At 43.0% G+C, this 521378-nt stretch overlaps 71 protein-coding genes and 2 long non-coding RNA genes across 121 annotated transcripts; 38 read left to right on the top strand and 35 right to left on the bottom strand.

The window, feature by feature from the left end:
• Positions 1 to 14237: 14237 nt before the first annotated feature.
• LOC120451767 (V-type proton ATPase subunit F) lies at positions 14238 to 15080 on the bottom strand. The gene is made up of 4 exons (XM_039635697.1): positions 14947 to 15080; positions 14809 to 14890; positions 14533 to 14738; positions 14238 to 14471 (listed from the first exon to the last, which is right to left on the bottom strand). Exons 1-4 carry the CDS (start codon positions 14998 to 15000, stop codon positions 14439 to 14441), a joined length of 375 nt encoding a protein of 124 aa, XP_039491631.1. The 5' UTR covers positions 15001 to 15080; the 3' UTR covers positions 14238 to 14438.
• Positions 15081 to 25751: 10671 nt separating this feature from the next.
• LOC120451766 (general odorant-binding protein 99a) lies at positions 25752 to 26367 on the top strand. Its single transcript, XM_039635696.1, has 2 exons — positions 25752 to 25854; positions 25918 to 26367. Exons 1-2 carry the CDS (start codon positions 25798 to 25800, stop codon positions 26296 to 26298), a joined length of 438 nt encoding a protein of 145 aa, XP_039491630.1. The 5' UTR covers positions 25752 to 25797; the 3' UTR covers positions 26299 to 26367.
• A 459-nt stretch (positions 26368 to 26826) lies between these two features.
• Positions 26827 to 28187, top strand: LOC120451765. The gene is made up of 2 exons (XM_039635695.1): positions 26827 to 26930; positions 27381 to 28187. The coding sequence occupies exons 1-2, from the start codon at positions 26880 to 26882 to the stop codon at positions 28068 to 28070; spliced, it is 741 nt and encodes a 246-aa protein (XP_039491629.1). The 5' UTR covers positions 26827 to 26879; the 3' UTR covers positions 28071 to 28187.
• A 6-nt stretch (positions 28188 to 28193) lies between these two features.
• Positions 28194 to 29564, bottom strand: LOC120451764. The gene is made up of 3 exons (XM_039635694.1): positions 29458 to 29564; positions 29065 to 29394; positions 28194 to 28618 (listed from the first exon to the last, which is right to left on the bottom strand). Exons 1-3 carry the CDS (start codon positions 29524 to 29526, stop codon positions 28271 to 28273), a joined length of 747 nt encoding a protein of 248 aa, XP_039491628.1. The 5' UTR covers positions 29527 to 29564; the 3' UTR covers positions 28194 to 28270.
• A 7087-nt stretch (positions 29565 to 36651) lies between these two features.
• Positions 36652 to 48430, top strand: LOC120451763 (protein obstructor-E). Of its 2 annotated transcripts, none has more exons than XM_039635692.1 (5): positions 36652 to 36823; positions 42450 to 42659; positions 42805 to 42993; positions 43060 to 43270; positions 47610 to 48430. In XM_039635692.1, the coding sequence occupies exons 1-5, from the start codon at positions 36781 to 36783 to the stop codon at positions 47662 to 47664; spliced, it is 708 nt and encodes a 235-aa protein (XP_039491626.1). In that variant the 5' UTR covers positions 36652 to 36780; the 3' UTR covers positions 47665 to 48430. The 2 variants fall into 2 exon arrangements, with proteins under 2 accessions (XP_039491626.1, XP_039491625.1); XM_039635691.2 differs by lacking the exon at positions 47610 to 48430 and adding an exon at positions 43835 to 44503.
• An 11048-nt stretch (positions 48431 to 59478) lies between these two features.
• LOC120452712 (putative odorant receptor 83c) lies at positions 59479 to 60966 on the top strand. Its single transcript, XM_039637076.1, has 5 exons — positions 59479 to 60033; positions 60112 to 60350; positions 60449 to 60638; positions 60704 to 60859; positions 60916 to 60966. The coding sequence occupies exons 1-5, from the start codon at positions 59479 to 59481 to the stop codon at positions 60964 to 60966; spliced, it is 1191 nt and encodes a 396-aa protein (XP_039493010.1).
• A 15469-nt stretch (positions 60967 to 76435) lies between these two features.
• LOC120452549 lies at positions 76436 to 77865 on the bottom strand. Its single transcript, XR_005616476.2, has 3 exons — positions 77675 to 77865; positions 77128 to 77584; positions 76436 to 77071 (listed from the first exon to the last, which is right to left on the bottom strand). It is a non-coding gene; the product is annotated as an uncharacterized LOC120452549 (long non-coding RNA).
• Positions 77866 to 80450: 2585 nt separating this feature from the next.
• Positions 80451 to 83177, top strand: LOC120453921. The gene is made up of 4 exons (XM_039638856.1): positions 80451 to 80840; positions 80933 to 81781; positions 81901 to 82480; positions 82592 to 83177. The coding sequence occupies exons 1-4, from the start codon at positions 80530 to 80532 to the stop codon at positions 83084 to 83086; spliced, it is 2235 nt and encodes a 744-aa protein (XP_039494790.1). The 5' UTR covers positions 80451 to 80529; the 3' UTR covers positions 83087 to 83177.
• A 34103-nt stretch (positions 83178 to 117280) lies between these two features.
• Positions 117281 to 118439, bottom strand: LOC120452205 (procathepsin L-like). The gene has a single exon (XM_039636326.1). It carries the CDS (start codon positions 118367 to 118369, stop codon positions 117359 to 117361), a length of 1011 nt encoding a protein of 336 aa, XP_039492260.1. The 5' UTR covers positions 118370 to 118439; the 3' UTR covers positions 117281 to 117358.
• Positions 118440 to 118992: 553 nt separating this feature from the next.
• Positions 118993 to 120170, top strand: LOC120454016 (procathepsin L). Its single transcript, XM_039639006.1, has one exon. The coding sequence runs from the start codon at positions 119062 to 119064 to the stop codon at positions 120076 to 120078; it is 1017 nt and encodes a 338-aa protein (XP_039494940.1). The 5' UTR covers positions 118993 to 119061; the 3' UTR covers positions 120079 to 120170.
• Positions 120171 to 127031: 6861 nt separating this feature from the next.
• On the top strand, positions 127032 to 128521 carry LOC120452273 (hatching enzyme 1.2). Its single transcript, XM_039636404.1, is given in 3 exon segments — positions 127032 to 127106; positions 127108 to 127279; positions 127621 to 128521. Coding segments are annotated over 3 exon segments (1053 nt in total). The 3' UTR covers positions 128427 to 128521.
• A 924-nt stretch (positions 128522 to 129445) lies between these two features.
• LOC120451005 (ATP-dependent RNA helicase p62) lies at positions 129446 to 137143 on the top strand. Of its 2 annotated transcripts, XM_039634318.2 has the most exons (5): positions 129446 to 129906; positions 132747 to 133874; positions 134005 to 134243; positions 136198 to 136376; positions 136602 to 137143. In XM_039634318.2, the coding sequence occupies exons 1-5, from the start codon at positions 129485 to 129487 to the stop codon at positions 136800 to 136802; spliced, it is 2169 nt and encodes a 722-aa protein (XP_039490252.1). In that variant the 5' UTR covers positions 129446 to 129484; the 3' UTR covers positions 136803 to 137143. The 2 variants fall into 2 exon arrangements, with proteins under 2 accessions (XP_039490252.1, XP_039490253.1); XM_039634319.2 differs by lacking the exons at positions 136198 to 136376; positions 136602 to 137143 and adding an exon at positions 134821 to 135677 and having other exon boundaries at positions 129775 to 129906.
• Positions 137144 to 161642: 24499 nt separating this feature from the next.
• LOC120451678 (pheromone-binding protein-related protein 6) lies at positions 161643 to 162276 on the top strand. Its single transcript, XM_039635559.1, has 3 exons — positions 161643 to 161726; positions 161789 to 161864; positions 161934 to 162276. Exons 1-3 carry the CDS (start codon positions 161652 to 161654, stop codon positions 162209 to 162211), a joined length of 429 nt encoding a protein of 142 aa, XP_039491493.1. The 5' UTR covers positions 161643 to 161651; the 3' UTR covers positions 162212 to 162276.
• A 965-nt stretch (positions 162277 to 163241) lies between these two features.
• On the top strand, positions 163242 to 166346 carry LOC120453718 (general odorant-binding protein 83a). 2 transcript variants are annotated; one of them, XM_039638543.1, is made up of 5 exons: positions 163242 to 163354; positions 165168 to 165374; positions 165454 to 165529; positions 165878 to 166134; positions 166204 to 166346. In XM_039638543.1, the coding sequence occupies exons 2-5, from the start codon at positions 165261 to 165263 to the stop codon at positions 166219 to 166221; spliced, it is 465 nt and encodes a 154-aa protein (XP_039494477.1). In that variant the 5' UTR covers positions 163242 to 163354; positions 165168 to 165260; the 3' UTR covers positions 166222 to 166346. The 2 variants fall into 2 exon arrangements, with proteins under 2 accessions (XP_039494477.1, XP_039494478.1); XM_039638544.1 differs by having other exon boundaries at positions 163261 to 163354; positions 165146 to 165374.
• Positions 166347 to 173669: 7323 nt separating this feature from the next.
• LOC120454187 lies at positions 173670 to 174226 on the bottom strand. The gene is made up of 2 exons (XM_039639267.1): positions 173904 to 174226; positions 173670 to 173837 (listed from the first exon to the last, which is right to left on the bottom strand). The coding sequence occupies exons 1-2, from the start codon at positions 174075 to 174077 to the stop codon at positions 173670 to 173672; spliced, it is 342 nt and encodes a 113-aa protein (XP_039495201.1). The 5' UTR covers positions 174078 to 174226.
• Positions 174227 to 178873: 4647 nt separating this feature from the next.
• LOC120450964 lies at positions 178874 to 179846 on the top strand. Its single transcript, XM_039634253.2, has 3 exons — positions 178874 to 179132; positions 179638 to 179680; positions 179733 to 179846. The coding sequence occupies exons 1-2, from the start codon at positions 178977 to 178979 to the stop codon at positions 179659 to 179661; spliced, it is 180 nt and encodes a 59-aa protein (XP_039490187.1). The 5' UTR covers positions 178874 to 178976; the 3' UTR covers positions 179662 to 179680; positions 179733 to 179846.
• A 723-nt stretch (positions 179847 to 180569) lies between these two features.
• LOC120450960 lies at positions 180570 to 273562 on the top strand. The gene is made up of 18 exons (XM_039634247.1): positions 180570 to 181259; positions 200317 to 200894; positions 235548 to 235680; positions 246375 to 246513; positions 246612 to 246681; positions 246971 to 247081; positions 251810 to 252016; positions 252085 to 252230; positions 252388 to 252538; positions 254020 to 254150; positions 254221 to 254380; positions 259005 to 259253; positions 259964 to 260089; positions 260382 to 262562; positions 265204 to 265338; positions 271455 to 271613; positions 272010 to 272278; positions 272704 to 273562. Exons 2-18 carry the CDS (start codon positions 200735 to 200737, stop codon positions 273364 to 273366), a joined length of 5190 nt encoding a protein of 1729 aa, XP_039490181.1. The 5' UTR covers positions 180570 to 181259; positions 200317 to 200734; the 3' UTR covers positions 273367 to 273562.
• Positions 269064 to 280883, bottom strand: LOC120450963 (evolutionarily conserved signaling intermediate in Toll pathway, mitochondrial). 2 transcript variants are annotated; one of them, XM_039634252.1, is made up of 2 exons: positions 279672 to 280883; positions 269064 to 269088 (listed from the first exon to the last, which is right to left on the bottom strand). In XM_039634252.1, the coding sequence occupies exons 1-2, from the start codon at positions 280787 to 280789 to the stop codon at positions 269079 to 269081; spliced, it is 1128 nt and encodes a 375-aa protein (XP_039490186.1). In that variant the 5' UTR covers positions 280790 to 280883; the 3' UTR covers positions 269064 to 269078. The 2 variants fall into 2 exon arrangements, with proteins under 2 accessions (XP_039490186.1, XP_039490185.1); XM_039634251.1 differs by lacking the exon at positions 269064 to 269088 and having other exon boundaries at positions 279543 to 280883.
• LOC120450961 (GTP-binding protein 2) lies at positions 276026 to 279437 on the top strand. Of its 3 annotated transcripts, none has more exons than XM_039634248.1 (4): positions 276026 to 276266; positions 277210 to 277882; positions 278035 to 278912; positions 278973 to 279437. In XM_039634248.1, the coding sequence occupies exons 2-4, from the start codon at positions 277219 to 277221 to the stop codon at positions 279243 to 279245; spliced, it is 1815 nt and encodes a 604-aa protein (XP_039490182.1). In that variant the 5' UTR covers positions 276026 to 276266; positions 277210 to 277218; the 3' UTR covers positions 279246 to 279437. The 3 variants fall into 3 exon arrangements, with proteins under 3 accessions (XP_039490182.1, XP_039490184.1, XP_039490183.1); XM_039634250.1 differs by lacking the exon at positions 276026 to 276266 and adding an exon at positions 276387 to 276500; XM_039634249.1 differs by lacking the exon at positions 276026 to 276266 and adding an exon at positions 276722 to 276864.
• A 271-nt stretch (positions 280884 to 281154) lies between the features above and the next one.
• On the top strand, positions 281155 to 287431 carry LOC120451669 (protein dispatched). The gene is made up of 7 exons (XM_039635546.1): positions 281155 to 281689; positions 281982 to 282989; positions 283102 to 283193; positions 284005 to 284550; positions 284615 to 285253; positions 285321 to 286301; positions 286370 to 287431. Exons 1-7 carry the CDS (start codon positions 281534 to 281536, stop codon positions 286605 to 286607), a joined length of 3660 nt encoding a protein of 1219 aa, XP_039491480.1. The 5' UTR covers positions 281155 to 281533; the 3' UTR covers positions 286608 to 287431.
• LOC120451671 lies at positions 283019 to 283991 on the bottom strand. The gene has a single exon (XM_039635548.2). The coding sequence runs from the start codon at positions 283916 to 283918 to the stop codon at positions 283211 to 283213; it is 708 nt and encodes a 235-aa protein (XP_039491482.1). The 5' UTR covers positions 283919 to 283991; the 3' UTR covers positions 283019 to 283210.
• A 141-nt stretch (positions 287432 to 287572) lies between the features above and the next one.
• LOC120451670 lies at positions 287573 to 288468 on the bottom strand. The gene has a single exon (XM_039635547.1). It carries the CDS (start codon positions 288390 to 288392, stop codon positions 287661 to 287663), a length of 732 nt encoding a protein of 243 aa, XP_039491481.1. The 5' UTR covers positions 288393 to 288468; the 3' UTR covers positions 287573 to 287660.
• Positions 288469 to 288912: 444 nt separating this feature from the next.
• LOC120451059 (facilitated trehalose transporter Tret1) lies at positions 288913 to 291642 on the bottom strand. The gene is made up of 4 exons (XM_039634417.2): positions 291507 to 291642; positions 290813 to 290985; positions 290139 to 290552; positions 288913 to 289994 (listed from the first exon to the last, which is right to left on the bottom strand). Exons 2-4 carry the CDS (start codon positions 290955 to 290957, stop codon positions 289078 to 289080), a joined length of 1476 nt encoding a protein of 491 aa, XP_039490351.1. The 5' UTR covers positions 290958 to 290985; positions 291507 to 291642; the 3' UTR covers positions 288913 to 289077.
• A 4541-nt stretch (positions 291643 to 296183) lies between these two features.
• Positions 296184 to 302867, bottom strand: LOC120451058 (facilitated trehalose transporter Tret1-2 homolog). 2 transcript variants are annotated; one of them, XM_039634416.2, is made up of 6 exons: positions 302642 to 302867; positions 298721 to 298829; positions 298487 to 298657; positions 297875 to 298060; positions 297576 to 297820; positions 296184 to 297481 (listed from the first exon to the last, which is right to left on the bottom strand). In XM_039634416.2, exons 1-6 carry the CDS (start codon positions 302666 to 302668, stop codon positions 296717 to 296719), a joined length of 1503 nt encoding a protein of 500 aa, XP_039490350.1. In that variant the 5' UTR covers positions 302669 to 302867; the 3' UTR covers positions 296184 to 296716. The 2 variants fall into 2 exon arrangements, with proteins under 2 accessions (XP_039490350.1, XP_039490349.1); XM_039634415.1 differs by lacking the exon at positions 302642 to 302867 and adding an exon at positions 299281 to 299595.
• Positions 298518 to 299263, top strand: LOC120451063. Its single transcript, XR_005616345.2, has 2 exons — positions 298518 to 298659; positions 298730 to 299263. It is a non-coding gene; the product is annotated as an uncharacterized LOC120451063 (long non-coding RNA).
• LOC120451062 lies at positions 302705 to 304584 on the bottom strand. Its single transcript, XM_039634420.1, has 3 exons — positions 304281 to 304584; positions 304025 to 304229; positions 302705 to 303146 (listed from the first exon to the last, which is right to left on the bottom strand). The coding sequence occupies exons 1-3, from the start codon at positions 304472 to 304474 to the stop codon at positions 302928 to 302930; spliced, it is 618 nt and encodes a 205-aa protein (XP_039490354.1). The 5' UTR covers positions 304475 to 304584; the 3' UTR covers positions 302705 to 302927.
• Positions 304585 to 304986: 402 nt separating this feature from the next.
• LOC120451060 (E3 ubiquitin-protein ligase complex slx8-rfp subunit rfp2) lies at positions 304987 to 307061 on the bottom strand. Of its 3 annotated transcripts, XM_039634418.2 has the most exons (5): positions 306849 to 307057; positions 306275 to 306788; positions 306118 to 306216; positions 305393 to 305837; positions 304987 to 305008 (listed from the first exon to the last, which is right to left on the bottom strand). In XM_039634418.2, the coding sequence occupies exons 1-5, from the start codon at positions 306873 to 306875 to the stop codon at positions 305002 to 305004; spliced, it is 1092 nt and encodes a 363-aa protein (XP_039490352.1). In that variant the 5' UTR covers positions 306876 to 307057; the 3' UTR covers positions 304987 to 305001. The 3 variants fall into 3 exon arrangements, 2 of the variants coding, with proteins under 2 accessions (XP_039490352.1, XP_039490353.1); XM_039634419.2 differs by lacking the exon at positions 304987 to 305008 and having other exon boundaries at positions 305169 to 305837; positions 306849 to 307056; XR_005616344.2 differs by lacking the exon at positions 304987 to 305008 and having other exon boundaries at positions 305821 to 305837; positions 306271 to 306788; positions 306849 to 307061.
• Positions 307062 to 307343: 282 nt separating this feature from the next.
• Positions 307344 to 308355, top strand: LOC120453691 (vesicle transport protein SEC20). The gene is made up of 2 exons (XM_039638512.2): positions 307344 to 307518; positions 307572 to 308355. The coding sequence occupies exons 1-2, from the start codon at positions 307438 to 307440 to the stop codon at positions 308172 to 308174; spliced, it is 684 nt and encodes a 227-aa protein (XP_039494446.1). The 5' UTR covers positions 307344 to 307437; the 3' UTR covers positions 308175 to 308355.
• Positions 308356 to 308421: 66 nt separating this feature from the next.
• Positions 308422 to 308970, bottom strand: LOC120453692. Its single transcript, XM_039638513.2, has one exon. The coding sequence runs from the start codon at positions 308686 to 308688 to the stop codon at positions 308422 to 308424; it is 267 nt and encodes an 88-aa protein (XP_039494447.1). The 5' UTR covers positions 308689 to 308970.
• Positions 308971 to 309382: 412 nt separating this feature from the next.
• LOC120451110 (THO complex subunit 1) lies at positions 309383 to 312053 on the top strand. Its single transcript, XM_039634522.1, has 5 exons — positions 309383 to 309557; positions 309628 to 310311; positions 310416 to 310702; positions 310762 to 311064; positions 311119 to 312053. The coding sequence occupies exons 1-5, from the start codon at positions 309480 to 309482 to the stop codon at positions 311906 to 311908; spliced, it is 2142 nt and encodes a 713-aa protein (XP_039490456.1). The 5' UTR covers positions 309383 to 309479; the 3' UTR covers positions 311909 to 312053.
• On the bottom strand, positions 311957 to 316860 carry LOC120451111. Of its 2 annotated transcripts, none has more exons than XM_039634525.2 (5): positions 316599 to 316860; positions 315569 to 315868; positions 312746 to 313297; positions 312627 to 312662; positions 311957 to 312565 (listed from the first exon to the last, which is right to left on the bottom strand). In XM_039634525.2, the coding sequence occupies exons 2-5, from the start codon at positions 315605 to 315607 to the stop codon at positions 312056 to 312058; spliced, it is 1137 nt and encodes a 378-aa protein (XP_039490459.1). In that variant the 5' UTR covers positions 315608 to 315868; positions 316599 to 316860; the 3' UTR covers positions 311957 to 312055. The 2 variants fall into 2 exon arrangements, with proteins under 2 accessions (XP_039490459.1, XP_039490458.1); XM_039634524.2 differs by lacking the exon at positions 316599 to 316860 and adding an exon at positions 316016 to 316200.
• A 638-nt stretch (positions 316861 to 317498) lies between these two features.
• Positions 317499 to 328155, bottom strand: LOC120451112. Its single transcript, XM_039634526.1, has 4 exons — positions 327225 to 328155; positions 323544 to 323591; positions 322424 to 322813; positions 317499 to 322346 (listed from the first exon to the last, which is right to left on the bottom strand). Exons 1-4 carry the CDS (start codon positions 327334 to 327336, stop codon positions 321895 to 321897), a joined length of 1002 nt encoding a protein of 333 aa, XP_039490460.1. The 5' UTR covers positions 327337 to 328155; the 3' UTR covers positions 317499 to 321894.
• A 1634-nt stretch (positions 328156 to 329789) lies between these two features.
• LOC120452254 (zinc finger protein 800) lies at positions 329790 to 335178 on the bottom strand. Its single transcript, XM_039636382.2, has 5 exons — positions 334832 to 335178; positions 334576 to 334722; positions 334025 to 334493; positions 333807 to 333954; positions 329790 to 333479 (listed from the first exon to the last, which is right to left on the bottom strand). Exons 1-5 carry the CDS (start codon positions 334985 to 334987, stop codon positions 331529 to 331531), a joined length of 2871 nt encoding a protein of 956 aa, XP_039492316.1. The 5' UTR covers positions 334988 to 335178; the 3' UTR covers positions 329790 to 331528.
• Positions 335179 to 335459: 281 nt separating this feature from the next.
• On the top strand, positions 335460 to 336479 carry LOC120451211. The gene is made up of 3 exons (XM_039634685.2): positions 335460 to 335657; positions 335709 to 336136; positions 336209 to 336479. The coding sequence occupies exons 1-3, from the start codon at positions 335557 to 335559 to the stop codon at positions 336385 to 336387; spliced, it is 708 nt and encodes a 235-aa protein (XP_039490619.1). The 5' UTR covers positions 335460 to 335556; the 3' UTR covers positions 336388 to 336479.
• LOC120451209 (histone PARylation factor 1-like) lies at positions 336400 to 337909 on the bottom strand. The gene has a single exon (XM_039634682.2). The coding sequence runs from the start codon at positions 337801 to 337803 to the stop codon at positions 336460 to 336462; it is 1344 nt and encodes a 447-aa protein (XP_039490616.1). The 5' UTR covers positions 337804 to 337909; the 3' UTR covers positions 336400 to 336459.
• A 285-nt stretch (positions 337910 to 338194) lies between these two features.
• LOC120451208 (26S proteasome non-ATPase regulatory subunit 12) lies at positions 338195 to 340205 on the bottom strand. Of its 2 annotated transcripts, none has more exons than XM_039634680.2 (4): positions 340001 to 340205; positions 338891 to 339945; positions 338677 to 338833; positions 338195 to 338615 (listed from the first exon to the last, which is right to left on the bottom strand). In XM_039634680.2, exons 2-4 carry the CDS (start codon positions 339937 to 339939, stop codon positions 338313 to 338315), a joined length of 1509 nt encoding a protein of 502 aa, XP_039490614.1. In that variant the 5' UTR covers positions 339940 to 339945; positions 340001 to 340205; the 3' UTR covers positions 338195 to 338312. The 2 variants fall into 2 exon arrangements, with proteins under 2 accessions (XP_039490614.1, XP_039490615.1); XM_039634681.2 differs by having other exon boundaries at positions 340005 to 340205.
• A 119-nt stretch (positions 340206 to 340324) lies between these two features.
• On the top strand, positions 340325 to 342328 carry LOC120451210 (histone acetyltransferase type B catalytic subunit). Its single transcript, XM_039634684.2, has 4 exons — positions 340325 to 340462; positions 340555 to 340882; positions 340937 to 341438; positions 341551 to 342328. The coding sequence occupies exons 2-4, from the start codon at positions 340816 to 340818 to the stop codon at positions 342194 to 342196; spliced, it is 1215 nt and encodes a 404-aa protein (XP_039490618.1). The 5' UTR covers positions 340325 to 340462; positions 340555 to 340815; the 3' UTR covers positions 342197 to 342328.
• A 4-nt stretch (positions 342329 to 342332) lies between these two features.
• On the bottom strand, positions 342333 to 348183 carry LOC120451207 (katanin p60 ATPase-containing subunit A1). Of its 4 annotated transcripts, none has more exons than XM_039634678.2 (5): positions 347699 to 348183; positions 344328 to 344596; positions 343630 to 344273; positions 342921 to 343395; positions 342333 to 342868 (listed from the first exon to the last, which is right to left on the bottom strand). In XM_039634678.2, exons 1-5 carry the CDS (start codon positions 347818 to 347820, stop codon positions 342543 to 342545), a joined length of 1836 nt encoding a protein of 611 aa, XP_039490612.1. In that variant the 5' UTR covers positions 347821 to 348183; the 3' UTR covers positions 342333 to 342542. The 4 variants fall into 4 exon arrangements, with proteins under 4 accessions (XP_039490612.1, XP_039490613.1, XP_039490610.1 ...); XM_039634679.2 differs by having other exon boundaries at positions 343630 to 344261; positions 347699 to 348116; XM_039634676.1 differs by lacking the exon at positions 347699 to 348183 and adding an exon at positions 346250 to 346651.
• Positions 348184 to 348394: 211 nt separating this feature from the next.
• LOC120451212 (protein jagunal) lies at positions 348395 to 350343 on the bottom strand. The gene is made up of 3 exons (XM_039634686.2): positions 350145 to 350343; positions 349495 to 349867; positions 348395 to 349433 (listed from the first exon to the last, which is right to left on the bottom strand). Exons 1-3 carry the CDS (start codon positions 350231 to 350233, stop codon positions 349302 to 349304), a joined length of 594 nt encoding a protein of 197 aa, XP_039490620.1. The 5' UTR covers positions 350234 to 350343; the 3' UTR covers positions 348395 to 349301.
• Positions 348404 to 371848, top strand: LOC120451206 (exocyst complex component 4). Of its 12 annotated transcripts, none has more exons than XM_039634665.2 (19): positions 348405 to 348837; positions 351929 to 352119; positions 364136 to 364186; positions 364262 to 364325; positions 364380 to 364708; positions 365197 to 365268; positions 365452 to 365460; positions 365865 to 365977; positions 366034 to 366196; positions 366514 to 366724; positions 367921 to 368009; positions 368271 to 368611; positions 368671 to 369421; positions 369483 to 369607; positions 369666 to 369959; positions 370027 to 370428; positions 370491 to 371094; positions 371149 to 371355; positions 371419 to 371848. In XM_039634665.2, the coding sequence occupies exons 2-19, from the start codon at positions 352033 to 352035 to the stop codon at positions 371593 to 371595; spliced, it is 4089 nt and encodes a 1362-aa protein (XP_039490599.1). In that variant the 5' UTR covers positions 348405 to 348837; positions 351929 to 352032; the 3' UTR covers positions 371596 to 371848. The 12 variants fall into 12 exon arrangements, with proteins under 12 accessions (XP_039490605.1, XP_039490602.1, XP_039490599.1 ...); XM_039634670.2 differs by having other exon boundaries at positions 348405 to 348902; positions 351929 to 352092; XM_039634667.2 differs by lacking the exon at positions 365452 to 365460 and adding an exon at positions 365630 to 365635 and having other exon boundaries at positions 348405 to 348902.
• A 198-nt stretch (positions 371849 to 372046) lies between these two features.
• Positions 372047 to 373492, top strand: LOC120453643 (m7GpppX diphosphatase). The gene is made up of 3 exons (XM_039638437.1): positions 372047 to 372296; positions 372358 to 372504; positions 372571 to 373492. The coding sequence occupies exons 1-3, from the start codon at positions 372128 to 372130 to the stop codon at positions 373377 to 373379; spliced, it is 1125 nt and encodes a 374-aa protein (XP_039494371.1). The 5' UTR covers positions 372047 to 372127; the 3' UTR covers positions 373380 to 373492.
• Positions 373493 to 373693: 201 nt separating this feature from the next.
• LOC120450845 (nuclear receptor-binding protein homolog) lies at positions 373694 to 377613 on the bottom strand. The gene is made up of 2 exons (XM_039634036.2): positions 375979 to 377613; positions 373694 to 375389 (listed from the first exon to the last, which is right to left on the bottom strand). Exons 1-2 carry the CDS (start codon positions 377104 to 377106, stop codon positions 374604 to 374606), a joined length of 1914 nt encoding a protein of 637 aa, XP_039489970.1. The 5' UTR covers positions 377107 to 377613; the 3' UTR covers positions 373694 to 374603.
• A 212-nt stretch (positions 377614 to 377825) lies between these two features.
• LOC120450844 (symplekin) lies at positions 377826 to 381742 on the top strand. Its single transcript, XM_039634035.2, has 5 exons — positions 377826 to 378022; positions 378086 to 378279; positions 378338 to 380460; positions 380525 to 381447; positions 381556 to 381742. Exons 1-5 carry the CDS (start codon positions 377936 to 377938, stop codon positions 381724 to 381726), a joined length of 3498 nt encoding a protein of 1165 aa, XP_039489969.1. The 5' UTR covers positions 377826 to 377935; the 3' UTR covers positions 381727 to 381742.
• A 53-nt stretch (positions 381743 to 381795) lies between these two features.
• On the bottom strand, positions 381796 to 383067 carry LOC120450847 (glyoxylate reductase/hydroxypyruvate reductase). The gene is made up of 2 exons (XM_039634037.2): positions 382868 to 383067; positions 381796 to 382791 (listed from the first exon to the last, which is right to left on the bottom strand). Exons 1-2 carry the CDS (start codon positions 383005 to 383007, stop codon positions 381888 to 381890), a joined length of 1044 nt encoding a protein of 347 aa, XP_039489971.1. The 5' UTR covers positions 383008 to 383067; the 3' UTR covers positions 381796 to 381887.
• Positions 383068 to 383335: 268 nt separating this feature from the next.
• On the top strand, positions 383336 to 385019 carry LOC120452963 (CCA tRNA nucleotidyltransferase 1, mitochondrial). 3 transcript variants are annotated; one of them, XM_039637454.2, is made up of 2 exons: positions 383336 to 384562; positions 384636 to 385019. In XM_039637454.2, the coding sequence occupies exons 1-2, from the start codon at positions 383465 to 383467 to the stop codon at positions 384957 to 384959; spliced, it is 1422 nt and encodes a 473-aa protein (XP_039493388.1). In that variant the 5' UTR covers positions 383336 to 383464; the 3' UTR covers positions 384960 to 385019. The 3 variants fall into 3 exon arrangements, with proteins under 3 accessions (XP_039493388.1, XP_039493389.1, XP_039493387.1); XM_039637455.2 differs by having other exon boundaries at positions 384611 to 384744; XM_039637453.2 differs by having other exon boundaries at positions 383338 to 384562; positions 384624 to 385019.
• Positions 385011 to 386181, bottom strand: LOC120452965 (probable RNA methyltransferase CG1239). The gene is made up of 3 exons (XM_039637456.1): positions 386091 to 386181; positions 385275 to 386017; positions 385011 to 385213 (listed from the first exon to the last, which is right to left on the bottom strand). The coding sequence occupies exons 1-3, from the start codon at positions 386098 to 386100 to the stop codon at positions 385034 to 385036; spliced, it is 933 nt and encodes a 310-aa protein (XP_039493390.1). The 5' UTR covers positions 386101 to 386181; the 3' UTR covers positions 385011 to 385033.
• Positions 386182 to 401373: 15192 nt separating this feature from the next.
• Positions 401374 to 404931, top strand: LOC120453934 (transcription factor castor). 2 transcript variants are annotated; one of them, XM_039638880.1, is made up of 5 exons: positions 401374 to 401859; positions 402190 to 402428; positions 402970 to 403663; positions 403734 to 404152; positions 404229 to 404931. In XM_039638880.1, the coding sequence occupies exons 1-5, from the start codon at positions 401571 to 401573 to the stop codon at positions 404628 to 404630; spliced, it is 2043 nt and encodes a 680-aa protein (XP_039494814.1). In that variant the 5' UTR covers positions 401374 to 401570; the 3' UTR covers positions 404631 to 404931. The 2 variants fall into 2 exon arrangements, with proteins under 2 accessions (XP_039494814.1, XP_039494813.1); XM_039638879.1 differs by having other exon boundaries at positions 401374 to 402428.
• Positions 404932 to 405274: 343 nt separating this feature from the next.
• LOC120454668 (TBC1 domain family member 4) lies at positions 405275 to 430224 on the bottom strand. 6 transcript variants are annotated; one of them, XM_039640180.2, is made up of 10 exons: positions 429881 to 430224; positions 428737 to 429131; positions 419121 to 419579; positions 410183 to 410931; positions 409913 to 410101; positions 408728 to 409615; positions 408527 to 408669; positions 407876 to 408468; positions 407243 to 407812; positions 405275 to 407180 (listed from the first exon to the last, which is right to left on the bottom strand). In XM_039640180.2, the coding sequence occupies exons 2-10, from the start codon at positions 428854 to 428856 to the stop codon at positions 406149 to 406151; spliced, it is 4743 nt and encodes a 1580-aa protein (XP_039496114.1). In that variant the 5' UTR covers positions 428857 to 429131; positions 429881 to 430224; the 3' UTR covers positions 405275 to 406148. The 6 variants fall into 6 exon arrangements, with proteins under 6 accessions (XP_039496114.1, XP_039496113.1, XP_039496115.1 ...); XM_039640179.2 differs by having other exon boundaries at positions 428737 to 429037; XM_039640181.2 differs by lacking the exons at positions 409913 to 410101; positions 429881 to 430224 and having other exon boundaries at positions 428737 to 429115.
• Positions 423984 to 426519, top strand: LOC120454669 (serine/threonine-protein phosphatase 2A activator). Its single transcript, XM_039640185.2, has 2 exons — positions 423984 to 425421; positions 425483 to 426519. Exon 1 carries the CDS (start codon positions 424066 to 424068, stop codon positions 425341 to 425343), a length of 1278 nt encoding a protein of 425 aa, XP_039496119.1. The 5' UTR covers positions 423984 to 424065; the 3' UTR covers positions 425344 to 425421; positions 425483 to 426519.
• A 563-nt stretch (positions 430225 to 430787) lies between the features above and the next one.
• LOC120451999 (ras-related protein Rab-23) lies at positions 430788 to 436208 on the top strand. Of its 3 annotated transcripts, none has more exons than XM_039636030.1 (3): positions 430788 to 430866; positions 433458 to 433820; positions 434425 to 436208. In XM_039636030.1, the coding sequence occupies exons 2-3, from the start codon at positions 433701 to 433703 to the stop codon at positions 435109 to 435111; spliced, it is 807 nt and encodes a 268-aa protein (XP_039491964.1). In that variant the 5' UTR covers positions 430788 to 430866; positions 433458 to 433700; the 3' UTR covers positions 435112 to 436208. The 3 variants fall into 3 exon arrangements, with proteins under 3 accessions (XP_039491964.1, XP_039491965.1, XP_043862284.1); XM_039636031.2 differs by lacking the exon at positions 430788 to 430866 and adding an exon at positions 432677 to 433207; XM_044006349.1 differs by lacking the exon at positions 430788 to 430866 and having other exon boundaries at positions 433438 to 433820.
• A 139-nt stretch (positions 436209 to 436347) lies between these two features.
• LOC120451996 (RB1-inducible coiled-coil protein 1) lies at positions 436348 to 445915 on the bottom strand. Of its 2 annotated transcripts, XM_039636023.2 has the most exons (6): positions 445035 to 445915; positions 442702 to 442863; positions 438914 to 441978; positions 438520 to 438853; positions 438360 to 438459; positions 436348 to 438174 (listed from the first exon to the last, which is right to left on the bottom strand). In XM_039636023.2, the coding sequence occupies exons 3-6, from the start codon at positions 441757 to 441759 to the stop codon at positions 437399 to 437401; spliced, it is 4056 nt and encodes a 1351-aa protein (XP_039491957.1). In that variant the 5' UTR covers positions 441760 to 441978; positions 442702 to 442863; positions 445035 to 445915; the 3' UTR covers positions 436348 to 437398. The 2 variants fall into 2 exon arrangements, with proteins under 2 accessions (XP_039491957.1, XP_039491958.1); XM_039636024.2 differs by lacking the exon at positions 442702 to 442863 and having other exon boundaries at positions 445035 to 445909.
• Positions 445916 to 446268: 353 nt separating this feature from the next.
• On the top strand, positions 446269 to 450023 carry LOC120451998 (A-kinase anchor protein 17A). Of its 3 annotated transcripts, none has more exons than XM_039636028.2 (8): positions 446269 to 446883; positions 447024 to 447484; positions 447543 to 447800; positions 448214 to 448421; positions 448490 to 449121; positions 449191 to 449250; positions 449322 to 449381; positions 449507 to 450023. In XM_039636028.2, exons 1-8 carry the CDS (start codon positions 446683 to 446685, stop codon positions 449955 to 449957), a joined length of 2331 nt encoding a protein of 776 aa, XP_039491962.1. In that variant the 5' UTR covers positions 446269 to 446682; the 3' UTR covers positions 449958 to 450023. The 3 variants fall into 3 exon arrangements, with proteins under 3 accessions (XP_039491962.1, XP_039491961.1, XP_039491963.1); XM_039636027.2 differs by having other exon boundaries at positions 449304 to 449381; XM_039636029.2 differs by lacking the exons at positions 446269 to 446883; positions 447024 to 447484; positions 447543 to 447800 and having other exon boundaries at positions 447871 to 448421; positions 449304 to 449381.
• Positions 450024 to 450764: 741 nt separating this feature from the next.
• LOC120451997 (pre-mRNA 3' end processing protein WDR33) lies at positions 450765 to 455503 on the bottom strand. Its single transcript, XM_039636025.2, has 9 exons — positions 455280 to 455503; positions 454861 to 455195; positions 454133 to 454402; positions 453924 to 454075; positions 452781 to 452878; positions 452594 to 452720; positions 452290 to 452523; positions 452017 to 452228; positions 450765 to 451957 (listed from the first exon to the last, which is right to left on the bottom strand). The coding sequence occupies exons 2-9, from the start codon at positions 455140 to 455142 to the stop codon at positions 450921 to 450923; spliced, it is 2412 nt and encodes an 803-aa protein (XP_039491959.1). The 5' UTR covers positions 455143 to 455195; positions 455280 to 455503; the 3' UTR covers positions 450765 to 450920.
• A 680-nt stretch (positions 455504 to 456183) lies between these two features.
• LOC120452131 (gametogenetin-binding protein 2-like) lies at positions 456184 to 459612 on the top strand. Its single transcript, XM_039636215.2, has 4 exons — positions 456184 to 456571; positions 457312 to 457878; positions 458047 to 459168; positions 459277 to 459612. Exons 1-4 carry the CDS (start codon positions 456476 to 456478, stop codon positions 459493 to 459495), a joined length of 2004 nt encoding a protein of 667 aa, XP_039492149.1. The 5' UTR covers positions 456184 to 456475; the 3' UTR covers positions 459496 to 459612.
• LOC120452132 (mediator of RNA polymerase II transcription subunit 27) lies at positions 459557 to 460794 on the bottom strand. The gene is made up of 3 exons (XM_039636216.1): positions 460555 to 460794; positions 460229 to 460495; positions 459557 to 460087 (listed from the first exon to the last, which is right to left on the bottom strand). Exons 1-3 carry the CDS (start codon positions 460722 to 460724, stop codon positions 459643 to 459645), a joined length of 882 nt encoding a protein of 293 aa, XP_039492150.1. The 5' UTR covers positions 460725 to 460794; the 3' UTR covers positions 459557 to 459642.
• Positions 460795 to 461076: 282 nt separating this feature from the next.
• On the top strand, positions 461077 to 462803 carry LOC120451446 (calcineurin B homologous protein 1). 2 transcript variants are annotated; one of them, XM_039635122.2, is made up of 2 exons: positions 461077 to 461262; positions 462093 to 462803. In XM_039635122.2, exons 1-2 carry the CDS (start codon positions 461196 to 461198, stop codon positions 462593 to 462595), a joined length of 570 nt encoding a protein of 189 aa, XP_039491056.1. In that variant the 5' UTR covers positions 461077 to 461195; the 3' UTR covers positions 462596 to 462803. The 2 variants fall into 2 exon arrangements, with proteins under 2 accessions (XP_039491056.1, XP_039491057.1); XM_039635123.2 differs by lacking the exon at positions 461077 to 461262 and adding an exon at positions 462010 to 462031.
• A 372-nt stretch (positions 462804 to 463175) lies between these two features.
• On the bottom strand, positions 463176 to 466724 carry LOC120451443 (protein transport protein Sec23A). 2 transcript variants are annotated; one of them, XM_039635120.1, is made up of 7 exons: positions 466591 to 466724; positions 466113 to 466414; positions 464804 to 466053; positions 464594 to 464747; positions 463899 to 464447; positions 463719 to 463739; positions 463176 to 463426 (listed from the first exon to the last, which is right to left on the bottom strand). In XM_039635120.1, the coding sequence occupies exons 2-7, from the start codon at positions 466389 to 466391 to the stop codon at positions 463337 to 463339; spliced, it is 2343 nt and encodes a 780-aa protein (XP_039491054.1). In that variant the 5' UTR covers positions 466392 to 466414; positions 466591 to 466724; the 3' UTR covers positions 463176 to 463336. The 2 variants fall into 2 exon arrangements, with proteins under 2 accessions (XP_039491054.1, XP_039491055.1); XM_039635121.1 differs by lacking the exon at positions 463719 to 463739 and having other exon boundaries at positions 466113 to 466674.
• Positions 466725 to 467051: 327 nt separating this feature from the next.
• LOC120450800 (metastasis-associated protein MTA3) lies at positions 467052 to 476087 on the top strand. Of its 2 annotated transcripts, XM_039633966.2 has the most exons (13): positions 467052 to 467277; positions 468495 to 468656; positions 471226 to 471333; positions 471769 to 472097; positions 472185 to 472505; positions 472570 to 472758; positions 472858 to 473127; positions 473192 to 473442; positions 473862 to 474112; positions 474175 to 474528; positions 474668 to 474795; positions 474860 to 474975; positions 475077 to 476087. In XM_039633966.2, the coding sequence occupies exons 1-13, from the start codon at positions 467244 to 467246 to the stop codon at positions 475210 to 475212; spliced, it is 2649 nt and encodes an 882-aa protein (XP_039489900.1). In that variant the 5' UTR covers positions 467052 to 467243; the 3' UTR covers positions 475213 to 476087. The 2 variants fall into 2 exon arrangements, with proteins under 2 accessions (XP_039489900.1, XP_039489901.1); XM_039633967.2 differs by lacking the exon at positions 471226 to 471333.
• Positions 476088 to 476851: 764 nt separating this feature from the next.
• Positions 476852 to 478289, bottom strand: LOC120450802 (3-oxoacyl-[acyl-carrier-protein] synthase, mitochondrial). The gene has a single exon (XM_039633970.1). It carries the CDS (start codon positions 478248 to 478250, stop codon positions 476931 to 476933), a length of 1320 nt encoding a protein of 439 aa, XP_039489904.1. The 5' UTR covers positions 478251 to 478289; the 3' UTR covers positions 476852 to 476930.
• A 453-nt stretch (positions 478290 to 478742) lies between these two features.
• On the top strand, positions 478743 to 479885 carry LOC120450801 (glucose 1-dehydrogenase). The gene has a single exon (XM_039633968.2). It carries the CDS (start codon positions 478807 to 478809, stop codon positions 479575 to 479577), a length of 771 nt encoding a protein of 256 aa, XP_039489902.1. The 5' UTR covers positions 478743 to 478806; the 3' UTR covers positions 479578 to 479885.
• A 101-nt stretch (positions 479886 to 479986) lies between these two features.
• On the top strand, positions 479987 to 481003 carry LOC120451019 (uncharacterized oxidoreductase TM_0325). Its single transcript, XM_039634344.2, has one exon. The coding sequence runs from the start codon at positions 480068 to 480070 to the stop codon at positions 480860 to 480862; it is 795 nt and encodes a 264-aa protein (XP_039490278.1). The 5' UTR covers positions 479987 to 480067; the 3' UTR covers positions 480863 to 481003.
• A 119-nt stretch (positions 481004 to 481122) lies between these two features.
• On the bottom strand, positions 481123 to 482045 carry LOC120451020 (cyclopentanol dehydrogenase). Its single transcript, XM_039634345.2, has one exon. The coding sequence runs from the start codon at positions 481994 to 481996 to the stop codon at positions 481223 to 481225; it is 774 nt and encodes a 257-aa protein (XP_039490279.1). The 5' UTR covers positions 481997 to 482045; the 3' UTR covers positions 481123 to 481222.
• A 387-nt stretch (positions 482046 to 482432) lies between these two features.
• LOC120451018 (uncharacterized oxidoreductase MexAM1_META1p0182) lies at positions 482433 to 483394 on the bottom strand. Its single transcript, XM_039634343.2, has one exon. It carries the CDS (start codon positions 483390 to 483392, stop codon positions 482565 to 482567), a length of 828 nt encoding a protein of 275 aa, XP_039490277.1. The 5' UTR covers positions 483393 to 483394; the 3' UTR covers positions 482433 to 482564.
• A 229-nt stretch (positions 483395 to 483623) lies between these two features.
• On the bottom strand, positions 483624 to 488000 carry LOC120451016 (trichohyalin). Its single transcript, XM_039634341.1, has one exon. The coding sequence runs from the start codon at positions 487892 to 487894 to the stop codon at positions 483692 to 483694; it is 4203 nt and encodes a 1400-aa protein (XP_039490275.1). The 5' UTR covers positions 487895 to 488000; the 3' UTR covers positions 483624 to 483691.
• Positions 488001 to 488439: 439 nt separating this feature from the next.
• On the top strand, positions 488440 to 489581 carry LOC120451017. The gene is made up of 2 exons (XM_039634342.1): positions 488440 to 488784; positions 488842 to 489581. The coding sequence occupies exons 1-2, from the start codon at positions 488644 to 488646 to the stop codon at positions 489526 to 489528; spliced, it is 828 nt and encodes a 275-aa protein (XP_039490276.1). The 5' UTR covers positions 488440 to 488643; the 3' UTR covers positions 489529 to 489581.
• A 131-nt stretch (positions 489582 to 489712) lies between these two features.
• On the bottom strand, positions 489713 to 491291 carry LOC120451021 (60S ribosomal protein L13a). Its single transcript, XM_039634346.2, has 3 exons — positions 491162 to 491291; positions 490546 to 490786; positions 489713 to 490156 (listed from the first exon to the last, which is right to left on the bottom strand). Exons 1-3 carry the CDS (start codon positions 491180 to 491182, stop codon positions 489801 to 489803), a joined length of 618 nt encoding a protein of 205 aa, XP_039490280.1. The 5' UTR covers positions 491183 to 491291; the 3' UTR covers positions 489713 to 489800.
• A 369-nt stretch (positions 491292 to 491660) lies between these two features.
• On the top strand, positions 491661 to 498943 carry LOC120454536 (CDC42 small effector protein homolog). Its single transcript, XM_039639914.2, has 3 exons — positions 491661 to 491793; positions 497054 to 497412; positions 497937 to 498943. The coding sequence occupies exons 2-3, from the start codon at positions 497164 to 497166 to the stop codon at positions 497943 to 497945; spliced, it is 258 nt and encodes an 85-aa protein (XP_039495848.1). The 5' UTR covers positions 491661 to 491793; positions 497054 to 497163; the 3' UTR covers positions 497946 to 498943.
• On the top strand, positions 491667 to 494841 carry LOC120454535 (DPH4 homolog). Of its 2 annotated transcripts, none has more exons than XM_039639913.1 (2): positions 491667 to 491793; positions 492921 to 494841. In XM_039639913.1, the coding sequence occupies exon 2, from the start codon at positions 492921 to 492923 to the stop codon at positions 493473 to 493475; it is 555 nt and encodes a 184-aa protein (XP_039495847.1). In that variant the 5' UTR covers positions 491667 to 491793; the 3' UTR covers positions 493476 to 494841. The 2 variants fall into 2 exon arrangements, with proteins under 2 accessions (XP_039495847.1, XP_039495846.1); XM_039639912.2 differs by lacking the exon at positions 491667 to 491793 and adding an exon at positions 492305 to 492861 and having other exon boundaries at positions 492921 to 494840.
• Positions 498944 to 499213: 270 nt separating the features above from the next.
• LOC120454532 (another transcription unit protein) lies at positions 499214 to 501845 on the bottom strand. Its single transcript, XM_039639906.2, has 4 exons — positions 501692 to 501845; positions 501565 to 501628; positions 500694 to 501501; positions 499214 to 500568 (listed from the first exon to the last, which is right to left on the bottom strand). Exons 1-4 carry the CDS (start codon positions 501720 to 501722, stop codon positions 499273 to 499275), a joined length of 2199 nt encoding a protein of 732 aa, XP_039495840.1. The 5' UTR covers positions 501723 to 501845; the 3' UTR covers positions 499214 to 499272.
• A 229-nt stretch (positions 501846 to 502074) lies between these two features.
• Positions 502075 to 507861, top strand: LOC120454534 (regulator of gene activity). 4 transcript variants are annotated; one of them, XM_039639909.2, is made up of 8 exons: positions 502075 to 503075; positions 504591 to 504726; positions 504786 to 505000; positions 505440 to 505686; positions 506231 to 506803; positions 507054 to 507258; positions 507381 to 507545; positions 507610 to 507861. In XM_039639909.2, the coding sequence occupies exons 2-8, from the start codon at positions 504594 to 504596 to the stop codon at positions 507827 to 507829; spliced, it is 1758 nt and encodes a 585-aa protein (XP_039495843.1). In that variant the 5' UTR covers positions 502075 to 503075; positions 504591 to 504593; the 3' UTR covers positions 507830 to 507861. The 4 variants fall into 4 exon arrangements, with proteins under 4 accessions (XP_039495843.1, XP_039495844.1, XP_039495845.1 ...); XM_039639910.2 differs by lacking the exon at positions 502075 to 503075 and adding an exon at positions 503311 to 503465; XM_039639911.2 differs by lacking the exon at positions 502075 to 503075 and adding an exon at positions 504073 to 504091.
• A 1216-nt stretch (positions 507862 to 509077) lies between these two features.
• LOC120452678 (golgin subfamily A member 6-like protein 22) lies at positions 509078 to 512449 on the top strand. The gene is made up of 3 exons (XM_039637028.2): positions 509078 to 509287; positions 509344 to 511197; positions 511272 to 512449. The coding sequence occupies exons 1-3, from the start codon at positions 509171 to 509173 to the stop codon at positions 512301 to 512303; spliced, it is 3003 nt and encodes a 1000-aa protein (XP_039492962.1). The 5' UTR covers positions 509078 to 509170; the 3' UTR covers positions 512304 to 512449.
• Positions 512450 to 512492: 43 nt separating this feature from the next.
• LOC120453625 (O-phosphoseryl-tRNA(Sec) selenium transferase) lies at positions 512493 to 514519 on the bottom strand. 3 transcript variants are annotated; one of them, XM_039638405.1, is made up of 4 exons: positions 514308 to 514519; positions 514121 to 514250; positions 512826 to 513842; positions 512493 to 512765 (listed from the first exon to the last, which is right to left on the bottom strand). In XM_039638405.1, exons 1-4 carry the CDS (start codon positions 514419 to 514421, stop codon positions 512593 to 512595), a joined length of 1434 nt encoding a protein of 477 aa, XP_039494339.1. In that variant the 5' UTR covers positions 514422 to 514519; the 3' UTR covers positions 512493 to 512592. The 3 variants fall into 3 exon arrangements, with proteins under 3 accessions (XP_039494339.1, XP_039494340.1, XP_039494341.1); XM_039638406.2 differs by lacking the exon at positions 512493 to 512765 and having other exon boundaries at positions 513637 to 513874; XM_039638407.1 differs by lacking the exon at positions 512493 to 512765 and having other exon boundaries at positions 513752 to 513885.
• Positions 514520 to 514833: 314 nt separating this feature from the next.
• Positions 514834 to 519992, top strand: LOC120451739 (protein krasavietz). 2 transcript variants are annotated; one of them, XM_039635646.2, is made up of 9 exons: positions 515458 to 515724; positions 515901 to 515948; positions 516591 to 516839; positions 516910 to 517010; positions 517555 to 517693; positions 517936 to 518101; positions 518365 to 518608; positions 518674 to 519016; positions 519761 to 519992. In XM_039635646.2, the coding sequence occupies exons 3-9, from the start codon at positions 516602 to 516604 to the stop codon at positions 519796 to 519798; spliced, it is 1269 nt and encodes a 422-aa protein (XP_039491580.1). In that variant the 5' UTR covers positions 515458 to 515724; positions 515901 to 515948; positions 516591 to 516601; the 3' UTR covers positions 519799 to 519992. The 2 variants fall into 2 exon arrangements, with proteins under 2 accessions (XP_039491581.1, XP_039491580.1); XM_039635647.2 differs by lacking the exons at positions 515458 to 515724; positions 515901 to 515948 and adding an exon at positions 514834 to 514984.
• Positions 519993 to 521378: the final 1386 nt, after the last annotated feature.

The following is a 521378-nucleotide window of genomic DNA, read 5'->3' as shown; positions in this document are numbered from 1 at the left end:
TTTGTTTATTTTTTTTCTTACTGTGTATCCCTGTTCGAAGTGGCTTTAGTGCGGCCCTGTTTTGCCGGATGTCCTGTTGGAAGCGTAAATAGGCATAAAACAACGAAAAGAACATTTCTATTACCCCTTCGCTGGCCGGAGCCCCCAGCGAGCCGTAAAAAGTTGTCTAAATGCCTGCGGCAGCGAGGCGGAAACGCTGCCAGGAGCTGTCTAATGGCTACGCAGCAATCCAACAGAAATCCAACAGAAATCCAACAGAAACAGCCATCAGCGATCCTTCTGCATAGGCGTTTCAATTCGCTGGCAATGCAAATTTCCATGGAAACGCCAAAGCAGCCAAAGCAGCCAAAGCGGTAAAACGCCAAATCGCCACCGACGGCAGCTCATTATGCCAGCCATGGCTTTTGTTCCTTGTTCCTGCCTTGGCAGTGGAAAATACTCGAGTGGAAGTGGAAAACGAGTTGGCTGCCACCTCGTCCACTTGACACCTGGCTTGGCTGACTGTGTTTCCCACTCCCGCAGCCCTACTCCTGCAGCCTGGCAGTCCTGGCCGAAAGGAGCCTGTGCCAACCGCAAAAGCTTGCTTAGCCCGTCTTAAAGTCGCGCCTCGAATGGAACAAGGAGCTGAGCCGGAGACAAAGCAAAAGTAGCCGTGGCCAAGTGCCAAATACACGTGCACCTTCCTTGCACGTAGCGTCCTACGTCCAAAGTCTCCGCGAAACACGATAAACTGCTTTTAGTCAACTTTAGTTACTTTGGATAGTGCCCGCCGCTGGTGCAGGACAACAACACTGGCAGAAGAGTAGTTATAAACCTGTAATAAGGATGTACATTTCCTGCAGGGTATTCACACAACACAAAAACAAGAGGAATTCATTTATAAATTCTGATGAAGGTAATGAGAGTTGCCGAACTCAAATGTAAAGTGTAGCATCAAATGTGTAACCCACAATTAATTTCTCCACCTTGTGTGACGTTCTTTTCCCCAGTGCATCGTCCATGAAGATTCCCTTTGCCATTCCCAAAAAAAAAAAAAAAAGAAGGGAAATGAAAAGAAACTCCAGCTCGGAGCTGCTGGTCCACTATTTACAACTTTAGTTTTGTGCTTTTCGGCGTGCTTTGTTTGCTTGTCTCGTGTGTTTTGTCATGCCTCTTATGTCCTGCTCCGAAATGTGTAAACAACTTTGGGCGCCCAGCCAAGTGCAAGGTGTACGGTGTACGGTGTGCAGTGTGCAGTGTGCAGTGGGCACAGCATCACGAGCCACGCTCCATGTCGGATCCATACTGCCCCCTCTCAGGTGCTTTGGCTTTCACGTTCTCAGCTGCCTCCTGACCAACGTCCGCCGTTAATCCGTGATGTTTGTTTACCTTGCTGCCGGGCCGGGCAACTACTTCTCCGGCTCCGGCTCCGGCTCCGGCTACGGGTACGGGTATGGAACGGCACGGGTACGGGCACCATTCATCTTGCGAACGCAATAACAACGACTTAGTCAAAGATTTGGTGCAGCCAGTGTGCAAATCCATTAAATGCACAGTCTCTATATGAAGTCGGTCTCAACAAGTTTTCCCACTTTATTTTCCCTTAGCATATGTAGTAAGATATGTTTAAGACGTGAAAGCCATAATAAGGGTGCAAACTAAAATATTTAATTAAATGTTATCTAAAGACAAAAAAAAATAAGAATTCTCCACCTGTATAGTACTAAGCACTATTAACAGCCGTATTGTGGTTTCGAGGCTAGTGAGGTTAAGGAAAGATACAAGCCTTCTAAGGAGACGCTTAAATTGCAGCAGCAGAATTCATTGACTTTTGAACTTTATTTGCACAGCCAATTAAAGGATTCAACTGAATTGCGGGTTGTTTAAACGATTGAAAATAGAATGGGTACGCGATGGAGCCCGAAAGGAGCGAGAAAAGGTTTTTCAAATTTAATTGCGTTTCCGTGGCGGGGAAATTTTTGAATTTTTAATCGGTTCAACCGCTTTAATTCGCATTTAAATTAATTAAAATCACTTGCGAGCTGACCAGGGCATCTACAACAACAACAACAACCACTGTGTAAACTGCTCAACGACGGCAAGGGAAAAACCCCAAATTAACTTTGCAGCGATACAGAATACAGAATCGGAAAAAGCCACAGCTGGGTCTCGAATCGGGAAGGTGGGGGGGAATCCAGGAGTCTGTGGGCCGGGAAGTCGGGGAATTGGATTCAGGGCACGGCAGGTGGCAAGCGGCGGACACAAAGGACGCGACCGCAAAATCGAGGGGGCTGGGGGGAAGGAGGGGAGATTCCCCCAGACAAGGACTCCATGTTGCATTTTATTTTAATAAAGACTTTTAATTGAATTTTCAATTGTTGCGTCGGCTTTGATGGCTCCGTGCCATCCGTGCCTTGTTGTTGACCGTTGTAATTGTTGTAATTATTGTTATCATCATTACAATGTTATGTACCATCGGCCACGGTTGCAGTTGTTGTTGTTTTCGAAGCTGCGCAAAAAGCGCAAGTGTGTGGTTAAACAATTACATGAGGTGCTGCTGGGTGTGGGGCTGGTCCTGGATAAGGTCCTTCCATCCATGTCCGCCCGTCACTCCCGCCTACTCAGTCCACGTCCGCCAATCGCGAGTCACGAATGGCGGTCGCCACTTCCGTTTCCGCTGCCGCTGGAGCTGATGTCGCTGCTTAGCATTGCAATGCCATAAAAATAAAAAATATTAAAAGCCGTTTTTTTTTTGCCATTTTCCGCTCGCACCACGTTAAATCAATGAACGTGGCAACAATTAAAATATTCTGCCTGTTTCCGTTTAACCAGCGACAAAATGTCCTCTCCACATTATGAGGGTATACTGGACAAAGTGCTCTATATTAATTTTTAAATTTTTATTACTACTGGATGTACGATTATTAAAGAAAAATCAAGTTTTATAAAGATATATATATGTACCAGTAAAATGATTGTTAACATTATTAGTTTAAATTAATATATTTTATGGTATTCAAAATGTTGCAAATACGCTGGGTGCTCTGCAATCGCATACTTCAACTTGGTCAACCTTTTTGCTTTATCTCGTGTAATTGCGGAATTTCAATAATTTATTTATTATGTGTAAATAAAATACAGAGTCGAGTTATTAATTTTTAATTTTCCCCCCAATGTTGCTTTTGTGTACACATGCGTTTCATTGTTGCATGCTCCACATTTTTTCGCTTAATTTTCAAGCTCTTTATTGCACTTAAAGGCCAGTACTCCCACCCATTCACATCGGTTTAAATCGCTGAAAGCTGCGAGTGCATGAAATACAATTGTTGTTCGAAATGCATTTGAACAACCATTTATTGGCCAGCATTGTGTGGATTGAGAATTTTGTTTTACATTTTCAATTAGTTCGCGATGCAGTTTATTGGCTATTGTTTCCACGCTAAGTACCTCCAAACGCACCCGCAAATTCAGCGAGTGCATCGGAACTCAGTCACTCTTTTAATTTCTTAACAGTTAACAATTATAAATAAATATAAATATTTACACAGTGCTTGTGTGCCACTCTGCTAACATAAATTTGATGGTAAAAAAAAGGAATGAAACGGGGTGGATTTCGAATAATAAATAAATAGTAACTTAGGCATTAAAAACTAATAATTATACGTATTGTATAATAATCACAGCCCTGGTAGTTATAATTTAAAGCTTGCAAATAACATTTAGGTTCGGAAAAAATTGGAAACTATCTGAGAACTTGAAATGACAAAAATTATATATAATAATAATAATATTTGCTAAGAATAATCATTCGAACTTAAATTAAAATTTGACAACTGATTATTAAGGTGAATGTTTGTCACTCATCCAGAGCTTCATTAATCATTTTACTGGTCGGGTGATTTATTTTAATCAATAATTTTACACTTTAGATCGCCTGATTTGATTTGCAAGACCACTCACCTGACAGGCAATACATTAAATACTTTAAATGCAGCCTAAGATGACCTTTTGAGCCAAGCAGAGCACAAAGTGTGAGCAGCACTCAATTAATTGGGTGCAATGGAGACGTCTTCCTGTGACGTGCAATAAAATTTTTAATTGAGTTTCAATGACTGCAGGGCTGGGGCTGGGTATTCGCAAATGCTTCAAATTAGTGCAGTGCGGAGCTCGCACATTTTCACATTTGCATTTGCATCTGCTGCTGCTGCTGCTGCTGCTGCTGCTGTTCGCTGTTCGCTGCACAAATGAGATAAATCAGGCGGGGGGAGCTGTAATTACCTTGCCAAAGTGTGCGAGCCAACTTTGCTCATTTCCGGAAGGAAAGCATGGAGGGCGCAAATTAAAAAAGATGGAGTGAAAAAAGATCTGCGTCTACAGTTTGACCATTTCCCCACCTTCTTTTTTTTTTTACCTTTTCTTTCGCGGAACAAAGCGCAACAAAACTCGGCAACCGCAGACCAAGGACGACCCAGCACAAGAATCTCGTTGGGGTCAGAGTCGGAGCATGTGAAAATCGAATTTCCATCCGAGAAGCCACTGCAAAGCCACAGCAGCCGGCGGGAATGGGGAGTCCAGAGGCGGGGGGAGTGCCGCATTAATTAAAATTTGAATGCACGCTCAAAGGCGAGCGCAAATCCGACAAATTTTTCATAGGCTAATAAACTTGAATGCCACTCCGGCAAAAAAGGGAGCAATCCCGACCTGACACCTGCCATCGGCATCGGAACAGAAGGGGAACTAGAAGCGGCGCCACAAGTGCTGGCCTGCCCAACAGTGTTTTCGCTTTTCGCTTTTCGCATTTCGCATTTCCCATTTTGCATTTTGCATTTCGTGTTTCGTGTTTCGCTTTCCATTGCTGGTTTCGTCTTATTTATTTATTTTTTATTCTGCCGCACTGTCACCCAATTATGTCACACAGTGTACAACAAATTAATGCCTCGTTGCGTTGATTGCGTCGCCGCTGCGCGCTAAAGTATGCAGTGCAAAATGAACGCGCAAGTAAAATCACTAAAAACATTTCCATTTCCGGCTGGAGACTTCAGATGGGCAGACTACAGACTACAGACTACAGACTACGGCCCACTGCCGTGTCTACGGCTATGGTAGCGAAATCATACGGAATACAGCGTACGGCATACGACATACGACATACGACATACGGCATATAGTATAGAGACCACTGGCAGTTGCCGTTGTCTGTGTTGATGTCTGCTGTCTGGTTGGGTGTGCATTGATGTGATTGCGTGACAATTTCAAACAGATTTAACCGCCAATTTAAAATGAAGTCAATACACACGAGTGCTGTCCAGCGAAGCAGCCCCAAGAGACGGCGGAGACTACAGGCCGTAACATACCTAGTAACCAGTTATAAACAATTTTGAAAAGATGTAGTTCGCTTACATAAATTTTTATTATTATTTATTATTTGCGATGCTAATGAACTCGATATTTAATGGTATTAAAAAGGTCCAGGTTGGCACTTAAAATTATTCATATTCCCATTAGGTTGTTTTCCAATGTTTTTAAAATAAGCAAACACAGATATTAATCATCCGACCAGTATACCCGCGGCCAATGGCTGCAATGCAAAGAGATCAACGGCCCGTCAGCGGTGAAGTTGATGTCGAGTACGGCTGGGTATTTTGTTTTTCGCATCCGCTTGCTGCATTTTAAAAGGGCGGCCCTGAAGCGTCGGACCGCTCTGATCTGCCACAGACTAGCTGATGGCCAGCGGCAACGGTGCGTATGTGCGTTCTGCCCATTGGCAGCTGAAAAATGTATTGTTTAACTCACGGTTTTTTGCGGGTTGGGTTGGGTTGGCTCGGTCGGCTGGCTGGACTTTCTGGCAGGCTTTCTTTATTGTTTTTTAACGCTTTTTTGTAACGCTGCACTGAGCTTGTGTCAGATAAACGATTTAAATGAAATAAAATGAATTGAATGATGAATCACTCAATCGGTTTAAATAAAAATGTAGCGCATGTAATAAGATCCGATGTATATAATCTGACTGACAAACATTTGTAATTCAATGGGTTTCAGACAGATTCGATCAATTTGTCCTTGCGGAGAGACTCTTTGTCGTAATCCGGGCAACTGGTCACACACCTGCACACCTACACACCTAAGCCAAAAACCAAGTTCTTTTTATGCTAGCTGGTATCCAATCGATGCTGGATATTGCCTGGCAAAAGCCGCCTAAATACATTTGCCAGCACACTGAACCATAAACCAATTGAAAGGGCAATCATTTGATACAAAAGTGAAATGCTTGAATCAAAGTGAGTCAGTCCCTGCCGACCATCTTTTCCATTTTCCCCCTATAGTTTTGGCTTAGTGGCAATCAGCAGTGCATGTAAATACCATGACAATGCACTCAAATATGGGACGGGATTGGGGATCGGGGCAAACTCGATGGCATTAGTCGCTACAAAGGAATCCACACACTCAGCCCCGCACGACCAGCGTGTTGTCCACCTGAATTGTCAACAAACCGTGAAATTATCAACACAAATTGGACGATGATGTCGAGGACGAGAAGCAGATTCAGTACTGCTTGTTTTTCATCTATTTTTTTTTTATTTCTACGCCACATCATCGACGCATATGTAAAGCTCCTTCGCCTACAAAAACCTTTTAATAGAAATTGAAAGTACTCAAAGCACAAAAAGGACAAACATGCAACACTTGAGCTAAGTGGAATGGTAACTTCCAATGCTAAGTCTGCTTAGGATTTACACTTTTAAAAAAGTATAACAACTATTAAAGAAATAGATACGATATATAGATATAGATATTAGGTTTATTACTATAAGTACGAATTGTATATTTTTAAAGTATGTTAAACTAAAGCCACAACGAAAAGAATCGCTATGAAAAAGAGCTATGACTATTAGATACCTGAAATTCCGTAGAAGATAATTTCTTTTTTGCTTAAATTAGCTACGTTTTTTCATATATTTTAAAAACAGTTTCGATTTCCTTTAATCTGACCTGGCAAATAAATTATGCTCATTACCAAAACTGTAGATTTCATGGTTAAAAAAAGTATTTACAGGCTAGGTAGGTTTTAAAATGACTAACACAATATCTTGGGAATCCCTTCTAAGCGTGTATTTTCATGCTCAGTAAAATAGGCAAATGAGTGGAGTCAGGGTCTCTGTCTGAATGCCGAGGACGAAGGCTGCCGGAGTCTTGTCCCAGATAAGCCAATCGTATTGCCAAGGCGACGCAGGAATCTCTTCTGGACCTGGGCTAGTTTCTCAGAACACTTCTTTTAAACATTATTCCCAAAAAACGACTCAAATGCATGCATAACTGTTAGGAAAGAGAAAAATTTCCATGAGATTTACTAAGATGGTGGCTATTCATACCCGTTACTTGTAGTGTATAAGGGTATACTAGATCCGTTGAAAAGTATGTAACAAGGAAGTGTTTCTGCCCATTTAAAGTATATATAATTTTGATCAGTCTGTCCGTCCGTATGTCCGTATGATACTTGTAACTTTTTTTTAAATTTTTGTGAGATATTTTGTCAATGTTGAAATTTCTGCTTCGCACTTCCACTAGCTGAGTAAAGGGTATTTGATTATCGGGTAACTATAGTATTCTCTCTTGTTACCTCTGCAGTCGGCAAATGCAGGGTCGCGATACGGACAAGTGCCGGAAATAGGCTTTGTGCCGCATTTAAATGCCCCCGTTTCCGGCGTTGGCCGACCTTCAGGCGGGCGCCACAATTAGTTCATTACGCTAAACGTTTGCATTTCACCTAATTTCGTCTGGAGTTTTGGGGGTCTGTAGGTCTAGAGGTCTGGGCTTTTGCTCGCATTCGCTGCACGCAAAGTGCAACTGGGATCCGAATTTCGGAACCAGAGGCAGGAGCCAGAAAAGAAAACGGAATTTATTTCTCAATTCCCACTTCAATTTCGTAAATTGAATGAAAAAGCGCTTAAAAATATACAAAAGCAGACCGAGCAGCCAGACCAAGCATAACCCAAATAGTGGAACAAAAGCACACGGAGCGCGGAAAGGATACAAGGGGCGGCCAGGGATCAGGGGCGTGGCAGGGCAAGGCAGGACAGGCAGCAAAAAAGGCAAGCGAACGACGAGCAGAGCGAAAGGAAATCTTACAAATAAAACGGAAGTTAATTTACTACGTAAACCGAATAGCATGGCGCAGCCACATCCGGATGGAAAGCGAAGCCAGACGAGAGGTGGGGAGGTGGGGCAACTCCGAAAATGCTACACTGTAAGGAATTGCAGTTGGCCATTTAATTGGGCGACTTTTTGAAGTCCAGCGCCCTCCGCTTAAAGTGCCCAAATATTTGCTCTGGCAACAGTGGCGAGCCCAAAAGCGATGAAGAGGTATTGGGCCAGAGATATGGCCAAGAAAAGGAGCGTGGCGATGGAAGGGGAATGTTGGTTTGCAGGTGGCTGTAGCACAGGTCGTAGCACAGGTGCAGCTCGCAGTTAAGCCCGCTTATTACGTTAACAATTGCAAATATCGGCGCGGATTTCGCGAGCGGGCGAGACAGGATTACTTTGCATAATTTTAGGGGCATTCAAATAACAGCCAAGGGTTTCTTTGCCACACACACACACACACACACACCCACAAAACCGCACACACTCTCGCAGAGAGGAAGGAGGAGAGAGAGAGAGAGAGCCAATGAAAGCATTTCGCGTTCTTGCCAAAGCGGAAGGAAATTTCACTAGCTGACTGCAGCAGCCGCAGCTTTAACCGCCTACGAATTGTTAGAATACACACTTGAGGTGGCAAAAATAGCACTCAGCGTTAAGAAAGACTGTGAAAGTACATACAAAGCAAATACAGTAATATTGCCAATCAAAGGATCATAAGTCGTTGCTATTTTAATGGGGAAAGGGCTGTAAAGCAAACAATTATTACCTAAATTATTGTAACCAAAATATTCCTTTCTCTGTTTAGCCAACAAAAAAGCTCGCTCCAGAGTAAAGACTGTAGGTTCAAAGGGTAAGTGGTATGTATTAGTGGTGCGAAACTAGCACATCACTTCACAGTACCAAACACATATAACAAAATGTTACTCTTATGGCCAAATAACAAAGGTATCTCGCGGCCTTGTGAAATATCTTAACGTGTCTGATATCCTTATAAATTTGTTATATTTGTTTCATTTGCTTTCCACTATTCAAGTGCTATAAATTTGTCCGCATGTGTAAGAGTGTGAAAGCGTGCATGGGCGGTGGGCGGTGGGCGGTGGGCGTGGACAAGCCACATTAGAGCGGAATGTAGGTGGCTGGGGGCAACAAAAGTATTTGTTATGCGGTAGAAATGCATAAAAATCCTGAGACCAGCATTTATTTAAATTTATGCCGTTATAACGTAATTTTGCATTACCCCAAAATGATGGCGAGCACCACCCAGAAAGGAAGGCGCTACCCACCGTCAGCGGCTCTCTGGTATTTTATTGTTGCACCACCGAGTATGGGTGTGTCTGTGTCTGTGGATGTGAATGTGAATGTGAATGTGCGGTGGGTGTGGCACACTTTGCTCTGGCATTTTTATACAAATTTTTGCACATTCTGCGGCCAACGCCACCGACAAAGCCCAATGCCCAAAGCCAGAAAGTTGCGCTGCGCCGTTATTTTGGTTAAATAAGTATTTGGCAATTGTTATTTGAATAAACCAAACTCCCGCGTCTTTTATCCTTTGTGCACCAGGCCCACTTGAATTCATTTGCTATTATTATGCTTTTTATCGCCTTTTAATTGTTTATCAGTGTTTACGTGCGCTCCGATTTTTTTCACTTCTGTTATTGTTATTGCAACTCGGGATAATACGAAACTTATTCATTTGTTATGCATATGAAGTGAATCCAAAAATGAGCCTCGCTTTATTGCAGCGTTTCTGCACCAATTTTTTGCGCACGGACAACAAAAGAATAGTTCCCCAGTTAGAAGTGCAGTTTCCGCTCGAATTAATGGCGTAGGCTTTAAAATTGAAACTTCAAAGTTGGCGAAACCTGTTTTAGTCCTGGACCAAATGCAAACAGCGCGCAGCGGAGCCTAGCTTCCATTTGTCACTTCCAATTAGACGGAGTCAAAGCTAGTCAGGTGAACTTTGTACCGTCTGCTAATCTCCCGACATCCGTGCCCAGCTTGCCAGACTTCGGACCCGAGGTCGACCCAGACTCATTCAATCAATTGAAACACTGGCACTGCTTTCTCTGTTTTGAATACAAATTAGCCAGAGTGATGGCCGCCCCACAACATGCAGCTGCCACGCCTCCAATCAAGCAGACACACACTCAAAAAAAGAAGGGGTTTCTAGTACAAAACCTCCACTACATTTTGCTCTTGAAACTTACTAGAGGGAAACTATTAAGTTTTAACGCCTTGTTCGGCAGATGAACAATGAACTATGACTTCAATGAACTGGAATAAGTACATGTTTCATTCGATCACTCTTGAGTTTAACCGCACTACCTATTTGTACAGTTAATATACAAATTAAATAGCAGGCAAGCGGTGGTTTACTTACATCACTGTTTTTTGGCACCGATTCACGTTTTCCTGAGTGCACGTATCAGCTTGTAACACTACCGTACGAAATTTGCTCCGATGAAAAGGAGGGGGGTTCATTTAAATGCAAAGTAATTAATTAGACACTTGGCTGGCAAATCAAGTAATCCAATCTTGAGCAAAGGACCCGCAGGAGGACTAATCAAGGGCAGAACCTGGCAGGGCGACCCGCAAAGTGACCAGCGGTCTGGCCAAATGTCCTGTACTACTTGTATGGCATATGGCATTCGAGTGGGAAACGAGTATGTGCCATATATCAATGCTGCCGTGCTTATCCACTCAGTGCCCAGACAATGGCAATTTCAATGATTTTGTTTAGCTCAGTGATTCGGAGAATTGAGTTCGGCTGCGAGTCGCCCACATACGTATTATCCATATGCTACGTGCCGCAGGCAAATCGAGAACGCACAAACCCACCGACGCACACGATTCGAATGCCTTTCAATGAATTGCTGCCAATTTGCAGTGGTTAATGAAACGCTTTGTGCCGTGTCGATTGCATCGAATCGGTGGTAAGAGGGGTAAGAGGGGAGTGCAGCATGCAGTCCTCGGACTAACTAATCCGATTCCCTGCAGCTCATCTCCGGACAGAGATACTGCACTTTAACCCGCTCACTTTCCTTGTTTTCTTTGACATTCGAGTTACATTTTGGCCAAGTTCCATCCGTTGACGTTCGAGTGAACTCTGCACTGGCAAAAGGCCCAGAACCTTAACATTTCAAATACATTCCTATATCTCCTAGAAACGACATTATATTGTTTCCCATTCAAGTCTCTTTTCCCTCTCCTCATATACATGCTGTAAGTTTTTTTAATACAAAAATTTAACAATTAAAAAAGACGTTTATATTTTATTAATTTTTAATCTATCTAGAGATCAGTTTTATAATAAATAATAAATATTTTATATATAAGCTTTTATTGATTATTTAGATAGCTTATAGCACCCTAATGATTTCGTGCTCACGATTAAAGTTCAAAAGCTTTTTCGCTCCAGAGTTCGCCCGGCAATTCCAATTTTGTAATTGAGATTAGCTTTCAGGGAATAATGGAGATCAGATCATTTAATTAACTTTGTTTTCGAGCACGTTCCTGCCACTGCGGATGTCGAGTCCCATCTGGGTGGGCGTGGTCGCTACAGGAGCATCCTATATACCGATTAGACCGACAAGTTCTGAAACGCAATAGTTTAGTGATGGCCGGACGTTGTTAGTGGGTTAATTTAGCAAGCAACAATTCCATTTGTTAACTCCGCTGGGGACGGCATCTTATGCTCCATTTGGCAAGCAGATGAAGGACCATCGGCCATCGGAGGCACTGTGTCCATGTGTCTCGATTTCATTTCCGAAATTGAATTGCCAAAAATGTGGCATCAGTTTACGCACTCGAGCTGGGCCCAGCTTTCGGCTCCCAGTTCCAATTATAATTATGCCAGTCCCTGTCGCTCTGAAGGACTCCATCTGCCCCGTTCTCTTGTCTATGCATTTCATTTACACTGGCTAAGCCGAGACGGATCCGGCTCCGGATCCGGACTTTTGCCGACTCTGACTATCTTTTTCATCGTCTGGCTGCTGCCGGTGCTGCTATATTTTCACTTTTCCTTCTCGCATGGCTTAGAATGAGCCAAATTGCATTCAGCTGTTTGTTTTATGCGCTGTCACGAGAATTCCAAACTACTTTTGAATAATTTCATTTATTTATGTTCCCTATTGCTCGTCGCAAAAGTTTCGCTGCAATGCTCCGATTCTACGCTGCTGCTGTCTTCAGTCAGTCAGTTAGTCGCTTATTTATTTAGTTTTCTTTCTTCTTCCACCCAAACTGCTAAAAAGACGCAGAACTTGTCGCTGTGTGTCAAAAGTTCTGCCTTGGGCCCTCAAAAGGTCTTGTCCCATTTCCGCCAATTGATGTCATATTGTGCTCTTCTAGCTGATGAAAGCGTAAGGTGAATAATTTTAATTCGGGTGGTCATGATGTTCCTTTAGCCACTAATCATTTTCCAAGAATTATTTCCCTGCGAACTCATTGACTAACATTCAGACTTAAAAAATGTATCGGATTTAAGAATTCTATAACAAAATTAAATCTTTAAAGGCTAGTTAGTTGACTGCTTTAGGAGTTCCAGTTATATTATCGTAAATGGCAAGTGCGCTGAGAAGTCTCATTTAGCTCTTTGAAGTGCCAATGGCAGGCTCTGGTTAGTCTGGGTCTTTACAAAATGCTTTTGGCAGGTGACAGCCAAACTGCAGCAAAGTGAGCTTGGCAGACGTCATGTAATGCAATTACGCATACGCCCCGTGCACCCCGCTTAATGTAAATGGCATGTGCGGCTAATTAGGTCCTAAATGCTCCACGCCATTTCGTTGTCAAAACCTGCCTGCCCTGAAAAGATGAGTGGCTAGTACTACGTGTCCAGATACTTGACAACCAGCCAGGTCTGTGTTCTCAGCTTTTGACTTTTTGGCGGCACTTCCGGATGGTAAACAATGGGCAAAGTTATAGACATACGATTTCATTAACAGCACGAAAATGAAATTTGAAAAAACCAAAAACCACTCTAACGCTCAAGAAATTGACTACAGCGTTTACCTTTCTGCCATCTATATCAGAAATTTAACTACCCCTCCAAAAGCATCATTCGATATTTTGAAAGAGAGCCAGAAGAATGAAAAAGCTTTGCAGACTTTTGGGGAGATTTTATTTGAATGGCGTTGGTAAAACTGGAGACCAGTTTATTATAGAACTGGATAATTAGTGCAAACTGAATAATAACCGGACTTTTAAACTGTCCATGCAGAAAGCATAGGACTTCAGCATTATGTACAAGCCAAATTGTAATTATCTGGAATGTTAAGATTCCTTTTCATAAAAGATAGTCGATCATAGAAATTTGTTTGGTTATAAATGAGGAAGGATTATGTCAATGTCCCCTAGCCTTGTTAATAATGCAAAATGCAAATTGATACATTTATCAACAAAAGCATCGTACCGGGTGAAAATGCATGGCAATTGCCAGTGAATGTGAATGCCTTCTAGCCAAGATTAAAGCAATTTATATTATATAGTTTTGGGCGCTGCTCGTGTGTGTTGGAGGTGGTGGAGACCAGGGCTACGTTCTCCTTTCTCATTTCTAGATTCTGGGGGCTCGGGGCTCGGTTGCAGCAAACTTGTCACTGGAGCAGAAGTTTCTGAATGCATTCTCGGCGCCAACTTTTTGGTGCGAAAAGTTGGCGCAAAATACTTTCCTCGAATATTGTTTTCGCTTGCTTTTGTTGCGCTTAGCAGGCCGTAAGAAGCCGCTTTTCCCCGACATTCCCTGCAACTGGGTCCAGATCCAGATCCAGATCCATCCAGACAACGTAAACTGTGCTGTCTTTTTAAGAGTTTTTATTTTGTCAGGTTTCTGTTGTCCCTTTTTCGGTTCGTCGTTTTGTTATACTTGGTTTTATTCGGGTTTCTTCTGGCATTTTTGCAATGTATTGGCATTTCAGCGCTTATTTGTATCGTTTTCGTTCACTTTGTTGGTACTTTGCTATGGCTTTTCCTTTTCTTTTATTTTCTTTTGATTTGTTTTTGTGCGGTTGCTGTTTTCAATTTTGTTGCAAGCGCAAGGCATTTTTGTTGCTTTTCCCCTTTCAAATTGTTGCTGCTGCAGCTTTTTTTTGTTTTTTTTTTTTGGCAATTTCCTTAAAACGCATGAATCGAGTGCAAAGTTGCCCCATGTAGATATAAGCTTTATTTTCTTCCATTATTTGTGTGAATATATCTATGTTTGTAGGATTCTGTGTTTCGAGAACTATTCGAACTAGTTTGTAGCACCAGCATTTGGTATGCATTTGAAAACTATGCAAATCCTTCATTACACGCCCCCGATCGCCAAAGTGAATTCCAAAACTGAGCCACTAGTAGTGCCTCTCGGGCGGACTGATGACGCTCTGCAGAGGAATTGGTCAGGAGGACTTGGGGATAACTCTTTCACGGCGCAGGCTAACTCACTTGAGCCCGCTTCAGAATCGAGTCCCTGGAGGCATCGTATGCTCGCTGCTTAGAGGGAATCTCCAGCACAGTGGGCATGGCCAGATTGTGAGCGTCTACAGTGGGGCGAATCATGTCCGCGTAAACCTGGTTGATCAGGATGATGGCAATGTCCGGTCGTTTAAGGAACTTTTTGAAACACTCTTCGATCTGGTCGGAAGTGGTGTCTGGAATACAATTGAATACGATATGAGAATATAGGAAAAACTAAAAGTACTGATTACGAAATGAAATTACCCCTTTCCACGACCATGAAATTGGTCTCACGATCCTCGTCAACTTCTCCAATGCCACCAAGCATAAAGCCGACACACGTGTCCTAGAAAAATAGTGTGTGGATGTATTAATTTGTAAATAATTTGGCTAGGCTCATACCTCATCGCCAATCACAGCCAAAAGGCGTCCCAGCTCCTCTGTGTGCATCGACATATTTTCTTGGCTGGGAAAAATTACTGAAATTCGAAACAGACAAATTGAAAGAAGCACCTAAGGCAACTGCTACTTTATAGTCAATCAATGAAAATAACTTACTTTTCAAAGGCTTTGCTATAACTAGATTACCGTACCAAATACGAATGTATAATTATACGACTCATTCTTGAGTGAAGGACACATCTGCCGCCGATGACAAAACAATTGTTTGGGTGAAATGGATGTGGAAAATGGATGCGGTATAGGAGCTGAAAATGGGGAAAACTGCACTTGACAGCCACGCCGCATTTGATGGCAAAACGCTGGCTGCACTTCGCTGTTTGTAGTGTTGTCGAGCGTAAAACAAGTTTTATAATTGTTTAAAATGTTAGCTTTGCCGCTGTCCACTGCAGAGCAATTTTATAACGAATTTCTGTCAGTTGCTGCTCAAAACTTAATCGAAAACAATGGTCGGCAAGCGGCGAACTGTGTGTCAAATTGCCGGCTCACTCCCTTCAGCTCCGCCGTTTACGTAATGCCCATTGGATAAGATAACTTCCCAAAGGGCTGAAAATAGTACGCATAGTCGCACATATCACCTTCGTACCCATTGTCCCTACTGAAAGCCAATCGCACAAGATCCCGGCCCAAAGTTCCAGGCGCCAAGTTGGTGGTGTTACGTGTGTTGGCGAGGCGGCCTAAACCCAAGTGCCTAAATGCGGCTAATTGCCAGGCACGACTTTCGACAGAGCAGCTGCCACTTGAACCCCACACAACACTCGACTCCCAATTACAGTTAGCGTTTTTCAAATCAGCTCTAATTGTTTACAGTTTACAGTCCACATATCAATGGCCATCGTTGTTGTTGCCGGCGTGTGGCATAACTAATTATGATTAATGCTGCAAAGCCAGCCCCTGACATTTGCCATTAATTGACAGCTGGAGCAACAGCTCACACACCTGCACTGGAAGAAATTCGTGTCTCAAAAACCAGAGCTCCTATGTTATTGAAATATAAATACGTTAATAATTATATAAATATTAATAAATATATAACGAATTGTATTTATTTCAAACGATTTATTTAAAAATTACAAAATATTGTTGAATAGTGATATCAAAAAAGGGGAAGGGGAAGAACAAGTCCATTCGATTTAAGTCAAATTTTTGTAGAAAACTTAAAATTCAACTTATGTAAACTGTAGATGCACATTAGTTAGTTACCTGTTATATCAATTAAAGATCCCTATAGTTTTCAAATATAGACATTTTTCACACCGTTGCTAGAATAGTCACTGACTAAAGTATCATGCAATTCTTTTCTGTGCGCAGATGCTTCCCTGAGGTGCATTGAACTTTCGACCAAGCGGAATGTAGTCATTTCACACAGAGACCGACAATGAAACTGGAATCCCACATGAACTAGAACCGAAAACTAAAAGCTCTTAGCCAAACCCTAATCGAATGCCATTCCAGCCAAAACATCGTTGCTCTGGCCCGCTGACCTTTTTCTACACATTGCGATTGCTAATAGCGCAGCCATCGAGTTCCAGCCCCAAAATCATAACCGGCCATTCATGCTACCGGTTTTAGTTTATTGACTGCTGACTGCTACCAACATCGCAAGCCGAAGCAAAATCATCCTCAGCAACAGCAACAGTGTGTCAAATGACTTTTGGTGGCCGGCTGCTTAAATATGGTCATGGTGGCATTTAGTTTGCTGCTGCTAGAAATTTTCACTCATGCCCGACACGTTTTGCCTATTTTCCCCGTTTGGGTAGCTGGAAATTTAAATTTTGATTTCGAGTGCGAGGTTCTAGGCATACCATTTTCAACGATTGCCCATTTTCTCTTTTTACTAGATTGTAATACTCATGAACTAAAAACTCTGGCTAAAAAATAAAGGGGTTTGCTTTAAGAAAATTCAAAAAAATATTGTTGATCAAATATATTAGTCTTTTTGTAGCTCCCAACTAAGGTTAAATGGCATTAGGAAGAAATGTGTTGTATTAGTGCCTTTAAAGTCTATTTTTATATTTTTCCCATACAAAATGCATTGTGTGCCCTTAAGAACAAGGTTTCTCATTCAGCCAATAAGAATTTGCCATTCAACTGCTGCCAGTTGTGGGAAAGCCGGTTCCGAGGGAAGGTGAACCACCGTGGCTGGATCTTACGATGGTCGGGATTCACTTGCTCTTTTGCCTTTCGGCCTCTCGGTTTGAGGGGGCCTGATCTTTGGAAAGGCATTTGGAAGCATCACCGAGTGCAAGCACGCCTCTTATTTATTTAGTGCTTAAAATACCACAGCCTTTGCGGGATTATATAATGAAACCTGCCGCGGCCGCTGCTCCGCATGCACATCACGCAAATCAAGTCAAACCAAAATAACCAAAAAAATGGAAAAAAATTCGCAATACACTTTCTTCTGAGCTAAAATGATTCGCAACAAAATGAAATGAACCTTTCAGAGCGCGTATCGCGCTACTGTATACGGCTGTATGTGATGTTTCTGCTGTGCCTTTGATTATTCAACAATTTTATTGAAAGGTAAACAGGCGCAAGAGTAAGAGCTGTAATCACAAGAAAGCCATGTGCGAAATGTCAAATGCAGTCGAACCGAAGGCAGTACATGTCATCGACATTAACGTCACGCCGCCGACATCGGCCGATATATCTCCCAGCCATTCACTTCACTTGCCAAGCTGACAACACACTATATTACTATATACACTCTCTCTCTCTGCGCGACTGGCAATCAGTTGAGTTGCGAATCAAATTAGCATAATGACAATATAATAAACAAGGGCAAAGGCCTCGTCAGCACTGCAACCGCAAATGATCGTTAGACAGGACCATCGATGTTGCAGAACGGAGGGCATCACTAAGTGCAGGACTCCGCATCCCTGCGACCGCCGATTGAAAAAGGTTCACCTGTACTTAAACGGCCTGTTACATGGAAACAAACTTTCAGTTCTTATATAATTTATACATATGTTTATAAAGCTGGCCTAATATGTTTCCTATTCCAAAAAACAAGGAACTTTTATTATCACGGTGTTGGTGAAAATCCATATACAAGCAAAACCTCGCTGGGTCTTTGATTTATGCAGGGATCCAATCTCACGACAATATTTGATAAAAAAATCGGTAAAATATTGTACTATACTAGATTTGTTGAAAACGAACGCCCCCAAACCACCCAAAACTAACATGCCCAAATTTTTTATGTTGTTTTCATATAATTATTTTTTCCCACTTTCTACCTATATTCCAGAAAATGTTGAAATATTGTTGTTTCCCACTTTCTACCTATATTCCAGAAAATGTTGAAATTTCTCGGTCGCACTTCCACTACCTGTGTAACGGGTATCTGATAGTCGAGCCCTCGATTATAGCATTATCTCTTGATTTCATTAAAGTTACATTTCTTAAATAATACATCTAATTACGAAGGTAACAGAGGTTGTCGTTATATTGAAATCGATGAATTGTTTCTTCAAATTGTTTTTCCCATAACCTTTACAAATTAATACCTTTTTTTTGCAGTGTACTTGCCAACTGGCGTTAACGGGTGTTAACTGTTAATGTGCAGTTGGTTATTATGCAGGACCGAAGCCAAAATCCGTGTCAATGCATTGAACGCAGCTCTCCGGGTTGATGACCTCCGCTGAATGAATCGAGCCGAACGTCACTGCCCCACCCCCGTATTAAAGCCTCGTATTTGTGGATTCCATTGACGAACTGGGTCACCATGTGGCCGCCGAATTGGCTGCCTGGCGGCGTTTTGGCCTTATTGGGACAAAAAACTGGAGAGCGGGTGGAGCCGGTGGCTATGGCCTATGGTTGTGGATGTGGATGTGGCCAACAGCCAGCGGAACCGTTAATAGAAATGCATTACAATCAAAGCGTTTTGGCGTTTGTTCCAATTCTGAGGGCATGCCGCACATTAGTCTCGAGTAATGGCCGTCTGCAAATCACGCCACGAATCACAATTTATCGGGAAACGTCACGTAATTACCAGTCGACGCCAACTACAAGATACATTGACAGTTGTCGCAAACAGACGAAAACACACACGGTTCAGACTTCTTTCTGAATTCAAACTCTGAATTCCCAGCAGCTGTCTCCTCTGCCGTGCCGGCAGATGCGTTTGATTTGTGATTTCCATCCGAGAGCCACGGCCAGAACACAAAGCCAAATCCATGGTTCGTCTTCCACAGATTTTGTGGCTCCATTCTGCACTGCCTTATTTCGTATTCCAATCACAAAGGCGTTGTCACAGCGGCGACAACAACGACGCCAAGCGTGGTTGCCAGTCCTCCAAGCCAAACTGTATTAGACACACTGCGTAGGAGACCCAGAAGCCAAGAGCCGATCGACACGTCACTCTCTTTCAAGAGGTTTTGCCCAAAAGTGGGCCCAGGGAGCCAGGGGAAGTCCCATGCGAAATAGCAGCTGCTCCTCGATCTGAAGATAGGAGTGCTGGCTTTAGAAATCACTCAGATTTGTAGTACCATCCTAATAAAATAGGGAAGGCCCACGTAAACTCCAATGTTATTAAATAATAAATAGCAAGTTACCAATGACGAAATCTTTTTAAATATTGTGTCCACACTATAATTAGGTCTTCATCAGATCCATTAACTTCTAAATTCCTAACAAGAATTGCTCTCCTAAAATCCATAAGTTTTCAATGATTTGTAAATTTATAACCAAAACTGTTACTTGTATCTAATAACTTTTGAACTTGAACAACATCCAGTGATATTTTATAATTAGGTGGAACTCATCTTTTCTCCCTCTGTATGGTCAGATAGTAATCATCAGGCGTGTGCAAAAACCTTAATAAGCCTTAAGAGGCGTTCCCTATAGGCTGGTCTTATAAATAGTTTTCCAGAGATGAACATGACCAAGATAAAAGCGAAAAGTACGCAAAGGCGGTTCTCAGAACTCGTACCTTGTACACAGTTTGTAATTCCTTGCGCGAAAAGTAAAAAACATAATACGAGAGTACTTATGCAACATATCGCATTTTCATTGACTTTCGATGACATGACAGGCAGAAATCGGCGATAAAAACAAGGGTTTTTATGCCTGCTGCGAATTTGTTTGTGCTGTGGGGGCTTACGCTAAACCTTTTCGAATTGCTGCCGCTTAATTGGCCATTTAAATTAATATAAATTTCAATTTATGCACGCGCACATGCTGCCGCAGTGCAAAATATAATGCGCATACCACATGTGGGCCGCCTGCCTGCCACGCCCCTCGGCGTCTCAAACAGGCGGAGCGTGAAAGAAATGCGCGGATAAAGAAAATGAAACATACACACACACACATACACACATCAGATCAGCGCTTATAATACGCATCAAAACGAAATAAAATCGCTTTTTGTGATTGATTGAGGCGTGAGTAATGAAAAATTGAACGTGCAACAGACGCAGACGGGCGGCTTGGTTAGCGATATGTGTTCAATGTCTGTATGACTCTGATTTTGTGCGCTACATTACCTTTGATTTCGATTCACAACAAATCAGGCAGCCATTTACCTATGTAAGAAAAGCGCCATAATAAATCGAAATGGAACGAATGCCAAGAATGGAAATGGAAATGGAAATAGATGCGAGAAGCGTGAAAAATATTTAATAAAACTGAATTAGCTCTGTGCACACAGCTGGAACTCCCCGGGCAAATGAAGATGATGATGACGATGACGATGACGATGACGATGACGATGAGCAGCCTCAGACTAAACAAAAGTTACAGGTCATATTAAAATGTCATCGTGTCATTGGCTGAGTCCAGGACATCTGAAGGGTGGCCACCCCGGAGGACAAGGTCCTGGGACAGCGGCTAACGACGACATGATGAAGCGTAAACAAACATGTCCCACTGGCGGACAGACGGACAGAAGGACAGACGGACAGGCGGACAGGCGGCGGACAACGATGGCCAAAAGGAGAGTAAGTAAAACAAAATGAAATTTTATTTTGCATTGGAAATGATTGCTGTGACTCACATGACTAGGATTTTTATTTGTATTCGGAATGTTTTGCAAAAGTGCCAGCAGCATTTTCGGCCAGAGTCCATTTGCTAAACACCCCATCCGTTCGCCCCTTTTGTTATTTTCCAGCCAACTAGGAGCACTAGGAGCAGTTAGGCGAACTGGGAGTCCTCGGACTAGTTTTATTTGTGCCCAGTTCTGTGTGATTTTTGCCCTGCCCCAAAAAGTTGCAGCAGTGAGGCCTGCCTCGAAAAAACCCGAAAAACTCTCTGGGGCACAGACACACACGTAGCCTGACTTTCGGGCGCTGCAGCTGCATTTTGGAGCCGGAATCGGAGTTGGAGCTCGGCAGTTTGGAGCTGGGAGCTGGGAGTTCCAAGGAGATGACCCGCATGAAAATGCTGGCCCTGGCATATTTTTATGCCGCAAGCATGCAGGACAAATGGCTGAAATTTTTGCAGCTCCTGATGATGACGAGGACCGAAGGGCGGAAAAGGCGGAAAAGGACGAGACGAAAGGGGGGATGAGGGGGGCTAGGACGGCAAGGACAGCGGTGGCAGCAGTTAGTTTTCGACATGTGTACGTGGCCGCCATCAGCAGTTAGTCTGGTCCTGTAGTCCTGGCAAAAAAGTCACTTCTCTGTCGCAGCCCTTTCCTCGCATACATAGTTTCTTGGGCTCACACAGTTGAAATGTACACTGAAAACAAAAAAGACGAGTTTCCTAAGTTGTAGCAATGCTTTAAGCGATTGATTTATTTATGAAAAATTTGAAGTGAAAATATTAATATACAAAAAGTAAGTAAGTAAAATGTAATAACAGGAATATCTCTTAAACTTTGGAATAAGCTACCTCCCATTTGGGCTCAGTGCATCCCAGCTTCCGTGTCTAGTTCGAGAGGGGACAAGCTGAGGATGGGAAATGTATGTCAGTGTATGGGAAGAGAAATTGAACAAGTCGTTTGTCGCCCGCCCTAGGAATTTATGTGAGCAGAGAGCGCGCTGCTCGAGTTGAAAATTAAACATTGCGTATACGCCTAGGTGCATAATAATTCATGCCTCAAGTGGAGGCTGCCACTGCTTGCCAGGCGACTGCAGGCGAAATTGTGTGTAAAATGTTTTAATATGAGCTCATAATATACGAGCCACAGACAGGACACACAACCGGGTCCAAAGTGAGTGGACGCCGCAGCTCAATTTGTGATATATGGCCCTTCCTGCTTGGGAAGCAAGAACTGGAACCCCATCCCGGTTATTGGAGGAGCGCATTGGCTAGAAAGTGTTGTTCTTTCTGCTGCACCAAGGACCGAAGGCCATGAAATTTTATTGTTTAGTTTGCTGGCCGGTCAAGGCATGCGATATGCGCTATGCGATATGCCTAAAAATGGCTGCCAGCCGGATATCCTGTGGCGCACGACCGGCAATTGAATTTACATTTGGTTGTTCTCTGCCGGAGAAAACACAAAAACACTCAGAGCATGGTGCACTTTTTGCCGGCCACTTTTATGCATTTGTTTTTTGCTACCCTGTTGTTTCTGTGTCTCTTTTTAATTGAACTGGAAGTTGTTTGTGCTCTGGACGACACCCTCGAACTTTAAAGTCGGGCGTGGCAGCTACCATTTTCCTATTGAATGGTCCAAATTCAATCAGGAACTGACCTAATTATAATCTGAGTAAATCCTGCACACAAAACACACAGCAGGTTTGATTTTGTTTGCGCTGTTTATGAGTTATTTCGTTTTTTCGAGTAAGCTCTGTTTAGTAGTTGGTTTCCATTACACCGAACTGGCCAGCTTATGTGGTTTTCATTTTTTTGAGCTTTCGAGCTGGAAAATCAATTATGCCCTGACTGGTATTTAATTAAATATGGTTGGCATTTTTTGTTGACTGCATATTAACGCAATTATCGGGGGGCACTAGAGGGCTTAGGCATTTTAAACGCCGCCAAATATTTCTCTCCCACAGCAGGTGGGAAAAAAAGGATGTGGATGTGGATGTGAAATGGTGATCGGTCCAGGGCGAAATGCAATTGTGAAGCGTTTTGCAAATATTTTAGCACTTTTAAATAAATACATGCCGGCGGGGCAGCTGCACTTTGGTGCAATTTATGGCAGCCAAAGTTAAAACGAAAGCCAGGCCAAAAATTGCATTCACGTTAGAAGTGGGAAAACCTGTGGACTGGGAATGCAAATGGCAGGCCCCGAACACCACCGTGTGTCGACGTTTCGAGAAATTCAAATATTTATTTTAAATTTCTGCGCTGCACAAACATTTCCGTTTTGGTTTTTATTTCCCTGGGATGGGCTGCCTCTGGCTTCCGGTCAATTTCGATGCTAGTAACGGGCGCGTAAGCGAGGAGTAAGCTGAAATAATGGTGTTTTGGAATAGAGAATTCGTCCATCATTTAATTTCATAGTTTATGAAACTCGGCAGTGAAATTTCATCAGAAAGCGTTAAAGGAAATCGGTTTTTATTATCTGCAAAGACCTTTGTTTGCACCGATAACCTGCCATATGTTGGACATTTAAACTAAATTTGTGTCAAGTCATCTTCATGCTGTGTATGGATTTGGGCCAATTACTTGATTACAGAGCCTGGATTTCTTTCACATGCTGAGAGTATCAGTTTGCTCTTACGATAATCTCAAGTAATCGGGTGGGGCCAGCCAACACACACTCAAAAAAATGATAAGTATTCAAAAAAATATGTATTTAGACCAAAGAAGCCATTTATAAATCACTTGCAAAAGGTGAATCATTGGGCCATTTTTTTTACAGTCCATTTCGGTGGTCATGGAGTTCAAGAACCGGGGCCAATGTCGCTGACATGCCGCGAAAGTAAAAGCCAAACAAACGGGCCAGGATGTTGGGTTGGGTTGAGTGGGCAAATGGAACCGGATCGCAATATTGCGTCCTGGACGAAGGACCCTTTGCCATATGGGCAATAGTCCGCAATATTCAACAATATTTCGCGAACTGCCGTTAATTACACAAATGCAAAAGTCTGTTGAGCCGCCAAATTGGTCGGTAATAAATAAATTCAATTGAATAATTTATTTAATTTATTTTTGGGGCCTGCCAGCCCGCGTAACCCAAAAAGCAGTAAACAAACAAAATATATTTTTATACCCGTTACTCGTAGAGTAAAAGGGTATACTAGATTCGTTGAAAAGTATGTAACAGGCAGAAGGAAGCGTTTTCGACCATATAAAGTATATATATTCTTGATCAGGATCAATAGCCGAGTCGATCTGGCCATGTCCGTCTGTCCGTCCGTCTGTCCGTCCGTCTGTCCGTCTGTCCGTCTGTCCGTCCGTATGAACGTCGAGATCTCAGGAACTACAAAAAAAAGAAAGTTGAGATTAAGCATACAGACTCCAGAGACATAGAAGCAGCGCAAGTTTGTCGATTCATGTTGCCACGCCCACTCTAACGCCCACAAACCGCCCAAAACTGCCACGCCCACACTTTTGAAAAATGTTTTGAAATTTTTTCATTTTTGTATTAGTCTTGTAAATTTCTATCGATTTGCAAAAAAACTTTTTGCCACGCCCACTCTTACGCCCACAAACCGCCCAAAGCTGCCACGCCCACACTTCTGAAAAATGTTTTGATATTTTTTCATTTTTGTATTAGTCTTGTAAGTTTCTATCAATTTGCCAAAAAACTTTTTGCCATGCCCACTCTAACGCCCACAAACCGCCAAAAACTGTCAGTGTTGAAATTTCTTCTTCGCACATCCACTAGCTGAGTAACGGGTATCAGATAGTCGGGGAACTCGACTATAGCGTTCTCTCTTGTTTTTTATCACTTCGGCCTCCTGTGTGTGGCAGGTGGGCAATACATACATATGTATGTGTGAAAAAATTTGTCCGGGATGCGGAAGTGCGCAGGAAGCTGACACCGAGGTGTTAGAATTTGTTGCAGCGCAAAAAGGCAAGTGGAGCGAGCCAATAAACAAATGGTCAACGGGACAAACACACATTTTTCAGAGCCACACAAATGTGCCGCGCAGGCCAAGTGAATTTGTGTAACGAACACAAATCGTTTAATTGGCTTTAGCAAAACGTAACCATTGTACGCTCGCCCCGTTGCGATTATATAACCGTCCATATCCGAGAGCTTGGCCCAACAACGATGCTGTTGACAGCGGCGTACACTGCGACTCGACTTCGAGTTGGGTTTCGGGTTCGGATTCAGGTAAACCAGTTTGCTTTGCCAGTTTCCCTCCGCTCCACCTCTGCGACTGCGACTGCCCCAGTTAACCCAGCTCCGCCGATCTGCTTCGTTTTTGAGAGCAACTGACGCAAGGGTGCCACACCACCATTCACACCACACACCATACACCACACACCCAACACCACACACCACAAGAGCCAACCACCGGGCGGCACCGTCGCACCACCGACCACTGCGAACCACTTAGCAACGGGTTTGGTGTGCTAGCACAGTGAACTTTGCGTATAGCGACTGCTCGATATAAGCCCAAGTTTGCATGGCTAAGAGGAAATCTTAGCAGTCAATACTAATACCAAATCATAAACTTTCGAATTTTTATAACTAACTTTAGTTTTAAGATAGTCATTCTGATAAGTTTTCAAGCATTTCTTGTTTTACCAACATCTTATTTAGGCAAATTCAACTTCAGTGAGACAGTTTACTCAGTAATACTCGTACTGTTTCCAACTTCGGTCCACAATCTGGTCCGAGAAATTCGTGCGAAGCGAGAGCATATAAGATAATGGAAAATCTTGGCGCGACTTAGTCGCTAACCCGTCGGCACATTCGCACTTGAGCCCTCGTCTGAGCCAGAAATGCAGTCCCAATTCCTCCTGCTGATCGCAGCCGTTGCCACGTTGCTGGTGGCCCAGGTCAGTGCCCAGTGGTTGCCCTTGCTGATGGAGGTGACTCCTTATCCACTCCTTGCTTTGCAGACTGCGGCCAAGTTCCAGCCGAAGAGCCCCGCCGACGCCGAGAAGGCTTTAGAGGATTGCCGTGAGGAGTTCTACGTGCCGGACGACATCTACGAGAAGTACCTGAACTACGAGTTTCCCGCCCACCGACGCACCAGCTGCTTCGTCAAGTGCTTCCTGGAGAAGCTCGAGCTGTTCTCAGAGAAGAAGGGATTCGACGAGCGGGCCATGATCTCGCAGTTCACCTCTAAGAGCAGCAAAGACCTGGCCACCGTCCAGCACGGCCTGGAGAAGTGCATCGACCACAACGAGGCCGAGTCGGATGTCTGCACCTGGGCCAACCGCGTCTTCTCCTGCTGGCTGCCCATCAACCGCCATGTGGTGCGCAAGGTCTTCGCCTGACCTGCATGTGATATAATACACTGTACACCTCACAGCATAATGTAGAAATAAACATTTTTAGTTTTCAGATATATTTTTTTACTTATTTATATTACTTATTGAGATGCCATGGTAATAATAATTCTTAAAAATATAACTTTTCCGCCATGGAAAATATGCTTGTAAGTTGTTTCTCAATGACATGTGGAATTATATATTATAATTATCCTGTTCAATTAACATTGTTTCAAGTGTGACGATAATCAATGGCCCTGTTTAACGGGTCTGCCATATTTTAAGCTTTCTAAAATCGAAGTCCAACTACTCATGTATGTCCAGTATAGTACGTACACATGGCAAGTGACTAGAACTGACCTAGACCAAGGCGATCGGGCCACGCGCTATTGCGCTACTATGTTCAGTGCATCCACATCCAAATCCACAGCCACTCTCCGGCGGATGAACTGGCATTCGTTGACCCGGCGACGTAATCTCGACTCGCTGATAACCTCCACCTCGCTGCATCGTCGGCGGCTAATCATTGACTCCGTCCGGGCGGATGTTTTCGACGCTAGTTCAGTTTGTGCATTGCCCACAGTAAGATGTTTTTCCAGCGGACAGTTCTGGTCAGCCTTTTCTTGATCTGCAGTCAGGTAAGACAGCACAAGACGCAGAAATGGATAGTTACTGTGAAAGAAAGGAAAAGCCCCGCGATTTTCAAATTTCAAGTCAGAATCCCTTTAATGCTGCTAGTATACCTAGTATACACTCCGCAAAACAATAAACTCTATATAAGAAAGTGGAAGTATTAAATAAAACTTTAAGAAATAATAAAACCGAAATAATAAGTACAAAACAATATTTATATACATAGAATTAAAAATAATAAACTCGACATTATTGAGTCAAACATTCTTATCAATTCGTGACTTTGTTAGTACGCCACTGAAATCTTAATGAAAAGATTGTCAATTGAGCACAGCTTCCCTTTCTAAGAAATAGCTGATACTTGGATGTCACAGTAATATAAGCACTTAAAAATCTGTCTAAAAGGGAGATTTGTGCGTTTCAGTCAACAAACTAAAGCAGCCTGTACATTGCAGGCACTAGCTGACCTTTCTGGTGATGCCCAGACGCTGGAAAAGTGCATGCGGGAGCTGAGTTCGCCGGAGACCATCGCTGCCGATCTTCGGAAGCTGGAGCGGTACTCGTCGTGGACGCAGGAGGAGCTGCCTTGCCTGATGCGCTGCTTGGCGAGGGAAAAGGGCTGGTTCGACGTCGAGGCCAACAAGTGGATGCTCAAGAAAGTGACCGAGGACCTGGGCGCCGATGTCTATAACTACTGCAGATTCGAGCTGCGCCGGATGGGAACCGACGGCTGTAGCTTCGCTTACCGGGGACTCAGGTGCCTGAAGCAGGCCGAGATGCATGCGGGCACCAGCCTGAGCAACCTGCTGCAGTGCTCCCGCCAGCTGAACGCCACCAATGTGGAGCTGCTGCAGTACAGTAAGCTCAAGTCGAAGGAACCCATTCCTTGCCTCTTCCAGTGCTTTGCGGATGCCATGGGCTTCTACGATCACGAGGGAAACTGGCGGCTGGAAAACTGGAAGCAGGCATTCGGCCCTTCCGGAAATGAGGATGAGTCTTTTGGCTCGGACTACAGTGGCTGTCGACTAAGTGGGACACAGCGGCAGAAGGCGGCAAACAAGTGCTCGTGGATGTACCAAGAGTACAAGTGCTGGGAGCGAGTAAATGGGAATAAGCTGGTGGAGGACAACAGGGAGCAGTCGTAAGACGTCGGTAGTATTAAACTTATGGGATACTTGTCAATGCCAAAAATGAATTAGCACTATGTAAGATCTACAACTAAATATCAAAATGCAGAAATATTATCTAGACAAATGAAAGCATACTTCTACCATTGAATTAATATTTAATTAGCTTTACATTTTTCTTCATAATGATAGTTGCTTTTGGAATGTTGCCTAGTTGCCTAGACGGCCATCGCGTAGCAGGTGAACTGCTTGTAATATGTGGCACATCGATCTTTGCCACGCTGCCGATGGCAGCTCCTTATGCGAGCTCCTTCGGCCGGAATGCCCAGATTTTGTTTCATGGCCTCCAGTTTCCACAGTCGCGTTTTCTCCTCGAAGATATGCAACTTGTCCACAAAGCACCGGGTGAAGCACGGAATCGGTTCATTGACAGGATAGGCGGCGAAGACTGCGAAGCTCTTCCACTCGTCCTGGTGGACATCCTGCAGGCAGTCCTTCATTGAGTTCTTCGCCGACTGCGAGATATTTGGCATGTTGTCGATAATCGTGAACGGGTGGTTTTCCATCTGTAATGTATCAATAATATAAAGGTTTCAAAACTTTGGTAAACCTTACAACCCTTTAGATTTTTTCGATTCTTCGAATTATTTTTGATTTTAAAATATTTGAAATTTGCTGTACTCCAAAATATGATTAAAAACAACGAACAACCGTTGATAAGGTTATAGGTCTTATAACTCTTAAAGAGATTATTATGAAATTCCGGAGTAGAATAAATTTACATTAATTATTTGTATAGGATCTGTACCATTCCAACGTAAGTACATAGCACTTTTGCAAAAGACTAGCTTGCGGGGATGGAAATGTCTTTTTTACTGCGATACAAGCTTTGGAATATTGTTCCAATGGAAGCTTTAATATATACTAAGCATTCGACAACTATGGTTTGAAATACTTGAGTTAGTAGGCATCTTCTTACACCACCATTGGAGATTAGTGAAAATCTACTCACGTTTGTGATGCAGTGGAAGCCCTCGTAGGCATGTTTGCAGCTGCTCACGACTAATTCGGGAGGCAGTTCTAATTTCCTTCGGCAGGCTTCGTAGACGGGGCTTCCAAAGACTGCCACAATTCGGGCTTTATCGAACCCTGTTATGTTATTGTAAAAGTCGAACATCCCAGACAAATAACACTGCGTGAAGCAGGGGATTTCCTCGAAGCTATCCGACCATTCCTTGAATCGTTCTAGACGCTCGGCGTTTTCCGCAGTAAGTCCGCCATAGTTTTGGATGCATCGGTTGATGATCTCGCCTTCGTGCTCCAGTAGGGCCAGTCCTTTATTCTGTTCAGTATTTTATATTGCAATACTTTTTAAAACTTTGCAAATTTATATTTTTTTACTCACCAACGAAATGCATAGCCACAAGGCTATTAACATTCCACTTCTCATCTGCATTGCTAAACAATTCTTCATTTTCTAGTAGTTTCCTTCACGTTCTTAGCTTGATTAAATACTGAAGCTTCAGCAAAAATCATCTATCACCTCGCTGCTATTAGACATTGCACACTTAAAGAAAATATGGCAACCTATAGAATTAAAAAAAGATTGATCTAATATACAAATTGTGGAGATTTAGTAGGAATCTCCAATTAACCATCCTTAAACATTTTCACATATGTAATCTAAGTTCATATGATGCTTATGACGAAAAAAGTATATTTAAACTAATTTTTCTTTGTTTGAGCTCTAGTTAGCTGACTAATCAGTAACTCACTTTCCGGCTCATTTAGTTTAAAATAAAGGCAAATGTAGCTTGCAGTAAAAACTATTATTTGCGGATAAGGCATATATTATATATTTTATGAATTAGTTGCTCAGAAGCGCAGCCAGTGATAAATCAGTTGCAAAAGAGGTTTGTAAAGCTTTTATATATGTTGTATTTTATTATTATTCTGACATATATTTATTTCCAGTGATCTCCTCTGCCTCTATAAATAGATAGCCCCATTTTCGACTAACTCAAGTTCAAATCGAAGCTTCCCAAAAGTTGGCTGATAAGAACGCCCTAATCAAGGTGTCTCTCGGTCGAGTTTTCAAGCCCGATTGCGCAAAGAACCTCCGCGGAGATTACGTAACTGTCCATGGATCGCAGATCGCAGATCGATTGCGATGGCGATGGCGATGGTGATGGCGATGGCTATGGGCCAGCTGCTCTGTTGCATTTTTATTGATCAACACCTGCCAACGGGGCCACGCAAAAATAGTCACTGGGATGGTGCTGCTATTGAATGCAGTTAATTGATTTTGTGTTTTTGTTTTGGCATTTTGCCCGTCTACATGTCGGGCTTTTCATAATGTCTTTTCTGGTCGGCCGGCTTGTAAAGGAGCGACATCGTCCCACTTTACGCATTTTTGAGCAACCGGATTCGGTTGCTTTGGGTACCGAGCTCCGGTCTCTTAGTGAGCAAAACATGTTTAACAAAACACGTCGCATCATCCCAGCTCGATGAAGAGGTCTTCATCGACGCAATTGCAAGTGGGCAAAACGGCAAATAACTCTAAAGTGGTTCTGCCAGATCGACCAAACAGTCAACAAAAACAACCGACGCAGCTTCCACGAATCCGAGACACGGAAAAAAAGTTACATGAAGATTTAACTAAATTCTTTAATTGCACCTACACGCCTTTTGATAAATCTTCTGATTAATCTTTGTATATTATAATATATAGCGATTATTTTTAAAATCTTTACTTCAAAATCATTTTAGTTTGGTTTCGTTTGGGACTCGAGTCTAACTTATTAATAGGTTCCCGGTTTGTGAATCGGTTTGCGCACATGTTAAAACGAGATTCCGGTATCATATGTACATATATACTCGTATAGATACATTTATATATTACCGGATTCATATACATACATAAATTGTTTTTAAATAAACAAGAATTACATTTTCATTCTTGGACAAGTGAATGGATATTAGTGGGCAATTATTTATGACGTCGTTTAGTGGAAGCATTGCATAAACAACCTATTGGTGGAGCAAAAGCCGAATTTTTATATGAACAAATTTATTTTAAATATCAGAAAAATAATGTTTATTTTTGCAGCGCTTGGTTTATTAAGAAAAATTTGTTTCTGTGGACGTTTCTCTCACAATTTCTTCGCAATGACCTTGGCTCGTTTTCTTGCGTGTTTGGCCGTAAAATTATAAATCCAGTTTTCGATTTCCTCTCTTCTTTCACTCTCGCACAGTCGCAATTTGAACAAATTTTCGTTGTATAGTTAATTGTTTTTCCCCGCCGCCAGTTAACAGTTGCCAAACGGCTTTCGATGGGGCAACCGCGATGACAACGATGACGACACAGCCCAGCACCACCAAGTCGCACAAAAATCAGAGATCACAAATCAGCACTACCACAAAACTGGACTGTCCAGTGATTGTGAGAAGATGCGTTGCAGTCCAACCTGACCTTTGGCAATTCGAAGTGCAGCGCCTGCAACTTTGGCAACGCTCGGTTTGCGATTTCAAAACGATTCCGAGTCGGTGTTTAGCATTTTCTGACCATTGAGCTCAGCTCAGCTCAGCATAGATTTGAATACATTTTCAGACCTGTCGCATTAATTCGGCTTTCTTCCCAGCCGCAGACACTGCTAAATGTATTGGGAAGCTGGAATTTAAAAGCGCTGCCTTTGTGTCCGAGTTTTCAAGGTTATAACCCAGTTTCTGCCAGGGCGCGTTCATTCGATTCGCCGCGTTGTCTTCTTTTTTTTGGCAACAGTGCTTTATGGTGAGAAAGAAACTGGCACCGAAACCGAAACTGAAACTGAATCTGAAACTGAAACTAAAACGAAAATCGAATTTATTTACTGGCCTTTTGATAAAAAACTGAGATGATTGGGCGATAACAATGGGCAATGGGCTGTCCTTGGCTCCGTTGGGATCTGAACTTGCCCCTAAATGCAGGCCAGCTGCGTTTAATGACATTTACAAATTGGGCCTGGCAAATATAATTAAAAATACATCAGGGTTGTGCAATTTTCGGCACATTTCGCATGCAAATGAAATCTCCACTTAACGGGGTTGCTTCTGCTTTTCGACTACTCTCGCCTATCCTACTCGGGATCCATTTTCGAGAGTGCCACGTGAAATGGCCATAATTAAAAATACATCTGGGTGGCATGTGGATTTTATGTGTATCCAAGCTGCCCCGAAAACAGTACCGCTGAAATCAGTACAGCTGAAATCGAAAGTGAGCTGGCGAAGCATTGAAGAAGTCAACAACCTGTGCGTGTTTGTTGCCTTCAATTTGGTGCAAAACACTCAGCTCATTAGCTTGGCATCTTAGGTGGGAATTAATTATGCAGATTTATTCATTGTGTTGCGATTTCAAGTGTGGTAAAATGCAGTCCGCCTAATGAAGGTGTGTGTGCCAATGATGATGATGATGGGATGATGGGATGATGGAATGATGGGATGATGGCTTTTGTATTATGGGCGGCGGCTGTGCCCAATTCGGGAACTCCCTCAAAACCTCTTCCACTCAACAACTTCAGTTCAGTTCAGTACAGTTCAGTTTGTGATCTGACAAATTAATCTCCGACGAAATGCGCCGGGCCGCCGCCCTGGCAGAAACATTAGCTCTGGAAGTAAGCACTTTTCAACGGATTTTCGATTTTGAAAGTGAATTTCACTGATCATTGACCTCGGACTGTGGTTGCGTGTAATCGGTCGAGACCGAGGCCTGCCACTTGGGGATTACATAAATCCGAAATTAGTTAATAAATGAAAACTGTGAGCTGTGAAATGAGAAATAAGAAATAAGAAACAAGAAACAAGAAATGCTTTTGCTTGATATATTGAAATCAGGCCGTTATGTTTCGGTAAAACGCTTTGCTGCTTTGCTGCAGCTCCGGCTGCAGTTTTTTTTATTGACTTTTGGTCTACGTTTGGTCTACGTTCATTAAGATGGCCAATGGAATTGGCTTATGTAAAATCACTGCCATCAGCTGCCATAAACGTAGTGACATAAAAATTAACGGAAGACAAGGTGAGCAAACACTTAAGTGAATTGCCGGGCCTGCAAGCAAAATTAACGCTTGTCAAATATCTTGTTGCTAAAATTGTATATTACTGCAGATGGGTTAGTTAATCCATGTGCCTAGCGTTGAGGTCACCAATTAACACTGATTAATACGGATGCCCACATACCTTTTTTTGTTTCATTTAATCCACCACTGTCCTTTTTGAAGGTCTAAAAATAAGTAAGTTGAGAAAAGAGTTAGTACGAGAAGAAAAGGACGTGCATTTACTGAAATATATATAATTTAATTGGTAATTATTACGGAGTTCGAGTTATACAATTTTCTCAGAAAGTCGAAACTTAGATTCTATCACTATAAGTGCATAGTCGTCAAACGAATTAAAAGTATCTAAAATATAAATTGTTTATGGGAATGGAGTCTGACAACCTAAAAAGCCAAGTGTCATGCAATTATAGTTGTTTTCGTGGTTATAATATTTTATTTTTATATTTTTAATTGCTTTTACATTTACCTCCTAAGAATAATCCTATGGAATAAGATGGATATGAGTATGTTGCTAAATACAAGTCTGGGTCTTAAAGTCTTTAGTAAGTAGGAATACTTTTATATTACTTTTATCTATCTATGCACCTTTAAGCAAATAGTTCACTCTAGAATACTGCATTTTTATATTATATTTTTTTATAAATCAATATATATATTAAATTAATTGTGTGAAATAGTATTCCCACAGTAGATATACAGTTTTCCCTGGTCAAGTTGGCCTAGACCTTGCAACTAACCTAGTATATCGGGCATTTGCATGTAACCTTAGCCTGGCTCTATTAATATTACAAAGTCACTCCACCTTCGCAGGTGATATCGCGGTGACACGTAGCCTCCCAATGCAAATACCGTCTCGACTTTCCACCACACCCTCCAAACTGGGAGGAGACATTCTGATTTTAATGAAGCGGCAATTTCAGAGAATACATAAAAAAATAGGCTTAATTAAATATAAGCCGTTCTAACGGGTTGTCAGTTATTCAAAAGATTCCAGTCACGAACGCAACTCGACGACAAATTACCGTTTTACAAATGCACTTGCCAAATACCCAAGAACCCGCTTAGCCAAATAAGACAGACTAAAAATAATGCACCGATCGCAACGTATCCACAGTCACTCAGGCCACGAGTATCTCAAAGTTTGAGTATTTCTGAGCTACCACCACTTACCACGTGTTTAATGGGGAAAGGGGCAAAGGGAAGAGAGGGTGTGTGTGTGGTTCGGGCCAAAACCACTTTTCTTCCGCATTGCACATGCGATGGCGATGGCGATGGCGTTCGCAGACTACTACTTCAATACGACTTCAGGCGGCAACCACACCCACCCACAAATGGCCCGCTTAAATCAACAATTAAAACCGCTCACAATCTCCCGCCTGCATCTGATGCAATTTTAACATTTTTCGAATGCTTTATTAATTTTGCGCTCGCAAATTACTATGATAGTATTAACTGGGCAACAGACATCAGAGTTTCGAACTGGTATAATTTGGCATTCAATCGAAGGCGTAGTCCTCGCTGGAAAATAAGAGCCAAACAAGACCCACGAATACAGCTGCATGGCGAACTAGTTTCTAAGCATAGGTATAGATAGAACGCGAAAAATCTAGGCTCCGGCTCCCGAAACAAAAGCAAGAAAAAGCTAACTGGCCTATGAGTAACCACTCCGAGCTGCTTTTGAAAGCGAAAGCATGCTGGCAAGGTAGCTAGCTTGTTTTTGCTTTTTTTTGCTGCTTTTGCTGCAGTTGGGGTTGCTGTGCCGCTTTTGCACTTCTGAAACTGGTTCGCTGTCTGGACATGTAGGCAGCCAACTTAAAGTCTTCTAGCCTCCACTTCAATAACACCCAGGCCCAGCCATCACGACTCGCCCGAACTCAACTGAACTCGAACACAGCACGGAAAAAAAATTATCAAAAAGAACCAGTACGTACCTCGTGTTGACCAGTCATTAGTCGAAACTGACATAAAGTGAAATTTGTCTACCTTAACTACCTCTGCAAAACCCGTAAACTGTCGGTGTGAATTTGTTAAAAGTATTTTCAAAAACCTAATTTATTATAATCGTAATAATAATTACAACAATTTTACTGCTTATTAAACACATCACTTAGTGAAAAACTGTCTAAATAGCTTTTTAAAACTGGAAAGAGAAAAAGAACGTAAGACTTAAGCAGTTTTTTTGTGATAAAATGTAAAAGGCGGACTAGAAAGCGTTTTTTTGGCTCCAACTCGGTTGTGTTTTATTGTAAATGTCAAAAGTCAAAATGTTCTTCCTTTCATATTTTTTCTCAGTGTCCCCAGATCGACTTGCCATCATCGCCAGCTGTAACTTTTTGCCGCAGTCTGTGAGCTGGCTGTAATTTCATATTCTTCCTGCATTCCGAAACCTTGAATCACATTTCTTGCTATTAATTGCACATAGTTTTTTGCAATTTTTCTTCTTGCCACTTGAAGGCGCCGCCGAGTGGCTGCCGTTGACCGCCGAGCTGGGTCAGTTTTAATAGCTATAGCAACAACAACACATACAGCAAATAGCAGCCGCAGCAAAAACAACTTGCTGGCCTACCTTTTACTGGCACGCACTGCATTCGAGATGACGGCCTGTTTTAAATGCCAGCCAGTTGAGTGACTATGGGCTAAATGGCTCTCCACTTTTGTTTATACTTATTTGCTGTGGCGAGGCGCGTCGCTGGATATCGGTGCATAATTCGAATTGCATTGCCGGCCACCGGTTGACCATCGCAATAGGAAATCAAGCTAATGGAGCTGATTAAATTTGAGCTATGAGTTTTGCTTGCAACAGCCAATGCGGCGTATACGCGATATTTGTATTGTGCACAGATACTTGTAAAATCACACCCATCATAGAAAACCATTAAATATTAATAAATATATGTATTATTATTGCGGTGAAGTTCAGCCATGAATTTTCTACATATCTCTTGCACTGCTAGATGCCGTGCCCTCAGCCGTGATTAGTTGCAGATACAAATTGAATGCTAGTTGTGCACTCACACAAACATACTCGCTGTGAACTTTTTCGGGCTAAAATTCCATTTGCAACCCCCACCTTAAAAAAGTACATAAAAATATGAGAGAAAAAAGAAAAAGAAAAAAATGCAAAGCGCAGGCAGCCGGAGTTGGAAGTGAAAAAAGATCAATTGACAAATGGTTTGGGCCACCAAACAATAGACGTCGACGGCGACTGCGACTGCGACTGTGACTGCGGCTGCGGCTTCTCTGCCAACGTCGCTGCCTGCATACCAAACAGGTAAGCTGAGGTAAGCTCTGTAGAAAAGGACGGAGAGAGTGAAGGAGAGAGGTTCGCCACGCAGCGAGCGAAAAGCTGGCTGCTACGAATACCGTTGCAATGTCGCTGCTCGCGCCGACGCAGAAGCCGACGTAAGCGTCGCAGCGACGACGACGGCGACGTTTACGTGTGGATAGTTCGCGACGTTGCGCATGCGCAGCGGTATAAAAAGCTACCGCTCGACGGAAACCACACACATTTCAAGTCGCGGTGCCAGTGGAGCGCAGTCAGTTCACAGTTTTTGAGCTTGAGTTACAGTCTCAGTTTTTTCAAGTGCGGTTCCGTCGGTCCCGATTCCAACTAATATACAACTAACTACACTCGCAAAATGAAGAAGTTTCTCGTGGTGTTTGTGGCATTATTCGGAGCCGGTATGTATCTTTAGCTAGCTAAGTGAAATGAAGAAAAAAAAAAGAAAGAAAGAAAGAGGAGTGGCTAGTGGAAAATGCTTTTCCGCTTGCGCAACATGAAGGACACTTGAGTGCTGAAAATCAGTGTGCAAAAATCGAGAGTGTGCTTGTGCAACGACGGGTAAATCAACTATCACTGCTCCACTTTTACCAGCGATCGAAGCTAAAACTGAAGCTGAAACCAACTCGAGATCGATCAGCGAACAGCGAAAAGCGAAAACCCAGACGCTGAAACGAAACGAAACGAAAAGCGAAGCCAAGCAGAGAAAAATGCAATTGAGCAAGTCCCAACCCAGCCAAAGTTTTTCCACGCAGACACACAGTTACAGTTGCGATTGTGACCCAGGGTATCTGTATCCGCGTATCTGTATCGGTGTATCTCTGCATCTCCGCATTCGATTCGATTCGGTTCGATTTCATTACCTCATCGGAAAGCCTTAAAAGCTGGGAGAGGTTACAACAGCGACGATCGTCTAGCTCCGCTGCAACTCGATTGCGAAATTGGCATCGGTGTGGTAATCAATATTAAGATTCGGGCTGCATTAGATAACCAGTTCGCAGCCTCGGATGTCTAACTTCAATTTCGAATATGCCATATGCCATAAGACGTAGGGTGTGGTCAAGTCGCAATTCGCCAATTCTGACATTGACATTGAAAAGCACTTTAGACAGCAGCCTCCTAAAAGATGAGATACAACTGAGCAGGGCTGGGCTCAGGAATTTGAACTACGCAACTATGTAGCCACTCCCCAAAAGCCAAATCCAAACCCGTTCGCTTTTTGGTTATTCAACATAACAATGCTTGCGAATTCGTGCCATGCATTTTTGCTGCCAAGTCGAGCATGGCCGTAAAAAGCAATTTCTCTACTCCAATTTAATTGCCAGTAATTTCCAAGTTATTAAACTTCACAAGAGACCGAAATATAAATGCCTTTTCAAGTTCAAGTTGGCATTAATTATGCAACGGCACTTGCCAGTTTAACTCACTCACTTTCAAGCCCACTTGAAAGTCAGACTTTAAGGCGCAACTTCCATTTCAGTTTTCAAAAACCAGGCCGCTAATCGCGACGATAAACAATTTAAAGGGGTAAATATTCCCAAAAAAAAAAAAATACGATAGCGAGCACAATAAATTTCCGCATTCGACTCTTGATTATTTTCCCCTCTTGCGGTTCGGTATCAAAATCTAGCACCAACCGCCGCTGACAAAAAAATGGCCAAAGACAAACAAAATAAATTGTGCCATTTTGCTGTGTTTTTATTTTGCTTATTCTCTATTGCCACACAGGCAACGGCAGCAAGTCACGCCTGAAAGGTTTTTATTTTGTGGCAACAAAATCAAATGAAAAGGGCCGACATGCAACTGGGCGTGCCGAATTCTATGGCTTGCATTAGGCCAGGCCAGCACACGCGCTCGGCTATCTATGCTGATTTATGGCCAACCTCGCGAAGGGCCAAAATACAACGCTTTTAAAACTCAATTTGCATGGCAATTTTGGCGAGGACCGTCGTGCTTTGAAAATCAATTTCTTTCAAAAACGCCAGCGTCGATCCGTTAAATTGCAATTAATGTCATATCTATACAGCGGTAAATACATGAAAACCGGCTAAGCCTTTTTGGGCCGAAATATTTATTGCGGATTTTTAGTGACACAAACAAGACGCAAAACATAGAAAATGTTATTTGAAAAGTTCTTCACTTCTTATATGCTGAACTCAAACTTTTTCTATAATTATTCAAATATAGTTGGATTTATTGCTGCAACTTTTACAATGTAATTTTACTTAAGTTAATCGCAATGTAATTTCTATATATTTTGTATTTCAAAACACGTATACATCATCGTCGCATCGGTTGAGTATCTTCATGTGCACTTCTCGGCCAACAACTATCGAGTAAAAGACAAACAATAGACTGAACAATCCAAATACAGATTAACCCACATACGGACAGCAGGCCCACAACAATGTGGGCAAATATTTAAATATCATTACGATGTTGTCGGCGCCGCGTATACAAAAACTGTTTTTGAAAGACGGCAACATTTAGCGGAAATACTTGAGTGCCGTTGTTGCCGGGCAAATGTAAATACCTAACGGGCCAAAGGCTCCCCAACGAAACGTGCTTAAATGTCAGCAATTTTCTTGATTTATACGGCGGCGATGTCTTGCCAGACAAGAAGACAAACAGCGATAAAAATAACACCACGCCACCAGCTAGAGTTGCAAACAGCCAGGCAAATGATAGATACACACTTGTGCGGCTTGGTGCCTCCAAAAGTGGCAACCTGCAACCTGCGACTCTGACTCTGATTGTACCTGCAACCGCAGGAGCAGGAGCAGGAGCAGCAGCAGGAGCAGGAGCAGGAGCAGGAGCTGACGGCGATTATAGTCCTTCCGAGTCCTTCATAATGCCCCCGAATTTGCCTGGGTTCAATGCGCTGATACTGGTATTTATGGGCTGACAACTGAGTTGGCCGGCATGCGATGGCAAATTGTCATCATTTGTCACGTTACGAGTATCTTGGCGGCAGAACGACCTGAGATATGTAGCTCGAGATTGCGGATTGCAGATAGAAAGAAAAGAAATATCGATACGTTTCGCATCTAACTACTGAGTTATTTAAAACCGCGGGCACTTGACTATACTGCTAACACATTCATTAAATGATTTCAAATTATGAATTCATTTGCATCTTGACAGTGTCTGTCATTTGTGTAACAAATAAATTAATTTCATTTATTGCAGCTCTGCAGAGTTTGTAAATTGTGCCAGAGCTGTGTACATTTTTGGTTAATTAAATGATTATGTTAATGAACGACGACCGGACGTACGAATGATAAACAGCGACCGGGGTCATCCAATGCCAATGGTGTGTAATCAACCAATAAGACCAACACAAATGTCAGTTTAACTGTTAAAATGTCAATAAAAATATATTATTTAAATGCACATAAACAGCCACATAGACACCCATCCGCATTGTTTGCACCAAAGGAGCAAAAAATGTAATTAAGCGCTCCGCACTGATAGATAAACCAATTATGGCCAAACACTAAATTAAATGGCCTGCCACACCAGGCAATCGGCAATCAGTCTAACTAGCTTATAAATAATTCGCTGGCTCACGTGGATTGCAGTGCAAAATGTGCTCCTTACTCTTATGCAGTATTCTGAAGTATACTGAAATTGCATTGGCATGCCGGTCAATCTATTTATTTCCAAGGTGCGCCGGGCGGCACCGCCGAGAACAAAAGACATTGCCACATTGCCGGACTTCAGAGTGGGTTAGTAGTCGGTCTAGAATCTGGCCGAACCGGTTCCCAACGAGAATGTGGGCTAGCTGTGCCTTTGGCTTTCATTTTCATTTTCGTTCTTCTTGCGGTTTGCTTTAAGCTAGTTTAGCGTTATGTCATGTCAACAAAATCTCGGCTCTTGTTAGATAATTAAATGAAGTAGCGCGTGATATGGTTAGATGCTATCGGTTTCAACTGAATTCGAACAGAGTGTTAAGTAAGTGAGTCAGTTAGTGGGTTGGACTTCAAATCATACAAGCTTTTAGGAAAATAAGAGGAATTCTCTAGAAAACAAAAAGCTGCTCAAAACAGCCCAAGTCTGCCCATCTTCTAATACAGATTGGTACTAAAATGTTTTTAAAATAAGTGGAGTTTTGAGTATACAAACATATAAAGCCCTTACTGCCTTTTCTTGCCTGCTTGCTTGCCACATTAGGCTTGGCTTAATATTGCGCATACGCACTAGAGTACACCAGGTGTCTATGTAATTGCTTAGAAAACATGTGGCTAACTGTGTGTGCTACCACAGCCGTAAGTGCACAATCATCATGTGTGTACAAAGGCATTAGTGCGGTCCATTCCTGTGTTTCCATTCCGCTGCAAAAGGCACTCTTTCGCAGAGTTGCAGGTGAAACCAAGTTGTTTCGCCGCTGCTGAAGTGGCGAAGGTTTCTAGCTGCCTGACTAAGTGCAAGCCAGTGGCCGTCCTCGAACCATGAAATGCCCGGCTAATTGATGTCGCAGACTAATCACGAACGACTCGGAGAACGGGGGTAATAAATTGCCATTCCTTGAATTTAAAAATCATAACAAGTGCTAAGAACTGCGTTATTAAATTCAAATTTAAATTGTTGCTGCGATCAAACTGCGTAATTAACAAAATTACAATAAACAAATGCGATCAAATGCGATGCGCAAAACGTAGACCGAGTAAACAATCAATGTTTTTTGCGACTCCCAGCTGGCTAAATGACTGCCTAAGCCAACCACCATATATGTATATATGTTTGGCAATACAGCATTTTTTCGTTAAAAATAAATACGCAGCGAAAATAACAGTTTTAATTAAAGTCCGCAAATAATTTTGTGGGAGCCAGAGTTTTGATTTATACTGGCTTGTTCATGAGCCCAGAATCTGGGCAAATGTAAAATTTGAGATTTGATTAGTTTGCACACAAAATGAAAATTGCATGTTGTTTATGCAGACCAGCGAACCAGTTGATTTTTCTATGTTTTCATTCAATTGTTGCATTCATGTGGTTTCCCAGGCGATTTGCACCTGATTTTATGGCGCCCATCGTGGGTCCTTTTTGGGGGGCCTGACCACGTGGGGCCTGACCATGGACTTAGCCCCCGGCTTAGGCAATTGATGCGCACTTTTGATTGAACAGTGCACATTGGAAATGAAACGTGACCGCAACTCTGTGGCTTTGCAATTAGATTATCACACACACACATACACTGATATACAGGAAACCAAATGGGCGAATTTCTTTTCAATGCCAGACTATACGTGGGTAATTATTTTTTGACTGCTGCCATTTGATTTTGCATCCCAGATATATATATATATATATATATAGAAAATGCCGGTAAATACCGCGTTAGTTAGATGTACAAATGCAATTTAGTTCGTTACGCCCTGCGGTTGCATTGAGCTCAGATTCCACAAAAACTGGAAACTGGAAAACCGGACAAGGCCGGCGACGGAGGAGAGGAGGAGAGGAGGCTTAAGTCCTTGGTGGCGCATTTCAGGAGCTTCAACTCCCTGTCACAGGGTTCGCTGTAATTCCATACCCAAAAACGAGGGAGAGTAAAACATCGCACGAAACAAAAGTAAATGCAGTTGGCCCTGAGCTGTCAGCGATCTGTGACTGTGTGTGACTGCGACTGCTGAAAGTTGCCTTGGAGATTTATTGGCAACCATCGTCTCCCTGTCAGACATCAGACTTTTTAAAGTGAATGCCTTTTGGGCCACATGACAAACAGCCGTGCCCAACGTCATCATCGTCGAGTTCGTCTTGCCGTGATAATGATAATAAGCATCTTGGATACGTGTATCTGCATCTGCATGCCTTGAGATTCCGCAATTCGTCTGTGCCTTTCGTAAATTTAAATGTAATATTCACAATGGAGCTTTAGGAATTTAATTTTACAGTGAGCAAAGCACACCTCATTTTATACACTTTTCAAATCTGTTCACCTTTCTACTTTCTACACTTTGTAATTTTATTGAATTCTTAGTTTTATCAAGTTGCTTATTCCGTCCCGTTTAATTGCATTTCTTACAGCTGTGGCCCAAAGTAGCTTTAAGTGCCCCGATGACTTTGGATTCTATCCACATGACACGTCCTGCGACAAGTACTGGAAGTGCGACAACGGCGTTTCCGAGCTGAAGACCTGCGGAAACGGTCTGGCTTTCGATGCCACGGACTCCAAATACCTCACCGAGAACTGCGACTATCTGCACAACGTGGATTGCGGCGATCGCAATGAGCTTGGTGAGTTATCAGTAAAATCAGGGATAAGCTAGGCTTTATATAGCAGTAATTGTATGTGCTGCAAAAGTTAGCAGCTCAATGTACGCAACATTTTATTAATACTTAATGGTCATTACTTATGAAATGTTATATTCCAATTGCACAGAGCCCCCAATCACCACCCCCCACTGCTCCCGCCTGTACGGCATCTTCCCCGATGAGAACAAGTGCGACGTGTTCTGGAACTGCTGGAACGGCGAGCCCTCCAGATACCAGTGCTCCCCCGGATTGGCCTACGATCGCGATGCTCGCGTGTGCATGTGGGCTGACCAGGTGCCTGAGTGCAAGAACGAAGGTGGGTTCGACAAACCAACAGGTTCGACAGTCCAACAAAGTTAAATAACTATACCCCGAATTGCAGAGGTGGCCAACGGATTCTCCTGCCCGGCGGCTGGTGAGCTGGCCAATGCCGGATCCTTCTCGCGCCACGCGCATCCCGAGGACTGCCGCAAGTACTACATCTGCCTGGAGGGCGTGGCACGCGAGTACGGATGCCCCATCGGCACAGTGTTCAAGATTGGCGACAGTGATGGCACTGGCAACTGCGAGGATCCCGAGGATGTTCCCGGGTGGTAAGTTGAAATCTTTATTTTCAATCTGCCAATTCTGCCTAGGCTGGCACTCTGAACGTTAAAATAAGAAAGGTTAAGAGGTCATCTTGCTTGCACTTGAACATTTTGTGATAAATTGCCTTAGTTGAGGACAAAAGAAATGATTATATCAAAACATTATAGTTCCATATAATCTATTTCTAATTAAATCGAGTTACCTCATATGTACATAGGTTTCAATATGGAAAATCTAAATTTAGTTCCTGTAAAGCTGCAATTATATATAATCCTGCTTAAGGTGTTTTTTTTTTTATTTTCGCTACAAGAGGGGGAAGCATTCTTTCAGCCCCCTCAAATATCTTCGGATATGACATTTCGATGCCCAACATTCTGAATCTATTTCGATGTTTTCTGCCACTCTTACATCACTTAGCACCTATCACCACATCCCTAAAAGTCATGACATTCACTCCACTGTCTATACTCAACACATATCACAATCACTTATCCACGCCTCACTTATCCATATCTCTGGCATATTCTTACATACATATCTCTTTACCTGGGTCCCATTTACTTTTGCAGCGAGGACTACTACGGTGATCTGGATTTGAAGAGCATCCGCAAGAGCGAACTTTTAGCTGGACTGAACAGTGAAGGTCGCAATAAGGGCGCGCCAAAAACCAAAGCTGCCTCCTCCTCCTCATAAACATACCATCTACAACAAGAACCTACAACTTTACAACTTTAACAACAATAACTAAACAACAACAACAGCAACTATTATTACAAAACAATACAACAAGATCAATCAATTCAGATCCCCCGTTCCCATCCTGCCAAAAATCCCCCACATCACAAATCAGATGAAAATCAGAAGATATAATACTCAGCCTCAATCTGAAATTAGAATCACATCAAGAACTATTTTCCTGCCATCTTCGAACTTCTCAGTTGACTTCTGTACTATGCTTCTAATTTATGAATCTATAAATCTCTGTCGTTTTGTCTGAGTCAAACTTGCTTGCTCGTCTCTTCATGTTTCTGTTTTCAACAAGTATAAAACATATCGAAATTGCCCCGCAAATTCAGGCTCGAAGAACTTACACAAAATTTTGTAAAAAAAACATCGAGGAATGAAAGAAATCGTTCAATATGAAGCGTAAAATTTAGAGATTTGTACATTTAAGTGATCCTTGTTTATAAGATTATAATTTTATTTTATACATAAAAACAAAAAACAAGAAAAATATATAAAGAAAAACACAATACAATTATAATTTTTTTTTTTAATTCCCTTCAAGATTTCACAGGAATAATATTATTTGTGTAGGCTAGCTGTTGTTTTACACCCACATTAGTGGAATCACCGGCTTAATTGAATACATTTAACAGGCTTTTATTCTTACTTTCCAAGTCACATTTTTTTTGTAGAGTCCAAATTATACTATCTTCATTTTGGACTCTGCAAGGCAAGGAATTTTTGAATATCCTTGGCAAAAAAATGCTTAGCAGAGCAGTAAGTATCGTGTGTTTTGTAGTAGGAAAGTTGACGATATCGATTTTTTTCATCGCCTTTAGACTCGTTAGAGTCTGTAAATAATAAGTAAACATGAAACTTTGCCAGTCATATTTGCGGCAAATGGGAAGTTGGCTGGCATTTTCAAGGCGACCAGGAAGTCTCTGCCTTCTTCGCCGTTGACGTCTTTCAAATGCACAAGAACTTTGTTAATTATTCATTAGATTCTATAAACAAAAACGCGATACAAAAACTTTAAATGAATTTTCAAATTATCAACACAATTGCAGGCAGAACCAGCCACACACACACACAGCCTTACAAAAAGCAAAAGGGAAATGGAAAATGTGAGCGGGAAAAGGAGAAAGGGGTCAGGAGACAGGGTAACCGTGGGCAGTGGCACCTCGATAAAGGTCCTGGAGGGGCTGGGAATCGAGTAGGGCTTCCTTTCTCCTCTCACTAACTCATAAAAGCTGGAAACTTTAACTTTAGCCTCTGTGTGCGAATGTCCCTCGTTGTATGGGTGAACCTGGGCTTGTGTGCATTTATGGCGCACTGGAAAAAAGTTTTAAAACTAATTAAATAAAAATTATAAAACTATACAAACTCCAGGCACAAGTTATCGCAAAAGGACATTTTCTGCTCTCTTCTGCCTGTGTGCGTGCGTGTATGTGTGTGTGTGAGGCAGAGCTTCGTGTGTGTCGCATAAGCTCTTTTTGGCATCGAAAAGCCGCGTAAAGAGCTCTCGGAATGTTCGGGCAAATATGAGCATAAAGTCGCCTACATCCATTCAGGTTGATGTACATAGCTCCTTCTTGGCTCAGCTCTTATCCCGATGTCCTTGCTCATGGGTGCCACACAACGACCGTTGGTTGCCATCTTTTACTTTAATATATTTTGAAATGCCCTCGTTGCGGCTGCGGGCTGGCAGTTAAGTGCAGCAAGTAAGCAATCTTCAATTAAAAGTTGCTGCTTTTCCCATTTCGCCATAAGAATCCTGTGTATTCTGCTTATGTTTGCGGCTAACTCAGCTTAGATGCGGAAAAGGGGTCTCAAACCGATAACGTTCATCGTACATACAAGTGTTTTATAAACAAAAATGATTTAGCTTAAACAAAATTACACCAATGTCCAGGAATAAAGTAATTGAATCACTAAGAGAAAAGTGTGTAAATGCGTGAACTTATAATAACTAATGAAGTCTTTAAATATGCATGTTATCTAACATTATAGAAGTGTAACCATATTCAAAAAATATTTTAATTTGTTTCTAACGGGCTGTCCGAAATTTGTGTACACGAACCTCTTTAAAATTTATAAATTTGGTAATTTGATTCGCAATGTTTTTTAATTTTGGTTCCAAGGACCAGATTTTGGCTGAAATCCTCCATTCACAAGTAGAAACTGGGTAGCAGTCTCTGGCCAACCGCAGTGCCGACACAAGATGGGCACTGTGTGCGACAGAGGATGGTAACTCTTGATGGATAATGGCCAAGGGACGGATCTGTGAGGATGTCCGCCTGGCAATGAAATCCTTTTAACATTTTGACTCTAATTAATTTTAATGATGGTACAAACGCAGAAGCAGAACTTATGAGTCGGCAACCGCTTGTCAATATATGTATAATATTCACATATATATATCAGGGACTGGAGGCGACGACCAACAGTCGAGGGATCCATGGTGGCCAAGAAATGGTGGCAAAAAAATGAGTAACGTAAATAGAAGAAAACAATTTTGGACCACTAAACAACAGCCATATTTTGCAGCTTACGCCGCCCCACATCCACTACCCACTTACTACATGATCCGCATCTTTATCAGGGCCGCTACATTTATGGTGCTGACTTCTGAACAAGGACTCTGAGCTGTCCTTGGTTTTTGGTCAATTCCGTTTAATTTAATTTAATAGCCTTGCGCTTTTTGGCATTCGCTGCCCAGATCCGCAAACACACTGCGCATTTTATATGTTCGAGCACACAGAAACCACAAACTTGGTCACTTTTTATATTTTGCCTTATAACCTTTTAATTGCTCTTTAAAAATCTATCTTAAAAACGAATAGTTTTCCACATTGCTCCTATTCTTGTCCAAATGTAGTTCATATGTTTCCAGCAGTTATGAATTTTTATTTTTTTTTTTTGAGTGTATCAGAGCAAGGGGGGGTGAGAGGACATGCATGTCCTGGTAGCAAAAGCGCGCCTCGCCAGCTCATCGCCATCACACTTGGTCCTTGTTGCCTGCGCTTTAAAGGCAATTTGTTGTTCGCTGATAATGTTGTTATTGCGGCCAGAAGGCAACCCAGCCAGCTAGCGTCTTTTAATCCTTGACGTCCTGTTGCTTTGCTCTGTCTCTGTCTCATTCTCGTTCTCCTTCGTCCCTTTTCCCCCCTGCCCTTTGCGCTATTCCATCTGGCCAAGCCACAAATCCTTGTGAGCGGACTGAGCCCCTCTCGTCGTTCGCTGTGCTCGTAATAAGATTTTAACAATATTATTTTTAATTACGCTTTTAATAAATATTTCCTTTGTCAATTTACAACACAAACCGGGGAGCTGCTAGGGGCTTAAGAAAAAAAGGTGGAGGGAACAGAAAGAGAAACAGAAGTTGGGCGCATAAAAATAAAATTCCTTTCGTTACCTAATCAAATTCTCCCGACTTGTTAACCATGTACATATGTACATGGCATGAATTCCTTGGAGCGTGACTGGCAAAAGACAAAATAATTTAATTAAACAAATAAGAGCCGGGCTAAGGAAACCCCTGAAAAGGAAATGCCCCTTTGAATACTATTTAGCAAGAATTTGTATTTATTTAATACTTTTCGTTTCTGGTTTTTTCAGCGAGGATTACTATGGCGATGTAGACCTGAAGGCTCTGAAAAAATTGGGCTTTTAAGAATACACTCGAAAGGCACATCGAATTCACACAAAATTTAAGCCACGGCAGTTGAGGAAAGTCACTGCAGAAGGCAAGAAGAGAGGCAACAAAAGGAGTCAAAGGATGGCGAAGGATCAGAAGGAAACCACAATAGCAGTGGGCTTAAAATGCTTGCCACACGTACACTCACAACAAATCAAGACCTTGGATATGTAATTGCATTTAATTGCGATATTCCGAGGAATGACTGATAACATTTTTGATTTAAATTTCAATTGGGTTCATTTAACTACAACGGTTTTTGAATATAACACATTTTTTGAATTACAACCTTTGTCTACAAAAAGAGAATCTTGAGTCAAGCATGTTGAATGATTTATCAAAGATTTCTCACAGTGCAAACACACAAGCCACACATATGAAAAGCATAAAAAGTAATGTATGCACGCAGAATACATAAGAATCGTACAGTTGCCTTTAAAGACTGACCATAGAATATCCCCAAGAATAGCCCGATGGACAAATAGTCGAAGGTGCAATTGAGCACCTTTAAGTTGAAGTAATAATAAAGGAATTCAATCACAATAGCTCTGGATGGAAGACCCTCATGCTTCGTGGGAATTTCAAGAAACCTTTGATGAGCCGGCAGCGAATTCCGTGTATTCCGCGGTTACCACAGTGGCCGCAAAGTCAAATTTAACTTATTTAACTAAATACTCACGAAACCACACACACAGACGGCTCATGATTCCCAGACCCTCTAATAACGTCAATGTATTGTACATAAATAAAAGCAGTTTAGGACTTAAGTGTCAATCTGAAATAAAATAAAAGTTTTTTTTTTAATTAAAGAAAGTCGGTGCGTTCGCAAAGATACTCGTGATTCATTTTCAGTTTTAAACTGTTGGATCTAGCTCAAAGTAAAAAAGTAGGAATTGAAGAATTTCTAGTGTTTGCCGCACATTATTTTCACTGCCTAGTTTTAATCATTATACCCATGGTTGAAATTGATAAATGGCCTACAAGAAATGCAACTGTTATCATCATCTTTCCATGCTTTTATTTTCCGCAAAGCTGTTAGCATATACACAGTTTAATCAGTTGAGTAGAACTTGGAGTTTTCATTTGGCCGAATTGGCTCTTGGCCACAATTTACTAGGACTAGGCATCGTTGCTAGCTGGCTGACTGACCGCAAAACACAACACGCATACGCACTGTTTGCCAAGCAAATAGCAGCAAAATGCCTTAAGCCAAAAAACAAGTAAATAAACAAACAAAAATACAAAATATACAAACTCACACAAAATTGATAATTATTAAGGCTCGAATCGAAGCCCTGGCTTCTGAAAACAACAATGTGCATCGTCTAGCACCCGATGGGCGAAAGGGGCGAAAGGGGCGGGGCAAGGCGGGTCAGAGGGCAAGCTCTAACGACGCACAAGTGTAACATTAGCCTATGAAAAGATTGAAAAGCGGCTGCAACAATGGGGGATGTTGCATGCTGCAACGGGAAGACATGCAGTTGCATGTTAATTGAAATCAATAAGTGGAACACACACACACACACCACCGCCACCAAATCCCACACCACCCAACGCGCTTCGTCTGGCTATCAATAAGTACACTGAGAACAATTTCTTCACTTCTTTCTTCCCAACATGATAGCTTTTTAGAGAGTTCGTCTAACTAAGGAATTATGATTAGAATCAGATCAATGTAATTGCATTGCGTAGTGCAATTTCGACTTTAAATCACACCCTGACATCAGTTTATGTCGGGCTAATTGCCTAATTTTGTCCAGTGTACTTGTGTGTGTGAGCGTGCGGTCGCAATGGCCATCGGGCGCCAGGCGCCTGAACCAAAAGCAAAAGCAAAAGCAACAACGGACAACAGCAGCAGCAGCGGCAGCGGCAGCGGCAGTAGCAACAACACAATGGTTAGTTATCGAAGTAAATGTGGTAAAGTAAATTATTTGCCCAACGGCTAATGACAATGGCATTGGCCACTACGACAGCAACAACAGGAACGGTCCATCGAAGTGGCAACAACAGCAACGTGGCCAACACTCACAAATCCTTTTTATACCCGTTAGAAGTAGAGTAAAAGGGTATACTCGATTCGTTGAAAAGCATGTAACAGGCAGAAGGAAGCGTTTCCGAGCATATAAAGTATATATATTCTTGATAAGGATTATTAGTCGATCTGGCCATGTCCGTCTGTCCGTTAGTCTGTCCGTCCATCTGTTCGTCCGTTTGTCCGTCCGTCTGTTCGTCCGTTTATCCGTCCGTCCGTATGATCGTAGTGATCTCAGGAACTATAGAGGCCACAAAGTTGATATACCAAAATATTCGCACTTCCACTAGCTGAGGGTAACGGGTATCAGATAGTCGGGTAACTCGACCATAGCCTTCTTTCTAGTTATTTATTATTTCGGCAGATGGCTGTTGCCTTTTCCCATTGCCAGCTGCTGCTACATTAGTCGAGCACATGGCCAGACGTAAATAATGCATTGTAATTTTTAGAATATTTCTGAAGCCCTACCTCAGACAGAGAAAGGAAATATTTACAATTAGATTAAAACCGTTTAAGATAAAATAATTTAATTAATTTTCTTATATTGATTCATACTCAATCAATATAGTGTTTCTGACTATATTTTTACTATTTTAAATATGTTCGCAAAAATAAATAAAAACTCCTATTTTCGTTTACTTCCTTACTGTGATAACATTTAAAACTAAACTGATTTGATTGAAGTAATTTTTTTGCCTGCAACCCCCTCCTCTTCCGCCACCTCTTTGATTCCTGGCTGTCTTTCCGATTTCATAGACCAGAACTAGGCTCTTCCTGGCCAGCGACGTGATGGCAATTACTCCAACTCCAACTCCAACTCCGACACCGACTTTGGGCCTCCGGTCGGCAACAACAACTGCCGCAATGCAGTCGCTTGTAGTTGCTGCTGCAAATGGCTCGAATAACGTGCAAAAACTGCAGCGCCAAGGCAACTGCAACAACTGCAACAACGCAACATCTATACACGGGAAATGGCAGCAAAGAAAATTATGCTTGCAATAACATTTACACTCGTGTGTGTGCGTCGGGTTGGTAGTGTGCTGTGTGGCAAATTTATACGCCAATCGTCGCTTGCGGTGGGCAACTAAGCAACGCAACAACAAGGCAGCAACACAGCAAGACAACAACCCAGCTGGACAGAGGTCACATTTTCATTTCATACATTTGACCAGCCCAAAATGAAAGCAGCCGAAGAAAAAGAGGGCACAAAACTCGAGAATAAACAGCTCGAGTGACTGAATGTCGGGCACGATGGTCAATTTAAGTGCACATCGAATGGTTATGCATAATAAACTAGCGGCAAAGCCATCCTAAAGTCATTTATTTAATTTTGCTGTCGTGCAGAAAATGCCGAAAGCAAATATCTGAGAAGATGTATATTCAGTAACTACCAATTGTTATAAATATAGATTTAGCAATTATTATAACTTCCCGAGAAAAATTAATTCATTATCCTCCACTTTTCTGATTAGTCATTTTTATTATTCCTCTTATTCTTATCCTCTTTTTCCCTCTTATATGTAGTGAAACCAACACTTGAAACAGTGCGTGGCTATACAATTTTCTCGGAGTTTCCCCATTTCCCTACTCATCCTTCTTCAGCCCCAGAGAAGCTTATCACACTCCTTGCAGGCTGGGACAGTCCGCCGAAGCCATCTTATTCATCGGTCATCGCAGTCAGCCCGCTTGATTCAATAAGAATTGGCTTCCAGTGGCCATTGTCAGGCGGGCCAGTAATGCGGCCCAGTCGCCAAGTACTTTTCCGATTATGTGGCAGCATAGCATCTTGCATGTGTTGTGCTCCACTGGGAGAAACCAGTCGGAAATTAATAATTGCTTTTGAACCCATAGGAAAGTGTGAATTTTGGATTGATTGATATATGTAGGAAAATACCATCAACAAAACTAAATTACGATTAAATTAAATGACCAATTTCAATACAAAATCATAGATCAAGAATACTTTGTATTTTTTATAATGATTTTAAATATTTTTTTAAGTTTGTGTATTTAAAACTATAAAAATAACCTAATCAAACTTAACCAAACTATTTAATATGTAAACTTGTGGAGATGATTTGCGAGCTACTAGCACGTTCCATTCTTCTTTCAATTGGTCCAACTAGCTCCACTTTTTGTTCAGTGCGCTGCCTGGTTTTCCATTTGCCATTGCCTCTGCGGAGCGGAATGCAATGACAATGGCTGCACTCGCCGTTCCATTCGGTGTTCAATACGCTTCATGACAACGGCGCCGCGGATCGGTCCCAGACATTGCTTATTTTTGTTTGCCCTGGCTGCCCCATGCCCCATGCCCCAAGCTCGGTGCCCAATGCCTGATGCCAGATGCCAGATGCCTGAGCGAGATGCCTGGAAAGGACTAATGCCCAGCGGCAGGGGCAACAACAAGCAGCGCGCTCTAACGCCCTTATCCTTGTAACGACTTTGCCGCTGCGCTTTTGCGGTTGACCGCATTTGCTGGGAAAATCTGTTGCTGCCAAAGCATTGGCCACTACCAACTGCTGCTCTTGACCGAGTGGAGCTATAAATATCTGCGATAGCGAAATGCAATTACGTGGCAACAATGAATACAGCGGCAGCGATTGCTTGCTTTTCCCGCTTTTCCCGCATTTCCCGTGCCTTCGTCGTCCTTTCTAAGGACTCGCCCCACATCCGGCAATTGACAATGATGATGTGTATGTAGTTTTTTGTCTCCTCTGCCGGCAAAAGGGGAAGTTTCTGGGGGGTTGGCACTGGAAATGAGGACATCTGAGTATGGCATTTTTCTACAACATTTTACCGCATTGTTGGCCGCTTTCTCGCTCTCCCAAGGAGCGATACATTGGCTGCGTTTTGGTGAATTTATGTGCTCCTTATGAGGGTTCAATGGTGGGCATCATAAAATATTGCAACTGACTACGAACGCAAGCTAGATACGCAAGCAAAGATACTTTAATGCTCCCCACCTACAATCCCTACTCACAACTAACTATTCCTTAAACAAAATCTGATCAGCACAAATAGAGGAAACTTTTCGCATGAAAAGCGCTCGGAGTAAAAATGTTCATCAATCTAAGACTTAAGAACTCCAGAGGCCTCTCGGAATTCGCACTACCTTAACATAAGTCGAATAATGGACCGCAAAGTAATTGCCCATGGACTTCGATCCAACAATGTCCTTTGCTATTAACTCGACGCATTCCCAAATATCTGAGGAGTGGGACGGCTAAGCACATTCCTTGGGTCAGCCACCAACAACTAGCCAGCAATCTCCCAATGGAGTGACCCATAAAAACGGCAATTTTTCCAGTTGTCAGCGGCAAATGCGTGGCTTAAATTACGGCGATTGGCTGACAGTTGACACCCCAGACCGAGACGCATAATTAAGTTCACGGACTCAATGTTGGCCAGATCCACCCACACCAGCACTTGCCCAAAAATTGGACAATTCTTGATGCTAAAATATTATATTTTACATTAGATTTAGCATGTCCTTGTCTTTTTCAAAACAAAACTTATATGTTAAAACTCCCACTACGCCAAATGATTCTCTGTTTTAAGCCTTTAGTTTAAGTAAGTTTAAAAAATTATCGCTATCATTTTTTAAATAAATATTTTTCATTTATTTTTCAATTCGTTAATTTTTCAAATAAAAGTAGTTCGGCTATTTTAAAATTCATAATTCATATGTTGTCTCAATGAATTCCGACAATTTGAAGTATACAGTTTTCATTCACTTTTCTTGAAGTGCACGTAGCCCAGCAATTGTAAGTCATTTGAAAACAATTTTGATTATATTTTTTCCGAGCGATTTCACAAATCCGTTTTATGTTTGGGTCCGCAAAAACGGACGTGGGGATGGGAAAGTGCGTTTTGCGTATGAGTAGTTAACAACATGCCCCATAATAATAACATACATTTCGGCATTTCGGCATTCACCCACTCCACCACCACCCACCACCACCCACTAGGCAAACGAAATGTTTGCTGTAAACGACCTTAAAAAACGAAAGCCAACGTCGAAGACGAAAAACGAGAGACGAGTGGCGAGTGGCGAAAACAAACAGAACTGAAATGCCTGCACACATATAAAATCAAGAGCTCCTCCTTTCCTCCTTTCTTTTCCAGGACTCGCCTGTTGTTGGTCCTGTTCTGTGTTTTCGCCATTGTTATTGTTGTCGAGGCAAATTGCAAATAACAAGCGAAAGTTCACACAGGCAGTTTGGCCCATCGACGGTTGGGATCTGGCAGGAATAACAAAAAAAAAAAACAAGAAATGTGCGTAGCATTAGCCGTAGTCGACTTGATTTTGATCGCTTCAATGAACATTAATTCACAGAGGGGGCGGACGTGGGGGTCGTGGGATTGGGGCGTGGCGTGCCGTGCCTAAGTGGGAGCTTGTATACATGCATACATTTGTATTTAGTTGAACTAGTAATCCTGTTCCATACTCTTTCCTTCCTTAAGTAGTGCTAATGGTTTGTCTGGAACGAAATTATGTGAAATGCGGATGTACCATCTGAAATCTAAGACCGTAAGAATAACAAAAAAGATAATATTCACAAATACTGATTGAAGCTGTGAAATCAAAATCTTGGCCTGGATAGCAACGATTACAGAAGTGTTAGGTTAGTGGAAAACATTTTGAAAATAGTAATAGCATACGAAACAAAAGAATGCCAATGGAGATTACGCACACTTTTTCGCAAGCCATTTCCTTTGCCGATTTCTTGGCAACATTTGCTTGGCAAATGAAGCATACTTATGGAGGATCTTGATTTGCCAGTGCGTAAACATAACGGTGTGCAAGTGTGCGAGTGTGCGTCACACACACACACACACGTGCGAGAGAGTGTGAGTGAGTGGTGCTATATGGGCGCCTATTTCCGGCGTGGCATATCTCGTTTTAGATGCGTGCCACGGCAATCTCTTTGTGTGTGGCGTTTCGCGTTTCGCGTTTTCCTGTCATAAATGCCGCCGCCGAACCTTTGTTACGTTTCCGCTTCACTTTTATTTTAATAATTCACCCAGCATTTATGGTATGTACACACATACTTTTATTTATAAGTGCTCCCGGCCCCGCTCCTTCCACCTGGCCGCCTTACCTGCTCTCAGCCTGCCATTGTACACGTCATAAATCTCATTTTTCCGTTTCCGTTCTGCCGCCCATTGCCCAATGATGATGTCCTTGATTATCGCAGCACGCAGCTAGGTGGACGGGGAATATATATTTAATGGTTTTCAAGAACTAGAAGTATCCAGCTATCATTCAATCGAATATTGCCTCAGTCTTCAGTCGCTGGCAACAAGTGAAATTTCAAAAAAAATCCATCCAATCCCTTTGCCAAATTCTAATTTTAAGCCCTTGAACGAAGTCTCTCTTTTCTTCCGAGTGACTTTCCGCTTTCCACTCTTATACTTCCATTCAGCGTACTGGAATGCTCTTTGCGCTCACTGAGTGCATTTTTAAGCCCAGTTTCTCTCTTTGTAACCCGGCTTTCTCTCTTTCACAAAGGATGTTTTCTCTTTACCTCACCTTAATTCCACTTTGAGTGAAAAAAACGAGCGTAATTTGTGGCCTACAATCGCCTGAGATTTTGGAACTTTGTGGAGGTTAATATTTTGAGGAAAACTAGCTTCTGTCTCCTGCCTCCTTCACGAAATGCAAAAGTATGGGATCCATTATTATCTGGCACACCTGATAAGAAAGTATGACAAGGATTCCTTTTTTGAGTTTTTATAATCTGTAACTTTCATAACTTCGAGTTTAAAGTGCTAATTACTTAAAAATATCTTAAAAAAAAACTATTTATTATAGCATCTAAAACTTGTCAGGTATTGAAGACATTCATTTCGAATTAATATGCCGGTCCTATCGACACCCACAACTCATTCAGATTTATTAAATCTTTATTTATTAAATCGTCGTTCGCTGATTCATTTTAGCTTGTGTTTTTTGGCATCGAAAAAAAGTGCAAAAATATGTGCTGCGTATTTGCATTTGTTAATTGGCCTTATTTGCTTTCAGACATGACCAATGGCGGTTTATTTGTGTCTCCTTTTTCATTCGCCCCTGACAAGGCAGATATATTTTTGGATTCCACGTTCGGGGACCCTTCGAGCTCCTTCCTGTGGGATACTTAGCGTCTGGGCGCGGCGTTTGTGTCACTGGATGGATGACAAGTGCCCCAAATGTCGCCCAAACAAAGGAGCAATGCGGCAGGATGGAGGAGGAACGACAGGCGCAGGAAAAAGTTATGACACACCTACAGCATTTAATCTGACGTCCTTGTAGTGGCTTTTCTCGGCGTCCACTGAGTGATAACCATCAATCAAGCTGCTGCCGGTTAGACGGTAGGCGTTACACTGGTTTTTCCCGGAGACCAAGAGACCGAGAGCCGGAGTTCATTTCAATCATTAGCGTGCCAAGTCAGCCAGCGCTCCTGTTGATGCTGTCAAATTAATAAAGAGCCCAGGGTGACCAAGGGTTGGCCAATGGCATGGAGCAAAAACCGAAAGAGGCAACAGACTACTCCCCACAATTTTAGGCACACACAGCGAAAAAACTCCATGTTGTCATTAAAAAAGTATAAAGTATTACGATTAAAAAGATGAATTTTTAAATAAATATTCAATACAACTTAATTGGAACAATACAATGCCTTTATCCACTAATCACTAGAATTAATATTTTTTTGCAAATTACATTTGGGCGTAAGTATTTCGTTTCCGGTGCCATCTTCAGGCATTCCCACACGCTTTAAGTCACTGCCGCTCATAAGGCCCATAAAAAATTTGTCATCATTAGCCAAAGCCAAAGCCAAAGCGAATGACGCTGACGTATTCGGGGTCCGCCCATCTATCAATGTGTGTACGAGTATCTGGGCACCAGGAGCAAGGACACTTAAAGATATTGCCCTGTCTGGGTCCTCCTGCTGCATATTAGACGGCAGCTTAAAGCATTCGATTCGATTGATTGATTATGTATCATAGGGGGGCAGTGGGTCACTCTGCGAAAAGGTCGCTTCACTCGCTTTAAGGCTTTAAGCCGCCCATTAGGGTTATTAAATATGCCGCTTGTGGGTGTACGTACGTACGTACGTATGGTGTATGTGGGCTATTAGGAACGATAATGGATTGCGAATATTAATTTCTTTGCATGATGGAAAGAATCAACAAAGAACAATGCGTTTAATCTTTATAGACACGCAGCCGCAGGAGAGGGACGGACAATGCCTTGTGCCAATAATGATAACCGGAAGCCATTAAAGGAAGTTTCAATACAAGAAACACTCTCCCACGCACACACACACGCACACACACACACGCACACACGCATACTCCCAGACAAACGCATGAATGCCTCCATAGGCAGCTTAAGGCTCTGCACTTTCCTTTCTGTGTTGTGCACTGGGCGAAAAACTAGGCCTTTTTTGGTATTTGAAGGCGGAATGCTAAAATGCCTAAATTCTTGGCACACTTAGTTCATGTCTCTGGTTTGTATTGCGTAAAAAAGAATTTTAAAACATATGTTTTATCATAGGTACTAATATACATAATCAATATAAATAAATAAATTCTTTAGAAAGTGTGAAAAATAATTATTCCGACAAATATTAAAATAACTTCTCCTGATTCCCACCCATCGTGTAGTGTACTAGTGGGTGTAGTTGTGCCTGTTGTTTGCCTTCCATTTTCATTGCATCGTCGGCGGCAACGGCGATATTGTAATTTTTATTCCTCTTTGAGGCATTCAGGCGGCAAGCAGCAAAGGCGAATCCTGCGAAAGGAAGCCGTCCTGCAAGTCGAGCGTTCAATTCCCTTTTAATAAGGAAGTGTATGTGAAGGCCAGTAGGTGTTTGTGTTTGTGTGGGTGTGGGTGTTGGTGTGGGTGTGTGGCACCGCACACGCACCTTGCAATCTTGCTAATGTTTTTCCAGTTAGCGCGTCTTAAGAACCGCCTGCAGTTCGTAGTTCGTAGTTCGCAGTTCGCAGTTTGCCGTTTGAGCTGCGCAAACAGCCGGCGGGTCGATGCGGAAGTCAAGTTGGAAATCCGACCCTGGCTTAGGTCACACCACCATGATGCCACGTCATACCATGCCACCACACCAGGGGCATTATGCAGGCAGACAAGTTGAGGCGCCAATTTTTCGGGAAAGCAGAGGGAGGCCTCGGCTTGGCTCGGGTCGACCATCTATGGCACACACAAGCATTTTCAATTGATTAAACATCAAACGCACAGGCACAGGGCTTGTGTGTGTGTGTGTGTGTGTGTGTGTGTGTATGCCTGCATTTTTTACGTGCCGCAGCGCAAAAATGCCAGGGATTATTATCCGAGAGCATTATGTTGATGCCGATATATACTCGCACAATATGAAATTCCATTGCATTTTATAGGCAGGCAGCGAAGGAAAAGAGAACAAAAATCGTAGGAGGAAAAGTAAGAACTACAAACTCGAGTATTGCAACTATGAGATACCACGGTATTAACCCTTGATTTTGAACATATGTTGCATACCTTTAAGCCCTGCTTCTGATGCGAAACTGCCTACCCTTTTGATCAAATAACTTAATGTTTGAGCTCTATATCTTTTCAAATATATATATTTACTTCAGAACTCAGCATACCCCTCTAATGGGTGCAGAAATCAAACACACACAGGCAGCAATACAATGGAAGGCAGTAAAAACCTGCGGCAGGCCATTGTGAGGCATAAACAAAAGATGCAGCAGATGGAAGGCGGAGCTGCTGGATCGGCCAGAATAACAAAATACCGCAGACAAAAACTGAAAGCTGTTCGAGCGTGGAAAAGGTGAGTTGCCAAACCACTCCCCCCCATTCCCATTCCCATTCCCATTCCCATTACGCCTTACACATTTTCCGGGCCAAGTACAAGAGAGTAGTTTTAGGGGGAGGGGGGGAGATCGGTCTTTGGAAATGTGGCAAAGCAAAATTTATAGCTTGGAAATTAATAACAAAAAGCATACAATGAACTAGTGCACATATACCCGCCAGGCCATCCAGAGAGCCCTGACTAATAACGTTCCGCACTCTGAAGTGTATTAGACAACAGTGCGTATGATGAATGCCATCGGAGGACTTTCGAAACAAAAGGGGCATAATTGTATGCGAAAGGTGGCCACCTTTCCATCCACTGACAACAATCCACGGGAAACAAAGGGCGAGGGAACTTTATTGTGCTAATTCTGCGGTTGGCTAACCCAAAGTATAGAAGTCTTCGGCAGAATACTTTTGAAGTTCTCTCTTGTGCACTTAGTACAAAGTGCAGACAATGTGATTTTCTGAGCATAAGGATAGCTTTAAATCATAAATTTATTGACTTTCTAAACGCGCTAGGAAGTATATAGTCCTTTTCAGGACATAGGCATTAAACAAACTTTTCATGTTTGTTCAGAAAAAAAATTAAAACGAGGGACATAGAAGTTCAAATTCTTTTACCTCTAACATAATTTTCAACGAATCTATTAAATCCTCCTATATAATAATTTAATATACTTACATCGCAGTTTGAAATAAGATAAATGATTTATTTTTTTATCAAAAATATATATACATGTTACCCAGATGGTGAAAGCCAATCCAGTAATTTCGCAAAGCAGAAAGTCCAATAATTAAAGTAGATAATAACAAAATTACTTGTAAATTATAATAATTGCGGTGACATTTGCGGTCCTACGGTCAAAACAATTGTTTTTGTATAAAAGGTAAGAAAATGGAGGCTCAAATCAGTTCCATTGCAATGAGCACTCCTGTGAGACCTTCTAGTCGCTTTAGCGAACTATCTAAGTACATCAATAGTTTGACCAATTTACTTGGCGTGGATATTCTTGCGCCCAAAATGGAATTTAACTATCGCACCTGGACCACGATTTTTGCGATAGCTAACTATTCGGCATTCACGGTGTTTACGATCCTAAATGGAGGTGACTGGAGAGTGGGACTGAAGGCCAGCCTCATGATTGGTGGCCTTATCCACGGACTCGGAAAGTTCCTGACTTGTCTGCTGAAGCATAAGGAAATGAGACGCACAGTCCTTTACACACAAAGCATTTACGAGGAGTACGAGAGTCGGGGAGAATCCTACCACAAAACCTTGAATTTGAACATAGATCGACTTCTGGGCATTATGAAGATTGTTCGAAACGGCTATGTATTCGCTTTTTGTTTAATGGAAATCCAGCCGTTGGCCATGCTTATGTACGATGGAACCCGGGTCACTGCGATGCAGTATGTAATTCCAGGTCTACCGCTTGAGAACAATTATGGCTACGTAGTCACGTACCTGATTCAGTCGGTAGGATACACTAAAATTGCTGAGATTGTGTCAACACTCGGATCGCTCTCCTAAACGAGTTATTTTCGTCGATTGCAGGTTACAATGGTCGTGACAGGAGTCGGATTCTACGCCGGTGATTTGTTCGTATTTCTCGGCCTAACGCAGATCCTAACTTTCGCCGATATGCTGCAGCTGAAGGTGAATGAGCTAAATGATACCCTAAAGCAAAAAGCGGAAACCAGAGTTCTGGTCCCAGTTGGAGCTTCTGTTAAAGGAGAGTCGAATCGACAACGCCTTCTCTTGGAGGTTATCAAATGGCATCAGTTATTCACGGAGTAAGATTTTACTTCTTCTTGATTAGAGTTCATACATTTGTGATTACTTTTATCCTCAGTATACCATTATCATTTGTCATTGCTCCCTTCAATTTTAGGTACTGTCGCGCCATAAATGCCCTCTACTACGAATTGATTGCCACCCAGGTTCTCTCGATGGCTTTGGCTATGATGCTCAGCTTCTGCATTAATTTGAGCAGCTTTCACATGCCATCGGCCATATTTTTTGTGGTTTCTGCGTACAGCATGTCCATCTATTGCATACTGGGCACCATTCTTGAGTTTGGAGTGAGCTTCAGTAATATTGATTATATGAGCATTTATTCCTATGCATTTTTATTTTCCTACAACAGCATGACCAGGTGTACGAGAGCATCTGCAATGTGGCGTGGTATGAGTTGAGTGGCGACCAGCGAAAGCTATTTGGTTTTTTGCTGCGGGAATCTCAGTATCCGCACAATATACAGATACTTGGAGTTATGCCGCTTTCCGTGAGAACAGCTCTACAGGTGAGTAAATAAGTGTTTACTTTGTTATCCTATACTAAATTTATTTACACTTTAAGATTGTAAAACTGATTTACAGCGTGTCCATGATGATGATGAATCGGGCATAAAATACGGGTGAAACTATAACATTTTATTTATGAGCCAAAAATCATAAACAAAATATCTGGAAGCACAATAATGTCACTCCCACAATTGTTCATGCTTAAATAATAAAGCCTAATGCGATTTCTTTAAACAAAGTACATAAATGATAGTAGTTGGAATGAAAATTTGATTAAATTTAAGTTGAATACTTATCAACAAATGCAAAATTGAGTAAAGAATGTTAAAAAATCCTCTGGCTAAGCCGAAGTTTTATTCAGCCAACTTTGAAATGATTCTCTCCCACCCACTTTGCTCCTGATGAACTCGTTTTTTCTGCATCCATTAACCTTGTCCACTAATTACCAGCACACACAGCTGAATTTATGGCATCGGTTTATGGCGCTCGACTCGAAAACATTAATTGCGCATCTCATTTTGGGGAGTTTCTTATGCACAAAACGTTAAATATATTTCGCATACTCGCATAAAAATTTAATTTATTTTGAAATGCTTCGTTCACTTCCCCGATATTTGGGCGGAGGACATTAATAGCTGCCGGCCAGGCCATGAATAATGGGCATTTTATAAATGTGGTCAGGGCAATGTCCCGGATGCTTGGATAAAAAATAATAACAATAATTGTAACGTTGTTATAATGCAGTTGTAATTAAGTATACCACTGTTGTATGAACATACCACCACCCAGCCAGCGACTATGAAAACGAAATGATTTTAATAAAATCAACAGTCGGAAGGTCAGAAAGGAGCAGAGCAACAGTTTGGTCAGCGGACTCATCGACCTCTTGGATTGAAATTTACGACCGCTCCGCATTCCATAATTTACTCATTTTTCATGAGCTATTTAATTACGCTAAATAATGGCCGCAAGGGGTTTAGCAGTGGTTTGTTTGTTTATGCCCAATGATAGCTGGATATGCGACAGCAAGCCAGAATAAATGTCGAAAGTAGATGAGATGCTCTACACAATTTGCACACAATTCATTGCAAACAAAACAGTCGTTTTTAAAAATTTCCAAATGAAGACAAGCACTTTAAAACTCAATAAATTGACTGTCAAACTCACGTTAGGAATGAGACGGGGTTATGCAAACAGCAAGTAGACTGGTGCTTTTCAAAAAAGGTTTCAATTTAATCTAGGATATTTAAAACAATACAAAATCGTTAACAATACTTCATTGCAGAACGCTACTCTTAAACCAGCTTAGGGGTGCCATACTAGTTGCTGTAACTTCCATTTTGTCAAAAGGTTTGAAAAAATATAAAAAAAATATATATAAATATAAAATTAATGACAAAATATTGATAGAGGCGGAAAACTATACGGCTATAAGGCTCTCGATAAATCGAAAAAGTTGCGCACTCCGTCCTTTCCGGTTCCGCTCCAAGTAATGCAATTTGTTAGCTTGTTGGCAGGCAGATAATAAAACTCATTTGATGCCTGTCCACCGCAATGACGCGGAATCGTGGAGTTGAGGAGTTGGGGAGAAGTGGGGCTTCCTCCACTCAGCACTCGGATGGAGGCTCTTAGCGTCAAGACACTTTGTATCAAATGCAGCGACGTCGACAGCCAGCCAGCCTGCCATGCAATACATTTTCTAATGCTTGTTTTGAATCATTTTTAGGGGCGAAGCAGGTGAAAGGGGAGGGAAGATGGGGGGAAGGTGGCCAGGTCGCCAGCTGGCAAATAAAATAAATTAGTTGCAGTTGAAAGGTGGCTCAGACACAAAAGTCAACACGCAACGCGCGATGGAACCGCAAACAAACGCCAGCTGCTGGGCGCAGATAAAGTGGCAGGCAAACACGCCGAAGGTGCAGGACGAAGGATGGAGAATTGGGGACGAAGGACGAAGGACACCGTAAGAGGTGGGAGCTGAGATGGAGAAGCTCTAGACACGCTGGAAGGAGCAATGGCAAATCAGCTGCCAGCACAGGGCAGCTTACTGGCAAATATTAAAATGCGAATTTTTATACTCGCGACACTCGAGCCTCCCACTTGGCCACCCAACTTATCTTGCTCCCCCTGGAAGCATAATTCTCACTATGCAAAATGTTCGCTGCACAGCGAAAACTAAAACTAAACAGATATGATGTGATCCATGGCTCCAAGTCTTTATACCTTACTTTAAATGGTGATTAAGTAGTCTAAAGTAGTTCATCAAAACCAGATTTAAATTAAAAATATAAAAATACACATATATTTTACTACACTTGCCGTATTTTCATGATCTCTTTATATCTGTTTCGTCATAAATCTCTTCGATTCTTCTGCTTTAACTCATTTCATTTCTACACTCTTTAGGTAAATGGGGTAAAAGTAGGTTTTGTGTTAGATTCTGGCATCGATCCGATCACCAGCAAATACTAAAATTATTTGCCGTGTTTGGGCTGCCCCTGTTAGCTCCTTGCTGGCGGCTCCTGACTCCTGGCTCCTGGCTCGCAGGATGGCGTATCCTTTCGCCAGCATTTTCTTGCCGCGTGCGCACATAAATTAGCTGCCAGGCTAAGAAATGGCGGCGGGCAGCAAAGGTTGTCCCAACTTGCCACGTTCTCCCCTCCGCCCTCCGCACACCGCCCACCGCCCACCGCCCGCTGCGGTTTGTTGCGCCCTGTTTATGCGGGTGCCGCTGGTGGGTGCATTAAACCAATAAATCAGCGAGCCAGTGCAAAAAGCACAAAATGCGAGCAAACTGTTGTCAGGCACTGTTTGAGCCAGCAGCGTGGCTCCGCATATTTAATCAATATGGTGAGCAGAAAACATGAATTAATCTTGGCGCCCTTTAAAGCGCTTCGCATTTTTACGGACACAAGGGAAGATGGCATTTTTAATTTAGAGAAATTCCTGCGGCCATAAAAAGCTTGTCGGGCAAATCAATTAAATTTAAATTGTATCCCATTAGAGCCACATTAAATGAGTTAAGTCATTTGGGGACCGCGTGCCGCGTCTTAGCCTTATTTTATGCGGCTTTGAAAAGGGTACAAATGAATTCATTTTGAATTTATTTTTTGACGCTCATAGCCGCCGCCCCTTGTCCCAAATCACCGGACCCAACACCCCAAGCACCCCAACACCCCAAAAACACCCAAAACCGCCCCTGGACGCAATTAAAATGCCCACGAGCTACTAATTTGCCATGAAACGGCGGGTGGCTGGCTGTCCAAAAAGCCCAGGAGCCCGATTCTAAAATGCTGCCGAAATTTAAGAGTTGATAGCTATTAATTTATATTACGCATGATTTGTGTAGCATTTTTTTGACGGCACAATCGCTTTCGCTCCCAGCCGGCTGTTGGTTCCCAGAATTTCCTTCTGCATTCTGCGGTAGATTTCCCAGTTCTAATATTGCAAATGAGTGAAATATTTGGGTCATGCAGCTGAAAGGGATTGAAATAGACATCGGGTAACACGAAACCTGAAACATTAAAATAATTACAGAGATTATACTGAAGAGTTGAAGAGTTGATGGACATTGAAAAAACCGAAAAAAGGATTAAAATAGCATAGTACCTAGTGTTGAAGTTCAACTAAATTCTAAAAAGAAAATAAGAACAATGATGCGCATCGTTAAAAAAAGAAAGTTTCCTAATAGCTTAAAGTAAATCCACTTAATAAATGTGTCAACTTTGACAGTGTGAGCACATTCAAGCCGCATTAAATGTTCCAAATCTCCTACTTTATAAATTAGGCAATTTGCTGCCTCATGTGAATGGAGGCGTGGTCGTTAATGGCCAACGCCCCCCGATGTCAGTGGCCATCTGCTGAAGGAGGTTGTGTATCGAAAGGGACGACGGCGATGACTTCGATCGACTTGGCAAAACAGCGCATTGCGACTGAGTTTTTTTGCCCAGTCGCCACATCCTGCATCTGATCATCCTGCCCGCCAATTTCTGCTGATGTCTGCCCAAAACTTCACGCTGGCCAAGTAATTATTGGGCACCCGACACCACTGCACTTGGCTCTCAGTCGGAGGACTCACAGCTCACAGCTCACAGCTCACAGCTGAAAGCTCACAGCTAAGCAAAGTCGAAGCGTTAATGCTGCGTGTCGAAAGCAAACTTTGATGTCTTAATCACTATGGGGGATCCGCAGGGCGAGCGGGGGTCGGTGCGGGGCGGGGAGGGGAGTTGCTCCAGTTTGCTATCAGCTTGTTATTTGCTTTGGGGAATTTTAAAGTGCACGTGTTTACCAGGCAGCTTCCTAAGACGCTGCTGGTAGAAACGTGTCTGAGGGCAGTTCAAATTGCACGGCAACAAACTTTTTATTGATTATTATTGAATACAAAAATTAGCTGAAAATTGAGTAGACACTCAATACAAGTACAAGGAAGTACAATTAAAATTTGTATAATTAAAACTGTATAAAAACATTTAAAAGTCATATTGAACCGCTAACAACTTGTATTATTTGTATTATATTTTCTATATTTTTGTTTCTGCTTTTTTGTAACTTAGCTATATTTTTGCTTCTGCTTTTTTGTAACTTAGCTATATTTTTGCTTATGCTTTTTTGTAACTTAGCTATATCTTTAGCAAGTTAAATGATTCTTTGAAAGTTGAAAAAGGCTTTTTTTTGCTGTGTGTGAAGGCAAAGGGGAGCAAGAGACTGCAGCACTCGGTGCACAGTCAAAGTCATAAAACCATTTAATTATATTAAACTTTTAATTGCGTAGACAGCTAAGAAACACTCGCACACAAACACACTCCTCAAGGAAAGCCCCAACATATGCAGCCTGGGTGGAAAGCAGGGTGGAAAGCGGGAAAACTGTGGTTGTGGAGAAACCAGGAGTCGCTCGACACACTTAACCAGGACAAGTTGGCGGCGGTAGCGTCGCTCTTGGCGTGCCCTGCTACTACTATGTAAATGCAATAATAAAGTTATTAAAAGTGTCATAACAACTCAAGTTGAAATAGCGAAAAGTTTCCACCAGTTTCTTGCTTTATGAAGGGCACCAACCTAGCTCCCGACTTTCATTTGCTGACACTGAGAAGAGCAGCCCTGAAGGAGGGAAATGTAGAAAGTAAAAATCAAAGAACAGCCCAGACCCGCAGCTCGATGGCCAAGCAATTGATGTTTAATTGATCAATTAGTTGCTTGCTCCCTCAAACATCAAATCCCTGCTACAAAACAGACGTACCAACAGCGGAAGTCACATTAATAAGCTAGAAAGAATCTAAGTTTAATTATTGAATATAAGCAAGACAGTTTTTTAGTTGAAGATTAGTTGAACTAATATGGGATATGGGATAACGCCTTTAGCCTTGTGCTTTGAATAACAAACTCCTGATTTTGTTAATTATGTTTATGGTTAATATTATTATTATATTAAATCACTTTGATTGCTAACGTCTTCACCGCAGTTATAGACGAGGCTTTAGTCTGGCTGTGTGTGCTCTTGTACCCTCATGTGTGCGTGGGCTCGCTGTATTGGAATTGCCCACATCAAAGCGGCATATAAGTATATTGACGCTCATCAATCAAATTGATTTATGCCAACAAATCATTCATGAGCAATTTCCCAAAGTGATTATCTCTCCACGAGAGACGAGATGGCCAATGGACCAGACCCGGCCACGCCCCTTCTACAGCCCCTTCTACCACCAACTACCAAACAGTGCAGCTCCGAGATGGCAAACGCAAAAGGCATGTTAACTGACAGCCAGAAGGACATCGGACGGAGCACAAATAGACGACGGAAACGGTGTCTGCGACTGCGAATCCGACTGAGACAGAAGAAGAAAGGCCGAAAGAGACGGGCGCAGGTCGCCGCGAAAGAGATGGTAGGATGGGGCAGAAAAGAGACAGAGGGGATCCGAATTCGAATCAGTCAGGCTCAGAGGCATTGCCATTGCCATTGCCAACGTCAGTGGCTGACTGATTGACGCTTGACTGTCTTCATCACAAGCAATTTGGCCGGCAAACACACCCGTGCCTCGTCCACGAGGCACAGTCCACGGGAGCGGACAGGAATCCCGGCTCCCAAATCCCAGAATCCGGCACCAGAAATAGGGCCAGAATCTAAAGCCAGGCCATAGAGATGCCCTGCCGAGATTGCGCGCCCTTCTCGCCGCTGGCCTTGTGTACTTCACAGAGCTTCACAGACAGTTAATAAAGCTCAACTAACAGCGACGACAGCCACGCCCCCGCCCTCGTCACCGCCCCTGCACACAAACACTCACACACTGGGGAAAAATCAGATTCAAAATAGAAAGCACAAAGATAATAATCAAATTTATCTTAAAATGTTACTTTAATCTACATATTGTTAATAGCAACTTTAAGCTAAATGTATGAGTAGTTTATGGTGTGCTAACTACTCACATTAATGTAATCCGATTCAGCGTTGTTTTCTTCATAAATCTGACTAAAGGATTAAATGTTTTCTTTCGTTTTGAATTCTTTGTATGGGTTTATAAAACAACACTTGATTCTCTCAGTGCACAGCTGGCATTAGTCATTCGCTATGCGACCAGCAGCACCAGCAGCCGATCGGCTTGTATCATATTAGCCGAAGTTGCTTATAGCAGGCAATCAAATAAATTTTCACGGTAAGCGATCAAAGGCAGCAAGTGCAGCGAAGGACCTACCCTCCCCTCCTCCCAGGACCTGCTCCCCGGCATTTTTCACTCACTCACACACGCCCACACTTATGGCTGTGCATCAACACATGTAAAGGGGCGGAGAAAGCCTCTCACTTTGCCTAAGGCTTTTGATTGATTTAGTGATAAATTGACGAGGTGGCAACCGAAGCGGTGAACAGATTGCCGGCAGATTGAAGTCGGATAGTCGGATAGTCGGAGACCTGCGACTAATTGCCGCCATCGAGGGCTTAAAAGGTCAAGGCGAAACGGCGGCACTTGTTTGGGAATTCCGAGAAGAGATACAGATAGGAATTCTACTAAATTACATTCATCCAAATGGATTCTGGTTAATACAACGAATAACCCAATAAACAGGAGTAATGGCTATAAATAAATATTATTTATCCAAGCAGATTTAAGTATAATATTAAATAAAACGGGTAGCTTCCGGCTAAAGAAATAATATTTCGATGTTGTTATAATCTAAACATATTACAATATAATATTAAAAAAACAGAATAAACTCGGACTAATAAGGTTATAAATACAATCTGGAATACTATACTGATTATGTGATGAATAAAGTTGTAAATACAATCTGGAATACTAAACTGATTAAGTGATTAATAAAGTTATAAATACAATCAGGTATATTATTCCGATTAAAAATACTATTAAAAAAATCATCTCGGATATGGGGCCATATTTACTGCCCAATTGTTTGCAGTACTCTATAGTGCCTGTATTCCCTTAGTTTAATCAGGTGAAATGCTTGATTTGGCAGAAGTCAGCTATAATTCACGAATTTCCTGGCCCAAACGAGCGTGTAAGTGAGTGTGAGCGCGAGAGACAGCTGCCGGGCCATGATTAATGTTAGCAATTATCTGGCACAAGTGTCAAAAATATTTAAATCAATTGTCGGAAAGATCGGGGATGAAGAAGGTGAAGTGTGGGGGGGAGGAAATCTGCGAACAAAGGGCCGAGACAAGGCGGCAGACAGAAAACAAGACAAGACAACACAATTCGCGCAAATTGAGCATGATGAAGAGCAGGAGATTGAGTCCGTTGTTGTTGCAGATGCTGCTTGTCAATGCCAAAAGATGGCTTTTCTTTTTAACTGACTCGTGTGCGTGTTGCTGCCAAGCTGCGAAACTTAAAGACGATGACGTGAGACGTAAAAATGAAGTGGAAGTGGGAGCAATGACAGCAGCGACGTGTCAGAAACATATCATTCATTTATTTTCTATTATAATGGGCACACACACACAAGGGGGCAGCCAGAAAAGATGCTGACAACACCCTTTTTCGCGCCCTTTCAACAGTTGCATTATTATGATGCCGGGGACATATCATTTATCATTGCAGCCCAGTGAAGTCGAGTGAACTCCGTTGACTCCGTCGCATCGACTGCATATGCCAGCCATAAAAATCGCTTAAATGCTCTTTGTTTTCGCCACTTGCTTCGCATTTAAGCTTTAAGACCTTTGTCAAAAGAAATTAGTAAAAAAAAAAACAAAAAAAAAACAAAGCACGCCTGGCAGCACAAATTAAATTGCGATACTACGATGGCAAGCAGAGCTGCAGAATTATGAAACGCAGAATGGAGGGCTGCTTCGCCTTCGCCTCCGCCTCGTTTGTATGCGGCTCACACGGCGTATGTGTAACAATGGACTAAAAGTTGCGTGAAACGTTTTAACAAAGATTAATGCCTGCGACGGCTGATGATTTTTTGAAGATTAATTATGCGATGATGAGGCCGAAGACAAAGACAATGACAGCCGGAGGAGCGATGCCAGAACCGAGGGAGTCGTGCGCAAGAGCCAAATGTGAGAGCGGAAGTTGCTTGGCTTGTTAAAGGATTACGAAATTTGTAAGCACGCGCCTTCCGACCATGTGTGATCCTTAATGTGCCAGGGTATTAGTGCGCAGGGGTTGGGCTGGCTGCTTGGGCGTCGTGTAGTTATTAGTTATGAATGCCAATGAGGGATGCCAACATAATTATGACAACAAGAGAACACCAAGTGAACGGCCCCGAAAAGCGGGCAATGGTTTACGCCAAGCAAAGCACTTCAAATGTATCCCATAAGCGAGAAGATTAACAGCCATGTGGCTGAAATGAGATGAATACATTTAAAATAATTTAATTACACCTAGTCGACGACAGTGGACTTAACTTAACTTGGTTGTGTAAGAAATAACGCTCTAAACTGAAATTGCACATTATATTTTAGTTAAACGATTTAAAAATAATACAAAAAAATATAAATATAAAAAAATAGTGCATACGTACATCATCATAAATAGCAAGTTAATCCTTGACTTTAGCTTTAAGGTTAATTCTTTTAAAAGACTTATCTTGGTAAAACCAGAAGGAACGACTCTTTGGCAAATATAAACAAGCACCACTCTCAACACCGATTTAATCCAGAAGGGACTCCTTTCCAGAGTTGTGCGACGTGCTGCATCTGGTTAAAAAATCCACGCCATGACGGATTTATATCAGATTTCCAGCGAAAAGTATTTGACTTTTGTTGCTCTTAAAGAGCCGCATTCGCTGGCCAGATTTTAATTGCCTTTACCATAACTTTTCATATTAAACGCGCCGACCATTTATCTATGGACGGCAATGCAGGCACCGCGCCGCTTAAATATGCCACGAGCCAGATTCGAGTTCGGACTCAGATGCAGTCCCGTTTCGAGTTGCAGGTGCTGCAGGAGGGGCGGAGGAGGGCGGGGCATGCTTTATGGCCAGGCGAAAGTTTAACGGCAGAATTGGAGGCACAACTGGCCAGTGGACGCAGTGAGTGCGCTTCTGTTGTTTAATTTATCAGACAGGGAGAACTGTTGCACTATGAAGCCATGAACTGTGTGTGGGAACTTTTCAGTGGCATTAAATGCATTCAAGTTGCTTAATTTTTATGGCCAAAGATTGGAGGAGAAATGATGGCCGAGTGACCACCGCTGGGCCACGGTTGCAAAAAAGCTTTTAACAATTAAAATTAAAAAGTTCAGCATTTACGCAACACAAAAAATGAGGGCAGTGCAAATGCCAAGCGTGGCATAATCAAATTCTATGTGAGCATGCATAAAACTTGCACCACTCAGCCACACACACACACACTCGCAGACACACTCGCAGACACACTCGCACACACACTCACACACACACCCACTTTCGTGCAGTTAAAGTCTGTCTGGTGAATTGTGTGCACTCATTTGTGATCATAAAGCATAAAACGCATAAAGTGGCGTTACCATTTTATGATGCCCCAAACTTACAGCCGTGGGAGAAAATAGTGGTTCCTATTAGGGCACGAAACCGAATTGGATTTATTTTGGCAAGGGGAATATATGTAATTGCACCTGAAAGGTGATGGAAATATTTGTACAAGGGCAAAGGCGCTCATTTTAAAAGTTGATAAGCTATTGTTAGCTGTAAAAAACATACGACACTTCTTAATAAAATATTATCTCCAAAAACGTATTTGTAAATATTTTACAACATCCTTACAAGGAACTCCTGCCCTCCAACAGTGCTCGATGCCAATTTTCGGCCAAGACCACGCATCCCTGCGGCTGAGGATGACTGTGGCAATGATGATGATGTCTGTTTCGGCTGCTGGTCCGTGGAATGGAGTTTTACCCACCAGACCATCAAGCGACAATGTAAATTTTGTGTTGAGCTTTTTAATTGTGAATATCGCAGAACGGGGGCAGCGAAACGAACTCAGACCGCAGCCACCGAACTCGCAACATTTTGGAGCAGAGGACAGGAGCGATGGGAGCTGGACAATTTTATAAATAATAAAAAATAAACGGCCACAAAATAAAACTCGATTCGAAGGCAGCGGTCCACGTGCAAAGTAGACGGCAAATAAATTGCTCGGTGGTTGGGGAGCGATGTCGTCAGGGGTTCTGAGCCGCTTTTAATGCAAATGCAGCACAAAACAGCGAAAAGTGCAAAATTTTGCATTTTAATTAAGGTGACCGTTCTCCAGTTAACGTTTGCATTTACATTTGGCTTAGACGCACACACAGACGCGTAATTTACAGCTCTTTTAATTAGCTACATGCCAAGTTTTTATGAGGATTTACGCGTGCTCTTAAAGAGGCATATTGTGCACTCAGAAAAAATTGAAGATAAAAAACTCTATGAATAAATATGAATATAGATTTAATAAAATTAGAAGCTAGGAAGTTCAGAAATCATAAATATGTTCATTTTTCATATACGGTTGTGTTTCTATCATTATAAACGGATTAAACAATTTATGTTGTAAAATCTTTCACTGGCTAACATTCCCTTTATATAGCTTATGTATTCAATTAAATATTTTAAGACACTTGATTAAGTTACTAGATTTAAAAATATATATAAAGACTTCTCACCTAATTGCGAAAGAACTGATTCTTGGCCTTCACAAGATTCTTCCGACAACGCTTTTCCCACCAATATCAATACAGCGCAGAAATGAAAATATGAAATTGCCGGATTTTGCTCTGTGTGGCGCAGAGCGAGCAGCAAAACGCTTTTGGCCATACGTACGAGTATGCATGCGCACAAAGGAGGAAATAACAATTGCAAATGGAAATGTGCATAACTGCCAGCCAGCCGAGGGCGTGGCGCCAAAAGGGGCGTGGGGAGATGGCGAAAAGCAGAGACTGACTGACTGGCAGACAGACATCGTGGCCAGCTGCAGCTGCAGATAGAGATGCAGATGCAGATGCAGACGGAGAAGATGTGGAGACACAGATACAGATGTAGATACAGATACAGATGCAGATGCAGATGGTGATGCAGGCTCAGTGGCTTTGAGCTCTTTGAACGCACCATCGCCATTTCAGCCAAAAGTGCAAGTGACTAAAATGCAAATGGCGAGTGTGTGCCCGTGTGTGAGTGCAATTGTCTGACTCAGGGTATGTGTGGGTGTGCGTGTGGGTGTGGTTGTGAGTGTGGGTGTGAGTGTGGGTGTGAGTATGTGCGAGTGTGGATGAGGGTGCAGTGTTCCATGTTAAAATGCAAAGCGATGCTTTTGCCGCTGCGGGGCAGCGCACGCAATAAAATGTTTTACATCCTGTTTATTTTAGTTAAATACTCGAAATTATGTGTTTGCCTAAGTGTATTTGTTAACACAATGCCAAAGCTCCTCGCTTGGCATGTGAGTGTGTGAGTGAGTGTGTGAGCGGGTGTAGTGAAGTGCATGTAAGTGTAACAACGCCATTTTCAACATTTTAAACAGCGCTCGACATCAACTCAGACCAGCCCTTTTTTTGCATTTTAATGATGCTTTGCCTGCACTTTTAAGTACATAAAGTAAATAACGACTAATCTAGTGTTATTACTGGTTCACTTGTTGCAACAAATTTAAGAATTTCTTTAATGTGGTCAACGCCGAAACATGTTTATATCCTTTTCATGTCAAATTTGGCCTTAGTCGTTCAAACATATAACTACTCGTATAACTATTTGGTCAAATTTTAAGTGAATAATAAGTTATACCATTAAATACTTAAGTTTCAGCTTTCTTCCAACAAGTTGTTTTTAATTTCTGGAAGATCTAGTTTTATTATTATTCCAACAATTTGAGTCCTTGCTAAGGCAGATTATGTGCTCCACTTTCGCGTAAGGAGGGACTTATGCTGAACAGCTCTCAATGGATTCCAGGAATAAGTGCCACAAACTGCTCGACGGCGTGGCTCGAAAGCGGACATCAAATGCAAATTTCCGGACCCGAATCCCCAAACATACGCACTCTACCTTTGTCTATGGCAAAAGAGCACGGGCCACAAACAACTTCCGCAAAAAGCGGAACGCAGGCCCGTAAGGACCTGGAGCCGATTCTCTGTTTTGGACATGTGCAAAACGGGCATTTAATGTCCTGGGCGCGAACCGGACCCTCAAAGGATTCTTTGTCTGGGAGCACACCACCCCACCACCCGGCACATTTGAGCCTGTTTTCCCTGCAAGTGCGTCTAACCCATTTGCTTAATGTAGCGTGAGGCTTTGTTTCGAGTTCAGTTTAGTTAAGTTTCTAGTATTTAGTTTCCAGTTTGCAGTTTGGGCACCATTTGCGCTAATGACTGCACACGAAATAAACTGGGTTTAGCAAAAAGAATTGTAGCGTCGACATTTTTGACACTTTTTGCATTAAATTGTATTATTTGAAGTTATTGTTTCAAAGAAATATTTTTAGGCACCCTAAAAGGTGTACACAAATACGCAGTGTACCCATTTTACAAGATGTCCACCAGTGAGGAAAGCTCATATGTTTCCTCAAGTCTTTTCAGCGGGTAAAAGGTAAAAGTGAAAAGTGAAAAGTCTGAAGAAAGAGCGGCAAGAAGAACTAAGAGTAGGCAACACATATTTTTCGTTCTGTGGGGGAAATGCACGAAATACGTTTTCAATGCAAATGCGCGAGTGTGAGTGTGTGTGATCGTAAAATACACATAAGGGAATAAAATAAATTCACACACAACTGTCAATGGTTGCGTATTTGCAAGGACCCTTGGTCCTGCCCCTCTGCACCGCATCGCCACCCGTCGAAGGTTGCCGCCCACATTTCGCCCGCTCTTCCGCCCCACTCACAATCTTTTCTCGACGACGGCTGCTTGACTGTTGGGTCTTGGGTAATATTTTATGCAAATTGCAAGTTAAGTGTGAAAATAGTAGTGATTGGTTTAATTCAGCAATGTCAACCAAATGGACCGATTGGTGGGCCGTGGGTGGATTTTGGGTGGTGGCGTCACCAAAAAAACAGGAAAAATCGAACGAAGAACGAAGCTGGGAATGTGCAGAAACAGCAAAAAATCAGCAGAGCTGGGAAACACCGAACACAGAATACTGAAATGACAATTTCCGAAACGAAGCACCAAAACCGACAAAAACAAGGCCATGAAATCGAGTCTGCGTTCTTGGTCCTGCTGGAAATGCACTTACTGGTATAAAATGGTACGTCTTTGGTTTAAAAAAACAATAAGCCGAATGTAGAAATAAAAATAATAAAAGTTTATTTCAGGAACTGGTTTAAGACATATACTTCGGTTCAAACTTTTATTCAGGACTGCACTTTTAATGTCGATCTGCAAAGTTTTATTTTTGCAGAACAATTTTGCTATTATTATTCTAAGCGTGAATATGAATACTTAAAAAGTATATTACGTTTTTATAATCTTGCTTTATTCCGTACCTATAATAAAGTCAATAAAGTTCCCCCTTTCTCTGCTCTGATAATATAAATATAAAAATATTTCTGAGCTTCATTAAATTAATTCACTTAAGACAATCTAACGAATTTAGTCAGTGAGTAGTATCAATTGTAAATGCATGCATGCAAACCTAATAACAATTCTGTAAAGCCTCTCAAGTGAAGGCCTTTTATAAGCAATGCAGACTTTCATTGTCATGTAGCAAAGTCACTCGTTCCAGAAAGAGCAATGTGGCTGGCCCAAGCGGATTGCGTAAAATGGGGCCACGGCGAATGCAAAAACCAACAGCAATTTCGAGAGCATTTAGATCAGTCGCCGGTCTGCAGCCCTTTTTGTTTTTTATATAAAATTTGTAGCATTTTTTTTTTTTGGCCACTCAGACTTCGGCTAGTGCGCTTAACCATTTAGCTGATGTAACAACCTCGCCGAAGCAGCCAACTACTCAGCCAGCCAACGGACAGCAAACTAACTGCCCAATGGCCCCACCCCCTTCGAATGTCCTTGTCAGCATTTTGCGCAGTGAAATTTTCGGTAAAATCTATTTTTCATTTTGGATTATGTGAATACATGAATAGGAAGCGAGAAGAATGGCAAGTTTTATTGTGACAGTTGAAGTTCATTTTCTGCAGACTCGTATCCTCACTTTCCGCAAGTCCTTCTTCCACTTTGAACCTTCGACTGCCCAATGTGTTATCCTGTGCGACCACATTAATCAAATATCCGCATAATTAATGGTCGCTGATAATGCTTCCCAGTTCCAAATTCTGCTCATGCGACCTCGATATATAGTACATTACCTAAAATTACCTTTATTATTCTTTAAAAAAAATTTACGATTTAAAAATATACGATCAAACTATTTTAAATCATGTAGAACATGTCATGTCCTCTTAGTGTATCTGTTCAAAATCCAAAATATTTTAACAATTCGCATTGAATCTGTCTTACAATATTAAAACTGCACCTGTTTTAAAGGAGAAGGCTGAATCCATCCCTTTTGTGTTAAAGAAATATATCTAAAAGAATGCAGGGCTTACTGTTACTAACTTTTAATAGTTATTTTGCATAAGCTTTAACTTTTACATTACGTATAGTTCCCCATCAGAATGCAACTTCAGCTTTAAACAAGGCATCTCAGAATGCCAATGTGAGTCCTTTAAATTACGGCCTGCTTAGTTTCGCTCGGTGCATGGGCTCTCACTTCATTTTCCCGAGAGCGTGTTGCGCTTTCGTCTTTTGAATACCAGACCGATTGTGCCAACCGGATTCGGGCTTCATTAGAGCCGTGTTTTACAAATGCCAGCGCGTATGGCATGCCTGTGTCATCTGCAGTGCGCTCAAAAGTATGCCATAAAGTATGCGATGCCACTGGACGCTGCCGCGTGTGTGGGTGTGTGGGTTTGGGTGTGTGCGTATGCTCTCGCTCTACCCCCCTTTTGCCACCTTTGCCCCGCCATTTCTACGACTGTGTGCGCACCTGCCTGCAATCGTAATTTCAATAAAAGTTGTTACGTGCACGTTGAAATTTTAATTGAAAGCCCCAACTACGCTAGCACAGTTTCCCTCAAACACACACACTCTCGCACTCTTGCACTCTCACAAATGCAATCGAACAAACAACCGAGGCTAAAAATAATATTTAAAATTTATTTAAATTGTCTGAAAGTATTAAATGTTTAACCTCACCTTTAATCTTTTAACTGATCAAATCATTCAAAATGTACATAGACTTTTGCACAACTGTTATGATTTTGTTGCACTCAATCCAATTTGGCTATCAGAACTTAAAATATAATTTCCCAACGAGTGGAGGGTAGATGTAGAATGATAGTATTTTCCCACCTAAAATTCTGACCGCAACTGTGCCCACAGAGCCTTCTGTGTTCTCGTCCTCGTCCTTGTTCGCGTTCTCGGTGTGCGTCAGCTGGTATTCTGCGACTCTCATCAGTGGAGTCCCGAACAAAACAGCAATGGGGACAACGGGCATGAGCATGACATTTCAAATGCGCTGCGGCTAAGGAGATTACGTTGGTTTGATGATAAAAAAAAGATCACCACATGTGACTCTGTTTGCAGGTACACATGCACCTGTCTCTAGCAGCGCTTGAAATTAACTACAACATGGCACTTCCTTGAAACCCCAAAGCACGTTCTAGCGGAACATGTTCGCTTATTAGCCAGGTGAGGAAAGTTACATCAAAGGGGAGTGCAGCCAGGTCCATAAGAAATATAAAAATAAAAGTAACCACTTTAATTTATATTACCAGTTCGCTCTTAACCGAACGAATATAAGGTTGAAGAACTTTACATATTCTCATCCCTTAAATGCTACGAAATTATTTGTTAGATCCTCAAAATATTGTTATTTCTCCAATGGGACTCACCTTTCAATTGTCCACTTGGCGCATTTGGAGTTCGATCGGGTTTGGAGTGACAAGCGAGAATCGGTGGAACTTCGCCGACTTCGCCGACTTCGCAGTTGAAGCGGCAAAAGCCTCGACCGACCGCAAACTAAGTCGTTAAAACAAAGAACCCTATCGGCTTACGGAAACTTTGTTGCAGCAGCAGTTCCAGTCCCGGGATGGCAAACATGTTTGCCTCGGCCACTGCCAATTGCAAGTTTTGCATGTAAAGCGGCAAAACTTTATGCTAAACTTTGGCCATTTTCCATGGATTCTTTTCGTTTTGTCCTTTTGTTTTTGGCTGAATTTTAATTCCCTGCGAAAGTATGTAAATGTTGCCGACAGCCAGTATCGAACGGCTCCGATGTCGTTAGATTTTATGTCGAGTTGCAAAGGGTCTCTGTTTCCCCACAGTGCGCAAGTGAGAACCCATAACAATCTGCATAGAAAGCATGTTAAACACGGCAAAATATAGCCGAAATGAATGGTTTGGGCAGACAAGGAGCTGCGTAAACAAAGCATCACTTACATCTACGACTCGAGAGCTATTTATCGAGCACTCGACTCAATGCAGTTATAAACCAATATCAGCACTTGGTAGAGCAGCCCTCTAAGCCTTATCAAATATTTGAGGTGCCGGTCAGAGGACAACGCACAAATTCCTAAATCTCGAGCATGAAAAACATGTGCCCCCAAAAATGATTACTTAATAAAAGGGAAGTGGGAAGTCTCGGAAAAATAGTAAACACTGTCAAAAACAACGAATTTGCCTGGAAACTTTGTGAATTATGCAAATGCACCGGGTTCCCTCTTGTCTGTCCAGTTGCTCTCTGCATCTAAGGATCCTGGATCCTGCAGATCCTGTGTGCTTAATGACGCAACACGCGCTGCCCAATGGGCCGTGTACATAATTCTCGCAGTAGCGTCTCGCTTTTGCTTAAAAGCTTAACTCAGAACACTGAAAATGTTACTTAACTACTGCTTTCTGGTTACTGTTATTGTTTCTATTTGAGATATTTAAGCTTTAACAGAATTATTGACAGTAAAGTATTCCCTCTTCCGCACAGTATATCCAAGTAATGGATATTGTATCCAACTGATTTATGAGAAAGTGAATTGAGCACTTTTGCTAGAAAAGATGTAAAGATATCTTACAAGTTCGATACATTTAGGTGTTATATTAAAATAGGAAAAAAGGGTAGCCTTGCTTTCCCTAAGTGCACACCGCAAAGCCGGACTAGTTCATCAAAGTTGGCTCGAATACAAATGAAGGCTTCGAGCCGCAGCCATGAAAGATGCATGGCGTCTGCGCAAGTTGCACACCTGCACACTCACCTGCGAGTGGAGCCCCATATCCTACCCAAGTACTTCTGCCTCTGACGTGGGCTTTGTAAATCAACAAGCCAAAAATGCTTAGAAAAGGCAGCAAATGCAGAAGCAAAGATTCGGGAAAACTCTTCTACGGCATACGAGAAACCAGAGAAGGGAAACACCATCGTGTCGCGACTGAAAGTTACCTTTTTTTTTCTATTTGTGAAGCTTAGATCGACCCTGAGGCCAGTATTGCAAACATGTCTGTTAAGCAATCGCGCCAACTTTTGGGCCTTTTTGCCTTGGGGGAATGTCAGAAGTTTGCCGTGAGACGAACGGCAGCTCGTAAATTTAAAAAATTTGAAAGCAACAGCGGCAGCAACAAATTCCTTTCGCGCGCTGGCCAAAATTATTTTAAATCACCTGCTGCCCGGCATTTATCATTAGAGCCAGTGGCCACCGACAAGGCGAACTCCCTAACGACCGCAGCCAGTCTTCAGCTCTTAACTCCCAGGACGACTACAACACGGTAGCGAGATTTGCGAGGAGCACTTTATTTTGGCCAAGCCATTGTCACGCCCTTGTACCACCCAAACCACCCCATTCATACCCTATCCACCCACTGGCAGTATATACCTAACAGCGACCAACTCATAATGTCCGCTGCTTCGGAGGTTATTTTGCCATTTTCGCGCTGGCTTGCGGCTGGGGCGAAACTGTTTTGTTATCACAGTGATAAATGGAAAATTATTTTGAATCGAGTAACTACTTAAAAGAATTCCCAAAGGTTGTAATAAATTTTGGCACACACACAAGGACATGAGAGGAAGGACAAGTTGGTAAGACCGAATCCGAGTTGAGCTGGCTTGGTAATGTCCTTCCAGATAAAAAGGTGATTGACGAAGCGAAAGCAAAAGTCATGGTCGAACTTCCACTTAGCAATGCAGTTGTCGTTCCCAGAAAAGGACGAACGATGTGGGTGGTAGTGTCCTGTGTGTGCTGCGTAGTGGTGGGAGTGGGAGTGGGAGTGGGATGGATGACGAATTTCGTCCTGGCATGCACTTAATTTGTACTGGGAGCTGGGGACCATGGGGCTCCACTTGCTCTAAAGAGATACTCAAAGTTGAACAAATTCACAAAGGCTGTAGGTGCACACCGTGGCAAATAATTTTCTTACAACTTTAAAACTAAATATTTAATTATACGATCCGATTATTTAAATGAAGTCGAAATCAGACATACGAGAATATTGCTCACATAGGTAGGAAGGAAGATAAGTAGATCTTCCGGGATAATATTATAACCTATAAAATGTTCGTAATTAAAAGAAGTTAAAAATTAATATAAATATTTCATTTGCCCTGGTCAATAAAACAATTGCTGCAAAGTCGTTTGCTTTCCTTAAGTGCAACGTCTTTGTTTGCAACGGCAAGAGCAACTCAACTGCATGCACTATGGAAACCACTGTCAAACTGGGGGCCATCTCCGATCCAGGCACAAAGGCACCCAGCTCTAACAACATCTATTTTTATTTCATTAGGTAGAAAAATAGCCGGCAAGGTGAAGCTCATGGCAGCTCCGCCATCAAAACAAAGCGCAGAATACTGGCCCAAACGGAACGGGGCGTTCGGAGTGGAGTGAAGTGGTGTTGGCCACAAAAAGAAACTGCTCTCCGCTTCTCAATTAGGTTAGCTTAATTTAAATTTGCTTCGAGTGCTTGGCAAGTGCTTGTGAGACATTAGCAGCAAATATTAGCAAACGCCTAAAGAGCGCCTTAAGTGGAAAATATCCCAGGCGAGTTTTCTTAAATTAGCCATTGTAAACATTGCTTACGCACACAGGTCGGGAATTACAGTGTTTTAAATGAAAACCGAGCAGTTTTTAAAGCGGAAGTACGGGAGTTTAGTGAAATGTAAAATATTGTTCTTAGAGTATGAAGAGTAAGGCACTTCCTATACTAGATTCGTTAAAAGTTAGATGAAACTTATCGATCACTTTCAGAAACAAACTTCAAAAAAAGACTTCCGTCCAACGCACAAACCTAGCAAAGGAGCTACTCAAAAATAGCTCCACATGGACTTTGAAGAAGATGAGGAGGTTGTGCAACCGCACTATGCCCAGAAGTTCCGGGCTCCCAGCGATCCCCTCCTGCTGGCCACATATGAGCTGTTCAAGCCATCTCGTCAGACTTTGAACCTATACAGCGAACGGAATCGCGAGATTTTTGCGGAGGCCTTTATTGAGGGAAACTTGGACACCTTGGTTAATCTGAGCGTCAAGAGTCTGGCCAAACTGGGCATTCGGGGCATATCTCCAACTTTGCAGGCTAGTCCGCAGCTTATGCGGATATTTTACGACGCCCTAGATGTGGAGCTATCTTTGAGGTATGTAATAGGAGGTATACAAGTAGATTTTTATATAGTTATATAGTTATCTGCGATGGCAAGAAACCCTAATGAGCTTTATACTGCCGAAGGCAATGCTATTTGATCGAAGACCAGCGCTTCTGGCGACGCGTCGTACTGAGCAAGACTTTGGACAAAACGTTGCACCTGAAGCGCTGGAACGAGTTCGACTGGAAGTCGGAGGGCGTGAGCCGGAAGTTTGTGGAGCAGGTGGAGTCGTGTCCAGTGAACGTGAAGCCGCAGAGAAGGCTTGCTCAGTTGGCTGAAATTGTTTGGGAGTATGTCAGCTCCATGCACATCCGCAAGTTGCAGGCCCTACCCGACTATGCATTTGTTAAGCATTTAGAGAGCGAGCCCGATGAGGATATATCCTCGGAGTCATCCGACGAGGAGGAGATATCCAGTGATGAGCCGGATACGGATATAGACGACGAGGGCGAGGAGGAGCACAAGTCCAGTAGTTCCAGCAGCGAGGCTGCTATTACCTTCTGGCGCGCGGAAACCGAGGACGAGGACACACTTCGCCGGAATGCGCGACGTCAACGCAATGCCAACCGGCAGCAGGCTAGGGATATCATTGCCAGGAAACGGGAGGAACGCAAGGAGCGCAAGAAGAGTCGCCAGGAGAAACTGGACGCTCTGAAGAACACGGATCCCTCGGCAAAGAAAAAGAAGAAAAAGAAGAAGGAGCCGCCCATTCGAGACGTGTTCAGTATAAACGTTGAACCAGAAGTGCTTGATGACGAGGACACCAAACCGGACCAGCGCAACAAGCAGCTGATGCTGGAGCGGATCAAGCGCTATGACTATCCGGATGCCCACTGCCATCACATCGATCTCGGATTTGTGCGCTATTTTGGAAATATGGTGTCTTTGACGCTGGAATTCTTGGGACCGCCTAATGTAAAGGACTATAACAGGTAAGCTCTCACATGGGAAAGTTATCTCAAGAAACGACATCGATACATGGAATCAGAGATGCATCATCTACGAGCAATGAGCTTAAAATGAAAAAGTGATTGTTTATTCCACCTTATAGCCGGTATATGAAGTTCTCAGACGGTGATATGGTTCGTCTTAGCAGAGGACTGAGATCCTTACCAAACCTCAAGACCTTCAGGCTTCGGAACAGTCGCTTGAGCATGAAGAAGTTTCGCATCCTGGCCCGCGCTCTGCAGAGCCTAGACTCCCTTGAAGAGGTGGACTTTGGCTTTGACCAGATGACGGATGAGTGCAGCGAAGGTCTGTCCTATTTGCTGAAGCGCCCAATGATGTACCGCATCATCCAGCTGGAGCACAATAAGCTGGGCGCCAATTCTGCAATTGTGCTGGGCGAGGCATTGAGCCAATCGCAGGTTGGGGTCTTGGAGTATCTGGGCCTGGCTCACAATCCGCTTAATGAATTGGCCCTGCACTCGCTCATCACGTGCATTATCGGCACACCCCATGTGTGGGCCCTCAACATCTCCGGGATCAACACCACCCAGGGCTCATTTGCCCGGGACATAGGAATCCTTCTGCGCAGTCACACTCCTCTGATAAGCCTGGAAATGGCCGCCATGAACATAGGCAACTCACAGGGGAATCAAATACTGAGATCCCTGGAAAAGAACACACGGGTAGGTATAAACTTTAACAAGAGTCACTGAGTAGAGAGAGAAGTCACCGTTGTGCAAAGGGTACTGAAGATCACTTTGAACAAAGTATTGAACTTACATTCCTACCCGAAGGTTCTATACGCCGACTTCCGGGAATGTGAGCTGAGCATCGACCAGGAGTTCGAAGTGGACATGATAGTTCGTCGAAATAACTACATAAATGAGAACCTCCATCACGGCGAGAATCTGTGTCAGGTGGTCAAGGATCGCCGCCAACCGATTGTCCAACGAATCGAGCAGGATTTTGCGCGGCGGAAGCAGTGCCTGGAGGTGCGGCCCAAGTTCTCCAGCTCCAGCAAGGAATCCATTCCGGAGGTGATCGATGAGAAGAAGGAGGTGGAGGAGGAGGGCGACTTCTGGGCAATGCTGGCTCGCTGGAACCAGCCGGCAGTGCCTGAAGTGAGGGAATCGCACACTTCGAAGGACTCGCACCTCTCTCCAACTGCACAGCCGCAAGCCTTTGTCTACGAGCCCAACAAGTTCGATTTGGACCAGTTTCGAGAGTCTGTCTTTCTGCCAGGGCCTGGCAATCGCTTTTTCTACCTGCAGAAGAACAAAACTCCCTAATTTGTAGCCCTTTTCACCAGCAACTATAATTGCATAACATTGTACTCTGAGTATACATATTTTCAAAGCATTAAACGCACTTAGTCCCTATCATTCTCGAGGGCTTGGAATGTCGTTCGACCTAATGGTCACCTTAAACCTTTGGCCATAAAGTGCCGCGTTCGTATAAACTGAGATCTAATTAAGTCGCTGACAACGTGTTTGCCCCGCAGCCACGCCCACAATTCCGGGGGGCACACCTCGACCAAAGGTCATTGCAGTGCACTGCGAGTGCAACAAAGTTGAGCAGTTTGCATTTAAGCAGCGGAGATTGGGCAACAGTGTCGCCAGTTTAATGACACTCTCCTTGGCTACTCCTGCCTTGCAAGTTCCACAGCCAATGCCGTTGACACTGGTCTACTAAGCCATCAAAAATGGGCATACACTCGAAAAATAGTGTAATATTAAACACAGCTTCAGTGGGCATTGTGTGACTGCTAGATAACTTTGCCCAAAAGGTTTTAATTCCGGAATCGGCAAAATATTTCAAATTTCTCACAAACTATTTCAAACTAGGGGGGCTTTTTATTTGAAGACTCTGTTTAAAGTTGTTCTCAACAAGATATATCTGTGTTTTCAGTGTACTGGGGGGAGGTTAAAGAAAGCTGCTTGAACAATGAGTAGAAGTTCGTCTTGTTAGCAAAGCCAAAGCTCAGCGAGTATAAACAAATTAATGCATATGCTGGTTCGCCTAAGGTAATGTGTGTCTATCTTCTATATCTATTTGGATACGTTCCTGGGAGTGGGTGTTATATCGAGGGGTTACAGGAATTTACGTGGAGGGGCTGAATATGAGTTCACGGGCCCATTTCGTCGGAACTCTCATGAAAGATGTATGTATGTATGTGCACTGGTAACTCAACTTATCAACGCGCCGAGCCGCAAACTTTTCTCATCTACTTAACGCAGATAAGCGGCTGCCTTTTCGACATGTTTGGCTTCTAATTTGCCCTGCCGCAGAAACACACTCATAGACCCAACTGATGGCGTTAACTTAATTTTCAGCCAAAACTCTACTGGAGTCCGTAAAGAGGGAAAAGTAAAGAAAAAAGATGAGCCAACATTCCGGCGGAGGTCGCCCTTTTTCTGACTTCTCTTGTGTGAAATAAAATTAACTAAATACGCTCACGAGTAACATTCATAATAAACATTAAGCAGCAAGGGCGAAAAAAGTCGAATAAATATAAAAAATAATATTTGCCAGACGACTCCTTTTTGCGATTACGATGCGCCGGCAGTGTGGCCAGTGTTTTTCGGTTTCGTCGGGCTGTGGGATCGGGTAAAATTATGGCATAAGTTACTTAGAAGTAAGCTGGTTTCCTGCTCCTGCTCCACTTCTGCTCCCCGAAACTTCACCACCACCATTCACATCCAGCCACCACCGCCTTTGCAGCACCCGATGGCATCAACTTGGCTACACTTTACTTTTATGTGGCGAGCTCGGAATGTACTTGCTGGCGAAATAAAGATACAGATACATAGATACGCAGAGAGTGCCCAGATACAAGCGCATTTGTAGCGATAAGAGTCATAAAGTTATCGTAAGTAAGCGCCGAAAAAATAGATAAAAAACAAGAAGAAAAGCTACAGACGAGTTCCCCGACTATCAGATACCCGTTACTCAGCTAGTAAAAGTGGAAACGAGAAATTGCAATAATATCTTTACTATCAGTAGAAATTGAAAAGAAAAAGTTAGAATTACAAAATTACAAAAAATTACATAAATAGTTTCAAGAAACATGCATATGTATATGCACATACAATTTTATTTTATTTTTTTACCAGGTACCTAATTCAGATATCATTGCAGTTGAAAGAAGTTTACCAAACGCCTCACCAAGAGTATTAAAAGTCACGAAGGAAACGCAACGCGGCCACAAGTCGAAGGACTCTTTCGACTTGGAGGGGGCACAAATAGAACTATGACAAGGACGTAACTTTTAGCACTCCCATCAGGCATTCCCCGTTGGATCGGGCTTCTGGGGTTCAGCAGCAAGTCAATTACGCACTGCCAGCCAAGTTTCGCGCTTTGTTTCTCCCGGATTTGTCAGTTTAATGAATGCTTTCCCAGCGAATCGACGTATCTGCTAAAAGGCGGAGGGGAGTCCGTGGGATTTATTTGCCCTGACCGACAGGAGCAAGTTCTCTTGTCTTGTCTCTAAGTCTGAGCAGCTTGATTCCTTAAAAGAACCCATCAAGTTTAGCACTTGTTGAATATTTCAGTAATATTTAATTTTCATTTACAGCTCGGTATGGGGAAATATTTATGCTATTACTAGCAAACCCTGAGAAACCTATTAATTAGTGAACTAGAGATAATCATTTAAAATTATAATGGCTTGTGAAGGAATGCATGTGACCATTAATAAGTTAATTGCTCATCAAAATTGAAGAAATTCCTCACATATACTCGCACTTATGGCATTCGAAGGATGCCAGAGTGACTCGAAACTTATTGCATTGCCTTGGCACATCGTTAACTTGCTGTGTACATTAAGTCGGTGAAATGGCGGTGTAATCTGCCGGGGAATTAATTTAAATCGGTGCACCGAATGGGGGCAGGGCTGAGTCACATCAAAAAATCAAAAGGGCGGCCATTGAGGGCAAGAGAAATCTTTACAATTTAATTCACTGGACCCATCAGCAGACCGGCAGGGACTTCAGCCTTCAGACTGCTGCCAGTCGTTAATAAAACAACATACATACATATATCCCTTCGCCGATCATTCACATTCACATTCACATTTACATTTACACTCACATTCGAGTACTTGCATATATAGTCCTGAGTCAAGCTGTGCTTAAATGACAAGCGGACATGCATAAGTGACAGTGAAATGTTGCACTTGCAGCTGCATCGCAAATGCATCGGTTCGGTTGGGTTGGCCCTCCAACTGGGATACTTGTAATCGCTGGTCATCCATTCAGGTAAATAAATATGCGATTTAACGTATTCGCACATCTCGCATATGTGAGTCCACTTATACTGCAGCCTCTTTAAATGATTAAGGAAAATTCCGCGTAATTATTACAATTCAAATTCATTTTATTTGCAGGGAAAGAAAGCAATGCAAATAAGCAAGGGTATTAAAAGGCCAGTGGAAAATTTGATATTTAATTGTTATTATTATTTTCGCAACTTTTATTGCAAAAAAAATATAAATACTACATATATTAGTCACATAATAATAATTAAAAATATTACTCTCTTACTCTTTATTCAAAATATTAAAATATAAAAATATGTTTTTATTCCTTTTTCCGATTGATTGATTAATCAAAAACTTAATATATATGATTAGTTGCAAAGAAGATTTTTAAAACTGTCAGCTAAGCCTCAGTTAAAACCAAGTGGCACTTTATCCAAGGCCAACTGTTGCTCCCCTCGCACAATTTCCCCATTTCCACCCACACCTGTCCATTAAAGGTGAGAGGCACCCGACTCGATTTCCACACAGACGCAGGACGTACAGAGCTGCAAGCGGAAAATGCAGACTGCGCAGACGGGAAATGCATTGCACTTCCGTCATCAAATAGCAATTTTGCAAACATTTGCAATTACTTTTCCGAGTCGATCCCAATATTGTATTGATTCCGTGCAAACATCCCACGGGAATGCGATTTGCCATCACCTCAACGTGGAAATGGGTACCCAAAGAATGCTCATCATATTAACACCGAGCGGCACAAGACGCCTCAGCTTTTTGCTGGCAGAAAGTTGTCGTGCCAAATATCTAAAACTAAAAGCCTTAAACTATGCAAAACTTGGGACTCGCATGGAAACCTCGGAGCCTCGAATGGAAACTCTTTTTATGGCACAAAGACGGCAAATCTCGGGGGGAACAGAGCAAACTAAAAGCCAAATCAACCCGACGGTCCGGCGTCTAAACAACAAATGGCGGTCACAACCATTCCAGTGAGTGTGTGTGTGTGATTGCAAAAAAGCAGGCTTGTGAGAGAAGTAGTTTTGGAAAGCCGAATCTTAAATATCCTTGGCAAAACAATGTTGCTTATAAATTCGCATTCTTCGACGCGAATGGTAGGCAGCTATACCCGTTCATATGGACCATTAAAAACGCAGAAATGCTTTATAAAGAGCCATCGAGTTTTAGTAAAATTATTGTTGCATGTGTTTTCATTTAAAAGCATGCCAAGCAAGTCGAATCGTTTTTAAACCTATTCCATATCCTTTGAAGCGTCACAAAGACCTGACCAAACTTCAAATACCTTCAGCAAAGGTAAAAATAAAAAAAAAAAAGGAAAACAACGACTGACAACTTTAGTTTGTGACATCCGGTCCATTTAGCCGACGACGACAACAACCTGGCAGCAATCAGGCGCATTTTCCGGCCCGACTACTGGCTGTGGTTGTCATGCATTTTAAAGCACTCTCGACAAAAGTTGATTTCTCTTTTGACCCATTATGAAATTGCTCTGGCAATTTTGCATAAACAAATTACAAAGCAAACACAAATGCTGACCTTTCGGCGCGCAGGGCAAATGGGCAGCTGGGCAGATGGCGAGTTGAGAAACCCAGATCTAGGACGTACAATCAGTGCCAGACGAGAAGACCTGCTTCTGGTCTTGTCAGTCAGTGGGTAACTTTTTATCTGCCTGTTTGCATAGGATCAACCAGATGGCAGATGGGGCTAGGGAATCCGGGAACGGCGCGTGCATCCCAGGGCAATTTTATTGAGTCCTTTAAGTTTTTAGTAAATAACACAAAGGCAACTCAAAGGCGACAGCAAATTGGCAGTAAATGTGGGCCGATGCGTAGCATTCGGATGATCAATGGAACTCGAAATGGGTTCAGGATAGCCCAACTTCTAAAGAATTTCGTACGAGCTTTCTTTAATTTTCAGCTGAATCGTTTTCCATTAATACCCCCCGGGGTTGGAGTTCTAAAGCGTCAAGCAGTTTGCCATGCAAATGATGCATAAAGTTTTGGGACTCCACGAGAATGGGCGAGTGTGTATGTGAGTGAAGTGGTCGACCTTTGATTGGAATCTCGATTAAGTTTGTCGAAACCTAACGCAAATTAAAACCTCAAAGCGGTCGAAGAAAGTTGCTCGCCTACGAATATGTTCTAGAAAGTATTTATTCCGACAGAAATCAATAGAACGCACCATTAGAAAGGTAAGCTAGTTCGTTTCAGAGGACTGTCATTGATTAGAGATTTAAAAGGAGTTAGATAAAGTTTAATAATTATTTTAGATGTTAGAGGTTAGAGGCCATTAACTCTGCCAGCAATTAGCATTGTAGCTGAACCGCTTCCAAAACTGAAAACTCGTACAGAGTCTAACTCGAATTGGCAGCAGATCAATTATGATTTCAGATGCCTCCGAGTTGATTCAGCAAAATATGCAGCACATTTGCAGTGTGGCCACAAACAATTGAAAGGCATATAGAACGTGTGCATAATTCAATTCGACTGTCTGCACTTATCTGGGTTGAAAACTCGCAAAATGGGCTCGACAAAAGGAGGCCATTGCAGAGGGATTGGAAGGACTGAAGACTGGGTTTGGATTTTTTGTTATGACCAATGATGCATTGAGGCCAAGCCAACCGCATGCAATGGAGAACTAAGCTATGATAGCAGACGAAAAACCCATCACAAATTGATGGATATCCATCCATGAAATGGAAAATACATTCAATAAGTTTTAGACAAGTTTTATCCATTACACCAAATGAGAGAACACGGCAAGGGAACTAGAATTTGTCGAAAATAAATTTCGAACGGCAAAGAATGTTACAGGAGTAGGCGGTGGTTGCATTGCTAATCTGCTGGAGAATCTAGAGACAGAAACTCAGGTGTCCAGGAACTCAGGTGAGCCGAGTGGAGTGGGGCTGGTAAATATTCTGCCCAAATGCCCAAACTGAAGCCGAGGTAAAAACCAGTGGGATGCTGGGCTTAAGCGAGGTGTAAGCCTGTTTTTATGTTGTTAACCCATTGAAAAAGAGAAGGGAGAGCTCGACTAAAAGCACCTGGATTGCTGCACTCGAAAAATGTAAAATGTCTAAGCATTCGACGTCATTGTAAAACGTCTTTAGAAACACTGTCGGTATATTATGTGTTTCTAAAACGTTTTTAGCCTCAGCTACATTTTGTGAATAACTTGATTCATTCGATTGTGCTATTCAAAGAGTTTCCTTACCAACACTTTGTTTCAGTGCAGTCATGCTGCGTCTACGACATCTGCATATGCAGGTTTCGGGAACTTAGGACAGGACACGCAAAAGCGCAGCACAAATATTGACCAAACTGCTAAAGCATTCAGAAACGGTCAACAAAAATGCCCTGACAGAACGAAACAGGTGAGCTTAAGTGGAAGCGAAATCCTCAGACTGGGGCAACTGGATGGTGGAGAATAAAAGGATATTCCCACCTTGCCGATGGTCCTCAACTTCATTTGCGTGCTCCTGCTTGTTTGATTTGCCATTCTCGCTTTCGATTGCACTTAGCCATATTAATTTTCGAGTCGATTGTAGCGAGTTATTATGGAAATAGCGCTGCCATCCTGCAGCAGGACAATAAGCTGTGGCAAGGATTTGTGCCGAGCGCTGGATCAAAGCAATACCGGAAACAGGAAACTGCCAGCGGAAATGTACTTTGTCTTTTTGGCGGCGACGGCGTAGTTCGAAAATACTTGGGGCAAAGTATGTCGAGCACAGGCACTACACCACCAGCAAAATCAACGAAACCGGCAACTACAGGGACGATGGCACTGCCATGAGGCTTTCCCGCTGCCGGAGGCCCATTTGGATAGACGCCAAGCCAAGTCAAGTCGGGCTAAGGCACTTAGAGAAAAATTATAGTTATGAATTATAATATTATTTATGTTATATATTAAATTATAATATTATTATTATTATCTATTAAATAAATTATATTATAAATCATAGTTATATAAATTATAGTGGCATAGACTAGGGTACAAAAATCATTAGATCTGCTACCAAATAAAGCCGATTTCTGGTCATTTTTGTACTTATTGGTAACTATTAATAGCATTAACTAAAAAATCAGTTAATTACAAATCGATAATATCGATGATTATGAATATTCCCCGTAGATATACAATCAATCTGGTTTTTTATATTATTCAAAGCACATTTGGTAATTGATCAAAAATATATGATTATTTAGGCGTCTTAAAGTGGATCGATTGGGAAATTTGGGAAATTTATTTAGTAAGTTTTTAGTAAGTAATATTATTCCAAGCACATTTGGTATTTGACCAAAAATATATGATTATTTAAGCGTCTTAAAGTGAATCGATTGAGAAATTTGGGAAAATTATTTATCAATAAAATAAGTATTTAGTAACAAGTTTTTAGTAAGTAATATTATTCCAAGCACATTTGGTATTTAATCAAAAATGTATGGTTTTTTAGGCGGGTCAAGTGAATCGATTGGAAATTTGGGAAAATTATTTATCAATAAAATAGGTTTTAGTGTACTCCTAGCACTTTCCCCGCCACTTCCTCATTTTCCCCTCCCTCGCCAATTCTGCATTTATGCCTCTTAACAAGAATATTTGTCATTTGCTGTTAGCATTTTGGCTAAATGCGAAATTAAATGAAGTGGATTTACATATTTCGTAGCTGGCTGTACTTTTAAGTACACATGGCGGGCTCCCCGCGACCCCCTGTCCATCTAGGGAACTGGGTCCTTTCCTTGTGCCGGCATGTGTAGTAAAGTCCTTGCACCGTCGCCATCGCCTTCGCCTTCACCATCGCCGTCGCCATCGCCTTTCCTCTTCCCGAAGGCGTGTGTTTGCAGCTGCTGCGGAAAATAACTTTTTAATGAGATAAACTCGTTGATTTCTAGATTTTGTGCGCTGCGGTTTCTTGGGTGGACCCTCGAAGGAGCCTTCGGAGCCCCCGCGGATTACACAAAGTTGCAAAATTTTCTGTGACAAATTTATTTGTGTGCCGCATTATATTGCCCCGGCTCTCGTCCTTTTTGTGTATATGTGTGCCCGTGCTTATGTGTTTGTGAGAACTTAATGAGCTAGCAGACTGTTAAAGTAGCTCAACAGCTGCTGTCGCCATTGCAGCTATTCCGTTTCTTGACTCAGCCGCTGTCCCGAAATTAAATTCAAATATTCCGCTTCTGCGAATGTGCCGGCGCTATAATTTGCCAAAAACTTTTGCCATTTTGGCAACTCTACAGCTCTGGTAGCTGCCACAAAGCAAGGCATAAGAAATGGGCCAAGTGTGTTGGTCGCATTTAAAAATGGATGAATGCGAGCATCGTTCTACCCAAGGACTCGCAAGACAACTGCATAACTAGATATACATATGCATATGTGCTGTAGCTATTTGATATTTAGCACCCTGGTTGAGCGACTAGGCGAAAAGTTTTTCCAGCTGCTCGGCAAGTTCCGGAAATAGCGAAGCAGGAAATTAAGTTAGAATTTGACAAAACTTTGTGCCGGGATTGGAATGGAGGAGTTCCCTTTGATTGCGTCCAAAAATGCAGCATCTAGCCAAGATTGCATGAATTAGCAATAATTAAGTTAATACATACCTAAGGATAATATTTTAAACCTGTTATTGTAGAGTAAAAGGGTGTGTTCGATTTATTGAAAAGTATGTAGAAGGTAGAAAAAGCGTTTCCGACCATACAAAGTATATTTGTTATTGTTTAGGATCACTAATTTCTATATTATATATATTTCTAGAAAAGTGTTTAAGTTTCTCGCATTCGCAAGCTGGGTAACCGGAATGTAAAAGTCGGCTAACTTTATAGAGTTCTCTCGTTTTAAAGATTTATAAGGTGGCTTGCATTAAGCCAAAAAATGTAAGTAGTTAGTAATCGAAATAAACTTGAGCCTCGAAATCAGGTTTTTGTGAGCACCGCAATATCATTAACCCATCTACCCATCGTCAAATGTACTTGACACAACCCCAAAAAGTGCGGACGACCTGATGTGCAATATTCAATGCAAATATTGACTACCCAGCACTTTGCCGGAGTGCTTCCTTTATTGCGCGCCGTGAAGCTTGATCTAATCAAATTACGGAGGATGTCGCCGTAACTGCCACTCCGCTTGCTCGGATATATTAAAAATCTATTTAAGTATTCGCAATGCAGCCGCGTCCAGAAGCGTTCATCCGGTGGCGTAATAAACTTTTGTAACAAAATTTACTTGGCAACATTTCGTTAATAATGCTGAGATGCCGGTCCCCTTTTTTGGCTCAGACCCTAAAAAGATTATTTACGTTGTGCGTTATACTTTTAATAAGTTGCGACGGACTGGCGACAAAAAAGTTATCATTTATTAAAATTTTTGTCTTTCCAACGTAATTATAATAGTTTGATAAAACATCCTGCGCGATATCCAATACGGCATCCTGCCGCCTCTGTGCGTCCACTCCCGTTTTTGGCAGAAAGTTTCGCCTTTAATTTCCCTTTATCATGTTTCAAATTATTAAAAATTTATGCTTTCAGCTGAAAGTAATTGAAAATGTTCAATAACTGCTGAGCGGGACAAAGAGTTATGGTCGCTGGACGGCGATGGCTCTACGATGACGATGACGATGGCGATGGCAATGGCTATTGGCTGGCGGTCCGCTTTGCGATTTTGGATGCCAGACAAAGTTGCAGCCAAGTGGCAGGACGAAGTCATCGACAATGACGGGCGATGGCTCTTTGAGCTGAGTTGTGTAGTAAAAATTGCAGGCTACACTAAAAGTTAAGTGCGTCATCGTTGTCGTTGACATCGTTGCTCAAAAACTCAAAAACTGCTGCCACTTCTTCAGCTTCTGGTTGTGCTTTTACTTCTGGTGGCTGCCATAGTTTCTAGCAATTTCCGCTGCCCATGTTTTATATAATTATGCACGCTGCGAAAAATTATTAATGAGTCTCGGACGTGCCTTTGTTCCGCCAGCCATTGATAGTCCCCTCCTGCGACAGCAACCTTTGATGTCAGTCCGCAGGGGGAATTCTGGTCAGCCAGTACTAAAAAATGATACAGACATAGGTATTCCACCAGATGGCATCAGCTACAGGAACTTTAGATCAAAATTTTAATGGCTAATCAGCAATAGCTTTATTTGTATCGGAGCATGGGAATTTTATAGAATCAAATTCTTAAAAATTGTACAAAAAATCTATTCAAAGGTGTAATATTTGTATTTAATAGAAACCAAGTTGGTTAGCATCCATTGCTAAGTTATTCCATCTGTTAAGCAACACAACTTTATTAACTAGTCAGTCTGTACGAGAGGTTGTACCGCTCAATATATTTAGTTGGCATTTGAAAATATTTTATGTTAATTCAAAATATCTAGTTGAGGAACATCTATTCCCAATAAAATAAATTCTCTTAATGTGCTATATATAGAGTACTTATATACAAGGATATATATTATGCCAGCTCAAATTAAACACAATAAAATGCTTTACGGAAACTAAATCCCCAGTTATCCTTGGCTTGTTACAAATTTAAAGAAAGGTCTCGGAAGAGCGACAAGCTTTTTTCTCCGTGCCGCCAGTTGCATTGACAACTTGATCCGCATGCCTTGTATGAATATCAATTAAGAAGCAACAAACCAGAAGTCAAATCCGCTCCTGCAAAAAATAGAAACAATTGACAGCGCCGCCTGACACGGCGGACATCACCTGTCCGTCCGTCCGTGGATTTAGAGCCAATCAAATACGGCTCGTGGGTCCGGGGAAACCGCAGTGAGCAGTCGGCTGGGCCGGCATCTCAATAATAAAAGTAAACAAATTAAAACAGACAATGGCGGGTGAGGTGGTCAACACAACAGCAAAGAGCGACAGCCACAAGCTGGGCAAACTTTCAGCCGTGAAACGACAAAAGTTGGGCTGATGCTATGTTATGCACGGAAAAAAAATTGTCTGACAAAATTGTATAATTAAAAATAGAAATTAATTTCCTGGACGAGGGGTATCTGAAATAACAGTGAGGTCATTAGAAGGAGCACCTTTTTAGGAAACAGTTGGATTAACAGCGCGGAAAGCAAAGATAACAAACAAGTAGATTTTCATTATTGAAGAATACAGTTGCACGGAGTTTTTATGTACTTTGATTTTTCTTCTTTTCAACCATGAATATGTTGACCAATATATATGAGCAAGCTTTTTCTCCATGTATGCGGCATTATCCTGCCAGAGGCCGTGAGATTCGCACGCAGCTCAGCTGACGACGAGTAAGTCCATAAAATCCGCACTAATCTTCCAGAGCGCGTTTCGACAAAACGCCAAACACTTTTTGCCAAATCATCCGCACACCTGATGTCTTCTTCTCCGCCGGCCAAGTGGGCCAACAAGTGTGGGGGAAATGGGTGCAAAGGTGTCGGTAAGTAGGTGGTTGCTGGTCCTCTGGCCAGGAGTTGGTTCCAGTGGAGGTGGAGGATGAAGGTGGGATCGTAAAACCGCTTTGTCACAGGGCAATTTCCGTGCGGAAATAAACGGGCTGGTTCGGTCCTTCGGCCGCGTGGCGAGTGTAATAATAGATTTCTAGCAAAGTTGTTAAAATTTCCCTGCCTCCACGAGCTCGCACACCCACATGCTGAAGCCAAGAGCCAAAAAGGCCCTTGAAGTAAATAAGTCGAGGAAAAACAATTAAGGCAGATAATAATAACATGAAGAACCGGCAAGGGGCCGCCGAAAAAAGAAAAGGAAAACTTTCACTTTAGCTCATTTTCACATTCAGAACTTTGCATTTAACTTTTGCCTGCTCGTTTTATCCCCGTTTTGCTATCATCTACACTCAAATACTCAATACTCAAAGTCGGAAAACACAAATGTTATAGCACTTTTTTCAAACAATCTTTATTGCTAAAATGTTGTAAAATTGATAAAATAGAAAGGAATTTCCGCAGAATGAACTGTGAATGATTTTGTGCAATCGTTCTTGCTCACCTATCTGAACTACTTAAACGCAGAACGTCGGCGGCAAAATATTTGTTCGAAAGAAAGAACTTGAAAGTACAAAAAAAATACAGACTTACGCATATCGCCTTACAAGACCACGCCAAAGATGCTGAAGAACAATTTGAGTGGGGTTTTTCCGAAATTGCCTAATTGCTTTAGCTTTTTGGGGGTTCACCTCGACGCCCGCTAATAGAAATTTAATGGAAGTGAACACGTGCGGCAAACAATTCTAATGCCGGCTAAGTAGGCCGCTGAAAAATTCATGTCAGAAGCCACTTGACAAGCGACTTCATCTCATCGCCAACTGATGAGCCGCCACCAATGGTGAAAAACAAAAAGCAGGGCAATAAATACAAAGGCCACTCGAGCGGAGTGGCAAAACTTTCACCACACTGGCAGAAAGCATTTATTACGCAGAGCGCGCTATTCAATTATTCAGGCGCGGCATTCGCTGCTTCCCAAAAGGATGCTAAATAATGTACAATCCTCTGCAGCTGCATTATATGAAAATGCATGTCCTTTTCGGCGGGCTCCACTCGCAAGCGAGGATGCAAGAAGGAAGAAGGAAGCAGGAAGCAGGAAGACAGCTGACGTGCGTCCAAGGAGCGCGACATTCGCGCCCTTGTTTTGCCAAATGGCAAAGTTTTATTTCCGCGCTGCACTCAAATGAAAAATAAATATGACAGTCGACGGCCTCGCATTCGCATTCGCATTCGCACTTGCACTCGCAGACTCACAGACCCGAGATCGGGAGACTTGGAGACCAGGACAAAGACACTTGCATATTAAATGATTTTAAATAGTCAGGACAATGCAGCTGCTGCTTGGGGTCCTCCTCCTTTTACTGTCCCTTCTACTTTTAGTGCTGCGTCAGCACCGCATTAGGTTTATAAATTAGAAATGATGGGACCATGCCCCAGAGAGAACTAAGGGTCCTGGCAGTTCGGTAGCTGGACATCCCATATCCCGACTATAACATACCAATTACATTTATGGTGATACCTATTGAGATTGCACTAACAGACGGCACGGCAAAAAATCCTATTAAAAATAACACTCACTAGAAAATCCATGTTTTAACGTGTAAAATTTGCATTCTATACTTTACCTATATTTTGCCTAAAAATGGCACACTATTCAGTTTGATTTTATTTGAAATTATCTTGAACTCTACTGTAGCTTGAAATGTGCATTTCAAACATTAAAATATATCTAACTTCTAATTTAAGTTAAAAACAAGCACTGAGAAATCTTATAAGGTCTTATTTCCTTAATCTATTTAAATTGAGTTGACTTTTAACTTTTCACCTACATATGGGTGCCAAATAACCCACTCATACCCTGGCATCTAAGAACGAAGTTAGAGCTTTATAACCCCGCGACATCGACGCGGGGTCGTTGATTCAGGAGGACCTCGGCGTAAGTTATGCAAATGCTATTACGCCGGTGGCAAAAACCTCTGGAAGCCGGCCAATGCGCTAATGATCAGAATCATTATTGCCACCGACGACGTCTATATCTATGTCTATATCATCGCCATGGCGATGCCGTCGCAATCTAATTGCTTTAATTAAGCAATCACAAATTAATACCGCACACACATATTGCATTGCAATGCCATAAAGCCGTAATCCGTACCCGCCACTTAGTTAACGCAATTAAATCCGTAGTTGGTTACTAATGATCCCCACTCGCGTTGGTCTTACTCCCTGATTGAGAAGCACCTTGTGTGCGGCCACGTAACCCTTTAGAATCCACTTAGGTCCTTGTCAGGAATCGAAGCCAACTATCAGTGACATTAGACAATATATCAATTTAAGAACCATTTGGCATAAGTCCCACAAGCTCTTAAAAAATCTTAACATCTGGTTTTATATTTGACGCTTTAGTTAAGATTGTAGTTTGTAGTGTACGTAGTTCGACAGATTTTAACTAGCTGGTCTTTTAATAGTGGGTGGCAATTACTAATAAAGAGGACCTTGTACTTCCTTCGCTAGAGATGCGCACTCTTGCTATGCTCGGGTCTAGCTCGCCGTAGGTCGGGGTTCTTTTAGCTTAGGATAGTACGAAACGCTACTACATTTAATAAGTGCGTCTTATTCAAAAACAATATTCAAACTGGATAATTGATGAATAAATGAAATTACTTTATATTGATACTACGGATACACGCCGACACGTGTGAAGATAAGCTACAGATTCTGATAAGTATTGGGAATTTGGATGTTAATAATTCCCTAAGTCTTTACCCTCCCTACCGTGACAATGCTACTTAAAATATTTACATTGTCCCTTGGCCAAGTTCAAAATAACTCTACCACATATTTAAGAAAGTGTTCAACATAAGTACTCGACAAACCATTAAATCTATTTATTCACAATTCATTATTTTTCAATATATCTTCAATTATAATTCCATTTATATAAATTCATTTCAGTAAACTGTTCCATTAAATCTCTTTTACAAACTAACAAATTTTAACCTACATATAATTATCCTAGTCATTCTCTAACTCTTCATTTTCGTTTATATTTAGTGAGTAAAATAAGGTATATAAAGTAAAGTATAAGTAAGTAGATATAAGTAATTGAATATAAAATTAGTAAATATATTATACAATCTTTAGCCAAATGCAGATCTTATTTTATTTATACGTTCGATTGGCATTTTGTAGAATTTTAATATAGGTAATTCATGAAATTGTCTTTTATCGTTGTTGTTTTTTTTAGTACTCACGACCTTAAATATCCACTCCATGATGTGCGTAAAGTTGGGCCCAAGTTCACGTTGACATTGTCGAGCTGTAGGTCAAATTTTAAAGGTGCTAATTTAAATTCCTATTCAAATGCCAAAAGTTCCGTCAATCTGCGAGTATTTAATTCATTATTAATTGCAATACAAAAGAAAATTAAGAATCAAAACAAAACACCGAAATGCAACTGCAGCACTGCAGCGATAAGACCGCTGTCAGCTACGCTGCGCTGCGATAAGACGGAATCACTAAGTTAGACCTCCGCTGGTCATATGAGGTGATCCTCACTGTATAATGTTGATGATGTCCAAATATAATTAAATCGGATCCGCCCGTCTAAGCTTCTGTACAGCTGAATAATCTGGATGAGCTCTAGCCTTCCAATCCATTGGCCAGTTACCATTCGGCGAGTGGCCGGTTGCGTAACTTTTTGGCTGAAGGTTATGTCGGCCTTTTGGCCTCTTCTTGAAACGAACTGGGCTTAAATAATGAACTGATGCGGGGGTCGACGAGACGGGGGGAAAGTCGGCTGTAGAGCAAATGCCCTTATATAGGCCTTGGCCTTCCTTAAGCCTTGGGTCGAATCCCTATGAAAACTGGGTTAAAAATGGGAACTCACTATATCGCACTTTTTACCTTTTCCACTTCGCACAAATCACACACAGAAATTTATTTGAATATCCCACTCTTGTTTTTATTGGATTGAATATATATAATTAAATTATATCTCCACGTGCATATGATGTTTAATTGGGCAGCGTCAAAAATTATGAGCGTTCGCCAAGAGGTTTTATCTAATAATGAATTAAGCTCTGGGAAGCTGCATGCCGGTGGCCACTGCTATAGGCTTTCCATTCCCTAGCTGTACAATCGTACGATCATATTCTGTTCTGATTGGTCTAAGACAATTCTCTCACTTTTTGGGTTATCAAAAGCTGCTATAATTTAGGGCGAGGGTGTCTTGAAGAGTTATTGCAGTGTAAAGTTTGAGTTGGTCACTACACCCACAGATAAGGGTAACGAGACTATTTCAAGGAAGCCTTATCTGAAGAAACTCCTTGTTTTCTAGCTTGTATATCCTTCAAATGGAATACTCCTAATTTCTTTCCTCTCTCATCCTCTAATTCGTAGTAGTAGGAGCTACGTTTCTTATAAACTTTAGCTGGGATAAATACGGGTGCCAATTTACTACTGAATTTCTTTACGGCATTACTTTGTGAAAAGTTCCTAGCGTAAACGAAATCGCCGTTTTTAAATTCTATCTGCCGAGTGCGTAGATTGTATCTATTCGCGTTTTCTTCATGTGCTCGGTTTAGGTTCAGTTTAGCTTGTCGTCTCTGCAGTTCCAAAGCCTCCGGTTTAGATAACCGAGTGTCGTCCGCTAACATATTTAGAGTACGCAGGAGACTATAGTCCTTGCCGTTAAGGATCATATTTTGTCCAAATGTCAGGAAGTAAGGTGACGAACCTGTGCTTCTATGTAACGACGCTCTTAAAGATCCGCTAATAGCGTCTAAGTTATCATCCCAATTTGTGTGATCTTTCCCTATATAAGCTCTTACAGCGGCTAACACTGATCTGTTAAGTCTTTCACTCGCGTTAGCCTGTGGAGAATATATGGCTGTACGTTTTTGCTGTACGCCAAAACTAGTAAGAAAAGCTTGGAAATAGCTTGACTTAAACTGACTGCCATTATCGGAAAGTATTACTTCTGGAACGCCAAACGTATAGAATATAGCCCCCTTTAAGTAATCACAGATTTTAGGAGCGGTGAACTTCTTAAGAGGTAACAAAAAGTGGAAACGGGTGTTATGATCAACGACAATCAGCAAACCTATGTGACCTTTTTTTGTGCGAGGGTATGGGCCTAAGAGGTCAATATATAATTTTTGGAATGGTCTGTCTGAGGTTAACGGTTTACCCATTGGCGGTTTTAGAACCGTGTTTGGACTTTTCGTGGTACGACAAATTACACAATTGGATATATAGTTGCGTATTTGTGTAACCATACAAGGCCAAAACAAATATCTTTTTAGTTTTTCAACAGTTTTACTCATGCCACAATGAGATGAACTTGGTGCATCATGAGCCTGAAATAATATATCGGGCACTAAAGCCGAAGGTATCCATAGTTTCCATGGATTTTCTTGCTTTATATCGTCTGATACAAAAGTAGTTCTTTTGTAAATATATCCATCCCGGATTTGTAGATCGGGAAATCTTGATTGATTGTTAGCTATTGTCTTTATTAAGTCCAAGTATTCCGTGGATTTGAAATGTGGAGAATCTACGTCAACTATGGGCCCATTTTGACAAAATTCATCGATGGCTGGTTCGTTCTGTCTGGATAAGGTGTCTGCAACGACATTCTGGGAACCGCTACGATGTTTTATAGTGAACGTAAACGTTCTCAACTTCATTGACCATCGAGCTAACCTTCCTGATAAATCCTTCTGTCGCATCTGCCTTTGGAGGGCTGCATGGTCAGTTATCATGGCCCTCAATATACGCGCGGAATTTTTTAATTCCTTTTATAACGGCAAGACATTCTAATTCTGAAACTGAATAGTTACGTTGCGCTTTGGATAATTTTTCGGACATATACGAAATCGGAAGTTCTACTCCGTCTCGCTCCTGAGCCAGTACGCAACCAACACCAAAAGAGCTGGCGTCACACAACAAAATGAATTGCTTGGAAAAATCTGGTGTTATGAGAATTGGCGAGGCAGTAAGACATGATTTCAAGTTTTCAAAAGCGGTTCGAGCCTCTTCGTTCCATTCAAGCGTATTCTTCTTTTTAAGAAGTTCCGTCAACGGAAAACTAATAGTGGCAAAGTTTTCTACAAACCGTCGGTACCATCCCGCTAATCCTAGAAATCTTCGCAACTGCTTAATCGAAGTTGTTTGCGGAAATTCTACTATCGCTTTAACCTTATCTGGGTTGGTTCTTATTTGTCCATTCCCAATTATAAAGCCGAGATATGTGATCTCCTTCATACAAAATTTAGATTTGCTGACATTGATAAGAGATTTGCTTTACGTAAGCATAAAGCTATCTCCTGTAGTAAAAGCATATGGGATTCAAAATCCTCGGACAAAACTAATAAGTCGTCCAGATAAACAAATACCCTATTCCTAAGATGAGCTGGAATGACTCGATCCATAAGACGACAAAGAGTTTGGGCCGCGTTACAGAGACCAAAGGGCATAATTTTATACTGATATAGCGGTCTATTCGGTATTGTAAACGCAGTGTATTGCTTAGAATTTTCGTCGAGCGGTATCTGCCAGTATGCATGCTTCATGTCGATACCACTTATAAATTTAGCTGGTGGTAACCGGCTTAAGATGCCGTCTATATGAGGTAGAGGATATGCGTCCCGCTGAGTAACCTTGTTTACCTCTCTAGAATCAAGACATAGACGGTTCTTGTCTCCTTTCTTTACTAACACGCAATTACTGCTCCAAGCGCTAGTTGACTCTTCGATAACATCTAAGGCTAGCATGTTATCCACTTCAGCGAACATCAGCTTTTCAATGGTAGTACGACCTAAACTGCCGGTCACGACGAACCTTCTTCCAAAATTCTCTCAATCGGCTAGTAGATCGTCTGGGTTTTAAATGAGTCCCTATACTATCTACTTTACCAAATATTTCTCTACGCTTATTATTGTAATTTTGAATTCTTATGTGTAAGGGTATAAAGGAATAATGAATATCAGGCTGACCTAAAGGTTCTATCTCCTGAATTCCAGTGGTTGGCTTTGACTTAGCAACTTCTGAATCTACGGATGTATCTTGTTGCTCAGAGAAACATCCTTTTGTCGGTTTCCCGGATTACAGTTTGGACAAGTCGGCTTGTATTTTTCTTTAAGTCCGCAACCGTAACAAAATATAATTCTTTTAGCCATACAATCATCAAATCTGTGGCCTTGTTTGTCACAATTCCAACAAGTTGGGGTATTACGACGTTGAATTTGGTTTACTTCTTCACCTACTCTTACTAAACCTGTCTCCTCTTCTTCAGTGGTTAATTCTGCCACGCAGGAGCGATAGGGTTTTGGCTTAAACGTTCTGAGATTGTTATAAAACTGTTCATGCCTGCGCACTTCGTAACGGAGTTGTGCTCTGTTTGGGATTTTAAGATGCAGCAACTCGTGATGTAAGCTAGGCTTCGAATTTCTAACCAATAACTCAACTAATTGTGCTTCAGAAACTCCATTTTGCAGTCTGTCAATCAACCGTTCCATGGTTTCCTGGAAGTCTTCAAATGTTTCATTTTCTCCTTGCTTGCGTTTTCGGATTCCCTCCCAAATATCATAATCTGTCTCTATATCTTCGAATCTCTTCCTAAATTCGCCACAAAATGTGTTTCAATCGAAATTTGGACTGTTTCGATGAAACTTCCAATACCAATCGCTTGCTTTTCCTGCAAACAGGAGGTACAAATGGTCACATAGAAGTCCATAATCATTACCTAGATTTTGTTTGGTAAGTGAGCATATCCTGTAAATGAATTCATCTATCCTGATGCTTGTTTTGCTACCATCGAATTTTAATCCCCATTTTTGAATAATTCCTGATACTTTTTCCGGGCTAACATATGAGCTTGCATTGCTCCTGTTTACGCCTCTTTCTTCTACATTATTGTCTAAATTATGAGAATACCGATTTTGATTGGAAACGTTCCTGCTCAAATCTGTATTTGGTTGGATATTGTCAGGTGTGGAATTTGTATGTGTGGGCTGAGGTAATTGCAAGTTGTCCAAATGACTTTTAATAGATGTCTCTATAGTCTTCCCTAAATAAGAGGTAAGGTTATCCATAAGTTGAGCCTGTTGTTGGCTAACAGTAAACTGGATAAAGTTCATCAACTCTGGGTGAGTACTAAGAGCCGTACTAGAATTCGTTGGAGGTTCTGTTAAGATCCTATCCAAATTTCCTCTGTAAGTATTTCTTGTAGACACTCCTCGTCTAGGAGGTGTACCTCGGATCCTGCCTGATCTGGTATTTCTCCTTAATGGGAAAATATCATTATTATCCTGACACTCGCTTACGCCAGATGTACCAGCTGTTGCAGCATCTAATTCAGCGAACAGAGTGTTATTAGAGTGAGATAAATTCGATTCGTTGCAATCTGCATTGCAAACTGGACATGTTTGTGTACTTTTTAAGTGATTTATAATGCACTTTTTATGAAATGTATGCCTGCACGATGTTGTTGCTGACAAAACGGTTGGTGCTAAGATTTCTTTACATATGGCACAGCTATTTTCAACGCCATGTGAAACTTCAGATGCAATACCTGCACTATGTTTGGCTGCCATATTATTGTTATTAAGATATGTTGTAATTATTTGGTTTGTCTTTCTTTATGTCGATCACTTCTATCAGAATCTTAGTTGTAACTCTATTTGTTAGTGGATTGTAGCTGGTCTATTGCCTCATGCTTTTGTTTTCTTGAAAATCGGACAATATACGGACTTATTGAAGTGTAAGTATAATGTATTCCAAAAAATCAAATTGTAAATAAAGTTGAGTTAAGAAACATATGGTGATGAGCTTCTGTGGATTCGAAACAGTTGCACTTGGTCGATCAATTCTCTTTCAAATTAAATCGCATGTTCCTAAATTTTACTATTCCTTCCAAATCGATGCTCTCAATCCAATAAGTTAATTTATTGAAATTAGTTATATTGTGTTTTAACTGTGGATGGATTACTTTAGAGCTTAGTGTGCTATAACAAGTTAAGGACTTGTCGGGCTTCACGTCTGGGCGCCAAAATGTGTAGTGTACGTAGTTCGACAGATTTTAACTAGCTGGTCTTTTAATAGTGGGTGGCAATTACTAATAAAGAGGACCTTGTACTTCCTTCGCTAGAGATGCGCACTCTTGCTATGCTCGGGTCTAGCTCGCCGTAGGTCGGGGTTCTTTTAGCTTAGGATAGTACGAAACGCTACTACATTTAATAAGTGCGTCTTATTCAAAAACAATATTCAAACTGGATAATTGATGAATAAATGAAATTACTTTATATTGATACTACGGATACACGCCGACACGTGTGAAGATAAGCTACAGATTCTGATAAGTATTGGGAATTTGGATGTTAATAATTCCCTAAGTCTTTACCCTCCCTACCGTGACAATGCTACTTAAAATATTTACATTGTCCCTTGGCCAAGTTCAAAATAACTCTACCACATATTTAAGAAAGTGTTCAACATAAGTACTCGACAAACCATTAAATCTATTTATTCACAATTCATTATTTTTCAATATATCTTCAATTATAATTCCATTTATATAAATTCATTTCAGTAAACTGTTCCATTAAATCTCTTTTACAAACTAACAAATTTTAACCTACATATAATTATCCTAGTCATTCTCTAACTCTTCATTTTCGTTTATATTTAGTGAGTAAAATAAGGTATATAAAGTAAAGTATAAGTAAGTAGATATAAGTAATTGCATATAAAATTAGTAAATATATTATACAATCTTTAGCCAAATGCAGATCTTATTTTATTTATACGTTCGATTGGCATTTTGTAGAATTTTAATATAGGTAATTCATGAAATTGTCTTTTATCGTTGTTGTTTTTTTTAGTACTCACGACCTTAAATATCCACTCCATGATGTGCGTAAAGTTGGGCCCAAGTTCACGTTGACATTGTCGAGCTGTAGGTCAAATTTTAAAGGTGCTAATTTAAATTCCTATTCAAATGCCAAAAGTTCCGTCAATCTGCGAGTATTTAATTCATTATTAATTGCAATACAAAAGAAAATTAAGAATCAAAACAAAACACCGAAATGCAACTGCAGCACTGCAGCGATAAGACCGCTGTCAGCTACGCTGCGCTGCGATAAGACGGAATCACTAAGTTAGACCTCCGCTGGTCATATGAGGTGATCCTCACTGTATAATGTTGATGATGTCCAAATATAATTAAATCGGATCCGCCCGTCTAAGCTTCTGTACAGCTGAATAATCTGGATGAGCTCTAGCCTTCCAATCCATTGGCCAGTTACCATTCGGCGAGTGGCCGGTTGCGTAACTTTTTGGCTGAAGGTTATGTCGGCCTTTTGGCCTCTTCTTGAAACGAACTGGGCTTAAATAATGAACTGATGCGGGGGTCGACGAGACGGGGGGGAAAGTCGGCTGTAGAGCAAATGCCCTTATATAGGCCTTGGCCTTCCTTAAGCCTTGGGTCGAATCCCTATGAAAACTGGGTTAAAAATGGGAACTCACTATATCGCACTTTTTACCTTTTCCACTTCGCACAAATCACACACAGAAATTTATTTGAATATCCCACTCTTGTTTTTATTGGATTGAATATATATAATTAAATTATATCTCCACGTGCATATGATGTTTAATTGGGCAGCGTCAAAAATTATGAGCGTTCGCCAAGAGGTTTTATCTAATAATGAATTAAGCTCTGGGAAGCTGCATGCCGGTGGCCACTGCTATAGGCTTTCCATTCCCTAGCTGTACAATCGTACGATCATATTCTGTTCTGATTGGTCTAAGACAATTCTCTCACTTTTTGGGTTATCAAAAGCTGCTATAATTTAGGGCGAGGGTGTCTTGAAGAGTTATTGCAGTGTAAAGTTTGAGTTGGTCACTACAAGTTTTGATGAAGAAGTTATTTGCAATTGTGGCTGCAATTTTTTAAGAATTATTTTGTATTATGAAATATATTATTTTGAGCCCAACTGTGTGGAAAATGAAAATGGGAAGCGGACTGCGGCGAGTGGGAGGGCCTGGGCTTAACCACATATCAGTGGTTGCTCATATCCATACCTAAATTAACCACAGCTTCACTGATACTTTGGTTTTATTCCCGATAATACGGCGCTTAGATTGGGTCATTGGTTGCCATTTACATGTGACCTTGCCTCCCACCGCCCATCGCCTGTGTGCTATTGCATTAGCCCAGTTAACGGTTAAATAAAACTTAACTCGTTTAGGTAGCCTGTCTGTATTGACTAGTGTTAATTAATTTGGCCCCTCGTTTCAGTCGGCCATGTTAACATGTGTTTGCTGTCTTGTGCGGTGAAATTCCATTGGATTGTATTTAAATGGGGTCTCAAATGGGAGTTGGTCCTCTGTAGAAATGTGATCACAGTCTAATAATGAGTTTAGAACGCCATAGTCGATATTATTATATATATTATTATTTCTATCCTAACGCTAACCGTTTTTAGAATTACAAAGTAATACATAAAACCAAATCAAAACACACCAGGAAATACCGTTTTTAATTATAAATTGTACACGTTCTTATATCTTTACGTGAACAGCACACAATCCGATTGAAGATTTAAAAAAGGCGGAGGAAAAATGGGAAGCGGAAATACTAGGTCATTTATACGCATTATGGCGACGACAACCATAAACGGGGCAACGATAATCACAGCTAAAAGTCATCAACATAATAAACCCAACTTTTTCCTTTCACATGCACTCTGGCCCTCGGACAATGGTAATCAAGGGGGTGTCTGAAGGGGGTTTAGGTCTGACAGGCGGGATGAACAGGGACAAAAGCTAACAGGAACATTTAAACATTTATGGCAACATATTTGATCACGTTTTCTCAATCATTGCCCTTACGACCCTAATCAAATTTCACCTGATGGCAGCCAGAAATTTACCAAAATCCATGAGCACACTGTGCACTGATTGCTACTACTGCTGCGATGTTGAAGCAACATTTATATGGTTGGTCTGCGGGTGGCGATCCGTTCGTGCGGACAGTTTGGGGCTTCCTGGAATGGAATGGCTCCTTTATTTTATTATGAATCTAATTCCTTATAATTCGTAACATATGTTTCGGCCATGGCAGGGCACAGCAGCTAACACAGCTAACTGGCTTTGAATTACAAATCAGGGCGCCCAAGAAGCTCGACCTTCTTCGCGCTTTGTTTTGCTTCCTGGCAAATTTAAGTTAAGACATCGCTGATGACGACGTCCTCTGGTTTTCCCTTTTTAAGGCTTTTTTCGACCAAAGCCCCGGCGCCAGTTGGGCCGGCCATTAGACTAATGCCAAGTGATTTGAGTTTTGCATTTTGCCCCCAGGGCGCACTCGAAACTTGGTGACACTTTAAAGACCTTTCCTGGCTGCGTGTGTCCCGGAAAGCTGGCGCAACCAGGAAAACCCTATCTGACTGTCGCCCATATGAATATTTCATGTCAAACACACGTCATTAGAGTGGGACAGAAGTGGAAGAGGTGGCTGCCCGCTCCATTCAGCCAGTCAGTCAGTGGGATTCAATATTTTTTAGCGTCCTCGAACCGTGCGATTCGAGTTGAGTAAAGTCGAGACAACAGCAGCATCAAAGGCAGCCACACCGAAGTGAATCCTCCTGCACGGCGATGAAAATTGCTGGTATCTACTTTAGTTAAATGCAACATTTCGGAATCACTCAAATTTTTGGAGGTTTAAATCGAAAGTTCGATTGCTGTCTAGCTCAAAAAAATATATTACTTTGAATAGTTTCAAAATACAGTTGGCCCCAAAAGTTTTTCCCAGTGTGCTGTGGGTGGGGGTTTGCTCGGTGGGCGTGGCACATGTGTTCAGCTTTGCTGTGGCATGTGCACGAGCCTGAGCATGTAATTTACCTAAAGCTCGATGCGCCGGTAGCATCGGCTCCGCTGCTCCACAGCTCCGCTGCTCCAATTGCTGATGTTGCTGCTGCCACTGCTGCTGCTCGGGAGTAAATGCGGCAGCTGACCTATTCTAGCAGTCAACCATAAATCCACACTGATGATGTACTTCATGCTATTGTGCTTTGGAATTATATCGCATATTTTTGGTTTCTATTGCACATTCCTTTCAGGCAGGCCACACAAACGCTGAAACACACACACGCACATGCACATGCACATGCACTCGTTCAGGACGAGGGGGGCGGTATGTGATAGGACGGGCCGGAGTGGGCGTGGTCGGTGCACAGTATCTGCTGGCACGCCATTTCATCATCATCAAACGGCAGCCACAGTGGCGGCTTCAACTGCGACCTGGCAAGGCGGCATCCGTTTACCCAACCGGCCTTCCCGGCAACTGCATCTGAATTTTCCCGGCTTGATGATATTCGGGGGATCCAAAAGAGACAGGGAGAGAGTGAGACTGGACAGACAGGGAGGACTTTCCAACTTTGAAACGCACGGCAAGGATTTTCGCCGTCCATATTGCAGCAGTATCATTGCCCGAAACGAACTACTGCCCACCTGATCGCCCTTAATCACACAGAACCACTGGGAGCTGCTTCTGGATAGCAGCTAAGAGTACTTCAATCGCATTTGCTACTCGAGGAGTACAGAAGAAATATCATTAGTGGCTTGTGTATGCAGTATTATTTATTTAAACATTCTTTCACAGGATCTAAGCCCTGGCCATTCAATACGGATTAAATAATCAACAAGCAATCCATTTTTGTTTCAGATTGTTGTGTTTTTTGCACTTAATTTAAATTCACCTAAATTCACAAACTCCAATATTATGTCTGCACTTTTCTCCCTTTACAGTTGAATAACTATATGTTCATCGTCACGCATTGGAGAACCCCAGTTCTCAGACAATTGCCATTACATTTTTTTTTCCTTTTTTCCTGGAGAGAAACAAAAGGTCCAGCGATCCAAGCCAATCCCCTCGAGATTTTCCGGTCGTCCCTTCGTAAAATTTTGAACCATTCAGTTTGCAGCGATTTGTGTTTTATTTCCGCTGTGCAAATCGCAGTTACAAATGCAAATGTAACTAAACCAATAATATTTCCAACTGCAACGGGGGAAACTGGGCAACTAACTAACAAAACCGTGCACCAGCTGGGTGAATGCACACTGTTCAGGAATGTAATGGTTAAAATAGTGCATTTAATATTTATACCAAAATATAGGAAATATAAGAGAAGGTATAGAGAAATAGGATCTTCAAATTAAAGCTTTCAAAACATGTTGCTTCAACGATTTGTGGAAGTTAATATTAGTTAAGGCATTTTTTAATCGCATGCAATTGAAGACACAATAGCTGTATTGATTGTAAGCTAAATCACTTGGCACTTGCAGAGAAATTTTTCTCAGTGTGCCCTTGCTATTTGTTCAAGATGACTGGACAAACAAACTAAAGCGCCGGGGTGGGGGGGAGTGAGAGCAAATCGGACTGGGGCGTCAATATGCAACATAGCTTCTCCATTTATGAACGGCAACCGACTTGCATTTTTTACAAACGCGAATTTGCGTTCGAGCAGCAGCAGATTCGCCGATTCCAATCGCAACACCCTTGCTAAAGTTAATTGCCGTGCAATTTTTGTATGCATAAATAACGGTAAATTTGTTATACACATCATTTTGATTGCACTCGCTAAATCATCAGAACAGCAGATGGCGAGAAACATTTGCTGGCCCCGTGGCCAAATGCGCGTAAAAACAGCACAAATGACTCAAAAAGGCCGACAAAAAAGCGGCTATATTTATTTATACGAAACGCCGTGCAAACGAAATTTGATTTAAATCAAATAAAATATTTAAACATCAAAATGTTAGCGTCGGCCGAATGAATAATGGCAAAATGTTTCCACAACTATTTGGAGAACCCATGAAATATTAGCACAAGCTTCGAAATAATCGTCCGCTAATTTTGTGCTGTATTCGCAAACGCATTTCCAGTCAGTCATTGAAGTTGCTAAAAGTTCAATTTAAATCATTTAAAGATTTAAAAATCAATAACAGTTTTTAGAGGGAGTTAAGTCACTGAGTCACTAGGCATTTCTGGGCCAATCTCAATAGTCTATAGTGCACAGCGAAAAATGTAATTAATTTGATTAGATTTCAGCACACACCTCTTTATGATAACGCTAGCTGCATCGATTTTGCGATGAATCATCGTTAGGCATTTAACAGCAAATGATAACTTATTTATACAATTTTCGAGGACATCAACTACAGAGCAGAAGCGGTGCCTCGCTGACATTTAATCTTATTGATTGATGACAGACTGCCATCCCGCGGCCCAAGAAGAATCCTAGCAAAATAGCGACGGCGGCTTGGCAATCGCACTTAGAACTGTTTGCAATCCCAAAAAGCAAAAAGCGAAAAGCAAAATGCAGAAAGCAAATAGCAAAAAGCGTCGACGCATTGCAACACACTGGCGCATAAAGAAGCGGTGGCTGCTCTACTAAGTCGAGCATCAGAAGACATGCCACATCCATATAGAAATAAAACACAGCAAAAACATTACGTACAGTTCAAGTGCAGCTATTGATGTTAATCAAATTAACATTCAATTCACTTGCATGCAAAATAAAAGTTCAAGTAATAATAGTCAAGCCTTAACCTTCAATGTCTGTTAACTATTAACCATTAACTATTAGCTTTTCATATTTGTATTCATAGATAAAGCTAGTTAAGCATATATCCACTTTTGCATCTGATAACAGATATTCAGTGTACTTTTCGGCCAGTGCACTTGTACACTCTATGCGGACTGGCAGCTGTGTAAAAATCATCTGTCATCGCGTGTGTAGAGCCAAAGCTTATGACGTTAATCCTTTAAATGCGCCAAATGCATGCAAAACTTTCCAACTGCAGCCCTTGGAGTGCGGCGTGTGTGTACTTCAGCTGCAGAGCCGTCAGCGCAGCGACAGGGGCTGAAGCTTTCGCAAATTGTAGAAATTGTATGCCTTGGCATGTGGAAAGGCGGAAAAGCGGAAAAGCGGAAAAGCGGTAGAGAGTGGGGAGTGGGAAGTGGGAAAGCGGGAAAAATGCGGGAGCAGTGGCAGTGGTGGTTTGGTGCTGGAGGTGTCAACTTGTGTGCGGAGGTTTTGTATCTGCGCGACAAAATCAACCAACCGAAAGCGTTCAATCATCGTTAGTTACCATATTCCGTGGCAAGCGGAATACCTCGAACTTTTGATCCTAAAAGAGTGACGGGACAGGTAAGCGGAGTAGTAGAATAAAACGCAGAAACAGCCAGACCTCGCCCAGAAAAATAAGCGAATCCAAAATAGAAAAACAGAGAAAAAACGCGGCAAGTAACGCCAGCAAGAATACAGCCAAAGTTGCAAGAGTTGCAGAAGGAGCACTGCATATTTTTGCGTTCGTTGGCATAAACTGGGTTAGATCTCGCACTTAATACGCATTCATGAATATTTTATAGACGATTCGTGCCGGCCGTGATGAACAGTCTGAGTCTGATCCCGTTTTTTTGCATGCATCAAATTAATGTAATTATACGATTCCTGGAGGTTTCACGTAATCAAATTCAAATTACAAGTGCCAAAAGAGGAATCTGAGAGGAGCAGCCATTTGCTGCAGTCGTGTTCCAAAACGAGAGTTGACATCAAGAATTTTTGATTTAACCAAGTGCATGATCTATGACAGCCAATGTGTCCCGCACAAAGACAGCTTCAGCTCACTGATGGGACAGAGGACCCACAGATGGGGAGTTAGCACACTGCAAAAAAATGCCCAAGTCTACCAAGAAATAAGCAAATAACAAGGGAAATTAAATAACTGATTGTTTGGCTAGCGATTGAAAGTTACAGGAAAAAGTCCGAAGTCAAAGTGTTAAGTAAATGTTAATTATAAGAAATAAAACAATAATACATCACATTCTTTCTCCCTTTCACTAGATGAGTAAGTAACTTGACCATTGCATTATTACTTATTTTATGTACAAGTTATCCCATATCGTAGGCACCTAAGGACATTTATTTTTCAACCCCCAAACATCGATTATGTAAATAGCTTAGATCTAGTTAAGATCAATTTGAAATCTATGTGGGAAATGGAACTACTTCCCCAAACTCAGGACGTCTTTTTGCCCAGTGTCGGATGACTGTCGGTCGCATTTGCTTGGCTTGCTCGTCTATTGCCAGTCAAGAGTTAACACGAATCAATTACGCAGACATACACACAAGGCGAATACTTTCCCGGAAAACTGGAAAGATGGATGTAGGGCATGAAGATGCAGGTGGAGGTGGAGGTGGAGGCTGGGCAAGAGATGGAGATTGAGATGGGTACACAAAGAGATGGAGCCAAAGCTGTGGACTGCGGACTGCGGACTGCGGACTGTGGCCCTCGAATCACCGACTGACGCAGTCCAACTGGATGCGAAGAACTTGGCTGGCTGCTCCTGTCAAATGACATTTGACTTGGCTGCCGGGCGAAGGATTTACAATTTAAGGCAAGTGGCCAATAAACCAGATGAACGAACATTCGAATCCCATGGTTCCTCCTAGTACCTGGCTTTCTGAAGAGCCCCAGAATATTTGACTGACGTAAGTGTATCCCCAGCGTGTGTGTGTGTTCTGTGTGTCCCATACACATATATGTGTATGTGCGACAGGCTCAAATGCTGGAAAAGCGCTCTGTGCCAAAGCAATTGGGTTTATGGTCGTGTATGTGAGTGTGTCCGAGTAGTGTGAGCGGTGAACGATGGCCAAAGGGTAATAAAAACGATAATTACAACATAAATGACAGATGTTACAGCGCCGCCGGGATAGCGACATATACGGCCAGGGGCACAGATAGTAAATATAGCCAAATAATGGGGGCAGACATATTAACAGCTATTAACAAACTATAAAGCTCAAATGGCCGGCTATTGTTTCAGGTGATTTAACCAGGGCTAATTGATGCCTGCTGCACACAAGGAAAATAATGATCACCATTAGATAGAACTCTAAAAACATGGCTCAAACGCTGGAACTCAAAATTCTTTCGATTCGATTAAGTGCATAATATTTAACTATTCAACTTTAACGAAACGCATTATTGGCAAGAAATATAAATACTTTTAATAAAGCTACTAATCAATCTTAAGAATAAAGCACATTTTTATCAATAAGTATATTACTATATTACTATAGAAGGTCTAAGACTGAAACTCCATTATCTGAACCACAACTGACAACCGAGCAGGAGTAATTACATTTAGGGTACGCCGAGATAGGAATACACTGAACTAAAGGCAACTCACGATTTTGGATTGCATATAATCAATGCAGTAGTACCCGACAATGGCCAATGGAACCGGACCGCTTTCAGAACATCCCCATCTCACCGAAACCACCGCAGAGCCATTCAAAATAGATGCATCACTCCATCCAGGGGCTTACTGCTTTTTGGGCCGACGGTCCACGGAGCAGTGGAGCAGTGGAGCAGTGGAGGTGCATTTTGCGTAACTCATTAGGACCTCATCTCATTTGGCGATGGATGAGTGGGCGGTCCAGTCAATGGCAAACACTCCGCAGCGGAATTGGAACCGGAGGATGCGAGTGGCAGTGATCAGGAACGCTTTCGATGGTAGTAGCACAACTAAAGCGCGGTCTGCACTTCAAAAAAATGTTGATTAACCAAAAATTCATTATAGATATTTTCAAAGTAACGCGGAATATATCAATAAAATATATTATTAATATCAACAATTATTACAAACTGAAAAATTTATTGGCTCAATGGGTATTTGTCATGTTGAAAAATGTTAACAACTGAGGAAAGGCCTCTAAGAACACTCGAAATACTTTAACATGTGATGCAACTTTCTTCTACAATTAATCCGTTTTTTAAGTCGGTAAAAACTATTTTTTATTGTGTAAGGATATGGCTGTCATGGTTGCAATTTCATTCATCTGCGTTTGCACATCGTCAGCGGGAACGTCGATGCCTTGCATTGTGAATTTTTCCGCCCGCTAAATTGCGGTGAGCAGGTTTAGTGTGCCACTCCCAACGCTGCCACGCCCACACCCACACCCACACCCACGACCGCATTACCGCCCATCCCGTAAAGCCACCACTTCCCACGGCATTGTAGTGTGTATGTCACGTTTTCCACTTGCATGACCACTTCCGCAGCAGCTTTTCGCTGGTCCCTTGGCTGCTGGCATGATGTCTTGCATCACTGCTAACCGAACTGAATACCCACATTGCTTAGTTTAGATTATGCCCCAAAAATGGATCACTGTTCAGGACTATCATCAATCACAAGAGTGTCTATCAATACTTCACCCTTTTTTTTTAATCGCACAAGCCGCAGTTATAATGCTTAAACTTTAGCTGGTAAGTAGATTACAAAAGGAGATAATGAAGAACTTATTTGATAAACTAAACTAAATGGAACAAAGATCGAAAAAAATTTACAATTAAAACGAAAATCGAAATATTTTCCAAAAATTGTTGGGCGTGACAGTTTCGGTCGGCTTGTGTGCGTTAAAGTGTCGAAAAGAATAAAATAATAAAGTTTAGAAAAATATGAAAACATTTTCCAAAAGTGTGGCCGCGAAAGGCCGAAATTTCGAGGACTCATATACACATGTATTTCATATACGCACAATAATAAAATAACCCATCGCCTCAAATGAAACGGCTTGACCAGAATCCCCGTGAGAGTTGACAACCAAAGTGTTTTCTGCCAGTCTCAAGTTGGTATCAAATATTTACACATTGCTGTCGTCCACTAGTTAACAGATTGTCTGGTGGTATTACGCACTAAAGGTATTCTACAGAAACTTTTCGTCACATTTCGTGATTAATTCTAATGGCCCACAAACATAGCACTTCGAGCCAGGACCCAAGCCAGAAGGTTAAGGAATCGCATACGGATACGGCAACTGGCCCAGACCTGTGGTCAACGTTGATTAGCCGCAATCACTTTGGACTCCGCTGGGACGAGTCGTTAACTGTCGAGAGTGCTCCATCGTCTAGTCGTTGGTCATGCATTTTCCATGACCCCGGCACACGCACTCCCGCCCAGAAGGCGAACTTACAGCCGTTTAGTGTCCTCTAGTTTGCACTAAAAGAAAAGCTCACCTAGTGGATTTGTGTGTCACTATTTAAATTTGAAAAAAATGTACCTGTAACTTTGTATATTTTGTTTTTAAGTGTGGCAAATAAATGTTCAAAATTATAGAGCCTGATACATCCACCCAGAATATCGTCTCAATATAAAAAGATTGCACAGTGTTATTTCGAGAGCAGTGGCCACGTAGTGCCGCAAAAACAAATGCAGTCGGCGGAGTCCGCTTACTCCGCACCTTCCCATTCCATTGCGTATCCCATCCGGTCTCGTACCCCGGAATACATATTTAATAGAAAGAGCTTAGACGTGCTGGGTCCTCCAACGCGAATTAGGTGGCTGCCGAGGGAGGAAGGTAGTGAAGCTGATTTACGGACATATGTCTATTGTGCCACATAAGCTAATGATAAGAGCATGAATCTTTTCTGATCGAAACAGGCAAATAATTTCGGAATAAATTGTCGCAGGCGGTATTTCTTGTGTTCATTATGTAGATCAGAAAATCTGAACATAATTAGTGAAATAAACGAGATCATTTTAGTAGTTTATTCGACGTCAAGAGATTTCAGCAAAGTTTCCATACATACATTACATACTTTTTAACGAATCTGTATAGTCTTTTACTTTACGAGTAACGGGTATAATTACCATAACCTTAGGGTCTGTTAGTAATTGAGAAACTCAATTTAGTGACTCGATTAGAACAGTGTCAAATTCACAGAAACTTGAATTGAATACAAAAACAAATCAAGTTCGGTTTAGAATAGATGGCACTGTCCTGCTCGAGCCGTTTAAATAAAATGCATGTGAAATCCTTAAGTCGCACTCGCTCAATTGAATTCTGCTTAATTTATACAATTGCATACATGTTTGTGAATTTTTGTTTGCCTCAACATAAATCTTAACAAAGCCAACAGCAATGCCAACAACAAATGCTGCTAACCATTTGTCAATTTTAAATACATTTATTGTATTTGCATGCCTGTCTAGTCCCCGCACAACGAAAGAAAAGCAACAATAATTTAATAACCCACAAAGCGACAGACACACGTTCGCAGAAATACACACAAATAAATGGACGGACAGACATTCAGACATTCCACCCAAGTTGCCTTGTTGGCCAAGTGCTGTGTCTATTTATTATTCAAATTCAATTATAAAAATGCAATAAATAAAAAAATGCTTATATGCAAAGGAGATAAGAGAGATATAGCCGAATGGAGAGGGAAAATGTTACTTGAATATTGAATATATATGAGTAGATTCCTCTGCGAATACTTTCGGAAGAGCATGTGCTTTTAGGTTATAGGTTTTCTTCTGAATATATATACAGAATATTCAATACAGATTTTACTATATTATTTTTCAATTTCACTTTAAAATTAAACTTACATTTCAAAAATAAGTTAACAATTATTATCCGTACGTATACTTAATATTCGATGTATTCATACGTTGCAGTGTGCTCAAAGTTTCCGCTAAACTTGAAAATATAGAAGCAAACCCGAAAAGGGAATATTTATTATTTGAAAAATACCTTAAGGTCGTGGCAAGCGTCGTAAGTTCATAAATAACATGCGGTCCAGAAATGGACACAATCAAGAGAAAAGTGCAGAGGGCGGCAAATAGAATTTGATAAGCGATGAGGAGCGTATCCCCGAGGCAGCCAGACAAATAATAATATTAGCAATAATAGTAATCAATGTGTAGTGTAAATAATAAAAACCACCGGCCCAGCACGCTGGGACCCAGAAGCGCCAATAAATTGATGAAAGATGATGGCTCGACGGCCAGGACTGCCAGGATGGATGGAAGTTCGGTGCTCGATGTTGGATGGCCCATCAGCGATTAGCCCCTGCACGCAACAGTCCTGAAGAGAGCTTACAAAGGTCAAAGGAAAGCCCGAGTACAAAAACACACACACACACACTCGAGAAGATAGAAAGCATAAACGACATAAATTTATTTGCTGTTAGCCTAATGTTATTTATACCTTTCAATTACAATAACAGCGGGACCAGGCTGCGGGGCAGTGGGCCTCCGTATCTCTCAGAGTAAATAATAAACCATGACCCTTCAGCAATCAGCCAGAAAAGAGGACCCCCCCCCCCCTGCCCCTGCCCCGCACTATCAACCATAATGCGTGCGCATAAATAACTGGGCCATCCCCCGCGAAAGGTGTGAATATTAAGCCGGTGGCAGCGCCAGTTGCCCAAAAATTTACGGTGGCCCGTAAAAGTTCCGCTCCAGTCATAACTCAAATTCATGCCTCCCAGGGGAAGGAGCTGCTCCGCGCTGCCAGCGCATTTGATTTGGACCCCAACGCCCAACGCAGGACTAAGAAACACCCGACAAATGAGACAGCCAACCGCAGCAATATAATTCGCCAAATCTAAGGATGCAAAACGACATTAACGCTGGAGATTCTGAAGCTTCTCATCCCAAAAACCTGGCAGATTAATCATTCGGGAAACCCTTTTGCGGCGATCATAGCCGTCTCTCCGTCTTGCCCTGAATTTTAAAGATATTTCGGAATTAATCCGGAATTAATATTTAACCTTAATGAGCTGACACAATTTAAAGCTTGGGAAAGACAAGGCGATATTTTTCGATATATACATATGTCATGGAACACGTCAACCTTAATAACAATCTAAAAGCAAGTAAACTAAATTTGAAAAATATCTTTGAAATTTGGAGCACCAAGATAGTTTCTTAAAATTATTAATCGGAATTAATAATCGGCATTTATTAATCGGAATTGCTTAAACAAGAGGATATTGCGGAAGGGTGGCTACCCCACACATGTTGTTCGCATTTCGAGCCAGTTTAAAGTAGCCGCTTTCTCCCCACTCGGTCCCAAAGGAGTTCTTTATTATCCAGTAGTCGCCCCACTTCGGATGGGTTCCAAAGCCAACCAAGAGAACGGAGTGTGTGAGATCGTATTTGGTATTTCCACACGACTGAATCCGCAAAATGCCGCCAAAGTACTGATCGAATTCCTCGTGGAGATGGTCAATGGACACCGCCACGGGTCCAACATTGTAGACCACCTCCGCCAACTCCCGTTCATTGTTGCCGGTCAGTGTAACGTATTCCCGCAAGGTGCCTGCACTATTTCTGGGATCCCAGTGGCACTCTTCGTTTTTGGGCTTGTAGGGATAGGACTTCTTGGTGGCAATGCCAAAATCTCTCGTGTAGTTGAAGGCCACGCTTACCCAGCCAGCATTGCAGCCTTGGTTCGGAAAGGGAACACAGTCCACTAAATGCTTGGGCGAAAGTGGCACCAGCTTTCCGTACTTCTTCGCCAGATGGGCCTCCAGAACGCCGGAGGTGGAGAAGGCCCAGCAACTCAGGCACTCGATACCCTGATCTCCCACTGGCGATATATAGCCGTACTGCCGCCAGTCGATTCCTCCGGTGATCTGGTCGTAGCTCTTGTAGTTCGCCGATTTCGTAACTTCTTCAGCAATCGGTTCCGAAGGAACAGCAATCGCTCTACGACGACTGTGGAGCAGGCGAAGATTTATGTCGGAGAACTTGTTCAAGCCCATCCTGAATCCCGATTTGCCCTGGGAATACAGTTTGTTGTGATGGGCAACCGCCTGCACCTTCTTTTCGTATAGCCACCGGTGGTATGCGTCCTCTTGCCCATATCGCTTTTTGTATCTGGCCTTGTACCGCGCCCACTCCTCATCGGTCACCGAAGTCAGGACGAGCTCCACGAGGAGCAGACTAAAAAGTACTTGGAGTACTAGCAACTTCAAGGAGATCATGGCGAACTGATCATGTCCAGTGCAGATTTACAACTGATTCACAGCTGGAAGAGCACGAGATAAAGAGCTGGACGCGAATGCATTTTTATTCATAACTACTCATAATTTTAAAGAAATAAACAAGAATGAACGCGATAGTCGATTACCTCGACTATTCGCTACCCTTTGCTCTTCCATTGCCAGAAATCTTGACTATTTTGTTTATAGATCATATATGTAGAAACGTACATGTGTAAAAATTCATAGTTAAATTGCTGTGCATTTTCCATAATAATTCAATTAAACACATTTCGTTTTTTATTAAAAAACTTCGGTATTTATTATATAGAGTAATCTCGTAAACATAACTGCTAGCTTCAAAAGGCAACAAAAGTATATAATCTATTATATGACTAAGACATAGCAAAACGTCATATTAGCTATAGGTACTAAAAGTTGAGAGGTCAGGGCTTAGAAGTAACACAGCCGGCTCATAGCTATAAAATATATAAATAAATAATATAACGTTATATGTTAATAATATATATTTTACTTTAATCGCAATCTTTTTGATATTTCCCAATGTCAATTAGCAGTTCAAATTAAAGCCCCCAGATAATGCATTCGCTGCCCACCAGGCAGCCAGAGCAGCTCTTGATTTCTAGTTTGTGCAGCTCAAAATTATTTACAAATCTACTTTGAACGCGGTCGCAATGGGCACTCCTCGGCTGCCCTTAGTACGAGGTATAATACTTGTGCTCCTTGTGGAGTTAGCTTTGGCTGCTGTCAGCGATACGGAGTGGGACCAGTACAAGGCTAAGTACAAGAAGCAGTACAGGAGCAGAGATGGTTACCACCGGGCGCTTTACGAACAGAGAGTCCTGGCGGTCGAGCAGAACAACGTGCTCCATTCCCAGGGAAAGGTTGGATTTCAGATGGGAATCAATCAGTTCTCCGACACAGATCAGAGAATGCTCTTCACTTATCGGTCGTCGATCCCAGCGCCCCTGGAGCCGAGTACCAATGGCTTAACGAAGACTGTGAACTACAAGAGCTACGACCAGATCACCGGAGGAATCGACTGGCGGCAGTACGGCTATATATCGCCAGTGGGAGATCAGGGCACCGAGTGCCTGAGTTGCTGGGCCTTCTCCACCTCGGGCGTTCTGGAGGCCCATCTGGCGAAGAAAAACGGAAAGCTGGTGCCACTTTCGCCCAAGCATTTAGTGGACTGTGTTCCCTATCCGAATAATGGCTGCAGCGGTGGATGGGTGAGCGTGGCCTTCAATTACACGAGAGAACATGGCATCGCCACCAAAGAATCCTATCCCTATGAGCCTGTGGCAGGGGATTGCCTATGGAACAGCAAAATCAACAGAAGTGCAGGCACTTTGGCGGGCTACGTCACTCTTGGTAACTACGATGAAAAGGAGCTGGCCGAGGTGGTATACAATATTGGACCCGTGGCAGTGTCCATTGACCATCTCCACGAGGAATTCGATCAGTATCTCGGCGGAGTACTTAGTATACCTGCGTGCAGGTCTTCGAGAAGGGACCTTACACACTCTGTTCTTGTAGTTGGTTTTGGCACCCATCCGAAGTGGGGAGACTACTGGGTAATTAAGAACTCTTATGGCATCCAATGGGGAGAAGGCGGCTATTTTAAACTGGCTCGAAACGCCAACAACATGTGTGGAGTGGCATCGCTTCCCCAATACCCCACGTTTTGAATAACATCTTAGAAGAATGTGATATCACTTAATTCATATCTGCCTCTTAAATAAAGTACCCAAAATCAAATGGTACAGTACGCAAACTGAAATTTATTGATCTTCATTCTCGTTAGTTAAAACATTGGATTACATATTGGTCTCCAGGAAAGCAGAAAGCAAAATTTCCCGGTTGATGGTATTAACATAGTCTTCCGTAATCATAAGGGTTCCTTGGACAAAAGTCTGTGCGTCAAATACACTTACTGGGAAACATTAAGGTCTTTGTCAGAGTCTCTGTGAAAACGAAAGCTTAACAATAAAGTAAGCTAATCAAGCCAATGCTTATATACCCTTTAATTATATATTAAACAAATAGTGTATACCGCATACCAATTATCAACAAACTTTTATAACTTTTTATTATGTGCAGTTAATTTTCCGTTGTCGGATTTTGATTTTTTATTTTTATTTTTTATATTTTTTTCTTTCCTATATTACTTTGCCATCTACATACATAATCTATAGTGGTAGTAATAGTAGTAGTAGTATAGTAGACTTTTGTGAATGATTTATACAGCAGAATGACTAGTTTGCGTACATACGGACGGACAGACGGACAAACAGACGGACAGACATGGCTAAATCGACTTAGTTTTTGATACTTTTTATGGTCGCAAATGTCTCCTTTCCCCTCTGCAAACTTCTGACGGAAATCAATATACTCTCTGCAAAGGTATAATAATGGGAGAGTGTTCTATTGAAATTCCAATTGAATTCTTATCGCCAAGTAATGGCAATGCACTTGCAGTTCCTCGAAGTCAATGGAGATAAGCCCTCTGTACACAATTAAATGGAAAAAAGTAATTTTTTTTTAATTTATTTTGCATGTATTATGTATATACATAGATAGATATTTAGCTGTTGAACTGTATGGATGAGTATGAGAATAAAACAAAAAATGTTATGATGTGTTGGCAGCCCTGTTTTACAACCGAAATGAAAGAAAGCCAGACACCTTAAAGGTAATGTAATTACAGATTGGTCAATGCTAGATTTGTCATTAATTTGTCACTAAATGCCTGCAGTCAGCCCGTATACTTGTGACTCTTTGCCATGGAGGAGGACAACTGATTGAGCAGCGGATACGTAGGGACAATTGATAAAATGTGATAAACGCGCAGCAGTGAGAGACAAATGGCGTCCAGCTTTGTGCATTAGCACGTGTCCAGGACGAGGCAGAAGCCACCACTTGTACACTGAAAGAAATGCTTACGAAAGAAAGTACAAGTATTCGGTACAGTGCTTTAAGAGCTCTTTTATGTATTATATAATATATACATAATTGTGGAATATCTTTTGTATCACAATTCCTGAATATTTGTAATTGGCCCGTATAATTCCACGAAAACCAATAACATTTTCTCACTGTGCAGCTGAGAATGGGACTGCCAGGGGACTCGAGGCAGCCAGCCAACAAATTGAATTTATGGCCAGGTCTAAGTGTTCAGGGTGTCAGCCTGGTTAGGTCTGATTCATTTGCCAGATATAGCATAGCTATATAGCCGGGTGAATCGGAGAGTCGGGAGTCCGGGAATCAGGAGTTGGGAGTTGGGAGTTGGGGTTTCGGGGGCTGCTGCTCAAGTGCTGCTTTTAATTTCCGACTCAAGCAGTTGGCGATTTGCCGGCCCTGCGGCCTACAAACAATTTCAAGCAATTTGCCTAAAAGTGGGCAACAAAGTGGGCGGCGCAATGGATGGCTGCCAGTCTATCTGGGGGCATGCATCTAAATGAACTTTGCGTGCTGCCCCAGAGCAGAGAAGAGGGGGGAGGGATACGACAGAGGCAGATTCAGATACTGGGAGTCAGTGGCAGTGTCCCCTGGGAACAGCAGGCGACTCTCACATTGATATGATATACAAATTTAGCAATGTGAATAATTTATAATTGCCACGCAAGCAACTAAAAGATCTAGTGACACACTCAGAAAATTAATTTCAAGCAACAACATTAGCCGTCACAATTTTGGGCTCGCAAAGCATGATAACAATGTGTGATTAATGTTTTTGAAGGTTTTTATTGCACTATATTTTGTTGAGGAACTTTTCTCCCTAAAGTGGACCAAGTTTTCGGAAGAGCATAAATCTTTTTATTGCTATATTTACTTTCTAATGGTTACTTTTACACATATATACTTATATTATTAAATGTGTAAAAAACATTTGCTCTAAAACAAGGTACTTCAATTGATTACATGGACAAGAACTTCAATACCACATTTTGTTCCTCATGCATTATTGTAACTACTTGATAAAAATTTAATTTTTCCAGTATTTTTTCGCCTTCTTGACAATATGCAAATTCTTGCTTTTTTGATGAGTATTTTTTCTCTCATTGTTATACCCATTGTTATACTTTTCGTTGAAAAGTATGTAACAGGCAGAAGGAAGCGTTTCCGACCATTTAAAGTATACATATTCTTGATCAGGATCAATAGCCGAGTCAATCTGGCCATGTCCGTCTGTCCGTCTGTTTGTCCGTATGAACGTCGGGATCTCAGGAACTATAGGAGACAGGAAGTATAGGATATACCAAGATATTCGCACTTCCACTAGCTGAGTAACGGGTATCAGTTAGTAGGGGAACTTTACTATAGCGTTCCCTCTTGTTTTTTTCTCTTATTGTTTTTATTTATTTATCGCATTCACTTCGCATTCGCAGTTTGCCGTGTTGAAACCAATTTGCATACTTCAGGAAATGCCTACAACAGCGTTTCTTTTTATTTGCCCGAATCGAATCTGGCGGTAAAAAAATTACTGGGCTGGTGGAGAGCCATAGCATTGTTTGCCATACTTTGCTGGAAAACCAGAACCACAATAATTCAGAAAGCCGAGGCGCCCTTCATCCATCATATGTCAGCAAACTATAAAAATCGCCATAAATGTATCGCAGCTTCCATGGAAAATCATAAAAAGTGAAAAAAATCACAATGAAATTACAAAAATGTTCATATTGCATACAAAAAGATTTTAAGTGTGCCGTTATTAAAGTATCGGAATCTCGTTGGTATAATAACCAACCAATAATCTTTCATAAATTTGCACTTGAAAATTAACGAACCAACTTTAAGCAGGATAGCAAAAAAACAGCAATAATTGTTTTAACTTTTAATAATAGATTTTAACAAAAACTTAGATTTTTTATTAATTTTTTTAGATATCCGTCGAAATGTCATATATCGTATTTATTTATTTATTCTCATGTTTAGAAAAATACATATACTATTTAGCTTGTAACTCACTTGTAAGTAAGTAAGTAGTGTAAAATAATCGATTAAGACTTCCTTAGTTATTAGCGTGCTGTGTAATTTCATTATCTTTAATTACTTAGTGGTAGTAAATACAATTCCCACTCTGCATTGCACAAAGAGAAGTCCGAGTCGGAATATTAGATTGTCATCGCTGTTGATCGAAGTTTTTCCGCCATTATTTAACTCACAGTTAAGCCGTCTTAGGCAGAACATTTTTTTTTCCTAGTAAGAAATTAATATGAGTCTTTTGTGGGGGAAATCGAGAGACTTCTACTCGCCCACATTAAGTTTCAGCATCGCAAAATCGACATTAGCGGAATTAAAAGTTTTCCATGCGGTGGAAATCTTGATAAAAAGTTTCGCACTTCCGCTTTATTAAGCGCAAAAGAACTAAACAAAGGGCGGGAAAGTTTCCTTTCAGCGAACATTATAATTAATACCCCACATAAATGCGGTGTTGTGAATATTCCAGAAATCCAACTAAGAAATCCGTTCCATTTCCGTTTAAGCAGCTTTGCAAGCGGCCATTATTATCTTTCTATTATGCAGATTAAACCATTCAGTTGCTATCAACTCGGCCACAAATCACTGGAGCCGCCTTAATGCAATTCAATTAATTCAGTTGCAAGTCTAATTGGAGATATCAGTTTTTGGTGTCAAAATAAACCGAAATAATGTGGTGGGGGGGGGGGCTGAATAAAAACAGAAACCAAAACAGAAACAAAGGCAAATTGCAAAAGGCAGATGATGGGGTATGTGTGGCATTGTGTCATTATGTAATCAAATCAAATAACAATTTGTACTTTGTTAAATTTCTTGTCGCCATCGATGGTTGGCTGCCGGCTCTGTCTTCGCCTCGAAAAAATATGCAAATTTCCAGTATTTTCGTTTATTTCTTAGGTTTTTTGTATTTCTTTGATTGTTTGTCGCCTTTGTGGCTTATTGTTTTTGGCTTCGATGTTTCTGTGTTTTATTACGTGACAACTTTGAATTAGTCGCTGGGTTTTGACTTTGGGTTCGCTCGCCTTTGATTGTTTGTGTTTTGCCTTTGCTGCCTTAGTCTTTCGCCATCTCTCTCTCTACTTCCCGCCCCGTCTCTTTCGCTCCTTGGGCGTATCTCTCTTTCTAATACAGGCCCTGTGTGGCGCAAAATTACTCGGTGTCGCATTTTTATTGCCCAGCTGACACATAAAGTCAAGTGGCGGACTCAATCGAAGACAGACCCTCAGCAGTGGACTCTCACAATGGGTTAAAGTGGGCGAAGTGGGCGAAGTGGGTTAAAGTAGGGCGGGGCAAGGACAGGTTTACGATTGCAGGCCAATGATATATGACAATTACAGTCCATATTGACAATCAGTCAGTTGGCCAAAACAATGAAAACTGCAGAGCATAAAGGGTTTTTAAACGGATAATCAATGTTCTATGTGGATGTCGACTTTTCTCTTTCAACTCTAGTGCTCCGAGCTATTTCAATACCTTGATTCATTCTTCCAAGTACAATAATTTAAACTCGTTCTCTTACCAGCTGTAAACATTTATCTCAGAGACAAAGAATCCTGTAGCTTTAAGAGGTGTACTAAGAATGCCTGTAATTATCCTATATATACATACATCTGTATATATTTATATATATAGAGCTCTATTTTTTAATCGTAGTATTGAATACTTCTTGTGTGTGTACTTAGCAACACAATATGAGAATGCACATTCATTAGCGAGTAGCCATAAATTTTGCATTGCACTACGTTTAAGAAGTCAAATAGAAAAGAAACTATAATATTTACGCAATTATCCAATATACAGAGTAAGATGCCCTTAGAATATAATTATTTAATTAAATATTACTTACTTACCTACCAGTACACTAGTACACAAATTTCCCCTCTGTTTGAGTAAATGAATAATTTGTGCGAAAGCCCTCGATTAACTCGTCTATTTCGGAATCCAAACACAATTTGCCACACATGTAAGTAAATTCATTTCGACTATCGCGATTAGATGTGTTTGAGCCAGATTCGTGAGCTGTTGTTGTTATGCTAATTAAGACGGAAAACTAATTTCGCCTAATTAATGATGACCGATTAAAATAGATTGTCAAATAAGCCCCGCCCAGATGGAGATGGAGATAGGGTATTCCGGGTTAACAGCTTAAGCTGCCAACTGACTAATTGGAACCCCGGAAAGTGCAAAGTGCACATTGCAGCCCGACTTTCCAGGCCAAGGTGTCACATATCAAAACCATCCTACCATCCTACCATCCTACATACAGACAGACACAAACACCATCACAAACAAGTTGAAAGCAGTAAGCCAGGCAAACTGGCAGACAGTAAGAAAGACAGTTAGTTGGGCAGCCTGCATGCGAAACAAATAAGTCAATACTTACCTTGATTAAAGGATCTGAATATAGTCAGTTTGTGATATTGATATGATATTGTAGAATTACAACTTAACAGCAATAGCACGTTAAGCTTGAAAATACAATGTGTGACTTGTTATACTTTGCATAATTCGCTCAGAAACAATGAGTAATTGCAATTAATTCTAGATAATGTTCCAAAAGGTCTCATTTTAAGTACTTACCGGCATGCAACATTCGAAGGGTCTATCATGTAAAAAATAAATCTAAACATTTTTCAAAAGTGTGCACTCAGGGAAAAATTAACGCTATTCGATATCAAATCAGGAACGAAACGCATCAACAGCACGGTAAACTCGAATTTTTTTTGGTTTCAAGAACAAAAATGGAATTTCAAGAATAATTCAAGAGAACTAAATTCTCGAATAATTGGAGACTAACATTTGATTAATACGATACAGTACTAATTTAAGAGCGATACATGTACTGCTTTAAGTATGGGAAGTACTTAAATTAAATAATAATAATACTCGACAAATTTTGATAAGTGCATTATTCACGATTTAAGCTATGCAAATTGACAACTGAAGTATTTTATGAACGAGATATTCTTATTTGCAGAGCAAACACTTTTATTTTAAATATTTAAACATTTTTCAAAAGTGTGCGCGGTTTGTAGGCGTTAGATTGGGCGTTGCAAAAAGTTTTCTGCAAATCGGTAAAAAATGTTCAATTCTAATTTAAATGTGAAAATATATCCAAACCTATCCAGAAGTGTGGGCGTGGCAGTCCCTTAACAATATTTTTAAATAATATTTATACACTTTAGGTTGAATTGCAAGCGAAAGTACTTTGTTTGTCAGAAAGAGAGAAAGAGAATTTTTTGTAGTAGGCCATACCAAAAAGCATTGAAGGTCGTTGCCCAAAGCCGCTAACTCGGCTTAAATTACGTGAGCGTCCAGCCCAGTTCAAGCCTGGTTTAATTAAAGAGTTTCTGTCGGGTTTGGTCGTAGAGCCTAAGCTGGGCTTTATCGAGGAGATTTAGTGCTGTTTGATCAGAGATTCAGAGAGTCATAGGTGTAAAAGTGAGAGGGATAGGTGTTTTGCTGTGCGGTGATAGATTTGGGTTTTGTTTACACGCGGCCGATTGCGTGGCGTCTGCCCAACATCGGCGTTATTTAGTTTTATTTTCGCACATTTTGCATAAATTAAGGTGCCAAGACTGCAGACTTTGGTAGCCGCTGGAGCTGTCGGGCTATCAAGCCAGGTTCAGTTACCAATTTCGTGTGCAGCCGTTCGGTTTGAATGCGGCATGGCGTGGAAAAAGTGAGCAAACAGCGATCGAATGGAAATATAGTCACAGCCAAGGCGAATCCCATCCCAATCTATAATGTGTGCTCAGTTGAGTGAATCAGTGGTGCAGCTGGTGCTGATGGTGGTGGTGCTAGTGGTGCTATCCGCACCACCGTTCAGTGAAAGTGCCAAGCTCCCTGTCCGCCAGTTTGCCGCTGGAGTGGATTTCTTCGAGCACGAGTTCACCAGTGTGGCGGAAGGTTCGTTTCACTCCCACTTTTTCCAATGACTCCATGAAACACAAAGGTCATTTTTGTTTGATTTGAGTTGTGAAGATCTTAAGATACCTAGTTCGAGCTCCAAAATGTACGCAGGAAGAGTATTCAACAATTAATGCAAATTAATCCAAATATCTATTTGGAGTTCTGTTTTGCGGAATCCTTTAAGAATATCGTTACTTTGCATTGCGAGTGTCAAAAAGAGTGTCAATCTATATTTTCTAGATTATAATATCGTATTGATACGAAGGCCTACCAGTACCAGGAAATAGTTGAAATAGTTTTGATAACCAAAATATTTAACAAAAACTGGTTCCTTTCAGATGAATACGATCCCTACGGACCCGACATTGGCGACGACGATTTGGGAATCGACGATCCGGAGACCATGCCCCGCCTGTTTCAAGGCGACATTGCCATTGATCCGTACACCTACATCACCCTGCGCCTGGGCGTCAATCCAATGAGACATCCCAAGCGACTGTGGCCCAATGGAACGATTCCCTTTGAGATAAGTCCGCGATACGCGAATGCGGAAAGAGAGGCCATAATTCAAGCCGTGAAAACCTTCAACTCCCTGACATGTGTGCACTTTGTGCCGTACGACGGGGAAGTTGATGACTACCTGTTGATCGAACCGCCGGTGGAAGGACCCCAAGGATGTTGGTCCTACGTGGGACGAAGGGGAGGCGAACAGGTGGTGTCCCTCCAGAGACCCGATGAGAACAGTGCCCACTGCTTCAGCAGCGAGGGAAGGATAATGCACGAGCTCATGCACGCCATAGGCATATATCACGAGCAGTCCCGAGCAGATCGCGACAACTTTGTGAAGATCCATTGGGACAATATTGTGCCGCGGTTTAGGAAGAACTTTAAGCTGGTGTCGAAAAAGAAGGGGAAGTACGCCTTCGACTACGATTACAACTCCGTGATGCACTACGGCGAGTTCTACTTCAGCAAGCGGAAGGGTGAGAAGCCCACCATGACCCCCCTACAACCCGGAGTTAGGATCGGACAGCGAAAGACCATCAGCAAGATCGACTGCCTCAAGATCAACGAGCTTTACGGCTGCTTGCAGGGCCGCAGGGCCAAAATGTACCGCAGTTTCTGCCACCTTCTCGGGCTGTAAACTTGGCTACTTGACTAAGAGATATATTACTATGAATCACATTGATTTGATATTTATTATTTTAATTAATATATTCGTTGACTTTGGTACAAATACATTTGCCGCAGTGTATTTCATGGCTGTTGCATGCACCAAACTAAGCAATCTATACCCCCATTGTTCGATGAAAAGAATATAACAGATAGATCGTAATTTGTGTGCATGCATTCAAATATTCTTGAGTCGATTTTGCTCATGCGAATAAGGTGGAAATATAAAAAAATTAAGAATATTTCCCATAAGAAGCATAGATCATATACATACATATATGTATTGACATCTCATATGCACATTTAAAGCAGTGAACTGCTTACTTACGCATCTTCTTACTGCTTGCACCTATCCATATTTCTCTCTATGTTATTTAGTTGATAAGGGGTATCCATGCTTTTAAATAGTATTTCCTCAGTAAAAGGAGTTTTATTAAGAATAAGTAAATAAAATAATAATTTTCTATAATTAAAATAAGAAACTATGGAGTTAACTGCAAACTCTAGTATAACAAAATAAATGGTTTTATGACTATTGAACAATAAATAGCAAATATTAAGTAAGTTTTCTTATAATTATGTATGTATAAAGCAATAAACGAAAACTGGGGTGAGTCTTTGCTAATTGCTTTCCTTTTTTATAGCAATATAAGCGAATCTGATCACAAACGATGTTTTGCTTGATTAGAAATTCAAAACTTAAGAAATATTCAAGATTACGAGAACGGACCGACGACGAATAGCATTTAAAGTTAGTTTCAGCAGCAGTTTAAATAATAAAAATGTATCGGCCAACGTAATGCGCGGCATTCAGCCGACAATCGATAGTCTCGCAACCAAATGGTCACTCTAGAATGCGTTTTATAGCTAGCGCGCTGCGGTCACACCGACACTTGGCTCGATTTTTCCTCTTCACCTAGGGTCACTCTAATTTTGGACGAGGTTAGGTAAGACACGCGCGGATGTCGCGCTGATTAGGATAAATCCGCCATTAGCATAACACCCGTGTAGAGCTAAATCTTCGGGAATATGCTTAAGCTAGTGCAATACATATCCCCCCGGCTGGGCGGCGCCACGCCCAGACCGGCCGGTTGCGGCTGGGGCAACATGCTATTGATTTCGCCGAAAAGTTCCGAGAGATGTATAACGAAACGTCGCCATTTTCTTTTCTCCTCCGCCAGCAGCAGCGGCACTTTCGCTTCTTCTTCTTCGCTCTGCACCGAACACCGACAACAGTTCCACGGGAGTCGCAGGAATCGGGAGATATTACTGTCCCCAAGCACACATAGTAGTCTCCAAGTCCAGTCGCAGCGTGCGTTTCGAGACAGTTCGAAAACAGAGCCAGACGACTACGTAGATTCCATCCCGAAAGCAGAGCAGCGGACGAGAAGGAAATCGCTTTTTAACGACCCCGACGAGAGAACAGAGGAAATCAAAATTGAAGGAATAATGTGAGTACATCGAAAGATTTCTTATGAAATGGGCTGGTTTTTTCCACTCGCTGTCGCCATTTTATCACCCTTCGTGCCTTTTTTTTTTTTTCTGTACACCTACGAAGCGAGGTGATGAGTAATTAGTATTAGCGAAAGAGTGAGAGGAAGGGGAGAGAGAGAAAAACACATGGTTTGCTAAAATTTGACATTCGGAGGTGAGGTTTTCAGCTATTTGTTGTTTTTTTTTGTTTGGCCCCCACATCCGCAAAAGAATAACAAAAACAACAAGAACGACAGCGCACGTCATAAAAAAAATTTGCCTGATTTGTGAAACGTGTTCTTGCTTCGTTTGCTTTTTTATAGCATTTTAATTTGTCTGTATGCCCCGAACACGAACACGCACTCACACAGCGGCACAATCTGACTTCCTGGTGTGCGTGAATGCCTGTTGACGGCGGCATTTTCGCGTGCTCGTATAACAGATTCGTAAGTGTGTGCGAGCGTATAACAGTCGGCGGCTGTCACTGACTCGCGCCATCCTGCTCTCTCGCCAGCATACCTTTCTATCCCGCTCTTTCCCTCGCTTACACGCGGTTTTCTTGAGATATCGCGGTGTTTTTGGTATTTAGGGAATTATTTAGAACGTCTGCTTACGGTTATTGACCACAATCTGTAAGGTTATTAAAAATAACATTAGTTCACTAAAACATTAATAATTTTAAATAAATGTAAATATTTTTTGGTATAATTATGTTAGAATTCTTCTTCTTCAATACCGAGCACAATGTTATGAAATAATAAGAAGATAGGTTCTTTTACTTTCAAATTTCCATACCCTAAGAAAATTAATTATTATGAACAATGCTTGTTATATAATTGTGTATTAGAAATCAATATAGATATAGATCAATATAGATAGTATATAATGATTAAAACTTAAGTGTCACACATTGAAAGGTAATATAGTAGCTCGTGAACTTCGCCATCACATAAACGGCCCCATTAGTCTAAAATGTCAAATGACGCCAATTGATTATGATGAGGAGCTGCTCCCCCTTTGGCTAGCTCGCGATTCGTCTTTTCGCATGTCAAAAAGCGACAGGTAGACACACAGAAAGTCAGAGGTGCCTCACGGGACCTTGCAACTAGGGGGGAAACTAGGAGCAAGACATTTGGCTGTCTCATAAATGTTCAGAGCGTTCCGCTCCGCTAGTTGGGCACAAATGTTAGCGTGCCAGTGGGTCCTACAAATATAAGTTTACGTTTACGGTGGTACGGGGCTCAAATTGACAGAAAAATAGACGAGCAGACATGGCAGTGGATCATGGAGGACCCCATAGTGATGCCCACCAAGGATGGAGCTACTAAAGAAAGCAGATATAAGCTAGAAATTTCTACGTTTGTAGGAAGTTTTTCCTATTGTAGTAAAATGGTTGGTAATTCATTACAAGTATGTTAAATATATTATTTGGTTGATTAGAATACAACTTCATCTAGAAGCAGTATTTATTAGCATATTGTATTTACACCCTTATCATCATATCATATCATCTTATCATATTTTCTTATTTATTGCCAACGGGTCGTGTTTTCTATTCCCAGTTTTAATGCTGTAATAAAGTTCCTTAGCCAGATCTGACTGGAACTGCCCCAGGTTGATAATACCAGAGCAATAAACACACAGCTCCTTACGCGGGGCTGTTTCGTTGCGCAGTTTGGGGCTGGTAAACTGGGGTGAATCGGTGAACAATCGGTGGGTGGGAGTAATAGTAACCGTGCTCGAATTGCATGTTGTTGTCAATCAAATTTACTTTACTGTTTGCATTATTCGAAATTTATTTAATTTCCCTAACACGCAATTAGTTTTATTTAAGTTTATTGCGGTTGTAGCACAACTCTATGTCAGCTGTTTAGCAGCGTCGAAAGAAATCGAAAAGCGAGAACTTACCTTCCAAGTCGGCCAGTCGCAGTTGAAATCCAAGTCCCAACTAGCAGACTTCTAGAACCGGCAGCATGCGAGCAAAGTAAGCCAAGTCACTCCGTTTTTTCTCCCAAATTGCTACTGCCAAAGAAATACTTAAGAAAAGAAAATGCAGCTGTCTTCACCTAGCCCAAAAATATGGGCCCAGTTAAGCATGGTCTAATTCTCGAAGGCCCCTTTTATTAAGGGAAAATACCGAGCACAAAATGATTTTAGATGGCAGATAAGGAGGAATTGATTATACAAATGTACAACGCGAAATCGCTCACAGATTATACCGACCTTACACAAATCAACAATATTCGTTCCACTTTAAAAGTTTACAACAAAAAGCTCGCAGCTGTAATATTAGTGTGTGGTCCAAACATCTTCAGAAAGAACTGGAGTATCTTAATTCTACTATCAAACCACAATTCGATTACTCAAGTGTAATATTTCATCAAAGATTCGAACGAACTCGAGGCAGCAAAATTACAGTGAAGTCGTTCGATTTTAATGAATAAGCAAAAGCCCTTTGATACTTGACACAAAGTAAATTTCCGCGATTCAGCTTTTTCTTATTCGAAATAAATAAATACATTTTGTTGGCAGAAATTTAACTCCTTTGCTCAAATTTCATACAGTTAGCGTATTCATTTGGTTTTTCGAAAACAAAAAAACCAAATTACATTTACATTAGAATGGAATACCAAACAAAAAGGCGCAAAGGGCACTCCATAATATTGTAAATTCTAAATTTATTAATTTTATGATAAATCAATGTACCTTAAATGGAAAGATGATAAAGATTTCTTTTCTTCAGCATTCCTTTTATCTTCTCCCCAGCATTTTAATTCCTTCATTAGATACTCATCGGTTATCTTCTGCTATTTTCCAGGGCACCACACGATCGCGACTTTGGTCACAGTGGACGTGGCGGTCGCGGAGGCGATCGAGGCGGTGATGACCGGCGAGGAGGCGGCGGTGGAGGCAATCGCTTCGGAGGCGGCGGCGGTGGTGGTGGTGGTGGCGGTGGTGATTACCACGGCGTAAGGAATGGACGTATCGAGAAGCGCCGCGATGATCGCGGAGGCGGCAATCGTTTTGGAGGTGGTGGTGGTGGATTCGGTGATCGCCGAGGAGGAGGTGGAGGCGGCAGCCAAGACCTCCCCATGCGCCCGGTCGATTTCTCCAACCTGGCTCCCTTTAAAAAGGACTTTTACCAGGAGCATCCCAACGTGGCTAACCGATCACCCTACGACGTTCAGCGGTATCGCGACGAGCAGGAAATCACCGTGCGCGGACAGGTGCCGAACCCCATCCAGGACTTCTCCGAGGTCTATTTGCCCGACTACGTCATGAAGGAGATTCGCCGGCAGGGCTACAAAGCGCCCACCGCCATCCAGGCGCAGGGCTGGCCTATCGCCATGAGTGGCTCGAACTTCGTGGGCATTGCCAAGACGGGATCCGGCAAGACCCTGGGCTACATCCTTCCCGCGATTGTCCACATCAACAACCAGCAGCCGCTGCAGAGGGGTGACGGACCCATTGCCCTCGTGCTGGCCCCCACTAGGGAGCTGGCCCAACAGATCCAGCAGGTGGCCACCGAATTCGGTTCCTCGTCGTATGTGCGCAACACCTGCGTCTTCGGCGGCGCCCCGAAGGGCGGCCAAATGCGGGATCTGCAGCGCGGCTGCGAAATCGTGATTGCCACACCCGGACGGCTTATTGATTTCCTCTCCGCCGGCTCTACTAACCTGAAGCGTTGCACCTACTTGGTGCTGGACGAGGCTGACCGCATGTTAGACATGGGCTTCGAGCCCCAGATCAGGAAGATCGTCTCACAGATCCGGCCCGACCGGCAGACGCTTATGTGGAGCGCCACCTGGCCCAAGGAGGTCAAGCAGCTTGCCGAGGACTTTTTGGGCAACTACATTCAGATCAACATTGGATCGCTGGAGCTCTCCGCCAACCACAACATCCGCCAGGTGGTGGACGTTTGTGACGAGTTCAGCAAGGAGGAGAAGTGAGTAGCTATTGTTTTCGACAACTATAGTTCTAGTTATACAATTAACCCTAGCATTTGGAGAAGTCAATTCCAAGAAGTTTATTTTTATACAACTTTTGTAATTAAATATTTTCTTCTATGAAACCAGATTGAAGACCCTCCTGTCAGACATCTATGACACCAGCGAGAGTCCCGGCAAGATCATCATATTCGTGGAGACAAAGCGGCGCGTGGACAACCTGGTGCGATTTATCCGCAGCTTCGGCGTTCGCTGTGGAGCTATTCACGGCGACAAGTCGCAATCAGAACGAGACTTTGTCCTGCGCGAGTTCCGCTCGGGAAAGTCCAACATCCTGGTGGCCACCGATGTGGCGGCCCGAGGACTGGGTAAGTTTGTTCCCGCATCGTTGTAAAACACAAAGTAGTTTGCAGCCGGAAGAATATTATTTGGATGGGCCTGCTGGCTAGCTATAAGGTTACACTTGCTAGGGACATTGCTTACATACCATCACTACTAGAGAACACCGCACTTAACGATCACCCAGCATCATTACACATACCCACTACTTGCGAGCAGAACCTAATCCCCGTAAACCCACCACCCAAATCCTCTAACCGCACTGAAATATATATATATATCCCGGTATCTATCCACATCTAGCGAGCGCGCCAACTCAGAAACAGTTTTTTTTAGACATAAGCCAAATGACGAAATCGAATAATCAACTTAAACTTTTACCCCACCCCTGCCCCTGCCTGACCTGCAACCCGCCCCCACCCCCACCCGCAAAACCCGGCCCAACCCCTGCTAAAATAATGTATGAAATGATGCGTATGATCGTATGATCTATATGCACTGCGGTGTACCTGGTACGCAATTTTTGTCTTTGTGCGTGTCTCTCTGCCTCTTTCTCTCTCCCCTCTCTCTCTCTCTCTCTCTTTCTTGTTTCTTTCTCGTTTACAGAGGCCGATTTTGGTAGTATGATGGGGAGGATAATGAATGAGCGGCGACCACTGCGAACACTCGTGACTTGAGCGACTTTTGCCAACTCAGAATCAGATCTGTTATGATATATGATGATAGCACACCCTGTGTGATATCTTGCGCAAAAGGACCGATGAAAGTTCTCAGATTCAGACGGTCGAGAGACACGAATATCGAATATCCCCAACATCATGCATCATATGTGGCCTCTGCAGTCCCCGACTTTTTGTTGAGAAAGAATGATAATGCGTTGATGATACGTTTTTGCGACCAAAGACTACCATCTACCAACCAAAAACCATCTACCAATCAACCAATGATCCAACAACAACAACTGAACCGAACCATCAGAGAGCCAGCTTTTTCCTCAGCAGTGGATGGCGGAAGGCGGCGTGCAAAGTATTGACGTGGTGGCCTGGCCCTTGAGAAAGCACTAGAATTGGACATGCACCATGTCGACAGCGACAGCAACAGCCAACAGCAAAAGCCAAAGCCAAAGCAAAGCAAAGCCAAGCAAGCAAAAGCACATTGACACCATCCACAACACAAAAACCAACCACACTCCCAAATAAGAACACTCGACATTTGCTTGAACCACAGAGAGGACGAGATCCGGAGATAAGAAGATGTGTGTGCTTTGGAGGATCCAGACGAAGATGCTGCTGCTGGGTGCTGCGTCCTCCCAAAAGCTCACTACCACCACCCACTGACCGCGTTTGCCGCCGCATCAGTTAAGACCACTGCTCCAGGACGAAAAGGCGGCCCGCTTGTTGTTGTTAATCCTCCCAATAAGTTAACTCTTTATATAATGGTCGTGTCTCCTCTCGGTGGTCATCTCCAAAATGGTCCATGTGAGAAGAGAGCTTAGTGTCAGAGGCGCACGCGGCTCAATGCAACAAACTCTCCGCTTCGCCGTGCGATCGAGATCGCTACCTTGTTGTTTCTGGGGAGAGTTTGGATTACGAGCTGCGCGACGCCAATCAGAGATTTTGATTGAGAGAAAATTGAGTGAAACAATTTATAGCACCAAGAAGGTAACGTACATTTTGAAACATTTTCTTTTTTTCTCTAAAAAAAAAATTATACAAACAACCCACAAAACAAAAATACCATAGACTCAATAGTATGCTAACGTATAAAAAAAAAAAATGAAAAAAGAAAAGACAAGTGTATTCAAAGTGTTCAAGACATCTCGGAAAAACGCTAAAAATTGTTGCAAGCGAGCGCGCATAGTGGAAAAATCATTTGGCAATTTGAAAACTGTTCGTCAATTAAATCATACACCCCAATTAAGTAAAAACAGCCAGGAGCTCGAAACTAATCTGCGTGCCTTCTCTTTTCCCCGGACATATGTAGACGTGGACGGCATTAAGTATGTCATCAACTTTGACTATCCGCAAAACAGCGAGGACTACATCCATCGCATCGGTCGTACTGGACGATCCAACACAAAGGGCACATCCTTCGCCTTCTTCACCAAGAATAATGCCAAGCAAGCCAAGGCGCTGGTCGACGTCCTCAGAGAAGCTAATCAGGTGAGATATTAGCGTGGGATCAAGTAAGAACACTGATTGGGCAGTAAAACAGATGAGTTATGCATACCACACTCACACATTTCTGTTCTAATATGTATAAATGAAAATAATGTTTAAGTAAATCCTATGTCCTATATTCCAAATCCTACGATTGGTATGCAGACTTACTGATCCCAGATCAAAAACCGAAACACAATACTAATGGTTTCTTTTTATAATTCCTAGGAAATCAATCCTGCCCTGGAAAATCTGGCCCGCAACTCGCGCTACGACGGTGGCGGTGGACGCTCCCGTTATGGAGGCGGTGGCGGCGGCGGTCGTTTCGGCGGCGGCGGATTCAAGAAGGGCAGCCTAAGCAACGGACGCGGCTTCGGAGGAGGCGGCGGCGGCGGCGGCGGTGAAGGCAGACACTCGCGCTTCGACTAGATCGAGGACAATTAGAAGAGCAGTAATAGAAGCTATAGGAACAGGAGATTTCAGTAGCTAAACTAAACCGCACTAGGTCCTAAGTTAAATTAAGTTCATAGCTTAAGTTTAAGATTTCGTACTACTTTCACCAAACCACTGACGGTTATTCTCAGACTTAAATTCAGACTTTTAACTCTGTTTAATGAAACACAACAAAAAGCGAGCTATTTGAACATAGCGAATTTATGTTTAAATGATTTGTAAGTTATTTGACGCTGCCCGCGAGGTCGGTACACAATCCAATTGAAAACATCAAAAACCAAACTCACTTCTTAAATGCAAAATATTTTCAAATATCATGTGATAATTTCTTAATTTAATGCAACCTATCACTAAACTAAAAGCAAATGAAATCGTAGCGCGAGGAGTATATTGATGTAGTGAAGGAGGAGGAGGAGGAGGAAATAAGGATCATTCCCGTCTGTCCCGTCTTTATGACAATGAACAAAGGATGACGAGCGACCTTTGTTTGATAAATAAATTCTGCAAATTACTTTTGGAAAATTAACTTTTGGATACCTTTTATGGCTCAACAAGAATAAAGCAAACAAAACAAACGGGATTTCACTACTGACACTAAATACAAAGGAAAAACTGTATGTACAAGATGAGAACTCTTCTCACTTCAATTTAATTTTTCGGAAAAAATAAAGTGTGTGTATACCTATTACAACCTAAACCAACAACAAATCTGCTGTTTTATACATTTTATACATTGAGTTCAAGTGAATTGTAAGCGACTGGGTCGTCCCACAAAGGAATTCCATTACCCATGGAAGGTTGCGGCTGTAAAATAATCGTGATTGCAGAAATATTTTCGCAGACATCATTAAATGCGAGACTTGGTCGCTCTTGGCAGTGTCTCCCCAGCAAAAAGCCCCAGATAAGAGCTGTATTTTCTTCAGGATGAGAGCACAAGAGTTGCCCACCTATGCCGCATTCTGGCCAAGATTGGATTTCGCGACTGAAAATTATTTAAAATGTGGAAGCACTAGGAATCATTAAACAATTGTTAATGTTAGGGAAGGATTTACTGGAACTAGCAAAATATATTAAAGTAACTTTAATTCAGGACTCATAATTTGTAATAACTGGTAAAATTTTTTTATATGTTTGCTTTAGAGAACTGTTTTCGAAAGCGTAGTCAGACTGGTTTTCATTCGCATCAATTACTCTGATTTGAAGTTTCAACTGCGTTCTGGAAATCAATAGTTGGCAGCACCAAGAGAAATAAGCACGGAGGACCGGCGGCCGACGTGTCCGTGTCCGTGTCTTTTGACACCACATTTAGGCGCAATGAAGCCAATTTACTTGCGACTTGGCCTGCTTCGTTGCTCGGGTGCCACGACCTTTCTTTGTCCATGGGCCTCATCCGTGGTGGTGGTATGACAAGTTAGTTAGATTGTTGGGACCAGATCGGTCCACTTACCCCATTTGCAGGACGATTTCTGGGGCCCGATAATGACGCCGCCGGGGACGTGAATGTGGTCGGATTGGAGGTCCTGCGAGTCGCTGGCTCACGGGACGTCGCGCTCTTGCGGTTGCGGTCAAGCTGGAAGTCAAGAAGGAAGTCATTTGTTAAATTGCTTGAATTGGGCTGTGAGGTTGGAGAACGAAAAGGATGTTCGGGGCAGCTTTGATTGGCGATATGTAAAGCCGAAGCAACTTTGCGAAATTTGTTATCAAGTTTTGATGCAAAAGTTTGTTTAGGTCAGTGCTGGAAAATTTCTCTCTTCTTTCTCTTGCCATGATGGCTTCAACACAAACTGCTTAAATTTATGGACTATTCAAAATGTGTTCTTGCTGGAGATAACTCTTTGTACACAAATTATTCTTAAATAGTTAATTACAATAAATTTATTAAAAACTACAAAGCGTTTAAAAAGTACATTTATAGATGATCATTATTGAAACAACTCGTAGAGCAAAATATTATAGCTACTAGATTCGTTGAAAACCATTTATTTCATTGTAAAAACAAACACATTTTGGCCACGCTCACTCTAATGCCCAAAATTTAAAAATCCTGCAGTGACATGGTTTTTTTCTTGTTGGTAAGTATTTATTTTGTCAGCTGAAGTTGCAAAGCAACGCATTAATCATTAACTAATAAGTAATAAATAAGCACACTGAGTAAAGGGCATCGGATAGTCGGGGATTGGCTAAGAAATTGGGGAAGATGTACATAAGGAAACTCCATTAAACGAAAAAGTAAATTCGTATTCCGTAAACTTTTGTTATAATTTAAGGCTAGAACTAATCGCACCAGCAGGCCAGCGATGATAGCCCCAAGTTGAGCATTATGCAGCCACACAACATTTACACCATGCTGCATCCACTTCCCCCCTCCTCCATCATCAAAAGCCACATTCCACGCTCCACGTTTGCCTATCAAGCTCATTTTCATTCTTATCCCCTAGCATACACTGAAACAAATATGGAGAAGAAAGTGTTACAATATTTAAATTTATATTTAGAACGAGGCAACTGGAACATATAAAAATGGGATATTTTTAATAACAAAACAATTAAAAGACTATCTAGCACATAAAACCTAAACCTTTTATAATAAGTACTCATAGGCTGACATCGTTACTTTCTTGGCACTAAGACACATATATTCGAACTACAGCAAACTGTGCAATTATTTACTTCTTTTTAACTATAAAATACCGAATAGTTGGTTCGCTCTTTTTTTCTGAGTGGATCGCAGTAGCTAGCTTCGAGTGCCGAGCCGCTGGAGGAGGAGGGCCACTTAACCGAGAAGCAAGCAGGTCACTTACTTTGCTGTGCGCGCACTCGGATTACAAAGGGAGTGCCACCAGCATAAATTCATTAAATTTGCCTAATTTCGTTTTGCCAGACGCATACATGGCAGACATGGCAGTCGTACACTCCGAATCTGAGAATTGCCAAAGAGCTATGTAAATGGGTGGGAGTCCTGCGGGATTGGGCAAGGAGTCAGGACAACCAGTTGAAATTCATTGATTGTATTTACAACGCCCGCGACATCACCACTCCCCACGATGCCCCACACATGCTCGCTGCTTTTGGTAATTTGACGCGTTATCACTTGTGTTGAGTTTGTTATCATTAAACCGGCGGCGCCGGCTGACGTACTTAAGCCAAATCAAAACTCGAGGAAGCCGAAATGTGAACCGGGCTCCAGGATCCAGGCTCCAGGCTGGAGTTCATAAAAGACCGCCCCTTTGGCCTCCCGCACGCACATTAAGCACGCCTTAACTAACAGCCAGGCTGGGTCGCTTGTTTTTGACAACTTGGGCATAATAAGACATTAACTTCATGCACATCAAATACTTTATTTATGGCCGTCTGGGGTGAGTGCTGCACTGCAGCGAAAATATATATGTATGTCACTTGGAGGGATATTCAATTCCTACAACTTAAAAACTCCTTATGAAGTCAGTAGTCATATTGGCATAAATAAATTTTCAAGTTGATATGACTGCACAAACTGTATTTACTTATTTTATATTTAAGCTTCTCAATGTGTGGGAATCAATTAAGATAGAATAACCGCAACAAACGTAGTTTTGCGCAGTGTAAATCCTTGTGTACAGAGTCTGCTTCCTGGGGCACTTCAAAAGAAGGCGATTGTGACTGCGAATACCACGCCCAGTCGCAGATCCAAAGAAGCCAAAGTGCCGCGCCGTCTTGTATTTCTCGGTCTGCTCATAATTTCGGCTCAGTTCCCGCATTTCAAGGGGCTCCTGGCCCCAACCCTCCCTCGCCCACGCCTGCTTGATTTTTAATTTCGGTTACCAGAGCCCCCAAAACGCCCCACCGGCGCTCCTGGTCCCCAGATATCGGTTCGGTTGCCCTGGCCCGCGCTGTCTGTTTATTTACCATAGCTGCCTGTTTGGCAAATTAAGTGCAATTGCTTGAATTTAATTTCATGCAAATAAAAGTTTTGATTAGACGCCACACATTACGCACGCCCCCACCTTGCCCCCATCTTGCCACCCATTAGATCCACCGACACATGTTCGTAATTAGGCACTTGGGCATATGCATGTGTGTGTTCGGCAGGCTACGTGGTGGTCCACGTGGCGTATGCGTAATATAAAACGAAGCGCATGAGATTCCCCAAAAATTGGGGATATGTGCCGGATATGCGGGTAATATAAACTATGCGAGTGGGGGCTCGTAATAAAATATTGCGATGCTCTCCCACTTGATTTCCTTTTGCTTAAGCAGGATTTTTTCAAGAACTCACACAAAAAGCATATATGTACGTACACAAATCTGATGCTAGAGGGCTCCATTAAACTGGTGAATAATAAAACATATTTTATGTGAGCCTATTCGGACTCGGTTGTCTTCAAAATGTGCTTCCATAAATTTGTTTCATTAATAATAATAAAAAAAAGGTTTTAATTAACAAGGATATGGAGCTACTACTTATTCATTTAAGAACATTCACACAAATTCACACACTTTAAATTATTTTTAAGCTGATTTAATATGGCAAGAATGTGCTTAATCTTGCTAAATTATTTTATAAAAACATTTTTACAACACTTTGCACTTCTAAGACCATTATATCGCAGGGGTGTCAGTCATCTAACAGTTCACTTTATGCTGCCAAAATAATTAAGGCACCAAATAATTAATAAAGTTCACTCCGAGCTGCCATATGTCAAATTTAATTCCCCGCTCGACAGACCAGAAAGGGAATGGGCCAGAAGTTGGCTGCCCGATAAAGGCACTTCATTCTGTGCCATTTAGTTTGGGCCTAAACTTGCAGCAATTTGTGTCATATTTCTGGGCCGCCACGCCCGCACGGCACATAATTCAATAAAGCGTGGGCGGGCCACATGCCGTTCACGTCCTTGCTCGCAGCCCAGAATCCCAGCCCAGAATCGCAGCCCGTGGAGCGAGTGCCAGCCCGATGCCTGCATAATGATGTCGCAGCACATTACATATTATGTAAATATAAAATTCAATTGTTTAAGCATTTAGCAGGCTGCATAATTTATTAAAATGGCACACCTGACGCATGCCGGCTGCCGGCAGGAAACAAAGGCCAAAGTTGCTCTGGGCTACACTTGAAAACGTGGCTTCGAGTAAGCTAAATTTGGATTTGTGATGCGAGACAAGTAAAGTTGGTATAAATAGAACAAGTTCCAGGTCTTCATTACTATAAAATCGAAATATAATTACCCTAAAATGCACTCCAACCCTTTGGAAATCCTTTGAAAAGAAACTTGGAACTTAGAACAGAACTTTGATAGGCATACATTTTTATTTATCGAAGCCACACTTTATAATTATAATTAGCTGAAGATGGCTTACATTGCATTAATTTTTTTCAGTGTACCAGCCAGCCTGATGGGCGATGATGCTGCGTGATGGCTGCCTCAGCTTGTTCGCATCAGGGTGACGTCTATTGGCTTTTGTTGGGTGCAGGCGACGCCCCGTATGTCGCTCCCTGACAGGAATATAAACAGGAGGACGACATAGTAGGATGGGAGGATGGGAGGTTCTGGGGAGGTGGCGTTGCATGGACTGCACGCGGCGATGAAATTGATTTTTAAACTGCCAGCGGAGCTCATGTCGTTAGCAAATCATAAAAGTGTGGCCGCTGCTGTTCCCGCTCCTGCTGCTGCGCTTAATAGTTGTTGTTTTGTCATCGCATAATGAGCAAAGTGCCGTTGTTCCACCAGCTCGAGCTCCTGTTCCAGCTCCTGCTACTGCTTCGCAGGATGGGCTCTCCTGGAGCAGCGGGCGGTACTGCATCTGACATTAAGTAAGATGGATGGCGTTGACGTTGCGTGCAGCATTTAGCCCTGATCCCTTTGAGTCCATATTGATGCCAAAGACGCGTCCGTCGCCTTGGGGCCAAATTCAATTTGACCCGCCGATGGCTTTGGTCAACTTCATTTTACGCTCAACTTTTAATGGAGCGCGGCCAATGACTTGATGAACCGTGTTACATTATGCGCACTCCACAAAAAAACCAGAAAAATAATTTGTAAAATCACTTTAGTAAAATCAAGGAAAGGGACATTTTCCAAGATAACTTGACATTATTCCTTAATGAAATAAAGTCGATGAAGTTAATAAAATATATAAAAGAAAATACTGTTTTTTGAGACTGCTTAATGTGAAAGAAAATTGTATTTTACCAAAAGCTTTAAATTCCCATAGCTCAAGGATCCTTATTCAAGTGCCCCCAACTACCGACTGGTTGCTAAATTAGCGTTGCAAATATCCCCTAACGTTGTTGTTAGCCAACTGATTTTCCATATTAAAGTTGCAGTCAAGTGGTCTGTCCTTCAGGGCTTCCAGGTCCGTTGTTGCTGGACGCGTGCTTTTATGCAAGATTTATGGCTATTTAAACGACGCATAATGTGTCCTGGCTGCTGCTGCTTCCTCCTCCGCCGGCAGACACATCCCCGACCACACTCGGGCGCAAAAAAATACTAACGGGGCCGTTGAATGTGTGCGAGCTGTGTATGCAAACACCACGCCACACCACACCACACACACTCCTTGACAACGTGTTCAAGTGGTTCTGGGCTCCTGCGCCTCCTTCACCCCATTACACCCACTGCACCCACTTTGGACCACCCACCAGCCCGTCCTTGCCATATTTTATTTACATTTTTCACTCGTCGTCTGCTTGGCACATCCTGTTGTTGCCGTTACTTCTGGAGCGGTCACTCAAAGAAATGTTCTTGAATATGCTCGTAGCACAATTGAAAATATCAGTAGTAAAGAGTAGAAGCTTTATTTTAAATATATTTCTGGTCTTTAATGATATGCCAACAGATTAAGATTTTACTACATACCTTTTATTTAACTAAAGAAATTAATGAAATGATCAACGGCAAAATACAAGTTATAATATAGGAAATAATAATTTAAAAATAATATTAAACAAAATCCGCCAGCAAATTTTCTCTGAGTGCTTTGTAGATGCTCCTGCGTTGACTGAATCCTTTTTTGTTGCCCGCCTGCTGTTTGCTTTTACTACTCTTCTAGGGTTTTCCTTTCGGATCCATCCCCCGCAGCTCTGCGCATTCGTTTTATTTGCATTTTTGTTTCATTTTTCTAATGAGCTGTAATTTCTTCTTTTATTTGCAGGCGTTATGCGTGCGTACACAAACAATAAACGGCAAAAGGGTGAGAGTGTGTGTCTGAGGTGTGAAAAACACTTCTAATATGAAAATGGCTTTCCTTTCCGCCCAGCTTTCACTTGGCCCGGCTGTCTGTCTGCCCTCCAGCTCCAGCTGCAGTTCGTGTTCAGGCCAAGGCCAAGTCACCAAACTTGTAATTACTAAGGCAATAGCATTCCAACGACTGAGAAGAGCGTGTCTCAGTCAGTTTTAAAATCGCCGAGATTTCATTACGGCTAATTAGAACTCGCATGTGGAATGATTGCTGTACTCAAGCGCTTCGATCTAGCATTCACCCATATTTAATATAAATATTAAATATTACCCGTTTCGAAATGGGTATTTATCTTAAATATTTGTTTGTTGGTTAATGTACAAAAAGCGTAAGGAACTCGTACTTATATACTTGTTCTAGTATACTTGCAGTTTTACCATCCTTGCTGTTTGCCCAACAAAATATGCTACAAATTCTTGTTCTTTTGGAATCTGGAGTCTGGAATCCTGGCAATCGCCGTCCACAGGTTCAGCAAGTATTTAATTCGTTTGATTCGCCCACTTTGCGGCCTCGCTCGGCTTTCTTTGTTATCTTGCAAAAATTATCTGCATTGCAATTTGTTATGCAGAAATTCAATTTGCGTAACATTTCATTGGCAGCCAGCCGGGCGGTGGCTTTGGGTTTTGCCTCTGGCGTTTTGCTTTGTGGTGCTCGAGATTCCGCCCGCTTCTGCCCAGAGCTCCCAGGTCCCAGTTTCCAGTTTCCAGTTCCCGGCTGGCAGCTCTCGTCTCGCAGCTCAGAGAATGGCCTCCAGTTAGCGCATTTCGCCGCACTGAGAATTATACATGGCTCCCCCTCTTGAAGTTATATGTTTTTCAATGTTTTATCCAATGTTTATACTGTTCCAGTATAAAATGGATACAGATTGGCCTAGCTTGAAACATCTACCATATTTAGTTCTACATCAACAATCAAAAGCTCCCGACCGACAGAGATTATAAAATTCCCATTGCCTTAAGATCATTAGACCCACATTTCCGAGCGTTTTTCTCAGTGTCCTGGATCTGGTTGAATGGTTTGGCTGCGTGGCAGTTGGCTGGTGGCCTCGAATCAGGCAGGATCCCAGTCACTCGACTCGGTCGACTACTCCATTAGCCTTTGGAGTGTAAAATTGTGCAAACAATTTCAATTATCCGAAGACGCTTTGCAGACTGCTTGTCCGGGTGCACAACGAAAAAAAATACATCTAAGCTGTGGATAAGTATACATTTCGGACTATGACTGCAATATGACTTTAAATATTTTACTTTGTATATTTATATTTACTCAAGACATGAAATCAAAACATAAATGCTCTTTTGTGTCAATTAATTTAAAAGTATTTTTTAAGTGGTCCACACTCTCTCTCGAAACTCAGTGGCAGCTTTTTGGTATTTGGATAATTTAAAAACCTAAAATGGTAAACCATAATTTAGCTGGCATGGACTTTAAAAGTAAACTAAAAGGCTAAACTCTAAGGCTAAAGCCCTTTCCCATTCAAAGCAGCAAGTGCGCTTTATTTTATGCTAAATATTTTTCTTGTTTCTCCCCCTTCGATTCCACACTCCTAGACGTATTTTCCGGAATGGGGAGAAAATGTGGCTGTGAAACGAGATGACAGCGAGCTGAAAGAAAATATGTTTGTAATAATAAGGTCAGCGAAAACAAGAATTTTAATGGCCTCGGACATTGGCTCGTCTCCCGTTGCTGCGCATCCTGGGCGAAACTGGAGCAGCTAGAATTAGGCCTGGCAATTGACTTGGCGTCTGGAGATGGCCCGAGCCTCGACCTGGCTCCGAATTTATTAAAGCAACTCCAACTGGATCTGGGCCTGGAACAGACGGAGCGAGCCGCGGGCTAAAGTGGGCCAACCGACTTGGAGTGAACTTTAAGCAGGACACACCCAAATTGCTAGCTTATGGCCAATGAATGCAAGACGTTGCATCGGACTGCCAAAAAAAAGGACGAAAAAGATGGCGGACACGAAAACTCAGTGCCGGAAATTGGCGGTCGCCATGGCTTTAAAGACTCCGATGACTCGGACTTTTGCTGGCCACTTTTTGTTCATACCCGCACGTACGTACGTACATACATATGTATGTATAGAGTTTTCCTCTTGCCAGCTGGCGGGGTTTTCATTCAATCATCCATTTATTTTTTGACCATTCTCCAAGACTACTTGGTGGTCACGATGCTGTGCGCAGGAGAAAAAAAAATTCACCGACGGAGAACGGAGGAACTTAGTGCGCTAAGAAATTCCTTCAGCCGGAAGCAGAGAGATAACATTGTGTGTGTAAGTGTGTGTGCCAGTCTGACGCTTTGTATATAAATGCAAGTAATGCGGAAAATATGAAAAATGTTTGGCATCTCATGGAGGGAGGGGGAGGGGGTGGGGGAAACGCAACAGCGGATAGAAAAGACCTCCTCGAATATAGGAAAATATTCAGTGCTAATAATAATAAAGCACCATTACAAAGTGGCATGCGTTATAATTGAAAATAAATACGACAATAGAATGTGCCTCCGCGGAGTGGGAAACCGAATAAAGGACCTTGAAGGGAGGGGAAAAAAGAAGAAAAACAAACATCAGGACAACTAATTGATGACTGATCGTAGTTGCCTCTTCCCAGCTTTTTATTCAGAAAGCCACCATTGCCGCATTGGATAAACTTTGTGTGATTCGCTTGGTCATCCAGTAATCAAGTACTGATTTCGACTACTTTAAGAGTGATTTTGATGCATTGAGTGTGTTATTTTTGATCGACACATTGCTCCACATATGGAATGTCCATCCTCGTTGAGTTCGTAATTTAATTTCCCATCAAACTGTTTTTACACCAAAAAATTTTATTTTTTTCAAATTTTTTGCAATTTTTTTATGATGATTTTGCCCAAAATCCATTTTTTGCGTTTTTGCGATTATAAATATCAGTATTTAGATCATAACATTCGAACTATTGCTCCGAATATGGAATGTCATACCTCGTTGAGTTCGTAATTTAATTTCCAATCAAACTGTGTTTACAACAAAATTTTTTATTTTTTTCAAATTTTTTGCAATTTATTTATGATGATTTTGGCCAAAATCCATTTTTTGCTTTTTTGCGATTATAAATATCAGTATTTAGGTCATAACATTCGAACTATTGCTCCGAATATGGAATGTCATACCTCGGTGAGTTCGTAATTAAATTTCCAATCAAACTGTGTTTTCAAAAAAAATTATATTTTTTTTTCACATTTTTTGGAAATTTTGAAATGCGAAAATTTGGCAAAAAATTATTTTGACAAAATCGGTCAAAAAGTGATTTGATTGGTTGGTATCGGTAATTAGGAGTAAAAAGCTGTAATTCTTTCAGCGTTCTGACCATTTTTGGCCGAGTTGTACAGAAAATACCAATTGTAAATATTGCATTTTTTTCGAAAATTGTTTTACTGATTTTTTGCGATTATAAATATCGGCATTTTGATCATAACATTCGAATATTGTAGCTACTGCTCAAGTTGGTTAAGCTTCATGCATACGACTCACCATAATTCCGCGATAAACATTTTATGTGTTTCTGATAAAGATATTTTATTTTAAATGAATAATATTGAATAAATTGAATAATGGTTATATCGGCTTAATATCTTTTGTTTCTGTAGCGAACCATTACATTATATACACAATTTTCTGGGATCCTTGCATCACTTGGCTTCAATCTCTTGCAAAGCCAGGCCGAAAATGAGTTACTCGTAGCTGTTATGCAATTTCAAAAGATCCTCCAACAGGTTAGGTGGGCAGCTCGGATTACGCCCCTCGTTGGGCTGGATTGTAACCATTTAATTGCCTGCAGCTGTTGACGGATGGCCAACAATGCGCCGCCGCTTACCTAAGCCAACTTACATAACAAACAAATTATCCCGGTGACCAGGGCCCACATAATTATGGAGACCTGGGCTCTCGATTCACAAGAAGTCGCAGCAAGCCGACACACAACGTTCACAACGTCCAATTTCTGGCACATAATTTACGGGGGAAAAGGAAAGGAAAAATCGCTTTTCAATTGGATGGGGGGTCTGTTTGAATTGCTATTGCTGTGGGGTGCGGGCTATGGTTATGGGTTATCGGGATTGAGGAGGGGGCTGTGTTTTCTTCGATCCAGCGCCTGAGAACAACATCTGTGCTGTGTTTCGGAGGCGCAATGCCAAATGAAAATTCGAAAAATATTGCACAGCAGAAGGAGCCATGAAAAGGCCGGAGGCACGGTCCACCATTCCCATTTCCCCAGTTCCAGTCGCAGTCGCAGCATCATTGAAATGTTTTTGGCACTTTCGGTGTGAAGTTGCCGATGAAAATGCCGATGCCGATGCCAATGTCGATGCCTTTGCCGTTATGATTATTATTATTATTGGCAGCACACCGCCCCAAATTTCCACACCCCCACCCCCTGCCCTGCCATGGACAACAATGCATGGATGAATTCAGAAGTAATTTTCCGAGTCGACAAACGACAAATTTCCTTGCCTCCTTCGACACTTTCCAGAGGGTCTGGGCCATACGTTCTGGCCCCGACTGCTGCTGGTGCTGCATTTGAAATTTATGACTTTTTGACTATTGGCAACAGATTGTCGAGCGGCTTCATTATTTGGCTGGCGCAAACTTTTGAATATTAATTTGCAAATTTAGCCCTATTCAGCCATTTTAATGAACTGTGCAGCGCGGCCCACTTGAATTACCCTTTCATTGCCTTTCAGCGCCGTATGGGTAACGTTTTTGGGCCTAATTACGCCGAAAATACATTATACATTAGTATGCCTGAATTCGGTGCCCTTCTCGGGCGTTAATTAAACGATCTGCCCGCTGAAACGCGTAACACCAAACACAGTACAGATAGAGAAAAAGAGGTTAGACAGAGTGCCATCGACTGAAGGAGACATTTAGTTAAGTATGCGTTGAAAATATAATATGGGTCTCTTTTCTGTAGTCATTCGAAAAACAGGAAAAACGTTGCTGACTTAGAAAGAACTTAATGATGAAAGATTTAAAAACAACCCCTGCTCCAAACCGTATCGTTTATGATTTTTCTGTACTGTTCTCTGAACACTTCAAATACAAAATTCAATTTTCAAAATTGGTCAAAACAATTAAACTAGGGAGACTCGTTGTTTACCCCTATCAGATAACCTTTACTCAGTTGCTTCCTTCTACCTCTTAGCTACTTTTCAACGAATGCAGTATACCTTTTTACAATACAAGTACGTGTCTTATTTTTTTAGACTCAAGAGAAAATATTTATTTTGTAGCCCTAATGGGGAGTTTGGAGCATTCGTGAAATTTCCGAGTTTCCCACAGTATTTTCCAGCCAGCCATTACAACAGCAGACTACAACTACAGACTCCATGCTTGGAGTGGACGGAAAAATCGCGTTAGTTGCCAACATTTATGCGCGTTTCCGGTTGCAATTGTCACGGGAGCCAAATACAACAGAGAAGTACCTCGTATCGGGTATAGTGTGGAGGACTGGAGGACTGGCAATCGAATCGAGTTGGATCGGGAAGTACAGACGCTGCAGGACCGACTGTGACCACCATAAAATATCAGGTTTTATGCATTTAGCGGGCCAAGTGCACACACAAACTTTGAATTTTATTTTGGACGTCTGCGCGAAGCCAAAAGCTAAAGGCGCACTGCCCTGTCCATCGGGCATTTTATGGCCAGTGGCCACCTCGCTCATTTCTATTGACTGTGCGATGCTTAAAGTCGAGGTGCAACTCTGTGCCACAATTAATTTTATCCAGCAAGTGCATTGCTATGATATTGTAGATATATGTATGTATACCGCTGCTAAATCGCACCTGCTGCCGCATTGTGAATGAATAATGCGGAATAATGCTGGCAGTGGCTTATCTGCTCGGAAGCACAAAGCAAGTTTGTTGGCCGGGGCTTATCGCTGCGTTAGCCAAAACTTAATGCTCGGCAAGCCAGTCCAGTGACGATTAAATTGCAATAACACAACCGGCCATTCGTTCGCACTCAATGTTCGTTGGATGGGATATTGTTGTTCAAAAAATGTTACATCGCCGCAAATGTGTTTTTCAATTATCACAGGGATTATGTTAATTTGCGCTTCTTTCCTGCGCTTCGCAACCGCAGCAAATCGCCGATTTATGTGCATTTAGTAAGTAGATTTTACAGATTTTACAGATTTTACACATGTTATGGCATTAATTTATGGTTATGCGAGTGGATTTTGTGTTGTATATAATGGTCGCGATAAGAGCCTGACTTCATGGAGAATTCTTTGCAGCTGTGGGCTTTAATAGCTTTTCAAAATTGCAGTAATCGATGTTACTTAGCTTGTTATGTTTATTAAATACCTAATGAGGATTTTTTTGCTGATTATAAAAATCAGCTTAAACTGTTCTCCTGTGCCCATTTTGAAAATAACTTTACTATAATTCGAATTTACCCTACGGTTGGTTGAGAGTCCATAAATAGCACTTAGTAAGAACCAGAACAGATGGCTTCCATCTATTTGCATCGTTTTTTTAGGGCACAAGTAAGGTCAGCAGTTAATACAAGTTTGATTCCACTTGTAATGAATCTTTCGAACTATTTCTTTATGCGGCACTCACAAAAGGAAACTTTCGCAGCGACACAGATTTCATTTCGGACCATTCCGTTCCATTTACTGACATAGTTCTGCTGGGAATTTTGGTGCTAGTTTCGCACTTTCAGCAGGAAAAGCTCGTCATTTAATTACAATGGGTCCAGAAGTAGAGCAATCGGAATGAGAATGAGAATGGGACTGGGATTGGGCATAAAAGAGAGACATTCCATTTGGTTGGCCAACATGAAAGTATCCAAGTTTAGGCAAATTAAATTACATACTTTAGTTTGGGGGCCCAGACACCAAATCAAAGATGCGGCAATGTGTTAACCATGGCCAACTTACGGACAATTCGGATTAGCAAACACAAAATATCTTAAATTATTTTGCCAGTCGGTGGGTCGGACCGGTCCGGTCCGCTTCGAGGGAATTCGGAACTTTGCCTCCTGTTTTGCCACACTTTGACACATTTTGTTGATTTTGCTGCTGCGTGGCGGGTGACGCCCACGGGGCGCATTAGAAATGTTAGGAATGGCAGGGAATGGCATGGATTGGAAGCCCAGCCATGTTGGGTTTGGGATTGTTTGATGCTTTTAGCTAAAGGGCCAATATTGATTTCGATCTTAATTAACTTTGGCACATTTGCAGCGGCCTCCAGCTCCCACCACCTCCCTCCTTCCTCCCAGCCGGCAAATGAAAAAAGAAAAAACAAAAAAAAAGACAAAAACACCGGAGACGCTCGGACATTTGCCCATAGAGGTTTATTTGTGCTTGTTTTTCTTTTTGGGTTGCTCCTTTTGCTAATTTGTTTGTGTGCACCTTACTGGGGCGCTCACTTAAGCACTGCAAGAAAATACTGCGAACCTGAGAGCCTTATATAAATAAATACTATGAGTGAATTCCTTAATTGGTTAAGTTAGATATTATGCGAAACACACTTGAGTATAACTTCGCTTTATAATGCCAGTCTATTGACCAATCATCATTTGATAAACTCATTTCTTTCTTTTGGTTTCCCCATTTAATTGCTTGCTGAATCTAAACTTTACTATTCGACTGACTAAGTCAACAACAAGCAGAACAGAAGTAAGCAATAAATATATGGTTTCCATACTAAGTTTTCAATAATATGTATAGGGTGTTTTTTTTAGAGGTATAGAACTTTAAATTGCAATAAAACAACGATGGATTATTCGATTGACATGAATTTTATTGACATGAAAGATAATCTTGTGGCATTACATTTTAAATATGATTTCTGGCATATGACCGCCACGGCTGGCTCGGATGTAGTCCAATCTGGACGTCCAATTTGCAATGACTTTTTCCAACATTTGGCCGTATATCGGCAATAACACGGCGAATGTTGTCTTCCAAATGGTTTAGCGTTTGTGGCTTATCCGCATAGACCAATGACTTTACATAGCCCCACAAAAAGTAGTCTAGCGGTGTTAAATCACAAGATCTTGGAGGCTTATGAAAAATCGGGAACAACAGCAATCTCGTTTTGGGCCCATTCGACGAATCTACGCCTTGCTTGATGATCGTTTGGTTTCAATTCTTGCACGAGTTGGATTTTGTAAGCACGCATGACGAATTGCCAAACCAAACTGAGAATAAATCACTTGACAGCTGTTAAATCGGTCGCCATCTTGAACAGTAATGCCAACTTAAAGTTCTATACCTCTAAAAAAAACACCCGTTAGTTTAAAAATGGAAATTCATAATTATTTGATTCTGATTCATATTTTTCTGATTTCTCTGAGACAGCATTCGTTCAGCTAAATTGGTGAGAATTTCCTCTGTGTCGCATTTGAATTCCATCTATTCGTGTTCACGGTTTCCATGTTCCATGTGCGAAATATTCTAGAGCGCAGCTCAAATGGGTGTCAACCCTTGGCAAAAGTTTCCACTGCGGCCAGTGTGCCTTTGGTGTTACCTCAGCTGTACCGCTCACAATACTGGCTCTTATTGCGTTCGGTTGGACAGAGGGAGGTCCCTGAACTTTAGCCATTATGCCTTTCGCCTCAGACCTCAAACCTCGAACCTCGAACCACAGTTCCTCCTCCCAGGACCGCACTGATATGGTATTTTTTGATTGGTTTTAGAGGGACTTCAAGTGGCGTTCGCTTTGCGTTTTAATTGCCAACTGAATTTTCGCTACACTCCGTGCGGGTTGGACTGCAAACAAATTTAGGCAAATATTTTTCTAGGCTTTTGTCTGCGACTGCCAAAAGAGTGAAGAGTGCTGATGTGACTCTGAGCTGCTCTGCTTCCAACAAATCCAATCAAAGAATCTTCCCTTTTTTTTCGAGCATTCGATTGATTGGTCTGAAGAGTTGTTTTTTTTTTATTTTTTTCTAAGCTCCATTCGTTTCACTTTCTTTCATGGCAAGAGAACTGGAAACCAGTGACACTAAGGACTAAAGTTCTTTATGGGGAGTATATATACTTTAAAAAATTATAGTTCAGATTTAAATGTTTTTTGTAAGACCCAAAAATTTTCAATAGTCACAATTTCTGAATTTCTCAGTACAGATACTGCCTAGAATTATGTGAAATTACCAATATCAGTGTGAATATCGCTTTCTCACACTCCAGAGCTAAACTTTGTTGATCCCAATGGAAAAACTCACTTCACTTGCGCTATTTGCGCAACGGCTGCCAAAGCATTATTAATTGATAATTTGTTAATTAAAATCACTTTGGAAGGCACATTGTTATGCGCAACATCTTAGCGCCCTGACTTTGATGTGACCTTAAGTAGGCATAATTATGATGCATACTGAAAGCCATATTCGGGCATTCAGCACTGCGTATTTATTTAATTACAATTGGGCAACTTTCAACTTGAATGGCTGCCCCTGCCGCCCCTGCCGCCCCTGCAGCCCCTCATCCACGAGGACACAAAAGGCCAAAAGCGAACAAAAGGCCAATGAAAAGGCATTTAATAATAATATTAGTCAACCGATGGCTAAGTTGCCTAGCGTTTAATTAATGAAAGCAAAACGCTCGGTTCTCGCATGGAAATGTTTAATGTGCCCTGGAGAAAGGGGGCGTTGAAAGTGAAACCTCGGCGTAGGCGGGAAAATAGGGAAAATAGGAAACAAGGCCAACGTGCTTCAACCATTTCTTATTTTGCGCTTTCTCAGCTGGCAGCTTGAAAGTTTTAATTAAACAATTTCTGGCCTGGCAACGCCGAAAAAATATAAACTTCTTACGACAAATTGCATGAAAAATAGAAAAACAGGCAACACAACCCCACTTATAGCGTCACATTAGAAAGTCCGCCCAGCATTTAGATCTAATTAAATTCTGACTTCTTCCGTTGTCATGCAAAGCCGAATAAATTTGGGCACATAGATCCCATCTATGAACGGAATTCCCCAGTCGCATCCCAGCCATATAGCCATGCCATGGCAACAGATGAGCGAGCGGAGGGCTTAAAGCCGAGAAAGAAAAGAAGTTGACAGAAAGTTTTAATAAGGCGAGTGCGAGCGAACTCAGGAGCGGACTCGGCCTGCGAAAAATAAACAAAAATAAGTAGTACGAGTAGTACGAGTAGTGGAAGTGGGCAAATAGAAAACGCAACGGGGCGAGCCGGATTCTCAGGCAGGAGGCATTCATTAGAAAATTTCTGGCCAGCTATAATTAAAGTTTACTTTGCCCTGTCCGCTGCAGCAGCAACTTTTCTCTACTATTTTTTGCTTGACTTATTTTTTCAGCTATTTTTAATTTTTTTTTTTTTGAAGTTCTGGAACCAGCAGCAGCTAGCTGCAAGAGCATGATAAAAAAACTTTCTGGGCGGGCTCTGAGTTCGGGCCATGATTTTCAAAAAGACATTACACATTACGAGGCTTAGAAGCGGGCGCAGCAGCAGCAGCAGCCACAACAGCAACAGCAGCCATTAAATTGACATCGTTTGCATTTATTTGGTTTCACTCGGCTTTTTGCCTGACATTTTAGCATAGAAATTCGACAGGAGGTCGGACACAGGACCTTGGAAAAAATTTCCATTTCCATAGCCGCGGCCGCGACTGCGTCCGCTTCGAACGCGTGGGCCAACCCTTTTGATGTAACCATGCTTTGACTGGCGAAATCAACACCGCAAAATGCGAAAAAAACATGGAAAACTGCCAGCTGCGGGCTATGAATCCCCAAATACCCTTGTTCACAAAGTATCACAGAGACAGGCTGAGGATCTACTCGGATCTGAATGGATATTGACCTGGCACAGCCCTAGCTAGTCGATATAGGGGATTTATTCACCCTTTTCCTGATTACTGACATTAATTCATGTATACCATAGATTTTGCTTGATAAAATACAAATATAAAATGTTAATAAGAGTTTCAAATTAAATTTCAAGTAAAAAAGACAATTGTTTGGCTTCACTTACCAATTAACTAAGGACATTTTTGTAAACTTATCTATTTCAAAATAATATTAGTTCGCATGGTTATAATGATGATACTGTTTTCTTTATTTTGAGGGCACTGAATTCATGTGTTGATCAGCTGGTCTGGCTAAAGTTCCTTTGAAAAATATCTTTACAATATCTTTACAACTCCAGGTTTTTTTATTTGCCCTTTGAAAGGGTATTCACGCAAAAAGGGACTCCAGGAAAAGACGGGGTAACGCTTACGGAAAACAAAGGGCGAGAGCTGCTCCTGCTGGCAATTTGACCCTCCTGCCGTTCGCCGTTTGCCGTTTGCCTTTTGCTTTTTGTTTGTGGCCGTGTCATTTTTACAGACTAAATTAAAATATCTGGCCCAAAAAAATGGCGGTCTAATTTACATTTGTAAAGCGAATGCCAGAAGCCTTTCTCCGCCGCACCAAAAGGAGAGCAGCCAAATCTTAATCACTGTCAAGTTCAAACGCCCCGAGCTCATGAATATCAATGACAATCCTGAGCAGGGACACTTTTGCTCAGTTTGGGGGCTCAGTTATCAAACTGAGCGTATCAAATTTGCGAGTGGTCAAGTGTTAAATGGATTTTTATGCATATTTATTTTGGTATATGAAAACTGCGATTTCCGGTGGCTTTGCTGGTGGCTGGTTTGTACTCTCCATGTCGTTTGACATTTTATTTAATAAAAATAAATTGAATTTACTTTGTTTGGTCCGCGCACATGGAATGAATACGTTTGTATATTTTGCTCTTAATTAATTTTTAATGGCATACAATTTTGTGTATTTATCAGCAATTTAATGCCCAAATGCATAACGTAAATTTGAGAACCAAACCGAGTGGTCAGCATGAGGCAAGCCGCTCACCAGGATCCATTTAGTTTAAACTATTGTAAATAATTTTACTTTTCTATAATTTGAACTGTACATGTAGTACATGTTTGCTGAATTTGTATTTACCCTTGGGTGATGGACCATTAAGAGCGATCGGTACTGTTTAATTATGGCCAATACTTCCGTTACACTTACAAACATGAGTTTCAGAGTAATATGTTACTCATGTCTTTATTTTATGTTTCTATCTTGTAAATTATTTGTTATAATGGGATACACTTTGTAAGCAGACTGAATAATGTAAGTACATGTAATACATAATGGAAATATTCCAATATATAATATAATATTATTCATATTGTTTAGGAAACCTTTATAAATATCTCAACCCTTCCAGAAAATGTTTCTAAGTCAAGTAAAAGGTAGTTATCACAGATTTTTCTGCTAAAAGAGGTATTGAAACCCGTGATAAGCGAAGTGCTTCAGATCTGCAAATTTCATTCGCTGAGTCTTGGGTCAACTAGTATTACGATAACTGATAACTGGACGAAATCCCCGCCGGAAAAGCGACCCAGTTTGTCCGCATGTAGACCCAGTTTTCAGTTGCAGTTGCAGTTGCAGTTGCAGTTCCAGTGCCAGTAGCTTTTCCATTTCCGTTTCCCCTGGCGGTTGCTAGCCAGCTATTAGAGCACAATTTTCAAATGTGTGCTTGGCTTGCACTTTGGCTTAATGCTTTCATTCGAGTGGCCCGCATGCTCAACTTGCATTTAAGTGCAAAACTTTCTAATTATGTGCCCGGGGGAGGGAACTAGCCAACGAGAATGGGCTGATGTTGATGTGATGTTGATGTTGATGTTGATGTTTATGCTGATTACGAGACTTGAGACTGCAGTGGCACTGGCGCTGGAATGGCGACTACAACACGCTCTCAGCAAATTAATAGACTGTGAATATGTTAATGATGCAAGTTGTAAGTTTCGCCTTTGAGCGGTGTGGCATTTTTACGGACGCAAAGAGACGCAAACTTGCGACTACCCTTCTGGGGCATTAATAATAATCTAGACAATAATGAGGTGCAATAAAAATATTAAATTCGCCCACTAAATTCAAATGCCCGACGACGGATCCTCTGGACCACTCTGACCTTGTCCAGTTTTATTTATTGTGTGTACTCTGCCTTGCCTAGTACTAATTTAAATTTATTGGACCCGAGCAGTTTTGCAAGTAGCCCTCTATAAATTTCAAATGCTAAGCCGCCGCTCAAGCCGCAATCATTAATTATAATTCATTGGAGCTGGTTATGGTTATGCAGCCCGGTTGCTCCGCTCCTTTCTATTCCTTTCCATGCCAGTCGTGGCCCAAAAGTCTGGGTCCTTTGATGAAATGCGTAGCACGGACTCCCACAATCCCACAATCCCGACAACACTAAATCGATTATGTCCAACCGGAAAAGGGCCCATGTCTATGTCTATGTATCGCACATTAACTGCACAAAACGGTGCACTTAAAGAAACGCCACAGCTGGTAAACAAATGAATTCTTCTCTGTTCAATTTAAGTCTTTTTCATAAACATTCATGGCATCTCTTTAAACTGATTTGAGTATGCACTATTTAAATAAATTATATTTAGTATCTTATCTTGCTGGCTTAAGCGATGTTTGTATCTCAAGGCTGCCAGCAATGTAAATTAAGCTAACAAATCATTCTTTGTTTGTCCTATTGTTCCAATTTGCAGTCATTGCAGTTTAGTTTAGATATCATGCATAGCCAATAAAAAGTAAATAGTCCGCTTATTGCGGCTATAATAAGATTATATCTTAATACCTCATCAATTATTATTTCTATTTTCGATTATGTTACGAGTGGATGGAATGTGTGAAACTCTGCAGTGTAGTTTTCGATCGGACTGCAGTTCGCTTAACGAAGTTGTCGTCCAGCTGTCAGTGAGATCCTAGTCCTGCGGTGCCAACCACTGACGACGGACGGCAACTTTTCATGCCTGGGCCGGTCCAGAAAAATTACACATGTAAATTGCAAGTGCAAACCGCAAACGAGTTGTACCATTTGTGTGCCAGTGTGTGCCAGTGTGTGCCAGTGTGGGCCAGTGTGTGTGCGTTGCCAAATAAGGTGTCAATAAATTGTGCAGCCAGGACAGCAGAAACCAGCGGACAACTACTGCTGCAGCATGCCAATGCTGCCTGCGAGCGTTTAATTTGCAAGTGTCAAATGTCAATAGATTGCTGTTTGCCGCATTAAAGTGCATTATTATGGCCCGGAGCTGGTGGCCAGTATGCCGATGACAGCGGCGACTGAGCCCAAGTCAAACAGTGCATAATGAAAATGGGTAGGGCGATGGGCGATGGGCGATGGAGCCCACACATGTCAGCCCCAAATAAGCTGACCCCTGGAGCTGGGCCAGCTCCTTTAACTGCTGCGCCAGATGGCGAAAACTTTAATTACAACGCACCCACCAGCCAGCCATCTAAATCTATTATTTGGCAACATTCGGGTGGCGGCGATTAAAAATTAATTTGACACTTTGCGCTTGCATGTCAAAGTATGCGAGAGGTCCTGTTCAAAACTTTTGCCGGGCGCTTAGCTTGCATAGTAATTAATGAATGCTGTGGGCGGGAAAGTGGGTTGCAAGTGGGGTGGCAGAGTGGGTGGCAGAGTGGGTGAGTGGGGAAAACTGCAATGGCCATAATTAACGCGTTTCGTGTGCGACAAATGATGGTGCTCAAGGCGGCAGAGTGCGGAGTGCGGCAAAAGGGCTATGTTTTAGCTCGCATTATTTTTAATGGCTCTCTGTGTGTGTGTTGTTATTGCAATTAACTTGTTGCCACAGTCCGCCGTTTGTTTCATGGCTGTTGGCCAGTTCTATGTATTGCACAGGCCCCAAATAATTGTATGCATTTTATGTTAATATTATTATAATTATTGCAAGACTAAGATTTAGTAATAATATAGCAAATGCTTGTGTAAGACAAAATGCATGTAAGATTTGTACATTTTTAGACTGTACAATCCAGTAAAAACAATATATTTAACATAGTTCATTAATGAAGGAACTTAAAAACAGAGAAACTGCGTTTACTGAAGACTTCTAGATTTTTCCCTAACTGCTGTTTTTGGCCATCGTGGACCACGGTACAACACGGCGTATTATTATTCCGACAGCCATTTATGGTGGTTTGCATTTTCGCGCCTTGCAGTTCGGAATTTGATTGCCGAAGGCGGAGGTTAATTTTAGCGGTTCCTGTTTTGAAAGTTGCTTGGCATCAGCGGGTTCAGCGGTCATAAGTCTTTCAATTTGGCTCGGCACGTGATGGCTACTGAGCCACTAAGACGCCGTCATCCCTGCCACTCACGTGCATCGATAGCCAGCTTACAGCTACTTAAGCTTTTGGCTTACCATCGTTCCATCGGTTCCCATCGCAGTCACGTGTGGCCACAGGTTCTGTCAGATGTCGTCAAACTTATTTTTGACACAATTGGGTATTTTGCTGCTCCGGAATTGGGTAACAAGCTAGCTTCGTTGGATTAAAGTATGAGCTTGGCATCTGCTCAGGCAATCGCAATGTTCCTTTGGAATTTTTCTTATTTTTCATTTTAGTTTGCTAAGTATCTGAGCAACTCGGCTATGATATGCACTACAAAAAAAGAGAGAGAGCAACAGCAGGTGCTTTTACTGGGAGGGCTTTAGATGTAAGGTTATTCGTCACCATGCCAGCTAAGCATCTTTAAAGGACAAATGAAAGGTCAAAAGGGGAAATAGTTAACTCCACGCTTGTACACTGTGTCAAAAAAACATGAACTTAAAACAAAACAGTATTAGTATTTCAGTATTTCAAAATATATATAAAGTTTACAACCGACAACCGAAAGCATCTGAAAATAAATATGGATGTAGAATGTTACTACACATATACAATTTATTTTAATGTAATTTAATTTTATTCCTATCAAGACTATTCACCTTCAGCAACTTTGGTGCATTACTATCTGGATAAGAGATGTAGAAAATATGCTTTTAGCTTTCATAACCTAAGAGCAACCATTGATGCTGCAGTTACCAAAAGCGGATAACGAACTACATAGTTTGTTGCATTATTTTTGCCGGAAGGCGATACAAAGCTGGGGCTTATTTAAGATTTGTGCTTTATTACAAGGTTTTCCAAATAGGATCCAGCCATGCAATGCACTTAGAAGCGAAGGGCTGTAGCGAATAAAACAAGTGAAAATGTTAAAATCATTTTATCCAGCTGTTGCCATTTTATCCAGAATTGCATAATTGTCGCGCCTGATCGATGGCGCTCATAAATCGACCGACTGGCAATGACCCAAAGCATATTTAATTATTTAATTAGCGCTATCTAAAGAGCGCATCTATAATTTTATGCATCGACAAGCATTAATGGCGTCATAATAAAATTAATATGTGGCTGACAGCCAGCTGCAAGCGAGCTGCATCCTCATAATTATATTGCCCATTCCCCCTGTGGAACAGCAGCTGATGTTGCTTTAGATGTTGCTGCTGCAGTTGCTGTTGCTGTTGCAGTTGCAGTTGCTGTTTCCGCTGCAATTGCAGTTGCTGCTGCCGTTGCATTGGGTCACGAGTTCCGCGGATGCGCTTGCATTGCTGATTGAGAGCTGCGCATAGAAATTGCTTTGATTTCACGGATGATTGAAGTGCTCGGCACTGGAATATGTTTGCCGTTAGTGAACAGCAAGCGACTCATATAAAGCCATATAGATGTACCAATTAGCTTTGTACTTTCGCATACCCAACCGTCGTTTTCATCTCTTTCACCTAATCGTGTCTTAGTGTGTGCTAAATAGATAACTAACAATTAAAAAAAGGGTTGACATTATTAACCTCTATCTAAATAACTAATTCTATAAAAGAGCGCTATACTACGACTAAATTTATCTTAATTTAAGATATATTCATATCTAAATATGTACGTAAGAAATTTACTTTGTAGAGCAGCATCAACTAATATATTTTACAGACAGCAGGTGCCGTATATTGTGGGTTCATCTATTTCCTAAAATGTAACCGCATATATTTATTATCGAAAGCAATATTCATTCACTTTTCATTTACAACCTCAGCCAGCTGTGATTGAAAAATGGTAATATATTTCCAGGCGCAACTTTGATTGATGCCACCTTTCAGTGCTCGACTTCGAGGCAATTGAGTTACGTTCGGTATTTCAAATATTCCCTCCATTGTCTACGCGACTTTGTTGATGTCGGCGTGTCAAAAGAAGCAAAGAAGCGCAAATTGGAATTGAATTTGACATACGTTTTTTGGCAGAGCGATATTTGGCTTTTATGACATGTTTCTGCCCACACAGTACACCCGTAATGCGTGCGTGCTGCCACGCCCAAAAAAAAAAAAAAAATCAAATATCAAGTATTTCGAATCCAGGGCTTGTGGATCGCAATAAAGCAGTTCGGCGTGTTGGGGATGACACTCAACAATTGCAGGTCCCGGCCACATACAATCATGGCTTAATTTCTGTGTTTCGAGTTTTTAGTTCTCCATTTGGCAGCTGGCTATCAATTGCAGCTCTGTTCTGGGCTGTCATTTATTCATTTGCTTTGCGTGCTGCCAAATGGATTCGCAATGCGATTCGACTGCAAATGGCAAATGGCAAATGGCAGCCGGCAATTAGTGTGCGTTTTCTAATGACAGTCATCACGGCGTTGAATATTGAAATGGAGCCCCGGCAATCTCATAAAAGGGCCGTGCCAGTCCTTCGGCATTTCATTGTAGTTTCAAAAATGCTCAAATACCTGGCACTGGTACTATTTATGCTTGGCTGTGCCGCTGCCCAGGAACCAAGGCGCGATGCAGAGGTTTTTCGCGGCCACAACATGAGTTTTCAATTTTGGTTTATAATTTTCGCAATATTTTCCAGTGGCCACCGCCCGCGATTCTCAAACTGGTAAAGCACTATCACGACATTTGTGCTGCCAAAACCGGCGTAACTGATGGTAAGATTCCACTTGTAAGACGCTGATCTCAAAAATTCAAAAATCTTACAAAATCAAATTAACCAACAGAGGCCATCAAGGAGTTCAGCGATGGGCAAATACACGAGGACGAGGCCCTCAAGTGCTATATGAACTGCCTGTTCCACGAATTCGAGGTGGTCGACGACAATGGTGATGTCCACATGGAGAAGCTCTTCAACACCATTCCGGTAGAGAAGCTAAGGAACATTTTGATGGAGGCTTCCAAAGGATGCACGCATCCTGAAGGCGACACTCTGTGCCACAAGGCCTGGTGGTTCCACCAATGCTGGAAGAAGGCCGATCCTGTCCACTACTTTTTGGCCTAAACGTAATTTTACTCAAGTTATTTAGGAACAGATAAGTTCGGCACTGGTGATCGGAGCTAAAAGGACAGATACTAAAAATTCCAAAGTAGTAGTGTAGTTGTTAATAATAAATGGTAAAAGGATTTAAAAATCATATAAGCATTTACTTTGTATATATAAATTTAAAAGAAATGCATATAATTATAATGTAGCTGTCCTAGTAATAATTTTGGTACAGTACAATATATTGAGTTGTTTTATCTCTTCAATGCAAACGATTAGAGACCAACTAACTTTGTAAATATTATGGAATTCGAAAAGGTAAGTAAATTTGAGTCGCCTTGCGGTCTGCAACTCGATTTGTCTGTTGGTTGTTTAGATAAGGCAGTATCTGCTTTATTCGTAGAAGTTCAAGTGGATTTCAACTCCAAAAGGAACCTTCGATATTGAGCTACTTACCAAATCTCACCGTCTAGCCCGGATTGACAACAAAAGCCCCATCCGCAACTGGCCATTGTGTGGATTGCCTTACCTTGATTACTTTTGCAGCCAGGAGCTTTCCGTTTTGCATTTCTTTCGCTTTGTCTGCCTCGGAAGTTGATTTAGCCTGCAACGGCTGACCCACTAACCATTTTACACTCGGAAAAGTTTGTAATGGCAGCACTTGGGCACTGACTTCATTTTTAATAGTTAATAATAGGTGGCAAGATCGCTTGCTTACTTGCTTAGGGCGAAAAAATGTATAAATAAAAGTCATTGTATCATGCATTTTGTAGCGCTCAAATTATTGAATAATTGTAAACGATAGGACCGCCTTGTAACTTGCTGGCTTCTAGCATGCCGAGTCTACTCTGGAATTTTCCGCCTAATGATTAGAGACACGCCAGTGGGCGTGGCCCCAAGTGGCAGCCTGCACTTATATGGGCGATGCCATTATAGAGACATTCGGCTCGGCATAAAGCGTCAATTGGCCCGATAACTGAGTGCGGCAGTCAGTAGTGGTGGTCTTATGAACTTGGCCAAAATCAATATAAAAGCCAAACGCTGCAAACGGCAATAAAGCAAATTCAATTGTGACTGCGGTTGTCAAACAATTCTTGCGTGTCGTGTCGGGTGTGTGCAGTATCGAGTTCTGGCCGTAACTACTTCTGCTAAAAGCGAACGGTAGGGTGCAGGACCAGCTGCCACATCCTGAGCGGAAAAGGACCTCCCAAGGGTGGGCGGCTGGTAAAAAGGGGAGGTGGTTGAGGTGGTTGAGGTGGCTAGGAGGTCGAAGGTTGCCCAGACATAGGCGAACGACGCGTTGCAACACGAAAATTGAAATGGCAATTAAAAAACCATCCATCGTTCCTGCCGCACACAACTGTGCGATACGTCGTACTCGCAGTCCATTCATACTACAAAAATGTGCTGTTGCTGTAATTTCATTCGTCCTCCATTTTTGTGCTAGTGTGTGTGCGAGTGTGTGTGCCAGTGTGCGAGTGTGTGCGTGTGTGCGAGTCGAGGGCGAATGTCGTTTTGTGGCTTTGTTTCGGTTGTTGCGTTGACATTTGATGAAACAAAAGTGACAGTTGTGCACAAGTTGAAGTCTTTGTTTTGTGTATTTCGGTTGTACAATTTCAAAGGAAGCAAGCGAATGGGAAATTTTATATTTTGATACCCTGGCATCCGGCGCAACGGTGGGAGGATCTGTGATCTAAATATGCCTGTTTTTACTTCCAAATAAATATGTACTTACTAACAGTGTAATCCCGAAAAAAGTTCGAATCATTTTGTTGGTAATTTAATTAAAAATAAAAACTAAGATGAATAAAACCGATAGTAAATCGGATATTTATCACAGGGTTGATCCTAAAATATTTCAACATTCGCTTCGTCCGAATTTGGTTTTTATTTCCTTTAAACAATCCGATCTGTATGAAGTGTGCTAACATTCATTCTAAAATGAATCACTGCTTAAGAAATGTGCAAATGCATTTTTGTTTCCTTTATCCTTTATATTATCTATGTCCTCTCACTATTAAAATTTTATGAAAATTTCTGAACAATTTTGTTTATAAAAATGTAGCTAAAAAACCCGTTGATTTTTTTTATATAAAAAGTGAACTTGAACACTTGGCTTGTGCAAAAGGCCAGTTGCTTCGCCCATACATACATCAAAAGCAATCCTCGAATCCTAAAATTCTTAGCTAGGCAATATATCACCGTCGTCCTGGACGCGGGATTACGAGGAGCGGACGGGGGCATGCCACGTGGGCATGTGTTTGTCAGACGGAACACGACAATTGTAGACTTGTGACGACTCGCTGACGTCTCGGGCAGAGTTCCGTTTCCGTTTTGGCGGTCGCTTTTTGTTCGGCCATCAGCGGTTGGAATTAATTTGGCGTGAGCTGAGCTGGCGAGAAACAAATGATATTTTTAGGTTTTCATGGCTTCCAAAAATATAAAATATAAAATGTACAAGGATACAGGATCAGAAAAGGAAACACTCTATGGCTTAAAAAAAAACACGCTCTTACACTCTAAGTAACCATCAAAGGCACAGCATTTTATTTTCTAGTAAAATGCGTTACATTTGCTCAAAAGAGTTAAGGGTTCTCGTAAAAATTATTTAACAAATTAGAAATATATATTTCTCAAGGCTCTCTCATATATGAAATTATTTGTACAGATTTCGTTTGATTTATTTTTAAAGTGGCTTTCCCCCCAGTGTACCCACATAAAGCCACTCCCATTGTCATTGTCCAGCTGTCACGCGTGGCACATCGTCGTCAACAGCATCTGCATCCTCATCCTCATCCTCATGCCCATCCTGGCCCACGTCCTTACGTCCCTGTTTCTCATTCTTGTCCTTCCGACGCTTGCCCTCGTCCTGTGCCGTGTACTCCGCTATGCATCGCCGCTTTTGTTTCACGTTTCACGTTCCACGTTTCTCGTTTATTTTGTTTTTTTCAGCGTTTGTTTTTGTTTTATTCAGAGCTCGCAAACAAGGCCGATCCAGGGTACAATTTTTGCTGTTTCACGGACGGACCAGGAAGGACCACGGAGCAACGGAAAGAGCCACATTAAAATGGCTTTGAATGGCTTTGGTCGGCGTGTCAGTGCGTCTGTCCTTTTAATCGCCTTGTCGCTGCTCAGCGGAGCGCTGATCCTGCCGCCGGCTGCGGCGCAGCGTGACGAGAACGTGGGTTAATGAAGTGCCCGGCCGCACTGCTGCGCCTCCGCCCTGCCACGCCCACTTAAGCAACAATTTTTAATTGCAGTATCCACCGCCGGGCATCCTGAAATTGACCAAGCCCTTCCACGACGCGTGTGTGGAGAAGACCGGCGTCTCCGAGGGTGAGTAGCAAATGGCAATGGTCCTCGTCCGAAAGTGAGCCCATAATTGCAGCCATCGCGAGGAGGGGGCACTTATGAACCCTTGGCCATGTGCTAAGTTTTGTGTATTTAACAACAACTAAATAAGTCACATGAAGGTGAATTATTTCAAAGGTATTTTCCGCTCATTATCCCTATTTCGTTGAACTTAAGCACATGAGTACTGAAGAGTAAAACAATATAACAGTATTAATTATCCATGTGCATTTGCACTATATTGCTTACCAAAACCGAATAGCTATGCGAATAAATGAATAATTTCTAATATAAACTTGGAAATATTTAAATTTCCGTTCATTTCATATGCAGCTGCCATCAAGGAGTTTAGCGATGGCGAAATCCACGAGGACGAGAAGCTCAAGTGCTACATGAACTGCTTCTTCCACGAGATCGAAGTGGTGGACGACAATGGGGACGTGCATCTGGAGAAGCTCTTCGCCACAGTGCCGCTCTCCATGCGCGACAAGCTGATGGAGATATCCAAGGGCTGCGTCCATCCCGAGGGCGATACGCTGTGCCACAAGGCCTGGTGGTTCCACCAATGCTGGAAGAAGGCCGATCCCAAGGTGCGAGCGGGAGTACCCCCGAAATCCTTCTAAGCTGTAACCCAATTCCCAAATCTCTCCCTTTTGCAGCACTACTTCTTGCCGTGAACCGAGTGGCCGAGCCTGTGCCAAGGACCAAACGTTGCCGACCCCGCTCTATTTATGTGGTAGCTTAGTTTCTGCTAGTTTTCAATAGCTGTCGAGTAATAAACGTAGACGAGTTGTGCATGCAAGCTAAGCTTTCAATTATTTGCCGACTGCCAAAAGGGAAACGCTCAATGCGCTGAAAAGTGCGCTGCAAAAAAACGGCACACACAAAGGACGACACACACTCACACTCGTACGCTCTCTTTTGACATAATTTACACGCATTGTGAAGGAGTGTACAGTGTACGCTTGTGTGCATGCGACCGTGTGTAAATAAAATTATGCGTAAACTTCGTCTGCTTGTTGGCGCCGACAAGCGTGTTACATTGCGGCATTTACATGCGAGCTGCTGTTTTTGCGCTTTTTGCTTTCAATTCGCTGTCAAAAGCGGCCAAGCGCTGGAAAAAAAAAGCATTTAAATAAATCTTTAAGCCGGTCAGGGGCTTTGAGAGTCATTAGTCCGGCTCCGGAGTGGCAAAAAATCACCTGGTTTTATATATTATTGGGCATCAATCACTTAGCATCAGACAGAAAGTCAAGAGTTGCTTGTGCCTTGGCAAAAAGTTGTGTAAAAACAAATAACTGCTACAGTAATAGACATGCTTCTTGAAAAAGCTTAAATTAAGCGTTCAGATTATTGCATCGAATATATCTATAAGCAAAAAAATGCGTCTGTCAGCAGGACAATTAAACACCATTTATTTCGGTGGCGACTTATATAGCCCCTATTTGTTACAATCAAAATTTAAGAATTCAAGCTCTGCATAGAACTTGTCGCAATTTATAAAAACACATTGTAGTTTCATTAGCTTGAAGTATTTATTGTGTTCAGTTGCCAGCTTGTGTGTGGTATATAAAAATGCAATTTAGGGACTAGCCCTTGCGGTTAAAACATTGAAACATCGAAATAAAATTCCATTTAAGGTGTTTTCCCCACATTTCTGCTGCTTCAAGTTTTTTCACCGCCGCCATTCCATTTCCATAGTCATTAATTCTAATTTTTTTCCAATTTAACATATATTTCATTTCTGTCGGTCAAATGTTCGTCGGCACCTTTGGACCGAGGGAGAGGGGTTGCCGCGCAGGATTATGGGTGGGGTTTGGTTTTTTATTGTTTCGACGACTTGTTGCGCAAAGCTTTTCATTTCAGAGTCAATGATTTATGTTTTCACTTGTGCCCTCGCCCCACCTCCATAATGCTCTTTTTATTATTTATGCGTATTGGTTTCCATTTTTCTCCGCCGCTTGAGTGAAAAGTTCGCTTGGAAAAATGAGCTTAACTGCGCCGTTGGTTTTCCCGTATCAACCCCCATTTCTGTAATTGTCGAAAGGAGCTTAAGGAAAGCGGTATCTTTTGTGCCGGCCAGCTCATTATTGTCAGCTGGCGATTTTCAGTTGGCGTTGTCATCATTACATTTCACTTAATACGAGGGTCGTTTGATAAGTCCGTGACTTTTTGAATAAAATATATTTTTTTCGTCAAAGAAGCGTTTTATTTCTCAACATAATCTCCTTTTAGCTCTATACATTTAGTCCAGCGTTTTTCCAATTTTTTTATTCCTTCCAAATAATAGGTTTTCTCAAGGCCCTCAAAATAGCCGTTTGTTTCTGTGATGACCTCTTCATTTGACCCGAATCTCTTACCGCCGAGCCATTTCTTCATGTTTGGAAACAAAAAATAGTCACAGGGGGCTAAATCTGGAGAATATGCTGGATGGGGTAGCAGTTCGTAGCCCAATTTATGAAATTTTGCCATGCTGACTACACACGTTTGCACCCGTGCATTGTCCTGATGGATCAGCACTTTTTTTTTCGCCAAATGCGGTCGTTTCTGCTTCAAATCAATATCGAATCTGTCCAAAAGCTCTGAATAATATTCGCCGGTGATCGTTTTACCCTTTTCAAGGTAATCGATGTGAATGATACCTTGTGCATCCCAAAAAACTGTGGCCATGACCTTGTTGGCCGACAGACCCACCTTGGCCTTCTTTGGTGCACGTTCACCCGGAGAAACCCACTGTCTTGATTGTTCTTTGGTCTCTGGTGTGGTGTGGTGGATCCATGTTTCGTCTACGGTAACGAAACGGCGCAAAAATTCGTTTGGATTGCGGTTGAACATCGCCAAACACTCCTTTGAAATGGTCACACGGTTGCGCTTATGGTCGTGTGTGAGCAATCGCGGCACCCATCGCGCGGAAAGCTTTTTCATGTCCAAATATTCATGTAAAATGTGATGTACCCGTTCAGTTGAGATGCCTACAGCCTCAGCTACCTCACGCACTTTCATTCTCCGATCATCCAATATCATTCCATGGATTTTGTCGACGATTTCTGGCATGACGACCTCTTTTGGGCGACCTGAACGTTCGGCATCACTTGTACTGGTACGACCACAACGGAACTCAGTAAACCATTTCTTAACCATTGAAATTGATGGTGCAGAGTCCCCATAATATTTATCAAGTCTTTCCTTGGTTTCGGTGATGGATTTTTTACGCAAAAAATAATGCTTAATTAGCACACGAAATTCACTTTTTTCCATTTTCGTTAAAATTCACGAGATCGTCTGCTTACAATGCCTATAAAACGCAAACCAAAAAACGCAGCTTTCTCAAAATTTTACAGTCAGCTGTTAATCGATAACTGCTGACAGGTGCAGTGTTGTATTTAGAGCAGGTGCGCGGCAAATACAAAAAGTCACGGACTTATCAAACGACCCTCGTACTAATTTCCTTTCCTCCTACTGCACTGGAAAAAAAACTATGTTAAAACAACACTCTGCTCCAATCAGTTGCACTTTCTTGCATCTCGAAGTCAATGATTTTCATGTTAAGACGATGGTTCAGCTATAGAGGATTTGTTTTTATAAGATTGTAAGCAAGATTATTGATATAATAATTGGTTCTTTAGAAATTAAATAGAAATTCTTTAGAAATAAATCTATGACTAAGGCTGAGTTTAAAACTAAAAGTTTTTCATTCGCTCATAGGCACTTACATATGTAATTGTATATTTTTTTTTGATAGAACTTTTTGTCCAGTGTGGGGATCCTTCCGTTTGCAAGCCCACACATCTGCCGAACTAATTTGGTAAATTGAAAATTTTTTGACAGCCTTCAATGAAGTGTGGAAGACGACACTTTACGCTGTGCGGTCCATTGGATTCGGAGCGGAGCAGGACCCTCAATGGATTTCCACACGAGCAGCTTGAGCCATTTAGGCAGCCAATTAGCTGCCCAAATGTTGGTTAATTTCCTGGGCGCCTGTTTTTGTTCCTAATGATACAATCATCTAATTGATTCGCCCACGAGGCGCCGTTTCCACTTCCAATGCACAATTTACCGCGAATTTGCAGGCTGACCTGTTTGGGTAAGCAGTCCATGCATTTGTAATTCGAAACTGACACAGTTGGCAGTGAAATGCGATTGCGATTGGATTGGACTGGAGTGGAGTAGAGTGGACTGGAGTGGAGTGGAGTGGAGTAGAGTGGACTGGATTGTCCAGCGGAAGGAGTCTGGGCCACGTGGCGCTGACCGGGCGCACAATTAATGGAAGTTTAACTGTTCAATTGAAGCTGATTTTTTGCCTTCCTCCCGCTTCCGTCGGCCCATTCCCGTATTTTTTGTGTGATTTTTTGTGATTTTTTGTGTTCTTTCGTACTCTTTGAAATGAGTACAAGCGGCCGTGTGCCCGGCCATTAGGGCACTTTGTTCATTTTTCATTTCGTTGGATTTTCCGCGTTTGCGCTGGCCAAGTTCCTTTTCTTCCCTAAACGCCGTCCCGCTGCCTTTGCACTTATTTTACGCTCTATTGTTCGTTTTGTTGGCCACGTCCCGAGCAGAGAGCTCCATCACCATCACCATCACCATCCCGTCCTGGCCTGACCTGACCATTCGCTCGACCCATTCATATTTTTCCTGGCTCTCCTCCTTTTGCGTTCCTTTTTGGCTCACAACTTACTCCTGTCGTTGCCCGGGCAAAAGTAATTCAAACGGAATTAAATTTTTTCATGCCGTGTTCGTCTTGCGAAAAATTTAGGTTAGTCGCAATGGCCGATTAATTAGCATATAACTCGACAACTGGCCACAGTTTTGTCTTGTCCTCTGACGAAGGATCCGCAAGTGCCGCCAGTTCTGGCAATGCGATTTGCATAAATTGACATTGAATGCAAATTTCTGTCACCACGCCACTGCAACGGCGATCAAAATTGTTTTCGATGTAACGCGAAAGCGAAAAGTGGGCAAACTAACGCGAAAATCGCCGAGCTAAGCGTTAACAAACAAAACCCGATAACGAAATAACGAAATGAGAGCCAGAATTCTTCTCGATTTGTATAAAAAATCAAATTAGTGCGCCATTCTGAAATGCGCACTGGCAAAGAAAGACTACCAAAAGTGCCTGATACTAATCATTAAATAATCAAATAATTTTTATGTTATGTAGCGACTTTAATGAGTAATTTAAGTTTTGCTTTTCATTTACCAGAGAGCTATAATATTTTTGTATTCAACATTTTTATGGGAACTGCAATATGTTATAAATCCGAAATCCATGGGTTATCGAAATTTAAAAGTAACGCTTCTTTACTTTTTTATGAAAGTCCAATTGAATATTTGTGTGCATCAACTAAAATTAATATTTATATTTGTATATCAATAATATATTCAATGCTTTTGTTGGTTTTTAATGAACTTTGCCCTAGATCCCAGATGGGTTTTCTCTCAGTGTTCAGCAACAGAGACACTTTCGCTTCGAAAAGCGACAGCAACTGCAGCCAAGTAACTGAATTGAGGCATTTCAAAAAAAGCTTGGTTCACAAGGCCGGGAGCAATCAGCTCATACTTCCATACTTGGTAGTCAACCGAACCACCAACTGCACCACTACTGCAATCGGCCATGTTGTGCGGTATCTGGTATCTCGACGATTTTTATTATCCTTGTACACATATCTTTTATTGTTGCCGTTATCGGATTTGCATGCCCGGTTAGTTGAAGAGCGAGAAGCCGAAAAATTGTTTAAAATCGAGCGCACTCTTGTTTTATGGTGGCGGCAACAAATGGTTTATTACGGTTTAAGGAGCCACGGGTTTCTCTAATGATGATGGAAAAGATTACCAAACTAACATATGTAAATGTGTAGGGCACTAAAAAATTAAAATTTAACGGATATATAACTAGATTAGGCTTCTTTTATGTATTAAAAATAAAATCCCTTGCGTTTGTACTGAAAAAGATTTACAAATAAAATTTAATGGTGAAGCATATTTAATAAAAATTAAAAAAAATAAACAATATCTATTTGTTTTTAGTTTACAGCTAAGCAAAGAGTATAAACACTTCCACTTATTGCAGTTAACTGACTTTCTTGTTTTTACTCCAGCTCTTTGGAAGATTCATTTTCCGCGCATTTTTCACACAGCACAAGTAAATGTTAATAGCTTTAGCAGCGACGGACCAAACATTTGGGGAGTGAAAAGAGGATCCTGGCAGCAATTATGCTCAGTTGCATCAACGACATCGTGTTGCATTGGCAAATGGCCTTATGCTGCATTTAATAATTGCGCATACGCACCGTTGCCCTTAAAGCGGCCAGCCAGCCTGCAACTTGTAGTGAAAGACATTTCATTGCCGGACACATATATCGCAGAGAATAGGAGTACAAAACAGCCGGACTCCTTAGATTTCAAAACATGTACTCACCCACAAGAATAAATATACTTGGGCTTATCCTTTGTCTTTGTTGCAGCATTGTTGCAACATTTTTGCACTGGAGCATTGGAGCACTGTGCTCCGCATTGTGTCCACGTCAGCCCATGGCGATTCAGCCGACTGCGGCGGCCACAAACGGCGGCCCTAGTCAAATTAACCTCCATAGTTTAATGTCTGTGTGTCCGACTTGTTACCGCCTGACATGTTAGTGTCAGCTTCACACAATCCGAATGCAATGTACATACATATGTATGTATGTCTGTACCAGCGGCATGTTGATTATGTCCTTCCCGGGAGGCATCACCTCTCAATGGGGATGGATTCGTGAGGGGTCGTGATTTTTGACTAGAAGGTATTAAGCAAAATAATTATTTGTTTATTTTATTATCATTAAGTAATACTTAAAAGTTATAGGTTGATTTGAAGCTTTTGTAAACTTCTTATTTACTAAGAACTCACTTGCCTTGCAGGTCACTTACTTTATATAATCCTCCGAAAGGATAATGGGAATGACCTTAGCCTATTATACAAACAACACTATGATTTACTTATAGATGGGTTAGCTCAAAACCACCATTCCTAGTCCTGTCACTCACTTCCCCCTTCCAGAACTTGTTGCAACCGTATGCAAATTGTGTGGAGACTTCTGCCTGCCCTCGTGTTCTATGTAAATAAGCCGACGGCCAAATTGAAAACAAGACGCAATCGTAAACCTGGTCTGGTCAGCTCTGCTTAAGGCCTGCTTTAGATAGGCTAAAAGAGGAGTTTATAGAAAATGCGGCGAAGTCACACGTTCCCGAAATGTTAACGAATCAAAGGCTACGCAAAGTTTGCGGAAAACTACAAAGGTGCCACAGGAAACGGATGTCGGAAAAGGGGCGGTGGGTGGTAGAGGGGTTGAGTGGTTGGGGGGAACCGAAAGTGATGTGGGCGTGTTGATAACGAGCGAAGGCGCCAAAGTCATGCATAATTAATCATTTGTTAATTATAGACTTTGACCAGGTACAGGTACTCAACGGACTCACCTGTCGTCATCGCAGGAGCACCATACCATACCACACCCACACCCACACCCACACACAGTGGTACGCACACACATTTGACACCTGGCAAAGTAATTGCCTTTGTCCACTTTGAAGTTGTTTAGTTTTTGCTCTGGGCTCATTACAACGTGGGCGTGGCAAACGCCCTTAGACGAACTCATTCCCCTCCCGCCCGCCATGAAGCGTTTATATAAATGAACTCGTCGCACTCGCAGCTCTACGCTCGAGAAACACAATCTGAGCTCAGCATCGTACACTGCACGAAATTTCGGTCGAGCATATATGGGAACTAAATATTTGAAGGGTACCTAAAAACTAAAAGATTATTATGGCTAATAATGTTGTGTAATATTGTTTGCAATTAAACCATTTTTGATATATGAATAGTTTTGTTGAAAAGTATGTAAGACATTTCGATCTGGCTATGTCCGTCCGTATAAACGTCGAGTTCTCAGGAACTATAAAAGCTAGAAAATTAAATAAGATTAAGCTCTTCCATTAGCTGAGTAGCGAGTATCTGATAGGCGGGCAACTCGACTACAGCATTCATTCTTTTTTAGATTAATTTTTTAAAAATAAATATCTAAAGAATAATTTCTAAAGCGACATAATAATGAATATTGCATTTCCTACATTCCAGAGTAATATTTTTGCTGGCTCAGAACCAGCACGGATGAAGCACAGAGTTTTTCCTCAGTGTGCGAATGTTTTGGCCATAGTTCACGTGCATGCGTCGCCCCTCCTTGCTGCTCGGCCATGTCCTTTGGGCCAGGACATGGCGGGCAGCTGGTGTGCGAGTCCTTGTATGCTGACTGTACCATGTTTGCTGCGGAACAGGAAATGAGCACCTGCTGCTTATTTATATTTTCCGCTCACTTGAATGTAAAATTACATAATATTTTGTTTTTCTTTTTCCATTTTTCCTCTCCTGATGCGGCTGCTGCTGCTGCTGCTGCTCCTCCTCCTGCCGCCCGGCACTTGTGCTAGTCTGAAAATTGCTGTGTGAAAATACGTCTAGTGGAACATTTGGAAGACAGCTGGCCGCGGAGGAGAAGAGCAGATTCATGGTGGCCTTTTAAAGAAGTCGAATCATCAGAGCGGGCCTTCTTAATTGCAAGTGTTGTTCATAAATTGAAAAGCAATTTACTTGCAGGCAACTAACTAACTACCTGCCTCCCTGTGCTACATGAAAATATGAATTGTAAGCCTTTCGGATAGAATTCTATGAGAATGAACTGAATGGCAAATTGTAAAATCATGGCCCGAGCTGAATAGCTGTAAATTGAACAGATATTTTTTTGGTTGTGGGAAAAAGGGTTTGCGCAAAGCAACATCATTCGAAATATTAGTTAACTATTTGTTCAAAATGTTTGCATACCACGGACATGGACGTGGAGGGCTTTTCCGACCGCTGCAGAAAAAGTTCACTATTTGTTGGCTGTTTCGGTTGCAATGTGGTAACCACAATGTACGTGAAGTGGCGATGGGACAGCCAACTGGCCAAATGGCCAACTGGCCAAATGCTCATATGCGAGTTGTTTATGTTGTCGTTTTGGTTTTTTGGTTGCTGCTTTGCACTTTGCACTTTCATTTTTTTTTTTTTTATCCGCGCAACTCGCATAAATTGTTGCCGCTTTTGAGTTTAAGCCAACAGTTTGTTTGCCGGCCACCAGACACCCACCCGGCCCTTACCGCCATCAGTTAATTGCCGTGGCGGCTGCAACATGATTGCACTTATTGGTCAGCTGCATAATCAAATGCTCAACTTTTTGGCATGAAAGTTTAATTAGAGAGCTCGCATGTGCAGCGCGTAATGTGATAGGGTGTGCTGCATTTAAGCCAAACTAATTCCAACTCATAATTAAGCCACTTGCGCTGCGAGCTCCCCCGTAATCAGCATATTTCTACAACTTTAGCTTCGTTTCTGGCTCTGGTTCATTAAAATGGCAAACAAACCTCTCACGCTCTCACCTTACCCAGTTGCCGGTTCCTGGGATGGCTTTTATACACAGTTTCTTGGACCCACTCGAATGCACAGCAATGCAGCTCGTCCTGGAAGCGCTAACTCAATTTGTAACCCAACTTTTGTTGGCCTGATTGAGGGCATCACCATTCGCTCTGGCCTTATTATAAGTCAAACCTCCTCTCTTCTTTCGGGTAGAGATAATTTCGAGCTTAACGTTTCATTTAATATTTTGCCAAATTTACTCGGTCACATAAATCAATGCCAAACAACGGGCCGGGGGCTTCTCCATTCCCATATGAATACTCAAGTGTCTGGCCAAGCAACAAATGGGACAAATTTCCATTTCAAGCCAATGCCGCATAAATGGCACATAATTTACGATATGAACAGCGGAGGGGAGCGGCAGGAGCCGCTAACCAAACATGCAGCTAACTATCCAAAAGCTGGTAACAATATTAGTTAGCAAGGCCGGCAACGGCAACAAAAGCTACAGCCCCACACTCGGAAAAACAAACTATTGAATCGAAATTAGTCGCACTTCCTAGGGCAAAATCATTAGCCAATCTCATTGGAAGTCTGAATATCAATTCTTTAAATGGACAAAAGAGTGCTGCACAAGAAATGTATGCGAGTAAGTGCGAGATACTGGCACACAATCCGGAGAAAACACAGAAAAGCGCGAATTCTTCAGGATCTGAGTCCTTTGCCATTTTTTTCATTCTCCATCATTTACAATTTTGTATGTATTATATACACTTAAAAGAGACTGTTTTTGTCTAGTAAGACCAGCAATTGATGAAAGAAAGCTAAACATAATTTTTCCCGGTGCATCGGCGCCATCGGAATCAGAGAGTAAACTTTACATTTGTGTAGGTTGTTGTCTGTCGGTTGTTGCTGCTGGGAATACCAGCACCCGAAGCTGGTTGGCGTCAATGTGTGAAGTAATTAATTACAAAGCAACTGATGTGTATCTGAGTGTGGGTGCCCGTATGCGAGGGTGTGCGTGTGAGCCCTGGTTTTTGGATTATGATGCATGATCATATTGGTAGCTGCACGCACGCTGGAAACCCAGGCACCCTACACGCTCACTTTGAAACAGATACAGATAGATACAGTAATGCTATCTGGACATGTGCACCTCTACCTTCTACCACCTTCTCAGCCTGGTTTTCCAGTGGCCAAAAATTAAATTGATTTGCACCTGAGGTGGGAAAGCGGATTGGATAACCAGACCCGAATGCAGTTCGCTGCTGGCACAACGCAAACAACGATTTTCGAATCGGCTGAATTGAGTTGTCCGACAGATGGCATTGAAATGAGTTTACTGAACAAAGTTTATGTTTCTGAGTATTTTTTAAGAAATTTTTCAATGAAAAAAAATCATTATTACCGATCGATTTCAACGAATAATTAAGATGTAAAATGGAAAACATGCTTAGTACACCCCTTATTATAATCATAGTTTATGGGTGTTTCACTTGCCTATTCTGACCCATAAAATTCATATATGATTAGTTCCTTTTCCGCTCAGCTAATCCCAACAATCAAAAGGGTATTCCACATTAGCACGGCAACTTTAGGCGTTGTCTGCCATTGGGAGCTAATTTCGCCCCAGCCGAAAGTAAAAGCCGTCTTTTCTCTATGAACAATTCGATTTAAAATTGCGGCGCGGAGCTTCCAGGATATTTATGAATCCCAAACACGTGACGGGGAATAAAAATGTGAGGAGAAATGGGGAAGTGGGAAATGGGGTGCATTTAAATTAATCACAGTAAAAGTGAATTGCCCAAAACAATGTTATATCCCGTGCAGGGACCTTTGGGAACGGAAATCTGTAAACCGTGACGAGACCGAAAACCAGAGTCTGTCACTGTATGCGTGGGTGTGTGTGGATGTGTGTGGGTGTGTGTGGATGTGTGTGGATGTGTTTGGATGTGTGTGGGTGCTGATTGTTTGCTTGTGTGCGTGCGGTTGCTCAAATTAAAACAGAGTGTCGTGCTTTTGATGAAATGTAACGCATTTTGCTTAGCCAGCCAGCCAGCGACGCACATAAATGCTAATTGGCTTAAATATATGCGTGTATCCTCGTCTGCTTTAATGTGTGTGTGTGTGTGTGTGTGTGTGTGTGTGTGCCTCTGTGGGTGTGTGGAAGTATTTTGGCATTTGGGGAAAGCGTTTCCCTTCTTTGCAGGTGTTCAAACTTAAACATTTTATAGTTCGGCTAATTGTCAAAGCCGTCGCAAAAGACAACCAAAGTGAAAGGGTGTGCCAAACATTTGATGACTCAATTATTTGATGGTTTTTGTGGTTATCCTGCGCTGATAGGGGGATTACCAAGAGGAAAGTGTACAGAGAGTACAATAAGCATTTAATATAAGATTTTCCACAAATTTGGCCAAGATTTTTCATGTAAACTGCTTTTAAGTTCAAGTCTAGTGGTCCGATATGCTACTTTATTGCCTTGAGTAATAAGGTTATTTTTAAAAATCTACGAACTTAATCAAGTTAGAAGCTGTAAATATTTGTGGAATTATTCAAATACTTGCGACCTGCTTTTAGGCTGCTAGAAAACGCACTGCGTATTTGATGGCAATTTGTTTCAGTGTAATGGCGAGTGTCTCCCTGATTAGCATTGCCTCTACGTGAGTTCACCAAAAAATAAAAAAAAGAAAACAGGGTCTGGTAAAAAGTGAAAAACTTGGGCGCTGAGGAAAATTGAAAACAAGTGAAATAAAGTGATTGGCCATAACATTTGCGCGTACGCGTGCATTTTCCATTCGGCGAGTTGGCTTTTCCGATTTCCCTCGCATTTCCCGTCTTGTCGCGCCTTTGTGTGCCCACAATTCTATGCTATTTTTATGTTTATCTGCTTCACTCCATTACGACTTTATGCTCTTTAGCAGACAATCAACATTGTTGCCGCCGCCTCCCCGCCCACACTCCGCCCACTTTTCCGCCCACTTTTCCGCCCACTTTTCCACCCACTTTTCCACCCCATCCCGGGGGTTTGAAAATGGGCAGAGTACCGTTGGATGGCTCACTGGGCGGACAATGCCCGTGCGAAAAATGCAAATTGCGAGTGGCGGAATGAAGTGAATGAAGTGAATGGGCGCCGCCGAATGATGGAATGAATGAATGAGTGAGTGAGTGAGTGATTGTTGCTGTGAGCCTTGAGCCAGACATTTAGAGGAATTTGCGCGGCGCTGCCTTGATAAATAGCAAACGCTTGGCCTAGCTTTAACTTGGACTGCCTCATATGCCATAATTTATGCAAATTAATTTATAAAAATATATGTATGTATATGTGCTGGTTGTGCTGCTACATACCAGGGTAGCAGCCGTCATGGACGCAGACATATTTCATCCAAGTGCGACAGTTTTCTCGGCAAGTACATAAATATAGTGTGCCTTAAAGTAGACCCATTTATATGGCTTTATGCTTTTGCGTAATTTCGGGCGCTGACATTTATGATGCATGTCCATTTACACCGGCCTTCATGTCATTAGACAAGTCAATGCTGTTACAAAATTTAGAATTCCCTCAAAAGAAGTTGGAGTTAACTAAAAAAAGTTTATTTTAAATCATGATTCCACTGGTAGCGTTTGATGCTGAAATAAATTATTCCATTAAAACCTCCATTACGCATGTTTTGGATCTAACCTAACATAATAACTGATTACTTTTAAATGATAATAAGAATAGATCATCTGCTGCTAATTCTGTGAGCACTGTTGTAGGTATATTTATGAGTCTTCAGTTAAGTTGCCGTGACGACTGACGAGTGAGTGGACTGCCCTATGACCTGTGACTGGCAGTCAGACTCAAAGTCATTCAGTCAGGTATTCGTTTGCATTCTGAAGGACTTCATGTAAACTTGAATCGATTTTCTAGTGGGCGAACACATTAAATTCATTCGGTGTAGCACACAAGTTATTGAAACATGTGGAAATTTTACTGTCAGTAGTAGTCTCAGAAAATATTTGTAACGCGCCGTGAAAATGCCCGAAAAACCAACAGCAAAGTCAGCTCCCAGGCCCCTGACCAGCATAAAGGCGACCAGGCCTTCCACATCCTCATCCAATTCCACCTCCAACAGGAACAGACCCACAGGAACTGGAGTGGCTCGACCTCCCCTGCCGAATGCACACGATAGGGTAAGACATTGTAGACTTTTTGTAGATGGGAATGAAATGGATTAATTAATCATGGTAATCATCGTAATCTTATTGTATTAGATTCGAGTATGTATGTGTAATTTAAACTTCACTTCTAATTATAGCTCCTTTAAAATAATGGTAACTTTATATTATATACAAATTCATACATTAAGATGTGGATCCCTTAATGAATAATTGTTTTTATACCCGTTACTCGTAGATTAAAAAAAGGATACACTAAATTCGCTGAAAAGTATGTAACAGGCAGAAGTAAGTGTTTCCGACCATGTAAAGAATATATATTCTTGATCAGAATCAACAGCCGATTCCATCTGGCCATGTCCATCTGTCCGTCCGTCTGTCTGTCCGTCCGTATGAACGTCTAGATCTAACTATAAAATGAATTGCATAGAAACCCACTTTTAATGTAAATCTAATTTTAATTCAATTATTTCGATGACAAGAAATTTTTTCAAAATATTAACTTTTGAATATTTTATAGATTTGGAAGATCATGAAGATGTAACATTATCCGCAAATAATGGGTAAGTGATTTAAAATTAAAAAGCTGTCAAGTTAAGTCTTTTATGATTGTAGGTCCCCAAATTGAATCCAAGTTTCAAATCCTGATATTCTTTTTTTTATAAAATGTACGGATTCTTTGACTTCTATAGCGCTGAATAAAGCGAATAAATCCCAATAAGGAAATTACTCTTATAATTTCTTGATTTGCTGACTGGAAGTTGGAGCAAGCGCAGGCGCTTTTACTTCAAGAAAAGAGAGGAGTATTTAAATTTGTGGGGAAATTTTCTCTTTCATAGGTACTTTTTATCAGTTTGCCTGAAGCTGGGTTTGAGGTAAAAAATATTTAAGTCAATAAGAGTCTTAGGTGGTATTTATTTTTACCATAAGGGGTTTATTAAACACGTTAAGAAACTTGTCTGCTGTCCTTGTTGTTTTTATTGGTGTGTTCGCAGCTTGAAGAAATGATAGTTTCCGGTTATAAAAATGATTAAGCTTGAAGCTTAAGAATATAAATATGTGATCAATCTAATGAAGAGTAATACTGCGTATATAAAACGGTAACTAACTGCACTTTGCTTAAACAAAGCTAAGTCTTGAGGGCAGGGTTTATTTGAAATCGTCCTTCAGGCAGGACGAGAATGCAAAAGAGCTTGGGATAGGCCCACTTTGGCAGTTCAAATGCAATTTAAACCAAAACAAACTCAAACTGCCGATACACTCTCTTCACCGCGCTCGGGCCATTTTTACTTTCATTCGGTAATTGAGTGAAAACGAGGTAGGTCCACCGAAGGACCTCTTCGTGCGACGAGCGCAAAAGTCCCCGAGATGAAATCGACCGAGCCAAAGGATATTTTGGTGCTCGGCAGCGTTTTTGCCAATGCCGTGGCTCAGTTTCGTATTCGTGTCGGAACGTGGCGCTACGTTCTTCTGCTCAAGGATACGCGAAAGTCCAATCCGCTGGAGGAGCAAAACGCGGCGCATCGAACCCACAAAACAAGCAAGCAAGCCAAACGTAAAAAAAGAAATGAAGCAAAAGCACAACTGATTCGGTCGAGTGTGCCTGTGCGAGAGTGTGTGAGTGCCGGAGTATCTGTGTGAGTGGATCGGTCCTGTGCTGTTTGGGCCATTTAATTTTATTAGCGCTCCGCTATGCGTCATGAAAATTGCGGGCAAAACACAGAAATACAACAATAAATGAAAAATTAAATATTAATTAAATTTTGCATACGAATCGAGCGGGGAGCGTTGCGATTCCGCTGATTGAAATGTTAAATAGATATTAAAAATTAATGGTGTATTTCGGCCACACACACAGTCGTCGGTGTCCTTCTGCCGGAAAAGTCAGACTGAGCCGTGGCCCCGCATACAAACGTACACATCCTTACAACTACGTGTATTGGCATCTTGGCCAGCGGGAGTGCGTGTATATGACTTTATTAAACTTGTAAGTGCCCAACTCGCGCGACCTTTTTCACATTGTTTGTGGACTTTTCGACTGCTCCAGATTTGCCAGCCATTTGTTGTTGCACTTATCGCGATTGCCGCACGGATTTCACCACCTGCAACCTGCCACCTGCCACCTGCCATCTGCAACGAAAAGTGCGTACGGAACAGCAAGTTAATTAAGTATTTGGCTTTGCGCGTGACAAATCCCGACTTAAGCAGAAAGCACGGGTTTCTTTAATGTTTATCGCCATTTTTTCTTTAATGTTTATCGCCATTTTTTTATCGCCCAATTAAAACGGCTGTGGCGGGCGTAATATATTCATGGAATCCTTCTGCATGCTGCGCTTAATTGCATTTAACTGGCAATTAATTGCTTTGGAGGCCAAGGAGTCCATGTATTTGTTTCGTCAGCAACACAGCAATGCATTTTGAACGTGTTCTTGTGGACATTTTTCAATTCAATAGGGTTATCAGCACAGCACATTAAACAATGGGAAATGAAAGACGAATCTCAAAAATTATATACATTCGTGGAAGGCAAATCAAAATAAAAATGATAAAGCAGTCGGCAGATTTTTACCATTTTACCAGCATTTGAGCAACATTTTTGGCCCGCACAGACTGCTAACTGCAAGCCAGTTAGCCCGGGCATGAAAGCTGCTTACAACAAGCCAAAGAGTACGCCAAAAACCGGGCTCAGGCTCAACCGCACAGATAGGCCCAAGGACAGGCAACCGGCAAGTGGCTTATTTGCAAGGGCCGGGCTAAGCATTTTGGCCAGAAACAGCCGGCATCTGCACTTACCTATCTGCGGCAGCAGCACGTTTTATAATATTTATGCATGTCCCTGCCAACTGGAGATGTGCACTCATGTTTGAGGGGCTGAGGGCTTTTTGTCGAGGGGCTGGGGAATTTCCGGAGCTCAGGAGGCTCAGGAGTTTAAGGGTATGGGTATATGGACTGCAAAACAAACTCAACGGCGGGGGCAGCATGGATCTGAATTTGGATCTGGAGTGTGTGTAGAGGCACTCTGACATTTGCCAAAAGTAACACTCCACTCTGAAGTGGGCATCCAGGGCATCCTAAGCGCATCCGAGAATTACATTTAAAATTATTTTACTTGGCAGTGGCTAGAGCAAACAAGCCAACACATATACGTATGCGAATACAGATACAGGGAAAACAGAAGCCAGGCAACAGATGCCTCAACAACAAAATTAACGAAATAAAAACATGCCAAGAAAAACAAAACAAGTGCAGCCAGAGAAACAACACGCACAAAACGTTTTTTTTAAGTTGATGTGGAATGGAATTAACCCATTCGGAAACTCGCTTCTATACGAGTATTTGAGGGCATTTTCCTTAAAGCTTTTCCAAAAACAGTTCCTTTAATTTTGCTTTGTTGTGGAAAATGTACCAAATTGTATAACCATTTATTACCATAGTTAAGGCAACGCCTTTGTAGGACATTAGTTTAAGGACCTGAAGTACGGTGCAAATGGTTGTTTGTAATATTAAAATGCCCTTTATGATAAAATTCTATTTGCTTAGATGTCGCTAGATTTTCCCAGTTTCTGGGTAAATAAAGGGTTAAGTGTGAATGTCTGGCAGAAAGCTGAACAAGCTCGCATTTTTGACAGTGGCACTTGCAACACGAAATCCATGTACATGTGGAGCAGCTGTGGAAAAAGATTGATCCCTCGCCGCTCGGAAAAACGCAGAAAAAGAGAACCGAGTGCTGTCCGAGCAACAGCGAGCCCCTGGGTCCTTGGTCCTTGGTCCTTGGTCCTTGACTTTTCCTTTGAAGTATTGCAGTGGCCGAGACCGTTTGTTTTGCTTATTCTCCATTTGTTGCTTGCTTACAGCTGTCCAAATTTATTACGGCCAAAACAAATCGGTAAACTTTCTATGCCAACTTGCAGCAACTTTCACGCACTGAGGGTTTCCCTGTGCACTTGCTCGTTGCTCGCATTCGTGTTGGCCTTTTGTCATAAAGCTTAACACATAAAAATGTTGTCCGATATGGAGTTGTGTGGCTTATGCTGATTTGTGTTGACCTAGTGAGCTTGCAGTGCCCAGGGCAATGGAAAAGAATCGGACATAGAATCAGAATCGGAACGAGTATGGACGTTTTATGGTCGTAAGGCTGATTTAGAATTCCCAAGTGAAAGCTTTAAGGACTCGAAGCAAAAGCGCTGTGAGCTGGACGCATATCCGGGCACCAATTATGGAAATGCTCGTAAAATCCCGGCTTACCTAGAGGGAATGTAAAGAAATGTGGGTGGCTGTTACAGGTACAGGTATACCTATAAATTTAAATTAACTAATTCCATTCGGTTGGGTTTTAGGGTATTTGATGTTTTTTAGTATCCACTAACAAACGAAATTCGTCATGATTTTCGAAGTGCCCCAAAGGGAGTTTTAAGTTAGTTTCTTTAGTTTAACAACTTGTATTTTTTCAACTGCTAAGCAATTTGTCCAAGCAAGCTATTACATTTCACTGCAGTACAATAAAAATAATTCATACATTTCATTGACAGAAAATTAGCCGCTTTGAAATCAGCAACAAAACTAGTGATAATTTAAGCCACACGTAATCGTTCTAAACTTTTCATTTGCTATCGTAATTTATACCAATGAAGATAAAAGACACCATTTCGGAATATTAGAAGAATATATAAATTTATCTCAAAAATAATGTACGGCAAGCCTAAGCTTTCTAATAAGAAAATTTATTTTATAACTTATATTTTCCGCTTAAATAAATAGTTGTGGGGAAATTGCTTCAATATAAAATTTCACATTAGGCTTTCTTGGATGAGCTGAATTACAAGTGACTGTGTGTAGCTTGTGTATCAATATATAAGTGAGTTTAATTCAGTTTGTTCAATGTTTTTTAAAATAAGAAACATTAAAGTTTAGCTAGGCAATGAAAGAGTCAGTAGGTTTGCTTAAAATTTTTGGTTTGCATTTATGTGTGGTTTTAAAAAGCGCTATAATAAAATTAAATTGCTGATTTGTTTTACTTATTAAATCCATGCAAACTGTTCTCTTCTGAGTTCGGAAGCCGTACAAAGTTGGCCTGTTTGGTTGCTGTAAGATATTACACATTTCGGATGTATTTTAATCCATTTGCCTGCAACCAAATTGAAAACAATGAATTCCTAAGCCCTTTCAAACTGAAGAAGTTATTCATTTAAATAATAATAAACAAAGCTGACGTAATGGCGGACACTTAACCCTTATCGAGTCCAAAGTTAACCTGTAATTGCGCCACTTGAGCATTTAACTCCCAGTGAGCTCGGTGAAAGCGGTGAAAGTGGGGGCTCCGCTCTCATCGGGAATTACACTTCATTTGCCTAACCAAACTGGTCGCCGAAAAGAGTTTTCCGCCGGAGTTTGCGCAAAGTTTTAACTCTTATCTGTTGTCTATCAGGAAATTTTATGCGATTTTGTTTACCTATTTTAATGAGAGCCGAAAAATGCTCGCACAAGAGCTGCGATGAGCGAACGGAGACGGGAAGCCAAGGAAACACATACAAACTGGCTGAGCCTGCTGGGCAAAGTGGGAAAAGTGGGTAAAGCCCTGGTGGAAAACCAGGTCAAAGCAAACAGAAAGAACGAAAGGGCCGAAAATTTATGCAAAACTCAAAAAAACAAAACAGACCTGGAGCGGCTGGGAAAAAGGCACGAAAGGACATACACACAATGCAAGGACCATGTCCGAAATGAAAGTGCGAATATGTAGTCGTGGGGCCTCGTAGGTGTGTAGAAATGGCGTGTATTGTATCAAATTTAAATGCACAGCAGTAAAATAATGAATTCTTTTGTTTGTATTTGCATCTACGCCTGTTGTTGTTGATGGGCGCGTTGGAAGTACATACCTAAAAACAAAATACAAAATACAAAACACAAATGAACAAACGAACAAAACCGAACCGAACCGAAAATAAAACAATGAAAACCGACAGGACTCACGCGTCACTGCTGCACGGAAAACAATTTTTCAGGTATGGTTTCTTATCTCATTCAGGGTTCTTATCTATGATGTAACCTTATTTTGTGTCTTAAATGGATATTGGATCATTTTTAATCCTAAAGCAAACTCTTTAGCTAGCATTTTAGTACTAGTATTGTACTTGTTTGGTTTGCCAATATAGAAGGCTCCATTTCACAAAAAAAGAAGTAATAACAAAGTATATAAGACATATGTAGTCACTCTTCTTGAATTTATTCTTTCTTACAATGCAACAATAAATTCGTTATGTCAAATGAATTGGAAAATATATATTTCAAAATATTAAGTGTAATAGCTTTGTAGCCTGAAGGATTTAGCTTTAAATAAGGATTTAGCTCTGATGTTAGAAATTCTACACAAAACGCCATCGTTAACCTTTTCTCTATGTGCACCAAATAAAACTCAAGTTTCTGGTGAAAATGTATAATATTTACTGCTTCAGAGATGAAAAGGCCACATGGAAATTACGCTCATATGGAAATTAATGCGTGTACAGTGAAAAGTTTTTTCGTTTTCACGTGTTCGACAGGCAACACAGTTAGTGCAAAAAGTCATGGGTCTAGCAATTAGTACTTGCTATTGTCCTTTTTTCGGGTAATATATAGATTTGTTTATTATTTTTTTGTTGAATTGATAATTCATCGTGGGGTGTCAGATTGTTCCTTAAAACTTGTGGCTTGAATGGGTCCATATAGCAAATTGTATAAATACGCATTGTGTGCAAAGCTATTTTAAAGTGAATTTTAAAAGTTTTTTGTATTAATAGTAATTTTATAATAAATAAAAATCATTAAAATCACTTAATTATATGTTAAAAAAGATCTGCTTTACTATATATCATTCGTATATTATAGGCAAATTAGGACATCTTTCTGATGCATGATTAAATTTAGATTTTTTTGAGAAACGTGCAAAAAAAGGATTTGCTTCGACGTCTGTGGGATTCTTTTTCTTTGTATTTTTTGCTGGCTAATTGCACGCCTTTGTGTGGAAATGCAAAAAGGATTTAAACTTGTGTTCGAAGGTTGTTCTCATAATTGCATGGCTCGGAGCGAAAAGCGAGGAATTCGTGGAAAAATATAATTTCAAGCTGTAATAACGCGGCAAGGTGTAAGCTAACGAAAAACGCTAAGTGAGGGCGTGGATTAGGGGCGTGTTGTGGGACGACTATAACTCAAGTCAACTTGGGGTCAGACAAAAAGGGCAGAAAATAGATCTGGATTTTCGGAGGCGGAGGGCGTTTTTATGGGTTTATAGAAAAGTAACAGGCCTACTTATCGGGGCTGAGCGGACTGCTAATATTAGCACGTGTGGGGCCCCACATCTAATACCTATCAATAAAACATTGCGCAGGGCGGTTTTCCAGGTCATCATTCCAAACTACACCTACCAGCCAGCCGCTGCTTATATATTTAGCTTATGCTTGGCACTTCATGTGGCCGCAAGCTGCCCATTCCCCCGCCCATTTTGCAGTACGAGTGCAAATAAAATCTAAGGCAAACATTTCATTTAAACAATCAACGTCAATGATCTGTAAACAACAATGAAAAGGGTTTTTACTGCCGCCGAGTATTTCGAAGGAGGCGTGCATATGCACACTATACATCATACAAAGCAGCCAAGACAACCCCATGTTCCCACTAGAAAGAACACACACACACACACACACACACACAAAGGCGGCCATTGTTTTGGCTGGGCATAAACACACACTTTTAAAACACATCAAGCATACGCCGTGTATGGCGCAGTGGTATGTGGCATGTGCTTCGGCGGGTGTGAGCACATTTGATATGAAGGTAGCTCGCGGGTTACTTTCGGTCTACAAACCGTGAAAATGTTTTATTCAGCAGTAACCAAACCAAACTAAATAGAACGAAAAAACTTAAAGCACTGAAAGAAATTGGGCTTCGAGTTTTAGAAAATTTTTAAAAAGTAACAGCAATAGCTTATAGCTTATTAATGGTTTCTTACAGGAGATAACCCTAAGGACAACCTAAAAATTAATCAAATTAACCTTAGGATTATTTCCTGCAAAGTACTGTTCTACTTTTTCGTAAAATGATGATTAACTACAAAATGCAACATATAAATCATACAAAAGCCCTAAGAACACACATTTTCTACGAGTGCGCACAGATATCAGCTACAGCAGCGGAAAACAACAGGAAAAGTTTCCGCCTTCGATGTTTTGTTGGGTTATTCATTTATTTTTTGTTTGCTGTTTGCAACTCCAACACATGCGGCTAACAAACAAGAGCGCATAAAATGTGACTTTTCCCAAAATAAATAACCGAAAGCGCTGAAAGCATTTGCCAGCGGCGCGAGTGTACACGCTCTTATAGAGGTGAGAAACCGCCGAGAGGTTTAGAAAATGGTCCATGCTAATTTTTGGAACGAAGTCTGGCACGGTTTAAAGCTATATGGGCAGACATAAGTTTAATTTTAAGTGCCAGTCTAGAGTGGTAATTCAGTTTGCTTCATTAGAGCGACTGCTAAGGGCTCGCACATGCGACTTGCAGCTACGGAAAATTGACAAACAAGTTTTGGGAGCTTACTTAACACCAAAGCAAACACATGTTTACAGCATGTTATATATACATGCAAACACTCTTGGAGAAAAGACTCTCAGGCAAAGTCGAACTCATATAGGTACACTGACAGAAAAGCGAAACAATCTTAATTCCTTATTCCTTACAAAAAAAAAAGTCAGTAGATTACATTACATTAGTTTTATTCTGTCAAATATTATTTGATTCAATTTATTTAGCTTTTTAGGTCGAGTAGGTAGGCTCCGTGTGCTGTAAAGTGCAATTTATGAACCCTGACTCATTTCCTAAGTGTACATCGCAAAATGCTGAAGTAATTATTAAGTGCTGCTCTTTGCGGTAACTGAGGATGGGCCGCATGGGTAGCATGTTGCACTTTTCTCTACTTATGGTATGTTGGCAGGCGTGTTCGAGAGACTTGTGGAGTTTTTTGCTCCTTGGGGCGTATGCGCAATATTTTTGAGGGCAAAAGTCGCAGCCGCATTGTCAACAAACTTGAAGGATTATCAGAGACATGCTGGCTGAAAAGCTGTATAGTTGGCTGGCTGGGCGGGCAAACAAGTTGAGTCGGCCAAGATGTGTCCACTAAACTATTCAAATATGCATTTGCTTGGCTAAATGCAATTTCCAGCAGCTGCTCGCCTACTCAGTTTATATTGAATCTTCTCGGCTCAGCGCTGCCTAATAATTTAATTAAGCTGTAAATATTTTGCGGTCATTTGTTTTAAATTTAAATTTAATTTCATTAATTTATTTGTGTCCATGAATTGCCAGCAAAGATATTTCGGCCGAGCCTTTGGCCAATTCGCATTCGCATTCACAATTACATTGCATTCACATGCACAGGCATTTTAAAACCTTCAATTCGGACTGAGTGTGTGTGCGTGTGTGTGTGTGTGTGTGCGCGTGGGCTTGTGGGCGGAGAGTTGGCAAAATTAGTGCTCGTTTTAATTGAGTTTGTTAATAATTCAGTAATGGCCACTACATTCCATCGGTCTCCGAGCCAGAGAGCTTTAGCCACATGCCGGCAAGTGGATGTGCATGTGGATGTGGATGTGGACGTGGGACTTTGGCCAAATGGTTACATGGCAGCTGCCAACGAATTTCCAGCTGTCAGCCATGTTCGAGTCCATTTACAGTTGCGGTTAAGCTAATAGATAGACAGTTTTGTACCTATCCTTATTTCAAACTAACAATACTAGTTGAAGTCGACACAAATAGACTTTATTAAAGTTTCAAAAACATCAGATTCAAAAATTGGTTTTTTGAATTTCGCAGAATATTTGTATTTAGAGAATGGCTCTGAGGTCTTTCAGAATGACCGCCGCTGTATGTCCTTACATATCCTCACGTGTAACTGCAACTGGCGAGCATGTGTGTGTGCGTGAGAAAAACTAATTAACTAGTTTTGCATTTGGCTCATTTCATTTGGCTGCGCTCTCAGAGCTTTTTATGGTTTTGATTAATTTCGAGCCATAAATATTTATGCAGCCAGCTTTATTATTCCGCAGCAGCTGAGCTGGCTAAGGGCATTTAGCTTAGCTCCAGATCCCGATCCCAACTCGACTCGACTCGACTCGACTCGACTCCAACTCTGAGTTCTAGGCGCACAAAGCTAGCAAAGCAACCAGGCCACCCAGTCAGCCTTTAATGTTTTCCGGGTCAGTCACAGTCACTCACTTCCCTTGAGCTCGTTGTCGGCACTTTTGTTTGTCAGCATGGACGATGACACCGCCGGACAGCCGGAGAGCCGGAGAGCCAGACGTTCAGACTGCCGGACGGAGTGCGACAAAGTGGGACGATCCCGGCGGACAGATGACGAAGGACGGAAGATAGAGGATACCGGCACCGGGCCAGAACGGAACAGAGGCCAGGGAACAGAGGCCAGGGTACAGAGTACGGAGAACAGAGAACAGAGAACAGGCCATGCCAAAGCCGCTGGCTGCGCTTTTTCATAGGAATCCGGCAGCAAAGGCAAAATCCGAAAAAAAATGTTTCTCTTTTGCACACAAAGGTAATTTTGTTTAATAAACAACTGTGTACAAAAGTGTTCGCTTAATTAGTATATTATATTTCTGTCTGAAAGTACTTTTTTAATAAATATAAATCACTACATGACCCATACATTTTTCATGCCTCCTATTTTCTCCAAGTGCAAGGCAGACAAAGAGTCCGTCGGTTCGTCGTGGTGCCATGCACTTGGGCGTCTAAGCTGCATCAGCTCACTGGGCAGCAGCTGTAACTGGGGGCCACCGAGGCCTCCTCTGTTGACAAATAAGCACACGCCGTGGGCCACCAGCCTGCCGCCCACTTTTCATGCGGACAAATTGAGCAGCACATTGAATTGTCGACCAGGGGCTACGCAGCAGCCCTTGACGGCCTGACGAACATTGCACCTCCCTTAGAAGTTCCCAACTCCCACAGTTCAAAACACCCCCTCCTTCCAGATTCCGACTTCAAAGCCCCCTGACCAACTGGCAACTCCGGTGAAAAGTCGCTGTCTCCGGCGAGGGGGGATGGTTATATTGTTGACGTTGACGTTGATGTTGATGAAGCATGATTCGGATTTTCATCTTTATTGCATTATACTTAAAAACTATTAGTGGCAGTCCAACGGATCCACTGACTGCCATCCAGTGATGATCAGTTAGCTATTCTGCAGAAGCAGATAATATTTTCAACAGCAGAACGAAACATGTTAGCTGATTCCACGATTGGGATACATGGATAAGGGCTTTCTTCTAATAATAAAAAAGAAGTATTAAGTTGGTATAAATTTTAGTCGGATGACAATTCTATAGATACCGGTTTTATACAGTACTGTAAAACTGTGAGCTTTTTTTACTGGCCAAATCCATCAACTCTTTGGAGTATAAAGCAGGCAACAGTGTGCCTGACATGATTGCATTAGCCGCAAATGGACTGGAGTCTAGACCAACTACTACCAACTACTACCAACTAAGACGTTAAGTGATTTATGTGATTAGTCGCGTTGCCGGGCTTAATGCAGATGAATGATGCTGTTAAAAATTGAGAAATCAAATAATTCGCGGCCAGTCGCTGTAATTTACGGGCTGATAAAAAGTGGCACTTAAGTCGACTGCTCGAAACGCTCGTTAGCCAGCATTCGCTGTGTATATAAATTTAACCAGCCAGAAAATAATGCCCAATAGACAAATGGCCAAGGGCCCTGTTTCCAAGTTCCCAAGTTCCCAAGTTTTCCATTCCCCACCGACGAATTATCTACACGTTGAGCAGCTCGGTGCAGGAAATCTTGATAATGGAAAATTTATTAATCCCATCAACGACAACAATAACAATAAAATGTAAACAAATGACTGACAACGAGCGTAAGCTCTGTGGACAAAAGGGTGGCCATAATGTGGCTAACCCCTTATAGAGGTGTTGCACGACAGTCGAGTCCATCGATACAAATCAAAATCGGCCATTTCAGAGTTTTATTGGAGCTGAGAAAATATGACCTACGCTACGAGTAGAGTGGGTTCTAATCAGGTGATCGGGGGGTCCTTTATATTGAAAATATACTTTATTCCCGCACGCAACGGTGTCCATTGTCTGGATTGGATTTGACTTTCATTCTATTCGCCACCATGATGATGAAAACGGCGCTGATACACCGCATTGAGTACCAGTATTAACTCGATTGGCAAGATCGATGGTGTTTGATATTAAGTTGGTGATTATCAACATTTTATTACACCCCATAAGGGCCCATTGTTCTGATTTGTGTGCCTAATCCAAGGGCCAATTAACTGGGGCCATCGAAATGCGGGCCAAGATGCTTGACAACGGCAGGATGGCTGGAAAAAAAAGCAATTTAGCAAGTGTCAAAAGTGGCCAATTTACTTGTTACTTTTGGCTTTTGCGCCCAGAAACTCCGACTCCCGGCTGTGTCAACAATGAAAATCGGTGAAATTGGCTGGAAGTCCATCAAAAACCCGCTTAGAGAGGCGAACGGAAACAAAGTTGAAATGAAATGAAACTTTACCAACTAATAGAAAATGTTATTATTTGTCTGGGCGCTCCAGTCAAACGAAATATGAGGGGCCACAAAGTTGTAAGTTCCAACGAGCATTGAGTGCTGCCCGTTCTGTTTTTTCCCTCGTTTTGCTTGTTAAATCAACAATTTGCTTGGGCCCAAACTTCATTAATTAAATACCGTATCCGATCGGGTTTTGATTTGTGCCTCTTAACCTTGAGCAGTTGAAATTGTTCACTCGGCCGCATCCTCAGCGAATCAGCCGAATCAGAAGTCTCAGTCTTTTCAATAAACTCTGAAATATTGAACTTTGCCACTAATTAACATTCACACTCCCAGACTAACTGACTACCTGAATAGCCCAGTTCCCTGGGCTTTCATCACGCCCATCATGTTGCGACTTAACTTTTCAGCGCTGAATTTATACAAAGTCATCTGGGGAGTTGGAGCCACCGTCTTGGCCCGGCATCAAAATAATTTAGTTACCACCTCCGTTCGCCTGCAATCGATGGCGGCTGTCGGAAACTTTAAAACTTTCCCCAACTGTTTGCACAATATCGCATGTTGGCAGCTCGGCAGCGCCATCTGTGGGCGGGGTCACCACCTAAACTCCAGACGACATTCCGAACGCTATATTATTGCAACAGTTCATCAAACCGGAAATCGATACACTGTGGGTTTTCTTATATTTTATATTTTAGATTTGGGCTGAAGTCAATAAGTTTCATTTTAATTTAGCTATGGGTCTTAAAAGAATTGTTAAATACTCACGGCTTCACTGTACGTGTGTATACAAACTTAACGTTTTGAAAAGCTTCAGTAATTTATACAGAGTATGATAAAAAATTCTTTAAAAAAGACAAAAAAAACAACATAAAATAGCCATCATATAACTTGAGCTTAGAATGTAACATTGGCACTTATTAAAACTTTTCCACGATTTGGGCATACATCTGTTTCTCGCAGTACATCGAACTACATTTATAGCGAGGTATCGCTGTCGATGCCGACGTCCTCGCTAATGTAGATGTAAACGGGTAGCCCCTGGGAGTCACTTTTATCAAACAGCCCATTGGGTATTTGGGCTGGAGCTTTGGTAAACTTTGCCCGTGCTCCGCAGTTCCCTGCCCTCGGGGGCAGCACATTCTCATCCTCATCCTCACCTGAGCTCCAAACGGGAGTGAGCTGGGCAAGAAGGGGCTCTGTGAGTCACAGAAAGTTTTCGCTTTCGATTTGCTGCTTGCAAGCCCCCTTGGCCATACCCATTTACGTGCCAGGCCGTGGCCAAAACGCAAATTGTTGAAAGTTTGCACTAAAGTCGTTGATTTCATAGCTGAGAGGTGAGCTCAACTCGTTCAGAAAGTCTGCCAAAGTAGTTGACGTGAATCGATGAGGAGAGGTGTCCGGGTTCCAGGAATCCTGGGGATCCGGGGATCCGGGGATCCTGGGCCAGGAAGCAGCCAGCAAGGCACGTAATTGAGTAAAGTTGCTGCTGCGGCATGGCAAATGCGAGTGCGGCGGATCCACTTGAAAGCCGAACGGCAAATGTTTCGATATATTGCGTCTGGCAGGCGAAGCGCGACAATGAAACTACCATAACTTCCATGCAGCGGCCGAGTTCCCATCTCCCATCTCCCATCTCCCGATTCCCAGGCCCAGGACCAGGCCCAGGAGCCACAAAGCTAAAATCATAGTCCATGCCCGGAGGACCCACATCTGCGAGCGCAGCAACTGCGGCTCAAATAGTCGGCATTTACTCCTGGGCTTTTTAATTGTCCGCTTCTGAGCGTGTGTGCGAGTGCTGGGTACAGTTGGGGTCAACAACAATATCAAAACTGTTAGCTTAATTACAAAAAAGGGGATTTCGATAAAATGATAAACAACAAGTCGTGAATCAATTATATTCTATATGTATGAACATATTAAACATATGTTTTCAACTTGTTATATTAATCTGTACATTTTATAAAACGACTTGTATAAAATAAACGAAATATTTTCAAGCAATAACACTGGGATATTAATAATCAATTGAAGCACATCTTAAATCTCGAATTATTCCATTTTATATGACTTTTATTAATCCGCAAACTACGAAGCATTTTTACCAAAATTGTTACACGTTTTTGCGTTTGAATATTTGTTTTGCCAGCAGGTTTATTGAAGTGAATACCGGGCATTAGCTGGTGGATTTCAGTAGCTTATGGCAGAGTTTTCGATGCTACTTCTTTTTTGGCCGCAACTGTGTGTGCACAGTGTGTGGCCGTGTGTGTGCGACCGCGTGTCCGTGTAAGGACTTTGATTGTTTTCTTGATGGCGATGTGTGGGTGAGTTTTGCAATGCACTGCAATGGCAATGGCTTCCGCCGGGTTCAACTGCATAAGTTTGTGTGTGCGAGTGTGTGTGTGCAAGTGTGTGTGTGCGAGTGTGTGTGGGAGTGTGTGGGAGTGTGTGTGCGTGTGTGTGAGGCTGCTTTATTTGCCGAGGGTAGCTGCGCTTCAATTTATGACATTTTGACAGCAGTTGCTGCAGTTGAATCCGAAAGTTGCTCTCTTGAGTAATAGCACAGCTTTTTCACTTACAAGCGCGCAATTTGTGGATTGCTCAGAAATATTCAGATATATTTTATATACGCCTAGACAGCAGTTTGCAACGGAATTCGAATTAAATATTGATGTTTAAGCATTAAAAGGGGATTTCCATGGGTTGGTTCAAAAGTACGACCGCGATTATGTGTAAAAATTCAAAAGAAAATAGTGATAGGTTAAAATGGAATGGCGAGATCACATACTCTGTATTTTTCTCTTTAAGTGAAATTATATATGCGATTGAAAACTTTCAATTCGTAAAGGGCTCAAATTGTTTTAGTGAAATGTTATTAAATAAAGCATAAATACTTTTTACTTTATGGGCTTGGATTTGTTAGTCGATATATTTGTTGCTACTGAAGCAGAGTGAATCAATAAAAAGTGGAAATCCACACCGATGCGTTCGGTAAGCCGATAATTAGGGCAAACAATTGGCCTGAGCGAATTATTATTCCGCGTGACAATTGTAGTGTAAAAGCGTTTTACCAGATAAGCTGCTTGAAACATCATTTTCCACCACGCATACCACCACTTGAACCTCAGTCACCGGAAGGCAGCTGAAATTACACAGCACTCGGCTTTATTTGCGCCAAGTGTTTGAGGAGGAAAGGCTGACGCACAAATACAGCGAGTTAGCTATTAAACATATTTGACTTGCCGTCGAAGTGAGCAAAGCACACACACACACATGCACTTGAATACCCCTTAGTGGTGGCTGAGATGTTAGGAACGCTTTTCCTTGGCCTAATATGACTGTTTATGAGACCCAAATGTCGGTGAAGTCAAGTTTTCTTTAAAATATTTCAAGGTAATTCCAATTATCTCAATTGCATTAATTGTTTTAGAGCTAATGTGAAAAGTGAGTTGATTCGGGCTTAAATATTTTAAGTCTCATACCATGGAAATAAAGATTTGATTGCTACCAAATACCAAATCTCATGTAATCATGTAACTAAGGATAATAACGTTCTTATAACTATTTGAAGTATGGTAAGCATGGTATGGATGGGTATTTTTATTAGCTTATTATTAAAATAAACTATGAGTGGAATTAATATTGTTTTGCCCAGACAAAGTGTGTGCTATTTCTAGAATATTAAAAATATATTCTGCTGCCTTTAGAACCAAATATTTTTAGCTTCCTTCGATGTATATATGTAGTTAGCAACACTGTTGGGATGCTGAAGGCTTTCCCCAGGTCCGTGTTTGTGTCGGTGAAGGAAAGGGGTGGCGGTGTGTGATAATAATTCAACAAATTGTTGTTTAACAAGGAAAGACAGCCACAGTCACGCGAGACGCTCCTTCCTGCGTCTCCCTGCCTCGTCCTTGGATCCTTGGATCCTTGAACCCCTTGAACTCCCGTCCTAATTCCCGAGCCTCTTGAGCGTTCGTCGTGTTAATCGCTTTATATGCAGCGCTTTCGAGTGCGAGTGTGAGTGTGTGAGTGTGGGGTGATGTCTTGTTTTAATGCAATGTGTGTGTGTGAGGGTGTGCGAGGGTGTGCGGCGGTGTGCGAGGGTGTGTGAGTGCCTGGGGCAACACACGCACAGCTGCCGAAATATCTTACCTCCGTTTCATGAAATGAAACAATTAGGAGAAAAAGTTGCCTCTTGCTAAGGACACTTTCCCTCCCCTTCCCTTCCCGCCCCTTCCCACCGAAATCCATGTATTTCCGGAGGGTTTTCGGATGCGGATATCCAAAACCCAACCCTTTTTATGGCTCGGCAAACATGTGTATGCCTGTAAACAAGGCTGCCTGCTTGAGTGTCTACTATTTGTGAGCGTGTGTGAGCTCTGTGTGCGTTTAATGACAAAATAATTAGAAAACTTTTTGTGTACTTTGTAGCAGGGCCCGGAGTCTGAATCTGAGTATGTCGTTGTGGCCCGGCACTGTCCCCCCCCCCCCCCCACATTCCCCACTTTCCGCCCTGTCAATGTCACCGCCAATTTGCTACTTCTGCCGCTTTTTCGGGGGCCCAACTTTCGGCTCCAGATCCACCAGCCACCAGTCACCAGCCACCATTGTCCGCATACATAAGTGTGTATCTGCTCCTGGCCACACACACATCTGGAAATTGCCAAACAAGGCTACGCCTCTGCCTTCAACGACCTTGGTGTCTCTGGCAATTACGGAGCTGGGGTTGCGACATTGACACCTGACTGCTTACTGCTTGGGGCTTTTTTCAGGGGGAGGTTCATGTCGAAACGTTAAAAATTTAGGCAACTAAGCGCTTAATTTTTAATCAAAGGCCCTGGGGTTACAGTGCTGTGAAATTTAAAAGCTGCTAATGTTGTTATCTAATTAGGTAGCGTGTTCTGTGCGGAAAACGTTGCCGCTGAGTTATTGCTTTGAAATGACTTTATTTCTTTCTTTGAATTAGTATGCAAATGAAAACTGTATTTTTTCTTATTTAAAAAAAAAGATCATAGAAAAGATTATGATATAGAACACAAAATACTTGAATATTATAATCCAATAAATATGTTTTATGTTCTTTGTCAATTGAAAACCTATTGCCTTTTTAAGCAAGAATATAATTCTTTCGAATATGTCATATAATCCTATATGATATAGTGGTCCCATGCATGTATTTATAGTTTAAAAACAAGAGAGAACGCTATAGTCGAGTTCCCCGACTATCTGATACTCGTTACTTACTATTTGCTATCAGTTTTTAATTATCTTTGAATAAGTGCCATTTCACTAAGCTGAAACCACCGCAGCCACCAGCGTGTAAGCCACCGATTGCCCGAATATTTTATTGGATTTGGGCAGCAGCTACTTGGCATTTAGTTATTAAGCACTTGAACACATGGCGCAGCCAGAAGGATGGCAAAAACTTCCGCCAGACAGACACCCATAGACCCACACACCCACACGATATGCCCACAATATGCGCTGCCAGCAGACTGCGCCACTTATTCCGCCGCTGGCCCACATGGCGTATGCGTAACGCCGGAGTCGTCGTCACGAAACTAGCTGCTTACCGGCTGTGTACGTGTAGGTGTTTTTATTGAAGTGCGTGGCGAAACACTTTAACTCGTTGTCCGAATTGCTGCACGAAGACGGAGATCGCGATCTGAGGAGCTCCTGGCACGACATCTCCGGGCTCTGCGAAGTCACAAAACGTGCCAAATCGATGACTGGCATGGTTCCAGAAAAAGGCAGGAACGCGGAGTGGTGAAATGCTTAAAGGAGGACCACAGCCATAAAATAAATTACGCATTTCGTACTGAAAACTGGACGCCTTCTTAAAAATAATTTGAATGAAATGGAAATAAGTACAGTACACCATGTTTGTATAAAAAATGTAAAGGAGACTTCTCTACTTAAGCTTTACCTTTGATAATTTATAATTCTATTCCATTTTCTATCTTAAATTGACCATTTTAATTTCTTCAAAGTTTTATATTTATATATTTATATTTTGTATATGCTTAATGCTTGAGACGTAATTAGAGATTTATTTTTATTGGCAAAGCTCGTTACTCAATGCTCTTTAACATAGCAATTCTTGTAAATATATGAAAAGAAGTAGTCAGCCAAATCAAAGGCTAAAAATTCCCGCCGTCCGTTGCTGAGATGCCGAAAAGGTTTTCGGTGAGGCATTGAGTGCTGACCGATAAATGCTTACATGGACTCATACCTGGACAAATACTCGTATGAATATATACGGACCCGGACCGAGAGCACATTCACTGCCAAGTATTTTCCAGGAGGAGGAGGAGCCGCAACAAGGAACGAGAGTCGCCGAGCTGAAGGCAAACTTTGGGCCACGTGCTCGGCAGGGTTTTGGGTTGTAGGGGCAGCAGCTAGTTGATTTCCAACAGTTGAGTCGAGTTTATTTTGCCGGCCAGGTGAGACTGTCGAGGGCGGGCAGGTGGGAAGTGGAGCAGGAGGTGCTGGGAAGAGGGAATTCGAGGGAATAGGGATCAGCAGGCGGCATTGCATACATTTTTGCTGCGTGCCTTGGCAGTTTTTCTACCATTTTCTACCATTTTCTACCCATCCAAGCTGGTCAAGTCGAGCGTGAAATGTTGATGAAGTAACCGCACATGTTTGCCGTTCGCCTCTTGTCGTGCATAAGTTCCTGCAAACCGGTTTCACCTCCACTCAAGTGAGTGTTTAGGCGCAAACTTTTGTTATGGTCCCCAGTCTAAGCGTAAATTAGTTTGTCCTGCCAGGTTGCAAAGTTTGGGTTTGTGCATCAGTGAATTCGTGTTTCCCATTCCCATTCCCCATTGCCACTCCCGATTTCCTTTCGACCCCGCATTGTGAGCCACTTGTCCCATATGCATATAAATAAAGCGATAAAAAAAGCGCCTGGGCAGGGCCACAAAAGTGGAAAAGTATAAAAGTATAAAAGTTTCGCAACTAGAGCATGTCATGATGCACGGCCACCATAGATGTTGATGCACATGCATCGTTACCGAAACAACCGTCAACCATCAAAAACGAGCAAAGCGGCCACGTTTTGAATCCAGGATGCTCTGGCTCCAGGACTCTTACTCTGATTCTGTTTCAGTTTCAGTTTCATTTTCAGTTGATGTTGCTGTTGCTGTTGCTGTTTCGGTTCCAAGGACAATGTAACCATGTTAAACAGCAATCAGAGTGGAAATACAAACCACTAGCTGGTAATTTTGCATGCAACGCTTAATGCTTGTGGCGAAAGTGGCGTTGATTTCGGCAGACAACTTTTTCAGTTTTTCGCCTCCACACGTTCCCCTTTTCTGTTTTTTTTTTCCTTATTTTTTTGGTGGCTTTATCCAGCCCGGTGTTTTGTTCTTTCTGCATTACATTTCCCCTTCCAAAACAGTGTCACTAAAGTTTTTTCAGCGGCGGGCTGAAAAAGGGGGCTCTTGGCAGCGGCCAAATTAAACGAAATGTATACAAAATGCGCTGCTGCACTCGAAACTTGAGTGAGTGGCTGCCTGCATAAAATAAGGAAGCCCCACCATCGGGGAATGGCTGAAGGCTGAGCAGTGCCTGCACTGAGAGAAAAGAGCTAAGCTTGGAATTGAATATGAATTTAAAAAACAATTCAATTTTACAGCTTTTAGAGCAACAACTTAAAGCTTACTCTAATACTTGGCTTGTTTTTAATTGATCTGGTTTCAGAAACTCCTCTAATATTGTACTTTTTAGTTATATGCATAACCCCATTTTTAAGGCTAAGCTGGGAAATCAGTTAAACATAATTGTAATCTAATTTTGGAGTATGAAGAGCACAATTTTGTCCGAGTGCCAGTGTTTTTCGGCCTGGGCGACTGGGATGTGCAGGCAGCCATGGCGTGAGATGTTTGCCAACATGTACAACAATGGGCTGTAGCTGCTGCTCCTGGTGCTGCCGCGTTGTCTAAAGTTTGAAGTGCGCATAATAAGCCGGGCGGAGGGAAGTGGATGTGGATGTGGATGTGGATGTGCTCCATGCCAAATTAGACACTGCAGATAGAGCCCCGAAATGTAGGCAACGTTTTCGGAGGCCAAAATAAGTGAGAAGTGCTACGCGGCAGGAGACTGGGGTTCAATGAGCCCGTCATCATTGCGCAGCTTGTTAGCTTTCGAAAGTGAAACTAATTTCCGCCTTTACGTGGATACAACTTGCAGGAAACTAGGTCAAAGAGTAAAAGTTTGTGTATACTACTACTACAAGCCTAGGCAAAAATTTCTTAATTATGCTTAACGAATACAAAGTAAAATAAGTTTAATGACTCCTATTGAAATGGAAGCGTTGTTACACAAATTCAGCTGCGATTTGCATGGGTTATTTCTCTAAGAGAGGGATCTTGAATACATATATATCATGATATAGATTTAGGAAAATGTTGAATATAATGAGAAGTTTAAACTCACCGCAAGCTAAACTACTAATGCACTGCCTTCATAAACTAAAACAAAAAAGAAGCACGTTACAGGGGTATTATTATCTCATTAGCTAACTTGTAATTAGCTAACTATTAATCCACTTAAAAGGGATTTTGTGTTTCCCCCAGCAAACGTCAAATTATGATTCTATTCGCCTCTCATTTTCTCCCACCTCTCAACCTTTTGCAGACAATTGAAATCGGAAAAACAATGCAACGATTCGAGAGCTTCGCGCACTTCAGTCCAAGGCAACGGCAGCAACATCAACGGCAGCAAAATCAACAGCAGCGCAAAAGTTGTGCCCCGGGCAAAAATTGAGAATGAAACAACTTAATTAGTAGTGGCCGGAGTCGAGAGCAAAAAGCCGCGCACTCCCAGAATTCCGAATCAGCCCAGCTGAAGGAAGTGGAGAAAGTGGAGGAGAAAGCCAGAGGTGCGCCGAAATTTAGGTAATACTTTTTCGAAGGAGCCAACGCAGCTTCGATAAAAGTGCTCGCGTGAGCGCACTTTTTTGGAGAAAATTAAATTGAAAACAGCATCAGCGCAGAGGCGGTAAACACTCTGAAATACGATTCGAGCCTGCATATAAATTGCTACACTTTACACAATGGATTTTCCAGCGAAAAGGACTTCCACAATGCCCCTAACAACTTCCTACAACGCCAACATCAGACGAAGCTGCATGGCTTTGTTCACGCTCTTCCTGTTCGCGGCACACATCAGTCTAACTTCCGGTCAAATCGATTGGGACGACGACGATGATCCAGGTGAGTGGATTTGAATGCACTGAAAAAATATTAACTTACCTTAGAAGTATTGTATATGTATTCTGAATTATTAAAAATCTATCAATTACATAAGTTTCCTGATGTACACCAACTTACTTTTAAGACATGCAACTTGTTTCTTCCTTCATCAAGGAGAAGATAACAGTTGTCTTTTAATGAAATCAGTGATACAAACATGGGAATTCAGTATGCGTGTGCATTAACCTTAACAACATTTACCAGTATTTGAATATTATAAAGAATTTTCTGTTTTCTTTCTGTGTCGATGCGAATTCAAGTGCGATTCGAATTTCGAATTCAAAGTTAGGCAAAACAATCCAGTCAGCGAATAGCGGTTTCTTTTATTCTCGCTCACCTGGAGCGCCGTGATTTGCATAAATTGCAAATCGCTGTCGAACAGACAGCTCAATCAACTGAAGATTCAAAGCTGTCGAAACATTTTTCAATCGAGTTTCGGTTATGTTTTTGTAATTACGTTTAAATGCCAATACGTATACGCCCAGGATGCCGCAAACGGGTAACTGGAAAGCTGAGAACGGGTCTTTTAATTAATCGCAGATTTATGGCTTGAGTTGTGTGTGCGGCCATATAAATGAAATTTTAATTATTCAAAAGCTACAATTAAAATATTTAATGAATTCATAAGTCTGACAGTTTAATTGCAAGAGTTTTGCCATAACTTTGGCTGCGTCGAGCAGAATATTTATAGAAACGGATAAGTCCTGTTGTGGCGACAGGCTCAAGGAAGCGCCCAGGTTCCGTCTTGCGAATACCTGTTGGACACATATTTTAATTTATTTATTTGCAGCAGCTGTGGGCGAAAAGTTCAATCTGCGGCCGGGCCATTAGCACAAATATTCATAAACTTTTGTTTGAGTTTTCAGTCTTTTTTCGACATCATTCTTCTCTCCTTCACCCCGCATCAAATTTATCGGAATAATTAATTTCTATTTGAGCAGGACGCTTTCACGGCACTTGAGCCACACCCACCACTGTAGCGGACGAATGGCCTTGTAACCTCTACACTTTTCTATTTTGTGATCAACATGAAAGTCCTTTGTGGCCCGGTGGGGGCCAAATCACACGGTTTGTCTCATTTATCGATTTTCGCCCCATTGTGCGAGGCGGTTGGTGGCGCACGCTTTTAAGCTAACGATGCAAACTGAAAATGTTGACAACAAACATTTTTCAAGCTGTGAGCTCTGTGAGCTGTGTGAGCTGTGTGTTGTCCTTGTTGCAAGGTAGCCGAGCCTTAAACAAATACAGATAGAGCTCTATTCCCCCAGCACAGCGCATATGTATGTACACACACATGTGTGTGTATATGTTGTACTTGGGGCAGAAATAGGAGCAGACAGCACACGGCACCCCGCCGTGATTCCATTTCAGCCCGGCCAACAACACGGCACTGCCAGCTTTTACAGCTGGGAAATATGGTTTTGCATAAAATTGCAAATAAATGCTGCGATATGAGCCAAGGCCAAGATTAGCCAGGCATGATCTTAAAGCACCGTTTTGTACCGAATGCTGCGGATGTGGCTGTGGAAAATTATGAAAATTAATCCAAGAAGCAGTCGAAATAAAATGCCGCAATTTTGCACGACTCGCACTGGAAAAGAAAATACAAATAAAAATAATTCAGAAAGGAATGCAGTTCCTAGCCTTGAACAGCTTTCGGAAAGATTACAATACTATTGCACCTCTTTCCGGAACAAATTTTTATCTATTCAGCTTGACTTTTTTTAAGCAATTTTGAGAGCTACCAATTTTTTTTCAAGTGCAGGGACAACGTGGCACGCCAATGTAGCTGAGGCTATAAACAAGGAGCATTCCTCTTTGTCCCGCCAACACTGTAAAATTATGAAATCATAAAAATATTTTTACGATTACATAAAAAGTTGCGAAAATGTGGGCGTCGCAACAATGTACGCCGTGCTTCTAGACATCGAGTTCGGGATTGGGGGTTCAGAAAAGCGAACCCCGGCAATTGCGTGATAGTATAAAATTCAACTTTGGACATATGACTTCATTATTTATCAAACGGCCGGGCTTGAGCGTCAAAGCGTCAAAAGGACACTGTGTCCCGGAATAGTTGGCGTCTAACCGACCGCAATCCCCACATTGACCTGTGGCCAGGACCGAAACCTAGTGCCATATATTCAAATTACGTGTGTCACACACGGAGCCGAAGCCAAGAACCATTTTCACGTCTAAGGGGACCAGAAAACCAGAACGGAAAACCACATTCGAACAATTTCATTAAAAATGAGCCACATGTGTGGGACGCTTTTTGGGGCTATTTCATTTGCTGAACTCTGCGGCTTTAACCCTATTAGCCTTTCGCCCATGCCGGCCATAATTCATGTTGTTTTCATTTGTTTTGATTAGCAAATGCGGCCTGGATTCTCGGATTTGGATTTTTGGCTGGCTGGCTGGCAAATTATAACGTGACTCGCGCGGTCGCCACTAAAAATCGTATTTGGCGTCGAGTATTCCGTATTTCGCTCTGTCTCGTGCGTGCTTGTTTCACTTGCCACACGCAATCCGCAATCCTTATGCCGAGCTGTGAATTTCTAGACCCAAAGCACACCCATCCCATCCCAACCCATACCACAGGGAACTGGAGGCCAGAGCCCGCAGGAAGAGCGAAGGCGTTGGACATAAAAATTTTAATTTATGCCGTGTTGAGTGCGTTATGCTCCAGTTCGGCACAAGTGTGCCTACTTTAGATCTCCCCATATCACACAATGTATGTAGATAGCTGGCACACAAGTCGACTAACAGCAAAAATAAATATCTTGCTACTCTACTAATGAAACGACTAAGTCAATGGAATGTAAGAAGAACACTTTATGAAGGTATTTCCATTCCAAACTTTAACTGATACTATTCATATATTTAGTTTATCTTACTCGCACGAAACCTATATTGTTGCCTAAAAGTAGGTAGAGACAGAACCCTTTCTATACATTGGTTAGGCTATGCCAAGACTATTGATCAACCAAATAATGTATAAAAAATATTCTATAATTCTAAAAAATATTTTATGTATAAAGGATATAAGGATATCAAACACTGTTGCGGCTTGAAGTCAGACCACAAATCGGCACTTCTGACGCGATGCCTATAGTTTATTTTGCTGTCGTTCAGCAGGCGCTGAAAAATGTTGGATTTCCTCGGAGCACGCGATGGATTTTCCTTTTCCTTGGTCCCACCAGCAAACCGAAAGCAGACCGCAAATATGTAAAAATTATAATTCATGTTACTTATTTGATGAAACACATTCAATCATTCGCTGGCAAGGCCGCGGCCCGATAATTACGCATTTCGCCTTTTTCGCCGTGTGGTTATTTTTAATGATAAATGACCGGAGCCAAAGTGTTGGAAATTTCCCGCAGCTTATGCCGAATATTATGCCGAATATTACGGCGCCCGGGTGTTTATGTGCTGGGCGTGTTTCACCACCCCCCCCCACCCAACTTGTGTAACTAATTTTGTGTCAAAAATACTTAGCGGTAACGGCGATAACACACACACATGTGTGTGCGAGAGAGCAAACACAAACAAGGAGCAGGATGTGGGATGTGGCAGCGCAATTTGTCATTTGTCAGAATCTAATGCAGTTAATAATTAGCTAGGCCATCTAATGGCAAGGTGTCTCGATTCCTCCCGACAATGTAATGCCTGACTTCACCTCCCCCTGGCTCCTGGCTCCCAAAATCTCCTCTGGGCCATTTGAGCAGCCAAGTTACGTACTTCACGTTCGCGGGCCTACGGGGAAATCAATGAATGATTAATTGCGTCAGCTAGACTCGCACACTCTGGTCTTAAAGGATTTGCTATTTTCGTACTCCTCTTTGAATACACGATTGTATAATTTGTGTAATTATTTTGCAAATAGGGAATGTACAGAGTTGCGAAAGGGCATCGTATATTTTTCTTAATCTGTAGTAAAAATGTTCATAGAGCATTGTGTGATTTACCTTACCTCTTGTCTGTTCAAATGAATTACCTAATTAAAATGTGTTTCAAATAGTATTTTTATTCAATTTTGTATTATTTTTTATTATTTATTGGATCGGACTTAAAAGTCAGTTTGAATGCGATCTGTGAAAAGAGTCCTTTTACACTTTGATAGAACGTTTGCTTTGTTCAAGTATAGTATAGTATATAGTACCATAGTTCACTTATAGTTCATATAGTACCTTTAATTCATTTTCTTATTTTTGGAAAGCAACTTAAACGCTGCAGCCCTTAATTGAACAGTTAAACGTCTAATCAATAAAGTCCCGATTTGCGTACTGGCAAGAATCCTGGCTGTTGACAACATCAGAGTGCTTAACCAGCGATTTCGACGACTTTTGCTCGGCGGGGAACTTTTGCCAGACAAAAAGGGAAAAGGAGAGCATTTCAAATGTCATGTATAAAATGAGGGAAAAGTCAAAAAAGAGGAGAACTAAAGCTGGTAGAACACGCGAAATCCTAGACCCCCGGTCCGATTGCCGATTGCCGACTGTCGCAGAGCAGACACGCTAAAACTGTTCACTTGGCGAAACGTATAAATTTTCTATTGATTTATGCCAAGTTCGCATGCCATTTTTTTCGCTTTTGCATAATTTCTGCCGTTGGCCAAATTGCACTCCGCAGAAGGACGAAGGATAACGGGCAGGATAAGGGGCGGGGCTCGAAAGGGGCGGCTGAGGACCACGGCAAATACAATTGTTGCGATTGCGACTGTCTCTTCGCGGTCATGGCTCGACTGCTACTTACCAACACAATGGCGAACGCATTTCCAAGTTTCCCCGGCACTACACTGAGAGAAATCTCGCGAAATCACTGATTCTGATAAGCCCTGGATCTATCTATTTTGTACTTGTTAGAACTAAACTTTAGGATTGTTTTTGGAACTCGGTATGGTCATTAGGTTCCAAATGGCATTTTTGTACTTGAGAGTTACTTTTAGTAGTTACTTTTATTTTCTCAGTGCACCACTGCCACTGCAGCAGTTACAGTTGCGTTACAGCAGTTACAGCGGCTACAGCTTCAGCGGCTGCTGCAGCCAGTGGCATGAATTGCGATGATGGAGTTATCCATTTATACTCGCATTTGCATAGAACCAGCGTCTGTGATTGCCGCTGGGCGAGAGACGCTGCGCTGACACATGACATGGAAAAATGAAAACGAAGCCCGTCGTGCAGTCCGACTCTAGTCGCTTTTCCCCATTTCGATCCCCATCCTCCTCCGGCTAGCTATCTGGTTCTGGTCCAGAACAAATGGTCAAACAGTTGCTGCTGCAAACCATCCCCTGACAGCTCAGAAACTAGCAAAAAAAAAAGAAAAAAGGGCAAAAATGCTAAATCCTGAAGAGAAACTGCTTTTTCAGCTACAGCTGCCCGGAAAATGGTGCGATGTTAGACAGAGCCTGCCAGTGCAACATTTTCTATATATCACATGTAAATATGATGGCACGCTGATATGCAGACGATAATGGGCGCAACTGTAGGTTTCAATAGGTTTAATTTCTAGTTTCAGTGAAATTGTATTGCTACCTAAAGTGTTTCTTTAATATTTAGTGTTTGGTTTGAATTTAAACCATTTCATATATCAACTCTCCTACGTAGAAAAAGCTTGAGCAGTAAGAAATCATTTATTTTGTATTTGTGGAATAAACGTATTTTTTTTATTTTATTTGTGAGTTTCTATAAAATGCTTGCTGGGGCTTTATGGATGTATAAAAGAAACAAACCGTTTGCACGAGCCGCAAAAAATTTGTAGTCTCGTTTGAAAATGATAAATGTTTAAGGGAAGATAAAGTCTAGAAACCTATCTACACCGTAGATGTGAACTGTCAGAAATGTGCTCCTCTGCTTAGCCTTTCACTTGCACGCTCGGTTGCAAGTCGGTACCATGTTGCACATCTATCACTTGGAGTAAACAATTTTTGATAAATCGCCACCAACGGACCGCGACTGTGGGATGTGGGTGGAGTGGCGTGCCGTGCACTTTGTGTAACATTTTCCAATTGCAGGAAAGAAAACAAAAAGCAGGGGAATAAAGGAAAAGCACAACAAGCTGTTTGGCACGTGCGGCGCAAAAGAGTCCCTAAAGCACTGGACATGTGTATACTAATTGTGGATGGGTTGGTTGGGGTTTGGGGCAGCTGCCCTGCTTTCGGCCAATGCAAATTGTGAGGCCTGATTGCTTTCTCGAATGCCAACCAGCCAGCCAACCAGCCAACCGCCCAAATGGCCAACAGCCATCAGCCATCAAGCAACATCCAAATAGAAGGCTGAGGCCGAAAAACCAGCATCAACGGCCTCCATTTGGCTTTGGCTTTTGCATATTTGACTCGGGCTCTTTCCGTGCGGCAATTTGGGCCGTCAACCGTTGTTAAGCTTTACAACTTATCAAAGTGATCGGGACAGACGGAGGTGAGGAGTTTTTGGGGGTAAAGAGGACACCACTTAATGGTGGTTTCTTTTGTGAGTTTCAATACATATTAAACGGGTTATGCTGCAAAAGGATTACAACACTTGTCCCCAAGCATATCATTATGGTTAAACAATTTTTCCGACAACTTTATTAGCCCGGCCCAAACCGAGTGACCCGTGCGCAAAAGGGTTTTTTCCCGGCGAGGCGTGCGAAAAATTCTAAACAAATAAATAAAAGACAAGTTTTCGACCGACAGGAGGGGTCGAATAAGTGTCGAATAAGTCAACGTGGCAAAATGTGTCAAAATGTGCAATTTGTTTTATTCTTAACAACTGAACCCTTTTTTATTGGCTCATTCCATCACTAAAAGAAACTACAGTTTCCTTTCAGAAAAAATGTTCTTTAATATAAGAAAAATTCAACATTTTTCGTCTAAAAATACATTTAATGAAACTAAACTTGTATTAGAACTATGTATTTAGAACTAAATGTTCTTAAATATAAAATAAATTCAACATTATTCGTCTAATAATAAAAACTAAACATGGAAATGTATTTACTGTCAATATAAGTATAAATAATAGAATCTGTGTTTATTTTTTAGCTTTAGGAGTACATTTCACTCGAAATCCCAAGATGAAGGAATTTTTCAGAAAGTAAACTCATTTTCATACTTGTTTTTTCGATTCGACTTGGTGCTATTTAAGCTAAAAACTTTTAAGTTGTTCCACAAACTTTTGCAAGCAACATAAATTGGATTAAACCAGAATGATGGCACCAGCGCGTCCAAAGGGCCAAAGCGATGTCACCCAACTTGCCATCTCGCCATCTTGCTTTCCAATCCCATTTGGCTGGCAACTCAGGAAAAGCCCTTTTCCAGCTTTCCCTCTGGACGGCAGACGATACGTTAATGTGTGCGAATTTCGGGGAATGCACGTGACGACGGGTGAGGCTTTAAAAGCAGCCAAGTAGACCCAATAGCTGGGTCAACTCATTAGCCAAATGTAGACAAATGTAGCCAAAACTAAGCGTATTCTCTAAAAACTTTCAGCGTCCAGGCCGGACTATTGCGATCGGCAAAATCGAATGCGGTGTGGGGAAAAAGTTTGGCCAAGCCCCGGGGAAAACCATAAATGTCAAAGTCAGCTAAAAGTTTGCATAGTTTTTGACTTTCAGCAACGGCCCGAGTACCCCAGGCCACCCAGGCTACCCCGGATGCAGATCCTGGCCCGAGGCCCATGTGGTTGACATATTTGCTGGGGGATTATTAATTGAAACAAGTTAATTTGCCCACAGTATTCCAGGGGACCACAAGCAGGCGCAGACCCAGAACCAGAACCAGCATCATGGGCACGGTCATGGTTGGGGAGCTCTGACAATTACACAGTAGACATGGCCAAGAGCTGGGCCACGCCCCCCCTTTAGCCTCACCGCCCCGATTTTCATGTTCAGAACGGTCGAGTATATATAATTGTGTGTGTGTGTTGGCAGGATAACAAGAAAGAGCCAAGCAAAAACGAGGAAAACAGCAAACAAAATGCTGGCAAAAAGTTATTAAGAGACATCATGTTCTTGTCCGAAGGATAAACTTTTCATATGCTTTTTGAATTAAACACTCAGTAATTTTTCTATCGCATGTGCACTACACTATATGCATGTGTATTTGTGTATATGCATATATTTGTTTATTTGGCATATGCATATCTAGTTTGAATAAACTTTCACAGTCTGTGTCTGTGCGCAAAAACAACTTATAATTAGCATTTAAAGTCAAGGAATTTGGAGACAACTTATACCGTGCAGCTCGTAACTCCACCAGTAGAAGTCGAGTAATTGCACTCAAAGTCTGCATTTAATTTGAGACATTTTACAATATATATATTTTTGAAGGCTCAAATCGTGGGTAAAAACGGCACACAAGAAAATTACAGACTAATGATGCATCTCTTTGTAATCAGTGCGCCTGAGTAATTCAAGATTGATTGACCTGCCAAATTAACTTGTCACAGAAAAGCCAAACATCTTCTGCATTGCTCTCAGTCTTAAATACTGATGACTTTTGCCTCGAAACCTTTGAGTTGTCCAGTTCTTGTTGAAATATTATTCAGCGGAAGTTTAAAGTATGTTTTAGGATCTAAGTAATATCACAACTTAGCGTATTATTATTATTATTATTAATATATAGTTGCAGGTTGATGCTAAAGATGCTGCTAAAAGTAAATGGTTCTCTTAATAAATATATTGTGTTTAGCATGGTTTTATTATGTTTTTTGATATGGGACGAGCTTCCCTTAGACCTATTGATTTTACGGCATAGCCTATGGTGGCGTAAAACTTAAAGCCACAACCAATATCTGGTTATTGTTACTGCCATGCTCATTATTTATGCCCCAAGTTATGCGGCCAGCAGAACATTAAATGCAAGCTGCACCATCAGCAGGAGCAAAGGACGAAGGAGCTGAACAGGGATCTTCCTCCACACTCCATCACCGCAGTAAACTTTACCGCGCTTGTCTGTCCGTGGGTCTTCGTCTTGAACTCTAATTTTTTTGCCTATTTATGCTGCAAGTACAGTAACAAAATAGTGTAGTAGTATAGGCAATGGTAACCAATTCATAACCATTATTTCAAGATACGCCATGAAACCAATTAAAACTTTAAAAAAGTTAAAATAAACGTTTTAAAATCAGATATATATCTCTAATTTCTGAAAATAAAATTCTACAAGGGAAATATCTAAACATTCCATTTTTCCAGTGTAGACCCAAACAAATGTTTTGTGGAATGCGCTCAAGTCATAAATTTTACAGTACATTGGCGGCGGCTGCCTTCGCCGAGGCATTGCCATTGACTTGCACTGACTGTGTTTGTCTATGTACTTGGCGTTTACTTTTATATTTACTACAGCCCGCAGGATCTCAGTTTTTCCCCTATTTCCGCCCCTTTCCCCGCTTTCCCTCGGTTTCCCCTTGCTTTTCCCGCTCTTTGGCTGGGTGTAAACATCGCAGACGGGGCCGCAAGCATTCCGCTTTTATAGTTTATTGATGCCAAATGGGTGAAACTCGCGCAGTATTGACGCTGAAAATATTTAAGCTGCTGGATAACAGCGTGGCGTGGTGGCAACTTATTTATTTTCGCTGTTTGAACTTCATCAGGCAGCTCATAATCCCCATAATGCTCATAATGCCGGCGATAAACGCGCCGAAGGGCTGTACACTTTTAAGCAAAAACTGCAGCCAGAAGAACGGCCTTCGAGAACCAAAGAAACCCGCACATGACAGCGGAAATGAATCAAATGCACCGCACACACACCGAAAGCCCTCCAACTAATCGGATTCTAATGGCAAAATAATTATCACAGGACTTCGCACACTCGGAAACCCACACTCCGGTTAAATTGCGCACATTGCATTCATAAATTTCGGAATGCCATTAGTTTTACATTTGCGGTTTGTGCTCGGGGATAACCGCAAAGTGAAAAGCCGCAAAATTTTCAAGTCATACGGAAATGAATGCCGCTTGTCCGGCGACAAAACCGACTGCTGTGAGATGGAAAGGGGCGAAGGGTGGGGAGTGACCAGGAAAATGGCAAAGGAAAATCCACACAAAGTCGCAGAGACAGACAGAGTCTGCCAGACCAAAATGTGGGCAGCTCGGTTAGCCCACAACATACATATCCGAGTGTTGATTTGTGCCCTGTATAAACTGTATAAACTGTATATGTGTTTGCGTTCAATCAGAGTTTTCAATTAATGTTACATCTCCGCTTGCCACTCGGATTAAGTGTGCTGTATCCCGTTGAGTTTTTAGAATAGAACCGAACCTCTTTGATAGATTTTAGCTTAATATATTTCGTGATTTCATTTCATATATATCATTAATATCAGCATCATTTTGGGGCTTCATCCCATCCTAGTACTTATGTACGTTCTGTTTTGTCAATTAAACTCAATACCAATAAATGGAGTGAAATTGCCAGCACAGGCAAACAGCAAAGTCGTGTGCATCAGCTGAAAGGAGCGACCAGCAGCTATTCCATAATATCCAATTCAATATTTGAAACCGCTATATAAATCCAAACATTTGCTCTGCCACCGACCATGGTTTTCGTTTGGTAAATACCGTCAGAAACGAGGATGGATTTTGACAAACGTTTGAATTCGTTTGAAACTCAATTCTCTAACGACTTGTGTCATTCAATTTTAATTCAGTCTGGCCTTTAAATGACCTTTGGATTAATGCTTTCCCAAGCATTAGTTATTGCATTGAGTATATGAATGAAATGCTTGCAATAACTCGACCAAAGTTAACCATCAATGGGTTAGATGGGTTGCTATCATTGACGGAGTAGATGTATGCAAAATAATGACACATATTGTAATTATAGTTGGTCCGCCTGAAAGGGGAAATAATGAATAGCGCGGCAACTGAATTAAGTCCAGCACTCGTGCAGAGCGAAGCCGATTAAATGGCCGTCGTCCATCTAGTATCGTTCATCAGGATGCCTCCATCTGGAATGGGTATAGATGCGGGGGTTGGACTCCGATGCCGACTCCCTTGGTCAGCGCTTAATGCGAAAATTCAATTAGTGGCATAATTAGTTGTGGCAAGCGTTGAAGTTCAGATTTTCGGGCGACTCGGACTCAATACGAAGTGAAATTGAATGGGATGCCACACACACACACACACACACACACACTTCCCGTTGATGAGCAAAAAAATAAATAAAGCTGGGGCTGAATTTTACTGCCCTTCTGTATTTTGTGTGATCTTGCATTGCTGTGTCTTTGCGCTTGATTAATGAGCATTAATTAATTCAGGCTAATTTACGAGCAGCCAAATCCACAGAATCCCGATTCCCAAGTCCCATGAAACCCATTTTCATTTGGGAAAATCGTAAGCCCTGTGCTGCGCAGCGCATTGGTGTTAATTAACTAAATGCAACTGCAATAAAATTGATTGTTTTCACTTTGTTTGCAATGCAAATTGCTGTGCCTAATTCCCGCCAGCAAACCTGCAACCAGCAATCCTGCAACCTGCAATCCCAATCCCCAGTCGGCGAACCAGGAAAAACGTTGAGGTCAGCCAACCAAAGCTGCCGTTCGCAAATGCCCCAAAAACTGTTTGGCTCCGTTAGGGATTCGTGATTCGAGACTCGCCATTCGCCATTCGCTATTCACTATTCGCTATTCACCATTCGCTATTCGTTCGCTGCAAATGACACTTTTCGCTAACATATGCGAGGTCCTGCGGTTCCGCGCAGCTAAATTGCAGCGACGGCAAATTTAATTAGAGTTTGAGCTGGCCCGCAGACAAATGCGTGTTTGTACAAATGTGGGGGTGGTATCTGGATGGATACCTAGATATCTGGATATGTGGATATCTCAATTTGACGATTTCTGGGGCAAAGATGCACATCGCAAATACACAGGAACAGTCGCTTACTAAGAGACGCAGCCAGCTCGCGAAACAAGTCAAATAACAAGTCACGTTCCGACGGCTAATGAGGTCATGTGTAAAAGCCAATGACTGGTGGAACTAGCCAGGAATACACACGGAGAAAATACTAATACTTGGTGGTTAATATTCGTAAGCTAAAGTAGGAACACCCAGTTTTATCAGGTTAAAACAGTCTTTTAAAAGCCAGATTACTATATTATTGCAACCTGATAAAGTGGAATTATGTAGGCATGTAATATGGCTGCAAGCCATTTTCTCCGAGTGCCGTCTGCCATGGCAATCCATAAGCGGCAGGAGCCATCGTTGGCATTGTTGGCCAGGTGGAGGCGGAGCAGCAAGTGGGTGGTGGAGCGGGCGTAATGGCTGCTCCTGCAGAATGTCACTTGGGTGGGCGGGCACGTTATAATAATGACGACGTGCAGCGACGGCAACAAGAGCAGCAGCAGCAGCAGCAGCTCAAATGGAGGTCGTCTGAAGTGCCACCGACGGATATCTGGCTGAATGACTAAAGTTAACACTAACTTGGCAAACAAATAAACATGGAAACAGGGCTGCGACTGGGACTGAGCCTGGAACTGGGATTGGCACTGGGATAGAGACAAGGACCAGGACCAGGACAATATGTCAACACACATGAGCACTTGGGCTTTATGTGCCTTGTGTGTACATAGGCATATAATTTTACCTTCCGACTTGGGCGCCCCTTAAACTGTTTGCATTATTGTTGCTGGCTGCTGGTTGCGGGTTGTTTGCCCGTCCTGTTTGGACGCTGCATTACAATTACAATTACAATTACAAAAGTGTATTTTGTAATTGTATATTCAGTAATTTGCCATGCATGTGCGCTGCACAGATGATGATGACCCAGGCCATTAACCCGGGTAGCCAGACACTCCTGCTCCTAGCTCATTGCTCAAATTTTCATCACTGGGTACTCCCACAAAATAAATGCGGAAAAATGTCGAAAAATGCCAAGGCATTAACGGGCATCTGAGGGCTATGCACACTGTTCATGGCATATGATATGAAAATAAATATTTTAGTTTGCTGTCTCCAGAAGGACTTTATGGCCACGGACAAATAGGCCACAGATTCAACCATAGCTCACAATGACTTAAAGATAAAAGTTCATAACTATTATAGCATACAGCAGTTTTAGCGAAAAGCGATTTTTAAATATATTATATTTAAATTTAAAATTGCACAGACAAGGAACTTAAGCTCCAATAGTATGTTACGTATTATAAATGACATCCTGGCCATAAGGAGAAACTTAAAATTCAAAGTACTCGCTTATGCAGTTAATTAAACTTTATCCGATTTTTGTACACCTTCATAAATTTCCTAGAAATATTTAGATGTAAGCATTCAGATACGCTTAGTTTTATTATCGTAATTTAATAGAATGCAAAATCCAATGAATCCTTAAATGCATTAATATAGATATTTACAGAATTTAATGTGATAATAGAGTGGGTGTTATTAAATCGATTTGGAGTGAAATGTATGCATCCACAATCTTATTCCTAAGTGCACTACCATTTAAAAAGTCGGTGCCAATAATGGAGTCACGTCGCACTTATGAAAAATATGTGATAATCCGGGAGCAAAGTAAAAGCGACTGGAAAGCCTGGATCGGCTTTTAAAAGTTTCCTATAGGCACACATGCGTGCCACACTTGCTGTTCGACTTAAGATAGGAGTGCTGGCAATTAAGCAGCCAACTTTTTATGGCCTGGCTATAATTTGATTGTGGGACTCGCAGAGAGCGATATATTTGCATGACAACCACCAGGTGGAGGGACTCATCCACTTGTCGAAGCACGTACGCGGTCGAAGCCGAAAGGAAAACACGGACGCGAATCGGGGATCGACAATAAAAACGTATGCAAAATATTGCGTATACGCACCGGGTGACAACAATAGAGGCCGGATAATCAGGAAGTGCTGGTGACGGAGCATCAAATTGATTTCAGCGCCCGCCTGGTCGGTAATCGATATCGCTACAAGTAGACGTGACTGCTCGCTTGGGCCAAACAATAATAATTCATGGTCCTCGCAAAGGCTTAACGCTTTATCCGGCCCAAGCGGCACATTTAAGCGCACTTCCTGCAGCTGTAGCTGATATGGCCCACCCCCACCCCCATCCTTATCCGTAATCCACAATCCCGCCCGCTCCCGGCTATCTACTTCTTGTCTCTTATCAATATGCACTCGTATTAAGTGAGTTTATACGCGATAGAAGTAGCTCTAGCAGCCTCTGCTCGCATTCCCACGCTGTCTGTCTTTTTTGGAAACCCACACGATTTTCGGGGCCAGAAGTATGTACATAAAGAGCGTTCTGGCCGTCTCGTCTATGCGTTCTCGCCCATTTTGCTCTTTTCATAAATTTTTGAGTGACATTTTTGATGACATCAGAGCTTTATGCCATATGCCCTGCCAGACCCAACTAAAGGCACCTGTCACCATTGCCAAATGTGGCACGGAATGTTAAAGCGGCAAGTGTTAAGATGTCAACAGCAAAGGGGAGACTCAAACCCTGCCACGTGGCAAGTGTCACGATGCACAGGGAGTCTTCGATGGCGTAGTAATCGATTAATATAATATATTTTATATATAAATAAAAAAATGGCATTTAAAGGGAATTTTGCTTGCTTAAATTACGAGTATGTATTTAAAACCGGTATAAATTGGTATACAACTTTTTAAGCTTACAAACATGTCAACCATAATATTCAGTCAATTATGAGGAGCGCTTACCCAAAAATAGCACAAATAAAACATCTACAATAGTTGTCCCACAAAACCCACCAAAATGGGCACTCAGGATGAGTTGCAAACAACTTGACAAAGTCAATGGTGCTCAAGGACTAATAGGGTCTCGTGCCCTGCATCCTTTCACCTTCGCAGATGTCTGAGGCTCCTTTGACATTGACACAGAGTAAGGCGAAGGGTCGGAGGTCGCGGGATAAGTGCGTAGGCAGTCTAACAGGATTATCTGCGAAAAAGGCTACGAAATGCGTTATCACGTATCATAAAGCGTAATCTCAGGCGCGTGGTTTGTATTTACATGACCCCGTGGATTGCTGTTTTAAATTTGATGCATGGAAACGTGGAGCCTTTGTCTTACGCCAAATTAAACAAATGCCCAGGAAAAGTCAAGTGGGTGGATGTGTATATCTGTATATCATCGCTTAAAGCAACCTTGAAGTTTCTCCGCTTTTTTGGCGAAAAATCAATTGAGCCTAGGTGAGTGAATTGCGCGCAGCGATTTATTCAATTTTTTTATGCGGCAAGGCTAATAAATGGATTTTCGACGGGAGTGAGGACTTCGGATTTCGGGTTTTCAGTGGGTGCAGATTCGCAGCGAACTGGAGCTGTCATGTCGCGGCTTGGCAGGGAAAATGTTGCACGATTTATGCGCCTTACACGCTAAGCTCCAAAGCATGCTACATAAGCTGCAGTAGCACTGCACTGAGAATATTTGTTAGTTTTGTTTTCCTAATTTTTCTGCTACCGGTTGATGATGATTGAAAGAAATAAATATTTTTAAAAATGAAAAGGATATAGTTATAGTTCAATATAATCTGTACTACATTTTCACTGACCATTATTTTTATTTATCATCTTTGTCCGAAGTTAAATTGTGAATACATTACACAATTCTCAATATGATTTTTGAATTTTTCAAAGTGCTGAAAAACCAGCAAGCGACGACGAAGGCGCTGCCGCATATGTTTGGCCGTTCGGTAAGCTGAAATTCAAATTTTTTCACTGCCAAACGGAGGCGAACGCAAAAAGGGGTTTTGGCTTAAATACGCCACGCCATTTGTCAGCGTAATAAAAATCAAACACACACATATTCCGAGGGGGAAACCTCAAAACCGCTCCGTACAGCTACGGAGTAAGGATTTGATGGTGGATTCCGGGGGTGCGAAGGAAGCTCCAGCTATTGGGAATTTATATTGGCCACATTTGTAGCCTTTGGCTGGCATTACCTTGAGCGCTTTTTGAAGTTTTCGCATTTATTTCACTTCGCTGGCTCGGTTTTTTTTTTTTTTATTTGGCCACCCACTCATTGTAATTGTGTGTGCACTTTACGTTTAATGCGGCACCTTGTCAATTCGACCTTTCGCGGCTCGAAGGACCTTCAGTCAAGCAATCCGCGTCAATGTGTTTTACGGCGGGCAATTTATTGCGGCAATTTCTCGGCGCAAATGCAAATGCAAATGCGAATGCGAATGCAGGAGATTGGAGATTCTACGCGACCGCTCACCGCGCTGTTTACATTAGTTATTACGCTTATTTATGTGATTTTATGTGCCGTGCGGCACTTGACTAAAGACTGCGGTGTGGCCTCAAAATTGATGCGCACTCGCGGCCCGCGATTGCCGCTATTAAATTAAGTTTACTGCCCTGCGATTTGGCCAAGCCTTTTGTCTTTCGTTCCACTGCCACTGGCACCTCTGATTCGCACAGAGATTCGCCTGCGGATTTGCGGCGGTGAGAGCATTGAGAAATCACCAAATAATTGCCACGCTTACACTTTGTCGCTTATCTCGGGGCAGCATTTACAGCAGCAGCCACATCGAACAGCAGAAAATCACTCAGAAAAATATACCATACCCAAAAAACCTAAAACTTTCAGATTGTTCTATTAAAACGGGAATCGTAAAGTTATTCAATTCATTTAATGATCCATAGTGATCAGTGATCCACTTCCCAGCAAACTTTATTTTCTTAACATTTAGATTGAAATGCTAAATCCTGCAAGACTCTTTTCTGCAAGTGTAGCGCAACTACAAAGCATCGCTTATTCCTATGGGAACGGGGCAGGCAACAAATTACAAATTCAACAAGCGCCAAGTGGACAACCCTCATTAATTTTTGGACCCTAGCAGCCCGCACCCCTCGCTCAGCGAGCAAAGTTTTCTATTAAAATTAATAATGTTGCTAAAAACAAGGAGGCGGCAACAAAAAGGGAGCTCATTGACAAAGTCGCCCAGCTCCTTGCCATCTCCTGGCAACGGACAATGTCACATCGAATTTATCAGCAGCGCCATCAATAAGAATTCCACGGGGGTTCCCAGTGAAAGGTGGCCAAAACGGATGGGTTTTATGAGTGGTGGCCAAATGGCAGCGAAAGGTGTAAGGCGATACTTTTCGAAGGCGAAACGCTTCGTATTTTTGGCAGCTTTACATTGTGGTTAAACTTACGAGATGTCAAACAAGTTTAAATCCTCTCTTTAGTTGTGGTTCAAGTGAAGCTCTTAATTGGTGTCGTAATTTTCTTAAAATTATTTATGTTGACTTTCTGCGCGATTAGTTCAACTTTAAGACTCCCTTTTATACTCAGTATTTTTAAGTTAGGATTTATTTAACTTAAGTAATAAGTATCCATGTTTGTTTGCTATATAGATAAGTGCCATAGGTTTTCTGTTTAATAGTTTACAATTTTTGAAATTCGTATTCTAATTTAAATGGCAGAAAGCACGTCAGTTGCAGGTAACAGTTGTAATTTTGATTTAGGACAACTTCTTGGGAAGCCACCAGTTTGACGGGTTTCCCTTAATTGAGTTTTGAGCTCGCAGACCACCTTTCATGCATGCCAGCCATTCCCCAGACAGTTTTCCAATTCATTTTCCTCTCGGCAACACATTACCCATGTCAAGGGGCAAAAGTCAAAAGGCACACGCCTTCTTGCTTGTCTAAACTGGTAATTGAAACTTACAACCCGCCCCGATTCTGGCCACCTTTGTCGCCGATGTAAAATAATTAGCATTACGAGTATGCCATAGCATTCGATGGCTTGGCGCCTTCCATATTCCATATTCCTTATTCCATACAAAGGTTAGTTTCAAGTCTGCCAACGCGCTTTACTTGAACCTAATTAATTGAGTTGCCGTGTTATGAATACTTCATGATGGCGCCCATATCCAAGACGGCGGATTCGCCAAATAACCGCAGGTAACCTAACGAAGCTTGCTCCGTGTATAAATATTTGAGGCAATTTTCAAGTGCGCCGAGACTCGAGACCCGTGGCCTTTGTCTTTGTGCGTGAGGAGTAAATAGCGCATTGGCAAACAAACCGAGGGAAAGCGGAAAACGGAAGCCGGGCGAACAAGATGCCCCAAACTGGTAAAGCAATCAGAGAAATTAGCAAACAAAAAATAAGAAAACACACAACACAAAAGGTTACCAAGACGAGAGGGAGGAAACGGAAATGGCAAAAAAGAATGAACATAACGCAGTGCAACGAATATAAATAATTCAATGTTTCCACTTCACTTGATGGCTTGCTCTTTGTTTGCACTCTTGGCACTCTTTGTCTGTCGGAAAATAAGCAATTGAATGCTCGGTTAAATGCAAGAAAAATCAATTTTCCAAACAATTTTACGGCTGCCCCTCCCCACCTCCCATTTGATTGTGTATTTTTATGCACTTGTCGCCAAGTGCAAGGGCAATGCTCTTTTTGCTGCTTCTCCAGCTCCACTTTCTACTCTCCTCCACTCAGATTTTGTTTTGTTTTGCTGAAGAACCCGGCAAAACCGTTCCCAAACCCTTTCCAAAAAGGAAATCGAAAGCTCGGCAAAATCAATCATTGAATCACTTGAGTGCGTTCTCCTCCGCCGCCCAAGAAACTTTCGTGTACTGCCAATAGGTACTCCTCTAATGGAGGGTATATGCTAATTGTTTGAAATATACAAATTTTGTGATTTTAAGATTTCCCCACGCTAACAATATGTTTTTTCTAAACGTGGAAATATATTCCAGTTCTGAAATACTACGATTTTGAAAACACTTAGATAGACGTGTTTGGTAATTCTTAAGTATATTTCTCCTTCCTATGATGTTAAGATACAATATTATGATGTGCGGATTCTTCACTTAATAAATTTAAATTATTATACAAATTATTTATTCAAAGGCTATGCAATATGTAATATTAAATATTTCTATAACTATTCTCTGTGGCTTCCCAATGAACCGACCTAGAAGCATTTGTCGTGAGCTAAAGGTGAATAAACCCCAGCTGGAGGTATCCAACTTCATTTTTTGGCCTATTGTTGCCTTTCCCCCTGCTTTCTCCTATTCCCAGAGATTCATTTTGTTTTGTTTACCCGCCAGTGCGATGCGACCAAAATGGCCGGCTAACGATTCCTCCGGGTCCGATAGCTCGACTCCGGCGGATAGAACGACGGAGATAAGCATATTCTCTTAGCTCTGCTCAGCTCAACTCAGTTTGGCTAGAAACTGGTTGCGGCACTTAAAGAAAAGTATTATTATCTTTATTTTAGCCACTTTATTTGTAGGGCTTTTTTTATACCCGTTACCCATTTTTCCCTTGCTTCTATGAAGCACTCCTATATATATTTTCTTGATCAAGATCACTTGTCTAATCTATCTGGTAATGTTCGTTTTCATCGGAGTTTTTCTCTAAATTGATTCATGATTCTTTCAAACCTCTAGGGCCACCGAGGTTTTGAATTCGTGAATTGTTATGGTTTTTTTTTCAGTGACTACGAGCTGATTTCTGGACTTCAGCTGCGACTTTTGCCTGAGCTTTCGGCGTTTTAGGCGCCTCAATTGTGTCACGCATGCACGCACGTTGCTTCCGTTTTTCCGTTTTTCCGGTTGCCGGGTTTGCTATTTTTCCTGCTTGCTCTCCTACTTATTTTCCTGCCAGCGCTTTGGGAAAACAACAGCGTGGCCGAGAAAAGCCGGCGGATACCAAAGAGGAAAAACAACTCGATGGGTAAGGGGGGAGGCAGCGACAGACTGGAAAATTTGCATGTTTGGACATGTTGAAATCTTCTTGGGAGTTGCTTGCGGTATGGAGTTTTCCAGTTCCCAGTTCCGAGTACCGAGTACCGCGCTTCTGTTTTTCTTCTCGCACTCGATTTAGCCTAGCATGAAAATGAATTTTTGCATTTGTCAGTGGCGCTGAAAGGATCCCCAAAGAGCCCCGCTCGGAAAATACTCGAAAATACTTAAATATCTGCCGAAGTTGAACTAATTTCCGGTTCAATCCTTTCTCCAGTACTAGGTAAACTATGTACTAGGTAAACAGCTGACCACGGGTCATCTAACTGCTTATAAGCCACATACCAGTGTCCACTACGCCCATGAGACTGCCTTGGTTTTTTTTGTTTTTCGTTTCATCTCAAGTGAACGCATGCATTCGACTAAGTGAAACAGTTTTCCGGAGGAAGAACACTGGCCAACAGCATTGTTTGCCCACTAAAAAATCCTGAACGGAAAAAGGGAAAACAGAGTAGGAAGCAGATCACATATAGGAACACGTGTTATTGCATTTTAAAGAGATTTGCATCCAGCAGACTTGGCCATAAATGGAAGAATATCAATTGTCATTTTTTCCCCTATTCAGCTTAAATTTCACTTGGAAAATTTCCGTTTAAGAATGTTAAAGATGTTCAGCCACGTTTAAGATTCTAATAATATAATATGATAATAATGTAATAAATATCAGGTGTGAGAGTAATTTGTTATGATGTGCATTCTAGAAGAATCGCAAGCTAAAATTGATATAACTCGTTCATGAATAATTCCAGATATAAGAGGTTGGCCAGAAACCATCCAACTGCTTATTGCAGATTGGCCAAAAGCAGCTAATGCTAATAAGCTGCCAGAAGTTTTGCAATTGGTTGATGTGCAACTGGGGGCTATTGGCATATCGTAAGCGGAAGATGCTAAACAAATTTAAGGCAGGCAATCGCCCGAAGGTCATGTTCTCGTTTCCTGCGGCAGCAGCAGTGCCAGAAGTGGCAGCAACATAAGCAACATGAGCAACATCAGCAGCAGCAAAAGCAAAAGCAGTTGGCAAAGCAAGGCACACAGCTGACACCGGATGCCCGGGAAGCTTGTGCACAGTTAAAAGTTCAATTTGCGCAATAGCGGTAAAGGCATTTCCACCCACCGACCACCACCCACACATCCTTGAGGGGGATCCATTGAAGCGAAAGGAAGAGGAGCTGAAACCCAAAAGCAGCATCAGCATCAGCATCAGCCAAAGGAAATTTTTCGTTAAATTATTACTTTCCGTTTATGCAAAGCATTTGAGCGCACTCACATTGCTTAAGCGCTGGTTTGTGTTTGTGGTTATGTTTTCTGTTGTGCCCCAAAGAACATGCTGCGAACAGCTGCGGCCAAGACAATAGTTCGGGTTAAGAAATAGCTACTCAATAGCTCAGCGGGAAGAAAGAATGCGAATCTCCATTTAATTGCAACTTAAAAAATAGGTAATCAGAGCCTTTAGAAAAACCTTTAAGGTTCACTTACATTTATAGGACTTACTGTGCACTTTCCTTACCAGATTCTCAGACCCGAGTGTGCATATATGTATGTATATATATGTTTTTTATATGTGGCTGAAGGGCGACTGTCTATCCGGACTGTGTGCGAATTAGTATGTGCGACAAGCAGGGAAATTGCAATAGCATCTCATGATGCCACTAAATGCAACGGCGACGCCAGCGACAGCAACAAGGAAAAAATTCATTTGCTGCATTTGCGAAAAATGTTCATGCACCCAGCTGGGGGGTCGGGGGAAAAGCTGGAGGTGGAGGAAAAGCGCGGCGGGAAAATGAAAATAGAATAGGGGGCACACTGAACATACACAGCGGCAGCTGGGAAACACTAACTGAAATGAAACGAATCGTAACGTGGAAATTGCCAGTACAGCCGCCCCTGTGTGAATGCATTTTAAAGTAAAACGCCTCGCTTTTGTCATTTTAATTTTGCGGATTTTCCCATTTTCCTTTCATGCCACTGTCTTCTCCTCTTCCGCTTTTCCTCAAGGTTAGGCTGTATTTTAATTGAAAATGTTCTGGCAACTGCCAAATGACAAGCTGTTACTGATACTGCCACTTACAAAAGCTGTAGCAGGGCAGTAAATCGTTGAATTTAATTCCAATATAACACTGATTAATTGTAATTTTTAATTAACATTGAAGAATTTAACTTATTGTTATATATAAGTATATTATTTATATATAAAATAGTTGCTGCTCAAACAACTTTTTAAACATCTTTCAATGGCAAAATGTGTTGGCTTCAAAAAGATACTTTACTCGCTTCTAAAAGCGTTCAGGTCCGAAGTGAACTTAAGCCACTTGGCCCTGCTCACATGTTGGCCATTTATCTTGCTCAAGGTAATAAAATGTCTATAATTAGTCATTTAATATACAGATTTCCGTTCTGCGTCAAGGGGCGAAAACTTTTGCAGGCTTCTGCTTCCTGCAAAAGGGAAAAAGGAAAATGGAAAAGCAGGCGAAAAACCCAAGGAGCACCCATCGAGAATCGAGAACAAAGTTTTTCATCCTGCTCACATGTGGGCGGTGCCAGTGTGCCGGGGTGGAGTAATTTAAGTACAGCGAATGATAAACTACTAAGCAGCGGACTAGCCGACGAGTTTGGTGGCCAGGTCCTGGCCTGAATCCCTAGTCCTTTCCCCTTGCTGCATGGCGATCCTAAATAAATGTGCAATTAAGAGCTGCTCGCCTTAGTGTTCGGCCGCACAATTTGCTGCCAACTTCTGACCAGTCCACTAAATACTTATGAGGTTTATGCAAGCACTGAGAATAAAAGTCGTTAAATTATAGAATGATATTCTTATTTTCTTATTAAATGGAAATATATAAAATATAAGCAGCTATAATACTAGGAAGAGTTCTCCAATAGCTGTTGATAGAACACTAAAAAAGGTCGCAAAGATGTAGCTATGTAATGTAAACAAGACATTTAAATACATATAACAGAGTAATATTATTAAATAAACAAATCTTAAATGCATGATCTAGAATATAAAATAAGTAAGTAAATAACTCGATATCAAAAAATACTAATAATAAATTGTAATTAAACGATACATACATAAGAAATAAATAATCTAAAGCTAGCACACCCAACTGAATAAAATAACATTTAATGCATTATTCTTATAAAAATGTTCTTAGTGTTCCTATTATGTTACGTGTGGCTGTGAGCACGTAAAACTTTCCGAGTCTATGTGTGTGTTGGGCATTTTTAACGTAATATGCTGCCGCTTGCCTGCCTGAGCTATGAGCATTTTTATAATAAATCTTTGCGCTTCCGTTTTTGGTTTGCAAACTTCCTGTTGGCAACGTCTTTAGTAGCCGGCGGACTAAGAGGCAGACGGACAGAGGGACAGAGGAGCAGATAGTTGAGGAACCCAAACCGAACCCAAACCCAAAACCATTCCATGCCGACGCTCTGTGACTTGCACGCAACATATGGACTGCGCTGTATCTGTATCTGTATCTTTGGATATATGTACATATATCTGGCTGTGGGTGTGCAGCTGCAGCTGGCGCAGCAACTTCAGTGGAGAAATAAATCTTCAAGTTTTTGCTTTATTACACTTGTCCGACTCAGTATCTCACCGACAGCCATCCTCTATTTGACTGAGAGTGAGACTTTAAGAGTGTAAGTAAGCACCTGTTTGGCCTGTGCCATTTAAATAATCTACTTTTAGGACAACCTTTTCCGAGTGACGCACGCAGCTTTTATTGCCCATTGTGTGTACTTGTGGCGCGGGCATTTTAACGAGGTCCCAAATAAATTTTAATGTCTTTTAAATGATTTCCTGGGTGGCCTCAGAAAGGGTCTGATCTATGGCCCCATCACTCCTCGATTCTCTACCCTTCTGACTCCACTTAATGGCCAATATTCTACGTGTTTACGAGCCCGCTTTAGGGGCTCAATACCCGACTTAGTGTGGTATTCAAGTCCAACCAGGCGGCGACAGATCCTTCATAAATACTCAGTTTGGGCAAAACATCTGCTTCAGCTGCAGTTGGACATTGAATACATTCGCTGCATGTGAATAAAGCCTTTTGGTGGGGCGCAAAAAGCTGAAAGGCAACAAAAAGTACAAAAGTACACGTGGAAAATCGAAAAAAGCTAGACGAAACACAAAAGTCGAGTTTAAATGTTTCTTTGGAACTGCGAGTGAAAAATGCAACCATGCCGTCTGCGCACATACATATTTGTGCTGTCTGCTTTTGGACTTCTTTTTAGCATTTTTTGCTTTTTTTGCACTTATTGCTTGATGTTTCTGCAACATCCGGAAAAAATGCATTCCCTGGCCCATTCAACTTAAGATTTCCAGTGGTAACGACATTTTTCAAAGGGATGCCACCAATTGTGGACCAAAATTCCCATTTCTCCTGCTCTTCAGTCCTCGGAGGTGTCGAACATTCAACGGGCACTTGTCATAGGTAAACTAACCTCGAGAGGGTCGTTATGCTGTCTGAAAAGTTTCAGTCCATAGAAATCGTGATTATTTGCTTTAATTAAGAAGATATCAAACACAACAGATTAAAGAAAGCTAAAATTTACGATGGCTGCAATTTAAAGATACACAGTTTGTTTACTTAAATTCTGAAACTGAAGGATACACAGTTTGTTTGCTAAAATTCCTTTAATAATTATTTGAAATTCTATAATACGAATTATTTAAAGAAATTTTAGACCTTTTCGTGCTTTGTGTTTAAAAGTAAGCTACCTATCTTACATCAAATGAAGTGATTTATTTACCATGAAATATTGATGTGCTTCATTCGCCTCTCCTCGACTATTACAAACGGGTAAAAAGGATAATAATGAGGCTCATAACATATATATCCCTTATTGTACACCTTGAGAGCCTTGAATTCTACTTCAAAGCGTAAATTATACAATTTTTTAATTCAAAAATCTGGGCCGGCTTTGAAGCTGTTTCCCTGACCAGCTGGAAGGGTCCTGGTCCGGAATATCCTGTTTGTCAACCAGCCAGCCCAGTTTCGCAGACTTTGTCTCCGCGGTGCCCTGAGTTATGGCTCGTGGCTGTTTTCAAAAACAAAATTAAAGGCAACAACAACAGCGAGTGGGCGAGCGAAATAAAAATTGAAAAAATTGTAATGCAAATTTAATTAGGTTTTAAGTGCCATGGAACGGCAAGGCAAGGCAAGGCAAGGACATTGCAGACGACGCTCCTGTTGTTTCTGCTGTGTCTTGTCAAATATTTACTTTGAGCGCGGCGGAAACAACAGCCAAAAAGGTTGGCCATTCCAAAGCCATTCGGGTATGTAACCCCCGGAAGGGAAGGTAATGAAATTTTTCGCGCCGCGTTTTGAAACAGTTTAAAGATATTACGCCCGACTACGTGTCCGTTGGCGAGAAATTGATTTTCCTAAAGCCGGCTTGAAGAGGGATTGCGGATGAGCCCGGAACCTGGGCACCCGGCAAATATTTAACCATAATATTTAGTTTAAACATAATATTTACCTTAGTTTTTTGTTGCCTTGGAGCCGAAAGCTAATTAGCGTCACCCGCATCACATGCAAATCGAAACGGCGACAGAGAAATCCAATTGGTTTATTGCCTGTCGTAAATTAGTCAATGAAAGTTTCTGACATCCCGGCAAATATGCAAATATGCAAATATTTGCTCAACTTTATTAAAATTCATTTTTGTCATTCACGGCGTGGGCGGCAACTCTTGACAATAATTTCGCCGACTTGCTACTTTCAATGTGGGCACGCAGGCATGCATGGAATTTTTGTGCTAAGCGGCAATAATTGCAAATTCCGCTGCAGCACACACGCCATCGCACACACACTTACACACTCAGGCACTCACACATACAAGCGCGGGGGGGCGTAACAGGACCCCAAGGAGGCGGAAAACTTTTGCCGTGTCTAACTGTCGGCAAATCGCAGAGCTGGGCGAAAATCTTTGCCAAAATGTTTGCCATAGGCATTCTGGCAAAAACTTTTGAAGCTCTGGCATAAGTATGCTGCGGCTTTTTATATGGCCACAGTGCATGCGGCTCTGTAAATTGCACACATTGCAATGCATTGTAATCTATGACACGCCCACAACCGCACGCACACACGCACACATATATACAAAGGGGGGCGGAGTAATTAAAACTGATTAACAACAGCTGAAATCCCTCCATAAATGGAATAATGCCAGTATAATGCCCATTCGCATGGCTTCAATTAGTGCAGCGAATCAGCGAGATTTTTTACCGAATGTAGTCATTCGACTACAGTGAATCCTCGCATGAACGCATTTCTGCATGCTTTTTTTCATGCAAACAAAGATATGCCACTCATGTGATGCGATCGTGGTTTTAGCAAATGAAGTTAAATTAGTATTAATTGAATTATTTAGCTGCAAATGCAGTCACAAATACATTGCATAGTGAATTTACCAGTGTTGATCTCAGAAGTCAAGTCATCAGTTATTAAGAGTTTTACACAGTATTACATAATTGCTACAACAGCAATACTTGGGTTTAATATTTATGGCGCACTGATAGTATAAACTACTAAAGAACCTTTTAATTAAAATAAAATGCCAATGGAAAATGACTAAGGTGCATATGACGAAGCTTTTAACAACATTTGTCCGAAACAATTTATTAAGAATATACTGCGGTTAAAAACAATCTTCTAATGAAGCATCAGCGTAAGTAAATATGTATAATTAGGAAAAACAACTATTTTGGTAAATTGACACTGAAGGTAATACCTAATATAAAATGATAATTGCTTCGTGCTAAATCTAAAGTGCAAAAGTCTGTAGAGCATATAGAAAACCTCTTGCCATTGCTCTTCCTATAGAATTGTTTTTCTGCATACATTATAGTTTAGCTGAATTGAATTGTTTTTCTGCATACATTTTAGTTTAGCTGAAAAAGCGTTCTTTTCGGAATATCCCGCATGCTCTTTTTGTGTTACATTTGTTTTTCGCGTCAGTTTTTATGAAGCCACTAAATTATGCGGTGCACACAGTTTGGCCAGGACTGTCAATTGCCGCCATTATCATAGCTGGCGCGATTTCACGCACACAAAGCGCTCTTGGCCAAAAAAATAAAAAAAAAAAAAAAGAGTAAGAGGACCGTAGTGAGTTGATAGACATTCCGCTCAGTAGTCAAGCAGCGGAAACGTTACGTATACGACCCATGTGCCAACTGCCGACTGCCGACTGCCGGCTGCCTGCCAGCAAACATAACTAACAGTTCAGTGCACACACTTTGCTCCGACTCGGGATTTTCGGGTCTTGGAGCACCGAGCAGCTGCTCCAATTGCGACGTGGACCAGTCGAAAAAAAGGATGGCCAAAGGTGCCAATTGTTTGCTGGTATGCGGGCACGTATGTGTGAATTTATCGGTTGACATGACAATGCAGCTGCAAAATGCTGGCTTCGAACAGCACTTCAATGTGCTACCAGCCAGTGTGCCAGAGTGCCATAGTTTCCCAGTTCCAGGACGAGGTCCTGGATCACCACCATTGCCATTGCCAGCGGCAAACAACTCCTGCGGGCTGCCAACTACCTTGTCTGTCCGCCTCTATTCCCATTCCATTCCGAACATCCTTGCTATCCTTACTATCCTGACTCCTTGCTCTTCGATCCCTTGTGTACGAGACCACCATTAGGTGGGATGGCAGATCTGGGCAAGCTCGCTTGTACTTTATGCCTCGACTAGTTCTAGAGTCCGAAGAGTCGTTTTTTTTCCAGCCACAGGCTATGAAAGGGTGGATTAAAGAATTATAAATAGTTTAACTACATTACCATTTAAAAACAGCTTAATGTCAGTTGTAACTTTTTGTTTTGTGAATTCACACAAACCCTTTCTAATTCTTATGATGAAAGGAGTCATTTCCTTGAGTAACAGAAATTAGGACTAGTTAGCGAATGTTCATAATATTTTTCAAATAATTTGAAATGTCTTTTCGACAATGGACATCCATTCTTCGCGTTCTAATCAATCGACCCTCGCCCAGGCTTTCGTCCTGGCCAAGGCAACTTTGTTGGCAGCGAGGGCGCACACCTCTAATGCGACCTCGACGTAAAATAATTGCTGACCAAAGTGCACTCAAATGCAGACACATGGCCACACGTGATGACCAATGCACTTCGGGTCAAATGTACAGAGTGCGAACGAGTGGAACGACGACGACTTTTGTGGAAAAACGAAAATGGAGGCGTAAGGTAGTTTGGGGGGCGGGGGCGTGGCAGTGGGCAAGATCCTGTTGCCCAACTAGTTATTCTTACTTTTACGGTCAGGTCGGTTTGAAGAAAAGCCGGCTCTGTAATTGATGTAATCCCTGACATCCCGGGCATCAAACTACACACCGGAGGTCCTTGCTTGTGCGGTCAGGATCTGGAGTCCTGCCAGTTGATTCACATGCCTCGGCACTTTTGCAACTCGGTGCCCTTGCCCCTGCCCTTTGACCTGCCCAGGTTCCTAGAGATTCCAGCGCTTAAAGCGACGAGCTCCCTTGACTTTAAGCACCTCAGGCCACACACACATATTCAAATATCGATTGGGTGCTATGTTGATGCCGTGAGTGGGAAATCAATAACTGAACGCCCACGCATCTGCGACAGGGTCGAAGGTCAACAATAATGTACAAGTAGACTGGCAGCGGTGCCAGCGTGCCTGCCTGTCAGTTTGTTATTTCTTTCGTTGTTTTTCGGGGCCAACAAAGAAGCAAAAGTATTTGCCATTGTTCCACTTTTGTGACTGCTATCATGACTGTCACGACTGCTCTTGGCCCTGGCTATTTATTTATCATGTCGGAATTGAATTTGTGTTTGTTGACTCGGCCCGTCAATTGACATGCTAAACATGCTAAATGCCCGTTCGCCCTTTGGATCCTGGCAGGATCAGAGCGAATGAAGCGCTCCTAATTGCGGGCTATGCAAAATTTAAGCGCAGAAAAATTACTTTGCTAATTACGCGAGGGGAAAGTGTTAGCTGTGAGGTGTGCCGTAAGCTGTAAAGAGAAAATGGGCTAACACTTTCCAACGAGCTGCATCAGAAATGCAGTCCTTGGCTAGGAATTTTAAGATGGTGCACTGAGAAAGATAACTAGAATTTACATTTTTTTTCAACTTGGTATAAATTAAAAAAGCTGTTATTATTTAGAAGGGAAATATGAAGTAAATAAAGACTGATTATAAATATCAACTTTAAAAACGAACCTTAAGATATTTTTTCCTTAGTGCGGTAACCAAACTCCCCATCTCTCTTCCATTTCCATGGCTTACGAATCCGAAAGGCGAAAATTTAACAAAAGACTTCGTTTTTCAACTAAATTAGTGCAAATAGTGCAGAGACACAGAAACAGCTGCATACACACCATGGCATACGCGCCACAAACAAAACGAGGGCGGGGCACCTGAGAACGTGAGAACCCGAGGCTGAGAATGAAAACTGAGTGGGAAAACAGGGGATGAGGATGAGGCTGCAGCAAAGCGACTTTACCTTGTGCCACTTAGGCACTACGGCAGGGGCAACAACAATGCCACTGGGCTGTTGTTTTTAGTGGCATTCACTTCCCACACACACGCACACGCACACGCACATCCCCATGTGAGACACGCACACACACACACACACAGATGCTGCAATGTGCGTTGGCATTGTCTGCAGTTTTGTCAGCTTACGATTTGGGCGCTCGAAAGTATGCTACGCTGGCCATTAACTTTCATCTCAATTGCACACACACACGTGCAGAAAGACTTTAAATTTGTTTATATTTATAAATTATCATTAGTAATCAGAGAATATATTTTACTATAAATTAATGGGAGTCTAACGTTGGTATAAGTCTATACTTAAGTTTGCCTTATAATTGAAGATATCAATTTCATTATTTGATTGCTTGATTTAAATCAGATCTAATTTGTTTCCGTGCACGCCTTGAAAGACGCTAACACACTCACGTTCGTATGTGCATACGTATTTATTTAAAGAATTTTTCTACACCCAAGATAACAATATAAATGCAACAGCAACGAGCGACGCAATGGCACGTTTATGCCACACGTGACCTGTTTGGCTCCAACTCGCTCCAACTGCAGCTTTCGACCAGGGTCGACATCAGTGGCTGCCTTTACAGTCTCACGATATTTTTACAAGTGTCTACAGTTAAGTGCTCACATACACACCCACACCCACAACCACACACATGCACATACACTCACACAAGCGGCCTTGCAAGACCTGCAGAAATTACCATGCTCAGGAGCCGTTGTCGCTGGCATCCCTGCGGTTGTAGCGTGAAATGAGAAGAACAACTTTGGCGCTCTCTTAAGCAACAACACCAAGCGCGCACACACACACACACCCTCGCACACATACGCAAACAGACCGACAGCGCAAATAAGAAGAGAAAGAGAAAGATGAATAAGCCAAAGCGCAGCAAAAGAGTTACCGCGAAAGTGGAACGTGGAAAAAGGCAAGCAGCCCAAGTCAAGTAAAGCTAAGAAGCTGCCGTGGTCTTACACTGAAAGTAAAGTTTAAGCTACTTTACTAATAATTCAAAATAACTATAAAGGCTTTAAAACACTCACATGCAAAAAGAAGCAAAGGTACATGCATGTATGTTCAGCAAGTTTCATCAATAAATCCTCAAATTATATTTAGTTTCTGTATATACTACTTTTAAAGACATGCAAATTTTTTGAAGTGCACCCAAGAAGCTGCCCTAGCCAAGGATTTCATTATGCGCATTTTCTACAACTTTTTGGAGCAAGGCGCGTTAGCATTGCATACTTTTAGGCGCTGATGCCGCTGCCTTCTCGCGCTGCTTGAGCTCTTGTACTCCTCTCGCCACGCAGTGTTTTGTGTCGAGCTTTTGCGCAGACACTGAAATGCAATTTGCATAAGTTTCACAGCTTCTTTCGTTTATATAGGGCCAACGGGGCGTGTGGGGAACGGCGACTTTCCTATATAAATATAAATATAAATACTATGTGCATAACCCAAGTGCGGCAAACGACGTGCCGCAGTCAGTATGTGCTATCTATCCACTCTCTGCATCTGTATCGCAGTGTTTGCCTTGCTGCGTGCTAAGTATGTGTTGCCTAGCTGTTGGCAATTTTCATAACAAAAAAGCACTGGAAATCATGAGAAAAGGACGACAGGGAAATGCGGCGTGCAGCAAAATAAAATTTGTGTTTGTTTTCTACTCTCTAGCCAGCATAAAAAGTGAAATGACACTGGGTGGCGCAGGAAAGACGTTACCGAACCATATAGTTCTTGAACCAGCGGAAATCACCAGGAAATTCCCGTTCCCTTATTCAGATGTTTGCTTTGGTGCTTCCCCTTTTGCCTGTGTGCAAAATGTCGTTTATGTAGGTAAAGGTTCATGCTAGAATATCACTCAGTATTGGAGATCGAACAGAACTGAAACAAGCTATTGAGGCACTAGTCTTAAATCGTTTACGTTGAATAGTAAATGATTAGTTCCTAATACCCATTACCTATCAATATTACACAATGCATGGCTGCATTTCAAATATTTCGTAATATCAGTCAATGCGAGAAGCCTGTTTGCATAGCAATTCATGCACTGCATCATAGCTTATAAATGTATACCTATAGACTGTTGGTTTAGAAACAAAATTACTTGTACAAGCTGCATTTCAAATGTTAACTATTTTGCCATTTCAATTGAAACTAGCCATAATGAGGTAACCACAATGACATAAATATGTTTTAGGCTGTCCAGTGCTTAATCAAAATAATTGAATGGGACGAACCTGTTGTCTCTTATCAGCAGATACTCAACCTTGAAGAACACGAAAGGGGATTATGTTGTTCACAGTGTCTGAAATCAATTTGCTAAAAATATTTTCGCCTTCGATTTGCACTAATAATACCCAATCGACCTATTTCATCGCTTGTACGAACTCAGGCACATATTTACCAGAAGGCACACACACGCGACTGGATGGAGTGGCATTTGTCTATCCGAACTGAACTTAACTGAACTTAACTGTTGCCGCTTGTGGCAGCCCAATTCGGTGACCTCAGAAGCAGCTTGCCACCTAAGCCGCAGCACGCGCCACTTTGTCCAAAACCCAGGCAGTTGGTTTTGGCTGCCTGATTCGTGGTCTGCGGATGGCTCTGGATTGGAGGCCAGCCATCCCGTCCGCGATTCCCCAGTGGCTGCCACAGGCAAATCACTCATTGCACACTTACGCTTGCGCGCCGCTGACGCTGACGAGCGGCGGGATGATGGAGCAGGAAAAGGAAAAGGATCCGGAGGAGCAGCAGGAGCAGCAGGAGCAGCCGGAGGAGCCGGAGGAGCAGGCGGAGGAGCACGCGGAGCAGAAGGACTGATACCATGGAGGAGGCGGCGACGGAGGCGCATATCACAAATTATGTCAATTTACTGCAACAGCCTGCCCGCCTTTGGGACTGAGACAGTGACAGAACAGGACCAGCACACTGGGAATAATTTCTGATTTAATATCTAAGGTGGTAGAACCAAGAAATGCTTAGGTTCACTATCCCAATTCTGTCAATTAATTTACTAACAATTTGCATATATTTGTGAAACTTGGTAGAGCAATGTAAATGATAGTTTCTATAAACCAACCAGCTTCAAAGTTCAGTTGGTATTCAAGGAGCCTTTGGGTGGGATGTACATATTTTGCCCTTTTTGATTAGACTTTCGCTCAGTGCACGAACCTCATCCGTGTGATATAGAGGGTCTAACTGTGTTCGCCCGTCGAGCATTTGACATCTTACATGGGAATTACAAACGCACGAAAATTGCTAGCATGTTCGGCGACAGCCTACTCACCAATACAGCTGCAGCTGTAGCTGCCCACCAACACTCATACACGCTGTACACGCGTTTATGTCTGTATGGGTGTCTGTCTGCTTGTCTGTTTGTCCGTTTGTCATTCGGTTTTCCTGCGTGGGCGAGTGTGTTTCGGTGGGTGGCGCTGGGTCGGCGTTTTCATGTGCAAATTTCTGTAGTGTGCCATAAATTATCCGACTGGGAATTGCTTTTCTATAAAACGTGCGCATATTAAATAAATGTCAACAATTTTTGGCATCGTCTGCAGCAAGCAGAGCACTTGCTCCTCCACCGGCGCCACATTTTTATTCCTTTCACTCGTTTCGTTTGGTGGCTGCCGAAATGAAATTACGCGTAACACGATTGTGGGGCTCCCTTTTGGGTATTAATGAGCACCGGGCTGTAAAATAGGTCCATGATGGATGTGCTCCACTTTCTGGGTTCTGACAGCTGGACAGGTGAGCAATTGGATTTTCAATTTTCCGCAAAAAAAAATCGATTCGATGAGTATGTCGGTCGTCAATCGCTGGCAAATATCTCCGTTTGTCTGATTTGGGTGGGGAATTTGAAGGATATTATAATTTCTTAACCATCTTCTTTGGCACAGACGATTTTTGGGAATACTTTAGTGGTACCAAGCATGATATATACTGTATATATTTTCCCACTGTCACTCTAGTTTAGTCTACGTCACAGCCCAATCCTTTCTTAATCAATTTATGGAACTTATTGGCTACTCTTTGATGGCTATTAATGTTTTATTCAGGCCGCTGATTAATGGCCATGCGTTTACAGTACATGTTTCTCGTATTAATTTACGACTTGTGGAGTCGGAACTAAACAAATATTCGAGACACGCCACCCTGCGATCCTTCTCACGCCAAAGGACAATTAGGGGCTTTAACTTGATGGCAGGCGGCCGGCTTTAATCCATTGTCATTTTGCCGGATTGATTGGCCGGAATGGGGAAATCGGCGAACTAGATTGGATTGGTAGCGGGTCCTTGGCGTCCGCAAGCGACGACGATGTCCTTGGCATTTATCTATTTTCAGTGGCATCAATTGGCAGTTTAAATGCAAACGATGAGGCCGGCCATCGTCATCACCATTGTCGACGTCATCGTTGTCGTTAGCTCCAATTTGGCATTAATATTCCCACTCACGTACTTGGTTGTGATTATGCGAGTACAACGATGAACGTCAGCGGCTATTGCGGTCGAAAGGAGCTGCGTGGTTAAAAGGATCTGGGCGTTTACTGGGTGGCTCGATGGTTGGCTTGGGTTGGGTGGTTGGTTTGCTGCCTTGAGGTTGTCGTGCCTGGAGTTGGCCGCCTTGCGTGCTCCGCGTTGTGGGACGGCAGTCTCGACGTGACACTTAAAAGGCAGCGTTTTGTTGACATTTGCTAGGAAATCGACGAAGGAGTCGAGTCGCCGTAATTGTGGCAACACCCCAGTAAGTCAGTGCTTGAGCCCACAGCAAAAAGGACATTTTCATATTGTGTTAATGACTTTGGCAATAGTTTTGTCATGACATTTCAAAAGCGCCACCCACCTGTCGTTTCATTCAATTGCATTGGGTGGAAACGGTAATGATACACCAAGGGAAAATGAGTCAAGGATTACTAACAGAATCGTGAGCAGAACTTGCACTCATTTGGGCTAAAATCAGAAAATGCCTACTCAACGCTGTTGTTTAATTATGATAAAGTTTTAAATTAATATTTAGCAAACAGTCCAAATAGTACTATTTGTTACATGTAGGATATGTATTTTATGTTTTATACACATACAGATTTGGTCTAGGCGCTTCTACATTCTGATTAAGCTCTTTTATAAATGTTAAAGAATAAAAAACAAACATTTGCATATTTAAATAAAGCCATTTATTTAGGAATAATTACGTGAAACTTGTAAATATCATTAGTTTATGCCTTTTTCAATGACACCATTCATAGATGCCCGCATTATATTCTCAAAGCCTTCTATGAAACGAGTAATTAAAGTATCTTCTATTTGATGGCTTTAGTACGTGCCTTTCTATACCACATATGATTATTTTACCGCAGTGCACTCATAATTGTGTTTCCCTCCCCACTCACTCTTTCAGTTTCAACAGTGTCCGTGGAGGCCGTTCTGGGACGAACCGCATCCTTGCCGTGCGACATCGAGCCGGAGGCGAAGGACGACCGGGTGTACATGGTGCTCTGGTTCCGCGAGAGCGCCGGAAAGCCACTTTACAGGTAAGCAGGAGCCCCCCATTCAAGGCAGTCGAATTTGAATTCAGGTTAGCAGCCACTTGCTAATTTTATAGTCTCTTTGAGATTCCAAGTAGGTGAATGTGGATGGGGATGTGGATGTGGATGTGGATGTGGATATCTGTCTATGCGGTTGACAGAAGTTCCGCCCTTTTTTTGGGGATGGCCAACTGGGGTCCGTATTCCGACTAGCTTTGATTTATCAGGCCCTCGAATGGCAACTTCCTCCACTTACGCGACCCGACAGCTTCATGAGAAATGGCAGCAGTTCATAATTTTCAAATAATTTATTATTTTAATAACATCATCAATATTAACACAACTCTCGAATGGATACTACACTGCACGCAAAGCGATGTATCATATGAATAAGCTAAATGGGCTTTTCCCCCTTTTGAAGCGAGAAAATATATATTTTCTTCGAGTGTGCTGCCGCATGAGCCTAGTCCGGGAACTTGGAGCCAGGACATGGCTCCAGGAGTGGGTCAAAGCAAAACAAAGCAACGGTATAGCAGGCAGGCCAAACGGGGCGACATGGGCTCATATATTAGCCGCAGGACCCGAGGCAAAGGACATCCGAGGTGAAAAGCGGGCCAGCAAAATAATGGTATCCAAAGTGAAAACTGTTTTGGCGGCAACTTTGATTGTGGGCGAGTGGGTGCGGAGATCCATACCCATCCTCAATCCTTATCGCCAACCTATCATGGTTTCCATCTACACCCATGTCCCGCGGCGATGTCCTCGAACTCCTGCTGCCTGTTATTTATAGAGCTCGCTGGCGAACGTGTGCTTAGGTTTAATATGTTGCACATTATAAGCAGACATCGATATCCTTTAGCCTTGTCAATTTTGCTTACATGTGCTTCCCTTCAATATGTTACCAGCGGGTGGACGCGGCTTTTTGGGGAATAGGGACAAAGACACCAACGTCGACATGGATATGGATACATGGATTCGGATTCGGATGCGGATATGGATGCGGACACGAATACAAACACACGCGTATCTTAAGGACGAGCGCGAACTGTGTTCACGAACAGTGTTGCCCAGCACTCAGATCCTGGTTGAATTTGTTGTTGTTCCTGCCACTTCGTGCACTCAATTGGAAGCAATAAATTTCAGACCAGACAAAGAGCAGAAAATATGAGCAGGGAGGTGAGAGCTTTCACCAACAAGAACAAACAGCAGCAAACAACAACGGAAAACTAGAAAAATGTGGAAAACAATAATGTCGCAAAATTTCCGGCTTTATAACCAAAAATATCCGAAAGTGATTCGAAACTCGTTTTCCCTTGGAGGACAAGCCGGTGCACATAGAGAAAAAACACAAACAACGAAGCAAAAAAAACAAGAAATTGGAATGAAACTTAAAGAAATAAATAAAACTGGCGAAAACAAGAACAACATCAACATGTGCGCAGACGAAGGACAGGATTCCCAGGCCTGGGAAAAACTGCAGAAAGGACTTGGCTGCGGCGTAAAATTGCCAGCTCTGCGTGAAATCGAAGGACACACAGAGCGGCAGCTGAATGGGGCTAAGGAAAGAATCAAAACCAAAGGCTAAAACCGAAAAGGCGCCGAAATTGAAAGCAGCATGTGAAGGGCGGGAAAATAGAGCCGGGGTAAATAGAGCAAGGTTTTTCTAGATAGTACACCGTGAGAAATTGCTCGATTTTATGCCTATGCTTACATCATATTTTATATAATTATAGCACAGTGCTATGCTAACAAAAATATGACTGACTGATATGCTTCAGTAACTAAGTAAAGAAATTTGCCCAGTCGGATTCAAATTAAAACTGCATGTTTATTGATGAACTAAAAGCCAACTAATACCTTAAGTTGCATTATCCAGCTGATCCCGATGTTTTCCCCCAGTGTCGAGCATCCTTTTTGTGGACCAGGCTTTGCCACATTTCCAAAGACACGTCACAGCTGGCAGCCTCACCTAAACAGGCTCGCACACACCAACAGCAACACCCACATGCACACCCACATACATTCCCACACACCAAATACCAAATACCCTGTGGAAAGTGCTGTCTAGCAGGTCTCTGCATTTGACAGCTTTACACCCAGATACAAAGGCAAAAGCTAAGCCCCCGAACACAAAAAAAAAATTGTCCTGCCCAGGAGGCTAAAAGCAAAAATATTAAAAATTATAATGTTAACTTTTGCTTTGTTGTTTGACTGGCCGACAAGCAGACAGTTTTCAAGGGTTAAGGCTATTTCGGGTTTTGGGTTCCGTTTTTTATGGCCCGGATAGCTGGATAGCTGGCCGGGATTTGTTTCTGCTGACTTTGACCCTTGAAATGCGATTTTCATAAGATTTTTATACATTTATTTGTTATGAATCGTGAGCGATAAAGGGAGACAGGGGTCAGGGGTCAGGGGTCAGGGGGCGGCTGCTTGCCCTGCCATTATTAAAATTAACATTTGCCATGACAGCCACCTGTAACGAGGAGCGAACGGGAAGCTCTGTGGGTCGACAGGCCAACTGTCACGTTCAATATTGCAGGCCATCAATGGTATTGGCAGGAGGACGCCACGCCCACCGCCCACGCAAAGCCCACATAATAAACAAAAGGCAGGTGAAAATGGGTGGCATGGGTGGCACGGGTGAAGCGATACAAAGGACAAACAGGATGATGCATCCGCCGAGTCCCTTGCGATTGGGACTCCCGCTGGGATCAGGCGAAATGAAGCAATGAAAGTATATAAAATTGAATTAAATTCAATTACTGCTCTGGCACTTGATGAGCAGCTCAGGTGAAGACATAAGTATATTCAATTTAAAGTTCATTTCGCGCTCTTTATGTGCGTAAAACCCTTAAAGTGGTCAATAATTAAGAGTATATAACAAATTAAGAAGACCATGCTTTGCGCTGCTTATAATCCATTTAATATAGGGCACATTCCTCATTTATTGTGAAATGAATTCATGTTTCGCCTGATGTTGTTCTTCCTTCTGTTATTGATAGATTAGCTAAAACCAAGATATACCCCCAAGTGCCAAGTATAAGCGACCTACAGCGGACTTTAAGCCCGTGCTACAATCAAGGTTAATTGATTTTTAAAGCTCACCTGGGCGCCCGGCTGCTGGGTGCCAGGTATCCGTAGGTTCCGTGGCATGAATAATTCAATTCGCTGCGGATTGGATGGGTCTGCAGAGCCTGGCCTGGTCTGGTCTGGTCTCGTCTGCTCCATCCTGAGCCCAACTCGGCGGAGGACTGGCTGTCAAAAGAGGATAATCTGAGTGCCACGCTAACTGCTATAATCGCCGCCAGCCGCCCATAAATACAGTCGGTGGGAAAATCCGGATGGAGGGCCCCTTCAATCCCTCCAATCCCTCCAATCGAAAGTGCATTTACTCGGCAAAGACCGGGTCGTGTGTGTGTGTATTGGGCGGTGTATCTGGCTGCTTGAGGAGCGGTCTGCCGCAGAAGTAATAAGCCACAAAATGGTATTCAAAATGGCTGGCAATAAAGGCCAACGGCAAGCGGTAGCGTAAGTGAAGAGCAACTGAAGATGGCAGAATCACGACCTGAAGTAGAATACAGCTACACGTGAATTAAATTCGTTTTAAGCGGTTAGTTTGGAGGTAGTTTGTTGTATCTACAGTAGGCCTTGCAAATAAAATATATGTGTCTAAAACTTATAATCATCATCGGACGATAACTTATACTAAAGTTGAGACTAGAAGTTAACAGAGTATTTTTTTTGGCCTATAGAACCAATGACTTCACTATCTAATAGACTAACTCTTAAGCTTTTTCAACTTAAGTATACTCATATTTTATTGTATACTTTCCATGCCTGATTCTAGGAACAAACTTTTCGTTTCGATCTACAATTAAGGATAAGGATTACTTTTGGATATATTATGGAAAATGTCGGCGGAGTCGAAAAATGTTATTTAGTCCCTTGTGAGAAAGTCATAATTAAAAAGTTCATAAAAAAGTAACATTAATGCTTACAATATGTTAGCTTCACCATTTATGCTACTATTTATACAACATCATTTAATACAACAGAATAGAGTAGAATAATTTGCAAAAATCGTATGGCTATCTAATTCTGATCTTAATAAAGCACGTTGAATAATTTTGCTGAGTGTGCCCATCAGGACATCAGGCAAAAGTCGTGGTCCAAAGGCAATTAAGTCGAGTGCATTTTCGGGCCATTTTACGAGCGGCAGGCGGCCTGAAGTCGCACTTTGCGCGAATTTCACGTTAGATGGGATATTTAAAACAGTAATTAAGTTTCAAATGTATATGCGGTCGTGTGTGGGTGAACGTGTGTGTGTGTGTGGGTGTGTGAGTGTGTGGGTGTGAGGGCGGGCGTGTGTAGTCGTGTGCGTGTGTGGCAGCGGAAATGCAAGTGGCGCATGCAAATCGATTTGGCCGACACTAAGCTCTGGTTTCCACCGCCGACGTGGGAAATGCCAACGTGGGGATTTTCTTTGTTGGGTCGCCACTTGGTCACACTCGGAAATGGTGGTCCAATCCTTCCACTGATTGCGCATTCCAAGGCGGGAGGCCGATTACCAAACTTCTCTCCATCGTTGTAATTAAGTTTTAATGACTTCGATTTCAGTAATTGGACGGAAGGAATTCACAGTAATTGGAAAATTCTGTAAGCTTAACATACTCGTAGTTGTATATTTCAACAATTTGCTCTTGTTTAAGTTCCCACAATTAAGTATTTATATGCGATTTAATGGACCGGAGAGTAAATATCTGATTTCAATTGCCAAGTTGCCAAGTTGCCAAATCGGATTTGGTTCATCAATTGCCTGGCAATTAAAATTGATGATCCAACATAAAATAATATACCACAAGTGTAATAGAAATCGTGTTCTAGAAATAGTTTAAAGTCTTTTTTAAATTAGTAAATGAATTTCTACACATATCTTTATATTCGTTGTTTTTAAGGAAATTCGTTTGCTTCTTCTGATAGAACTATCTCTCTACAAGAAACCAACAAAATATGTGGAATCTCATTTCTGTTTGCTTAAATCAGTCAGAAATTCCATCAGAGAACCCTTTCCGAGCTAATTTTTAATCCCAATCAAAATATTAAAATCTTTTCTCGGACTCTCAACTGGAAGTCTGAATGGCTTTCCGTTTTGGTAACCCTAACTTGCGGCAATATCCACACAAAGTACCGAAAACCAAATAGGCGAGCCGAGGATAAAAGTTTTATTTTGAATTTATTGCGGAATTTATTGGGCGACACTGCATAAATTTGAACTTGGCTACCGAGCAAAATGGCAACGGCGATGTCTGCCCTTTTTGTTTCTGCAGCTGCCCGACTTTTTTTTTATTCCAGTGGCCCTTCATATATTCATATGCTACAAATTATATAGTAAAAGTTAAGAAGAAGATGGACCGAAAACCAAACAAAAACCAACACCAGCGGCAACAATGTGTGGAAAGATGCCAACAAATGTCAACACCGTTCGCTGCAAAAGCGTGGGGATCGGGAAACTGGAAGGGAAAACCGTTGTTGGCAATAACAAAAGAAATTTACAGATATTACACAGCATGGCTCCATAATAATACCAATACCCCCCATACCCATACCCATACCCATACCCATACCGCACAAAGGACGACTCGCCTGCAAAAAAGTGTGGAAAAACAAAACAGAACAAAAACAAAGGGGCAGTAAAACCATTTGCATACTTTTGTGTGTACATATATATGGGGGCGTGTAAACAGCCCCTTTTTGGTGCTATTATTGTTTCATATTTCTCTCCGCGCTGCGTTTCTTTTGTTTGCCAATGTGTGTGGCTGTGTGTGGAAACCAATTTTAAATTTGTTGCCACCTTTTTTCGAGTTACGTAGCACTCTTTTTGGCGCTTCGCCCCAAAAAACCCCCCTTCTCCAACCCATCGCGATATGGTTTCTTTATGCATAATTTTATACGGGCCGCCAGACAATATGCGAACTCCGAGCAATGTGCGGAGCCTATTCCCACCTGTCTAATTTTGTCCACACAGGTGGATGTTGGCTGAACCTCATGCCCTCATAGTTTATTGCCTTTTCCGCGCGATGCATAGTTGAATTGCACAGTTTAAGTACCCTGTAAGGGGGATAATGCGGTGAGAGGGGAAGTTGCAAACAATGAAATTTATTTATATAAATGTAAGTATGATATCTTTATCGATGCAGCTAAACAATGAAATTTATTCATATAAATGTAAGTAAGATATCTTTATCGATGCAGCTAATAAGAAGCTCGTGTGTCTAATTTAATGGATTTTTTCTTTTCTTGTAGCTTTGTAACACTTTTTGTACAAGAGTGTACAAAACTTTATTTGTAATGCTTGGAAAATGCGATGTATGACAAAACTCAAATTATTTTGGAAGTTGAACCTTTCATCTTGTTTTACATTGATTTTACATTTACATCTTATTTTACATGAACTCTTTTCAAAGCTTTAAATAAATCGTTTTATTTAAGTTTATTTACTTTTTGAACTTTCTCTATGAAGCATCAAAATTTAATTCATAATATTTAAAATAGAATAGAAAAGTTGCCCAATCAATTAAAAATAATCTGACGATACGACATACTTATGCAGAACCCAACGATTGTGATGAGTAATACTCGGTCGGGCAGAGAATCTCGGATGAAAAGGTTCCCACGCGACAGCAGCATCTGTTTAAACTGTCAGAAAATACCGGCAAACACATGAACACACACACCCATATACACCCACACACACACACGAAACACCGACACGCTCTGACACATATTGTCATAAAATTATTCAATGGATATTGTGAGTGCAAAAGTTTTCGGTCCTTTTTTTATTATATATTTTTTTCAAGCTTCCCACCCACGTCCCCTTTTAGCCCTTTTGCAATCTTTTTGAATAGGATTTTGTAAGCGTTACAAACTGAGGGACGAACAAAAAGGAGAATCATTAAATGGCAATATGAGAAGCTTGCTCTGATATTGGATTTCGGGGCGGGGATCCTCGGTTGGGAATACTAAATTTGGTGAGCAGGGGGGAAAGGGAAAGGGAAAGGGCAAGGGGCTGTGGCGGTCAAAGTTTATGCCAAGCCACCGAAAAAGCCAAAACGTAATTACCAAGCCATGCAACGTCCAGTTCAAGGTCCGCCTCGTCTCGGGATTTGTTTAAAGAACGCAGCTCATTCATTCAGCCCAAGATAAAGTGCTACCAATTAACGCAAAATAAATAAAACTCAAGTAATTGTTGGAAAAAACCAGACCATCGACAAAGAAAGCGAGGAAAGTCAGTTTGAATGAGACAAGTGCACTGCAAAAAAAAAAAAAGGTGGTTAGGGCAAGTCAATTAGGTATTTGGACCATATATTGAAAAGCATTGCATTCATTGAAACATAATATATAACTTATAAGCTTTTGCAATGATTTGAAATATTCTATTGTAGGAAGTTCGAAATTTGTAGAAAAAAGTTCCTTAGCTCGTAAAATTCGATTACATTCAAAATTGCAGTTGACTATAATTTACAGCCAATATACATTTAATTCTTTATTTAAACATGTTTTTTGAGTGCAGAGCAAGCTCCTCAAACGGAAGTCGCGTGGTTGCGTCCACTTGTCTCCTACGGTTTCCCAATTTCCCCCTACTTTCTCCTCAGCTTTCTCTCATCTTCTGGCCTTGTTGGTCTACATTCTCCCCGAACCCCCGCCTTCTTTCCTGGCCCTGTTCTTCGACGACAGTCCACATTTCTGCAACTGCCACAATGTTGTCTTCTTTTCTTGGCTTGGCCCATTTTATTTTGCTCCTTGCCACTCGTTTGCTTTCCCTGTTTTTCTGCTTTACAATTTTTACTGCCCGAGCATTTGGCGTTTATTTTTCTCGTCTTCTCCCTTTGTCCCTTTCTTTTTGGCGCCCCCTGCTCCGGGAGTATCCTTGCTGTCCTGGTGTCCTGCTGTCCTGCTGCTGTGCTCATTGTGCAAACTCGGCATTATTGTTTCCTAAGGCCAACAACGAGAAAACACAACGTCAACAGAGGGCAAGCCGGGCTAAGACCGGCGTATTCTGGCCATATTTGGGTGACGGGTGAGGAGGAAACTCCATTTCATTCCACTCCGTATGCCATGCCATTCCACCTTTCCTTATCGCTATTGCTCCTCCGCCTTTGTAGACTATTCGGCATTTCTCTATTGTTTGCAAATGCGCAAAATTAAAAGCGGCAAAAGCTGGGAAAGCGTGGAAAAGCGAAAACAGCGCGAACCTGGAGCGCAGTTCTTTGAAGGAAATCTCGCAAGGAGTTTCCGCACTTTGCAGTCCGTTATGTTTACATTTTCGCGCATATATTTAATTAGGCTAATTAGGGAACGTGCCCTGGCTTTGGGCAAGGCTTAGGATCCGTAATTTATTCGCCGCATGGCTTACTGCACTCCGAGCTCCAATCGTAGGAATGGCCAAACACATGAGAAGGTGACGGAGGAGGAGCAGAGACGGAGGAGGAGCGGAGACGGTGGAGGAGCGGAGACGGAGGAGGAGCGGAGACAGAGCCCCAGTGATAAGCAGAAGAAATATGAGCACCGGATATAAATTGTGTCAGCGGCAAAATGATAAAAAACCACTTAAAGGCGCAAACAATACGGCCGCCGGCGGAGGCCGCGAAGAATCCTGCCTGCCAGCCGGCACAATGACAAACCGCTCCGCTAACCGCAACTGGGAAGGGAAAGGGGGAAGGGGGGAAGGGGGGAAGGGCGGAAGGGCGGCGGAGGACTGGGGGGTGAGGGGCAGAGATAGCACAGACTGCACGACGACAGCGGAAACAACAAAGGGACACAAGGACACAACTGGCGATGACTGTGCAAAGACGATGGTACTGGTGTGCGGGTCACCAAGGAGCACTCGAAGAAAAGGATCTAAAACTACTGCATGTAAAAAACAGCATAAGTTAATTAACAGCATTGTTAATAAATTGACCGAGCTCAACTGCTTCAATTTAAAGTGCTGTTTTAATTATAAATATACGATTGCTGATAAGTTAATAAATTAAAATCCAAAGCAATATGATTTCAATTCAAATTTAAATATGTATATTGCCATTTCAAAACCATATTATTTGGCAAACATGATTTTGAACCCTAGGAATGCAAACAGAACAAACAGGTTTACTAACTTGTGACTGAAACTTACCAACTCGCGATATTTCTTCTTTTATTTTATCAGAAATCAGTAAACAGAAAGTAATATTTTTTATTTATTTTTTTAAGCCAAACAAAACACACGATTGCAAACAAAAACGATTAAAATTAAACGTAGGCGTCAACTGGGCGTATACGCAATAAATTGTAATTAGTAAAGACTCAAAATATTGTTATAAATATACATTTGATATTGCTTATGTATTCCTACTTATTATAAACCAAGTAATTGAGAGAGATAGTGTTGATTGGTCTTACTGTACAAATACGTTTTCCCGGGCATATTTATATATACATATATTTCTTTGAGTGCCATAAAGAGAATTGTGGGAAAACTTCGCCAACCTCAAGTCATTTACGGCGTGTCACTGGGGGGCAGCTGGAATGGGGATTGCAAGGGGGCGTGGCAACCCCAGCTCTTCAGTACGTCCAGAGTCCTTCGGCGGACATTAACAAATACAATAAAAGCGACAAAGATAGCACGTCAGGCTTTTTAATGCGCAAAATTGCAAACGTTTGCTGCTTCTTTCGCTGGGCTGCGAAAATAATGCTAAACGGAAGAAATTAGTTGCGTGCAAATTTATGCTCGGGGTTCGTTTTGTCGACCCCTGGTTCCGCGGGGTCAGCGGGGTCAGCGAGGGACAGGAAAAGGGTCATTTTGTAGACGCGTGAAAACCCAGGCCCAGGCCGCATTTGAGTGTGTTGGTTTTGCAATTTTCCATTCAGTATTTATGGTTTGAAATTGGTAGGAAAAGGGCAGCACAAGCTGGCCCCCCAATAAGTGTGCCGGCCTTATTTAGTGGCCTCCTTGGAGGCTTTAAAGTAGACTTTATACAGAGCGCCCACACTGCGTGCTACTATGTTTTCTGTTTTTCAGAGTTTAGCTCAGCTTATGTGTTAAGTGGCATGTCTAGCTCGGCTCTCATTCCACTTTCATTTTATGGCTACTTAGCATTTGCATAGCAGAGCCATAGGTGTATTCAAGTTTATGGCATTATTCTGATTTGCATTTGGCTTAGTTTGTATTAAGCAACTAAGTCACAACTACAATTTAAAAAGGAAAATACATATCGTTTCATCTTCGGGCTGGCATATTTGCTATCTGTCGTATGTGGCTGTACTTCCTTGGGTATATGGCATTAAAAAAAAGTATTTACATACAACTGAATACAAAAAGTGCCAAAAGCATTGAATTAAGTCATTTGCCCCCACAAAGACGATCCATTTGAAGTGCTTAAAACATAAGGACACAACCTTCGAGGTCGCACGCCGTGAAAACTCTCACATCGCATTAAAATTTACGACCTTTGGCGCGACATTTGAAATGGTCTGGGAGACGCTTGCTGACACTACTTATCGTCAATATTTTGTGTTTACTTTCCCTTACTCACATTTTTATTCACATTTATTCAGATTATTTTTTGCGTTCCCCTGCGGCCGTTAGCTAGAGATAACGAAGGAGGAACTACTTAGGCAACTTTTAACATTTCCTCTCCGTTTTTCCGCTTTTTTTCCAGCTTCGATGTCCGGGGACGACCCTTCGAGAAGGCGCTCTACTGGTCGGACACCAACTCATTTGGGCCACGTGCGTACTTCGTCACCGGACAGCAGCCGGCCAAGTTATCGGTGGACAACATTCAACTGGACGACGAGGGCGTAAGTGGCTCCAACTGCTCCAATGCTCCATTGCTCCATTGCTCTGCCCGAAAATGGCGCCTTCTTATTGTTTGTTTTTTATTGGGACTCCTCAACAGGTTTATCGCTGCCGCGTCGACTTTCAGAACTCGCCCACGCGTAATCATAGAATTAACTTAACGGTTATTGGTGAGTACCCGAAACCCAGTGTGCCGCCATTTAAGGAAGCCATCTTCCCGCCCACTATCAAATACACTCTAAAAACACACTCTTGCCTGGAAGAGCAATTAATATATGTAATTTTCACATGGATATTGCTTTTGATTTGAACTCATCAAGTTAAAGATATAATGGTTAACCACACTTATGAGTAATTTGGTCTGGTAGTTGTAGCTAATAGTAAGGTCCTTCATCTGAAGCCCTTGAATCTAACTTTTGTTAGTGCATCCTCGTTATAACGTCTCCTCTCTTTCGGCAGTTCCTCCGCATCAGATACTCGTGTACGATGCCTCCGGACGCGATGTTGCCGGAGCTGTGGGTCCATTGCTCGAGGGCGATAATATTGTGTTGACATGTGAAGTGCGTGGCGGTAAGTAAATCATGATAAACGACACCAATGCATACACGTACCCTCTGCCACATAAATGTGGCACACAGACAAAAGGTTATCAAGCTGTGGAGGCAGGCACAAAAACGCAACTGATTCCACTCGTGCACTGTGATAAATACTAAATTCAACTGGAATGTCAAAAACAACAGAACTTAAATTTCTTTTAAAATATCTTTGGCTTATATATTCGATGCGCTGATAAATGCAATATATATATATGTAAACTTAAGAGTTTAAATTAGTTCTTTTCGGAAAGAAAAACCAAAGGGCTCTTTTTTCATCGTGCAATCCTTACTGAGAGCTTCAGCCTCGTTCGCATCCATTCGAGTCTATTTAAAGAATTAAAGATGAGCAGCCCCAGATAGGCCCCAGCCGTGACCGAGTCTGGTTCTGGGCAGGGCTAAGTCATCGTAAATAATAAAAATAAATGTATGTCAAAGTCTGCGGTGACAGCGCCGCTGCGCCAGGACAGACGCAAGGACAGACGCCAGGACATCGTCTGCGGAGGTTCCTTTTGCGGCTCCGGCCCTGTCAGTGCCATTTTGCCAGCTTTCTGGGCAAAATGCAACAATTTGAAGCGTCTGCCGTGCTTTTGTTGTGCACACACCACATCCACATCCACATCCATTGGCCAAGCAGCTATGACCTGTAGGCATATGCGGCATCGTAAATCTTTAAAGAGGTCCCCAAGGTGAAGGGAAAGCACAACCTCACCCCCGACCGCAGTCTCGAAACTTTTTACTCGCCTTTTTACTCGCCTTTTTGCAGCTGGCAAGTGTGAAAAATTTTGCACAAGTTGCTCGCTTCACTGGTTTGGCTTGAGGGCTTCTCCTTGCATCACTGAGCCCCATGGATACGAACTGAGACCGAACCCAAACCCAACCCAAACCAAGCGACGAATGCCCGACATCAGCAATATAAATCATTAACTTTTGCGAAAACAATATTTTCGGCGCACAACCCAGACGTTTTCCATGTCAACTAGCAGCGCGATTTGCGGTCTTTATTTTCCTTTCGCCATTTAGTGTGGCTTTTCCCAGAGCTTAAAGTCTGAAATGCAGCTGATGGGCTGGAACTGGTTACTGATGCTCGTAAAAGTTTTTAAGTCCGCTAGATAGTGGAATTAGTTGATTATTACAGACAGCCAGTGGCTTCCGTTCATTGAACTGACAGAATTTGCTTGTAAAGCGGTACAGATAAAAAATTTGAAATGAAGTATATACATATATATCTATGGTAGTTTAAGTAGTAGTTTAAGCTAGACTCTCAATACTTGTTAAAGTAATTTGAAAGGGATGTTGTAGCAGTAGAAGCTGTTATGAGAAAACAAAACTTCGCTGCTAAAGCCAACTTTCCTTTTCACGAATACCAAAGAGAAATCGTGAATAAGCTTCTTTGAGGCTGTTCTTGAACTCCAACAAGCTTAAAGGCCCGAAGTAGTGTCCCAATTCCGGCTGAAGGATCTTCAACTTTGTGCAGCTGCACCCAAATGCTAGCTCATTATTCGCCTCACCTCGAATGCCTCGAATGGCAGGTGGGTAGCTCCAGGTGACTCCGCTGCAAGCTGTGCTCCTCTGCTGGTGCAGCATTCCCTGCCCAAGGATTCATCTTACGCCTTGGCATTTCGCCTCTTGGTTTGCCGTGCCAGCAGTGCGGCACGTCGCCGCTTTGACTAACCGCATGTGAATGAGCTAAACAGCAAGTGGAAAAGGGAGCGGGGAGCGGGGTGCGGGGTGCCAAAAGGAGGTCCTGTGGAGGTTCCAAGTGAAACTGCGTCGACGTCGACAACATTCCCTTTTGACACCTGCTGAGCGACACGCTTCTTGGCAGGTGGTATTGCCTCTGATTTGTATGCAACATTTCCCACACAACCCCAAGTTGCCACCCCGTGCACTGAGCCAAACTGATTTTCTAGTGCTGAGATATAATGTAGAAATTATTTTAAAATACTATCACATTCCCCCATTATTTCTATAGACATTAATGCCTTAGTTCCCCATTCCATCATTATATTTTCGATGAATAGAGAGATCATTATCGCAGTGTATGAGTTGCCTGCTCGAAGGACCGCAATGCAAGCTCGTATTTCATTTGGCTCCTGGCAAGGGCTCAAAGCCAAATTAACTAATATCGCAATTTCAACGCCACATGGCGTCGACTGAGTTGTGTTTGAGAGATTGCGATTGCGATTGCGTTTGCGGACGGTGGGTGCTCGCATCCTGATTAAGGCTAATGCAAATCCTGACGCTATTTTTATGGCCGGCAACTAATCATAGCCAGGACATCGGGCTGGATAAACGATAAACGGCAAATGCCAAATTGCTTTATCAAGTTTATTAACTTCGACTAATAGCAATTAATACCGGCAATAAAAAGCTAATCTAGGCGGCTGCCCCATAAAAGGGCCCGGGTTATACACTGTGTCCAGTTCCGCAGTCCTTTGCATATTTGGCCACCCATTCCACGGAAGCATTGTCCGGCGGAGCAATTGTCAACAAGCGTAAGTATGGCTTAGCAAATGGCAAGCGCGCTGTCTTCATTACACAAAGGAAGTGGGTGGTGGGCTGGTTTCAATGCCCGAGTTGGGTGGCAGAGAAAGAAAGTGGCTGGCGTTTGCGGATGGGGGAGGTGAGAGCCAGCTAAATGCCGCAGGGAAACTGTTATTTGTCTATTATCCCTACATTCCCATCCCATCCCATCCCATCCAAGCAATTTGGCGTGTGTGCGTTTGTCCTCGCTGGCTTATTGTCGCCGAGTATCCTTTGCAATCAGCCCGCACTCTGGCAGTAAATTCCCAAGTCCACACTCCACACTCTACACTCCCAACTCCAGCTATCAGCTACTTTCGCCCTTCAATCTCCAACCCCGAATCCAATTCGGAATCCTGAAACCCCAATGCCCAAGTCGTCCAAGTCGGCCAATGCCAATCCCCAGCTGCTTGTTGCTATTGTTGCTCATTTCCGCCGCATTCACTTGGCTCTCTTAATGGCCCAAACCCAAACCCAATGGCTATGTCTGAGCTGTGGGCTTCGGGCTCTGGGCTTTGGGCACTTAAACGGATTAAAAATATTTTTGTACATTTGATATGTGAGCGTGGGCAATGCCTTTTCCTACCACTTTCTCTGACCATTGAGCGATGGCAGCAAAGCGAAAAAGTGATTGCAGAATTTCAATTGAAATGCCGGGCTGCAGAATCACAGAACTGCATCGAGAACTTCCACCACGGCTCTCTGAAGAGTAAATCGATAGTCAATCCCGCATATGACCGAGTCATATTTTATTAATTTAATATTCGAACTCATTGGCAAATTGAGGCAGGTAGAGATGGGGGCTTCCCCATGGATGTGTGGATAAGAGAATCATTTTCGTTTGAGCATCCTTCTTGTGGTTGATCTACTCGAATTAACAGCTGTAATTGAAGTAGCTTTCTTTTTTAATTAAATTTACAGCCCAACAAGAAGTAACTTAGTAAATAAAGAGCAGCCAAATCGGATTGGCTTAAATTACTACATTTAACTAAATTGACCAAGCGATTGAGAAGCTGTTGTATCCTATCCGCTTCTACAGTTAATCTCTTTTAGTTTTCAACGTATTTTTGCATTTGCCCATGTTACAACCAAAACTAAACTAGCTCATAAATTAAAACCAGAACTAAAGTATAAATTAGTGGATCACAAATTCGGAAATTATTTTCTGTTTGGATTATTATTTAATATGTGGATAAATTCTCTAACCTTATGATACAATAATTTGCCCTGCCAAAGCCACCAAAAATATGCCAGTAAATATGTATTGAAATGTGCCCTTTATCCGATCATCCCTCGCGTTTTATTGTTTTTCGTGTTGGGGTGCTCCGCATGTCGCCAAAACTTTCAAGTCTCCCCATTGGCCCCACAAACCAACTAATTCAATATTCACGCTTATGCGTTTCCTGGTTTTCCATCCATCCAACCATCCATCCATCCATCCATTTATCCAGCCCGGGCAACCAATGGCCGAACTTTGCTAGTTAAGCTGGCTAAGCCTTTTTTAAAAGCCTTGGGTACACACTGCTAAATGCGCATTATCATTAAAATGTTGAAAGTTTGCTTCTTTTTTCGGTCATAAATTTTCGAACGCGGCTCTGTGGTCACGCCGCTTCCGTTAGAAAACCACCTCGGGAAAACTCTCCCTAGACGGGCGGGTTAATAATGCATGAGTGGAAAAGTTTGCTGCTAGCGCAAAACAGTTGGCACGAAATTTAAAATTAATTTATGCATTAAATATTAATTCAGATTTGAACTGCGAGCTTATGACAAGAGCGTATCCTTATTGTTACTTATTCACTGTATATTTCTCACTAACAATTAGGCTACATCATTTTGCATATTTCATTTTATTTTTATTTTTTTTGTTTAATTTTAAATAGCAAAGCAAGTATTTAAGCTACATGCTTTGCCCAAGTTCTGCGTCCTATAAAAATTCAAATTTTTGTAAAGTTAAGTTAGTTAGTTTGACGCGAATAAAAGCATAATTTTCATGATTTATTTAAAATAAATCTTCTTGGTCAAGATAAAGGCAATGTTTAATAATTCATACAAATACTATTGTTGAAAAGGTGTTGATTTTAAACACATAAAAATAGACTTGAGCTATAAAATGTTTGTGCCTTACACACACCATACAAACGAAGAAAAGAAGTTGTAGTAATAGCCGCTCTATCAACAGGTCGTCCGGAGCCGACGGTGACCTGGATGAACGGAACACGGACCCTGGAGTCGGGCAGCGGAGTCTCGATGGGCCGCCATGTGACCGTGAACCGGCTGGAGGTGGCCCAAATCTCGCGCTCCGCCCTGAACAACACGTACCGCTGCCAGGCGTCCAACACGAAGTTGGTGGCACCCGTGGAGCGCAGCATCCGCATCGAGATGTTACGTGAGTGAACTACGGGCAGTCAATATATGGCCAGTCATGCCTAATCCCTAAACCTTAAACTCCCACAGTCAAACCGACGTCAGTCAATTTAACCAATAAGCTGAAAGTCTTCGCCTCGAACACGCAGTACAATCTCACCTGTATTGTGGCCGGCTCTGTTCCGGACACGGAAATCAAATGGACGCAGAATAATCGGCCCTTCAAACGTGGATTGGTAAGCTTCCTATACCTCTCGCTCCGGGGCTTCTAACTCAATCTTGGCCAGGCGAAAGCGCCACTTATGAGTTCCTTGCCAGGCACTGCTCTAATCGATTCCAACCTCCATCTCTCTCCATCTCTCAATCTCTCAATCTCTCCTATATGCCATCTAGTTGTCGACGAGCCAGGGCAACGGCAGAGTCATATCCACACTGACATTCTATCCACAGCCGGAGGACGATGGTACCATGCTCAAGTGCGAGGGCTCCAACCCACGGCTCCAGAACTCGGCCATCGAGGACTCGCTCATGATGAATGTCATCTGTAAGTGGAATGCTTTATGAATGAAATAAGAGTACAAACGAATATGTGGCGAATAATGTTTAAATGCAAAAAAAGCAACATATAATTGACAGAAACAAATTCAATTAGGTGGCTCACTTCAATAAGTACCTTATATCATCATATAAAATATTGAAGTACAATATCTTTGATTGGTTTTATATCTATAATTCTTTTCAGCTGAAATTGCAAAAACAATTTTGTAGGTAAAGGTTTTTTAAAATTACCATAGAAAAGAGCGATTCTAAAAAGGGACTGGAGTTGGAGTTTTCATAAATGCAGGCAGGCAGGACACAAATCAACGTCGCCTGTGCAAATAAGTCTAAATTATATGACATTATTTACGCAGCACACTGTCATTTCATTGGCTTTTGCCCAGAATGAAGCCGTTCGCCTACATGTCAATATTTATTCCGTTGACTTTTAGCGTGGCCATAAAAAAGCTGTAGCGAAATTTGCTGCCTGTTTGGCTTCGTTGCGCATATTTGCCAAATGTCATAAATTGTACTTTATATGATTATCAATTTAGAATCAACAGTAAGGATGAGGAGCTTGTGCTCGTCCCTCCCTCCACTAAGCTTTTCCTTTGGGTTAGTTATTTTGTGTTGTCACTTTGTTTTGCCAAGGGTTTTCCTTTGGATAATCATAAATTTATTGAATTTTAAAGCCACGCATAGAGTCCCAGCAATGTGTGCAAAATTCGAGCATAAATATTGAATGGCCTTCGCGTAAGCTGCAAACTGAAAGTTGGAGAAAGTTTTTTCTCCGCCCCTTTGTCCCGGTCAAACGTGGAAATATGAAATTAAAAAAAAATATGTACAAATACAGAAGGAAAAGCTGGTTTAAAGGATTAGCGCAAATGGCTTAAGCTTTTAATGGACCCGCGCTTTCGATTGGACACATGGAGTGGGGCAAATGGGGGGACCGCGATTCATCATGTTTCCCCACCAAAGAAAATCCGTGGTAGCTACCTGAAATCGACTGCTTTACAGTTTCCAGTCTGGTTAACCCCTTCACAGCCATTGCCTCGACCATAACAGTAACATTTTGTTGCTTTCCCTGCAAGAGGGTTCCACTTTCCTTGGCGGGGCAATCATGATGTTGTAAAATCGGCGGCACGATGGGAAAACACTAAATATTTTATATGATCCATCATTGATATTGGGGCGTTGCTCGCGGCGGCGGCACAGCAATTTTAATTTAAAAATTTCTGTCATACCCATTGGATCCAGATCCTTTGCTGCGTTGTTAGCATTTATGGGCTGCGCTGCGGCGTTGTAGATTGATGACGACAACAACGCGGCGCTTTATTATGCAATAATATTTTTCGATTTATGTTTTATATGAGCCCGCCAGCCGCACGGTAATTTGAATATACATATATGTATAAAAAGCGCACTGAGCAGTGAAATTTGCACATTAGCGCAGGCAATTAAAAAATGGGTTACTTAATGCTATTGCAGATCCGCCGCAGGTCACCTTGTCGCTGGGCTCCACACTGCGTCCGGACGACATCAAGGAGGGCGACGACGTCTACTTCGAGTGCCACATCAAGTCCAATCCCAAGGAGCATCGCATCATGTGGTCGCACGACGTGAGTCTTGGCCAACTAAAATATGTTTATCTTGCATACATTAACTGGGTGAATTACCATTCTGCAACAGGGACAACCGGTCACCCAGAATGTATCCTGGGGCATCATCATCTCCACCCGCTCCCTGGTCCTCCAGCGAGTGGGACGCATTCACTCCGGGTTCTACGCCTGCTCGGCGGCCAATGACCGCGGGGAAACTCAGTCCGCTCCGGTCAACTTGAGGATTCGATGTAAGTAACATAGACCTTTAAGTCATTTTCCATATATGTAGATGACGCCAATTTGAAATGACTGCTAGTATTGAAGAAAAGCTTCAAACCATAGCCATCATCATGGCTTATACAAACTTTATTTTGCTTAAAATGCAACTCAGTGTTTCTGGGCAGTGGAAAAGGGCACATAGAGCACAATTAAAAATATACATAATTTCCTTATTTAAAACAAAAGGTCAATGGAGCTTTAAAAACTTTATAAAAATCCCATTTAGTATTATTAAGCAAAAACAAAGGACACCGAAAATTTGCACAAAAATTATGCTGACAGTTGATGTCAGTGGAGCGGAGCATTAAAAATACATATGCATAAATTTATGCGCAAATTGTCACACACCGAGAGAAAATGGGCAGGATGTTGTCCCCATTCGGAAATCTATTTTATTCCGCACCACACCGATTAGTAGGCGGGGCCACGCCCACACGGAATATTGGCAACCACAACAACAACAACAACAACAAGAGCGGCTGTGCACTTGACAAAATCGCACAATGTCCTCACTGGAAAGCCGTAAACTAAACAGGATGGCAACAATGTCCAAAACTAAAGTATGCCAAAATGACCGAAAATATTTTGTGCAAAAAGGCGTAATGTGCACTATGCAACGGATATATGTATGTACATTTTGGCGCTCTTCTGTCATTCGTTTACATCGGCACACACTATATACATAGATAATATATTTTATATATATTAAATATGCGGGTGTTTGAGCGCAGCTGCGTTTCGAGTTCGTGTTTCATCAAACAAACGATGCAACATTCTAATTTTTTGGTCGACAAAAAGTAAATATTCCAATTTCAATGCAAATTCACAAAATCATATCGAAAAATAGTTCCCTTGAACTGGATGTGTACATATATGTTCTTATTTCTTATTTACCTCAAATAAGCTTTTCTTATGTTTAAAAATGTATTACAAAGTGTGTGTGAGTTCCTATGTCCACATTTTACTAAAAGATGTATTTTTCACGTATTTTGTGCTAATTATAATTTTTCTCAAAGACAAGAACTATTACAAATGTATTAAATTGAAGTTCACAGTGACTGGTTAAAGCTGAAACTCTTGCCCTAATAAAAGCTAATCAAGTGTCCGGAGTAGAATACTCTACACCTGTCATAGTTCCCATGGCTCCATCCCACTTAATTGATACTTTTGTTGAATCACCAGCTATTTTAATGGACTCCAATTACCTTCTAAGGAAAACTGCTGCTTCTTGTGTTGATCACAACAAAAGCGGGCCGCAAGTGTAAATTGAAACCAATCAATTGATAGTTCAATTGATTTCTAATTGTCATAGCTCCGATTTGACGTGGACATCTAGCATGTTCCACTCCATTGTCCCATTGACACATTGCTCCATTGGCCTGTTAGCGCAGGAAAGCCAACTTTCACACTTCGAGCCAAAAAGTGTGTGTAATTATAATTATAATTTGTGGACAACAAGGACAGCAATCACAGCGCAGCAAAACACAAAAATAAATGGCCGATAAACGCCGCTCGGCGCCTTTGTGTGTGCACATATTGAAAATGTCTCAATTACCGCTGCAGAGCATTTACTTCCGACTGTATTTCTAAATAATTAATGATGCTTAAATACCTAACCATTCAAGGGGTATGTGTTTGTGTTTGCGTTTCTGAATGTGAATGTGTTTATGAATATGTTTGGGTTGGCTGTGCATAAATATGCATATGCTACCATAAAGTATCCCTCCGCTCCTCATTTCCATCGAGGCCAAAAGTTTTTGCCCCCGAACTGGAACGTGTCAGTTGTTCAGTTGGGGGGGGCGGTTTCACCATGAGGGTAATAAAAATGAATGATCTGCTTTTATTATCGAAGCCCAGAGTCATTATTAAACCATTTATAATTATGGGAAAGGTCAGGCGGACAGGTGGGTGCACTGCACACACACGTTCAGCAGGTGCGCCGGGGATATTGAATTCAATTTGTATTTTGCATATTTAATGCAACAGAAAACCAAAGTGAAATAAGCACAGAGGGCAGGTTAACAAATATTATTTAATTAATTGCCCCGTTAAATGAATATTTTGATGCCATTTAAGCCCAAACTTGCATGGCTAGTTAATAAAACTAAAAAATGTAATTTTCTGCGATTTGAGCGCTTCGCTGAACAGATTTTAAAAATAATTGCTTGGGACTTTAGGCTTCAACACTTTTTTGTCTAGTTACCATTTCTGATTATCTAAAAAACTAAAAAAAACCTTAGTTAACCATCGACTTGTTATCTAAATGTGAATATTATTTTGTGCATTATTTTGTCCCTGGAAAGTGAATATTTCGAATATTTTTTCGTTTGCATAGTGAATTGAATGCCGAAAAAACACGCAATTATCTGCGATTAGAGATATGCCTATCTGAATTGGCCAGGATGCCGACCTGCAAACTCAAATAAGTGCTACAACTGTTTGAGTTTGTCGAAAACAACATTTTCGCAACATCAGCATGGAAATTGAAAATGAATCAAAAACACAGGCGAAAAAATGAAGCTCGCAATGAAAAGCGAAAACGAAGACATCAGCAAACGTTTGCGCTGCCTTTTCTGTATACTGAATACCCAATGCCCGTTACCCGTTACCCTTTTTGATAATTACGATAATTGAAAGTAAATACGAGTACAATGCATAAGGATACACCGCCACCGACTGCTGGGCAAATACTACGTGGGCTATTTACACGGGCATCGCGCATACGCCACGTAAACATTTATATACCGCGATGGTTGATTGCATACGGATGAGATAGCCTGGGATAGCATGGAATGGTGTGGGATAGCGCCACATGCCTGGGGTATGGGGCTTCTTTATTGTGGGGACCGCGATTGAGATTAATTGATTTACGGCTGCCAGCAGTTCGCTCATATCTTTGCAGAAATTAATCAGCCGAGGTTACAATCGACGTTATACGATTGCGAAATTGATGCTGTCGTAAAAATATTATGGACGCACTGCTCTATGGCATAATAAAACTGAGCAATCAGCTGCAGCCTTATCCCCCCCTAGATATTTATAATAATCCGAATTGCGTACTTGTGCCCCAGAATCATGGCACTTAAATTTGCATCGCGAGTAAGGTGGCATGCGCTTGAGTTCATAATTTTCGCCTGGCACTGTCGTTGCTCTGCAAACAATGCTGTCGCTTTTCCTCCTTTTGGTCATCTAATTGGTTTGTGGCCGGAGTTTTCCCACTTCCCAGTGAATTGCACCATGTGCTCCGGGGAATAGGTACGGCCATGGCCATTCTAGAGCCAACGACATTCACGGGTAGCCGAAATGTGGAATGATGCAAAATAGGAGGCACTTTAAAGAGCAGAAATGAAAGATACTTATATGTTTTAGGAGTTGCTTTAAAACAGTGAAACATACATATCCTATATTACTTATTCAGAATGAAATATTCACAAAATTTCTTAGTAAACAGCAGTTTGTAGCTTGTTTAAAAATTTCCAAGGTTCATAACGAAATTCCCAGGCCAGTGATTCCAGATTAGGACATAGTTTATGCGTCTTGTACAAATATTTGTATACATACTCATTACACGATTTTCTGCCACTGCGACACACACACACTTAAACTTTTCAAATAATTTGTAATAAAAAAAAAAAGCAGAAAGTGTTGCGGCCTGGGTAATAAATGCCTTCAGGTGCTTAGAGGGCTGCGTGTGTTGTCTGCCGCGTTGTTTTGGTTGTTGTCAGTTGGTTGTTGCTTTGTTGCCATTGTTGCCATGTTGTTTATGACAGGATTCCACGTTGCCACGGGGCAACCAAGGAGCAGGGTGCCGGTGCCACCCACATCGCACACTTGGCGCACAGTTTTCAAAAGTTGCTACCAAAACTTTTTCCCTGAATTTGGAATTTTGAGGCGGAGTTGGGGAGCATATTTGCCATGCCTTGTATGTATGTGTATGACATAAAATTTCAAGTTCAATCGTTTCTAGCCAAAAACGCAAAATGAGTTTACTTTGAATAAGTCATGAGTTGAAGTCGGGGCAGTACTCCTCCTTTGAGCTGTGGCAAGTTGGCATTGTGTTCGAGGCTTCTGAAATTGCTACCTGTGGCTTGCAGCTTAAAATCTCAGAAACAATCGCTCAAGCAAATAAATGATACTATATATATTCAATTATAAGCAAGGGAACTAGTTGTGGCTTGTTGAAACTGATATCCTATTACCACTTCGTTGTATTTCTATTTAAGTCTATTAATTTAATTATTTTATTATGAGCAGGGCAGTAACATAATACCCTTGACTAAGAATAAATTCCAGGCTAGGCAGATTCAATTTATCACCCACCCATACCTGAGAAAAAAACGAACGCCAGCTGGTTTACTTAAATTGAAAATCTGAACTGTCAATTCATTCCTCTGGCCTGTCAACAAAATGTTTGCAATATAAATACTTGATGTAGACAGAGCAGCATCGGACAATTGCAGCTGCTCATTATTTTGCATTTGCCCCGAACCCAATCTGAATCTCCATTCAGTTCCATTCAGTTCCATTCAGTTCCATTCAGTTCCATTCAGTTCCATTCTAAATTCGATCTCCTCGCAATCGTGTCGCCAACAGATGCGCCAGTCTGCAGCAGCAGCTCCATCACCGTGATTGGAGCTTCCTTGGAGGAGGCGGTGCCCATCCCGTGCCGCGTCAACTCGGATCCGCCCGAAATCGACTTCGAATGGACCTTCTCCACCAGCGGCGAGCACTTCGAGGTGCCCTCGGGTCACTACGCCACCATCCAGGACCCCACCATGACCACCACCAGCGATGTGAGGCGCACTGTCGTCGAGTCCAACGAGACGCACTTCGAGAGCTACGGTGAGTCCATGCACTGAGGGAAAATTCATTTTAATCTACTTATAAAATAGGCTGCTACAACTAAAACGCTTAACACTGATTATTTTTAATAATATTTCTATAAGTCGTACCTGATTAAAAGTACATCTAACATTCTTCTGGTATAACTTTAGTTATAACTAAAAGTTACCCCTTGAAGTTTTCAAATGTCTTAAATTAGGAAGAGTAAAAACTTGCACTTTGTTTCTTAAGAGAAGCAAAAGTTAATTTTGAGGAAAGCCTACTTATTAATCGCCTTAATATCAATATTAATTTACAGTCTACAGACTCTAGTTTCTGCCATTGGATAAATGTTAAGAGCAGCCTTAGGTGAAAGTGCAATGGAGAGGCAGGTGCATGTGCATGTGCTTGCGCTTGAGCGGGCTTTAGAAATTAGCATTTCGCAGAGGCCTAAGTGCGGCCAGAGGTGGCAGACACACCTGTATATATGTATCTGAACAATAGGGGCTGTAGCTATGTGCTGCAGATACTCGTACTTTTATCAATATCATGCACATACACGCACCGCATGCTCGCAAATTGGATTATCTTCTGCCGGCCCAGTTGGCTTGACTGAGCTGCTTGGGCAAGCAGAACTTATTTCATTAAACTTTGCCAAAAAAGGCCAATTTATTAAGCGCCCAAAACGAATTGCAATTTGCACCTGTATTCTGTTACCAATTTGCTTACAGTGGAAACCGTCAGCGAGCTGATCTACACGCCCAAAGGCGAACGGGACTACGGAACATTGGCCTGTTACGGCCGTAATGCCATCGGAAAGCAGTCGGATCCGTGTGTGTTCCAGGTGGTGCCAGCAGGTGAGTTCAATTAATTCAATTATTACCAATCATTTAAATCAATCATTAAATACTAAAGTATGAAATCAATACAGAACAATGAGAAATAGCACACAAAAACAAAGGCATATACTTGTTAGATAGTTGTCCAAAGATTTCAAATTTAAATTGGCATTAAGCTAGGAAAACCATTCATTCACCGTAGTTAGTAACACTGTATTTTGAAATCGCATGTATTCCGTGCAACATGATACGTACGAATGTTGCGAACGTTGTTTGGCATTGATTGGTTTCGCTTACTCGATCTTTGTAGCCAAGCCGGGGGCACTGCGAAACTGTACACTCCGGCCGTATGTGGTGACCTCCGCCTCGCTGAACTCATCGAATCAGACGACAATGCATGCCAATCAGTTGCTGCCCACACAATACGGCAGACACGAGTCGAATTACCCGCACATGGAGTACGTACGTGAGCGCCATAACAGCAGTGGCAGCGGCAACAATGGTAGTGCTCCTGCCACTGCCCGAAACAATGTGGCCAATAAAAATATGAGGAGCCAGGCCAAATCCAATAATAATAAGCAGCTCAGTCAGCAGCAGCTGCAGCGCCTCAAGAAGCGGACATCATTCACACCGTCGCAGACACTGGCGGCCATCGAGCGGCAGCGCCAGAGAAAGCAGCAATCGCAGCAGCAGCAGCAGCAGCAGCAGCAGCAACAGCAGCAGCTCCAGGCCACTGCTGCCATGTCCGGTAGCGATAGCACACCTGATGGATCGCCCTCCAAGTCCTCCAAGTCGTCCAAGTCGTCGAAGCAGCGAATGCGGCGTGCCAGCCGAGACCAGCAGCAACTGCAGCAACAGCAACAGCAGCAACATCAGCTGCATGCAGCAACATCAATAACCAGCAGCCAGCGGAAGCAGGCAGAATCAAATTTATCAACGCCACATCTAGGCAATGGCAGCAGCAGGAGCAGCAGGAGCAGCAGCAGCAGCAGGAGCAGCAGCAGCAACATCAACAGCAAGAGTAACAATGGCAAACAGCCAGCAAAGTATTTTAATAAGCGACAGAAAAACATGCACAAACAAAAGCAAAGGCAATCGCAACAGCAAAAGCAAAAGGAAAAGCAACTGAAGGGAACAACAGACGAGCACAACAGCAATATAATCCATCATTATGCAACATCCAGTTCGAGTTTGAGTTCGAGTTTGAGGCGAAGGAAGCGACTGGCAGCAAATGACATCTTGGCAACTGTGGCGGCGGCTTCCACATCGGCATCATTATCCTCCCCGCCCTCCTCTTCGGCTGCCTCATTGGCTGCCACTGCCACGGCGGCGGTGGAAATCGAGCAGGATGTTGCTGCTGTTAATACTGTTGATGCTGCTGCGGCTGCTGCTGCTGCTGCCAGTGGCAGCAACAATAAGCGGTCTCGCAAGTCCCTAACCATCCTGGACAAACAGAAGCAGCAGCAGAAGGAGCAGCAGCAGCAACAGTTGCTGCCACCCAATGCTCCGCAAATAAGCAACCAGCCGGTAGCAGCAGCAATTAGCGGCAACAATGTCAGGGAAAGAGCAGCGACATCGGCGCAAGGTGCAGTTGCAGCGGAAGTCAAGGACAAGGCGTCGTCCTCCAAGCAGGACTCCACTGGCAACGACAACGACAACGACAATGATGGTGATGGTAATGAGGACAACGACGACGACGACGATGACGACGATGATGACGAAGATGGAGCAGAGATGGATGCTGAAACAGAGACTAATGACGAGGATGTGGACGAGAAAGTGGACGAGGATGGAGGGGCACATGATGACGACGCAGACCTGGATGAAGATGTTGCCCAGCTGGCCACCGATGCCGATTACTTGGCCGACGGTCCGGGCGAACTGGAGGACTACGATACTGTGGAGGAGGACGGGGACAGGCGGGCGAAACATGTGCACATGCTGTCCCTGGAGGAGCAGCTGGATCTGGAATCGCTGGAGGACAACGTCGAGGAGGAGGAGGCCGGCGATGAAGACGAGGGCGAGGTCGATGATATGTACAATGTTAGCGATGATGACTTCGTTGCCAGTGTGGCGCTCTCCACGTCCGACACCACAGCCGCCACTCCGCTGCAACGGACAACAGAAGGACCTCACATTAGGGAGCAGAAAACCAGCCAAGCCACCGACTCCGCTGCTGATTGGCAGCTTCCTCATTTCGACTACTCACGCATGGAGTATAGTTTCAGCAACGGAGTGGTCACCCAGAGTTTGCTGGGTGGCTCGGCAACGGGGTCTGCACATGACGGCTTTGCTGGCGGCGGTACCATAAATTTCGACAACTACGACAACATCATCTACTCCACCATGGAGCTCGAGTGCATGCCAGGATACGATGGCGGACTGCAGCAGCAGTTCTTCCTGGAGGCCTACGATTCGAAGACCAAGAAGCTCCGGCTCAACATGAGCAGCACCTACACGGATGTGCCCGTCTTTCGGATCGATCTGTCAGGTGAGTCCCCCTAACTTCTAAACTAACCAACTGATTTAGGGGGTCTGAGAATTCAAAGTACTTTTATTTACTAGTAAAGATAACATACATATATGTTACATGTTAAGTATGCTATCAATGCCAATAGCATATATTTCAGGTTAAGTACTTAACATATTAGTTTGGATATAACCAAATATTTGTGGTATCCTAGAACCTAGACTGCACTTTTTGGTCAAAATAATTAACATTCCATGACTTTGCTCCTCATTGCAAAATTATTTATTAGTATTTATATTTATATAGTATTTTATAGTATACCTTTATTTAATTCCTCTATTGTGTGGCTTACATCGCAAACAAAATCTTCGCGAACATAACTTGTTTCAAATAGTCCGTTAAACTCAATCCGGGCAACTCAATTGCTTGGCCTTTAATGGTTCCTGGGAAATTCAATATTTCCGCAGATTCTCAGATTCTCACTGCCCCAGAGCAATGTTTTATTACACGACGCTTATGTATTATTATATTTAAATGAGGTTGGCTTAGAAATCACGAGGCCAGGGTGTTGGTCGTACAATATTTACAGTGCTGTGCGAAAGCCGCAAACTAAGGACTTGGCTTTTATGCGGCCAGCAGCAACAAGGACCTGGGAACAAGGAGCTGGAAGGAGCAGAAACGCAGCAACAGCCACAGCAACAGCAACAAACACTAAAACAAAAACAAATCAAAGTAACAAACTGAGCAAAAAGTTGAGCTGGCGAAATTGCGCGTTGGCTTCAAGACAAGAAGAAAATCCTGCGGCTCGGCGAGGAAATGCAGCAGTGAAAGAAATTTGGTGGTTAAGGGGTTTCAAATTTGCATGGACACTCTTTTTGGAGGAATTTTTAATTCAATTAATATTTTAATACTTTTAATGATACCAAACTAAACCTTTTCTAAGATGACAGATATATTTATGCCTATTTATCCCGACTATTGCACTTGTATTGCATTTTTGCCTTGTCGAGAGGTACATAAAAAATACTACAACATTTTTCAAGGAATATATTTCCAATGAAAGTTGCTCTTGATAGTGAAATCGAGTTTTGCTAGTGCAAACTGAAACTATGTTATTAAATAGCCAATACATTCAAAAAAGTTTCACTGAGAAAATATAACTTTTTAACTCGTACAAATTTTTATAATTTTTTTAAAAAGACTTATATGCTTATCCTATAATTGTGAGATGCTTTTTTTTGCCGTGTAGGCAGCGAGCTAGCACTACGCAGATTAATTAGTTGAGGGTGCCAGGACCTCAGCTCACCAAGTCCTCCCCCACCAAATCCTTGTGCCTGAGCCATTGCTGGCACATGCTGTTGCCTGTATGTATAATGAATTTTAGCTAGTCAGCAAAACTTTTATGCCAATGGCGTTTTGAGGTGGGGAATTGGATGAAATAGAATGCTGCCAGGCGGGGGCACAAGGAGGGGGCGTGGCTGGCTGCCTCGGGAGGCAGGAGAAAATCCAAACTCGAATCGAGCTGTTGAAAAAGCAAGATTTATCATGGGGGTTAACAGGGAACCGAAAATTATAATATTACATTTGATTCTGCGGGTATGAGGCGAGTTAATGAGCCACATTTCGGATTATTAAAGTTGGCAACTTGGCAACGGGCGAGATGGCCCCAAATCTGATCCCAGTTACCAGTTACCAGTTACCAGTTCCCAGCTCACTGCTCAGTGCTGCAGTGGCATCTTTTGCAGCCAGCTATTCCATACCATATCGATGACTCGGGGTTCAAGGGGTTTTGGGGTTTTTGGCGATATTTGCAAAGTCAAACGAAGCGTAAAGTCACGATTAGTTAGACAGGCGTGTTAACGACTCTTCCGTGGATTGGTGGGGGTTAATGGGCGAGATTTGGGATGCTGTTTTTGTTCCTGCGGCCTGCCAATGTATGCGTATTAGTCCTGCCACGCCCCCAACTCTGCCCAAACGCCCTTGTGCAGTAGTTGCCATTTTAATGAGCTGCTATCGGTGCAAGGAGAGCAAACAAAACTTTTGATGCGCGCATTAAGAAAAAACCAGAAAAAAAGAGAAAAAAAATAAATAAAAAAGCTGAAAATCGGAAAATCAGAAAACACCGTGAGGTGAGGCAGGGTCAGGGGAAAAAACACACGCAGTTTGCAGCCGGGAACTTTTCATTTTATGCGACCGAAGTTTCGCACCGCGACGTGCTAATTAAATGCCTGTTTGCCTAATGAAGTTTGCACAGAGCACTTCAAGTTTTAAATTAATGATCACCGATGACCTGACCCATCCCTGCACTAAAATAAAACATAAAAACATCCAAAATTAAGGCGGGAATGTATTATATTTGGACAAATTTGTTCGCCTAAGGTGTACATCTAGGCTGCCTTAAAACTTCTTTAGTCTTATTAGGGCAGCGATCTTAAAGAAAACTTTTAAAAACAATATAAGTAAAGGATGTACATAAATGGTAAAACTGTTGAATAATTAGACGCCTTTCATTGGTATTCTAATTGATTATTCTTCGAAAGGAAACCAATGAGTTTCCTGTTAAATTATCTATGGTTTATGCCCATCTTTTAGAGCGAAAACTGAGTTAATCACCTGCCGTTAATCATGGTACTAATTAATCTTCCCTCTCGTCCCCGCACAGATCTAATGCCCATGGACTACTATCCCGATGCCCATCCGGCCCTGCACCTGGTCGTCTACAGCGTCAATCAGAAGGGTCGCTCGGAGCCTATTGTCCTCGAGAATGTGCCCATCAATGAGGCGGACAAGCGCTCAGGTAGGAGTACAAAAAAAATGGAGTGGAAAACTACTATAAAGTTTTCCGGCTGCACGGATGGCAGGGGGGGTTGGGAAACTTTGGCTAGACCAAAGGACCGAAGCATTCATGGCTTTTTAAGCACCATTTCACCTTTAAAAAGTCATTCAAGTATTTGCATATTCCGCTTAAGCGTTTTAGTTTCTTTCTTTCATTCATTTCATTGTTGTGGTTGTTTTTGCCGACGCTGTTAGTACAATTGCTCTTTTATTTAACGAGTTTTGTTTACGCTGGGGCGACACTGCAACTCCACTTTCCACTCCACTCATCCCCAAGAAACTCCCATTCCCCATTCGGATTCGGATTACTTCATCCAACATCCCTGGCTGGCCGAAGTAGTGACACAAGATTTCTTATTCATGCTTTGTTATTCAACTATGACGCTAATTTTCTTTAAAAGTTTTTCCGCTCTCGCGACAATCGAGGTAAAAAGTGTGAAAATGCTTGTGCTCTGCGAATTTGTTGTTTGGGGGGAAAATACGTGGAAAGTGCTTATAAAAGCAGTACTTCACACACAGTTTACGATTTTATCTAATATGTTTAATACAGAATTAGAAATTACTCATGGTTTGGCATGGCCATACCATAATAATTCAATATCCTTAACTATTATGCACAATTTGATTGTTTGAATCCGATTACCAGATGACGAGACCAAAACTGAAATTCTCCCACCTAAGATTTCCATATTTCATCTTCCAAATGCACAAACTAAGTAAATATGTCGAGCTATCACAACTGCAAATACTTACTCCCATTAGGCACTTAAACAATTTGCATTACTTTCTAGTGAATTTAATGTTTTAATTAGCCCACTACCTTTGCTTTGAGAAGGAGAAGCGATATTACATCGTTTGTTGTCCCATATTAAATCAGTCGAATTATGCACCAGCATCCCAGTATTTATTGCATCGGCAATCCGAATGGCAACACTACCTGACCAGCATCATTATTACGAGAGTTATGTATTACTTACTGCTTTGGGTACTGTCCGCACCTGGTCAGCCAATAATGTTTATCTGCTCAATTGCATATTTGAACGCCATGGACAACAAATCCACTCAATCATCTCCTAATGCGCTCCAGACACACAGCCTTGGAGTCCTTCGAGGAGGAGGCTCCATTATCCGGAGCGTGAGATGGATTGAGTGCTGGATAGCTTATCCGGCGTATTATATCACAGCTCGATTACCAGACACCAGTTACCAGTTACTAGCAGTTACTAGCTACGAGTTGGGATATTTTAGAAGATGGCCCTGTGTGGGCGACTTAATTTGCGAGCATGCAATCCACCTATACACCTGCCTGCCGGGTGTCAATATTTGCACCTTGGTAAATCTAAAAGCTTTTCTGCCAACAGACGAATAAAATCAGTGAGGTGAGCGGTGGAGGAGGTGTATAGGTGTATGGGATGTGCGGCAGAAACATTTTACAATGGCAACACTTGATGCCACATTAATGTAAATATAATCAATTTCATGTTTTAGCCAAAAAAGCGATGGCAACGTGAAAACCCCAACAGAGAAAAGAAATATCTTGTTATGCTAAACTGACACACAGAGATTCCCCAGGAGTTACATTATTCCACCAGCATACAGCACCGTGCACTGAGAGAAAATTGCACGAGTTTCCAAAGCAAGCAAAATAGTTAAAAATATATATAGAGATAATTACTTCAATATTCAGTGCTTGCCGAGTGAGCATGCTGTATATATGTATGTATATTTTCTCAAGCGAGTTTTTGAGTGCGTTTTTTTCAGTGCACACACACATCCACTCTGCGGTCGCAACGTAACAAGGTATCAAAAGCGGCAAAGAAAAGCGAGCAGACACCGGAGCTACAGCTCCTGATACAGAGCCTCGTTGAGCTCGGGCCCAAAGCCCAGGCGCACGAAATATAAACGATTACTGTACGACATGGAAAAATACATTAAACATGTCTTATCTGAATACAATATCCCAAAAGACAACAGTGCAGAAAGTGAAGTAAAGTAAAATAAAATTATATGCTACGCGGATCGAAGGCGGGCGGTAGGGAAATGTGACCGCCATTGCAATAGATGACAGCCAGCTCCTCCAACTTATTTTTATTTTTTATTTTTTTTTTACCATGTACCACTGTCTGCCTCGTTTTCTTGAAATGGAGCGCCAGACGCAGACAGCGTTTTCTTTATTTATGCTTACTTTGTGTAAACGCATTCCTGCCCTGAAATCCACATGGGCACGTGAACGTACACTGGCAGAAAAAGCAGAACTATGTGGCAATAAGAAAAAAGTAATAAGAAAAAGACTCCAAGGAGAGATGTAACATTTTATTAGTAATACTACATACCAGAAGTGCATGGGGTACAGCCCTACTTTAATAGAAATATCATTTGAATCTTAAGCAATCCCCTCAATATATTAGTCATACATTTTAAATTTTGTAAATGTAATCATGTAAAATGTAAGTAAGTCCAAGCATTTTATAAGCACTTTGTTTCGAAGTTTTCTCACAGTGCTCTTGGTACGAGTATTCCCAATACATTTTAACCAATCCACTTTTTCATCATCTCATCGAATCATTTATATCTCAAACGGGAGCATTAAATCGAATTAAGCTTATGAGCAGCAGAGGCAGCCGGAAGGAGCACAGCCAGGTCCTGTCTGTGTCCTGTCCTGCCTGCACTCATCCAAATGAAGCCCATGCAAACAATTGGCTTATGAGCGGCACGCACTCCTGGTACCTTGTATTCTGGTGGTTGCGATACTTGGGATAGTTTGCTCCTGCTTGCCACACGGAGTGACTCGCTCCTGGTTGCCTGCTCGGTTGTCTGGCTTATCCGCTTAAGTCTGGAGGGGGGGGGCATGTGCATAGAGGAGGGCGAGGGCCGTTCCAGGTGGTATTATTGGTAAATATTTGCACAAGTGTGAAAATTTCATTACGCCAGTGTGCTTATATTTAAATTAAATTTCTTTTTCTTCTGGCATCTCATCTCGACTTGTGTGCCCCTGTTTCGGTTTCTGTTTCTGTTTCAAGTGCCCTCTTCCTGGTTGCCAAATATACATTTTACATACATTTTATTTGGCAAGCGATTGCTCGCTTCGCTTCGGTTCGGTTTGGTTTTGTTCCTTTATGCCCTTTGTGTGTTTGGGCTGCCTTATGCGATTGGGGATTTGGGGACAATAAGGATACGGATGTATCTGGATGTATGTGCCCAACTGGATAATTTGAAAATGTTACCGCCCACATGCAAAGATGCAAAGGTGTGTGCCGGTTAGTGAGTGCCAATTCTTTACATTCAGCCATAAATGAGAATGGTGAATTACGTATCCGCCATGTGAGCATCAAACGGAATGATGAATTTATAATGAATTATTCCCACTCCGGCATGACATTGAATAAATGAATAAATTTGGCATTTAATTCAATTCACTCGCTCGCCAATATGCGCATCGCATCGCATCGATTCATAAATCATTTAAACGCTACATGAGCATAACGAAATTAAATAACCATTTGTTTATCTGCTCGGATGAGCGTTAAGAAATTAATAGAGCACCAGCTCTTCTAATTCCTACTTGTCCAGCGTAATGTCAAATTTCGAATTTGGTTAAACCGTCCAGATTTTGAGATTTAGGTCATGCAAATACATGGGTTCCACGATTGAGGCCGTGTTCCCAAATCATGATTTGTTTGCCTAGCTGCAGTTGCAAGGCATTTAGCTCGATCTAATTAAAATTAAAAATGCTTTAAGTCAGCTTGTTAGTTTTTTGTCGAGTGCTACGCAAATAAAGCAAAGTTTCCGAAGTTTATAACTCATTCCATGGCATACCGCACTACGAAATCTGATTTTGGTATACCATTTCACAAGCAAACGACCCTTTGGGAGAAGCTTTGAATTTGCAATAATTGTTATTCGCTTAACCCATATTTTTCATCTTTTTCACTAAAATACCAATACACAGTAGCACAAGTCTCAATTAACATTTTTTCAATATTTGCTGCACTTGGATTTTTCCATTGTTTAAATAACTTTATACGCGATTAAAATACATTGTTTCACAAGTTGCTGGATGTTTTGAATGAAATGTTATAATTCGCTCAATGTTCTCCGCGGAATTCATTTTTATTACCACCCTGCATATATATTGCCAGCGAAATAAAACGCGTGTCTGAAATGCTTTTAGCCGGCTAAAGCTCGATAAACTATACAAATCGAAATAGCAAAAAATTTCGGCCCTCGCATTTTAAACACACAACTACGAGCGTATATATTTGTACTTTTCCCAAAAGTCATGTGCCAGCAATTACAACCCACCTAAAATTGGACGTAAGCGGCGGTGGGTGGTGGGTGGTTAGTGGGTGGTTAGTGGGAGGGTTGTGGGTGGGTGGTTGTGAGAAGTGGGTGACAGTTGGAGTGGTAGTGTGTGTTTTGCACGGATGTATTCGCCGGGAAGCAGCCATGCATAAATGAGCAATTTCGCCAGCGGCGCAGTTTCGTCAACATTTGGCACAGCAACATTCGGCAGCCAAAGAATATTTATTGATTTGCAATTTTAGCGTTTGGCTGACAACAAGACCAGGTTTATAAATTAGCAACAGTCTGCACCATTCATCCATTACCATCCATCCATCCATCCATCCATTACCATCCCATTACAGCCTGTGGTTAGCATGCCGTTTGGTTATAACAGTGTGTACTGCCTATGAATCGACTTTTATAAAGATTTTTAACTGCTTTGGCTTAATGGGGTTGTTGTAAAAATATAAAATAGTTCCTTGCCTGTTAGTTTAACCTATTCCAATTCCAGTGCCAGTGCTATAAATTCACTTTTTATAACATCGTATATGCGTAGTTAACAAAAAATAAATTGAACATAGCAAAAAACTAAAAAATAAAATATATAATTAAAAAAAAAAACAATTAATAAGCCTAAATATTTGATGAATTTTTCAAACCATGGTTTGCAGTAAATGTTGCTAACAAGTTAAAATCCTCTTTCGAGTTTGATTTAGCGATTTCCTCAAAGTATGATTTAGTTTATTTAGCATCCACTGTACTTCCGCTTCCTAATTCCTGCTGTTCGTTCTGATGTTTGCCTATTGAATTTCTGCGTTGCATATCCGCAGGCGCACAATTTGTTGAATGTCGAGTATAAACAGTGTACAAAGTACAAAGGTGGGCATCGCATCGCATTGCTCAGGTTGCGTATACGCAGTGTGTGCGGCCTTGTAATGCATATTCAATTACGAGCCCCCGCCGAATCGCCGAATCGTTCGAAAATTCAGCAGGCAAGCGGATTTTAATTGAAATGCTTAGCGCTGATGTTAAAGCCATCGCAATCGCAATCGGAATCGCAATCGCAATCGCAAATACAACAAACTAAGCGAGCGATTGGCTGAAGAACCGCTGCCTGTGGCAGCCACTTGACATGCGACGTGCGTTTTATGGGCGCAAACACGAGGGGCGGGGCGCTATTGGCCGATATGGGTTATGGATATATGGGGGATATGGGGGAATATGGGGAACATGGCTGGCTTGGCTGGAAAAGAGCTGGGCAAGCAGCAGTCAAGTGGCCCACGCCGCATCCAGTTTATTGGACCCTCGCCGACCAATGGCTATTTATCGAGTTCAGTCAGACAAAGAAATGGAATATAGCTTTCATCATCACAAACTGGGAAAATAACGTGCATGCGTATGCATACGTTTTATGTATTTCTCAAATTGTATTTAATTATATTTCAACTTTGAAATCAATGGAAAAGTAGTAAAATATATGTGTTTTAAGTTTGGATAAAAGGAAATATAAATAAATAGGTAAACAGAACAGCACAAGTAAAACAAGAGAGAACGCTATAGTCGACTTGCCCGACTATCTGATACCCGTTACCAGCTAGTGAAGTGCAAAGGAGAAAGTTCCACACTGACAACTTTGGATGTTTGTGGGCGTAGTTTGCATGAGTAACATTATTTCTATATGCTGTATACTTTTTTTATTGAAAGCTCAAACATGACAGACCAGCATCAATAATAAATACACATCTCCCGCAACACTTTTTTAATCCTTACCATTTCTTAATCGCTTTTTTGCAGATGGTCGAATGGGCCTGTCGATCCTGCCCCTGGCTGCTCTCCTCGCCGGCACACTGTTCACCGTGGGCATAGCGGTGCTATCCGTGGTGGTCATCGCCGTTCGCAGGCGCCGTGGCCAAGGAGCCCGCAACATGTGCGATGACAAGGACAAGCACCTGGGTGAGTCACTACAGCCAGTGGAGAGTATTCAAATACCCAGGCAGGGAGTCATCTAGAGTAGATAGATAGTAGAGGTTTCCAGATTCTCTTAGCTGCATATGTCTCTGCACATGTCTTGACTTTATGAAGTATTCATTTAAACGTGGTTTAACACAATCTAACCCTTCAATCAAAATGTTTCTACCAGGACGTTGTATGCTGCATTGATACTTTCTATTAATTACAATAAGCATTATTTATCACGTTGCTATCAAAAATCAAGCTTTACATTATTATCTAGCCAGTAAAAAAGATCAGTTCTTAGGATGATAAATTGCAAGGGTATTAATAACGCCACAGTTACGAACCAAACCCTGTATGCTCTTTTTTTGCTAATGTTTCTCACACTCGTGACAGGCATGGATGTGACGGTGACGGCGCCCCTGGAAACGGGAGCGGGCCACCAGCGCCTCGTGGTGGCCTACACCCTGAAGCAGGGCATCGAGAAGCAGCCGGACATATTGAGCGCTCAGAAGAGTGCTCCAACTGGCGGTGACGCCTCGTCGCCGTTGGGAAATCGGCCGAGTGGTTTGTTCGTCGGCGGAGGAGTTGGTGGTGGTGGTGCGGGCGGTGCATCTGCCGCTCCCATGACGGGCAGCACTGGTGGCCACAAAACCACGGATTATGTAAGTGCCAGTGGCCAGTGGCCAGGTGGAGGTGTTGCCCTTTTAGCATGCCATTTATGTATGTAGTCGGTACCACAGGCGTTTATGGTAAACTGGCTGGACTTTATAGACATCCTCAGCCTTTTATTTTCAGTATGTTCCAATAATATAAAATTCACACTTCAAATATACTGCTGTTTACTGCTTTAAGAGGATTTATGTTCAATACTGAGTTATTCTCATACATTTTCTATAATATATTTGACTGTGTCAATTCTTTAATGGGAACATTACACGTTAAATGCAATGCAAAGAGAACGCAGTATTTTTCTTTTATTAAATCGCCTAATAACTTTGCTAAAACAAACTGGTTACCGGGTACATCAATCAATTTCATCCAGTACATCCCCTAACTAACTAACTAACTAACCCTATGTTGATTGCAGGATGGCAATGCGCCGCACCTGAACAGCCCGCCCTCGCAGTCCAGCACCTTGAAGCTGGAGAGTGAGCCGGCGGCGAGCAGTGGAATGGTTAGTGCCCGGGGTGGAGGGAGCAATCCACCGCTTCTGTACGACGCCATGCCCACGCTGAGTCGCTACGAGCAGCTGGGCCTGAGCATGGCCAGCTACTCCGCCGGAGCGGCGGGCACGGCGGGCACGGGGGGCAGCAGCAGCACCCTCAGCTCCGCCGGCAGCACGGTAAGCAATGCGATGGCCGCCAACGGAAATCCAGGGTCGGGTGGCTACGCCGCGCACCTGCATCACACGTTGCCCCATAACATGGCTCCACAGCGAGGTCCGCACGATCCGCTCTCCCTGGCCGACTACCTGACCACCAGCAGCCTCATAGACTACGGCCTCAACAAGCCGCCCGCTGCCCACATGACGCTGCCCAAGGGCATGGGTCTGGGTCTGGGGATGGGCGTGGGCATGGGCATGGGCGTTGGAGCAGGAGTGGGCGTGGGTCCTGGAATGGGCATGTCATCCGCGATGGCCGCCGGCACAAGCCTGTCGCCATCGCAACTGAACACCATCACGCACAAGTCGGCAGCAGGACGCAACCACATCATCACGGACACACTGCCCGGGCCGGAGAGCTGTGTCTAAGAACCTGTCCTGTCCATCATCCTGGCATGGAAACCAAAAGACTGGCGCACAGCAGTAGCCCAAAACACAGCCGAATCAGAGTGACAGTGAGCAACTAACTAGTCATGTGAAGCTGCGGTCAAGTTTTTTTAGTTAAAGTTTATAAAATACATATATATTTTGTTTTAAAAATATATCATTAAATTCAAGAAATATATTCAAAGTTAAACTTTTGTATTGGCAAAACAACATATATCAAGTTCACGAATTAAACTATAAACAAAATCATTTGTTGCTTCGAAAAAACACATTTCATTAATTGTAAAGCGTTTTCTAAGCTCTATGATCTGATTAATATAAGATTGTTTTAAACTAGAAATGAAATGGATAATATCATTGTCGAAAGTTGTTTAGGTTAAATCTGTTGTAAAATGAAAACATATTTAAGAAAGCAAATGTTGAGTTAGATTTAATGTATTGAAATTGTGTAAGTAATCATCCTCAACTGGTTTTAAGCACCTTTACCAAATTTGAACTACCAACTTGACCGCAGTTGTATATGGAAACCCTGTTCGACAACGTCGCTTAGAAGTAATTACTAGATTTATAGAATTAGCTAAAGTACGAATATGTATATGTATTATGTAATGCGTGTGTCTGTGTCTCCGTTCGTTTGTAAATGTTTAAGCTAAGTGTAACCATAGACGTACTTGTATACTATATCCTCTGACTGCTGTAAGTCGGAGCCCCTCCCAGCTTCAGCTCCAGCTCCAGCTCGGGCTCAGTCCCTAATTTAGGGAGCGACCCGATCCACAAGGTGAAACTAATCTTCCAGGCCCTGCACCCGTCGAGATGCCGAGGTGCTGGGAGCAGGCCTCTTCACGAATGAACATATCCCCCGGAAAATCCCCGGAATATCCCCTCCAGCCGGAGCCGCACTATTTGAACTGCCCTCTAGCAATCGAGATCAAAGTCGGGCGGAGCCGGAAAAAAAGGCAAAGTTATATTGGACACGTCTTGCGCCATTGCGTGCCCAGTGCTGGTCATTATTTAACTTTTAAACACGCACCAAACACAGCACCAGATTTGAATTTAATGGTCACAGCAGTTGCTCCCGCTCCAGCTTCAGCTTCTCCATTGGCATCCCCAAACACCCAACACTGCCATCAGCAGCGAACAGCAGCGAACAGCGGCCAACAAGTGAGCAATAAAGAAAAGTTTAGAAAAATATCCCAGTCCCAATCCAGTCCCAGTCCAGACTGCCGAATCCAGAATACCCCGCCACCATGCCGGAAGATAAGCTCACGAGCGATTGAATGGGTATGGAACACAATGAACAAGAACTGGGCACGGGCACGGATTTGTGGATTTTGTGCGCACGATAGCGCAAAACGATGACAATAAATGGAAAAGTTTTTAATAAGCTAATAAAATGATTTATGCGGGGTCGAGCAGAGGGATAAAAGGCACCAAGTTCCACTTCCAAATGGCCATTTGATGGGTCCGCCCGATTCCCTGCACTTCACACACCTCATTGACGGACGTTAACCAGTCGGACCTGAGTGCACACAACGAATGTATTCTTGAGCATTACGAGTATTTATTTATTGCATATTAAATGGGTGCCGGCACCGCTCGGAGTTTTTGGGCAGTTCAAGTGGGTGCGTAACCGTCGATCGTACCACTTTCATTGGCAATTGTTATCAAGGCATTAGCACATCAGAAATGCTATAAAACTACATATATCATACGCAAGGGCTAAACGACTATAAGTGTTCAAACGTTTGTCATATCAGTTGGGCAATTCTGACTTGACTTTCTAACAAACAAAAACCATAATGGGAAAATCAAATATTTATGCTAAATCATCGATAGCGTTTAGTGAAATCAATGTAATGTCATAATATTGTATTTAAATATAAAAGTTATAGCATCCAGGCGACTTGTAAAGGAAATCGTAAACTTCCTCCAAGTTTATTCATAGGCAAAGTCCCTGCTGTAGATATCCAAAATCGAGTGCGAGTAGTGAAAATTTTAAAACGATCCCTGTAGCATCACACCACACCCATGTCAAGATCCGCAGATACTATTTTATGAGCCTCAGAGAGGTAAATGATGTACATAACAAACATGCAAGCCCAAGTCCCAGAAACAGACACACAAAAACAAACACATCATTGTAACTGACTACATATGTAAAAATGCTTAAAATATTTGTGATAAAGTAATAATGTTAATGAAAAGGAATAAAACGTAAATATATTAATGAGAATACATTGAGTTTGAAATTATGCAATTCGAGTTGTTTTCTTTCGCTGAGAAACACATGGTATTCACTAATTCTCTTCACCCTTTTAATAGTAAGTAATTGTTACCAAAAGGAAACAATTTCTTCTACTTGCGCATACTTTTCAACGAATCCTTTATACCCTTTTTTGCTTTCTGAGTAACGAGTATAATCATGTAGTAATGTGGCATAGAAACACAAAGAACCGCCCTCGCACGTCACTTTACAAGTAATGTTATACCCTTGAAGCCCTTAATTGTTAATGATACGTTACTATTTGAATTTGAATTGTGTGCCGTTCACACTAGACGCCGCGCCAATCAGTGTTGGTAAGAGCGCACAGTTGCCAAAAGCACTAACGCGTGGCGAGCATAAACATCTGTTTGAAGGAGGCACAAAATGTAGGAGGTTTTATTAATCGAGCTAATTGATTGGCTTGCTGGCGCAATATTTGCGTCACCCGAAATTTGCAGTGTGTGTTGAGGGTGCTCAACCAACAAATGTGAAAAATTGCCATGGCAACGTGAATTGATCGTGAATAACAACAAACACAGAGAACTTTGAGAATCGTGGAAATCTTCGCATTGTTGCGCATTATTGCATCAGAAACGAGTTCTCCGAATAAACTTTATGCGTAAGTGGAGAGCATTGACTCGAATTTTGTTTGTCTGATGAAATCGCAGTGCGATTTATGTTTCTTGTGAAATCTCACACTCTGCTTGCCCTGCTTCCTCTTCTTCGGTTCCTGGGACCCTGTATGAGTTCAGTAAACACGGCAGTTACTCCCCGGATTTTGAAACGAAAAGAAGCTTTCGACTGAGCGCAGGTTATAAACAAAATCGAAAGGCAGCCAAAACAAAGAGTACAAGTACGCATACAACTACACAGAACCCAGATAGCCGAACAACAAATTCGACCTGGGCAAATGAAAAGCACAGCCAAAATCGATATTTTGTGCCAGCGCCGCGCGCTTTCTGTACCCCCCCCCCCCCCCCCCCCCCCCCCCCCTCCCCCTTCCCTCCTTTCGTGTGTTCCGAATAACGGCAAGAGTCGTGGCAAACATAAACAAGCATTTTTCAAGGTCGCTGCAAGGCAAAGAGGACGGCCAAAAAAACAAATGGGGAGAATTTTCAGTTTTAATGGATACACATAAGCAAACTGTTGCGGACAACAACTAGCAGCAAAAAGAATTGTTTTTAAAGTGAAACAAACTGCGTTGTTTGGAAATAAAAGTAACAATTCTAAAGTTCAATGTTTAATGTTATTTTCCGCCAAAAACAGCAAACAATATATGTAACTGCTTGCAGTCTCAGACTAAATACAGAAGTATATGAGTTAACAAATCAAATAATGTATATATAATATTATATATGTACACACATATCTTACTGCTGTTCGAAGATCTCTTTGTATGTACATAAACACATACACATATATGTACATATTTCAATGTCGCAATTGGCCCAAAAATGTTTTCTTGAGACAAAGCGTTCCTTTGTTTATAGAGAATTAATAGAATTTACCCCATCTATTTACCCCAGTCATGTGTATTTATTTCACGGATTTCTCTTTTCCAGCAACTCAGTATGGAGTCCTTCCTGAGCCTCTTTGATCCCAATCAGGACGACGGATTCGAGGAGGAGCCTGAGCTGAACGGCAATAGCAGCGGTGGCGGAAGCAGCAGCAGCGACTATGAGACGGACGCCAATGCCAACGAGTGCAGCCTGGTGAGCGGGATGCCCATCGAACGGGGCAACCTAATCTTCGACTTCGAGCAGGGAATGCTGCCACCAGAGCCGCAGCTCGGAAATGTGGAGTACAAGCTGAAGCTGGTTAATCCGTCGAAACAGCGATTCGAGCACCTGGTTACCCAGATGAAGTGGCGTCTGCGCGAAGGAAACGGCGAGGCAATCTACGAAATTGGAGTCTCCGATGCCGGCTATCTGCAGGGCCTTAGCGACAAGGACATGAATGCCTCGCTCACCACGCTCAAGCAGATGGCCCACAGCCTGGGAGCCAGTACATCAGTGCTGCGGCGAAAGACTATCGCCGCACGACGCGCCGTCGCCGAGGTGCTGGTCCGAAAGATCCCCGACGACCAGCACAACATCGAAGTGCGGGTAGCGGTGCTCGGCGGAGCTGATGCAGGCAAATCCACTTTGCTGGGCGTGCTGACACAGGATGAGCTGGACAACGGACACGGCCGGGCGCGGCTCAATATGTTTAGGCACATGCACGAAATTCAGTCGGGTAATATGTCGTTAAGCAAATAGAAGTTAGTTAGAAGTTATGTTTGACATCCATTGTCATCAAAAAGGTATCTAGATGTAGGACATTCATTTATCTTTTATAATGTCCGTTTTTTTCCTCTGATAAATGACCGATTTCTTTCTTTTCTTAAGGCCGCACCTCCTGCATCTCACACGAAACCCTCGGCTTTGATGCACTGGGCAATGTGGTCAACTATAAGTACAATGAAATGATGACGGCAGAAGAAATTAGCGACAGGTCCAGCAAGCTGGTTACCTTCATGGATCTGGCCGGACACCGGCGCTACATGCGCACCACCGTGCAGGCACTGAGTGGATACTCACCCCACTACGCCATGCTGGTGGTATCGGCGGGCAGCGGCTGCAACGACACCACCGAGGAGCACTTGGCAATTGTGCGGGCACTGGACATGCCCTTCTTTGTATTGGTCACAAAAACAGATATCACATCGCCAGACGCCACTGTACAGGAGTTGTGCAACCTGCTCACTACCATTGGTTGCCGTAAGGTTCCCTTCGTAGTGACCAACACGGATGAGGCAATCTCCGCCGGATCAAACCAGATATCCGAGAACATTGTGCCCATCTTTTGCGTGTCGAATGTCACGGGCACGGGCCTCAACCTAGTCACAAAGTTTCTGTACGTCCTTTCGCCCGGAATCAGCAACGCCGAAAAGGATCGGCTCGAGCAGGAGTCTTGCGAGTTCCAGGTGGACGAGATCTTCCGGGTCTCTGACGTCGGACCCGTTGTGGGCGGTCTACTTGTCCAGGGCGTGCTAACCGAGAACATGCCCATGAAGATTGGTCCTCTGCCTGATGGAAGCTTTCATCCCGTTACCGTTAATACTATCCACCGAAATAAAGCTCCTTGCCGAGTTGTTCGAGCTGGCCAGAGCGCTTCGCTATCTTTCAGTTTGGATCAGGACCTGCCCACGCTCCGAAGTGGCATGGTCCTCCTGGGTGATATTGGAAATAGCCTGGATGAGCCATACGGGACCTTTTTCTTCCAAGTAAGTTGATAGTTTTCATTTAAGTGCCATATGTATAATTATCGCTAATTATAATTATAGGCCAAGGTGTCCGTGCTGTTCCACGCCACAGCCATCTACGTCGGCTTCCAAACCACAGTCCACATAGGAAGCATTCGCCAGACGGCCGTCATTCGGGGCATTATGGGCGGTGAGCGACTGGGCACTAACGATTGTGCTTCGGTGATGTTCGAGTTCGTCGGCCACCCGGAGTATGTGCGTCCTGGAATGCGCATCCTGTTTCGCGAGGGCACCAGCAAGGGAATCGGAGTTGTCACGCAGGTGTTTCCCGTCAACAAGACAGGCATAAAGTAATGTTCCAATGACATAACTTATATCTCAAACAAGGATGACATGTACATATACTTAATTAGCAATTAGAAGGCGTTAAAGCTTAGGCAGATCTTCTGTACACTTAGTTTCGGGTTCTGTGATTTTTCGTTTAAGCTCGGCTCACAATCTGATAATTAATTAACCTAATTTCATTAAAAACCACCCCAAATCGTATACAATGTTGCCTTCAATTCACTCTTAGCAAGAGGGAGTGTAAATAATTAACGATAAGTATGCTAAATTATCGAAACCGAATCCTCTGGTATAGAAAGACGAAAATATGCTCAACACTTTGTTTATTTCGGTCTACTCCTTTTTTGCTCTTCTTGACTACTGCTATCACTTGTTGCTGGGACACTGGCGCCACTGTCAATTTCTTGCGCCTTGGCTGGAACTTCGGATGTGAACCGGAAGAGGACGGGCACCTCTCCTATGGAGGGATTTCCGTTCGCTTCCAGCAGACGAATCCACGAGAGCAACGAGTCCTTTGTGGAGGTGCCTGTGGCACAGATTGCCATAATGGTTCCGTCGTCCTGCTGATGGACAGAGCGCAGCTTTCCCAGCTGATTGTGTCGCCTTGGTGGAGCACGACCAAAGAAAGGTACTTCGATGTGGGAGACATCGTCCTCGTCCAGCTGCCGCTCATCCAATTGAGACAGGAACTCGGTATCTGCATCGGCGCGCAGGGTAAAGTAGTTGATTCGGCGATTCCTAAGCCATATGTGAAAGGGTCCCTCGATGTACAGAGCTTTTTGGCGAGAGTGCTCCCGCAGCAGTTTCTCTTGCTCGGGACTTATTCCGCTCACGATCCACGTATCGTCGATGGCATCTTCCAGTTCGCTGGTCTCGAACACCGTTATTTTGGACCGCAGATCAACCGTGCACATCCGCTCCAGCGCCAGCTTGGCCATTTCCAGGGTATCATCCGGAACAGGATCGGGCAGGGGCCACGGTGAGAGGTTCTTAAATTTTGGCATCCAGTACATCATGCGCCAGTACTTGCGCAGTGGATGTCCTTGTCTGCCGAAAACATTTAGCAGCATCGCCTCCATCTCGTGGTCGGGCATCACCCCACAATCCTCCATTTGCTCGAGTAGATCAATTATGCACTGCTGCTGCTTGGGGTAGTGCATGAACTCCGCCTGGAACAGGTTGGTGGGTATGAACTTCCCCTTGGGCATCACGTTAATCAGTGCCTTGTAGACCTCCAAGTCTCTTTCCACCCCAAAATCAGCCATATTCTTGAGCGCCGCGTAGATGAACTCCACATGGTTGCGGCGGTGGACGTCGCGCTCCTGGAAGATCTCCACCATGGTCAGGTAGCTGTTTTTCGTCCTGTCCTGGGCGGCGGCAAAGGGGTTCCTCACAGCCGGCAGGTTTTTGGTGCCCGGTTTCTGTGCCCTGGGATTTGGATTGGGGTTCTGTTTCGGATACCCCTCGTCCGTGGAGTAGCATCGAACGCGGTTGACCAGTGAGTGTCCTCCATAGCCGTGCAGACGCAGCAGACATTGTGCGCGGCGTATCATTTTTTATTTATAATTAACTAATTGAATAATTTTATAAATACGATTATAAAACATTGCACAAGCTGCGGAAATAGATGGCGTTTTGCAGCACTGCTGCTGCAACATATGTTTTAATAGTGCTGGCAACCTAGCGTATTTAGCCAAATTTGTCAAGTTCTAATGGCGGAAAATTATATTTAATTTTGGCTGTACCTGAAGATTTTCGAGCTTGTACATTACCATACGGTTATCATATGCATTAACGGTCATATGTTTGTCATATAAATTGAAGTTAATATAACATTAGTTCATACTGGCTTTCTTCAGAAATCTCCTTCGGAGAACAGCTGTTTGTCTGGCTTTAAGGCCATCATCACTGGTTACCGACTTGTTTAACACTGTATTAACTCAGTGTATCCTTCATACTGTTTTTTGTTGTTGTTTCACCGTTTTCTGCGTTATCCTTATTCGCACAGTTTTCGGTTGTTTTTGTGTTGTTTTAGTTAGTTAGTTGCGTCCGCTCAAACAAAAAATGCATTCCAACAAACCGATCTCTGCGGGGGAGGCCTGACCAGCAGTCAGTATTTATAATAGAAACACAACAATAGAATTTGGCTTGGTCCCAAAGAGCACCCAGCAGCCCAAGGTTATACGAGACTTCCAGCCGCCAAGGATGCACTGAAGGGAATCGAAAACAGAAGGAGCATTTGATGTTCCCACTATGCGAAGAGGCTAAAAAGGATTCAGGCATCACATTCTACTGACATGTTGTGCTTCGACTCGGAGAGGATGAACTGGTACTACCACGTCCTGGCCAGGCGTCCCTACCTGGTGGTCGTCTCCATTGCTGTCTACTGTGTCGCTTGCATCATCGTGGCCCTTATCCTGAACAAGCTGCCGGACTTCAGCGATCCCACCTTGGTTTGTCATTTAAAATATTTGTCCAAAACATGTTCTCAGCTTGATTTTAATATTATTCAGAATGCTTTTATTTTAATCACTTTTTTACAATCAATTTATATAATATTTAGGAGAAGCCTTGTATAATAATATTTCAAAAGTTTGTCACTTAATTACTTACTTCTAAATAAATAACAATAATGAGTAATAGGACCAATTTGATGAATTCCACACACTTAACAATATGATCATTTTCCATGATTTAAATCACTTTTCAAAAATAATTTCCTTTCTAATAATTTATCCACTTCAGGGCTTTGAAACCCGTGGCACCAAGATTGGAGAACGACTGACGGCCTGGTACAACCTGCTACAAGAGACTGACCACCATGGAGGGCTCTTCTCAAATCCATCGGATTTGTGGGAGAGGAGACGGGTGGAGCAGGGCTATGTAGAGTCTAGGCTGCATCCCGATCACAGGCGACGTAAAAACAAGCACAAAAACAGAAACAAGAACAAATGGCGTAAGGAACAAAACCAAAGCAGTCACGAGCATCACGATGTGACCCTGAAGATGAAGCAGTTCAAGAAACGGCTGAAGGCTACTAGTTCTCCCTCCCCAAATCTCGGTGCTGACACTTGGATGGGGGACAGCGGAGTATTCCGTGACTACGAGATTACAAACGACAGCGCTATATCTTCCTTGGAACCCACTCGACGCACTGAGCAGATCGAGTATGGCCACAACACCACCTCAGTGGACGAGGACGAGCATCAGCAGCGGGTCCAGACCAAGAAGAGTACGTGGCGGCTTCTAAAGCAAGCCGCCACCTTGCCCACCGACGGTTGGGCAGACATGCATCGTCGCCAACCCATCGAGGGATTCTTTTGCGACTCATCACCGCGGAAGGAGTACTCCCATTTTGTGGTCCAGCGGATCGGCCCCAACGCCACCGATTCACTATTTGATTTGAACGGCCTGCTGGCCATGTGCCAGTTACAGGACCAAATCACTGAGGTGCCCAGTTACCGGGCTTTCTGCGAACCGGAGATGCTCACCACCGAGTGCTGCCGGCCGTGGTCACTTCCCAACTACGCCGCCATGCTGGCCAACAAAAGTTCCTGTTTCGACCTTACCACGGAGGATGTTACATCGCTGCACACGCTGCTGTTGGGCTGCTATGAGTACTTCCACGACCTTAAGATAGACAACCACTGCAACGAAATACCGCATTGTCGAGCTCCTGAAGAGTGCAAGCGGCAAAATATCGTTTTTAACGTCCTGAATTTTCTTACCGATTTTGGTTTCATCAAGTCAAATGTGAGTTGTTGAATTAAAACAAGTTTTTGTTTTGTACATTATTATTTGTATTTATCTGTTGCCTTATTCTTATTGCATCTAATTCGACCAAATATTCGTGTCTTTTTTTTAGGACTCGAGTGTATACCTAAAATACGCCATGATATTTATACCCGTAGCACAATCCAACCGCTTGCTGCCGCTGTTCCATGAATGGGAAGAAGTGTAAGTATGAACGCCTGTTAATATTTGCGAAATTGATACCGGTCGATGGGTGTGGAGGGCATTACAGAATTTGTAGCTTTCATCAATGCCGGAACGCATATAGTATCAAAATAGGTGGTCAAATTGAACTTCCTGAATAGCTTTCTTAAATCACTGGCGATTCTCTCCAGAGTCGTGTCCTTTAGCACACGTTCTGGGTAGAAGGCGCTCCTAAACGGTTCCGTTTCTTGCAAGCTATTATAATAGCACCCATATGTGGTCCGATAGTCCTCATCCTTGAGAGAGTAGCCTTTTTTGTTCCTATGCCGTCGTCGACTTACAAAGGAAACGAAATCGTTACGAGAATAATCGTTCATGTACACCGATCGACGAAGGTCCCTCACAAAGTCCTTTAGAATTCGGAAATTCACTGGCGGATACATAAATAATAGCTTGTAGATCTTTTCGTTACACCACTTGTTGCGCTTGATGAACTGTGCGTAGTCCTCCCGCCAGCTCATTGCTTGGGGCCATGTCTTTGTTATATTTTCTATACCGGACACCTTTAGATTTGCGCAGTAGTGACCACTTATTAGAGAGGGATCCTCTTGACTTATCTTGATCGGAGGATTGTAAACAGCTTTTCCAGTATGGTCTGGATAGTCCGCTCTACTAGTGCTTAAGAGCACCCTTGTCCTTGGCAATTCCATTTTAATCAATTCCCTTTCCCGTTGAACTGGATCCATTTTTGCAATTTTTTTTTTTTAATTTTTTTATTTAAAATGTTTTTGGTGATTTCTGTTTGATATTAATTTTCTGACTGATTTTTCAGGGAGCTGAGCAACGAGCTTGTGAAAGTGGTTGCGATGGATTTGGGTCTCGAAAACGAGCTCTTTAATGAGCTGCTGCTGACTGACGTGTGGCTAGTTTCGCTGGGAGGGGCATTTGTTTTGGCCAGCGTGTGGTTGTACACGGAATCGGCATTCATCACCTTAATGTCCTGTGTAGCCATCTGCTTTTCGTTGGGTCTAGCGTACTTTTTTTACGCCATCGTGCTGGAGTTTGAGTTCTTCCCCTATATGAACCTTTTGGCCGTGGTAGTAATAATTGGCATTGGAGCAGATGACGTATTTCTATTTCTTAAAATCTGGCAATGTGTGCTGGCCGAGAGGTTCAGCAATCGATGTACCTTGAACACTCAGTCCCAGAGTGCTCTTCCAACGCCCCTGGAGAACAGTGATCACACGGAGTCGCTGGAGAACATAATGTCGCTAACTATGCGACATGCCGCTGCATCCATGTTCGTTACCTCGCTTACCACTGCCGGCGCCTTTTATGCCTCCTACAGCAGTTCGATAACAGCTATCAAGTGCTTTGGGTAAATTAATATCAAATAAGATGTTTATAAAACAAGACACTCATTCAGTCAACGTTATTTCCAGGATCTTTGCGGGAACTGTCGTGGTGACTAACTACATACTTATGATAACTTGGTTGCCCGCGTCGGTATCTATAATGGAACGACTATTTGCCACCAGGATATCCTGCCATCATCCGATGTCGATGAAGCTAATACACGCTTGCAAAAAGTCAATTAACCGATTTTGTCAGATATTTGAAGAGTGCATCACGCACAGCATTATGAACTATGCCTATCTATGGCTGATGATTTTTGGGGCTTTAGGCGCTTTCAGTGCCGTCGTTGTGCTCTGGTATCCTGGACTCCAGTTGCCGGAAAAATCGCACTTCCAGCTCTTTGGGTCAAAACATCCATTTGAAGTTTACTCTAGTCTCAAGCAGCAGTTCTGGTTTGAAAAACCATTGCAGGCGTACGAGAACTTCAAGATGCACATGCATTTCGTTTGGGGAGTTCAAGCGGTGGACGACGGAGACTATACGAACCCCAATGCATACGGCCATCTGCACTATGACAATAATTTTAACGTATCCAGCAGGCCGGCACAACTCTGGATTCTTAACTTTTGCCAGAGTGTGCGGCAGCAACCCTTTTACAAAGAGACGCTCGGCTTGCTCTTGCCCAATTGTTTCATTGAAAATCTTATCGACTATATGAAACGCAGGTGAGCATATATAATCATATACTTGCAATGGTTTAGATTGCTATAGGAGGTTTTGTTCATGTTGCAGATGCATCGATGATATGGACAGTACAAGGAAAGACCGTTCGCCCTGCTGTGACGCACAGTTTCCCTTCGAGCCGCACATCTTTGAGTACTGCTTACCACAAAGCATATCCAACATGTATGACACTACATTTTTCCGGCCTGGTGTGGCAGGACCCAAGTTTGCAGATGCTCCTCGACTGGAGACGGAGGATTATCCAGGAATGAGTGGAAATGAGAGTGCAGAATACAGCACAAACGGATCATTTACACCGCTATTAGTCAAAGCTCTGGTCATCGAGTTCGAGTCCAACGTGGCCTACAGCACCATCTACGCAAATATTAGGCAGTTCTACGAGTCTGTTGAGCAGTGGTTTCAGATGCAGTTAAAAACGGCACCTCCGGAACTTCAGGGGGGTTGGTTCACGAGCGACCTGAAATTCTACAATGTGCAGGACACCCTTTCGCATGACACCTTGGTTGCCATTTGCCTGGCCATGGCCGCATCTCTTGCAGTGCTTCTATGCTTCACTGTCAACATATTGATATCCTTCTTCGCCGTGCTAACCGTATCGCTAAGCATTTTTAACACCGTGGCGGTGCTCATCCTGCTCGGATGGCAACTGAACATCTTGGAGAGTATTGCCGTGAGCACGGCTATAGGTCTGGCTGTGGACTTTAGCCTACATTACGGAATTCACTACCGGATGTCCCCGGTCAAGGAGAGATTGGCAGCCACACAGTTTGTACTATCCCGAATAATTGGACCTACAGTGATGGCGGCCACCACCACTGGTCTGGCTGGCGGGATCATGATGGCGTCCAACATATTGCCCTACATACAGATTGGCGTCTTCCTGGTCGTTGTGATGATCGTTAGCTGGCTCTATGCCACTTTTTTCCTGATGAGTCTGCTGCGGGTGGCTGGTCCGCAGCACGGTTTTCTGGAACTCAAGTTCCAGTTGTGGAACAAGCGAAGCAGTGGCAGTAGCAAGTTCTACGAGCGGTAAGACTTTTATCGTATTGACCCTTTTAATTTGTCATGTGTTTTAAAAACCAAATTTCTTTTTGCAGAAAGCCCAGCCAAGTGATCGCCAGCGAGCAGCTTCTGACCCCCACAAGCTCGGCCATCGTGGAGCTGGCGAACTCGGAGACGCACGAACTGGAGTCCCTGAACTCCAACAGCCTGATCAAAACTATTTCGGGCACCGAGAGCGCCCACGCACTGTCTTCGCTGCCGAGGGACTTCGAGCACTCATTCCAGATGCTGCACGAGTGCAAATATCAAACGTATCCGTCTACATCCAATTGAGTTAGTTACTATTGCACGACAGCGCATTGTTGTTGCCAGGGAGAATCAGGCAACTGAATTTTTATACAGGGTACGGCGGCTCTGAAGCCTGCCCAAGATACATTTATATATACATATACAAGCCCTGTGTCGGCATATTTGGTTTTAAAATATGCTGGCATAGGCATATGTACGTGTTGTGCGAGTTCTACATTGATATACCTTAGAAATATGTGTAATTGTACTTGGTAGGATTAAGCAAAGCGAAATCTTTTAAACTCTCCTTAGTGTGCTATTTTCAAAAGACTACAGACGATTGCAATATGCTTTTATTATTTCGTTATTGCATGTTTGATGCCCCCAGCCAAGTGAATACGATTTGTAAACTGAAGCAATTAGCGGAGGTACTGGGTACGTCTTTGTCGGTAGTACTGTAAGATGACGGTATTATTAGTTTTTAGCCAAACGTTTCAACACTGTATATGTTTCTTAACTGTAATGAAAACTATTTTTACTCTGGTTTTATATTAGGTGTTGTTGGGCCGCATTGTTGGCACCAGCTAGATTTAGTTACTTTATACGATAGTTATATGGGTAGAGATATGTGTTGTCTATCCTAGTTGTATGCGTTAAAAACAGAAGAACATACACACGCTCACGTTTGTAATAACCATGTAACTGTGATACAGAAGGTGAGAAACTTAATGAAATCGGTGTTTATACAGACATAGTGTTATATCCATAAACAATGACATATTGTAATTACCTGCAACAAAAAGGCCCTGTACTTCCTTCATTGAACTTATGTGTTGAAGTGATTTAATAAATGTTATTTGTAAAACCGCTATAAATGCATTCTCAATGTGAAAATGACCCAATAGCTATGATTGCTGTTATCTTAAATAAACCTATTTATAGTACTTAGTACTTAGCAGTACTTAGTACCACAGCAGACTCCGAATGTATAATTAGTACAATAATACCTATTAAGCTACAATCAGTATAATTTTATAAACCCAACTGCAGTACTGCAGTAGCTGTGTAATTGTGAGTTGGTCAGCTTGACCATGCGATTCAGTGCTTACGAAGTGTGTAGCGATCGATCGGTCCCGATGGCATGATACCATCTTTGGCCTTTATCAGCGCCGGAAGGCAGATGGTCTCGTAGTAGGTGGTGAGATTATACTTGGTGAACAGCTTGCGCATCTCCTTGGCAAACTTTCCTATCTCCATGCTCCTGGCACTAGGTCCTGGTTCCGGGAGAATGATCGACTTGAACGGATCCTCCTCCTGGATCCGATTGTGATAGTTACCATAAGTCGTCCGATAGTCAATGCCATCTGCATCGTGTTGCACTCTATGCTTGCGCTGGCTGATCAGCGAGTGGTAATGGTTGGGCGAGTAGTCCGAGATGTAGGTGGTCTTGAGCAGATCCTGCAGGTAATCCCTGATGAGGAAATAATCGATGGGCGGGTGCACAAAGAAGAGCTTGTAGATCTCCTCGTTGCACCACTTGTTGCGCTTGACAAACTGCGCGTACTCCTCACGCCAGTCCATGGATCGTGGCCAAGTCCGCGTCTTCAGCTCCTGCTTCCGGACTTTCAAGTTGTTCGCATAGTGGCCGGAAATCAGTGCGGGATCCGTTTGCTTTCGAAAGGCGGTGACCGTTCGCTTCGGCTTATCGGCGGTGTAGTCCTTGTAGAACGCTTGCGTGGTGGTGATATCCTTGCAGCACCTGGGCAATATGTGGTCCAGAAATATCAAATCCATTTCGGCCAACATGGCGTCCTGTGTTTTTTCTCCCATTGCGGAAAAGTTATTTTTATGTTTTTTTGTGTTTCCGTAACTCAATTGCAGTGCTAACTCATGCAAAGCTACTGTGTTTTCCAGTCTTCAGATTGGAAAAGCTATCAATTGTTTCTACCCCCTGGAAAAACTAATTCATATTAACTTGTATAATATTAAATTAAAATAGAGGAAGCTTGTTACAGAGAAATTCGTTTACATTAACATTATATTTAACAGATTGTAGTTAACTTATACAGTATTACGGCGAATTCAGTGTTAACTCAACAGTTTTATAACATTGCATATTTTTGGTGGCATTTATTTAAAGTAATTACCATAAGCCGATAAGAATTATTTTTCAGCAGAATTGCTATATATTTATTATCTTTACGTTACGCTGAGAGACAATAATTAATAATGAGAGACAGTAATTCTGATCAATAAATCCTCTGATTAAAAATGTTAACACCACTTGATAAACGTTTTTCCAATATAACTGCAGTATGACCTGAGTGCCTGGGACAGTGAAACAAAATTGTTTGTTTATAATAATTGTAATTACTAGATTTTTATTTTCTTTACGACTTAACAGGAATATCATGTAACAATTGAGTTTGACTTACAACACTAATCAATAAAATACTTGCAAAAGGCACCTTATCATTATGGAATCAAGGGCACTATCAACCAAGGGACCTGCTCTCTAGTTGCGCTTGCCATTGAGCCGATCCTGGATCTCCTGCAGACTGAGCCCCTTCGTCTCCATCACAACGAAGAGAACAAAGAAGAAGGCCACCACCATGCAGCCGGCAAAGAGCCAAAAGGCGTAGTAGGAGCCCAGAGCATCTAGGCTGGGATAGAAGAAGGTGACCAGGAAGCCGAGGGTCCAGCAGGTGCTCGCCACCACCGAGGAGGCCACCGACTTGATGTTCGCCGGGAACATCTCGCCGAGCACAGCCCACGGCAGCGGTCCGAAGCCCGTGCAGTACACGATATTGTAGATGATCAGGGCAGGAACTGGCATCCAGACCACGCTGGAGATGTCATTCTTGACCAATTGCATGTAGAAGAATGCTCCCAGGGCCGCCAGTCCAATGGACATCACACCGGAAGACGTCAGCAGCATCACCTTCCTGCCCAGGCGGTCGGCCACCAGAGGCGTCAATGCCGAGGATCCCACCTGGACACATCCAATTATGATGGTGGCAATCGCCGGATCCAGCCCAGTGTTGGCACTGGCAAATATCGACTGGCTGTTGAAGAGCACCACGTTGATGCCGGACAGTTGCTGGAATGAGATCAGGCCAGCGCAGATGAACAAGGCCCTGCGGTTGCCGGCGTTCTTGAACAGATCCATCACAGTACCCTTGCTGGCCATCGCCTCCTCCACATTGGCCTGGATCTCGGCCATCTCGTCATGCACACCCTCGGCACTCTGGCCGCGCAGGAACTGCAGCGACTTCAGTGCGTCCGACTTTCGACCTTTTCCGGCAAAGAAATACGGACTCTCGGGCATCGTGTAGAAGACCAAGTCGAACACCACGGGCACCACAATGCAGCACCACTGCAGCGCCTGGTATGAAACATACGGTCCAATGGCATAGACGTACAGAATGCCACCTGAAGATTAAGGATATAAGATTAATCGTTACATAATTATCTCTCCTAGGAAATTGGTCCACCATCACTTTTGTTAAAGAAACCACGTGAAGAGACATATTTAAGTCCCACTTTCGCTATGCTCCCCCTATTCTATATACTTACCCACAATGAAGAGCTGCATAAGGGATCCGGTGGCTCCGCGTACATTGTCCGTGGAAATCTCACCCACATACATGGGCTGCACGGTCATCACGAAGCCGACGCCGAATCCTTGGATGAGGCGGGACATGTACAGGATCCACACCTCGGAGGCCACCATATTCAAGCCAAATGCCAGGACAAAGAACAGACTACTGGAGAGGAGCACCCACTTCCTGCCAATGCGGTCGGCCAACGGACCGGCCACAAATGGAGCCACCAGAGCACCGACGGCAATCAGGGACGAAATCCAGGCATCTTCATCGGAAGTAATGGGCCGACTCAACGGCGAGTCTGAAGTGTCCACCGACTTCAGCTTTGGGCCGATGGGGGAGGTCCATCCTAGGGTGGTTCCCACCACAAAGGCGGACAAGTTGGCTACAAAAAATGTCAATGATTTAGCTAGTAGAATTGCAAACGAGAAATCTCAACATAATCGGGAATATGGTAAGCTGTATGCTAAGTCTCAACAATATATCCTTTTACTCAACGAGTAATGGGTATAGAAATGAGTCAAAACATATGACATAAAAATAATGAATCAAATTATTTTTAAGAACAATATGTATTTCAGTCACCACTTTGGGATGAGTTAGTTATATTCTATTTATGTTGAATATTGAAAAATATTGACTCACCTGCCACGGCAGCCATAAAAATGCGACCGGACTTGACCGGTTCGGGTGACATGTTTCGAGTGTTTCCTTCGCTTATCTGGAACGAACTGACTTCCGTGTAGGAGTACTGTACTCCGCTCTCCTCTGTCCGGCTTATTGAGTGCATCTGGCCGACTTGGAGTGTACACAAGCAGCTGCAATGGCACAAGAGTGGAAAAGCGAAAGTGCCTCATTAGCAATTCAGCGGACTGGGATTAATGATGCTATCCCCATTTGTAATTCAATCGGGTGCAAGTTCAAACGGTCAGAGCTCGACACTGCTCCGAAATGCGGGATGACGCATGCCCCCACATGGGAATGGATGCCAGAAAGCTTCCCATTATACACCAAATAACTTGTCACATTATCTGCAGTTTTTAAATCATCACGTTATCAGCCCATTAGCCAGTATATCTGGACTTAATAGCTCCACAAAAAATTTAACGAAGGCGGAACTGCAATCGGTTCATTATTTAATGTGGTAAAATTACCAAATTATTATAATTGCACTGTGGACAAATTAATGTCTGTCGCATTAGTACTGCTAATTAATTTATTGATTGCTACTTATGTAATCACCGTTGACACTTTTAGCTGATTTTTGTAATGATTACCAAGTCATTATAAGGGGAATTTATGCACTGTAATTATTAGCTTATTCACATAGAATTCTTACAAAAAAAATCCTTCGAACCGAAATCCCGAGTAAATCCCACTTTGGCAGGATCCGTAAATGAAACTTAAACCGACGTAGTCCACCTGGAGAAGGGTAATGCGGTTCGAATCGCCGCATCGCGCGAATATAAAGATTTTCCGCCTTATATGGCAGGCGTTCGAAATCCATACACCTTCAATAATGCTCACTGACACTCTACTTGACGAGTGCTCTTACACGTGCATAATCTTATCAGGGAAGCGCCTCCCGATCCACGGCAATCCCATTTATAGGCTATACTATACCATTCCATACTATACTATCATCGGAGCTGCCATCTCCCAGTCGAAACTCACTCTCTGCCATCTCAATATTCCGCTGTTGTTCGGTCGAAATCGCGCTATTTGTGTGAATTTTGCACTTGAACTGGCTCATATACGTATTCCCACATATGGAATGTGATAAGGAGGTGCAGCGAAAACGATGCCCCAATCTCAACTTTGTTTACATACAATAGAATGTAGCCCTTTAATACCCTATAATATACGGATGTTCCAAAGCAGGACAAGGCTTTTAAACAAGTTACAACATTTTCATAGCCAAGAAGGAATAAATTATATCCCGGCATTATATTAATGCAAAGGTTCTAACTATTTCTGCCTGAGTATATATATTATATATAGGTATAGGGCTGAAAAAAAACAAACAAATAGCACTAATCTACAAGTGCCTTCTGCCACTCACACAACCTCCTGAATACCTAAATAAAATCAAATGTCACCACCAAACGCGTAAACAAGTTTTGATTACGACTGTTAACTATTGAGTAATTTCCGATGCATTTTACGACCCTGTCCTTGGAGTTATTTAGTTGGTTCCAAATCGAAGGTGGTGACACAATTTCTGCAACTCGGGCGAGACACGTGAAGAGGGTGTGAAGGCTCTCGAAATGGCGCCGATTGTCATATCTGCTTGGGGTAGTATCTCAACAAGTTTGGTGGTCAGGGAACACCTGAGCACTTCAGAAATATCCTCCAACTATTAAACTTAATGGAAAAGTAAGCCTCGCCGTTGAGATTGACACAACTACTACGTAAAGGTGTTACGACACATCTGACATAGAACTTTATATATGTAACTGTATTATGTTTTTGTAAAACCAAACTAAATAGGTAATACTTTAGTTGTGGTTCCCCCAATTTATTGACATTCTTGAAAAATCCTCCGTGGGGCGGAGTACCCAGCTTTTGATAAGATTTTCGAATAAATCGGACAGCTAATTTTATTAACATTTTCCTCTTTCGCTTGCCACCAACGAAAATGAGTTTTTATATTTACGGCTGCCTATGGCAAAACTTTCCGTAATTCCATTTAGCATTTGGTTTTTTGTTTTCCCTTGCTAAGTAAATGTGTTTCTGAGAGCATTCTGGTTAATATGTTTATTTTTGTAGCCCACCAGACAAATGGGGGCGTTTTTAAAATTGTTATCAGGGCGCAAATAGAAAGCAACTTATTAAGCAGACTAGCTGTTCAAGTATAAAGTGTAATTAAAAAAAATTTAAAGTGTCATTAACAATTAACACATCCGCTCAGATCACTTTTTCGCACACAGCACTATTTAACAAACGGGACACACATTTTAAAAATGTAATTAAAATCGATTTGATAAGAGAGGGTTCCAGTGCCTCCAAAATTAAGTGGTGCTTTCATTGATTGAGTAAGTAAAGATACGATTAAAAATGTTGGTAACCTTCGCAGACATGTCTGGCATCAAAAGCTGATATGTTGAGGAACACATGTCTGATCCGAATAATTCGTGGAGTTTTGGGGGATTTTTACTTGTTTACGAAATGGTTATTGTGGAAAGTTTTCATTGACTGTAGCCAACCACTTGTTTGCTTGGCATTACAACTTTTAGAAAAATACAAACTCTAAAGCTGAATGTGTGAGGGAAAAATAGGATCTATCATTGTTTCTTTTTCTTTCATGATTAATCGTTTTTTAAACATACATTTCCTAAGTTTTTAAGTTTCTGCTACCTATTTGCTATTTTGAAAAGTTATATAGTTTTAAGATAGTTGCAATGGAGCAAATCTTTTTATGTAAAGCTTTTACAGGTTACAATTTTTTTCAATTAGTTTTTAGCTGATCAAGGAACTTACAGGACCTTCGGGACACGAGATGTGAGGCAGGCAAATTATGACAGACGCATTTATACTCGTACTTAGTCGCAAGTGAGGCTAGATAATACGAATTCCACACACCACAGGGGAAGCTCACTCACACATTACGTTAGGTTGTAGAGATCCAGACTTATCACACACAGGGGCAGCCATATCAGCGAATTAAACGCCGACCGTTGAACCAAGCTCGACTGAGAGAGTTGAATTCTGAATTTGTGTGCTTTTTTTTCAGCCCAGTCGGCAATTGGCCGATACTCTCGCAGCCTTTTTTTTTGGCATAGAAAAACAGACGAACGCATAAAAAACACATTTGTCTACGGTTAAGGTGTTCACAGACCTCTAGTTCCGGACTGAAGTGTGGAAAGTTTGGAGCCACATCGATACAGATCGATGTGAATCACCATCAAAGAGGAAGTTAATTAGCATGCAGCTGACTTATTCCGATGGCCTAGCGATACAGTTAGTACATACTCAATTAATTTGCCTGACTAGTCGGTCCGAATTGTGCGTGCCCCACACATTTGCTCATTAAAATGTCTCCGGTGTAGGCACTTAAGTGCCTTATATCGACGTGGTTATTCTGGCTAACACCATCCGGAACCGGCACTGCGATATGAAATACATGGAAATCAGTGCGTTTATTAATGACGATCTGCTAAATTTAAATCGGGAAAGTGAACTGCTGTCGGGGTATTGAATATTGATAATGAGCATGTTTACAAACTCGTTATCAGGTCTTAACAAACTTTTATTACAAAATAACATTCGAGATTTGTTGATTTGTACCAAAATGGTAAAACAGGAGGCTCGTACTGATGCCAATAAAAACAACTTGCGCTTTGTTCATTTTCATTGCATATAAGAGCATTGTATTTACAATGTTTGTTTTGTTAAATAGCGTTACAAATGGGAAAGCTAGCTAGGAATCTTTTATCTTTTGCAAATTGGGCATTGCTTGTTTTGCCATTAAAAACATTTAGGATTTCATGTTTAATTTAATTTTATTTATTTCATTTCTTAATGTATTGCTTTTCGGCAGAGGAAACCCTTAGTGCAATCTATAGTATATATATAATTCCTATATAATATAGGAATATTATTTTCATAAATAAAAATAGTCAATAATTAGTTGCTACTTAAATTTTCATAAGCTTTTGTTAGATATATTATATATTTTATTACGCTTCTGGCTATAATAAAATATAAAAACAAGAAAGTCGAGTTCCCCGACTAACTGAATAGTATTTTTACATTTTTTGCAGCTTATTTTTAAGCAATGTGATTACATTGTTATTAATTGGTAACTGATAAAACCCATCAATACATTCATTTTATTTAAGAAACACTTGAACTTTAAATTACTATAGATAGTAATTATATAGATATAGAATGTGATTACATTGTTATTAATTGGTAACTGATAAAACCCATCAATACATTCATTATACCCGTTACTCGTAGAGTAAAAGGGTATACTAGATTCGTTGAAAAGTATGTAACAGGCAGAAGGAAGCGTTTCCGACCATATAAAGTATATATATTTTTGATCAGGATCAATAGCCGAGTCGATCTGGCCATGTCCGTCTGTCCGTCCGTCTGTCCGTCCGTCTGTCCGTCTGTCCGTCCGTCTGTCCGTCCGTCTGTCCGTCCGTATGAACGTCGAGATCTCAGGAACTACAAAAGCTAGAAAGTTGAGATTAAGCATACAGACTCCAGAGAGATAGAAGCAGCGCAAGTTTGTCGATTGAAAAATGATTTGGTATTTTTTCATTTTTGTATTGGTCCGGGGTCCGTGGTCCGGGGCCGGGGTCCGGGGTCCGTGGTGCGGGGTGCTGGGATTTGTTTTTGAATATTAAATTTAATTGTTTTACATTTTTAAATAATTAAAGTTCAAAGTAAAATATGGTAACCGTATCGACGATTAATACCTTATTTATCAATTTAAAGCTAAGTAGTGCATTTACAGGTACTGATGTATGTATATGGACTATGCTCGTATATCGTATCGTATCCCAGCGATATATGTATATACCAGAACGCCAATTGAAATTAGCTGGAAACCACATATGCCATATGATCTCCTTTATCCGCACTTCTCCACCCTCTGCGATATTTGCCATTACTATTTACTTTGTTGCTGATTGTCGCCAACCTGTTGAGCATGTGAGCAAATAGCGGAGAAAATACCTAAGCAAATATGAGCTTCGATGGGCTTCCTGTAATTGCGTTAAATATTTGCATAGAAGCGCCGGCAATCGAACGCAGTGGGCTGGCTGGCTGGCACGATTTCAATTTGCATTTTGTGCATCGATCTGGCGATTCCGACTTCGATGTCGATCAATCAATCAACCAACCGATGATGACCTTCACACTGACCATGGTGGGCAATCGCCGAGTACTGGCGCCAGGAGTGGGCGTGGCCTGTCGTGGCCTGATAGTGATCCAATTTCGCACTTTAAGGGGCGTAACCGGGAATGGGGCTATCGCCCCCAATCTGACCCGCAAACACTGCGTGTTGCTCTACAGTTTACTTTTATTATCAAATATATGTACATTTGTTTAAAACTAGCACACATAAGTATACATTTAGGTATATGTCTTTGCAATTCTAGAGTATGTTGAAATACAGAAGGAGGTTTATACAAAAAGGAGAGCACGTACATAGGGTGGAAGTCCATCGAATCTTATCTGAATATTTTCGGCTGACAATGAGTACTTAGAAACTAGTTGATCTATACTACGTAACTGAACATTGTGGAACATCATAAGTTATGTTGTGCATTTAGCGCATTATCGTCTTAATTCTGAAGCAATTTGTATTAAACTAAAAAAAATATTACATATCTTGGCTTTCGATGGGTTTAGGTTCAATTGTGCCTGATTCACAATCGGCTTGTAAATTGTTGTAAATAAAAAATGAAATATAGAAAGTATTGAAAAGTATAATTGCAATAGTGACAAACGCTTTTGGCTTTGGCTACTTATTCAACTACGAGTTCAATGGCATTCAGCTAAAATAAACTATGGGATGGAGTCCTCTTGTGATCCTCAGCGCCCGCTTAACCAGCTTTGGATTTGGTTGGCACTCTTGCCCTTCGTCTCCTGCAAGGCAATGGCCACGTAAGCAGTGGCCACCGCCATCCAGGCGCTAAAGAACCAGAACGGCACATCAGCACCAGCAGCATTGAGCAGACCAAAGAGCCAGGTGACCAGGAACACGCACACCCAGTTCATCATGACACTCAGGGAGACGGCGATGCCCTTGACGTCCGGCATGAAGAGTTCACCCATTATCATCCAGGGAATGGGGCCGTAGCCCACCGAGAAGCTAACGATGAACAGCACTATGCAGAGGAGGGGTAACCAGCCAATGGCCTCGGATATATCGGTGTGTCGCTGGATCGTGTTATAGGCACCCAGCATGGCCAGGCAGACTGTCATAATCGTACTGCTGAAGATCAGCAGGATCTTGCGGCCGGCCTTTTCGATCAGCAGGGAGGAGGTCAGGGTCATGATCACCTGCACCACACCCACCACTATGGTGCAGACGTCAGGATTCAGTGTACGGCTTGACAAAAAGATCTGGTTCATAAAGAAGATCACGGCGTTGATGCCGGAAAACTGCTGGAATACCATCAACAGCACAGAGATCACCATGCCGTTACGTGAGGCGCGGTTGCTGAACAAATCCTTTACGGAAGCATCCGCTCCAGTCTGGTCCAAGTCGTTTTGGATGGCCTGGATGGCGTTGCTGGTGTTGCAGTAATCTCCCCACAGCCATTTTAGTGCGCGATTTGCCTCGGAGCGCTTACCCTGGAATTAAAAAATCAAAATTGTTAATAAAATCATTAGAAAATCCCAATCGAAAAACTAAAGATTGATTTATAAAATTTGTGTAGTTCCTTACCCTTTTAAGTAGATATACTGGAGTTTCAGGCACGATAAACAGGCCGCAGAGCAGCAGGATGGGTATGAGTATGCAGAGCATGCTCAGGGTTTTCCATGAGACCAATGCTCCTACCACGTAAATGAACAGGATGCCGATCGTGAGGAGCAACTGAAACAATGTGCCTAGACTGCCACGAATGCTAGTCTCTGCTATTTCTGAAATGTACATGGGAGCCACCACGCAGAAGCTGCCAGTTGAGATACCTGAAACGCTGCACATTCAAACCGGATTCCAACTATACAGTTTCCATCACTTACCGATTAAGAATCTTCCCAAGTAAAGCCAGCCGACGGAATTGGCGAAACTGATCGAGATCCATGCCAAGATAAAGGGAATGTCCATGACCATCGCAGTATAACGTCGCCCGATCGTATCGGCAATATATCCGGAGGGCAGGGCTCCGAAAAGGGCGCCCAAGGGCAACATGGAACTCACCCATATTACTGGAAAACAAACGTTGTTTAATAAGCCCCGGAACTAGCCAATCTATCCAGAATTTGTAATCAGTCTATAATCAATATTATCTATAGTGTTTATTATCACGTAAATCCTAACCACTTGTCACAAGAGATAGCAAAATGGGCATAATAGTTTCAGAGGGTCAAGTTCAACTTAATCAATTAGAGGGACCGACAAAAAAAATAAAAGTAACGGCCTAAATGACTTTTTTTGATATTATTAATTACAATATTAACATTACAATATTACAATATTACATTATTAATTACAATAAGATTTATAAAATTACAAAATGGACACTATTACCCTTAACTTGAATGGAAATCAAAATACAAAAAGATATGTTATCAATGTGGAAATGCACTTTAGTCTATAATCTAACAATTCAACGTTATAAGAAGGGTACTCACTTTGCGAATCGGTCAGTCGAATGTCGTCCTTGCTGGAGGTCGAATTGGAAATAACTCCAGTGCTGGAATTCAAACTGCCTTGGTTAATGGTCTCATTTTCTGCAGATATCTGCGGAAAAACAGGAGCCGTCCAGGATAACGCAGTTCCTGCTGCAACCGCACCCAAACAAACTGTAAGGAATCAATGGTTGGTCAATGAATAAATAAATCAATAAATAAATTCGTTGTTCTCACTAATCATAGCCGCCACATATTGCCGGGTCTTCGAAGTCCTCGATTCGCTTTCTTGCAGAAGATCGTAGGTTATTGGATTGCGTGTATCCCCATCCTCTTGACTAACAGTCTGCAAAAAGAAGAACTTTCTTTAGGAACTGTTCAAAAGATTATTTCACAATTAATAGTCTCCATTTATAATGATTACGATTGCTGCCCTGATCGGTTTCCTCACTGGCCTGGTATTAATAATAGGCAAGTGTCTAGTGTTTCTGTGGACTTTGTTGAAAACCATATACGTAACTCTGAAAATTGCTAGGACCTTAAGGAAAACACCAACATTTTCCGATGTAAGGGCTCAATTCAAGGAGTTTTCCCTCGCTAAAGGGAAAACTATATTAAAAGAAAAGTTAAATAAATTTTAAATTCTGCACGCAATAAACTTTTAAGATATGTCCAACTTACATCCTCAATGGTTAATTATGATTTGAAACCCTTTTTCATTTAAAAACACAATTTAAAACCAATTTAAAAATAAAACCTACAGTACATTTGGCACATTTATCCGACAAACAATTTACCTGCCACCAACGAGCCATGGCGCGGACCACTTTTTCCGAATCCATTCGAGATTCGGCCGATTTCCGGGTTCTTCAGCAACGCCTTATATAAGACGATCGCAGAAAGAACGCACTGCGCCAAATTTGACGCCCCTTTGTTGGTGTAAAAAACACTATTTTATGGTTTGTATATATCCAATAGTCTATTTCACTTATTTCAATCGCGTCTCCTTAATTATCTTCGCAGCGCGTTCCTATATATAATTCTATTTCTTGTTTTGATTTTTCCGCTAATTTTACGAGTTGCCTCGGGGGCAGTGGATTGTCTCGTGCAAACACCTCGAGAATACTGAATCGGTGAAGACTGAAATCTTTGAAAAAACTTATTTTTATCTTGATTCTTGGCGAAGATTCTTCTATTGTGCATAAAAGTTTTATTTAATCTGGCACTTTTTTTCGGCATTCCCAACGACTGCCAAAAGATTACGCGACTCAGATGCATTCGAATCATTTTGTTTACCTCAGAAGCAAATGGATTTATTCTTAAAAGAGCATGAAGAGCTGAAAATAAGCAAACCACCTGCTGGAAGTACCATTAAGCTCTCCCGCCAATCTACTCATTTTCGCTATCGATCTCCCAATGCCAATTGATGTACATTGTAATATTAATTGCCTAGCGATTGACTTTTTATGTGATTACACGCAAAAATTACACATACGCCACCGCAAGCGAATTGAGCAAAGTCCAAGAAAATTGGACTTGGAAGTTCATCGGCAACACAAGCCAAGTTAATCAGGATCTATTCTCCGGCCGTAAAAGGAAGCTGGTCATCGATTAGATGATACCACGTGAGATCGTTCCTTGCGCAGTTGATTTCTTGATGGATTCTTGATGTTACTAAAACGGAATGTCTAATTATAAAGTGAAACACGTAGGTGCATCTTTATGGCGTCAAGTGCATGCTAAAAGCAACCTGTCGCCGCATTCGCATCCAAACAAGTCGATCACTCGCCGGCGGTGCGAGCGAGATGTCCGAGGGTGCAAGGGAGACAGCGAGAGGGGCTCAGAACGATACGACTGACACACCCACTAAACAGTGAGAAAAAAACTTTGTAAACACATATTGTGAAAATGGTGTGTCAGAAACAGGGAGTTTCATTTTTCATTTAACTAGCGTTAAAATTTAATAATAAATAGAAGAATAAAGATTTCCTAGCGATAGTAAGCCTATAACTATGTTACTATAGCGCGAAAGCGACTGTTTATTTAAGACACCAGGATAGTAAAAGTTGCTGCATTTTCGCACAGTGTACGAATAGGGGCGCCAACCCAAAAACATGCCAATAAGCTTCGTGTCGTTTGCTGTGCATTCCGTTTTCTGTTTTCCTTCTGCTGTTTTTCCGATGTCAAGTTCAGTGCATTGTGCCATGTGCCATGTGCTCTGAGCTATTGCATTTGGGAGGCCTGTTCCCAAGCACCTGCCCCGTTTTCCGAGTCGCATACCCATTCACGAATGGATGGATGCCTTGGGGCCATTCACGAGGGCTTTACGCTCGATGCTTCCACCCACAATTTGCTTGGCTTTATCGTGGCCCGCGCCATTGCAGCTCACTCGGTCGGTAGACAATATCTTTTATTGACGCAATTCCCTTAATTTGCTCAAGTCCATTGCCCATTGCCCATGCGGTAATTAAAGCGATATTGTTTGCCCATGGATGCCGCTACTGTTGCAGGGTGCGCCTGGTATTCAAATGCTCGAAATGTAGACAGTGAAAACGGAAATGCTTCTTTCTTATGGCTTATGAACTCCTTTGGGACGTTTATTCAATGGGATACGACGTCCAATTTATTACTTACCCCAATAGAAGTCGCGCCTTAAGTAAGCATTTGCATTAAATTAGCGCTTAGAATAAGGTTATTAAATGTGTAAATTATATCTCATAAGGAGCTACAATGAATATTTTATTAATATAGAAATGGGATACCTTCCTTCTTTTCTTGGCTTTATTATAAAGGAGTATAAAATCAAATTGAATGAATATAAAGAGTCGAACCTTTAGCTTTTAGCTTGCGAAATATTTACATCCATACCAAACATCCATTTCACCGGATGCGATTGGCCATGAATCGCTACAACTAATTGATATGTAAATATTATATTGCAGATTGCCCGACAGTTCAGTGCAAGGCAGATAAACCCGGAGTAAACATGTCAGAGAGCATGAAACAACAACAAGTGATTGGCACGCGACTGGAATTATGAACATTATATTATATAGCTGCAATGATGGCTGCCTGTTGTTTACTAGACGATTTGATAAAATATTGGCATTTTGGAGCAGTGCCCAAAAACCCAAACACACGTGGCCTTATCTTCAGCCGAAAAGTGAATCATTTGGCAGTCTAGAACCCGAAATTTTGGAAATCTGAATCCAAAGAGCCCAGCGTCACGTCCAATGGTGATAGCTAATTGGCCATTATCGAAAGCAGTTAGTGGCTACGTGAACCGCACGCCGATCGCAGCTGCTACTCCCTCCGAAATCTTGACGATCTTCCCGGCTCCTTGACTTCCTAATACCTCATAGAATCACCTCGCAACAGCCACTTGAGAGGCCTTGTCGAGTGGCAACCGTTGTATCGGCGAAGTGGATCTGTTCCACTGCCAAGGGCAAGATAGGGTTGTGTGCCACCCCCCAAGTACAAAACTCTCGATCCTGGGGCCCTAGGCCCTCTCTAATCATTGGTTTATTGCTACCGATAGGAGCTGGAGAGCTTGGTAACCTAGCATACGGAATTGTAAACAAAACTGTTCAGGGGGCTTTATAAATCTTCAACTTTGCGTGCACTTTTTATGGAGGAGCTATAGTTCGATTAGATATTTTTGCTGCCCACTTGGAAATGGTTCGCAATTAGTACCTAATAAATTATGTCTCTGATTGAGGGCAAGATTACGACCACAAATGCAAATTTAAGTGGCTAATTAAAGAGGTAGCAAACGTATTTAGCATGGTAATTGAAAAGTAGTAAGTGCCTAAGAACAAAGCTCAAGAGGCTTCAAGAACAAAATCGATTTCTATGCCTTAAGTTACATTTTTAGGAAATGGTCAAATATTTTGAATAAACAAAGCTATTTTTTTCCATCAATCGGAACCAAAATGTTCCGGTGTTAAGGAAAAAGAATATGTAGCAATCCATATTGAACTACATTTAAAATGAATATCTAATCTTAGCTATGCGCCACTGGTAGTTTATTAATAGCTATGTTCGCTCCAATATTACCAAATACGCTGGTCAGCATGTCGTATACGTAATAATTTTTTTTTATTCATTTTTGCCCTTTGTGGCAACTAAGGCGATAAGAAAATTTGATAGTTTAATTACCATCTTGAGTTTCTCGATAGCCACCATGTTTCAACAAATTTCTAAACAGCACTTTTTAGTCGATTTGCCGATTAGCCCGCAAATGCGAGGTTATATGTACAATTTATTTATGTTTACGTTGTTACTGTCACTTCTGATCACTTCAGTTCTCCGAAAGCCTTAACTATCGAAACGTGTATATGGACGCGATGAGCGTCCGAGCTGAACTGAATTTCTCCAAGGAAATCGCTTAGCAGCTAAGCAAAATAAGCGGCAACTGCGTCGGCGACTGCGACAGAGGCTGATACTAGAAGCCTGATATCGCGGTGGCAGAGGCAGCGTTTCCTCTGGGAGGGCGGGGATCAGAGTTCATCTTGCTCAGGCGATTGTGTGCGGAGGTAATCGACGGATTGTCCTGGTAGTTCTGGAACTTCTCCACGAGTTTGTCCAAGCCCCGTTCCAGTGATAGCGAGCTGACCTTGTGGAACACCTTCAGCACATAGTCCGCCAGGGCCTGGGCTAGATGCTGAAGGGTACAACGAAAATGTAATTGAATAACTTATCACGTAAACGTAAAAAAAAATATTTACTGTTTTTAAAACCTGTTTTTTACTGTTTTTAAAACCCACATCGGAGTAATATAACAGGACTATGAGTAACACTATTATTTATTAAAGGAGAGTTAAGACAATTTTAATTAGAAGAGTGAATAATCTTATTTTGTCATTACTCATATTAAATAAATGTATTACACATTTACATACATCATTAATATTGACATCACCGAAACATCATTAATATTGACATAAAAAACAATACAAAACTTGGACTACTATAAGTTTTTGTAAAGATGTATGTTTCTCAATACCTAAGTTTTGCATTTTCTCAATTTATTTGGCAAAAGAGACTAGTTTATAGATGTTTATTCATTTTCTAAAATACCATATTTTTATTTTATACCCTTGCTGAGGAAGAAGAAACCTTTTCAAACCTATAATATATATATTTTACTCAGCAACAAAAACCGAAACAACAGTTTTAAGAATAACGTGTTATAATTTTTTGTATATTACTAAAAATAGTTTTAACTGCCAATGTTAGCAATTTCTAATGGTTAATAATTTGGAAAACAATTTTGACTTTGGTGATAATTCGCTTAAAAAAACAATCAAAACAAATTGTCGAAACTAAAAGGTGTGAGACTATAATCTTAATGTTAACAGATGAATGTACCTCAATCAACCACAATGAGTGGCCTCAATGAGTAGCAACATCCTGTTTTTAAATAAAATGTAACTAAATATTGAGTGACACATTTATGATCGCATATTATTGTCAAACAATAAGATCAGGGTTAATCTAAAATTTAAGTAAGCAATCGTATATGAAATTACACTTACTCACCCCAACAAAAAAGGAGCCCACTTTGCAGCGACTGTGGGTTTGGTTGTTGTCATTTATCATCAGCTGGAACATTACAGAATCTTTCTCCTCGATGAGAAGTCCAAAAAAGTTGATAAATCGAAAAGCATGTGAGTGCAGGGCTGCCAGGTCGAGCTCAGTTCCGTTCCCAAACTTTTTAATACCCCAAGAGTAATCATTTAAGAAGCTGCCAAATATACATAGGTTTGAAGCCTTTCCTTGTCAAAAGGAAACCTACCTATAGAACACATCCTGACCGTAGCGCCGTTCAAAGGGTTTGATCAAGTTCCACGCCTGTCTGAGAGCCAGTCTTTCGCTGAGTGTGAAGCCCATTTCGTCCTTGATAGGACCAAACTTAATGTTTGGTATGCGCTTTGGGTAGATAAGGCTTGATAATGAGGTTTTCTTGCCACCTATTTCTTCACTCATCATCAAATTTTGTTTATTTTTACGAAATTTATCGAAAATTTATACAAATGAGCAACAAGAACGCGCAATGAATGAAAAACATTTATACTGTGTTGATTGACTTTACATAGTTAGAAAAAGATTTTGCATAGCATACTTAGAGGTTTGGACATTATTATTATTAATTATTAAACGTTCTATACCGCCATATAAAAAGAAAACCATGCGACAAGATTCTCAGATTCGTAGAAACCTTTCACTCCATATATAAGCAGATATTGTACTTTTATGCTTATAATCTGATAAAACAAAACATTATTTATCCCGCTGGATTTAATTGGCAACACATTCTCCAAACTTGAGGACAAACACTCTTTATAGAGACTCTTTTTAATCTTAAAAATAGCGAAGTTCTTGCATATGTTCCATCTACGTCATATTTTCACTTGTTGAATTTATATTATTTGCCTGTTGTGTCGATGCTTTGATAATTCTGAGCATTCAATATAATGATGGGTGACTTCTATCACAAATGAAATAGTTGCCGAAAATTAAACACTGAAAAATGAGATTGGGACGGGCTTGTTGATATGCTATGAGTCCATTTTATTTATTATATGTATATGTTTCATTATTGAATAGCGTTTGGAATAATTTCATCATAATACTTTGATAGTCTTATGAATTATCTACCCTATTCTAGCCTGAGAAAGTCAAGTTTTTACTTCGCATACGTGTATTAGGAATATTTTTGGGGATAACTGATTACATAAGAAAACTTAAATAAAAAATTGTTTTTGAATTCATTGAATGAATGAAGAACGGACATTATTTGCCGCCTTTTACATTGTTAAGCCTATAATATAATAAAACTATAATATAATTTATAAGAAGGTATGGCTCACAGAGCAAATATAATAAAAAATAGTATAAAGAACTCACAAGTAAATGCGAAAGAATTGACGTGCAGTTAGCTTCTTGTTGCACATTGGACATTTGTGCGTAGCGCTGATGGCTGTTTGGATACATTCCCGGCAGAAGACGTGTCCACATTTGGTTGACACTGGCTCGCGCTTCGTTACGCTGTCCATGCAGACGGGGCACTTGTATGAGTCCTCTTTATGGGACAGATCTATATCGCGATAAACGCGTTTTGGTGGCGACACATCGTCGAGATCCACTACCGGGGAATTTTCGGTTGACTGAGCCAAGACGCGCCGACGATTGGGAATGGTGAAGGAGTCGTTGGAGGGAAGATTGACTGGGCGACTTCTTGGCCCGTCGGGAGTGCACAGATCTATGACAGCATCGGGCGCACGATTCCGAGCAGATCGAACCTGTGGTACAAACTCCAAATGGGACAGATCTATTATTTCTATTGGATTCACTACAAAAAAAGCAAGAAATGGTATACTGTTTATTGCTGGTTCTATAGGCAAAAGCTAGCTGGCTTTCACAAAATGTACATTTAAAGACGAGTTCGGTTTTACCTTAAAAAGTTTTAACAAATTTATATTTATATTGAAAGTAAGCTTTTAGAGTTCTGGGAAAAAGTCGTTGGCTATTAACAGTATAAATGGAATTAAAACTTTTGGTATCCCCGTCTTGCCATTAGTTATGAGAAAATTCATTTCATTTTAATCATTTTCATTTTAATCTGCACTTACTGGCACTTCTGCGGCGATTTCCACGCACTACTGTTGGCGTTGAGGTACTCGTGGGTAAGGTGTCAATCTGTGCTACAACTTCTTCGCAGTAGCGATTTACTGAAATATGAAACAATTAACAAATGTCTTAGCAAAAATTGATATCAGAATTACATACTGCTATCCAATTCTGCTTCCATCTGGGCCACATCCTGGGTAAGTGATCTGATCTGCGAGTGAGCATCGTCATTCGAGAGAGACAAGTTAGCCGCAGAGTGGGTTTCATTGTGGCTCATATTCAAGAAGCTATTGCTTTGCGGTGACTGCAGTTGGTTTGAAGCTTCTCCGGCCGAAAAAGTTTCGCTGGTATTGGGTGTTGGAGATGAGTCTGATTCCACAGATAAATAAGACTCCTCTGGTGATTGGTTATCCAAGGACGAATTAGAATTAACAGATGAATGAGATTCCACGGATGTATTAGATCCGAAATATGAATTGGAAGCTATAGATAAACGGGATTCCGCAGAAGATTCGGATACACTTGAGTTGGAGCTCGAACTGGATACGTTGCTGTCCGCTGACTGAGATAAATGGGATTCCGCAGAAGATTCGGATACACTTGAGTTGGAGCTCGAACTGGATACGTTGCTTTCCGCTGACTGACCAATGATGGATAATTGAGCAGTTAAGTTCTACTAAACAAATGAAACATAAATCGAATCTAACTCGTTTAAGGTCTGGGGAATACTTACAAAAGGAAAGATAGTCGAATCCGACATTATTCGGGCTAGGAAAAGAGAGGTAAGTTATGAAATAATTTCCCAGTAAAGAAAGAGGCAGGTGAACCCATATATATATAAGGTTGCTTGGTGTAAATCGGAATAATGGCCAAAATCTCAAAATTAGTTGGCTCCTTTTACGCGGCTATTGGGCTACTTTAAAGATGACACTTTACGGACTATCGATATCTGGAATATTTTTTAGTGGTTAGAAGGACTATTGGAATTCAACAAAAATGTATTGAAAAAAAAAATTACAATAAAAATTAAATCTGCTTAAAAAACTACATTAATAAAAATCGGTTTTGGCGACATTTTGGAAAATAAAATTATTGTAGGAATTATAGATTATATATGTATGTTTAACTGAATCAAAGAAGAGTATTAAATGATATCACAAAACTATATTAGCACAATTTAAACGATATTTTTCATTCGAAGTGAATGCCTATCGATTAATACCGTGCCGCGCTAGTGCTGAAAAATTGCGTGAATTAACGTTAAATGCACGTCACCATTGCAAAATAATAGAATATTTTAAAAACATAACAAAGTTGAAGCCATGGACAGAGATATGTTTACTTTGCAGTCCATCCGGCAAGACCTGATCGACAACAATCTGCAGGCCAAGGCAATAATACAGGTGAGTGTTCGCTATCTGAAAAGAAAACCTAAAGACCGAGCTTCTAATTCTAGGACATCCTCAACAGCCGCACCTCGATCTCCGAACTGGAGGAGCTGAACGAAGCGGGTCGCTCCAAACTGTCTGCTATCCGCAAAAGCATCGAACGGTTGGACGACTGGGCGCGGGACACGGCGGACGTGGCGCTGGCGAAGGAAGTGGACACCCACCGTGATCAGTTCTCCAAAACGCTGCAAGCGTTCCGAAAGGCTAACGTGTCCACGATGCTAGAGATCGAAAAGGCCAATCGAGAGGAGTTGATGGCCATTACCGGCGAGAGTGAACTGCGACAACGGACCACGACACGTACACGGCACAACCAGGGAAGCCTGGTCTCACAGGAGAACGACGTGACCGAAAAGATGCTGGCCATATCCCGGCACCTCTCCGAGACCACCCAGAAGAGTGCAGTCACCCTGGAAACGCTGGTGGCCTCATCGCAGAATGTGGAGGCCACCAACGACGAACTGCAGAACACGGCCGGCACCATTACCATGTCCGGCAAGCTGCTCAAGAAGTACGGACGACGTGAGTGCACTGACAAGATGCTGCTCTTCTTTGCCTTCTCATTGTTTCTCGCCTGTGTCTTTTACATCGTGCAGAAGCGACTCTTCTAGAGCCTACAAATACCCCCATTCCCAAAATAGCTTAAGGTTGTCGCTTCTGTTGTCTTGGAAAAGCTAGATTAAGCTTAGCACATGACCTTACCTTCTAAGCACAGCTCCTTTATTTATATTATCTAGTGATTTACCTAATTTGTTAACGTGGTTTCGATAGTATAAAACACAGTCTAGTATATTAAGGTAAATGCAATATAGATTTATTTAAAATATAGGCATATGTTGATAAAAAATGCACAGCAGATTAGTAAGGGCATCGAGGCACTCCTCCGGGGTTTGTAAATCCATTGGTGTTAACCAACCTGCAGATGTCCTTATATGACCGCGCAGATTTAACTTTTCGTTCTGCCTGTGGCTGCGTATAACCTCTGTTGTAATAGTCAGGATACCACTGGGGCCAAGAAGGATTTTGGTAATTATAGTCGGGAAAAAGCTGTTTAAGCACAGAGCTGAGGGAGACTCTGCTTAGCGCCAGAATCCACAGCAAAATGTATATAATCGACTTGCGCATGGCCACCCTGTCAGAGATTAAGATTTCGAATAATACCCGATTTGCATTGTATTTGGCCTACTTATGAAACTTCTCCGAACTCGCACACAGTGGGACAGTAGGAATCTATGCGTATTTGTCTGAATAGCTGATAGCGTATTCGAGTGCCCCGGCTCAATGCTATTGTTATCAACAAAACCTTCGGTCTTTGAATTGATGTATGGTGACAAAGCAAGTTTATTGAATATGGAGATTTTTATGTATAATAATGTACAAGGAATAATTGCTAGCTGAGAAAATTAAGTTTGGCAAAAGCATTAAATGCAATTTTCATGTCACAGTAAAGAATAATACAATTTATTGTTGTTTTTTTTATAGTTTTTATAAAATGTCTTGCCAATTTAACAACAATATTCTTTAATTTGGCTTTTTAAATGACTTTCGGTTTAATGATAAGACAATAGACGCGTGACAAAACCCTTTTCGAAAAAAATATTTTTTTATTGGGTATTGATTGAACAGCGTATTAAGTTATAAATGGCGCCCAAAAATCGTCAAAACCTAATTTGTGTCTCAAAAACACGTTTATGAATTTCGCTAAAAGACTTCTTTTAAAAACTGTAACGTTTCGTAACGTAATGTAATGTAATGTATCGATTTGACATCGATATTTTGGTATTTAAAGTATTAATTGCGCTGCATTATATACTAAACAAAACGATCTGGCAGCACTAAGGGTGATGTTTTGATTGAAAAAACAAATTACTTTATGTTTTCTAGCTGTTGTCGGCACAATTTTTATTTAAACCAAAATGAGCACCGCCGTAGAAGTGGCCAACACGGCTCCGGGAAAGTTGGCCAACTACTTTGCGCTACAGACGTCGTTCGAGGTAAAACATTGTCCCTGAACGTCCCTGAAGCCGGCAAAGTTCGGATCTGATATTTAATAATAATTTGCAGAAAGCCCTTGAATTGGCCATCACAGACGGCAACGTAGAACTGTTGGTCAAGGAGTACAACAGCTTTCCAGCCAACACCGAGCACGACAAGCGCTTACCCATGGACCATGCTTTCCGGGTGCTCCTGATGAATCGGCTGGATGACGATGTGAATCGCATTGGAGAGCTGGTGCGCCTCTCCGTGGAAGCCACGCGGGCCGAGATTGTTTCTAACACCATACCCGTGGTGCTCCTGATCGACACCTTCGACGTGGTCACTTTGGACAAGTGCCAGAAGATATTCCAGTTTGTCGAGGAGATGGTGGAGGTGTGGAAGGAGGAGATCTTTTTCGCCTCGTGCAAGAACAACATCCTTCGCATGTGCAACGACCTGCTGCGGCGACTTTCGCGCACCCAGAACACTGTCTTCTGTGGCCGCATCCAGCTCTTCCTCTCAAAGTTTTTTCCCTTCTCGGAGCGTTCTGGCCTAAACATCGTCTCCGAGTTCAACCTGGACAACTTTACGGAGTACGGTCTAGACAGCAAGGACCACGACGAAAGTGACAACAAGGAGCTGGAGGACACTGCTGAGGACATTCCTCTAAAAATCGACTACGACCTGTACTGCAAGTTTTGGTCGCTGCAGGACTTTTTCCGGAATCCCAACCAGTGCTACAATAAGGCCCAGTGGAAGATGTTCCAGATGGTGAGTAGCACATTGACGTGTTTTAAATTAGATATTTGAAACCTAAATTACAATTATAATTTGCGAATAACCACAATTTGCAATCTGCAATTTTGCCCTTCCAGCACGCTGAGAATATACTACAGTCCTTCTCGAGCTTCAAGCTTGAGGACGTGCGTCAAAGTAGCAGCGACAATGCGAGCGAGTCTGACCAAGCAATGGATGTGGACGAAGAGGCCGTTGACACTACGGCGGTGACCACCGTCATTAAAGCGAACCACTTCTTTGCCAAGTTTCTAACCAATCCTAAGCTTTTAGCTCTGCAGCTCTCTGACGCAAATTTTCGACGTGCCGTTCTGGTGCAATTTCTGATACTATTTCAGTACCTGCAAGTCAGTGTAAAGTTTAAAAGGTTAGTATAATAAAGAAAGTTTAGGGACTACGGTCAAACTTTAATGATTGTACTTTCAGTGATACTTATACTTTGACTGCAGACCAATCGGACTTTATTAAGGAAACAGAGACCCGTGTTTATAAATTGCTAGAGGAGACACCACCGTACGGTAAGCGGTTTTCGCGGACAGTGCACCACATGCTGGCTCGCGAAGAGATGTGGAACAACTGGAAGAACGAAGGCTGCAAGGAATTTAAGAAGCCTGAGGAACCAACTCCCAGCGAAGAGGATTTGAAGCCAATTCCGAATAAAAGACCACGACGCGCATTGGGCGATGCACTGCGCGATGCTTCCCGCAGCGGCAAGTTCTTTTTGGGAAAGTAAGTACCGATAGCAGGTAAAGCAAAATCAGTGCTAAAATAATTCATTTCCAGTGACAACCTAACACGTTTGTGGAACTACTCTCCAGATAACCTGCAGGCCTGCAAAAGCGAACAGCGTAACTTCCTACCGCTGTTAGAGACATATTTAGAAACGCCGCACGAAAAGGTAGATCCTGCATTTGAGTGGCGAGCACTGCGTTTGCTTGCGCGCCAGACTCCGCACTTCTTTACGTCGCTCTCTCAACCATCGAGCAAGATCTCCGACTATCTGGAGCAAGTGCGCAAACGTCTCATCCGGGACAAGGAGCCCAAACCTGCAGCCCTGTTATCCAGTAACTCTTCGGAGAACAGTTTTGGCCTGTCGGCCAACAACGCTCAAACGGACGGCGAGCAGGATGCTACAGTCGCCCTTCAGGACGGTGAACCAGAGCAGGATCTGGAGGTAGAGGACAACGAACCTGTGGTGGAAGAGGTGGATGAGTTACCGTCGCACGAGAAACCCCTTATGGTTACAAAAGAGCACATCCAAGAGGTGGCGCCATTGATAGGCGAGCCATGGATGAAAGTGGGAAAGAAGATTGGGTTTACCAACGACGAACTCCTCTTCTTTCAAATGGAGCATCCTACAGCGAACGTGGCCTGCGTTGAAATGCTGACAAACTGGATATCCGATGACGACGACGCCACTCTGGACAACTGGGCGTACATGCTAGAGGGATTGGAGATGAATAAGGCTGCCGAAGCGGTGAAGGCCATTATAGAGCGCGAAAAGTCTGGATCTACGGCCGCGCCACCCGTGCCTTCTGCCACCGATAACGACGTAGAGGTGCTCTCCGATTAGCATGTCCAACCCCATGCCCAACCGACCATAGTTATAGGCTACTTTATATTCGTTTCAATCATCAAACTTCTTTATCACAAGTAAAAGTATGGTCATGATCACTGTTATCAGCCAGAGATCAGCGAATACCTAATTCCCAATCACCCATCAACGCCTCTTTGTCGCGGGACCGTTCCGGGGCTTGTTGTGCACCATGTTAACGCACTTGGGGATATGACGCTCCGCGGCCTGTTCGTTGAATCGGCGACCGCAGTGGGGACACTGGACGTAGTCTGGATTCTCCGAAGGCGGCGGCGGTGGCAGATCGCTCAACTTACCGCCGCGCGCCAAGTGCAACTGAACCTGCTTGGCCGCTCTAATCGACTGAATAAAGTCCTCATGCTTCTTGCGCCAGTTGTTCTTCTTCACCCCTGTGGTCAGACCCTTCTGCTGGGCAGCACTACTGTACGTGGAACGTGTGCGATTGCCCTTAGACTTTTTGTTGAACGTCTCGGCTTCGGTGCCCTCGATCCGTTGCTTGGAGGCGTCGAATATCTTGCGTTTGGTGCTCACCATGCGCTGGCACACCGCCTCGTGCTTCGCCAAACGATCCGTGTTGAAGTGGCGTCTGCAGTAGCGGCATAAAGCGGTGCCCTCTGGGATTGCCGACGTTGTGTCCTGGAAGCGAAGGGTATCCTTATTATACGCCTACTACACACAACTATTCAAAGTTACTCACCATGTTGACCTTTTTAACAGGGAATTTTGGCTCCGCCTTGTTGGAAACAGACATTAAATATATTTCCAAATATGTTAAGCTTGAGATTGACACCTCCGTGCCACGTTGATGCTACTCACCCGTCGAATAACTGGCGGTGAAACACGAGTGGCTGGCGGCGCAACAGCGGTTCCTCCAGCTAATCGATTGGTCGTCTGAGTCTTGGGACTCCGTTGTGGAGGTGGAGAACGTTGGGGCAGCGTGACCTCCTGAGCTGGCGGTGTCTTCCGCGTGACCACGGGCTTCAGGTTCCGGTTCACTGTACTCCTTGGAGTGGCGAACTTATTGTTATTATTGCTGTCACTGGTAATCCTCCTGCCTGCATTGGGTGCATCCCGCACGGTCATGTCTGACACGCCCTTGACAAGACGCTGCATCGGTGGCTCTGGGCGAGATTTCGATGGGGCTGGTGGCGAGGGCAGAGTGCCGATCGGCTTGAGGGGATTACTGCGATCAATGCCCGCTCCGCGACGACGTTCGTCGAACATCTGCCGCACTTTCCCATTCCCGATCAACCTGGTGGTGGCGGCACTTGGCGCTCCAGTGGCCAGATTCTCGGCACTCGACTTCATGCTCATCAGCTCCCGTCTGCGCAACTCCTGCTCCTGCTGTGTGCGCTGCTGGAAACGCATCTGAAATGGGTTAAATTTGTATTTACAATTTCCAGATGCTGCACTTCTTAATAGAATACACCGTTTTAAAAACCTAATAACCTTTGTAAAGTCTTTCTATCAGTAATTTGATTTTGTTAAAAACCTTATTTTAATTAACCCATTACTTCCAAGAATTTAAATTTTTGTAATATATACTGTGTGTGTTTCCCCTTTTCTAAAAATACTTTCTAATTGGTTTATATTTCGGCTTACGGGTGCAGAATAAGTGCTGTTATTGCCACTAGGTGGCAGGTGACTCAAAGCCTCCATGAGGCGCCTGGCTGCCCAGGACTCGTTCAGCTTAAGGGGCAGGATGTGATCCTGGCCGAGCTCGGACTCGAAGTCGTACTGAAGGAGCTCTCCGTCTCCGTCCTCGTTCCCGTCCGTCGCTCGCAACATTCCGGGCCGGCGAGCGCGTGACAACTAAGCGCACGGGACTGGGGCTGGACATTAGCGCGTCCACTTCCCACTTCCCCCATAGTGGAGTCATTAAGTGCACAGGTTTCGATGTGTTTGCTCGTCTATTGTGGCGATGGGAAGGTGTGTCACCCCCACTTATAGGGCCACCTACAGGCCCTAGCGAATAAATCCCTGCCCACTTACGTGCCGCCAGTACATAAAACCCCTAGCCACCCGACCCGCCTGTGCGAAGGAAACCCTATCCTGTTCGCGGAAACGGGTGGAGGAAGGGGCGATTGGTGTGGGTGTGGGTCTGGACGTGGAAGTGGAAGTGGTTGTGGGCATGCTCCTTCCGTTGTTGTCTCTCGCAACTAGTACGCTTGTCTTCTGCCTCTGGTGTCCTGGTAGTGGCCTTCGAGCTCTGCCATGGCCACCTGGCAAGTTGTCCGAGCTAAAAAATGCAAGTCCTTTGTGTATATCGGACACTCGAGAAATCTTAGCTGGTTGTCCTTTTGTTTAGCTGCCCGTTTGTTTTTGTTGTCATTGGCTTGCAATAACAAAAAATCAATGACTGCAACGTTGCCAGGACACGGTCCACATGGGAATACATACGTACTCCCAACCGCCCTAGAACCACCTATAACAAATGCTCTCAGCAATTGTTGAATGCCGCCGAGGAAGAGCTGCGACCAGGTGGCAAAGGACCTTCGCATTGTCCTTTATCCGCCCGCCCCTTTAGCGATAAAAATCGCGCGCTACTATTTTCCCAGGTAAATTTTATGATTAATGAATTACTATTGCTGAATTGCACTCTAAGAAAATTCGTAACTCTCGAAAACACATATATATACAAATTTTATATACAATTTAAGGTCAATATGTAATCAATGTATCATCCTAAAGGAACACAGGAGCCTAACAAAACCTCTATAAATGTATTCTAATATAAGTTAAGTAGTTTAGTTAATTTTAAAATCAATATTTATATTTTAATACATTTTTGCAAGCAATCATTAATGTCATATAAATATTTTTTGGTTTTTATTCGATTTACGAACGCGCACATGTGCATGATTTCGTCCTTAATGTCAACCCTTTTTGGAAATTGAGCGCTAATACAGTGACGTATTGTGGCCAACACTAATTACGGCCAATTGTGTGAAAGTGGTCTAGCTCCTTTTTGCTGTCGAGCTCTCTATTAGCAGTAAACATATGGCACTCCAGGTGCACCATATGTCTTTTTTTTTATGCGAAGGCGACAAAGTGTTTCCATTACCAATTAATAGCAGCGGCGAATACAATTAAATTAGCTGGCATTTTGCCTGGAAATCGAAAGAAACAGAAACAGAACTTCACCAAAAGCTACAGACCATATAGGGTTCCTCACGGAAATTAAAGTAGTTTTCTGCTTGCTATGCTATTAAGTATATGTATTTTATACCCCTTACTCGTAAAGCAAAAGGGTATAATAGATTCGTTGAAAAGTATGTAACAGGCAGAAGGAAGCGTTTCCGACCATATAAGGTATATATTTTTTATATTCAGGGTCAATAGCCGAGTCCGTCGTTTGTTGTATAGGCATATTTCCTTACAAACGTTATATTAGAACTTTTGTCTGTTGAATGTGGAATCCTCACTAGGTTTTTACCTTATTATTATTATTATTGACAAAAAGAAAGGTTATTTTTAGAATTTAATCTTTAGAAGGACGGCTATGAACGAAAGCATTTCTCTTTATCGAAAGAGACCAAATATATTACGCTTTTGCTGGAATAAACTTTAACTATAAACTTTTAGTTTATACGGATTAATACAGACCCTAATTCCGATTTGGGATTATAAATGACTAACCTGCATTTGCGCCAGCCTTGAGGAACCTTGTGACGCCATCGCCAAATGGAGTCTGTTTGATGAGATGGCAGTCGGTTGAATTCGATGCGATTCGATGCGGAGCTCGTGTGTGGGATTCGGCAGAGATAATGACGCGACTGAACTTGGCTCAGAGTGTTTGGCTGCCGCAGACCCGGCTCAGACTCAGTTCAAGTCGGCGACACTCCGGTGAGTCATCAAAGTTGGCACAAAGCAAACAAATCGTCGGCAGTAGCGGCCGCCAGAAGGCGTCAGTGGATGTGCTTGGACGTGGGTGGCAATCTGGAAGTGGAAATGGTAGTGGTAGTGGAAGCCGATAAAACCACTGAAACCGCTGAGATCGTGCCCAGATCAGGTCCCAGAGCCAGACTCAAACAGACAATTGTGGGCCGATGGGCGCTCCTAATACGGTGCGATCAATAAACAAACCTATTTAATTGAATTCACTTTAACTCGCCAAAAACATACAACTTCGATGAAAGTCAACAATTATCGCTACGAGTATTTTATAAAACTACAAATCTAGACCGAAATAACTCGCGAAAGGTAGGAAAATGTGTTTGAAATTTGTCAGTAGATCTTATACACTAGGTGCCGAAATCTGAATCGTTTGCTTTCGATTGAATGGAATTTGGGCTGACAACTGAATAAAGGCAAACTGACTGAATAACTGGCTGAATAAGCAAGGAGCTCCTACTGATGTAGACCTAATCAAATGACTTATTATAAATTAATTATAAAATTATGTTCCTTAGTCAACTAGTTTTCGAGTTCTCTGGACAAAGAGGTAAGGAAATAGTTGATGAACATAGTTGGATTAAATTAAAATGATTCTTTTTATACCAAAGCTATATGGGTAAGAGTGTACAAAAGCCGCCTTATACCATACCATTAATTTATGTATTTTTCGGCTTTGTGACACACGTACTTTCGCGCTGACTAATCCCAAGTTTGCGCCGACTTTGTTTGTGTTTGGAGCTGCGATTTGCATACCCTGCGGAATCAAACTCACCGTCTTGGCAGCTGAATGGCTCCGGACTGGGCCAGCTGGAACTGGAGAGTTTCGCCGTTGAACTGGTGAGTGAAAACCGGGCACGCGAGTTTATTGACACACAATGGAGGCACTTAAACAAGGATTGAACTTTAGAGCCCAACCGCGAATTGGGTCACCGAAGGTAGATAGGTTGTGGCTCTTCTGTGGGCAACTGGCCAGCTGTTGATGGCCTGTAATTACGCATACGCCGTGTGTCTCGAGGGTCTGCGAGGAGCTCTGCGCTGGCGACTGTTTGCTTAGAAGTTTGTGCGCTAACTGAGACAAGATTCCGATTCTAAACTCACACACCACACACTACACACCAAACCGATGACCGACCGAACCGAACAAGTGGCGAAGTTGGGGAACTCGACTGTTGCACCGCCAACTGATCTGTTCCATGGCTTTGGTTGTGGATGTGGATGTGGATGATGGCGTGTCGGGTAAGTCTAACTATCGGGTAGGAGCCCCTCTTAAACGCCCTTTGCCCAGAAGCCCAGAAATCCAGTGCACTGCACATACACATGTGCGTGCCGTAAAGAGAAACATTTAATGGCTGCTTTTTGTTTCTTTCTCTCAGATGTTGTTGCTAAACTTTATTTGTTTCTGCTTTATTTAACATTTATCAACGCTGACGCTTCGCAGATGTTTTCCGCCTTTTACTCTTCATCAACCCCTTTTGAAGTCATCGAATCAAAACATGGTTGACGTGTATTTTTAGCATTCAATAACAAAGAATAATTAATCATAGTTGGGGGTTCAGTTTGAATGCTCTTTAAAATGTACATATTTAATAAACATACATAAATACATAAATAAATACATAAATAAATAAATAAACATATGTAATAAATATGCAAATCTTAACATTTTGAGCTTAATAAAATGATACACAGGGTCGCAAAATCCCGCAAAATATATATAATAACGATTACCCAATCTGCTTACAGCTTTCATATTGAACAAATTTTCTATCTGTTAATTAAACATAATTAGGCAGATACACAGTATACAATTACAATTTTGACTTGCCATTACGAAAAATGATTTATGTGATATGCCAGAACTAATTGGTTGAAATAAATTAAGATACAAATTCATTGAAATTCATTTGTACAGGGTATTTAGGCTTCGCATTTGGCTCGTTGGCTGATTCATTTAATGGCTTCATTGCTGTTCGCTTAGCGTCTATTTGCTCAACGTTTCATAATCATTTTTCGTACATTGTTCGCTTGTTTTGGGCTGCGGTTTTGAAACCATATGAGAGCGAACTGTGCCGCTCTCTTAACTTGGCCAACTGAGTTGGGCAGTTGGCCAAGAGAGTGGCAACACTTGCACCGGGCTCGAGTGGGTGTAACCCGCATCTGAAGAGATCTTGTGCTTCTGGCTGAATGGGTGTTAGTTAGTTGGTTAGTTTTTTTGTCGAGCTCGGCGGCGTCTGGCGAGTAAACGTCTACAAAGTATATTTATAGACACAGACACATCTATAGAATAACGTGATTACTTCGCTAGTTTCTGTTCTGTGTGGAAACTGGAGGTACTCGATCCGGCCAGGCCTCGCGCCGGATGCGCATTAAAAGATCCCGACTTGGCCACTTGGCTGGTGGTTGGAGTGGAGGTGGTTCGAGAACTTAGACCAACTTATGTAAATATGTGGGTACTATGCACACACCTATGAATATGCTTGTATAATTTGTATAATTTGTCTCCTGCGTAGGTCGATAAGTGCGCTGCCGTGCTAAGTCGCCTCGCTTGGTTCCCAATAACAGCTAATTCCGACGCAGTCGGTTTACAATTTGAATACGGTTAACAATGACACGGCAATTCAATATCAATTTCAATTTCAATTCAACATCAACATCAACGACACTGATAACAAGCAACGCGAACTTACTAGTATAATTGTGAGTTGCTGCTGCGACCGCCGGGGCGTATACGCAACGTCTGCCGAGATGTCCGGATGGCGGGAGGCCCGCTTCCGCTTCCGGTTGTCCTCGGATCGTCTGATTTCCGTTCTACAATTTCATAATTCGGTAACATCAAGTTCGGCTTGCACACCTGCTTTGTACCGATTATACCTATATCTAGGACACTACTCGTATTCACAGTTCAGCCGACCGCTGAAAATGCGCAGCACAATAAAAACGGGCGTATCTCGCTCGATTCGCGCTCGTAAGTGGGTGTCTGTATACTCTATACTCTATACATATACATATACATATACATATACTCTATATATACGGTTGTTCAGCTAACATCGGAAATGCAGTTTAAGTGTACAATTATGCTACAAAAATTGCCTCTAAAGTATACTTTGGTTTTGCGTTTGCTTAATTTCCGTTTTAAAACATCCATGTTTTTTGCTATTACTATAGTTTCGCTTTAGATTTCGGTGTTTCTAATAAAGTTTACAAAAATACTTCTCGGTACAACTGAAGAGCTTGGGGATTGACATTTAATTGAAGCTTGACCTGGCTATTGGCCTCAATCGAATGTGAACTTGTTTGGTTTTGTATGTGTTTTTTTTTTTTAGATTAGTTAAGTTCACGGAGCCCTTAAGGATTCTATGCTGGACGTGCTAGGACTATGCCATACAAGCCATCCTCGGTACTTTTTTTTTGTTTTGCTGCCTACCCAGGGCTTAAATAATTTACATACATTATTTAATCCAGTTTGCCTACATGCGTATGCGTGATTGTCCAAGGTTGATTTACTTTACGTTTATTTTCGTTTTGTTTTCCATTTGTTTTTGGTATTGGTTTGGTTTGGTTTTAGTTTTGGTTTCGCGGTTCAACTCGCTCGCTAACAAATTCCGAATTCGGTTTCGATTTCGATTCGGCTAGGCTTCAGACTAAAACATTGTGGTGAGGATATCCTTAATATGTTCCTAACGCTCCCCTGAATCCTAACGCCCGCTCCTAAATCGCTCGGTATCTAGAACTATAAGCCAACATTCAATGCGCTCTAATTTAACGTCTAAACGACAATTGCTTAAGTCTTTTAGTCTACATATAATTATGTTACGTGGCGGGTTCTATATTACGTACGTTTCTAATGCTGCCGATCGCCTCTCCCGACTATAGCTATAGGTATTGTGTATTGTGTTTTGTATACATGCAGATACATTACATATGCGTAGACACCATAAAGGATTTGTAGCGGGTGATGAGTATGATAGCTAAGGCTGTGGGCTCAGGTTAGGGTTTCCGTTTCCGGTAACGGTTCCGGTTCCGGTTTTGTTTCCTATTTCGATTCGTGTAGCTTGACTTTGATTACTGTTGTACATAAATATATAGTGGTTTATAAGTATACGCACACGTACAAGGACATGCAACAGATGCGCAGGGACTGGAGTGTCCTTTTACCCGTATTTTACATAATATTCGCGATGCTATGCTTCAGCGCTATGCAACATTTCGAAAACCTGCACTTTCTTACGGTACGTATGTACATACATACATCTATCATATTTATCATTTATGTGTGGCTCTAACGGGCGCCCGACTTATCCTAGATTCTATATACCCTAACATAGTTACAATTACAGTTTTCTCAAGGTGTTCGTAGCGGCGTTTCCCTTTCGCACATGACGTGTCGAAAGTTTCTCAAAATCAAATTCAAAATCGAATCGATGGGGGTGATTACTGGTGATTCCGCTCCCAAATGTCCGTGATAGCTAATGGACTCTTAACACTAATTACTCGTGCATACACATTTGTTTGCACATCTTTTGCCTTATGCTCGGTGCTTTTTCCTGGGCTGCTAACTTGTCTCTGTGTTTCGTTTGATTTATTTTATAAACTTTACATCAGTACGGGTGGGTATGTCGATCTGAGTGAGTTAGTTTCGAAAACCAATCTAACAATCGGATGCCTTAGGTGCTAGCACTTACACTAGGCTGTGTGGCTGTTTTACGAATAGAGTTTGTTTTTTACCTTGTTAATTACTTGTTATTTACCTGGTTTTCCTGTTTACTATCATTTCTGTTTAACATGCTATATAAAAATTGCTATGCGCCACTTTAAATATATTCTCGGGGGTTGTCTCCCTTTTTTTTGGTTTTTGTGTGTTTATCTTTTACACAATTATTTTAAATTTGAATCGATTTCTCGATCGACTTATTTAACGCGCACTGTATCTGTATAAATGTTTCAAAAATTTGCACACAAAAATGGGTTTTGCTGGGAACGCGGGGTGTGGGTTGTTCTTCTGTTTCCGAATTCGGTTTGCGGTTAATATTATCGATTTCAAAAATTCTAGAAAATCATGGCAAAACAATTTGAAAAGAGTTTTCATTACAAATTGCATCAATATAAATTTCAAAAGTCTCAAAATACACAAAAGTATTTCAATCTCTTGCGGTTGTTGTTTTCTCGTTATTAATTTAGTTGTCCCCTTGTGTCTGTCTATCTGCATTATTTATTGTAATTTCTTCGCTCGTCGAGTGCGAAAATATTTTTTGTAGCCTACTTATATGCGCGATGCAAAAATGTTTTCGCATTTCAAATGCTTGTTGTTGCAACTGCAACTGCAACTGCGAATGCGATTGCGACTGCGACGGCTGATTGCGGTTGTGTGGGTGGCTGAATGGGGTGCTGTGGCCAGTGGGCGGTGGGTGGTGGGTGGCAGTTGGCATATGTGGGTCGGGAGTTGGCGAGTATGCGGCTTATGGGAAATACACAGACACACGTGTATCAACCACAGCTGCGGCCATAATAGTACTGGCATTTGTAAAATATTTAATTTGTAAATAAATTTCGACTCAATTCGGTCGTTTTAAAAATTTTTTTTAATTTGTTTAATAAATTCTAATATTATAAAAATGTATACCAAATTTTTGGCGAACTAAAGAATTATTTTTTTTTGTAAAATAATATAACTCCAAAGTTTGAGGAATTGGAATCTTGACTCTCACTTCCTCGAATTTCATGTAGCCATGATGGCGAATCGAAATATGCTTGGTTACTTCTCTGGCCGCAGCTGTAGGCACACCTACATATGCCAAACTATGTATATATAATTCAGCACACTGAGGAAAATCGCGGTTAGTTGTGCAATGAGGTCGACTGGAACAAGGAAGATGGGGCGTGCGGTTTCCCTTACATTTAGGAGCACCTAAAACTCTGAGGGTAACGAAAGCATCGTTAAATATTAAATACTACCCAAGCGACTACCAGTTGCTGAGTTTCCTCCAATCGAAGACAAAAATGTGCAAATGGCAAGGAGGAATGGGTCCTGCGCGCCGTGTGGATGAATATGTTGTGATATAGGAAGTTTAGAATATGAAATCACCGCAGTCCATGGCATAGTCGAAATCCTCGCCACCGATGTCATCCACGCCCGACGAGTGAAAGTCAAAGCCGCCGATGTCGGTGTGGTACACTGCTCCGCTGCAGGAGGTGTCGATCAGGTTGGTGCAGTGGGTGGTGGGCAGGGCGTGCAGGGTGAAGGTGTCCTCGCACTGCGACCAGGTGAGTCCGCCGCTCCAAACGCCGTTGGGCAGTGTGGCCCATCCCCATCCGTGGCCCCAGGGCAGGGCGCAGGCCAGCGAGGCCTTTGAGTCCGGTTTTTTGCTAAGAATGGCCACCGCCGCGTCGCTCTTCACCAGCGGATCCTGGGTCTGCCGGTACAACTTCGTGGAAATCGCCGTAGAGCAGCGGTGGTGTTTACTGCCGCTGGCTCCGTGGGACGCCGCCTTGCGCTGCTTCACCTCCGACTGGGTGGCCGCTGCATAAGATTATTAGTTTTTTTTACTTTATATATTTATGATGCTTTCATGCCATATAATAGGAGGATATACTCACGTCGAATGCGCACCAGCGGACGTCGGAGCACGTTCATCAGGTGCGGCTTGTCCACCACCAGCTCGATTTGAGGTGGCGGCGGCAGCGTCTTGGTAATCGCATCGATCCAGTCGCTCACCTCCTCCTCCGACTTGGCCAGCATCCAGTAGACCTTCGATCGCTTGCGCTGCGATCCGAGGGCAATCAACTGGGACACATTCACACCCGCCGGCAACGGCGGACGACGTGGTATCTGCCCAGTCCAGTGGGCAATGGCCAGCATCTCGGGCGCCTCCTTCACCAGAATCTTTCCCGTCGGCGAGGAGCGTCCCGGCTCCGTGAACCAGGCCATGGTCGAGTCGTCGTACAGCACCACCCATTCCTCCGCCCAGCGGTTCCAGAACATTTGCTCTGTAAAGGCATAAATAATAATTATTTTAATTATTATTCTAACTCAAAGAGTATCAAAATGTGCGCCTTAGCAGCTTAGTCGCTATTCCTGTGTTTTATGTGTATATTGTTCTCGATTAATTTGCCCCAGGAACTCCACACAAATTGTTTAGGACATGAATCTCCATCCAGGACAGCAAACATGACAATGACACATCCATGCCGCTGCCAAATCGTGAGTAATTATGCTTGCATGTGACCCCGAAATGATTACAGCCCATTCCCTATGCAAGGACCACATCCATCTAACTCATCATTCTGTTGCGTCCGAGTTGCGAGGCCTGCTGCTGTTGTGCTGATTTGACAGATTGTTTTCTCTTCCAAGGGTTCTGGTTCAGAGCCTATCTACCTCAGTCAGAAAAAGGGTTTAAATCGTGCTTTCAAGGTCCTGTAAATGCTACTACTACTACTCTTGCCGCAGGTGAATTTCTCTTTAAAAGGGCAGTTATTAACTTTAGATTGCGACAATTTAATAAAATATACAATAAAAGCATAATTCAGAAATAAAAGGTCTTAACTCGGCTAATAGCTGTTATATCGCTTACTCAGATAATAATAATAGTTTGATCGAAATATCTGTCTTGTGTTATTATGTTCACTAAGTTTAAGCTATACTAAAGTCAGGACTAAGTTTTAGCTATACTAAAGTCAGGACTAAGTTTTAGCTATACTAAAGTCAGGAGATACTTACTTTTGTAGCGCAGTAGATAGCCTCCCTTGATTTGTTTTCCGCCAGTGCCTGCGAAAAGAATGGAATTTATGGAGTGAGTGCCAAGTGGGGAAAGTTCGCAAGCAAATCACAGGGAATCTAGTCCATCTAGTCCGCATCCAATGGCCGGCGCCCATAGCCCAATATCCTGTACCCCGATGCCAGTCGTCACACGATGCCACTAATTGAACCAGAATCAAGGTCTGCAGCTGGAGCCCATTTCCCATTCAGGTGCTTCTTCCCCTTTCGTCGCCATTCCAAATTGCCGGAGTTGCGAATTTCAAGTGTAGGCGAGTCCAGGTTGCGACTGGTTGCGCCGGATAACGAATGGCGAAAAACGAAACACGGATTTTCATCGCCAGCAACTTAATCAGCCCGTTGCAGTTCCTCTGCCCTGTTGGCCTGGTCTCTCATTTCAACTTCATTACCGTTGCTATCCCATTTATTTGGTCAAGTATCGAGAGGCGAAAGCGAGGGCAGCAGGAGCAGGCGAAGTGGAGATTTGGGAGACGGAGGAGCGGTGTGGACTGCTGCAGGATTTGGGCTAGTGGCAAACCAAAGCTTGCGGTGCACTGAATTAATTATTTCAATAAAGATGGCCAAGGTAACAAATCCGAAGCCACTTCACACCTTTGTCATCAATGACGCGAGTTTAACACAAAGTGTAAAATTTACTTCAATTAATTTATAATTAATAAATATATTTTATAATCTGCATGCACTGTATTACAAAAACCTAGCTAAGTTAACTCGCCAATTGTTACAACTTTTAGCACGTGAATGAAGTCGAGTTGCCCGACTATCTGATATGAAATATATTTAATAAATACGTTAAGCATAATAATTTTTCATGATTTCATTGCAATAAGTAAAATTGTAAAAATTCTTAAATTTCTCTTTGTTGCAAATATCTGATAGGCGTTTAAATGTGCCCCGGGTGATATTCTTGTAATTTCGGATTTGAAGTACCTCTCTCTGGCACTTTTTCCGCACTCGACCAATCGAAAAGTTGCCTTTGCAGCAAACTGATTACGGCCAAAGTGAATGCAATGGGCCTCTACGACATTTGAAAAACTCTCGAGGCTCGGCCTGCGAAAAACCGCCGCTTGCCCTCAAAATGGTCTGCATCTGAACATCCCTTCCCTGCGACCTATGTGATTTGTATACACATTAAGAAATATATTTTCTATTGTATGCTTATTTATGAACCATTAAACAATTTCTATTTACGTTAATAATAGACGCGGGCTATGGAAAAAAACAAAAGAGAACTGTATAGTTAAGTTAAGCTATCAGATAGCTGTTATTCTGCTAATGGGAGTCCGATTCTGCAATTGAATGATTCGGAATTTTGTAATTGGCAAGCTAAAGGAGGTCTTCCTTCCACCTGTTATATACTTTTCAATGAATCAAGTTGATAGTTACTCGTAGAGCAACACGGGCAAGTAAACGGGTATAACCAACCAAGTATGTAACTTAAAGACATTTTACAAAGTCACTATAGCAAGTCGCTATAATATGTTGCCAGTGTAGCAGAAGCAAACAAATAGCAGACGACTACGATAGACGCAGTCCAAGTGTCGACGGAGATGATGAAAGGATAAGGTCGGAAGTGGGGCTGCCAGGGGCAAGGGACTTTGGCATATTTGTTGCATTGGTATTGGTGAGAGGACGAGCTCGCCGAAGGACACCGCCTTGCTTGTGTAAGAAGGCAGGCGATGCAAGGCAGCGGATATCATCATGTGCGCCACTTCAGTGCACGCACACAACCAACCACATGTAGCCATGCATGCACACGCGCACACACAGCCGCACTTGCTTGTGGACATTCTGCATGCTGGCATCCTTGCATCCTTGCTACATCCACATCCACATGACAAATCAGCTAGAATTGCAAGTGGCTGCCACAGCCAAGGAAACCCTGCCCACTCCACTCTCGGATTCCCACCGTTCGCAGTGGTCCGAAGACGAATCCGAAGGCGAGGACAGCGACAAACGTGTACAGACATAATTGCTGGCCTGTCTAGATGTAAAAGTGAAAAAAGTGAATAAAGTGAATAAAGGGCTGGGATATACACTAAAGCAGCACGGACACTCGCGAAAAATGTATGTGTTTACGTATGAATAATGTTACTATTTATACCCGTTACTCGTAGAGTAAAAGGGTATACTAGATTCGTTGAAAAGTATGTAACAGGCAGAAGGAAGCGTTTCCGACCATATAAAGTATATATATTCTTGATCAGGATCAATAGCCGAGTCGATTTGGCCATGTCCGTCTGTCCGTCCGTCTGTCCGTCTGTCCGTCTGTCCGTCTGTCCGTCTGTCCGTCCGTATGAACGTCGAGATCTCAGGAACTACAAAAGCTAGAAAGTTGAGATTAAGCATACAGACTCCAGGGACATAGACGCAGCGCAAGTTTGTCGAATCATGCTGCCACGCCCACTCTAACGCCCACAAACCGCCCAAAACTGCCACGCCCACACTTTTGAAAAATGTTTTGATATTTTTTCATTTTTGTATTGGTGTTGTAAATTTCTATCGATTTGTCAAAAAAAATTTTGCCACGCCCACTCTAACGCCCACAAACCGCCCAAAGCTGCCACGCCCACACTTTTGAAAAATGTTTTGATATTTTTTCATTTTTGTATTAGTCTTCCAAATTTCTATCGATTTGCCAAAGAACTTTTTGCCACGCCCACTCTAACGCCCACAAACCGCCCAAAGCTGCCACGCCCACACTTTTGAAAAATGTTTAGATATTTTTTCATTTTTGTATTAGTCGTCTAAATTTCTATCGATTTGCCAAAAAACTTTTTGCCACGCCCACTCTAACGCCCACAAACCTGCACTTCTACTAGCTGAGTAACGGGTATCAGATAGTCGGGGAACTCGACTATAGCGTTCTCTCTTGTTTTAAGGTAATATCAGGGTTTACAGGGAACCTATATATATATATATGCCTATATCTGAGAGAATTTATATAACTAGTACATCTAGAACCAGCTGGAAATGCAAGCTGCATAAACGATTAAGTTGTGTTTTTTATCACATAGAGATTTCTCCGAGTGCAGGCGCATATCTTATGCATGCGACGAACTGCATCAGCTTGGCATCCTGGCCCTCGACTCGTTTTCAGCAAATACACATACTCGTACGTATGCCCATTTGGGGGCTTGGGGCGATATGGGCTCTGCTGTGGTCTCTACTTAATGATTTAATGCAGAGCACACACACACACACACACACACAGAGACAGAGACAGAGACACACACCCACGCGCTGGGTAATGGGCGTGGCACTGTCAACAATTGCAGCATAATGAAACCGCATACTGGATTTCGCTTGATAGGTTAAACGCAGGAGTGGGTCAGGATGTGGCCTGAAAGGACGCAGGATGCAGGGATGAAGGGAGGGGGTGTGCAAGAGAAAGTATCAGACGGGCGCGCAGCTGCGCCTGTGTGCGAATTCATTGAGAAAAATAAGCAGCTGGGAGGGGCCAAAAATGCTGCTGGTGGAGAGGGTGGCGGGACGGGGCTTTTGGGGTGGGGCAGCAAAAACGAGTTCAAGGGTTTTCCGCTAAATGAGGGCACGCCGACTGCCGACTTCGGGGCGAATTTCGTTTTCACTTTCTCCCCCAATCTTCCTGCTTTCCCCACTTACCCATCACTTGGGGCTGCTGCAACTGCTGCATCTGCTGCGACTGCGAATGGTGCATGAACGAGATGTCCGGATCCTCACTCCGCGACTTAACTTTGGTGCACATGGAGAACATCTTGGCTGCGATGGGCTCGTCCTTCTTCTGTTTCTTCTGTTTCTTTCGCTTTTCCTTGATAATTGGCTCTTGGCAGCTTTGTTGTTCTGGCGGTTGTCGTGCAGTATTGGTAGTTTAATTGATTTTGTTGCCGTGCGGCTCGATTGGCAGATTCCCGGGCTCCAGGTTGCTTTCTCGAGCTCGCTTTCGCAGTGAAAGTGATGTCAGCACCAGGCTCGAGTTATCAGGCACTCGCACACACCCACACAAACTCTCACGCACAGCGGCACACTAATACCACAGCACAGCGAAACACCGACACAGCGACACACCTACACACACAGACACACACACAGCGAAGGGAAAGTGCTTTCCCTTTTTCTTTTTTTTTGCGTTAAATTTTCCCGATTCTCGTGGCTCTTTAGGACTTTAGCAACGACTGTTTGTCGAGAAGTTGTTGTTGCGATAGCTGGAAATTAATGGATTTGCATTACTGACACTGACATCGCTAATTAGATTTCCGATTTTCCGATTTTTTGCTCTGCCGCCGAGGTATCTGCTCCTCTCGCATCCGCGTCCACCAAGTGGACCACGAGCATGGACGCCTTATGAATAGCGATGCTCCGCCGTCTGTCCAGTTGGCCAGTTAATCGGTTGCAGCTGGGTCAGTTGTCAGTGGAGCAATGGAGCATTGTGGTGACAGTTGCTGTAGTTGTAGTTGTTGGATGCTGCGGATCAAAGGGCAGGGCTCCTGTTTTCTTGTGGCTACAGCTACTCTGTCTGCTCTGCTCTGCTGCTGATGGTGCTGTAGGTTTCGGTGGTTCAACTGCTGCCCGCTGCACACCTCTGCTGGGTTAGACGGCCGAAACTCGACTGGCGAGCTTGGAATTCAAGCATCGAGAATCCGAGCCACATACGAACTCCTCCTGCCGAGAGCTCGCCTTTCGGTTCGGTTCGGTTCGGTTTGGTTCGGTTCGGCTAGGACTAGGACAACACTTGAGCGCCAGACGCAGGCGGCGATGCTGCTGGTGGTGTCCTTCAACGTCCTACAGCAACAACATAAGCGAACCCACCAACAGATGACAGGCAGCGTGGCTTCTTTCACTCATCTACCCAACTTTCTCCCGAGCTTTTTTCATACCTCTCTTTCTCTCTTTTTTTTTTTGATGGTGCGTCCGTGTTAGTAGGTTACCCAGCCAGCCAGCATCACCCATTTCCCCTGTCATCGCTGTCCATGTTTATTTGGCAACCCACTGCGACTCCGGATGGGGTGGCAGCATCTGTTCCGCCCGGCGATAATCGGTAATAATGCGCTCTGCCACTATTCAAATGGGCGGCGAGTAAATAAACAGTACTTAGCACCGTTTGAACACTTTCTGAGCTCCGAAAATTTTACAGGACGCAGCTGTCGCCGCAAAAAAAAAAAAGGAATCCTGACGGGAGTGGAGCTGTCGGGCAGTGGGCAATTTCCCACCCAATTACTTGGGCTGCACCACGGCGATTTAATTAGCTTCATTTGATTTTAAGTGGTGCCCAACGGCGATCCAAAGTGTCTCCACACGGCGTATGAGCGATGTGTGGGATATGGCGATGGAAATCATATAACACATACTGGTGCTACTGTTTTCACATTAAGACTAGATGTTAAGATGAACAGGTACTTATGTTCGTTCTCAATTTTAGTTTGGAAACTTTAAGCTCCAAGTTAAGCACATAAGTAGTTATAAATCCCTCTTAGGAATAGCATTGGTTTAAGATATGAGCAATCTTTGTAGGCAAATTTTTTGACAAGCGCGTGCCGATTAAATAGGTATACCGTCCAACAGCAGTAATCGTCTTTTAGAACCAATTTTTTTAAGAAAAATCTCTTTATTTCTCGTATTTTGCCATCCTAGCCCTTGGCAGCTGCAGGACTCCCGGTTTGCTGGCGCGTTTCTTTCTGAGTCAGTACCTCCATTTGTTGAGAAGGGATCCGATTGCAAAGAACTGCCACCTGCCAGCAATTTACCTGTGGTATGTGTGTGTAGTTCATGTCGCCCTTCAATGCGAGCTGCCTGCCTTCCCAGCGCTTTGTTGACGATCCACGTACTGGGTTCGACGTGGATGTGCTGGATGGGAGGTGGCCAAGCCCAACCTCCTCGTGAGCCTGAACCTAAAATCACTTAATCAGTTTATGCAGCACAAATTTGCCCAGGCAAAGTGGGCTTGGTATAGGTAAAAGGTTTAATTAGTATTTTGCATTGCCTTCGCTTTGGCTTTCGAACACAAAGCCTTTGCAAGTGGCATTCTTAAATTGTTATTTTATTATTCCCGAAATTTAACTTTTTTAGAACCAAGTGTTTCGATTTTTTGTGTGGAAATCAACGGAATTTAAATATTTCTGTATAAATTCGCTAGAGTTTAAACAGATTTCTATACCTTTAAAAAGGAGCAAAAAGGGGTATAGGTAAAAATCAATTAAAGCACTTGCTCCATTAAATGGTTTTTTGAATATATATTGCACAGAATCCTGTTTACCTTCGCAGTAAGTAAATAAGAATTAAAAAATTGAATTTGCATAGCCTGAAGCGCTGTTACCCCCTGATAAATAAATTTGGAATTCGTATCTGTGCGGCTCCTGTCGAGGATTTCAAGGCCTGGGCGTTTTCACTTTCGGTTTCCAATTACAAACAGTCGCGCCTCGCAAGCTCGCTCTCTCACGCTCCATGCCTCTCTATTTTCCAGATACACAGATACGCTTAGCTTTAAAGTGTGGCCCAGTTTCGGGTTTTCATCACTGCAAACCCTATTCAACCCAACTCCCTGCCCAAATCCGCATGTCCACGCCCATACTCCTGGCCGTGACACAATTTCAATTGTCGGGTGTCCGCAGTAACGGCAGTAACGGCAGTAGGAGCACAGCTGCCTGTTGACCTGTTTTCCTTCACGGGTGCTCCTCCATCCAGCTGGAGCTTCAGCCCGCCAGTCCTGGCGCAAAACAGGACGAACAGGTGCGGGCGTCGGAAATTGGGCACTTGTTGTTTCCCCTTTCTGGTATCGGTTCACAGTGCCAGCAAATTTTGTTAGTGATTATCGTAGGATTTATTATCATTTGGTGATTTGATTTAAGGCTCTACGTTGTACATTACAATGATATATAAATACATTGAACCACTCGTCTAGATCAGGACAACGCCCAAAGTCTGCGAGTGATTTTCTCCTTACTTACTTGCCAAGTCGACGTGTCTTATGTATAAAATATATATAAACATGTATCTGGGCTGTGTGTGTAGAGCAGACTGCCTTGTTCAACTTTCTTCTGACTTTCGGCTAGTTGCCATAAAACATTTTGTGTAACAAATTTATGCCACATCATGCAGAAGTCGTCGTGTTCTCGACTCCGCATCTGTGATGTTCCTGAATATAATAATGCTAATTAGGTGGGGGGCCGATAGATGAATAATAGATGGTAAGATGATGCGTCAACAAGCTAAATATCCAAAGCTCTTTCATTATCCGAGATCGAATTAAAGTGTACCGACTTAGTCGAAAAGAGTAATTCTATGGTATGCTTTAGAAGCGACCTGTGGCTCTTCTACAAGTGCAAAAAGTCGAACGTACAAATAAAAGTGCAACAAATAAGAATAAATTAAACATTTAAGTTTAATAAGCAAAAAAAAGCTCTATCGTCAGTACACAAGATTATACGTATTTTATATGAAAAATAGTTACATAAACTGTTTAAATCGGTCCACCTTAATACTTAAAAGTATGGGTTAACCAGGATTGGCCCGATTTTAATGAAATGTACAAACTGATTCGAGTGTACAAGGCAATCTGACGCATACACTGACAACAACCGTACACACTTGCGTGACTTACTTATTACGGGATTAAAATATTAGGTACATACACAGTATTAACTATAACATTTTAAAAAATCTGTACTTTTTCACACAAACAACAAACATTCGCTAATAGCCAAAAATTATGCTACGTTTTTCAAGTCCTTTTGGTGGTTTTTACCGCGTAATACTCGAAGCGTATTTATCTTCAAGGGATTCTGTTTCTTATTTAGTTGGTTTTACAATAAGGACACTAGTGAATTACATTCAAAACGGTTGATGCCAAAGCGACCAGCTGAAAGTTTGAGGAAAAAACCAGTAGGACAGACAATAAACGCTGTAAAAGTTGCAACGATGATGGTGGCGGTGGCTTCCATTTCCGGTTCCGTTTAGTTCTGCAGAGCGGCTCGCAGGAGACTGTCCAGGGTGAACTGTATCGTCCCATTGGCAGCCGCCTGCAGAACGGATGGCGGCTTGGGCAGGGCCGGAAACATTGTCGAAGCTCCCGCTTGACTGCCCTTTCCGCGCAGGCAATCCATACCAGTGGTTGCCAGCGTTTCGGGCACGATGTCTTCGCATATGCTGGGCGGCGACGGCGACGGTGACGTTGGCAGAGGGCTCTTTGATTTTACTGTTTCCGACTTTTTTTCTGGCTGAGTCTCATGAATCGGCTCCTGTTCCTTCTTCTGCTGGGCAATCGCAGTGTTGACCTTGTTCCACAGGTTGCTGATGACAGCGTTATCCTTGCCAGCAGCTGCTGTTCGCTTCGCAATCTTCTCGATGAAACTCTCAGTTTCCGGAGCAGGATCCACTGTAGTTTCTACAATATTTTGCTTTTGCTGCGAACCGCTATCGCTGCGTGAGTGCGAAATAAGACGAGGTCGTATCTGGGGTCGCTCCGAGGGCAATTCCGGTAAAGTAGCAGACACCGCCAGACCCTGGCTCACGAGTTCCAGCATGATTCGTCGTGTGATGCCCAACACAAGAGGCTTCTTCTCTTCCGTAATGTAGGCTTCGCACTGTTTGTGCTTACTTTCATCATTGCTTACCGACGTCGCCGGACGACGCAGCTTGGCCCGCATGGATTCTACGGCCTGCGCTCCAGGAGGTTGCTGGCCTGATCCATCTGGTTTGAAACTAACCAAATCGTAGACAAAGTCCTTGTTGACCGCCTTAACGCGCTTACGAATAGGACGCTTATCTTGGGAATGTTCTCCAGATTCTGGTGAGATTTGGGTCCGAGATTTGCGGCGCTTCTTGCTGGACGTCGGAGTGCTCTCCAGCGGCTCCTGACCGGGTTCTTCTTTAACCGCCGCTGTTGGTGATTTCGGTTGCACTTCACCAACAGATTCTGTTACGGTTTTAAGACGCTTCAAGCGCCTTTCATATGTTTTAATAGGGGGTTTGGCATCCTTCTCCGTCACTGTAAGCTGCTCCTCCTCCCTATCCAGCAAAATGATATCTCCGTCAACATCGTCTCGAGAGTACTCGCACTCGTGGGTGGACACATATTGCTCCGTTAGCTGGTCTCGGTCTCCTTCTATCTTATGAGTAAATCCCAAATGATTTACAATATCGTAGCGCCTAAATGCGCGATATTCACAAAGATTACAGCCAAAACGGCGTGCGCGGTAATGGAACATGGATATGTGACGACGTAAATTTCCGAGGGCATTGAACTGCTTGTGGCAGATTTTACAGCGACATCGCAGCTGCTTCTCAACTGGGACGTTACGCTTTTTTTTGGCCTTACCCTTGATATCGGCAGTGGATTCGGGTTCGGCACCTAATGTAAGCTCGTGCTCGTCATCAGTGTTAGAGGCCTCATCACTAGCAGAGTCACTTACATTGCCCAAATTGAGCTGATCCAATGACACTGTGTGCAGACCAGGTGCAAATGAGTCGTTCGGCTCTGGTAGATCAGCGAACATCTCATTCAGTGTAATTTCCTCGGTTTTGATAGGTTCAGTTTTCGGCATACGTATGGATGTAGTTGGATCGTCATCAGCTGCATCCAAACCGGAATCATTGCTCTTCATCTTCAGCTTTTTGACGGAAGGAGCCGGCTTGGCCAGCGCCTCCTGCTTCGCCCGACAATTGAGCAGGTGTGTTGACAAGGCAGCGCGACGCTCGAATGATTTTTCGCAATAGATACACAGAGACATGATCTTACGGTGCTCACCGCTGCCATCTAATGGCTCAGGTTCATAGCCCACCACGTCGTCGGAGAGCTGTAGCCGCTTCAACTCCCGGCAGGGGCCCTTTGGCTGAACATCTCCTTGTTGAATGCGTCGCTTAAGGATAGTGTTCCGCATCATTCGAATGCGCCGAGTTGGTTTTCTGAAAAATTTATGTTAAAAAGACGCAACATTAAATATTAGTTCACATATTTTGCTTATTTTTACTGAAACCACTATCCTTATAAAAACTAGCTATTAAATTATTTTATGAAAATGATTTCTATTATATTTATGATTTATCTACCTATACGAAAGCTCTTAGGGCTTAAAATATCTGATTTGAATAGAGAGGAACATGGAGAGCTAGGCAATGCCTCTGTATCTAGTTTTCTTTGGAGTAATTTAATTTTTGACATATGAATAAAGTTAAGAATTGGATGGATCGCCTCTTAAAGTAGTATAATAGTATAATATTGGGGTAACTTACTTGTGATCCTTCGATAAATGACGAATGACAGCAGCGGCCTGTAAAAAGGTCAGCGAACAGGCTGGACACTGGAACACAAACGCCGATGATGAGTGGTGCTTCTGAATGTGCACCTCAAGCGTTTTGTGCGTCTGAAAAGTCAGATTGCCTGTGAACGAGATTAGGAAACACATCAGTCACTAATTGATTCCAAAGCCTATTAAGTTAAGTAGTCATACAGATCTCGCAGAAAATACTCGTCTCCGTTTCATCGCTGATGGACTGCTCGCCGGTTTCGCCAGAGTCGCTGCCTCCATTGTTTTCTAGCTTAACGGATGCCAAGGCCTTGCCGTCAGGTCCCACAATGGTTTCAGATGGATTAAGCATGCGATGCACCTCGTCAAGTTCTGTCCTTATGCTGTCATCCTGGTCCACTTTGATGGTCTGATAAACGGCCTGGCTGGAGTTGGGCACAGACTCCAGCTGCAGAACCGTTGAGGAGCTTCGCTTGGCCTGCGATGGAGCCTTTTCTCGTCGCAGACGCTCAATAACACCACTTAGGTCTCTTATGCTGCCACCTCCTCCTCGTAAAGGACGCACGTCGCGCGGAACTGGGGAGCATCCCGTACTTCTGCTGCGGAGCATATGTTCGATGTCCTGCGGCGATGGACCACCACCCGTTTGTATGATCATAGTGGAATTCTGATCCTGGGGAAGAATTGACAGCGATTAGTTGACATCCTATGATACTAGAGGCTTTGTAATGAGGTTGTCTTTACTGCCCACTCACTGTGTATCCACTGCCATTCGCGGAACGAGCGCTGACGCAGCAAAAGACGCGTTTGTGGCTGATGAAATTTGCTAGGCTGCGAAACATGTTGCGGCACACCTTGCACTCGTAGATCAGGCTGCACTCCAGACTAAGAAGCTGGCGCACCTGTGGGAAAAGCGGATTGTTATCCAAGGATTCAACAAATTTTGGGGGTAGGAACCTCCGCCATAGCGGGCCACAGTTGAGTCACGTACTCCACACAGATGAAACTCACCTCACTGGTGCCATCCTCATAGGCCCGACGGGCCTCCTCGAATCCCGTGTGGGCGGTGCGTAACGGGCGCTGCAGCAGGCTGATGTCGTCACCGTTGTGGTCCATCTGCTCCTCCTTGAAAGTGTCAGAGTTACAACGCGAGCTTCGCTTCCTCATGGCGCTGCTTTGCGCGGTTTATCCCACTGCTAATCACCAAACTTGAGATCTATCCCAGCGCGCTGCCGTTTAGAATATTTTAAGCCACGTGCGACTGGTAATCAGTTCCTAATTCGCGATCAAAGTGGTTTTCCAATTCGAATATGAACCTGCATCTTGCATTTTTTGTATTCAGTATGACCGTGCTGGAGCGCTGCTTCTGCTACTATTCGGATCTGGTATTTTTAGGAATTTGTGCGGCTATACTTTTTTATTTCAAATGATCAAATTCAAATCGTGAAAAATATTAAATATTTTAATATTCCACTATCCTCCCTTACTCAAAGGTCTTAACTCCCATTTTCAATAACTCAAATGATATTTTCAATACATGAAATCTTTAATTGACCTGCTATACCTTATTCAGCACTGAAAAAGTGCCATACATGTTTAATACGTATCTGCAAATATAGAAAAGTTTATTTTGGCGTTCAGCACATGGTCACACTGATGACTTGAAAAAAAACATAGTGACTGGAATTAAGCTCATCATATTAGTTTAACCTTTTTATTTATTCGAAAAAGTCACGATGAGCTGTCCAGGATTTGGAGAACTTAATATACCCTCGTCGCGTGCCTTCTGGGACGACTGCGACGAGGATGAATTGGAGAACCTGAAGCCTGTGGAGAAGTGCGTGAACTAAACTTATTTAAGCCGTATTTTTATCATTTGCATTTGCAGGCTGCAGCTGCAGTTCGATAATGAGTCCGCGGGAGAAGCCGCTCCTGTGGAGAGTGAGGTCCTGGTGGTCATTGAGGGAGTTAATGTCACTCACTTCGCCAGCTCTCTGCTGTCAAAGGATTCAAAACGCGTGTGTGCCATTCCTGCCAAGAACTCGTCCCTGCACTGGAGTCCATCGTCCAAACAGTTGCTGGCCATAATCAATGAGGACCTAACCAGTAGCGGCGAGATTGCGGTGCTCCTACTGCCGTACGCCAAGGTGGCTAAAAAAGTGATCACTCTCACGCTTAAGCCAAAGGTCGAGTTCAAAAGCGAGGATATCCAGCTTTACCGAGATCACATTGCCATTGTCCGCGGCATAGGCGCCAACCAAGAGAATATCACTGAACTAGAGGCTCCCAACTTTATTGCTGGAGTTGCAGCAGGCAGTGAGTGGTCTTGAAAAAAGGAGAGGGCCTAATCGGTGTGATGATTCCTTTTTTGTTCACCTTTATTTCCAGTTGCCAGTTGGCGTGATCAGGCGGAATCTCCCGTTACCTCCTTCGTTATTTACACCGACAAGCTGCCCCTCGACGCCACAGCTGCCCAGCCGGTGATCGAGGTACTTCAAAGCGCGGGCGTGGCCTGTAGCTCAAGCTACATCCCACCGCGCAAGGAGAACTCCTATCTGTACATGTGAAACTACATTTGGCAATGTTTTTCTTAGTTTTAATGCTTGTAAAAATCGTGCGGTTGCGGAATAAAAAACGAACTACTTAAGTACTTCAAAAATGCTGAGGTTCACCTCCCGACTACGTTGCTCCATGTGCGCCTTAGCTATGGCTATGAACTGTGGGCGGGAAAGCATTGAATAGGCGGGTACCAGCAACGATGAGGCAAGCATGTGCAGCTCCTTGTGCCCACTGCAAAACATATCGATGCCTAGTTCCAGGGCGCTGCCAAAGTCCATTTCATCAACTGCTATGTTGGCTGCGTTGGCCACCGGTTGCAGCTTTTCAAGAACCGCCTGCTTGGCCGCTCCATTATCGACGTCCTTCCGCTCTAGCACGGCCAGCATCTTCTTGAGCTCGGAATCGCTGACGGCCAGCGGGCGGTAGCCCAGTTGGGTCTTCCGGTCAAAGGGCACAACAATGCCGGCTCGGTGAAATGTCTTGGCCACAACACGCTTGTTGCGCTCCCGCAGTAGTTGTTCCAGCTGGGCCGTTTCCAGGGAATTGTCACTCAAGTATTTCGGCACCGCCTTTTTGGTTCCCGCCAACTGCCCGCTTGAGAACGGAGTGTCCACAAAATCGTGTTCCAGATAGTAGAGGAATGCATCGAAGGCATTTCCAGCCACAAATTGGAACTCGCAGCCTTTCGCAGAGTCGTTGCGGGCTATTAAGAGATTTTCCTTGTCCTGCGGCACATCACGCCAGTAACCGTAGTGAATCCCTGTTCCTCGGCGGACGAAGATCGTCTGAAACTCTGGTGGATCGTAGTAGAAACGCCAGTGGCGCAGGTAGTCCCCCGGTTCGCCTAGTTGGGCGCCGTGGAATTTGCCGGCTAGGAACTCAAAGGGACCCACCAACTGCAGTTGAAATACATTGTCTAGGTGCTGCAAGCCAGCAACTTTGGGGTTTACAGGATCAGTTTTTAAGCTAACCACAAACTTCCAAAATTCATAGAAGTCCGGCGGCATTTCGACAAGGAACTTGTGTCGGATGAACTCGTTGGACTCGCAGAGATTGTCGTACTCCTTCTGCACGGACAGGCGAATGCGCTTCTCCAGGATCTCCATATAGTTCTTCCCGGTTATGTTGCTCATGGCCTCTTTATGAAGCTCCGCGGTTTCGGCTTCATAATTGCCCTTGGCCATTTCCTTGTTCACAATATCCGTACTTAAGGTACTCGTATTGGGCTTATCCTTGTCTACTTGCTCGCTGCGTTTTCCCTCTTCTTTTTCTCGTGATGCCGAGAATGCACTTCTTTTTAACACATTTTCGCCTTCTGCACCGTCCTCCTTTTCATCTTGCTTTTCCGGATGATTGTATTTTGACAAATGGACAGGATTTCGCTGATAGCACTTATCCCAGTATTTACAATCTTCTTTGGGCATTCTTAGGCAAAAACAATACAAATTTCAAACAGATTGGCGAAATGTGCGGTTTGCTAAAGTACAATCATGAATTCCAGTGACGCCGCCTAAACTTCCAAAGGGGATGATTAGCACACCTTTGACAAAAATACTTTACCATAAACGGGGCTTATAGAAAATACTAAAAATACAGCACAGATATTTTCCCTTCGTAAAAAGTTATAAACTGTTCACTAAATTGTATATTTATTTGTAATTAACTTTTAAATACAATATTAATCATTTTTTTAGACCTACGCACCTGCTGACTCCCCTGGATAAGAAGAAGAAGAAGCACTCTGCACACACCCTCAAGTGTTGTGCAATGCCGCCAGAAATCACCAATGACTAGCAAAAACTGCACTGAATTGCATGGACTTTTAAATGGGGATTCATTTAATAATTGTAGTTCAGTGGTTAGTACAATTACAGTTGCGTGAGAGTAGACGTTTTAAAGGGAAAACACTATTCTAAGCACCTATGGTACAGGACTAATCCTCGACAGCGCACATAACGGAGTAGACGCACTCTTCCTTGTTAATCAAGTGGCAGGTCTTGTTGACCAGGGACATCAGTTGGTTCACATCGGTGGCCCAGTTGTTCAGGATGTCGGATGCGGTCTTCTTTTGGGTAAAGTAAATTATGCCGGCGGGACGGTCGATCTTTACGCGGATGGTATCGGTGTTCGCCAGCTTAGAAAGATACTCCTCGCAGCGGCTCGTGGGCAGGTTCAGGAGTTCACTCATGCGCGCCAAATGCAGTCGGGAGTAATACATGGCAATGATGCGAATGTTCTGTGCAATAATGATTAGCAATCAGTGTGAACTAGTAGCAATTTAAAGCAACAAAACCTACATGCTCTATCAGACGATCTTTAAGCTCGGTGATACACTTCTTGCCGTGTTTTGTGCTTTCCTTAAACATCTCATTTTCAGCCAGCACGAGCCCAAAGTCTGCATTAAATGTCTCGAAGTTGATGAGCTCCTTTGACATGAACAAGCGCAGAATTTCCCTTTTAAATGGAAAATAAGTAACGTTAACCAATTGCGCTCGAATCAAAAATACTTACTTGTAGGCTGGCACTTCTTCCAGCTTCTTGTTCTTCGACAGGTGGGCCATCATGTCGCTCTGTTCGTTGTCGAAGGGAGCCAAAACGCAATATAGCACAGCACAAACTAGCTTCTCTGTCAGCTCCTTCTTCTGCTCCTCGGTTAGCTCAGTTTCGACCTCAGGCTCTGGAGCAACATCTGGCTTTTTATCCTTATCATCTTCGTCCTTCTTTTTCTTGTCCTCGTCCTTTTTTTTTTGCTCATCCGTGGACGCGGCAGAGTCCACTGGTGTAAGGCCAGTCTTTTTGCGCGGAGGTTCGGCTATGGCCTGATAATGGCGCGAAGTATTCAGGAAGGAGGTGTCTCTGTTTAACTGAATCATCAGATAGTAGAACTTTAGCTTGAGGTCGTGCTGAGCCGGGTCGTCGAAGAACTTTATGCTGATCTTCTTGGCAATGATCTGCGTGGATACGTAGTCCTCCTTCAGCAGGCAAAGGCGCATTTGCTCCAGGATGAGCTCCACCTTCTCGCGTTTATCCATCGAGCCATATGTCTCTACTTGTAGCTCCTCCATGACGGTGGCAGCTCCGGCGACATCGCCATCGGCCTCTTTAATGTCGGCCAGAATCTTAGTTAGACGTGCTCGCTCAATCTCAACGTAAATCTTGCCCTCGGTAACCGAGCGCAGTGTGTCGATCAGCTTCAGCTTAGTCTCTTTGTCGGGCGTCTTGTCTACGTATGTGACGCACTCTTGGATCATCTTGACCACGGCCTGCTTTAGCTGGGAGCGACGGCGTACCAACAGGGAAACGTACTCGTTAAGGGCGTTCCAGTTGGACGCGTCAAAGCAGATCTGGCAGATGGCCACTAGAACTCGTGAGCAGGAAACCATGTCGGCGCCGATGCGTGTCTGCTTCTCCAGTTGTAGCATCATTTCGATAGCTTCGTGAAATGCGTCGGGGTTTTTCTTGGCCAGCTCCTTGGCCAGGGGGATTTTCTCGTTGCACGCCGGCTCGTAGTCCACCTCCATCTTGGTGATGCGGCCGCCATCAAACAAATAGGTGTCCATTGTGTTCTACAAAACAATGTTTACTAAAATTTTTGCCGCTATGACGAGGCAGTTTTCATACCTACCAAGTCCTCGCCTTTGTCCTGCTGCAGTATCACCTTTAACTGTTTTTAACTATGGGAAATGATATACGCCGTCTTGTATTCAACCTGGTAGATTTGCCTGCTCCTTTCTTAAAGTAGATGGATGCAAAAGCGGCTTTTTCCTAATAATAATCTCCGCACAAATTTTTGCTTACAAATGCTGTGTTAAGTTGGCTGCGGGATTTTGTAGTGTTGAAAAGGGTGAATTTTGAAGTGATAGTACCAGCGCTAGAAGTGTCACATTCAAACAAATTGATGTAAGGAAAAAATAATCGTGCAGAGAGGTTTTTTATAATTTAAAATCAAAATATGGCGCAATATTTGTTAGAAAAATGGAAGACTGAAAAATCCAGAAAAGAACGGAAAGTTTTGGCTGCTGCGATTCAACACAACTCTAACTAACTAACACTAATATTTGTATGGCAAGAAAGTGACTACAGGTGAGCTATGTGGCTACAATGATTAATTAAAATTATGAAATTACCTATTTCATACAAAATCTTTATATGCATTCTCATTACGGCACTGATAGTTTAATCGACAGCCCTATCCGCGGTTAGTGTTGGCTGACCTGCGTTGTCCAACACTGTTCGAAAGCCAATCACTTTGTTTAGCCGCGAAAATTGGCCTGGAACACCCGCAAAAAACTGTCTGGTTTTGCTTAAAACGTGCTTTCGGATTTGTAAAGCAATAAGTTAGCTACGTGACACTCACAAGCAATAAGTTGCGGAAAGATCTTCTGGACCAGCATCTGCGGAGGCAATTTGATTGGCGCCTTTTGAAGTAACACACAATGGCACAAATCGAGAAGTACCAGGACTTGGTAATCGATGCTCTCGAAGTGGTAGACTTTAAGCTGAGTAAGTATCCTTGTTTGGTACTGAGGCAGCCCCATGCAATGTTTCTGCTTTTAGTCCGTGACAAGGCCGACATCAACAATGACGCCCTCACCTTCCATCCCGCAATGGCCCACCAGATTTTCGGCGAGACCGAGACCATCTTCGGCTACCAGGACTTGCACGTACGTGTAATGTACACGGCAGGACCTTTGCACATCTACCTGGGTGTTGAGTACGGCAAACGGGTGAACGAGATCTCTGGCGGAGAGATCAAGGCCGACGACGTTGTCAGCACAATTGCCCAAAGTCTGCCGGACGGTTGCTACTTCATTAATCTTGATGAGTTTCTCAAGACTCTGGACAAGGCTGACAAATTCCAGCCTTTCGGTGAGAAGATCAGCGAATACAAACGGGTATCGGACGACGGCAGCGAGCGACTTTTCGAGATCTACCAGTGCGACTACAAGAGCTCTGCATTCTTAAAGTTCTTTGCTCGGCTGCAGACGTTCATCTTGTGGTTCGTGGACGCTGCCTCCTACATCGACACTGATGATCCACAGTGGTGCTACTTCTTGTGGTAAGTTTTCTAGGACAAGATGATTTCCTTTTTTTTATCAGTTTGTAGTCTTAAAGAACTTATACGTTTAGGTTTTAATAACAACGACTTCTCATTCTCTGCATTCCTTCAGCTACGAGAAGTACAAGAACACCGATGGCCAGTGGCAATACGCCACAGCTGGTTACACCACTGTATACGAGTACTACGCCTATCCTCAAAACAAGAGGCCTAGGATAAGTCAGATGCTGATACTGCCGCCTTTCCAGAAACTCGGCCTGGCTACCCAATTGGTCGAGAGCATTTACAAGTTTTATCAGTCGCAAAAGAATGTTGTGGACATAACAGTGGAGGATCCATCCGAGGACTTTCAGCGCTTGCGGAATTTTGTGGACGCGCGATCTTGCATGGAATTGAAGTCGTTTGCCCGAGGCGAGATCGTTAAGGGCTTCAACAAGGAGATGGTGCGGGAAGCTCGCGAGGCTCTGAAGCTCAATCCCCGCCAGGTGCGTAAAGTGTACGAGCTTCTGCGTCTATTCTACACCAATGTGAAGGATGAAAAGGAGTACCGACCCTATCGTCTGGAAGTTAAGAAAAGGCTTAACGCGGTCTATTATAAGCAATTGAAGGATTTGAAGAAAATGGAACGCTTCAAGATGGACACTGAAATGCTGCGTGCCCGTCTGCCAACGATTCAACAACGCATGGAGCAGCTGCAGGAGGAATACAGTGTGGTTGAGCAAGATTACCAGAGCACCATTGCCAAACTGAGGGCCTAGTAGGGTCTGTGGATCCAAAGGGCGTTGATTAATTTATTTCGTTTCTCTGTTTTCAAATATGTTGATTACAAAATACAATATGTTGCTATAAACCTATGGTAGGATTCTTTTGAATAAAAATTAAAAATTACATATATTTTTAGTGTATACTTTATGTATTTATAAGATATCAGATTACCGTGTGCACGTACATAGAGGAGCAATGCTGGGCGTGGGGCACTTGAGCAAATAAGCGTATATACGGCTAACGAGTTCGATTTATACAGGTTACAAATTATTGCGATCGGGACTTGGAAGTACACATGGGATACAATCATCGAGGGTGCTGGGCCAGCAGGCCATACAACTAGCAAGACCCATATTCCTCCATCCACTTTTCGAAGCGTGCAACGTCGTCGGCGGACACGGACTTCTTGGTGCGCAGACGGGCGTCCTGGAAGTCCTGCAAAGTAATCGGCTGATCCACCTCCTCGCGGCGTATCTGCTTAATCTGATCGGGAGTGCGTCCCGAAATGAGGCGCCGCATGGCCATCATGGAGGCGTCACGGCACACGTTGCTTATGTCCGACCCCGAGTAGCCCTGCAACTCGTCGCCGATCATTCCCGTGTTCAGACTGGGCGACAAGCATACGTCCTTCAGACATAGCTTCAGCAGAGCCGATCGGGTGTCCTCTGCAGAAGAATAACACTATTATTCACTGTAGGAAAGGCTGTAGCCACTTACCGTTTGGTAGAGGAATATAGATGCGCTTTTCAAAACGTCTCCGGAAGGCCTCATCGATGTCCCACGGGTGATTGGTGGCCGCCAGTACCATGATCACCTTCTCCTCCTGCATGCTCGCATTTAGTCCGTCCATTTGGATGAGCAGCTCGGCCTTGAACCGGCGACTGGCCTCGTGCTCCGAGTCACTGCCCCTGGAGGCGCATAGGGCGTCGATCTCGTCGATAAAAATGGTGCTGGGCGCATAAAAGCGAGCCATCTCAAACAGAAGCCGGACCAGCTTCTCGCTCTCTCCACGGTACTTGGAGGTAAGGGTGGAGGACGACACGTTAAAGAAGGTTGTTCCACATTCTGTGGCCACCGCCTTGGCCAGCATTGTTTTGCCTGTTCCCGGCGGACCGACCATCAAAACTCCACGCCACGGTCGCCGGATTCCCTTGAAGAACTCCGGCATGATTACCGGCAGCACCACTGCTTCCTTTTTGGGGCGAAAAATAAGTATGAATTTAGCTACTTTTATTTTAGGTCTTCTGTTTGAATAAATTAATACGCAGTCCTCGTGGCTGCAATTTCATATTTTAGGGTTTAAATTTTCAAAGAAGTCACATAAACACATGTACTCATACTATAGAAATGGAGCATATTAGAAAATTTGTAACAATATAATCAAATCAAAAAATAACAAACATTTTTCCATATATAAAAATCTCACCTGGAGTATTGTCTTGGCCTCATTGAGCCCAGCCACATCAGTCCACTTAATGCAAGGATGCCGCTGCAGGATGTCCTTTTCCAGGGTGTCCACCAGATGGACCTCATAGCCCAAGGGCGAGAAGTGCTTGGCCTTGGTCTTGGGCGAGCACTTGGGCGTGTTGTGACTGGTGGCTAGGGACTGGGCATGCGAGTTGTCCTCCAGAGATGTAGTGGCGTCTTGGTCATCCGAGTTTGAGTTTTCGTCCAGCGAGTTCTTCTTCACTGGCTTGTGCTTCAAGTTAAGCTGTGTGTTCGTGCTCAGCTTTCTGGCCCGCAGGCGCTCCACGGATCGGCTTTTCCGTAAGGCGGCGGTCACAGCGGATGCCCTTGCAGGACGCCCCAGGCGAACCGCGCCCATGCTGACGGCCGGTGTAGGTGCTCCTCCTCCTGCTCCCGCCAATCCCACGTTGCCGGCACTACCGTGGTGACTCTGGCTAAGGCTGCTGCTGTTCGCATTGCTGTTGATGGAGGGTAGTGTGGGCTGCAGCTCGGGATCACGACGGCGCAGGGAGGACACCCATCGATTATCCTGCTGCTGCGATGGAAATGGCATCTGGGCCGTCTGACTGGCTCGGGGTTGTGGTGCCACTTCTGCTGCGGAGACTGCATTTTAATGCTTATATTTATATAGGAAACCAAGCCACCCGGAGCACAAACCTTGCGTGGGTAGCCGCTGCTTGCTGCGCAAGGGGATACTTCCCCCAATGCCCAATCCTCCAGGTGCATTCGAGCCCAGGTTGTTGATAGGCCGATGGCGCTCCGCTGTCGAGGAGTGTCCGCCATCCGAGCTCTTCTTCAAGCTGGCGTTACGAGATGGTCGACTGGTGGCCGTGATCTTTGTGAAGGCAAATGGGGACAGCGAGTCCAGGATCAGGGAGTCCATCATCCGGGCCATGTGCGAAAGGCTTGTCGGAGGTGTGGATGAGCTGGAAAAGGCAAAGGAATCTATTGATTGTCCTTCTGCAGTAATATAACAATATTATAATAGGAAAGAGGAATCAATAGCATAACATAACATGACCATTTCCATGTACATAAATAAGTACATATTTATGTATTAAGAGCAGTATTTGTTTATATTGTACAAATGTTCCACAAATATTATATATAGCGTTCCATCTTTTTTCTATCTTCTTCGAAATAATTAGTTAAACATGATCTTTAAGAAAAGCAAAAGAGTGATCGTATAGGTTCAAAAACCTTTGGGAGACTTTGGCTGAACTATATAATATATGTATACTATACTATAGCTTATTATAACTCTTTATCGCGATAAATATAAATTATCAATGTAAAAACATGGCATATGACTGATAAGAATAAAAGTCAAGGGTTCATTTTTAAGTAACCCCAAAACTGTTTGGTGGCTCCATGGAGCTGCCATTCAACTTGGCCACATCGCAAAGGTCATTTCCTTTATGAGCCGCGGACAAGTGCCTCGCGTGTGCTGGTGTGTGCACACCATACACCGGTTGGAATCCTCGTGTCTAGCCGCCTAACATTAGTTAGCCCTAGCGGAGGACCTCCCTCCCATCCTGCCCTGCCCTCCGCAGACACAGCTCGGGAATTTCCGGGAACGATGTGTTTGTGGTGCCTCCCAAGGGGGTGCCTATTCGAGTCGCAGGTGGGGTCAATAAACTCGCTGGCTCTTGGCCAGGTTATTGACGTGCCGGCGACAATTGTTAACTTTGGTATTCGCATTCGAACTATGAATGTATTTTTGGTGTTTTCGCCTTTGCATGCGTCATCTGGAAGGCATTAAAGCCTTTAAGGGCGTGCGTTCCGACGGCAACATTGTAAATCTCAATCTGGGAAGTGGACCGCAATATATTTTACGCCAGGCTAATTAAGTTGGCAGCAGTGCAGCCATAATTCCCGGCCATATTGCCTGACTCCTGGCACATCCGCTTCGTATTTATACTTGTACTCGTTCGAATTTGGGTTAATGTTTCCTATGTGCGCGCCCACGAACTCCGATTCTTGGTTCCTGATTCCTGATTTCTGGTGGGAATGATTAGTGGAGCGACAAACTAGGCCACAGCTTATTTGTTCTATATACTATTCACGAATGAATGGGTCATAATCTAGGAAATACATGCCTTTTAACTGGGCAATTGATTGATTGGCAAAGTGTTACAAGGGCGGATTGAGCGTGGAAAAGCGCCGGCATGGGAAAGTCCAGTGATGGCGCATTTTCTTGGACTCTTAGTTATGATGGGCCCCCTTTAAAATCGTGCACCGAAGAGGTGTTTGGCTAATCCCCACCAATCTCCCCACTCGGTTAAACCATTGACACAACACAGGACTTTTCGTCCTATGCAAATTACAGCAAAGTGGCAATTATGCCTGGCAAAAATACTTTCGCGGAGGAAACTGTATGGGGCCAGGAAGGTGGGGTCAGCTTTCTTGGAAAACATTGGCGTTGTATGCAACAAAGGAGGTAGTTATTAACTGCCAGGTCAAGGAATTCAAATACAATTCCTTTTTACGAAAATCAAAGATTCACTAGCTTACACCAATTTAAAGTGGTTTCAAATATAGGTGGATTTCTGGTGCTTCAGATCTCCACTAGCTCTTACCACTGGTGCAGATCCCAGAGCGAGTGGTACGGGGTGTGCCGGTAGGTAGAGACGAAGGGCACCGCCACCTCGTACTCCACCTGGACGTTGGGCGGCGACTGGGGCCGCGTGGCTAAGGCGTTTGAGCGCTCCATGGCGGGATTGGAATTGGTCAGCGATCGCTGACGCATGAAGGAATGTGCCGCCTGCGGCTGCTGCTGATTGTAGAGACTCGAATTGTTGTTGAGCAACTGGGCCACTCCGCCGCTCGCATCCACGGGTGTCTGGCTCATGCCGAACCAATTCTGGGCACTGGTGTTGAACATGGCGTTGTCCCAGCGTTAAGGACGAGACACAGACACTTCACTTTGAATTTGAAAACACAAGCGGATATGTACGTGGGCGAAAACTTAGCTCCCTGACAGTCTGCGCCCGGAGCCTTCGATTAGCTCCCACAAGGAACAAGGAGTTCGAGAACGCGACCCGACCAGGCGAGCCTCCACCTGACAGCTCGAGGGTTGCAGACCAACTGAAACTGACCGCTCGACTGGACGCGTCCACAACAAAGCGACTACCACTACCATTCCGGACCGGGTAGTTTTCCTTCCCAGTTGGCCGGCGTGTCCGTGTGACTGCGAATTGAGGTTAAAGGAAGTTTCGCTTGGGCGCTGCTTGGGGCGGTTTCAATTATGGTAAATTACGGGCAAAGGGTACTACAGCTGTGGTGATATTTGATTTTTTGTTTCATCTTCTTGTGATTTAAAGAAAAAAAATTGTTTGGCTAATTTGTTAAGTGGCAAATGCCTCTTGTAAAGAGCTTTTGATATAAAAAAAAATTTCACATTTACAATTTCTAACTGAAATTAAAAGAAATATAGGGATAACAAAGTATATTTATATTAATGTTTACTTCCTGATCGCAGTTGTATATCTAATGTCGTAAAGGACATTCGTGCTTCGATTTCACCCCACAAGACTTTTAACTCCTTGTGTTACCAAACGCGGCGCGGACTGTGGTCAATGCACGCTAGTTTCTGGCTCAAGATTCCATCGATTTCTGGGGAAAGCAAAACCTTCCGCTCACTTATGTGTGCCCGAGTATTTACTCAAACAGCAGTGGTTTCCCAATAATAATGTGCCGGTAATATAATTTAATGGCTTGCTTGCGGGCGAAAAAAGCCGGTTCTTGAGTTGAACCCAGAAACTATAGCATACATTTGAGAGCACCGCCATTATAATGGCTTAGAGGGCCTGGAGTGGTTTTTCAAAATCAAATCCGATAATCCGGAGGTGAGCCACAAGCGAAGGCCGTTTCGGATGCGCACACGTACATATATCTGTATCTGAAAATCAGCTGCAGCTCGAGATAAAAATCGATTCCGGGGCGACAGTCATGGCACGCTCAAGTGTCTCGGCACGCCTTGCGCCTCCAACTGCCACCCCTCGTCCATCCCCTCGCGAGGCACTCACCCCGCAGGACTCATCACGGGCAGGTATGTGGAAGTGGAGTCCACGGTGCGGATGGTTGTATTCCCTCGCAGCACAATCTTCTCGCGCGTGGTGCGCCTGTAGGTCGCCTCCTCGCCCCGCATTCTGTTGCACTACTAATCGTTTTGAATTTAATTTCACTAATTTCGTAATTTTGAATTTTTAACAATTTTTTTTTTGTTGTTAGCTGTCGTGTTTACTTCGGTCCGAAATGATGTGTTGGAAAATTTGGCATCCGTTCTTCGCACAGGCAACGTCGAAAGGGAATTAAAGGAGAAAAGGATGCTGCGGAAAAGCTTTGGCTCTCTTTCACAGCTTTTCCTCTCTCTCTAGAGAACTCTAGCTCTCCGTCGGCAATTGTAAACAATTGCGCAATGCTCGCTTGCTGTTGCTCCTCCACTCGCCTCGATGCACAAATGGTCACTAAAAACTGGATTGTTGTGGCCAACTCGGCCTGCCAGCCGCATTGCAATGTCCTTCGGGGTTGCAATTGGGTGGTGTTTTTCGGAATACAAAGCTTGGGAAATATTCATCTGCCTCCTTAAAAATATTAAGTATATGAGCATAAATAAACTTTTTAACTTGAGTTATTTTACGTTCAACATATTAGATTCTGAAATACTTATGCCTGCCGATTTTTGTTTCACTTCAACCTTCACAGCCCAAAATAAAATGCGATTTTTAACCCACTCAGAAGAACAAATATATATGCATCTTTATTAATCGATTTTTAAAAAACTACTTAAAAATTCGAATAATAAATTACGATTTAAAAAACATTATTACATTGAAATTCAATTCTCAGTTTAGTTTGGCGACATGCCTGTCACTACACAGTATTATTGACGATCAGAAATTGAAAAACTTTGCTTTAACACTCAAATTGCATTTGAATCCTTATTTATAGTAGTGTGTAAACAGTGACAGAAAGTTGTAAATAGTTTGGGGCAGTTTTCAAACATTCGCCACCCGACTCACAGCATGGCACTGTGCAGTTCAATGAATAAAATTCAAAATTAATGTACTTGCAAAAATGAAACGGTTTCGAAATTTGTTGAAAAGTGAACTAATTATCAACTAAGCGAGGAAGTAACCATTCGCGGACGTAAACATAGACTGATGTACGCATATTTTCATGTGTAAATATATATAAAACGTTTCTAACAAACACGAGGCACGTCGAAATGTAAGTCAGCAAAAATGAAGTGATCTCTAGGTTGGTTTTCAGTTTTTATTCCGACTCGGGGAAATTTGGTGGCTTCAGTTGCTTCTTGTCTTTAGTTGACCTCACAAGGCTGCGTGTGTGTATATATGTCTATGTGTATATGGATAAGAGTCTATTTAATCAATTTGAACGGTTTAACTTTCAACTAACAATAAATTTACCGCCGCTTCGTTTAGTTTCGACCATATGTTACCCTTCCTGTATAACTAAGTGTGCGATACCTTAACAGCTGCATAATTTTAGATTTATCATAGTTTCATTACGCTTTTGTGCACTAGTGTTTTGAGTTAGTTTCAAGTTTCCAAATTATTTACAACTAGCCCTGCTTTCCGGCGTTTACTAGTTTGGCGAGTATTTAGATTACTGGAACTTGCGCGTGGCAGTTCTGGCCTTCCAGGCCTTGACCAGATTGTAGGCGAAGTACAGCGTAAACCCGTGCACCTGGAAACCCACAAAGCAAAAGGCGTACCAGAACACACCGTACGGATAGCCCTGCAGGGAAACGGAGGATTAGTAAGGTTCTTAAGGGGTAAACTGGCCCGGCCACACTTACGCGCCACACAAAGATGTCTGTCTCGTCCAGCTCTACCGACTTGTCCAGCGTGGCGAACTCCCACACGTCAGAGAAGTAGTAGGCGAAGCAGTAGAAGAGCGGCAGGATGGCGAATAGCAGGATGGCTATCATATACTTTTGCATTTCGCGCACCTTGTTGCCCCTTGCGGCCGAAAGCCCCAGGAAGGATGTGAGCAACGACGCGGCCCACACGTACTCCCACCACAGGGGCGGTGGGACCTCCAGCTCCTCGATCTCGAGCACAAAGATATCTAGGCGGTCAAGGATGTCCGACGTTAGCTTGGCCAGCATCACGAAGAAGAGCAGGGCGTGAAAGAATATGCAGTACTTCAACCTAGACTTGTTTAGCAGGCTAAAAGAGCAGAGAAAGTGGTCGTTGAGCGGGGAAACTGTGTGAGTGAGCCCGTTACTGGGGCGCACATGCTTATTGTCTAGCTGGCACTTTGCCCACCCGCCTCCTGCGGCAGCAAGTGGGTGGGAGCTCCAGGGTGCTCCGTCGCCCAGCCTGGGGGGGCCACATACGATTCGGATGCGGTAGGTGCCACCTGCATCTACTGCCACAGGCGCCCCAGTAATTAGATAATTTCTTGTGTGGGAGAGAGCTGTCGATAGGACAAAGTGTTATTAACCTAATTTGATATGTGCCAGCTACGCGCTGCCTGAACTCGAAGTCGGTGCCATCGGTGCCCGCGACCATTGGTCCGCCGCGCGTTGCCATTTCGTTGCCTTCGTTCGTGGGTCGTGTCGTTCGCTCACGTCGTTGCTTATTTTTAATAAATAATTGCACAAAATTTAGGGCTGGAACCAGAACCGAAGTTTGTCCGATACTATCGATGCCTTCAAAAGCTGGCGCCTATCGATACGCACCATCAATTACTTTCGCTTAAAAAGAGAGCAAGTAACCGTTACAAAGTGTGGGGAAATTCCCCAAGTTTTAGTATACCAATTTTTGTGTTTCTTAATAATAAAATATACTCTATTTGGCATTGAAAATCCAGATCAAGGTGGGTCTTTTTAGCTATTAGCTATTTGAATAACTTGGCCATGCGGTAGTGGTGGCTAGCTTCGCTAGGAAAAATGTATTTGGGAGGATAACCTTGCTAAGCGAGGTGTATAACCTTGCTAATGTTGTGTTTACTCTTATGTATGTTTTACTTATGTAGAACTTCAGCTTTTACTTTATAAGTGTGTTATTAGTTCTGAAACAAGTTAAAACAAAATGCAGATATTGCTGTTAGTTAGCAAATATAACTGTATATGTATTCTCCATTATGAATAAAAATAAATTCATCAAAATAAAACCATTTCCGACTACGACTTTTGGACGATGAGTGCTGGTTTCAAGACTGTGTTTTAAGATGGTTTTCCATTCATATGGAAGTGCACTTCTCAATTAGTTATGATTGGGAATGGACTAATTTTAGTTTCTCGTGACGTTGATTTTGAATTAGAACTGCAGTTCCCACTTCAGCTAGTCATGCCAAGTGCGTCAACACAAAATTATAATAATTGGGAGCAAGTGCTCTTTGATAGCATTATGCAAATTGCATGCAGCTTTTGTGCCCGAATCAGTTCTCCAGAATGCAAGCAGTGTTTCGGCGCTCTGTCAACTGACCACCACCTGTTGCACCGAAATCCATAAATCAATCTGCCACGAAACAAGTAGCAAGGAAGAAAAGCAAATCGAGGAAAGAGAGGGCGACTGCGTTTAAAAATAAAATAATGAATTTTCCATTTGAACAACACTCTCTTTATGCTCGCCGCGCTACAAAAGTCGACCATTCGGACCGGGTGTGTCATCAGTTCTACGGCGGTATTCCTCCGATTTGGACGCGTTTTTATCGCATGCGATCGTCTCCGCGAAGTCGCGTCTTTCCCGCTCCGATTTTAATGCCAGTTATTGCCAACTTTCGCACAAATATTTATGCCAAACTTGGTGGCTGAGACTTTCGAGCCCAAAGTTGAAGTTGCGCCCTAGTTTCGAATCGGTTCGCACGGTAATATACCAAAGTAGCATTAAATTGAGCGATACTTGCAATTTGATTGCATTTCAGCGCCAAGTTGATCATGATCTTTCTCATGATCGTTCTCTGTGTCCGTCAAAAAATAATATAAATGATCCCCTGATACATACATCTCTTTGGCGCGTTTTGGCACCCAGAGTTACACTGGTGCATTTCACTGAGAGACATATAATGCTATAATGAAATATGAACAAATTGCCTAACCCTAAGAATAGAAATAAAAGGTCTTAGTGTCCATGATCGATATCTACCGTATTTGCATATGTTTTGACTTTGAGCGCAACGTGTGTCGTGTGATATTTGCCTATTTATTACAAACTTAAATCCATATCGATCGAGTGCCTTAGATAGCAACAGCCTGTTTGAAGTTCTACCTCTTTTCGTTTCAGCTGCGTTGCCCTGTGATTTCTGCCCCCAGTGACTTGTCGGTTCCCGAATCGGGTCTCCCATTATCCGGATAGTCCAGTCCCAGCTACCGATCCCTAGCAAAACCATGTCCATTGCCGACAAACGTGCCTCCTTCGCGCGCCGTGCCGAATCCCTGGTGGAGCGGGTGAGAGTTATGAATACCATTTACGAGGTACCGGCATCAAGTGACCAGGGATCGTGAGATCGATACTCCATTTTGTTGCTTGCCTGCTGTCCGCTTGCTGATTCAGATTTATGTGGCCAGCATTTGCTGGTACGGCTCGTAAATTATGGCTCGAGGCGTTTAATGTGTTTCACCCTTGCCCAGTAGTACACTTTCCCCAGTAGAAACATAACGGTCCCCATTCCCTATTGCCCATTTCCCAGTCCCAGCCCAGTAGCATCGATATATGTGGCACATTGTACATACATATCTGATTAGGTACAAGTGGCCGTGGGTGGCGGGGCATTTCTCGAATGATGGCGTTGCTGTTTGGCTTGGTCCGACTGCTTTAATTAATCTGAAACACTCGTACATTATACACATCGCCTTAATGAGTGGGGCCAAATTGTGCTCGGATCAAGGTCATCGAAGTGTTCCCTATCACAAGACCGATTGCCACTTATGGTATGGGTATGGGTATGGTTCTTCCCCCAAATGTGTGTGTTCTAAAGGGCAGCTCTTTGGGTTCTCAGATGCATGTGTGTATGTCTGTTCTTGAGGGGAAAGAACGGCCTTTTTGACCCTAGGAACCCAAGTTATAGGTGACACAGGTCACCACGAAGCATTCAGCTATGTAGAACTCCAAGTATGTTAAAGAACTCCAAGTAACTGGCTCTGAAACCTATTGAGGTTGATCCTGATACTTGTAGGACATGGCATCATATACTTTCAGTTCGGCTTGCTACCCTCGAATATTCCAGCGACATATTCGCATCCGCGGGGCATAAAAAAGTCATTGCTCGGCGATTCTTCCGCTGTCGAGCTAAAAATAGGTGTCCCCAAGCAAAGTGTCCCCAAAAGTGCACGGTCATCGTAGCTGTATGCTTCTGTGTGGGACTGTGGGGTTTGCCACACGATAGCTTTCAGCAGAATAGCCCCAAGCGAATTTGTCAGTGGTTGGGAGCCATCTGATTTGGGGTTAACCACAGTAGGCCTACTATAATTATTTTTTGTGATATCATAAATGCTCCGTCAGTGCGAGTTGTCTAGCTTATGCTACTTCAATTTAATTCAAAGCCATATACTGCTTGATTTGAAATTGATTTTTGAAAGATAAGCGAATTTTGCTTATTGCTAAGTATTTGATTTCCAATTCGAATACCTGTCTACTGTTTAAATATATAGAATCACTTTCTTCGTTTGTAGAAGCAAATACTTTGATTTTTTTGCTGAATATAAAGCTGTGCTAATAATGTACCCCCTTTTAGAAAGGTGTTCAAAGAAAGTGGGGGAATCAAAAATGTTAATTAAATTTCTGTTTTAGGTGGAAGGAGGGTGGAACACGAGATAGCTAATGGCATCATTAGTGGGGTCCAGTCGGGTCCAGGTGTGAGTTTGGGGGAATGGCGTAACAACGGATTTGGCTACACTTTGCATTTCAATTTGGGAGAGTGGAACCGGATGATAATGGTGGTAATGATGCTGATGATGGCGCTTATCAATCAGCGAGGGGATTTCGTTGACCAAAGCTTCATTTGCATTCAATTTGCACGACCTTTTTGACTGGAGCATGATCGATGTCCCCATAAGCCATCCCATATTCCCCTCAGACTCAGATTATCGTTCTGCTTGTGAGTCCAAAAATAAAAAACGCGAAAATAAAATAGGTTGTGGGGCGTAAATTCGCGACCAAGACGACGCTGAAGTATCGAGCAATATAAGTGAACGATAAAAAGGTAATAAAGAGCGGCATAAATAAATGCGTAAATATCGAGCGTAAATGTATATATACATATAAATATATATATAGAATTTCTGAAGATTGCTTGTCACTTGGCGCCCAGCACAAGAGGCGTGGCAGGGGCTCAAGTGTTGCCGTTGTCATCCTTCGGTTGTGAGCCCTTCCAGGACGTGTGTTTGGGTTGCCATTTGGGCTTAAGTGTTCCGGGCTGATCCTGCCGATGCGGGCGGATGCGTGCGGGCATAGGAATTTCTTGTGAATGCCAGGACATAAACTGTTGCAAGTGTTTAAAGTTGCCGAGGCTCGTTAATGTATCCAGAAAATACACTTCAGTTGCCAATATTTGTTTATTCAAAACGTAAAGTCTTTTCATTAGCCTAATTTGTGGTATACGTTCGTAGATAAAATACGAAAAAATACATTGTGTATTAAAATTGATATAAAACTATGTACACTTAATCCTCAACAGTTTACATGAAGTCCTTTTATTTATTTTTTTAATAATTTTACCCTTTAAACTGCACCCTTGAGATGGCTCTTTCTTAAGCTCCCATACCAAAATTAAATTTTTGTTTATTCAGCAATGTCGCTATATATGTATATAGCACCCACTACCAAGTCACAAAAAAAATTGATTGGATTTGTTTACCAAGAGCCATTGCATCCTGTTTCGCTGGCTGTCGACAAGTCGCCGTTTATATCTTGGAATTTAGCGCTTGTTTCCGGGAAAACCTTGAAGTTGAGTTTCTCCTCTCCCGCTTAACTTTGCGAATTGACATAAATAGGATGTTTGCGCTTTGCCAACTCCCCAGATACCTCGCTATCCAGCTACCCACCTATCCAGCTACCCAGCTACCCAGCTACTCAGATCCGCAGCTTGGCCCACCTGAACTCGTGCTCTGCTGATTTCGCCGCCTGTGGCAATCGGCTTACAGACTTTCAATTGCAGCCACCCCTTCTTAGCCCATTATATTGTCAGCCCATTGTCTGCCACACCTACACCATCAGCTAACCGCTTAAGTAACGCCTATCTACCCATGTAGCCATGTACCCATTCGCCTTTCCTGTTCCAACGCCATTCGCCATCCCGCCCATAAAACCCACTCCTGCGCGGCTTTTTGTTGTGGGTTCTGAGGCACCTGCCTGGATAATTGTGGCTGACAATGGTGTTTGTTGCTGCTCGTTGTTTTTGTGCATGTTCGCCTTTCGCTGATTCCTTTGTTCGACGGCCGGGTTTATGCACTTTCTGTCATCAACATATCCCTATTTGTGTAATTAAAGCTGCTGTCGAAATTAAAACACAAAAAATAATGACACTTGTCTGCTTATAGCCTTGGGGGAAATGCATACGCATTTTGAGGAGATCAGCGAATTGCGGAAACGCTCTCGCACAACGTATAAAAAGTTTACGATATAAAAAGAAATTTTCCAAATATTTTTAACTGTTTCATTTTGTGCTTGTGTTAATGCAAGTAATTTCAAATTGCATGGACTATCAAGTTGCCAAGCTAAAGCTGGCGTCAGTTTGGCTTACCCCTAATTGCTTTCGGTATTCTGCACTTTTTCCACCCAACTTTAAATTACTTTGACTTTATTCAGCATTGCAGCAGTTTGGAGCTGCATCATCGGTAGTTTTGATAATAATAATCTATTCCATCATAGCTTCGTACCAGCCGCACCACTGCCCTCCTTTTCCATGAATATTTATGCTTTGTGCCCCCTTTGTAACCCATCCATATCAGAAATTGTTCGACCAGTTTGCCACGCCCACACCCACACGAACAGCCTCTCGGGAGCATAGCCGGCTTGACCTAGGACACGCATATTTCTAATGCGCATTTCGCCAGAGAAGTGTGGGTGCAAATGGGGTGGCGAATTTGCGCATTTTCCGCGCGCTCGCAAATTAGAACATCAAAACAAAAAGGCAAAAATGGCTCAGAGCAATGAGAAGAACGGAACGGCTGGGAATGCGAGAACCCGCCGACAATAAAGTGTCTGTTCAACAATGCCCCCCAAACACAAAGTAAGACAAAAGGATTTGTACATTAACCCACGCAAATAATACACACAAACGCGGGCAGCAGAAACACCCACGTACAGTGCCGAATGTGTGTGGGCGGCAAAAACTAAGCGCGCCCAAAAGTAGGCAACGGAATTCGGTCGTCAGAAGCTGTGGCTGCGCTTGTGTGTGTGCGTGTATGTTGCAGTATCAGCGTTGCCAGATGGAGAAAAACGTATATGAATGCTTGAACTGCTATAACATTTTGTAAAAGTAACAGAAACTTTTAGGAAAAATAAACAAAATAAGTAAGGGATTATAATAAGCAAGCGAAAACGCTTTAGATAAATGAATATTTTAACTAATCGTAATGCATTGTAGCTACAAAAAACAATTATTACAATATCTGAATGAGAAACAACTTTCTTACTTTTTAACACAAAACTCGATTTATGGTCCAATTTCGTAATGCGTAGTTTGTGGGCAATCATCTGGCCACGCTCCGTCCAACACCTTCCCAACAAACTGCCCTACGGCAACATTTCAACACTTGCCACGCCCCCAACCGCTTCTTTTTACACTTCAGCATCCCTGCGGGCGCGAGCGAGAGAGAGAGAGAGAGGGGTAGAGAGGGAAAGAGTGGGCAGAAGGCTATTTCACTTTCCATCATTTTGTTTTGCTACCCATTTCGCTTCGTTTCGTTTCGGCTCGGAAAAGCTCGGCTTTTCACCGGCGATGGGGATGGCCTCGCATTTTCCCACGATAAGCCAGTTTTCCCAGTCGTCGCCAGGCGTTCGAAGATTGCGCATCCCATAAAAAAAAAACGCGTTCACGCTCGTCTACGTTTCGCATCCGATTTCGGTGTCCATCTGCGAGTGCTACTGTGCGCCTGATAGAACGCCGTTCGAGCCTCGCAACCTAGTGAAGCCACCGACACCCAGATCCCGCACCATGTCCAAGCCGGGAACCCCTAGGCACGGCGCCGGCTCATCCTCAGCAGCCGCTGCCACCGAGAAGATTAGCGTGAGTTCCGACACACCAGTTTACCGCCAGTTACCAGTTTACTTGGTAACCAAGTCGGACAGCTGTTCGACAAGTGCATCTTGGTTGATTTGAGATGCAGCGCACTAGAACACCATGTTCCGTCACACTTTCACTTTTCTAGAATTTTCACTGTGCGTATACGTAATATTCGTAGTGCCCCGTGCTTCAAGTGCGACATCTCAAGTGGTTTCATTTTTAAAAAAAAGTAGGGATAAATATTTGCACGGAACTTGGTGATAAAATTGCAGACGAGTGAATTATTTGTCACAGCGTGCTGAAAAATGTTTTAAACATACTTGTTCCACGAAAATGTAATAAGTTTTTGTTCCATCTGAAAAAAAGGCTTAATAGCACGGAGGTGGAATATTATTCTATAAATTATTATCTATTATTTTTAACGATGTAGCATTATAAATTTAGCTCAGGCTGAGAAGAAGTTGCCAAATAATTCTAGCTGGCAAATAATTATAAATTTAGCTCAGGCTGAGCAAATAATTCCGTGACAGTTTTGGGGATTTCTCTAGCTTAAATGCGTCCCTTTTCTTCCTCCAAATAAAAAAGGTGAACGCTGTGCCACCGCGATCGAGTAGAGAATTTAGTAGGCTGATATTGTTGGCTGATATTTGCTTTTTATTTTGTTGGCCCTTAGTGCTCAGTGAACTGGGCTCAAAGGGCATAGCATACTTTCTGACTTGCGCCTCATAAAAATTGCATAATTGTCGTCCTCCATGTCGCTGTTTGTGCAACTCTTTGTGGGGTTCTGTGGGTGTGGGTATGTTTATGGGTGTGGGTGTGCTTCTACCATTAGCCTGGAACTGGATGTTTCCTTTAACGTGCCATTTGCGGTCGCATCTGGCACACAGCCACTACGTAAAGCGGGCCAAAACGAATCTAGGTGCTCAAATGGCCAAAATTATAGCGTCCATTCGGTCTTTATTGCGTGCTATTTCCCCTCTTTATTAGGCAGCTAATTATATGGCGACAAATTGGTACGGACTCTTAAAGGATATATATATATATATGTTTCTTGTTTTTTTGAAATGCTACATTTACTTGGTAATGTGCAGCAACTTAAATGCGAGCGTTGGAATAGAGTACTGCATTATATAAAATGTTTAAATTAAATCTTGAGCAAGACTTTTGGCAACAGCACTTCCATTAAATAAATATCTGCCAGCTAGCATTTTTTCACTTATTCGCTATTACTTACTTTTACCATTTGGCTGGGTCATGATTTCCACATTTCTCTTTTCCACGGAGCTCATCAAATCCTGTCCACATCACTACTTCCACCCCGAGCACATGGTGCACCCTCTTGTCCTGGATTGCAATCCCAATTCAAATACGCTGACTAAAGGGCTTTGCTGGAATAAGCCTCTGCGATATATATGGCTGGTTTCCTGCCCTACTCGCTTTGTTTCCCATTTCAGTTTCCGCAGGTTTCGCTTATCCCTTCAGGCGAATTCTGAATGCGATGGGATTTAATTAGGACGAAAGCATAATGGGTAGTGGGCTGTCCATATAGGGGTTTGCATTATACATGATCTGCTGCAGTCGCAGGCCCAACCTATTTCCTGTTCCACACTCACACTAAAGGATAGAAGTACTTTTCGGATTTCAAGTTTATGTTTTTTGCTCCACACAGCCAAGTTTTCACCGGAGCATCTGGCGTGTTTTTGCACTACTGGAAAACTGCTTGACTTCGAAGTCTGTAGTATTTCCAATTGCTCTTTTCTATATAAAAAATGCATTGTAAAGTGAGTGGAAAACGGCACTATTCTCAGCTAGGTGGCGTAAGACTTTTGCCATTGGCAAAGTGTCAAAGTTTCTGAGGCAAGGTTGCGTATACGCCCCGTTAGCCCGTCGGCTCAGAATTCTGCGGCTCTGGTCGCAAACTTTAAGAACATTTAATTGGTGGCCTTAAGTACAGGCCCACATGTCCTTGTGATTTGTTTGTGTCTATTAAAACTTCCCTGGCAATGCGGTTGGGCCGCCAGAAAAGTGTGATGAAATTTTGTTTCCACAACTTTTCGCATCACTTGGGGGCTTCCGCCTTGATGCTCTCCCTTCAATGTTTTTCATAAATTCAAAGATTCCACATTTTCAGTGCCTTCGTAACGGCTTTCGCAGGCTGTTGGAAAAGTGTCGGGGCATGAAATTGACATCAAGTATACGCACTGTGCGCATTAGCAGGATTTAATCAGACAAATCAGCTGGGAAATCAAATATCCTATCAATTATGTGGCCTGCACGATGCCCCTGCAATATTCATACTTGGCAATTACTAATTGAAACATTACGTTCGCCGCAGGCTATTCGGAATATTAATTGAGATTAATGCGATGTTTATAGAGCGAACTGGCAAATGACACATGTACGACGGCCAAAAAAAAGAACATTAAAAAGTGAGGCATAACATCCTTTGAATGAGCAGGGCAAGAGGTATATCTATATGGATGCCCATATAGATAGAACAATATATGAGAGAAACCAATCAAATTCACAGGCTGGGCACTTTGGGGCATCGGGGGATCCCCAAAGTGCTTCGATGCAAGTGCGGTTATGAGCCGAAATCCATTTACACTTGAATTTGCTGTTGGACAAACTGAAGTGGGAAGGTCAAGATCTGAACCTTTAGTTCGCCCATAAACAAACTGGGAAACAAGGCCCTTAAATAACAAATGCAATAAATGGGGAGCAATCCCACCGATTGAATTAGGCGTGTACGGCAAAGAAGAAAATGCTGATTAGCGGAAAGGAAAACACGGCGAGAAAACAAGGCATTTGGTTGACGGTCTGTGGCCTGGATTCAATGGAAAGCACTTTGTTAAGTAAACTTTCAGTTCAAGTGACGAATACTTCTGCAGCAGACTTGGCCCTCAAGAGTCCTCAGCTTGGACCCGGCTTTGTTCTGTCTGATCTTTTGCATCCCCATCCTGGCTAATAAGTTCAAACGCTGATTATCCAACTGGAACTGCGAAATACTAGCTTTCAAAGCTGGTGTATACCTGATGGGTAATTAAACAAGAACAAAGAAATTTTGCCTGAATGGATGGAGTACTGAGGTGTGAGCCAAACTTTTCGACTTGGGTACAATGATTTTTTGAATATTCAACCAGATGACAAGTTCTGGGTACAGCAAGTTTTCTCGTTCTTGGTAGAATACGATTTGAAAAGTTTGTTTGCCGTTCGTATTTGCTCTTAGAGCTGCTCAAAGATATCCGTTTTGTTTGGCAGCTTAGAAACATAAAGAAGACTTGGATTCATGTCTAATTATATTTTAAAACAATCATATAAATATGTATATGATTGTAACTTTTCGCCATATAAATTCAAGTCTTTAGGAACTTCAAAATAAACAAGCGCAAACACCATAGCCTCATTGCTCGACTTTTATATACCGAGCGAGGGTGAAGTTTTAAAATAAGCTTTAATATTGCATAATTTTGCGGAAATAGTGTATCAGCCAAGCCATCAACTGCAAGATCCATCAGCAATCCTGCACACTGAACACAAGGCTATGAATCCTGGGATGATGGATGCAGGGGCTGCCGTGTGTGATGGGCACCACTTTGGTTGCTGCCACATGACTGCGACATTAAAGGGGAATCGGAGCAAATGGGGTTGTCAGGGGGTTCACGGGTTCACAGGAATCGAGAATCGTAATCGAGACTGAACGGAAAATGGAAAAGCACAGTCAGTCGGCAGGAAGGGGAAAATCTGCGAAAAACTGGCAACGTCGACGAAATCGGGAATAAGGTGATGCGAGGATGTGGAGGAGATACACGTACGACCAAGAGCTATGGCAACACGGAAAAGCAGCAGCAAGGAGGTCAATGAGTTGACACGTTCTCAGCACAGCGACATTCCGGCAAGCTGCAGCATTGGGAGGACTCCCACCCACTTACTCTTATGGAAGGACCTCATTCTCTTTTGTTATCCTGTGGAGAGCAAGTGATACAGTTTTATGCATGTTTTCCACGCTTCCAGGACATCGTTTTGGGCACACATAGCTTCTACGATGCAAAACAGAAACGTATATATAGTATTTGTATCTGTTACTGATATTCAAACATATATCCGGAAAATGCTCGAAATGAAAACCAAACTTTGCGGACATGAAAATGCAATTCGTGTTTCGCCAAATTGTACTGCTCTATTTTGTTGATGTCAAACAAGTAGGGTATTTGCCAACAGGAAAATACATTCTTGTGTGCGTTTTAAGGAATAACTTGGCGGTATTGATGTTAAAGAAAAACGCTTTTTGGGCGGTGAGAAAAGACGTGGCACTGTTCTGAAACATCTTGCAACAGCATGCCCAATCTCCACGTCCTAGCTTTTAATGTTCCCTAGAAGTTTATACGGACGGACAGACGAACGGACAAATGGGCGTTGCCAGATCGAGTGAGCTGGTGATCCTGATCAAGAAAATACATATATGCTTCATAAGGGCAGCAATCGCTTTTCGTACTTTTCAACGAATCAATTGAAGAACTGACCTCAACTTGGTCTCTAGAAATCAACATCATTGCTCACACGTGTTTCCGTCACAGAAAAATTTAGTCAAAGACATGGCAGTTATTAAGTCGTGTGCCTCAATTAAGAAATCAGATGCTCATGGCTGCAAAAACCAGGCAGAGTGCAAGCAGTGACCCAATCGCAAGTCAATTAAAGTGCGACGAGCGGAGACTGAAAGCCGGCAGAAGGGCAGGGCTAGACTTTTTCACGTAAATCAAACGATTGAGCCAAATGACTTTTTAATTGACTGATGACTCTGGCAATGCCAAGATCCACATACAAGGGGCCAAAAAGTTTTTCTGACGCAAAACGAGTAAACATGTTCGCCCTATAATTGGAAAGAAAATACTCGAAAGCGAATGAAAACTTTCGTGGGCAGTCGCATCAACTTTATCCCATATCGTCGAGCTCGTTGGTATAAGATAACGATGTAACGCTTTTATCATCATACTTTTTGTATACCCGTTAGAGTAAAAGGGTATACCAGATTCGTTGAAACGTAAGTAACAGGCAGAAGGAAGTGTTTCCGACCAAATAATGTATATATTCATAATCAGAATATGTACACCTCGGTCTCAGGAACTATAAAAGAACTTTAAGTCATAGGATTCAGTCTGGTAATTTGCGTAAGTTTGTATGCACTTCATTTTGTTCAGTGCACGTCAGCGTACTAGAAGCATTCGACTGTTAGTCAAGGTAAATTACTGCCGGAGCCAACCGCACGACATCCGTCATCCGTGATCCGTGGGATGTGGGATGTGAGTGAGGTCAAATGGCTAGGATTCCGCTGGGGGAAGGTAAATGGATGGACTTCGGCAGGTCGTAAAGTGCAGTCAGCCAAGTGCCTTGCAGTCCGTCACAGGTGGCACCGTCCAGATCCGCACACCTTTCCACTTTCGCCCACAAAGTGTGTTGAGAGCGTGCCATTTATTGGCAATTTCATTATTTATAAGCGCTTTCCATGCTTCTACACTTGGTCACTCTGCCAGGAGGACAGGTGGACCAGCAGGCTATTGTCAATTCCCCTACAATTGACAGAGTTCCTCTACTTTTGTCACCAATTGTCAACACTTGAACTGCGAGCATTCTTGGAATGCATCAAGTAAATAAATTTCCCACGCCCGCGAGATGGATTTATCGCTGTAAATGTTACACAGTTCAAAATGTATTAATGAGCAAGAGAAAACACAGTTATAACGTTGAAAATTCACTGAAATTAATTAATAATACATTGAGCATTTGGGTTACGTCATTTATGTATAATAGTAGTACTATAATATAGTAGTACAGTTCTGAACAGAACGCATAGTTGTGTCCTCTTTGCCCACTGCGCTCTATTGTCCTTGGCAGAAACCCAACCCACTTACACCAATTAATGCCAATTGATTTGTGACGTCTGCTTGTTTATTGTCCATTATGCACTGGCCTCATCCAACCACTGCGGCCAATCCTCCCCAGCCACTTTCCACAATTCGCGAGCACAGCCAACTGCATCTGGTTGATCCAGCATCCTGGATTCGCATCCACATCCGCATCCGCTTTTTGCATGTCCTTGGGCGGGGATATTAGCTCTGTCAGCAAACGGAAGGCAGTTACATAAATAGTCAATTTGAGTGATTTATTTATGCAGCTAATTTGAATGCAAAACTTTTTATTGGCAGACCCGCAGGTAAAGCGAAGGCTTGCAAATGCTGTGACGGGCACTCAACAAATGCATTTACATAATACCCATTCCGTTTATTTATCTATTTACTGGCTTACACAAAACCCCACCATTCCCCCCCAAAACCACCCAAATGAGCGGTTTAAGCCGAATGGACATTAAGGGGCTTAGGCAAGTTCTTGGCCGGAAGAGTTTCTTGGCCCCGTTGCTCTTTTGACACTTGTATAGTTTCGCTCAATTTCAATAAGTGTTCTTCGATGGACGTGGGTGTGTTGTTCTTGTGTGTGTGTTGTCTTCGTGTGGGTGTGCGTATGCTCAGGACTCGCAGGACAAAGGACAAAGGAGGCTGCCGATGCTTCCGTATCAATTTGAGCTTCGCAGGCTTATTTGCTTTACGCTTTACTGAATTGAATTCCGAAATGGGCTCTGTCTGAAAGTGATAGCCCAAGCACAATACACTTCTCTGCAGAGTTTGAGTTACACAAATCGATGTGAGTATCGTGAGTTCGCTTAAAGCGAGTTTAAGGCACAGGTTTGTAGGTAGACAGTATTAATTTACTTTATGCTTAGTTGCTTGTTATTAAAGAGTGGAAGGCGGGCGTGTTTTTCCATTTAGAAAAAAGTGTTTAATGCCAAAAATACCCCTGACCTTAGAAACATTCAACAGTTTGGCGTGTCCTTAAATTCCCATTTCGTATTCTGTTGCACGAGTGGGTATTTATTTAATGCACACGCACATATTTACAATGCCGGGGTTCAAATCCAAATTTACACAAGGCAGGGACACCAGGTGGCCGCCAGGACATCAAGGACCTGCCGAAAGCAAGCGCTCACAAAGTCAAAATGCAGGGGAAAACATTTCACATTTTTTGGTCATTTCATGCCTGTAATTTTTCACGCTTGAGTTTATGTTTATGGCAACGTGGAAATGATTTTGCCTTTTACTTTGCTATGACCAAAGTTTGCCAGTTATCAAGTTTTCAAGTTTTCCTCTAACAAATAACCACATTCCGCACACATACTTCAATTTATTCACATTTTTCGATTACCGCTCCTGCAGAAATACAATATCAGCACAGAGAAATGCGGGGATCTGACGGTTATAGTGCAGGTGAGTTGGGTTCGCACGTCGTCCTTTTCAAAGAGTATCACCTTACCCCCATACCATTATTTTCTTATGATTTAGGGCGACTTGTCGCAGCAGGAGAAACGCGCCGTGTTCATCACGGTTCACGACCTGGGCTGCAACCGTAAGTAGCCGACTCCCGGTAGAACTAATTGACTAATCCTGGCCACGTCCGCAGACAACTCGTTCCAAGAGTTCGTGAGCAGCCCCTGCATGACGGAGATCAAGGAGCGCTCCTGCTTCATCCACGTGGACGTTCCGGGGCATGCGGACCACGCTGAGGCTCTGGCCGACGGGTTTCCCTTCCCCACGCTACAATCCCTGGGCGAGGACCTGGTCACCGTGCTGGACTACCTGCACGTGAAGTACGTGATCGGCCTGGGCGAGGGTGCCGGTGCCAATGTCCTGGCCCGCTTCGGACTGGCCCATCCCAGCCGGGTGCTGGGCCTTATTCTGATCAACGCCACTGGCAGCGCCGCCAGTGTGCTGCAGTCCTTCAAGAACAAGGTAAGTAGGATACATGGTACTCCTTGTAAGTGGCTGCCCAAGATTCGGGTCATTAGGGTTCTTAAACACTGGTGATGATTAAGTTTGGGCAAGGGTTCCTCAGCATAGCGATACCCGCTTCACTCTTAAATTCAATATCATTCAAATGTAAAAGTGCCATTAAAATATATAAATTCCAAAATGTAGTCATTCAGATAAATGTTATGTACAGTTTGCATGGTAAAATTAAATTGCTTAAATCGTATATTAATATGTTATGTAAAGTTTGGATGGTAAAGTTAAATTGCTTAAATCGGATATTAATATTAAACTTCAATCAAGTACTCATGATTCTTTACATTACTCATACGACGTGTTGCTCCAAAGAGTAAAAGCTTAAAACGTCGGAATATTTAGCAAACACAGAGATTTCATATCCATATATTATTTTTTCCTGGACTATTATATTATTATAATTATTATATTATTCTGCCTTTTATACATTGCAGTTCATTAGCTGGAAGAGCGACGAGGTGGCCCAGTCGGCTGAGAGCTTCCTGATGTACCACAAATTCGGACACGTAAGTAGTGAAAAGTTCCCATCCTCACCAGCTTTTCGTGGCCATTGGTCTGCTGCTGTGGAGTGCGTGTTGTCGTTGGTTTGATCTCAGTGTCGTACTCATTGCCTTCTGTTCTATTTTATATTTTATGTTTGAACCTAACAACAAACCGCCGAATCGAATTCTATTCGTCTGCGCTTTCAGGTTATGGAGGTAAACAGATCAAACGTCTCTTAAACAAGTCCCTTCCTAATCGAAACCATTTCGCAAACCTCGATTCAAATCTCGCTTAAATTCGAACCCTCATAGTTTTAGGTTTCCCTATTTTGCGGCATGTTTATTTGTTTATTTATTTGTTACATTTTTCATTGTTTTCTTCTAGAACTGGGTATGTACATACATAGTTTTCCCCTCAAGAATTGGACCCAAGCCACTTTGCAACCAAAATTGGAAAGAAAATATTACATATGTATATGATTTGTGCACGAACTTACCCTTAGTAGTTAGTACGTTTAGTAGATAGTAGCTTTAATTTATAGATCGCTTTAACTTACCATATTTCCGCCTCATACAAATGTTTCTGCTGCCGAAATCCGGTGAACCACCGAACCTTGCAGCAAATCGTGGGCGAGAATCCGGACAAGGAGAAGATCGTGGCCGAGTACCAGAAGCGTCTTCACCGATCCCTAAACAGCAAGAACATCGGACTCTATGTCAAAGCATTTATGAAGTAGGTTTCGCAATGCAAGAATTGCATTCAAACTAACCACATATCTGTGCCTCTAGTCGCAAGGACCTTACGCTCAAGGGCTGCAAGGTGGATGTCATCCTGATCACGGGCATGCTGAGCCCCTATGCATCAATGGTCGAGAAACTGCATCGCGACGTGGAGAAGGAAAGGGTCACCATTCTGAAGATCGAACGGGCTGGTGATGTCCTCGCCGATGCAGTAAGTGTGGTTTTTATGCCTAAAGCAATCTAGAATTAGGAGTATATTTCGTATATTTAATATGAAACAAAACACAAAAATCACATATTTTATATATGGAAAAAGTGGTAGATAGTGAATGACAAATTTAAGCAACAAAAACGGATTTTGCTAATAAAACAGCGGCAATACAGTACAAACGGTAAAATCTTTTTAAAAAGATTGTATACTTGGTTAGCAATTTAAATTCACTTGCATACTTGTAGATTCACTTATCTTAACTTGCAAAATAAATTGATTATGCGATAATTAGAGTTGGAAATCCACAAATTTTGCAGCCCGGAAAGGTGGCCCAATCCATACTGCTGTTCTGCAAGGGACAGGGTCTGCTCACCTCGGTGGTAATGCCCGGCGTGGACCGCGGACGCGCCTTCTCCACGGCTAGCTCCGGATCCTTCGAGGGCGCCAACGGATCGCGGCGCCTGTCGCGCGGCATCTCGATGGAGGACTACGACAAGCCCAACATCCGCCGGCTCAGCATCATGAACAGTGAGTTGCCCAAGAAGGAGTAATCGAAACCACGACACGCCCACGCCCACGCCCACGGCTTCAGCTGCGAAAGTGCGCCTGCAGCGTTGGTAGATTAAGCTTAGTTGCGTATTTAAATTACTTAAACTAGTGAAATACTGTTAGTCGGAACCCAGAGCCAAACAATCATCCCAAATGTAACTTCGTTTCTAAGTCGAGGGATCGGAATTTTAAGCCAAATTTTAATTAGTAATCGCTTCAAGTTTTTAAAGAGCAGCAAACATTGTATTTACACTGTGTACTTAGGATTAGTCTTATGTACATATGTAACCCCAAGAATCCCACCTGAGAATCTGAAACAAAGGCCAAACATCCATATCTAAATCTTGCGATCTTTTCACAACTGCTAAACATGAACCTTAAAAACGCAATCTATATGATACCTCCGAATAGTAAACTGTACCTAAATACGTAGAAACTAGTATGAAAAAATCCCAGATGTTACTCATTCTCTACTCCGACACCCTCAACTTTCTGAAATGTTGCTATTTTAGCAAAAAATAAAAATAAAAATAAATAAAAATCCTATACAAAGTTTGATTAGTGTAAATTAAAAGCCACACTGCGAAAAAAGCTTATTTAAAGTATTTATACCGAACAAAGCCACGATGTATGTGTAAACAATCAAAACCAAGAGCAACCACAAAACCAAAGAATATTTAAATGCAACGTAGGCGTCATGCGTTTTTTAAAGCAAGTATTACAATTGTTTTATCGCATTGGCTTTAGCTTAACTTTTAGTGAAGACCTTTAAGTCGACCAAGCCACTCATTTAAGTAGATGCAACTACACCGTTACCCAATAAAGTTAAATAAAAACGCCAATTTCCGAGTTTTAATTTGCTGATTAAAATATGTCGTCTATTTTCTCACTCCTAACTAGAGATTTTAACTTCATTTTTGTGCGTGACTATAAGCAAAACATTTTTGAGCTTAAAAAATTCAAAAATAGTTTAAGAGAACGGTCATCTCTACAAAAGTGTCCATCACTAATCTTATCGATAGTTTAAGTAGCCTTCGGTATTTATAACACTGCTCGAACGGTCACTCTGGTGCTTAAGTGCTTATTTTAACAACAAATTTATGAGCAATTGCTGGAAAATAATGTTGATACTGAGCTAACCTGTCTCCCTCTTCGACCCGTCGCCCACCAAACAGCCAAGCACATCTTCGCCTTCAACAGCGTCTACATGGACGCCCCACCGCCCACGAAACCTCCGAGGGGAGTGAAGTACGGCAAGGATGAGGTAAATTTCTTCAAACCCTCGCTGAAAATGGTGTTCGACTCGCATCAAAGTTTCTCCAAGCAATAAAGCCATCTGGTACTGCGCCTGCTTGTGTTTTCTTCGTAGATAATGGTTTTTTCTTTGGGCCGTTGCCTATGTGCGGGCCCAGAGTTGATGACGACACCATCAGGTTGTTGTTCCTGTAGCACGCCCTCTTTTAGCTTAGCGATATTGTCTTAGATTTACCATGAGTAATTCCCCGTGGCCGGCTTACTTTTGCAGTCCGCAGGATGTGGCTTTCTGGTTAACGTTATCAAGTCCCTGGGATTCAGCGAGACCACCGAGGAGCGCCAGAAGGAGAAGCAGAAAATTGAAGCGGAGTTCAAGCGCTCGGATCTACGCTTAAACGAGCTGGTCTCGCGGCACGACCAGCAGCTTACTCAGGTGCTGCCCCTGTTCAGTCAGGTGTCTTCGGAGGTGACGGCCAGCCGGGAACGGATTCATGCCGTCAAGGAGAACCTTGGTGTCTGCAAACGGCTGCTGCAGTGCCGGCGCGATGAGCTTCGGAAGATGTGGACGGACGCAGTGCAGCACAAGTACGTTCTGGAGATGCTGGAGCAAATGTAGGTCACTTTGCCTTTGCTTTTTATTGACCCGCGCTAACTAGATAATTCCGTTCCAGCCAGGAGTTGCGCAAAGTGCCTCAAAGGGTGGTGGGCTACACCTCCAAACGACAGTATCTGCATGCCAGCAAGGCCTTAACTGATGCCCTGGCCACCCTTAATGGACCCCTACAGGCCGTCGACGGCTTGTCAGATTTGCGGACCGACCTACAAACCCGACGTCAGCAGCTGTACCTGCGGCTGCATGAGGAACTGGTCACCCAGGTGTACACCAACTCGGCCAACGAAGCCCTTTCCTCGTTCGAACGCACCAACTCTAGTCGGTTAAATTCCAGCTTTACTCGGGGAATAAAAGCTCGTCGCTCTACGGATCGCATCGAGGCCAATGCTCGAGTGCGCAAAGCGCTGGCTGAAATGGCACAGAGGTTTGATTTGGACAAGGCAGAGGTTATTGAAGACGCAGATCTCATTTACCCGGAGCTGAGCATGAGCTACTTCGTTGCCATTATAGTGGAGTCGTTCGGAATGCTGCACAAGGTGCCTGACTCTCTGGAAACACTGCGCGTCCAAATCCAAACAGAATTGCTCAACGTGGTGCGGAACACAACGCATCTGCTGTCTGTGAATGGAGCAACGGCGGATACCAATCCGCTCCTTACACTTCTGGAGGTCATATTTAAGCAGTTCAAGGCAATCGCCAAAACGCATTCCTTGTTGCTGAAGAACTATTTGTCGGTGGGACAGAAGTACTCTGTGGTTGGACCCCAACCATACGACCTAACCGATTTCTGGGCCCAGGCTCAGTCAGTGGTAAGTGGTGGATTTTCAACCTCCCCTGAATCGCACTTCAGCTTCCAACTTTCTATTTAAGTTGCAACTGTTGCTCACGGACTACTTGGATATACAGAATGCTGCCTCGGACGAAAGTGCCCAGACTGGGTTTTCAGAGCCCACCAGCAACATAAATTCCTATTTTCTAAGGCGCAAGGTGCCGAGGTAAGTAACACGTCAGTAATGGGACTTAATGTATTAACATACTTATTTTAATAATTAGCACCAAGGGCTCAATGTTCAAGTTCGATAAGTCATCGCACGTTGGCACCAGCAGCAATAGCGACTCCTTCAAGGAGCATCGTCGCAACGCTTCGGATGCCTCCGTGGATGACAACCTGGCCGCCCAGCTTGGTGGCAGTGGCAAGGGCTCCACCAGTGGCCTCTTTCGTCACGAGAAAAAGCAGCGGGAAAAAATTCTTATTTGTACACCCGATCAAAATATCATTACCAAAGTGTATCTACCACTAATGGGATATATCAAGGAGATAGAAAACTTTATGAAATGCAAGCCAGGGTAAGTTGATACACTTGTAGCTTCTGGCTCGGATACATAATACAATAACTTTGTATCGTACTTTTAGGCAACCCTGCAGTCTACATGACTTTTTGAACAACTACATTAAGGATACATTCCTATCCAAAGGGCACAACCGCAACCTGCAGCTGACCATAGAGTCGCTGTCGAAAAACCAAGATGCATGGCGTACCATTATAAGTCCTGAGGAAATAAAGGCTCTTAATCTAAGCAGGCCGTTGTTGCAGTCTACTGTGATGGTCGAACGAAGGTTGATGGAAACTAGGAACCTCATTCAAGACTTGCCCTGTTACTCTGAAGATCTGCTTAAGATGGTATGTGCTTTGTTGAAGGCCTATCGAGAAATATGTCAGGCGGCCTACCGCGGAATCGTGCAGCCAGATTCGGAGGATAAGAGAATTTACAGCGTCGCATGGCTAAAAGATGAAGATATCAGCAGGTTTTTAAAGTAAGTATAAAAGTTTTAAAGCAATATGTAAATATAATTTCCACTTATTTTTATTTGTTTAGAACGCTTCCCAACTGGACAGATTTAAAGACCTCCAGTCAGAAGTCGCGTCACAACCGAAAACTTCATCGTGGAAGCTTTGAGCCTTCGGAAGAGGAGAGCCCGTTGCAGGTACAGCAGCGCAACATCCGCGAAGCTGAAATGTTGACCAGTAATCTAGGCGAGGGTGGGATCACCCAGCAAGAGATTTTGGTCGATATCAGTGTTCTTAAGGAGCTGGCCATACTGCAGGAGAGCATGGAGTGGTTTTCGTGCCGCGTGTCGGAATTCGCCAACGATTTACGCCGGCCGTTGGTAAACGGACTGAACGCCGTTTCTGCTGAGTGCGGCGCTGACATCGCAGTGAAGGATGGGACGATCAAAGTAATGACTAATCTAGCTTTGGAGTTTGATGAACTGGCGAACACTTGCCTGCTGGTATTGCATTTGGAGGTGCGCGTTCAATGCTTCCACTATCTCCGCTCGAAGTCGAGTGTAAGGACCAACAGCTATGTGGGCTCCAAGGATGACATCCTAGAGCCTGACCGCCAGGTGCAAGTGCTGACCAAACGACTGTCTGAGATGGATGAGGCGTTTAGTGCCACTCTACATCCAAGAAAGACCCGGGTAAGGTGTATATATCAATCCAGCTTCATTTTGCTTTAACGTATTTCTCTGTAGTACATTTTTGAGGGTCTGGCGCACTTGGCATCGCGCATTCTTATCCAGGCCTCCAATTATCTGGAGCACATAGATCAAATAACCGTGCAACGCATGTGCAGGAACGCGATTTCCCTGCAGCAAACATTGAGTAACATAACTGCCTCCAGGGAAGTGGCTTTGGATCAGGCGAGGCACTTTTATGAGCTGCTTTGCATGCAGCCAGATGTAAGAGTGATTTACCCAAATTTTTTAATATACCTATCCACTTAGAAATTTGCTTTCCTACAGGAAATACTCAATGCGTTGCTGGAGCGGGGCACTCAGTTCTCAGAGATGCAGTTGCTTAATGCCTTGCAATTGTCCTGCAAGTCCTTTGGCATAACCGACGCCAATCTCTTGGCTTCCTATCAGCAAAAGCTGTCGGACATTCTAGGCGCCAAGCCCTCTAAGGGAGTAATTGTGTAATTAACGTGGCCGCCGGTGGGGAAATCACTTTATATATCAATGCTTTTGTGTACATCGGCTGTAGATGTAAGAACAAATTGTGAACTCGTGTTAAGCTCAAAATAATAACAATGTTCTAAACATGTTTGGCGAGCGCTAAATGTTACGATGTTGCCGATTGTAAAGTTCATGAACAGTACTTTAATGGCTTGTACACAATAAATGAGAATTCAACAACGATGTTTTGATTGTATTAAATATGTCTTTTATGTAACCATGACCTTCTATCATTGTTTATTCTAATCTAATGGCTAACAAGGGCTTAACTTTAATTACAATTTGGGCCCCAAAGAATAATTTCAATTCAAAAACCGGTAAAACCGGTTCAGCAAGGATATTTACCAAGGTTTGAGTATGCGCTAAATGGACTTTGGAAGTATGAAATGTTTATGGAATTTTTGTAGAGGCCAGACACGGTCACGCTGCCTCCGTAAAAAGCCGCAAGAAAATAAAAATACATATACCTTTCAAGCTATTATTATTATTAACAAAAATGTCGGAACCAGTTGAAAGCACAGAGGTAAAGTCGCCACCATACGACTTGTCCAAGTTCCGGCTGAAGCGCATTCTAACCAACAACAGTGTTAGGAAAAGTATATCCCTTCTTGGGACTTTTCCGGATCTAGGAACCGATGATGCCATTGTTGTTTTCGAGAAAAATGGTATAAAAACGTGAATTATAGAAGAAAATGTTCTTTATATTATAATCGTTATTAACCGCAGCTTACCGGGAAAGCGATGTGGCCACAACGTCATCGGAGGAGTCTGCCAAGAAGCCTAGTTATTTTACCTCAGACCTGAAAGTTGACACTGAGTTTATTAACAATATTTACGGCAGTTTTCAGGTTGTGCCCACCCGGGATTTGTGCAGTAAGAATTATATTGATAATTCATACATTCATAAAACGTATAAAATAACCATCATTAATATCACAGGTGTGAAAAGCACGGTCATTTATCCCGCCACCGAGAAGCACATCGAGAAGTACTCAGTTTCCCAAAAATATCTCATTCGGGAGACTCCTGATCTCTACCAAAGAAAAACCCTTCCATATATCACCTCAAGTCAGTTCTCCCTAGAGTGGGTCTACAACATACTCGAGCACAAACAGGAGAAGGAACGTATCGTGTACGAGAACGACGATCCAAATACCGGTTTTATCCTCCTGCCCGATCTCAAATGGGACGGACGTAATGTGGAAACCCTTTATCTGCTGGCCATCGTTCACAAGCGTGATATCAAATCTCTGCGGGACTTAAATGGGAGCCATCTTGATCTTTTGCGTAACGTGCGCCAGTCGTCAAAGGACGCAATTTTCAAGCTATACGGCATTAATCCTAATCAGCTGCGTATGTACATTCATTACCAGCCGTCCTTCTATCACCTGCATGTGCACATCAATCCAGTGCGGAACGATGCGCCGGGCATATGGTGCGAGAAGTCCCACATGCTGGACACGGTGATCAACAACTTAGAGCTGATGCCGGACTACTATCAGCGAGCCACTTTGCCGTTTGTCCTGTACGAAGGCAACAAGCTGTTGGATCTCTATGAGCAGGAGCTACCCATTAGAGCGCTGACAGTTGCGAGTGGCGATAAGGAGCACCCTGACACAGACTCTTTGGGCGCCGCTCCACCGGAAGGCTTTAGCGATGAAGAGCCGGAGGAGAGGCAGTGTAAGCGCATCAAGTTGGCCACGCCGGAGCCCAAGGAGTCCGAGTCAGCTGTTCAGGCCTGTGCCTAAGCTTTCTTTCTAAAAGATCAGTAGTAGTACTTAAGGAGAAAGCTTAACACATATCATACCTATGTCATACTTATGATCAATCAAATCAAAATAAAGTCTTTTTGGAAAATCAATAAGGTCTCGTTTGCGAATACTTGCAGCTTTTATAGTTCCTGAGATCGAAGCGTTCATACGAACAGAGGGACATGGCCAGTTCCACTTGGCCATTGATCCTGATCAAGAATATATATGCATCCTTCTGCTTGTTTTCAACTAATCTAGTAGAATTACTCTACGAGTTATTGAGAGACTGAGTCCGGAAAAAACAAAAAGTCTTTGTAATTAGTCAGCTGGTTGCTATCTTTATTTGTTTAATAATAGTGTAGCTATGTCTGTTGTGTATTATTTTGTTGCATTCACTGCTTGTGTTTTTAGAGTTTTTACTTTAATAATTTATTTATTTATTTCGTGGCCTTGCGTATTTGTTTATATTTGTAATACATTTAAATACATTCCACAGCGGTTTTAGGGTTGGTTCTCCTCGCGGCATGGCTAACTTATGAAATTTGATAATGTCCTAGAAAAAAAGGTTTTTAAATCGGGGTCAAGATGTTCGTTTCTCGAAATCTAATGTGTCTGGTTTTTCGTATTCAAATCTTGTCTAGCCGGAGCTGCGAATTTAATTCGTGCTCGTGTCAGAGTTGTGCTAAGCGAATGCTATGATTTTTGTTAAGCTTGCTAGCAGCGTTTTCAAAAAAGTGTTTTAAAATTATAATTAGGACATGCGGCCAAAACGTGAGGTCGAAACAATTCCTGGCAAATTTACCAAAGAAACTATAGGTATAATAACATTGTTTTTAGGAGGCATGAAACAAGGAATCTATAATATTTTTCGAATTTTCTGGGTACGATCTAAGTTATCAAAACACCAAATTATTGTTTCTCTACGACATGACGCTAATTATTTCTGCGATTTTTAATATGAATCGTGCTCGCGAGACTCGACCCAAGTTTGTCTGCCGTGTGTCCTATGTCATCAAATTCTTTAGCCTGGAAGCCTGGTTCAACATCGTTTATGATACATACATACATAAATATTATTTCAAATACATACATACATATATATATATATAGGTATATATATAAAAATAACAAATAATAGTAGTAATAAAATCGTAATGTGTAATTTCCCAATATAATAAAAACAATACGCGCCGGCCATCCCTGAATACTAAGCTGATACTTTCAATTGCTTGTAGTGCCCGACTGTTCTACGTCGACGTCCACGTTAGCGTGCTGCTGCTGCTCCTGCGGTACATACATGACGGCAGTGCCCTGCTTGTCTGCCTCAGAGGATATCGACCAGTTGCGCTCCAGCTGCTCCAAAGCCGCCATGGTCGCCGTGGTCGTCACACCCGCACCGGAGCTCTCTGCCCCGGCACCGTCGCTCATAACGCCTGCTTTGAGCGTTTCCTCCAGCAGCACCTGGATCTTGTCCTGGTCATCGAGGTGGACGAAGCCGAGGCGCACCAGTTCGCTGGTGAGATCCGCTGCCGTATCGTTCTCGTTCACCTGGCATGTTAGTTGGCGGTTCATTTTGTCGTCCATGCGCAGTAGTATTGTCATGGTTATGTCATTGCTATCCTCTTTGATTTTAACGCTGCACATCATGTTAACGATGCGCCGCGACTCCGTATCCACTGGCTCCGGCGTGGCCGATTTTACGGAGTCAGCCCGCTCCGGAGAGGCGGCCCGGGAACGGAAATTGGGCGGCTTTTTGCCGCTGTACGTAATCAGCGGATACACACCATACTTAACATCCTCAACAAACTTCTCCAGCTTATCGGCGCCCGAAACGTCTGCGAGTCGGTACTGCCGCTCCTGGCCGCCGGCCAGCCGCAGCTGGGCCATAACCACGTCCGGCTGATAGTATCGCTGCATGAGGCCATCGAAGGCGGTTTCCGAGAACATAGTGCGGTTGGCGGGCGAGAAGACCAGGCAATGGGCAGTCAGCAATTTGAGGGAGTGCACCTGTAGCAGCAAAAAATTTATTATTACCTGAATATTAGGAAAAATTTCAAAAAGGTGGGCGTAACAGGCTTTGACGTTTTGTGGGCTTTAGAAGGAGTTTGGCTAAAATCTTTGTGGTATTCCCATAGATATTGGCATGACAAATAATAAAACGAGACAAATAAAAAATTATTGGCGTGGCAGAAAAATTTTTGACAAATAAATAGAAATTTATGACTAATAAAATAATGAAAAATTTTCGCAACACTTTTCAAAACTGTATGCGCGGCAATAAACTTGTTGCGTATATATCTCGGGAATCTGCTATCTTAATCTCAACTTTCTAGCTTCTATAATTCCTTTCATAAAATCCGTATTTTAACCCATATCTCAGGAATCTGGAATTTTAATATCAACTTTCCAGCTTCATAAAATCTATATTAAACATTTTAGAAAGGCATTATTTCCATAAGAAAAAGTTAATTACATAATGTAATGGGATAGGAGAATAAATTGAATTCCACACCCGCAAGATGAATCCGAGAATTAAAATCCAAGGTCTAGTTGACAAGGTTATTGTCATGATAAGATAATTGACTTGCTTACTCACCTCGAAAAGCAGTGGGTGAAAGAGCAGATCATTGGCGCTGGGTCGGTCCTGCGGCTGTGGATTGAGACACTTTCGTATCAAGTCGCGCTGCAGATCATTTTCCAGGCTAAAGATTGTGCGCTGGATGGTCTCCTCATTGATGGCAGTTGACTCGCTATTGCTGGGCTGGATCTCCAGGGCGGCCATCTCCAAGGCACACATCCCGAAGGCGTAGATGTCGAGGGCGGCGGTCAACTGGTCGGCGGCACCGTACTCTGGCGCCTGGAAGTAGTGGGCGCCTCGCTCGCGTTCACGCTCCCGCTCTCGGCCGCGCCGGACGCTGTAGTGGACCGCGTCCGGGACCACCGAGCCGATCTTGACCAGGCCGTTGTGCTGGATGAAGATGCTATCACAGGTTAAATTGCCGTGGATGATGGGCGGCGAGCAGGAATGCAAATAGCTGAGTGCGGACAAGATCTGAGTGCACCACCGGCGCCACGACTCCAGCGGTAGCCGCTTGGCGTTGCGCTTGGTGCGCTTGAGGAACTGTTTCAGCGATCCGCTCGACATGTACTCGGTGATAAAGACCACCCTGGGCCGCTCGGCCTGCTGCGTGTCCGTCCAGTAGCGGTGGAACTTGACAATGTTTTGGTGGTCCAGCTGCAGCAGATTGTCGAACACCTGCCGCATCTTCTCCTCCTGCGACTTCAGCTCCTGCAGGCTGGCATATTGCACCTCGTTCCACACGACCTCTACGCCCTCCTCGGTGTCCATGGCCAGATGGACGCAATCAATCCCAGGCACGTCGCGCTGATCCACCTCCTCGCGTCGCTTCAGCCATCGTCCGCATGGCGACTCCTCTAAAATCTCGCTCTCATCCTCCGAATCGTCCCCGGACTCGCGCGGCGACGAGTCCAGATTGACGCCCTCGCTGCCAGCGACGACGCCGACGCCGACTGCAACGCTGCTGCCCGCATCAGCTGTTGAGGCACCAACTATGTGCGGGGGCTGCTGCGTCGACTGCGAAGGCGGCGTCGCGGCTGGGCAGGTTGCACTCACGGGGACGGCCGCCAAGGAGGGGTGGTGCTGGATCGGTTCATCCGCTACCGTACTACCGCTGATGCTGGCATTCGCTTGGCTATTTGACATTAGGGTGCGGTCACCGACGCGGCTGCGACTGTTGAGCAGTGCTGTTCCAGTTCCAGAAGGCCTCGTCTTCGGTTTCCAGTGTTTATTTTCTTTGTGCCTCCAAGTTGGCCTGCGCTACGTTTGCGCTAGCAGTTCGTGGTATCCACTACGGGGTCTGGGCAACGAGCTACATCCGCCGCTGCTCCTCTGCCGCTGCCGCTGCCTCTGCCCCACAAACTGGCGCACACATACACACGCACGCGCCTACACAGCTCCTCCACTGCACCCCTCGCCTAGTAAACACTCCGCTGCGACGGCTGGCGGTTGCTGCGACGTTTTTCGTCGTCTTTGACGGCGTCTGCGGTTCCAATCCTCGACTGCGGCGCGAACGTCAATCCGTTAGATGCACTTTCTGGCCGATTCGTTTATTTAGGCGTTTTTTTCACGCTTAAACACCCAAGAAATGTGAGCAAATCGATGCTTCTGGCTTATCGATAGTCACCCCCGCACATCGCTGGGTCAGCACAACTGCAGCAAGCTTATCGATAAAAACTCGTTAAGTTACGATATGCTAAAAATGGTTAAGTTTATATTGTTATTCCAAAAAGAGCTAACAAAATTTAAGATTGTTCGGCCTAATTTTATTAAATATTCAATTAAATATTCCTATTTTTAAACACATCAAGAGTTGGCCAAAACTGTACAGATTGTGCGCAAATATGCTGAATTGACATCACAGAGCCGTTTTCGATAGTTTCTTAATGATACCGATAACACCTTACCACCCTGCCGGCAGCTCTTAAAAATATCCGAAGTATCAGTAGCCCAATTCTACTTCAATTAACCGATCATGGACAGCATTATTGGGCGCAGTCAGTTTGTCTCAGAGACGGCCAATTTGTTCACGGACGAAAAGACTGCCACGGCGAGGGCAAAGGTAGTATATAAATCAGGAAAGTCGGGCCGGAATGCACTATGAACTATTTATTTCCCCATTCAGGTGGTCGATTGGTGCAATGAACTGGTCAGCGCATCGCCTTCGACAAAATGTGAACTGCTGGTTAAGGTGCAGGAGACTGTGCTTGGTTCCTGCGCTGAGCTGGCCGAGGAATTTCTGGAGTCCGTGCTATCTTTGGCCCACGACCCAAACATGGAGGTTCGCAAGCAGGTAGTCGCTTTCGTAGAGCAAGTTTGGTAAGGATATCCGTCCAAGGAAGTAACTTCTTGCTGAAACGTTTCTTTTCCATCTCAGCAAAGTGAAAGTGGAGCTACTGCCACATGTGATTAACATCGTGTCTATGCTGCTTAGGGATAACTCGGCTCAGGTAATCAAGAGAGTGATCCAGGCCTGCGGCAGCATCTACAAGAACGGATTGCAATACTTGTGCAGCCTTATGGAGCCCGGCGACAGTGCGGAGCAGGCATGGAACATCCTTAGCTTGATCAAGGCGCAAATATTGGACATGATCGACAATGAAAACGACGGCATACGTACAAATGCCATCAAGTTTCTGGAGGGCGTCGTTGTCCTGCAGAGCTTTGCTGACGAGGACAGTCTGAAACGAGATGGAGACTTCTCGCTGGGCGATGTCCCCGATCACTGCAAACTATTTCGCCGTCAAAAGTTGCAGGAGGAGGGAAACAATATATTTGATATCCTGCTTCAGTTCCACGGAACAACGCATATTTCCTCAGTGAACTTGATTGCCTGCACAAGCAGTCTATGTACGGTTGCTAAAATGCGGCCTGTCTTCATGGGCTCCGTGGTGGATGCCTTTAAGCAGCTGAATGCCAACCTGCCGCCCACCCTCACGGACTCGCAAGTAAGCTCCGTGCGCAAGAGTCTTAAGATGCAACTGCAGACATTGCTGAAAAACCGCGGTGCCTTTGAGTTTTCAGGCACCATCCGAGGTATGTTAGTTGACCTGGGCTCTTCCACAAATGAAATCCAGAAGCTTATTCCCAAGATGGACAAACAGGAGATGGCTCGCAGACAAAAACGCATCCTTGAAAATGCCGCGCAAAGTCTTTCAAAGCGAGCGCGCTTGGTTAGCGAGCAGCAAGAACAGCAGCAGCGGGAAATGGAACTAGACACTGAAGAATTGGAACGACAGAAACAAAAGTCCACTCGCGTTAATGAAAAGTTTCTGGCAGAGCATTTCCGTAATCCGGAAACTGTTGTGGGGCTTGTATTGGAGTTCTTGCCAAGTCTGCCCACTGAGGCGCCACAAAAGTTTCTTCAGGAATATACACCCATTCGCGAAATGTCTATTCAGCAGCAGGTAACTAACATCTCCAGAATGTTTGGCGAACAATTATCTGAAAAGCGTCTGGGACCAGGTGCCGCAACATTCAGTCGAGACCCGCCGATGAGAGTTAAGAAAGTGCAAGCTAGTGAATCCACACTCACTTCAATGGTAGTGGACGAGGATGCTGTTCAAAAACTAAGTGAAGAAGAGCTCCAACGTAAGGAGGAAGCAACCAAGAAGCTGCGCGAGACCATGGAGCGCGCTAGGGGTGAGCAGACAGTGATTGAAAAGATGAAGGAACGAGCCAAAACACTGAAGCTGCAGGAGATCACCAAGCCTTTGCCACGCAACCTAAAAGAGAAGTTCCTTACAGAGGCAGTGCGTCGCATCCTCAACTCGGAGCGGCAGTGTATTAAGGGAGGCGTGTCAGCCAGGCGTCGCAAATTGGTCACCGTGATTGCGGCCACCTTTCCCGATAACGTGCGTTACGGCATCATGGAGTTCATCCTGGAGGATGTTAAACAGCGTATTGATTTGGCATTTTCCTGGCTCTTTGAGGAGTACTCTCTGCTGCAAGGATTTACAAGGCACACTTACGTCAAGACAGAGAACAGACCCGATCACGCCTACAACGAGTTGCTGAATAAGCTCATCTTTGGCATTGGAGAGCGTTGCGATCACAAGGATAAGATTATTCTGATTCGTCGTGTTTATCTAGAGGCACCAATTCTTCCAGAAGTTTCAATCGGACATCTAGTTCAACTTAGTCTGGACGACGAGTTTTCCCAGCACGGCTTGGAGCTGATCAAGGACCTTGCAGTCCTCAGGCCGCCGCGAAAGAACCGCTTCGTCAGAGCTCTGCTTAATTTTTCTGTACACGAGCGAGTGGATCTGCGGGATCGGGCACAGGCCCACCTTGTCAGTTTGTACCATGTGCACAAAATACTTCCGTCTCGGATAGACGAATTCGCTCTGGAGTGGCTTAAATTTTTAATACAGGAGTCTCCACCGGCAGCTGTTTTCTCGCAAGATTTTGGTCGACCAACGGAGGAGTCCGCCTGGCGGGAAGACACTGGCAAGGTGTGCTTTGGTTTGGCCTTTACACTGCTGCCCTATAAACCGGAAGGTAAACCTTATTAGAAGAAAACAAAACTGTGAAAGTTTATATTAATATATTTTTTCTCCGATAGTTTACTTGGAGCAGATTTGTCAAGTGTTTGTGGCCACCTCTGCCGAACTGAAACGCACGATCTTGCGCAGTCTAGATAATCCCATTAAGAAGATGGGTGTGGAGAGTGCGCCGCTGCTTCAGCTGATCGAGGATTGTCCTAAGGGCATGGAGACCTTAGTGATTCGTATAATTTATATACTGACGGAGCGAGTGCCATCCCCGAAGGAAGAATTGGTACGGCGGGTTCGGGATCTTTACCAAAACAAAGTCAAGGATGTGCGCGTGATGATACCCGTACTAAGTGGCTTGACTCGCTCCGAGCTAATAGCTGTTCTGCCGAAGCTGATTAAACTTAATCCCGCTGTGGTCAAGGAGGTCTTCAATCGTTTGCTTGGTATCGGTGCCGAATTCGCGCATCAGACGATGGCCTTGTCCCCCACTGATATTCTCGTAGCTTTGCACACCATCGACCCAAGTGTCTGCGACCTAAAAGCCATCGTCAAGGCCACATCCCTTTGTTTGGCTGAAAGAGATTTGTACACACAGGAAGTACTTATGGCTGTGCTACAACAGCTTGTAGAGGTTATTCCGCTGCCCACACTGATGATGCGCACAACAATTCAGAGTCTAACTCTGTACCCGCGTCTGGCCAACTTTGTAATGAACTTGCTGCAGCGTCTGATCATGAAGCAGGTCTGGCGACAGAAGGTTATCTGGGAGGGCTTTCTAAAGACCGTGCAGCGCCTGAAACCGCAGTCAATGCCAATCCTGCTGCACCTTCCTCCTCCCCAGTTGGTGGACGCACTGCAGCAGTGCCCCGATTTAAGACCAGCATTGTCGGAATACGCGGAGAGCATGCAGGACGAACCGATGAATGGTAGTGGCATTACCCAGCAGGTGCTGGACATCATCTCCGGGAAGTCAGTGGATGTGTTCGTGACGGTAACTATGAATTTTTAACTTTACCCTTAAATGCAAGTACATAGTTAACTCATCCCTATATCACCATCGAAAATGTTTAGTTACTACATAACGATATCTTTTTTTCAGGACGAAAGCGGCGGTTACATAAGCGCCGAACATATTAAAAAAGAAGCACCGGATCCATCAGAAATTGGTGTAATTTCAACAGTGCCCGTACTGACGTCTCTAGTGCCACTGCCTGTGCCCCCGCCTATCGGCAGCGATCTTAACCAGCCCTTGCCGCCTGGCGAGGACTAGCTGCAGTTTAATTGTTTTGTTTCCTCATAGACATTTTCAAGTTAGTTAATAAGATAAAGCTTTTTTCAATTATTTTAAATACCTTTAAATGGCTAAGTGTTTAATTAGAATATTTTCGATAATTACAAACAGATGTTTTTAAGGAAATGAGATTACTTGGCTTATAGTTTTACTTCAGCTTCCATTTTTTCGCCAGCTAAGGCAGCAAGAATATTTCTGGCTGTAATCCGGGACATTTCCTTTCGCGTTTCGATGTCAGCACTGCCAATATGGGGTAGAATAACAACATTATCCAACTTCAGAAGAGGATCGTCGAGTGGCAATGGCTCCGGCGTCGTAACATCCAGACCAGCAGCCAGAATTCGGTTGGATTTCAGTGCCTCGTACAGGGCCTTCTGGTCTACAACTCCACCTCGTGCCGTGTTGATAAGAATGCAGTTGGACTTCATCTTTTGAAATGCCGCGGCATTGAAGATTTCTTTAGTCTCCGGGGTTAGGGCGCAACAGACTACAATAAAGTCTGACTTGCGAAGCATCTCGTCAAAGTCCACATGCCGGGCATCGACAGCAGCTGCCTCCTCGGGGCGTGGCGATCGTGTTGTGTATGTTATCTCCGACGGCTTAAATGGCACAATGCGTGCCGCTATCTCTTGACCAATGCGGCCGAAGCCCAGCAGGCCGACCCGGGAGCCCTTCAGTCCCTGGCCGCACATCCACATAGGGGCCCACGACTTCCAGCCGCCGTTGTAAACCTGCTTGTTGGCCTCAAATAGTCGGCGGTTGGTAGCCAAAAGCAGAGCGAGCGTTAGTTCTGCCGTGGCATCCGTTAGGACGTCCGGTGTGAAGCCCACCCGAATGCCACGTTTTTTGCACTCCTCCACGTCGATGTGATCGTAACCCACCGAAATAGTGGCCACGCACTTCAACTGCGGACCGGCAGCATCCAGGACTTCCTTGTTAACTGTGTCGGTTAGAGCGCAGTAAATGGCATCTTTTCCAGCCACTTCGCGGATCAGCTCAGAGCGGGGCACCGGAGAGGTCTCATGCCAAATGTTCACTTGGCAACTGAACAAAGTCGTGCATATTAATATTAGTGCGTATGTTAATAACTAAATAGCCGCTTGCATAAACAAACACACACCTCTTGCGAAGCAACTCCAGACCGCTGTCATCCACATCCGGTCTAGTTACGTACACCTTGGGTTGGGAGCTCATCCTTCGAATAACGTGTCCCTGCAGCAATAAGTTTCTGACTTGGCCGAACGGCAACCGCGCTGTCATTGATTTCAAATACTTCGAGCAAGACGGTGGTAAACAAGTAACAGGTTTCCGTAAGTGTGACCGAATTCTGCACTACTCATTATACCGTTAAGAAAGGAATATCACTGACCTCAGGGATCTCGACTTAAGAGTTCCATATACATTTATTTATTAAGTATAAAAACCGTTAAACTAGTTACATTTTTTTATAATTACATTTTTTATTGAGTTGAATATTAAATATAGTTATACACTTATGAATCCTCCAATAACTTATAAATTTATTGGTATAACTTACTTCTCTGTCATTACGACGAGTAAGCCCTACCACTACAGCACTACAGGGTATACATAACATATGGTGCCAAAGCTTTCAAGTCTAAACATTAAAATCTACAATTTTTCGGCATTGCTTAAAAGTTAGACACAGAAGGCTGGTTTTTTTTGGGAAAATTCCCGATTGTGTTCAAATCTCTCCATGAATGGCCCAAGCCTCCTCGTAAAGTTCACCACACGTGCCATCCTTTCATTCAACGCCCGCCACCAGAATCGCTGGATAAAGACGATGACCAGTAGTATGGTTTGTTCACGGGGCGCCTCTCCAGAATTGATCGCCCAGCTGGGGAAACCACCCAGAATGCGCACAAACCCGGCATTCCGGAAGATCGCAACTCCTGAGTTCCAGAGCATATTTACCCCCGAGCTAAATGAGCTTGTGGCGCTCTTTAAGAAGTACGACTACGAGCTGCGGATCGCCGGCGGAGCTGTGCGCGACATCCTGATGGGCATTGCGCCGAAGGACATCGACTTGGCCACAACCGCCACTCCTGAGCAGATGAAGCAGATGTTTGAGAAGGAGGAGGTGCGAATGATCAACGCGAACGGTGAAAAGCACGGTACCATCACTCCTCGAATCAATGACAAGGAAAATTTCGAGGTGACCACATTACGCATCGACATCCGTACCGATGGTCGCCATGCGGAGGTGATGTACACGACCGACTGGCAACTGGATGCAAACCGTCGCGATTTGACAATCAACTCTATGTTCTTGGGCTTTGATGGCACTGTTTACGATTACTTTTATGCCTACGATGATCTCCAGGAGCGGCGCGTGGTCTTTGTGGGCGAAGCAGATATTCGCATTACGGAGGACTTTCTGCGCATCCTGCGGTATTTCCGATTCTACGGACGCATCGCGAGTGAGGAAAGTAACCACGATAAGGCCACCCTGGAAGCAATAAAGGAAAATGCGAAAGGACTTACAAGAATAAGTGGCGAGCGGATCTGGTCTGAGCTCCAAAAGATTGTGGTGGGCAATTTCGGACCTGCATTGTTTCTGCAGATGCACCGTTGTGAGCTATTCGAGTACATTGGGCTGCCTAAGGAGCCCTACCTGAATGAGTTCGATCGTCTTTGCAAAGCCCTAGATCAATTTGAAAAGCCACATCACCCGATATTGTACTTGACGGGGATGCTGCACTCCGTGGAAAACGCTATGGAAATGCACAAACGCCTAAAGCTATCCGCCTACGAACGGGACCTGGCTAGGTTTATTACACAGGAGCGGGAGAAGGTAAGAACCTCGAATCCCGAAAGTTCACATAACGTCTTTAAACACCAGTTTCCACTTCTAGGTTGACTCACAGTACACGACACTGCGGCACTACCAGAAGTTGTGCTTACAAAAGTACATTCAAAGGGATTTCGTAGAACAGCTACTAAAATACTCCGGCAAACTGGAACTTTACAACCAGCTCAAGTCATGGGTCAAGCCGAACTTCCCGATCAGGGGAAATGCTTTGGCTCAGCATGGTCTTAACGGAGTAAGGCTTGGTTTGGTGATGGATGAACTGAAACTTCTGTGGGCAGACAGCGACTTTCAACTAACACACGACGATTTACTAAAAAAGATTCCCAACGTGCTCGAAAAGATACCAGTCTCTTCAAGTAAAGTAAAGCGAATGAAGTAGCACTGATCACATTTGAAGCTTTTCTTCTTCGATGAAATTAAAATATGGGGATTGCAAGCATTTTTAGATATATTTTATTTCATGTTTTCGTATGACTTTGTAAAAATCTGGATTGGTCTCTTGAATCCTACTTCGCAGTGCTCCGGTGTACCCATAAGTTCCATTTTGGCAAAGCCCACTTCCGGGCTAAGCAGATATTCGGTGAATTGCTCGGGTCGGAATTTAATTCCATTGTAGTTGTCCCTGATTTTTTCCTAAAGAAATGAATTCATTTATAAAAGTTTTTCTTTTGGTTGTTTGTCTAATTACGCTCACCGATAGCTTCTTGCGCCTCTTGTAGCCTTCAAAGGACTGAGGTTCCAGGATCAGCTTGCCGCCTGGGCGCAGCTGCAGGTACATGCGTCTGAAGGCCTGTTTCAGGCCGGAATCACAGAAATTTAGGTGGATCCACTTAGTGACAGACAGACAGAGTATTACGTCGAACTGCGATCGCTCAATCTCGAGCAGGATGTCGTCCTCTAGGACATAGTTCCCGTGCACAAATTGTATGTGGGGTGTCCCCTGTCCTGGGATTGTCGTACGCTTCAGGTGACTGGCGGTGCTTTGTGCATCCTTTACCAAGCCACGATCAATATCCACGCCGACGAGGCTCTTGACATTGAACTTCTTGGCAATCTGTATAGATAGGTATCCAGAGTTGCAGCCAATGTCTAGTAGCTGCTTGTCCCGAAACAAATCAGGCTGCGTGCCAAGCACGTCCAGGCGTATGTCGTGAAAATCCTTGTCCAGGATGCGTTTCCCGTAGTAGTGCTTATAGTTGCCGTACGTGAAGTTAAGATCCTTGTTGTGCTTGGGCTTTCCGTTCAGTTCGATGCGCTTTTTGGGGCTCTGCGCAGGCGGACGGTTTGTGGCCTCCACATTTGATTCCTCCTTTTTCAGTCTTTTGGTTTCCCCTTGCTTTTCATCTGTTATTACATATTTTCTTTTTTCAGCACATTTTTCGAGTTCTTTGCCGGTTAATGGCGTATTGTTGTTGTTCTCCAAATCCATTGTGAAATCTAAAGTATAGAAATTAATGGATATATTAAAATTACACAGAGAACCATTGATTTCTCATTAAATACTACATACATGAATTCATGCCTCTTTATATGTTTAAAAACATAAACATCTAGATTGCTAAACGCGTTTTGCGGAAAATTGTAACTTAGAGTGACCGTTTTAAAATACCATACAGATAAATATACCGAAATAAATAACACTGGAAATAACACTTGGCGTACATTCTTTTGTTCCATTATTTATTCATATTTTATTGTTTACTTAATGCAAAATGGTTGTTATCAAAATATTGTAACTTAAAGCTTTAGCCGCACTTCCATATCCAAGAAAGTACTATTGTATTTTACAAGGATGTAAGATACATTTGCTTACATGACAGTTTACTCATGTAAATAAAAGCAATGCCTGTAAGTATGCTACACATATCGAAAATAACACAACTAAACCTATACATTTAATTGATTAAAGGATTAATTTTTTGGATTATTTTTTGGTTGGTCTTGTAAATTTCTCTCGATCACGCCCAATGAGTAACCGGTATCGACTATAGCGTTCTCTCTTGTTTAATTATAATTTCTGAGAAATTCCTGAAACAAATGGTCTACAGCCCACCTAATAATGAAAATAGCCAAGTATTGATCAGTTTGTTATATTCTTAATTAAATTGGTTTTTTTATTAAATTCTTTAATATGTAATTCCCTAAACTTGCATATAACTCCCAACCGATTTTGCCCAGCTATTGCCATTTCGGTTGGTGGTAGATGTTTTTGCGCAATTTACATAACAAAGCCCGTGTAATAAAAGCATAATATATGTTTTTGCAAATTGAAATCGTCCTTTTTTGTTTGCCGCATCCGTTTAAGTGTCGGCTGCTACCACGCAGGATACAGATTCCTGACCATTCGCGCGTGCCGCGGATGACCCTTTTCAGTGAAAGGAGTGCAGAGGGAGAAGTACGAACAATGCGATGATAGTTTCGGCTAGGTGAGCGAGCACCAATGGTCAGTTGAAGTGCGGCCAAGGGTTGAACGGTCGTGATTTGATTTTTTTCAGATTTGATCCCTTCCGGAGAACTATTTTTATTTACTACTAATATTTTACTATTCAGAAGATCCCGTTATAATGTGCCTCCTGCATCGCCTGCGCAGTTATGATTTTCAAAATCTCATTTAGTTTTCCCAAAAACTCTCAAGATTATCCAAACCTAAAGGGCCCATTAAGCGGCAAGAGATAAATTGTACACTTTTGTCCCAAAACAGCAAGGCATCGCAGAAGACATTCCCAGGAAAAACTTTACCGAATCGAAGGATATAAAATTAAAATAAAATTTCCGCCCGGGGAAAGGGTTGGTCTGGTTTAGGAACCAGTTTTCGCTACTTTTCCCAACAAAAGGATGCAGCGTCTATTAAAACTTCAAATGACTTGTTGTTTTTCCCCTCAGCGTCCATGTCCGTTGGTGATGGATGGACAGCCCAGCATCAGCATCAGCATCTCGGCATAGGAAATGGGCAAGGGCATACGAAATCCAAAACCAGTTTGCCCGAGTTTGTGCATCGAAAGCTGCGCAGCGTCCAACATTTAATCTGCTGCACATGCGCGGCTCCCTGGGTGAAATTAGAAGGGATTTGTTTGGTCAAATCCTCCGGCTGCCACCGAGCTCTAATAATTTGAATACCCACATGAGGGCTGCGCGGCTAACAAGCCCGGCGGTCCACGGCCAGCTCTTGATCCTGATCCTCAGTCCGGCAGAGCCCTGTAATTCGATTCGTTCGGGGTAGCAAAGGGTTGCCCTACCGCCGCTATTGTAACTTTATAATTTCGGGTCAGCGTGCTGGTCTACTCACCTACCACTTCCTCCTGCACTCCTGCACTCCTGCACTCCTGACGCCCATCCACATCCATGATGTGCACGCATATGTAGCATTAAATTATTTTCGAAGATCCATGCCATTGTTCCCCTCGCAAAACGGTCATTTGCATGTTCACTGGATGAGTGGAAAGTCTGTTCGAATTCGCTCTATTTCCACTCTTTGGTGAAGCACATTTTAATGGTTAAAGTGTCTAATTTTGCGGCAGAGATTTGGTTGTTGAGATAAAAGTCGATTTGTAGCACCAAAAGGGAAATGCTCGTTCAGGCATGGAACTTGGTCAACTGTTCACATTAACGAGATTTTAAATTAAAACAAGAGAGAACGCTATAGTCGAGTTTCCCGACTATCTGATACCCGTTACTCAGCGAGAGAAATTTACAAGACAACTTTTCACGGTTTGTGGGCATTAAGGTGGGCGTGGCTAAAAGTTTTCGGTAAATCGATGGCTGTTTAGTCCAATAAAATAATAATAAATAATAATAAAACATAGTAATAAAATTACAAGTAAAATTGAAGCTTTGCAAATACTAGGCTGTCAGCAAGAAAACCAATTTTTTAATTTTTTCTTGCCATTTATTTTGGGAAGAGCTTGTAACCGAATGTTACTTTATTTCTTCTTCTAATATTTGAAAATAGGATCTTCGATTTTTTATGGGATCATTTTTGCAAACTATGTTATCCAAGAAGGGCAAAAGGTGCACCCTTTTGGCCTGACCCATCCCAAATCCAACAATGACTGAGGCTTCGATGGGTCACCTATGAACAGCCTTTCTCATTAATCTGCATGACTATTGACATTCCTTTGCCATAAATTCGACTTAATGCGGCAATGACCCCAAAAACCAGGCCCTAGTCGGAGCCGATACCTTCTCTCAGATCGAAGTCTTCACGGGTGATTGCATTTACCAGTTCAAGCTGGCATAACAGAGGCCCAGGCCAAACGAAGGCGATCTCTGAACTCACCCCGCCGCTGGGTCAATGAAAAATCGCTTCGGTTTTGAGGAAAAAATCATTAGATTCCTCACAAAAAGGAGAGCACGGAAAGGGGGAAGAAACGGGGAAAAGGAAAGAAAAGCGGCGGGCAAGGGTTGCAGCACCTTTGACAGGGCCAGACGATTCGTCTTTGTTTGCATTTCACCTCTGCAAGTAATTTACTGTGAACCCGGCGAAGATCAGCGACAGGATAAAGATGAGGATGAGGATGTAGCTGAGGACGGCGCCGAAGAAGGCCGATTACTATCTGCGCACTGGGGTGGCTGCTGCAGCATCGCCAGCAGTGACATCATAAGACGTGACACATTTGAGCCCGGCCCAAGGACCTCTGGCTCTGGATCCTGCACCCTTTGATACCTGGCTATGGTGCCTCGGTTATTCGATCGCTCGTAAATTTCTTTTTCGCCAACCCGACTTCTTTTCCAAATCTCTATCGCAATCCTTCGCCGATTTTCGCACTGTGGGAATTTTTTGCGGAAGGAAGCGCGATCATGATCGATGACTGTATAGGGTTTCAGTGGGTTGAAAAGGACTTCGATCGATTCAATTGGAAAGAGAAACTTTTAATGGCAGAAAAGCGAAACGTGAAACTGACTGCAGTTTTTATTACCGCAGAAGACTGCACTTCAAACGCTTCATTAAGACTATTAATAAAAGTTGTTTCATATGTATTTGCTTAGAATATTTTTATAGATACAGCATCTTTGCAAAAGACTTTTTAAAGGTCTTACTAAGTAAGAGATTATTTTGCTTTAAAAGAAAATCTAAAATAATGTTGTTTAATTAAGATGACAAGAATGTAAAGAAAGAAGGGCTTTCTTGAACACTATTAAAAGCTTTTTTTATACCAATATCTACTATTTAAACCATATTTTCAATTCTAGGCTTAAGTAATGAGTATTTGTAACAATAACAACAATGGCCAAAAACCGCTTTATAATTCCCAAATTATGGAACCCTTAATTTTCCCTTGGCTAACCGCTTAATTATAGCTTAAGCTGTTGCTTTTCCGCATTTGCACACAATTTTCCGGTCGTTTTTCGGGGAAAACCCGTTTGTCCAAAATGCTCCAGATCCCGCCCTTGACCACAGACCACTTTGATGGATTTTTATTGTGTGTTTTTGTGAAAATTCTGTTGACGCGTGGCCAACAAAAGTTAAACCCTCGGCGGACACACAGGACCGCTTGACCGACGCAGGATGGGATTTCCCATTGTTTTGGTCGGTGCTGTCAGTCCATCCTTTTTTTTGGAGAGCACGTGCGTGTGATTAGGAGGTCGCCTTGGGTCGGTCAGCAAGTTGATTTTGTATCGGAGATCTTGTATATAACCAATATATATATATGAGAGCGGAAAATATGGTATATGGATGCACAGCAGTAGGGGGCATCTCCTGCTGGACGCACAGCAACCCTTTATTCGCATTATTTTGTTGGAAATTGTGTGCTTTGAAAACGTTATAAACGCTACATTTTGGCAAAAGGCTGTCATTGTCACGGAAATCGTGGAAAGGGGTAGCTTGGGCGTACAGGATATATATAAAGGATATAGGATGCTGTGTGCGTCGCCTGACAGCGTGTTCAATTGTTGAGGACATAAAACAGAAAAACGCCGAGCGTTTGGATGTTTGCTAAATACAGAAATTCGCTGACCTTCCCGCAGAATTCAACATCAAACGAGAGAGTGGAAAAAGGGGGAGGGCCGGGAATTTTGGTAGTTTAAAAGAGCAAAGAGTTTACTTTCGGTTCTCTTAAATAACTTTGCAAAAAGTAGTAAAATCCTCCTCACGGCAAAAGTTAGGCATTTTCAAGGACATTAATGTTGGGACATTATACTTTTACTTCAACTTTTAACGATCAATTGCAAAGAGATCTATTGTATTCGAATATACAACAAACAAATGATGATCTTCATAAAAGTGTTAGATATCAAAGTCAAGTCAAAGTCAAATCAATGGAAATTTTTGTGAACTATTGATGAATGCGGATTTATGCCACATGCCAGGCTTACCAAAACCTTAAGTAGCTCCATGCTGTTGAAAAACTGGGTAATATTTTATTCTACCTAAAAATAACTATCTGCAATTCCGATAATATTGATATTTAAAGCATCGTTTTATTTTGACAACTAATTAATTATATTAATAATTAGAATTTTACATGGCGGTATATTAAAACAAGCCCTTGAAACTCTTCCACACAAACTCTATTTCCATTTTAGAAATATAATTATAGTTTCAATGTTATTTGTTTCCCATTTTCCGATCCTCAACTTTCCGTTTCTCACACTGATTGCAATCTGCTTCGTTTAAATAATTCATATGAAATAAATATATTCATAATAATTACATTAGAGGCGAGCGCAAGTAATAAATAGCAAATGGCATTGCATAAATTTTCTTAAATTCATTTCGCCAGCTTGCGAATTTTCCGCAGTAACCCAAATGATGCATATCTGAGTTTTTCGACTGTTTTGCATAATTTTGGCAGTTTTGGCATTTTCAATTAAGGAGGTGTCCCGAAAATGCGACGTGCAGCTGGGGGGAATCCCAGTGCATTTTTGACTTGTGCCAATGTTATGCAAATTTCCCGGATGCACCACCAAAGCCAACGGGTTCAAGGGACAAGCCCTTGATTTCATTTTGATGTTTTGTTGTTTGGCATTAACCGTGCTAAATGTTAATTCTCCTCAAGTGCCGATGGTTGCGTCTTCAGGCGTGGAGAGGTCTTGTGTTTGGGTAACTCAATTGAATCTTATTAAATATTCATAAGAGCCATGTTAACGGACCACAAACACAAGATGCGCAAAGTCGATTGGAAATGTATATCCACATGTAATTTATAATATATTAAGTTAGGTAATAACGTTAATGCATTGCTTTCAACTGCTTTTTGATGGTAAGAAGACGTTAGTTAGTACCTTAAGTAAATAATTTTTAAGAATTATTATTTAAAAAGATATTGATTCAAAATTTGAAGTCCCCAAACTCTCTACTCAAATTTGGAAGAAGATCGTTGGGGCGGAATTCATATTTCGCATAAGTTGGGAAACGCTTTCCTCAACTGTATAAGAATAGGAACAAGAATAAGAGTACTTCCTAAATGTACGACCTCATCGAACTTCTCCTGAGAAAATGTTCTAAATAATATAAGGAAATATATACAAACGAAGGCGAGACGTCTTGTATGCCACATTCAATTTTCGCAGAGGTGAGCTCCGATTTTCCGATTTTCCCAAGCCTCAGATCTGGGGCATCTATGAATGCAAAATTAAATTTCGCGGACGCCTCAACCCTTTCCCTCTCAATCAATTCATTAATTTCCCATGCTCCGTGTTTACGCAATTTGCAGTATCGAATGTCACGGAAATGGCAACAATAAAGGATTGTGCAACGAATTTGCTTGAAGGACGAACTCAGATGGAGGATGCAGGTTTCCCTTTTTCGCTAGGGTCTCGAGTGCGAGAGTCCTTTTGCTCAGACAGGCGGAAAACCGTAAAAAAATTTTATTTTTTCACCTTTTGCATTTAGGGAAAGGCAACCCTTTTTAGGCAAGGAAATCCGCGAGGAAACTTTCACATAAATCTGCAGCAGCTGACGTCATTAGGCTGGCATTTGTCATACGATTTATGCCCGAAAGATTGCCGTAGAAAGTATCATTTTTAGGTGCATTTTCTGCATTGCTGGAAATTCGAAACTTTCGTCTTGGACTGGGCAACCCCTTTCCGCGATGATCGATGTATTCTGATTAAGGAAAAATCCATTAATCAGGGCGGGGAATTAAAGGATCGCGTTGCAAGGATATTTTCTATGAAATGTTGCCTAAAATAGGTGACAATTTGACTAGGGTCATCCCTTATCCTCATCCCCATCCTCAGCCAACTGACCAGCGCAACTTGACCCCTGGCCAGACAACTGTCAACAGTTCCGGCATATATAATCGTATTAATTGCTTTATTATCAGAACTTGGACCACGGCCAGAGTAAACAACTCAATAGTTTTTTGTGCGAAAATGTGAGAAATTTCCCAGGCCAGGGGCAATAAAAAAAAGGAGTTTGAAGGATCTTGGGCAAAACCAACCCCCCAGATGCCGGAAAATAGCGCCAGCTGATCGACGCATCGGTCCCGCGATCATCATCAATATCATTTAACCTAATGGACCCTGACCCTGCCCGATCGAGCTAAGCCGTGGCAAAAGTGTCTTCATGCCTGGCTGGACTGCGATTCTACATTTTCCCTTCGCCTTTTCCTCTCTTCCTATTTTTCTTTAATTTTCCATTGCAAAAAAAATTGGCAAAACCAGAATAATGGGATCGGGGTGGTTTCTTCCCCTGGCTGAGCAATTCTTCCTCTTGACTGTCCAAACAAATATTAATCAAAACTGGGACAACGCTATTTACTTAGGCTTCCTCGTTCTTAAATAGTACTTAAGTTTAGCAATTTTCCCATATGACTCAGAACACTTTCTTAGTTTCTGGGCGGAGTGAGCGATTAAATGGGTGACCTTCTTGGTTCAAGTCCCTTTCTCATTCGCAACCTCATTTGACACCCAATTTGCATAAAATTTGCAACTCATTAGTGCAAAGTTGATATCCGGAAATCGCACACTTGATGCAACTTAACGAGTTGTGTTGACATGCGGAGGTCAGACAGCTAGTCAGCATATTATGGCAAACAATGGCTGTAGATAAGTGGAGAAAGATGCAATACCTCATCTTTTACTGTAATATCGCAGAAGTCAAACCAATATGCAAGTTTTAAAATAAAAAGGACTCTACGAGTCCTTGTTTAACTACTTTCATGTGATCACGTTTAAAATGTCTACAGGGTTTCCTAAATGAGCGCGAATTTAAAGTCATAGGGTTTCAGTTAAACTGAAGTACGTTACTATTAGCCAACTCTTTTAATTTTATATACATTTTTTTTATCTTTTGCATTTAAATATTTATTTGTATAGATCTAAATTAATTTTTACGAACCAAATGGGAGTTTGTTATTTTTTTGTATATAGTAGATCAGTGTTTCAACGTATTTTCATTGATCATAAAAACCGCAGCTACTTTTAATTGGAACTTCAATCCTTTTTTCTATCCGCACTGCTGCGATTTTCCTTCTGCTCAGGGACCGCCCAGTTGTTGACAATGGAAACCCAATCAAGCTGCAAACGTGCTTTGATCATGATATCCAGATACCGATCCCGGTTTCGATCCAGATTTTGATCCTGCTCTTGATCCTGTTCCCTGGAAATGTGTTGGCGTCGTTCGCCTCATTACGCAACTGCCAAAACCCAAGTTCGAACAAAACGCACAACTGCGTCGGAGTGTAATCCACAAACACGACCAGAAATGGTAAGGAAAATGCAAAAAAAAAGAAGAAAAAAACAATTCTAGAAAAAGGATACGAGGAAAGCAATCGAGTATTGGGCATCCACCCTCAATCCGATGTCGCTGATGATGCTGAACATGCTGAACACAGAGCACATAACAAGATGTTCCCTCTGCAGCATTTGTCTAAGCATGCTGCGTAATCCTTTTTGTAAGGACACGTCGCATTGTGTGTGTGTGTGCCTTGTGCTGTGTGAATGAAAGGATTGTGCTGCAAGGAAGCGAATCCAGGACAAATGCCGGCGTATCTCCGGCCGGTGCGCAGTTTCCAGGCATCCCGTGCCCGTGAAGATGAAGGGATTCCCTGGAGGCAGCTGAGACGATCGAAGGATGCCCAAAGGATAACAATCCGAAGGGGGCCCTGCCGCTGCCCTGTTTGTTGTGACGATGTAATAAGATTATAATTCCATATTTCTCCTTTCGGTTTTCCATTCCCGACTCTCCATTTCTCTGCTTTTCGCGCTCCAGAGTTCATAGAACTTTGGCAGCTGACCCCTTGGCTTGATTTCGCAGTATAGGATCGATTTTGGAGGGTTGCAAAAAACTCGGAAAATGAAACTTTAAGGAAAGTCCTTGAATAGCGAACCCTTTTTCCTGCAATTAGAGAAATGGCAAAAATTTCTTACCTAAGTTTCGTACATTTAGGCAACATTTCGCCGGGAAAAAGGGTAAATATTTATGGATGCTGCGCAAAGTATCTTATAACGTCGCCCGGTTTCATTAATTTTAATATTGTCATTAGTTTTCTGGATTAACCCTCCGAAAAAGGGAACTTTTTTATACTCAAAAATAACGAAAAACGCGTGAGAATTCTCTGCGATCTGTAACTTGAGTCATCGATAATGATTTTCGGGCAATCTTGAAGACAACTTAAGGAGTCTCATAACAATCATCAATCACATCGGACAGCTGCTGAAAGGACACATATTTTTGATAAATTATCGCCTAAGTTTCTCATTTATTTCCCAATAAAACGCGTGAAAATCTTGAGACAGAGTTTTCGATTACCTTTCCGCTGCGAAAATGTGCAAAAGTTCATTAAATCAATCGCAGAAATCAGCTGCCGGCAAAAAAATAACGACTATTTGCCTGCAACCCTCCGAGGGTTAATATCATTAATAAATTATGCAAATGTCTACCATGTGGAGCGACCTGATGCCTAAAACGCATTTAACAAATATTTGCATAATTTTGGCACAGGCGACTTTTCCACTGAGGCAGCAAACTCCCAACCAGAAACCCAGCATCCAGAACCCCGAGTTATGCTAATGGACCTGCACTTTTCACGAATGGGAGGGTCTACTTTACAAACTCGGGACTGCGCACGCGCGCAATCTGAAAACTTATGCAAATCAGTTCGAGGAGGTAAGTCCCCCGACATCGAACAAATCGATTGATTTTGAATTTTCCCTCTGTATGGAAATGGACAAAGTTAGAGGAGAGGCGGCAGGATCAGGCCAGGACATGGTTTGTCACTTGGTTGGCGAATTGGGATTTAAGTGGATTTACCAATTGTTGCCATAATTGAGTGACATGGATAACGCAGCAAGAGCGCAGAGCGAAGTAAACCGAGTTCGAAGCTATTGATTACAGAAAAGGTTCCATGCCACATTGTAAAATGGCAACGGAGAACGGAAATCTGCATGAAAATGCGAACAAAAGCCCATACATTTACGTTCATTCATAGTCTTGCTTCGCATTTATGCTTTTGCATTTGGATCTCAAATTTACATATGACAATTTCATATTCAGTTACAAATGTTCCGCGAAGTAGAACACTTTTGTTAGTCACCTTTGTTAAATGTTGTTGCTGGCTGGCTCAGTTGATTGGAGTAATCGCAGGACGCAGGACTCAGGGTCCTGGGACTGCCATTTCGATCTATGAAGCGGCAGATACTGTAACTTTGGTATTTGCATTACACTGGCAAATCAATTAGCCAACTGAAGGGCACGTCACAAGCTGAAGAGTCGTTATGGGGTTTTAATTGCAGTTGAAGTCCATCCACGGGAGAAGTTACCGTACAGTGGAACAAGTTATCTGCGTTGTCGCCAACGTGAGAAAATACCCGAAAACAACTGAAGTTTCAACTGAGAAGTTATCTCCCATCTATCTCTCTAATTACGCCAATTGCCTGTGGCACTTCGATTTCTTTGTTCTTTTCCCAAATTTTCCTGATTTATGCTGAAAAGTAAACAGAGGACTTTTGAATATTCAATCCGAAAGACGCTTCAGTGGGCATGCGCACCCTATTTACCTATTTTCCCTATTTTCCCTATTTTCCAATAATATGGAATATTTTTTGTAGTTTCTTCCTTTTTGAGGTTCTTTGTTTTGGGATGCGTTTAGCCACAGATTTATTGCATAAGCCATCTCATCTTCTACCCCCGAAGGAAATGAACTCCTATTCCATAGATCGATGATATTTCAATATATTCATTGGCAATTCTCGCTCTTTGTTTGTGCAATACTGCTGAACTATGACCCCCAGAAAAGAATACCTGGCTGCTGTCCCTTTTGCATAAATCTCGACTATCAATGACCACAGTCAATGCTAATAGGATCTTCATTTGCGATCGTTTTGTCGACACTTCTTGAGGAATTCATCCTCGGCCACTTAGGGGTGCAGTGGATGGACAAAGACGATCGAAGTCACAGAAGACAATGCAAATGTGCTAAGTGTTAGGGCCGGGCAGTTGGGCATCTCGAACTGACCAACCCCACGATGGACACGCGTCCGAGTAATCTCAGCCGCTGGAACTGGTCAAGAACGGGTTTCTGGACGTACCCAAGGGGTTAACGATTAAATGGTCTTCAAAAGGTCATTCCAGGGGTCAGTTTGGCACACGTCCTCGTTGGTAAGTGACCTAATAAGGGATCTCTACACATAATTGATGTATTTTAATGATTGCCATCATTAAAAAAGGCTTATTAATAAATAAAATATTGTGTTTAATCTCTTTTTGGAACTTAAAGGAACATTACTTCACTTACTTACTTTAACATACTTTGTATTATTTATTTGGTAATATTTACCATGAATTCAACAATTTCTTGAAATTGTGTTTTTTCTAGAAATATAAATAGAACATCTTTCTGTACTGTAAAGGGTATGCTAGATTCATTGAAAAGTATGTAACAGGCAGAATAAAGCGTTTCCGACCATATAATGTATATATATTCTTGATCAGGTTCAATAGCCGAGTGAAACTGGCCATGTCCGTCTGTCCGCATGAACGTCTCAATCTCAGGAACTATAAAAGCTAGAGTTTTGAGATTAAGCATGCAGCTTCCAGAGAAATAGACATTTTAAAAAACCTTTAGATATTTTTATCAATTTTTACTAGTTGGCAAAAAACTCCAAAGCCCACAAACAACCCAAAACTAACACGCCCAAATTTTTGTTTTATTTCCATTTTATTATTTTTCCCCTAATTTCTATTCTATTCTACATATTCATTCATTCCCTCCCATTTTAATTTCCTAACTTAGATCGTGATCTATTTTCAGTGCTCGCTTCCCATGAAAAGTTCTTCGTGAATTCCTTGAGAAATGTCCGTTAATTGGGGAACACGGGTTCAACAAAATGGCTGACCTCCGTCCGCAGAGCTTCCCGAACGGGACAGGACCTCCGCAGGACACGCTGAGAACAAGGTAGGAAGGTAATTTGAATGCATGACCGCATGGGAACCCTTTGAACCGGGTCGCCACCGGGTACCGCCTGTCCGCCTGTCCGTCCGTCCGTTCGCCACCCCAAGGACATTGAATACTCGCAGCATCGCGAACGGGAACGGGATCAGAATCAGGACGAGATACCCAATATCCAGCAGCAGCATCGCTTCGCTGCTTCCAGGCTGACCAGATCCGGCTGTAGACTGCCATATGGTTTGTATATCCTGCAAGGGTTTAGCCATTTCAACCTTTTTTTTTTTTTATTTTGCTGTGCTGTCGAATTTTCTTCGCGGCCTTTCTGAAAATTAATGCCAATGTCCAAACCGGTTTCCTTGTGATTTTCACTTTTGATTCGTGGTCGCGAGTCTGGTCCGGTTTTCGGGCGAGGCGGTCCTTCCAGCGAGCGACCCTTGAACCAACCCTTTTGTGTTTTTCGGGACCGCTTCCGAAAGGATGAGCAAAAGCGAATAAAATTGCAGCTTTCGTCTTCATTGTATTAGGTCCTGACCCGAAGGACAACGATGAGATGAGAAACCTTTTCTCAAGTTTTTTTTTCATTGAAGATTGAAGATCCTGGAAAGGATTCCAAAATAACCGTTATAAATTAGCGGTGGTAGGAAAATAGAAAAATTAAGGGGCATGACCACTGCCCTTCGCAATTAGTCCTCGATTACTGGCCACGCGTACAAAGCAATGTGATGACCAGTCAAGATGACCACCGACGAGCCTGCCGAGAAACCTGTTTGACCACTCACTAAGGCACCCATTATCCTTTGAGGACGCGTGCTGCCCATTGGTCACTGTCCTTCCAGAGATAATCTCTGACTTCTCACTCGTGTCGCCATTGTTCACGGAAATCCACACGTGACCACTTGGATTGTGAATGGTCAGAAATAAATACTCATCTCAACTTAGGTATTTCAGCAATTTTACTGCCTTGAAACCATCAGCGTACTTTTGCCAAAGGTCAGCAATTTTTCACCAGAGTAAAGTATCCCAAATGCGAAGGTAAGATGCATCTTAGGGGCTGAAAGTTAAGACTGAATTATCTTGGGCAATAAATCTGAATCATCCCAATACAAAGGCTTCGAAAAAGGAGGAAAATACGAAAATTTTCCATATTCCTGAAGATTAGAAAAAAATAGGTAAATAGGGTGTGCATGCCCACTGAAGAGCCCTCTGAATTGAATATTCAAAGGTTTTCTGTTTACTCTTAGCATAAATCAGGAAAATTTGGGAAAAGAACAAAGAAATCGAAGTGCCACAGGCAATTGGAGTAATTAGAGAGATAGATGGGAGATAACTTCTCAGTTGAAACTTCAGTTGTTTTCGGGTATTTTCTCACGTTGGTGACATCGCAGATAACTTGTTCCACTGTACGGTAACTTCTCCCGTGGATGGACTTCAACTGCAATTAAAACCCCATAACGACTCTTCAGCTTGTGACGTGCCCTTCAGTTGGCTAATTGATTTGCCAGTGTAATGCAAATACCAAAGTTACAGTATCTGCCGCTTCATAGATCGAAATGGCAGTCCCAGGACCCTGAGTCCTGCGTCCTGCGATTACTCCAATCAACTGAGCCAGCCAGCAACAACATTTAACAAAGGTGACTAACAAAAGTGTTCTACTTCGGAACATTTGTAACTGAATATAAAATTGTCATATGTAAATTTGAGATCCAAATGCAAAAGCATAAATGCGAAGCAAGACTATGAATGAACGCAAATGTATGGGCTTTTGTTCGCATTTTCATGCAGATTTCCGTTCTCCGTTGCCATTTTACAATGTGGCATGGAACCTTTTCTGTAATCAATAGCTTCGAACTCGGTTTATCCATGTCACTCAATTGCGGCAACAATTGGTAAGTCCACTCTATACCCAATTCGCCAACCGAGTGACAAACCATGTCCTGGCCTGATCCTGCAGCCTGTTCCCTGCTCTTGCCTCACCTTGCCCATTTTCGAGTAAAATGCAAATTCAAGATCAATCGCACCACCCCACCCCTCGTCCTCCGCCAATCGATTCGTCAATGTTCGGGGATTCCCTTGCTGATTTGCATAAATTTCCCGATTGCGCGCGTGCGCAGTCGATTGGCGAAGCCGAATCTGTAATGGAAAGCAAACCCTCCTCCCCGAGGAAGTGCAGGTCCATTTGCATAACACTGGCTGGAGGAGCTGGTGATCCGGATGTTGAACTTCCTACCCGCCGTAGGCCGATGTGCCAAAATTATGCTAATATTTTACAGCAATAATGTATGCAAATTACGGTGCGCAAAGGATTTGCGGATCCTGCGCAGCGGATGTTACATGTAGATGTCGCCAGCATCGAATGGAAATGTTTTTTAGGGGTTTGCTCAGGTTCAGCAGTTCTGCAAACGTTTTTTTTTATATGCAAATTTTTTTTGCAATGGGCCTATGAAAATTTTGGCATTTTTAATTGTGTTTTTTTGCATGATTGTAATGCAGATTTTTTGCTCGATTGTAATTTTAATTTTGGGAATTTGGGTTTTTATTTTTTGCATTTGAATGGATTTCATTCGATTATTTCGAAAAGGACAGACAGCTGCTCCAGTTTGATATCCTTTTTTGCAACGCGCCAATTCCTTGAAATCATTTCGATTCTCAGTTTTGCCGAAAATTTTGAGACTACAATTTGCATAGAGATGTGATGGAAAAGGGAACAAAGGATTCAATAGTTTGTACGATCTAAGACTTGATTATATTTATGGAAATAGGCGAATAAGATTGCAGTTGCGAATGTTTACTGTGAGAAAGTATTTAACTGGTTTTTCTGTTTCACAGCATTCGAATATGGAATAAGTATTGTTAAAATAGTCCTTGGGACTACGAACTTTAGAATATATTTTTCATGATAAAATAGAAAATACATATATAAATATGTACTATGAACTATGATCTTAGTTGTACCAAACTTTATGCAAGTAACTGCTATTTTCATGAAATTTTCAAAAATTGGCGGCGAATTTGGAACAAATTCCTCTGCTGATCTGTGCTCTTCTATCTTTCGCTGTCCTTTTCTGTCGCACGTTAGACATGCAGGATTCCTTCACAAATACCCGCTCCTCTGTCGCATTCGATGGTATTTTTTACACAAAAAACTCTCTTTTCCACATATATTTACATGAACGCTGGCGTTTTATTGGTCGGGAAAAGCGAGCGAAAAAACGGAAACCAGCCGAAAACAAGCTGTGTTTTCCCCGAGCATTTTCCGGCGAAGGGTCGCTAAAAAACTAGGGGATGAAGGTAGAACCACCACCAACGGATTTCTCATTTTATTCGTTTTTTAAGAGAGCAAAAGCGGCGAGATCGGTTTTTTAAGAGAAGCGAGAGGGTTGCAGTTGCGCCTGGATTTGCGCAATTTTTGCTATATTAGCTGGACGCCGCGGAAGAGTTGAAGCAGTTTGAGCCTCGCAGCCGAACTTTGAGGATCGCTAAGACGCCGTGCGAGAAAGTCAATCGAGGACGAGAAATCCTTAATACGAGATCCGAAATTCGAAATCCGTGCTGTGATCTGTGCTGAAAACATTATTATTGAAGAAATCTTAAGGAATTTTAAAGAAAATCCAAGTGCTGTGCTGATTATACCCGCGAATTCTGAGTGTGCCACAAAAATGTCCAACCAAATGGAGTTTATTATGCAACTCTACATGATGAACTTGATGAAGCAGCAGCAGCAAATGCAGCTGCAGCAGCCGCAGCAGCAGCAGCAGCAGCTGGCTGGATACACCTATACCCAGAACGAGGATATCACCAGCAGCACATGCCTGCAACAGCAACAGCAGCAACAGCAGCCACAACTTCAGCAACAACAACAGCCAGATCTCCGCAAGACAAGAACGCACAAGCGCATTAGCTCGCAAAACACCAACTGTAGTAGTAGCCGTAGTTGTAGTCCCAATAGTAATTTGATTGCTTTTCAACCGCAACAATACCCAGGCGCTACAGCGGCAACACCTCCCACTCCTAACAACAACCAACCCAGCAGCAACCTGGTCAATCAGATGTTGCTCCAAAGCCTGCCGCCGCTGACGCAGCTCATGTTGCAGCATCAACAGCAGCTGCAGCAGCAGCAGCAACATTTGCTGACCACCTCCAACCTCCTACTAACACCCACCCATACCCCCAGTTCGCTGGGCAAGCAGGATCCACTGCAACATCAGTTGCTGCTGGGCCAGTTCGCCACCACCTCCGAACAGATAGCCACAAATAACTTCCTCCAATCCTCCACAGTGACCTCCACGCCCATCGAGAGAGAGAAGGCAGCCACACCAGCAACTGCCGGCAACCTTTCGGCGGTCCAGGTCAAGTTTGAGCACGAGTCCGCCGACGACGAGGACGATGACAAGCCGCTGTCCAGCCTCAACAGCTGCAGCTCCTCGGGCCACACCAATGCCAGCTCCGAGAAGCTGCTCCTGTCGGGCGTCCATCCGCTGGAGTCGACCACCGACAGCCTAGACTCACCCAGCATGGTAAGTGATCTAGGGATCTTAAAGGATCTTCAACCTTACCTTTATCGGTATCTCCATTCATACTGCTACTTGCAGTGAAAAAACAACTATGTAGTCGATTAATTTAATTTCAATTGTCTGATTTAAATTCTAAAAATTCTATCAACTCAACAACTTGACTTGTTATACAGAATTCTTTGAGAAGAAAACCTCTTTTAGTTAAAGTCGCATAATTAACTATTTTCCGATTTCATCTCAGAAAGCTGTATTTTTGTTCCTTATTTTGCTTTGTTATTTTTTTTATTTTTTGGGATATATCCCACGCTCTGTTGCTGTAATTTGAGAAAACCGATTCGTGATTTTAGATACTTAAGTGTGAGAGTAGCCAGAAAGCTAGCGATTCCATTGAAAAGAAACAGCTGTGTCGGCAACGCGTGGGTTCCCTTGTGGCTCGATAGCTGCCCAGCTGGGCACCAGGCAGTCTGAGTCTGTATCCCCACATATGCATCTGTATACTAGTATTGACTATAAAGTTCCTCCACCCTTCCTCCTTCCATTGCAGTATACGCCCGTCAAGCAGCCGGCGGACTCATCGTACCAAATCCCAACAGTCGAGAGCGATGTGACGACCCCCAATACCCCCTCCCAACCGAACCAAACCATCTCCCTGCTGACACCGCCCTCGAGTGAGCAGAGCAAGAGCCTGGTAAGCCTGTCGACGGCCAGCGGCCTGGATGCTCTGCTCCAGAACGAGGAGGCACTGAAGAATCTGCGCAAGGTGTCCTCCTACCTGGAGTGCGAGAACAGCCTGTGCCGGCAGGAGAACCTGCGGGAGCACTTCCACTGCCACGAGGAGCCCTGCAATGGCAAGATCCTGAGCAAGAAGGACGACATCATCCGGCACCTAAAGTGGCACAAGAAGCGCAAGGAGAGCCTCAAGCTGGGCTTCGCCCGCTTCTCCTCCTCGGACGACTGTGCTCCAACCTACGGAGAGGGCTGTGCCTACAACTGGAAGCAGACCCACTACCACTGCGTCTACGAGCACTGCCCCAAGGTGTATGTGAGCACCAGCGACGTCCAGATGCACGCCAACTTTCACCGAAAGGACTCCGAAATCGTGAACGAGGGCTTCCGGCGCTTCCGGGCGCACGAGAACTGCCGCATCGAGGATTGCCCCTTTTTCGGCAAGAAGATCTCCCACTACCACTGCTGCCGCGAGGGATGCAATCACACCTTCAAGAACAAGGCCGATATGGGTAAGTCTACTTGAAAAGCTAACATCATATGTATTTATAATTTATTTATAATTTATTTCTTCTTGCTTAGACAAGCACAAAACGTACCACCTGAAGGACCACCAGCTGAAGATGGACGGCTTCAAGAAGATCCTAAAGACCGAGGTGTGTCCCTTCGACGCCTGCAAGTTCTCCACCGTCTGCAACCACATCCACTGCGTCCGCGAGGGCTGCGACTACATCCTGCACTCCAGCAGCCAGATGATCAGCCACAAGAGAAAGCACGATCGTCAGGACGGCGAGCAGGCGTATCAGCAGTTCAAGATCAAGCAGGACGTGGAGGAGTCCTCACTGGATGCCACGCCCCAGCAGCAGCAGCAGCAGCCCACTAGCCTTAGTCAATCCCAGGGTAGCAGCTCTGTATGTGGCAGCAACACCTCCACTCCACTCTCCTCCTTGTCCGCCGAGCACTTTCTGGCTCGGAAACGCGGCAGGCCACCCAAGAAAATCGTAAGTTTGCATTAATATTTTATATATATAAATTTTCCACGATATTAAATAGATATTTTTTCTCAACCGACTGCAGCAACTGCCAGCCGATGCTCAGCAGCCGGAAGCCAAGCGCCCCAAGGTCGAAGATGAATCCTCCAATCCCGCCATGCTCCTGCCCCAATCCCAGCCAGCAGCCGCTGTGCACCCGCTGGCAAGTGGACTCTTTCCCGGCCTCCTCCCCGCTGCCGCCGCGCCAGGAGTGGATGCCACAGCCCCTAACTTCCAGCTCACCCACCTGATGGCCCTCTTCCAGCTGCAGAATCCCCTCTTCTACCAGAACCTCTACCCCGCAATGACCCAGAATCCCGCCATGCTCGGCAACCTGGCAGCACTTAGCGCCGCATCAGCAGCAGCGGCGGCGGCAGCGGCGGCAAATGGATCCGGAGTCCAACAGCCGAAGTCGGAGTTTAGCTTTAAGCCGGAGTTTAAGGAGTAGGAAGGATGCGTGTCCTTAAAGTAGTTTCTAAATAGTAAGTTCGACCGACGGACGTTAGACATTGTGCATATGCGCTTCAAGCCAGCTTAGATTTTTGGTGGTTCAGGCAGGTCCAGGACATGACATCCTTCCCTCCACAAAAACCAACTCAGCCACACTTTGAAAAGAGAGAATTCTCCATTCAAAGTGTAGCGGAATTGGCTTTTGTTATAAATTTTTCCTCTAGTTTAGATTCTTTCAGTGCCACATTAATTTTTAAAATTTTCAGCTATTTTGAATAAAAAGAACTTCTTGAATTTTAGTTTGACTAATCTGTGATGTTTTCATTAGCGCAGCCTTTTTTTAATTGATAGAGCGAGTGTAGGATATGCCGGACTTGGGGAACTGGGATAGTGTCTAAGCATTACATTGTATGTGATATACTAATAAATAATGGCTACTTGTTTTTAAATTATAATTTAAGAGGATAATATCATAATAAATAATTATACACTTTAGAAAAAGCTGTATTCGTCTAAATAAAACAACTCGGACAAATTATATGATGTTTCAGAGCTTATTTTGTTAGAACAAAACGTTTGAAATATTTCTATAATACATATGATGCAATTTATATACCCACCCACATATAAAACACCTAAATATTTGATTAAATAATTTATGAATTTATTCTGTTTTCATATAATTGTTGATTTTACTCATATTCTAACACAAATCAGCTACAAAAACTCAGGACGCCTGATAAAAACCGTCCAGCTAAGCAATATTTAAGTACTTTACACAAAATTAATTACTTTGCTTGTATTGTTTTAATTTTTATAGTTCATAATCGTATATATATATGTAAACAATCAATACAATCCAAGTACCATAATTAACAAAAGAGATTTAAGAAAGTTGTATCCTAGTCAAGATAGCAAGTATCATCGTTTTATAAATTAGGTTTTTGCCTTTTGTATACATTGCAAAGTGTAACCCTGCGAGAAATGTACAAATATAGATAAATTAAAAATAACATTAAGAACTAATGGTCTAGAATTAAAGAAACACGAAAATTAACAAGTAAACTTCTAAGTAAATTCGTTAAAATGTTATGTCAAAAGCAGGGGAAAAAAACAAACTACCGAATCATTAATGCCTTTTGATTATCTTGTTTAAGGTGATGCTTAAGGTTATAAGCTTCGATTTTGATGCGTTAGCCAAATTTATAAAACCTTGAAAAAGCATTATACAATTTATTCCTATAAGCATTTATACTTGTCTAATTTTTGGGGCATCAGTTTATAACGATTGCATAACTTCCGGAGCAACATCTATGGCTATCTTGTGCGTACATCGACACATACACACAATTTGAAAGCGAAGTATAAGTTTGTATCTTATTGGGTTGGGTTAATCGTATCTAAGCGGCAACAGAAAAGGTTATGAGTAGCGTTTGAGTTTGAAAGCTGCCCATTCTGCCGGCGGGCCCTAATCGCGGTAAAATCCGCGCAGCAGCTTCCCGATGAATCAGAACCGTTAGCTGCGACCGGTGGTTGCAGTGGCCGCTGGTGGAGCCAGCTCCACGGGCACGGGAGCCACTCGCACCGTGGGCTCCGTGCTGGATTGGTGCTGCACTCCACTCAGCGGAATCGCACGCATGTGGTGCACCGGACGTATGGATTTGAGCTGCGTGGTGCCCTTGAAGCGCACGTTCACATCGCCCCCGACTATGCTGAGCGGATGCATGAGCTGCGGCTCCTCGTCATCCTCCCGAGGCATTACAGCCATTGTCGTTGTGGGCGCCACTTCCTCAGTGTGCTGAGCAGAGGGTGCCGTGGTAATTGCCACTCCGTAACTTTGTCGCTGGGCCAGCGGAGATAGAGCTGGGGGCGTTGTCCGATAGCCCATGCGGCTGAATATGCTGCCTCCGCTGCTGTTACTCGCCGTGCTGGGCGGGCTGAGGGGCGTGCCTACTCCAGAATCCACCTCCATGGGACTTTTTATATTCGCTACGAACTTATCCACATGCTCCGGCAGCTTGAGCTCATCCAGTTTCACTTGCATGACAGTCCGAGCGCTGGCATTGTCCAGCAGGCGATTGGGTCGCGAAGGTGGAGTCGGGGACACCGACTCACCGACATTGGAGTACTGCCCGTTGAGGCGATGCTGTTGCTGCTGCTGTTGCTGTTGCTGACGCAACTGCTCAAAAAAAGGTGTCTTCTCCTTCTTCTGCTTTTGTGGCGAACCAAGTTCGTCTCTTTCGGTCAGCTCTTCGAGCACCTTGAGTGGAAACCCCAAGTGACTATTGACGGAAACGGATTTGCCGATCTTGCGTTCGGTGAATATCGGTTTGCGACGCTGGCGATCCAAGTCGTCCAGCTGCTGGAGCATGCGCCGCACCTCGTTTGGCAGCTCCAGGTCGGGATTGTGTTCCACCAGTTGGCCAACGTAGCGACCGAGCGTTTGGATGGTTAGCTCCAGAGACTGCACTTGTGATTGCAGCGTGCTTATCTGAGCTTGCTGTGAGGAACGAGTGGTCTCCAACTGAGCAATCGACGATTGAGCAAACTGCAGAAAATATAAATACAAATAAAACAATTATTTAAACTTGTTAAGTTTCGAAAGCATACCTGCAATTGTTGCTCCAGATGCTGGTTCTGCGTCTTCTCTCTGTTTAGCATTTCTAGGTGATGGTTGGTGGTGGTAATCTCCTCCTGAAGCACGTTGTATTCCACATTGTATTCGGCAAGCTGCTTTCCTATGTCCATGCTAAAGACCAACTTCATAATCTGTTCCATGCACGAGTGCTCCATTTTTGGCACCACCGTCTTCAGATAGTCCATAATTTCTTCGAAGTTATCCTTGGCGAGTAGTTGCTCCTTATGCACGGAAAGCAAGGCAATGGCAAACTTAAAGATTACATCGGAGGATTCCAGGAAGAGCAGATCAAAAACGCGGGCCACAAATCCCAGCGGGAACTGTGAGCTGAAGACGGTGAGGATCCATGGAGCCGCATACAAAGTAGGCGAGACATCGTTCTGATCGAGCCACACGTACAGATCTGGCAGATGATCCTTAACCAATCGGGAGAGCTGATACAGCTGCAGTTGAAACTTTTTCATGTCAGGCAGGTATTTTGTGCGCATATTACGGCGGAACATCAAGTGCTTTAGCAGTTGAAATGCATTGGCTTCATCACACTGAAAAACACAATTATTAGTTAGAGTTCTTTATAGAATTCGATGAAGAAGTAATGCACTCACATGCAGAAGCAAGACGCCGCAGATGAAGCCCAGACCCTGACAGTAACCTAATTCCGGATCTAATATGGAGTACGCCTTTAACAGGTTAAACAGCGACAACTGGCCGAGACCAAGCGGATCCTTGTAGAACTGGTGATTGGGAAACGTTCTGCCCAGATCGATGAAAATCGCATGTTGATGCTCAGTAAGGTGTTTCAGCAGCGTGTGATACGGTGTATTGAAGTTGGGGAATCGCTTTGTGTCCACCGGCGCCGTGTTCATGGAATGCTGCTCGGCCAGGAAGGTCCAGACATCGCCGCGCTTTGAACGCGGTACTCCGGTGCGAATGGCGTGACCCAGGACTTTGGGATCCTTCTTGTTGCCTATCTGTGTGGAGTTGCGCTCGATGATCTGCTCCCATCGTTCGATTAGCTGCTTGTCGCAAGGCACAATCTCCTCGTAGTCCAATTTAATGCGCTTCAGCTCGTTTTCATTCTGACGTGCCTGCAACATTGCGTTCTCCGTCTCCATGCGATTGAGCATTATAGTCTGCCGAATGGCAGTGCGCCACAGTTCCCTTAACTCCGCCGCATCCCGTTTACCACGCTTCACAGCTGTCATATCAATGATTATTGATCATAAACGATACTCAAAGATATAGGGATTACTTACGCTTTCGCATTGGCGACAGAAACTCGGTGGGAACCTCACTATCCAGACCCTTGGATGGTGTCACTACACTATTAAGTATGGCCTGTCGCCAGGAGCTCTGATGGGTTTCCGCCTCTTTGGGACTGTTGCCCACCTTCATGAATCTATGCAGTGAAAGATATTAGTAGATTTCCAAAAAAAAACATTAAGTTCTTAACTTACATGTCCATCATGGGACTCTTCAGCTGCTCAGCTGTGGGCTTGCTGCTGGGACTAGCTCCCACAGTGTTCGATCGTGATCGGAAGCCCTCGGGAGGTGACTGGGTGCCCAGAGGCTCGGCGGATCCTTCCCTGATATCCCTTAAGTTGTGCGACGTTACGGCAATGTCATCCTTGGAGGGCTTCCGCTTGAGGAGATTATCAAATGAGTTGGTAAGCGAGCGCTTGGCCTTCATGAATATGGTGCTGCCACCGAGATATTGGTTAAGGAACTCCGACCGGTTCTCGGCGGTGTCGTGGACATGCCTCTGCTGTCTGGACTCGCAGTGCGCCCGCAGAAGCATCATGAGAAACTGATTTTGCTCGGCCACCGGAGCGTTGGTCTTCTCAGAGCCACAGAACTTGGCCCACACAATCTCCTGCTCGTCGTCACTCAGAGTCTCGATGCGGCGCAGGATCAGTGCCTGGGTCTTCTTCTCGGAAAGGCCTTCGACGTCGGTGCATAGCTTGTGGTACCACAGCATCGGGCAGTGCTCGCAACTGAAGATTTGGGTATCCTGCTTCTTTTTCTGCTCCGCGCAGGTGTCAAAGGCCTGAGCAATGGCGGCCACTATGTCATCGCACACATGCTCCGACTGACACTTGAACACGTAGCCAATGTAGCCATCGTTGTTCAGCTCCCGACAGATGATGCCAAAGTGATCCAGCGACTTCTGGCCGTGCACGCAGCTGGCCACGTCCTTGAAGTCCTTGTAGAGCAGCACTTGCTTGCGATCCGGCGAGATGAGACGGAGATCGCATCGACCCACCAGGAATACCATCGTCCGGTTCTGCTCCACATACGGCGGAATGCAGCCCTGCGAGGCGGAGCGATCCCTCAACTTGGGTATGCTAGAAATAGGTGAGTTATTTAATCGTTTTGAACATATTTCGGTGATTCAAGTTCTAGGTGCTTCAGGCGGTGACATGCAACTATAAAGGGAGGGAAGCGATGGGTGCTACTGGGCAAGCGAAACAACTAAAACAGGATACTCTATTAAAGGATCACAGGCAAAACTATTTTATTCCCTCAGAATCTTGCGAGTACTTTAGATTTGAGATTTAAAAAAGAAAAGTTTTGGAAACAATAACCAAGAAACGAAACGAAAACGAACATGCGACGTGATTGCTGGCCTGGCTGCCACTTACTTATCCAACGCATAATTGGGATGCAGTTGACTGGGACCCGCAGAAGCGGAAGTAGCTTCGCCATTTCCATTGCCACTCCCGGTCCCAGTGCCCACACCCTGCTCCCTGGGCGGCGTGGGCTGCTTGTTTACAATGACATTGCGTGCCTCCAGTTGGCTATGGGATGCTGATGGCTCAGAGCCGTTGGAGCTTTGGGGTTTTGCGGCAAGACGGAGAAGTTGTTCGTCGAAATGTCAGGGGAAAAGATAACTCGAATGACGGGATACTTACTGCTCCTTGTGGCCCAGTTCGATTTGACTCTGACCTCGCAGCAGCGGCCGTTTCTCCGGCGACTTGTTCTCCTTGTCGTCCTCCAGGGGTCGTGGTGCTGCTCCTTCCTCTGCGCCCGTCAGCTGTAGTTGCACCAAGGGTTTTGCCTGTGCATCCTCCTGCCCCTTGAGCTCGTGCTCCTCCTCGTCCTCCTCCCTCAAGTCGTGACTCGTGAGGGAGCTGCTGGGTTTCGCTTCGATGCCCACACCACCCTCACTGCTGAGAGACATCTTGCGATTCTGGAGCAGTCTCAAGCGTTGAGCATCATACGCCTTGAACTTGGGCAGGGCGTCGTCAATGAAGGTGTTGGGCACCCGCTTCTGGGACACCCGGATCTTGCCCACGTACATCACCTCGAAGAAGTGCGTGTGATTCGGGGAGATGTCCGCCAGCAGGGAGAGATTGCTCTGGGCCGACGTGGACGTGGGAATGTTCACCGTGCCCGAGGAGCTACTCAGGCCATGGGTGTATGACTTGGAGGCCTTCATCTTTGAACTAACCGGATTGGGACTGGCGTCGTGCTGAGCGTTGCGCATCGCCTCGCTCATCTTCAGATTCGTGGCGGGCGTGGCATGGATTCCGTTCAGTGCACCATTGGAGTTTCCGTGGCTGCCTCCTCCGCCGCCGCCGATCAGCGTCTGCGGAATGCTGCCCACGGAACCTCCCAGCGTGTGGGCCGGATCCCGCATCTGGTGCATCAGCTCGGCCATCTGTAAGATATACGCATACGGAAACACCGGTTAGACACTCAGCTTTTAGTAGTCTGGGATTTGAGGAGAGTGTTAGGAACGTGCAGCAGTCGGTACAACACCAAAAGTTTGGTCAATTTGATGGATGGGCATGGCCAGATAGACTCGGCTATTGATCCTGATCAAGAATATCTATACTTCATACATACTTTACATACTGTTAAATACTTTTCAACGAAACTAGTATACCCTTTCACTCTACGAGTAACGGGTATAAAAAGTGGTACAAAAAAGCACAGGTAAATATGCGAAATATTTATTATATATATTTAATATGCAGATGAGCGTCAGGCCCATTAGGCAAAACCGAGATACAACTGGGATACTTTGTGACTCACAGAGAACATGTTCAGTGGTCATGCCGACGCAATGTCTGCCCATCGGATGCATCAGCTGCTCCCGGCGTGATGATGATGGTGCCCAGCTCACCGATCAGAGAGCAGCCTCTAGGGCGTTCCTTGGGCGAGAGATTGGGCATTCCGCACGTCGTCCCAGTTTGCATTGAATAGATGCCAGAAATGAATTTGCTGGCGGGTGCCAGCAAGTTAAAAGTCCAATGTCAACCCACTCTCGTCGGATGCAGCTGTCCGTTAGATGCGTTCTCGCACTCACACATGTATCCCAAAGATACATATGTACATACATTCGTGTGGACTACATCTAATTGTCATTCATCGGCAATTTTGGGGCACGAATTCTCGGACTCGGACACACGAACAAATTAAAAAGTTATCTTCCTAAATTGATTTAAATTTTCATTCTTATTTTGGCACTGTCCTCTTCCTCTTTCTCGTGATCAGTCGTTTGGCGAGTGATCGTGACGACATCTGCAGAACAAGTTGACCAATAGCCACACTTTGAATATGTACTGCGCTACAGCAACGGTCACAATGATAGAACTCAAATATCTTGCAATCTACACGATTAGGTCTTGCGTGTCCCTAAAAGAAGCTAATTAATTCGACTTCTAATAAGAGTATTAGAATCAATAAGTTAGAAGTGATTGTTTAAGATATATAACTATGTATTTGACATGAGCAAAAGGTTTTAATTTATTTTGAAACATATTTTTTTGAGTTATAAAAGATGCAAACTTATTGGCTCTGCTTGTATATAGCTTATGATTTGTGCGGCACGCGTGTTTTTCAAACGCTCCGACAATATATGCATGTGTGTTTCCCTTTTTTATTTATTATTGCTTAAGCGAAACAAAAAAATACAGACAGCACACATAAACAATGAAAACTGTTTGCAGGAATTCAATTCAACGTCACGTTTGTCTGACTTCGCGATTCACTTGATGACTCTGTGTTTTTGCTTCATTTTTACGTGTTGCACTACTGCTGCTGTAGTGCATGTGTTGCATTGCTTTTTAATAGCAATGCGCATATCTAAGGCCCAATCTGTCCAAAACACAGAGCTTAGATCTCAGAGCCCTGGAGCACAGAGCCACGACAGGCAGCAGTGGCGACAAAGTCGAGTTACACGCGACTCGCTCACAAATCGCACGCGTTATTATCGCCAGCGATTTTATGGCATTGCTTTGTCGCCCAACTGTTTTGCATTGCACATGCCTTAATAGTATTAACTTTGAAGTGGGTTTAACACACAAGCGGTATACGTAATAGTATTCTCCTTTCTGTAATTTAATAATAATTTATATTTTAGTTTTGGCAACTAACACACTTAATTTTAAATATCTATCAAGTGTCTTACAGCTTTTATCACATGTCTGAACTACAATATTTAATGTTTCATATCCCCGTTTTTTGCATATGTCATCAACATTTATGATTTCTTATCTTACTTGTCTGACTTATACTGACATCTAAGCGTTTCCCATTTCCCTGCCAATTGCTTCGGTTATGGAAAATCAGTTCCGTTCCATTGGCCCACCAATGGTGTTTATTGTTATGTGTTTATCATCCACTAACCAAAACAAAACCCCATTTGTACTATATATATTTGGAAAATCTACGCAAAATGAATTGCATTTTAATGCTGGCAAAATCCACGAGGGTAATAATAATTAATGGTATATTTTAGCATTCAGCTCAAATTGCGATTTAATTCCCTTGCTAAACCACTCGAAGCTCTAAGTTCATCGCAGATATTATATTATATTGCCCGGCAATTTGTGACCGGTTTCAGAAAGCCTCTAATTCAATTGAAATTTAATTTGATTATATACCCCTTCCTTCCTAGAAGGTCGGTAATCATCAGTTATCATTTTACATGTCTATCTAACTACATGAAGTTTAAAGTTCTGTTGAGCAGCAGATACTAAAGTGGTTGCAGCTCATTTTTTGACCCGTTCACCCACTTGACACATTAAACTTTTTTTTTTTACATTTTTCACTCGAAACTTATCACGCCTAGTGCGTTTTTTCAGATCTCAAAACGGCCTTTGTGCAACTTTTGAAGCCCATCAAAAGTGTACAATCGACACGGCTGAAAAGTTTAAGCCATCCAAAGTGTTTGTTACCAATTGCGGCGCTCTCTTGGACGCCAGGGTCATTGAAGTCGCCATGGCCATGGTCAAGCGGCACATAAAGGACGAATCCGAGAAACTTTTCCTGGCGCCCATGGCGGAAACTGTGCTCCTCCTGGGTTCCACCCTCCTCAGCCTTTTGGCAGCCGCGCGGAATTCATTTTGAAACAAAATGGAAGAGTACGGAAAAGCACTTTATATGGTAATCCGGGGAATAGAATATCCGAGCCATTTACATGGGAATTGTCTCTGGCCTTTTAAGTTTCAATAAAAGTCAAACTTGAAACGTGAAAAGAAATGGCACAACGAATTCATTATTGACGAGATGAGAAGACCATTTCAAGGGTAAATCAATTACTTAGTATTAAGTGGAAAAAAGCGAGGTTGGGGGATGAGGTGCTGACTTTTAACTTGGCCTAAACGCTGCAATTAGTTGGAAAACAAAAGAACAAAGCAATCGCAGCAGTGCATGCATAACAAACCCTTGCATAAGACGACAAACAAAAGGCAGGCGGCAAGTAAACAGTACATAGAAACAAATTACACAAGCTCAGAAGCAGGCAGAAAATTGAAATTAATTGAATCAAGCGGTTAGTTAGCGGTTCGATATGAAATACTGGCTACACTGGATACACTGGATACAGTGGATACTGAATCCCAATCTCTACGTACGGCCCGACTCTTGTTGAGCACCGATGCATCGCTGACGGAGGTGGTCAGAATGGTGTCCCGATGAAATGGCACAGTGAACATCTTCAGATACTTTCCTATTCGCCGGGATGCTCTGGGTATTCGGTTATCACCACTTACTTTCACAACTTTCTTTTAGCAACTGCGGCTTGTATCACAAATGTCTATTTTGAGATTTGTACTTTGCGATTTTGTACGACTATCACACGTTTTCCACATCTATTATCGATTGATATATTATTATTATGCTTTTGATATAACCAATTTCTTAGGTAGCTATTGACAGTTGACAATAGCTATCTATTTCGATTAGGCACTTATTAATAGCGTATTGCATTATTAACTGTCACGTTTATAAACTGATCTATTTATTATAGTATTTTAGTTTTTCAAATGTGCATATATATTCCGATTGCTGCTCGACGCCCGAAAGATCACGTAAATCAGCAGCAAATAGCTTTTACGACCGTTCACGGGGCTCGTTTAGTGTGAAATGACCATCGAAACGCGGCGACAAATGCGAACAGAGCGATTCTCGCGACCAACGAAAGTATTTTCGAGTTGCGAACGAGCATCTGTGATCGATCAGCTGTTAGAGAGATATGGCATATATTGGAATGTACGAGCACGTTATTTTCCGATACAAAAGGGTCAAAGTACTCTCAGCTCCGCTTGGCTGGCCATAAACCATTATCTTATTTTATTTATACGGATTCCCAGAGCTGCACTTGCAGATAGAACACATTTCCCCGGTACCGAAACTACATAGGTATTCACAACCGTCTAAATAGCGCTTTACAGTCATTTGTTTATCCGTATATCTAATTGCCGCGTTAATTGACTTTGCACTGGCACTTTGAAAATGTGCAATATTTAGAACGCCTAAAGATGCTCAGCCTTTTGTTTATTTTGAGTGGAAAATGCTGAGATCAGCTTATGTAAGTCTACAACTAAGATGCCGAATACAAATCAATTGGTTGGCTACGCCTGTCCAAGATTCTTCAAATTCAAAAGCAAACGTCGGAGAGAACAAAGAACAGAATGGCCAAAACAGACAGAAATAAACAGAATTCTATATGATTTACACATGTGCGGATATATATACACTGTTTTGCCTTTCGATTTGGCTGGCGCGTTTAAGTGACTGATATATTTTTGGTTTCGAAACGCTCTGTTTTTTATTTCGAGCACGGTAAACAAGTTTACTTTCTGCCCATTTCCCTGATTATTGTGACTTTCGTGTATTATCAATGTCCCCTTTTAATTATGTGCGTATTGTTTTGGGATATTTGTGCATATTTTGATATACCGGTGCTATACGTCTTTGTCGCCACAAACTCGCAAGCGAAACGCGCGCGATTCGAGTGCCGACCAGCAGATCGCATACTAGAAGTGCGACTGTGAATATGGCGATATAGCTACATGCGCATACGAAATCGAAGAGGATATATGCGGGTGCTAGCGAGAGTTGAAATAGAGCGAAAGAGAGGCAGAATGCCAGTGAGGGAGAGAGAGAGAGAGAGGGAGAGAGAGAGAGAGAGTCAAGCGAACCACACGGCGTATACTTCATGTGGCAAACAAGATCATAAATTACAAACGTGCATTGGGCAACCGACCACGATTTCAATGGGCAAATGACTAAATGAGTAGCCTAACTCGATGCCAAATTGCGCATTGCCAAAGGTGCGGATATTCTCTCAGTGTAATGGTCAAAACGGATTAAACAAGGGAAATGTATTGACATGTCTTCAATAATTTCACAATAATGCTGCTGGGAAAATTCGTAAATTAGTAAAGTTAAAATGAAACATATAATATATAAACATATATATAGTTTTATCCTGTTACTGTAATAATTTATGCATTTTTTGCGGTGCTTTTAGAAAGCAAGCAACATAATTTCTTTGAAAATATATTAACGCAACAAAAATATTTACATTGTAAATACTACAAAACTAAAAGGATTTATGATGTGTAGTGTCTTGTTTCAAATATATTTACTTCTTTTGCAATTTTAGTTTGTAGTATTTGTTATTAGATACATAGTTATGTATTCTATAAGCTTTACGAAAGTGCTGTTAAGCAAAAATTAGTGAAGCCTTGAAGAAACGAAGCTATAAAGTACGGTCTAAAACAGAAGTGAATATAATAAACAGAAACTAAGGCAGCATACCCTGATTTTTGCATCAAACTAATACCTGACGGTAAATTCAATTTGGAGCAGGCACAAAGAACCAAAGGAAGGGACCAACTCCAATCTAATCATGGCATAAAAGGCTTCTTCCTTCCCCGATGTGCGACAAATTCAATTTGTTCACCGGGCGCGCTTGCCAAGTTCTCCTTCCCCAAACGGAAGGAGGCAATATTTTGCATGCGATTCGAGGAAATAAAAGTGAAAGCCAATTATCTGCCGGCGAGAGCGGCTTCGGGTGAAGCGGATACTTTAAACGTTCAATATCGTTTTCAAAAGTTATCCAGTGCCAAAGTGTATAGCAGAATGGTATTCATAAACCTGAAGCTATCGACAATTTGACAGCTTGCCAACTCACTCTATTAGTTTCTTGTTTATCCAGCCGAGTTGTTCAGCCGGCCATGCAGAAGACCATGATGACCATGATGGCCAGGACCAAGACCGCCACTGACATTCGGCTCGAAGGACCATTTCCTATCCTACGGGAGGGAGCAAGGACAATAAGCTCGCTGCTTAAACGGGCGAATGGCTGCTCTGTGCCATGCGCCATTTAGCAAAGGACCCACCTGCTAATGAAGCACAAGGACATTTCGCAAGTGTTGCGGACAAAGGCCTTAAATATTTACGAGCTTATGATGTGGTTTAGGTGCCGCCGAGAAACACATCTGCGACTGTTCCTGGAATAATGTTTTTTAGTACTTGCGTAATGTGTTCCCTTTTCGCTTTGCAAACAGAAAGGATTGCGGGGAAAAGTGCGTTTATCTCTGCGCCTAATGGCTTCAATTAGTGGCTCAATCGCTGAAACGATGCTGAAACGTGGGATGACCACAGTTTCTTAAGGATAGAAGAGGTAGGGATTTCATTTATTGCATTTAAAAGGAATGTTTAAAAATACAGTGAAGTCGGGCAACAACTGCACTATAAATAGGGTTTGATTAACAGAACTTTGCTAGATAGAAGATTTATGAGCCTAATTGTAATTGTAGTTGAAATAGAGTCGTGCCATTTAATGACATGATTTAATTATTTTATTCAGGAATATATAATTTTACAACTAATTCATCGCTAAATAGATGTTCATATTTCTAAACTAAACCTAAATAAACTAGTTCATGTTCAAAGGAAACTATTTTACGCATACATTATAAGAGAAGGAGTTAAATTTATTGGGGCGCATGCAAGTGTAAAATGCATTAACAGAAACCACAACTAAAATATCGCACTAAAATATAAGTAAATTGAAATAATTTGTTTTCAAAGAGCGAGCATTTGAAAACTTCGGTGGGTACTTTAAAATCCTTTTATGCCACAATAAGCATTTCCACAAAACACATAAATACTTTGCTTATGGTGACCTGCATTGTGCTTTAACATGCCATCGGAATTTGTTTTGCGTTTATGAAACCAGCTGGAAACTGAGTCTCAATAAAAATTTCGAGCTCACACCGACCAAACCCACTATCAACAATCAAGCCAAGTCAACAACAAGGCCGAAACGCAGGGCTTAAAATGCTTTTGACATGCAATAAACCAACAACAGCTCTCGCGAAAAACTCTCTACCGATTACGATGAAATTAAGTGGAAACGCTCAATGGAGAGATTTATAACCAAAAAGCAAGAACAATTGAGAGCTGCCCACCTCACGATGAGCTTTAAAAATTACTGGCAATAATAGCAACTTTAGGAGCACCAAATAAAGTTTGACTTCAGCACCAGCTTTTCTGCCAAAAAGTGGAATTTAATTTTTCACCCCATTTTCATTTGAAATAGCGTAGAAGGGGATTTGTTCTTGGCCCGTCGGTTGGAAATTAACCTTTTGCGTGTATTTGGCAGAAGGTCATGCGAAGCAGTCCTAATTTAATGTAATGTTCCTCGGCGAAGAGCAGCTTTTTGATTGCACCCCACTGGCCGAACTGCTTTAATTAGAAATGCAAACGGAACTCAATTTATGGCGTGCTGGGCTCAAACATCAGGGTATAACACACGATTGAGAAGGAGACGAGGTCGGATCGGTCTATTTTTGCCTTGTAAATTAAGGCAGATTTGGGTGAATTTTTGATGCAGATTTAAGGGTATCAGTATAATTGGTTATTGTAGTAAGTACTGAGGAATCGGAATAGATGTTTTAAGCGCCTTCGTTTATTATACCTACTATATATACCTGAATGTTTAAAAAAGAAACAAGAGAGAATGCTATAGTCAAGTTCCCGGACTCCCCGAATCTAGTAAACCCTTTTAATCTACGAGCAACGGTTATAAATAAATATATAAATTTTATAGAAATTAAGGGTTAAACCACTTTCACTAAGCCACAATTTTAGTTAAATCCCTTTCAACCAGCCTAACCTGAAAAAGCAATTAGAATTATGTCACATTTGTGCAACCCAAGACAGTCGCTCCATAGGCATCCAAATTTATTATGGTCGCTGCTAAAACCGCAAAATCCTTTTTGAGTTTTTCCTGCACGTTTTGTGCCATATTATGCAAGCAGTTTTTATATGGAAACTATTGTGTTGCAAGTTTTCTAAGCATTTCCATACGAGAGCGTTTCAAAAGGCCACAAACTGTCCGCACACAAATCTGTGATGCTCGGTTCAGTTCACTTTCCCCTCAAAATAGCAGGGATTGTGGTATTGTGAGAGAAGCAAATGCCGGAGGACAGACAAGTGAAACCATGTCGACTACAACTGTCGACAACTTTTTTCATTCGTCTGCTGGATGGTACCCGGAATTTGGGATCTGGACTTTGTGATCGGGAATTGGGGCCCGCAACTTACCTCCTCGACGGCCTCGCACTCGAACAGATAGATGTGCAGCAGCGGGTCCTTGGGATCCTTCAGCAAGTAGACCAGTCCGGTGATGGGTCCTTGGAACTCCATAAAGTTCTGCGGCTGCTCCGCGGATGCCTCCGCCGACTGCTGCAACTGCTGCTGATAAGCACACGCCGCACTGGAGGAGAGGGAGCCATACGACGTGGATGCGGTCAGTGTGTGGCGCAGTCCGTTGCCATTCAGCGAGCTGCCGCCTCCGCCGGCCATCGAGGATGCGACTGCTGAGGATGCCGACGCCTGGCCAGCACTCGACTTCAGTTGCAGGAAGCCGTTGCCGATGCTCTTCGCCTGCGGCTTATGGATAATGCGGCACATGCCGACGATATGCTTCAGGGGGTGGCTGAACTGCAGCTCAAAGTCCGAGTTGTACGACTCCAGGATGCCATGCTCGATGCCCACCGACAGCTGCAAGGGAGGATTTCATCAAAATTATATGTAAATATTAATAATATTGTGATATTTAGAGCAAAAGAAATCCCGATTGTGTGGTAAAATAAGCAAGAGCAACGGGCAAAACACAATGGTGATAACTGCGCGTTGTTCAAAATTTGCTAGAATGCTTCCACTACGCGAAGCACACTAACAATATTAAATTCCCTTTTAATCAGTTTACATACTTGCATGCACAAGGAGAAAGGGTTGCCCCGCAATGAGAGCGCCAGAGAAAGAAGGAAACGCGCATTGGTGACAACGAGGACAACGACAACATGACATGCCTGCCAACATGGCGGCTGCTCCATTTCCGGCCCCGCGCACTTCCGCCTCCAGCTCATTTGCCTTCTTTTCGCTTTTTCCCCTCCGTTCTTGGCCCTTTTTTATGCCAACAACTAACAACTAAAGCCCGGTAACTAGGGAGTGTCGACACTAGGAGGGAGTGAGGTGACTAGTCGGAAATTGGGTAGAGTAGTGCCCACTATTGGGCGTGGCGTTGTTGTAGCTGCCTTGGTGTAGTTATATCAGTAGGTTGGTAGAAAGCAGGTCGTTGTGGTTTTAGGTCCCTTTGGGGCGGCATTTCTTGTTTCACCACCAGAGTTTGCTGTTGTCAAAGGCTTTGCAAATAGGAAAAATTGAAATATGAAACACACACGTCAGTTACAGGCGTGATTTTCTAAATATAATTAATTTAAACTGAACTTTTACCGAGCAGTTATGTTAATGATAGCCCAGAGATTTTTAATTCGCATCACAAAAAGTAGAAGCAATCAACCTTCCGAAAGGGTAAACAATTGAAGGCGTTCCTTATCGCCTTATGGCTCCAACAAAATGAAAACTTTTCCTTTGCAAATTAAATTAAAATCAAAGCAAAGTTTTTCTCAGGTTTGAGAGTGTGTGGGCGTGCTCATGAGATGGGCGTTAACTTAGCCAACTGAAAAAGAATGGAAAACTTTTTATCCATGTGTGGAAATCACAAAACAGGATAAGTTTAACTTAAGGCTTCGGAAACTAGGGCGTCATTATAGGGTCAGAAAAAATTATTGATTTTTTGTAATTCGACTTTTTAACATTTTCCTGGGGTTTGAGTGTTCAATATTGGAAAACAAAATTCATCTGCATCTTTTATATCTTTTAAACTAATTGGTGGGCAAACGGTTTCAGCTTTCAAATTTCAACAAATCGATTTTACTGAACCCAGCTTTTTTTTGAGCTCAACATTCTAGCTTTTATAGTTCCTGAGATCGAGGTTTTCATACGGACAGACAGACACGATTCGTCTAGTGATCTTGATCAATAATATAAATACATATATACTTTATATATATACTATACATATATATATACATATATACTTCCTTCTATCTGTTAAATGCGAATCTTGTATACCCTTTTCTTTCCGAGTATCGGGAATAAATTCCTAAGGTACGACTAAAGTTGAAAGCTAGTCATCCACCCAGCATGACATTTTAAATTTAATTAATTTCCTTTGACACTTGACGAAGGATTCATGCTGTCCATCACAGGCAATGCCATTCGTCGTTTATTGAGTACCGAATTAAGTGCTTTGCAAAGGCTTTGTTGTCAGGTAAATTGCAATTTAAAAATATTTAAACCTTACTACATTTTTATGTTGTATCAACATTTTTTACATTTTATTCCCCGTGCTACCTTGGAAAATATCTTTCAGATGCCATTTTTCTGATAATTAGGTGTTATAATTTACAACATGATAGAAATCCTAAGACATTGGTCCACTATTCTCCTTACCCTTTTCAAAAAGCGGAGCATTGTTTGTGCTTACAACTTTTTTTTAGTTGTTCATTATAATGACGCTGTCTATTCTTCATGTCTAATTGTTTTCCAAAACCTCACAGGCAAATTGTTATGTGGCACACTGCGTATACGTAATCTGTTGACTGCTTGACCTCTTTTGGTTATTCTTTGGCTACTCTTTTCTCCATTCTCCGCGATTCCTAATTGGAATCAAGTCTCGTAGTTTATGAAGTCACGTTCCCAGACTTAGCGCGCAGTGTAGGCTCATGCTAGGGTGGACCAATTGTTGATGAACTATTGTATACCCGTTACTCGTGGAGTAAAAAGTTATACTACATTCTTTGAAAAATATCTAACAGGCAGAAGTAAGCTTTTCCGACTTTGTAAGTCACTATATTCCCGATCAGAATCAATAACCTGATAGCTAGATTAATCTCTCCGTTGTCTGTCCGTATGAACGCCTTGGTCTCAGGAACTGTTACTGCCAGAAAGTGTTTCCTCGCCTATTCAAACGCCCAAAAGCCGCCCAAAAGCCGCCCAAAACTGCCACACCCACAGTTTTGAAAAATGTGTTGCCTTTGAACGTTGTCGTTGTATTTGCCCCATGATGATGGTAGTTTGTTGTTGTCATTACAATCGCTGCCAGAAGCAGACGTCGCGTGTTTTTACCCCTTGATTTATACGTTTAAACTGTTTTCTAGTACATTTTCGTGCCCCAGCTGCAGTTTGTTGCCTAATAAATTGTCTACAATTGTTTATTGCACTGCTTCATGACGTTGTTGTAGTTTTTAACGTTGGCGCAGCTTAGCATTGTAATTAGAATTAACTGCAGTAACTTTTGTTTCTGTTGTTGTTACTTCTGAAGTACAAATAACGAATCTCCAGCTTTGAAATACGGCACACCGTATTAATATTAACCACGGAGTCAACAGAAGAACTTCTCTATTAAGTCCGAAGTAGGGTCGACTTATAAAAGGGGAACAACTCTATCCATAACTTTTTATACCCGTTACTCGTAGAGTAAAAGGGTATACTAGATTCGTTGAAAAGTATGTAACAGGCAGAAGGAAGCGTTTCCGACCATATAAAGTATATATATTCTTGATCAGGATCAATAGCCGAGTCGATCTGGCCATGTCCGTCTGTCCGTCCGTATGAACGTCGAGATCTCAGGAACTACAAAAGCTAGAAAGTTGAGATTAAGCATACAGACTCCAGAGACATAGAAGCAGCGCAAGTTTGTCGAATCATGCTGCCACGCCCACTCTAACGCCCACAAACCCCCCAAAACTGCCACGCCCACACTTTTGAAAAATGTTTTGGTATTTTTTCATTTTTGTATTGGTCTTGTAAATTTCTATCGTTTTGCCATAAAACATGTATTTAATCATATGAACTCCGCACCCCGCACCCAGCACCCAGCACCACGGACCCCGCACCCCGGACTGGACCCCGGACCCCGCACACCGGACCCCGCACCACGGACCCCGCACCCCGCACCACGGACCGGACCCCGCACCCCGGACCCAGCACCCAGCACCACGGACCCCGCACCCCGGACTGGACCCCGGACCCCGCACACCGGACCCCGCACCCCGGACCCCGCACCCCGGACCAGACCCCGGACCCCGCACCCCGCACACCGGACCGGACCCCGCACCCCGCACCCCGGACCCAGCACCCCGCACACCGGACCGGACCCCGCACCCCGGACCCCGCACCCCGGACCCCGCACCCCGGACCCCGCACCCCGGACCCCGCACCCGGACCAGACCCCGGACCACGGACCCCGCACACCGGACCGGACCCCGCACCCCGAACCCCGCACCCCGGACCCCGCACCCCAGACCCCGCACCCCGGACCCCGCACCCCGGACCCCGCACCCCGGACCCCGCACCCCGGACCCCGCACCCCGGACCAGACCCCGGACCCCGCACCCCGGACCCCGCACCCCGGACCCCGCACCCCGCACCCCGCACCCCGGACCAGACCCCGGACCAGACCCCGGACCCCGGACCCCGCACCACGGACCACGGACCCCGCACCACGGACACCGCACCCCGGACCCCGCACACCGGACCGGACCCCGCACGCCGGACCCCGCACATCGGACCAGACCCCGGACCCCGCACACCGGACCGGACCCCGCACCCCGCACCCCGGACCAGACCCCGCACCCCGGACCCCGCACCCCGGACCCCGCACCCGGACCAGACCCCGGACCCCGGACCCCGCACACCGGACCGGACCCCGCACCCCGGACCCCGCACACCGGACCGGACCCCGCACCACGGACCGGACCCCGCACCCCGCACCTCGCACCCCGCACCCCGCAAAAAACAAGAGAGAACGCTATAGTCGAGTTCCCAGACTATCTGATACCCGTTACTCAGCTAGTGGAAGTGCAAAGGAGATATTTCCACACTGACAGTTTTTGATGCGGTTGCACCCCGCTGAGTAACGGGTATCAGATAGTCGAGAAACTCGACTGCAGCGTTCTCTCTTGCTATTTATCGTAACTAGTTGTTGTTAAAATAAATAACTTAGTGATCAAGGAGTTTGACAATTAAGGTGAATATTCCACTTAACCTATTTGACATAGGTTTTAGTTTTGGATGGCTATTGAAATAAGCACATGACAACACACATCGATACAAATAGAGACTGTAGATACTCAGGGAGATGGAGCAGCAGAGTGAAGTGAATCCCAAGCGGGTGGCCGCCTTCTTTCGGAGAAGCAACTTGGGACCTGTGTGCCGGGTGCAGTCGACCTCGGACATGGAAGCCTGGCTAGCCTCAAGTGCGTACTTCACACTGATCACATACTTGAACAATGTGAGCACCGAGATACAGGGTATCCGGAACACGGACTGGTTTCCGATTAGCCAGAACATCAGGCGACTGACTGCCATATTCGACAAGCTGGACGCCATGATTGTGGCCAATCCTCCGGCGCCTGTCGCTCCAGGTGCTAACTTGGATCCAGGAAACAAGGGCTACAGACGCTGGGCGCACAGCATGCTAAGGGACATATACCAGCTGGTGGAGATGGCGGTGCCCAGCAGCAAGTGCAGGCACGTGAACGAGCTTGGAGTGTATCTATCGGGCTCCTTTGGCAGCTCAACAAAAATCGAGTACGGAACCGGGCACGAGCTGAGCTTCCTGTTCTTCGTGTGCGCCCTTTTCAAGGCGGAGATCCTCAATCTGGAGGAAGACCTGGCAGCCTCGGCTCTGGTTCTCTTCGATCGCTATCTGCAGTTCGTGCGCCGTCTCCAGGTGACCTATTCGGTGAACTCGTCCAACTGGCATGGCGGATACTCGCTGGATAAATTTCAGTTTGTGCCATTCATTCTGGGATTCGCACAGTTGTGCTACGAGGCGCCTTTCTCACCACAGAAAATGCTGAACGAGGACACCATTGCCGAGTACAGGAAGTCGTATATGCTGATCAATTGCGTGGGTCACATGGCGGCCACCAACATCGGCACATTTGCCCGCCACTCCAGCCAACTGTGGAGTCTGGCCGCCCTGTCCTCGTGGTCGAAGATCCATCGCAGTCTGATGTTCATGTACATGGAGGAAATCCTTCTGGACGTTGACAACCTGAATGCCCTGCGGTTTGGTGAACTGATGTCCTTTGAGGAGGAGAAATCTGGCCTGCATCTTGGCAACGCTCGTATGGGAGTGAAGTCACCGCTAAGCCGCCAGCTGGCGGAGGATCAGGACGACCAGGATCAGGACCAAGATGTTACATCTAGAAGCGGCACTCCCTCCATTTCCAGGTCGGAAAACAACGTATTCGTTGCCAGGAAGAAACCCAGAGTGGAGGAGCCCTTTAGCGACGGCCTTTCGAATAGTGGACTTTCCCAGGGCAGCGAATGCTCTTCAATTAGCGGCGTGAGTGTCCATCTGCCCACTTGGTTGGATGATTGTCCGGGCAGCAGCAAGAGCGCGTTTTAAAATTAGGGTTTTGTGAGTCGTGTAATAACTAAATGTCTAAATTCAAATGCTCTATCATAGTGAATTGTGTATTACCATGTAAGTGTTTTGCCAATAACTAAACATGCATAGTGCACATATGTATGGCAAATATTTAAAGGCGTATCGTTATACCGATATGAGCATATATTCCAGCTACTATGGCGCCTTGTAATGCGAATATTATGCGTGTCATCTTCACGAATATCCAGGGACGACATCAGCTATCTACAATGTGCAGCTTGGCAGAATGACAACGACGTCAAGAGACCTCAGATGGCTTACACGGGTCCAGAGATCAGCAGGCCACGTTACCGACTTTCATCAAATGCAAAACAGCAGCCAACTGGAATGCAGTGGCGTTCTACTATATGTGGCACAATCTAAGGGTGTATCCGCCAGGAATATAACGCATACGCCGCGTAAGCCACGGAAAAGCTCGTGGACAGCGGGGTGGCGACGTTGAAGTGCGAAGGCATTTATGCCACTGCAGAGGAGGACCGGAGGACTCTGTGGGCGAAGTGGGAGTGACACGACTCAAGTGACTCGACCAAAAGCGGATTACCAACGCGACTTGAGTGACTTCCCGAGCAGGAGGCGGCAAAACAGCTAGAGTAGCAACAATTGAAGCGGCAGCAACAACAGCAGCAGCAACCAACGCGCAGCAGCGACGAGTTGGGAAAATGAAAATGGAAATGAAAATGAAACAAGCGGCGTATTGATTTTTCCTCTCCCAGCCCCATCGCTTAACTCAACTCCCTGGCGTTGTGACGTCAATGGGCCACTACCACGCGCCCACATCACAAAGGGGATGGAAAACGGGGGGGAATAGGAAGGCCCACTACCTGAAACTCTTGTCAGACCTCATTCGTGTTAACCAAAAGTATCGAAGGGGAAAGAAGCGAGCATAGCATCCCCGCCATTGTTAGTGGATTAGAAGTCCGCCATTCACAGTAAATACATACATACGTTAGAGCCTCGATGTGTGCCAAGTGCGTTTAAAACTTGATTTATAGATGGCATTACTTACACTCACGACAGTGAAAAATTTAATCATTTTTTGTATAAATTAAATCAACTTTCTTTGTTTTAAAAACCTTGTTGCTAGCACAAAGTTTGGATTCATTTCTGAATAAAATTTGAAACAATTTTAAACAATTCCATTGCAGGTCTAACGATATGTAATGAAAAACAAAGATGATATGCAAAACATGTACAAATATTCTAATATCTTAGCAGAATAGCTAAGCAGCTATGACTTTCCGGCCTACTAAACTCGCATTCCTTATTTGCGGGAAAATAGTTCAGGCAATTGCATAAGTTTTAAATAGATAAATTTACCCTTATTTTTTATTTTTTTGTAATTAATTTTGGAATTAATTATTATCATTAGTATAGCAACTAACAAGTATTACCACAAATAGTTTCTTATTTAACACATTTCGAAGGAATTGCAAGAAAAATTCGGGGCTGACAAAAATGTAAAAGTTTCGTGACGCATTTTCTTTCTGTTTTCCACGCCTGTGGGTAGGCCATCCATTCATCCAAGAAGCTTGTTATAATTTTCATGCGCTATTTAACATAATAAAGCAATAAGCCGCCGCACCACGCCGAAAAGGAGAGTGGGAAAGAGGAGGCAAACATTTCATTTATGCCATCTCTTTTGCTCAGGGTGCGTGTTGGTTTTGTGTGAACTAAATGCAAAAAACAAGTAAATATTAAAATAAGAGAATACTGAGCATACTGCGGTACTGCAGAACTAGCTAAGTTCAAAATAATTAATTCAAATTATTATAAGTTATCCCTGCAAATTTTTGATTACCATCTCTACCAAAAAAAGGGACTAAAGAAAGAAAGTTACTCAGAGAGAGAGAGAGGTCCTGGGTACTGCAGATTTACTTAGGTATTTGAGTAATTCAAGTAGTTCTTCAAAGCTATAGCTTCACAGTACCCAAGCTTATCCAAAGTTATACTTATAAGTATGCGAATCTCCCAGGACAAATTCAAGCCGAGTAGTTCCCTGCTGAAGTGATTGGGAAAGCTCCTTGAGGGCAGGCACATTCAGTGAGCATCAACAACAATCGCAGGATTCAGGTGTGAGTCCACCACAGATCCTTGGGGCATGGTCACAGCACGTAGAAGGGCTTCGTTTTAATGCAAGTAGGAGTAGGAGTTGTGTGGAGTGCAGAAGAACATGAAGAGGATTCACACATGAAAACCAAAATGGGCAAATAAGGTGTCCTTGTGCCAAAAGTTGTTTGCTTAGGTTTCGCACTTTGCACAAAAGCATAAAAGTGCAATACAATACAGGAAAACATGTTAACTAAACTCAAAAGTTAGAAAAAATAGATCTGTGTCCATATTAAATAAAGAGTAATTTACAATTTATTCAAATTATTATTCTGTGTTGGATATTTAAGTTAAGTTTATCCTCTACCCACATATATATGTAAGTATTGGGCTTCCCCTTTTGATTCTGCTTTCCAAGGATGGAACGTGGTCTCCGATGACTGGCTAATTGCGGCCTTTGCTAAAATTAATTTCCCTGCTTCTAATAATATTAACCCAGGGGTCGAGCAAGGGGCTGAGAGGGGGTGGAGCGGGGCACGCGCCTTGTTGTCGCACGTGTTCAACGCGGCGTATGCTTAATCTGTTTGGGTTACACCTGCTGACGGGGGAGTGCCACAATTTGGCTTTGGGCCTTCAGTTGTTTCATTCCTTTGGGTTCGTCATCGGTTATCTGGGTGCTATTTATAAGGCCGAAGCACACGATGATCGGCTGCCAATGGGTGACTAATTGCCATAATTATCCTTTATGGAGCACAAATTTATTAAGAAAATTCGGTTCGCTATTTTGCCAGCATCTCACTTGAAACATAATTGATTTGCCCAGCCGTAATAATGGCTAATTGCCTTTAATTGTTTTCGCCAAAGGCTGGCAAAGTGGCTTTCATGTGCACTCTGTGCACTGCACTCAGTGTTTGATTGGATTAACGAGAAAAGTTTTTGTGGGTGGCGACTTAAATTAAATCAAACTCAATATCTTTGAAGGGATGGTTCCTCTATGAAATTGATTATATTGATATTGATATACAGTGTGTTTAATGGAAGTGTGAAAATATCCTATAGTCTTTAAAGTAAAATTACTGTGCCTCAGTATCTAGTTAACTTTAATTTGTCTAAGCAAATTAATTGTTAACAATTAATTGTTATCATAAATCAGAGCTTCAAATTGTTTTGGCCCCTCCTATTAAAATGCTCTCTCTGAAACAATTAGTCCAATTAGTTTGTAAACCAAAGTAAGTAGAAGCGAGTTAGACCAGTGGTATTTGTTTACCCATAAATCATAAATTATAAATCATACGTGGTATTTACCTTCGTGTAGCTCTCCGTGGACCTTATATCGTTGATGGTCCAGGGCAACATGGAAGCGGAATAGCGTGGATCGACGGATGCACTGCCGCGGAAAGTTAGCGAAACGAGGCGCGTTTTCATCTTCACTGTTTCAATGTTGACTTTGATTTCAATTTGAATTTGAGTGTGAATTATTCGTGTGTACTTTCGCCGAACGGTAAACTGTTAATTGAGTTGTGGGCCATTTATTTACTTTGCATTTTATTGGCCGCTTTGCAAATTGCTCTTTAATCGGTTTTCGTATATGTTTTCCTGTAGCGTGCTGCAGTCCAGGATCGAATCAATATTTAATGGAAGACCGCGTTTCCACATTCCCAGGCGGAAGGGAGTCGCTGATGGAATTCTGAGTTCGTGCGCTGCATGAGTCACACCAAAGGGGGGCGGCAAAGCAGGCGGATAGTGCGGAAAATAGGAAAATGCGAAATTAGGAAAATGGGAAAATGGGCAACAGGGGTGATGGAGCGAACAATGACCACCTGACTGCGCTTCCTGCGGGAAGGTCTCGAGGAGAGGAGCATCCGACAAATTACTATCAATATTGATTTTTATTCGCAGCCATTGCCGTCTTTGTTTTTCACATATTCATGGCTCACACATTCGCAAATGAACAGTGCGCGCTCGCAATAGTGGACATGAATGCATTAGGAATATTTAGGAATTTACAAATCCAGTTGAAGTAGTTTATCGTTTAACTTTTGCCAATTTTATCTAAGATAATATTTAAAAAAGTGAATCAAATTACTTTGTGAGTCCACGATTTCAAAGACACGTATTTTCCAGTAGTAAAAGCTCTGGTCGAATGTTCCCTTTATCGGGCGCACACTGTGTTTTTTTCTTTGCCTTGGAAAGGACGGGAAGACGTGGATGAAGGGGATGGAAGAGGGTCAGGAGGAAACCGAGGACGAGCCACCACCATACAGACTGCGAAAAGACCCCAATGTCGGAATTTACTTTTTCACTAACTTGGCACTTTTTTAACTTTCTACGTTATAAGGTTTCCACTACCTTTTCGCCGCCCCTCGCCACACAAACTCACACACACACGACTTAACGCATACACACACACGCACACGGATGGTGGCGAGCGATTTGCAACAATAAATACCAATTTTGGGGATTGGTCGCCCGAGAACACGTTGAAATGGCACCAAATTCCGCTGAGCACTGAGCACTAAAAGTCGAGTTCCTGCCGCGTCTCCAATTCGCGATAGCAATCATTTCTCTAGAACTCGTCCTTCGTCCTGACGCCCGATAGACCGCGATTGCCGCGCACGCGCGTGCTGCCAGCCAAGTGGGTTGTGAGCTGTAACTATGACATTATAGCCAAAATCGGCCCCTATAAGACTGGTGGGATAATCTTGCGGGAACACATCTCAATTTGCGCTTTTTAAAAGGCAGCCGTCGAAAGTCAAACAAATGCGCGTCTTGTCGTTTCGTTTGGCGAACAGCTGATTACACGGTGCTTCTTCTTCGTCGAATGCTAGTCACAGTGAAGCAGTGCTGCAAAGCGACGTTAGAAGTGGTAAGGGCCGCAACAAATTCAAAATTTCAATTCAATAGGTACCCAAAAATATTAAATAAATTTGCAGTTTATTTTTACTTTAATAAATAAATGGTATATAGTAATAAAAAAGTAATTCATAATTAATTTTTATATTTTTTAATTAACTTTTTAATCAACAGGTACCCAAAATTATTAAATAATTCAAGCGCATGTCCATGAATATGTGCAGTTGATATTTACTTCAATAAATAAATGGCATATACTAATTTGAAAGTAATTCATAAAATATAATTTTATGATTTTTATATATTTTTTAATGAACCAATTCTCAAGTCAAATAAGAAGATGTATATATATGTTTCATTTTGAGCTATTAATGTATTATTAAAGCTTTTACAATACAAATAAATGTGAATAATGCTGATATCAAGTTGACATGCAGTTCAAATAAAAGTAAGCCCGTTATTGAACCTCAAAGCAAGAGTGGTGTGACCATCTACCCAGCGGCAAACGGTATTTCTCTCGCTACGGTCACTCTGCTCGTAAGCCAGGCTTGACATTCAAATTTCGATCGCGACGAGCAACAGGTGCGATTTGTTTGCCATTCCGGTTCCCAGTGCAGCGCATTTCTCCCACTTGGCGCCCTAAGAAATCGACCGGGGGCAAAAACCATACACCATAGTGTATATCGTGTGTGCGACCAGACTTTCACTGCGGGTCAATTCAGAGATCGGGATCCCAGGCGATGTTCGTCTTTAATTAAGGCGCTTCGCACGCGTTGTCGTCGTTGTTTTAGCTCCAATTTAGCTGTTTTAGCTGCTTTGCAGTTTTGGCCAAGTAGAAGAGGGGCTCTGCTGCGAACGTGTTTACGATTTTCAGTGCGATCCCAAGCTGTGATTCGAATGCGAGCTTTGTGTTTTCGCACTCGCAACTTCTTTTCGTTTATTTCTCACCAAGCAAAACACAATCGCAGTCGACTGTTGTTGAGTGGATTTTAGTGAGAAGTGGTAGTAAAAGAGTCATGAAAAATATGGCAAGACATAAAAAAAAAAACACACACAATAACAGGAGAAGCAGAGGGCGACACTGTGCAAAGTACCGTTAGTGCGCGACTGACTGTTTAATCATGATTTAAATAATGATGAACTCGAGGTCGTAATTGATTTAAGTAGCGCTCGGCATTTGAATAATTTTCCCCATATGAACGAACACACACACACACATATGCCAGCCTAGAAAATCCGTTTTTCCTCTGTAAAAGCAGCAGCAGCACAAGAAATGCACATGTGTAGGTGTGTGTTCAGCCGTGCACGGCATGCATGTATGTAGCCAAGATCAGGTGTATTGGTACTGTTGTGAACCTAAATGGACAAGTTAGAATCCACATTCCACAACAATGGCCAAGAAAACGGCCGCCGCCGATCTATCAGTTCCTTGGGCAAATTCAAAGATAATTGCAGTGCAACTCCATTCGCCATCTACTCGGTAGCCTGTGCAGAAAACCATTGGTAGCTTACAGGCTCACTCACACACAAGCACCTGGATTTAGTGTCAATCTGAATTGTTGTTATCCATACAGAGGAAAATATATAAATCTCGCATGCGTGGGCTAATAGAAGTATTAATATTCACAGAAATTATAAAGCTCAGGCTTTTTATAACATTCAACATTTTAGTTTTGGCACAAGATACAAGAATAGAACAATCTCGCGATCAAAACCCTTTTTTTTACGAAATTTAAGTGTACACATGGCTATTGAACTAAATCTATAACCGGTGGCCTTAATTATCATGACAATGAACTACAAAAAAGCCAACGAAAACAGCATGAACCTTTTAGAAGAAGCTGTAGGAAAAGAGTGGCGGCATAATTAGAACGAGCGAAAGGTGGCACAGTGGGTTAAAGGTGGATTTTGGGTTAAGAAAGATGGAAAGAAACAGAAAAGAAATAAAACATGGAAAAAACAAATCCTGTGTTACCTGTATAGTTAGTGCAGAATGGCAAGTGCTTTGAAGAAAGCTGAAGAAAGCCTGCTGGGAAATAATTAATTTTTGTATTTGCTACCTTCGAAGGCAGATCACAATATTGGGACAACTGAAATCTTGAGCATTTCACTCAAAATTCATTCATATAAACCATATTTTCCACAACAAGTTTTGTTATTCATTAAAACACTGAGTGGAATTAGAAAATAGCTGTAGGCTACCCATATTTCGGGTTTTTCGGTGATCCAACACCAATTGATAATGGATTTATTATTGATTTTTGGAACACCAAACTTTTGATCTATTGTGAGAACCGTGAAACCAAACTAAGATGCCTACTGAACGGAAAAATCTCCTTCACAATGTAAACAAGTGGGCTTATATACATATCTGTATGTATATATGTATCTATCTATTCCGAACCCACGTAGCCGCCCACGGGGCCGCAGAAAGCAACTGTAAACGGGGGAAAGGTCAAAAGAAAGAGGCAGAATTTTCAAAGAATTCATAAGCAGCACGCGCTAATGAGAATACTAATGCCATGCGTGCACCATCTCTCTTCTGACCACCATCTAGTGACCAGTATCCACTGCCTCCGGTTGTCCCACCTAACAACCTGAGCACCGCCTACCTCCCTACCTTCCCCCGGACAGCCCACCCGGTCGCTTACCCGGGCGTTAGGTGTGTGGAAGCACCTGTTGTTGAACAACGTAACCGTGCGTTCGGGTTGCGTCTTAATGAAAGCCGCATTCGGTGGTTCCGGGGCTAGTCGAGAAAAAAGAGAGAAAAACAAGAAAAAAAACAGGGGAAAACGAAAAACAGAATTGGCCAAAAGAAGCGAGAAACACAGCGCTGAAAACCGGTTAAAGTGAATATGAAAGAAAACCTTTTGCATTTACAGTCAAACTTCTGGAAGGGAAAATAATTTCTGTAAAAATATTGGTAAAACTTCTTGCTTGGTCTTCTCTTAAATTTAAAAAAAACAAATCCTTACAAAAAATAAGGTTTTTAAAAATAGAAGGATAGTATTCCCAATATTTAACGAAACCCTGAAACCGCCCAAAATCGCTTTTGTTCTTCATATTATACGACATCTGCTTTAATGCCATATTTCCTTAGTTCAAGCTAACGAAATTTGACTGTACAACTTGCCTTATGTTAAGTTTAGTTTTTGTTTTTCGCTTTTCCACAGATCGAATTTGGTGAAATCAATGCGTAGAAAGTGAGAGGCAAAGTTGGAGGAAAAGTGAAAAGCTGCGGAAAACTTGGCTAACCAAACAAACACATTTGGACACACTCGCATTTGGCGGATTGAGATTTCGTGCTCCACCCGATCTTCCACGCCCGCCGGAGCTGCATTTGAAGCTGGAGCTGGAGCCAGAGTCCCAGCCACAGTCAAACACCTGGGCGAGCGGCGGCCCACCTGCCGGCTTAGATGCGTCTAATCCAAACGGCAACCGGCGGTGCTGCTGCGTCCGTTCTGCAGACCCATTCCCAGTCGCAGTACAACTACACCAGCATGCGTGAAGATGATATCGAGCTGGCCATTAAAGTGGTAAGTTGCCCAGCTGGTCGCGTGAATCTCTTCCATTCGGAATGATGAATGGCTGAAATGAGTGCACATGAAGAAAAACAGTGTTACTTTTAAGGTTGCTATTAGAGTAAAACCAAAAACTGAAACCCAGTTTTATTATTGATTTGATATCGTATATCATATAGTTTTTTTTTCAGTGTTGTTTTCTCTCTACAAGTGTTGTGTATGGCAATGGTGAGACCAAATCCGATGGATGTGTCCGATGCTAATGGCGAAACTGAACGAATTAAGATTCTAGTTCAATTAGGGTTATCCTCTTGCTGAGTGGAGTTGTTTTCTGAAATTGTTTCAAATTGATTTACAAGATGATTTCTGGATGTCTTTCTGCAGACAAGCCAAATTTGATTGAAATTTACCCGCTTAATTAACTTAAATGGCTAACGGTTTTAAATGTCCAGTAGAAAGCAAATAAATATTGTGAAGAGTTAATTTTCTTATAATACATTTTTGTTAAGTATTATTGAAATGCATTATTATTTGCTTATAAATGCATTAGGGAACTTCTACGTATTTAAAAAAAATTATAATTAATAAATTATTAACATAAATCTGGTCTTTTCAATAGGTCATTGTTGGAAACGGTGGCGTTGGCAAATCGTCAATGATACAGCGGTATTGCAAAGGCATTTTCACAAAAGACTACAAGAAGACGATTGGAGTGGACTTCCTAGAGCGACAGATAGAGATCGACGGCGAGGATGTGCGCATCATGTTGTGGGACACCGCCGGTCAGGAAGAGTTTGACTGCATCACAAAGGCGTACTACCGCGGCGCCCAGGCTTCCGTCCTGGTCTTCTCGACGACGGATCGGGCATCTTTTGACGCGATCAAGGAGTGGAAGCGCAAGGTGGAAAACGAGTGCAACGAGATACCCACGGTGATCGTGCAGAATAAGATCGATCTTATAGAACAGGCGGTGGTCACGGCCGACGAGGTGGAGACGCTGGCCAAGCTGCTCAACTGCCGGCTCATTCGCACCTCCGTCAAGGAGGACATTAACGTGGCGTCCGTATTTCGCTACTTGGCCACCAAGTGCCATCAGCTTATGACCCAGAGCTACGACCAGGCGGCAGGTAACCAGCAAAACTCCAGCCATCCGTCCTACAGTAGCACGCCCACGATCAGCGCCTTCAGCCCGACCTTCACAAAGTCCAGCAGCGGTACCATTGTCCTTCGTCCAGCAAAGAAGGGCCATGGCTCCAGCGTATCCCGGAAGCGAAAGATAGTGCTCAAGAAGTGCGGAATATTGTGAGGAGTTTTCGAATTAGCTGGATGGATGGCAGGGGCGACTCGGCGGGCAATTAATATCTGGAGCATATTTAACGCCTAATTATTTTGGAGCCTAATGATGTTGTGGCCGGGTGGCCGGGTGGCCAGCCAACCGTTGGATGCAACCACAGCCATTCACTAGTCGTGCACAGACTCCGCGTGATGTGGTTCAGACATGCTTACAGAGCAGCAGAAATAATCGGAGGCAGCAAAGTGGATCTTCTGGATCTCCACGAATATGAGATACCCTCGAGGGCGGACTGAGAAATTTTGGATTTTTAATATTTGATTTACACTACACAACGGAATGTTTCCGATACTCATATTTCTCTTAAGAATTACACATTTTTATAACTCCAATTCATAGAATTAGCTGACTTTTTAACACTTCGTATTTATTATTTCTACTCAAACTATCTAACACTCCTGTTTATAATGATTCTATATAAAAATTTTATAGACCCAATACTCTTTGGCTATACAAGGCCATTAAACCAAAACAATAGCACCCAATCGACAAAAATAAGTTCTCAAAACCATAGACAATATGCATGAGCACGGCAGTTTCTCAAAAAATTGCCCCAATTAGTTTTAGATATGAAATCAAATTTGTATGTATGTATGGCGCACACTGTTCTATAACGGAGACTGAAGCATCTTTGCTTTTATATCGGATATGTATATAGGGATAAGCTTGGGTAATTAGTTTCCCTAACCAAGCACAATTAAAAGGCTATTTATCACGCTACCAAGCCCAGATATCCATGTGAAATCCCTTTGCCAATTCGCGTTGGCCAAATGTGCAATTAATTATTCAGCTTTTTTAATTATTAACTAACTAACTTAATTATTAACTAAGTAACAAGTCATGTCAAAGCGCAATTTGACGCGATTCGTGTAGACCAGTGTTCGCATTCTATGCAAAAAACTGCAGATAGAGCACAAGGAATTCGTGAAGCATGTTACATGTAAGCCGAATAGGAGAATAATAGTAAATAACCCTAAGCCTATTAATATTGTATTTATAAATGTAATTAAACATTAATATGTTTACCTAATAAATTATTTTGTGTAAATTAACTAGATGTTTATCAAATTGGAAATGATTTTTGTTAAGTCAGCTGGCACCAATTTATGGAAGTGTGTTCGAAATTGGAGTTCACATTCGTGAGAAGTTTAGAAATTATCTTTCTTTGATCATAGATTAAAACAGCAGTCGTAGTTTTGAAATGTTTACCATTTTTTATTTGATTTTTGATTTTACACTTTTTTTGCAAGCTTGACAATTCTGCGATCCGCTTCTGTTACACCATCGTTTACAAGTTTCCTCATTTAAATCGTTTAAACTATTTTAAATCTAATTTTTTGTTTCTTTATATTTACACTTTGCGTTAAAAAAACTATCGCTTTATAACGCATAAATCATTAAATGGTATATATCTATTTTGTTGTAATTTTCAAGTGTTTCCTTGTATTAATAAAGGCATAAATAACTATTCGTCGATTTCCGTTCTTATTTATATACACAAAGTCGAAAAATCAAAATATCTTAGATATAGACAAGGAGAGAAAGTAGAATGTTTAATTTTTGGAGGGACAGGGGAAGAGAGTGGTATAAGCTGAGCATAAAACTGTGTTTTTGCAGGCTGAACCCTGTGTTGTGTTAGGGTGGGTGTGTGTGCAAACTCTTTGTGTTATAGTCTTTTTAAAACGGCTATAAAAAATATAATTTTGTGTTCCTCATCTCAATTTTACTCGCTACGAAACTAATGTGACTTGGAAATAATTTTCTTGGCACTAAATTAAGCAAATAATAACTTTAAACCGAAAACTACCGATGTAAATATTTTGAATATAAGGTGAATTTGTTAAAGTACATTATTTTTATTTTAAATACAAATTTCGAAAATCCTAGCTGTGCCTGTATCTCGGTATAGTTGTGTTTGAAGGGGTAGGGCCCGTTTTTAGATTTGATAAGATTATTTCATTAAGCAGACATTAAAACATTTGTTTCTAGTTTCATTTTGAATATATATTGCGCACTTGGCTAACTTTAAATCAGTTAGTATATAACTTTCACGTTGCGGTTTTTGTTAAAGGTTGCTGTTGATGTTTGAGTCTACTGTATTGTGTGTGTCGGCACTGAGGCTTGTTTTCGGATATTGTTTGTTGGTTTTGACGTGGTTCCTACATAGAGTACAAGATTTAGCCTAGATACACACTCCATTTATGTATATTAGTAGTTATATGTGCCTCCCAATTAAGGTGCACTACCCAGAAATCGGAAACTCATCGGCATCGCCATCATCTTTGCCCTCCAGCGAACGGTACTCGTCCGAGTCCTCGCTTATGGTCGCCGTGCCAATAGACATCGGCAGCATGGAGGCTGTGCTGATAATAGGCTCCGCACTGATGCTGGCCAGGATGCTAGCACTAGTAGAGGGAGTAGCAGTTAATACAGCTGGGGGATTGGGGGGCACATAGATGGTGATGGTTTCCGGTTCCGGATTCTCCGGTTGGATTGATTTATTTGAACTCGTTTCAGCCAAAGGCGCTGCACTTCCCACCTGAGCTGGTTGTTCAAGTTCCTGTTGCTGTTGGTGTGGTTGTTGTGTTAGGGGTTGTGTTATTATATCAGCAGAGGCCAACAGTAGATCCAATTTAAGTTTACTTGATGCCGTTGGCTGCTCTGTTATCACAGACTGTGCTTGAGTTGCTGCCGTCGTAGCAGTTGATGTCGGACCTCCTCCTACCAATGCAGCAGTTGTAATTGGTGTTGCAGATGATGATGCGGTCGATGGGGCTGTTGCAACAGCAGCTGTTACTGCCGGCACTGAGCCACCAGCAGCATGCAACTCATCCTCTTCGCTGACGCTTATGTAGCGACAACGCTCGCTGAGCAGCGATGCCGACTCATCATCCTCCTCATTTACGCTCGTAATGCTCACCGTGCGCTGCTTGAAGTTCTGATAGACGCTAGTGCTGCTGCCGGGAGCATCAATGACATCTCTGGGCGATACCACGACTGCGGCGGCGGATGAGCTGGCTAAAAGGGAGATCGTAAGTTAATTTACTGCATTTATAGATCATAGAAAATTAAACAAAGCTAGCTCAATATTTAACATAAAATATCACTAATATTGAGTAAAATGAATTTGTTTCAAATACATATAGGACATGCCTTTAAATGTTTTAGTACAGAAGGATGCACCAGCCTCGATTGTTACTTACATTCTAAGCGCTCACGCCGCGAAGCGTTTCGAGAGGGCAAAGGGGCCAGCTTGATCCGATAGAACTTGGATCCCCTACTAACGCGATACCGATTGTCGTCCTGCAAAGAAACCACACTGGTAAATTAACATGCTAGATAAATATTTTATTATGTACACACCTTTCGCGCCTGGCAGTACTCCTTGTCGGTGACCCGGCCAATGGCGTAGTAGGGCAGCGGAATCTGGTTGAGATCCACAACTGTCTGCGAGGGGTCCAATGCCGGAGTGGGTGTGTTCGGAGCTGTCAACTGCAGACTAGCCAAACTGTCGGCATGGACAAAGTACAAAGTGAGCGAGTCCTGGACGACCATAAATTGCGCGTGGCGCATGCTCCAAACGACGAAGACAAGATCGCCTCGTGCACATCCTTCCAAGGCGATAGATCGGTGACTGGGATTTACGCCAGACTTCGATCGGGTCAGGGGCCCACCAACATTCAGATCGTAGGCAGAGCTATGGGCGGAAAAGCTTATTGTTAGCATTAATGAAACGGGTATAAAAACATGTTCTTACTTTCTCATGGCAGCCACGCTGGACTCCATTTCTTGGCGCCGGCTCTTCTCCTGGCTGAGCTCCTCTTCCAGCCGACACTTGTCCTTGTTAAGATAGTCGATCTTCTCCTTGAGCCAGCTGTTGCCATCCTCGTTGGTGATCATCTCCAGTCGGGTCTTCAGTTGGTACGTCTCTTGTGTGAGAATCTTATTCTGCTCCCGCAGCTGCTCCAGCTGCCTTTCCTTGTCGGCCAACATGTCCTTTAATATGCCCACGTTGGCCATCACAGATTCAGAGTTCAGGGGAAGCAGACGTGATTGCCATAGTGATCGTTCCGAATCAACGGCTTCGCTAATGGCACGTTCCCTTTGGGCCAGCAACTCCTGGCGCTGCTGGGCCAGCAGTTGGTCGATATCCACACCAGCGTTTGCGCTGACCACGCTAGCGCTGCTTGTCGGTCGCTCTATTTTCTCAAGACTGCTGTCCGATGGTGAACGCTCCATAGAGGTCATCAGTTTAAATCGGCAACGTAGGGACTCCAGCTCCGTTTTGTGCTCGTGGATAAGCTCCTCACGCGCCTGGGCCACCGCAGCCTGCTTGTCCTGCTCTACCATTTGCAGTTTTAAGCGCATCTTCTCCAGCTTCTCTTGGGATTTCTGCTCGCGTGTCTCACACAACATTTTTAGCACATTGCATTTATCTCGCAGAAGATGCAACTCAGACTGGAGTTCATCCTGGTAGTTGGCAACATCACTGCGAAAGATGCCCACATTGGAACGAGCTTCGGCAAGGCATGATCGGGCCAACTTGGACATGTTTTCCATATCGCTTCGCATCCTCTGAAAACTTCCTGCATTCTCTTCGGTTAGGGTGCCAGCACTTAGCATTAGCAGGTCCTCGGTAGCAGTACTCTGTGCCACTTGCTCCACCAAACTGGTCGAGGTTGATGTAGCAACACACTTGGAAGTGGAGCTAAGCTTCTCGAACTCTGTTTCCGTATCAGTTTCGCAATCAGAGGCTGTTGCCTGCGCCTGTAGCTCGGCCAAACGTGGAACATTTAGTGGGATATTCCGGTCCTCCTCTAGGTCTCGGTCCACATTCTTAACCGAACGCAGGGCGAAAAAGTCTATCACAGGCTTCATGTCGGGCAACTGCATCTGTGCGGCCAGTTCTGGCAACTGCGAGGAGAGCAGCTCCATGTCCGATCGGCTCAATGAAGGGAGACGTGTGTCAAAGGTCAAGGGGTGCTCATTTGCAAAAGCTGGGGGCATGTCACCCATCCCAGGAAACAGAATATTGAGAAAATGGCCTTCAAAGCTCGCATTGAACTCTCTCCTTCGGCGCAACTCCTCGCTGTGGATGCGATCAAAGTCTGCAGAAAGTCGAGTGGCCCACTGCCGAAACTCATCCGAAAAGATCTTCCGACGCACCACCTCCGCCACGGCCGAAACATAAGTGCTCGGCGCCCGGTGGATTTGCTCGATGATGCAGATGTGACGTTCTGCACGCCGCAAGCAGCGATGATTAAACAGCAATCTGTTGTCAAACTCACTCATCCCATTCTCAATCCACACGATCCGCCGCAGACGTGTGTGCAGATTCCAGCCCAGCTCATCCTTGGAGTTGGCTATGCAGCGGCAGTACTCGCGTATCTTAGTGTGATTATCCAGCATTACCTGTAGCTGAGAGCGATGCGAGAGGCAAAGATCCGGGAGGACGGAATTGTCGCGCAGATTCTGCGCCCGCGCCTCATTCTGCTGAAGGGCTAGTGCCTGCTCCTTTTGCTCCTGCACCATCTTCTTGATCCGGAACTTAAACTCCTCCAGCCTGCAGAGACGGTCGCCGAGGCCCTTTATCTCCTTAACATCGGCCTGGTTAGCCAACTTAATGATCTGATTGACTTCCTCCTTCAGCTTCTCGTAAATGTCCGCACTGAAAATGTCCAGTCCCTGGATGCACTCGTCTGACATGAGCTGCAGGGCCCTGTGGTTACCCTTGGAACTAATCCACTGCAGCAGATTTAGGTTGGGACGACGGGAAAGCGAACTGCTGCTAGTCTGAACACCGCGCTCCGGCTGCTCATCAGATTCCGTTTCCACCTCGTCGCCCATTTTCAGCTTTTTATTGGGAGAATCCGATTGGGAGGATTCGGTGAGAGCCTGCTGCTGCTGCGCTGGCTGTTGCTGGGCAGTAAAGACGTCGTCGTTCTCCAACAGTTCGTCAAAGCCATGAAACTCGGCCTCGGCAAGAGACATTAGATCCGGAAGTATGGGAATCCTGCCCAATTGTTTGAGATCATCGGGAAAGTTGCGCAGCAGCTCCAAAAAGCTCTCTCGTTTCTGGAGATGCCGATCAAAAAAGGAGCAGAAATTTTGGAAGCGGTCGCAAAACTCGTTTGTCAAATCCTCCATATTGGCCACCACAGCCGACCAGCCCTGCTGCTGCAGGTGTTGCTCATGAACCAGACGCTCGCACAGATCCTCCTCCTTTCTGGCCAACTCGCGCATGTGTTGAGCCAGCTGAGCGCGCTGACGCACTGTCTCCAAAGCCGGAGGTAACCGGTGACTTTCTTCTACTTGACGACGGAGCTCGTTGTCGGCGTCCGAGTTAAAAATCGTTGGCGGTAGGCGCTCGTCCCCCGTGAGAAACATATAGATAGGATTGGTGTCCGTGCCAGCTGAGTAGCACGACACTTGGGTGGAGTGCGTTAGCATTTCGCCTCCGCTCACCAGCAAAACAATGTTAGCGGCCGGGATGTTGTGCAGCTTCTGGATCGTCTCCTTTAGATGCTCCACTGGCTGCAGTGCAACGTTCATGTCAAAGCTTAGCATGCGGCCGACGTCCACATGGAACACGTACAGCATCATGAAGCCGTTGGTGATTTTCTGTCTCCTCGACTTGGCTACCGCTTTCTGGAGGGGATACTCCCGCTCCTCCCTCTCCCACGCCCGCTTCTCCTCCCTCTAATCCTGATGCTGTCGTCTCTTGAATGGTTTGGCAGTGCTTCAGACGATATAGTGGTATTTCCTCATCGGTACATGTGCCTGTACTTATGGTTTCCTTATACTCGTGTTGTTATGGTTTAGCTGTAAATGACAACAAATACGGATGAGTACAGATAGTCTAATCTGTGATACGCATTTTACTTATTAAATTGCACTCCTTATTTTACACTTTTGTTTTTGTTTTAATTAAGTACAAAGTAACAAACAATATCACATTTAAGCATTCCAACACCACACGTGAGTACACGTGAGTACGGTTTCAGAAAATTTGTCAAAAATGTTTTAGTTTTTGCCTTTTGAACCGTAAAAACCAACCACAACAACCGCTTACAACAATTGGATCCCACTAGTAAATCCACCGCAGAGGCAGAGATTTGCTTAGCTATTTTTAAGCCATTTATTGGATCACTTTTACTGCCCAACAGCTGTTAGACAGACTGTCGCAGTTGGTTTTCGCTCTCTTTGTGTCGTCACAGGGACAACAGAAGGGAGTAGGCGCATGGTGGGGGGGCGGTTTAAATGTTAATGACTAACTGGTCCATTTCCGAGTCGCAATAAAAAATAGCAGGCCGAGCATGTGCACAGACGCTTATTCATTTTTATTTTTATAATTTTGTTTACAGTTTAGCCTCGTAGACGGCTTTTGGCGATAAAGCGCCTAACATGGGAAACGGAAAAGCGGAAAGAGCATGGCTCCGCATTTAACACACGCGCACTCACTATTCCCCACACTGTTTATTTATTTGCGAGCCGTAAACATCAGCAACCAGAACAACAACAGAAAGAAACGTGTTATCAACGCACCTTGATTTCAACACGTCTAGACTTGCGGGTGGCTCGAAAACAAATGATCACAGCAGAGAGAGCAGCGGAGAGCAGAGCGCACGACGAAAGACGCAGACACTTTAAGCGGGCGAGAGAGCGCCGCAAGTGTGTAACGATGAATCAGCTATTTTGTAGCCAGATCTAAAACAAGAAAGAATGTTATGCTATAGTCGAATGCAGGTAGTGAAAGTGCGAACAAGAAGTTTTCAGGCATATTGATAGAAATATAAAACAAGGATTTTATGAAAATAATAAAAATATGTTTCAAAAGGGTGGGTTTGACAGTTTTGGGTGGCTTGTGGGCGTGGCAAAAAAGTAGTTTAGGGTCTTTTTGCCTGTAACATACTACTCAACAATCCTAATTTACCCTTTTACTCTGCAAGTAACGGGTATAATAAAGCAAGCTAAATCAGAACCAGTTTAATTTTAGAAGTTTGAACGCACGATTTTAGCTCCTCGTCAGAATAACAAAAAATAACCCTTTTACTACATATATAATTAAATTACTTTTAGTTTGATTAATAGATTAGAAATATCAGTATTTCGAAAGAGATGTGTGGCATCACTGTAGAAAGAGAGAGCGATGCTGCACGCGTGTGTCAATGCAAACGCTGATGCGAACTGCGACGCTGACGCTGGCGTTTACCTGACTTCGCGGTAATTTTGTACCTAAGCGCATTGTACCATTCCGTTAAACGAAACTTTTAAATTTCCAAGACACGGGATATTAGGGAGAGTTTTCTCAAAATTTTCCACAGTTTGCGAACACGTGTAACGGTACGCGGATTTTATAGCTGACGAAATACCAGGAACGATTAGCTCAAGATCATATATAATGCCCAGGTAAAAACGCGAGGTTCACTTAGGCAAATTGATGAAATAGCCGTTGGAATTGATAGACAGAAAGCATTAATCAGCCAATGCAATTATCGCCGACTCTTCAATCCAAATAGAATCGATAGCAAGCAAGCCTGATAAGATCTTATCAGAGCGGTGGTAAGCTGTATCTGTATTACACTTTAGGGGGTATGTATCAAAATATGTGTGATAACCGGGAGAACCCCCAAAATGTCATTGGGTGGATAGCTCGGAGTCAGAACTTTCATTATGTAGTCTTGATTGTACGCACTTAAAGCGTTGCATTTTTATTTTTACATTAAAACATACCAAAGTGAGGCATATAACAACACCTGTTGGATGTTAAAACGAATTTTTTTTATATAAATAAAATGTAAGAAAATTTTGAAACCTACGCCACTTATTTGCTGCTTAAGATATGACAAAATGCAAATAAAAAACTCGACGCTGACGTACTGAACGGAACTGCTTATGAAGTTTATATGAGGTTGATGTACTCCGCAATCAAAAAATCCAAGCTACCGGATCATTGTGGCGAGTCTAGGTGCCAAATAGCGGACTTGTAGAACTTGTAGAAGAGGATTGCAGTCAGAAACCCTGAACCCAGCCGGATGAACTTAAACTGAACTTCTCTGCCACTGCAAACTGATTATAGCGCAGTCAGAGTTTATCAGCCTTAGCCGCTTCTTTTGTTTTGTCGTTGTGGGGGGCAGAAAACCCTCTTTCTAGCAGGGAGAACCATAAAGAGAGCGGGGCTGGCTAATGTGTGGTTGTGTATGTGTGTCTAACTACATTTAATGGTATGTAGCCCCAGCACTTAATTATAATGTATACATATTTACATCATCTTAAATGGGATTTAAATGCAAATGCAAATGCAAATGTAAACAAATTAAGCCAAGAAACAGAAAAGCCGAGAAAAACAAAGAATAGCAGACCATTAAAACGAAACTGAAAAATCGGTTGAAGAGTAAACACATGATCAGCTGATCGCCTGCATCCTATCGATATTCGATAATTCAAGCCGAGCTGCAACTCATCCTACGTTTTCTCTTTCCCCGCTCCATGCCTTTCTCTGCATCCCGCTCGCTCACTCAGATGTTGTTTTGCTTTATTCCCTCTCCTTCTGCACTCATTCAAGTGCAGTGCATTTAAAACAAAAAGCTCTCGAATGACTAACAAGTACACACAGACTTGCTCGGTGTTCTTGTAAAATATGTAAATTATGGCAATTAATTGCAATTTGGCTCAATCGGACGAACACAAAGCGTGAGGGTTGCTGGAGTTATTCAAAAGCGATACAAAAAATGGCAGCAGGTGTATGTAGTTGCAATGGGGTGCAAAAAGAGGACGGGTGGAATTTCTGCAGTTAAAAGGGCGTCGTCGGATGCACTGTCGTTGGTGTGCATAAAACTATAACTAACGATTAATTAAACTACCCCACTCACACTCACCTTATATTCTTTTAGCAATTTCCACAATAGTGCGTCAGTGTGATTGTGTTGCGTGTGTGTGAGTGCGAGAGTACGTGTGTAAAGTGTTATTGTTGTCTGGTTGTGTGCGCGGTGTGTTTTGGTTTTAATCAATTGTAAACGGGCACGAACACACAGGCTCTGCAAATTATTTTACATCAGCTGTGGCTGTATCTGTACCCAATGTGTTTGTGTGATTGTTTTTATTTTCATCAACAACAGTTGCATTTTTTCCTCTTTATTTTCGCTCGGTTGCTGCTCCCTCTCTTTCAACGCCACTGTGTTATTTTATTCTCTTCCTCGCCTTCTCTCGCTTCCTCGCTTTTCTTATTTATTTTGTATGGCTCTGCTTCTTTTTCCGTCTGCGTATTACTTTTAAAACTGTTTTCGTTGCGTATCAAATGTGCAAATATCATTAACTCGACTTTCCTTAGTCCAAATGTCTATCAATATGTTCGGCCCAAGAAATATTTTCCAAATAATTTATGCTGTTTTCGTTATTCTCTTTTCTTTCGGTTCTCTTTCGCTGTTCGCCTTCCCTTTCTTAATCTATTTCTTTGTCTATCACAATTGCGTTTTTGTTGCTACTACTCCTGTGAGTGTTGTTGTTGTTGTTAGTGTTTGCTTATGCTTTCTGTTTGCTGCTGCTTGTTGTTGGCAGTTTTACTTTTCGCGTCAGTTTTTTGCCATTTACACGATGCGGGCACGAGAGCCTTTTAGGTATTTAGAGTCACACAATTTCACTTGCGCATTTTGTGGCTTTGCTTAGATTTCTAATTAAATTAAATGGTATAAAAATTAAATAACGCACTTGGTTCTCACTTTTTTTGTCTTTGCTTATGCCTTGCGATGTGAGAATGACAACAGATTTTCAAGTTGATATCGATAGCAGAGCTGGTGGGGATACGAAACACAATGGTTGCCAACCGATTTTCATTGGCCGGTCTCTACTAGGACACAAAGTAAAGTTGTTATTAAAGCAAAACTTATAAAAGTTTCAACAATTCACTGTTTGAATTAAATTTGAATCTCTATGTCCGACATTTTATATAGAAATATATTCTGTACCTACTTCCATAATTAAACATTTATTTTAGTTAAGTATCCTGTTGTTTTTTTACTAAACATCTTACCAAAACCTTACGGTATTCTGTTTAGCTGTTGAAAATACCCTCAATTGTCAAAAGAGCCCTGTTTTTGGTCCATCCCTATGGTTTCGTTAGGAAACCTATCGAAAGTCGGCCGCCTCTAGTGAAAAGTGCAAATAAAATTACCCGAAATAGTTTTTCTTTTTAGCAAATAGCGAAGCAAACGCATACAAAAGAGTCACAGCATTTATTATACTTAAATAGCCCATCTGTACTTGTAGTAGTACTTACAACATCAGAACGACAATTCCCCATTAGGCCCACTCATTAAGTCACACTCACACTCATGAAACACTCATCTACGCAAGGGACACGGGCTCCTTTTTTCTTGGCGTTATCTTGGGCGTTTCTTGGGATGTCTCCTTAGGTTATAGCTCTAGGCTTAGGTTGCTTACTTGATACTCGACACACAAATATTACTTTCTGTATTTTGTCTTATTACATTGCACTGTTTCGAATCAAAAAAAAAAAACCTTTTCAAAATGACCCACATCCAGACTATAGAAAATGTGGCAGACTGCACTCCTCTTTACCTGCCGCACAGCTTGTACCTCAAGCCTCTGGCCAAAATGCAAATCTCCGTTTCGCTGCCATCAATCAAGTCCGGTAAATCCGTATCTAACCTGGAGATAATGGACAAACTGGGCGCCGAGCTCAAGCCTGACAAGTTTCTGCTGCTCAAAGTAAGTACCAAATTTTGACTTTATGAAACAGTTTTGTATACCACACGTTTTTTATGCACAAAAATAATATTTACAAATTTAAGAACTCTAGAAATAATCCTAAAAGAATCGTGATACTAATAATTCCTATGCCCGGCCAGGTCTCAAAAAGCACTGTAAACACCATTCGACTGGAAGCTGAGCTGGACGAGCGGAAACGTCTTAGGGCGGCCATCCAACGTTTAGACGGCATTTCGTTACGCATCTCCGGCTTCAGTGAGTCGTTCCGAGTGCGTTGTGCAGAGTTTAAGGATGACTTTCCAACGCGACACGACTGGGACTCTTACTTCCGGGATGCCAAAAACATGGATGAAATGAAGGCTGGTGAACGTCCGGACACTATTCACATTAGCCATCTGCCCATGCGTTGGTTCTGTCCGCGGCACTCGGAGCACGAAGAGCACGTCAAGCCCAGCGAGAGCATCTTTAAACGAATCTTTGAAAAATTTGGACGCGTCCGGATGGTGGACATACCCATCTGTGATCCGTACCGAAAGAGCATGCAGGCGGACATTAACGGCATGCGGACGTTTAGCTTCGAGCAGGATGTTCTATTCGAAGCGTAAGTTTCAAATAACTTAAAACCATTTTGCTCGTGAAGTCAACACTTTTTCAAACAGATATGTTCAGTTCGAGGAGTACTCCAGCTTCGTCCGAGCCATGGACGAGTTCAGGGGCACTAAGTTGGTTCGGAAGTTTGTGGACAAGACTCAAGCCATCAACATTTGTGTGAGCTTCGATAAACAGAAGCATTTGAGCGACTTGCACATACAGCGCAGAGAGCGGATGCGAAAAAAGTGCATCGCAAAAGCCCAGGACGAGGACGAGGAGCGGGAAAAACTAAAAAAACAGCAGGAAGAACAATTGGAACGCGAAAGGTTTGATAATTTTTTAGGTCGGAGAACGAAAGCAGTATAAAGCAATACCTCTGTCTTATTAGTGTTCTCGTTGAAAGATATGGCCTCATTAAATCTTAATTTAACACAGTAATGTTCAGTACATACATATGTTCCTTAAAAACAAGTTTTAATATCATACTTAGATTTGCAAACATTCTTTTTTAATTCCTAAAATATTCCGCGTTGAGTGTTGCTGCTATTCTACTGTTTTCATATCTAGCCACTTTACATTTACATATTTATGCTTCTTACCTGGCGGCCGCTGGTTGAGGCGAGCCTTTAGCCAACCGTTTTCTGTATCTTCTAGACGAACAGTTAACAAATATTTATTATGCATAACAAATATATCAAAAGCAAAACAAAAACCCGCAACATTGCAACAAAAATTACAGGCAAAAGCAAGAAGAGTTAAAAAAAGCGGAAGCGGAAAAGCAGCGTGAACGCGAAGAAAGACGCAAAGAAAAACACATGAAAAAGATCCAGGAGCGCGGCCAAGTGGAAATCTCGCAAAAGATTCGCATCGAGGAGCGCAAGCTGATGATAGCGCAACGCAAGCTGGAGAGCATACGGACTCTTGAAAAACTATTCGAGCGAATACAGGTAGGCAAAAGCCTTATAATAATAAACAGTAATAATAATATCTTGTAATATTTGTCTATCTACTAAAGCTGAAACAAAAGGATAAAAACCGGCGAGCCAAACAAGATGAAGATAAGGATATCCAACGTGGTCGTCTGGTCGAAAAGTACAAGGCTGCCACTGAGAAACTTATTTGTGATCAGCGTAAAATCGTACAGGAAATTAAAAGCAATACTCCTCTTATTGGGCTTCTAAAGAGCAAGTCTAAAAAGATCGCGGCACCCGTAGACGCCAGCAGCGAAGACGAAGCGGCGGCCAGTAAGCGGCACAAAATGGGCAACGGCGTAACGGAATCCGCAGCACCAGGCGATGTTAACTCCGCACTGAACCCTTTGAAAGCGGTGGCCGCAATGGCAGCGGGCGTTGTTCCAGGAGCAGGAGGCTACAGTGCTGAGGCTGCCAGCGAATGGATGCAGTCACTTTCGATGTTCGGATACGGCCTACCAGGTGTATTTTCTGGACCGCTTTATCGGCCGCCTGCCCCGTTTCCAGTTTCAAGCAATTATCGTGGTTTTGCTCCGAGACCTCGCGGTCGTGGAAGAGGGCGTGGCATCGGGATAAGAGGAAGTCGTTCCGGATATGACTCCTATTACAACTCGAAGCACGATCGCTACGAAAACGAGGGCGACAATGGCTACTACCACAAGTCTTCACGGGGGAGGTACGATTTCTGAACAAATTTTGTATTACACTGAAGTTAATTGTTTTGTATACACTTTGTGAATTTCAGAAATAGGTCGCGTTCTTCATCTTCGTATTCAAGGAGCCGAAGTCGCTCCCGTGGACGCCGGTAAGTAATGCATAGCAAATGACTACAGAGTCTGACTATAAAAAAAAATATAGTATTGTTTGTCGTTCCAGACGCTCGAAGTCACGCAGTCGCTCCCACTACCGAAAGTCATCTTACTCATCGAGATCCAGGTAAATATTCAAAATATTTTTTTTTTTTTTTTTATTAATAAATGAACGCAGGTATTTTTCCAGTTCTGTTGCATACTTGTTTCCATTTTTATAATTAATGTACCCGACTATTTAATTTGTTTCAGGCGCAGTCACAGCAGATCCTCCCGCAGCCGCAGCAAAACGCCGCCGCAGCGCAAAAATCGAAAGCTGGCATCCACACGCCGATCTCGTTCCAGCAGCTATTCCCGGTCGCGATCACGCTCACACTCCTGCAGGCGTTCTAGTTCCCGCCGGGATCACCGGAGCCGACATCGTAGCAGTCGCAGTCGCAGTATCAGCAGAAGCCGCAGTCATACGCCAAAAGAAGTGATACTAGAAGCTGACAAGTTGGTGGCCTCTGCCGAAAAAATACAGCGCCACATCGAACAGCACACCAAGGATAGAATGCGCGTGGAGGAACGTGAAATCAAGGAGAACTTCAAACACCCCCGTACCAACAGCAACCACTTAGCCGCCGACCCGCAAGAGGAGGCCAACGAAAGACGTGACAGTATCAGTAACCGCAGCAGTCGCCGCAATTCACTGACTGCCTGAAACATATTCACTAGTTTCGTTGTTAGTAAGGGTTCCAATAATAAATATTTCAAAGTCGTTCTCCAATCACGCTTGTCTTGTGTATATTCCATTTTATTAAAGTTAAGATAGCAAATAGCACAAAACTAAAATAACTGCCAATAATATAATATACAGTACAAAAATTGCAACCTTGCTTTTTCTACCTAAATGGTTTGAAGGTCAAAATAAAATGTTAAATCTCAAATAGCTGCTAGACCCAAAGTCTAAAGAAAAGTTTTCCAAGAAAATAAAGATACTTATTTATTGAAAGCAAACTTAAAGTATAGAACTGTAAAGGTAAAAGAACTGGCAGCACTAGCAGCTAAGGCCTTCCGTTCGTCTAGGATGATTTGGTTTTGATTAGGAGTGCTCTGTTTCTCAGCTTTTTTCATTCTTCGACTTCTCCTCGGCAGGCGAAGTTTTTTGATAAGAATTAAAGAAGCAGAAAGCAAGGTCGAGAACTGGGTCGGATCTGGATATAATCATGTACTTGGGTCCGGGGGAATTTAGAAGTACGGTGTTAGGATTTTTAATCCCCCATCTTGGTGTTGCTGTTATATACATACATGACCCGTAGGTTATTTCTCAGTTCTTCAGATTCAATAGCATTGGTTCTAATGGTAGATATTAAGAGTGGTTGTTGGTTTGGGTAGATTGCTTAATGAGTTTTGGGTTTGCTTGGCGAAACTGATCTCAAGAAGAGCTGGATTGTGACTGAAATAAAGATATAAATGTTCCATTGTGAAGATCACTTGAAAAAACTCGAAAAATTAGACACAATACGAATAATATATTACAATCCGAATTTCTTTTCGTTTCTTGTAAAGCAATATAAATTGATTTAAGCATTACAAAGCAAAAGTTGCAAAAGAGATTGAGTCAACGACATAATGTGGCTTATAACTGAAGAATGTGTAAATGGGTGTGTTGGTGGGATAGCGATTAGTAACGCCTGTTGTTGTTGTTGCGACCGCGATTTCGGTTGCCCCCACCGCCTCCGCCGCCGTTCCCAGGACCGGCGTTGTTGTTGTTGCCCCGCCGACGACGTTGGCCACCTCGTTCCCGATCGTTGAATCCATCCGCGCCACTGTTGATAAAGCCATTGGATCCATTGCCATTGCCTCCAGGATTGCCATTGTTTGACCACGGGGCATTTGAAGCCCAGGGATTGGGCCTGCCCCCTGATTGGTCCCTCTCCCGTTCACGACCGCGCTCCCGCTGACTGTCGCGCTCTCCGTCTCGTTCCCGTTCGCGCTCCCTATCCCTTTGCTCTAGCGGCGGTTCGTCCACAAACTCCGTGTTGGGTTGCTGTGCTTTCGATGCGACTAGTGACTGTAGGAAGGGCTTTTTCAGTTGCATTAATTCTCGAACGCACACCAACTGGGCGTTATGCTGACGTGGTTCGAAGCGGGACTTCTTAGTGGGCGGGGAAACCACCTCCCCACGTGCCTCCACTGTGGGAGATACAGATCTGGACCTATCTCTCACTGGAACTACATCATTAAGCTCCTCCAGCTTTCCAGCGTCAATATACTTGTTGAGAAACTCAGCTCCCTGACGGATAGCTGCCATAAGTCGAGAGTCCGGGTGCACACGAATAAACCGGTTGTACACGAGGACCCCGACAATGGTTTGGGGATCGAGTCCGTTAAGCATGCCGCTGGCCAAGATGCCCTCCATTGTGTTCTCGCTGATTTGCTGGTGGTTCAGTCCGCTTGTGGTGTCCTTGGCCTCGCGGGCGGCCAGCTCCTCGTGAATGCTGAGCACGCTGGGATCGTCCGCTCTCCTGGGACCTGCCCAGTTCACCTGGAAGTTGCGGGGAATGGGCTTGCTGTACGGGACCTTTTTTTCCCGGTCGCGGTCATTTATTGCTTTGGTAGGATCCAAATCCAAGCCAGGAATGAAGCCTTTGTCGGCAGTTAAACTTTCAGTAAACTCTACCCGGTCCTCGGGTCCCATTCCCGGTATAATTGCATCATCTGTTTGGAAAAAAGAGTATATAATAATATGGTTTTTTACAAAATAAGGGGTAACAGACCGTATTCACACTCGTCCAGGGCAGCGAGGCTAGCAGGCAATGTGTTTAGATTGTATTTGTCTCTCATTAGATCTCCCGGTCTGTTCCTCGTCCAGAATTTGATCGTATGATCATTGGAGCCAGAGCACAGAATGTGACCCAGCGGATGCCAGGCAAGAGTCCAAACAATGCTGTCATGTGCCGTCTCCACACAGCCGATCTCCTTATCGGTACTGTAAGCGAAGAATGTCATCAATCCAGTTAACTTTTAAGCAATAGGAGGCTAGGACCCACCCAACATTCCAAAACAAAATGGAACCATCGGAGCCGCCAGAGCAAAAGAGGCCCTCGTGTATGGGATGCCAGGATACAGAGCTGGCCTCCTTCTTGTGCCCACGGAAGACCTGAACCTCCTCCCTGAGGTTGCGGATGTCGAAGAGCTTGAGCAGATGATCTCTGGACGCGGTGACCAGCCAGTTGCCATTGTCGTTCCATTTCAGATCCATTACGGTGGATTTGTGGGCGTGTCTATGACGATTGAATAAAATGAATATTTAGTAATGTGCGGTAGAAACCAAGATGCGGTTTGAGTACTCACAAAGTAGCGAGGGCAATGCCGCTCTTGGGATCCCAAATTTTGATGGGCTGCTGGTTGTCCTTACTTCCGCTGACGATCATTCCCTTTTGTGGATGCCAGTGCACGCACTTGACGTCAGCTCCGTGGCCTTATTGAAATACATAGTTAAGCTCGATGCTCTGTATTGTGACCCCCCACTAAATCTCACCTCGTAGCACTCGCTCCTCCTGACACCGCATGAAGTCCCATATCCTCAGGGTCCCGTCGTCGCTGCCGCTGACAAACTTGCTGTCCGTAGGACTGAAACTGCATTTGGTGGATTGCATTGGAGAGTGTTAGAACGTAACAAATCACGAATTGAAGAATGATCATGAGTGTGGGCGATGCTAGTTTGATTAATTGATAGTTTGAAATCCGGGAAAACGTTTCATTTTTTCGGTACGTGAAGTATAAGCTCACAATAATACAAAGCAAAGAGTGCGTAAGACACAAGTACTGCAAAAAATCGGTCTAAAATTGAGCAGAAGCATTTAATTACATGAAACCATTTTTATATTTCCACTCCTATTCTATACAAATTCTATTAAAGTTGTGTACCAGTGGTTTAAATATACACATAAAATACATAAAATCTTTATTATTTGCATTGCCTGTTGAATAGTTGAGTGCATTAAAAATCACCAAATATTTTTTTTTATAAAAAGTAAATTGTTTCCATATATAACTTGTATGTAATGTAAAGATGTGGCCGATTTAGTTGATCTGTTTGATAGATCGGTGTTGTCCTTACGCCAAGATTATGCGACAGTCTTGAGAAAGAAAACACTCAAACCCCCGATTTTTCGAACAATCAGTGCACAATGCATTTTATTTATTTTTAATGTTGTGACCGCGGAAATAAAATTGTGCAGGGGTTTCTTGTGTTCTTAGTCAGATGGTTTTATTGTTAGCTTTTCTCAATATTGCATTTGTATCATTTTACTTTCAGTCTTTTTATTTCTTTTCATTTTTATTGATATATCACAGAAGAGTTCGCGGCTTACAACATACTTAAGCCTTTTTGTTCTAGTGGAGGAGAGGTTAAAACGTATTTAGCCAAAAAGGCGAAACTGATATCTATATGGCATGTTGCTATATTGACGGCTTTATTGATATGTATTTGCAACAGCCCTGTAAGGAACCGATCCACTATGTTGATTAGGCAACAAAAATACCTAAAACGGCCAAAGCGACCCAAACTAAATGAACTATGTGAGCAACGAGAATCTGGCTTTGGTTTTGTCTTGGTCGGCTGGCGGCATCCGCTATAAAATGGTAAATACATTCGACAATTACAATTAAATGGCTATACCTTATTCCCCTAATCGCCTCCTTGTGCGCCTGGTACATCTTCACGTTGTTCATGTTGGACTGCCAGTACTTAACATAGCCGCCATGGTCGCCGGTCACCATCCAGCTGTCGTTGTGCGACCACACCATCGTGCGTACAGAAATGTCGTGGGCCTGTTTGAGAACATTAGATTAGACGTGATCCCACGGGATCTGATGACAGAAACCCACCTGCAGAATGGTCTCGAAATTGAAGGTTAGTCCGTTCCATAACGTAAACTCGCCGGAACTGGCCCCGGTAACTAAGCGTCTACCCTCCGGCGTCCAGGCCAATGTGAAAATCGGGCATCGCATCTTATTTGTAGCCGTCTTTACGAACCTTGTGGTCACTGCGTTTGAGGGATTGTCCAAGTAAGCTGAGGGCGGCACCATATGGGGCACATAAATGCTGTCCGGCTGTAAGGCCAGGCGGTCCCGATAATCACGCTGGTATAATCGGTTCTAAGGAAAAGAAAGTATATTTTTGAAACGATAAAAAGGACTAACAATACATATCACAGCGAAAGAGACAATAAATGTTTCTTATAAATCTATATTTCTAACGTAACATATTTCCTCCATTTAAAGCCTCCATTTACTCATAGTTTATACCGGAAATAAGAAATTTTATCCTACATATGGACAGAAGCCATATTAAATCTGATACCTACATATTTGGTGTATATATTATAAAGGATTTTATAACTTTAAACCGATTAAAAAAGTTACATGGTTACGTCCTCCACTAATAACTACACATCTGCTGATCTAATAATAATTAAAATTTGTGACACAGATTGCAAATTTTTTAAGTGCTTCAAAATTTAAAACACCGATAATTCCCAACCACCTCTTTGCTACTAATAAACCGAGACTTCACAGCAAATCTTCCTGCATTCTGTTTGAACCTAGGGAATCACCTCCAGCGCCTTGATGATCGACGCGTTGTAGTCAACCGTCTTTCGCATTACACTTTTCCGCAGCCGCTTGCCGTCGAAGTCGTCCTGGGACATTCCGAAAGGCCGCTGGAAGCCGCCGGGCATGAAGGGTTTGAATTGGTTGTATCCGTGCTTGTTGGATCCATGGTGCTGATGGAACCGATAGTGCTGGCCGCCCATGTTTGGCGGGGGCAGCGATGTAAAGTTGGTGGCCAGGGCAGAGGGTGCTGTGAGCAGCTGCGGTGGCGGCTGGGATACGTCCATGTTACTGATGTTTTGTTCAATGCCTCTTTTCCCGCTTGGCTGCAGAAATAATTCTTCGCCCGCACACAAACACACACAGATGCAAAAGTAGAGAACATATTAGTTGGCTGTTTTTATCCGCGCAAAGCTCTACTTACTCGTATTTTCTAGAGTGTTGGCATTGGCGCGGTGGTGGGTGCACTAATGCATAGGCTAAGTAACTTAAACAACCTGCAAACCGCCGCGTTGCAAATAACTTGTAACTTTTGCCGAACAACGCGAATTAGAGCAGTTCACAGCGAAACGCGGACACCAGCGTGTGCCATCTGCGATAAATGGCTTCGATTGCAATGTTATCGATTCCTAACAGTACTGTTTTACTGTTCCTGTTATTTATACTCATATACAGTGCCTTACACAATTAAATTTCCTGGTTGCTTTTGTTTTTCCTTTGCATATTATTCTTAGAGTTGTTTTGTTTATTTTGAAATGATTGAATGAATCTTAAATGTTTCTGAAGTACCAAACTAATTAATTGTAAACATGCAAACAATATTTAAACAATATTTCGGTATATCCGATATTTTTATTTACTAACAACAAATGGTATTCTATATCAGCATTAAATAAAGAATACATTTTCTTATAATAATAATATATATTTTGGAAACCCGGCATGTTGAATGCATTAATGAGCAATTCGAAAAGTTATATTTAATCCTACAAATTTTAAACTTTAAGAAAATAAAAAGGATACGTTAATAACAAAACATATTTAAATTATTTTATGTCGTACTGTTTTCACAGAGAATTACAGTAAAGTGCAGAAAATAAAATACAATAAAAATATTTTTCAATCGATTCGAATAAAAATTCAAATAAAAATAAGTTGTTCATTTTGATAGTGATAGGCATGCAAGGCTTTCTATTGCGGGCATTCAAATTAAAAAACACATACGACTGAATTAGAAGTTACCAGCTCAAATATTCAATAAATATATCGTATTTTCGATATTTAGCAGATAAATATATCGCTTAAATTATCAACATCCCTACTGGCAACCCTGCTCCGTTTTAATGGCGACCGGACCGACTTGCTGCCTACTACGTGTTTGAGATAGAAGATATTTTTGTAGCCCATTCTAGAGCGTTCCCAAAGCCACTCCAACTTCGTGGAGAGTGGAAATTGTTGTCAAAACACTATTTGTCAATCCGTGCGCTGCCGCCATACTCCCGTCGATTTTAATCCCCGTTTCCCACACCCGGACCTCTGGAGAAAAGTGTGTGTCTGTGTCCCAAAGTGCCTAAAATTTCGTTTTGCCCCGTTGCTGGCTCGTGAAGTCAAATACCCATAATGGCAAGACTCACAAAGGTCTACAACACGGACGACGATGACTCCAGTTACGTTGGTCGCAGAAACTTGCCTCTGGTGGCTGGCGATAAGTTAATGGTAAGCATATATCCGCACCGATTTCCGCTATATGTACGGCCATCCAAAGAAAATGACTGCCAGTAGAGAGAACCCACACACACACACAACAGAGACGGCCGCTGTGCGTGTGTGCGTGCACTTGGTCCAAAAACTTTCATAACACGTCGGATTGTTATGTGTAAGTGGCGGATGGCGATGTGTGGGTTCGGTTCTAGTTGGTGTGTAATCATGCGTTTATTAATTGAACTTGAGCTGCGATTCTGCACCTGCCACCACCCGCCGAACTTTTCTTCATCCGCCTCCCTGTCCGCGTCCGCCATGTTGCTGGAAAGTCCAACAACACAAACCTGTTTGTATGGACTCATATGCACCCCCACGCCATCTGTTGAGGCGATCTCTCAGGCCAAGATTCTCTGTCCAAAATCTCCTTATACCGGTTGCACACCCAAACGCATTTGCTATCGATACGTATGAAGCGCATTTTTCCCAGTTTCCAGAGCTACGTTAGTTTTTCAAACGAACAGCTGTTTTTTGTTTTGTAATGTATGTTTTCTCGGATTGTTAATTAATTAAATATTATAATAGTACTGACGGCTATTTGACTCCTATGTTATGTGATACCGTAAAATGACAGTAGATTGGTCCTATTTATAATTTTAGTTACAGCGTTGTTTTTGCGGTATGTAATGTATTGGAGCAATACTCACGATACCATTTATTATAACTGGCCCTAATTATATTTTCCACTTTCTCCGCAGATGCTCATGGACCTGAATAGCAAAGGACTAGTAATCGACAGTCCGCTGATCCGTGGACGTGACTTGGAGGAGTTCTCACGCAAATTTAAACTGCTCACAGAGGCGGAGCGCCGGCAGTCGCTAGAGATCGACAGCACCAGTTTCATGGAAGTCCTCAATCAGTGCGTCCAGTGTGTCGGCTGCCGTAGACGCGTTGAGCGGCTGTTTCACCAACTAACCGAGACGGGGCACCGAACACTCGATCCGCTGGAACTGCGCCCCACCGCCACCCTAGGCATTGTGGAGGAGAAGCTTAAGACTCCGCAGGCACTGGGAACGCTGCTTTACCGGCACCATGAGGTTCTCAATAACCTGCTGGACAACAAACTGCGGAACAAGACGCGCTGCGTTCTCCATTCGCTAGACGCCTTCCGTGCCAAACCCTTTTCGGAGACCTGGCGAGAGGTGTGGTCCGCCATGAAGAGTAACTGCCGCAACGAGCTAACCATCATCGAGACAAAGGAACTGCACGACGTGCTGGAGAACTACCTGAAGAAACACAAGTTTTGCTCTGGCTGCCGTACAAAGGTGAGACACAAGATGTATAAATTAACGTCGAAATGTGATTCAAAGGGCAGAAGTGGGCGCGGCCAAAAATATGTTTGGAAAATCCAGAGAAATTTACAAGACTAACAAAAATGTGGAAAAATGTAAACAGTAATTTTACTAAAAAACTTTTTATTTTTTTTCTTGCAGATTGAGCGCGCCTACAAAATACTAATTGGTGAAATATCTTCTAAGGAGAAGGGTTACGCGGCCCAGTTGTACGCTCATATTCGGAAGTGCGTGCCCGACCAGCACATCCACGTGACCACAAACAAGATAGAGTTCCTGGACGCTCTGATCAAGCGGGCCGAGCCCGAAGTTAACGGTAGCTACTCAAAACTGCGCGAGCGCCACGCTAAGACACTGGAAATTGCCCAGGAAGAGGTGCTGACCTGCGTGGGCATGATTATGTACGAACGACTGCGTCGCATTTACGTCAGTTTGCGGGAGGAGGAGCGCGCCTGCCAGGTGCTGGCCGCTGTGGGTGTTCATGCCCTTTGCCGCAGCTTTGACACGTTCGTGGAGCAGAAGCAGGGAATTAGCAATCTGGAGCTACTCTACCAGGAGATCAGCCGAGCGGAGAGGGCCAAGCAGATCAAGCGCGAGCAGAAGAAGCTTAAGAAAAAGAAGAAGAAGGACGAGAAGAAGAACATGCTGCATCGACAGTGCGAGGATACCGAGGCCAATGAGTCCGACGAGGAGGAAGAAGAGTTGCGGAAGGCGCAAGATCTGGAGGAGGAGACTCAGGTGCAGCATGGTGAGCTAAGCGATCCAGGTGCGGACGATGGCATCGTTATAGAGACACCGCACCCGGAGCCCGAACCCGAGCTCACGTCCAAGCCAACGAAATCGAAACCGAAGAAGCAATCGAAGAAAAAAAAGCAGAAGAAAGCGGCAACCGCAAAGTTAGGTAACCCAAAGCAGATGCAGGCCATGGCTACGGTCCAACCGCTGGACGACGATCACCTAGACGTGTCCAGTTGCATTTTGTCAAACATCGCCAAAACGGTTGGCGATAAGTGCGAGGATTGCCTGGTAACCATGCCTAACTGCCAGTGCGAGCAGGATGTGCGCGATTCTGGATACGGCAGCGATCCACCTTCTCACGCCGACTCTAGGACATCCAGCGCGGTTTCATCACCAGAAGGCTCGGAAGTGTCCTGCTCAGATGGGCTGTGTAATCACGACGTCAACGACGAGGACTCAGACGACTTGCTTTTCTACAGTCATCAGTCGCAGTTGGATCACAAGTTTTCATTGTTGCAGATGTGGGTGAGTCACTTTAAAAGATAGGAAATGGTTAAAAAATAATATTTATATAATTATTGTTAATGTGGACGCAATATCAAAATGAATCTAATTTAACTTAATTAATTTCAGGACGACTTCGACGAATACGACGACAAGGACGAGGAGATCTATTACATTCCCCAGGAGGTAGTTTTGGCATTCAAGTGCCACCGAGAACAAGTGCAGCGAAAGCGAGAGGAACTCCGCGCAAAGCTGCGCGCCAACTTCGAGCGGCTGTGCCTACAGCATGGCGTTCAGACGCAAGTGCAGAAATCAAAACGGGCGACTTCTGCACTGGTTGGCCAATAAAACGCATTGAACCGTTGTAGTTATTCAGTCGACCGAGGCGATTTAAAAAAATCCGCCCGGGTGCATTCAAAGTACATGTAATTTTTTGTTTTTGAAATAAATGAAGTATACAAGTTACAACTATCGGCGTTAAATATTTTAAAATCTTTAGCAATTTCGGCAGTCCTCGTGAAAAGGTTCGAGAGTGCGCAAGTCTCTCCACGTCGGAGGCAGTCCATGAACTACGAATTTCCCACAACGCTTGCATGGTTCCAGGAACAGTTTTATATGACTGTTTAGCCAGGTCACATAGCTTTTTACTGCCAGATCGGGTAGCGTTGGCGAGAAGAAGTGCAGCATGGCTGAGTGAGCGTGCTCCTGGACTTTGCGGAACACCTCGTAACGTGACTCGGCCCAAAGGTCGTCATGCTCCAGTGGCTCATCAAATCCCTTAACCGTAACCCACTCTATGAGCACTCCTTTGAAGACAATAGCCGCCTTCATCACGTTGCTTATTGTCACGATGGCGACAGCGTTTGTGCCAAAGGGACGGTAAATCCTGTACGACGTATGCGGTGGAGTGTTGATCTCACTCAGGAGCTTATCTATATGGCTAAGGATCAGACAGAGATGGAAGTAATGATTTAAGTAAAGCTTCACACTAAAGTTCTACACTTAAAACGATTTTTTGAACTTCCATACGAACTACTACAAAATAATCGCTATTTATATGTTAGTCTCACTTTATACTTACTCTGGATCGTTGTTGAAGGACGAGAAGGGCAGTCGCTGGCGCTTCTGGGAGCAGTAATTATAGGAGCGCCTCAGCGTGTTCTGGTTGAGATTGTTGAAGGCTAGGAAGCTGTGGTCGTGCACCTTGTCTATCCACTTGTAGCTGTTTACTAATTGAGGGTACAGCGCCTGTCGATCCTGAGAAGTCTCCTGCGCCAGATAGGCAGTGTTTCCGAGAGAATAGGGTGTTGGGGGCACCTGCAGCCCATTGATAAGCTGCTCTACCTCACTGAAAGTGGTTTAGTGCATATGTATTCTCCATTGGAAAAAGATAAAGTGCTCACTAACCGCAATTGCGAGTTGATGGCTCCGAATCTTTCCTGAAAGTCATGTACGAATTTATTCCGGCTCTCCTCGCCGCCCTCCCCATCGGTTCCATCGGCCAAGTGCTCAAAGCACTGCCTTACGTTGGATCGTAGGTTCTTTACGGCAGTTAGAGTGGAATTTAACTTATCCATAACGATAATTCTCGATCCGGCTAAACAAATGTTTACGTTATTTTCTATGCGAATGCTAATAGAGATGGGAGGTAACAGCTAGTGATGAGACGAAAATACTCAGGGCTTTGCATATAAAATAGGGTACCTTCTGTTCTAAGAAATATGCTTGTAATTAACAACTATTTGGTAACTTTAATATTTATCGGCAACGTTTACTAATAAAATATTATTAATGGAAAACACAAAAATAATGTATTCCTAAGTTATAGGGGAAGCATCCCACCACTTGACAAAGTCCATCTCTAGCGCAACTATCGCAGGCTGTTCAGTATTTTTATACACCACCCGATTTTTGGCATTTTCCAGCTATTCTGCTCGAATTAAGGCTGTACACAAATCGAACTTCTGATCCAATCCAATGCCATTCAACGCTCGTCTGCGATTGTTGAAAGTTTAAATAAACTAATCGGCGCACAAAATACTGTCACCATGGGCAATAAATCGTCGCTTTTCCTGCGGAACGAGGAGATCGCTCAAATCCAGGAGGAGACTGGCTGTGAGTACGATTTCTGGGCGAGATGTGATAACCTTGTGCCCTTTTAACCGGAGACTTTTAACCCGCCGCACTAAAATCAAATACGCACTTGGATATAAATAAATTGGGCCACGAGCAACGCAAATAACAACATCACAGAGGAGTGTTAAAAGCTTTTTGGGTCTAAGACCATGGCCATTGATTGCTGAAATGGATTCCATTCGTCATTTCTATAAAAATTCCAAAATTCCAAAACATGTATGTGTAATGCTTTAATTAACGCCGTTGAAATTATGCAGAACTGCGTCTGAACGATCTGTGCCCGCCTTATATAAGACGTATATACACAAATGGTTTCCAGCAAAACCAATTTGCATTAAAATTGCACATGCACTTCTCGCATGACATCATTTGCTATATATATGAGTGGGGGTGTGGGCAAAAGTCGGTGCCTATCACCAATACTGGCTGTCAATTATCTAGTGTCCAAAACCGTGTAATTTCAATATTCCGGCCGCGATAACCGCACAATTGAAATTGCCACCGCATTGGAACTTGTATCCAACGTTCAACCAGCTAGTATCAGCTAAGATGATAAGGTGTTCGCTCTTATCAGCTAGATTTTATAGCCACTAATTCCGAATGGGCTCGGACTCATGGACACACCCGTTTACGGTTCCGTTCGACGATTTTCATGGCAAAACAAATTTATCTGAACAGTATCGTACAACAAATTGGAATTGTGTTCCCAAGCTGTAAACCACTGACTTATCATTAATAATCATGCAATGTAATAACGAATATAACATTATACTTTTCGCTGATAAATTATTTTTCAATTCATTTTTCAGTCACCCCCAACCAAATTGAGCGACTTTACTCCCGCTTCACCTCTTTGGATCGCAACGATTGCGGAACCCTGTCCCGGGAGGATCTGATGCGAATCCCGGAACTAGCCATTAATCCGCTGTGCGAGCGAATAGTTCACTCCTTCTTTGCTGAGAGCAATGACGATCGGGTGAACTTCCGGCAGTTCATGAACGTACTGGCGCACTTTCGCCCGCTGAGGGATAACAAGCAGAGCAAGCTCAACAGCCGAGAGGAGAAGCTAAAGTTCGCCTTCAAGATGTACGATCTGGATGACGATGGTGTGATCAGCAGAGACGAGCTACTGTCCATTCTGCACATGATGGTAGGGGCGAACATAAGCCAGGACCAGTTGGTCAGCATTGCGGAGAGGACGATCCTGGAGGCAGACCTTTGCTGCCAGGGTAAGATCTCGTTCGAAGACTTCTGCAAAGCTCTGGACCGCACCGACGTGGACCAGAAGATGTCTATACGGTTTCTCAACTAAGCTGGATTTAGGGATCACGAGGAAAAATCAAGCTTCATAGTCAGTGTGTACCAAATAGTTTAGAATGAAGTAAGTCGAGAGGCATTCCGGCGGGTTTCTGAGACCTCTGATGATTTAAAAACAGTGGTTGTTGTTCTTATTATACCAGAAGTGTTTTTTGAACATTTAAGAGTTTCAATTTAATAAAAGTGTTGCACATTTTTTTAAACCTCTGAAATTTGCATGAAGCTTGTCTAGGGTATTATAGTTTTGAGGTCATTATTTGTTTTGATCACAGGTGCTACTGACACCTTGACAAATAGATCCAATTGTTTGGTATCTCACTGTTTAATGTGTCCGGAAATCTGATGAAATATTAATGATAAAAAAAAAAAAACTTGTTTTATTTCTAAATTTCCAAATTAGTGTTAAAAGTCTTGTAGGTTCCTGAAGAACGCGCCGGATATATTTGTATTAGTAGTTAAAGAAAGATATGCAGATTTCATTTTGTTATTACCTTGTTTTTATAATTACAAACTCATTCCACTCAACGTAAATTATAACCTTGTGTTCATCTGCTTACGAATAAAAGCAACGCGGATTAACATAATTTGAATAGTTTATTGCGTTATCAGACGATCAATTGGAATAAAGTTGGTGTGTAATTGTAATTGCATTGCCTGGACCAAAGATTCCAGGAGTCGTTCGCCGTTTTTGACTTCGCCAGGAAAGAAAGCGCCTGAAACTAGAACCAGAGTCTATTTATGTGGTGGTGGACACAGCCAGCTTCTTTAGGTGTTCCATGAACAGCTGCAGCGATACGTCATCCGTGAGCACTGGAGCACCGCCATCCTGTCGAGATAATATCCAAAAAATTAGTCATACGATGGGAGGGGCGGGGTTGGGCCAAGTGGAGAGGAAAGAAATGAGAAAGGGCTACAAACACCGAAAAGGTTCCAACACCAAAAGCCACGTATAATGTACGCATTACAATAAATCATGTTTGAAATTATTAAATACATGACAGTACTAAATAAGAGTGGATTTAAAATGCAGTTTGGACTTAAACCATTAATTTTCCCTAATATTCCAAATAACTAAATTTCCCAGTTTAGGTGTTAAAAGATAAACAAAAATGTACTACCGTGACTTGACCAATAGGCGCCTGCGATTGACAAAGGAGCGGTTACAGGTACGGATTATACAATGAGAGAAACAAAACCAACATAAAACGAGATAAGATCAAATTTTCGATGACGTAAAAATACGCACTGCAAAGATCAAACAAATGTGGCCAATTGCTGGCCATTGCTACGAGACTCACCTGCCCGTAGGCGTACATGTTGTTGTGCGTCTGCGATGGGTTGACCTTGGACAGGAGGAAGCGGGCCTGGGATCCGCCGTGCTCCGTATCGATGTAGCGAGGCATGGGGAAGCGCGTTTGGAGAATCTCTTGCGCATCATCCACCGGCGCTTGTAGCAGCTGCTTGAAGTTCTCATACTCGGGCATGTCCTGGTATTTTAGAGCTCGCCACTGGGCGATAGTCTCGCCGTGGTAAATTAGAATCTGGAAAAACGTGTCCATCAGGAGGATGCGATCCGCCTGGATCGAAGCCGTATCGAGGAGCACCGGCTCTGGAGGGCCGTTGAACGAGTAGCTGTAGAGAATCGGTTGGATCATGATCAGCGATTGGGTGAGGTCCTCGCGCATTAGCATGTGTCGATAGAATGTGGTCTCGTCGGGTGAGTTGTTGAAGACCTGCAGGAACTGCGAGCGACGCAGGTGGTACATGAATTGCGGGAAAAGGCTAAAGTTCTGCGACAGCCTGAAGCTGTTGGGATCGTCCTTTGAGTACTCGCCGAACTTTTGACACTGCAAAAGCAGAAAAGATAAAGGGATTATTTTGGGCATATATGAGAAATTGGGAACAAAAATAATAACTGTGGGCGTGAAAGTTTTGGGCGGTTCTTCTGGATGAGATACAAGTCATTTAAGCAAATGTTACACAAACAAATTACCAGACGAATCAACTGACGATCAACCCAGCGCAGAATATCTGGTCCTTCGTCAGTCTCCGCACGATAAACGACCATACGGGCCATCAGAACTGCGGCAGCCTCCTGATCGAAGCCGGCGCTGATGTGGTGCACGTTCGAGGTGGCATCGGCCCAACTAAAAAGAGATTGAAACACTTAGAAAACTCTTGGTTGATTACAGGCAAAACATACTTTCTAGCCAGTGTGGTAACTCGGATTCGACGCTGTCCACTTGGATGCTGGTACTGCGTAATGAACTGTATGCAACCACGCCCGCCCTGTGGAATGGGGGCTGCATGCTGGTTGACCACCTCAAAGAAGTATGCCACCGTGGAGCTGGGATTCAGTGTGCACAGCTTCCACTGCACCGTATTGCCCATGCCGATCTCCACATCCGACACCGACGGGCTCTTCACATTCAGCGACACACACGAGCCGATCCCACCGGAGATCTTTAGCTCGCGCGAGCACTTCACCTCCAGCGTTGCATTGAAGGCCATCTTCAAGTCGTTGCGACCATCACGTGCAAACACGCGTTGGAATGTCTGCTTGAAGAGCGATGAGTTGAACGAATCGCCCATAACCATGTGTCCGCCAGTGGAGTTGCATAGTTGCTTCATCTCTAGCAGGCCCGTTTGATCCAGTGCACACGAGTATATGTCGACACTATGCCCGTTGGTGGCTGCCCGCAGGGCCAAGGCATCATAGTGTTTGATAGCCTTCTTCATAAAACGGACGTTGTCCTTGTGGATGTCGTGATGCGAACGGATCGGGTGCTTCAGCTCGTCGTCGACCACCTGGCCGGGGCCCTGGGAGCAAGGGCCACCCACGAATGTCATAATGCGGCCGCCCGTATTGGGGTAGGTGCACTCCAACAGACCAACCGCAATAGAGAGGGCGGCTCCAGTGGAGCGCAGGTAACGCTTGCCCTGCGGCACCGGCCAAGGATCGCGCTGCAACTCGCTAAGCAGATCGCCCAGTGCCGCGTCGCACTGGCCGATCGGCTGCAAGAAGCGATGGGCGGGCGGCACAGGGGCTGTTGCTCCAGCCGGCTGGCCAGGCAGCTGCTGTTGTTGCTGCGGCCCCGGAGCCGCTCCACGCTTAATTCCGAGCATATCCTGCACCTGCTTGGCAGTCAGGTCCTTGGTGCCGCGGAACACGTAGCTCTTAGAGCACCCTTCGGCGCCCAGCTCGTGCACCTGTATCATTTTTCCGAATGTTATCAGACCCACGAGAGCATTGGATGGCAGCAGACTTAGCGACATTTGCAACGAATCCTTTAGGGCGTCTAGCTCGTCCTCGTCCATACAGGTGTCAACCAGAAAAATGAAGACGGGCGGCATCGTGGGGGCCCGGGTAATAGTATATTCAATAGTACTGAATCCAGGAATCAGTTCCGCTGGTTGGTGCTGCTCTGATATGGCTGCATATTGTGGGGGAAACTGAAAAAATTACTGTCATTCAATGCCGCAGAGGGTTTAAAGATCACCATTGGGCTCACCGGGTTGCGCTGAAAACAGAAGTTGCACACCCACAACTTGGCACGGTAGTCGACCTGGCACAGGGGATTCAGGATGGCTCTGCAGTTGCTACGGGTGCACAAGACCGGCTCATATTGAATAGGCGGCAGGTCGGGGCGCTCTTTCAAAGGCTGGTAAAGACAAGCCAGGGGCACCACCAGCCTACTGGCTTCGATGCGACTTGAGGGCCACACATTCCACGTCAGACGCACCCCGTCGCGGTCTTCGTTCTGCTGGATGAACTCCTCGTATGTGGTCATAGCCGCAACACTTAAATGTACTTCTTAAATGGGAAAAACCCTGTCAGACCACTGCCAATTGGAAAAATCGCTCGGCCACGTCACGAATTGACAGCTAGTCGTGACACCTTTTCTGCTGGTGACAGAAAAAATGCTTACGCGAAGGTAAACAAATTCGCGAGAAGAGTTTTTAAGATGATTATTAAATGCAATCACTCACTTTAAGAACAATTTATAAAAACGTACAAAACGTAGAAACCAAGACTACGAACTATTATAGAATTTTCAGTGCAAACGTTGCAGATCAGGGAAGATAGTTTTCAAACGATACTATCGCATGGGCGCGATGAGCTTTATTTAAAAATGAAAAATAAAAATCAACAAGAAGGGAGTAATAAATATGTTTAAATAATTTTATGCTATTGGTATGGGTTGACTCGCTAATTACTCAGTTCATTTTCTGTTTGCTTTTTACTATTCAACGAGTATATATAATAGAAATATTGATATATTCTTAAATGCATAAATTTTGGAATGCCGTTTATCGTTTTCCTTTTTGTCTTAACTATTTCCTAACCATGATTTAACACATCATCTATCGATTGCCATCGATTGCAAACTATCGCCCCGGGGAATGCATCCCTGGTGCAGCTGTTTACTCGGAGCTGTGTGTGTGTGTGTGTGTATTTTTTAGAGTTGGGTTGTTTCTAAGATGGCGACGAAAAAAACGCGTCTTCTTATGTGAAAAATGCAATCATAACAACTCGATTTTTTTGCTAATAAATGTGCGCTAATTTGGAACAGGACCATTGAAAAACAGTGCTAAACGTGTGCCGAGTGTTTTGCATGTAAAAGTTTTGGTGCGGGAGTGTAATGAAAATGGCCACAAATATGTATCGAGTCGGAGGTGAGAAAAAATTTCCCGTACCCGCTTTTCTATCATGTTTCGTTATCGGCGCCGCCGTTTCACAGTGTGCGTGTGCGTTTCAGCGTATATGTTGTGTGTCCAGTGTGTGCGTATGCGTGTGTGTTGTGTCTGAGAAGGGCTTTCCAACAATAACGAAAGTGCATTTTAATTGCCAAAAACCCTTTAGTGGTAGTCCCAACACACGTGTATATGTATGTGTTATCAATCCCAAGAACCATCCGCCCAAAAGGAGAGACTTTTTCAATTTCTTTAAAACTTCTGTGGGGGAGGGGGCACTGCTTTTGTGCCGCAGCTGCAGCAAGTGTTTTCGACGTGTTCCAACCGATAGGCATTAACTTATGCTCTGGGTGTATGCGTATGTGTGTATTTTAGGGCTAGGGAACTGAATTGCATTTGAATTTGGATTTGCCGAATTGTGACCTCTCCAGCGTGTGTGTTTGTTTGACTGTGGGCGAAAGTGTATCTCACTTTTGGGTGAGCCCACCCGCTTTGTTGTGTTTTCATATGCTAATGAGCTTTTGAGCATCTTCCCCCACCTTACGCGTCCCCTCCTCACTCTGTTTAACGCACTTTTTGTCAACCATCTCGCTCGCACTCGAGCGGTGACGTTATTGTGGTGTCTTCACCTGATTTTCGCAAGTGTGTGTGTGTGTGTTCTTTCGAAATGCAAACAAGCTCGGTCAGATACGCAAGCTTTCAATTAACGGAATCAAAATAAATAATAATGGCATATGTATATACTTGTCGAATTATCTGCTCTATTATTGTCTCCATCGGCGTTTTTTGTTTCCCGTTTTTTAATGGCCACGCACACAGTCACACACCTTCGGCGATGCTTTCTCACTGCCTCCACACTTTCTTTTTCATCTCTCTCCATTTATCTATGTATCTGCATCCCAAAATGTATCAGAAATGCACACGATGTATGTATGTATAGTATATACACATATATATGGAATTTCTTTTTATGTTTTTGTAATGGTCACCGACAGGTTCCGCTGCAGTTGTTGTAGTTATATGGATGGATAGCCCCATTTGTATTTAATTGCGTTTTAGCTTGTAGTGGTGGCCGTCGCAGTTAAGTGAATCGCATGTATGGGCGCTTACCTATGAATGACGTATGAATGAAGTTGCAGTACTCCCGTTCCTTGCCCTGCTTGTATCAGCCAGCCACTTCAAGACTCTACTCTTTTCAGACTATGTTTACGTTGAGACAGCGCCGAACAGTCCCTACTTAATTCGACGCATCGAGGAGCTGAACAAAAACCAAACCGGCAATGTGGAAGCGAAGGTCATGTGCTTCTACCGCCGCCGGGATCTGCCCAATCCGCTCGTGCAATTGGCCGACAAACACCAACGTGAGTAGAGAACCCCTGTTCCCCAAAAACCGCATCAACATCTTGCGTTACGTTACCCCTAAGTGTGTATATTTTTTGTCAACAAAGTGAGGTTATGTTGCCAAGAGTCGTTGTCGTGGCCTTCAAACAAGTTAAAAGTTAAAACCTGACGACCAGATCTGCTAAGTACATTCCCCACAAAACAACAAAAAAATGAACCCAGAAGAGGCCACTGTGTGCGCGGTGTAAAGGCATGTGGAAAACCAAACCACCCAACGAACCACCCAGCCCTCCAAACATCCCGTAGCCCTAGTCAAATTTTCTGAGCAACAAGAACCGCAGTGACAACAACTGTGAAGGCAGAGCCAAAACGGATTTCGTCCAGCATCCGTCTCATCCACATAAACGGGCAGTGCAACCACCCTACTTCGAACCAGATGCCCCTATTAAGGGGCCAAATTAAAATCAGGATCAAAAAATAGTCGAAATTTATGTACGTTATTACATTACTTAGATTAACCTACATTTTTTAAGATCTGAGAATGCTTTCGGCACCGATAATGACGCATCGTGGTGCGGTAAGAAAAAAAAAAAATAATGGGCAATACTGAATTATTGAGTTTAACCTTAACCATATGTTATGGTGTCAGTAATTTGTTCTGATGATGTTCGACTGTAATAAGCTGGGCTGCACTGTACCCGTAATGCGGTTGTTGCTGTTTTCGGTTGCTACTAGGCGGTGCGGTGCAGACGTCAATGTGAATGTGATACTTGGTTCGGCTGTAGGTAGACTGGCTGTCTACCTCTGAAAAGCTGCCACACATACCCAACCCCAACCCCAAACCCAAACCCACTGACACTGCTGTTCTGTGTGCACGAAAATGTTCGTCAGAAGTTGGGATCTGCAGGGGATTGAAGGTGGAGTAGGGTGTGTGGAACTATGGCGATGTAGCACACGCAGGGAGGCGCGCTTTGCATTCGTGTATACATACACACACCGACTTCATCCACTGCCACTTGGTCGTTCCAAAAAATTTAAAAAAAACCACGACCAATTGGGCTGAATTTTTGGCTTTGGCCACCCACTCGAATTCGATGCGTGACCGTCGCGAAAATGCGTTTTCCGGAGGCTAACCCCGCACAGCAACCCTCCTCCTGTACTCCCACAAGCCGACATGCGCCAACAATTCCCATTAATGCAGCCCATTAACATCACCGGGCCACTGTCGTCTAGCTTTATTTCTTATTTTATTCATTACGCTCCACGAGCCAGTTTTTATATACTCCAACCCAACGGTTTGGACTTTGTGAACGTGTATTTGAGAAGTAGTTTTCCGAACTCTAAAGCTCAGATACACCTAAAATTTTTTGGGATAAAATTGCTACTGTTTTCTTATAAACTCTTAGTTAGCTTCTGTTTGCTGCCGGAAAGTGTTTTTATTTTTTTTTTTTTGAAAAAATATCAACATTAGTATTTAACTTGAAGCTTGTAACATTATTAAATTAGCTTGGAATAACCACTCTCAGGTGCTAATCACAATGTCAATAGCAGGCCTTGAACCTTGCAGGGGTGTGGAAAGGGTGTAGAAAAACAGATACGCTCGAAAGGCAAACAAATCCCACAACGGCGCAGCCCCACCACCCACTTTTGTATCATATCTATAGCCATCACATAACGCCCAAGCCTTTACCCTCCATCCACCACCCTTCGTCCTCTTCTGGGTGGTCTAGCTTCATCTTCGAAACAAACACAAAATACAAATACACGTACATTGCTTCGACTCTCTTCTGCGACACCGGCGATGCACCCACGCTCGTTTGTCCACCGAGGAGATGGGGTGGTGCTGTTTGCTGCCCTCGCCTTCCGCCCCTTTAGAAATACCAAGCGTACATTTTTTAATCAGCCCAGCGAATTTCCAGGAAATTCATGGGGGTTACTCTCGGATTTTGCAACCCACAAATTCCGGGAAAGCTTGAATGTATATTAAAACGAGTAACGTGTATAAATATACAAGGTTTTGAAAAAGTATTACTTATACAAAGAGAGAAATCATTATAGATAATGTATTTAAATACGTTGGACAAATTGTAAAACAGCCACAAGAAGTCTACTTTAAGGACTACTACTAAGAGGATTCTTTGCTCATCTGTTAAATTTGTGTATCTTGGAAAGTTGTTTCGACTGTTGGCACATGTGTGCAGCTTAATTGGCATTAGCCTTGTACTTTCGAAAATATTCTGCATTTGTTAAAATACATTTGATGGGTCGAAAGCATACTGTCCAGTTTGGATAAATATTTTGGGGATATAGGCCTTGCAAATTGACCCCTGAATACAATTTGTTTTAAATGTTTAGTAAGTTTTCATCAAGAAGGAATATATGGTCGTGAAGCATTCTAACAAGACCAAAATCGTTATGGCCATCCAACATCCTTAGTACATCACAACGACTCTTGGGAAGTTATTTCTAACTCTTTAAAATGCTTTTACTTATAAACATAAGTACTGTCAATAAACGCATTTTTCCAAAACGCAACAAATCATACCTAAATCCTAACCATCTTAAATATAAAATAACGCATCACATCAGTGGCCACCGCCGAGGACTCTCCGTTGGCGACCAAGCTGAAGAAGACCTGGCTCCGCACACCCGTAAGCGAGGAGCAGGCGGCGCAGGCTGTCCTCGATCCCTCAATAGGTACCACTTCCAGCTGATTACTTAAGTACTATCTGCCACTTTCGTAGTCCCGTAGCTCAGAGTCAAGACTTATGCTCTCATTTGTATGTTTAGCATTTTAAGTAGAGCACGATAGTAATTTCTGTAGTGTAGTCAACCTATCTAAGTTGGTAATCCTCATTTAAATTCTATTCTGGCTTATGGAAATATAATTTACTATTAAATGTTAATAATATTACTATTAAAATGATTTAAAAATTGTAATTGTTTTCATTTAAATAGATATCAAGATTTGTACATTTATTTTGGTTACCATCAACCTATTAAATACTCTTAATTTTTAGTATCTTTATAATTATGTAATTTAACATTTTAAAAGTTAATTCAGGCTAATATAATACATTTTAAATCTCCGAACCGGATCGACGTACCTAATGTTTTCTCTGGTTTTTTTAGCTGCCCTGGATGAGGAGCGCACCAGTCCGACGCAAACGTCCGGCGGAGGAGGTTCAGCCACCGGAAATTCCGGCAGCAACAGTGGCGGCACTTCCAACAACAACAGCAGCAGCACTGGCAGCGGAGGAGGAGCGGGTAGCGCCGGAGGTGCAGGAGGCGACGCGGAGAAGGGCGAAGCGTTGACCAGCAAGCAGCGCTACCAGATCAAGCACCGCGAGCTATTTCTGTCACGCCAAGTCGAGTCGATACCCGCCACACAGATTCGAGGCAAGTGCTCGGTGACCCTGCTCAACGAGACGGAGTCCCTGCAGAGCTATCTAAATAAAGACGTAAGTTTCTTGTTTGCTAACATTATGCGCTTTAAAACCCTGACGAAAAAAGTGATTGCTAATGGTTACTAATAAATCGATTCACAGGACACATTCTTCTACTGTCTGGTATTCGATCCAAATCAGAAGACGCTGCTCGCTGACAAGGGCGAGATCCGGGTCGGCAGTCGCTACCAGTGTGATATACCCGCTAAGCTTAAGGACACCGCCACCGACGACCGCAAGCTGGAGGAACTTGAATCGCTGATGTGGACGCCAGAGCACAGTCTGACCGACCGCAAGATCGACCAGTTCCTCGTCGTCTCGCGCTCCATAGGCACTTTTGCCCGAGCCCTCGACTGCAGCAGTTCGGTGAAACAGCCCTCGCTGCACATGTCCGCCGCGGCGGCGAGCAGGGACATCACACTGGTAAGAGACAATTTTGATTTATGGATGGGTTCATGATGGTTTTTAAATGGTGTTTACCTTTCAGTTTCACGCAATGAACATTCTGCACAAGCACGAGTACTCGATTGAGGAGTCTATGTCGTCGCTAGTTCCTTCCACTGGGCCGGTGCTCTGCCGCGATGAAATCGAGGACTGGAGCGCATCGGAGGCGAATCTTTTTGAAGAGGCGCTGGAAAAATATGGCAAAGACTTTAATGATATTCGACAAGATTTCGTAAGTTATAATGCACATTGATTAAGCGTGTAAGAGAGGAGACCTTTTAATGAAATTTAAAATATTAAGATTATTTTTAAATGAAAATTATTTTTTCAGCTGCCTTGGAAAACGCTGAAACAAATCATCGAGTACTACTATATGTGGAAGACCACCGACCGCTACGTGCAGCAAAAGCGAGTGAAGGCCGTCGAGGCGGAGCTGAAGCTCAAGCAGGTCTACATACCGCAGTATAACAACAATGGCAAGGGGAACGGAACGTCTGTGAAGGCTGGCGGAGGAATCTATAATGGAAACACAAACGGGAGCACAGATCTCTCTAACAATGGCAAACCATGCGAATCTTGCGGTACAACAAAATCATCACAGGTTAGCCACTGGGATAATGTTCTTTTATTTAACCATGTTATTATAATTGCCTTTCCGTCCACAGTGGAACTCGGTCAACAGTGGGCACAGTACGTGTCGTCTCTGCCTGAGCTGCTGGGAGTACTGGCGAAGGTACGGCAGTATGAAGTCGGCGACCAAGGCCGATGGTGGCGATGGCGACGCTAAGAAGAAGTCACCATCGGCTGCGTCGACGCCGACAGCCACGTCAGCGGGTTTAGCTACAACGCCGACGGCTGTGGTCGACCTGAATGATGACGAGAAAATCAGTGATCTTACCAATCGTCAGTTGCACAGGTAGGTGCATTCTGAAAGAAAATAGATAAGTAAAATCTAGTAAATCAATAAAAATGTTGGAAATGTTTAAGCGTAATGTCTTCATTATATATAAAATATTACGAAATTTTTTTTAAATCCTAATTTTTTCCTGTTAGAGTTCTTTTAAATTGATATTTTGTCAGGTTATGTTGTTTAACTTTTATTTCATTTACTTGCATACATTTTATACATGATAGGTTTAATTTAACAATTGTATACATATTTTATAAATGAAATTCGTATGGCAATGTAACATTTCTTCGTAATACCTATTAAATTAAAGAAATGCCTGAATGCAGTGCAATTTCGAGATAAAACGAGTAAAACATGCTCTTTTTTATTGTTTTTTTAAGGTTTAATATTAACGTCCGAGTGTATTAAAATTTTTTTTCCTACAGATGTTCTATTGTCAATTGCGGCAAGGAGTTCAAGCTTAAGACCCACCTGGCTCGCCATTATGCGCAAGCGCACGGCATCGCTATCAGCTCCGGATCGCCGCGGCCCATTATGAAAACGCGCACTGCCTTTTACTTGCACACCAATCCCATGACACGGGTGGCGCGTGCCATCTGCCGTAGCATCGTTAAACCGAAGAAGGCGGCGCGACAGAGCGCGTACGCAATAAACGCGATGCTGGTGAAACAGGAATGTAAGTCTCCTCAGCTATGACAGCTCTAATGATCCACTCTTATGTAATATGTTTATCTTTAGTTACAAATCGTATTAGTGGAAAATCACAGGCGGAAATCAAGAAGTTGCTGTTGCTAAAACCCAAGGATCGGGGTAGTGTAACCAAAATTGCCAACCGCCTAGGTGCGCCGGGCAGCGGACCGCATGAATGGCTAGTACTGACGCCCAAGGACAAAATGCCGCTGCCGGCTGTTGTCTCCTTCCCTAAACCTCCGAAAGCGCCCGATGGCAGCTTAGTATATGACCGGGTGCCGAATAAGTCACCCGACGTCGTAGCCGTGCCGGCCGACAAGGACCTCACAATAATTCCCACGCAAGCTACGTCGACGATACGAAAGCGGGCACACGAGGAACAGCAGTTGAATGGCACTGAAGGTGGGTGTTACCTTACATAAGTTTTAAAATTTTAATATACGAATCCGACGTAGTGCGGAAGTTATTGCTTCATATGAAAGCAAAGCATTAAGTTTATATTGTGCTTATATTCTGACTAATTGAGTTCCGTTTTTTGCAGTCACTATAGTTCCCAGCGGACCTCCTGCCAAGCGGCCAAATAAGGATCCCATGCCCTCACACTGTCCCAGTCCTGAGCAGTTTGCGGCTATGATGGCTGCATCTGGACAGCCGCTCTCCAGGCATCATGTGAGTAATACTTTTCTTTTGGCAGGTTTAATTTTAATCGATTTATACATATTCGCCTTTATAGCTCAATGGTAAACAGAAGATTGCGCAGATGGCCCGCGGTGGCAACGGACGCAAGCAGGTTATCAGTTGGATGGATGCGCCGGACGATGTTTACTTTAGAGCTAATGATACACACAAGTGAGTCCTCTGAAAATTAGAATAAAATTATTTGCCTCAACTGGCACTTTAATTAAATTTTTTATTATTTATAATTTATTTAATATATATTTTTTGTACAGAAAAACGAGAAAAATACTCTCCGCCGTGGACCTGCGTCGCGCGGCGCGCAAACCATGGCGCACACTGCCCATTAAACCTGCAGCACCCGAGCCGAGTAGCAGGCCCATTGAATCACAAATCGTTATACTGGACTGACCGTCGCCGGCGAGCAAATTGACAACATCAGCAGCATCGGCAACCAAGTTGTTATCGTCTTCAGCAAATAGATTCGAGCAGCAACACCCTCCATTTCCATACACTATGGATGCACTGCTCAACTAGGAGCATTCTCTGGTTTGACGGGCTTGCCATGTACATACCCCCGCAGCACAAGGCACACAGACGTGTGGACAGGCATTCGACTTAGGATCAGTGTAGTTACAGCATCACTGTATGACAACAGAACAGAAACCGATAGCAACCACAAACCACTTTATTAGCGCTTAAATAGATGTCTTTTTAACAACAAATAGTAAGATAGAAAGTGTTAAGGTCTGTAGTAACAGTATCAGAACGCGAAACAACAAAATATTTATAATTTTTTTATGTATTTGAAATTTAAAATCTGAACACACCGAATGCAAGCTGCACTTTCCTATAAAGGTGTAAGCTTCAACGCGCGAAACTCAAAAGTTCGTTGATTCGTTTAGTACACAGCGCATTTGAAATAATTTTAACATGCATATGTGAGTTTCAGTTCTTCAGATATGTTCTGTCGAACTTTAAAACCGCGCTCTAAAGTTCCACCCTTAATTTCCTAAATCTAGCTAAAACCAGATACGTAATGATGGAAATGAATGGCCTCCGAAAGTTTTAAATATTTTGCTGTCCAGATTTGAATTGTAAGCCGAAAGATATATTTATAATTGTTTGAGCGATATAAATTAGGGAGTGGAGAAATTTAACAATGTTAATGAATGTGACGTGCAAAATTAAGTAATAAAAACACAATGATTTCTGCTGTAACTAAAATGGAACAACGTAAACCACAAACTGTACAGTAAAAATTAAAAGGTTAAATTTCGAATAAAGTGTATTTTTATAATTTATGTAACAAACGAAAGTTTGGTCATTCAAGAGCTATCACAAACACACACAGCCTGCACACACCCCTCACCCACACCCACATGTAGCACATTATTTACGCATATAATTAGTACGAATCTAAGCCGCATATACATTCAAAGTGTATGATTACACGGAGATAGCAAGGAATGTCCAGACTCTAGAGATAGAGCAGCAGGGCAAGCTGAATCCAGCAGAACATCAACAGAAAACCAATAAAATTAAATGATTATGAAGAGTTTCGATTGTAAGCCAACATACTTTAGTTTTACGACCTAAGCAATTTTGTAAAATAAAAACACTTCAAATTAAACAATTAGTTAAGTCAGATAAGTGAACGGATTGAAAGCTGCAACTATTGTCAAATCCAGGCCCATGACCACAGCAAAAGCCGTGCGAAAGCAAAACCAGTCATCAGCCACTGATTTTACCTTAATTTTCCACAAACTCCATTGCTTTCAAACAAAAAGGCGGCGAGTTCAGGCAGTAAAACAGCAATAACAAACAGCGACAAGCAACAGAAGCAAATCAAACAGAGCTATATACATAATTATATACCTATATATATATATTATATACAGATATACAGTATAACAGTACATACATGGCGCATTGAATAAGAACATTACGCATAATCCTTTTTACAGAGCAAGAAACTGACGAAGACGACGACATGACGGCCAGACAAGCAACCGAAAAAGTTTTCCAAATAAAGTTTTAAAACTAAACATTTTTCCTAAAAATATGCAAACATTCAAGGATTTTATTTACTTGGGTCTTTTAAAAAATAGTTAACAACTCTTAGCTCATTATTCAATGTAGCTAGCAATGCAGAGGGAAGCATTGGTTCCTCCGAAGCCAAATGAATTCTTGAGGGCAACGCGTCGTTTTTGATCCGATGACCATTTAGTAGCTTTCGTGATCACATTGACGTCCACATCGAGATGATCAATGTTGATGGAGGGCGGGAGCTGGTTTTCCGCGCAGGCGAGCACCACAAAAAGGGCTTCCAGGTTGCCGGAGGAGCCCAGCAGGTGGCCATGCGCTCCCTTTGTGGAGGAAACCCTCACCTGGGGAGTGTGTTTCCCAAAAACACGACCTATAGCGTGTGACTCAATGCGATCCCCAGTGGGCGTGGAGGTTGCGTGAGCGTTTACATAGGTAATATCCTCTGGTGCAATCCCAGCATCCTGTATGGCCCGCTTCATGGCAAGAGTGGCTCCGGCACCATCATCGCTTGGCGAGGTTATGTGATGGGCATCGCCGGATAATCCGTAGCCCAGAATCTCGGCTAGAATAGGAGCTCCCCGAGCGCGGGCGTGCTCTAGTTCTTCCAGCAAAAGGACAGCTGCTCCCTCGCCCATTACAAAGCCATCTCGAGATTTGTCAAACGGTCTGGACGCAACCGCCGGATTATCGTTAAATGCGGTGCTCAAGGCCCGCAATCTGCAAAACCCAGCGATAGAGAGGGGGTCTATGCAGGCCTCGCCGCTCCCCGCCAGCATCACATCCGCATCTCTGCTGCGAATAAACCGCATGGCATCCCCCAGGGCATGGGCACCAGTGGCGCAGGCTGTGGACACCGAATGGTTCGGTCCTCTTAGGCCATTTCGCATGCTGATGTGACCACACGCCATGTTGGGCAACAGCCTGGGCACGAAAAAGGGGCTGACTCTGTTGTAGCCACGTTGTAGCTGGTTCCAGGCTCCATAGACCTCTGCCAGGTCGAACATTCCCATGCCAACGCATACTCCAAACCGCTCAAGCTCTTCCTCGCTCAATTGCTTGGGGCACAGCTTTCCGGTGGCCAAGGCTTCCTCCGCCGCCAATACGGCCAACTGTGTGGCGGGGCTCATCAGCTTTATGTCCGACTTGGTCAGGTGCTGGTCCAGCTGTAGGTTTTCCCTTGGGATTTGAGCTGCAACCTGGCAGGGCAAGCCCTTGAACTCCGGACCCAGCCGAGAAATGGCCGACTCGCCGGCCAGGATGCGTCGCCAGGAATCCGGTCCATTGTTGCCCAGCGGTGTGACTGCTCCACTTCCCGTGACCACCACTCTCCGGCGACCAGATTGCGTGGATAAGTTACGGTACTGCCTGACCAAAATATTGCACTTCCTTAAAACCCGCATTTCGTTTACATGATCACGTAAGTGAGACCGTGTAGTCCGTTAAATATACCAAGATTTAATATTTTAAAATATACCAACATTCATTTTTTTTAACAGAAACCTTTCATGTAACATATAAATTAGTATGAATTTATTGACTAACAGATAATCAAAATATGTTTGTTGGTCAACAAATTGTATTATTTACGTATATTTTGTAGAGAAACATATTGTGTTAAATAAGCTTTGCGGTTGTTTAAAATTGTATGTCGTATGTTAAATTACTATTAAGAATGTATTATTTAATGGTTGGGTTTTATAAATCTGGTTAATACAGCATTTCATTATTGCAAAAGCTAAATAAAATGAGACAATTGATTTTAAAATTGTTATTCCCCATTCACAAAAATTCTGGCAAATTCAATTGATCAATTTATAAGATCTTTTAAACATAAAACAAGTCAGATACCTTTTTTCTAAATTCATTTTTCGGATTTTACCTAGCTGACTACCCCTAATAAAATCAGCAAGATGCGCACTGAGCTTGAGACCTCCTTACATAATTCTGGTTAGGATCATGAATTTCGCCGGTAAAGTGGTCCTTATAACGGGAGCAAGTTCTGGAATCGGAGCTGCAACCGCAATTAAGTTTGCCAAGTACGGCGCCTGCCTGGCCCTTAACGGTCGCAATGTGGAGAACCTCAAGAAGGTAGCCGAGGAGTGCAGCAAGGTGGGCCAATCGCAGCCAGCCCTGGTGGTAGGCGATATTGCCAAGGAGGCGGACACCCAAAGGATTTGGTCGGATACCCTGAAGCAGTACGGCAAATTGGACGTGCTGGTCAACAATGCCGGAATCATCGAAACGGGCACCATTGAGAGCACTAGCCTGGAGCAGTACGATCGCGTGATGAACACCAACCTAAGGGCCATCTACCACCTGACTATGTTGGCAACCCCCGAGCTGATCAAGACCAAGGGCAACATCGTGAACGTGTCTAGTGTCAATGGGATTCGCTCTTTCCCCGGCGTCCTGGCCTACAACATATCCAAAATGGGCGTGGACCAGTTCACCCGCTGCGTGGCGTTGGAGCTGGCTGCCAAGGGTGTCCGGGTGAACTGCGTAAATCCCGGGGTGACGGTCACCAATCTGCATGCCCGTGGCGGCATGGATGAAGCGACGTACAAAAAGTTCCTGGAGCACTCTAAGACCACCCACGCCTTGGGTCGTCCTGGAGATGTCAAGGAGGTGGCTGCGGCCATTGCCTTCCTGGCCAGCGATCAGGCCAGCTTTAGCACTGGGGTCAGCCTGCCGGTAGACGGAGGTCGCCATGCCATGTGCCCACGCTAAATCCACAGGACATCGGCGAGGGAAATTTTAGACTCCCCTGCATGGATATTTCCATGAGTAAATGCATTTAAGTCGCTTCTTTAAGTGTTACTCTGATTTTCATATTATTTTGATTGTGTACATAAAACTGATTTACGTTTATTTTGTCATTTGTATTCAGGACCAAACTAGTTGCCAAAAACTAGCTTTAGCCTGATTTGGATTATTTGGATTATAAGCTACTAGCTAATTCTTTAAGTGTTTGTCTCTCAATTAATTTGTTATCTCAATATTTCTTTTAATTTCAATAGACATACTCGAGCTCTTTATTCCAAGTTTTTGTTTTGTTAAAAACGTATTGTTGTATTTTGTATTACTATTTATTGATATTAACCCAGCTCTAATCAGATTAAGAACCGTTCACGTTCTTAACGATCAGGGTTATATTTCCTCGATAAGTCAGTTACATATGTAGTTTGGATATCCACTTAAAATTTGGAAATTCGGTTTGATGGGCAGCAAGGGCAAGGCTGGTCTGGACTTCTCCGGCAAGGTGGTGCTTATCACTGGTGCAGCCTCTGGGATCGGGGCCGCTGCGGCGGAAATGTTCTCAAGGCTGGGCGCCTGCCTGGCCCTGGTGGATCGGGAGGAGGAGGGCCTTATATCCGTGATGAAACGGTGCATGAAGACGGGCCTCGAGCCGTACGGCATAGCCGGAGATCTGCTCAAGCCGGCGGAGATCGAATGCATTGCGCGAAAGACAACGGAGCGCTACGAAGGCAGGCTAGATGTGCTGGTGAATGGGGCGGGCATCATGCCCACTGGAACGCTGCAGAGCACGGAACTGGCTTGCTTCACCCACGTGATGGAGGCCAATGTGCGGTCTGGGTTCTATCTAACCAAGTTGTTGCTCCCCCAGTTGCTTCATTGTAAGGGCAGCATTGTCAACGTGTCCAGCGTTTGCGGACTGCGCGCTTTTCCCAATCTGGTGGCCTACAACATGTCCAAGGCAGCGGTGGACCAGTTCACCCGCTCCCTTGCCCTGGATCTGGGTCCCCAGGGTGTCCGGGTGAACGCGGTCAATCCTGGTGTGATTCGCACCAATCTGCAAAAAGCTGGGGGAATGGACGAGCAGAGCTACGCCGAATTTCTGGAGCACTCGAAGAAGACACACGCCCTGGGTAGGATTGGGGAGCCAACCGAGGTGGCGGCCGCCATTTGCTTTCTGGCCAGCGAGCTGGCCAGTTTCGTGACCGGCGTGACCCTACCTGTGGACGGTGGCAAACAAGTCATGTGCCCCCGCTAGTCCCTGCTAAAATATTCTATCTGATCCTGTCCAGACGAATGTCTTTGCTTTTCCCTTTGTTCCCGCCGATTCAGTCCATTACTACCAAAATTCAAATTTTAAGTATTAAATTAAAACTTACGTACGTTGCCAATTATTAAAGGGCGACTTTCATTTAAACCCTATCCAAGGAACCATTCCCTTGAATATTAAAAAAATGTATTTTTTTTCTCGAGATAGAATCTTATCCTTGACAAGAAAAGTATTTGAAATACACGGTATTAAACGCGCTTCTTTAATTATATTTATTTTGGCATTTAATATTTTTAACATCCAAACTTCGGTAGAAAGTAAATGCATTACGGATAAACACCTCGATTCTCATCTGGGGCACATGGCATGGCGACCACCATCCACGGGCAGGCTGATTCCAGTGCTGAAGCTGGCCTCATCGCTGGCCAGGAAAGCAATGGCCGCAGCTACCTCCTTGACTTCGCCGGGACGACCCAAGGCATGGGTGATTCTGGCGTGCTCCAGGAACTTGGCGTATGCTTCCTGGTCCAGTCCACCTCGACGCTGGAGTTCAGTGATGATCACGCCGGGATTCACGGAGTTTACACGGACACCTTTGGGTGCTAGCTCCAGAGCCACGCACTTGGTAAACTGATCCACAGCTGCCTTGGAAACATTGTAAGCCAAGACTCCAGGAAAGGAACGGATGCCGTTGACACTGGACACGTTCACAATGTTGCCCTTGGTCTTGATCAGCTCCGGTGTGACCAGGTGGGTCAGCTGGTAGATCGACCGCACGTTGGTGCTCATTACGCGGTCGAACTGCTCCAGACTGGTGTTCTCGATGCTACCCAGCTCCAAGATCCCGGCGTTGTTTACCAGCACGTCAATGCGCCCGTGCATGGCTAACGTGGCAGATACGATGTTCTGGACGTCCGACTCGTTGTTCATGTCCGCTGCCACCTGGAGTGGAGACGCTCCTCCAGCCGCCACTATCTCATCCGCGGTCTCCTTGAGCTTATCCGCATTCCTGCCCACGATGGTGAGCAGGCCTCCCAGTTTGGCCAAGAGCACTGAAGTACCTGCTCCAATTCCTGAACTGGCACCGGTCACGATGATAACTTTATCTTTAAAACTGGGCATGTTGAAGCGATCCGCTGGAGGGCTGAAGTGATAATGATTGTTGACATTGAAGGCCCAGAAGTCAACAATATCCGAGGCTGCAATCCGATTACACTATCGATAGTCAGGAACCGTAAAAGCTACTCATTTCCAGCGGTTGTGAAATTCAAACAAAGTTAAGTGGAATCGCGCTTTCGGCTGGTGTTAATTAACTATTAACTTGATTTTTTTTTCCAAATACTATGTACGTATGTATATATGATCGGTCATTGTTTTAAGTGGTAACTTTTTTAGGCAGAGAAGGCGTAAAGCGAGACAGTAGAATAATTCGAATGTCTTTGGTCTAAAAGAACGTTAAGGAATCTTATCTTTGGACCATTTTAACAATTAAAACATTGTAGTTGTCTAAATAATCCACTTTTTGGGGATTCCAGAATGAAATATAATAAATTATAGATATTTTATTCATACATCAAAATATTAGTTTATTATGAGAGATGTATTTTATTCGTTAACTACTGAAAATAAGTAACTAAATTCGATAAATGCCACCGGGTAAATGTTTACTCTCCATTTGCTCATCCTTATCTTATCTCGGGCACATGGCGTGGCGACCTCCATCGACGGGCAGACTGATTCCAGTGGTAAAGCTGGCCTGATCGCTGGCCAGGAAGGCAATGGCGGCCGCCACCTCCTTGACATCTCCAGGACGACCCAAGGCATGGGTTATCTTGCAGTGTTCCAGGAACTTGGCATAGGTCTGCTCGTCCATGCCGCCACGTTTGTGAATGTCAGTCACAATCACGCCTGGATTCACGGCGTTTACGCGGACTCCTTTGGGGGCCAGTTCCAGAGCCACGCAGGCCGTGAACTGGTCCACTGCCGCCTTAGACACATTGTAGGCCAGGACACCAGGAAAGGCGCGCAGTCCACATACACTTGATACATTTACGATGTTACCCTTGGTCTTGACCAGCTCCGGAGTGGCCAGCATGGTTAGTTGGTACAGGGAGCGCACATTAGTGTTTATCAGGCGATCGAATTGTTCCAGGCTGGTGGTTTCGATGGAGCCCGTCTCCAAGATGCCCGCATTGTTAACGAGCACATCGATGCGGCCGTGCTTAGTCAGAGTGGCGTCCACTATCTGCTGCACCTCCGCCTCCTGAGTCATGTCTGCCCGCAGTTTCAAGGCCGGCGCTCCTCCGGCTGCCACAATGTTGTCGGCCGTCTCCTGTAGCTTTTCCACGTTGCGACCCACGATGACAAGGAGCCCTCCGAGTCTGGCCAAGTGGACGGCGACACTTGCTCCGATGCCAGAGCTGGCGCCGGTCACAATAATCACTTTGTCCTTGAAGGATGACATCGTGGGATGATTGGTTACGTTAAGCGAATTTCGATCACTGGAAAAGATAGACATACAAACGATGTGCTTTCCACATCAGCTGTGCGAGAAAAGCTTTTCAAAAAGCTCTCCAGCGGTTGGAATTTTCAAAACGTGCCAGTGGAAGATCATTATACCCGTTACTCGTAGATATGTATATAAATTCGGAGAACTCTTATTTTAAATTGTTTAGCGTCTTTTCTGAGTCCTGAAGTCCGAATTTTATTTCCCCCAACTAAACCTCCGCCCCACACAAATAAAATCCACTTTTAACACAGGCAAGATCGAAATTAAACCATAAACAAAACTGAAAATATTCTAAAAGGAAAATGAAATCAACATTGCTTATAATTCACACCAAACCGCTGATCCTTCCATTCCTTGTAGAGGCGCTCGATGCTTTGGAGTGCGACGCCTGAGATTGGGTCACGCAGGTCGCAACAATCGCGAAAGAGATTCCTGATCCCGCGTAAGGAGTCACTGCTTCTGGACAGCCGCCTCCACAACTCAGAAGTCTGCTCCTCGGAATTGCGACATATCTCGGCCAGGCGTCGGCTTTGTAGTTGACGCTGTTGATTCATCAAGTGCTTGGCTTTGCGCCTCAGAGCTCCAACACCTCGTCGTGCAAAATCGCGGATGAACATCTTTTTGAGGTGAGACTTCAGCTCGACTTCAAAACTTAACATTTTCTCCGAGACATGGGGCGAAATTGACTCGTTGGATGTTAGCAGAGTCGACATAAGAGTCCCAAAGATTGGCTTGGGAAACAGCAATGTGCTATCGATCTTTTGCAGATAGATTTGCTCCAGTTCTTCATTTTCCAGAGATGCATTCTCTTCCTCGAAACTCTCGATAAATCCGTCATTCTGGAATAAACTTATGACATACCTTGAAATTCGCAGAACTGACTCCTGCAAATATTTGTTTTTAGCTCCAGCCAGTTTTTTCTCTAGAAGAAAGTTCTCCGCGCTCAATATTTCCGGACTGCAATCGAATGTCCGAGCCTGCGATAGTAGCTGTCCAAAAACCCGTCTCTGCTGCAACGGATCCTCCTTCAGCCCGCAAGAATCCTGATTAATCTCGGATTGTTTGATCTGCGGAAAACGCTTCCTTCCAGTTCGTATGCAGTAGGTCAAGCCAATGCCACTTGACTTGTCTTCACTTGGTGCTCGTTCCTCGCTCGGTGCTGCCGCGTCAGTAGAGTAGGAACTTGGTGGTGGCCAATCGACCACCTGGTTGCGTACATAGGAACCGAAGGCTTCCCGCTGCGCTGAGTCTTGGTATGGGATGGGTGGAGCACTTTGGCGCTCCACCGTGTAGGTCTTCTTGAGTGGACAGTACGTGCCCACGAGGGTGAAACAGGGTTCCGGAATCGCATCGCTATCGCTGCTAGAGCGGATGACGCCATTCCGACCCTGACTGGGAAAATGCTCTGCTCCGGACTCCTCTTGAGCCCATCGGGCGCTACGCGTCTTTGAAGATCTTGTCTTTGAAGATTGTAGCTTGTAACGCTTGTTGAAAGGATATTGAGCATCCAGTTCTCCTGCTTCCAGCCGCAGCTTTTCAAGCACCTGAAACTTTTCCTGCACTTGCTGAATTATCCTGCTGTTCCTTTCTTCAAGCATTTTTAACCGGACTTTGGCATTCTCATAACGATCGCCTTCTAGTTGCTGAGAATTTCGATTAACGTTCGTCACATCTTTGCCAGTTAGTCCTGGTTTCAACATGTCTCCGGGGGCATTCTCCACAGACTTTTCGCTTTCAGACTTTCTTTCGCTTGCAACTTGCTTTAAGTTCTTTTCGCCACCCAAATGTCCTACTCCTGCCCTGTGATCCCCTAGTCGACTTATTAGGTGCCCCTGCAGCCGCTTCGCCACCTTTCTTGCCTCATATTTTATCATGAGCTCTGTTTCCCCACTCTGTGATATCTTCTGAATTCTTATATCTCTTTCTATCTCCTCCTGTTTCGGGCTTACTGGGTAACGTCGATCGACCTCCTCTTCGTCTTGTTTCCAAACGAAACTTTTCTGGCTTTCTTTTTCCACCTTTTTCTTTTCCTGTCTTTCCTTTGGTAATCGATCGAGTTCCTCTCGGGAATTTCCCTCAGCCCCCTCTCTTTCCCTGCGCCTATTACCATCTTTAGTTAGGCTCTCCTTAATTTTCCTTTCACGTTTCTCGCGTTCTTCTCTTTCCCTGTCTTCCTTTTGCTCTTGCTTTTGAAGCCACTTTCTAAGGAGCTTTCCTCTTTGCAAATCATCTTCGCATTTCTTTCTCTCCCGTGCTTCTCTTTCCACTTTGCTGCGTTTAAGCTTTTCCAACAGCCTTTCTTCAAGTCTTTCTTCTTCCCTGGCAATTCTTTCGCAATCTTCTTGCTCTTTTGTATCGAGTGCTCGTTTGAGTTGTTGCTCATTCCACTCTGCATCTCGCTCTTGCAAATCCTGGAATTTCTTTTTAAGGTCGTCAATTGTTTTCTCCTCTCGCTCACGTTCCTCGCAGGTCTTTCTTTCGAATGCTTCTCTTTCTTTTCGTTCGGCTTCTAGTTTTTCCAACACTTGTCTTTCAAATTCTTCTCTGCTTTGGAGTGATTTGAGACACTTCAAATCCTCTTCTCGCAATTTTTGTATGTCTTCCTTCTGTTTTTGCTCAGCTTCCAGTTTTTTCTCTAATTCTTTTCTTTCAAACTCTTCTTTTTCCTGGCGTTCGCTAAGATTTTTGAGTTCTTCCCGCCTTTGTCTTTCGAATTCCTCCCGTATTTTTCGATCGGCTTCTAGTTTATCAAAAAATTTTCTCTCAAATTCTTTATCTGGGAGTTTTTCAAGTTTATCTTCTCGCTGTCTTTCTAATTCTTCCTGTTGTTTTAGGTCGGCTTTTAATTTTTTTTCCAATTCTCTTCTTTCAAACTCTTCTTTTTCCTGACGTTCCTTCAGAATCCTGAGCTCCTCTTGCCTATTTCTTTCGAACTCTTTCCGTTCTCTTCGTTCGGTTTCTAATTTTTGCAAAACTTTTCTTTCAAACTCTTCTCTTTCCTGCCGTTCTTGAATGATTTTAGCCTCCTGTTCCCGCTTTCTTTCAATTTCCTCCCTATTCTTCTGGTCCTGTCTATCAATTTGATCATTTCCTTTGGCGTCACTGGTCTCCAACTGCCTCTTCCTACATAACTCCTCCTTATGATCGCTTTTTGCTATTATTGGGGCATTTCTTCGTTCAAAGTCTTCTCTCTCCTGTCGCTGATTAAACCTATTAGGAATATTTTTAATTTTTTCTTGAAATTCTTTCCTTTGTTCGGTTTCCATTTCTTTCTCCACATTCTTTTGTTTAAGGTTTTTTCTTTCTGTCACATGCATCTGTAGATTCCTGGATTCTTTGTTCTGCTCTGCATTCCCCTCCAACCGCAACCGTTCAACTTGCGCCCTCTCCCGATGATATTTCTTGAGCTGTTCATAGGCCAGCACTTTCCGCCTTATGTTTTCCTCCCGAAGGTGCAACTGCTGCATCCGTTTCGCACTTTGGGTAGTGTTGCTGTCGACTGGCACGGACTTGGTCGTTTGGGACAAGTGCCTGGTATCGTGGTCATGTCGAGCTTCTGGTTTCGGCTCTAGACTCGCTCCCTGCTGAATTTCCACAAACTGAGATGAAGGTGAACTGGGGCGTCGCTGGGCCCATGAACGCTGCTCTTGCAGACGCCGCTCATTTCGCTTTTTCAACAACAGATGGCGCTCGTGGTCGCGCCGCTCCTTGACTTTTATCTGCTGCTCCCGCAATCGTCGGTCGCGTAGTTGACGCGCCTTTTCCAGGCGCTGCTTTTCCAGCATCTGCTGTTTGGCCAGCAGAGTCCTCTGACGTTCTCGCTCCTGCTCCCTGAGCTGCCGCTGCGCGAGATCCCGTTCCCGCCGCTTCAGAATTTCGCACTGTTTTCGCTCGCGCTCGCAGAGATCACGTTCAGCCCGTGGCGTGAGCAGTGGGACATCCGCCTGGACGCCGATCGTCTTGACGCGATTCCGTTGTCTCGACACTGCGGCCAGCGGCTTCGGCTTAAGACACTTCGCGGATGGCTGCTGCAAGCTCCACACTTCCTGTTCCTCACGCCAGTACTGGTCTTCCAGCTGGTCCAGATGTCGCATCCTCCGTCTCCACTCAAACGAAGACGACTTATCCCGCCTCCTGGTCATGCTGCTGCTCGACGGCATCGGGGCCAACACCTGACGTGGACTGATGCGACGCAGCCGTTGACGTCCCTCCTCGTCCAGGAGCAGGCGAAGGTCCAGACTGCAGTTTGCCAGGTTGGTGAAGGGCAGCGACAGGTGGCCCGTTTCCCGCAGCTGGCGAAGAATCAGCTCCACGAGGTAGTCCTTCGCCCTGCGCTCCTCCTTGGTAGCTCGTCTAAACACGTTCATCCACTTGGCGCACAGGTCGAGATCCATGGCAGTCGCCTGTCGGGCAGTCAGTCTGCGCATAATCCTCGCGTTTTGGCGGTAACTGTCCTCCAATCGACTCCTCCTGCCGCGATTCATTTCATCCTTTTTCTTGACGTTGGTCATTGTAATTTGAATGCTTTAAAATAGTATTTTTACTTTATTTCTTTAAATCATATTTGCACAACCCTACTGAAGAAATCAAAGTACTGTCACGACTCAGGTAAATTCTTTAATATTGATCTTTGGCTTGCTCCGATTCTGAAAAGTCAAAACGAAACTGAGATGCTTTTACTTTTTAACGAATCTAATATAGTTGTTTCTTTTCTTGTAAATGAGGTTTTAAAAGGTTTGAATTTATTATACATAACAAATACTACGATATAAAATCCATTTGAATAAACTTCGTTTCTGGAGTGAACTGTAAAAGAACCTGAAAATTATTTAAAAGAATTGCTTATTTCGTTTGCAAGTATAGCCAAATAGTTTTGCTAAGAATTCAAATTGGCTTTTTATAAAAATACATGTTCTTTTAATGAGTATTTATATTCACATGTCTATATAGAGATTGCAATATGAAATTTGTTAGTTCCTACCTTTAAATTATGTTTAGTTTATTAAAACCCCAATGTTAGAAACAACCAAACCCAAATACTTATCACAAACATGAAACTGTTATCCCAGTAAACTCAGAGAATTTCTTATCCTCGTAAATAACATAACATAAGCCAGCAATAGTTTATTAAGATATCAAATTTTCCTTTCCTTTGAGTGCGTCGTGTTTAATACATAAATAGCTTAATAGCTTAAGCTCTGAGATGGCATGGATTTTTCCATGAACAAAACTTTCCCTTTCTCCTATTTTAGCACTATGGATGTGGCTGGTTACTGATATGAAGTCATTATCCACTGCATATTTTCCTATAAAAACGAAGGCCAGAACTAGAAGCTGCACAGTAATACTTTTTATACGGCGCAAAATGCATTCGTATATCATTGCAGCTTTAGCTTTCTTGGTAAGTTCTCAAAAGATAGTTGTTCAACGTGTGTATGATCCTGGAACATTATTTCAGAGCTACGCGTGTGGCGCTCCAACGAATTCAGAAGCTCCCACTTCGAATAAAGCAAAGCCAGAGGATTCAGATTGGACCATAGAGACCTCTACACCAGTCGACACAATCGACTGGAACAATGAGTTTTGGATAACCACCACTCCGCTGCCTCCGATCGTCACTTTGCCCGATGCGGACAAGATGATTTTGTGCAAATTTCTGGGTTCATTTGAGACATTTAGAATGTTGCTCTTCACAGTCATCTGGTCCGCTAACATGGAGTTCCTGTCCAACGCGGAGAAACATTTCGCCAACGAGTTTCGAGAGGAAATGGACCGGCCAAGCAACTCATCTGATCCCGATTACTTAGAAATGGAACCAGCGCAAGCGAACGCAATATTTCAAAACGCGACTGCCTACGAGGAGTATGTTAAGGATAATGTCGTTAAAGAAAACACACTTAAAATGCTCATCAAAATATTCGAAGGAATACAAATGATCCATAAGCAAATAATTGACGGTGCAATTAGAGCTAAAAACAGTATCAGCAAGGAAACCGCGGAATCAGAAGCGGAATTTTTCAAAGCATTTGAAAATATGAAGGAACCAAATAATGATGACATATTAAATCTATTGAATAATTGGGAAGCAAAGCTAAAACATAGATATCAGTGTTCAAAATCGCTGATATTGAAAAAGCTATTTTAGATATTGCTCTTACAATTATTTGTAGCGTTTACCTTAAATAAAGATCAATTTCCTACCCGCTGCATAAACATACATATGTATATGCCAATTGTTTGAAAAGACAATTGTTTAAATTCCTCTTATCTTTTAGATTTCATTAAGACGATGTTTGTTTGTAAACAAATATGAGACCCTTAAGGACGAGTTTGTTTTTTAAACTAGATGTTGTTTTATTCTCTTTTAAAAAACTTCTACGCATCTGAACGTATGTAATTCTGCCCTTGTTGTTTCCCTTAAACCTCGTAGCCGTAGGATTTGATGATTTTGTTGAAGGGCTCGGCGGCCTTCGCGATGTTCTCGCGCGCCTTGACCGTCAGCTTCTTCAGCTCGCGGTTGTGCTTGAGGGTGACACGGAGCTTGGCCTTGCGCTTGCGCTCCAGGCTCTTGATCACATCCTGGTAGTGCCAGCCGACCTCGTGCGACAGGCGACCGACCTGGCAGTACTTGCGGTCGGAACGCAGAGTCAACACACGCATGGCGATGGGCACGACGACGCGGCGACGCTTGTCGTAGGGCGAGGGGATGCCGTCGAAGACACGCAGACGGGCGAGGGCGGCCTGGCCACGCTTGGTCTTGTGTGGGATCATTCCTGAAATGGAGAAAATAGCCGGTGAGTCGGGATTACCAATTCTGGCGGGAGGTTTAGCTAGGTGAAAGCATCAGTTGAGAGTTGGTTACACGGTTTCTCGTTCAAATAATGTAGGTAAGAATGTAATATTCATCATGTCGAGTGGAGCAGCAGCATCCAATCAGTTTTAATTGCTTACCTAAAAGAGTAAAGAAAATAATGATTAGTAGGTGAATTATTGGGTTGGGTATTCGAAGTTGGAGCAGCAGCAACTGCAGCAGTATCTCTCAGTTATGTTTCGTTTACACGGTTACTTGTTCAAATAATGTAGGTAATAAGTTTGAAAACATCATGGAACTGCTCTGAACACAACTACTCTCCTCCGGGTGGCGAAGGGTGAGAGTACATACCTCGGACAGCCTTGTAGAAGATGCGAGACGGGGCACGGAAGTGGAATGGACCACGGGCCGGGTTCACGTTGCACCGCTTGCGCAGGTAGGCCAGGAACTTGATCTTGTTCCTGTAGAAGTGTCCGGAAAGGTTCAGCTCCTCGCAGCGGACAACGGCCACCTTGCCGCCCTGCAACAGGTACTTGGCCACCACGGAGGCCAGGCGGCCGAGCAAATGGCCGCGACCATCAATAACAACGGTCTGAAGTTAAAAGGGAAATTTAAGTTAAATAAGAAAAACAATTCCAGCAATGTGGGGGAGGTTAGGTTTGCCCGCAAACGCATAAACAAATGTGTGTGGAAACATAGACTCGTTGAAACACGTTGTTTTTCATTAACAACCAAATCATTACACTGTTTTTTAGCCTTGGGCTAAGAGCTCACTTCGGGCTTGCACAGATGCCGTGTATTTTGGCACGTGTACGACGCGACGCCCTTTCGAACACTCAAAACAGCACTTTTACGCCTCTAGTTTGCTAATTCTAGCACTCGCACTGTTGGGCACTATTGCGCGCAATACTTTCCACACATTTGCTTGGGCCTCGCACCGTTTTATTTGCATTTTTTCGGCACTTACCCTGTTCGTCAAACCAGTCATTTTTACGAACCGCACGGAAAGAAGGCGGAAGTTGCGTTGACAGTTCGACCATCGCTTCGCAGGGTTGCTTTGGATATCGGAACTAGTTCACTGAGACCTTCTGCGCTGCCACATTTTTAGTTAGCCGAGACACAAACCCAGTGGTCGTTGAACGATAACGATATTCCTCTAAAATACGCAATATGTCCTTACTAATAACTCGTCGCATCGCTTAACATCGATATAACAAAAAAAATCGATATTCGCTGCATCGGTGTTTTGTTCCATCGCTAGAAACTTTTAAAGTTTAAACACTTTTGTCTGCTGTAAACGTTTAACGCGCTGCTTGCAAGTTGCAACCCCTAAGTCGCAGTGAATAAACGCGAGTTAAGTGCTGGCTGAATACAGCTTCACATGACGACACTTGCTATATGCGGGCGAGAGCAAGGCGTGTGCTTCGGTGTTCGAAAAAGTGCTGAGAACAAGAGACTGAAAAGTTCTGAAAAGTGCGTGGGTTGTACCACTTACCGCTCCTTCCGAAAAACAACAGTGCTCAATTAATAAACAAATCGGCGGCGCAACAAGAGATTTCCACACGTAACCTGGGAGCAGGAAAGTCGTCACCTTATAAGGCAAGTTTTGAATTGCCAGCGGCGGCACCCACGAAAATCATATGTGCATTCTAAATTAGGTGTCTCCTGTTCGATGTTCGATGTTCTGCCATTAATTAATTAGCTCGAAGTTCCGGTCTCGGGGCAAGTTGTTTGCCTCTTTCCATTTTCGCTAAATTTGAAATTGGGTCAGCGTGTGCGATGCCACATTCGCTGTTCGTGTTAATACGGGCTGTATTTTTTTTTTGGTTGCCGCTGCTAACCAGTTTATTGACCTTGTTTTTGGCTCTCCAAGTGCAATTGGGGCCTGACTTTTGACAATATGTCCTACTTTTCTCTTTTATGAGGATTGGGGAACGGCATCTATGGACGGACTGTAAATTATGACCGGCGCACATGCAATGCATTTTCCAGCTCTTATTTGTGTGGATATGAATGTTTATCGCACCCTAGCAACATAAATATATAAAAAAAAATATACACGCTCAATCAAAAACACTCCTTTCTTGGGGACATTTCCCATTTCCGTTAATCCAGCAACAAAGGCTGCGTGCGTGTGTATGTGTGGGTGTGACTGAGTGCGTGAGATGGGGGTGCCGTTTTCATATTGATTAAATTAACTGTTATTTATTCCATCGAGCGACACGTTCCATGTAAATAACAAACAGCTGCTTTGGACATTTGAATATTAGTGTTGGTAAACACCACGCTTTTTAGTCGCACATTTTTTACGGCGTTTCAAGAATAAACAAATTTGCTATCATTTCGGCATCTAAAATCGGGCTTTATTTGTGAAAAGATTCGTTTTAAACTTACATTTGAGAAGTATTTTACTATCAGTTACCTAAGCTAAACATTCAGATTAGTGTGACTCACAAAAACAATTCACAATATAAACTTTAAAATAACTTAACTTAAATGCTGCATACCAAGTACTGCATCATTACTAGTTTAACATAAATATTTTATGTATTGGTACATAAAATTATAAACTTGTTAAATATTGATAAAGTGTTTGGTTTTTGAAAATTGATTGCAAATAAAGTGTTTAAGTGGCTTAAATGAGGGTATCCTACCTTTAGACTAAAAGTAAGTACAAAGATATTTATGTTTTCAATACAAAAACTTCACGGATTTCCCCTTTCCAGATGCCCGACTTCTATGAACTCTTGAATGTGTCATCCACGGCCAGTTTCGAGGAGATCAAAGGCAGCTACAAACAATTGATACTACAATGTCATCCCGACAAATTGCGGCAACTCGATGACCCAAATCCGGGATCGGAGCTCCAGAACAGCGACTTCAATGCAATAAACGCGGCGTGGAACACGCTGAAAGATCCCATTAGGCGCAAGTACTACGACGCCGAACTGCTGCAGTCGAAATTCCGAGCTCATAGCAACATATACGCCACCGTCGTGCTGGATGAAATGCAGCGGATCCAAGTGGAAATCGAAGAAGACGACGAGGCACCGGCACCGGCACCTCCATCACCACCTCCACCTCCCTCCCGAGCATCTGATTCGGAATACGATGCAAACAAAAGACCGGCGACAATGTGGAGCTACGCGTACGACTGCCGATGCGGCGGACAGTATCTGTTCGATGGACCCGCAGACGATGATGAGTCACCCGAAGTGATTGTGGAGTGCAACGAGTGCTCTTTAGTGATTATTGTGAAACAAGCCGCAAGTTGTAAATAAAGAAAAGCGGAGGGGGAAATAATGGAACTGCTACCCAGCACAATGCTTCTGCTTTAAACTATTCGATTAAGAGCTCTTTGAAAACGAAGTTTATACTCTATACCGTTTATTGGGTTCTTGAACCCCGGACTCCCTTTTCATATGCAAAGCATGTTGTCATCGACATCGACGTTGTGCATTTCGACCCTGCCCCTTTCTTTGTCTCCTGTTGTGCTCGAAAGTGATGTAATCAATTGGTGGTACCTTACTTTGATTTGGGACTTATTCATTATTTATATTATTTTATTAAATAGTATTTAACTATATCCCTTTTAACGAAATGTAGCTCCTTCGACTTCCATTGGATTCCATATTCGAGAGAGAAACAATGGGGTATTAAGTTCTTTAAATGTAATTGTATTTACTCGAGTTTGCCAATTTTTCGCTTTTTGTGAAGATTCAATAACCCTGCTCGATCGCAGCAACGTCGACGATGATGTCAGCATTGCAAAGGCCCAAAAAAGCTTAAAAATACTTATAAATAACTGTGTAGAGAGCATACGAAAAAGCAGAGTGGCCGCGTCGGGAATCCATTTATTTATGATTATTGCAAAGTAATTTGCAGTAGATGGGCAAATAAGCACACCCAGTCAGTCGGAGATTTTTTGTTGTGATTGGCTTTTATCAATGCCCCTTGGAAAATCTCAGGCCACCGGATAAATACATCACTCGATCTCGATGGTTAATTAACGCTTGTCTAGCTTTCGATTTCTAAACGTGCACATGACTGTCTATAGTGAGTGTGTCTATATGCTAGTCTGCGCATAAGTGCTATTAACATAAACCGGCAGACGGGCTTAATAAACACTTGATTTCCAGCCCCAGTTCGAGTTCGGTCTATATGAGAAAACAACAGGCGGTGGAAAACGTGCGTACCTTTCGAATATGAACTGTTACATTTGTATATTACACTGGAGAAAATACCTGACACCTGTCTTGGAAAATGTTTGATTAGGTGCAAGTAAAGGCGTGTGTTTAAATTAAGCTATTTTTTAGCTGCGTTAGGATGTCTTAAAAGAAAGGTCTTGAATCTAAATGCATAGCCATTGTATAACCTATTCACGTTATTTTTTTTAGTGCAGTTATCTTGGTTATCTCTCACTTTAATAGGCTTTTGACACAGAAAATTGAAACGCTTTAGCGCATTTGGCCCTCATTCATTTCGTCATTCCTTCAATTATTCCTGCGTAGTTGCCTTAGTGGCAAGTTGTTCGCACACTGAGGGAAAATAAGTGGAATACACATTTTTGAATATAAAGTAATAGAAGCATCATTTGAGTTTTTCTAATAAATTTACTTGCAGTTAAGGATATAAGTAACATTAAGTTATTAAACTTATTTTCCAAGTACCAAAAAATATATTTACAAAGCTGAAAAGCTGACATTTAAACATTTAATTTTTTGTTAGATAGAGTAAATCACTTAGATTACATTTACCCAAATTCTTTTATGTTTTTTTTTTGGGGAATTGTCTATAAATTTAATTCGATTTAGAGTTCAAGTTCGGGCTGATTTCTTACAGTGCGTAACTTTTGTTGTGTGACACGCGTCGCGATTTGAGATAATAACGTTAGTAACGTTCGCTCTCGGAAAGTGCAGATATGTTGGCTACAATAAGCCGGACCGAGCTCCATCTCCAGCTCCAGCTCCATCCACTGCCCCAAGTCAGACGACCATTGGCATATTCCAACTCCACATCGCTGCCCTGCCGCCTGGCACTTTCATTTCGTTTTCACTCGGCATTAAGGCATTAAAGACGCTTGAGCAGCTTTAATTGCCCAGTGGCCAGAAGAAAGACTAAAGACGAAAGACCGAAGACGAAAGACTGCGCAACACGCGTAGAAAGCCCAAGAAGTTTGCCTGTCATAGCCACTAACCATCTTTGTGATCTAATGGCAGCTTAAATTGGAACTCCGTTAGAAGGAAAGCGATGAAGGGGCATCATGTAGTTATGTACTTTCAATAGTGCTGAATTAGTTCAGTTGATATTTACACTAATGTGTAAATACTAAACTATTTAGTTTAGTTATTAAAAAAATACAGGTCAACGCATACCCTGCTAGAATTTAAACATAAACAAATTTCAAATTTCCAATCGCTTTCCTGAATGTGAAATGTAATTATAAATCTGATTGCCATCGTTTAAAGTTGAGTGACAAATGCGCATATGTATATTTTTGAAAACAGTTGTCCGTATTTTGTCCAGAACAACTGATGGTTATGGAGCCATATAACTTTCGGTATTTATACAGATGACTTAAGGATTCAATTGAAACCGAACAGAAACCAGTCAAAAAAAGGCAAACAAGATCTTCCCCAGAACCCGAACTAGTTGAGCCAGCAGACCACGAAGATCGTGAGTGATAGCTTCGAAGTCCCGTCTTCTTTCTGGTTCCTTTCTGTTGCCTTATAACGGGTGTTTTTTTTAGAGGTATAGAACTTTAAGTTGGCATTACTGTTCAAGATGGCGACCGATTTAACAGCTGTCAAGTGATTTATTCTCAGTTTGGTTTGGCAATTCGTCATGCGTGCTTACAAAATCCAACTCGTGCAAGAATTGAAACCAAACGATCATCAAGCAAGGCGTAGATTCGTCGAATGGGCCCAAAACGAGATTGCTGTTGTTCCCGATTTTTCATAAGCCTCCAAGATCTTGTGATTTAACACCGCTAGACTACTTTTTGTGGGGCTATGTAAAGTCATTGGTCTATGCGGATAAGCCACAAACGCTAAACCATTTGGAAGACAACATTCGCCGTGTTATTGCCGATATACGGCCAAATATGTTGGAAAAAGTCATTGCAAATTGGACGTCCAGATTGGACTACATCCGAGCCAGCCGTGGCGGTCATATGCCAGAAATCATATTTAAAATGTAATGCCACAAGATTATCTTTCATGTCAATAAAATTCATGTCAATCGAATAATCCATCGTTGTTTTATTGCAATTTAAAGTTCTATACCTCTAAAAAAAACACCCTATACTTATAATTCTGTTGTTCTGTTTCGGTTTCTGTTTCTGTTTTGCGAGACTGCAAATGCCTGACCAAGGTGGCCGCCGCACCTGATTCTGTGTCTGTATCCGAGTTGCTAGCCAAGTGAAAAGCTGGTAGCAAGTGGAACAGCAAGTAGAGCGGGCAAACAGCATGCAGATGCAGATAGGCCTCCCACACCTTCCACAGCCGGCGGAAAATGCCAGCGGAATGAATCGCACATCTCTGTACGTCACTGGTTTTCTGGAGCAACGCAAATGGTTGGTTGTGGGTCCATAGATGGCTCTTTTGGGTTGGAACTGAATACACGTATTCTTATTTCCCATTAGCTGTATTTATGTATTAATAAAAAGTTGGTTTAGGCCTATAACTATAGTTATATCTACTAATTTGACTAATTGCATTATCATCTCCAAATGCGAGAAGATTGCCTTCAACCTTGAAAGTGTAGCGATTGATAGGTAATTGAATAACAACATTTAAAGTTAATTCTTAACTTCATAAAGTATTTACTTAATCGCTCAACCGCCATTTGATCATTTTAGGAGTCACAGCCAGCCTGGCTGGGAGCAGCTGCCTCACGATTGATCGTCCGCAACACCGAAATACTGAATCGCCGTCCAGCGCCTGCCAGCTAGCCAAGAGCAAGGGGAAGATGGCCAGCACCGGCGAGATCTGGCTGCAGTGGTTCTCGTGCTGCTTCCAGCAGCAGCGATCGCCCTCCCGCCGCCCACACCAACGCCTGCGCATCGACCGGTCCATGATCGGCAATCCCACCAACTTCGTCCACACGGGCCACATCGGATCCGCGGACGTGGAGCTGTCGGCCAACCGCCTCAACGCGATCTCAACCCAGATGCAGAGCAAGGGCGGCTACGAGACCAACTCGATACACTCGCTGCATGTGAGTTGACTTAACCAACTTGGCCAATTGGTCTCCAAACTAACTAACTGCTTCATGTGAATCACTGGTCGCAATCCATTTTATTCATATATCTACATCTTCAGTTGCTTGTGAATGTTCTACAACGAAAAAAAAAATAGCAAATGTTCAGTTCTCCATTCAGTTCTCCCCAGAGTTCCATTTACTAGGGGCTTAACCCACATCCCAGCGATTGAGCTTCCCATTGAGCGAATAACACACCCCACTCTACCAAAATTCAATGAATCTACCCCTTTTTATATACCCCTTTTATCGACACACATACATACGAATGATAATGTTGAAAGCCCGATGGCTGATAAGGCCGCCCCTGCCTCCTAATCCCCTTGTCTCACCCACGAATACCTCTCATATGGAGCTAATTGAGACAACGGAGCTGTTGAGCACTGGGCGGGCACTGGACACGGTCTAGTGCGTCGCTTAAATGGTTGACAGGCACATGGTCCTCGACTCATGTTTCTTTCGGTTTTGCTCTTTATTCGCAGGCTTGCTGATGGAAGCCCCCATCACCTGGCAACACCATCACCATCTCCGCTATGAAGTGCATTTCGTGCAATTTTCTACAGAGAAGGAGGAGGAGAGGAGCAGCAGACATACCTTTTACGATTCGTGGCACAAAATGGGAGGGAGTGGAGGCCTAAACGGCGCCCAGATCTGGGAGTCATGAGGAGGTGCTTAGATTAGGTTCCACATAAGAACAAAAAATAGAAACCAGACTGCGAGACAACGGAATGCATTTCGGCTTTTATCCGCGGACCCACTCTATTTTGGGTGATTTGCTTTTTGTGAGTATTAGCTAAATGAAAAATTGCAAAGAGTGCCAAGCGACCAAAATCAAGCGACAATTAAGCCTGAAACGATTTACACACAGAGTTTCAGGATAAGGTATCATTTCGAAATGTACTTAATGAGAAGACAAAGGAATACAGGGGGAACTCCTGTTAATTTCCTATACATAATGATTACCATTTGCAAAGCCCAATTTTGAAATCGTCTATTAAGCTCTTACGAAAACTGCCTTATAATCACCAACAGCAATAAATAGTCTGACCGATGGTTTTTGGCTGAAACGGTGCAACTAGCAAAACTTAATTTACAAAAGCTGATGTAGCACTTACACAGCGTATATACACAGCGATAATAAGGCAAAGTGTCGCACAATCATTTTCAAAGCACAAAGTAATCAGTTTTAGATGGTTTTCTATATTTGAGTGCTTGGGGAGTGCATCTCAACAGGATTAGATCCCATGCAGACTGGAGTATGTGGTTTCTGGGCCAGCGACAATTCACCTTAGATGGACAAGTACCTTTGTAGAACCCCGTTTCAAGAAACATAAATATATAGTTGTGAAATCAGATGCCGTTGTAGATAACAAAGGAGAAGAAAGAGTTTAGAATGCGTTGGGTTTTAAGCATATAGACTAATTGTATAAACAAATATTATAGGCAATAATTTATGGAAATATATATATATTTAAAAGCAAACCGTAAATATCTCGTGTGTTTTAATGGCAAACATCAGTGGGCACTTGGAAGTATCTTGCAGCATCACGGTTCAACGGACAGCTAATTGCTCTGCCTAAGTGCTTTTTGCCACAGCCTCTATCGACCAAACAAATACTGGCCATCTGGGTGCCGACTTTCGGCCAATAAACAATGGACTTGCTATGGAAATGAACTAATTTTAAACTTTTGCCAAATATAACTAAACGCAATGTATCGAACCGAAGTCAAATTCCGCAAGATTAAGCAATTCAGGGCGTGAAAATGAAAAATTACTTTTATTGGTGTGATCAAGGAACGCAAGTTCTAGTCCACTTGCTAATCATCGTTGTCGCTGCCCGAACCGCTGCCGGAGCCACTGCCACTGCCGCTACCACTGCCCGACTTGCTGCTGCCGCCGCCGCTCTTCTGGCTGCCCTCGTTGTCGCTGCCGCTGGCGCTGCCTCCTCCACCGCTCTTTTTACTATGGCCGCTCTTGACGCTGCCTGCGTCCGATTCGCTGTCGGAGTCGCGCAGCGCCTTGCTGGCCTTGGCCTTATCCACCTTCTTGCTGCGACGCGCTTCGAAGTCGGAGCCCTCGTCCTCATCAGACGAGTAGATGGTAGATGCCTTCACCTCTGCCTGGCCGGCACCAGAGCCCTTCTTGTATCGGTTCTTGATGGCACTCAAACTAATGGCATTCTCATCATCGCTGCCATCATCGTGCTGGTAAGACGAGGTGCCGCCTCCAAGCAGCGGTTCACCCGCGCCCGGTTTCTTCTTCTTGGGCTGCGCCTTGTGCTGATTGCGCATCGCCTGACGCAGCTTGGCCTCCTCCTCCTTGAGCTGCGTGGGCCTGTCCGTGGTGGGATCCTTGCCCACCTGCGTCAGGATCTTAATGCCACTGGTCTTGCTGGATCGATCGGCCAGCGACATGGTCATCTTCTTGTGCGTGAACGACTCCGTGGAATGAGGACGGAAAGTTAGCTTGGTCCTGAAGACTGACTGGCCTTGCAGACCCGTACCTTGGCGGATGAACAGATGATTGTGGTCACCTAGAAGCGGCTGTCTGTAGGCGTCGAAGATCTCGTTGCCCAAGTGAAGGGACATGCTGCCGTCGGACCAGCGCACGAATCGCGCATTTGACTCGCGCACCATGTCGCCCTTGTTGTCCATGAACTCTCGCCATCGGATCGTGTTGCTCACTTTAAGCTTGATGCGCTGCCTGCCCTCCTCGTCCATTGTCTCCTCTTCATCGATCTCATCTTCGTATGTTTCAGAATCAAAAGGATGCGTGACCACTGATAAAAAGTTGGGAAGCTTGATGAAGTGCTGCTCTTTTCCTAGGTCTGCAGAGATGCGTGGAATCTCTACATCGATTCGGGTTTCCGGCAGCGGTTCAGGTTCATCCTCCTTGGGCGCCGGTTCTACTTGGCTCCCAACTTTATCCCGGGATCCCGATCTGGACCGGGAACGCGAACGGCTCATCGAACGACTGCGGGAGCGGGACCTGCTGCGACTTCGGCTTTTGGAGCGTGCCGGGGATTTTCTGGTGACTGGTCCAGCCTCCTCCTCATCGTCACTTATATCATCGGCATCTCCAAATATGTCAGCTGCAGCGGGAGCTTTCTTTGCCTGCAATATTGAAATTTAAATACTTTTATTAGTAAGCTGAAGTATTCAAGGCTGTTGTTTTTTCATAAATATATAACTACATAGTTAAATATCCATATATTAAAGTAGTCCAGAGTGTGCCTTACCTCATCCTGATCGGACTCACTGTCAGTGTCGATCAGCCGTGATTTCTTAGCTTTGGTGGGTGATTCTTCCATGTCGCTATCGCTGCTGCTCTTGTTCTTCTGCCGATCAGAGCCACTTGCCTTGCGTGTCTTCTTGGACGCACCAATATCGCTGCCGGACCCGGATTCGCTGCGACTACGACTTCTATTGGGCGACGGCGTGCCCGTCTTGGAGCGCGATCTGGAAGTGCGACTGCCGCTCCGGCTCCTACTTTTGCTGCGACTGCCGCTTTTGGAATTGGCACGCTCATCGTCTATTTGGAGATTGGGCGAATTGGACCGCGATTCCTCGTTGCCACTACCCTTGTGCGTACCGCTATTAGACCTGGATCGATAGCGGGCACTTTGTGCCGAACCAGATTTGCGACTTTGGGCGGAGCCAGATCTCTGGGAGTGAGGAGATCCTGATCTACGACTGTGGGGAGAGCCGGATCTGCGGCTGTGAGGCGACCCTGACTTGCGACTTTGAGGAGAGCCAGATCTACGACTATGAGGCGATCCTGACTTGCGACTTTGCGGCGAACCCGATTTGTGACTTTGTAAAGATTTCGGAGTTCCAGATTTACGGCTATGGGCAGATCCCGACCTGCGACTGTGAGCAGATCTTGATCTCTTACTACGAGCGGAGCCAGACCGCTGGCTGTAGCGGCTTTGTGCAGATCCGGACCTGGCACTTCGGGAGGATCCTGAGCCAGACCGGGATCGGGAAGACCTGGAGCCCGATCGGGAACGATCGCTGCCACTACCCGACTTACGACTGCGTGGGGATCTGGAATACGAAGGGAAGCAATCAGCATTCTCCCATCGCCGTTTTTAAATATCAAAAAGTTACCCGGGTGCACTGCCTCCTTGCGGCGTGACACTTCGGCTTCCACTTCGACTCGAACCGGAGGAACCTACATATGTAAACAGAGAAAATAGTATTTGCACCGGCAGGGACGAAACCATAAGCCACTCACCACTGTCGTCGTCCGAGTTTTGGCTACCCATAATGCCAAGTAAAATTTGTGTTTAATCAGAAAATCTGCAATGAAGACAATTCGCGGCCGGGCAATAAAGTTGAGTTTGGGAGGCCTAGGCACTTTTACATTAATCGATAACTATAATACTCAAGGAAATCTTAGCACAGGCACACCAGGTGGCAGCCCAATAACTGTTTTTGTCTATCGATTAAAAGTAAACAACTATTAAACTAATCAAAAGAGTGAATAAAATTGTCATCTTTAAAGAAAACAATTAAAATATTCTTTGAAATATAAAGAAAATAATGCAACAAACCCTTTCGTTGAAAACTGCCGACTATCGATAGCAGCGCTGCATCGATAGCAAATTTTTACATCCCTAATTCCTGTGTGTTTGTATTCGTGACAGCCACAAAGTTTTTTGCGGAACATTTTTTGTGTACAATTTAAAGCCATTTCGGGCGCTAAAGAATTGTTTACTGCCCCTTCATAGTGGATTGTAAGGACCTGGCCCCATAAAGTCCGAGTGCATTTGCGGGCAGGCGGCGTAAAAGACGCGCAAATCAAGCAGAGAATTTGCCATTCGCTGCTTCGGGTGAAATTTCAATGAACTGAGAAAACAAAGACAGACACATATACAAACACACGCACAGGGTCACAGACACAGTGCTTGTGCAGCAGTGTAGAAAGAAGCAGAGACAACAGCGCAATTGCGAGCGATTATTTACTTACAAATAAAATACAAAAAGGAAACATTACCAAAAGCCAAGAGACGAGTGTAACGTGCGCGACATTTGCATAAGCGTGAATATAGAAACTACAGTGTTCGCAAGAGCGGCGCAGAAAAAACGGACAGCCTCCGCCAGGCATCAACATCCTTCGACTCTCCTCTCTCTCACTCTCGCTCGCTGCCTCTTCGGCACGAAGACCACGCTGCATACAGACGAGGCACATATACATACATATATACACGCACAGCGGTATATATGCCATTTATTTAGGTACGACTCGGCGCGGAAAAGTACTAACTAACCTCGCTCCCGCTCCCGCTACGATCCTAGTTCCCGTTTCTTCGTTGAATCCTTCTAGCTTCCAGCGAGTGAGCGCTAGAGAGGGAGACACCAACAGCTAACCAACTTCTGCCCAGTGGGAATTAGCGGATTTTCGTATTCCCGCTGTTTCGCCAATCGGTGATCCGTCACAGTTACGGTTACGGCGCCAGGACAACGACTCCCACGTCTTCGTCCCGCCGGCCGCTTTGGAATGTTAAATGCGGTGAGAACGATCCAAGCAGTGTATGTTGTTGTTGCTGGACAGAGTGGAAAGCGAGCGTTAACAGTGGAAGAGCAAGAAGCGACAGTATCGTCTAACGTTTATTTAGGTAAGTTGCGCAGCCCTCCTTTCGGACTAGTTCTCTTATTGTACGTGCGGAATCGACCAAGGTTAAAGGGTTTACTTGGCCCGAGAGTTGATCTACGCAGGCCAGTGATTTTTTTGTAAGCGCGGGCGCCAGTGTTGCGAAGCGGTCGTTCGATCAGCTGATAAAGTTACATGCGCGCAGGTAAAACAGCGATCGAATCGGTAGCTAGCCTGATAAATTCCTAACAGGGAATTATCATTACCCTGTTTTCGTATTCCAGGGAGATTAGCTCCGGCGAAATTACGGTGGCCGATAATATCCTGTTGCTGTAGATGTCACTCTTCAAAAGAGTTTAGCAAAATGAATTTTCGATAAGATAAAGCCGATATAGGCGTGTAAGACCGAATAAACGTAAGTGTATGAACTTAATTCTAGTGTTATTTACATACGATGTTACTAGCAAGCAGCATCAAAAAATGACTGGGACTTTTAAAGCATATCATTAAGACATTTATCAATCCTTAAATTGTCCCGTGGTGGGTATAATGTATAAAGCTTTGCGAATTCCAAAAGTAAATTTTACTGTACACACTTTTGCTCTGCACTTTACTGCACTGAACACTTCCTGCATAATTGATCGAGGGACAAGTTTTATATCCTTATGCACTCGCCCCGTTCTTCTCCCACTCCTTGGCATCCTGGTGGCAGTCATTCTGGTTTTCTCACCCACACCATCGCAATGGTCTTGGTCTCCATCTTATCCACACGGACTGTGTATGTGTGCCCACGACAAAGTGGAACAGCAATAATTGCTGCAGCCTTTCTGCTTATGTTTCTCCCTCTCCACCTCCTTGCTCAACCTCTCAATTTGCTCTACTCTCCTCTTCTCCTTCTTCTTCTGCTTTGTTTGCTGTCCGAATTCGCCAATCGGCAGCTGATGCATCGGCCATTTAACAGATTCACTTGGCGCGGGCGATTTTGTTTATAGCTATACCAGAGATGGTTGCCCTTATTGTGAATCCCCCTTTGCAGTGAAGGTATGGCTATATATGGCTCCAAGCTTCTAACCTACAAGGTTGGTGGTTTGTTTTAATACGCATATGCTCGCATTTAGTGTGCGACAATTATCTGCGGGGAGGCGATTTGTTATCACTATTGTCCCCCTCCACTGAGTCACACAGTTTTTATTGTAAACTCTTGCTTATGGGCGAAGAATTTCCCGGATTCAGACATTTGACAGCAGTTTTCTGATTACTGCGCAGATGGCTCGATGAGTAGTTATGTTGGGTTTTGGATGATGTTAGTAACTGGAAATCATCCAGTTTGAATCATCCAGTATTAACAAATTATATAAGGGACTACAGAGCTTACAGATAGCAGTTTATGCTTTAGGAGGCACTTTAAAATCAGATGTGGCCAATAGGAAATTCCTTAACCATTACAAATTACTGTTTATGTAAAACTATAATGTCGACGCTGATATGCGTTTTTATTTTGACCGACAGCATAATAACCAACAGCCCCTTTCTTTTGCAGATTATGGCGAATTTAAATTTTCAACAACCCCCGAGAAGTATAGCGAACGCGGCATTAGCTGGCCGGACAACAGGCGGATTCGGTGGTAGCTCCTTGGCTGGCCATGTGACGCCCACGTCGGGCATGTTTCAAACCGGTAAGCAGTTGTGAATCCAAAGCTTTTTTCGTAGCACCAACGCACATTTGTTGCCATAGACTTCGCCAACTCCTATCCAGGAACGGCGACCTACGGACAGGCGCCGCAGCAGCAGCAACAACAGCAGCAGCAACCCCAACTATCGCCGAACCGGAATGCCCAGCTGTCGGTCGGCGGACCCGCCATCTCGAGCGGAAACCGGAACACCAACCTCTTCGGCCAGCGGCAGTTTGTGGAGCGGCGAGCCATGCAAGGATTGGGCACTGGCCCCATGGTAAGCAGTGCAGCATTACAACTAAGTCTCACTCCTCCAACTCGGTCAAGTTACTCAATATAGAACTTATAACAATATTGAAAGGCAAATCGTATCCCTGATTTTATAAAAAAAAAACAGTTTTTAATTTACCTTTACACCAGCACGGATTATACGAAATTGAAATGTAAATGTGTCCTTGTTAGAAGAGATGTTGCTTCTGGATAGCCTGATGTTTAAATAAGATCTTGATATTTATTTTTTATAAAAGATATAAGCGTAATGTATATTTGTAAGTAGCCATATAAGGATCTACCTTTCCATTGCAGTAAATAAATAAATAAATTACAGATTTAGATTACACAATAAATGATTGATCTATAAAGATTGAGTTGGAGATGTTAGGCATAATTATATAACAATTTGTAAAGACTTGGCTAATAATAATTCCTTTACGCAGTCAAACATGGGCAACTTCATGCAGACGGGTCGCGGCGGCTACGGAACGGGCGGAGGCGGTGGCGGTCCTTTGAATAACTTCCACGTGTTCGGCGGCGGTGGGAGCGATACCTCCACGCCTGCTCTGCTCGATCCCACGGAGTTCCCCTCGCTGACGAATGCGCGCGGCCAGAACGACCAGACACTGCCCCAATCGAATCCGCTCCAGCCGCCGGGCAGCAAACCTTATGGTAATTTCTTTACCTCTTGTGAGTTCAAATCAAAATCCACTTCTTTTTATTTATTTCTGTTTTTAAAATTAAGTTAAATTATTAAGAATCGGCTGTTTGTGTTGTGTTGTGATCAGCTCATTGGGCCCACTTAGTTTTGCTACGCTGTATTTGTGATTAATCTCGGGTGGTATTTGTGGATATGGCAAAATTCAAATACGGACAATAATGGAATCAGAAAAGTTTTTTAGAAGTTCGAATTTGAAAATAAATTGGGTTAAAAATGTTTGCTATGCAATCCCATTGGTTTTAAAACATGTATCATTTTTAAAATATACTTTTATAATCGATCAATATAAACTGTTCACATAATAAAAGCCACTTTTTAAATTCGTAATTTGGTGAAGGATTACTTTTAATTTACAGTAAAATGTCTTAAAACTTAAAATTATTGGTTAATTTGGTGCTTCTATTATAAAAAGTAAATCGAGTGTAATGTATCAGCTTAAACTTATTTAGTACGTCAATTCTTCGCTTCACTCATTTCCCTTGGGCGACCTTTTCGCTCCATTTCTGATTTCAGTTGGCATGGTGAAGCAACCGACGTCAGAGCAATCGGAGTTCACGATGTCTAACGAGGACTTCCCTGCGTTACCGGGCACCCAAAACTCGGACGGCACAACGAACGCGGTGGGGAGCGTCGGCGGACCAGGAGGCTCCGGAGGTGCGTCCACAGACAACCACTTGGATGGCACGGAAAAGCCGATTAATTCGATAGTGGTCAGCGGATCAGCGAGCGGGAGCAGCGGTTCCAACGTCGGCGTTGTAGGCGGCAATGGTCTCGGTGCCGTTGGCAGTGGTATTGGGGGCTTGACAGTAGGCGGCGGCGGCGGAGGAGCTGGCAGCTCAGGAGGCGGAGGAGTCGGCGGCAATGCAGCCAGCGGAGTTGTCGGCGGATCCCATGTGGGACTGGTGGGCAGTAACAGCGGCATTGGCGGCGTCAATAGCGTACCCAACAGCAATGCCATGATGGGCGTGGGCGGCGGCTTGGGCAGTGGAAGTGGCTCTTCTGGGAGCGGAGCGGGCGGCGAGCATCTGAACGATAATTCCAGCAACGATAAACTTGTAAAGAGCGGCGTGCAAACTTCGCCAGATGGTAAGTGCCTGAACACTTAATCAAAACATTTATTTAGTACCAAACGCTGAAGAGAGCTATTTGTGCCTTTTTGATTATTTTGAGCTTTTAAAATGCTAGGATACCGATGATTGATACATTTTAATCTATGGTTCTGATTCCTTTGACTCATTTAATCCACAAATAATGCAACCATGAAATATTTGATTTATTCAATAATGAAACATTGTTAATGTAACAAAATTACCTTTTGTACGTTTTGTATAATTAGGCAAGGTCACAAACATACCAGCGACCATGGTGAACAACCAGTTCGGCATGGTTGGCCTGCTGACGTTTATTCGGGCTGCAGAAACGGATCCCAATCTGGTGACGCTCTCCTTGGGTACGGATCTCACGGGTTTAGGCCTGAACCTTAACTCGCAAGAGAGCTTGCATACAACCTTTGCTGGCCCCTTCGTCGCACAGCCCTGCAGGTCAGTTTACTTGTGTGGTAGTTGGTAGGCAAAAGAACATAAAGCTTGAGAGATACAAGATTGCTAAGTTACATAATAAACACTTATTTAATAATATTGGATATTTATTTATTTTTTTGCAGAGCACAAGACGTTGAGTTCAACGTGCCACCCGAATATCTGATTAACTTTGCGATAAGAGACAAACTAACAGCGCCAGTACTGAAAAAGCTGCAAGAAGATCTGCTCTTTTTCCTTTTCTACACGAACATCGGCGATATGATGCAATTAATGGCAGCTGCTGAATTGTGAGTACTTCCCACGTAACCCCCATTATCTAACCTATATACTAAAGCTCTGATCTGATCGCAGGCATAGTCGCGAGTGGCGGTATCACGTGGAGGAGAAAATATGGATAACTCGAATTCCTGGCATTGATCAATATGAAAAAAATGGTACAAAAGAGCGCGGCACCTTCTACTACTTTGATGCGCAAAGTTGGAAACGTTTGTCCAAGGTGTTCCAAATAGATGCCGAGAAATTAGATAAATGTCCCAATATAAGTGCGTTTATGAATGGACAGTCTGTATAAAATTAATAAAAATGAAAAAAATTGAAAAAGAACATATTCTGTTGTTTTTGCATTGCAACAAGGACATTCAACACTAACATGAATAATAAGTTTTATTTTAAAAATTAAAAAATGTACTTGAGTTTTTCTTCTATAACGGTGTTAGGATACATACATACATACAGCTGCGGATTAGGGATTAGGGTTTTAAAGGACCTGAAATACCTTTTTAAAAAGGTTGAACAATTCACTTTTTAGGAAATTAAAAAAAATCACAGTGGTTCTATGAAATCTTAACTTATTTAAGGAACTTGATTAAAAATGAAAAAATAGCGCGAAAAAAATAATAGCATCACTTCATAAAAAATGCTTTAAACTTAAAATATAAACTTAACAGTAACAATTTCACTAATAACAAGTGATTGCATATTAAAACTACGCCCATCCCACCAATTTAATATTATGTAGTGTATCCTTTATTAGCAATAAGAGCTGCGCAACGTTTTGGCATTGAGTCAACCAGGTCCTGGCATTGTTTTGGGGATATTTTGCTCCTGGAGCTCCTCAATCACGGTCCATAGGCTTTCGTTATTATTTGGCTTAAAAGCTGCAACTGGCTTTTTAATATTAGACCAAAGTTTTACGATGATGACTTTACATGATGCCTTTGAAGCTTGTCACCAGGTCTCTGCCAACAGTATCCGTTTAAAAACGTTTAAACTTAGATTCGTCCGACCAGATATAATGTTTCAACACGTTTTGAAAAATATTTTAAATTTTTTAATTTTATTGATTTGGTATTGTCTAGCGATATGTCAAAATAATTTTGTCACTCACATAACGCCCACAGTTTCTAATAAATGTTTATGTTAAAAATTCGTTTTCCCACTATCTCTGAATATACCTGTTATCTCCACTATAGCGTATTCTTTTTTTTACTTTTATGCTATTAGTAAATCTACTGTTTTCTAGATTGTACAGCAGCTTCACCTTCCGATGATACTCAATGATAGAACTTTTGATACATAAATCAATGGATATTGATAAGCAAAACAACATATTATAGCTTATGGACGGCAAGCAGATTAAAGTTTTATTGGCGTGGCATTTCGGCATTTTTGTATCTTTTGGCAAGATAGTCATTTTAAAATTTAGCAATTAGAGTGTATGTACTTTGTACTTCACGAGTTTCAACTAGTGTAAACGCAATGTTTTCTTAGCAAAATCGGTTATCGCACTTAACAGCACTCGGTGCTATGTTAACGTCCAAGACGAGAAAGAAATTAGAGTTGCCTACGAAAACAGCGCCTGCGCCTCGGAATTTATTTGAATTTGTCGCTTGTGGCGTCGCTTGTGCTGAATATGAATACACCAGGTATAAGCCTTTTTCAGGGGGCGGACACCCTCAACGTGAACTCCACACTGGACCGTCAGGAGGAGGAAGAGGCGCTGCAGGATCAGAAACGACGCGACGAAGAGGTAAGTGATCTGGGAAATCCTGGTAAACAATGTCACCGATTCCAATTCTACGCCAGCTTGGGCAGATCCTGGTGGGCGCCTTCGACGACCTGGATGATCATGAGAACACAATCGACTCGACGACGAATTACCAGTCGGAAGTGGAACAGCCGCCTGTTCTACCCAACTACCCATCACATCAACACCAAAAACCCCTGCACGACGATCCTCAGCGAACCAACGAGATCGAGATTCACCGCCTCAAGATGCTGCTGGAGTCCAAGAATAACGAGCTGCAGAACATCCACCAGGAGTCAAACGCTGCGCATACAAAATTGGATGAGTTACAGAAGCACCTGTCTATCACGAAAGCCGAGCTGGAGCGAGCCTTGCGCGAGAAGCAAAACACTCACGAGTTGCTGGTGGAGACCAAAGAGAATTGCTCCAATAAGGACAGCGACATAGACAAGCTGCGGTCGGAAAAGAAGCAGTTGGAAGAAGATAACACGCGCCTAGTTGGTCAACTAGAGACCACTATGACCATGCTTTCGGACGTCCAGCGCAAGTATGACATGGTGCAGGCCAGTAAGCAAAAGTGGGAGGATCGGAGCGCCGATCTGCGTGTGAAGCATATTGAGGACAGGCACCGAGCCCAGTGCGATCTTTACCAGCAGCAACTCTGTCAGATGAAGGATACGCTTGATCGCAAGCAAAATGAGTTGGATCAGTTAAACTCGCGCTACCATGCTCTGCAGTCTGGTCATGAAACAATGCTTTTGGATAAGGCCGCCAAGATTAACGAACTTAGTCAAGCTTTGGATGACGCCCAAGTGCGCTGCAACCAACTAAGTGCAAGACCCGATTTGCAGGCTGAAAATCATAGGCAGCAGCAATGCATAAGTGACTTAAAAGCCCGCATTGCATATTTAGAGAAAACAGTCGCTTCGCTTCATGAACGCCTAAACGAAACCACTGCGGAACTTGACCTAATGGATTCACTTATTCAACAGCATCAAGCGGATGAATCGCCTACTGGTCGGCTAAGTCAAGTCGGTGGATCGCGCCTTGTTGGTAGCACACCACTGAATCCTCTAGACAGAGTTAGTCACATCAAGCAGGAGTTGTATCGAGCCCTGGCCAACCTCAAAAACAAGCGGGAAGAAGTGCGACGGCTAGAGAAGCTTTTGGAGGAACGCAACCAGGAACTGCGCGTGCTGCGCGACCAGGAAAACCAATCCCTGGTCCAACTAGAAACCCTAAAAGAAGGCAAAATGCGCCTAGAGAACAAAGTGAAATCCATGCAGCAGGAGTTAGAAGAGCAACAGCACAAATCACAGCAGGATTTAGGTCTGCATTCACAACTGCAATCCATCGAAGCCGAAAGGGATGCACTAAAGGAAAACCGGCAGCAGATAGAGGAACAACTCAGGAATGTAGAAAAAGATCTGGAACAACTAAAGCAACATCACGAGAGCCTTCAAAAAAGTTACGATCAGCTTTCGCTGGATAATCGGCAGTTGCGAACTCGAGCAACTGCAGACAACCTGCGCTTGGAGCTGGAACGCCACAAGATTCTGTTAAGAGATTCACAGAGCGAGGTGGAGCGGCTTAAGAAACTGTACTCTGACATCGCCACAGACAAGGAGTCATTAGACTATGAATTAAGAAAGCTAAGAGAATCGGACACGCTTAAGGAGTTGCAGGATCAACGTCAAAATTTGGCCACTGTTCAGCGAAATTTGCAGTTGGCGGAGATGAAATCCGAGGAGCTAAAAAAGCTTTTAGAAATGGAGAAACTCAGCCACGAACGCGATCTGCAGACCTTGCGCCAAATGAGCGAGCGGGAAAAGCGCAAAGGAGACCTTGCGGTGGGCAAGGAAAGCTTCGAAAACTGCAGCAAGTGCCTTGAAAGCAAAGCAGAAATTACCAAGGTAAGCGAGTAAACAGCTTCTCTGACAAAAATGTTTAATACTTTTACTCTTACTTTTTAATAATTCACTTTTAGTTGGAAATTCAGTTGTTAAAGCTCCAAAACGTGAACTCAATGCACACCAAGGAACTCGAAGAATTGGAACACGAACTGGAGCAGTCAAAAAGTTTGCAGGCCGCGATGCAGGAAAAAATCGAGCTTTCAGGAAAGCAGGACGAGCTCATTAACGATCTTAAGGAGAAGGCACAGCAGTTTGAGGCGTACATTAGGCAGCAAGAAGAGCATAAGCAGCCTAATAAGACGCTCAGTCCGAAATCAAATTTAGAATCCACGGCTGAGCCATCGCCAAAAGAGCTTACCCAGAATCGAATAAGGTTGATCGAACAACGAGTTCGCGATGAGATGGCCAAACTTTTTGCTGCTGAACTCAAGAAGTTTACCACCCGACTGCAGCAATCTGAAGAGCGGAGCCAATGCCTCCAATGGGAATACCAAGCGGTGTGTGGAGAGCTGCAACAGAGGCAAACGGAGGTTGATCTCCTAAAGCAAACTATCCTAGCAGAACGCGAGAATATCGATGAAATTCTGGCCGGCAAGGAAGAAAAGCAAAAAGAAATGCTGCAAAAGTGCCGCCAAGAGCTGCAAGCAAAGAACCAACGAATTGCCGAACTGCTCCGAGAAGTGGAGGAGCAGCACGCCAGCATCGACTCAGAAAGGCAATCTATGAAGGCTGTAATGGCCCAGTGGGAAAAACAGCGTCAGTCAGTCGACCAGGTGGAGCAGCACTGGCGCAAGCAGCTGGAAACCCTGCGTACCACCCACGAAGAGGCGATGCGATCCGCACAGCAGCGATATCAAAGTGCCAAGCGCACCGCCCACAATTACAAGTTGTATGCTGAGGACAAGGAGGCACACATGAAACGCGAGTATGAGCGCATTAAACATGAGTACGAGCTATCGCTCGCCAAGATCGAGGCGACCATGAACCAGCACCTGGAGCGCCGGAGTCGCGAGAAGCACCGCGATAAAGAAAACGTGCCGAGCAATAGCAGCAACGACCCGGTCGGCAGCTTGAATAGAAAGCCCAAAGGCACAGGTCACAGCTGAGTCTTAGGAAAAAGGTTATATTTGCCTCTTTAGTGGAATATCGTTATTGGATGCACTGCCAAATTGTTTTAACAAAAAAAGTCTATGTACATTCCTAACAACATTGTGCTCTTCTAAAATATATAATTCTTTAATATGATTTACTACATCTAAATCTACTAATATGTCAAATTGAAGGTCTTAACTACATTTGGGATGTATCTGCGGTTTTTATTATATCTTTGTTTAAGTTTATAAGTTTATCATCAATGTTAAATAATAGGTTTTTTTAATCCATTTAATGCTTTTTTCAGTCGCTTGCTTCTGGTAGGCTTTTAGTTTTATCATTTTTATTTTGAAAAAGCTGGTTCCAACACTTGCCAAAAATTTCAAAGAATTTGTCGATCTCCTCCCGGGATATTCCTATTCCCGCCGCAACAGTCAGATACGGAACTTTCAGGTCGGAGCGATGGGAGCCAAAATCTAAGCGAAATAACAAACATTATTTTTAGAAAACAAACCTTGATAGTTAATATTACTTGCCTACAAACTCATGACCATCTATAGTTTTGGCTTGCCCAGGAACTATCACTCTTGCTCCGGAAACACCTCGCATGTGTAGCATGGAGCCAAGCTGAGTGATGCCTTCTTTCTGATCCCCAGCAATTGTAGCCAATGTTATGGCCAAAGATATAGAGTTAAACCTGCTGTCTAGCACAATCTCTCCCCGAAGCTCTGCAAATTTCTTAAGTTTTTCTCTAAGGTAAAGGAAGTTCTCGCTCCGCTGCTCGATAAGCGATTGAAAGCCGTTGCGGCCAAGTGAGAGTATCGTCATTAAGACGTCCAGCGACTGGGAACCACTAGCTCTCCCCGCATAAGTACTGGCCACATGCTGGAGCAGATTCTCATTGAAACTGGCCACAATGGCACTACCCACTGGCACCAACAAATTCTTGTCGCTGCTCTGGACAAAGTAATCAATGCGTCCGACTCGATTGGCCAACTCCAACTTATGAACGATGTCTTTTGCCTGCAACCCATAGGCATTATTGACAATATGGGGAATCTGCCATTGCTTTGACAGCTTGGATACCTCTGCAATGTCATCGCTGTTTCGAGGAGCAAAACAACTGGTTGTGGTGTACAGGCAGAGGATGCTCTCCACTCCTAATGACATGATCTTTTCTCTAAATAAATCTACGTTCGTGTCTAGGGACTCTCCTTGAATCAGGCAGGGGATGATTACCGGTTCCAAGCCCGCTGCTGTGATGGCCTTGAAGCAAGACTTCTGATCGATGCGGGACCACAGCACATACTTCGCCGCGGGTCTCTGCTTGCGAAGACTCTGCAGGCACAGCGTCAATGTCATGCCGGTACACATCGGCACCAAAAAGCAGCCGGCACAGCTGGGCAGTCCGATCCCGCGAAGAAGGTCCAAAAGTAGAGCATTTGTGAGACGAGCGAGCAGCGTGGAACCAGCTGCCTTGGGTTGTGCCTCTAGTAAGTCTCCAGAGCGGCCGATTCCATGACCGAAGTTATAGTGCCGGCGAGCCACGAGTTCTGTATAACAAATTCATTTCGGAGTATTTTATCTAAAACAGGACTAACATAACATGAAGAATGAGTGCACTATATGCAATTGGTTCTGTGTAATTATGTATTTATTCTATTATATTGCTATTCCTTAATGCTATTTTGAAATCGTAACACTGTTAGTTTGATATTATTTGGATCAGCTAAATTGACTAAATATATTTAATGCATGATTTTTTAAAGTTGTATTTAAGATTTAATGATGTTGGTAATGTATTTTTCCTAACGGAAATCATGTAACTTACTGCAGGCTATTCGGGCTTCCCGCTCTCCCAGTCCGATCTTGTGAGGGTAGTTATTGCTGTCCAAGGACGCCAGCAGATGCACCAGCTCCTCGATTTGTTCATCGGACCAACCATTTTCCGGAAGCTTTCGCTAAAAATGACCATTATCCCTTGAGTTATTTCATTAAGTTACATTTAGGTTTTTCACCTTTTCGAGCAGCTCCTTGAAACTGCGCTGCTTGCTGCGTTGTGCAGCCAGTCCCAGTTGTAAATAGTTGTCCGGCACCAGTTTACCTGGTATATTTACATGATCAAAGTTCATTTTCCCGTTAGATTGTATATTAACAGCAAAAATGAAGAATGTATATCGTCGAAATTAGATGCGCCAAAATAGTTTAATTTTCTTACTGAGCCAGTTAAACGGCGTTGCCACATAATAGATTATCTAGCTTTTTTGCGGACAAAATAGCTAGATAAATAAGAAATATCTCGTGACTTTAATATAAAATTATATAATATATATATTATATATATATATAATATCCGGTTAAAATTAATATAAATATATATAATATCCGATATAGGACATACAAATGTATTAATAAGAGGTTACATTTTAATATCTTGTTACTCAAAAATTACAATGTGTAAACCATTGAATTTTCATTAAAAGTCCGGCAGCGCTGCACATTTTTGGGTCCCGGCAGTGTGGCCAGACCACAGCGTCACCAGAAAGTTACCACATTCTAACCACCTTATAGAGCACTGTACCTTTTCGTACGGAACACGCCACGGTCATACCGCAAGTCGTCGAGAAGAAATAGCCCAACAGCTACGCAAAAAGTTACTTCTATTCGCAGCAAAACAGATTTTTTTGTTTTAATCGTAAGTACCCAAGTGCACAAAACCTATAGAGTCGGCCCCAGTACAGAGGGGCAAATAGGGCAAGAAAATCCGCGGTTCTGGTAATTTCTCTAGCAATGACGAATCCTTTGTCTGCGCTCTCGTTGGTAAAAGGGGTTATGTACGAAATACGTACATATTTAAGGCCAGATTAGTCATCGGACAGCCATAAATTCTGGCAAATAAGCATTCATTTGCTTGCGGGCCTTTGTGCAACTGTACCTTGCACATTATTTAATAAGCTCGACAGCAATATGAAAACTTTGAACCCCCACCTTTTTTTTTCTCGCCGTTTCCCCTGTTTTTCGTTTTCCTGCGCTTCTCTTCCTGCGTTCGTCATGTCAATGTATCGCTTCAAAATGGCGCTGAACCACATGTCTTCGTTATCGGCTCGTCCGCTTCGGCCGTTCGCTCGTGTGTCGCCTCATTCGCTCTCCGAATTTCATTTAACAAAGTGGTGCGCGCAGAGGGGCGCTGGACTTGAGGCAAACAATACATACTACATACCAAGTAACCGATTGTGATAGCTGTTAAAAATAGAATTCCGGACGTAGTCTGAATTCGACTCGAGCTAAATTGTTAACGTTGATATTAAAGGCAGAAAAGTAAATTCCGTTACAAAAAATTTATTTTCCATTTGCTCTCCCCTTTCCTTCGTTGTTGAGTGAGTGTGCGTGCGTGTCAGTTTTACAGTGCAAAAGCTCGCTAGTACGAAAAAAGAGGTAAGGAAAGAAGAGATCTGCCCTCTGTCTCTTTGTTTTTCGTCGACTCGAGTGCGAAGTATTAGCCAGCGCTTTGTGAGGTTAAATTAAAATACATATTCTCGCACGTTCGTCAGTTGTGAAAAAGCAACAGGCGCACACGCACTCACACTCAACCGAATTCGATTGCTTGCAAGGACACGCGGAAGCGGCAAACACAAGGCTTATTATCGTTGGGTAGAAGTGTAAGTTCTCGTTCCTTTTACCAGTGTGTACTTGAAAACCTAGATTATTTAATATTTGCGATTTTACTGCTTTGGCAAATTTATCGCAGCCAACCAACCAACACAGTCATCGGCCGCGTTTGAATGTGTGCAACATGAACAATGACCTCGTTTCCCCACCGCGCGCTACCTGGCACAGTAACCACGTCAAAATTTCACTTTATTCAGCTTTTCTTGTTCGGGCTGTTCTCGCCTCTCAATTAATTTCTTTTTTCGACTTCAACAAGCTATAAGTGCGTGTGTCTGTGAGAGAGAGAGGGAAAAAGAAATGTGAAGTGTGCCCGTTCACTGCTCTTAAATGTGTGTGTCTTAACCACATGTACGCGCTGGCATTTTTAGGTTAAGGCTTCCTTAGATTAAGTTTTCAATAGTTTCAACTTAAACGCCGGTGAAAGGTGAAGTAATCTGGTAGTTTGATTATAAGCCCAACGAGTATACATATACAGAGAATGGTTTTCCACCGGCCACACCACAGCTACACTGATATTTAGAGAAATCTGAAAATAAATCTAGTGGCCATGATAATTCAGTCTCGTCACAAATATAAACTTACAGGGCCAAATCGAAAACGCCTCCATCTCTAATCCACTTTAATCTTTGCAGCAATTTATTGTATGAGTCAAAAAACTGAAAGACCAGTGCTATCGGGTCAACGCATCAAGACCAGAAAAAGAGATGAAAGAGAAAAATATGACCCAACGGGATTCCGTGATGCGGTCATTGCTGGTCTCGAAAAAACTGAAGGCGACCTGGACCAAATCTCTAAATATTTAGACAGCGCGGGCAACAAGCTCGACTATCGTCGTTACGGTGAAGTTCTCTTTGATATATTGATTGCAGGAGGTCTACTAGGTAAGTCCCTAATGCCAGTAATGGGAATAGTCTTTTCACTGACTATTTGCCATTTTTGTTTCAATTGCAGTGCCTGGTGGTTCTATATCTCAGGATGGCGAAAAGCCGCGCACAAGCTACTGCATCTTCGATGCGCCCGAGAGCATGGAGAGCATGCGCAACCATGAGCAGGTTTGTAATCCTTTCACCAGTTTAGAATATAATTATGATAATTACAAAACGAAAATTAGTTTGGTTGCATCACAATTTAAGCTCTAGTTGTTTTCCAAGCAAAACATTTATTTAGTTCTTTATGCATATTATTAGAACTGATTATAAAGTTTCAAAATGTTATCGGTGTCAAAAATATGCCATATAAATCGACACATTTACTTGTCTTTGGTTTGTTCTAATCACTAACGTTCTGGAGATTTCTTCTGTGTCGACAAATATTCTCTATTTAACATTATATAAGTGTATGCAAGTACTGCGAAGGTCTCGCTATTGAATCAAAATGCATATTATTAGAACCGGTTATGCATCTCAACATCTTAATCGGTGTCAAAATATGCAAAATAAAAAGCCACATTTTACTTGTCTTTATTTTGTGAAATTAATACACAACCAATTTAAAGATTTCTAATGTTGCAACAACAATTACAAAAGCAGAAATTGAGAATGCAGTAAAAGTACACAGTCCGCTAATAGAGGCAAATACACTTTCTACTTTTTCTAGGTATTTGTCAAGCTTATCAGACGGTACAAGTACCTTGAGAAAATGTTCGAAGAGGAGATGGGAAAGGTTCTATTATTCGTAAAGGGCTTTACTCCAAGTGAACGCATCAAGCTTGCGCGTATGACAGCGCTCTGGTTAGGTAAGTGTTAAAGTTTTAGTAATAGTTTAGTTCTGCCCAATTCGGTCATTCAATTAGTTGTTCCGATGGACACTTGTTCAACTTGCTGCTGAGGGGCTAAAGTAAACTTTTACTTGGTATACTGACTCTTGGATGAATTACCCACATCCAATTGCCACGAACCCAAGGACAAGATTGCTAGCAGGCCTCTGTTTTGCGAAAACCGTTGACTATGCGCATTTAACACTATCTTTCTTATGCAGTTAACGGCTCTGTACCGCCAAATGTTTTACTGGTACTAAACAACGAGCATCTGATCAAGGATGGCATTGCACTGGAGTTTCTACTAGAGCTATTCCAGACGTTCAAGCAAGAGAAGGGCATTGCATATCTGATTCAGGCGCTTAAGAAAGGTGGACTGGAAAGCAAGTAAGTTTATAAGTCTGATTTGTTTGTTTTCAGCCCGGAATGTTCTCAGGAAGATGACTCAATCATTCAGTTGTACATCTTTAATTGATATTCCTAGAGTAAGAAAATCCGACGGATTTTTACCCAATTCGCAAATGAACTTTCGCTTCATTTGGGTGCTGATTAAATTTTCGTACACCTCAATACGTAATTTAATAATGTTGATTATCGAATGCGTTTACTGAAAATATTAATAATGGTTCCACGTTTTGCCGTTATTCCAGACTTATGGACTTTTTCCCACCAAACAAACGTACTGAGGAATATTTTAAACAAGTTTTTCTTGACAAAGAACTCAACGAGATCGTCAAGCTGCATAAGGCTCAGGCTAGCCAGGAGGCGAAGCGTGAGTTGCAGCAGGCGCTCATCGATGATATCAACGATGAGAAGCCATATAATGAGATAACCTCAGACATTAAGGAATTCTCGCAACGCACCAACATTCCCGATCATGAAATAATTGTTATTGTAAGTCAATCCGTAAATATAGCGACTGGATTTCCTTTCTCATGCTCGAGTATGATCTTTACCAGATTTGGTCCACCATCATGTCATTGGGCGAATGGAACAAGAAGGAGGAGCTAGTTACCGATCAGGCTGTTCGTCACCTAAAGAACTACTGCCCACTGTTGCAGTCTTTCGCCTCAACTGACCGATCGGAGTTGGCCCTAATCCTGAAGGTGCAGGAATTCTGCTACGAGAACATGAACTTCATGAAGGCCTTCCAGAAGATCATTTTGTTGTTCTACAAGACCGAGGTCCTTTCCGAGGAGATCATATTGCGCTGGTACAAGGAGGGTCACTCAAACAAGGGAAAAATGCATTTCCTTGAACAAATGCGAAAGTTTGTGGAATGGCTTCAATCAGCCGAAGAAGGTTAGTACATAAAAAAAAAATAATTATAACAGCGTGCAATTTTTGAGAATGGTCTTGACTTAAATAGCTTGATTCTGGTACGTAATTGCAAGAGAAATTTGGGTTTTTTGCTTGCCTCGTTGCTTTCGATTCACTGAACAACGTAGGCCAATGAAAACCTGAACAATATAGTATTAAAACAATGTTTCTTTTGAAATTTTAAACATTGCACATTTGCAATTTTTGAGATTGGTCTTGTCCTGGATGACATTTTCATTGTACAAAATTGCAAGAGCATATGAGTTTTTGCTTGCCTTGGTGCTTCACAAAGTCTGAGCATCAATGGCCAATGAAAACTTGGACACTAATATAAATCTTCAACGAGCATGCTTCTTACCAAGCTTTTAAAGTGTTTCCAATATTGGGAACCAGTTTTAAAGGGTTCATGTAAAGTATGCCAGAGCAAAAGAATGATTGGGTGTCCATATAACCCATTATCGTGGTTAATTTTGGCCAATAATCGTTTGGACAGCTGCATTTGTCTCAGTCTGCATGCACACTCCGTTATAAGAGCTCCGAGTGTTTACTTCGTTCGATTGAGCCGAAAGGAGTTGTGCCAGAGCATTTGAATGGTTGGGTGTCCAGATAACTTTCCATAGTTAAATTTGGCCAATAATCATTTGGACAGCATAACTAAGCTCTATACTTTTTTAGTTTATGAGAATTGAACTCAATACTGACATTTTGTATTTTATTGCCTTACAGAATCCGAATCTGAGGATGAACAAAAGAATGGCGAGTAACTTTCTTGATGGCTAAATAAAGAAGAACACAAACGAAGCCGCCCTTTACCATCCCCATCTGAAATTTCGAAACTAGAACCTACAACAGCCAGTCGAACTATATACAACTCACCCCTATGAATAACGTCATTTTGAAAACTCCACCTATATAACACTCAAAAAATTCCAACAATAAAGGAGAGAGTAAAACAAAACATGCTAAGAACTTCACGTTTGCAGTCCAGTCTAATATTGTTCATGAATCTTAACTTAGTTCCCATTTGAGGCAGTGTTGAGAAGTTAGGAAATTCTGATCAAATGTGTTGATACGAGTACCAAACCAAATTGAAAATTTTGGCAATGCCAGAAGTAATAAAAAACCTCTTACCTCTAAAAGCGTCGAAAGCCAGTCGCTTTTGAGTGAAGATCCTTGGGAACTGTGTTGCAAAAATAGGAAACCATAATAGATGAAGAGATGTTTAATGCGGATAAGGGGATGTGTTCCGTTTGAATGTTTGCAATATTTATTAAACATGTGTCCCCACATATGCGTTTAACAAATAGTACTCCATCTTAAATAATTCGCCACTTCGACAAGGACATTAACAAACGATTTTTGAAGGTTCACTATACGCCTTGCAGGCTAGCAAGTTTCGTCGAACAAAATCTTTGGATTTATGGAGAAACATATGTATAAAACCATTAAATAAAACAACCCTAAGCATTTAATTTTAACGCAATAAAGCATTGTATTTAAACCGGATTGGCATATTGGGGCCTTGGGTGTATCAACCGTTTTTAACATTTCACATTCACTTTACATTATTACCGACATATTGTCCAATTCTGTGTAAAGATTTGCCGAAATGTATGCAGCATTAGTTTGGTTCGGGGTATATAATTTTTGTAAATTCAAGAGTAAGCTTGTAAGGGAATATTCTGTGGCGGTTTTCTGGATGTTCAGTCGAAGGCTTGACTGGGTGTGTTGCACAAAGGTCTACAGTGTAAGCTGAAGTCTTTTCTTACCCCGTATCTACAACCAGCATTCTAGAGGATATGTCGTTCTGTCGTTCTAACAGTAAATGGTATCAAATTATAGAAAAAAACAATTTGTGCAGGACTTGGCGTATAAACTGTGGACACTGATGACGTGCTCTTTGCAACATCAGCTGATATCACCGCAGTTCTAGTTAGAAATCTCTCCCTGTCCATTGCCAAAGAAGCCTTACAGGAGTATGTTTGTTTCTTCGAAAAATGGATGCAGTCGGTGCCGGAGCATAAGTCTCATTAGAAATATTTTGGAGTCATCCTGGACATAAAATTACACTTTGGTCGTCATTGGTGCTACATTGGTGAAAATGTCGTGGCTCTTGTCTCCTAGGAGCAAGCTCTACTTAGAAAACAAGGTGGCCATATATAAAACAATCCCTTGCACGATTTGGAGAAATGGCCTTCAAGTTTATGGAACTGCTGCTGAATCGGACATAAACAAAATCCGTATAGCTCACAGTAAAATGTACAACGATTCCTGGTACATTCGTTCTAGTGACAAAAATAGATCTGGCAATACAGAAGGTTGGTGACGTCACTCACAGAATCTC

The sequence above is a fragment of the Drosophila santomea genome, chromosome 3R, assembly GCF_016746245.2.
Source record: "Drosophila santomea strain STO CAGO 1482 chromosome 3R, Prin_Dsan_1.1, whole genome shotgun sequence".
Lineage (NCBI taxonomy): Eukaryota > Metazoa > Arthropoda > Insecta > Diptera > Drosophilidae > Drosophila > Drosophila santomea.
The sequence above is the reverse complement of the archived record's forward strand: the minus strand, read 5'-3'. Positions and strand labels throughout refer to the sequence as shown.

Bases quoted from the DNA above. Each gene is read 5' to 3' on its own strand.
- LOC120451671 (XM_039635548.2), bottom strand. From the start codon at position 283,918: ATGGATCCAGTTCAACGGGAAAGGGAATTGATTAAAATGGAATTGCCA.
- LOC120451020 (XM_039634345.2), bottom strand. From the start codon at position 481,996: ATGCCCAGTTTTAAAGATAAAGTTATCATCGTGACCGGTGCCAGTTCA.
- LOC120451212 (XM_039634686.2), bottom strand. From the start codon at position 350,233: ATGGCAACGCGCGGCGGACCAATGGTCGCGGGCACCGATGGCACCGAC. The intron at 349,868-350,144 runs GTTAATAACACT...CTGCTCTTTTAG, and splicing joins GCTGGCACATATCAAATTAG to CCTGCTAAACAAGTCTAGGT. The intron at 349,434-349,494 runs GTAAGTGTGGCC...GTTTCCCTGCAG, and splicing joins CAGACATCTTTGTGTGGCGC to GGCTATCCGTACGGTGTGTT.
- LOC120452712 (XM_039637076.1), top strand. From the start codon at position 59,479: ATGAGCACTCCTGTGAGACCTTCTAGTCGCTTTAGCGAACTATCTAAG. The intron at 60,034-60,111 runs GTAGGATACACT...CGTCGATTGCAG, and splicing joins TCACGTACCTGATTCAGTCG to GTTACAATGGTCGTGACAGG. The intron at 60,860-60,915 runs GTGAGTAAATAA...TTACACTTTAAG, and splicing joins CCGTGAGAACAGCTCTACAG to ATTGTAAAACTGATTTACAG.
- LOC120451111 (XM_039634525.2), bottom strand. From the start codon at position 315,607: ATGGCGTCACAAGGTTCCTCAAGGCTGGCGCAAATGCAG. The intron at 313,298-315,568 runs GTTAGTCATTTA...AACCCATTTCAG, and splicing joins CAAGGCTGGCGCAAATGCAG to ATGCGTTTCCAGCAGCGCAC. The intron at 312,566-312,626 runs GTGAGTAACTTT...CTTCGCTTCCAG, and splicing joins CTGTTAAAAAGGTCAACATG to GACACAACGTCGGCAATCCC.
- LOC120451209 (XM_039634682.2), bottom strand. From the start codon at position 337,803: ATGCCCAAAGAAGATTGTAAATACTGGGATAAGTGCTATCAGCGAAAT.
- LOC120454669 (XM_039640185.2), top strand. From the start codon at position 424,066: ATGGAGCAGCAGAGTGAAGTGAATCCCAAGCGGGTGGCCGCCTTCTTT.
- LOC120451678 (XM_039635559.1), top strand. From the start codon at position 161,652: ATGCTCAAATACCTGGCACTGGTACTATTTATGCTTGGCTGTGCCGCT. The intron at 161,727-161,788 runs GTTTTTCGCGGC...AATATTTTCCAG, and splicing joins AACCAAGGCGCGATGCAGAG to TGGCCACCGCCCGCGATTCT. The intron at 161,865-161,933 runs GTAAGATTCCAC...ATTAACCAACAG, and splicing joins CAAAACCGGCGTAACTGATG to AGGCCATCAAGGAGTTCAGC.
- LOC120451058 (XM_039634415.1), bottom strand. From the start codon at position 299,325: ATGGATTCGGAAAAAGTGGTCCGCGCCATGGCTCGTTGGTGGCAG. The intron at 298,830-299,280 runs GTAAATTGTTTG...TTCTTTTTGCAG, and splicing joins CCATGGCTCGTTGGTGGCAG to ACTGTTAGTCAAGAGGATGG. The intron at 298,061-298,486 runs GTGAGTACCCTT...TTTGTTTTCCAG, and splicing joins TCGACTGACCGATTCGCAAA to TAATATGGGTGAGTTCCATG.
- LOC120450800 (XM_039633966.2), top strand. From the start codon at position 467,244: ATGAAAATGGCCACAAATATGTATCGAGTCGGAG. The intron at 467,278-468,494 runs GTGAGAAAAAAT...TACTCTTTTCAG, and splicing joins AAATATGTATCGAGTCGGAG to ACTATGTTTACGTTGAGACA. The intron at 474,976-475,076 runs GTGAGTCCTCTG...TTTTTTGTACAG, and splicing joins AGAGCTAATGATACACACAA to AAAAACGAGAAAAATACTCT.
- LOC120451017 (XM_039634342.1), top strand. From the start codon at position 488,644: ATGTGGCTGGTTACTGATATGAAGTCATTATCCACTGCATATTTTCCT. The intron at 488,785-488,841 runs GTAAGTTCTCAA...ACATTATTTCAG, and splicing joins TTGCAGCTTTAGCTTTCTTG to AGCTACGCGTGTGGCGCTCC.
- LOC120450960 (XM_039634247.1), top strand. From the start codon at position 200,735: ATGGATTTTCCAGCGAAAAGGACTTCCACAATGCCCCTAACAACTTCC. The intron at 235,681-246,374 runs GTAAGCAGGAGC...CTTTTTTTCCAG, and splicing joins GCCGGAAAGCCACTTTACAG to CTTCGATGTCCGGGGACGAC. The intron at 246,514-246,611 runs GTAAGTGGCTCC...ACTCCTCAACAG, and splicing joins TTCAACTGGACGACGAGGGC to GTTTATCGCTGCCGCGTCGA.
- LOC120451998 (XM_039636027.2), top strand. From the start codon at position 446,683: ATGACCCACATCCAGACTATAGAAAATGTGGCAGACTGCACTCCTCTT. The intron at 446,884-447,023 runs GTAAGTACCAAA...ATGCCCGGCCAG, and splicing joins ACAAGTTTCTGCTGCTCAAA to GTCTCAAAAAGCACTGTAAA. The intron at 447,485-447,542 runs GTAAGTTTCAAA...TTTTTCAAACAG, and splicing joins CAGGATGTTCTATTCGAAGC to ATATGTTCAGTTCGAGGAGT.
- LOC120451443 (XM_039635120.1), bottom strand. From the start codon at position 466,391: ATGACCACATACGAGGAGTTCATCCAGCAGAACGAAGACCGCGACGGG. The intron at 463,740-463,898 runs GTGAGTCTCGTA...TGTCAATCGCAG, and splicing joins ACATGTACGCCTACGGGCAG to GCGCCTATTGGTCAAGTCAC. The intron at 463,427-463,718 runs GTAGTACATTTT...TTATCTCGACAG, and splicing joins CGCCTATTGGTCAAGTCACG to GATGGCGGTGCTCCAGTGCT.
- LOC120451059 (XM_039634417.2), bottom strand. From the start codon at position 290,957: ATGCACTCAATAAGCCGGACAGAGGAGAGCGGAGTACAGTACTCCTAC. The intron at 290,553-290,812 runs GTGAGTCAATAT...CATTTTTTGTAG, and splicing joins TTTTATGGCTGCCGTGGCAG to CCAACTTGTCCGCCTTTGTG. The intron at 289,995-290,138 runs GTAAGTATATAG...CTTAATCTTCAG, and splicing joins TATGCAGCTCTTCATTGTGG to GTGGCATTCTGTACGTCTAT.
- LOC120451206 (XM_039634665.2), top strand. From the start codon at position 352,033: ATGTCCATTGCCGACAAACGTGCCTCCTTCGCGCGCCGTGCCGAATCC. The intron at 366,197-366,513 runs GTAAGTGTGGTT...CAAATTTTGCAG, and splicing joins GTGATGTCCTCGCCGATGCA to CCCGGAAAGGTGGCCCAATC. The intron at 371,095-371,148 runs GTAAGGTGTATA...ATTTCTCTGTAG, and splicing joins TACATCCAAGAAAGACCCGG to TACATTTTTGAGGGTCTGGC.
- LOC120451763 (XM_039635691.2), top strand. From the start codon at position 36,781: ATGAAGAAGTTTCTCGTGGTGTTTGTGGCATTATTCGGAGCCG. The intron at 42,660-42,804 runs GTGAGTTATCAG...CCAATTGCACAG, and splicing joins CGGCGATCGCAATGAGCTTG to AGCCCCCAATCACCACCCCC. The intron at 42,994-43,059 runs GTGGGTTCGACA...CCCGAATTGCAG, and splicing joins GCCTGAGTGCAAGAACGAAG to AGGTGGCCAACGGATTCTCC.
- LOC120451669 (XM_039635546.1), top strand. From the start codon at position 281,534: ATGTTGTGCTTCGACTCGGAGAGGATGAACTGGTACTACCACGTCCTG. The intron at 281,690-281,981 runs GTTTGTCATTTA...TATCCACTTCAG, and splicing joins ACTTCAGCGATCCCACCTTG to GGCTTTGAAACCCGTGGCAC. The intron at 282,990-283,101 runs GTGAGTTGTTGA...TCTTTTTTTTAG, and splicing joins TTGGTTTCATCAAGTCAAAT to GACTCGAGTGTATACCTAAA.
- LOC120453643 (XM_039638437.1), top strand. From the start codon at position 372,128: ATGTCGGAACCAGTTGAAAGCACAGAGGTAAAGTCGCCACCATACGAC. The intron at 372,297-372,357 runs GTATAAAAACGT...TATTAACCGCAG, and splicing joins TGTTGTTTTCGAGAAAAATG to CTTACCGGGAAAGCGATGTG. The intron at 372,505-372,570 runs GTAAGAATTATA...TTAATATCACAG, and splicing joins GCCCACCCGGGATTTGTGCA to GTGTGAAAAGCACGGTCATT.
- LOC120454536 (XM_039639914.2), top strand. From the start codon at position 497,164: ATGGCCAGCACCGGCGAGATCTGGCTGCAGTGGTTCTCGTGCTGCTTC.
- LOC120453691 (XM_039638512.2), top strand. From the start codon at position 307,438: ATGGACAGAGATATGTTTACTTTGCAGTCCATCCGGCAAGACCTGATC. The intron at 307,519-307,571 runs GTGAGTGTTCGC...TTCTAATTCTAG, and splicing joins AGGCCAAGGCAATAATACAG to GACATCCTCAACAGCCGCAC.
- LOC120451207 (XM_039634676.1), bottom strand. From the start codon at position 346,554: ATGTTCAACACCAGTGCCCAGAATTGGTTCGGCATGAGCCAGACACCC. The intron at 344,597-346,249 runs GTAAGAGCTAGT...TGCCTTTTCCAG, and splicing joins CTCTGGGATCTGCACCAGTG to CTCATCCACACCTCCGACAA. The intron at 342,869-342,920 runs GTAAGTGGCTAC...ATTCTTCTGCAG, and splicing joins CTATATTCCTCTACCAAACG to AGGACACCCGATCGGCTCTG.
- LOC120451016 (XM_039634341.1), bottom strand. From the start codon at position 487,894: ATGACCAACGTCAAGAAAAAGGATGAAATGAATCGCGGCAGGAGGAGT.
- LOC120451999 (XM_039636030.1), top strand. From the start codon at position 433,701: ATGCGTCTAATCCAAACGGCAACCGGCGGTGCTGCTGCGTCCGTTCTG. The intron at 433,821-434,424 runs GTAAGTTGCCCA...TCTTTTCAATAG, and splicing joins TCGAGCTGGCCATTAAAGTG to GTCATTGTTGGAAACGGTGG.
- LOC120451670 (XM_039635547.1), bottom strand. From the start codon at position 288,392: ATGGGAGAAAAAACACAGGACGCCATGTTGGCCGAAATGGATTTGATA.
- LOC120453692 (XM_039638513.2), bottom strand. From the start codon at position 308,688: ATGCGCAAGTCGATTATATACATTTTGCTGTGGATTCTGGCGCTAAGC.
- LOC120454187 (XM_039639267.1), bottom strand. From the start codon at position 174,077: ATGAATCTGCTCTTCTCCTCCGCGGCCAGCTGTCTTCCAAATGTTCCA. The intron at 173,838-173,903 runs GTAATTTTACAT...CCTGTTCCGCAG, and splicing joins AAAGAAAAACAAAATATTAT to CAAACATGGTACAGTCAGCA.
- LOC120450963 (XM_039634251.1), bottom strand. From the start codon at position 280,789: ATGATACGCCGCGCACAATGTCTGCTGCGTCTGCACGGCTATGGAGGA.
- LOC120451765 (XM_039635695.1), top strand. From the start codon at position 26,880: ATGTTTTTCCAGCGGACAGTTCTGGTCAGCCTTTTCTTGATCTGCAGT. The intron at 26,931-27,380 runs GTAAGACAGCAC...TGTACATTGCAG, and splicing joins TTTTCTTGATCTGCAGTCAG to GCACTAGCTGACCTTTCTGG.
- LOC120451997 (XM_039636025.2), bottom strand. From the start codon at position 455,142: ATGGACGTATCCCAGCCGCCACCGCAGCTGCTCACAGCACCCTCTGCC. The intron at 454,076-454,132 runs GTGGGTTTCTGT...GTTCTCAAACAG, and splicing joins ATTTCGAGACCATTCTGCAG to GCCCACGACATTTCTGTACG. The intron at 452,879-453,923 runs GTATAGCCATTT...CACCAAATGCAG, and splicing joins GAGGCGATTAGGGGAATAAG to TTTCAGTCCTACGGACAGCA.
- LOC120450964 (XM_039634253.2), top strand. From the start codon at position 178,977: ATGCCCGAAAAACCAACAGCAAAGTCAGCTCCCAGGCCCCTGACCAGC. The intron at 179,133-179,637 runs GTAAGACATTGT...AATATTTTATAG, and splicing joins TGCCGAATGCACACGATAGG to ATTTGGAAGATCATGAAGAT.
- LOC120453921 (XM_039638856.1), top strand. From the start codon at position 80,530: ATGGACTTTGAAGAAGATGAGGAGGTTGTGCAACCGCACTATGCCCAG. The intron at 81,782-81,900 runs GTAAGCTCTCAC...TCCACCTTATAG, and splicing joins AATGTAAAGGACTATAACAG to CCGGTATATGAAGTTCTCAG. The intron at 82,481-82,591 runs GTAGGTATAAAC...TCCTACCCGAAG, and splicing joins CCCTGGAAAAGAACACACGG to GTTCTATACGCCGACTTCCG.
- LOC120454668 (XM_039640180.2), bottom strand. From the start codon at position 428,856: ATGAAAACGCGCCTCGTTTCGCTAACTTTCCGCGGCAGTGCATCCGTC. The intron at 410,102-410,182 runs GTAAGTATCCCG...AAAACCCCAAAG, and splicing joins GAACTGGGCCACAAGGAGCA to CTCCAACGGCTCTGAGCCAT. The intron at 408,469-408,526 runs GTAAGTAATCCC...TTGATATGACAG, and splicing joins TCTGTCGCCAATGCGAAAGC to CTGTGAAGCGTGGTAAACGG.
- LOC120452132 (XM_039636216.1), bottom strand. From the start codon at position 460,724: ATGGATAAGTTAAATTCCACTCTAACTGCCGTAAAGAACCTACGATCC. The intron at 460,496-460,554 runs GTTAGTGAGCAC...AACCACTTTCAG, and splicing joins GCCATCAACTCGCAATTGCG to TGAGGTAGAGCAGCTTATCA. The intron at 460,088-460,228 runs GTAAGTATAAAG...TCTGATCCTTAG, and splicing joins TCCTTCAACAACGATCCAGA to CCATATAGATAAGCTCCTGA.
- LOC120450961 (XM_039634248.1), top strand. From the start codon at position 277,219: ATGGAGTCCTTCCTGAGCCTCTTTGATCCCAATCAGGACGACGGATTC. The intron at 277,883-278,034 runs GTAATATGTCGT...TCTTTTCTTAAG, and splicing joins CATGCACGAAATTCAGTCGG to GCCGCACCTCCTGCATCTCA. The intron at 278,913-278,972 runs GTAAGTTGATAG...TTATAATTATAG, and splicing joins ACGGGACCTTTTTCTTCCAA to GCCAAGGTGTCCGTGCTGTT.
- LOC120450844 (XM_039634035.2), top strand. From the start codon at position 377,936: ATGGACAGCATTATTGGGCGCAGTCAGTTTGTCTCAGAGACGGCCAAT. The intron at 378,023-378,085 runs GTAGTATATAAA...TTCCCCATTCAG, and splicing joins CTGCCACGGCGAGGGCAAAG to GTGGTCGATTGGTGCAATGA. The intron at 381,448-381,555 runs GTAACTATGAAT...TCTTTTTTTCAG, and splicing joins CAGTGGATGTGTTCGTGACG to GACGAAAGCGGCGGTTACAT.
- LOC120451110 (XM_039634522.1), top strand. From the start codon at position 309,480: ATGAGCACCGCCGTAGAAGTGGCCAACACGGCTCCGGGAAAGTTGGCC. The intron at 309,558-309,627 runs GTAAAACATTGT...AATAATTTGCAG, and splicing joins CGCTACAGACGTCGTTCGAG to AAAGCCCTTGAATTGGCCAT. The intron at 310,703-310,761 runs GTTAGTATAATA...TTGTACTTTCAG, and splicing joins GTCAGTGTAAAGTTTAAAAG to TGATACTTATACTTTGACTG.
- LOC120451018 (XM_039634343.2), bottom strand. From the start codon at position 483,392: ATGTCTATCTTTTCCAGTGATCGAAATTCGCTTAACGTAACCAATCAT.
- LOC120452254 (XM_039636382.2), bottom strand. From the start codon at position 334,987: ATGAGGAAGCGAAGCTCGCGTTGTAACTCTGACACTTTCAAGGAGGAG. The intron at 334,494-334,575 runs GTGAGTGGGCAG...ATTCTTCCCCAG, and splicing joins CGAATGGCAGTGGATACACA to GATCAGAATTCCACTATGAT. The intron at 333,480-333,806 runs GTAAGTTACCCC...TAAATTTTTCAG, and splicing joins CATTTATCGAAGGATCACAA to AAAACCAACTCGGCGCATTC.
- LOC120454535 (XM_039639913.1), top strand. From the start codon at position 492,921: ATGCCCGACTTCTATGAACTCTTGAATGTGTCATCCACGGCCAGTTTC.
- LOC120451739 (XM_039635647.2), top strand. From the start codon at position 516,602: ATGAGTCAAAAAACTGAAAGACCAGTGCTATCGGGTCAACGCATCAAG. The intron at 516,840-516,909 runs GTAAGTCCCTAA...TTTCAATTGCAG, and splicing joins GATTGCAGGAGGTCTACTAG to TGCCTGGTGGTTCTATATCT. The intron at 518,102-518,364 runs GTAAGTTTATAA...CCGTTATTCCAG, and splicing joins AAAGGTGGACTGGAAAGCAA to ACTTATGGACTTTTTCCCAC.
- LOC120452678 (XM_039637028.2), top strand. From the start codon at position 509,171: ATGAATACACCAGGTATAAGCCTTTTTCAGGGGGCGGACACCCTCAAC. The intron at 509,288-509,343 runs GTAAGTGATCTG...ATTCTACGCCAG, and splicing joins AGAAACGACGCGACGAAGAG to CTTGGGCAGATCCTGGTGGG. The intron at 511,198-511,271 runs GTAAGCGAGTAA...ATTCACTTTTAG, and splicing joins GCAAAGCAGAAATTACCAAG to TTGGAAATTCAGTTGTTAAA.
- LOC120451062 (XM_039634420.1), bottom strand. From the start codon at position 304,474: ATGATGAGTGAAGAAATAGGTGGCAAGAAAACCTCATTATCAAGCCTT. The intron at 304,230-304,280 runs GTAGGTTTCCTT...TATATTTGGCAG, and splicing joins GGTCAGGATGTGTTCTATAG to CTTCTTAAATGATTACTCTT. The intron at 303,147-304,024 runs GTGAGTAAGTGT...TGTACCCTTCAG, and splicing joins TGGGCTCCTTTTTTGTTGGG to CATCTAGCCCAGGCCCTGGC.
- LOC120451211 (XM_039634685.2), top strand. From the start codon at position 335,557: ATGAGCTGTCCAGGATTTGGAGAACTTAATATACCCTCGTCGCGTGCC. The intron at 335,658-335,708 runs GTGCGTGAACTA...TTGCATTTGCAG, and splicing joins AACCTGAAGCCTGTGGAGAA to GCTGCAGCTGCAGTTCGATA. The intron at 336,137-336,208 runs GTGAGTGGTCTT...CTTTATTTCCAG, and splicing joins TGCTGGAGTTGCAGCAGGCA to TTGCCAGTTGGCGTGATCAG.
- LOC120451005 (XM_039634318.2), top strand. From the start codon at position 129,485: ATGCTTAAGCTAGTGCAATACATATCCCCCCGGCTGGGCGGCGCCACG. The intron at 133,875-134,004 runs GTGAGTAGCTAT...CTATGAAACCAG, and splicing joins GAGTTCAGCAAGGAGGAGAA to ATTGAAGACCCTCCTGTCAG. The intron at 136,377-136,601 runs GTGAGATATTAG...TATAATTCCTAG, and splicing joins TCCTCAGAGAAGCTAATCAG to GAAATCAATCCTGCCCTGGA.
- LOC120451446 (XM_039635122.2), top strand. From the start codon at position 461,196: ATGGGCAATAAATCGTCGCTTTTCCTGCGGAACGAGGAGATCGCTCAA. The intron at 461,263-462,092 runs GTGAGTACGATT...TTCATTTTTCAG, and splicing joins AATCCAGGAGGAGACTGGCT to TCACCCCCAACCAAATTGAG.
- LOC120451210 (XM_039634684.2), top strand. From the start codon at position 340,816: ATGGCACAAATCGAGAAGTACCAGGACTTGGTAATCGATGCTCTCGAA. The intron at 340,883-340,936 runs GTAAGTATCCTT...TTCTGCTTTTAG, and splicing joins AGTGGTAGACTTTAAGCTGA to TCCGTGACAAGGCCGACATC. The intron at 341,439-341,550 runs GTAAGTTTTCTA...GCATTCCTTCAG, and splicing joins CAGTGGTGCTACTTCTTGTG to CTACGAGAAGTACAAGAACA.
- LOC120452131 (XM_039636215.2), top strand. From the start codon at position 456,476: ATGGCAAGACTCACAAAGGTCTACAACACGGACGACGATGACTCCAGT. The intron at 456,572-457,311 runs GTAAGCATATAT...CTTTCTCCGCAG, and splicing joins TGGCTGGCGATAAGTTAATG to ATGCTCATGGACCTGAATAG. The intron at 459,169-459,276 runs GTGAGTCACTTT...AATTAATTTCAG, and splicing joins TTTCATTGTTGCAGATGTGG to GACGACTTCGACGAATACGA.
- LOC120453934 (XM_039638879.1), top strand. From the start codon at position 401,571: ATGTCCAACCAAATGGAGTTTATTATGCAACTCTACATGATGAACTTG. The intron at 402,429-402,969 runs GTAAGTGATCTA...CTTCCATTGCAG, and splicing joins GCCTAGACTCACCCAGCATG to TATACGCCCGTCAAGCAGCC. The intron at 404,153-404,228 runs GTAAGTTTGCAT...AACCGACTGCAG, and splicing joins GCAGGCCACCCAAGAAAATC to CAACTGCCAGCCGATGCTCA.
- LOC120453718 (XM_039638543.1), top strand. From the start codon at position 165,261: ATGGCTTTGAATGGCTTTGGTCGGCGTGTCAGTGCGTCTGTCCTTTTA. The intron at 165,375-165,453 runs GTGGGTTAATGA...TTTTAATTGCAG, and splicing joins CGGCGCAGCGTGACGAGAAC to TATCCACCGCCGGGCATCCT. The intron at 165,530-165,877 runs GTGAGTAGCAAA...TTTCATATGCAG, and splicing joins GAAGACCGGCGTCTCCGAGG to CTGCCATCAAGGAGTTTAGC.
- LOC120452205 (XM_039636326.1), bottom strand. From the start codon at position 118,369: ATGATCTCCTTGAAGTTGCTAGTACTCCAAGTACTTTTTAGTCTGCTC.
- LOC120451996 (XM_039636023.2), bottom strand. From the start codon at position 441,759: ATGATGCTGTACGTGTTCCATGTGGACGTCGGCCGCATGCTAAGCTTT. The intron at 438,460-438,519 runs GTGTGTACATAA...GTTTCTTTGCAG, and splicing joins AGTACTGCCAGGCGCGAAAG to GACGACAATCGGTATCGCGT. The intron at 438,175-438,359 runs GTAAGTAACAAT...TCTCCCTTTTAG, and splicing joins GCGGCGTGAGCGCTTAGAAT to CCAGCTCATCCGCCGCCGCA.
- LOC120450801 (XM_039633968.2), top strand. From the start codon at position 478,807: ATGAATTTCGCCGGTAAAGTGGTCCTTATAACGGGAGCAAGTTCTGGA.
- LOC120454532 (XM_039639906.2), bottom strand. From the start codon at position 501,722: ATGGGTAGCCAAAACTCGGACGACGACAGTG. The intron at 501,629-501,691 runs GTGAGTGGCTTA...TTACATATGTAG, and splicing joins AAACTCGGACGACGACAGTG to GTTCCTCCGGTTCGAGTCGA. The intron at 500,569-500,693 runs GTAAGGCACACT...TCAATATTGCAG, and splicing joins GTGAGTCCGATCAGGATGAG to GCAAAGAAAGCTCCCGCTGC.
- LOC120454534 (XM_039639909.2), top strand. From the start codon at position 504,594: ATGGCGAATTTAAATTTTCAACAACCCCCGAGAAGTATAGCGAACGCG. The intron at 504,727-504,785 runs GTAAGCAGTTGT...TTGTTGCCATAG, and splicing joins GTCGGGCATGTTTCAAACCG to ACTTCGCCAACTCCTATCCA. The intron at 506,804-507,053 runs GTAAGTGCCTGA...TTGTATAATTAG, and splicing joins CGTGCAAACTTCGCCAGATG to GCAAGGTCACAAACATACCA.
- LOC120451766 (XM_039635696.1), top strand. From the start codon at position 25,798: ATGCAGTCCCAATTCCTCCTGCTGATCGCAGCCGTTGCCACGTTGCTG. The intron at 25,855-25,917 runs GTCAGTGCCCAG...CTTGCTTTGCAG, and splicing joins CCACGTTGCTGGTGGCCCAG to ACTGCGGCCAAGTTCCAGCC.
- LOC120451208 (XM_039634680.2), bottom strand. From the start codon at position 339,939: ATGGACACCTATTTGTTTGATGGCGGCCGCATCACCAAGATGGAGGTG. The intron at 338,834-338,890 runs GTAAGTATTTTT...TCCATTTAAAAG, and splicing joins GAAGAAGTGCCAGCCTACAA to GGAAATTCTGCGCTTGTTCA. The intron at 338,616-338,676 runs GTAGGTTTTGTT...ATTATTGCACAG, and splicing joins AAGATCGTCTGATAGAGCAT to AACATTCGCATCATTGCCAT.
- LOC120454016 (XM_039639006.1), top strand. From the start codon at position 119,062: ATGGGCACTCCTCGGCTGCCCTTAGTACGAGGTATAATACTTGTGCTC.
- LOC120453625 (XM_039638405.1), bottom strand. From the start codon at position 514,421: ATGAACTTTGATCATGTAAATATACCAGGTAAACTGGTGCCGGACAAC. The intron at 514,251-514,307 runs GTGAAAAACCTA...GGTCATTTTTAG, and splicing joins TCAAGGAGCTGCTCGAAAAG to CGAAAGCTTCCGGAAAATGG. The intron at 512,766-512,825 runs GCAAGTAATATT...TATTTCGCTTAG, and splicing joins AGATGGTCATGAGTTTGTAG to ATTTTGGCTCCCATCGCTCC.
- LOC120450802 (XM_039633970.1), bottom strand. From the start codon at position 478,250: ATGCGGGTTTTAAGGAAGTGCAATATTTTGGTCAGGCAGTACCGTAAC.
- LOC120451019 (XM_039634344.2), top strand. From the start codon at position 480,068: ATGGGCAGCAAGGGCAAGGCTGGTCTGGACTTCTCCGGCAAGGTGGTG.
- LOC120451112 (XM_039634526.1), bottom strand. From the start codon at position 327,336: ATGTTCTCCATGTGCACCAAAGTTAAGTCGCGGAGTGAGGATCCGGAC. The intron at 322,814-323,543 runs GTAAGTATCTCC...ATGCCTTTACAG, and splicing joins CTATCTACTGCGCTACAAAA to AGCAAATGTTCTGGAACCGC. The intron at 322,347-322,423 runs GTGAGTATATCC...AATCTTATGCAG, and splicing joins TCCGCTGGTGCGCATTCGAC to CGGCCACCCAGTCGGAGGTG.
- LOC120452963 (XM_039637453.2), top strand. From the start codon at position 383,465: ATGAATGGCCCAAGCCTCCTCGTAAAGTTCACCACACGTGCCATCCTT. The intron at 384,563-384,623 runs GTAAGAACCTCG...TTCCACTTCTAG, and splicing joins TTACACAGGAGCGGGAGAAG to GTTGACTCACAGTACACGAC.
- LOC120451764 (XM_039635694.1), bottom strand. From the start codon at position 29,526: ATGAAGAATTGTTTAGCAATGCAGATGAGAAGTGGAATGTTAATAGCC. The intron at 29,395-29,457 runs GTGAGTAAAAAA...AATACTGAACAG, and splicing joins TGTGGCTATGCATTTCGTTG to AATAAAGGACTGGCCCTACT. The intron at 28,619-29,064 runs GTGAGTAGATTT...GATACATTACAG, and splicing joins GCTTCCACTGCATCACAAAC to ATGGAAAACCACCCGTTCAC.
- LOC120452965 (XM_039637456.1), bottom strand. The intron at 385,214-385,274 runs GTGAGCGTAATT...TCATTTCTTTAG, and splicing joins AGAGGCGCAAGAAGCTATCG to GAAAAAATCAGGGACAACTA.
- LOC120451060 (XM_039634418.2), bottom strand. From the start codon at position 306,875: ATGTCGGATTCGACTATCTTTCCTTTT. The intron at 306,789-306,848 runs GTAAGTATTCCC...TTTGTTTAGTAG, and splicing joins ATTCGACTATCTTTCCTTTT to AACTTAACTGCTCAATTATC. The intron at 306,217-306,274 runs GTATGTAATTCT...TTCATATTTCAG, and splicing joins GGAAGCAGAATTGGATAGCA to TAAATCGCTACTGCGAAGAA.
- LOC120451021 (XM_039634346.2), bottom strand. From the start codon at position 491,182: ATGACTGGTTTGACGAACAGG. The intron at 490,787-491,161 runs GTAAGTGCCGAA...TTTTAACTTCAG, and splicing joins TGACTGGTTTGACGAACAGG to ACCGTTGTTATTGATGGTCG. The intron at 490,157-490,545 runs GTATGTACTCTC...TCTCCATTTCAG, and splicing joins CTTCTACAAGGCTGTCCGAG to GAATGATCCCACACAAGACC.
- LOC120451767 (XM_039635697.1), bottom strand. From the start codon at position 15,000: ATGTCGATGCACACAGAGGAGCTGGGACGCCTTTTGGCTGTGATTGGC. The intron at 14,891-14,946 runs GTATGAGCCTAG...CTATTTTTCTAG, and splicing joins TGGCTGTGATTGGCGATGAG to GACACGTGTGTCGGCTTTAT. The intron at 14,472-14,532 runs GTGAGTTAGCCT...ATTCCTCTGCAG, and splicing joins CGATTCTGAAGCGGGCTCAA to AGCGTCATCAGTCCGCCCGA.
- LOC120450845 (XM_039634036.2), bottom strand. From the start codon at position 377,106: ATGTCAAATAGCCAAGCGAATGCCAGCATCAGCGGTAGTACGGTAGCG. The intron at 375,390-375,978 runs GTGAGTAAGCAA...TTGCTGCTACAG, and splicing joins TTCACCCACTGCTTTTCGAG to GTGCACTCCCTCAAATTGCT.
- LOC120450847 (XM_039634037.2), bottom strand. From the start codon at position 383,007: ATGACAGCGCGGTTGCCGTTCGGCCAAGTCAGAAACTTATTGCTGCAG. The intron at 382,792-382,867 runs GTGTGTGTTTGT...GACTTTGTTCAG, and splicing joins CTGGAGTTGCTTCGCAAGAG to TTGCCAAGTGAACATTTGGC.